Here is a 576,716-nt window from a genome sequence, read left to right as displayed (position 1 = left end):
TGAGGCAAACAAGGCTGTTGCTCTGGATGATCGTTTCTTAAGAGCTGGTTAGAAATGTAGAGCTCTAAAGTCATCAGAAAAAGCTCAAATGCCATAGCTTTCATTAGCCTGATGTGTCTGTGTCACAGCTATATAAGGCTGAAGTGTAGGTAGGGGCCACCTCACTTCGATCTTAGTCATCAGGGCTGGGAGGGATACTGGGACAAAGGGACTGTTCCCACAGTCAGGGATAACTTCTTAGTTATCAGCTGTGAGATGTCTAATCAGAGTTTGTTTCCTGTGGAGTGGCTTTAAACTAAAAGAAGGGAGATTTATCTAGATGTTAGGCAGAAATTCTTCACTCAGAGGGCAGTGAGGCGCTGGCACAGCTGCCAGTGAAGCTGTGGTGCCCCATCCCTGCAGGTGCTCAAGGCCAGGTTGGATGGGGCTCTGGGCAGCCTGAGCTGGTGGGGAGCAGCCCTGCCCATGGCAGGGGGTGGGGAGGTGGGCTGTGAAATCATTCTATGATTCTTTGATTCCATGTAAACCTCTGCATATTACCTATTTGTTTATGAAGAAAACTACTACCTCTGGCTGTAGGCTTCCATGGGCTGTTCATGGTGAAGTTTTCATAAAGTTGTCTTTCCTGTGTCTTCCTGTCCCTGTCACCATTTCTCCCATAATTGCAGTACCTCAGGAAGGGAGCACTCCTCTGAATTACTGCACTTGTGGGAGAGCAGGCCTCTGCATTTCAAGTTTAAGTTTTGTGCTCAAGATCAAATCAAGACCTTTATTGCTTTAGCAACCCTATGTTTTTCCAGTAGTGAAAAGTTGGTAGTCTCTTCAGGATCTCTTCCCTGGATTTCCCAGCAGTCTGTTGAGGAGTCATTAATCCAGATTTTAGGAACAAAGATGTTCCAGGTTTGTCAGTTATATCTTCATTCAAACCCATGCAACCATTTCAAACTGTTTAAAGTCATCTTTAAGTTTTTGTTTGTTTCTTTTTTTAATTTTTATGACTACAGGGAACGCAGCTTTGCTTTTTAAACAGCAACTTCCCAATTTTTCAATCCTGTGAATTTTAGATACCTTTACAACACTGTCATGTTACACAAGGTGCATATTCCTTCTCTCGCCATATTTTAAATTTGGGTGTTTATGTCTATCCCAGACTCCATTTGGAGTCAAAAGACTAAAGTGGGTTCCTCCAGAGGGAGGCTGATCCTGTCTCTTACCCTCAGACCTTGGAAGAGCTGCTCTCAGATGCTGCTTCTCTCCACTGGCTGTGAGCAGAGCAGGTATTAAGCAGCTATGGGCTGAAATGATGTCTAGTTTGTAAATACTTTAATTCAGACTCTTAAATTCTCCTATTACCAGTGTATCATATAAAAAAGGTTTATAAACCTTCTCCATGTCATTTTATGTTTGTCATTGTATTTTTTCTGTTGATTTACATGTTTGTCTTTACAAAGTAAACTCTCATTTTCTCACAATGACACCACTTTCCTATGTCTTTCACAGGCCTTGCATATGTCCTAACATTCTCTCACCACCTTAAATCCACATGAAAATCACACTGTGGCAGGCACTGCATGACTTTTGCACTGTAATCTTTATAATAGCTTTGTAACTTCTTGGAGTAGCTATAATACTGCTTACAATTAAAGCAACATCAAGTCACTTCAGACTTTTCTCATTGCTTATCAACTTGAATACATCAGCTGTTAATGAATGCTATATTTTTTAAATGCCAGAATACACCAGTGCTACTGTGATTCAGATTCATTGCAAATACAAAAATAGAGGCTCTTCTTGCTTTTCTTTTGCATCTTTTGAGTATTTCCCATCTTGTGAAACATTCTACTTTGCATATGTAGCATTCATTCTAATTTGCTGAGCCTCATGCTAATTTGTAAATTCTCAATTGTGCACCACTGGTGAAAAGACATACGTTATCTTCACTGTTAGTACTCAATGCAGCATAAATAAAGTGCCAATGTTGCAGTTAGTAGTGGCAGACTAGATATTTTCACTCAAAATCTTTCTATCAATAGTATTTCTTTCATGATAACATTTATTTATCAAAGTTTATGCTGCTTTGACTTTTTATAAAATAACAGCAAAGATAAATGGATCGATTGACCCCAAGAGCAGTTTATTTATCCCTTTAGTCACACTTCAGTGGCAAAATCAATACTCTTCTGAAATATCTGATATTACAGTGGTTCCAGTAAATACTGACATTCCTGAGCTATGTGAAGGGGAAACAAAAATTTATTATCAACTTAGATTTTTAGTACCTTTATTGATTTTTCTGGGGATGCTTGTGAATTTTTATTTATCTGTAGCTACATAAGTGACCTTTGTTTCATAAAAACATACAAACAAACAAACAATCGCAAAGCAAAACCAAAAATCCATATGTTTAGAACCTGTAAAGAGTAAAGGGGGAAGAACTGCACATCTAACACTGACAGTGACAAGGATTTGGGCAGAAGAATATGTCTGATTTTAAATGATGCATAGCACACCACTGTGTATTCTTTTTCATACTATCTCTGCATTTAAATCAGCATAACATGCAATTTTTTTATACTGACTTTGTTGATATCCACTTCGTGTGACAGCTAAGATATTTCTGAGTCTTGCATTGCTACCAATTATTTTGATACAAGAATGGAAGAGATGAGGGACCTGAAAGATTATGAAAAAGTACTAAATAGGTTACATACTTCAGCTGATAAACAGACCTACTTCCTGCAATATGCACACAGACATAAGGAAGTCATCTCAACTCTTATCCCTCAAAGCATTGAACATACAGAAACTGCACAAGAAAGATAAGATTCAAGGGAGTTCCTGAGGGCAATGTGGAGTTTCCAGGTTGAGGGATCTCACTGAAGCAGTATTTTGATGGGGTATAGCATACAGAACAATTTTCTTGTTGTACTAAACTGAGAGGAGCCCATCATACTGAAATTTGGATAGTATATGATACCAAAGCAAATCAGTGTTTGGGACAGAGATGGTCTGAAAGCCTAGGTTCAGCTTGCACCAGGAGGCATGGGTTCATCCCAGGTGAGCAGAGGGCATAGAACAGGGCTGTCAGAGTCCCTTCCCAGCTGGCCATACTGTGGCTGGTTGTCCCAGTGTTTGTCAAAAGGGCTCAGAAAATCTCTGAATGTCTCTGCTATCCCTTCTGAGGAGATGCGCCCAGATGAAAAATAATGAAATGAAGTATAAATTGGAAATGCATATATCTGACTTGGTTGTCACGCCTTCAACCATCACTTCATTCTTCTGGCCTCCACTGGCACTGCTCTTACAGAAATACAGTCTGCTATCAGCAAGAATTGATGATATCTGTTTATCGGTGTCTGATGAAAGTGTACCTCTTACCGAGGCTCATATGTGGAGTAAAAAAGGCTGAGCAGCCCTGTGCATATTTAGGAAGTAGACCAAAACATACGAAAAGCCACCAGAAGCCCTAACTGTCAACAGGTAGGTACTGAAGGTATAGCTCTTCAGTAAGGTATAGCTCTTCTGTGAATATAATCCCCTCCAAAAGCTTTTTAGTCATTCCTGTTTCCTGGTGCTGAGGCATTCAACAGGCCCATCTAACGTAAAAACTTTTCTCTCCCCCTATTCATTTCTAACTTCATCCCTTCGTGATCATTAACATCATTCAGACAGAATTATCTCAAAGGATATTTCCTGTTCTTAAGACCTACCAAAAGATTAATCTTCTCCAGAGAAATGGAATTCCATAGCTTCGTTGTTTCTACAAAGACCAGAAAATCACTTCCTTTTCAAAGACAGTATAATTAAAATACATTTTCAGGTCTTTATTGATGTTCTGCCCTTCAAAAGCACTGCAATGTTGTGTATTATTTGCTTGTCTTATGTCTTTAGTTTCATACCTATAGTCATAAATGTGCTGAAAATCAAGCATACATTGGAGTTTTTACATAAAGCCCCAACAGGAAGTACCAAACATACAGCAGATCTGGAATAACTTTTCTGAAAGGAGCATTCCCTTCATTTTCATTTTTACCTAAGGCCTGTTTCAGGTTTGTGCCTGTAGACTCAGTAGTGATTGCTTACTATTCTAATTAAAAAACTAAAACAAACAAACAAAATGTTTACTTATAGGTCTAAAATTAGCTGAAGTTTTGAAACATGGTGTTATTTATACATGAAATGATTTCTCCAGTTTCAGTCAAAATAATCAGCATATCTGATCCAGCAGAATCACATTATAATTAAAAACTAGAATACTGGTCACTTTTACTTCAAAATAGTCCTAGGTGAAGTATTATCTCAGTATTATTTTGATGCTGGCTGTATGAACTTTGTTCCCCATGGAATTTAATGTGTCAGGTACTGAAAAGCTGCACTGAACTGAGTTGGTGTGTGTTCATTCTCTGTTAAATACAGGAAATATAAGGACAGCAATAGGCATGCAAGAAGGGAGGCTTAGAAGTCCCTGCATATTTTTCATTTTTACCATCTTCCCTCTGTGGAAAGTGCCAGTGTATGTGTTTGAAGTGCCAGAAATGCTTCTTGCCATATGCCAGCCCATTTCAGTGGTTTTGACTGTATGTGCATATTCATATGCATATATGCATACATGTGCGAATGACATAAGGTCAGTGTTCAGTGCCAGATGCTGAAAGCAGTCAGTGTGGAGGGGGGAGAGGATTGTAACTTTGACTCCTTTGAACTCAAATTAAATGTGAAAATGAGTAGTTACTTGAAATGGATTTGTCAAAATAGCCAAAGGGAGTTTGGTGTTCATCATTCATATTTGAATGGCTTATGGACAACTAAATCCCTTTGAAAATCCCAAATTTAAAGGATATTTTTTGAGCTAGCAGTGAGAGTCAGCGTGCAGGACATACTTCTGAGAAATTGGCGTCGTGAACCTTCAATCTGATTAGTTACACAGGTATTTGTGAAATTGCTTTATACCAAAACCTTAAAAAAATTTACAGGATATATTCCAGTGCTTAGAGAAATCATCACAGCAAGAAATACATTGTGCCAACAGGAAAAAAAAAAGTCAATATGTCCCTGCCTCCATATCTAGGCAATCTGCCTATCCAAGTTGTTTTTGTAAATTTAGAATAAATTTTAAGGGTTTAAGGGCATGCGGTCGTATCATCATTTTTATGGCAGCCAAATTAATTCTTTCATGCAGCGTTTGAACCTAATGGAGATTGACTGTCCTGTTTTCCTATTGTAATGATGTGTACCGAGTTGAAAATGAAGATGTTGGAGGATAAAAAATAGTGCTGTGACTGCTATTGATTAGCTGTCTTGTTTGCTTCATTGTTCAGGCTCCGCTGGCCTCTTGGGCAGAAGGACACCCAAGTATAACATCTCTGACATTTTCCTGAAAAGATGCATGCCTTAAAAGTGACAGCTTTACTTAAAAAATACAGTTTTGATGTATAAATGCGCCAGTTTTAGCTGAAAGGATTCTGATGGATTAGAGCAGACAAAGAGAAAGATTTCTGAAACGTACCTCGGGTCAGCCTTGTATTGAGAATAGATTTAATAGCAAGTGTCTTACATGATGATGACACTCCTAGAGACTCTGCATTTCAGTGTATGTGGGCACGAGCAAGAGAAGCTGAGTTTATCTTCAAAGACAGAGCGATTAGGTTATTCTGACTAATGTGTTCAGCTTTCGTTAAAGGCTGTGAGTGGTCATGAATTCCAGAAGACTTGGCTACGTCTGCTGATGAAGAAAGTGGCCCTCGAACTAGCACATCATTCTGCTAGGAATACAGACAGTGATGCTAAAAGCCCCCACACAGATTGTTTTTCCCAGTCTTCTGACAACAGGCTATTTGAAGCCATTGTGTTTATTCTCTTGCCTGTTTTTTAATACAAAATATTTGGTACGGGAGACATTAATTAAATTTGTAAAAACAATTACTTTTAATTGCATGCATGTACATTTAATACATGTGAATGTGTCTATTACAATAACCCTATGACTCTTCCTTATGCAGAAAATGAGCCATAATTTACGTAACTCTCTGTCAAAGTATTTAAAGGAGTTAAGTACCCCAAGTAATTTGATGTATCACCTCTAATGAAATGCACGAACATATGAGCACGACTGTAAGCCAGCATTAGAAGTGCCTCTGCTTTTATCAGCATTATGTTAAAAAGGGCCAGATTCTGCCACGTGCGCTGTTACACTTGGGAGAAAATGGAATTGCTCAATGAATGACCTGTGGCTCGACAGGAGCGGAGATATTAATGACTCGGTGTGCTAATGACTCTATGGCAAAGCAATGCTTTTTATTAAATCCTGTAGCTAGTTTGCAAAAACCTGGGCAATCTGTCAGTCAGTGAGTGGAAGCCAGCCAGGAGTCTGAGGCTGCCAATGCACTTCAGCTGGAGGTATTGCAGCACTGACCGGACCCTTCCCTTCCTCTCATCCTGTGCACCTGGGAGCAAGCCCAGTCACTGCTTCTCTTTCATCTATGCTTTTCAGTGATCCTGCCTCTGCAGAGCACGTCTAGCCCTGCTACTTCTTGGCATGGTGTGTCTCATCACTATCCTCTTGACAAGGTCTTCTCAGTTTGCCCCTACAAAACCCTCCTACAAAGATCACCTTCCCTGCTGGCTTTGTCATTCCATTTCTTGTCTACCAGGTCACATTTACATTTATTCTTTTCCCCTTCAAAGTCACTGATAACTCTGTTCCCATCCTCCCCTCCAGCCTTGTCCCCAGTGGGCTGGATGCTCTGCTCTGACAGGGACACTGCATCTCTTGCCTTTGTCCTTGCCATCACGCACTGTGGGGCATCTCTGCTGCAGTTGACCCTCAAGATCACCACTCTCACCTTATTTCAGTGTCTCCAATGAATTACCTGTGCAGCAGCATCCACTGAAGATATGGCAGCTGTCTCCTTTGTTTGCTTACATACATTTACAGTGAAGTCAAAAAGGGCTGATAAATCTGAGCCAGTCACCAGCCTAGTCAGTGTTCTGGTATGCTGTCTTCTTCTCCATACATGGTGTCCTCTGTGTCTTACTTAATAACACCATGTTTGGGAGTAGTCCCTTCTGTTTGCTTACAGAGAAAAATTACTTGAGAATGAAGCTCTCAGAAGTAAGAAAGTGGCTCAGTTTTGGCAGTGGTAGTCTGGATGACAATCTTTATTTCTTATTAGATTTATGCAGTGTAATTTGATGTTTCATTGTACAATAATGTGCTATTTCTGAAATAATGCTTTTTTTTTTTTTTTTTTTTTTTTTTTACTGAACTTAGAACCATTCAATGCTCATTTGCTATATCATTTGCTGTGCAGATATATGATCATCCAGTGGTCAACTTATCTAACTATCTTTGATAGACACACAGTAGGTACAGTAAAAATGGCATGCAAGGACAGATAATACAGTAAAATTATTTCAAGGAATGTACAAAGGCTGCTCTGAAAGTAATGTGTTCTATTTTATTGTGTTGCTCCACAAAGTCAGAGGTAGATGTTAGTGGGATGGCAGTAGAGGTTGAACCTTCCCAACACTATTCTGTTATGTTTTCTTGTTGTGTAAGAGATGGCAGCAGAGGGGCACTCTGACACAATGGCATCTGACACAAAAGTGCAGATGAGGTAGAGGTGTGTCACTGAATTCCTTCATGCAGAAAAAAAAATTGTACTCATTAACGTTCATCAATGCTTGTGAATGTTTTTAGACCAAACAGTGGATGTGAGTACAGTGAGGCCATGGGTAGTGTGCTTCAGTGACAGTGGGCCACTTCCACTGGCGCAGATGTTTACAAGCGTGGCATATAGGCTCTTCTTCATCACTGACAAAAATGCATAGCTAATGGCCGTGGCTATACAGAAAAAAATACTGTTCTGTAGCTGATAATTTGCTCAATCAAACAATGCTCTTTGTACCTGTTGTATTTTCTGTGGAAATAAATAGGAGGCATTAGTTTTGGAGCAACCTACGTGTTGTCAGATATCATTTATCACAGAGTTAACTGCACACATGTTATTTTTAACTGCACACACATTATTTAAAACCCAACTTCTGATTTTATCCTGCGAGTGCTCATTTTATTTCTAACATTTTAAGTCCGGGACAAAAATCATAGAGGAAAAATGATTCTGGTATCTCTGATACCCATTTGCATCCTGCTGCACCCTCAGAAGTATTCTTCTCCATCAGTACTCATGCTTTATGCATTTATGCTGAATTTTGCTTCTAAGTCACCATTTGTGCACTGTAAGAATATTTGGAGAAGGTTTGTAACATCCAGCATAGCAAAAACCACTAAATTGCACTATATTAAGAGTTTTTCTTCTCTTACCCTTACTTTTTCCCCCAGTTCCTTCAGCACCAGTCATTTCTGAGCCTGTATGATCTAAAAACCTTTCAAGTGGCTGGAGGAGCCGTAGCTAATCCTACCAGATTCAGACTCCCTAACAGCTCCCATGTAGCAAGCAGCAGAATACGAAACCAGACAAGGGACAGTGTGCACACACTCCACGGAGAACATTTTACACAAAATGAGCTTAATTCTCTTAATTCCTTCATGTTTTGGTCTTTTTCACATCCATCATTGTCAGTACTGTCAGCGAGATGAACCCCACAAGGATAAGGCCCTTTGCCAACCAAATGCCAGCAGCCGCCCATCATGTCATTTCCTTAGCAAGGTCTCTCTTGCATGTCAGTGCCCAGCCTGGGGCACAGCTGGAGCCTGGGGTGATTTGAGGACTGCCAGCCCCTTTGTGGTGGTGTCCATGTCAGTGTCTTGTGTTAGACGTTGATAGTCCAAACACTGGGGATGCAGCTAGAGCTGAACTTGGGCTGGCAAAGGTTGTAGGTATAATGTCAGCAACCAGCTGACTGATCTGCAAAATCACTCCTGATCAGTTTGGAGCAACTGATGAAGGCACTGCACTGCAGCATGCAATTGTAGTATCATAGTCATAGAATTGTTTGAGTTGGAAGGGATACTTAAAGGTCATCCACCAACTCCCTGGGCAACCTCAGCATGCAGCCAGCAGCTGATGGCTCCTTCATTGCTGTGGACTGCTGTTCTCTTAGTACCTGAACTAGCAAAAGCAAACGTTATTTCAAATTGAGCAGCCAGCTACCTGCATTGTAGATCACTTGGGGAAGAGTAAGGTGTTTATCAGCCCCTTACTTGGGGCCCAGATAAAGGGTTTATTTTGGGGTAGGTTTTCATTGGTTGCAGGTGCCCAGGAGGAGCAGAGGTTGCAATTTCTGTGCAGCACCAAAGGCAAACCTTCGGGCAGGAAGCACTGAGTCTTCAGTCATGCTGAGAAAAGACAGAAAGACCCCAGGGCAGATCAGTCCCATTAACTTCTCCTTTATTGCTATTTCTGTTGTACTTTAAAAATCAAATTGAAACTGTTAAAAAAGAAAAAAAGAAAAAAAAAAGAAAAAAAAAGAAAAAAAAAAGAAAAAAAAAGAAAAAAAAAAAGAAAAAAAAAGAAAAAAAAAGAAAAAAAAAGAAAAAAAGAAAAAAAAGAAAAAGAAAAAGAAAAAGAAAAAGAAAAAGAAAAAGAAAAAGAAAAAGAAAAAGAAAAAGAAAAAGGGAAGGGAAGGGAAGGGAAGGGAAGGGAAGGGAAGGGAAGGGAAGGGAAGGGAAGGGAAGGGAAGGGAAGGGAAGGGAAAAGAAAAGAAAAGAAAAGAAAAGAAAAGAAAAGAAAAGAAAAGAAAAGAAAAGAAAAGAAAAGAAAAGAAAAGAAAAGAAAAGAAAAGAAAAGAAAAGAAAAGAAAAGAAAAGAAAAGAAAAGAAAAGAAAAGAAAAGAAAAGAAAAGAAAAGAAAAGCCCTGTTCATTTATACGAATGAAAATATAATCTTGGGTTTGTGGATGAGCATTTAGATAGTAGATTTTTACTATTCTTTAAACACTAAGATGGAATGCATAACCTCACTGTTTTTTGGATTGAAAAAAGGAGTCCGAATAAAGAGTTTCCATTGCTTACTTTCTCTTTTCCAACTTCTTGTGTGGCCTGAGATGTAACAGGAAGATTTTCTGGAGTCACAATTCTTTCTTTGCACTTTATTTTTTTGACCAGCCAACTCAAGAGACTCATTTACAGCATTAGCAGGATCCATGGATCTGTGTTTTAATGTAGTGTAAAAGATGATTTAATACCGATTACTGAAATACATGTAGGCTCACGAAGAGGGAATTTAGTGAAAATACAGATGGTGTATCTGGGCATGTTCTATGGGCACAGAGATGTGAAAGGCAGGCCCTTCGTCTAGCAAATCCTCTGTGTTTGAAGTCTAGTCAAGCAAAGTATAAACTCGCAGAGCTTCTGCTTCAGTTGACTCTTTCCTATGAGTCGAGTGTATTTGAAGTGTCTTCCAATGTATTTTCAGCAGTAGCAACTTATTCTGTGGGCATAAAGTCTGTCCTTAATTCGTAAATTACTGTCTTCATTTATAAACTACTATACTGCACACATTTATTTCAATCAGTCACTGCAGTTGTGAATGCCAGTCTGATTTCTGAATCAGCACTCAGAGATAAATGATAGGTGGTTTATTAAGTTCTCTCATCTAGGGTTCATGACGCTTAATTTTCTTAAGTGATAATATTTCATGCTATAAACCTGATTTTTTTTTTTCTTTTCTTCTATCTGCTTAGTGGAGTTTTACCTAATTACATATGGTCCCTCTAACAGTTGCAGTGTGGAGCCATCACTGAGCTTCCATAAATCACGATTTTGATTTATTTTTTTTAGGAGAAACCCTTCAGAAGGCCACTTGTCATCGGAGATATTCTAGCTAAAAGTTGCAACAGTTAACCCCATCCTTAGGTTCTCCTAACTCAATTTCACCAAGGCATAGCTCATCTGGGTAGGCAATAAAAGAAGTTTGGGGCTAGGGGCATTTTTTGGATCCCTGGCAGCAAGGCACCATGCATGTACTTACCTTTTTCACAGCTGGATGGTTTCATTGTAACCCCTAGTGTCTCTCTCCAATATTTTGACCTCATAAAAGCATAATGTCACTGAATGTTGAGATTTTATGGTAATTTATTCTGAAGATTGTGGCTTTTAAATCTTCCACATGCAGTTTAATAACAGCACCCTTGTCATCAAGCAAACTTTACTTTCTCTATTAATATTTTCTTATTCATTTTACATACACACAAACATATATATACCAAATAAGCTGGAGATGATTTATAGAAGCATTAGATAAAGGGAAAGAGGAGGAAAGAGGCAGAGAACAAGATAACTGAAGACTAATCATACCAAAACCAGACATGCTTTTACTATTTTTCTCCATTCCTGTTATGTTTTTGTTTGGATCAGCTCCAGAAAAGCCCTCTTCCTTGTCGCTCTTGTTTTTGTGTGTATGCTCATGCATAAATTCAGGTCAAGTTTGAAACCTCTTTGCTGCATTCCTGGTAAGAATGTGTAATGTTCTTATCAACAGATAACAAGAAATCTGAACTAATTCAGCTCATGACCCCACGTTCTTTTTTTTTCCTGCCATTACAAAAAAAAAAAAAAAAAAAAAAAAAAAAAAGTATATATGGTGTTTGCTTAGTTGTTAATGTATTCAGTTTAGTAAATTAAAGCTGCCTGAAATTTCTCCTAATCCTTTTCCATTGAGGGTTTCCCTGGACTGAGTGATGCTGAGTAAAACAAAAAGCACATGCATGCACAGGTTTCTGAGATTTTCTGGATCAAATATAATTTAAGGGGCACAACATTTTTAAATGAGTTGCTTTTTGTTTTTTTTGTTTTTAATTATAATACCAAAAGCACCAATGAATAAACACTGTTTACTGAAAATATGCTTTGCTTGAACTCGGTCATTAAAGTCTACAATGGCTGAGGGGTTATTTTGCAATGAAAGAGTGAACCAATATATAAGGATAAAAGTAGAAAAATGGTTTAACACACAGCACAAAGATGTTTTTCAATGAATCAGTCTTTGCTATTTAATTTACATTTTGAGGGCTCATTAGGATGATGAATGACACTGCTGGAGAATAAAACATACTTCCTGAACAAAAGAAAATCTCTGTAGCCTAATAACATTTTATGCCAGCACTTACATTTGTCAGAAGTGGATGCTATTTATCCCTATGATTATTTAAAAATCATTTTTATTGTCCTTTGTGCTGTGTCCTCTTCTGGGAATTTTAATTCAGAGTTTGACACCTACTTATTAACTTCCATGAAGTATGGAGTACAAAGGCTTATACTATATAAAGAATTCTAACCAGCCATGTTTATATTGCCTGCAGCTGTATACAAATTAGCTCCGTTTGGATTCACCTCTCTTAGAGATGGAAAAAATTTGAGTTGTGTAACCTTTACCACCCCAGCAAAGTAAATGTGAATTGAGCGTGGCTGACCTGGACGTATCAGGAGACAGCAGCGAGTAAAGGAGCAAAGAGGAGGAATTTATGGCATTAGCATCATGAATTAGGAATCTCAGCAAGTTGAAAACATTCATTTCTCTTCCGTCCTCCTCTGGAAGGATGAAGATGAAATAAGAATGCTAATGCTTCAAACTTCAAGCCCATCCACTCCTTAATCAGTAAATAATTACTTGCTGTCTTGCCTTCAGTGCTCATGCTTGCCTATACTCTGGAGTCAAAGGTATGCAAATGGTGGAAAACAGACTATCTGTGGAAAAATGTCAAAATATTTGGGTAAATTATACACTATTACAATAATTGCATTTCTATAGTTTGTCTTAGAAAATGCACTGCTTTTGTACCAAACATTAGGGATAAGAACTTCATTGTATGCAAACCGTAATTTCACCGCTATTCCCTTGCTCACATTTCCTGCAGTAGATCTGCTCAGTGGTAGTGATATCTGACTATCTTTAAGGATAGAATAAGTCAAGGACTTCATTTGCTTTGCTGAGAGAGTGCTCCAGTTGCTCTGGTAGCTTTTCATGAGCGCATGTAAAACAAGATGACACACAGCTTTGCTTTGTTCGTTGTGATATGAAGTGGGAATGTTTGATCTTGTGCTCATTTCTTTTCCCAAAGCCATTCTTATCTCATTGCAGGAAGTCCCACCGACAATAAAACAAGTTTCTATAGGCAGGAAAAATTATTTTCTTACATCTAGTTCTGCAGATTCTCATATTGATTTTTCCATGCACAAGGTGGTGCCAATCATTTGGAACGCAGGATTCCAATTTAATGATCATTTTGTTTTCTAAAGGAATTTCCAGTCTGTGGCAGCACTACTTTCGTTAGATTTTTGCCACTTCATATTTTGTAACTGAACATATATGGGAGGAAAATTATCAGAGGAACATTTTGTATCCCTGTGGCATCTGTTCAGATAGTCACTGAGCAGACACAAAGGTTTTGATCTGATTCTGGACAAAAGTGTGCAAGAGTTGTTTAATGGCACAAACTGCAGACTGCTCTTAGGAAAGCTGCTTCTGAGTCCTGGTAGGCCATATCTGGCTGGGACCAAAGGCCAGACCCATAGCACTCAGAGTTGGTCCATTGTGCAATGTACATCATCCCCATCTCATTCCGCAGCCCACAGGGCCAGCTGTGTCCTGGGCTGCATCAAAAGAAAGGTAGCTGGTAGGGAGAGGCAGGTGACAGTCCCCGTCTGCTCTGCCCTTCTGGGGCTCCATCTGGAGCAGCGTGCCCAGGTTTGGGACCCCCAGCACAAGAGAGATGAGGAGCTGTTGGACGGGGTCCAGATGAGGGCCATGAAAATGATCGGAGTGCTGAAGCACCTCTTCTGTGAAGAAAGGCTGAGACAGCTTGGCTTGTTCAGAAGAGGAGGGTCTGGGGAAGCCTCATGTCAGCCTTGCTGTACTTGAGGGAAACTTATAAATAGAAAGCAGTCCAACTTTTTGCATGGGCAGGTAGGACAAGGGGGAATGGCTTTAAACTGAAAGAGGGAAGATTTATGTTAAATATTAGGCAGAAATTCTTCACTCAGAGGGCAGTGAGGCCCCGGCACAGCTGCCCAGAGAAGCTGTGGTCCCATCCTTGAAGGCACTCAAGGCCAGGTTGGATGGGGCCCTGGGCAGCTTAGCTGGTGGGGGGCAGCCCTGCACATGGCAGGGGTTGGAGCTGGGTGAGTTTTGAGGTCCATTGCAACCCAAACTATTCTATGATTCTTTGTTGGGTTGTGCCCGAGAAACCAGCTTAAAGTCTGCTGACTTGATTTGGAAAAGGAAGGCTTACGCAGACAGGCTGTTTTCAGAATAACCATTGCAAGTTTTTGGGGTTTTTTAAGGGTTTTTTAGGGCTTTTCTCCTTTTTAGTTGATGCTGTGTTATTTTGGTAGAATTACATTCTGCCCACCAAAATTAGTTTCAGCTCTTTAGATTACAAAATGTACACATTGTTATCTTTCCTAAAAATAGACAGCATTGCCCATATAGAATAGTAGCCATATTCCATATTTAAAATTATACATGCCACAGTACATCTACATGTACTATACTACATTTGCATATGTTTGCAAATGTTTCTGTTTGTGTGCTTGTAGACTGCTATACAGATCTTCAAGGTGATGTGCATGCATGCAAAATGCAGATTTTTGCAGACTATCTCAGGCCAAAGCATCCTCAGTTAATCCTTTCCATTCATCAAATGGCAGGACATGCTCCTCTCAGAAATCACGTCTTTGGTGTTGGTAGCCTTGGATCATGCTCTGTACTGCAATCAGACACAGATAACAGGTTACTTTGGGTATGTTAACAGTGCAGTCATTACCGCAGTTATGCTTGTGCCAGTGGGAAAGTCTGACTCACACGTGGGAACAGATGAGGAGCTCCTGCCTTTGCTGTAGGGATCCGGTGAGTATTTATGCAGCAGCAGCAGCAATTGCACAACTGCAAATTGCCAAAATCAGTGCTAGTTTATTTTAATATGCCAGACTGTAAACTGTAGCAATTCAGCAGCTGCTATGCAAGCAGGGACCTCCGAGAGAGTATCAGTAAAGAGAGATAAGGATGGAAATGTAATCTTGGCTCTTGCCTCATTCTTGCGGGTTTTTCTGTTTTACCTCAGAGGTACAGACATTTTGGGGGGCAAGTCAACAAATTATGCACTTTTGCTCAGCGGTTTGATTCTGTAATTATTTTCTATGAAAGACAAATTCTGTTATTCACTTGTGCCTTCAGTTTCAGCGCAGTGCCACCAAGAAGATGACTTGAGCAGTGAGTGAGTGGTGACTTATTCTCCTGTGCTTTAGTCTGTATCCTGCATTGGTGATTTGTGCAGATGGGCTGTTGTTGCAAGCGTTCAGCCACAGGTTTTTGTCTGAATTTTCTTCTTCTGTGGATGTTTAAAATCCTGTTATGTTTATAGCATGCACATACATAAACTTTAAATTAAGTAGAGACTGCTCCTTAGTGTGGATTTTTCCTGCAGCCCTACCGCAGAGTCAATGGAGATGGACCAGCTCCTGACTGCAAGAGCCGTGCTATCCCATGCTCAGAAACAGCTGAACTCCTTGTATGCAATACTTGCTACATTATCGGGTTTACTGCTGTGTTTCTGTGGCAGAAATAGGATTACAAACAAGAGCTGGTTTGTTACAACCATTTCACTCTCTTCTACCCCAAATATCCATTGCTGCAAGTGATGCATCCTTGGTTTTGTGGGAACTGCTGCACTCTCTACCACACCACAATTTTTCTGGGCTGTTGGGGATTCAGAGCTATGCCTGCAGATAAAATGGGCAGGAAATGCTGGTGGAAGTAATGCCTCCTGTTTATTTCTGTGGAATCTACAACGGATACAAAGAGTGCAATAACATTTTTGATAGAGCAAATTCTCAACTAAAAAACAGTATTTTTCAGCAGAGCCATCAGCATTAGCTATTAGCCATTAGTGAAGAACAAAAGCCTGCTGTTGCACTTGTAAAAATCTGCACCAGCAGAGGTGACCTCCTGGTGGTGGAGTCGCCATCCCTGGCAGTGTTCAAGAGAGGCTGGGTGAGGAGCTACAAGATATGGTTTAGTAGCTTGTAGTAGCAATGGTAGTGGGAGGATGGTTGGACTAGATGATCTTGCAGGTCATTTCCAACCTTGTGATTCTATGATTCTATGATTCTGTTTCACAGCTGCCATGACAGTCTCATTGCTGGGAAAGTGTTGGCCTTGCAGTTCAACTGTCACTGTGCTTACATCCAGTGTTTGGGCTCCATAAACGTTCAGCATGTATTGATGAATCTCAGTGATTGCCATTGTTTCCACATGGAGAAATTCAGTGACAGACCTTTGCTTCATCCTCACTTTCATGTCAGATGCCATTCTGTCACATGGCAACAACACGTAATGGCATATTTGTGGGAAAGTTCAACCTCTACTGCCATCCCATCGACATCTTCTGATGTCATGGGCCAACAACATAAAATAGGAGGCATTACTTTCAGAGCAACCCTCATAGTTAATTCCTGGGGAAATGAGCCACTTGTCATTTCTCCAATAAACAAACAAATACAGTAAACATGCAAGGGCTTGATCTGTTTAATGCGCATCTCTAAAAAGCAGAGTGCAGACTAAACATAGTAATCCGATGATTGCAAATTACTCAGTCCCATAAACAAAGCATGACAATTGATGACAATGTGGTATCATATATCATAAATGCACAGCATCCTCTCTCATCCAAAACAAACAGTTAGCAGTATTTCAAACCCACAACAAATGTATTTAATGCAGATTGCTGTGAAACAATGTTTCTCTGTTTCTAATGCTGTATACAAAAAAAAAAAAAAAGAAAAGAAAAAAACAGCCAAGAGCTTTCTCTGTTTCATGCATTATATTCATTTATGCTGCCAATTCTATTTATTATTCTGCTTCTCTGATTTGAAAAAAAAATCAAGATTTGATGTGTTTGAAACAGCTCTTCATGCATGTACATCTTAACATTGTAGTAGATGGTTTATAAAGTAAATTACAGACCCTACCATAATTATTGAGTTTCAGATAGGTTCCTTTTCTTGTTAGTTAGAGTACTGATGCCAACCCTTCTATTCCATTGGCCGCTTGTTATGCGAGGCAAATCAGCTGCCATTGTTACTGATACAGAAAATCTCCCTGGGTAACTCACGATAGGTTTATTACATAGGAAGCTTTGATCCTCAGGACTCAACTAAGATATTTAAAGTTCTTATAAAGGTGTGCTGGAGTCTGCAATACAAATTCAGATGTCTGCTGTCAAATGATTCCTATTCAGCAAACCTGTATGAGCCACGTTTGAAAGTGAAACAGAAAGATGACACCATTCATATGTTGGCTTTTTGAGAGGTCTTTGTGGTCCCCTGCCTTCTGGTAGCTGACAACTCATTCCTGGCCCTATCAAAGTTGCATAACAGAATTTGTAAAAAGCTGTGCAGAAGGGTTTAATGTGTTGAGAACAAATAACTTCTTTGTTGATACCCATCGCAAGATCAAAGGGATTCAGGGTAATAGGCCCAGGACTGTATTACCTTCAGTTGCGCTGAGGAACAAAGGAATAAAATAAAACACTGAAAGGCAGTAGAGAACAATAAAAAGGAAAATACTAACAAGTTTAAAGGATTCAACATCCTGAAACCTGAATAAAAGCACTGAAATAAATTCATCAAGATCGTGTAACAAAAGCAAAGCTTGTGGCTTCTTGGCTCAAAAGCTTTCCTACTGTACTCATGGTTTTTGCACATGCAGTTATAATTTGGGGTGCAATGAGAACTTCTGGTCTTCTAGAGGGACAGAGATCTGCCTCTGCTCCTTAAAACAATGCATATTTGTTGTACTCAACCTAAATGGAAATTCCTATGAGCAGGAACAGCATTGCAGATTTTCTCTCTGTTCAGCTTCCATTTAAAATGAAATAAGGCTGCAGTGAACTGCTCTTCCTCTAGAGAAAATATAGCTTGTGAAACGTCACCTAAAAAATTTAAAAAATAATAGAAATAGAAATAGAAAATTAAAATCCAAAAGCACTTTTTTGAATGCAGACCATGAAAGTTTGGGAAATGCAAACCAACCAAACCTAAGGGCTATCTCTCTAGTGCAGTGCAGCCCTGGTCGTCGTGTAGAACCAATACAAACTAACCTCTACCATTACTGCTGTTTTCTTCTTTTCATTTCCTGACGCTGTGTTGTAGTGTATTGCATATGTACAAATGCTGGTGCATACAGGATTTAAAACCATTTTTGGCAATAATACTGCTGAGAGTAGTTTTATGTAGGCATATCCAGGGCACTGAAGTTCGTACCCAGTCCTGCTCCATGGCACTGCACTGCTATAAAGGGATTTATGACTAGGGTTTTTTTGTATTAAAACTGTTAATGTGACAGTGATATGTGGTTACTGCCCCTGAGTAACAAGGCCAAAAGTTGTGGTTTATACAGTTTTGTGTTTCTGGTATTTATAAATGGTTCTCCATTAGCTTTTAGCTGTGAGCTCTGTGCAAACAGCTGGAAGCTGGCAAGTGTCTACCAGAAGGGTAAGCAAACTCTTTCAAAGACACAAAATCTGGAAGAGAGGAGGCTGATTTTTCTTCCTCTCTCTGTATTTCGCTGTTACAAAACCAGAAAGCACTGTGATTTTTGAATGCAATATCCCCTTTGAAAGGAATGCTAACCTGAGAGTACATGAAAACAAGAGAAAAGTAAGAGTCCTAAGACATTACAGCACTGACATTTTATTTGAAATTTCACATGTTCTATTAGCTCTGCAAAACCTTTGGAGAGTACAATTTTCGGTAGCTGTGCAGAGAGTGTGTTTCCATCAGTCTGTCAGGGACCGTAGCACGGCTTGATTTTTCTTTTGACTTTCAGGAATGCTGAGAGCACAATAAAGCTCTGCTGAGATTTTCCCTGCAGCTTTGAGAATTGTACTATTTGTCAGCCTCTGTGCAGAGAATCACCTGAGCTGACCACAAGTGTCAAGATACTGCTTTAGAGATGCAGATGCATATACGTTCGTCTTCATTGATAAATCTTTGGGTATCCAGTAGCAAATTGCATCCCTCTTGGGCAAATAGATGTCCAGGTCGTAACTGCCATGACCAGGACATGTTTTAGCCATGAGACCAAGCTGTGATTCTCAAACCACTGTGTATCACTCTCTATTCCTTACAGATAACAGACTTTCCTTTTTCTAAAAAAAATCCTGATCCATGTTTTCCGTGTTTGAAATGATATTCTGTGCAGATCAAGGAAAGTAATACAGTGTAAGTGTTTCAGGACAACATTAATTAACTTCAGTTCAGAGTCCAGAAAAGAAAGGAAATAAACATAGATTTTGCCCTGACAAGGTAGAAAAAGTAGTTTATCTCGGGATTTGCAAAGAGGTTGTTTAACTGGGCTGGCTTCATGGCCAGATGTCCACTGCTTTGCCCATACTTCAGACCTGCTCTTCCAAAGGTTCTTGATGGCTGCTGCCCTCACCAAAGCACTTGCTGTGAAAGCATGAGCTTTTTGTTTTGCTGAGGAGGAGACACTGCTAAAGCCAAAATTCTCACGTGTTGGTGACTTCCTTGAAAAGCAAAAAGCTTTGATAGAAAGCCAAATGATTCCAGGCTGTGGACTAAGACACAGTCTCTAAAATTGAGAATGTGGTTTTCAGCAATAGGCATTAATGGGAGGTTATTTTGCCCTAGGAAACAAACTTCTTCACCTCAGTGAGAAAAACTCAGGTGTTACCTTCTGCAGACACAAGCTGCTACTGCTGCTCAGTGTTTTGAGCTCTGGGCTGCAATTTGAACATCCTGTGATCCTATTTTAGTCCTCAGTAAAAGCCAGACCCTTCCTGACCCTAATCTTTGACTGAGGTAGTGGTAAAGCGGTCTTGTTTCCTACCAGGGTGTTCACCCAGATTTTTAGTTGCACCTCCATCTTTCTGATATTGTTTACATGATGATGCTGTACAAACATTGAATTCTGCATGCCAGATTCTGCTTATCATGCCCCACCATCCAAAAGGTAGGCTTTTCCCCATGACCAATTCTATTTGGATGTAGATAGGCTTTAAGGAGTGCCCATGAGCTGTTACTCTTTCCCTCAAATCCTCCTTTGGGGCTTTCTTCAATCAGGGTCTTTTTGCAGGAGGGATTTCTGTAGAGCTCTGTACTCTAAACTTGTATATCTGTAAGAGGATTAACCCTTTCTGCATGATAGTTTGTAATCACATCACCTTTGGCTCAGTGGGAATGAATACCAATTATCATTTATAAACAGTTCTTCTCATTATGCACCTATTTATGGCGTCTTTTATAGCTTGCTAATTACAAGCACACAAACAAATGCTTGGAGTTAAATAATGTAAACAGGGATGTAATTGATTTTCATGTTGAATAGTTTTTATTGATTTATTGTTAATTAACATTTTTAAAGAATCTCTTGGCAAAATAATCCATTTAATTTATTGAATATTATACTAGCTTATGGTATATTCATATTAAAATGTCACAAAAAGATTAACAGTTCCACAATGCGTGTTTTTCCAACTGTTGCTGCTTTACAGATGTTATGTATTCTCCCCAAACAAACACAAACAATATAATAGATGCAATCAGTTGGTCTCAGTCCAGGTCCCAGCAGACAAGCGGCCACATCACTAAAAATAGAGCATTCCAGTTGACACTAATTGGCCATCCATGTAGCAGAAAGGAGAGCATCTAATGGGGGGGAGCCAAGCTGATCTCTATCACATTCAGCACAGGCTCCTTGGCTAGCTTTGGAGGCACAAGGGCTAAGGAGAGAAGCCCCTGTGTTCACCAGAGTGCCTTATCTGCTTCAAAACCCAAACATTCCGGTGTTCGTTATAGAAACTTTGCAACAAATAGTTGGGAACCACCGGTCAGTTCACACAATCAAAGCTCACATACAGTGCTGTAGAAAATGAAATAAAGTGAAGTCATTTCCAGAGTTTCCTGCTGACCCTTTTTTGGTTTTAAGATGGGAAAGGATGCTGTGGAATCTATGCAGGGGTTGTCAATAGCATTTTGGTAAATGCCTACTGGTTTCAAGTTGCTTACCTGGTGCCACTCAGGACTGAGCAAGTAGCAAGAAGTAAAACTGCAGTCTTCATTACTATCATCCCATTGTATTCTTCAGATGGGTAACAAGTCAGTGTAATCACATCAGCCCCTATTGTTTCATTAGCGAAAGAAAACATTAATATACTTTGACATGGTATTGATTTCGCACAATCCATCTTTCCCAATAACAGTAAAACCTTTATATTTTATTAATAGAACATTGCAGTTCTTCCCCATTACAACTCTCTTTTACTGTTGCTGGGTCACAGTGTAATTCTGATGTGCTCAGGTTTTCTCATTTTTATGAATATAACATAAAAGCCTGTAAAATTGTTCCACTCATCTGTCAGTAGGCCCCATCTGGGGGTCCCAAGCATCTTTCAGTAGATGAAATGTTACCAGTGCAGCTCCAGTAACTGATTGTTTGATGGCCCATAGGGGTGGGGAGGATGAAGAAATTTCTGAAGGGTTCTTGTCTTTTCATTCTCTTGATTTTTTTTGTGAAGTGGACTTGGATCAGAATATCTCATCAGTGCAAAGAGCCCTATCCTATCCCCTCCACTCACGGCTAGACCTGCCACTTCCAAACTGGGCTGTAGGTGCCTCAATTAAAGAGAAGCTCCCAGCAGCAATCCAGTCCACAGCCCTTCAGCAACACCTTGCTTTCTGACTTAGCGATTTCCATACTTAGTTCAAGCCAGGCACTATTCATGCAAGAGAACCTCTGAGCTCTGTGGCAGGCCCTGTGTGCACTGGTGGAGTTATGCTCTAACCTCATCACCCTCCTACTTAAAAAAATAAAATTGCAGTGAGTGCCTTTACTTCCAGATCCAACCTTATCTAGATGCAAGATTGGATCCTTTCTCGTCCCCTGGCTCCTTGGGTCTGCACATAGCTCCAGCACATCCAGGGCTGATGACACTCTGGATTGTGGCTTCATTAGCCCCTCTGCAGTCTCCCTTCTCAGAGGTCTCCAAAAGCTGCTGTCCTGCCCCAGTTGTAGGTGAGCTGAGTTCAAAGCAAGGATTGTGATCAAAACGCACTCTTGCCTGATTAGCTTCTCCTTTCTAGTGTGCACAGCAAGTCTACACAGTCATTTGGCATTTCTGTCTAAGAACATTTTGATTCATCTTCTTCGATTAGGTACATTATCTACCAGTTCCTGGCACAGAACTGGGGCATGATGACATTGCACTTACAAAACCCACAGTTACTATACCCAGATGCTTCCATTAAACCAAAGCGAGACAACTTTCATCACTTGCTTTTTCTTCTTTTTTTCTTGAAGTAAAACCTCTGCTAACCTTTCTTCTCTTCCCTTTTGAAGCAGACCATGTTGCAAGATCCCATGGTATGAAAAATAATCCCCATAATAAATATGAAGACAGTTTCAAAAAGAAAATGAGCATATTAAGGGCAACAGTTTATTAACAGTCACTGTAAATTAGATAGCTTTAATAACTTTAATTAGTGCAGCATTTTCTGACACAGAACTTGAGGAGAATTCAGTCATTCATCCCAGTTCCCATCTTCACATCTCAGCATCTAAGGCAACAGCAACAGTAGTTCTTTGTAGTAAAAGTGAAACAGCTCCTATCACAGCAGTGTGAGCACAGGAGAAAACTGCTCTATCTACAGATCATGGCCACTGGCATTACGAATAACTAGTAAGGAACAGTACAGTTGCAAAACAAAGCTTTCAAAAATCATGAACAACAGAAAATCCAGCTTCCTCAGCAGTCTCTTCCTTTCTCTTTCTGATAACTGCGCCCAGCTCAGTTCTGTTCCTCTGGGGAGCAACAAGGCCATTGAGCAGCGGGGGAGCAGGCAGTATTCCCAGTGTTGGTGGGTTGGGGGTGCACTGCTGTGTGCCCCAGCTTCCTGACATCCAGCCCATTTAGAGGGATGTACCACTGGTAGGTGACAAGTTGCCCACCAAGATGGAAATGCCCATCTCGTTAGTCAGAGAAAGGCCACTTTAAATTCAAGAGAGCAAGTTCTGCACAACCCAACATGTAGAAGGCCAGACATATGAGCAAGAATAAGAAGTAGAAGCACACCTGTCAGTCTTGCCTTGCCCCACAAAACACTCTAACCAAAATAAGGATTGTGAAAAGCGCATCTACGTGATGTGTGTGCCTCATTCAGAGGATGCAGCACTACCAGAGAAATAACTGCTAGTGGAACTTATGATTGCAGACTCTTATTTTGTAATGGAAATGAATGCCTTTCTTTTTTAAGCACACAGCTGTTTCCTTCTATTGACACCTGCTGGATCTTCCCATACTTATCTTTCCCTTACCTGTGTTTCTGGTGGGTGGTGGCTGGGTAGTTCTGGGGCAGTAGTGGTACGAGGGGCTGGACATGCAGTGGCCAATGGTGGCATCCCAGCACTAACACAGCAAACCTAGCTCCTAGAGAGGCCAGCAGGGCTGCTGAGTGTGCACCTCAGCCTTCCAGAGATCTTAATCACCCTAATGTTTGTTGGAGGTAAAATCTGGTAACTCCTAGAGGCTCTGTAAGAGTGATTAGCACAAAGAGTAACAACGCCACAGGCTCACACTGTAAAAATCTCTTAGGCTGAAATGAAAACAGTTCCTGGTAATTTTTGTTTCTTTTCTTCATGCAAAGCTTTGAAACAAGGGAATCGGAGATAAGCAATTCCTTTCCAAGGAGTTTTTCTATGTATCTCCTTCTGAAAGCTGTTGCTAATGGAAGAAAAAGTAATGTTCTAAAAAAAAAAATTTGCACAGATGTAGCCATTTTTGAAATGACATCCCAGTTCCCAAGGATTCGCTGTAGCCTTTCGTCAGTCTTCTTTCTCTGTGCTTTGCATTGTAATTAGCTCCATGCGTTATCAGCAGCGCGATGCTCCCGGCTGTTTCTGCAGCAGCCGCTGCTCCTCGGCAGCAGCCCCGCGCCTCCTCCCACCAGGTGCCATGCCAGCCGCATGAGTATGCCAATTCCTGGCGCTGGCTGTGATGTGAAGGCAATGGGTACAGCAGAGCTGTGGAGGCTGTAGCCCACTTTGATGTATTCTTAAGCGGGTGCTGCATCATGAAGCCAGAACTGACACAACGATGAATGAACCAGGGAAGCCCACTCCTACAAACAGCATGGGGCTATTTGGTGCATTCTCTTTTGCTAATTCAGGTTTCAAGAAACATTGATTAGATTTTATTTTTATCTTTTATAGTTATTAAAATATGTTAAATGTAGGTTGTCAGGTTTCCTCTGTGATGTGAGTAAGCTTGTAATGGAGAAGAGAAAAAAGAGAGTGAGAGGGGGGGAAACATTTCCAAATCAAGGCCTACAGACCCCTTTCAGACCTGCCTCAGGTACTGCATTAAAACTCTGCATTGTATGCAGCACAGAAGGCTAACCGTGTCCTGGGCTGCATCAGAAGAGGGGTGGCCAGCATGGTGAAGGAGGGGATTGTCTGCCTCTGTTCTGCCTTCGTGAGGCCCCATCTGGAGTGTGAAGGGTGTGGAGATGATCAGAAGGCTGAAATACCTCTTCTATGAAGAAAGGTTGAGGGTGTTGGGCTTGTCTGCATAAGAGAAAGTTGCAGACAAACCTCACTGGCACCTTCCAGTACTTGAAAGGAGCTTACAAGCAGAAAGGAAAACAATTTTTTACATGGTCTAATAGCAAGAATAACTTTAAATGAAAAGTGGGGAGGTCTAGATTAGATATTAGGGAGAAATTCTTCACTCAGAGGGCAGTGAGGCCCTGGCACAGCTGCCCAGAGAAGCTGTGGTGCCCCATTCCTGGAGGTGCTCAAGGCCAGGTTGGATGGGGCCCTGGGCAGCTTAGCTGGTGGGGGGCAGCCCTGCCCATGGCAGGAGTTGGGATGGATTATCTTTTAGGTTCCTTCCAACCAAAGCCATTCTGTGCTTTTTTGATTTTATGATTCTGTGATATCATAAAGAAAAATATATGGCCCCAAGCCACATGAAATTGAATTTGCTTGCTGTGTGCAGGACATTAACTCCTAACCTCTCTAACCTTACTCTGGGAACTTTGATATCAACAGTAACAAAAGATACATACCAGCAAGTCAGAATTCAAAGCAAAAAATACATTCAAAAATTTATCTTTGGTATTAAAAAGATGAAGAACAAAGAGGATAGTATAGAAATGGAATTCTTTTCCAAATATTACTATCATTTTTTGCATAGCATTTCTTTGGTCTTGTGCTTTTTTCTTTATTTTTGCCTTTTGGAAGTCATTGTGATAATACTAAGAGAGAGATGTGGAAATATTTTTACTTTCTGCCCAGAGATATGTACTGAGGAGAACAGCTATGGCTTTAGTTCTGTAGTAATGGAAAGGATAATTTTTTGCTGATGAGTATTTGCAGACTTATTTTATTACACTTCTAGGAGGGATATTTCGTTTTGAAATAGAAGCTTGTTTTTGAACCTTCTCTGAAATAGCCTACTGCCAAATTTACCATCAGTCATTTTGCCCTTGATAAGAAAGTAACGAGCACTATTTTGCCATCAGTGCATTGTATAGATAAGGCATACTGTGATAAGTCAACTCATGCCTCCTTGTCTAGGATGACAGTGGAGAGCAGTGAACTTGAAGTCAAGCAGCACATTCTTTGTTTTGTAAAAAAGGCATACAGGGTGGTGGCTTTACTCTCCCCACTGTTGTTAATGGGATTATAAAATAGATGATATAGAATGCTTCAGGTTGGAAGGGACCTCAAAGCCCACCTAGTCCCAGCCCCTGCTGTGAGCAGGGCTGCCCCCCACCAGCTCAGGCTGCCCAGGGCCCCATCCAACCCGGTCCTGTGCACCTCCAATGATGGGGCACCACAGCTTCTCTGGGCAGCTGTGCCAGAGCTTCACCAAGCTCTAAGAATTTGTTCTGTATATCTAATCTAAATCTCCCCACTTTTCATTTAAAACGATTTATTCTTGTTCTGTCACTATAGTCCCTTCCTTCTGTCATATCAACTGTGCCTCTCAGTCTGGAATAATCTAAAAACTCATTGAGAATCATAGAATCATAGAATCACCAAGGTTGGAAAAGACCTAAAAGATCATCCAGTCCAACCGTTCACCTATTCCCAGTAGCTCCCACTAAACCATGTCCCTCAACACAACATCCAGCCTTTCCTTGAACATCCCCAGGGTTGGTGACTCCACCACCTCCCTGGGCAGTCCATTCCAGTGCCTGACCACCCTTTCTGAAAAGTAATACTTCCTAATGTCCAGCCTGAATCTCCCCTGCCGTAGCTTGAAACCATTCCCTCTGGTCCTAATGAGGGATGTATGAGAATGCAATGATGAGAATGTAATTGATCCCACTGTATATGTAATTAATAAAGATATGAAACAGTACTGTTCCCAGTACAGACCACTGACAGATACCACTCACCAATGACTTCCAGAAGATCACAGACCAGGCTTTAGGGAAATAAAATTATAAAATAGAGGGAAAGACAGAGAAGAAGCAAGCAAAAATTGCTAATGCAAATTTTAGAATTCTTCATTATCCAGAGACAGTTGTGCTGTTTCTGTGTGCATGTTTCTGTCTGTCTTGTTAATTTCATTGATGCCAGGAACTATTTTCTTGCAGCGCAGCAGCAGGGAAGGTGGGGAGCATTGTGTGCCTCGTGGGGACAAGGGGTGCAATGAGAACTAGGCTGTCTGTGTGGGACTGCAGCTGCTCTTTAGTATTAGTATGTCAGATACAAGTAATTTTCCACAGGCTGACTTCATGGAATGCTTAGTTCCTTTCTCTTTGATATCAGTGGTTTATAGTTTCCTGGGTCTGTAAAGCTAAAAGAATGTGTTGCACTTGGAAGAGTTAGCACAGATCATTTGTCTAACAATCAAGGGCCATATTCAGTAAAGATCTGGCAGGAGTGCTGACAATGCCCTTGTGACATTTTATGAATTGATATGAAATAAAAGCCACAAAAAAATTACGCAACAGATTGTTCCCTTACGCTGTGGTACTGCTGACCTTGGTTATAGCTGTTAGGCTATGGGAGAATGTGAATCCAGGCCTCCTCTGTGCCACAGCTCAGGCTGGGGAGCAGCACTCAGGGCATCCAGGGCTATGCAAAACTGGCTGATGGTATTTTTTTTGTCTGTTGGGCACGTGGGCAACAAATGCAGATGCTTCAGAGAAGTATGGTTTTCAGGTGACAAGAGCTCAGCATATTGGAAAACCAAGTTCTTTTGATATTCTTTTACGTTCCTTCTTCATCTTGGTGGCCCTTTGTTTGATTCTCTCCAGTATGTCCATGCTTCTCATGTACTGGGGGACCCAGAACTGGACACAGTGCTTTAGCTGAGGCCTTATCAGTGTTGACTGGAGGGGAGGGATCACATCCCTCAACAACTCTCCTCTTGAGATACTATTAGCTATCTCTGAGGCAAAGGCTTATTACTGTCTGATATTCAATTTGGTATCCACTGGAAAATTTTGTGTGGTGAAATAAATCCCTAGAAAATTTACAACATGCAGTAGCCACCTCTGTCTTCTAGAGAACTGCTGGAGAAGGGCAGGCCCTCAGCATCAGTTGGTTGGAAAAAAACCGCTCAGATCATCTAGCCCAACCATCAGCCCACCCCCACCATGCCCACTGGCCATATCCCTCAGTGCCACATCCACACGGTTCTTGAACGCCTCCAGGGATGGTGACTGCACCACCTCCCTGGGCAGTCTGTGCCACTGCATCACTGCTCTTTGTGAGAAGAGATGTTTCCTAGTGACTCTAGAGTAAGTTGTGCCATTCAGGAGAGCTGAATTCCTATGCATCCTCAAACTCACAACATGCAGGGTGGGTTTAGGGGTCAGCATTTTTTAAGAAGTAACCACCTTCTCACAACTACTGTGCTGCCCAGCCAGTGCTCAGTGTGGCTGTCCCTGCAGCTCTCCCCTCAGTATCACAGCTACCCTATGTACTGTCAGACTTTACTCAGGCAGTGTCACTGCAGAAACTTTCTTGCACAAAGGATACAGACAGATGTTATTTATTTGATATAAATAACTGCACATATTGGATATGTGTACAGACAATAACCATTTTGCTTATGCTTATTTATAAGCAGTATATTTGAAACAGCATGGAGCACACCCAAAAGTGGCATAAACAAAATCATATGAATTTATACAAATATGTGCCAATCACATGTAAACACTGCAAATATTACATCTTCCTGTGGTGGTGACAGGGAATAATTTGAGAATTTTCAGCTGTGCAACTTTCAGAGGCTGGAAAGACTTGGCCTCATTTTGAAACTCTAATAGAATTTTGAATGTATTTCATGTGACAACCATGTCCTCAACCTGCTATTTGTTATTTCTTTTTAAAACACAAACAAACTGAATTTTCATTTTGTTTACAGGACAGTGGAACAGGAGATAACAGCTGCATTGAAGAAATATTGCGGGTAGGAATTCTTAAAAAAAAAAACCCTTTCTTCTAGTGCCATTTTGTTTACTCCAAAAAGGGAAGAGAACAACAAGAATATTGCAATTACTGCTGTTAAATATATCACACTTTAAGATTGTCATCTTTCTAAGGAACAAACAGGCAAAATTATTTACCAAATAAAAGAATTGAAAATGTGTGTAAGCAACCTTCCAGAGCCTCTGGCTTTCACTGCTACTTTGTGCCAGTACAGCTGACCTTCATGCATGCAGAAGCAGATAATGGGATAAATTATAAACTGAAATGTACAACGATGTTTCAGGTTTACAAACCATGCAAAGTGCGTGTTTCCATTAATCATGACTGTCAAAAATCTTAATTTTGAAGGGAGGTCTAGGAAGGTCATTTTCCACCTGGATTTAATTAGAATCCATTATGTAATGTCATTATCTCCATTATGTCCATTATATAATGACAATGTGCAAAATCTGCAGTTATTTCCATATTTCATTATTATTTCTTTTATCCTAGTAATTTCTAGTTTATTTTCATGGACCAAATTAATACATATCCAGACACATCTTGGGCTGAATCAACTTTCATATTGATTATTTTTTGAAGCAGACAAACTAATAAACAATGAACCATTTTCATGTATTTTAATTCCTGCTCTTTTCAGTTCTCTTTCTACACTGACAATACAATAGTTTTTTATATTTACAATTCATATAATAGTAAAACACCAAGCCAGGTGGATGGAACGGTAAAACCTCTCTATTACTGTGTGTGTATCCACCTCTTGGATATCCACTACCCAAATATTCCAGATTGTTTATAAACTACAGGGCTATAAATATTTGGTTTAGAGATTAGCAGTGCATTAAGACTGTTGTTTCTAAAGGCATTTCTCCATTCTCCATGAATATATTAAATACAGCTTTTAATTCTTGAACTGGACAAAGAGTTTATTGAAGGTTGATTATGATGGATTGCTTATGACTTCACTGGCAGAGCTTTTACTTAGCTAACATTTACAAAGTGGGCTGGGGTAGGACTTAATTGCATATCCAACAAGTCTTAGACTTAATCTCTATTCTTTTGTTACAAGTTAGTAGTGGATATTGTAATTCATGAGAGCTTTTTCACAATGCACTGAGATTATGACGTGGGACTCATTCACCTGTTTTTTTTTAATATAGGATTTTTTAAAAGAACAGCTAAGAAAGTTAGTTTTCCTCCTTAAATACGAATTGTTCAAGTGGCCAAAAATGGAGAAGACACGGTTCCTTTCATGTGTAGGGACATGGATATGTAAAAGACTCTAATCTGATAGTCCCATGTAGTGCAGAATGCACCATATGACCTTCAGTTGTTAGGTACATCTTCAAACTGGTGAACACAGTTTCTCTCTTCTTTGTCTCTTGGGCACATTCCTCAAGAAATATTTTTGTGAAGCTTCATGATGAAATGTGCAGCACATCCTTGGATGGATAGGACCTTTTGTTCATTGGGGTTTATTCAAAAATTCTTTCACTTTGCTTAAAAGTTGAATGAATCAATTAACTACAAGCAGCTTTCCCAAGACCCCTCGTTCACTTCTCACAAGTCATTGTGCTGGCTGCAATCCTGTCTCTCCCTGGAGAAGGCAGCCTAAGAACAAAAGTACCTACCAAAAATACCTGGCTGAGGATCTGCACGGCACATCTCCTCCTGCCAAGGACTGCAGAGCACTTTGTCCCATGTCCTACTACTTCCCTCAGCTTCTTTTAACTTTTACCAACTTCTTTCTGATTTCCTTGATTCTGCAAAATCATGTTCAGAAGACTTTAAAGGATGGCAAGAGACATGTAAGGCTTTCAAAGCTGAGACCACCTCCTTAACAGGGCAGGAGGTAGGGGGCAGTTTAAGTATGCTTAGAGTCGAAAGCCACACTTAACATCAGTATTTCACTGTCTGCTGAGGGTTAACACAACAAAAATAGAGAGCACACCACTTTCACCCTCAGTCGTGTCCTCTTACTCAGTTTTCATGGATAACCTCTCCAGTCTGCCCATCCTCTACGTCTGTAACCTGAGTATCACTTCACACTAAAATTCCCCCACATCTCTGTGTCCAAGGCTACATGCAAATCCTGCAAACTAGTACTCTGTAACATTTCTAACTGAAGCTCTTTGCTCACAAAGGTCTAATTCTGGTCTGATTTCTCATTACACTCCTAAATTACTGCAGCATCCTTTTCTTGGTGCAGTCTTGTCCACATCCATTCATGCTGCTGGATCATAATCTTAACTTGGTATCTGGCCCGTATTACCTTTGTCTTTGCGTCTCACCACTGTCGTCTCCTTCTCTATTATGTCCAGCAGAGTTACTTGTCTTCAATTCTAAGGCCTCGTCTACTCAAGTGCTGACATATTAGCTACCAGTTAGCTATCACAGTGATGCCAGATTCCAGCACACAACAGTGTGCTAAATTTTACATGAATTAATTTATCCCATTCAGATCTGGGAAGAGCATTACTTTCCCAATTACCTCCATACCTACCTTCAGATCCCCTCTTAAGAGTCTCCTTTTTCACAAGGACTGTGGGAAAACAGTGGTGATGTCGGGTGTATACCTGTTTCTCATGCTTAAACGTTGCTGTCCCTCATAGAATCATAGAATATCCAGAGTTGGAAGGGACCCATAAGAATCACTGAGTCCAACTCCTGGCTCCATACAGGACCAGCCAAAAATCAGACCATAAGTTGGAGAGCATTGTTCACAGGTCCCTTGTACAACCCAGCTAGGCCCACCTGTTCTCATTTTCTTGAAAGATTAACTCTCTGAGTCAAGGACTAGCATAGTACAAAAGCTGTTCATAGGTACTCTTGCAGTACAAATCAGTATCAGAGTGGTCATTGTTACTGACATTGGTCTAAACAGCAACAGTAATAGCTACTCGTTTTGTAAACTTGGCATCCACACTTTTCCAGATGTCATCCTCCATAGCCTCTTTTTGTGCTGAATGGGTCAATTCACTTCTAACACAGATTTATTTTTATTGCTCTTCAGAAACAAGGAACACCATTTCCATGTTGTTGTTGGAGATGCAATTTCCATAGTAAAGCCAGAATTTGCTAGGCAGTTTCCATACAGGTTTTCAGGGCAGAACAATGAAAATCCAAGGGAATTGCAATCTTTATGTTCTCCTCAGAAAAGATAGGTCTTCAACATCACACCTAAGCATGTTTGTAACAGGAAGGGTCACTCTTCCTTTTGTAATTAACAGGACATCAGCAAAAGGAAGAAGTTGTTTACAAATTTAAATTTTAGGAAACCTTGCACTCCATTATAATTGTCTCTTCCACAAGACAAAGCAGACAGTAGCTAGCCTCCCTTCCTAGACAGTGTGTTCCCTGCCCAGACTGCTCTAGCATGGGATAGGCACTTCATGGTGGGCCATGTGTCCTCATTTCCCTGTCAACATGAAGGGTGATAGAAAGTTTGCCCAGCACCTTCTCTGGCTTCTTCCCTCTGTTCCCTTCCCCCTACTGTGTGGGAGGAGGTGAGGGTGTGCATCCTATCACCTGCAGGTTTCAGAACCTGACCAGAGCTAACATCTGTGCCTGGGCTTCCAGACCAGTTTAGGCATTGCTTAAAAATCTCCAAATCTTATTTTGCACCGATCATGTCAAGAAGATTGTATAGGTTTTGTGTGGTCTGTATGTAACACAGGGTTCCACAGCTTAAGTCAAGCCTTTTTTGATGTGTTTTACTGAGTGTATCAAAGCTCTGTAGACTTTGTAAATTGACAGATAATTCTGCACAGAACTGCAGCTTCCAAGCAAAGCCCCCAAGAACTGAAGCACAGAACTGCTTCGAGTCCTGAAGGAGGTTGATTAACAAGACAGTAACCCTGTCGAGATTGGAGCTGCTGTAAGGACTCCTGCTGAGTTTATAATCACTGCAGGAATCCTGTACCTAATCTAATGCCGTGCACTAATTCATAGCAACTTCTTCAAAGCATAGTGACTTCTCTGTCCAGCTGCAGGCACACATGTCAAGGACAGAGAAAATTATAAGTAAAGGCTTCGATAAAAATAACTGAAATTGTTCTATCTGGAAAAAAGGAGGCTCAGGGGAGACCTTATCACTCTCTTCAGTGACCTGAAAGGAAGATATGGCAAGGTGGGACTGGCTTCTTCTTCCACATAACAATGATAGGATGAGAGGGAAAGACCTGAAGTTCAGGTTGGCTATTAGAAAACATTTCTTAGAGCAGTGAGGCAGTGAGGCATAGGCTGCCCAGGGAGGTGGTGCAGTCACCTTCCCTGGAGGTGTTCAAGAACCGTGTGGATGTTGCACTGAGGGACATGGTCAGTGGGCATGGTGGGGGTGGGTTGGACTAGAGGATCTGAGAAGTCTTTTCCAACCATAATCATTCTATGATTCTATGCAGTAAGACCAGTTTGCAGATGTTATGTCAAATAGAGAGAGAAAAGATGCATTATTTCACTGTAGCTATAAAAGGTAATTCCTTGTAAGCTTTCACGTTGTAGATGGAGGACATGCTAAAAAAGTTTGAAGCAGAAAAAAGGATTTATACTATTCAAATATCCTTAATTCCATGCTGCCATGAGCAGTTGCTGCCTCAACCTCTGTGATATCTCCAAAGCCAATCTATTCCCTGCGTCTCCTGAAACACAGTCTTGCTAACTGAGCTTCATAATTTTAGCTGATTTCTATTTGCTTGTATGTGTTTAACTGTATATGCTGTTATTACTGGTGGGGTTTGGAGTAAATATTTATTTTGCTGTAGTACATGCAAAAAATGGGAGCAGAAGTTCTGCCACTCCACTAACAACTGTTGCAACCAATATCTGATACACTCTGAGTATATTTGCAATGGATTTACGGAGAAATGTTGAGTGCTGGATGTAGGCAATTCGGGATTTGTAAGATAAGTGGTTTGAGATTGATCTGGCTGCTCTTACAGCCTTAGCTGTGATTTCCTAGAGCTGCAGTGGCTTTGTTGAAAAGAAACCAACAGGCAATCTGAACTCTTAATTATTAAGGATGGTCCTTGTGCATTCCCTTTGTTTTTTGGGTTGACATGAGACATGTCACTGAATTGGAGAGAGACGGACATAGTGTCAAGCACTTGGTCTGCAAGCACCATTTGGCTGCAGGATGCAGCAGTGGAGGGAAACTGATGAAAGAGAGCAACAGGAGCACTGAGCAAAGGGCTGGAGGGAATCCAGACTCAGCCAGTCAGCACAGAAGAAGTGACCTCCTTTGGGGAGTGGGGAGGCAGGATGGGGTATGGGATGAAGGACAGGTAAGGTTTTCTCAGGAAAGACAGAAAAATAAGTGGCGGAGGCAGTGAAAGGACTGAGGCTACAGCTGCAAACATGCCAGTGAGGGATAACTGCTTGGTGCCCAAGCCTCCTGCACAGGGTGAGTGCCTCGGGTGCCCTTGCAAATAGGTTGTGACTCCCTGTGGCCACAGAACATCCACTTATGAAAACAGGTCCTTTTAAGTGTGATGGATGCACTTGAATTTCTCTACATTGTAAAATCAGTCAGACTGTGTAAAACGCAGCAGTCCTTATTTGAGCCACGTTATAAAAAAAAAAAAAAAAAAAAAAAAAAAAAAAAAAAAAAAAAAAAAAAAGAAGAAGAAGAAGAATGAAAACAGCATCTAATTCTGTATTTTTCCCCTTCCCCACTTGGGATCCCTTGGCTCATTAGCAGGCCTGCTAATTCTTTAGCAGAAAGCATTAAGGATCAACCCATCAAATATTCAGGGCTTTTTCCAACCTGAACAGCCATATGTGCTGTGAGATCAGCTGCACTCCATCAGCTGATTGAATTAAAACAAGAGCAGAGGTAAATTAGAAACTGTCTGCCCAAGACAAATCCTGTGAAAACACAAAATCCTACCAAACACACTGTCACTGTGAATAAGCATCACAGCCAGCAGAGCACGTGTCAATACTTAGAGGGGAGAAAAATCAGTTTCTTAGGGGTAGGTTGTTAGTTCAACAACTGTGAACTGCTGCCTTGTAAATGTTAATGACTGTAAGATCCCACTGGCTTCAGTTAAGCTCCTGGTGGAGTCAGACATGTGAAGAATTACAGAACACAAATATGGTAATCAGCTGTATATTTCTAACCACTCATCTTGCTTTCCAAAGCGGAGGGAAAAGCCTACAGGTGGAATGAGACCCACTTTGCTGCTCTGCATGAGTACAGGCGTGCAGATCAAGAGCCACCTTTGTGAGCAGAGTGGTTTGTGGCAGTCTGGGAGGAGGATGAAGAGGTTGCCCACAGCTCAGCACCTTAATGGGGAAATTCAGATTGGCTTTTGCGACTGAGCCCAGGGGAACCCCTGAGGAACTTGCAGGGGGGAATGCAGCAACTGCAGATGGGGGAGAGGGGAGGTTAGAAAACCCAGAAGGAGCCCAGTGTGCACAATCTTTCTTGTTCAGTCTCATGGAGTGCAAAAGTACTCTGAAGTAATAGAATTGTATTAAAAATGTATCAGAGGAATAAAGTATCATTTATTTTCATTGTAATCTTCCAGAAGAACTTTCATAACACTGCTTTACTTTTAGTAACCTTAATTTCAGAGCATCTCAGGCACTGTTTTGACTGAAATATACCATTAATTGCATCTCTTCACCATCATTCTTTTTGTATTTTTTTTGCTCAAAAAAAAAAAAAAAAAGCATTGGGTGCATTTTTATATTGTATCATTTCACCCAAAACACTACAACCCAGAAACATTTAATTATAGTTCAAGTCAACTAATTCAGTATCCAATACTTGCTTTTTAACACTGCTCTTCTTAAGGCACCATAGCATCCACCTTTGTTGTACATTACCTTTTGGCCAGAGTGGTGGTGGCTGTCCCATCACTGGAGGCATTCAAGGTCACGCTGGGCTGGGTGCTGTTCAACTTGATCTAGCTGTAGACATCCCTGTTCTTTGCAGGAGATTTGTATTAGATGGCCTTTAAAAGCGCCTTCCAAATAAAATGATTCTATGATTCTTTTCTACAGCAGCCGGGGATCTGAAAAATGTTAATAAATATGTAAAGGGAGGTGGGGGACAAGTGGATGAGGCCAGTGGCTCCTCCATTCTCTCAAGTGGAGGAGGTGTGTAGCAGTAGGACAAGAAGCAATGGCCTAAAACTTGAAAATAGGAAGTTCCATACTAACATGCAGAACTTCTTTATGGTAAGGTTGACAGAGCACGGGAACAGATTGCCAAGAAAGGTTGTAGAGTCTCCTTCTGTGGAGATATTAAAGACCCATCTGGATGCCTACGTGTACAGCCTATTGTAGGAAACTTGTTTTAGCAGGGGAGTTGGACTTGATGATCTCTTGAGGTCACTTCCATCCCCTGCAGTTCTGTGATTCTGTGTGATTTCCCTATGTCAGCTTTCCCCCAGCCAGCCAGATAGGTACCATTGACGATGTGGGTGACAGCACCGTGGAACTTTATCAGGCTCTCTGCTTGGATCTTATCCAGCTTTTCAGTGAGAATTTGCAGTTCATGCAGTACCTTGTCTTGCTATAGCAAAATTAACAACCACACCAGGGCTACATAGAGATATTTTCGCTTTGTTCACATAAACTGCAATGACTGCAGAATAGGCAGTGTACCTTCATACACGGTAATCACTTGACTCATCATATCTTGGCAGTTTTCAGAGTACACCATCTGCTTGTGGTGCTTTGGCCTTTCTTTGCCTGTGCTCTACTGCCAGTCTCTTTATTACCTCCTTGTCCGTCCAAAAGGCTGCGGAGCTACTCTACACTTTTCATAACTTTTGCCCCTTTTAGGTGGCACCAGGCTGGTTTTCTGAGGCCATCAGAGTATTTCTCCAAGTGATCTGTTAGTTGCCATCAGCCTGAGTTGAAAGTGCTCTTCATTTAGGCACCATGCATAGCACATCCCATTTTTGCCTATGTTCATAGAATCATAGAATCATTAAGGTTGGAAAAGACCACAGAGATCATCTAGTGCAATTCTTGACCCACCACCATGCCTGCTAACCATGTGCCACAGTGCCACAACCCATTTTGTGTGTTTCAGTTGTCAGTGAACATTTGTAGTCCACTAATCAAATCCAGACGCGTTAACATCTATTCACTGGTCATTAGCATGCAGTTTCAGGTACAAAATACTGTGTAAAATGGCTCTGAAGTGCAATGCTAACAGTGATAACATCAGCCAGCTGTTAATTGGTTGTACATCAGCAGAGCCCCTGAATTGCCACACTTGGATTTTTGCTGCTCTCACTGCTGTTGCTCGAAATGGTATGTCAAAGCAATTTGAGGTCTGTAGTACATGCTGTTATGCGTAGTCTGCTGTATGCTGCTCACTGAAACCTTGAACATAATGAATTTCAGTGTCAATGAAAAATACCGCTTTAAAGAGGCAAAAATTATAAACAGTTCAGTGGAAATAGGGGATCAAACTAGAAAACCTTACAGTGAAAATAAGACTTACAGTAAATGCCACTCAGAGGTAACCTCTGCTTCAGTCTCCGGGGACCTGATGGGGCGCAAGGCACTTTCAGTGACATGAGCCATTCATGTACTGAGGTACTGACATGCTCAAGTACAGCAAAATATGTCCTGTTTTGAACTGAACAGGGGGAAAGAGGCTCATGTTTGTTTTAGAGCATAAGTACCAAATGTGCAATGGATTTGTATTAGTAAGAGGCAGGCTGTTATAAAAGAGTTGGTGAAACACTACCATGCTAATGTGGTGGAATTAATTTTCCAAATTGCTGTTTTGTAGTGAGTGTGTACACCCTGTTATTTGACAAGGCAAGAGAGAATCCAGAATGAATTATCCAGCCTCTCTGCTATACCAAAATAATATAGTAAAATACTTACTAATTTTTCCCTCTGTTTAGAGTGCTTCACAAAGCTGGAAAAGAGGCACCATCACCATCTTGTTCCAATATAGATAAATGACTCCTTGTTATTAATGGCAAAGGGCCAGACAGATCCTCATTTTGTCTATCCATGCCACAGTTCCTTGGAGGCCAACAGAATTATGCATATTAATACCAGAAAGGATGTGCACTATCTGTCCTAATGAAAGAAGAATAAAATTTGGATAATCATACATACCCACACTGCTGTGAGCCGGGGGCTTGGTGCCTTCATCTGTCAGCTTTAGAAAGCAGCCTTCTTTACATCCCTTTGGTAAGATTCACTCAGATGAAGTGGGACCACAAAAGAGATGTGACTTGAGATTAAGGCATCCTCCAGTAAACCTTGTGGTGGCAGAGGCTTTCTTCTGCAATGTATATTGTCCTCTATACAATTTATAAATCATTTGAAAAAGAGTTGTTTTATTTGCTGTTTTTTGTGGGGTTTTTTTCCTCGACTAAACTGGGTATTAAGAAAGCTGAATCACCAGAGCAATGCCAGAAGATGCTGTTATATAGTACACTTTCCACTCAGCCCCAATTTGGCTGGTAGTCATTGAGCCCACAGGGTGACAGCCCTACGGACAGCTCTTACATCATAGAACGACTGATCAGTGGGAGCTCTCCCACTACACGTCCCATTTTGGTTTGACCCAGGAAGTGTGAGCTCTCTGTTTATGTCTGAGAGAGGCAGCTTTCCTCGTTTGGGAGCTGAGACAAATATTCTCTTATTAATCTTGTTTAATCATATTTAGAAGCAACACATGAGTTAAAAGTTAGCTTCACTTGGCAGAAAGACCAATTAAGGAAATTGTGGGAGAAAATAGGAGCCTGCTAAAAGGAAATTAAATCACTTTCAAGAATATTCCATAGCGATGTCTGTACTAATAAATAAAATGGACTAATAACTGTTCTCTTGCCCTGAGGCCAGTCAACGTAGCGTGGCTCATATCCAAAGTGCTGAACTCTCTTACAGCCACAAAGCAGAGTGTTGCCTGTGGGGAATGGCCTCTGGGCATGCATGGATTTTGTCTGTAAGACTTGGCCAAGGTCTAAACCATTCTGATGTGAATAATTTAATGATACAGACAATTGTGGGCCAGTGTTTGGGTATGTGGTCCCTTGGTGCATTAGGGTAGCCGTGGTCTAGCTTTTCTGTGCAATGTGCTGGGTTTCCTTCAGCCTTGTAGAAAATTTCAAAGACCTTGGAGAATACAGTACTAACGCACTGCAGTTGTGATTGGAAATTTTTTAATTCCATATGTTTTGACATCTTTTTGCCAATGCAGCTTACTGCATTTAGTTGTTGCTTTGTGTTTGAAAATGCGAAAAGTAAAAACTGCTTCTGAAGGAAAGAGAAGAATGTACATAATCATTAGCCTGTGTGATTCAAAGTGCTCCAAGTTAATAGTGTATCTTAAGAGGGATTGATTACTAATCCCATTTTGACCAAACAAAATACCATAGTATGTGTCCTTTACAGTTAGTGCTAAATGCAATTTACTGTGTTTGGATGAGATTTGTCATTTATAGAGTTACTTAAGACTTGGTGGATTATGAAGTAAAATTCTATCGGGTGTGCTTAAAAACTGAGATACTTGGAAAAGATGCGATTATTTTAACCAACAAATCATTGATATAGCCTTAAATAATGGCATTCTGAACTCCATTCTTCAGACAGTACCGTTGTTTGGGTTATAATGGAGATGGCGATGAACCATTACATTTCAGAAATTTTCTAAAAGATTCATTTTTGCTTACTTTTGACTATGCTTAAAATAACCTGGAAATAAAAAGGCTTACATACAAACTTCAGTTGAAAAACATGCAATTTTATATAGAATTTCTAAGCCTGTCACTCTGCCCTTGGGGAAAAGAAGTTGTTCACAGCAATGACAATAACTTGGTGGGAGAGAAAGTGGCCTTAATGCAGTAAAAAAGTTTACTTCCAGCTATGTGGGTTTTACACATGCTTTTTCTGATGAAACTTATCAAGTTATTTGTTATTTACTCATGAATGCTGAACAAATATCAAACAAATTCAAGACATTATTAATTTTTCTGGCATTGCACATACGCATACGCAATGGTTCATTATAACCCTGAGTTTTCAACATATTCCAGTGTAAATGAGAAGAACCTTATTAAAAAAATTGTAGACCCTAATCCAACCTTTGTTGACTTCAGATCCTGATGCTGAATTGAGAACCAAAAAGAAAATTACTCCTATTAAACTGAGTAAACATTTTCTTCATTTATCTGAATGGCTTTTTTCTGTCAGTGAAAACTATTTTTTTTTTCCTAAAAATGCCAGCTCTTAGAAACTTAATGAGTATTAATGAAAAGCTGGAATAATTTAGCATGGACCAAAAGAGGGTAATTTTCCATAGACATTTTGTTAGTACAAACTGAATCCTAAAAGGCCTATTCTCCTTTTGGTTTGGCAGAATAATTCTCATTATAGTCAACAGGAGCCAGGTATATATGCATCAGTAGCAGAATAGACTGCTAAATATAGTTGCTGCCGTGGCAGCTAGTTCCTTCTCTTGTTCATCTGATGCGGAAGCTGAAAGCTGCAGCAGCCTCACAGTGCAAAAAAAGAGGAGACGAAGAATTTTTTTCTGGGAAAAGAGACACGAGCTCCATTTCCAGGCTCTTTAGACCTTTCCTAAGTGGATGGACAGTCTTCAGCCTGTTGTGCTAGCGCTAGTGCCAACTCACGGGCAAGCTTCCCTTAGCTGGAGGAATCCACCAACATTTGTTGTATACCTCACATGTCTGACACGGTTAGTGCACATGGTAGTGATGGGCTGATGGTTGGACTCGATAGTCTTAGAGGTATTTTCCAACCTTAACGATTCTATGATTCCATGATTTTCTGTAATATGTGACCATTGTTTCAGGCAGGCATGCAAGTTCTGCAGTTGTTCCAAAACAATAGTTCATAAGTGGGTTCTGTATTTTTTTCCCCTTTAAGCTAGAGAAACGGTGTACATCTCCAAGCAAAGCAACAGAAGATATGCACACTTTGCCTTGCCTAAATTTTCTCGTTGATTTTTGCTGCCACTCCTCAACTCCCTTGCTCCATACATGACATTTCCACCCAATCTTCCAGGCTGAGCTAGCTCTCCCTCTCCTGCCCTTTTGGATAGCAGCCTCTTTCATCCTGCATGGTGTCTACCCCCTAAGAGAGCTGCCCTCAGGCTGTCTCCTCCCATACAAGCTGCCTTTGTCTCTGGGTCCCTCGGGGCTAACCAGAGTCACTTAGGCTCTGTGATTTTTTTAAGACTTGGGATTAGTACCTGATATTTTTCTTCTCTTATCTGGGATTTTCCACTGTCTAAATCTAGCCCCCTGTGGAGGGACAAGAAAAAAAATAAAAAGGCCCTTAACGTTTTCTTTTCCTTGGGTAAGATCTGTACAGGTGCTGGTAGTATTTAGCTATTAACCTGTTCATGGGCAGGTGCTAAATTATTTTTCTTGCCTTCCTAGTACCCATAGTATAAAGCATTCCACAGTAAAAAACAACCATAAGGAATTCATTAATTATACATAGGCAGATTCCCCAAGTCATCAAATGGACCCTTCTGTAAAGGATGCTCATTATCAGTTATTGTTTCAGTGATGTGTATACCTTTCTGTATTTTGTCATTTAAGCTTTCCTTGACTTTTTTTTTTCTTTTTTCTTTTTCTTTTTGCTGTCATTTCAGTGAGCTTTGATTTAAAACAATTCAGAAGGAATGTCCATTTCTACCCCTCTCTCTGTGCCTCTTTGCCAGCAGAATGCACGCAGATTGGATGGACAGGGAGAGGGAGTTCTGAGCTAAAACACAGACCCATAGTCTTTGGTCCCGGTGTACTATCTCTTGCACCAGTGATGCTGGGGAAGAGGCAAGCCCACCCTGAGCTGCCTGTGCCTTGAGCACTGTCACATAGCCCCTGGCACTGTTTCTCACTGCAGCAGCTTTGCAGACAGGCACGGCTGCTAGCCGAGCTTGAGAATGTCCCTTCTTAACACGCTTCACTTGGCAAAAGCTAATTCAGAAGTCATATGGCACAGTAAAAGCCATGCCAGCTAAATAGTGTATGCAAGTACTGGCAAGCTTAACACATACAAAAACGGGCTGGTGCATGACTCATCTTGTTCTGTCTCTTCAAGGGCCAGTAGGACCTGTATTCTGGCCAAGAGCCAAAGGATTGGTTATAATTGTAGACATCGTAGGAGCCTTGCAGGGTTTGGGGCCAGTAAGAAGTACCCAACAATAACCATAATTATATGTTCCATAACCAGGTGAATGTCCTCAATTTTTCCACAAAACCCTCTCTTGCTAAACGTTAAGGCCGTATGTCATCCTGAGTGTGAGTTTTCCTACTGTAATGATAAAATCTGCTCTTCCAAGTAAAAACTCAGGATTCTTTGAAAAACAAAGCAAGGATTTTAAAGCACTGCTGTCTTGGAAAACACATTTTTATGGAGCTCATGTCTCAAGAAAAAAAGCATTTTAAGAATCTTACAACTAAAAGTGTGTTAAACTACATGAAAATGGAAAAATCTGCGAGGCAAAGATAAGGGCAATTAAATGCTGAAGCCAGGAGAGGTAAAAGGAAAAGTGTAGCTGGTCGTACACCTATCCACCCCAGCCATTCCTATCCATCTCACATCTTCTCTGTGGCTGTTTCTGAATCCAGATGGCTGCAGGGTCATTCCAGCCAAGCACTGCGCTATGTCTCTTGTGTGCAACAAGTCTGGCTCCAGCAGTGAATCACCTTCATGGTGCCGCCTGCTCTAGCTCACTGACTCCAGAGTTCAATATTCAGGCAGCCAGCTTCAGCACTCCTTGCAAAACAGGCACAGAAAGGGCTGGTGAAACTCTTATTGACGCTGAACTCTATGTTCTTTCTGAGCAGAAGGGATGCATGAACCTTCTGGCAGTTCTAAAAAGTGAAACATTTTATAAGGATCTGTAGAATTAAATATTTTGTTCAACAGAGCATAGCTGGACCATCTGATTCTAGTGAAACGGTTGGAACCTCTCATCTCATGTCGGACTGTGTCCTACCTGTATAGCAGGATAGCAGCCCCGAGTGCATCAGCACATGAAAATTTCCTGCACCATAGTTTCAGCTAAAAAAACCCAAAACTCTAGATGCATGGGTTGAAGGGAGTCATGATACAGTTTAGCTGCCTCTCAAATCTGGATGGTGGGAGGACAAGGAAAGCGGAGAGTGATGCACAGCACTTCAGGGAATTTGGACTAAGCCAGGAACAATACAACCTGCTATAGAGCTATCAAATGTTTAAGTAATTTATCCCGACACAGAGGTAAGGTTTGACAAAATATATAAAATGCACAGCTTCAAAATTAGAGTTTTTTCTGTTTGCAATAATAATTGTAAATTCCTCAGTATCATGGAGACTATTTAAGATCACAGTTACCAAGGCATATTTAAAGAATGTTCAGACCGTTTGTGTCTGCCACTTATATTCTGATTGTCTGTCTTGAGGCAAAGCTCCTCATTTTAGCGTGTAATGAATAAAATGCACAAGTGGAAGGAATCAAGATAATGAATTTGCAGGATAATTTTACTAATTATCTTGTTGCTGATCATAGAACCAAGCCGCAGCAAGTCAATCCTGCCACAGCTATTAGTATGCAATGCCTAAAGCTGTTCTTGTAACATTTATTACTCATCTTGCTATCTCTACACTAGTTGATATATTTCTATTAAATTTCTAAAAGTGAAGTCACTAACAAGTTCCTTGTTCTAAGTGCAACATGTAAAATTATACGAGTTCACCAAAATGTAAAGCAAATGAGGGCATTTAAACTAAGATGTTTTTTACTACATGAGTGTTAAGTGATGAGTGGAGATGGAATTTATCTCACCTTGTTGTAGTTATTTGATGATAGATTTCTAATCAAGATTATTAATTTAATCTCCCGGTGTCACATGAGAAGGGATGGGAAAAATTGTACTCTGGAGATGTCTCTCTCCCTATTGACTACAGAGGGATTCCAGTCAATTGACTGAAATGGGCCATGAACACTAAAGCTAGGAGGGATGAAAGCTTGTTTGTTTGTAAATGGGAAATTTTTCTACAACAGCAACAGAAAGAAACAAGTAGTAGTATCAAAAGATCACAATTGCACCCAAACCATTTGGTTGACAACGCTTAGAAGAAGAAAACTGGAGAACATACATAAGCTTAGAGTCTATAATGATCCTCTGCCTTTGGAAACAGCTCAAGAACATGAGAAAGCATAAATTAGAGTGAACCACCAATATCCCAACTGCAGAACACGATAGACAAGCCTTGGAGTTGTGCTAAGATGCTCACTGTGGGTTTAGGATAAAGGAACAAATGTGAGGATGAAAAAATGTCAGGTTAAAATACATGCAACAAAGGCAAAAGCAGATGCACTACTGTGGAAGTGACCATGGGAGAAAGATCTTGGATCCTACTTGTTTCTTCTACATCCCAGAAAACCAAAAGGACCTCAGTGATGGAACAGTGTTGAGTCACTGTCCAAAGCCCCACAGAGCTGGTTCCCTAACTTCATTGACCACCAATCTGAAACACTGTGTGCTGCTTTTTCTTCTGTGTCCTCCTCATACCTCCCAGCCCCGAGAAAGCAGCACAGCAGCCCTGTGTATGTAACCTCATTCCTGTTTCACCCTAACCAGCCTCTGGAGCTACCCAGTCTCTGCCCTGCTCAGCATTTGCTTAAGCAGACTTAGATCTCCAGCCTGTAGTCCTTGACACTGCCCAAGTGATGGAGGGCATTGTAACAAGTATGCAATTTTTGCTAAGAAAAGAATAAAAATCCTCCCAAAATATTCTTTCAGGATGCTCCTGAAGCAAGATGAAACACCATAAAGTTTTTGATAACTAAATCCATTTGGTGTTTTATCTTTTCCCTCAAATCATTTCCCTTAATATTATACAAAACTGCAGTACAATAAAAAACAATAATGGTCAGGCACTTGGCTTAATAAAAGAGTCTTTTGAACTGCTGTTGTAACGGAGAAAAGAGGTCAGCCATTTCAGCATAGATCTTACAGTTAGCTGGAAATATTTGTATTATTAACAGAGAAATCAAAGCTGATTCTCTGCCAACCATGCTGCAAATAAGGATGCTGCAAATAAGGACGTTAGAAGCCCCAGAGGGCCACACTTTAATAAGCCAGTCATCTAAAGCACTGTTGCAGACAACCAGAGGGTACAAAATAACCGAGACCAGAAATGATCTGACTGCAGAGAGAAATTGGAAGGCAACAGGTTCTCTCTAGACAACTGGATAAAAACCTAGACGGTTTTGAAAAATAAGTATTTATCATGCTGCTTTTTTAGTTTCTGTTTCATGTTTTGGTTGTGCTTTTCTCTTCCACAGAAGTTCGTCAGAAGCATTAAAGGCAGAAATCAAGTGCTATTTGCAGGTTTTGTTTTGGTTATTACATGAAATTGAGAGCATACTGTGCTATAAATAAAAGCTTGCAAGTAAATTCCCAGCGTATTAAAACCTGCCTAACAGGAGATTAAGATGGTCTGAAGTCACTGACTCAGATCATAAACAGTGCGCTGTTAGCTGCAATGATTAATCACTCTGGTACAAAAGAAAAGAGGAAATTTGTTAAAAAAATAAGCAGGGGGCACGATGCTAACTCTGGGGCCAAGCGGATTGGCTGTTTAATAATGTATAACGAAGTGTGTGCCAGATGAAAAGCAACTCACGTGCAGCTGGCAGAAATGAAATGGCATTAGGCAAAGTATTTGTCTAGCTATGAGGCTATTTAGGAAACTACTGTATATTAATGTAATGTCTATTAAAGCATTTCAAATTAATTTTTGCTGATAGGAACCCCATAAATAAAACAGGATGTATGCATTCTATATAGATGCCTTCACACATATAATGATACGCATATATACATATTATACATTATAAATAGTATTTTCACTTGCATCTTTGCACAATTACCATATGTTATTAGCAATTGCTCAGGTTAATTAATCTTCAGACTTCAATTGTTACTCTGTGCGATAGTATTCTGAATAATCATTACTTGGTTTTGATATAGTAATAGTTTTGCTATTATGGGATTTGGCAAATATCTATAGCAGAGGGGAGGGAGAAGTGCACTGATGTAACACCCATGATACATTGCTGGCTTAACATCTGAAAGCTGTCTACCAAGCTTTTGCTGCCATTTGAATGGACCAGCTCAGCAGCGAACATGGGAAGCCAGGCAGCAATGCTTATACCTCATGCTTTTCCATCATCATTCAGTTTTTAAGACAGCTGTGGCTGAGGTTCAGGTCATGGGGAAGTCCAGAGGCATGTGTTTGGGCATTTGGGTGCAGCAAGGACCTATTTTTGATCTACTGATTGCCTGAAATACAACACCTAGCTCAAAATCCTAAGGCTGTTCTTTTCCAGGCCTATGGTCTAACCATCAAGTTGGAAATGTGACTTGTTATACCTTCTTGGCCACCAGCTTGGGCTTTTTTGCCTTGCTAGAGGTCCAGCTTCAACAGGAGACAGTGGGCAACATGCCCTCCCAAAATTCAGTGTAGTCTGAAGGTCTCTTGGAAAGCAGGAGCCACGCTATGTTGATGAGCACCTGCAAAGTCCCTTCTCATGGGCTGGGGACTATTCAGAGTCTTTCTTCATCAGCACTGCTCCATGTGTAGGCCCAGGTGCTCATCACCGGGCTGCTTTCTGGCCTCCTCTGGAAGGCAGAATCATTCCTATCTTCACAAGTATTTCTGGAACTCCCTTTTCCATGCATCAGATCATTCACAGTGTGGAAAAAGCAGCCTTGCTTAAAGGGTGCAACAGTCATTTAGGGGACAGAGAAGTTCAAGGTGAGCCCCAACAGTTTATAGGTTACATGTGAGCTCATGGTGTCCAGGAGGGGCAAATGTGAAGGCTAAGAACCCATCAGCTTTTTGGTCAACTTATTCATAGAATTATGGAATCATTTAGGTGGTTGAAAAAGATCATCAGGTCCAACCATCATCCTAATACTATGGAGTCGCATCACTAAACCATGTCCCTCAGTGCCACATCCATATGTCTTTCCAATACCTCTAGGGATGGTGACTCCGGCACCTCCCTGGGCAGTCTGTTCCAATGCCTGACCAGACTTTGCAATGAAGAAGTTCCTCCTCATATCCCATCTAAGCCTCCTGGCATCATTACATAATAAGCGATATCACTTTGCTGTCACGCTGTCCTATTCTTGTCACTTCACAGCAGAAGCAATCAGCTGATGCCAGGCAGCACGCGTTTGGAGAAACAGCTCTCATGCAGATTGGCAGTTGTGCGCATTTCTGGAATTATCAACAACAGTTAGTTTCTGTCAGTGCTTACTAAAAACATGGCACAGCTACTGAAATAAGTGAGCACTTAAGGGAAACCCAGACCTTTTATATCTGCCACTTATTTCCTGATTATCTTTCTGGAGGTCAGGCCCTTCATTTTGACACTTAATGAATAAAATGCCCACGTTGCAGGAAATGGGATAATGAATTGTGAAAAGACATAATCAGCAATGACTAAATAATTAAGGGAATTGAAATGTAGAGTCATGTGGGAATGTATTAATAATAACATGATTTTTCCATATGCTAAAAAATTCTGCCTGTTTTTAGAAAATCAGTCATCACACATGCTTTGTGGCAAAAAAAAAATTAATGTAGACTAATAGGAACTGTAATTAGATGTTCTGCTTTTAAACAGCTGAATAAAAGATGAAATCATATAGAAAGTATATTTAGATACAAGCCAGAAAGTAAACTGATTATTATTCATAGTGCTGTTAATAGGAGCTGTAATTTATGCATCTTGTGGGAATCATGTTAGGCAATTAGGAAAGGGAGTCACACTTGACTTCCCTTCATGCATTTACATATTTATATATTTTTCTATATCTCACTGTTTCCAACTTCCTGGTTACTTTTAATCCAAAGAACTGCTGGGATAATACCTTCTGGAGAGAAATTCTCTGCTGGACTCCAAAGTTGGCCTTCACTTAGATTAGAGGAAATTGCACCAGTTCCACTTTGATCACATTTGTCTCCTGACGATGAACTTTTGCAGGTCCCTGGTACAACACGAAGAATGGCATTTTTTAATTTCTAGCAGCACTTCACCTTCAAAGGCCATTGACAGAGGTGACGGCTGCCATCAGGCTGGGCTAGGCCACTCCTGCTGCCTTTGCCTGGATTACCCACTTACTGGGGACCCCAGTGCAGTGCTCAGTCTCTGTGGTCTGCTCCTAACAAAACCTGGGATCCAATAACCTACCGATCCCCTTCATCCAAAGATGAGGATTTCTGTTCTGGTTGAAGTTGCCATGTTTGTGGAATATTTAGCCTTCATATATATTTAATTCTTTCAGCAGCTCAAAGCCAGGATGATTTATGCTTATTATGTGCAACAACACGGTTTTTATTTTCATCCAAAGGTGTCCTGGCATCTAATCCCATGTTAATGTAATCTCTCCGTGATCCAATAAAATATGGGTCAGCCCAAGAGGGCAGCATGGCCAGATATGTTTGAACAGATGGGTGGATGGAGGAACAGAGAGCTGCCACGGTTTGCTCAAGGTAAAAAAGCAAGTCAGTGGCAGAGAGATTAAAATTCAAAGCATGAGATCAACAGAGGATTAAGGGCCACATTCGTCTGCTTCATTTCCAGACATGTATCACATGTACCTCAGAAAATCTGCAGGTATCTCTGTGTGGAAATATTCATGGCTCATGGCTCTCAGCAAGGAGAGGCAGGGACACTCTGTGGGGATAAGGAGGAGACCCACAGGGCCCTCACTAAGAGGTGGACCAGGAGCTGGGAGGAGGACTGCTCCTGCCATGGCAGCTGGGCTGCAGGGCTGTTTCACAGCTCACCTGTGACCATGTATGCTGGGTACCAAGGTAGGGTCAGACCCTCAGCCACATGCCCACTCCCCATATGCCAAATCCTGGGTACTCCCAGCCATGCCTGACATGATTCCCAAAGCATTACCAGTCCTAAACACCGTTTCTTCCTTTGGAGAAACAGTGTCTCATTTCTGGCTCTGCTACGGCTGCTCTTGCCTCTGCTTTTCTAGGTGCTAGGAGCACACTGGTGCATTCCCAGGGTGAGGGATGCTCTTTTCCCCTCACCTCTCCTGGAGACCAGGACCTGACATCCTGGCACAGCTACCTGGCTGCAGGGTCGCATTTTGGCTGCGGACCATCTCCCGTAATTGAGCTGGCGAGCGCTGCCCTGCTGCTGCTGGGGGCTGGTGCCAGCTGCTCCCCCCACTGCCCGGGCTGCAGATGGCCCTACCAACAGCCGTCTCTTTCATCTGTCATCCTCTTCGCTTTTCAGTTCAGGTGCATTAAGCTACAAGGAAGAGAAAAATGTGGGTAAAAGGAGCAGATGCATTCCCATGCATTCCAATAATGCCATTTTTTATCAGACAGTGGGTGGTTTTAATTCACCCTTCTTAGCCATCCACAGCGTGTTTTCCCCCCAGCCCCCCCGCACTGGCATTGCATAGGTCTGGCTCATTACGTCTGCTCTCTGCGGCGGCGCAATACCTTGGGATGGATTCTGCAGGCTTAAAATAGAAACATTCCTGCTTGCTATTGCTGATGTATCATTGGGTAATCATTAAATAAATTCGGTGTTTTACTGCATTAACAAAAACACATGATTGTTTAACAGAGTATATTACAGAAGATGGAGGCTTTAATGGTCTCTATGGATTTTTAGTTTGTAAGAGTACATTATGAAGCTGTCTTGGTAGGGTGCTGTTTTCATATGTGAAAGAAGTTACTGGTGTTATACATCATTTTTATATCTTGTTGCTAGGCAACATATCATAGTGCAGTTATTGCAAAGGTGTCTGCTTCCTCGTTAAAAATCTTCATGTTGCTCCTTAATTCAGCAAAATTAGCTCTGTTATTGATCTCATCCTGCTTCCTCAGATATCCATTGATTGAGAGTTCATCCATTAGGTTTTGGAGAAATAGAACATTTTTCTATTAACTGAATTTGGGGTCAGAACCTCAAGCATATGCATTAGTGCTAATCTGTAGTTTCCCCGTTTGTCACGATTTGTTTTCATGCAGGGAACTCTGTGTTTGTGTTCAGTTGAGATTCAAAATCAGAGAAGTAATTTGGATGGTGGCGTATTTATGATCTCTGACAGCCAAGCTTAAATAATCCGCAGCAATAAAAGCAGAGGCTACCCCAGGTGTGCAGGGGAAGGTCTGAAAACTCCCTTTAAAACTCACTGTTTCCTCTCTGCAAGATAATGTGCGGTTCCTGCTTTCAGCACCCTTCTGTTCCAGCATTTCTCCCATTCATCATCACACTTCCCAAGCTTCCTTCAGTTGAAGAGAGCTGTCTGCCAGGACCATATGTGCTCCCCAGAGGCAGGGGTGGCACTGGCACGTGTCTCCCCAGTGCCTCATGTGGAGCGAGGGCACGTGGTGAGGCTGCCAGCTCCACGCTCTGCTCCAGCACGGGGGGAGCTGGGGGCTTCCACAGACCTCCGTGTGCAGCAAATGGCTCTTTATTATCCTCATCCCTCATGCCTTTGTTACTAGCATATTGTAATTACTTTCATTAACCAGGCTTAATGCAGCAGCGGTTGGTGTAGCTACTGTTCATTTTGGGGCAAATAGTACTGTTATAATATCAGGCTTTAATTAAGCCGTTTGGGATAAAAGCTGGTGTGCTAAAAGCCTCTAAAAATGCTGTTCCATGGTACACACCCACACAACAACCTGTAAATCAATGAGGTTTCATCTAGCCTCTCTCTTGGAAGATGTAATATGACATGTGCTGTTGGGGCAGTTATTTCTAAAGGCATGTGCTCCAGAGGAGGGGGGTGTGAAGGAAACATGAAAGAAGCTCATTACTTCACAGTCAGTCAACCTACTTCCTTTTAAAAAAATCTGCAAATAATTCTGGCAGTGTTTTAAAACTGATGGCTATGTGTTCACTGTTGAATTTCACACCTGGAGCATTCTGGGCAGTCTCTCAACAGCAGCAAGGTTCAAATTCCAGAATCACAGCATTGTGGGAGTTAGAAAGGACCTCTGGAGATCATTGAGTCCACTCTGCTGCTAAAGCAGTTCCCTGCAATAAGTTACACAGAAAAGTGTCCAGGCAGATCTGAAATATCTCCAGAAAAGGAAACTCCACAACCTCTCTGGGCAGCCTGTTCCAGTGCTCCGTCACCTTCCAAGTAAAGTTCTTCATCATGCTCAGATGGAACTTCCTATGTTCCAGTTTGTACCCATTGCCCCTTGTCACGTTTCTGGGCACGACCAAAACGAGCTTGGCCTCATCCTTTTGACATCTACTTTTTAGATATTTATAAGCATTGATAGGACCCCCCTCAGTCTTCTCCAGGCTGATCAGTCCCAGGTCTCTCAGACTTGTTTCCCCAACTTGTTTCCCTGTACTCAGAATGGAATGGTCAGGGTGGCCTCACAGCAGTCTTCTTTTTCTTCTAACTACAAAATATGCTTGTAACATTTGGGCCTTAGGATAATACAACACCTCTAAAACAGTTTCTCCAACATTCGTGAGGCAATAACTAGTGAAAACTCTACATTTTTTCCCTCTGCGCTACATCTCTGGGCTTTAACATGAAAACAAGTGCTTTGGTACATCTGAGAAGTCTGGCCAGACTATCTCTAAATTCTCTTTCTTTGATTGCTTGTCTGAAAATCTTTTTCTTCCTCAGAATGCACACGAGAAGATAATCTCCAGCTAACCCTGATAGTAGTGAGTGATGAATATCCAACCTGAACAGCTTGGACTAATTCCTTTTTCCCCCATCTTTGATGTCTGTGAGGCAAAACTGTTAAAACAGATGCAACTCACTATAGTGCAAGGTGTGCTGACAGAGAAAAGAGCCTTCTTTACATTTCAGTGTCTGTTTTTCCATGAATTCGTTTTTTTATTTGGGAAGTTTTGCCACTCTGCCTTTTTTTAGTTGCTTGTGTCTACATGAAAACCTCTACAAAGTTGATAGTATCCCTTCATGGCCAATGAGGTCATTTTTATGCTTAACGGTTGATTGTTTAATTCATGGAAATTTCCACCATAGATAAGTTGGTTCAGTTAATCCCATGTTGTTTCTCTATGCAAAAGGCAGAGAGAAGTCTCTCTTAACCCACGTTAACATTAAAGAATTAACCAAGACAATTTACCCGAGTCCTGAGGAACAAGGTTTTTTTTTCCATTTTGTCAAGGAGACATGTCTTTCAAGACAGTGCATATTTCTTGCTGCCACCCACCAATCATACAATCATAGAATCATTTGAGCTGGAAAGAACTTCTGAAGGTCCAATTCTCCTGCAGTGAACAGGGATGCCTACAGCTAGATCAGGTCCTGACCTCGAGTGTCTTCAGGGATGGGGCATCCACCACATCTCTGGGCAACCTGTTCCAGTGCTTCACCACCCTTACTGTATCAATCTCCCCTAGTTTAGTTTGAAACTATTTCCACTTGCTCTGCTGAAGAGTCTGTCCCCTTCTTTCTTACAACTCCCCTTTAGATACTGAAAGGCCATTCTCAAGTCTCCCTGGAGCTTTCTCTTCTCCAAGTTCAGCAGCCTCAGTTCTCTCAGCCTGTCCTCATAGGAGAGGTGTTTCATCCTTTGGGTCATTTTTGTGGCCCTGATAAGGTCTGTAAAATCCTTCAACTTAGCTCTTCAGGGCTCTACAGAGATTTGTGGATGAAGAAAATCTTTGTGATCAGGAAGAGACATATTGCCAACTTCTGTTTGCTATGCACTTCAATAAAAATACAGGATGTTTTACTCCATAAAATTATCTGCTTCCCCACTGGATCTCTTGATGCCCATAATTCTTAGAAAACTCTAGTAGTAGGCTGGATCAGGGCGATTTTATTTCTCCAGTGTGATGAATCTGCCAGCCCTGTCTGTTGCCATTCTGCGAATCTTCATCTCTGAGAACCAGAGCCAAATCTGACACTTGGTGCCAGCCAGCATCTGATAGTCCAAGGTTTTTTTTGAAAAACGCTCTTCAAGATATCTTAGTGCCTAGTGAAGAACCCTCTACAAAGCTAAATGCAAGAAGTGTATGATCTGGATTGCTTCCCAGTTGTTTGCCCTCTGATCAACTCAGTGGAAGCACATCTATCAGCTTTTTTGTTGCAGCCCAACAGCAGGGTCACATCCGCTCATGTTGTGATGGTTTTGGCCTTGACACTTTCACTGCAGTCAGTTCTGCTGGGAAACAAAATAAAAGGAACACTGAGTCGATCTGCAGCTTCAACCATGTGGCCACTTGCTTGCATCTGTTTTTCTATATTGTCAAACATAGCATTTCATGGCCCCTTCTTTTCTTGACCCAACTTATCAACAGTTGGATACGATATAGAGGTAGCTGGTGCCTCTGATTAGCTCTCTTGTTAAATGCACTGTGATATTTTTAAGAAAAATAAATTAAAAAATTGCAAATATGTCCAATAGCAGTTGGGCTGCCAAAATAGTGATATGTAGCCTTGCTTCCATGTATTGTTTCCTATCTCTGCATCCGTCTTGAGTTTCATCTCACATGTCTAGGCTGCCAGCTGCTTGGGACAGGAGCACAGCATGTGTGTGGAGCACTTTGCTGAGTGTGTCCAGAACATAACTAATCAATACGTAACTAGCCAGTGCTTCTGTTCATGATTATCACATCCCAAATTGAGTCTATTTGCAGACAGTATGTATTCCCAGCTGAGAGGAGAGCCTGTTCTTTGTTTACCAAGGTATACAGAGACCTGCTTTTTAATGTTGTTTACTGATTTACTTCTCCGAGACCTCAATTCCAGTTGCTGAAAACAAAAACTGACACTGCTAAAGTTGTCCTCCATTGCTCTTTGGGTAAGATTTCTCCTATCACATCTAGATTTAAAATGCCGCTTGCTTCCTACCAGAAAGGAGGTCTCTATGGGTCAGCACTTGGAGAAGCAGAGCAGTTTCCTGAAAGGTAACTGTGGTTCATAACAAAATGTTTTCCACACAGGTTCCACAACCAACCTCTCTTCCCCACCAACTCAAAATCCAGTGCCCTGAGACACCTTACTGCTGAAGGTGCCAAGTTATAAGTGGCATTCCCACTCCAACCTTACCACCGGAGCTCCTGAAAGGGTCTCCGTGCAGAAGATGCACCTGGGGCTACTTCAAATGTGGCTGCGGTAGAGGAAATCAGTGTATCATGCACAATAAACTTGCCCCTGAGCAAAACCTGAGTGGACAGGCTCTCTTCAGGAACCACATTTTACGTTGGGTAGGCTACCCTTTTCCCCCCTCATTCTGTAATTAGACTTCACAATTATGTAGTTTAATCTAATTAAAGTAATTACGCAATTATACAATAATTGATACATAATCAACATGCAAAAAACCTGCATAAGTATTATTTAGCCAACAGAGGAAATTCTAGATGAACCTTTTCAATCTCTTAAAAGTATCATTTTAGCAGACAGCTCAAGGGACAAGTTTGGCCTACTCAGGCATTTTTAAATCTTTACTGCCACCAGTAATATCCTATTTTACTATTCCTGAGTAACCCACTTTCATTGACTTCAACAGGAGCTGCCTCTGAGCACCCATAGACACGAGTAAAGCCTCTGAAAGCCTCACCACAAGTATCTCATCCAAAGATAACAGCTTGCTTCAAAGCAATTTCAGGAATGCCTAATACTGGACTGCATACTATTAGAGATTATAAAAAAAGAATTCTCACTGTCAACTACATTGCCAACAAACTTTACCATTTAAGATCTTTTGTAAAAAGTAAACAAAAATTACTTCTTTATTATTCTAAATAACTGTGCAAAATGAGCACCACACATATGCACCATGCTTATGCGTGCATAAATGAGGCTTGAGCTCTGCATACATCCAAGGTCTCACGCACCAAAATCATCGAACACACACATGGCATGGATGCAGGAGTCCTCACTCTAATCGTGGAATTGTAGAATCATAGAATGGCTTAGGTTGGAGAAGACCTTAAAGAACACCCAGTTACTACCCTCTTCCCTGGACAGGGCTGCTCTACACTAGCTCAGGCTGTCCAGGGCTCCATCCAACCTGGCATTTAGCATCTCCAGGGATGGGGCAGGAACAGGAACCTATTTTCCTGTATTGGCTTATTTTTTTCCTGAAGCAGACAGACTGAGAGGCCTGTGTTTCGTTATATAAGGATGTTAGCTGTATCTGTAACAGGCAAAGACCCATGTTCTGAAATGACATCAGAGACTTGGGGGCTTGGTTGATAAGAAATGGGATTTCTTCTCATCCTTGGATAAAATTTCTGTTAACACAGTCTCCATCTCCTTACTGCTGTGCTGTGAACTGTTTATCCTTTATGGCTTTTCCCTCCTGTGATTTGGCTGAACATCATTGATATCTTAGCCTTGTTTTGGAAAGCGCTGTGGAATCAAACTCATGCACATTTGTATAATGCTCTATATTTAATCCAGTGAGTCTGGATGCATGATAAAATGAGAATGCCCTGTCCCTTTCTTTATCTCTGTTGCATAACTCATGCTTTAAACCAGGTACATTATCCTGTGAGACACTATGTGGCAAGTTTGTTAGAAATGCTGTGTAGCTGTGTTGGTAAAACTACTCACAAACAGAAATTTCAGAGGAAAATGTGAACGTTCCCTGATAAGCAGTCACTTGGGCTTTTCCTGTTGTTGTTTTTGTGGGTTTGTTCTTTTTTTGTTTTTGTTTTTGTTTTTGTTTTGTTTGTTTGTTTGTTGTTGGTGTTGGTGTTGCTGTTTTGCATGATTTGCTACTAAGGATCTAGCTTTAACTGTTATTACCCATATGTGCAGAAGTATAATTTTGATTTGATCCATATTCTCTTTAATGCTGAAACTGTTGAAAAAAACCTTTTTCAATTTGGTTTCAAATTCAAACATGATGGTTTTACAGTTATCTTTTAATTGTCAGTATTCATATTGCTAGTATGAGTGTGTTGTCAGCCATAATCTTCTTTTTCATGATACAGACTGCAAATGTGTAAAAAAAGCATACAACTGAACAGTTGCTTGTTCGTGTTGGTATAAATTCATTTCTGTCTACAGAAGTCAAAGAGGGCTTGCACATCTGTCCCACAATTTCCAAGCTTTAGAAGAACTTACAGGTGCTTAGGTGACCCCCTGATCACAGCCAAGGGTCACATAGAGAGCATCTTTGTCTTCAGCCATTTTTCTTCCACACCTTTGGTGATATCTAAAAGGTGTGATTGCTTCATAGACAGAAAAAGGCCATTCACCTGCCTTTCTTAGGTGAAATTCATTTGGTTCTCCTGGTATCAGACATTAGCAGACAAAGAAATCACGATAAACACACCCACGAGCTACAGAAAAACTCAGCAAGCACACCGCTGCTTGTACTTGCAAGCAAATTAAATAAATAAATATCGTTATATATATAAATATTCCATGAAATAACGCAGCATAAAAATCTACTGCCCAGGTACTTTACAGCTCTGCTAACCTTTGTTGCTGAGGTGTCTGTTATGTAGCTCACAGGGAACACCACGCTGCTCTTTTTCATAGAGAATAACAGAGTGGTTTGGGTTGGAAGGGACCTCACAGCCCACTCAGCCCCAACCCCTGCCGTGGGCAGGGCTGCCCCCCACCAGCTCAGGCTGCCCAGAGCCCCATCCAATCTGGACTGGAGAGCCTCCAAGGATGGGGCACCACAGCTTCTCTGGGCAGCTGTGCCAGCGCCTCACCGCCCTTTGAGTGAAAAATTTCTTCCTAACATCAAATATCAATTTCTTCTCTTTTCATTTAAAGCCCTTCCCCCTATCTCTGTAGCCATTCCACCAATCTTTGCCTGCATCTCTTCAGCAGTAAACTCACTCATATTTGGCATAGGAACTTGAGCTGAATTTACCAGCAGTTTGGTAATTCTGATAGGCTGGGAGCTGCTGTCTTTGGTCAAGATGCAGTAACAGATCGCAGCTGAGTACAGCTGATCTCATATTGCTGAGTGTGATTTAAAGGGAAATCTTTGTAAGAAGTATAACTGCCTGAATTACTACTCTTTTATATGTTTTTAAATGAGAATGTAAAGGCCAAGGGCATTTTTTCCTATTTAATACCATTAAATCCATCATTAAATCTCTCACTGAACACTGGCTGAATTTAATGGTGCCCTGAAGTGCCAATGCTGATGCTTGACTGTGTTAATATTGTTGTATATACAGATACAATAAATAACACTCAGCTAAGATAGTATTAGCAACCATATTGGGTGCATCAATACAAATAGCTGTACTAATGAGATTAAGCGTCAGAAACCAATGGCAATGTGAATCTAGGCACTGGGGCTAAAATATGGATAGGGATTCAACACATTGAACCTATCAGTAAAACAGACTCTACTAAAAGCTTTACTGCTAGTTGGCATTAAAGGTTTAATTTGAAAGTACAGTTTTTATATTTTCTCATCTCACTTTATAACATGCTCTGGCTTAAAACCTCAGCCTGTCTTGTGCACAGGTAATATCCATGTTTCTGTTTGCTGGCTAATCTCTGCACAACCCCTGGCAAGGCACTCTGCTTTGCCATGCTTGACCTGTTCTCCTGGTAAGCATGATTCAGCACCGGGAGGACTGGGTTTGTACCACGGCTGTTTTTCATGTCTAAGATTCTGAATGCAAGATGTTGAGGATGTTCCTTGTTTATGCTTTCATGGCTTGAAGGAGAAAAGCTCTGTGTTGTGATCTTTCTTCTAATGCGTTTCTTTGTATGGTAAAGCTCTGAAAGATATGTCTGGTAACCTGGTAAAACACTGGTGTGTTTTACTAAGAAAATGATCCAAAGTGAAAATAAAAGAAGTGATCTAAGGGACTGCCTTTAATCATCAGAGGTGAAATCCTTCCCTTGGTAGGAGATTCATTTAAGGGTTAAGTGGAAATTAATTAATACTTAGACATGATGTAGATCTTTTTGCAACGAAATGCAATTTGATGGTTCTACTGAAAAATAATCAAAAGAAATTAACATTTTTTGCCAGAAAACAATATTCTATTACTTCTAAAATTTTAAATTTCCAAGAGTAAGACTTCTCTTCCTGATTCCCTGCTCTCTAGAAACTCAGTAACATAATTAAAAAGCGATAACAGTGTGACCTGTTTCCCTTTTCTTTATGTATTACTTTAATTTTTCCTCATGATTTCTATGAGGTAAAAAAGAAAATACATACATTCTCATTTTTTTACATGGCAGCAAAAGAATGTTAATTTTGCTGTAAAGTGAAAAAGTAAATCATGTGCAGTTAAGAGCTCAAAAATAAACAAGCGTATGTAGCCAGCTTACTTCCTTGCATAACTCTGTCATGACACAGCCCATAATTTCGTAATTACCTACTGTTTTCTGGCAAATGTCTTTAGGAATACTTTAGAGAGTTGTAAAAACTTTTCTTAGTGTCATTTTTCATAGCATTCTAGCTCTAAAACCAAGCTGTCTTCATACCGAGATTCTCATAGAACATCACTGGCGAATACCTAGAAATGGCAAGGCAGAACGATGCAGTAGATCATGAATTCTTTCTGCGGGTGCTCATCATTCATCTGCTCAAGCTGAGTTGTTTCATTACCAACCTTACTTACAAACTGTTTCAGGGATCCTTTCTTTTTCTTTTTCTTTTTTTTTTTTTTTTCTCATTTAAAATAATTCATTTCACTTGGTTTTAAACAAATCAGATAAACCTAAAGGCATTTAATTTCAGCTAACACCGAAGCAGCCGTGCAGTCTCTAACTTTACATTACATTAAAATGGTGTTAAGCTGTTGCATTTTTTTAAAATAGTTGTGAATTGCTTATGCAGACAGTGTCTACAATAACATATAAGACTCTGGTGTTACACTTCTTCTTAATGAAAGGAAGGAAGTTATGGATGGAGTCAGACCGTGTGATTTAGAAACAGAGTTAAGGCTTCAGTGTCTGTTTTCATATATTCTCTTACTTTTTCTGAGAGTGGTGTTTTCACCCTCAATACTTTTTGCGACAGGAAAATGATGAGTTTCTCTTAGGTGATTTTCCAACTGAAGAGTCTTTCAACCTTAATTCTATTTTTACGTGTTTTACCTCATAATGGTAGTATAGTACTTACAGAGATTACATTGGTGCTGTGATACTTAATTCAAGTTTGTAGACTACTTTGCAAATGAAAGACAGTGTGTACAATAAGCACTAAGTGTTATTGTTTCAGGGCTTAAAGCAGGCAGAGCTAAAGACAATGGTAGCTTTGAGGAGCCCACTTAATGTAAACACTAGATAACAGTGAATTGCACAGTTAAAGAAAGGTCTCCTTTACTGTTCCACAGGCATGCTTTCAGTTCAAGCAAGACTCAGTTCACAATCAAGAAATGCCAGACTGCTTAGGAATAACTGGGGCAAACAAAGGGCCCTGCTTACCTGCATCCGATTCTTAAGGGCCACCCTGTGTAGCACAGAGAAATGGCAAGCGCCACTTTGTGCTCCTGAGGGCACGATGGGGGGCAGTGGCAAATTTTGGATCAAATTATTCAAACATTAACACTGCAAGATGTCAAAAAGAAAAGGAAATCACCTCTCTAAAATACTGACAGACATTCTTGTCCTCGGAAGTTTCTGTCAATTCACAGATACCTAAATTCACCGGTTGAAAGTGCAGCTCCATAGTAGTTTTGAGAAGGCTGAACTGTCATTTCCAAGAGAACCTCCACCACTGTACTGTGAAAGCTTTGTGAATTCATTTTTACTGTGGATTAAGTCCCAAAGTTGTCTAGGAATTTGTCTAAGCAGGGCAGTCCTGGTTCTCCAAATCTCTGCTCACCTATGCTGGCATTTCTACCAGCACCCAAGCTTTCCTCTGCCTGCCACACTCCCAGCACTCTTCCAGGCTGGGACTGAATCCAAATGCCACTCTTCAGAAGAAAATTGTGACGTAAATGTCGCCAGTCAACAAACCAGCTTGCTACCCACAACATTAAAATGGAAAACCTAAAATTGGATTATCTATACAATTAAGAAAAGCATTTCAAATGATCACAGATGACCTTTCTAAAACATCAATGTCTTTTTAATGTGAAAGCATTAAAAGGTCATGTGGAAACTTAGGGAGAGTAGGGAAGAGGGGCCTCATGCACACTTCAGCCTCACCCTGTTAGGAAGACAGCCAAGATACAGAAATATGGTAGCACTTTCCAGTTTGCAGATAGAGCCATTACCTATGAGATTTTGATAAACTGGAAAAAAAAAAACAACCCCTCCAAAATAAAGAACAAGAATTATATTAGGTATATTTTAGGTGTGAGTCTGAACAATGTGTTTTATCACCCATTCTGACTGGCATTCTTGCCAGCATAATAATCCAGGTAACTACAGCCATTCTCCCCTGTTTCAGGCCCATTGTCTTGATTTTGGCTAGAGCACATCATTCTGAAAAACAGCTTTTCTTGATCTGCAAACTTTAAAGGATGAAGACTTAACACCACGTCCCAGCAGTGAAACACCAGCTCATGAGACATTATTCTTCTTTATCTTATTATGATTTGTCTGTTTCTAGCCATTGGTTTGTAATACAAGAAGTTAGTAGCTGACTAGAAGTTTTCTAAGGGTGTCAGAAATCAGGGTTTGAGGCTTTTTCCCTCACTTTGAAGATGCTCATGTAGTTCAAGCATAGTTCCTCTTACTGTAACAGCACTGATCTCTGTAAATCTGTCATCTTTTTACAACTTCTATCTGTTTCTAGCGTTTTTGAAGAACTGTGTACAGAGGAAACAGACTGTTCCAGCATCAGGCTCACAAGCTCAACTGTGCTGCTCCTCCCTTTTACAAACACATAATGATTGAAAATTTTTTTGTGTGTGAGAATGCAAGATACTGGAAGGATATTTTCAGTCACCTATGCACTGGTGATCTCTAACTCCTTTCTCGGCCTAGAGTTCCATTTTGCCAGAAGTATCTGGTGTTCTCCATTCATAGATATGAGTTTGCCACGTTCAGCTCTGTACATGTCTGTATTCTTAGCTGAACTGGTCTCTTTCAGCTTCAGCCACTGCTTTGTGCAGCTGTGCTCCTTCTAGGGTAAGAATCATCAAGATTTAATATCTTCCTGTCAATTCAGATCTAGGAGGTACATGAGCAGCCTTGAGAACAGATGGTTGAATTCACATACACTGAAGCACGCAGTGCTACACTGATTTCTTAATCTCATTCAGAATAAATGCCTTGTATATGAACAGATTCTGCAAGTTGTCAGAGCATCATAAACAAAATTGTTTGCTAATTACAGTCAGCCACATCCGTGCAAGGTTGTCCAGGCAGGATTTACAGGCTGCTTTGCCTTGCAGAACCTGTGTATGCTACAGAAGGGAAAAGGAAAGAAGAGCAACTGCCTTGGTGCTCAGATTCACAGCTTGATGTCCCAGCCTGATGCAATATTTTTCCCATAAATTTAGCACATTTCTTCTAATGTTGTTCAGAACAATGTATTTCACACAATGTCTTTCCGTAACATAGCACACGGTCACTGCTGTACTACTCACATGTTTGTGAAGCTTAAAATATTTGATCAGTTGGCTGAGCAAGCAGAGCTAAAATTATAGATTCACACCTACTGGTGAGTCTCCACTATAGATGCTTAAAAGCACTCTTTATACGAGTCCTTGGGCTCCCAGGGACTATGTGAATCTTTCTGGCACCCCAGCCCTATTAAGTTGGTTTCACAAGAATGACATGGTACTGGAATGAATGGTACTAATGGACATGGCATGGAATCAATGGTACTAAGATCAACTCAGGCCAATCTGATGACCTCTTATTTGACCTTCTGTCCAGGGGATGAATAAGGACCACCAATGTGGCTATCTGAAAGCTTTCAGCCTCATATAGCACAAGAATCCTGAAAAAAATAAAAATTAAAATTAAAAAAAAATTAGAAAAAGTAAAGTTTCATAAAATTGGATTTTTTTTTCTTGCTTCCATTACCTCCTTGCATTCATCAGCATATTTTTATCTGGATAAAAGAATGTTCGTATTTGAAAATTACATGCATTTGCGGCAAATGTATTTCAGTGTTGCTAAATATTTACCATGGCAGTATTTTTGTCTTCTCCAAACCACAGATGTTTTTCGTAGTAAATATGCCTGTTTCATAGCTCTCTTCTGTTCCTTTGTCCACATTAATGCAACCATCCGTCAAATACAGCGTAAATCCCTAACCAATGTCTTGGTCTTTATTGCCAATAGCCTACATTTTAATTTCTTGAAGTGTTTCCAGAGCAGTCCTGAGGCTGCTGCTGTTGCTTTGTTAGCAGACTGCAGAATTAACATGCTTGTTACCATCTCTGAAAATGTCAACTATGTGCACTTTTTCATTATTATTTGAAATCATGCAGAGTTCTGGACCTTGAAGTATCCTAGGTCTCTTACCTTCCTCTTTCTCCTCCCCCTGCTCCCAAGAGGCAGCAATTCATCTTCATTAGCCACTTCTGTTAGCTTGCTGCCAACTGAAACCAGAAAACTAGCTGCATCAGTCTTGCATGGCAATTCAAGAATTAGAATCCACAGTCCTTGGGTGCAGGAGGTTAATGCACTAATAAAGATTGCACCTTGATTAACCACATCATCTCAGCTTGCCCAGGCAAGGCTGGTTCTCAGTTTGTCATATCATATGGCCCAGTGCATTCATTTAAAAACATAGCTTCCTAACTAAGATCACAGATAGATCACAGATTCATCTCTGGAACCAGAGAAGCAATTTTGTTCTTTTTTTTTTTTTTTTTTTTCAGTGAAGAATATTTTAAAGTTTTTAAGGAAACCTCCTGCTTTCTGTTCTATAGCATACCTGTAGGGCTACATGTTGTTTCTTTCCTGATAGTTAGAGGTAAGAAATCTTTCTGGCTTTAACTCAGATACGATAGATCATGGCACAGTTTATAGTCTAGTTAACATTTGCTCTTAGACTCAAGCCACCATTCTCTTGGATATCCTTATCTTCCCCTGGCCTTAGCAGCTCATTTGTATCACATAAACAAAGAACGATTTGCAAGACTCTATTAAAGAATGATAATCATACAGTGAAGGACCTAAATAAATCAGTTCATTGAATGACTGAAGCATTTTTTTAATATTTATCTTTCCTATATTGCCAAGCCTTGACTGAATGTTGCAGGTTATTTGCAGGATGGTTCCACTAAAGCAGTGATAACAAATTCCAAACAGAAACTTATTGCACTGGCATTTGTGATCTGCTATAGAGTAACCTGATCCATAGATCACATTACAAATGTTCATTATTTGGAGTGCTTTAGTTTTGTAGACACCAAACATCTGGAGATATAATGCTGAACTCATTCTTTAATACTCCAGTCTGCAAAACCTGACCTTCTCTCTTTACAAAGTCCTACTTTACTTTTCCTTTCTTTTCCTTTCTTTCCCTTTCCTTTCTTTTCCTTTCTTCCCCTTTCTTCCCCTTCCCTTTCTCTTCCCTTCTTCTTCTCCTTCCCCTTCTCCTTCCCTTTCCTCTTCCCCTTCTCTTTCCCCTTCCTGTTTCCCTTCCCCTTCCCTTTTTAATCCTTTTTCTTCCTTTCCATTTCTTCCCCTTTTCTTCTAGAAATCATTGGAGCAGGAATAGGGAAGACAAAAAACTGCTGACTGGGACTCAACGCTGTACCAGCACTCAGCTCTATGCAACTGCTGTCCTTAAGACTATTTTCTATTCTTTCTCAGGGGCCTTCCAGTGGTTCCCTTATACCATCCTCCAGTCAGAGCGTAGCTGAAGCCATGTTTGTCAGTTACCTAAAGATTAGAAAGCATTTGACACCATATGTGACAGAAATATTAAATATAAATCAAAACTTGCCTAAGTAAGTGTATGGGAAGGAAGTAAAACAGTAAACAACAGAAGCTGAAAAATAGCAAGGTATTTTGTTGGGTTACAGTAGTTCTGAATAGCTGTTGCCAGAAGGATAATGACAAAATAAAAGATGTTCTAGTGGAATGAAGAAAATTATCAAGTGCTCAAAGGAAAATAAAGAATTTACAAGGAAGAAAAAGGGATAAATTGATGTAGTTTGTATAGGTGACATCTTAAAGAGACGAGAGGAAACAGCTTTATCTTACTATTTTACAAATGTGCATTGAGGCTCAGGTTATAAAAGTCACAACAATAGCAGATATAAGAGGAATCACTTTTAAAAAGTGAAAATTTGATCTTTCACATCATGAAAACCTTATCACAATGAAATGCTGTCAGCTTCAATGTAGTCTGCAGAAGTTTCATTGTCAGACTCTTTGCTTTGGATATTAGACACTAAAATCATAGCCACATTGTCAGCCAGTGGCAGTGTAGCTTCACTGAATTGAAAGGGATTCATGCCAACTGACAGGACTTAGAGAGAGTCTCCTGTGCAAAAAAATAAAATAAATAAATAAATTACTGTAGAAAAAGAGGAGAGCAAGCAGGTAAGTTTTCTAGCTGTGTCCTGTGGTCACTTACTAAGAGGTCTTGGAAAGCTCTGTGTTAGCTTTGCATTGCCTCCCTTTCCAAATGACAGGATATATCCACTGCCTCCCTAAAAGCTGCTTTATAGTGTAGGTGACTATAAAGAGAGCACTTCTGCAGTCCCTATGCACTATCCAGCAGAGTATTTGCAAATGAAAATTGCGTATCACCAATCCCCTATAATTCCTGTGACATGTCAGTAGAGCTGCGGATGAGTCTGAGCCAGCTAAGATAATTTTCAAAAAGGATTTGACAGGGTCCTTTATGAGATGCTACAAAAAAAAATCTTAAATCATCCACAGTGAGCGACAAAATATTATGAATCAAAAATTGGGTAGGTGAACACACACACTACCGGAGGATTAAACAGTCAATTTTCTTAATGGACCAATGATAAGTTCTGGTTGTGGCAGCAAATGAACAGAGTAATGCATGTGGCAGGAATTTAAATTTAGATGAGACTGAATTCACTACTTGTTTTTAATTACAATTTTTTTCAATCACTTCGACCATTCCTAGAATCATACAACACACAGCAAGACTGATAGCACTAGAAAAACAGCATTGACTTCAGTCTGGAGTAAATACTATTATTTACCTCTGAATAGAACATTTCCTGAAAAATTACCTACAAGCTAGGGCTAGAAGCCCCAAACAAAACACTACCAAGCAGTGATTAATCTACAAGAAATGTCTCATTACTTAATTGTCGCTGCAGAAAATACATGTGGAGCAAGGATACACAGTACTATAGATTTCTTTATCTGAAGGCTTTCCTTTCCATGAGAAGAAAAGCCAAGTTTGTGTGTTGGTTGAGATTAACTGGGCTCAGACCTTCATAACTCGCAGAGCTGCACATTTACATATAGCTGCTGAAAGCTGATTTACGATGGGCAGAGGCAAGTGCAGTCACAGAATTCCAATGTGTAAGTGAAACATGCCAACACCACCACCACAAAGATGGGACATCTATGTAACCCTCACAGGGAGAAGCACATGTTAATAAAAAGGGTCAGTCAGAGGTCTCCTGGGATTTGTGGCCTGTTGCTGTCTGCATGTCTCTCCCACTTGGTGCCTCCTCTGCTGTCCCCTTGCTCACCATGTCCCTGCAGTTGCAACCTCTGCTGGTCTCCACCATCCCAGCTTATCTGAGCCACCTGTCGTTGTGGTATATCTGCTAGCAGGAGGAGGAGGGTGACTGCCGCTGTCTCAGATGGGCCATCCTGAAACTGAGCACCTGTGCTTATCCACATTTATCCACTTCTCTTCTGACGGGGCTGGTCTCTTCTCACTGGTGACAGGTGTCAGGATGAGGGGAAATGGCCTCATGTTGCACCAGGGTAAGTTTAGGTTGGATATCAGGAAACACTTCTGTACAGAAAGGGTTGTTAAGCACTGGAATAGGTTCCCCAGGGAGGTGGGTGAGTCACCATCCCTGGATGTGTTTAAAAACTGTTTGGATGTGGTGCTCAGGGACATGATTTAGCAGAGGGTTGTTAGGGTAGGATGGTGAGGCTGTGGTTGGACTCCATGATCTTTGAGTTTTTTTCCAACCTGAGCTACTCTATGATTCTATGATTCTATTTATATCTAAGCAGTCCAGCTAGGACTTCATTCTTTGATCTGGAAATCTGTTTTCCACACTTCTGGCCCCCAAATGGCTTTTCAGTTGTTCCTTTAGTTAACCTTGTCCAGGATTCAAAGGTTAACGTAATCAAGTTGGTAGAAATATCTAAATCTGTTTAAAATTAGCCCATTATCTTATAATGGCTGAAACATTATCCAGTGCAAGATAATTCAGAATTATTTTTTGTTCAGTTTATGATTAAAAAAAAAAAAAAGCCGCTTTTGATGCAGGGTTAAATTTTTGGTGGCATTCATCAGTGCATTTGAAAACTTATTTTCAGTCCAGTGGCTGCTCCATGCCAATCCCAAGCACCAGAGGCAGATAGGGTGGCTGACCTCAAAAGAGAAGCTGTGCATGAAGTTTTATTTTAACACTAAAAGTTGAGTCCTTTTTGTTTAGTTAGACAGTTGCCTCTTGGTCTTACCTTTTCAAGCATTTCACACTATGTACTGAAAAAAGATCTTGTTACAGTCACATACTACCATGCTTTTAATCTGTGTCAGATATTGCAGATAAAGACTAAAATCACAAGAGTTGGTGCACAAGGACATGTTCTTCACTTGTTTCTGCCTGCCATTGAAGTTGCTGGAAACTTCAATCTTTTCTCCTATTTTTTGCGATTCTGTTCTTGGCAGTCAGTCGGAGCCCATAGTTCAATATTTCTCTTTTCAAAAAATATTTTACTAGATTTAAAACTTACCATTGCTCAATGGAGACAGTTTGCGATTTGTGGATATTTTTCCCATAGTGCTTTCTGATTTTATATTTATATATATTTCTAATCTGATTTCATTTCTAAACTGACTGAATTCCAAATGGTGGCAATATATACATCACATGAACAGAATTTGTCATATTACTCTGATAAAATCATATTCAGATATTCATGATAATAGCAATTATTAACCATGGCAAATATCAGCGATATTAGTACAACTTTGTGTCAGAAATGGTTACGTTAAATTTAAATTATGTAGAAAACTTTATTACATACCACAAGTGCAAGTAGAAAGGGAGGGGAAGAGAAGCTAGCTGGAAAAAAAAAAAAAAAGAAAAAAAAAGACTATTAGGGCCATTTTTCATTGAAGTATGGATGAGAAATAATCTTGGAGAAAAGAAGAAATGAAAGATTTTGACATGTCAAAAAGAAAGGTCACCCTTATTTTTAATCAGCCTTCTCATGCTTTCCATGGATGAAGGTATCATTGTCAGACTTGGGCAGGCAAGGTGGGAGGGAAGAGCTCTGCTAACAGATTGGTTTCTGCACGGCACGTAGCAGACCTCTCAGAAGATGTTTCCGTGAAGGTGACAGTGGGGGTCAGCCACAGTATAACCTACAGGAACTGCTGCCTGGGCAAATGGAAATCATAAGCACTGAGCAGTGTATTTCACAAGCAGGATGGCTTTAGGTCAGAACCACTAGATGCTCCCATCCCAGTCTGGCTGGCCCAGTTCTTGAAGGAGGTAACATAGGGTATTGCCCTTCAAAAGAAAGGGACACGTGGTTATTTCTTAGGTATGCTTTGGGGATCAGCGCTTCAGCTTCTTGGGAAAAACACTTTGGGAATGGAGCTTTGCAGGTGAAAATGCCTTTCGTCTGTGCACACAGCACTTCATTTTCTAGAAAGTAAGCAAATGGTTGTGTGAAAGAGAAACAGAGAAAAACAGATGAGAAACAACTCCTTTTTTAGATCACAGCTCTAGGATTAAATGTCACTATTGCAACTCTGCTTTCTGCCAATTTACTGTCATAAACTCTTACAGTTGGAATATTTCTCAGTATGTAATTCATCTTTTGAAAATAATAGCACTTATGCCAGGTACTTGTAGCAATAGGTCTGCTCCCTTCCAAATGGCAAACTGCTTGCCGGTGTTTCAGCTTGCTTGTGTTAAAAGAACTTACTGTACATTAAAATGTACTCTACTGCCACTTACCAGATAAGCAAGTCGTAAGATGAACAGTCTACCTCAAATAACTGAAAAGCAGTTCAGGTTCTGATACTGAAACTGCAAACCAGATGATGCTCTGATTAGAGGTATCCACGTAGATTACTGAAATCTAATAAATCATGTCACTTTTTTGCCTCAAATAAAAGAAAAAAATACAGTTTTTTATTAGAAAATAAACTGTTTATCAAGAATGCTTTAAAGGTGACATTTATTACTAATAAACTGTTTTCAAAGGGCTGAACCACTCACTGGCAGAAGAGGCAGAGACTTCCTTCTGTGTGAAAAATGCCCCATCTCAGTGCTTGGAGGGTCAGGAAGCACTTCCATCAGCACTACCGAAGGGTGGGCGATAGATTCACCCACATCTTTCTTCAAACAAGAACATTCCTCAAACTAGAAATGAGTCATGGAAATACAACTCTGGTATTATTCTGGGAGCAGTCATAGATCTCAGCACATGCCCTTGGAATATTGCTGAGAAGTTCAATAGTGGTAGAAAAAAAAAAGGAGAGCATCTGCTGGGCAAACTCTTGATAGTGTCAGTGAGCCCGCAGCTTAGGGAGGATGTGGTTTTCTCTTCAGCTCTTGAAACTTGTTGGTTGACTCTTCAGAGTTGTCGTGCTTCACATAGCCTCTCATATTAACTCTGTTAAGTTGCTGTGTACCAAATATTATGGCTGTTGCTGTTGAACATGTCAAAAAAACATGTCAAAAAAGAAACAACAGCCTACACTAGGCAGGAATATGAAGCTCCTCTCTTAACAAATCATCTCTTATCTGAAGTGTTTAATTCACACTTTAGCCCCCTCCTTCCCAAATTCAGACTTGCTTTAGAGACTAACTCATCCATCCCTGACTGGTAATAGCATTGAAGGTGTGTCTGCCAGCTACCTGTGTCTGGATCAGGAAAGACTGCATACAAGTCTAAAGTCCATGCATCTCTTAGCTATTAAAAGAAGTCTTTTGAAAATGCACAGGAAGAAAGCAAAGGTGGAGAGCAGCACACTTCATTTAGGGCTTGTTGCATGGCCGCAACCTGCAGAACACAAACAAGTGGCAGTTATGAGCTTATTCAATTCCTTTAATATAAAAAAGAAAATTGTAGGAATTAACCACTGGGCAAGTTCAAAGTGTTAAACATTTATCATTCTGACCTTGTCTGTGAAATCTATTTTGTGATTAATCCATAGGATGTACCTCATTATTTGGTCACAAACTGAGATTTCTGTTCCCATACTGCAAAAACAAGATTCCTCTATTATTCTCACCAGGCAGTGAGATCATAATCTTATGATTAAAACGTGGATGCTGATTGTCAGAAAAATCAAACTTCTTGCACTTAAGATGCATTAACTATTCAGGAAAATGAAATGGTGCTTAAGAACTGCTCTCAAGAGTCTGCGATAAAAATCAATGTAGCTCACGTATTGCCTAGATTATATGTGAACTGGGCATTTCCTCGAAGTTACAGTAACTTATATATTCCTTCACCCAGCTATCCTTGCTAATGATATACTATTTTTTTTTCCTATTCCACTGACTTCCTAAATACAGTTTGCTGTACAATATTGTTTTTCAGGAGATGACCCATTCATGGCCTCCACCACTGTCAGCTATTCACACACCAGGGAAGGCAGAGCAAAGCAAGTTTCCCTTTCCAAACAAGGTAAGAGATGTAAGAGGTGCAGCCTGCATCTTGAAATATGACTTACGTGAGTTCTGGTTAAGCATGTGAGGGCTCTGGACTAAGGCTGATGCAGTGCTGATAACCTTGGCCATGCATGTGCCAGTATGGCTCCAGAGGAGCCACAGAAGCATTTGCCAGTGAAGTATTTGCCTGTTCAAGTCCAGAAGCAGGGGACCAGTGTCCTTGTCCCAGAGGACCAGTGCCTCTGGTTCTGTTAACAGTCCTTTGAAACCAGCTCCATCCATTATTTATGTGTATCACAGGAAGCATACAGTGTAGCACAGTGAAGCTTATGGGCACAAGCTTGGGGAAACCACATTATTTGTACTTGGTAAATCAGGAGGGAAGGAGGTCAGCTTTCCTATGCAAATGCCAATAAAAATTTCTCATTGTATCATCATATACAGTTTATATGCCACAAGCATTTGTCATGAAGTATTCAAGCTTGAAATATAATACTGATGCCGTTTATAGCCTTTTTACTGTCAAAGCAACTTCCTTTGGTAACTGTTAGTCCATTCTTCAGAATTTAGTGAGCAGAATGATTATAACCACAAAGCCAAGAAAACATCAAGGTTTGCCTACAGTAAAACAGCTTTGCCGTGGATGATAGTGTCGTGGTTTTGAAGTACCGGGGTGTAAACCAAAACATCTCTGGCATGTTATGAAAGAAAAACAGAAGGAAATAACTCACTATCTTTGCTTGATGAAAACGGACAGCTGATTGAAGGTGAGAGGCGGACTACAGGCTTCTTAAGTGAAAGTAAGTCCAGCAGGAGATGGATCAGCAACTTACCAGCCAGTAAAATGTTCAGAGTGAATGACAAAAACTCAGCAGTTTCTTAGCACAAAAAAGTACTAGTTTCCAGTACAAAAAAGACAGGGGTCTCTTGGAAAGAGTCCAGCGGAGGGCCACAAAGATGGTGAGGGGCCTGGAGCATCTCTCCTATGAGGAAAGGCTGAGTGAACTGGGTCTGTTCAGCCTTGAGAAAAGAAGACTGAGAGGGAACCTGATCCAGGTCTATAAATATCTAAGGTGTGGGGGGCAGAATGGCGAGGCCGGACTGCTTTCAGTGGTGAATGGAGACAGGACAAGGGGAAACGGCCAGAAACTGCAGCATAGGAAGTTCCGCACAAACATGCGCAAGAACTTCTTTACAGTGAGGTGACGGAGCACTGGAACAGGCTGCCCAGGGAGGTGGTGGAGTCTCCTTCTCTGGAGATGTTCAAGACCTGCCTGGATGCCGACCTGTGCGACCTGCTGTAGGGAACCTGCTTTGGCAGGGGGGTTGGACTCGATGATCTCTGGAGGTCCCTTCCAACCCCTACAATTCTGTGATTCTGTGATTCTTCCACAATTATTACCATTCAGTGTGTTCATATAGCACGTGTGCAGATGCATATGGGCAAGGTATGCCCCTATCAGCATATGTGACCATCACAAATGCAATTCCTCACTACTAAATGTATTGTGATAAATATAGGAGTAGCAGAACCGTGGTCTATAGGGCTAAGATATGTGAATAATGGCTGATATTGACTTTCTCATCTTCTCTCTGCCTGTTCATTCATCTCTGTGGGAAATAATCTGATAGCTTGAACTGTGGAGCTGTTTCAGAGATCTACCATTCATTTTTAAAAAGCCTTTTCTAGTTGGTTGCCTTTTCTCCTACCAAAGTAGAATTCCCATTTTATTTAAGCCTAGGATCGACAAGATTTCATCTAACAGTATGTGTGCATACTTTTGTAATGTAATGATACCAACACTCTATTCTGTCCTTGGTGGCCTACATTGTCAGAAAATAGAGTACTTTACGTAACATAGTGAAGAAATACCTAGAAGTACATTTTCCTCTTGGAAAAACCCTGCATTACTGGCCATAAAACGTGGTAAATTTAGACACTGTCTCTTTTTAATATTTTAAAATAATTAAAGTGTGTTTCTTTCACCTCCTTTGGACCCAAATGGTTGCATGCTCAAGAAGGCATCTGCTTTTCAGGCTCCAAAATGCAAATAATGATTTCCTAATCTTTCAGTCATGTTTTCAAAATACTCATAAGCTAATAACCACTTTTCACAAAATGTAGCAAAAAATCTTTCTTGGATCTCATACAAGATAACTCCATAACTCCTAGGAAGCTTTCCTACAGATGAGCTACATAGCTATTCCAAGTTGAACCTAAGAACTACACTATGACCACACACTACGCTGTGTGAGTGGCACATTACTCAGAAAGATAGTCCTGTCAGTCAAGCGGTGGCCAAGGACAGCAAAGAGGCTAAAAAGCTAAATTCAGGGCATTGGCTCCTTCTCTCCATCTCCCCGTCTCCATGGAGTGAATGGTACTGTGAATACATTTCCAGACTTTATGGAAGTGTTGAGACATCAATTCAGATCATTTGCAAAGCATCTTCCAGATTTACTCTGTAGGAGTAAATAGACTACAATCCTTTAATAGAAAATGTTTCCAGATATAAAGATATTTACTGTCTTGGGAATGAGAATCTTGTAAGACTCCTTCCTTTCTGCAAGGATGCAAATCATTCTTACTTTTCTGTCTATAAGAAATGAGTGCCAACATCATTAGTCTCTGTATCTACCAAATTACTTTTCACCTATGACTCAAGTAATCAGTGATCTGACAGCTTGAAACTTGAAATTTATTAATTAGGCTATTAAAATTGCAAAGGCCACAAGAACTATAGCTGGACTCATTTTGAAATCTGTCTAGTAAATAAAAACTAATAACTGAGTTTTCTGTGTCACAAATAGGATTGCATTTTTGAAACTGCATGTGGATATGAAGCCATACAACTCTATATGCTCTGCAGATGGGAGGGTCTATGTGCATATGCTATACGTGTATGCAAAATCAGACCTCACTAATGCATTAATCCACAGGAATGAAAGGAAAGCCAGTGTCAAGTTTGAAGCGCTGGCTACTGCCCAGAAAGTTTTTCAGCACAGTGCTGCTGGGTGAGCGCATGTAGGGAACTGTTCTTTATGTAATAGAGGGCATGAAGTTGCATTTCATTGCTAACTTGGAATTTTGTTTCTCTGTGGAATTAATTTGTGTTCTTGAATTTAGTAGGAAGGAGCAGTGATTGTCTCTTTACTCCTTGTTTTTCAAAGCTTAAGGATAATTGGATCAGTGTGTGATGTGACAGCCTGCGTGTGCTTTCCTCTCTCCTATCTCTGTCACACTTTGTTATGAACAAATGACTAGGCATTATTTGATTGTAATTTTATTAAAACATCTTAATAAATAAACTTTAAATGAATAATTAAATTTGGTAAATAAGAGCTCACTTGATGCTTGTGTGAATGAGCTTTCATGTTCAAACATTAATTCTCTATTCCAGCATGAGGGAAAAAAATGCCATTAATTCTGCTGCTGCCTTTGCTCTCTTTTTTCATTTTTACTGTGATTTCATGTCTTGAAAGTTCGATCAGGTGTTTGATTTCTATTTATGTGTGCGTGATATTATAGGATCAGCCATCACTTTGTTACTTGAGAATTAAATTTATCCACCCCAGGAAAATTGCTATCTTGTCACAAAAATATGGATTGATTATTCTCAGAAGCTAAATTATAATAATAATGTTGTCTTTTCAGTGCCCAACTCATTTACTGTTTCCTTTCTTGTTGATTTTAACAAGATGAAGTAAATGCATTAGAAAAAAAAAAAAATGAAAAAACTCCAGAAGTGGGGACTTAACCTCTTCTTTTTAAGTTACACAAAGCATTATTTTTCCTACGTCGGTAAGAATATTCTTTATATCACAGCAGTATTTTTATTAGCCTTTTTATATAGAATAATTTGCTGAAAATGAAGGCACTTCTTTTAAAGAATCAGTTAAAAGGAGATGTGAAAATGTTGTAACTCCTATGTTTTGCTGATGCGAAATTTGATACAAAGCAGAGTCAATGGCAGAGGAAAGATACCATGCTAGATAATTAAAAGGGGAGAGTGCATTCTTTCTGAAGTTGATGAAAATGTAAAAGAGTGAACAATTTCCTTGCTTAGCAGTTTCAAATAATCTTACAAACTCAAGGATATCTCCATCAAATAACTCTCTTCCCCAAAACAGGAAACAGTTTCCCAATGTGTAGTTACAAAACTTCACTACTCTAGAAACTGAATGTGCTCCAAGAGCCTACTTTTATTGGCAGCCTGGTTGGCTGCTAGAACAACATTTAAATTCAAGTATGAGTATCATCACATTATCACTGTGAACTGCCTCTGACATCTTACGATTATATTCAGCCACTTGGGAAAAAAAAAAAGGCTTTAATATTCCTTCATCAGAAGCATTCATAAAATGCTGAGGTAATTTGTCAAAAGTTGGAAATTTCAAATTATTGAAAAATTATTGTTAGCATATGAAACCTGGTACAGATATTTTTTTAACTGTAGATGAGGGAAGGAACTCCTAATACTTGTCTCAAAATGTGATTTCTCCCATGTCAGGTGCATATGGTGTCACTGAACTGCAGATGTGTGTTACACCATAGAATCTGTACATATTAAGGCCATGTAATCCAGGGAGTCTTCATTCCAAAGCAAACAGTGCAGCTGGAAGGTATTTGACCAGCCAAGCCCCGGAGACCTCATAGTTCAGCCAACCTTCATTTGGAGGTGCCGAACACTTGGGTCCTGCAGCCCCTAAACCACATTTCTACAGGATCCACAGCAAAATTTTAGCTTAATCAAGTCAGCTTATTCTTAATTTCTCTGGACACTTGCAGTTCCTTTTCTCAGATCTCTACCAGGGAGTTTTCTATGGGAGGTATCTATCTGATGCCTAGTGAACAAGAGAGGAGGTTGAATACAGACAGAAGTTGGATAAAGAGTGAAAAAGTGATATATTTTAAGGATGCTCACGAGTTTGGATTCATTTATTTATTTATTTATTTTCTAAAATTTAAGAACACCCTAAGGTCTGAAGTCCGGGTTCCAAGCTGTAGCAAACCTACAGGTTTCTTAACTGCTTTGCTTCTTCAAAGCGTAGCAGAGACGGATACCAGCTTTGTCTAATGGATAATTGTGAGCCTCCTGTTTTCTGGCTGTGTGTCTGGCCCATCACTTGCCTGCTGTGGATGACAGATCTTGTTGAGGGTTCCATTCCTCACCAAGAATGAATGCTGCAGATGCCTGTCAAAACAGTCTTTACTGTTGTAATTGCGGCATGCACATGAGGTTGTTTTCAAACAGCTTATTCTGGGCTGATTTTGTGGTAACTAAGGTCTCAATTAGTGGCAGAGTGGGGAGCAGCTTACAAAAATATAAAATATAAACAGTAATGTGACCACCAACACAAGGCTAGGGGCCCAAGGTTTTCATATGTAAGAGTTGCCTCTCCTGGTAGAGAACTATTTAAAATGAAGCATATTTAAACAACTGACTCAGAAGTTTTAATGAAAGGCTGTTTACCAGCAACATGTTCTCAAAAAGTATTCAAAGAACTTAGCAGAGCACCCAATATATCTGCTGAAGTAAAAATAGAATATAATGAAAATTGTGTTGATCAGCAGGGATCAAATTGAGAGACATCAGATATAGTTGAAGGCCAGGTGTTTGCTTCATAGAATTTTTGAATTTTTATGTCATTCTTATATACCATTACCTACAAAACTGTTCTTTTTTTTTTTTTCAGATTCAGATGAATAAATAGATTTCTTTGCTTCTTCTCCTTGTATTCTTATTTTTTCCTCAATTTAAATATATTTTCATTGTAGATTCTATTACTATTGTCATTGTACCTATATGTTTCTGTCGCACTTTTATGAATTTAAACAAATTCTGTGATTAAAATATTTGAACATTTACATGTGACAAAGAAACAGTCTAATTTATTGTACCGTATTCATAAATATTACAGTTGTGATACAAGGTTGACCTTGGAATCTCAGGGATCCAGAAGTAAAGTGTGTATTTCCATTCTCCAGTACTGCCAATATCAGCATGTAAGAAGCAAAGATCAGCTGTGCTACTACTTCAGGAATCCAATGGCCCATGAAACAGTACTGGTCTTCTCTCTGTCTTCTCATCTAAACTTGTAGAAAATAATAGATGAGTTTGGGTTGATCAATAAATGAACAGTAAGCAGGAGACTGGCAATAGCTGTACAAGAAATTGTGCCATTAGAGGATTGTTGTGAAATAAGTTTTCAAGCCCTCTGATTAAAGCATTTTCAAAACAATATTGGATTTATTCTTGTAATTGAAAATGACTTTTAAACAGAATGATCAATTAACAGTGCTGTTTGTATTGTTAAGGTAATGTTCAAGCAAGTATTGCAGCTAAAGATTGCCATAAAAATAATACACTTTTTTTTCTATTATTATTGCAGGAGTCACAACAGGGATCTACAGGACACAGCAATACAAGTAAGTACCAACTCATTTATGATTGCACTGGGTAGAGGGAATGACAATGACTGTGAAAACCAGGGGACTGATAAGAAAACAGTAGTAGACTGGTACAGTGCAGAGCCTGAGCAACCAGTACTCATTTTTAGCCAAATATTAGTATCTGAATTCAAGAGCAATTATTCAAACACCAGATCTTTGGCGGACTGGGAAGAAAAAAGAAAAGAAAAAGAAAAAAAGAGAAAAAGAAGAAAGATTCACTTATAGAATCGTAGAATCATTAAGGTTGGAAGAGACCACTAAGATCATCTAGTCCAATCATCAACCCATCACCACCATGACCACTAACCCATGGCTACTTCATTATGTTGATGGAAAAGACTGAAATAGCAAAAGAATGGCTTTTCTAAAATGCCAGAAAAGAGCTGAACCAGTTGTTTGGGAAAGGGCACTGCCAAATCCAGACTGCAGAAAAAATGATCACTTATCTTTCATAGGCAATGGTATATTTTGTGACTATTGCACTGTGAAAAGATACACAAATCGTGCCAATGTGACACCAAATGATGCCTCAAAGACCATATGGCAGTAGGTCTTTTCTAGCTAGAAAAACAAAAACAAATAAAAAACAACAAACAAACAACTGAGCAGCTGGATTGAAAAGAAAGATTGAATTGTTCCATAAAGCAAAGTATTAATCCTCTCCCCTGACACCTCTGACTGTTGTTAATGTTGTCTTGCATATTAAAAATACATGATCCTACCCTGCTCTCAACGTAAAATCATCTCAACCAGAAGAACTATTTTGTTAGTTTCCTGACCTGACAGCCAGCACAGAGCCCTGTTTGCAAATTACAAGGCTGTGACTGAAGATGAAAAATGCCCTGAGCTGGTAGGAAGGGCTTTAAAAGTGTCTGGTCACCCACTGCGTGAGGGAGAATACATCCAGCAAGACAAGCCTGGGAGACGTAGGCTATTAAAACTGTGCAGCTCTTTGCCAGGGAAAGGTCGGCAGGCAGAAGTTGATGTTGTGAAGAAACATGCAGTGGTGTCACTTAATTGCCAGCATCAGTTTGATATTGCTGTGAGGACCAGCAATAAGGAAATAATAACAGGCAAAGGGGATGAGGTTCTGTCAGAAAATAATGAATACAGTAATGAGAGAAGGAAGCACAAAGGGGCCATAATAGAGAGGGCTATGCAAACATGCAAAGAGTTGTGGGCATGACAAACACACAAGCTGAGCTGTGGGCTTCACCATGACATCAGAGGCTGCAGCGTTTGGATAGCTTCGATCCTAGTTCCATTTCATTTATTTCCTTCTTGCACACTTTGATAAAATAAGTTGTTCTGCAGATCTAATGAAACTTGCTCTCCTATGAATTAAAAAAGCAGTTCTGCCTCTTTACATCTTTCCTCTGCTCATTTCACCTCATTTCACTACCTGTTCCCCCATCAGCAATCCCACACCTTCGCATCTCCAGTTTCTTCTTATCTCCTCATTGATCTTGCTCAGCAAAATCACTGTATGTCTGCCACTGGGTTGGAACTGCACTTGGTCCTGGTTGGCTGTAGTGGCAACTATGCCAAAGAATGGCTGAGCCCATGCAGAAACACTTCCTCCATTGGTATTGAATGTTAGGGTTGCTGTCTGACATCAAGTCACAACTCCTAAGATTTTGGAGGAATTTAACTACCTCTGAGATATGTATCCATGAGGATTCCTGTCAGGATATGAAAATAAAAAAGCACAGTTAGGTAGAATAAGAGACAGAACTGATCGGTCATGTACAACAAACCCAAAGGAAATTCAGGTAAAAAGGATCTGGATGTGAGGCAATGCTAGCAAATGGCTCCGTATGGGAAAGAAATCTAATGGTCTATATACTGCGTTATCCAAATGCACATCTTCAAAGTCTCAGTTAGTTGGTATTCCCCATTGCACCATGTCTTCTGTGGAGTGGCTCTTGAATCTGGCATTTGCAGTGTTTTTACTTCAACTGTTAAGATTGTCTTTCTCATTTGCATTTCTCTCATCCTTCCCCCACAAGGAAATGAAAGCATTTTAAAACCCCTAATGGATGAAGTTATTCTGCTCTGTTAAAATAAGTATTATTTATCCCTGTTATCCAGAGAGGATAATTTATAATGGTTAGGTTGAGTGATTCACCCCAATTCCTTCCACTATTCAGCAGGGAAATCCTACAAAATTCCACTTGAATTTTATTTTGAAATGGGAGAGAATTGCACGTATCCCATCTGGTTGTATTTAAAACAATTAGGAAATGAGTTGTGTGAGCCTATCTCATCCTGATTTTCTTTTCTTAAATGTTAGGAACAGTCTGCCCAGGGAGGTAGTGGAGGTATTCAAGAATCGTGTAGATTTGCTACTGATGGACATGGTTAGTGGGCATGGTGGTCATGGGTTGATGGTTAGACTGTATGATCTTAGTGATCTTTTCCAACCTTACTGATTCTATGATTCTAGGATAAGATGTAGTAGAAATTCAATGATAAGTTGTAGTAGAAGTTAGCAAAGAATTCTCAGGTCTGTGGCTAAGGATCTGTGGGCTGATGGTTTCTACAATGTGCTTCGGGAAGCATGCACATACATACACTCCAGCATGTGGACACATGCACATTTCTACACTCATTTCAGAAAGCATATACAGGGCATAGCAGCTGAAGTGAAGTGTGCTAACAGCAGTCCTGTAAAAGAGGTGAGGTAGGTAGCATATCCTTTGTTAATTCCACTGGACTAAGAAAAACTGAAGACCCCACAAATTTGCCCATTGAAACAAACCAGAGCTAGAGTGGATTTAGTTCAGCAAATGCTCAGTGGTGCTCACATAGTGGTGCTTGCATGCATTTGTCAGGTTACATGAAAAATGGAGATACAATTCTTGGTCTAGCCAAGAGTGAGTGTGAAAAAAAAGCAAGTTGCTCTGACAGATAATTCCCTTTTACATAGGCTTTTCCAGTAGCTTATCAGTACCATATCTATGACATTCAGCTATGCTTAGTCTATACACATTTCTCATATTTCTGTTACTCAGTCAAGTGTGAACAAAGTTGGTACTAACTGATAAAGCATTAATGACCAGATTTTCTACTCCGATAGGCTGGAGTGATGCATTTCTAGCATCCTCAAAAGCTTCATCCTCCCCCTCTGCAAAGAAGTATGTTAAGTGACAATTAGCATTAAAGCAGCTGCAAATGCTTACTGTAGGGTAATTCATTAATATCCAGTTTGCCTAATCACAGAGATTCCCTTTTCACTCAGTCCTCACAGTACTTGTGCTGTTTCCCTCTCTACATTAACACACATTGCTGAAAGTAGAACTTATTTGAACTCTGCTGGCAAAGCACTCAGGAATCCATATGCCCCCTCACACTTAAACAAACCAGTGTGTTCATGGTAAGAATTCATCATTTATTAAAAAAAAATAATCTAAGTTACAAATAGAAAATCTTTGAATACATACCAACTGTTACTGTTGGTTTCTTGTTCCAAATTACCATAACACAGATGAGCTCCAGGACTCCAGGCTGACAAATGTACACTGTAGCAACAGCTTTCTAGCCAGCAGGTTCATCAACTGGATATGTTTTCTGAAGTCTGTTAAAAGTGAAAAGTGTCCTAGAGATTATGAACTGGATGTATTATATCTTGTGTGGCTGCCTAGTTTACGTCTATATTTTAGGTGCCTTAAGCTAGGGCTCAGAGAGACAGTGGTGTTTCTAAAGACAACCAGATCTTTCCACAGCCTTTTCAGTAAAGTTTAAGAACAAAAAAGGTACAGATGAACTCTTCCACAGGAGGGGATGAGATGCAAGCCCGACAGCAAAGTGTTTCCATTACCCAGAACTTCCTTTTATTAGACCCCTACTTTCAGAAGGTCACCATCTAGATTAAGTGATTTAGATGATTTCTGCACAGCAGTGGAAGGACACTGGTGGCAAAACTCTGCCACTTCTGAAGGCAACAGTGAGTTTTCAAGAGGCACCCCTTATAGCTATTACTGACACTTCAATGCTATACAAAAACTGTGTGAAGACTTTGGCAGCAATGAGTGGGTGATACATAGTGCTCATATAGAATGGGTTAGGGGCTGGTCTATAACCTACTCAGCTCAAGTCAGTGACAAGGGAATGCTGGAACAGCCTGATGAAAACAAGCACTTCTCACATTTTTTTTCAGAAGACACAGGTGGATTTTGCTTTAATGAAGCTCGTTAAAAGGTAGTGGAGGAAAACACATCCATCAGTAAGCCAGTCACACTCAACCTCTGCGCCTCTTTGCCTGCTAGGACACATAAACCTGTATGTAGACAATACACAAGGGAAACAGCAGCTGCAATTCTGAGGTCTAGAATTCAAGTTCAAGGTGATTGAAATGGATCAGTCTACCCTGTTTACCCAAGTTAGACCTAAAGAAAAATCTTACACTGAGGTGTTAACTCCCTCCGGTTTCTCAGATTGATGAGCGTAGCAAAGTACAACCACCTTCCTTTTTAAAGGAGATGAAGAGGAAAAAGGTCTTGGCTTGACCTACCAGAACAGTATTATTCCATCAGCTAGCAGCTTTCCTGGTGTCAGTGTTCCGGGACACAGGAAGATGATTATCACAAGCTGTGTGAGTCATAAGGAAACATAAAGAGGGAGCCCGTAAGCTTCTGATACTTCTCAAATATTCAAGCACCTGACTTCTCCTCAAGTTGGGTGTGTAAGCCAAGTTAGCCCCTTCTTGCACAAAACAGCACCTCTCATTTGTAGATGCATGTTCTAATCACTGTCTTTGCAGCTCCTTCTAATGCTGTTCTATGTAATATAACGTTCCTGGAGCGGGGCATGGGAGCATGTGTGTGTTGGCTGGAATGCATATCAATAGCAGAGCTGTAGGGCCCTGGAGAAAATCTTTCCATGGCTCCAAGGTCTCCTGTCCCTAGCAAAATTTGAATTGCTTGAATCTTTCTGTCCTCTAAGCAGTCTCTCCTTTAAAGCTTCTTTGCCTAATATTGCCAGAGTACATGTGCCAGTGAAGAGAAAAGTCAAGTAGGGGAGAACTTCCAGCTTGTAAATACTCCAGCAGTGCCCCAGCATTATGGTTGCCACAGCAGCATTCTGTGCTTGTGATGAGAGCAATTGGTGTAAATGAGTAGCAATAAGTAAATCTTTGACATGTCACATCTGAACAGTTTCCATATTTACCATTTCTGATGTCATTTTCTTCTTCTCTTTTAAAGGAAAAAGTGATGTAGAGCCAAAGAGTCCAGAGAAAGGCACAACTCATACATCGTAAGTCACTTCTGCCTTTATGATCCAAAAAAGGCGTCTATGTTTTATCAGACTGGTTGGGCAATATTGAATTTGTCCATTTGTTTTCATTAAGATAAAGCTCTTTCACTGATGCTGTTCTTAGAAAGGCTCTTTAGATAATGACTAAGCATTAATTATTCCTAGAACTTTTGCATGCTGGCAAGTCAAAGATCCTCACGAGTGAAATGGCTCCCTATCATGCTGAGTAGATATGAAATGATTTCTGTGGGTGTGAGAGGCTGCCCTTTACAACCTGACTTCAGCATTACCTTAATGCTACCGGAGTTTGTCACACTTGCAAAAAAACGTCATGTCACATATGCCTTTGATGTACTGATGTAATTTTAAAAGACTGCAGTCTGCAGCTTCACCTCTGAATTACTTGAAATCCAATTACAGTTATCTCTGGTCTCTCACGATTTTGTTGATGTTTTTGAATTAACAAAAGAAGTCGAGAAATAGATAGGAACAGGCACTTGTAATATATCAGTGTTCACCTTCACTCTGGTGCAACAATAGAAGCTTTTACCATTTTTAACTCCAGTATGCAAAGAACAGAGTTGTTTTGCCAACATAAACCAGTCTATAAAACAGATGGGCTGCAACTTAAAATATATATATAAATAACAACAGTCTTCCAAACTGAGCTAGATAAGTTAATTCCTCTACTATTTACCACGCAGTAGCAGTATGAATTTCCACTAAACCGGTCACCTTTTTAATCCCATTTGTGAGAGCCAAGTTCCTGCAAGTCAGTCATGTGAATTTTAGAGTGCATCTTGTCCGTAATTTATGTTTCCTGATTCCTGTTATTTAAATTCAGAGCGTTACATCATGTAAATCTCACAAGGTGTCACCATTTGTCACATGGTCAAAAGTAGTCACAGAAGGAGGTACAATAACAGTGATTTATTGTGGGATGTTTTCATTTCTGCTGCAAATACGCATTAAAAACCTACTGGAAATGAATCTAGAAAAAGATTTGACATGGTGTAAGAAATGGCTTGTCCTGTGGATTGTGTTGTGGAATGTAATTACAGCCTGTGAGCTTATTTAGCCAAACTTATTAAATGAATTAAGCATTAGCAGCCTTATGCCTTCTGATAGTATGATTGCTGGGAATGGTTAATAGAATGATTCCAATTATTATCATTTTTAAAAATAGTATTGCAATAAAGACCAAAAGAAGAAGGGTTTTAATGCCATCTGGAGGTATTTTGGAGAAATGAACACATTTATTTTGCTGATATTTAGCAATATGTAAACCATAAGCCACCCTCCACAGTGGTTTTGCTAGTCTGGTGGCATTTTATTTATGACGAATGTTCTTAACTTTCCTTTCTTCTCCTTTATCAACTTGAAACCCACAAGCATCTCTGGGCCCAGAATAGAGAGAGGTGCGTGGAATCATAGAATCACAGAATGGATTGGGTTGGAAGGGACCTCACAGCCCACCCAGCCCCAACCCCTGCCATGGGCAGGGCTGCCCCCCACCAGCTCAGGCTGCCCAGAGCCCCATCCAAGCTGGCCTTAAGCATCTCCAGGGATGGGGCACCACAGCTTCTCTGGGCAGCTGTGGTGCCAGTGAGCAGGGTTCATAGATGTGCCCCAATATCTGTCTCAGTGTCAGCTTGAGACTGTCCGCTGTGACACACAGAGTGCCAATTTAAATACAGCAGACTTCAAAATCTGTTTAAGTGTGGGAAATTCTTGCCCAGTAAGATATACTAGTGTGACCTTCTGAAACTATCCACTTGTCTACTGCATGCAGAATACTTAGAATGCTTATCTTTGCCTTGTTGCTAATGCCAGGGCCACCTCGCAGTAGATACTGGTTCCTTGGGCAATTCTAAGAAGCAGCAATGACTTTTACTACCGCAGTGCACACAGCTGTGCACAAAGTGCACACTGAGAGGCCACACCAGCAGCACTCTGTCTTTCTGTCACATGGCCATGCCCTGGGTCCTGGAGGAGGGATGCTGAGGAGAAGCCACAGTGAGAGGTGGCACCTTCAGGGCTGGCTGGAAGAAACTCCAGGGAGCCAGAAGGAATGCTCTGTGGATTCATTTCACCATGAATCATTGTTTCCATGTGAAAATGAAACAAACAGCAACCAAAAATAAAAAGCAAAAACACAAAGCGAGGCATGTTGGCCCAGATAAAAATAACAGAAAAGATCGGGAGGAGCAAATTAATGTTTCTTTCTTGCAAATGTCTTTTTTATTTCCCTCAGGCATGTTACAAGCCACACAGTCAAACCAAGCTTATATGACTCAGTGGCAGTTAATTCATCCTTGGTGTAGATTTACTGCCACCATCCAAAGATTATTTATGCAGCTTCAGAAGACAGGTTGATTGCCCTCCTGAATCAGGCAGTGAGGTGCTTGTGAACCGAGCATTTACATCAGGTCTCCCCTGAAGGATTCCTCCTACCTGACCCACTGGGCTCCTGGGGCTCAAAACCAGGTGTTGCTCTGGAGCAAAAAGGATGAAGGTGCTGCTTATGTCCTCTGAGGGCATGGAAATCTGGGGCACAGATGTGTGCAGTGCTGTTCAGATGGGTTTGGGTACAGGAAATGCATCGTTCCAAAGAGCATAATGTGTAGCTTTTTTCAGGTATGCATTAACTCTCTGGATGGACTCTGGTGGGACCTGCCCATATGCTTATAACAATTTTATACATTATGAAATCAGTATACTTCGGATGATTCACATTAGTTGATGCAACATCCTAATTAGTTAGATAAATAAGGACAGCCATTACAATGCTAGAGATAACTGAGATTAATGTAAGAGAGTGAGAATTATGCAAAATCATGGAGGAAGAGCAGAATCTGGGCAGAGTATTTGCTCCTTTTGCACAGTGCTGCTATGGCCCTCATAGCATCAGCATGTGCAGAAATCATCTGAACTGGCACTACATGATGGCAGTAAAAGGTGCAAACAATACAAAGGTGTTAAGCTGTCTTGAGTCTTCTCCAGCTGATTCATGTTCCATGTAACAGAATGTTTTTAAAGCCATAAGAGTTCTGGATTTGAAGTGTTTTTTGTTGTACTCAGTATGTACAGCTCTCTATGGGTCATCTGATTACAGCTTCCCTGCACGTTTCTAAACTTTTAGGACTGTTCAGAAATATCCAGCAGAGTTTCGTTCTTTTGGCTTTGTGATGGAAGTTTCAGTTTTCAGTGGCTAGAAAACCTACCAAATGTTGTTAGAAACACCTAATTTTTATGAAAATACTCCCCTCTACCCCAGCCTTACCACTTGTAGGATGAAGGAGGATGTTGAAGAGGAGAGGAATGGAGACCGAGTGCTCTTTCTGTTTTTTTGAGGATCTTTTCACTAAACTTTAGAACACTGCACTTGAAACTTTTAGTTGTAGAACATATCCATGCAAGGAAAAATTATTCCAACAAGCTCCTGTGTTTCAGAGAGTCCAGTGGTGCCACAGCAAGTCCCCACTGCACTGGAAGTCTGAGATCACCCACCTTCCCACACACAAACTGTGACAACAACCTAAAAATGGCACATATACACAAAGCACCCCCAAAAAACTCCTGCTCTTGGGATGACTTTTGATGTACTGTCTGTTGTAATGTTCGTAGTACCTTTGTGTTTATAAATGATCTCCAGTTCAGACTATCCAAGGTTAATCATGCCTGACTGTGATTCACTGCCATGCATTTACCTCAACGTTTCTAGTGCACTTAATGATACCAGTGCTAGCAATGAGATACCTTGCTGCTGTCTCTTTATTATCCCCCCCACTATTGTTTTCATGCCGAGCTGCTTCAGTTTTTTCCCTCCCTTTTTACAAGAGAATTAACCGGGATTGAAGGAGGCTTTTATAATTTATGGCAGTTAAGCAAGTTTTGCCCTTTCCAATATACTCTGAAAATCACAGAGATCCCGGTATGTGTTCACTTGTTTGCCTTTGCCAGGCAGAAATAGATGTTGGCACCGGTTACTAGCATCACTTGGAGAATAATTTGCTCATGGGAACTTCATTAACTGTACTAACTTCAGCTGTTTCCAAGCTGCCTATTTACAGAGATTAGTGCTACAGTCTCTTGCCCATCCAGTTGCTAACATCATTCTCATCACCCTGATTCCCCCAGGGGAAGAAAATGAGAAACAGGTAATTGGAGCAGTGTCACTCTTGTTCTTCCATGGTGCAACCTACGTCTGTATTGGCATAGAATCATAAAATCACAGAATGGTTTGGGTTGGAAGGGACCTCAAAGCCCACCCAGCCCCAACCCCTCACCAACTCAGGCTGTCCAGGGCTCTATCCAACCTGGCCTTGAGTGCCTGCAAGGATGGGGCATCTACAACCTCTTTGGGCAACCTGTTCCATCAGCATCAGCATCACCTGTTTGTTTCTTACCTTTTCTTCCTCCCTTGAGTCTTACTCCTTAAATCTACAGAGTGACTCACAGATATTACAGCCAAAAACTCCTGCTAATTTCCCATTTTGCAGATGGGAAAACTGAAGCAGGGGATTTACAAGCCACTTCCAGGCAGCAAAGTATCATTCTCAAATACAGGCGATCAGCCTAAGTGCTACCAATGCACCATTGTGCACCGAGCCCCTGAGGAGCTTTTCCTTCCACATCTGGCTGCTGTCTGATCATGAGCCAAAGCCTTAAGTCTCTCAGGCATCCACTGAGCACCAGAGTTGGAAGATGAATCCTAATCCCACCTCACTTCGCCAAAACACCTGGTGCAAGTTATTTAAAGTTAGCCTTGGCTTTCCCCCATCTAAAATAATAATTAGGCTGCCATGAAGACCAGCTCATTAATATCTGTACAAAGTGTTGAAAAATGCAATGTTCTGTAAAAAATGGCTATGGATTACTCACCCAGAACAATAAAGGAAATGAGAGATAGATTAAGTTTTTAAAGACAGACTCAAACAGTAAGTGTGGATGTCTTGAGCAGTGCCAGTGACAGGGAGGGGCTGGGTGCAGGGAGCCATGCCCCATCAATACTGCCTCACCTTCCCCCAGAGTTTCAGCCACAGTTTCTTGGAGCAGTCACCATCCAACTTAAATTAGGATCTTGCTTTCATCTCAGAGCACCTGAGGGAGGAAATGGTGAATTGGGAAGGGGCAAATCTGGAAAGATTCTTTCAGTGGCACATCTTAGACATCCTTCTGTTTGCTTGCCACAAGGACTGTAATGGCTCAGTAGAATCAGAAAATAGTTGAGGGGCATGAAGAACAATGGAAAGAGTGAAATTCATGCAACTGTGGAAGGTGGCACAAAAAAACAAAAAAAAATTACCCAAATATTTCTGGGATATAATCCATTTTTAGTTTCCAGATAAGATAATAGGGCAACTTTCCAAAGAGAAATCCAAAACTCTGGAAGTTTGGGGCATTTTCAAGAACAAGGACATCTGCAGTAGGCACTGATCAGTGATTTGGTGACTCCTCTTTCAGTAAATCCATGGGCTATCGTAAGAGTATTAACTTGGTGGTGAGCCACAGTTGGGCCTCCTCTACCAAAAACACAGATTTCAAGGGATGATAGGCTATTTAGAAAAAAACTGTTATTTTTTTAGATGTCTTGCAACTGAAGGCACCAAATACACATTCTATCATCAATGGCTTTTAATACCTGTCTGTGATATTTCTGAGACATCTTGTAGTCCATACTTCAAAAAAAAACAACAAAAAACCTTACCATAATGAATGAAATCAGTGTTCTTTGGAGTGATTGAGGTCTTGAAAACTGTAGAAGTGAATGTCTGGTGTTTATCCATGAACCAGGTAGCTGGCAGAAGAAGAAGGCTGGCTTCATAACGCTATCCCGCCTGTTTACTTGAACCTGGACTTGGGGAGCTAACTCATAACACTGCCAGGCTGTCAGTGCTCAGCCAGTCCAGCAGGAGCAGCTACAATCTTAAAATGCACTCCTCAGCTCTCAAATTCCCATTAAAAAATTCTTTTTTCCACTCTCTCCTCTGAAGCATTGCCTTCAAAACACGTATAAATACAGGGTATTTTTCTGTGTATTAAATACCATTAAAAAATAAAACTCCCCTGTAACTTTCTGTACCAAGAGACAGAAGGTTTCACCTGTGAGATGCATCAACCCCAGCTGTATTGTCACAATACTGATGTGTAAGGAACTGTCAGTTCCTATCCTTCCCTTAACATAAATCTTTGGATTTGTGGTATATGATGTTGCTGACAGTCCACAGAAAAATACTGTAAGTTAATACCAACAAATCTATTTTCTTCAAATCCTATAAAGACATTTTCTTGGAAGACATTTTCCCACATGGGTCTTGACTGAATCTGTCTTTGAGGTTTAGCTAAGTTAACGAGGACGAGTAAATTGGTGGCTTGGGTGGTTTTTTTGGCCACATAAAAAATGTAGATGCATGGCTCTCAAAGATGATAAAATCTTCAAAAACACATAAGTTGTATTAAAATAAACATAAAGAATAGTATCTTTTAAAGAAGGTGAGATGGTTTTATTTGCTGGATTTAGAAAGAAAATGCTTGGAAGCCCGATCTGGCCATAATTGCAGCTATGGTTACCTTAGGATAAAATTTATCTTCTGTTGTGTCTCAGTCAGACAAGAAGGGCCTTATCTGAGATGTCAATAGGTACAGGGATAGGTGAAGTCTAAATAGCAGCACCTCTGAGGTCTGGGTAAGTTTGTTATTGACTTCCAAAGGAAGAGATAGGGTTTTCACTGTCCTGTTTTTTAATGTTAGTCTTTTCTTTTAATAGATATAACCGATAGCCAGAAATGACCACTCATATTGCTGCAAGACTCAGCACAGAGTTTTATTTATTAAGTCCCCATTAATCCAGGCCCTCTTGTTCCCCTGCACTCTCTACCTATACTGTGCACACCAGAGCTCTCATTTTGATGCCTCCTCGGACTCAAAGAGAGTGGCACAAGACACTCTTGCTTCAAATAAGAAGCACTCAGCACCTTTTCTCCAGTTTGAAAACTTGCTACAATGCTGGCCATTATTTCTAATTTTGTACCAAGTGACAAATGTTTCCCTAACACTTGTGTTCATTTACATCATTTAAAATAAAACCGACCAATTTAGCCCACTAAAATATAGTTAAGATTGAGGAAATGTTTTCCCGTGTTGCACCAAACGCGTATTATTTTTCTCTTAGGCACTGTTTTCCTTGGACTTTGTCATTTGTAAGAGACTAATTGGGAATTTTGAATGCGGTCTTCGCTCCAAGCATGGTGGTTAAGGAAAGGTTGCCAGGAAAATCAGATGCGAATACCTGGGAGGAACTTGATTTCATCAGACATGCCATCAGAAACCATCTACTTGCTGTGTATTTTCTCCCTGAAGTAAAAGGATAAACTGGAGCTGGGTGTTAGGCACGTTGTAGCTGAATGGTTCATGTTGCTGGTTTTGCTGTGTTAAAGCTCCCAGTTGCTGTTCTGGAAATCCCACACCTGGAAGGGAGGCTTTGCTGCTGGTGCGAGGGCAGGGAAGGGGGAATGGAACACCACACAGCATGTCCAAAAGGAGAGAAGTGCCATCGGGAATGCTCACATAGCCTGATTTAGTGGGGCTTTATGCCATCAGTTGCAGGGCGAGGGGTGACGCGATGCTGGTCTGAGCCCATGGCCGGTGTGCGAGGTGAGGAGCAGAGGTGGGGAGACGGAGGAGGAGGGACAGGCAGGGAGAAAGGGAGATAGAGGGTCCTGGCCCCCTGCCAAGGCAAATAACCAACATTTTGCAAAAGAGAAATCCTAAGACTGAGGTCATAGTATGGAAAAAGTCTGTTTCACAGACTCTTTAGCCTGAACGCGGGCCAAGTTTTTTTTTACTTTTTTTTTTTTTTTTATGTTTTTTTTTTTTTTTTTTCAATGCAGGCATCCTATTAACATTTGAAAAGTAAAGCTCGTCCAGGAATGGAAAGATTTTGGAATTTGCTGTGCCTTAGTTTTCTGCTTTGTTGGTACACATATATACTTTTAATTACGAGAAAGCAAGGCTTTGAATGGGAAGCTGTCTCATTTTACTTTTGAATTATTTTACCACTATGAAGATCAAATTAAGGGTATGTAAAGAAGTGCTTTTTTCTTCCAGAGACTAACAAACTCACCAAAAAAAAAAAAGAAATTTTTCAAGCTTGGTGGACAACTTTTTATCTTCCATGCAAAACACAAAAAGATACTGAAACCAGAAATGGCAATGGATTTTCCTCTGTGGAAAAGTTCTGCTGTTCAGCCATTTGTACCTACAATTTTTTTAAGCCTTTGTAGTAGCAAACTGACAACTTCATGACAGTTTATTTTTTGTACCTAACTAAACAAATTGTTGAAACTCCTCTGCCTTAGTCTCTGGGTTTGCATTTAATGCCAGAGTGTGGATATTTTTTAACTGTGGAAAAATAGAACTCCTTGGATCTGTTAGGATGTTATTGCAAGCAAGTTTTGTGGTCTTTGATTTGCTAAGCTACAACTGGAGCCTGCCTTCCTCAGGGTAAGAATATTTCCACATTATCATTTCACCTGTGGCATTATATCTTTGTGTGTATCTTGGCTTTGTGCATCCTGCTCTTTGTTTAGCATGCAGACAAGCTACATCTCCCCAGAGAGATGTGGAATACATTTATTGGCAATTTAAAATTGATGATAGATTTGACAAGCAAGCAAAGTGATGCACTGACGCTATCAAAGCTGGTGATGAATCGGGACAAAGGTTTGGATGAGGCGTATTGTTCTGGGATTCAAAAGGGTTTTACTTACAGATCATTCCAAAATCAAGGCAACTGTACCGCTGACTTACAAAGAGAAGAGCTTTTCTGAGTTTTTATGAGAAAAAAACATGGCTTGATTGGCCCACAGACCTTTTATAGCAGAATTACAGCTGACATTTCTGCATGCTGATGTTTATTAGTTTTGTAAGCTGTTTTGTCAGGATTCATTTTTTTCTGTTTCCCTCTTTCACGTTATAAACTGTAAGCAGTTTTAGGTAGAGAGGAAGAATCTCTTTACATTTTTCCTCAGAGAGACGCTCCAAGAGGTGTGGGTGTAATAAATTAAAACAGAAGAGATCTGTTACCTGATGAGTATGTAGACTTACCATTCATTCATTTGCCTTAGAATTTAGTGTAATTATAGGGGAAAATCCCATAAACTCGCCACGAGCTTTCCTACTGCCAAAACAAAGAGGACAAATTAAGACAAATAATCTCTTAATAGTATTTAATAGCATGATACAAAGTACGAGCAAATTACCTTGTTTGATGGCTGATTTTTGTGCCATTTTAAATGGCTGATTTGGAAGGGGGGGGGGCTCCATCCAGAGGTCCCCTAGGGAGCTGAGGCAGATGATGCAGACATGCAGTGCAGACATGCAACCTGCCTTAACGTGGTTCAGACAGAGGCCTGGAATGTCCCAGAACATAACCTCAAAAATAATTTGTCATTGCTCTGGTTTGTATTTTTTTTAACTGTCAGCATTAAGACAAAAATTCATGTGGCTGCTCATGTAAAATCCACATGCTTTCCCCATCAGTACAATGTTTGCAGTATGTGTAATATGAGACACAAACTGCTCAATATTTGCAGTCACTGTCAGCAACAGCGGTTTCTGTAGACTTCCATGGAAGAAAGGATGAAGTCTTTTGCCAGAAACTGTTAAAAAAGCCTCTGTCACAAAGTGAGGTTTGATCTTGCAAATAATTGCAGACAAACATGATGCTTTCCAGCAGGACTTGCTTCAGCACTATTGTCTGAAAGACCAAATGTTCCTGTGGGTAACTGGAGCCGTGTTTAAGCTTTATTGCTCATCTCCAATTCAGTTAAAAACCATTTCCCCAGCAGCTGCATGCTTTCCCGTGAGCGCTGTCAGTAAAGCAGAATGAGTTATGTCTGTTGAAAATGCAGCCCATATTACAGAATGCCTTCACATAGAGACCAAGGGGCACAAACACAGAACCTGCATATGCCCAGACCTGCTTCTTCTGACAGCAGCCACTAACACACCAACCTCCACATCCCGTGGTGCAGCAAACCTTGCACAGCTTGGTAAGCAAGTGCTCCTGCACCAGGGCTGGAGGTGGCTGCATGATCACTCTGGAGGAGCTTCCTTTCCACTGCTGAAGAGCTTTGCATTGTCAAGCATCACATTCAAGAGGAAGAACCTCTCCTTGAGGCTGTCCCATAGGTTTCGTTGCAGTCTGGTTGGCTGGTGGCCCTCTCCAGCCCTGCAGCACTCACAGCAGCCTCGTGTGACTGCTGGTGAGCAGTTGGGAGTCAGGAACTGAGCTCTGAGAGAGAAGGGATAAGGCTGGAGAAATGTTCACAGAAGACTTACCAGCTAAAGGATCAGCTGAAGGATCTTGGGAGTTTTGTTACTACATCTAGCACACATCACTAAACAAATACTAGAAGATATATAATGCACAAACAGTGAGAGGTGATTGCAGAGTTGGATGGTGGTTGTTAGATTGGTAGCAGGACCTAAAATACTGATGTTTTCCCAACTTGCATATATTTCATTATGACTGCAGTAGGTGGATGACAACCATCATCCACAGGCATTATGGAAAGATCATAAAAAGTAACAGCCCTCCTTTTAACATGATTTTGATTTATTTTTATCTAGCAGATGTGGCTATGTACATCTTTAGCATGATCCCATTTGGCTCAGTGACACTGCACAGCTATGACTTCTTTATGAAAAGATCAACTCATTCTGTGTCCTAAGAACCTAAAAGCTTCAATGCCTAGCTGAAAAGCAAGGCATTTTGCTCAAACTGCTTACGTTCTTATACTTGAGAAAACATTAAAATCTCATCTTATTTCTTCGCGTGCACTTGTCACCCACTCAGAGTTTTATCCAAATAGATCTCTGGTCCTTTTCAAAGAACATCTTCAGCATGAGTTGCATTAGCTTTAAAGACTCACCAAGAACAGAGCGGTCCAGGCTGACACTCTTGGTTTCCAGCAGAGAAGTAACTGCACAAGTCTTATCCCACAATCCTGCAGCTCAGTTAATTAAGTATTTGATGTCCTAAGAAGCTGCTGCCTGCCAAAGCTAAGGAGAGGGAGCTGCGAGGCCCCGTTCCCATCTCTGGCCACCAGACACTGTGATGTTCAGAGACTTTCCACACATCACACCGTGCTACACAGCTCTTCCCCTCTCCCCACCCCACAGAGCTGATGAAATTAAATAGCACAAAAAATTAACCCCACCGTTATTGGAATGCAGCTGGGCAATACATGGCTTTGTTTGCTGCTGTGAGAGAGCATGCATTTGCTTATTCATCTCTGGGGGCTCTGGGGACAGGATGGTGGGAAGCCTAGTTCCATAAGCCTTGGGGAGCACCTCTGCAGGACCACATTTCTGTGTGTGCTCAGGTGCCTCAGGGCCTCACGCAGCACAATTTCTCTTTCCCTCATCGTCTGCCATCATTATCTGCCACACCAGCCACCACTTCTGCTTTTCTTTTTCTGTTTCCTCTTTCTTGTTCCATTCTTTCTCCTACCACCCCATCCCTGTATTTGTCAAGTTCATCACCTGCAGATTCATCTCTCCTTACTTTTCACTTCTGCTGGCCCTCACCCATCTCACCACTCTCTTCTCCACTTTTGCCCCAGAAAACATGTCTCCCCCCCCAAAATAAAAAGATATGTGTGCCAAGTGATACACAAAGACCCACAGCAGCTCAGGTTTGTGGATTAAGTGCATGTTCTTCTTTGCCTGCTTCTCTCTGCCTTTTTCTCTTGATTTCTCCCTCATACCATCCTTGCTTAATGGTAGATCACGGGGATGAAGACTAGCTTCTAACTCCTCTGTCAGGTGCCCAGGTATGCCCAAATCTTCCTCTGGATCACATAGTTTTCTGTTATTCTCTAGTAAGAATCATAAAGAAAAACAACAACAACAACAGCAAAAAAAAACAAAGAGAAGAGAGATGAATATGGAACAAAGTTTTAGAGTTAGCTACCAATGCTTTCCTTTTATAACTTTCAGCATGATTGGCAGTTAGGTTTATTTAATCAAATTGCCTTTTCTGTCAGCATATTATTTAATGAGAGAGTTCTTTTTTTTGATTGCATAGGAAATGTAGAAGCATTTGAGAAACTCCAATGTGCTATTTATTCATCCATTATGTTGGGAATCAGTTTAATTTCAATGTCAGTGGAGGAATTAATAATCATAACAGTTATCTGTCACAAAATGATCTATTTGGGGATTTTTTTTTTCAGCAAACCAGTTTATATTCCCCATCCTTTCACTAGAGGAGAAAGTTTTGTTTTTTTTTTTAATAAATGACATTTTAATGTGTTTTTATTTTGATTATCCCTTCTAGGCTGATGGTAGAGATAAAATATATTCAGGAATGAATTCAGCGTTGAGTCATTGATACAAAATTCTTTACTAGCTTATCTCTATTTTATTTTTTTTATTGTTCTTTAAATTCACTCTGAGCTTTTCAAGCACCAAGGAGGATGGATGCCCCCACAAAGTGCACGCTCCCTCCTTGTCACAAAGAAACAAAAAGACAGTTGGAGTCTTCCAGAGATAATGCAAAGTCCCCTTTCGGCGGTCGTGTTAATTTGGGCTGGGCCTGTCCTATGTTTGGCTCCGCACTTCACTGCCAGGAGAACAAACTAGCTTTATACACATAAAGCTGTGCAGAGAGAGAGGTTTGGAGGCACAGGGGCCCAGGCCTGGCTTGGGATGTCTTGGTCTCTGCAGTTATGTGCAGCCCTGCTTAAGTAAATAACTGATAAATGAATAAAACCTTTCAGCTGATGTGTTTGATGAGTACCAAGACTTTTTATATGACTCTGAACGAAGGGCAGTAACTGTTAAATGAATTGCTTTTTAAATAAAACACATAAGAGAAATTTTTAAATCCTTCATTGTTCCTTAAAATGTTTTAGTGCCTCATTAATTCTTGATTAGCCCGGTTGTTAAGAGGCCATTATTATGTGGTAATAAGGTGTAGGAAATTACCTCTAGGACTCCAGTCGTGTCGCAGTATATATGCTGTGTTGAGACCAAGTGCCTGTGGTATGAATTAGGGCTGCATGGCTTGGTGGTGACACCCAGGCTGATGGTGCTCACAGTGCTGGCCCACCATGAGACCCTTGTGGTGGTAGCCCTGTGCTGTGTGGTGGATGCTGTGGTGCAAATCCTCCAGCAGTGGCCTCTTGTAAGGCAGAGAAGACCTGGCAAAGTCTTCTGCTCTCAGCAGCCTCTGAAGTGCACTTCAAGGGCTCCCAGGGCTTCCCTGATCTTGCCTTCAGCAGAGCATGGGAACTCCTATAAAACAGCGGAATAAAATTAGTTTGCAGCTACATTCATTTAAATAATTTCAGATAGGCCTGAAGCTCGCACGGTTGAAAGTCCACTCTCTGCTGCATGATTTTTTTTGGCAGAAAATGTCACAGGATGTTTGGTGCTGGGCCAGCAGAATATCCCCAAACTGACAATCTCCTTGGATCACTGGCATTTTGAACTTTCCTGCTCTTAAAGCTTGCAACAAACACTGGCGGTACTAATCATTATTCTCTTAAAAATAAGAAAATGAGCCTTTGGGGCTATTTTTATTGTGATTTCCTATGACATTTATCAGCATTCTGAAGAAGTATACTTGAGTATCTCGGTCTGTATGTATTTATTTTTCAGTGAGTATTATGCATTTTTTCTCCCCCTAAAAATCTCTTTGAGACTGCTGTTTTAATGCTCAGAGTACATAGCTCCCACTCATTAACTATACAGGGAGCTACCACAGCATCACTGTCTTCAAGCATGCTTCAAAGACCCCACAGACCCTCTCCCCCCCCCTTACAGTCCATGGGGCGCTGAACACCAAAGAGCAGCCTCAGCAGTTCCACCTCTCCAGGCAGGACTGTAGGGATCTGCTTTGTATACACGCCAACATGTATTTTTCATTATTTCAGGAAAATAACTAGTAGCAAATTGTCGTGACTTTTACAAGGATGGGTTAAAAATCAACAAAAATCAGATGTTCAAAAGGTTCTTCTGACAGCATTTTGGGATCTTACTGAGGTGTACCTGTAGCTCAAACCAAAGACTGCTAGGAGTTGCTAAAAATGTGTAGTGAAGGAAGAACATCAAGAGGTAACAGCCCAAGCTTGATGAAAGTTTATTTAATCAATATAACTGTTCTGGTTAGAAGTTCTTTCACTTAAATTACCTCCTAGCATAGGCTCTAGACATGAATTAGAGCCTGAAGAGCATCATGAGGCAGGTCAGTTCCTGGGAGTGTCTGAACCCAAACAGATAGGATTTCTGCCAGGACTTGGAGTTGCCTTCCACAATTCTGGATCTGATTGAACAGTGGGATTTTGAAACAAAACAAACCAAAACAAAACAAAAAAACAGTAATATCTTTGCCTTCATTTCTTCTTTCCCACTGAAGGAGAATAGTTGTGAGTTTGTTCACTTTTGACCTCATAGGATGTTGGGAAATTTAGCAAGCTAGAGGTCTCTCATTACCAAATAGTATGTTAGGGCACAGACCACTAACAAATTTATATGGCAGGTCCTATTTCTTACTAGTCAGTGATTCTAGTCATAAAGAGAGTAAATCCTTATGCTTTGATGTTCAACTGTATGGAAGCGTGGAAGAGAGTATCGATAAGAAAATCCCGACAGACCTTTCATTCAGTCCTGATTGCTCCACAGTACTGCTTTAAATTGAATTTAAGCTTGAAGAACCATTTATAAAAATATTTAGAGGGCTGTTTGTTGCATCTTTTGAACAGTAAGAACATTTCTGCTGTTAGGATAGTCATGTCACTGAAAAAATACAGAATGACTTCTTTAGACTAATAAAGACTGTTGGAGATACTCTAAATGTTTATACAACTTCTGGAAAGTTATTTATATATTTAAAAGGCCTTTATTGTTAGTATCCTAAATTTGTGCCTGTTTTATTCAGTACTTTTATCAGCTATCTCTTCCATCTTCAGTGCAGTAAAAATATTTCAGTGCCTGATAAACCATGTACAGCTGAAGTCCTTTCTCTTATCAGTAAAAAATCATTTGAGTTGAAGGTAATATAATGAGCTAAATTAATTGCCGATGAAACTCCATTGGTTTTACTAGGGTGACACCAATGATGAAACTAACTCAATATATTCAGTTTTGGAAATCCTCTTTTGACTATTAACGCTATTAGTGCTAAATTGAATTATTTAGAAGTCAAGCATCACCACTTACATATATGACTTTTTAAATACACATTGCATGATATAGATACAGTATTTGCATATAAATTATTTGCACATATACCAACTTAGCATGTTATTATTTTTAGTATTTATTTTTCTGTAAGTATCAAAAAGATAATTATCCATAGCTGTCAATATTAAGCACTTTATACTTGCCATGGGAAGATATAACATAATGCATTTTTATTTCCACACCCAGAAGTTCTTCTAAAATAATAATGAGCGTTTCAATTGGTTTCAATTTATCATTAAATAATACTTAAAATTGTTTCTGTTCAAATATGGAGGGCACAGGTACATCCTAAAAGGTCTGCGTAGAATTAATATCCTGGGAACTCTAGTATTAGGCAACCATCAGTTTCAAGCATAAAAACAAACCAAACAACTAGTCATATAACACAGCAGATTTGAGCAAGTGTTCTTAATTCCATTCTAATTTTGTGTAAAAAAGTACATCAAATTCTTGGATTTCAGTCATGTAACATGAGAACATATTTCTTGCTTATATCTTTTGCAACACTGCCATGATACAGAAGTTTACTCCTATGGATGGCAGTCTGACAGGTGATGACAGAAAAAATATTTCACAGAAAGCTTCAATTAACAGCTAATGCCTGGGAAAAAAAGTGAAAGCAGCAGTATGTTTTGTGGATGCAGACCAAACCCTAACCAAGGCCAGTCTCAGCACTTTGCCAGAGAGTTAATTTAACCTCTGAATCAGCATAGGTAATTCATGTTTTGTTCAATAAGGTTTAAAAATCATATAGAATCATAGAATCATATATATAGGTCAGCAGAAAAAAAAAAAAAAAAAGTTGTCATTTTTTTCAGCAAAATAAGGGGAAAAAAAAATTTGATTGGGACCAGTCATTTTATTTAGCTTACCTCACTCCAGAAAGTGCTTGGAAGATGATACTGCAGCCCTAGATATGAGCATATCTTTGAGATTCTGCTTTTGTAAAAAAGAAAATAAAAGCATCACATCTCAGAAATGTTGGAAGGAATGATTTTAGATAGAAATGAAACTTTTTTTAGTTACTTAGGGAAAAGTATTTCTCACGCCTGGCAATTGTCGAGCATCTTGGCCAGTCCTCAAGCTGCTCTTGATGTGTGAGCTATTTGTCAGAAAATTCCACTCAACTCTAAGTCCTTCACACCAGGCTTTAGTTAGAGCCTCGTCCACACTCAGGCATTTGTGAAAGATGATTGCTGACATTTTCTCGGGATGACTCAACATTTCCAAAGGTTCAGGACAGCAGAAAGCATTATCAGACATCATTTAGACTTCCAGGTTTCACAAGATGGTCGCAGTAGTTAGCAGCTGGGCGGTAGGATTTGGCAATCAGAATGCAGTTGTGTCTCATTTGTTTTTGCAAAGTATTTCTATTAGCTAGAAAAGCACATTTCTTTTGAAGTGATGTTCTGGCCCTGGCGTATTATTTTGGAATACAGCTTTTTCTCAGAAAATGCCAGCATGGTATTGCCAGCATGCCAGGCTGGTGTCCAGAAGAAGATTTAAGAGCAGTGATAAAATAAAGGGGGGAAAAAAGAAGCCCTTCTTGCAAACGGGATTTTGTAATAGATATTCTGACACAGTATGAATGATGAGGGATGGAAAATTCATAACGGTGTGTGGAAGGAAAACACACACTCTGCACATAGAAGACCTCCCTATAACTCATCAGATAGCGTGTGTCGAGCGAGTTATGAGAGCTGCTCTATGGTGTATATTTTAAAAGAGACATTAGAAAGGAGATGTAGTGTGGTTTACTATTTGAGAGCTAACTTCATAATTTTGTCCAAAAAGTGTTTTCAAAGAAAAAATATGTTTTACTTTGTTACATATATTGCAGTTGCTGGTGGTGTATTTCTTCAGTGTATGTGCAGGATCCAAACGCAGGGAACAAAGCCCTTCCTCTCCCTGGAGGAGCTGTCCTCAGTGGGTTGTTTCTACTGTTGTGGTGTCTGAAGGAGTTGATGGAATGGGATATCTCAAAGCAAAAAAAGCATGGTGCAGGCAAAATGGAAGGCCAATGGAAAATCTGGCACTGCTCCTACTGGATTTGGGTGGGAGTGCTATGGAAATGGAGGGTTCAGCCCTACTGGGGTTACCCTCTCTCGCCTCAGCATCTTGTGAAAAGAATGTGAGCCCTGGAGGTCTCTTCCAACTCCAACAATTCTGTGATTCTGTGAAAAGAGAATAACAAAGCAACGCACCCTCTCCTAACAAGTTAGCTATTGTAAGGGAAAACCCGCTTTTTCCCTATGCCTTGCTTGGCTGCAAAAGAAAGGCATTCAGAGATGTACTGATGGAAGAGTGATCAACCTGTTCCAGAAGAAATTAGGAGGCTGGAAATCTTGACAAAAATCACAGCAGGTTCTCACATTCTGCATATTTAATTAGCCCTCTGCAGCCCACTCCTCAGTATCAAATGGTTCCATCACTTTGGCCATGCATGAGCTAAGATGTTTTAGTGCCCCTTATTTTTCTTTCTCTTTCCCTCACACCACACACGGAATTAGTTATTTGACAATACGTTCAGACACTGCATTATTTCGACAGTAGTGGAATGTAATGGTATGTAATTAGGAACCAGAGTATAATAGCACTATGAAGATGGTTTTGGCGATGAGATGTTTTTTTAATTAAAATTTCATCATGGCAAATGTGTCGTGCCATTGCCCTTTCCAGTGGTTCATAAGCACCACTGTTCATGAAAGAAAGGGAAGATCCCTGGGGATGGGGAGTGGTGGTGGGGCACTACTTGTCCTGGAACACTAGAGCCTACAAGGGCAAAACATACCTTGAAGTCCTCACAAAGTGATGATTTCACAGTGGAACTGTTTCCACTTCTGAGTTTCACTTTGGTTTTGATGTTGTTGGGATTTTTTAGGGAGCGGGGAGAGACTGTGAAGCATCTTATGTTGTGAGAAACCCGTTGCACTGCAGACCCATCTATTTATTTATATTTTCTCCTCATGGAGCTTATCATTAAATGAAACGGCCTGCTCACTTTTACAGTAGCCAACCAGGTTCTTGTCTGTTTGTTTGCTTGTTTTAATCATTTTGTCTTCATCTAGTCAGATAAACCTGTAAATTCAGTGTGCGCTCTGTGGGACTGTGTCCAAATCTATACTGTCTCCTTCCTGACAGGGCTGACAGAGAGTATAATCACTTGTATTGTCCAGAGTACTGTTTACATAAAGGAGCAATAAATACCTGTTGAAATTTTTACTGGAGGCCTCCCAGATGGATGGTTCATTTATTATTACAGACAGAGTTTCATTTACTTAGTTATTAAAAGAAGCAGGCCGCTGCAGCCCATTTATAACTATATTAAAACTAAATGAAGCTATAAGTATTGGAGACGGGACTGAGAAAAATACAGTGGCTTTCCAGGAAATGTCTAGGAAAAGTATTTGAAAGGAAACGCTAAAAACTTTGTGAGTCCTGTTTGTCTTTCATGGGTGTGCTGCTGCTGGTTGGAGTTCACCAGGGTGAGGAGGAGGCAAGAGCTTCCAGATTTTCCCATCCCACCACTCTGTGCCTCTGTGGCAGCTCAGTGATGACTTTTCTGTGCCCACCATCGTGCACATGCCACCGTGTCCCCACTTCTAGCCATCAGAGGGGATGGCATGCAAAGCACGGGCAGATGCCATGAATGCATTCCCAAAGGCTTCGTTTTGAAGATGCTGTCCATTGTAGCTGATTACTAAAAATTCATGATCTTTGTGGCACTGAGGAAATTTCACCAGACAGACTCATCTCTGTTTCAAAGAAAGGTAATTCAGTCACCGAATAGGGAGGACATGATTGCCTGGGAACTAGATCTTGGTTTTATTTTATCCAATCCTTACCAATAAAGAACCATCCCACCAGGAAGAGCTGGTGTCCCACAGTGAAAGAACATATTGACCAGAAATTGATGAGGTAGAAAAAAATAGAAACAAGGGCATATGTAGAAGTTTGATATATATAATTTATTTTTTTTAATAGAGCTTATTAGGCTAGGAAAAGGATGAATTTCCATATTCAAGTTGAAAAAGAGCTTTTCTGTAAGCTACTGAGCTTCAGCGGTGAAAGAAATGTAGATATTAGTACTGAAAGAGCAGTCTAAATGACAGAGACAAAATATAAAATACATGTAACATGAAAGTGGGAAATAGCAATCAATCTAAAAGAGGAATTATAAAACACTGAATAGTGATAAGGAAAGTGGAAGATACCAAAGGAAAGTTGAAAGACAATGGTATTCTTAAAGTATATAAATACAACAGCGATGAAGAAATTCTAGCAATAGCCTCTTACTAGCTGGAAATATTAATTCACTTAATAATACTAGATTAAATAAATGTTTTTGTACAAGAAAAAGCAGGGAATCTGGACAGTGTCCAGAGTGGATACATTGTTTTAAATCACACCAGATACAAATATCCATAAATCTGAGAGCTTCCAAGCTGCCTCAAGCCATCAAGAGCACCAGCTAGTAATGTCTAAGGACTTGTGATGCACCTTGAAATGCAGGAGACAGCAGACAGTGAACACAGTGCAGAGTTCCTAAAGAGAAGTAGGAGAGTTGAAGGGTTTGGAGAGCTCACAAGGCATCTATCCCAAATAAAGTTTCTGGGGAGCCCAAACAGGGTTTCTTTAAGGAACTGAGGAGTAATATTACAATTACTGCAGTTCAGTTTTTTACTTTCAAGGAAATAAATTCATGTTCCTATCAACCAAAGCTGATTTAGTTCTATGAGGAGCTGTCAACTTTGACTGATAAAGTTACTAATGAATAGTAATAGACCTTTAAGACTTTAAAATGTGTGGCATGCAATATCAATTAAATGCAAATTAAAAGATCCCTGGCTCTTAACCATTTCTGAAGGTCATAGCAGCAAGGGATCTTGGCTCAAGGAGCAGCTGAACAGGGAGGAGATCCAGTGTTGATAGCTATGACATGGAAAGAAATTGTATTCAACAGTGGTAGAACTTAGCAAGAAGCAGTGAAGTTGGAACGGGTTATCAAGCAGTCTGAAATATTTAGTAATTCAGTCTCACTTCAAGAGATGAGGCTTGGAGGAAAGTGACACGATGTTTTATATCCTGGAACAAGGAATGGCCGTTGGTCTCCCTCATTCTCAGTGGAGAGTGTCCTGGGCAGTTGCAACTCTGAGAATGCTTTAGAGATGGAGGTGAGCAGTAGCAGAAGTCAGTGCCCGGCAGGATGCCATGGTGCAGAGTGATGGCACGAGCTTCTGGCGTGCAGGGGGTGACACGAGGATGAGGAGCTGCCACTTTGTCTATCGCTTTGATGATATAAGGCTCTTCTCATTTTGATGCAGTGATATCAGAGCAAAGTTTGAGAACCTCTAGCCTACACAGTCTCCTTTCCCTTTCCCAACCAGCACAGTATGAATAAACACCTCTGCAGCCACAGTTATGAACACAGCTAAATGAACGGTCAGCATTTTACAGATGATTGCAGTCATTCGCGAGGGAGCAAGAGAATAAAAATGTGTGGGATGATGACTCCAATATGAGGACAGATGCTTATAATGCTGGGGATTAGGCAGAAAGAGGCTATTCATAAGAAAATAATCACCAAGCACAAAATCAGATACTGCACCTTCAGTGGGGAGACTTAGCAGTGGCAATTTTATCTCAAACGCATAAATTCCCCAAGATTTCTGCCATGACAGCTGACACACATGCCAGCAGAGCAGTTCATGCACTCTTATTTCATTTCACATTTGAAATTAATATTTTGTAGACGGCGGGATCAGAAATTGCTAGGAAATCAGAGAGAGAGAGTTAGTAAATAATTGCTAATCACACACAGAGAGCCTGAAAGGAACAGGGGCAAGGAGGCAAGAAATGGATTGGAAAATTGCAAGTAGCTCATTCAGAACTTTTATGCCCCAAATGTGTTTCCTCCTGTCACACAGAGTGTGATTAGCCATAAAACTTTGGCAAGTCCTCTGAGTGATTGGACTACTTAGGCTGGTGTTTAGGCGCAAGCCACTAAGTAGCTCATCACTCTTCCCTCTCCCTGAGTACATGTGCATTTTTACGTGGATTCCTTGCTCGGAAAGTCGGCTCACACTATTTTATTTCCTCTTTTAGAAGACTTTTTCTCATTTCTAAGGAGGCATTACGTGTTCCTCTGCCCAAACACCGTGCTGACAGAGCCACTATGGACTCAGTGGTGCTGAGAGGTTTTCTTATAGGACCATAAAATTGTTTGAGTTGGATGGGACCCTTAAAGGTTATCTAGTCCAACACCCCTGCAGTGTACAAGGATGGCTACAGCTGGATTCTTCCCACCCTATCGAGTAGTTTGAAATTTCTCCATTTGATTCAACTGGTTCTATTTTCCCATTTTTTCCCTCAGTTTGATTTCTGGTTCCCTTACCATGCCAGCCCTTGAGAACCACCTACGCTAACGGCATACACCCTCAGTTTGTATGAAGTTTAGGAAGGAGCAGGTCTAACCTCTAAGGTGCAACTCGGCAGGGTTTTCAGCCTGTCCATGGAGGCTGATAGGTTTTCTCTTCTACTTGTGCTTTCATATGGATGTGTCTGACTAACACAACACATCCAGCCCCATATTTCATGTGCACACAGTAAAATATTTTCTCCCATCCCCTCCTTCTTGGGGAGATCCCTGGGGAAGGAGAAATGAACCTAGCCTCATGCAAATGGTGGAAGCCTTATTTCAGCTTCTTCTCACAAAGAGAGTAATGGCTGCATTACCCGAAGAGGACTACCTTGCATTTCTAATGAGGTCGTCAGCGTAATAGGAATTTAGCAGAGCATTTAGCCAGTTTAAATGGTTTTGGAGAATGGCATAGACCAGCTTAGATGGATTTAAGCCAAGCACAGAGAACTTCTTCATAGCATCTATTTTTTATTGAAATTGCTAATTCTATTTCTATGGACTGAGTCAGTTTTTCAGGCATTTAAATTGTATGCTCTAGAATTAAATCTCACATTGATAGATATACTTCATTCCAGCATTAAGTACGTTAATATTTCAGCAGCCTGATTTTACTGGCCTTCTTCCTCTGTTTTTAATTAGATTTGACAGTATCCTATATAATCATGTTTTCCTACATATTTCTGTGTAGTAGAACTTACACAAACTATTTGTTGATGGGTTTTTACAACTTAAACATCATATATTCAAACTGAATTTCAGATGCTGCAAGCAATTCTTGCAGAGGTCTTACAAGCCAACTGAAAGCTCAGTTACAGCATTTATAAAATACCCTCTTGATCTACTTGTTTACCTCAATCCATACACTTCTGATTTGTTTTCTATAAAACAGGAATAAGTACTACACTTTTCAGGAAATATAAATGCATGAAATTATTTTAAAGTGAAAGATTTGCATCAGTTATGACACTAATACGAAAAATAATTTTGTAATCAGAAACCAATTAATTAAAAATTAATGCTGTATAAAAACAACTACTCCTGTATTTAGGATTAGCAAACAAAGCTGTCTGAAATACCTCTTTTGGCTGTAGATGAGTAGCAAATATAACTGGCCATCTGTTATGTGCAGGTAACCAAGGTAATCACAACAATGCTTGTTCCCCTCTTTCTTTTTCTTTCTTTTCTTTTCTTTTCTTTTTTTTTTTTTTCTTTTTTTTTTTAAATGAAAACCTGTTAATTTGCTTGTTAGAAAACTCCATCGTTCTTACCAGGCATATTTTTTCTACTGTTCGTGTTTTAGAAAGCAACTAAAAAGAGACAGAAAGTGAAGGTACATTTGTCTTATTAGTGCATAAGTCAAATGACGTCTGTGAGCACCCCTAGCTGAAATAATCCCACTCACATAAGAGGACAGTTTGGATATGAAAGGCAGATTCCCAGCTGGCATTCTCTTTCATTTTGCTGGGAACAAGAGGTAAAGATCTCGCACAATGTGGTGCTTTCAGAAAGGACCGGGTTTTTTTCCCAGTGCTTTTTCTTCTCTCTTTGTAGGTGCATCAGCTGTGACTTTAAACAGCTGGAGTCGGTCTGAAAGCCTCCTTGCATACCACTACTTAGAAAAGTACCTGTCTTCTTGCTGGGTTTCTGGTGATATTGAAATTAATGTCCGGTTCTTCAAAGGTCACTGCACATTTATAGGAAAGAAAACAAAATGTCAATATTATGTGTTAAAAAACAGATAATTTGCCCCAAAGCCATCTCATTCAGATGAGATGTTGCAGTATAAACTCAAATGAGCACTTAGGTATCCGATTTTCATATTTCATCACAGCTTTTTTCTTTGTGGGGTTCCTCTTCAGCTAAAATCAACATATTTTTCCACTACTGAGATCCATTTCCTACATAATGAGCAGACATCACAAAAGTCCTTAATAAACACGGTATTCTGATTGAGGTGCTACATAGCATTAAAATGGAACAGTACATCTGATCAGATTAGCACATTCATGAGATCCTTCACAAATTGCAAAGATGGTGACTTTTGCATTTTTTTAAGTGACAATTGCAACATATACACGTTTGTGCCCTAGGCTTGCAAACCATTGGCCTGTTCTCTCCTAAAGCAGTAGTGATAATGATTTATTTACTATTGATATTTGTCCTTTTACATTTCATTCTTTTTGCTCTAATTACTAGAATTATCGTGGAAAAAACCTATTCAGCATTGTACTTTACTTTCCACTCTCCTTTTTGTAACCTCTTCTGAAGCCACTTCTCTTGCCCTTTGATTTGCAAGCCAAAAGGCAAGCTCTCTAATCACAAAACAAAACCACAGAGGCTGAGCCACTGATTTTTTGAGAGTTTTACATTTCAATAAGTAATTTGCAGAGGAAGGAAGAACTTCATGGCTTGTATCAGAAATAGTGCAGCCAGCAGGAGCAGGGAAGTGATCATCCCTCTGTATTTAGCCCTGGTGAGGCCGCACCTGTGTTCAGTTTTGGACTTCTCACTACAGAGAAAGACATTAAGGCCCTGGAGCATGTCCAGAGAAAGGAACGAAGCTGTGGAAGGGCTGGAGCACAAACCTTATGGGGAGTGAATGAGGGAACTGGGATTGTTCAGGATGGAGAAGAGGAGGTTCAGGGGGAGACCTTACTGCCCTCTACAATGACCTGAAGGGAGGTTGTGGTGAAGTGGGAGTCAGCTTCTTCTGACTGAAAGCAGATACTCTCCAAGGTAGGGTTGTGTTATAAGTGTCGTAGCCTGGCTCCAGAATTTAAAAGTCACAGCTGATTCCCAAATTGCCTGATGATGACCTCCTCTGCCAGACATCACACCATTAACTTCTTCCCCAGCAATTCCTTCTCTAGCTCTTTCAAATCCAAAAGTCTCTGACTTGAGTCCTGGCTCTATCCTCCTACTTAGATATTACTTCGATGTGACTTCCCAGAGGGAAAACTGGATGCCTTCCTGCTGTCTCCCAGACAGTTCTTGCTTAGGACTCTGCTTTCCAACAGCAACAAATCAGGATTTAAAAAAAAAGCAAAATAATGAAGCCACATGTCTCAGCTTAACCATAAATTTTGAACATAACTTCCACCATACCAAACCCTGGGTGCTTTTGACCATCTCCTGCTCATCAACATGATGGGATGAGCAGTGGAATTAGATGCCTCCCAGTCAACTTGTGAAACCATCATAGTAATTAGTCCCAGATAAAAGAGATTAGGCTTTCTGAGAAGCCATGTAAGAGATTTGGATGCTGAGTCATATTGAAATTGGCACAAATTGGGTATCAGTATCCTCTAGACTGCTTTCTGCCTATTTTCCACAATAGATATGTAGATCTTCAGCCCCCTCCTTTCCCATTGAGTGGCACAGCACCCATGGCTGAAACCTCGTAATTGGTTCCTTGAGAAAGAAACCAGCTGCCTTGCTGTGGCATTTTGCAATATCCCGAACTCATCCTCATTTCCTTTCATTACTACTCTACCTGTTACATTCTTGGCAGATAAAGAAGCAGATGCATTAATTAGAGAGCAGAGAGAGCTCCTGCCCAAGCCTCCCTCCCCTCACAGCCTCTGTGACCTCATGGAGATTTCACTAAAATATATATAATTAGGTTCTGTAAAGTAACTTCCTGACTACCCGGATCCATGCACTCTCTCTTCAAGTGCAGAAGCCCTAAGTGATGTGTGCTTTTCAAAGATGCATCCAGTACCACGTGATTTTTCCAGCTTTTGTTTACAAAGCAGCATTTACTCATCGTTTTTACCTGTGCTTCACCATGCTAAAGTCAAGTGCATATCCGAAAATCTTGCCAAAGCTTAATGAGCATGGTGGTGATGGTTTGATGGCTGGACTATGTTATTTTAGTTGTCTTTTCCCACCATAATGATTCTTTGATTCTATGATTCGATGCCATTTGCTGCCCTGGGTTTTGCATAATCTGAAAGAGGTATTAACTGTGGAGAGGCAGTGTTGAAGAAGCTATGTTTGCACGTTGACTTGTTTATGTTTGTCTGTCATTGTACTGGATTGCAGCATGCATGAAGAATTTCCATCCTGAGCAGGGGTTAATTTAAACATGATCTGAAGTGCTCTGCTAACAAACTTCACTCTTTACTGAATCTGTGCCAAAGTGCTTTTCAGATAAATTAAAAATTAACATGACGTCTTGCAAGCTTTAAGTATTTTCCTTCTGTGCTGTTCCCCTCCTTTCTTCAAATAGGTTCTGCTGGTCCAGTTGTGGACTTTTTGTTTCAACCATCATCATTGTTGTGGGATAAGTGATTTGCAAAATTGTTTCTCAAAAGCATTCAGACTCAAAATTGATCTGGTTTCTTTAGGACATTTCCTGCAGACAGGCATCCCTCAAACTCCAATGCCTCCTCCTCCCCCCCGGGTTGAGTTCAGCCTGAGCTTTGAGAGCTGCCCAGTGTTCTGCTCTGTGGTACAGATGGAGGTGAAGTTGCTGGTGACAGTTTGTTCAGTTCCAAGCAGTGCTCTGTAGATCAGGGCTCTGGGTCTGACTTGGCAGTGAAAGCAGCCTGGGAGTCCACCAGGATATTCAGGCACTGAAGTTATTCCTGCACAGTAGGAAATCAGATCCTGCCTTTGCAAGGTAGAACTCTACGTCTGGCAAGCTTTCCTAACCTGATACATCCTTGTGACAAATATATGGATCAGGCAGGCCTGATCCCACTCTGGGGAAAAACGAAAAAGCAAGCAAGCAAGAAATCATTTTATGGTGACTTGCTTTTTCCTATCACCAGTATTTGGGGATTGTTTGTGCTCTTACAGTAGTTCCAAGAGGGGCCACGAGCCCTGGACAGGCACTGCTTTTCTTGGAAAGCAGCACTTCTAAAATGAGAAACAGACAAGAAAAATAAAGACAGGCTAAGATATACAAGCAGGGGAAGCTCAATGGGCCAGCACTGTGGTTTCTTGTTCCTTTTGTGTGGATGATCCTTGCACACACATCTTTTGTCTTGCCTAAAGCCCACTCCTGTTTCCATACAACCTGGAGCCTTCAAAGCTTTGAAGTAACATCTAACCACAGGCTCACCATACATGCTTTTTCAGATTGACACAAAAAGATGGGGCACTAGTAAGCATAGAGCTACTTTTTATTATAAGCTTTGTTTTTTAGCTTCTATTTAGGAGAAGAGCTAACAAGTTGAATCTTAAATAATGTACTAAACTACCATCTTTCTAGAAGGGATTCAAGAACCTAAAACAAAGGAATTATGGGCAACAACATCAGCAGTGCTCTACTTTTCACACAATAAGCAGATCTCTCTGTGCTCAGATAATGATCCCTGCAGATTTCATCTCGTATAATTACATAATGCTCAATTCCAAACTGGAGCTTTTTACATATTTCTCAACACTAGTTTCTCAGGAATGCCCAAACAAATCTAACAACAACAACAACAACGAAAGAGCAACTATAATGTTGTTTGTTCCTAAGGATCCCCTGTGAACTTTGGGACCCAAAGCCAACACAGATCTTACAACATTTAGAGGAAGCATTCCCTCCCATATTTCAGCACCTGGAAGATGAATCCCATCTATCTCATAGAATGACAGAATTGTTTGAGTTGGATGGGATCCTTAAGGGTCATCTAGTTCAACTCTCCTGCAATGAACAGGGACACCTACAGCTACATCAGCTTGCTCAGAGCCCTGTCCAGACTCATCATGAGCATCTCCAGGGACGGGGCACCTACCACCTCTCTGAGCAACCTGTGCCAGTGCCTCAGCACCCTTATTTAGAAAACTTCTTTCTTATATCTGATCCAGATCTCCCCGCTTTTAGTTTGGAACCATTTCCCCTTGTCCTGTCACAACATATCCCCTTGTCCTATCCTACTAAAGAGTCTGTCCTCTTCTTTCTTATAGACTCTCTTTAGATACTGAAAGGTATCTTTAGATATCTGTCCCACTTGCTGAGTGTTTTCCTGGCTGTGGGCATAATTCCTGATGAAACACCAGAGACTTGCTGTAAGGTTGTCAGCATAATGGGTGTCTTGAGGTGTCTGCATCACTACAAGATTTTTTTTTTTAAATTTTTCTGTGTGGGTTTTACAGGGGAAAAATCTCAATATAAGTATAATTGAACGGGGGGGGGGGGGGGGGGGGAGGGAGGGGGGAGGGGAAGGGAGGAGAGGGGGAAAGAAGGCATGAATCTATAAGAGGTGAGAGAACAAGAGTTCCTGTTCCGCCCCTGTTCTTGTTCTGGTACACCTACATCCTCCCAAAGGTGCTGCAGGGAAACAGGGACACAACTTCAAGGGCAGCGGCTGTGCACACAGCTGTGCACTGTGCCAACAGTGGCCAGTCTCAAGAAGCAGGGAGAGGCTCGGAACTCTTTTCAGACCTGGCACACCATGCAGCCCATTTAAGAGACCCGCTTTTCAGGCACACTCTTGGAAGATCCAGGCACAGGAACGAGGAGGTGGTTTGAAATTACTACATATGTCTTCTTGATATATTTACACTCCAGGGACCACCCACGTCACAGAATGTGTTTAAATTGTTCCCCAAGCTTTCTTCTGGAACTGAGGCTAAATTACAGATTCCCTTTTCCCAGGACGCAAGAAAAATTAGCAACTTTCTGAATGATTATTATTATTACAGGGGTGGATTTTTTTAAATAGATCCCATTCTTGAATACCTTTCAAGCGCTGGGGGAAAGATTTGCACCTCCTCAGCTCTTTTAACTGCTGGTTACTTAACCTTAGCTAGTAAAAAAATGCATGCAAGTAAAGACAAACTCCTCTTTTTTGAGAGCCAGTTGAAGCAAATTGAGGAAAGGTTATGGGAAAGGAGGATGAAATCCCCTTTAGAAAAGATGCATTATTTTCTATATTAATATGACCGTGAACTCCTTGTGCATACTCCTGTGCACTGAGATAATACATTTCAGTTTTAATCGTTTCAGTCAATGTCAATCTTACATCAACCAGGCAATAAAGTAAAAATGGCCTTTGGGAAACATCAGTGAATCTTATTTTGTGCTGCAGTACTGCCAGTGTAAATACCTACTTGTGTTTTGTGAGCTCAAAGCCAAGCGGAGCAAAATTTTCCTTTCAGAGAGACTACTGACCTGTCAGCATCAAAAATATTATTCTTAGCACATGAAAATTGTTTGTCGGTGATTGTAATAAAAATAATCTTTGCAAAATCCATTATTACTCTAGTAAACATTTTCCCTTAGGCACCAATTGTAGGAAATGAATTAAGAAGTTGACAGGAATTGTCTAAGAAAAAATTACAAAGACAGTGTCACTTCTACAATATTACTGGCATAAAATATATTTTCTATTTCAATTACTTTTTTTTTACAGTAGCTCAGAGATCTGAAACATTTTGGTAAATCATAACTGTAACTGATTTTACTGTTTGCTTTCCAGAATGCTAGAAGATGATCTGAAGTTAAGCAGCGATGAAGAGGAGAATGACCAGGTAAGAACCAGACAAGAACCATGTAACTTGCAGCATGTTTCTTGTCGAGACAGAGATACTGCAAATATTTTGCTAATGCTTTTTCAAAATATACATCAAGGTTATCAAAATACATGAAAGTACTGTAAATGGAGTAACAGATGTTCTTGCTCTGCACCAGACTGCATGTGCTAACTGCTGTATTTGTGGGGAATGTTCTGCGGGGGTCTTGATTTATTACCTTGATGCAACCCAGAAGGTTTTCGTATCAGTCTCCTCCTGATTGGATTTTGTTTTGTTTTAAAGAGCAGCCAAGGAGGGAAGAAACAGGAATTTGGATTAGGGATTGAGGCCAAACTCTTTGAGCACAAGCTGGGCCATAGCAGCCAGCCCCTGGGCAGCCTACCTGCCTAGAATCCTGGCTGGTCATCCATGGAACAGTCACTAGGACGCTTTCCTGAGCTTTAAGGACCCCAAAATGCCTGCCTGGGAGCACATACTTCTCCAAATGTTTTCTATGGGTCGGGAGAGCTGGATTTTTTTTCAGGTTGGGGGCCTGTGCTCACCAGAGTAGAGCTGGATCTTGACTTTTGTGTGGCCAACCGAATTCCTAGTTGCCAGATTTTACTATCACAAGCTCTCTCCCAGTATACTGGTATGGATTTGGTGAGGAATGGGAGAGCAAGAGCGACTTTCCTTTCTCCTTGCCCTAAAATGCACATCCCATGACTCCACCAAAGTATGAGGAGGAGGAGACATTGCCCTGGTTGCACCTCACAAGTGGCTCCAGGCTGAGATACAACGCAGCTTTCAAATGTGATTTTTTTTCAATTGAGGATAACTGGAGCTATCTAGACTTCTGAAATTCGGGACCTTAGGCAAATAACTCTAGGTATGTAGGCCTGAAGCTCTTCCAGGTTTTATTTTATTTGTTGTTATCAGAAGTTTGTATTTTACAATATATTCCAAGCAACAAGTAAGTCAAAGCCTTTTCATATTTATATTAAACCATTATTTCATCAATTTTGAGAAAAGCTTTATTGTATTAAGAAGATTCAGCACATGGAATCAATTATTTACATATTTATGCAATTTCCTTTTGTTTAATACATTTCATCTCAAAACACTTCACATTTAATTATTCTTTCTGCTTGTCTAGATAGTTTAAAGTACAGCACACAGACAGCGTAGGGAGACATCCAGTGAGGGACAAGAAGGGTTGTCTGAAGAGTAACAAGAACATGGTTACACCATGGGGCTGGCAAGGGGATGATGTGTGTGGAAGGGGGGATGCAGAGATGGGAGGCACAGATCATCCCAGGAGTAGGGCTCAAGGAAGGATCCCCCCTAATACTGAGCATCCTGCAGCAGGGATAGCCTGTGCTCAGGTTGCTCTCTCTGTATGTGCCACACCAGGTCTTCACTCAGCAATGAGAGCTTCACAGAACGTTTGCTCCAGCCCAAGACTTTCTCCTCTATACTTCTGTACTATATCTATCCTACCAGCACCCAGAGCCAAGCAGCATTTGTCATCAGCACAGCAAGGAGCAGAGCCAAAGTCCCATTGCTAAGTGTCAGTCATTACATGAGCAGCCTTTAGCAGCTACACTGGCGTGGTTCCCTCTCTCTAAAATGGAATAGCTGCATTTTTTTTCTAACTTGGCTGTATAGACAAAAAGCTCCTGAGGGCACAGGTTGCCTCTGGCTATACAAAATGCTTTGCAGAACCTCACTTGAGACCTGCAGGTTTGCTTAATGAACAACCCTAAATGATTATGTCTGTTGGATAAACAAAAGACAAAGTTTTCATCTACTGAGCAGGAAATGGGCCCAAAAAAGAATAACACAGACCCACTCTTTCAAATAAATAACATGGATCCACATCTAAATGTCAGAGGAAGAACCCATTTTCTTTCACTTTTTAATTCCGAAGCTCTTTAATCTCAAATCTCTTCCTGAGCTCAGGAGCAGGAAAGAAGGAAATCAAAGATGAAGGGATAGGAACCATACATGAGTAATTCTCAGATATTCCTTACTGAATTAATTGACCTTTCAGCAATCATACTCGTTTAAGTAGTCCAATTTCTTAAATAGCTGAAGATGAACTGTGCAAGAGCTGGGAAGCTTTTCTTTTTGTTAATTCCTAGATGAGGAAGTTTGGGGTAAAAAAAAAAAATTGAAAACGTAGAAGGCAATTTTGTGCATGCATTTGAAATTGCCAGGCAGCAAATGGAAAGTCTCTGCAGGAGTGCAGACAGGGACAGGTGCTACCGGAGTCCTACGGCTGGTATTTGGAGGGTTGTGCACAGCCCAGAGAATGTGAGCAATGGGCAAGAGAGGCCAAATGCAAGACAGGGGCATGATGAAGAGCCTCGGGATCCCAAATGTTCCCTCCATGCCAGCAATTAAGGTAGCAAGATTCATAGACCCAGGAGAGGTGAAGGAGGCTGGGTTTCAGCCGAGTATGTGTATGCCCACAGTAATGACATTATCCACACATATTAGTCTCTTAATTTTAATTACATAAATGTATTTTTCCTCTTTAATGAGCGCAGTTTATCCATTTAAACTGATCATTTTAATTTTACAGGCAGTGATCATAGAATCTAATATGCAGAGGGAAAATTTCCTGTTGGCATATTTTACATCACACAGATTGAAGAAAATATACTTTCTAATCCCCAATCAATATCTGAAGAGCAAGCAATTAACAGATACCGAGGTGGTTAACATAAATCTGCAAGTTAAAGAGCCAATTCATTTTGATTTATAACACAGTGTAATAATTTCACCATCATCTCTCCCAGAAAGCATCTGAAGCTTTGTAGCATGAAGATGTCAAAATTGTACTTAAGATTGTTCAGAATGCTGAATTGTAGTGGTTATTGCCTTCAGGTTCCTTGAAGTGTGGCACAGCACATGAAGCAGTCCCCATTATAATACCCTGCTCTTCTCTGTAGAGGTCACTGGATAACTTAAATCAGTCTTGGGTGAAATATTAAAAGGAGATTGTCAATTGTAACACGAACAATTCTTTCCCTCTACTCGTCCTTTTACAATATGAGAATTTTGTAATAGCAAGTAGTTCCTTTAAGGGGAAAAAGATCCCTGGATTCATTTGTGCAATTCTTGTCAATCAATAGCCAAATAAATTAACTGACTGGTACACATACATGGAATAATAATCTAACATATTTTTGCAGCCCCAGTCTGCTTCCTTGCATGCATTTTTTCTGTGCGGGATCAGGTTGGTTGCCGCTGAAGTTTTGTGGCTGTGAAAATTTATTACCCACAGAGTCAATCTGCGTTCTGGCTGCCAAGTCTGAATAAATAGAGTCATTGTGCTTGTCTGGAATATGTAACCAAAGTTCATCCAGTCAGCTTGACTTTCACATCCCATGAGATTCATAAAAGCCAACACCCTGGTATGTGCTCTTGATTCCTGCCAAAATTTTGTAAAATTGTATAAACAGAAGTTGAAGAAGCAATCAGAACACCCTCCCAGGGACGCAGCTCCAAACTCAATCCCCTGCTGTATCTTGAAAGGAAAAACGGAGTCTTAGTCCTTTTTTTTTTTTTCTTTTTTTTTTTTTCTTTTTAAACATCTCATGGCCACAGCAAAAGAAGGTGGGGGGTGAGGGCACCCGTGGCACATGGAGTGCAGAAAGGCAGTGAGCTATGATGCTCTTGGGTATTTTCGTGCTGGTTTTCTCCCTGAGTGTAAAAAAGAGTGAAGGCAATGCCTGCCAGGGAGTCGCTGCCTTCCCATTGAAGGGAGAGGACAGGCATCCCTACAGGATCTCAGGCAGCCTGAGACCACCCAGCCCTTCTGCAGGGTGGCCAAAACCAACTGAGCCCATATCCCTCCATGGGAGACCTCAAGGGAAGAGTAGCCTCGAGGAAGGTTATGAGAAACAACTTCAGTGCAGAGAAATAAGCTCTCAGGAGCGTGATTTGACCCAGAGCTGCTGGGGGCTGGCCCTACCCATCACAGCCTGGGGACAGCCAGAGAATGCTTCTAGTCCAGGGGTACACCATGCTCGTTGGCCATAGCCAAGATGGAGAGCTTAGTGCTGATTCAGGTTGTTCCCACATCTCTAGTGGGAACATCTGTGCCCATGCTTCCCCTCATCACACGTCTGCTTAAGGTCTCAGAGCAAAAACTGCTTGTTTCTGGCAGAGCTGTGTGCCAGACAAATCCACCCTGTTGACGCAACAGGATAAAAGTCCATCCCCATGGACAGTGGCAGTCAGTGTGGCCACGTAAGTAGCACTGAGAAATGATTTATTTATCAGGTCCAAAAACTGTACTTCAGTGGTAGCCAGACACAAGTGAGACAGAACGCATTTATCTTTATAATAACGTGCAGGACTTTTTCCTCTCCTATCTGGATATGGACCAACAGTCTTCAAAAACTTACAAATTACATTGAAATGAGCAATTATACATACACTTTCTTCCAGAAAGGGTAATTTTTAGCAGAGTCTAGATAAGCACTATTTCCTCATATGGAATCTAATATTGCAGCTAATTTGAATTAACCTGCAAAGGATTTTGAAAGAAATTGCAGAAGGGACAAAGTGGCTATAAGCTTTCTTTCCATCAAACCTCCTCTGGTACAATGGCACTTTCTGAGCTTTCTGATGTCGAAGATCAGCCAAGTGAAGAGCAGAGCCAGGTACATCCAGAAAGAGCAGCCAGATCAGGCAAATTATAGCATGGCCCTGTTCATAACGAAGACTATTTTTAGGCAGCACTAATTGTGTGCACATATGCTGCATCCAACTGTATTAACCACATTAAGTCATTTTAGTGTTGTGCTCCCTTATTCACCTCTTCATCAGTGCAATATTCAATGCTTGATCAGAAGTGAAAATGAGCAGAAGATTGAAGATGAGAACACAGTCCTGAAGAAAGCAAAAGGAAAAGCAAAAGAAAGGATTGAACCTGCATCTTTGCTGCAAATATGCTTAAATCTCAAAAAATGCCCAGATAAACTTGAAGAAAAATCCTTCTGATGAGAAGTTTCTCACTGCACTGAGTCAGGGAAGCTTACTTCATGAACCCTGCCCAATGCGAGTCTAATTGCAAACAAAACTGCACAAAGCAGAGATAAGCAAAAACAGGAAAATGTAAGTTTAGGGTTAAGGAGTAGCTGGACCCTCAGGTGCTTTTGTTCTTAATCCAAATGGCCTGCACTGCCATCTGTCACTGCAACACAAGTGCATTTTCAGACCAGAGGAACTGCCTTTGTAACAGCCTTTCTTAACTCGGCTAAGTCCATTATTTCCTGTGTATTAGAGAACCAATCCTTTGGTATCCAACACAGCTAAAATCCAGAGCAAGGTTTAAGCCAACTGAGCCAAGCCTTTCTTTGGTTTGCCAGCTCTGATTTTATAATCTCTGTGACATCTAAATTTGCACTTCTACCAGGCATGACAAGAAGACCAAGACTGCTTCACTGAAACTGTCAGATACAACAAAATAAGTGCTCGGTCTTGTCCTGCCAAACTTGGCTCACATCACTGCCTATCTTACAAAATTAGAGTCACTGTCTGTCATGCACTGGCAGGCAGGATCTAGCTCTAAATATGAATGCTGCCACTGTGGATGACAGTTGGGGATCAGCCTGACTCTTGGACATGCACAAAATCCAGGCAAATTCAAACACAGCACTCTGATCTCTGTGTGAATCTCTAAAAATAGACTGGAAAATAAAATACAGGCGCTTTTCTTTATTTCTACATGTTGATACTGCAACTAAACTAAGTTATAGTTCAAGAACAACTTCTAGGCCTGTCCCTTCCTTCTGGTATTACCCTTGTCAACCTTATGCTTTTTTAACTACATCCTGTGACTTCCTCAACCACCTTCTTGCTGTCTTTGGTTAGATTTTTCCCTGGTGAAATGGAATTCCTCTAAGAACATCTGTTATGATGGCCATGGGAACATATGATGCAATTGATTCAGCAATGCCTGCTGATTTGAAGCATAAGGAGGGATTATCCCCTGTATCTCCAGAGTTGCTTTCCCTCCTCCTTGCACAAATGTTTGTAAAACCTCACTGAATTGGTTTCACCATTTAGCAGCTCATGCTGCCACAGGGAGAGCCCTTGCTGCAGTCAGCCACTGCCTCTGGGCCTGTGCCCCACACAGGGGTGGCCATAAACCTCTGTTTGCCTTCAGGGAAATTCATTGCAGCTTGCCTGCAGGAGGACTGTTAAATAACCCACAGCCACAGATAATTTAGAGCACAAATTAAGGTTGTTTGCAATACCACAGCTATTACGGGCTGTAATAGGAGAGCATACCCTTGACACGTTCGGGAGCCCAAAGGGCACGTGCTTGCTTACTCCACTGCATGGTTTCTCCGTTGCTGTACCTGTCTGTCCCTTTCAGCCTGTGAGCTTTTAGCACCAGCCAAGCTTTGGGAAGCCACTGGCACCAGCCCTGCACAAGTGGAGCAGAAGGCAGAGCCACAGCTCCACCAGCTGCGCTCCCCCTGGGCACACAGCCCTGGCTGGGGAGGTGCTGACAGCTGTGGTGGCTTCACCCTGACAAACAGCTGAACTCCACACACCACACTCACTGCCCCTCCTCAATTGAACAGAATGCGAAATAGCATGGAAAAGGGCTAAAGGGTTGAGATAGGACAGAATGATCACCAGCTAGTTACTGTCACAGGCAAAACAGACTTGGCATAAGGAAATGAAGGCTGTGATCGGTTCATAATGCTTTATCTCTGTCACTCCTCCATCTCTACTCTCTGCCCCTGCTCCCTAAGGGTCCTCACAGGTGGCACAGCTCTTCCAGCCCTCCTGCCCCATTGTGGGCACCTCTGCACAGGCTGCAGCTCCGGCCCAGGATGTTCCTGTGGGGGTATCCATGGACTGTGCATCTCCAGGCCTCATTCACTGCTGCCCCATGGGCTCCTCACATAAGCACAGAATTGCAGGGGTTGGAAGGGACCTCAAAATATCATCAAGTCCAACCGCCCTGCCAAAGCAGATACTCTACAATAGATCACGCACGTAGGCATCCAGATGTGTCTTGAATATCTCCATAGAAGGAGACTCCACAACCCCTCTGGGCAACCTGTTCCAGTGCTGTGTCACCCTTACCATAGAGTTCTTCCACATGTTAATACAAAACTTCCTATGCTCAAGTTTTAGGCCACTACTCCTTGTCCTGTCATTACATGCCACCAAGAAGAGCCTGGTCTCATCCATTTGCCTCCCAGCTCCCTTCAGATATTTATAAATATTTATCAGATCCCTTCTCAGTCTTCATTTCCCTAGGCAGAACAGACCCAGGTTACTCAGCCTTTCCTATCTGGGAGATGCTCCAGGCCCTTCATCATCTTTGTGGCATTCCACTGGACTCCTTCTAGGAGATCCCTGTCTTTTTTGAGCTGAGAAGCCCATAATTGGACACAGTAGTCTAAATGTAGCCTCACCAGGGCAGAGAAGAGGGATAAGATCACCTCCCTCGACCTTCTGACCACACTCTCTTTAATGCACCCCATGATGCCATTGGCCTTCTTGACCACCAGGGCACACTGCTGGCTCATGGCCAGCCTACTGCCCACCAGGACCCCTGGGTCCCTCCCTGCAGAGCTCCTCTCCAGCAGGTCAGCCCCTAACCTGTATTGATGCATGTGATTATTCCTCCCAAGGTGCAAGGCTCTACAGTTGCTCATGTTAAACCTCATCATGTTCCTTCCTGCCTAACTCTCCAGTCAGCTGAGCTCTTGTTGAATGACATCACAGCCTTCTGGTGTGTCAGCCAATCCTCCCAGCTTTGTATCATCAGCAATCTTGCTGAGGGTGGACTCTATCCTTTCATCCAGACCACTGATGAATATGCTAGTCAAGACTGGACCCAGAACCAATCCCTGGGGATCACCACTAGTTACAGGCCTCCAACCACACCCTGCACTGCTGATGACCATCCTCTGAGCTCTGCCAGTCAGCCAGTTCTCAGACCACCTCACCATGCATTCATCTATCCTACATTTTCTGTTCCATAACAAGGATGCTGTGGGAGATGCTGTCAGATACCTTGCTGAAGTGAAGGTACATAATGGCCACTGCTTTCCCCACACTGCTAGTTACAGGCCTCCAACCAGACTCTGCACCAGTGGTAATGACATCATAGGAGGCTACCAGGTTCGTCCTTCATGGCTACACATGGACATCTGCACTGTACAGTGCATGTGGACTGCAGAGGATGGCCTGTTCCTCCATGGGCTTCTCCTGGGCTTCTTCTGCGTGCCTGGAGCACCTCCTGCCCACCTGCTGCACGGGCCTCTGTGGATGCAAGAAAAGAAAAGAAACATGGAAAAAGGAAGAGGTTAAAGAAATAAGAAATTAATGGAGAAAAGAAATTGTAAGAAAACGTCATTGTAAAAGGGGCAGTGGTTATGTTAGACTTGAAGAAAAACAAGGAAAACAGACAGTAGCTAATTCATCAAAACTGAGATTTAAATAAAACGGACTGAGGAAACATTGCTACAATTTCTCCTGCACAAAATCATGCTCCTTTGAAGTCTGCAGGAGGTGACCCACTGGTTTCAGTCAGCTTGGGAAGTTATCCTCTGTTTTCTTTTTTACTGGTAGCACAATCCAAGCACTACCACTTGGGTAGTAAGAAATGCTTCACAGACGGTTGACATAGCACTTCACTGGGCAGATTTACCAGTATATAGGGAACTAATGCTTGCATTACCCTCATTTTCACATACATGGAATTTCAGATAAATCCTGGTTTAATCCTGAGCTCTCAGATTTCTCACCAAATCTCAGAAAGCCTTTGGCATAACACTGACGTTCTGCCTGAGATATCCTGAGCGTAAGCAGTACTTCAACAAGTCTTTTCCTGGATAAGAAGTCTACTTCTTTGGAAACAAAGAATGTTTTCCAAGATTGCCGTTGCTTTGCTTGTGATGACTGAGACCTTCCTCTAGCATCGTTAACAACTATTTTTTTAATGTAAAGTATCAAGGACCTTCCAGGCACCAATGTAAAGTACCAAGGTCCTTCTGCTTGTCTCCACCAAAAAAGATTAAGTCATCTGGAAAAGTGAACCCATCTGCCTTGAAAAGCTGCATGCTGGTCAGGGCCAGAACTCAGGAGAAACCTGAACAGATGCAGAGCAGAAGACTCAACATTCACAGTTACATAAAATTCTGAATGATTAATACCCATGCTGCTTATACAGTAATTCGGAGAGCCAAATCACTTAACAAGTATTAACTACCTAATGCAATGCCCTTGAGAGGTATTTAGGTACAGTTAAGTAAGAATTATTATCTCTGTAGGATTGATGGGGAGACAGAGACGGAGACGTGGCCCATTTGAAGCCACATGGAAGTCAGTTGCAAAGCCAGGATTAGCGCTTAGGTCTTTCAATCCCAGGTGCCATGTTCAAGTTGCTAGATTGTGCTGCCCCTGAAGATTAATAAGGATTAATGGGCAAAGCAGAGAAGAAAGAACAATGTACGCCAAAAAATATAATAATAAAACCCTGGAGTGAAAAATGAATACTGAGGTGTTGAAAGGCCTGGAGAAATCATGAAATCCAGAAAGGGTTTTATGGTTTCTTTAAAGATGTGGTTCTGATGATAACCAACTCCAACAGGGGAAGGAGGGGAGACCCTTCTAAGTCTTACAGCCTGTAAATCCTAAATAAATATCAACCAGACAGTGAAACTCACATTCACACATGTACATTGCAAATTTACAGAGAAACACTCAAGCTGCAGTTTACAAGTGATTTTAAATCCCTCCAAAATCCACACTGAAAAGTGATCCTCAAACAAAACCTCTAGGAGTAGCATAGAGCAGAGCATTGCACTGAGATAAGACACGTTAAAAATCACTTAGGATCAGTGGCCTGAACTGGACTCCTCATACAGCTCCTGTGGCCAGGAGGGCTCAGGGCATTAAGCTGCACATGTCTATAGGTGTGAAGGGTTTTCACTCTGTGTTGAAACCTGATGAGAATACCATTGTGACACAGTGCAGCTCTGCACTCCTCATAGAGAATGCTGAAAGCTGGCAAGAGTTTTAGGAGAGAGAGAATATGTTTGGAAAACATGCCTTGGAGTGAAAGCTTGGAGTGAAGCACAACGAATTCATAGAATCACAGAATAGTTTGCTTTGGAAGGGACCTCAAAGCCCACCCAACCCCTGCCATGGGCAGGGCTGCCCCCCACCAGCTCAGGCTGCCCAAGGCCCCATCCAACCTGGCCTTGAGCACCTGCAGGGATGGGGCACCACAGCTTCTCCGGGCAGCTGTGCCAGCACCTCACCGCCCTCTGCGTGAAGAATTTCTGCCTAATATCTAACTTAAATCTCCCCTCTTTTAGTTCATAATTGTTACCCGTTGTCCTGTCACTGCAATCCCTGATAAAGAGTCATAGAGTCATAGAACTGTGGAATTACCAAGCTTGAGAAAGACCTCCAAGATCATCCAGTCCAAATGTCCATCTACCACCAATATTTTTCCACTAAACCATGCCCCTTAGTGCAACATCCAGATATTTCTTGAACACTTCCAGGGATGTCCCTCCCATATTTCCTGTAGGCTCACTTTAAGTGCTGGAAGATTGCTATAAGGTCTCCCCAGAGCCTTCCCTTCTCCAGCTGAACAATTCCAGCTCTCTCAGGTTCTCTTCATATGAGAGCTGTGCCAACTCTCTGATCATTTTCATAGCCTTCCTCTGGACATGTGCCCTTGTTCCGTGTCTTAACTGAGCTTCTCTAAAACATGATCACAGTCCATAAACATCAGTGCATGGACGGTGTTGAGGCTAGGAGGCAGCTCCATCTCACAGACAAAGGTCACAGACAAAGACAAAGGTAACATCCAGTTCAGTAAGATACATACAAACAAAGCTGGGCTAAACTCGTATCTTAACACAAGAGTGAAGAACCCTATGAGTGGTTGGACAGAGGTGGATCTGCAATAGGAGGATCATCCAGAATTTTGCCATAAGTCTCAGATCTGAAGCAGAAAAAAGGCTATGGAGAGTCCTTTAGCCCAAATTATGGCAAGCAGTCAGGTTGTGCCATTCAGAAAACTTTTCCGTGGCTTCACTAGCTTAGGGATGAAATGCATTTAAACTAAAACCAACCAAAACCTTAAGAAATTAAAACAGAATCAGTGTGGAAAATAATGACGAATAAAACAGGAAAAAAGACGTATAAAAGTCTGATTGCCAAAGAGTAGCATGCAGCAAAGACATCTTGCATCAACCTTAGCTTGTAGAAGTTCATCTACAGTAGGTTCATCTTCAGTAGGTGCATGGTAGCGTCCAGCAGTTTGGATGGCTGCTAATAAGGGAGGTGATCACTTAAGAGCACAAATGGCTTGCTGCATCATTCCAGGGCAAAGCCTACTACCCAAAGAAAGCAACCGGGATACTCTGGAAGCAACACAATTTTCTTATGCACAGGCAGTAAGAATTGTTACACCACGACCAAAGAAACAGTTCAGATTCTCACCTTATGTACATCTGCACTGCCTCAGTGAAATCTCTGCTGTACCTGGTATAACTCCACACAACTGCCGTGACTGAGCTCTCTTGCAGTAACAGTGATTAGAAGAAAAATGGAAAACAAACTATCTGAGTCACCAATGGTCAGTTTATTGGCTTTTATTTGCCAAAGCATGCCTTGAGTGATGTAAAGGAAAATGCATTCATCGTCTGTCTGCAGTGCCTCCAAGACACTCCAAACTCCATAAAATATTCTTCAGTAGTTCTCATTTGCTTCTTTTCCAAAAATGCCTGAAGCCCAGCAGTTTATGAAGCAATCTTTTTCCAACTAGATTTAAAAAAAAAAAAATCTGGGGACCACTCAGCACTGCTAGATCTCATGCTTAGGAGCTATATTCAGTCCATCCTCTTCACTGCTCAGTCCCAATTACTATGAAAGTATTTAATTTCCTCTCTGATTTCCCTTCAACAACAGATTGCAGTTTGTGACACTTCAGGTAATTTTGGTAGCTCATTTAACACGCACTGAAACATGAATATCTGTTGTTTATGCTCCCAAGCTCTGGCTCACTGCAATAAAGGATGGAGAAAGTAGATGCAGGCTCTGGAGATTGAGAACCTGAACGTGATTACTACTGTCTGAAAACTTGTTTTGTCTTGGTACTGTTGGGGTACAGCTAGGATCTTTCATGAATGATTAATGAACTGTAGGCAGATCAATGAAACTCTGCCCTAAATGTATCTAGAACCAATTCAGGTGAGGGACGAAGAAGTCTAACCAGCCAGTATCCTGTAATTTACAACTCTTGATGTAGTGAAATGGAGTAATCCATCACACTTACTGTGGCTAGTTTCTCAAGCCTAAGTACCTGAGTCACCTAAGGGATATTTTTTTTTTCACCCTGCTTCCTACTTAGCATTAAAGTTATTATGTGATGGGCTGGCCTTCAATATCCTTGTTCTTTCTGGGGAAACCCTCCCTCGATGAGTAACCCCATTAGTTCCAGGAACAGAAATGTTAGGGTTACACTCAGTAGTGCTGAACAAATCAGAGTACAACATAATCACTTATCAAGAGAATATTAAGCTTCCCACAAAATACCTTTTAGTGATCAGTCTTGGAGATCTTTAAATTCTGTTGACAGCAAAATTATTTCTTATCCCTAATTTATATAAGCAGCACAAACACTTACTTCCAGGAATAATAAAGAATGTATAACATATTCTCATCTTCTTTCTTGATGGATGATGAGTTGGTCTCAATAATGTTGTTAATGATGTAAGATAAAATGCAAATTAAGCAGCGCAATCAAAAGCAAGGTATTCAAAAACAGTGGTGAGGGAAGTTTATGATACTAAGTACCACCCGTTTGCTTACATTGCTACATAGATAATGCCAGCATATTAGAAACATAATAAATCAAAGAAAGCTGTTTCTGTAGCAAGAGTTTCTCAAGCTATGGGTCATGACCCTCCATGGGGATTCGTGAATAACCTTGAATGGGGTCACAATAAACTGTTAGCAAGAACCAGGGGCAGATATTTCCCCACAAGTTGAGCAGCCAAGCCGAGTAGCAAGGGAACGAGAGAACAGACTGTAATTGCAAGTATTTATTCTTGCTAGGGAACTGCTAACTACCTTTAATTACAACAGCTAACTTTCTCCAGGAGACGGGAGCAATATAGGCCAGAATTAAAATTGCCAGATAGTTGCTAACTGCCTTTCATTGCAGGCCATAGATCTGCTCCTCCAGGGAGGAAGAGTAAGCTTGCAACTGGATCTTATTCCCCATTCATTCAGAAATGGGGCCATTACCAACTCAAGGGGTCACACAAATATGCAGTCAAACATGGCTGCATTTCAAACCCATGAGAAAGAAATCAATACTCTCATTTATAGAATGTGCCACCACCAGGCAAGGAGCAAGGTGCCCCCTGCAACCTGCATTGCATCCTGGTAAAGAAGGACGCCTATTAAAGGACTTAATATGAGAAGCCAATTGAAAAAGTAGAATGATCTCACTGAGAAGTACTTTTACATTTCTTTCTGCTGTCCTGCCTGTCATCTGAATGCACTTGCTTGCCCAGAAAGGATCACCTTTTCAATGCAGTCGGCAGCTGGATAAACCAAAATGGAAACTAGAGACTGGCACTTGAGGCTGCAGCCTAGCTCCACATGGCCCAGCTCAGTTTAACATTCCCTGCAGATCATGACAAGAGTCCTCTCCTCTTCTCTCCTTAGGGTTGCTTCCACCTGGACTGGGAGACAAAGCACCCAGCTCTTCTTCCTCTTTCAAAATTGGGAGTTTTGGGGAAAAAAAGAGAGTGGCATGTATCCCACATCCCCATGTTAGGGAACTTTTAGGATCATGAAAGCCTACATGTGCCTCCATGGGGTCTCTGTAAGGTCTCCGAGGACTCTGGCTACTGAACAACCATCTCCTTCAGTGCCTTCTGGCTCCTCTGGCCACCACATACCTTGCTCCAGTTGAGCTCTGCATCTCCCCAGAAAGGTGTAGAAGAGGTAAAAATAGACTCACCATCCAGGTTACAAATGAGCTGACAAAAAGGAAAAGTAAATAAATAAATATAGGAAAAGTGCTATTTTTCAGATGGATCAGTTTTCTTACCCGCTTCATCGCACCATCTGTGGTGGTCTAAGCCAAGAGTGGGAAATAATTAAAAGTGTCTTAAAGAGCACTGCCACATAGTGGCTGCCTGCAAGGAAAGGGTGAGAGAGGAGAAGTGATGATGACTTGAGCAGTATCTGCATTACTTGACTCTGGGGAAGGGATCTGATAGTGAGAGGAGGCACCTGGGCTTTGCAAAATCATAGCACACTGCATGAGTCAGCATTAAGTCACAGGACATCCTTAAACCTAAGGCTTGGGTCTTTCCTGTGTCTTTGCACCAGTAGTGGGGTGAGATTGTTATAGTGAGCCCCTGTCAGAAGCAAGAACAGACACAGTGCCAGAGTGCTGAAATGGAGGGCAGTTGAAAAGGGTTGTGCCTAAAGAGCATGCAACTATGTTGAGCTACTAGAGATAATAATACAATTGGGTTCCCATTACTGTTTTCCTAACACTGAAGTCAGCAGGTGTGTGCCATGAGCACCTTCCCACTGAGCTGGTGGTACCTATGCAGCCCTTCCCATGGGCTCTCTGCTGAGTGGTGAAGTTAAAGGAGAACCCACTTGTGAGCCATTCTGCTGGCATAGTCTTTATCTCCTGATAGCCACCAGCTCAGGCTGCCCAGGTCCCCATCCAGCCTGTCCTTGAGCACCTCCAAGGGGCACCACAGCTGTGCCAGCACCTCACCACTCTCTGAGTGTAGAAATCCCTCCTGACATCTAACCTACCTACATTCATGCTTTCCAGTTCTGACCAGAATGCCAGTTTGTGCATTCAGGGCTGGGGATGCAGCCTCCCCTATATAAAGAAGCCAGAGGGATTGGTTGCAAAACATACTTGCTGGTGGCTGCAAAGCGAAAATGTATGTTCAATTCCCTCCCTTATCCGTGCCATGTGGCTTTGTGTCCTTTCTTTGCCAGGCACAGCTCAGATGAGGACAAGAGGGGAGGGCAGCCGCAAGCAGAATTGGGGCTTTAAAGCAGATTTTCAGAACATTATGGATTTCATCTTTGCTTAGCAGCTAATTACTGTACCGAAGCCATGAATCACCCTGCTTGAAGTGACTCAAGGAGGGGAAAGAATAATAATAATAAAGTGGCAAACCAGCTCGGGGATAGGCTTGGGAGTCCTATTAAACTTGAGAGGCTATGATTCTATTCCCAGGACTGCTGGCTAACACAAGAACAAGCACCATGCTTCCCCACCCCATCCAAAGAGTTGTGCTAGGCAAAAGCCGAGGAGCAAACCAGCAACAGGTCAATCCTGCGCTGCATAGCCAAGGGTTGCCAGCAGATTGACATGGCAGCGCTCTGGAAAAGTCTGCAGCAGCCCTGGCAGGCTTCGCTAAATCTGTAATTATAGCTACGGGCTTCGTCGCACAAGGAACCAAATATGTGATGTTTGTTTCTGTGGAAGAATGGGAGGAGACCGATGGTAAAGGAGAGGGAGTGGGAGCGCAGAGCGGGGAGAGGGGAAGGAGGAGAGCTGAGCCCTGCAGAGCTCTCTCTCAGAGACCTGCAGAAAACATCTAAATAGAGCAGTTCAGACCTCAAATACTGCACCGTGCTCTGACAGCCCCCTGGTTTATGGCGCGCTTAACAAAGTGCTCTTACATTGACCAGGCTGGAATGTCCATTTTGCCGTAGAGTCTCTGCTACTTTGGTAGTACTTTAAAATTTGGACACGTGACAAAAATGTGTGTAACGCATTTTTTAAAGTGTTGATTGTGCTCGTAATTTTAAAGTCAGAATATAAAATAAACATCTCTGCCCTTTCTTCCAGCAGGCAGCACAGAGATCTGCTCTCCGCGTTCTGTCTGACAGGTACATTTTGTCATTTTTATGAACTATAAATTGCTTTATGAAACGTTGAGCCCTATTTATTGTGGCATATAACTCATAATCGGATTTTGTCCCCAAAGTATCTGCGAACTGGGATGTTAAACATTTTGCATGCTTGGATTTGTCATGCATGTGTAGAGTTTATTACTGCAAAAATCGCAGTCTTGTTGTATTTCATACAGAGTATGCAGAATCCCTTGTTGTGATACCAAACGAGAGATAAGGAACTTACTGTGGAAGGCATGAATGATGCAGTAAATTCTCAGCTTTAGAGTTTCCTGAGATATATCTAAGCTCATTTTTCAGCAATAAGTACTTCATTTATTTTGAGATGTTCTCTTTTGACTTTTTCCAAATTCTTTCCCTGGGAATTGCTCTTCCTGTGATGAGATTCTCCATACATTTCATGCACAAAAACAATGCCCTTTTTTCACCCCTTAAGTTTTGAGGGATGGGTATTTTAGAGGAATTTAATTCTTTTTTTTTTTTTTCCTTTTTTTTTTCACCTCTGGAGCTACAGCAGTGCTTCGGGCAGATAGGCAAGGGACCAAATCCTCAGCCAGCATTCGGGTTTTACTCAGCTCTTTTTCAAGTGAATTTCCATCAACTTCAATGAGAAAGTGGCCCGAGCGAGGAATTCGGGATTTGGGCCACAGTAAATGTTATAGTTGGGCCGTAAGTCTGCACAGGTATTTACCTTAAATGACTTTTATGAAAGAGGATTGATTGAAATATAAGGTAGCTTTCTAAGACGGTCCTAATTTCTTTTCCAGTTTTGGGAACGGGGAGGGGAGGGAGAGAGAGACCGTACGTTTTAGTGCCTGTGAAAAAGAACCAGCAGATTTACATTTATCCACAAATGAGGCACTGTGTCACGCGGGCTGACACAGAGTAAATTTCCCCCTGCCTCGCTGGCAGCCCCCTCCACCCGCCTGGCCCCCTGCCCCCGCCTCCCTGGGAATAAGCAGTAATTGACTCTTGAAGCCAGCCCGGGCCGGGATTTCTCCAGAGCAGAGCCTGTCACTTAGGCTGAATTATATCTTGTGCATGGATGAATAACATTTCTCTCTGCTCTGAGGCTAAGACTGCCAAAATTATCGACACCCCACCACCACCCGCACAGTTTACAAACACTGTTTTGTTTAGGGCGTTTTTGTGGCCCCCCCTTAAGGAAAAAAATGCCAGGGTGAAATGTATGGGATGTGGTTGAAATCGGTGGGTTGGTTGTAGGGCATATGAGAATAGGCTGTAGAAGGGACAAACTCGAAGGGAAAGAAGAGTCAGGGCAGCATGAAGGGCAATGGTGGAGTGGAAGCTTGGCCACCAGGCAAAGAGCTTTTGACGTGGTGGGGACCTTTCTGTGATAGTGGGGGGCTTCTAAGCACCCTTCCCCTGTGCTGAATGAGGAACATTCCTACAGAGCTGCCCCTGGGAGCAGTTAGCGTTCCCCAGGTCTTGCACCGTGTCCCCCAGGAAGAGCAGTGATGGTGTTGCCTCTCTGAGGTGTGAGCAGTAGCCCAAAAGTAGCCCTTTGGCCTTGGCTGAAGCAAGGGCACCTGCTATATGGCTGCTCAGCACTCGTGTCCCAGCAGCAGCAAGGAGCACCAGCACATCCCAGCACCAGGGGAGGTGGTGGGTGAATCCAAGCTCTCCGCAATTTCAGCCATCATTCTTTTCATAAAAACTATTCTCCATTGCTCTTACTTGAGCTTTTGCTTTTGACTTCTGTTAAAAAGGTAACGGCTAGCTAAACCGAAAGAGGCACAAAAAAAAAAAAAAAAAAAAAAAAAAAGGAGTTTTTAAACCTGTGGCCATTGATTTCTTCGGTGTGTTGCACTCAGTCTTGTTTTCAGCCTGCCACAGTAACCCCCAGCAGATTTATGTGCAAACACAAAGATTAGTGACCCAGAAGCCTGACTGAAACAGCTTTTCTGCCTCCAGAAGACAGGTTGCTCTGCACATGCACTGACTGTTTTGTCAGGAAAGATGCACAGGCCCCATTAGCTTTGCATTCTCTCGTGAAAAACCCTCAGTGTTTATACAGCACAGCTTGATTTTAATTTTATTATGCTCTTTGGTATAGTGTTCTAACTACAGAAATTGCTCCTTTTCTGGGGCAGAGAAGAACAAAAATTTAACTCATATACTTTAATGATACAGTGCCAGTCTTCAGCTGTTTGACTCTCATATCCATTGCCCAAGTAGCTTTTAAATTAAGAAAAATGTCTGTACCTGAAGTATTTGTTGTGATCTGTTATTATTTAACAGTGAGCGGTGTGGTTAAGCCAGGTCTTAAACCTGCTTAATCCCACTGAGCTAAATAGATTTTATTATTGACTCCTATGGTCCCGGAACTCTGACCTCAGGACTGAAGTTAAAAGCTAATTTCGTGCAGTCTGTTTCACTAACCCAGAAGCACTTGCTCACTGGACACATTTGCAGTGGGGAATGTCCAGCTGTAAATTACAGATGTTTGTAATCATACTCAAGCACAACACTCATTATTGTTCTTTTGTTCTTTTTCGGCTGAAAAGCCCACCATGAGGGAGACCGCACTTAATCCACACATTAAATTTACTTGCAGCTCATATTCATACTCAAGATAAAATTTTCCATGAAGTAAAGATTTACAGTGGTCCTAGGGCATTCCTATTCCCCTAGCTGCTTTTATTTCTCTGTGCTGCAGTTCAGGCCAAGTGGGTCTGCCTGAGGGTTTTGAATGCTTAGAGGAAAGCCTCATGCCACCGCTGAATTTCCTCTCTGGCTTTAATAGGGAAAAGCTGTCTCATTCCCTGCAGTGCTTGGGTGGTACTTATGAGAGATGCCTAATTCACAGTCCCAACCTATTATCCTCTTTGTTTCCTTACTGTGGAGGATCAGACAGACCCCACTAGCTCTGCTAGACAGAGCTGGTCTGGCAAAGAGGGGACTGAGCCGTGTGGCCTTGGTAGCCAGCTCCCTGTCCCGCTGATAAAGCCTGCAAGGAGCCCACTGTAAGCTCACTGGCTTATACTCAGCACCTGGTTAATATATTTGTTTCATCCACGCCTGAACTGCTAAGTACAGGCTGCTAATAAATCTTTTTGACTTACCACCTTGGGCTGCTGATAGACAAGGCATCTCAGCACTAACATCAGTTCTGTAGAGCAAACAAGCTCCATTCAGGGAGTTTGGTGAGCTCCACTGATCTTTGGTCTGCTTTTGTGTTTGGTGGAAGGGATAATACTTCACATTTCCAGATAGCCATGCCCTCTCCATCCATATTTGGTCACAGTTAGGATGCATGATGTACAGTATGTGCTGGTTTACTGTTATGGATTACTATTATGACCAGCTGTACTCAAGGTCCTCATAGAATCATCTGGGTTGAAAAAAACCTCCAAGCTCATAGAATCATAGAATCATAAAGGTTAGAAAAGATCCCTAAGATCATTTAGTCAAACCATCCATCTACCACCAGTACTGCCCACTAAACCATGTCCCTAAGTACTACATCTGCCCTTTCCTTAACTTGTCCAGGGACGGTGACTCCACCACATCCATGGGCAGCCTGTGCCAGTGCCTCTCCACTCTTTCTGAGAAGCCATTTCTCCTAATACCCAGCCTGAACCTCCCCTAACACCAAGTCCAACCACTGGCCTGACCTATGAGTTCCAGGATGGGTGTGGGGAAATGAGCAGCCGGTCATGAGAAGCAGTAAAGCCACACATCTGCAGGCAGAGAGATGATCTGGGAGCAGAAGTGATGCTGAACTGACTTTCAGGTGTTGTGGTCAATGTCCAGATGAAGGCTGGTAACGAGCAGTGTCCCCCAGGGGTCTGTCTTGGGACTGGTACTCTTTAGCACCTTTATCAGTGATACAGATGATGGGATCAGGTGCACCCTCCACAGTTTGCTGATGACACCAAGCTGAGCAGTGCAGTTGATACAGCAGAAGGAAGGGATGCCATGGGAGGGACCTTGATAAACTTGAAAGGAGGGCTCCTGTGAACCTAATGAGGTTCAGCAAAACAAAATTCAAGGTTTTGCACTTGGATTGGGGTTATTCCAGATACAGACTGGGAGAATTCCTTGAGAGTAGCCCTGCAGAGAAGGACTTAGGCATCCTGGTAGATGAAAAACTGAGCATGAGCCAGCAGTGTGCACTTGCAGCCCAGAAAGCCAACTGTATCTTGGGATGCATCAGAAGAGGGGTGGCCACCAGAGTGAGGGAGGTTATTGTCCTTTCCTACTCTGCCCTCATGAGGCCCCATCTTGAGGACTGCACCGAAGACTGGGGTCCTCAACACTGGAGAGAAATGGATTGTTTGGAGGGGATCTAAAGGAGGGCCTCAAATATGATTCAAGGACTGGAGCACCTCTCCTATGAAGACAGGTTGAAGGAGCTGGTCTTGTTAAGAGAAGATAAGGCTGCGAGGAGACCTCATTATGGCCCTCTAGTATTTAAAGAGAGATTATAAATAGGAGGGAAATAAACTTTTTACAAGAGCAGATAGTAATAGGACAAGGGAGAATGGTTTTAAACTAAAGGAGGAAAGATTTAGGGTAGATGACTAGGAGAAGTTTTTCACAGTGTGGTGCAGTGCTGGAGTAGGTTGCTTGGAGAGGTATGGATGCCCCATCCCTGGAGGTGATCAAGGCCAGGTGGGATGAGACCCTGGGCAATCTGATCTAGTCCTTGATCTAGAGGTTGGCAGGGGCAGGGGGTTAGAACTTGATGATCCTTGAGGTCCCTTCCAATTCAAGCCACTCTGATTCTCTGATTCTGTGATAGCATCGCTTTTCTTGCTGAGCTAGCCTTCCACACAAGAGGCAATGTGGTTAGCTTATCAGAAAGTGACTCAGCTTGCTGGATGGCCTGCAAGCTTTGATGTGACAGTGCTGTCTGATCAGTGACAGCCATAGGGAAGTTCTGGTTCAGGACAGCTGCTCTGGGTCCCAGCAGAGAATGAAGAAACTGAGAAAATGGACTCTACAGGATGCAAAGACTGTCTGGAGGGGAGCGTGTACACTCAATGCTCTTTGCCATAGGAACAAATACATAGCTCCAGCAAAGCTAGTACACTGCTTATACCTTCAGGATTATCTTTGCAAGGAAAAAAGAGAGTGCCTCTGACAAGGGATATGGATTAAGCACTAATCCCTTACGTGAAAGCTCGTCTGATTGAAAATGCTGGTGTCCCACAGGTGTAGCCGTCCCATTCAGTACAGCATAGCAAAGGGTGATGGCTGCAGCAGCTTGTGGCAAAAAAGATCTGGAGTTTCTCAGCCCTCCTAGGTATAGAGCTTGAATGAGTAAGAGTAGTGCTATGTATTGCATATAAGATGTTCTTTTCACTACTGGAGGCTGCTGTGAATTGGTGAGAAGGGGCTTTCAAAAAAGAGCCTGTGGAAGGCTTGGAATGAAAAAGAATACCTGTAGAACTGGATTCTATCCCCCTGTAGTACTCGTCATGTTTGCTATTGGACGCTTTCTCATACGTCGATTATTGCTGGTGTTTCTTTGGATTTGTTCTACAATGGCTATGGAGGTGCAATTTGGATGCATTGCAAAGCTGTGTGAGAAGGTACAGCAGAGCTGTCCCAGGGAATTTTAGCAACATTGAGCCCTAGCTAGCTATATTAAATACTGTGATTCTTTTGGCATTTAGAGAAAGAAAAAGAAAAGTTGAGATGTGATTTTTTTCTTCAGGGAAGTGGCAGCAGTTTGTTGCCATGACAATCAACATTTCCTGGTTCCCTGTGAGCAGCCCCATGCACTCCCAATAGCTCTCAAAGATATCTGAGGGAGAAACATCAGCATTTTGGAAAATATCTGTCTGCTAAAAGAAAGTTCTGACCAGTAGTTTCTCATGTATTTTCCTTGGCTTACTAGAATCCACGTGTGAATAATTACAGAATTAACACGAAGTAAAAAAGAGACAAGGTGCATGTCTGGGGCCTTTTGCATATTGGAAAGGGGAAAACAGGTCCCACTGCTGGCTGGCAGCATGAAAAATATGCAAAGTGCTATTGGGAAGAAGAGTGTATATGTGTGCAGCATATGAAGTGCCTCAGCATATGATTAACCTCACTGGGTATGTAGTAAATAGTAGATAACTGTGATCAAAAAAGTATTCATGTGATTTATCAAGCTGAGCAACTGTGCATTTTGCAGTGAAGCAGGAGGTCAATCCTGAAATCTAGGGCAAGCAGAGCAATAGGAAATTGCAGGGACTAAGAAGTTAATCATACCGTTGGACTGCTTCCATCTGGTTTTGAAAGACAGAGTCAGTGCAGTGCTAGCAAGGACTCTTCACAGCAATGGATCAGGAATTAATTTTTTCAGCAAATCTTCAGCTATCATTTGCGGTAACACAGGCTTATAAAAATGTAATTTAATTTCTTGGGAATAAATCACATAGGGCAAGAAGTGTGAGAGTGTTTTTTTTTTTTTTTTTGCTGTTTTTTTTTTGTTGTTGTTGTTTTTGTTTTTGTTTTTTCCTTTAATGTGTGCATCCAAGGGAAAAAAAAGAAAAAAAAAAGGTGAGTAAAGGAGAAATAGCAAAAATCCAAGAGGAAACAAACAGTAATGATATGAAACCTGGAAGGCATAAATGGTCGGCTGGTTAAATCATGCAGGTAATTGTCTTTGAAAAATCAGTCTGCAGTTGGGAACCTTGTACATTTTTATGACCCTTGGAGGCATAATCTTCTGTAACCCATCTGTCCATCTTCATCAGCATGGGTCAAAGGAGCACTGTCTTAAATTATTGTTGAACCGATGCTCTGAACACCATTCCCATATATCATGGGTACATAGCTATGGGCAGTGAATTTGTTAATGTATTCTGTGTTTTCTTTGTTATTGATATTACTTACTGATATTTCAATGAGACTTGAACATTATGCTCCCTTTGGGCGATGACAGTGCCTGTAGGCGAGGAACATGTTGTAAAACAAGGGGGATTTTAACCTTGATAGTAACACCAGTAGCTCAGACTTGCTTTATTGGAAGACTTAAGAAGGGCGGTTAGTTGATAACATTATGCCTTTCTTTCTTCAGCAGTGGGATAAGAGAATAGAGAGACCTGTACTATGAATGATGCATTGCTCTATTTTTAGTGCTGCAAAAGTGAAATCTTATAAATACTTTTGTATTTATTTCCTGGCAGTCTGAAGAAAAAGAGCTCAAGTTTACATAGCACTAATAGCAGGAAACCGGGGATCATGCTGTTCCCACAGATCACCACACTTCCATTACCACCTTATTTTAAGAAATGCTGAAAATTCATAGCGAGCAGCAGCACCTCAGCCTGGCCCAGTTACATGGTGTTAGCTTGGGGCTTTTACCTTTTTGTGTCTGTGGATCATGTTCTGTCCAGAACTCAGAAATTCTCCAGAGTGACTGCAGCAATGAGAACATTGAGTTTCCTGCCAGTGAGCCAACTATTCCTGCAGCAGACAGAAGGAGATGGCCCCTTCAAGCCCTAATTGCTCAGCGATCAGCCTGGCCCAACAGGGCTTTCTGGCATCAGCCAGTAGATGACATGCTCACTCTGGTTGTTTTTTCCTATGTCTTGCAAAGGCAGTTTAGAAATCACAGCTGAAGATTTGGGATTGCCTTGATGCTGCCTTGATGGCTGGGGATCAGGGCCAGTCAGCAGGCAGGTCCTGCTAGACCTACCTGATCTCCTTCCGTGATCAAGTGATCTGCCTGGTGGACGAGGGAAAGGCTGTTGATGTAGTCTACTTAGACTTCAGCAAAGCCATCAACACTGTCTCCCACAGTATTCTGGAGAAGCTGGCATTCCATAGCTTAGACAGGTACACTCTTTGCTGGATAAAGAACTGGTTGGATGTCCAGGCCCAGAGAGTGGTGGTGAATGGAGTTAAATCCAGCTGGTCACCTGTCATGAATGGTGTTCCCCAGAGTTTGGTATTTGGGTCTGTCCTGTTCTTTATTGATGACCTGGATGAGGGCATTGAGTGCATTGAGTGCACTCTCACTAAGTTTGCAGATGACACTAAGCTGGGAGGAAGTGTTGATCTGCCTCGGGTTAGGAAGGCTCTACAAAACGATTTGGATAGGCTATATCGCAGGGCTAAGGTCAATGGGATGAAGTTCAACAGGACCAAGTCCTGTATTTTGGCCACAACAACCCCAGGCAATGCTACAGGCTTGAGGCAGAGTGGCTGGAAGATTGTGCGAAGAAATGGACCTGAGGGTGTTGATCGATGCTAGGCTAAACATAAACCAGCAGTGTGCCCAGGTGGCCAAGAAGGCCAATGGCATCCTGGCTTGTATCAAAAATAGGGCAGCCAGCAGGAGCAGGGAAGTAGTCATCCCTCTGTACTCAACCTTGGTGAGTACTGTGTTCAGTTTTGGACTCCTCACTACAAGAAGGACCCCGGAGCATACCCGTAAAGGCAAGCATGCTGGTGAGTGGTCTGGAGCACAAGTCTTATAGGGTGTGTCTACCTTATCAGAATAAGTACAAACTGGGTGATCTCATGGACACCCAGGACTTTTGTCAAAAAAAAAAATAACTTATATGTCTCGAGGACCACCAGATTCCCCTTGCAGTGTCTGCCACTTACAGACACCCATAGCTCTTAATCCCAATATCATGCAAAAGTCTCTTCCCATCCAAGGAATTCATTCCTTCTAAAAACATTTTTCTTTCTGTGCACAGCCACTTTCAAGCTCTATGCCCAGCAGAGCTTCCAAAGGAGGGACTTGATCCCACATTTCTGACACAGCCAAATTCAAATTGTTAAGATCTTTTGGTGGGTAAGGAATGTCGCAAGAAGCTGTAGAACCAGCTTGAGCTGGTTATAGAGGAATACTTCTTCTGTGCATGTGAAAAGTCTTTCATGCAGTCATCAGAGGAGGAGGAGGTATGTTTATATGCTTTTCAGCCAACATTGACAAATTGGGTTTGGATGCAGACTTGGGTTTACTCAAGTAGTTTGAGGCAGCAGGGAGCTTTTTTTTTTTCATGGTCGATGAGAAAAGTAAAGAGAAAAATGACAAGTTCCTGGTTTGGTTTGATTGAGAGATTGTTCTGCATGAAATGAAAGCTTAAATCACATAATTGTTTTTAACGTTTTGACTCCCATAATAATTGTCTTTGTGGCTCATCAATGACTCAGTTAGGAGCACACTAGCCACGATTCTTACGTTACACAAAACTCCGCACTTTGAACTCTGTTTTAGGCTTCAGTGACCAGATTTTCACTGGTACAAATCAAAATAGCTCCACTGATTTCAGGACCGTTACCTCAGTTTTCACTCACTGAGGACCTGACACCAGCTTTTAAAAAGCACATCGTTGTGTATGGGCACTTCCAAAAGTGCCCAAGTGGGTTCTATCACAGACCTCACATATGTGCAGGCTTCAGGATCTGGTTACAACTGCAGTTCAACTCATCCTGACTGTCCATCAGGCAGCCAAACCAGCAGGATTGCAGGGAAGGCATGTGGGCTCCTCAGCCACTGGAGCTCTTTTGATAGAAACCAAAACCCAGAAAGCTGAAATGGCTCCAAATTTGCAAGGTTTCTCTCTCAGTCAGCATTTCCAGGTGGTCTGCTCGGCGACATTTTCTTCGTAAATGATCAGAGCACTTTCTGCTTTATTTTTCGTTACTACTGCTTTCTCTGGGGCTCTGTTTCATGGGAAAATTCAGAACTGGAGGGCTTGGTTCCATCCTGGAACAGCGTGAAGTTTCAAAATCCTCCTCAAAATGGAAGACCTTCCTTCTCTCAAGGACACTATTTATAGTAGGCTGCCCTTTCTGCAGTCAGACAAGAGTCAGATAGTATGATGACTTTGTGCTCTCCTGTGTTTTTAACTTAGATGAAAAATTAGGTCTGGCTTGAAACTAGGTGTGAAGAGTCCATGTTCAGATATTACATTTTATAACCTGAAAATGATATAATTTTAAAAGGCAGAAATAAATAGAAATTACTTAAATTAAATTAGATATTTTTTCCAAGGGGTATGATTAAATGAGACACATTCTATTCTCTAACATAGCCTGCAATCTTCTGGCATTTTAGCAAAAATGGAAAATTATTTATTTTAAGGGTAGGTATTTTATGCCTAATGAAATTTACTTTTCATACCAGTGTACCTTCTGCTATAAAGATTTTAAAGGTCTTTTTCACCCTTAACTCTTCATGCTTGCATGTCTCCTCCTCACACACATTTGCACAGAAGAGAGAAGGTCTTTCTCTGTGCAAATCCAGCACCCAAATGATTCACAAATAGCACTCACTTATTATTTACTGGCACAATCAAGCATAACTGCTCTAAATGAACAAACAGTCAAAAAATTAAAAAAAAAAAAAAAAACACAACAAAAAAAAACAAAAAAAAAACAAAAAAAACCATACCAGGGGAACAGGGTTAAAGAATCCCATGATTCTGATTTACACAACAGATAAAAATCACCCCAGAAGTCACAGAGACCTGCCAAGTAAATCTCTTGCTTCATAATGATCCTTTAAGACACTTTAATTTGCTTTTGTGAGTATCTGCACTGGCGCTGGCTTTAGCTCTTGCTGTAGGTGCCTGGGGAGGTCTGTGCTGGTTCATATCCAGGTAGGTGGTGACTGCTGATGGTGCTCATGGCAGTGCCTGGCTCCCAGCAGCCCTGTGGGAGGTCACATCTTCCTTTATCTTCCTTTCCACAACCTGTTTAGAGTGGAATGAGATAAAACAGACACAGACCCTCTATCACAGTCATCACCTCATCAACCCCTCTTGCCCCCCTTCTTTTCAGGATGCCACCAACTGGGCCTTCCAAATCCCCTCTGCCGGTCTCCTGAGCCTCCCTTGCTGGCTCTCTGGCCATCACTCGTGGCACCTTTCCCACCAAATCTGCCCTTTCCCTGCTCCTCAAAACTACTCAAACCCCACCAGGACACCTGGACCCTTTCCCAGGTCACCACCTACTGCCAAAAGGCTGACACAGCCCCCATTGCTGGAGGGGTTGGCCTGCCTTCCAACCACATGGGAAAAAAAGGCCGCAGCGAAGGTCAGGACAAGTTGTCTGGTTTTGTGGCATCACAGACACCAGTGTAAGCCTGTTGCCAGCATGTGGTGGGACACAGACTGGCCAGGTGGCAGTGAGGGAACAGCACTGCCACCAACACAGTCACCCCGTGGCCACCTGTCCCCAGAATCCATGTCAGGTTTCTGCCTGCCTCTTGGGTCCTCTCCCTATAGTTTCCTACAACATCCATCACTCATCCCTGCTAATAATGCCCACAAATACTGATCTCCTAAAGCTGCTTCTTTTAAGGTCATCATGTCCCTTCTTCTGAAACTTAATGTCTTGATGCTGACCGTGTGGAGCTAGAGAGAGTTTATAAATATTTGTATCAACAACATTATTCCTTTGATAGCAGAGACTAGGACAATATTTCCCACATTAAAAGGGCTCTTGGGGAGGGCTTAGGAACTCTGGCCAGGCTAAAATAGTTGCCTGAAGGAAGAGGAAAAACCTTGGAGAATTACCAGGCTCTTTTTTTTTTTAATTTTCAGACAAATGGACTTTTCAAACTTTGCCCTGAAAAGAGATCTGGTCATGACCTACTATAAATCTCCTATGGCCATTTAAAACCTCACATAGCTCTGGTTAAACAGCATTGCACCAGACAAAACCTCCAGGGCATGAGGACATTGCTCCGTTTTTTTCCCTTTCAAGCTTGTATATTGTCCTCATAACATATTGCCAATGTTCACAGGACCAAATGAGACTGTGGCCTTTCTTTAATGTACTCAGTGCTCTTGTGTTGAGAGCCTGTGAGGTCAACAGGAAAACATGGGATGAAATCTCGGCTGAGTGTCAGTCTTTCCCAGGCTTCCTGGCAATTTCCAACTTCTCACTCTATTGTTTTCACCTAATAAGACAGAGCTTGTCTTCTGCTCGATAAAAAAGGAAAAAAGAAAAAAGCCAAGACTCAGAAAATGAGCAGTTTTGTAAAAGCCTGGCAGATTCCCAGTGTGCTGAAACTAATGACGAGCAGCACGCTCATTTTTCTAGTTCAAAACTTCTTGGTGCATCATGCAAACACCCCCCAAGAACTGCTGGAGGGGGGGCAGAGCATAGAAAAGAAGACTGTCAGGCTTCTGACACAAAGGCCATAGCGCACAGTTTTGAAATAAGGAGGTTGAAAGGTGGAGCCCTCACAAGAACCTCACTTGGGGCTCTTCCAGCTGTTGGATTACCTTTCTTCTCCTCTTGGAGGGGTTCGCAGCACAGCACCTCTCTCTGTTTGAACTGAAGGGGAGAAAAACTGCAGAGTCTGCTGTGCAAGCCCAGAGAACAATTTGAGAAAACAGCAAAACCCAAACACTCCTCTGAGATTATCCCTCTGTAACTGATACAGAGACATACTGCGACCTCAGGTTCAACTTGTCTTTTTATACCATTTTCTGTGTTAGCATGTTGCCTGCTCGTCAGCTGCCACTGAATTTGAATCTCAGACTGTCAGTATTTTCTAAGCATTGTGGGAAAAATGTATGTATTTTCCTAAACAATTACGAGTGATTTAATGCTGGTGAAAAGTGTGAGGTTGCTACCTGATTATCCAGGAATGTCTCAGCTGTGTCTCAAGGATATCTGCCTGGCTGCCGGAGCCTTGCTCAATTCCCATGCATATTCTTTACCCATGCAGACAAAGAGCAGTGTTAAAGCCGGCGAGAGCCTTGGCATTCAGTGTAGGAAGCTAAACTGAGCCAACACCACATAATTTTCGGTGAAATGCGTTTCATCGTTTTCTTACATTTGGACAAAATGCAGTATTAACCATTTATTAGCATTACAAGAGCTGTGACAACTTTCTCCCACTGGTCACCGTACATTGCTGTCCTCCTCTACCTGCATAAGGTCTCCCAGGTTGGTCAGAGCAGACGATTAGAACAAACATGCCCTACTCAAATTATTAGGGTTGTTTTTATGGCCAGAAGTCTGGTACCACCGTGGAGCAGTAGTAAATTGGGGATCTGTTTTGAATTATTCATATGCCGGTCATTTACCACATCACATTGCATCAATCTTTGTGAATATCGTTTCTGATTAAATGAAGGAACATCCAGAAAATGAATTGTCACTGCCCTACGTGGAGAAGATGTACTACAGTACATCTACATGTACTAGACAAAGCACTCTGAGTTTCTTCGGAGTTGAGCTGCACAGGGATATCCTGCGGCAGTGTTCGGCTGTTGAAATGGGAGGTTAGCTGGAGAGGACTGGGAACTGCAGAACCCGTAATTGCCTGGACCCACCAGTCACTTCTTTAGTAAATCCAACAGCTACAAAGATGAAGCAGGGGTGAAATGTGGTTGGTCTGGATGGTGTAACAAGGGAGATCATGGGGGAAAGTAAAATCTGGAAGGAGAAAAGATGAGCCTCTGTTAAACTAAGAAATTCCACAGTGGATTTTATTAAGGCCATGCCGTGCCTGAGAGAAGAGATTTTATGTCAGTTTTCAGGTTGTGGTAAGCTGCAGTTTGATTGAGTCAAAGCTTAGCCTGTGTGAACACTTAAGGTGCTTAAATGTACTCTCCACACCTGTGCTGAAAAATAATTACCCCCCAAAAGTCACACTTTTTTTTTTTTTTTTGGAAGTGACACCCAACTCAAATAGCAACTGCAATTCTAAAATTAACAACATATGTTTCTGAAGCAAAAACGTGAGACGGGTTTGCTTGCTTAGAAAGCAGTTGCCTTAGGTTTGTCTTGCATCTGGTAAAGAGCTTGTTAAGGGTCCTATTGCAACTTTGAGGGGTTCCTAGTTTAATTGCTAACTAAGACAGCATTTTAATAACTTTGTTTTAATCTTGCTACCATCTTGGGGGAGGCAGAGTTATTTATTTGGTTGCAGAGCTGCATGGCTGGGAAGTATCTGATTCGAGTTACGTACATCTTTGGTTGACATGACTCATGTTACAGCTGAACCAAACAAGCCAGCTCTGAACACTTAAACTAAGCAAACAAATGTAAAACACATCGCTGCATCAGTAGAACCACAGTTAACTAATTAACGATGGGCAACATAGTCATCAAATCAAGGCCACAATCAAGACCTGATCCAATGAATCAGAGCTTTAAGTTATCAAAATAAAAATAAAATAAACCACAATACCCCATCACATTTAATGCAGAGGGTAATGAGCTTTAAATTGTAAGCTTGCCATGAGATGGAACTACTTCCAGTTAGTCTTGTATGAGGAAAAACTGAAGAGAAGCTGGCTCACATTTTGACCAGGTTCCAGGTTCCAGTTGGTGGAAGGCACTGACTGAGGCAATCAAGGACTGCACTCATTGCTCCTTGCCAGTGGTGCGTGGAGGACTAGTGCTAGTATGGTTCAGCTGAGGGAAGTACACTCATCAGAATGAACTCATTAGTGATAGACAGCTTAGCATTTCCTTCTTACATCACCTGATTATTGTGAATGTTAAGTCTTCTGCTCTTATCCTCTCCTGATCATCAAACTCGAATCAGAGATCATTCTGAAAATGATGCACAGTTGCAGCTTTTAAATTAGATTCAACATTTATGAAAAATGCTTTTTGAAGGATTACTAGGTAAGAACTATGAATAACTTTTGAAATAATTCACTAGCAATAAATGACAGATTTAAGAGTCTGGCATTTGCTGCTAGGCAAGGAAACAATTAATAGAGACCTTTTTTCTTTTTTCTTTTCTTGGCCACCTATGTACTCATGCATATGTGAAATAAGATCCTTCTCTTAAAGGAAAAGAAAGCATTCAGACTTGTGCTTTCTTCTGAAGAATCTTTATTTTGAGTGTTTGCTGGCTGCCAACATAACCCAGAAGAAGTTTGGGCAAGCATAATGACAGAGCACCCACTGGCTTCTCCTGCTTGGTTGCACACTGCAGGCATTAGGCTTGGTTGGACAGTCTCACTCTGGCAGGGGCTCCATGGGGAGACAAGTAGGATGCAGCTGAGAGGCACAGCTTCCCCCCAGTCTTAAACGAGAATAAAAGCCAGAGAAATGGCAGTGCATCTCATAGCCCCTTCCTTTTTCCTACTTATATAGCTGGAGGCTGGTTTCCCACATATGGTCAGTACAGCCTGGTATCTAGTTCGTAGATCACTGCTGAATGTACCCATGATCTTGCAAATGGAAATGACTGGCTGGGCTGAGACTACTTCTCTCCTGTGTGGTCTGTGACTCAGTGACTAACGTCAATGTTCCTGTGCAGGGAAAGCATTGAAAACCCAGGCTCAGCCAGAGCCACCTCCGTGGGGCCCACTAATAACTCTCTCCATGCTGTGCCTAATAACAGTCTTTCCTTTGCCTTCAGTTAGGAAGCTAATGGGAATCCATTTGCAGCTTGCCCTGATGACTTCTGTTCTAAGACCACAGCTGGCCATTGTGCTTTTTAGCAGATGAATTCCAATAATCATTAAACAAAGTTGCCTGGGGTCCACTTCAAATCTGGGCCAATGTCACAGCCCTTACTCGTGTCACACATGCTGGTGTGTTTCATCCCCTAAAATCAGTGTGATTTGTGAACAGCCAGTGGCTGTATTTGCACAGCATCGGACCAGTACTTATTTCCAGATAGCCATGCTGCTTTTCATTTCATCTAGAATCATGCTGCCTAACCCCGGAGAGCAGAGAAGAAGTGTGCGAAGTCTTAGTCCATGAGATCATCCCAGTAATTTGTAACTGCAGGCGCTGTCTGTCTAACTTTATTTCCCTGTGTTAAATAATTGTGATATTGTGTCTTTAAAACCCACAACAACAACGAAATCAAAACAACCTTAAATAATCCACAGACATATGGAATTGTTTTACAAAAGAAAGTCAATTGCTGAGACCCCTTAAAAATGGAAATCTACCAAGGAAACCCCAGCAGTCTCTTTGACAGTCTGCTCTAAAACTTCTCACTGCTTTGATGTTGTTCACAATTTATGCTCCTCAGAGGCTTGGGGATGAAGGAAATCATCTATTTTAATAATGTGAAACCTTCTTCTGGCTGCCCAAGATGGGAATTCCTGCTCTGTTTCCTGTGCCTCTGAGAGGGCCGAAGGGGGAAGAAGGGCTTAAAACCCACGTGGCTGTTACTGATCAGCACCACAGCATTGCCTGCCATTCGGAAATGGCTGTCCACACATTGCCTGTGATTCAGGAGGCTACGCTTAGGAAAGCTGTCTGTTTCAGCTCAGTCTCCACAGAAATGTAATTTCATCATACTAGTAATTCATAAGGAGACGTTATGGGGCAACAATTATCATACAAAAGCAATTATTGGAATAGTCTCTCTAATTCAAAATTATTTTAATTACTAGTGATACCTGTTCTTTTTCTTTATTTTTTTTTTTTCCTTTCTGTGCTAAGTGTCCTCCTGATTCAAAAATTGCCACTAGGCTCTCGCCTTTGGTAATTGCAGTTCTCTGTGCTGAGTGAACAAAGAAAAAATTAAACTGGAATGTAGCAGGCAGGCAGAATAGGAAATATATGTTCCTGCAGGAGAGCTACTCTCATCCTAATTACCCTGCAATTGCCAGGTTCAAAATCTAATTTATGAGCAGTATAGATAGAATGGCCACATTAGTCCATTATTTCATGATGATTTTTTTTCTACCCTTGATTTCAGAGAGGAAGGATTTTGCAGCACAGCACATTGGCATTGTCAGCAGCTGCTCTGGGCAGTGATGCCAGACAACTACACTTGAGAGAGACTCCAGAAAAAAATTGAAAGCAGTCTCCTAACAGCAAGGTTTTATAGAAGGAGTGCTATAAAGCAGTTAAATGAATAAAGCATGACCTGATGGGCTGCCTCAGACCACATTCAGAAACAGACCCAGAAACGTATGAAGGAGGAAAGTTTTCCAGCCTGCTGCTGCCACACCTCCTACCTGCTGCAAAATGCCCCAAACACATCTCTTAACCCTCAAAAACATCTCTTAACACCCCCAGAGCCTATTTTACTTTGACAATCATGGAGTAGTGGGTGAAACTGCCACCATGCAATGTCTGGATTGCTCATGGTTCCAGCTGTACGGATTTTTAAGGTCCCCTAACCTAAGCCATTCTGTGATTCTTGCTGGGCAGGTAATCTATATCATTCCCCTACTGTACGTGTTTCAGTCACCAGCCCCCTGGATGAAATGGCTCTGCAGGCTTCCTCTCCCTCTTACTGCCTGCAGTTCTCCTCCAGACTTATTTTTGCTTGCATCATATCCCCATTCTTAATCCAGTTATTTCACCACCGAAACCCTTCCAGTTAAAATAAGAGAAATGAATGCTTACATTTAAACTGCTATTGCGTTTTGCAGTCAACAACCCTATAAAGCTGGTTTTGATGAGAAAGTTTATACCTTGTTTGATGCAGGTTGTCTGCAAGGCCCAGAAAGACAGGAGTGCTTTGTCTTACACTTGGGCTTGTTTGGAGGGATTTATTCACAACTGTGGGATGGGAAAGTTAAAATGGAAATGAGGTACATGGGTATCTAAAGTCACTTGAGAAGCCCTAAGATAGGTGAAGACATCCTTATGGGCCTGACATTCATATTGCAAAGGCAGCTAAAGACTGCTGAGTCTATGAAATGGACAATGGCATAGAGGCAACTAAAAGTAATCTCTATCAAATGGAAAAAAGTGGGGGGCAAAGAAAAAAGAGACAGGCAAGAGGAAAGAAAAAAAAAAACAACACGTAAAAGGGGAAAGATGAGTGCAAAGGCATGGGAGGAAACTTGCTGACTGTGGGTGTGCCATGCAAGTCTCAGGATAAACTGCCCAATAGTTCAGTATCTCCAAGCTGTACATAAAGCCTATCAAAATCTTTCCCTGTTGCAATACAAGTCCATAAGAAAGTGCTGTCTACTTTCCTGAGAAAGTATTTGGTTATATCAATTGGGAGTTTCACTCTTAAGTATTCCCTTTCCGTTTCAAGTGCAGAATGCAAACAGAATGCTCTCAGAAATAGAAGATGCCTGCCCTGATTTGTTCTTCCGAGGTTTTGCTTTTCCTTTGCCCCTGAGGAACAGTCTATTTTTATTGACTTTTATGATTAATAAAACTGTCTGAAACCCTGCTGGGGTCTTCATGCTAGTTATCAAAAGAAGTCATCTAGCCCTTTCCCCTAATGTCTAAGCTAATGGCAAAGACCCAGCATTTGATCTTTCTCCCCAAGCTGCAGCTTGTCTAGCAAGGGTTAGATTCATGTCGAGATGGTAAAAAATCCCAAGGAGTGATTTCCTTGCTGCACAGACTGTGGAAACCCATACTCTCCTGGAAACCTATCTGTCTGTCTCATCTTCTCTGCAAAGCCCTTGTGCAGAATCTCCTGCTCTTCCCCGCTGAGGCAGATGACCCGATACGCTTCTAAAGAAATGCAGAATGTATATCCTCACAGCTGGATGCTGAACTTCCAGCCTCAGCACATGCCAAGAGCTATACCTTTACCAGCCTCCTGCTGGATAGCACTGCTAAATGTATGCTGAAGAGGCCCAGGCTTTACAGAGCATATCCTGGGGTATGCAGGACCTCAGGCAGGTGGGGAGAGAAGAATCATAGAATGGCTTAACTTGGAAGGAACCTTAAAGATAATCCAGCCCCAACCCCTACCATGGGCAGGCTGCCCAAGGCCTCATCCAACCTGGCCTTGAGCACCTCCAGAGATGGGGAACCACAGCTTCTCTGGAGCAGCAGCAGGGCCAGTTAGCCTAGGGGAGAGCGAGGAGGGACAGCAGCATCTTGCTGTGGCATGAGGGAACAGTGCTGAGCAATGCTTCCCCCTGCTCGCTTGCCCTGTGTTTGCATTTCCTTTCTGCTGCTTCAGGAGAGGCAGGGAGAACAAAAGCTACATTGAGGAATAGGCAGAGGCATCTATGCATGCCTCAGAGATACTGTAATATCGTAAGAAATCTAAAAAGATGCATGGCAGTTAAAAAAAACAGCAAAACATACGAAATACAGATTGAAAAATATATTGGAAGATATGACAGCAACTACATCAGGTCACAGCATGGTGTAAGACTGGTTTTTTTTATTAAAATGACATGCCATTCTGGTGCTTTTCCTACTAGATGGTAGTGCATTTTACAGAAATAAAGGATTGATAACATCCTGGAGGAGGGTGCAGCTGGGGAGCCACTGAGTCCAGACACATCAATACCACATTCTAGATGAATAAAGCAAATAAAATTATATTTGCTTTGTAATTTATTTCTGCCTCCCCTCGCATTCTGTGTGTGCATAAACAAACCTTACATTTACTTTCCAAGGGTGATGTCTAACAACAGGATGCAATTCACATTTGATTTTCCTTTGAATTGTAAAGGACAATTTGCATAACTCTCAACATAGCTTTGTATATTTGTGCTTATCACACCTTGTCATTGTGTTTCATGGGACAACTTTATGCAATATAGCTGAGGAAAGTACAGCAAAGTTTACTAGTAGGGGCTGCTCTCTGTTTTAAAAACCTTCATCAAGTACCTGCACATTGCTATGCTGTGTTTCAGTGAGTTAGATCCAGACACCCTAAATAGGAGGACCATTCCTGGGCTGCATGAGCACCTCTGTGCACTCCCATCAAGCTTTAAAGGGTGACCTTACCTAGCTGGAGTACAGGGTCAAGAATCTGAGCCTATCAGAATGGGAGAAATTTTTTCCCAGCAGCTCAGACCTTCAAAAACCTAAGGCTGAACTACAGGCAGATATTCAATAGCTGAAAATTGGTTTTAAACATCCTTTATTTTGAGCTAGCATGTCAATAGCAGGTAAACAGAATTTCCTGGGTAGCGCTTTCTAAAAACACATTAAAACAGTTGTGCGTGTTGCTGGAAAACAGGCTGTACTTACATCAGAACTGAGCATAGAAGAACCTTTTATAAGCCTTCAAATAATCTCGAAGTAATTAGCTTTTAACATCCTCTCTGCTACAATTCTGAGCTTTATTAGCTGTTCTGCTTGCCATTCCTGAGTCTGCCTAATGTCTTCTGTAGAACAACTATGCATTTTTCTCAAGCATTTGTCATTTCTTGAAACACATAAAAGAGAGCACTTGGATTCCACTAACAGACCATCTAAATGCTGCTCTGCATAGGAAGTGATATATGCTGACAAGGAGTAGAAGTCAAATTTTCTTTATATGGTTCTTTATGGTGAGCAAGCCTACTTAAAACAAGCTCCTTCTCAAGGCAGCATATTGATTAGAGCTGACGGGCCGAAAAGACCTTTGGGAAACAACAGAATATGGCTTGAGTCAAAGAGTAACACTAAAGCTGGCAGCAGCAGCATTAAGAGTCAGTAAAACCTGAGAGAGTTTGTCTCACACTGAAATTTATTGCACCCATTTGGACGGCCATTACGGTAGTTAGTAATTTTATCTGCACAAGTTCATCTGTATTTGGACTCTCAGAGCTTAGCAAGAGGTCTTGCAAGACAGAGCTGTGCACAGGGCCCCGCACACTGAGGCAAAGGGCTGCCGTGTTGAGGCAAGGCACAACTGTTTCTGGAAATTAGCAAAGGCTGCCTGCTTTGCTGGGCAGTGATGACTGGCATTATGTTAACAGTAATTCTGAAATAAGGCAAAGGCAGGCCAAAGCAGACAAGGATTCTCCTACTCCAAAGTTCAGTCTGCTGTGGCCGCTTAATGAAGCTGTCACTCAGAAGCAAGAATTGCTGTTTTTGGGGATAGAAGTGCATCTATGTTTCATGGTTTAGGGAATAAATGAGACAAGCAAAGCAATGACTGGGCTGATCTCCAGAGGAATGGTATAAAATTCTTCTGATGAGATATTTTGAAGATGGTGGATTAACGCCACTCTACATTTTCCACAAAATGTTTTGTATTGCTCCTTGCTGTGACTGTTCTGACACCTACCGATTTTATATCCCTTTCTACACTTGCTCCCTGTCGTTTGACCTGTAAGCACAGAATGCATGCTCCTTCACAACCTCATCTGGATATTTACCCACAGAAATTCATGCTCATTTAATCCTTTTTCTCATAACTTGACAAGATAAATCCTGCATAAACCTTCTGAAGCAGGTCCTTGCCTAACTTAGTTTCTGACACTTCCACTATAGATAGTCTATACTTTTACTGATGATCTGTTCCAGTGCTTAATTATGTTTATTTTACGTTTCTCCCAAGGCACTGGAGCCTATTGCACAAAATTCTAAGCTGCTAGGGCCACCTCCAAAATGGAGAATGTATTCCTATCATTAAATTTGAAAGGAATTCAGTTTTAATGCCGTGGTGCAGTACTGGGTTAGGAGGGGATATACACACTGTGTATCACCTCTAATCTTTAGACATGTGGAAGGAAGCTGACTGAACCATGAAAGAGTATTTACGCAGAAGAATCTGAAATAAACCTTCTGGGCTTCCATTCCAAGTCACAATGAATATGGCATTGGGCGTACCAGGCATACTGTTTACCCTTAGAATCCCAGATTCCCTCTAGCCAATCATAAGAGGTCAGAATCTCTATGGGGCATTTCTGACTAGTCACTGTCAGGTCCTCTTGTAAGTCAAACACAGAAAAAGTGAATGCATAAAATCCCAGTATCCGATACCTCACTGGTAAGCTTTATCAAGATCCAACCAAGAGGGTCCAGTTCCACCTTAACTCAGCTACATTCTTATTCAGTCACTTTTTCAAGCCTTAGAAAATAGACGAAGTTCTGATTGTGTAAGTCACATACCTTATTTCTCCACAGTCAGCAAATCACCTTGGTTGAGATCGGCAGGTAACGTCCTGCCAGATTACTTATAAACAGTCCCATTCAACCCTTAGCAAAATGAGACCTTATTTTCACTGACCTCACCTAGCACTCACCAATTGCTTATTTTGCTGAAGTACAAGAACATCTTCTCCTACTGTTGTACATGACCTTAACGTTTTGTGAACAAGCAACTCTTATGGGACTCTCCCTCCCTCTTGAAGGACCTTTGCTTCAGAATCATTCTTCAGGTGATAGGGTTCAGATGCTCAGGTGTTTCTCCATGATCAAAAGAACTTCTGCTGAGACTTGTGGCTTTTACATTAGCCCACTCTAATGAGACCTTCTAACAGCTGAGCCCTGAACTCAGTAATCTGATCTCACCTGGACCAATGAGCTCATGCTCTCTGGAGACAGCTGGCAACTGCATACAGTAACTCCTGATGCTGCCAGGAAAGGAACTCTGTCAAAGCATGAAGGGAAGGGGAGACAGGTGGGAAAGAGAGAAAAATGGAAAGTTAGAGTTTCCAGAAGAATGCACTTGGTTATTATGAGGAATCATTGAGTGCCAGAAAGATATCCAAAACTTCTGGTTTTTCAGATGTGGAAAAACTCTGCCTGACCACAGGCTCAGACACTAGTACCATATATATGCCAGTGCTCAAAAGAGTCCTTTTTCCTTCTTGCAAAGTCTATCTGAGGGCCAGATTTCAAAAATGAAAAATACATAATTTAAATGTTCTAGAAAGTATTGTAAATACTTTCAAGAGGCGCCTGGATGAGGAGCTACGAGATATGGTTTAGTAGCTTGTGGTACTAATAGGAATGGGAGGGTGGTTGGACTAGATGATCTTGCAGGTCGTTTCCAACCTTGTGATTCTGTGATTCTGTAAAGTGCTGTACTTTCAGTATTTGTCTTCTGTACAGTATTTGTTGCCATTCTGAACTGGCTGCCCAAGGGCAGTGGTGGAGTCACCATCTCTCAGGAACTGTATGGACGTGGCATTGAGGGACATGGTTAGTGGGCATGGTGGGGATGGGCTGGCAGTTGAACAAAATGATCTTAGAGGTCTTTTCCAACCTTAACGATTCTATGCTTTTATTATTATCAAACCGATGAAGGAAAGAGAAAAAATGAAACTTCTGGGGTACGAATGAAAGAAAGCACATAAAAGCTGTTGCCCTTGGTCTCAGGGGGAAATGAAAAGCACAGTCTTGAGTGAGTCTGCTCCACAATTTCTACCGCTTGCAACTTATTCCTGTCCTGAAAGTTCTCCATGGAAATGGTTTCCCAATTTCACTCTGGGGACGGGAGGGTGGCTGTTTATAGGTTATTCTCAAAGCTGTTCATCATTCTCCAGGTCATTGGTCTAAGGGCATGTTCCAAGGACACCACAGGGTATGTAGGCAGCACTTCCCACTCTTTCAGTCACTGTATGTTGAGACATGAAGAGTCAAATTATACTACCAACTTAAAAAGACTGCGAGGGCCCCCTTCTACTGAAGAGTTAATTTTCCTGAACCAGAGAATTTCTCGACTCATATTCAGCTGATGCAAGGTCAACGACAAACACACCGAGGAAGTCAGAGTTGCTTTATTTTTCTTGTGAGCAGGTCAAATAAAACACTGCTGATGCTCCATTTATCTGGAGAGACAAGCAAACACTTGGCAGTGGTGGAAAGCATACACTGGGATCTGGCAGCAGGCTCCTAGCACAGCTGTCAGCCCGCTGACTAATCACTTCATCCCCACGCTAATGCTGCTCCAGGTCTATTGGACCCTTTCATCTCAGATACGCCGGCACACACTCCTTCTGATAGAGCTATTTATACAAAGATGTCACTATTAATTGCAATGTTGCATTTTATTTTAGGAGGTGATTTTAGCCAAGGTTTTTTCAGTGATTTTTCTCTTTCCTGCAGCAGTCATCCAAGGTGGGAGCTGTGATTCCACTACTGGCATCAACCGGGCCTTAAATAGATACCCCCCAGCCAGACTCAATTCTCTTGAGGGCCATCTGCATGCATGAGCTTCATAACTTGTTTTTCTAAATGTCTCTTCTTAACAATTTGTTTTTCTTTGGCAGCTATTCAGGCAATTAAACTGCAATCACACCGGGCACACCTTACTCTCTGCGAAGACCAGATTTACCTTAGGTTTGCATTATGAGATGATACTTGCAGTCTTGTCAGCACAAACTCTTTAAGCAACTCCCAAGGACAGTGTTAAAATATAGGTGGGGCCTATGAACTCTCTCCTTGGCAGCTGTGCTTTATTAGTTGTGCTCTGCAAAGGTGGTGCGGCTAAGGTAATGCGGCGCTTCCACAGGAGCTTTATATATTGTGACAAGCCAAACAGCCTCCAGGACTCTCACTCATCATGACTCCCGTTTCATACCTCATCTGTTATAGGAATGAGGTACGAAAACATTTCTCTGTTTCCGAAAGGTATTAACAGACTCCTGGGAAATCGTTTACCTGGAGAAAGGAAATGCCCAGCCTCATTTTATTATTTTTCTTTTTGCCGACCGTGGCAGGGCCAGCTGCTTTTTTTGTTAGTGAACAATAGGTTTCCGCAACGGGCAACTGTAAAGAACTCAGACAGCTAATTGGTTTCATGCTCTCAGTTAGCAAAGGTACAAAGGCATAAATTTGTATCTCTTCCATACTGTGTTCGCAGCGAGGATGTCCAAGTGCTTTTTAAGCAGTTATAAAGGACACCTCTTAACAAACTTGAGGGTAAGCAAGTTCAGTCATCCCCATTTATGACTGTGATGGGGACCAGGAGAAGAAGGCAGAGCCCTGGAAGTTTGGAATGATTTGGTCATTCAGACATGACATGGCAGGCCTAAACCTGGAGCAGAGGTTGCTTATACTCATGTTGTATGCAGAACATGTTAAATGCAGAACCAGCTTTCATATTTTAACCCTGAGGATATCTGACCGTCCTCAAGCAGATGCAAATTTTAGAGTTTGTGGTATCATCTCCCTTTTCTCAGCATGACTTTGGCCTGAAATGAAAGGCTGACTTCCAGATTCATCTTTGTCAGCTATCCTTATTGAGCTATTCCCTGGCATTCCACAGTTATTTACCTCAGAAAATATTCCCATGTGTTCTGTTTCTACACTGGGATGCCCTGATAGGTAAGCCCAGGGTAGCCCCCACATGGTAAGCATTCATCAAATGCTTTCACTGAAAGAAAATTTGAAAAATACTCAGGGGCAGCAGCAAGAAGTGGGCATTTCCATTGCGTCTGTGATTCATTCACAATTACCAACACAGGAATTCCCTACTGTGTGCATGGGAGGCTTGCAGCATCTTTGGTGCCAGGCAGCAGAGATAATTACACAGATCTTGGCACCGTGCTCTCAGTTTTTGCTTTGAGGAAGTACCACGTGGAATTTGCTTCTCACAACAAAGGGTAAAGTGTTTTCCATAAAAGATCTTCACTAGGCTTTAGGTTGACTGCAAAAGGGAAGAAGGAAGTGGTGTTTCAGATACTTTAATCCAGAATTAAAATAGAGACTCTGCCAACAGATCTCTAAACCATGGAATATGTTTTCATCACTGAGTTTGATATATCATTTCAGATATCAGATTTATGGTTTGATTTAAAACAGTGTGGCCTAATTGAAGCCAATGGAGCTGTGACAGCTTATGCCAGCCAAGGGACTGGCTGTCTGTTTCGGAGTATTGTTTTCCCACAGTTGTCGTTGTTTCTCAAGACAGTGATAGATCTTCTGGACATTTCAAATATTTGAAGCATTCATGAAGTCTTTTTTAGGATTTTCTCCTACAGTTGTAATATCTGCAAATTTAGATCTCCTTTTCCATGTTTCCCTCTCAACCTTGACATGATCCTTAAAGGCATCACTGGTTTATTCAAGTCATCTCTTTATTCTAATGGTAGCATTGCTCTTTCATAATGGTAACCTGGGTCACTTAGTAGTGGGACAGTGCTTGGTGGATGGTCTCACTGCAGGGTGAGAGGTAAAAGAAAAATAGTTTAGGTGATTACAGCAATACCAATTACACTGGGTAAATATTGTCCCATCTCCAGACAAGCAAAAATATAGCAGATAGTGTCTAGTTGTGTTAAAGGGTTTTTCACTAAGAAGCCTGTGGATACAATTGCTGCAAAGACTGCCTGGATCCCAAAATATGAAGCATGGGCATGTTCAAAGCCTTTGTCACGGCCAGAGAAGTATTTTCAGGGAGTCACTCTGAAATGTTTTCTTTGTATAGACCTGATTCTCCTTTGCCTTGCATTCCTGATAATCATTTGTATGTGTGTAAAGTGGGTATCATTTTGCAATGCAATGAAGAACTGGAATAACAAAATCTTCTGTGGTTATTACATTTTGAATTAGTTTAATATTGCTATCAAACACTTGCAGCTTGGCAAAGAACTGCATCTGTTTTACATCTACCTTGATCAGGCATCCATATTTTCTGCCTTTGAAATATTGAGGCTGAATTCCTGCAATGCAGTGTACACTTACTTACCCAGGAATTTCTGGTGCCCACTGCTCAACGCCATGATTTATTGTTATGACAAGCGGCATGGCTGTAAGCAGTAGCTTAATAGGAAGCGTGAAGCAGGGCCCAGATCTGGTCTAACTAACCTCAGGAGGTCTCCTGAGGGCAGCTGAGGCAAACTGATTTAGGAATCTTCACTGACTGAGTAGCAAACACCTGCACCTTCCTGTGCAAGTGTTAAACCACCTTGGTGCTGTTCATTTTCTGGTCACGGCCATGCAGTCTTATGACTCTAACAACCAGTCCCACCACACCTAACACCTCAGGCTCTTACAAAGTGTGAGGTGACTCCCCATCTCCAGCAGGATCTCAGATTGGTTTGAGCAGAGAAGTATTAATCTCCTGAAATCAGGGTATTTCTGAGCCTCCACATCTAAGAAACGTTGAGCAAGCTCCATGTGGTCAGGATAGCCGTCTGTAGTTTCTGACTGTGGTCAGAAGCTTCAAGTGTTTTGTTGGTTATGAAGTGCTTTACAGGGTTTCTAGCACCTTTTCAGTGTATTTGCTCTCCTAAGCCAGAGGGTGGATGTGATTCTAACCCAAACTGTTGTTCAATTGCTTAAAATAAAAGTATCATTTCTACAATGTAGTAATTAATTCTAGAGAATAAGTCAGCAGCAAAACGTGCTTGAATGTTATGTGCCACATCACTAAAATGCAAATCGGTATTTTATTTTGACTGAATGATCTTGCTTACACACTTCAGAGAGAACAATCCAAAATGGAAGTCACAGATTTGAAATAGTGGTCACTTTTTTGAAGAAAGCATGAAAAAATGTGTATATATTTTCATCCTGATTACTAAAATGTAATGAGGAGCCTTGTAAAAATTCACCATATTTAAGAACGGAAAGGGTAGAAAGGGGACAGGGGACTACAACAGTAACAGCGTAAGTGGGAAAATATTGTAATGTTGTTCAGTTTCTTCAGTATATTGGCTGATTGGCTGATCATTAGAGCAGCAAACATGGATCTCCAGATGTTTGTGAAGAGTCCAACAGTTATATTTTATATCTATGGCTGTAGTAACAATTTCTATTCAGCAGCCTAGAAAAACATTTCATGTCACAACAGGAAAGAAATATTACTGTGGGGTTTTTTTCTCCCTCATCCCCTATATAGCAATTCTGAATACTTCAGTCAAAGCCAAACAAAAATTATGGTTAAAAAATTAAAATCACAATCACTGGGGGCAGGACATAAATGTGCAGATGTTCTGTGATGTTGAAATACTTTTCAGGCAGCAGTCACAATGATGTTGTGGAGAGGATGGAGAATCCATCAGAGCTGGACACTGTCAAAAGCATTCCCTAAGTTACACTGCCAGAAAAGGCACTTACCTTTTCATATTCCCTTAAGAAAAAAAAAATCTAAACCAGAAAAATGATAGTGGCTTCTATATAGCTCTCGCTATTATATTAGTAAGGGATTGACTATAATCTGTTAAGTAAGCAGTATAGATCTGGAGTTTACCGGGCAACCTGTGCAAGTGGAAAACAGCGTTGTCTCAAAGTAGTGCACAAAACGTCAATTCTCCTTCTCCAGTGAGGAAAATTTTTACAAGCTTCTTAGCTGTTACTGTTTCAGACACCTTAATGCTGTTATACAAATGCCTGCCTGAAAATCTTGTTTTCCACACCTACCTGGTCAGACAAAGGGACACAATGAATAACATCAAACCAGTAGAAGGCAAGTTTTTAAAGGCACAAGTATATCTATTACATTAGTGTCTGTGTATGCTGACAGACCTCCTGCCTCCTAGAGCTGCATGCATGCAGGCATTTCTTGAAGGTGATGTGGTTGGAGCACTATGTTGTATGCGACCAGTGCTCCAGTGGGGAAGGTTGGCATGTATTAAGGGAGACAGGGATGAGGCTGGAAAGTGTGCACTGAGGGGAATCACAGACCTGAACCCACATCTCTTATGTGTTGGCCTCTTCTCTGGCACCAGAGCATGTCTGTTGTATGCTCATGTCAGGTATCAGATCCCAGTTCTCCAGAATGAAATGCACCATTAGTAGGTAAAGACAATTCATTAGGTGCAACATAGCTGAACTGTAATTAATTATCAGATATTATTTCTCACAAAATGCATCTCCAAAGTTCCCATTGCATTAGCCACAATATTGGACTGATGGAGCATAAACAAGGGTAATGATAAACATTGGTGAGCGGAGTTGGGAAGGGTTGGTTATTAGGGTACCGGTGTGTTTCATGCAGAGTTTATTTAACAGTCTTATTAATGATCTGGAAAAAGAAGTGAATAACCATTTAATTAAATTTGCATTTGATACTAAATTAGAAGTTGCTGCAGACATCTCCGAGGGCAGAGAAGTAAATCAAAAAGAGCCAGAAGCGTTAGAAGCATGTACAACAAAGAAGAAAATGAGATCTGGCATGGAAGGAAGAAAAAAACAAAGCAAGCTAATCTCTCTGGAAGCAAGTAAACTAAAAGCTATCAGTGGAGGAACTCTGGAGAAAGAAGTGTTGAAAGAGATGTAGGAGTGTTAATGGACGATATATTCCATCACAGGTCTGGTATATGTTTACAAAAGCAACAGCATCAAGGAGCAGGGATGTAATAGCCCTTCATTGTAGGGCTCTAGTGAGAACCATCTATAATGTAGCACTCTGTTTTGGGCATCCTGTTATCAGAGAGATATAGACAAATTGGAATGAGTTCAGAAAAGAGCCATAAAAATGATCCTGTATCCCTGGAGATAATGACTTATGAAGAAAGATCACAAGAAGTATATGTGTATGGCCTTGTCTGGAAGATGACTGAAGTAGGGCAGGAAAACAGTCTGCAAATATGTGAAAGGAAAAAGGGAGGAGGATAATTCATCACTGGAACTATTAGTAATAGGATGAAATAATAAGGAACAACAATAAATTTTAAAAGGGCAACTTCAGGTTGAACATAGGGAGAAATCTCTGACAGTGGAATTTGGGTTAGTTTGCAGAGAAGTTTCCCAGAGGTAAAAGCAAAAGCTGCATTCAAGTCATTTAAAATCCAATTGGACAACTCACTAGAAAATGCATCCTGCTACAGGGAACAATCTTGCATTGCCTAGGGAATAAGCTGGATGACTTAATAGGACATTCCACACTCAAGTCTTTATGACTGTGGTATTTCAATATGCATGGTCAACTATTTGGGGAAAGTATACTTTTCTTTTGCTGTCAGGCCTGATAATACCAACACTTGCACGCAAACATAACTTTTAAGAAGTCAAGCAGCTCTGCTGACAGCACTACTCTGCTGATGTGCAAAAACATGAGCCTGATCTCTTCATGCTTCTGCAGGTTCAGAGCCTTAGATCGTGCAGTTGTCAATATCAAGGCAACCACATCTCCAGTGGGTAGGTAAAGCAGTGTGCAGGAACAAAATGAGAGCAGGAAGCTCCAGTGAGAACATAATATTATTGTTATTCTATTACTGCTGTAAATGGCTGGTACTGCACACTACAGCTCTGTTGACTGTTCACCTTTTCCAGCTTTCACCTCTGCACAGGGTTCATTAGGCACCATTAAGACTGCTTCCTCTGTGCTATTTTTACCACATTTGGTACTTCTAAAATATCCTACACAGTTTGTTGAATGAGAAAAGAGATGAGCTGAATTGAAAGCTTTGCCCTCCCTTGTGTGAAGAAGGGACACCAAAGGGTCTAGATGTAAATGCACGTGCAGCTGACCCCAATTGTACATAATAGCATAACGTTGAATTCCCTTCACCCTTCAATAGAAGCAGAGGCAAGCTCGCAAATAAGTCTGCTCCAATACACCTTGGTTTTTAAGTGTTTCTCTCTGTGTGTTTTCTCTTCTCGCCTCCCATTCCCATGGGCCCAGCAGCCTGGTGGGGCCGCAGTCCAGCACCCGAGCCCCAGGACTCTCCAGCAAGGGGTCCAGCAGCAGCAGCTCCAGTGAGTCCGAGAGCAGCTCAGAGTCTGACTCAGAGAGCGAGAGCAGCTCCAGCGAGAGTGACGGCAGCAAGCCCTCACATTACTCCAGCCCAGAGGTAAGGGCTCCCACTCTTTGTCATTTGGGATGGCAATCCGCTATTACGCCCATTCAGACTTTTTTCCAGATCAGGAGCCTGGGAGGAGATGCACGGAACCAAAATGGATGCAAAAAGTACAGGGGTCCTCCTCCTGGCACCCTACGAAACAAAAGTGGTGGGGGATGCTGGGACAGATTAAAGCAAATAAAACAAAAATGAAGAAGGAAATGACCGTGTGATATTTCCCTTGAAATGGAGCCCTTCACGAGGCTCACAGCTTGCTGGAGGTTTTGTGCATCTCTGCCTCCATAGCAATGGCTTTCTGACTGCGTAAGTCCTGGTGCGGGCTCTCAGCACTGCAAGGGAACTAAAGGCTTCTCCACACAGGGAAGCTATTATGAAATCATTTTGAGGGTGGATTTTTAAATCAAAATAGTTGTTTTTCACTCACGCACGTCCCTCACCTCACTCCCCATGTGAATTATTCTCCACTGCTGCTGCCTTTGTGTGATTTATTTTAATCCACCTCCAGCATGGACTAAACTGAATTACTCATGGTGCAAAACATAAAGCCCAAACTTGCCATCTGGAAAGTTAGCACTGAAAATTTCCACATGTAGACAAGCCCTGGACAAAGTACAGTTAAGCTGCCAGTGCTGTGCCACCTTCTGCTTTCACTTCTACACTGTGCTAAGCAGAAACTACAGGCTGCTTTCCATACTCTGTTCGTCTACCACACGACATTTTTATGTGTTTTGGTCAATACACACCTTCAGTATAAAACCGTGAACTCCACAGCCTTATCACATGCATTAATATATGTAAAAATATTCAAAATCTAGTGACAAGATTGTAAATACACATAAAATACAGACAGTGTATTTTCCTGTTCCACATAAAGCATCCCCTCACTGGACTCCTCCCCTGACAACTAAGCCTCACAGATTCTCTCACCCTGAAACATTATCCTGAATAACCAGCAAGTCTTTCCTCATGTTTGCTCAGTATTTAGGGCCATGTTTCCTACCAAGGAAAATGTACCACTCACAGAAATGCCCTGTATTTTTCTATATTCTATACACTCTATATTTTTCTCAGGTTTTGTTCCTTATTTACCACTTCTCTTCCTCTATTTCCTCCAAAGTGCTTTCAGATTCATTTCAAGTTAATTTTCCTCTCTTTATCCCTTTCCTAAGGCTCTCTCTTCAGTTTTCCTGTTTTCTTCCTTCCGGCCTCTCTTCCCTCTCTGCACTGTCCATTTCTCATTTCCCATCCTGAGTCCACTCATCTGACCCATCATGACCTTGCTCTGTCCATTCCCTGCTGGGTTTGGCATAGAGGTCTCACACTCTCCTCTCCCAGCAGGAATCTGAGAAGGAAGAAGAAAAGGAGTGAAGAGAACCCTAGTAGGAACCATAGTAGGAGAGAAGGAACTACAAGATAAAAGGGGAGGAAGCGTAGTACCCAGATAAGATAAAAGAGCATCTAGGCAGATAGCTGTGCTGCTTGGACCTGAGAGTAGCAATTCCTCAGGGAATATGGAAAGTGAATTAACAGAGGCAGGTCATGGGCTTTGTAAAGTCAAGCAAGGGACAGAGAGCCATGGAAATGTGAAGGAAGTGCCTCCTCTTAAAGCATTTTATAGGTATCCTCTTGAAATAGTGGAACTACTTTTTTATAGGGTCTGAGTTATCAGTGATTAGTGTCACAAAACAGCTGTGTGGCTCCAACAGCTTGTTTGTCTCTTTGCATTGTATTTGAGTGGTTTGCATTCTAAGGCATGCTGTACAAAACACACTTGTATGTGTGCCATCACAAAAATGTGATGGCTGCAGTGGTTTCTGTAGCGCTCTTTTGAATACAGGAGAAGTCATGACTTTCACCAGCATAGGATCACCGTGCACCAGGGCAGTAGGATATCCGTGCTTTTCCCAAGGCCCCATGTTTTCCCAAGCCCATTACATGACTGATGGCACCAATTCAAAACTTCTTTATGTGACATTTCTGAGTAGAAGCCCTGTCTGATTTGCATTAATGCTTTAACTTACAATTAGGAACCCAGTGAAGCTACCTTCCTAAAGTACATGCCATGTTCTTAACCTATAAATTGAGAAATACAGGTCCTTGGGAGCTCTTTTAAGGAGGTCCTGTCCATCTAAATTTAATTAGTGGTCTCTATCCGATGGTCTTATGATTAATTTCATCTACTGGATAAGACAGGAAGAAAATACATCTTTGTCATTGCATACACATAAAATAATGAATTCAAGTACAATGAACTTGAGTGCTCCAGCACAGTGTTGGGCAGAAAATCCGTATCTGCAGGTTGGAAGGAATTTCTGGAAATCTGCAGGGTATTATGAGTTCTCCCTTCTTTTCTGTAAACAGAAATATCATCTGTGTATACTTACAAGACTTTTATTTCTAGGACAGGTTATCTTCTGTATTTTAGTTTATATAGAAATTCAGCTGCTGTTACAATTCTTCTGTATTTTTTCCTCATCTCGTGTTGAAATCTTTGAGTTGTTTTTCCGTGTCTAAATGCAGTTGCCTAGAGTGTAAAAGCAGCTCATTGTAAAGTATACATATAAAATAGATTAGATGAATTGCACCCTAAAAGTGTCTGTTTCTTTCCAGTGACTATTTAGAGCCTGTAGTGACTAGCTCAGCTGTCTACACTTTATGTCTGCAGTAAACTAAGAATAATGGCTGAGCTAGAACAGGAGACAACATTCAGACTGGTTTCAGTGATGTGGACAAATTAAGGTGCCTCAGACAGTAATGCAAGTAGTTACAGTTTTGTGAATTGCCAAACCTGAAATTATGAACAAGGGACTGAGACTTCTATCTCCTGTTTCTTTGCTGAGGCCATGAATTCTTTGCATGACCTTAATTAATGTCATAAATGAAGACTCTGGAAAACAGAAACTTCCTTCCAATTATTTCAGATGGTAAAAAAAAAGAAGAGTGTAGATCTCAAGTCCACGGAAGAACCACATTTCAAAAGCTAAGGGTTTGGTTTGTTTGTTCCTTGTTCCCATTATCTTCCAGACCTTTAGTAAGACCGAGCCTCATTAGACAGCTGAGGAAGTCCCACTGTGCAGGAAGGCCTAGAGAAGGCAGGAAGGGAGCAGAGAAGACACTGCATAGGAGAGAGCATCAACAGTAACAAGGCCAGAAGAGAGAGGTGTGCTGTCCTGGGTGCTACCAACCCTACACAAGAGTTGTGGTGTCCCTTATAGTCTTTGCTGTAGTGACCGGTTCATAACCATCAAAGAATTTTTTTCTGTGCTTATTCTATCATCCCCCAATATTCTCTTCAATCTCAAGTCCACACGTGACTGACCTGGTCAAGCTGAATTGATTGGTTATGCTTTTCCCCATCTTCCTTCCTCATCAGCACTGTCCATCTAATCTTTCAAGTGCATGGACATCAGTACAAGTGTCTGAGCAGCCACCGCCTGCAGATGCCTATTGTTCCCTCAGGTGTTGTACAGCATTGGCTCTCCTCTCCTTAGCCCAGAAAAGAGGAAAGTTGTGTGCACCTAACTAGTCACCTAACTGGTGAGCATGCCCCAGTCACCTCTTCCTTCCTTCGCCTTTAGCCTTCCTGAGTGAATCCAAAGTGCTGTAGTTTTAGGATTGGGTTTAGGAACAATGTTACATTTTCTGTATCAGTCTTGTTTTCTAAAATGTTCTTGCTTCCCACTTTTAAGTATCACAATTTGACTTCCTGAGTGGTACATTCAGAAGAAAAGGGGATTTTTTTCACTAGACCAACTATGGAAACTATTTTTACTTTGGCTTATAGGATTCAAGATCACCATTGCACCATTTTTTGCTACAAATTTCTCCCTTTCCTCCTGAGAATACTTTGAGACAGGAGTAACCTCTCATTTTATGTGTGCACCTATAGGAATCTCCAGTTCTAGTTTGATGAAGTGCTAGCAGCAGCACTAACAGTAGTGGCAGCATCTGATGTTGACAACATCAACATCAACATCTTCATCACCTGTCTTAACTACAATGAAAATACCACATGTGTATAAGGGATTGCCCTGGATGAAATATTTGATAGTGGGACAGCACAAGTAGGTAAATATTTGATAGTAGACAGCACAAGTAGGCTATCATAGGGGGTAAAATAACATGCTGATTTGCAATTGACTAAATATACTGCAGGGATTGCTTACTCGTAGTCCACAGTGGGTTAAATAGATGCACATTACAGACAATCCAATCTCTCAATGAAGGGGGTGTCATGCTTCAACTTTATGATAATACTAGCTACACTTTAGTTCCCTCTTTGTAATAACAAGCATAGAGTTATCCCATTATGCTCATATTGTTTAACAGCCCCTCACCACAGAAAGCCTTTCTGGATAATGAGTTTTGACAAAGGTTTCTTTTGGATGTATGGCTCTGATTGCATTTGTAGCCCAGAAGACATCTGAGATATATAGAAATACTGTGTGGGAGTCAGCCCGCCCAAATTTGGACACTTGTACTGTAGATACCTACATCTGTTCATCACTTCAGCTTCTTCTTTACAGATAGTGGAGAGGAACAAACATTTTCTAGGGCCCAGCTCATCTGACCTATTTCAGATGCCTATTTCAAGATGAAATGTTTCACATCCTGCAAGAGTAGGCCACTGACTGGAGAAGGAATTTGTTGACTAGCTCAGATTTTGTTGTCTATACTGTACAGATTAATCCATCCACAGTTATTAAATAAGTGGATCACATCCTTCTGTTTCTCACTGAAGCCCAGCACATCTGCATTTGTGTTGCATTAGTTCTTGGAACGATCCTGCTGATAGAGTTTTCCTGGTTTGGGTTTTTATGCCAAAACCACAAATGGATTTTGGTACAAAAACAGTTCATGGCAAGTCAGCTTCACCACTGACCATTGTTCCTACTGCTGCCAATCATCTGGCTATCACCAGCTTTACCCCAATTAAAACTGCCCAGCGCTTGTCAAGGCCTTGAGGGCAGTTTCTCTTGCACAAGACTCTTTCCACCATATCCCTCAACACCTTTCCATCTTTACATGCTGCTGAAGCTATCTCACTTCAAGCAAACCAACTTTTCTTCCACAGAAATGTGTGTGACCTGTACAGGAAAGAGATTCAGATTGAAGAATTAGGGATTTTTATTTCCTACCACATATAATTACCGTTGGGCATGTAATGTGCACTGGTAAAACCTTGCAAGTGAATCTTCCCAATGCTTTTTCTCACTGGGTCTGTTCTTCCCTCTTGACTGTTCTCTTGCAGTGATTTCAAAGTACAGTAGTTTTCAGTTAGAGCAATCAATTGAATAAACTGCTTCCAAAAGTGAATTGGCATCACTCATGTACATTGACTAAACTCTATCAAGGTCCCCAAATTACTGAGAAAAAATACATGAATTTTGATTTTTCAGAATTTGTATTCTTTAAATTTACATTATTGGCTGCAGATTTTTTACTTTTAGCAGACACATCTTAAAGGGGTTTTTTTTAGCAGACACATCTTAAAATTTGTTTCAGCCACCATAGGGACTTGAATTTTTATTTAAATAAACCAAGGATATACATCTAAGCCCATGGTTTCAGGAGTTGTGGCTTTAAGAAAACAAGTGTCCTCAAACTCCTGAAAAAATTAGCAAAGTTGGCAATATTGTTGATACATTTTATTAGACTTCATAGTTGGCTTAAAGCTTGGTGGGAGTGCAGCTATTCCATCTAAACAGCAGACACATCACTGTAGGAAAGTGCCATATTGACAAGTTATGACACTATAGCAGTTAATCATTGTTTTCTGCTGGTTTACTGTTATCCCTTGAACTGCTGCTTTTGAGAATGACAAGTTACTTAAAGAGGATGGGATATAACAGAAAACCTGGAAGATTTTTTTGAACTTTCAAGCTGCCCTCACTCTGGCCTATAATTATAGGTATAGATATATTTTTTTACACGTGCTTTTGATGTACGTGCTTTTGTTAAATGTATCTCCTGAACACAGCAAAGACCTCCATATATAGTGAACCTTTCATTATGTGTAATAAGTCCAGTATATGCATAATGAATGGCATCCATCTCTACTCTCAGCAGCAGTAAAAACAAAACAAAACAGTTTCTTTCACATAAAGAGTCTTAAAAATACATCTTCGTCCAAGAGAAATGCTTCCCAACCATTTTCAAGATGTACAACTCTGGAAAGAAATTCATCATGTAAGATATTAGGGAGTAAGATTAAGAAAAAATAAACTTAAGGCCATCCAGCAAGCTTCCCATAGGTATTGGCTAGCTGGATAATGAGCAAATTAGACACTTCAGAGGGAGGAGTATTTGTATCATATGAATTCCAATGTCTCACTGTTCTGTTCATTTTAGGAGCCTTTGTTTCCTGTAGAGTGAATAAAGCCCCTCCAGGGTGACTCTGAAGGCACCTTTAGCTATGAAGGAAGCCTGTGCTGCCTTCAAGAAACTTTTTTTAACGGCAGTTCCTTTAAGTTGGAGACTGTCTTAAATTAAGGACTGGATATTCTCTCCTGAGCAAACTTTCTTCCAGAGCATCGATAGTTCTCATGAGCAATAGTCTAGCTGACCAAGTTTTGGTTCCAGTTCAGGAAATTAGGGCGCTTTTCACATTGGGTTAGAATGTGGCTTAGAATATGGTTGGCCATCCACTCCACCTTTTTTTTTTTTTCTCCTTTCCTATTCATCTTCTTCCATTCAAATTACTGAGTGTAAGAAGCACTACAAAACATTTGCATGTTGTTCTATAATAACATTTTCTGAGCTGTGGTTACATTTGAAATCATAATTATCCCACCACTTCACTGTCCAAACACCACTATATTTTAGATGCTCTCTTATAACTTGATCATGTTGTGACAGGAACAAAGAGGAGAACTAACAGCTACACAATACTTACCAAATGAGCACTTGACAATACCACCACAGAGCAAATGTTTGCATGATCTCACAGGATTACAACATCAATACCAAACAGACTATATGCATAGCCTGGTTAGCACTCCCTCCTACCACTATATGCCTCTGTATGTTGTTTAAATACTTTATTTAATGCGGTGGTGCAGGACACAAAATATACAAACCTAGCTTTCCTGCTACATCAGCCTCAGCCATATCCCTGCCTTGTTTTCCACCTTTCCTATCCCCATTATATTTTCCTCTGTTTGGAATCTCAGGAGTCTTTCCCAGTAAAGCTGAGGCCAGTATGAATCATGCCAAGAAATTCTGACTCACGGAATCCATTTTCCTTCCCAGCCTCCTCCAGAAACCAAAAACATCCCACCTCCTGGGGCATGCCTCCCATTTCCCAGCCCTGCAGCTGTACCAAGGCTGCCATTGGGCAGTACAGCACATCCTCCTTGCCTGCTGACCTGGCAGCCTTACCTTTCCCACCCACAACCTGAGCCATGGGGTGCCATGGGGTGCCATGGGGACTGGGGTGACCTCTTGCTAAGGGTAAAACCTGTGTTACAGGTGTTTGGTGGCACGGGTATTTTGGTGTTCCTGCGGCTCTGCAGGTGAGGGCGGCAGGATTCGGTACTAAGCGTTTTGCCATCTGCTTTCCCTTTCAGCCTGAGCCACCCTCATCTAACAAGTGGCAGCTGGACAAGTGGCTGAATAAAGTCACCCCACACAAAGCACCCATCCTGACCCCCCATGACGGTTCGGCCCTTGAAGCCCACCCCTACTACGGCCACTTGAAGGCGGAGCGGCAGGAGGACGAGAAGACCCCGGCCCCAGGCCCAACTGAGCACCGCGGCGGGGAGAGCCGCACCGCCGCCGCCTCCACCGCCGCCACCGTCGGGGACGGGCCGCGGCCCAGGACCGCCAACAAAGCACCGGGCAGCAAGGGAGGACGCCAGAAGTCACCCCCCGCCGCTGACGGCGGGCCGCCCAGGAGGGCAGCGGGGAAGAAGGCACCGCGACGAGCCGAGAGGACCGCCGCCGGAGACGGCTCCCACTGCCGTGGGGCAGAGGAGCCCGCCGGGAGCCACGGCTTTCTGGAAAGCGCCGGCAGCGAGGCGCCCAGGGCCCGGCCCGGTGCGAGCGTCGGCGGTGCGGGCTGCAGAGCGGGGCATCGCCGGGAGCCTCGCTCGGCCGCGGTCGGTGAGAAGCGGCGGGCCCGGGGGCCGAGCAAAACGGCGCCCAAATCCAAGGAGTTCATAGAGACCGAGTCCTCGTCCTCGTCGTCCTCCTCCGAGTCGGGCTCCGAGTCGGAGCGGGAGGAGCGCCCGCTGCCCAAGGCGCAGGCGGCGGCCGGGGCCGAGCCGCATGCCAAGGACTTGGGGACGGGAGCCGCCAGCAAAGCCCACGGCGGCTGCAGTGCCTTTGGCTCCATTAATGCCAGGACTAATAGTGAAATAGCAAAGGAGCTGGAGGAACAGTTTTACACCCTGGTTCCTTTCGGTAGGAATGAGCTCCTGTCTCCTCTGAAAGACAGTGATGAGGTAAAGTCGCTGTGGGTCAACATTGACTTGGCTCTTTTGTCCAGGATTCCAGAGCGTTTGCCTGAAGAGCCGCTGGCAATGAGCGCCGGAACAAACCAGGCAGCCAGCATCCCGCAGGGTAGTAGTGCTGAGCTCCCTGCAGAGAAGGGCTTACCGAAATCTAGAAGGAAACGCAAGGTGAGCTCTGGGGGAGAGGGGGTGGCCGCTCGGAGCAGGGAATTGGGGCACAGCCCCAGCATCGTTCGTGCCCGCGTTGTTGCTCAGCAGCATGTCCTCACCAGGCCTCGCCTCTGCTCACCACAGAGCAACTGGCAAAGCCTCTGGGGCGATTAAACCCCTGGGCCTTGGAGATGGTGTTGGCTACCAGCACGTTGCTTTTTGTGCCTTGGTCAAAGAGAAGTCAGGTAGCTTTCTCTCCTGAGGCTTCTTGGAAGAAGAAGGAAAAAAAAAAAAAAAAAAGCTCTTAGAGGCACTGCTTAGTTTGGCATAGCAAATGTAAGTGGCTGTCTTGACCCAGTCTGCACAATATCGCTGCATATTTGCAAAAAGGGAGCAACCCTTTTCCCCTCATATTGACAGCAAGGGGCGAGTCCCTCAGTCCCTGCAGGCAGCCAAGCTCAGCAGGGACTTGCCTTGCTCTGCAGCTTGGTCTGCTCTTACCTCAGGGCTCCTACACCAGCGTAAGAACCGTGAGGGTACCTAATGAGCTGTCCCATTCCCAGGCAGCACTTGCCTCCTGGTCACATCCACCCCTCTGCCATGCCTCTCCTGAACATTTCAGGAGCCACCAGGTGTGCCAGCTTTCTCTTGACAAGGAGCTCCCTTCACCCAAAGGCTGCAGCTGTCCAGTGAGGATGCTTTCCACTCCATTAATGACAATCTGACCCTAGAAGTCACTTGGAACTGGAATCACCATCTGCTCACTTTCTGAACAGTTTTACTGTGTAGTCATCTATCACTATCTGCGCTACCCTACACGTGCAGACTGATCTGCACGTTTCTTGGGACCATTTATCTAAAGCAGTCTTCCTTTTTTTTTATTTCTCTCTTCATTTTTTGTTCTTGTGTTTGTTGTTGTTTTTTTTTTAAGTACTTGAAAGTATTTTTTCAGTATCTACCACTGGTGGAGCTACTGCTAAGCTTTGAGATGCATTTATCTGCATTTTCTTCAGGAAGTAGCATGGAAGTAATTGCAGAATACAAAGTGATGGAGACCGGGTCAAAGCAGGGCAGAAACAAAAGATTTACATTCTGTGCTATAGGAAATCTCTTTGTCATATTGCCAGCCCATACACCCAGAAGGAAACAAGGGTATGATAGAAAAGCGGAATAAATGCAGTCATTCTAGAAAAGCTTAATTTGATTTTCTCTGGCACAAATTATGTTTTTGTCTTCTGTCTTAAAGCATTGCTGTTGTTGGAAGTTTTATTGTTACAATAAATACAAGGCATTGCTGGATTACCAAATTGCCCCTCAGCTTGGAATAGGACCGCCCCTGTGATAACTACCATGCAAATACACAGTACTTAATCTACCTTCCCAGAAGACTTAAGGAATAGGACTGATAAGAACAGATCATCAGGCATAATTGCAAAATTAGAGGGAGATCTTTATCATTTATATCTCTGTCATGATCTAAAGAAGATGAGGAAAGCAAAGAAAGGAAAGGATGGTTAAGCACTTGAGGTGTAAGATCTTCATTCCTGTGGAGAGTGAGCTATGTTAATCCCTCAGCAACAGCCACAGTGGCAGAAAATACCAGAAAATGTTATTGTCACACAGCAAAGCACTGAATACAGCATGATCAACAGGTCACAAGTAAAACTTGGTCATCACTGGAAATGAGATAAGCGTTAGAAATGGTAAGGGATGTGGATATTGTAGGAAGATGGGAAAACGGAGCCACCAATAGTTAGATGTAAGGAAAGCAAGACAAAGTCAGATAGTGGCAGGAAACATGGGCTACATTCATATGAGTAGGCCAGATGTGGCCAGGATGTAGCATCAAGCAGTGGCACGCAGTCATCCGCTTTGCTTGATTGTTAACATGCTTGCTAATCATAGAATCATAGAATCATAGAATCACCCGGGTTGGAAGGGACCCCAAGGATCATGTAGTTCCAACCCCCCTGCCTAGCAGGGCCACCAAACATCCACATTCAGATCAGGTTGCTCAGGACCCCGTCCAACCTGGCCTTAAACACGTCCAAGGACGGGGCATCCACAACCTCCCTGGGCAGCCCGTTCCAGGGCCTAACCACTGTCCTAGTAAAGAACTTCCCCCTAACATCTAACCTAAATCTTCCCTCCTTCAACTTAAAACCATTTCCCCTAGTCCTGCTGTTGTCAGCCCTTTTGAAGAGTTTACTCCCCTCCTGGGTGTAGGTTCCCTTCAGGTATTGATAGGCTGCAATGAGGTCACCCCGCAGCCTTCTCTTCTCCAGGCTGAACAAGCCCAACTCCCTCAGCCTGTCCTCATAGGGGAGGTGCTCCAGCCCCCTGATCATCTTAGTCGCCCTCCTCTGGACCCTTTCCAAAATCTCTATGTCTTTCTTGTACTGAGGGCTCCACACCTGGACACAGTACTCCAGGTGGGGCCTCACAAGAGCCGAGTAGAGAGGGACAATCACCTCCCTGTCCCTGCTGGCCACCCCTCTCCTGATGGAGCCCAGGATCCCATTTGCCTTTTGAGCTGCCAGAGCGCACTGCTGGCTCATATTCAGTTTCTCGTCCATCAGGACCCCCAGGTCCTTCTCTGCCGAGCTGCTCTCAAGGACCACTCCTCCCAGCCTGTACAGGTGCCTGGGGTTCTTCCGGCCCAAATGCAAAACCTTGCACTTTGCCGTGTTGAACCTCATCAGGTTCACCCGAGCCCAGCCCTCCAGCCTGTCGAGGTCCCTCTGAATGGCATCCCTTCCTTCCACCGTATCAACCGCACCACTCAGCTTGGTGTCGTCAGCAAACTTGCTGAGGGTGCACTCAATTCCCTCATCGATGTCATTAATAAAGATGTTAAAGAGCACCGGTCCCAAGACAGACCCTTGGGGGACACCACTTGTTACCGGCCTCCACCTGGACATAGAGCCATTGACCACCACCCTCTGTCTGCGGCCTTTCAACCAATTGCTTATCCATCGGGTCGTCCACCCATCAAATCCACTTCCCTCCAATTTGGAGACGAGGATGTGGTGGGGGACCATGTCAAAGGCCTTGCTCAGGTCCAGGTAAATGACATCGGTCGCCTTCCCTTCGTCCACCAATGCCGTCACTCCATCATAGAAGGCCACAAGATTAGTTAGGCATGACCTTCCTTTGGTGAAGCCGTGCTGGCTGTCTCGGATCACATGCTCATTCTTTATGTGACCGAGCATGTTGTCCAGGAGGATCTGTTCCATGATCTTCCCAGGCACGGAGGTGAGACTCACCGGCCTGTAGTTCCCCGGGTCCTCCCTGCTCCCCTTCTTGTATATGGGAGTGACGTGACCCTTCCTCCAGTCGTCCGGGACCTCACCTGACAGCCACGACTTCTCAAATATGATGGAGAGCGGCTCGGCAACCACCTCGGCCAGCTCCTTCAGGACCCTGGGATGCACGCCATCCGGCCCCATAGACTTGTATTCATTCAGTCTAAGGAGGCACTCTCGGACTTGCTCTGCCCTTACAGTGGGGAGGGATTTACCTCCTTGGTCCCCACATAGAGGTTTGGGGATGCAGGGTTCAGGGACGTGAAAAAGACTAGAATCCTGGCCACCAGTGAAGACCGAGGTGAAGAACTCATTCAGCACCTCGGCTTTCTCTTCATCTGTTGAAGCCAGTTCTCCTTTTAAATTTACCAAAGCAGGTACGCCCGTTTTGGCCTGTCTCTTCTGGGCAATGTACCTGTAGAAGGTTTTCTTATTGTTTTTCACGTCCCTTGCCAAGTTCAGTTCTGCTTGCGCCTTGGCTTCCCTGATCCCACGTCTGCAAGTCCGGACGGCATTCCTGTACTCTTCCCAGGTGACACAGCCTTGTTTCCAGAATGATCGAGGACATGATAATGATGTGGGCCAACTTCTTCCAGACACTTTGTGGCCCCAGCGAGGGACCACATTGCCTAAGGGCCCTTCCCAAAAGGCAGCCTGAATGTGGCATATCATGGTTTGAAGGAGAAGCAAGCTGAGCACGTGTATGCAAGCTGTTCCTTTCCAATTGGCCTTAGATGTTGATTGGCCAGTTGATGATCTGTTGTATTTAGTAATGCAGGGAATGTCACTGCTGCAAAGGAAAGAGAGGGAGAGGCAAGAGGAATGTGGTTAAGCACTAGGCAAGAGAAAAGCACACAGAAGATGGGCAAAGAGGGCAATATAAAGAAAAGAATATCTGAAGGTGCAGGTGGGAATGTGGTTGAAACAATTCAAGTTTTATATTGTACTCCTTTGTCTACGCACTGCCTCTTTAGATGATGGTTTTTCAAGATGTGAACCAGTCTTCTCTCATCCTTGTTAGGTATATGCTTAAAGAAAGCATCAGAGTGTCAGAAAACCATCATCTGATTTGTCAAAGTACTTTGAGATGTTCAGTAAACGCAACACCTACAAGATATAATTTTTCTCTTTACTCAGTGTGAGAATGAGGAAGAGTACAGAGACATCAAGAAGACTCATTTAGAGCGAGAGAATTCTTCACGATTAGCTGCCTCTGCCCACAGCATCGCAACAGCAAATCACTGCAATGTAAATGAAAATAGGTAAGCATTTTCCTTCTTATTTACCACTGAGTCATACAACTAGTTGCAGTTTAATGTCCTGTGTTATTTTTGCCTGTAATACGAGTTATTTTTTAATTATCACATTTCATGTTGAAAAATTGCCCAGTGCATTCTGCTTTCTTCTGGTTTAATGAACAACTTAGCAGCTCCTGACACATTTATATACTCACATTTTTGTCGTATTGTGCAGAGTTGTTAGTTCAAGTGTGAGGTTCATGGAATGAGTAAGTATAGCTAGAGCAGTGCAGTCATCTGAGATGTATTCTCAGACGTTGCCTTGTAGGCACTGGTTCACTTGGGCAGCCATCTTATGTTTCCTTACAGCGTTATAAGTTTCAGACTTTAAGTCTGACTTTATGCCTGGGTTTAAGTTAGTCAGCACTACTTAGATTGAAATTGCCCAAAATACTCAGTTCCAGAATACATATCATTTTCTGTCAATGTCAGGATATATATTAGGGCGAGACTGCTAAAATTAAAGAATATTTTGATTTATTGCAGTAAGTATTTCTATTGTTCAGATCACCGATGAGTCCGAACAATTCTTATCATTAGCACTGGCAAAGAATCATGATGAAAACAAACACATATGCTGCTTATTCAAAAGTATGCATTCAATTCCTTTAACCTAGAATAAGTCACATTTCTTAAACTGAAAAAAATCATGGAACAGTTTATTTTACTGTGCATGAATGCACACAGACACACCATTCCTGTTACCACTCTCTCTGTCACAAGGTTAATTCTGAGCTTCCTGGAAGCAGGGCAGTAATTTGCATTTTGCTTAACATTGTGTTCAGTACTTCTGGTAGTAACTGTGCATTAAAGAAAGAAATATAAAAAAAAGAAAGTCTTGAATATTTGCTTCTTAATTCTTCCCTCATCTGCCCTGCTTCCCAGAAGTTTGTGTGGTTTATGCTACTGTAGGTCATGCACAGTTATGTTAGCACAGCTGATAGCTGGTAGCAAAAAGAGGAGCAAAAACACCTTCAGACATGAGAATTTGATATTGTAGAGTCTGATGTAGAATCATAGAATGATTAAGGTTGGAAAAGACCTCTGAGATCATGTAGTCCAAACACCAGCCCACCCACAACATGCCCACTAACCACATCCCTCAGTGCCACATCCACGCAGTTCATGAACTGGGCAGCCAGTGCCGATGCCTCATCACTCTTTCTGAGAATAGTTTTTTTTCATAATCCCCAACCTGAACTTCTCCTGGCACAACTTACAGCCGTTAGCAACATACAACCTTTCCTCCTATGTACAGAATGAGCAAGGCCTTGTTTGATACAAGAGGCCACTGCAGCAGGCAAAGTAACCCTAAATATTTTACATCTACATCAGGTCCACTATCTGTGAAGTGCCAGCAGGCTGGAATGTGCTGTGTGTTGTTTTGCACAGCTTCTCAGGATGACAAGGTTGGGATGCTGTAGTTTGACTACTCACAGTACGTGTAGGTGGGCCCAAGTGCCAGGGGCCATGCGAAAGACCTGCCACACAAATAGAAATAGCAGCTAGTCCTCAAGCTCTGGTCCAAACTTTTGAGGCTTGGGTACACTTCCAAAGAGCCATGGCTTCTCTTGGATGCTGCAGTCCTGCACTTTGACAGTGATGTATAAACATGGCTAGCCAAGGCATGATTTTATGTTTGAAAAAGGAAAAAGAAATAACAGCATCAGCCTGCACATTCAAAATAGTGCTGAAGTTCTTATTTTTCTTGGAGGGAACAGAACAACGCAGCTGTCCACTTACACACCCCAGCTCCTTCATTCATAAACAGCTCTTGGTCATTAAAGCAAAACAGTTTGTGTTGTATTTTAAAAGTACTACACTGTAGGAAACAGGAAGAGTTCTGAATTATGATTCATGGCTTCTCTCACAGCTAGTTTTTAAAGACGTGCCGGATAAATGGACAAATGTATGATAAGAGCACATTTAATTAGCTCTGTTCCCTGAAATGATGTGCAGAAATAAAGTATATTTTGTACCGTATTCCATTGTGCGATTCCATTAAGTGTACACTGTCTGATACAGTAACTATAAAGAAGTGAGAAGTGTACATAAAAAGTAATAGGCTGAATAAAGGGGAATATGACAAGGGAAGGTATTGCTTTAAAATAGTCTGTCTGACCTTAATCACAGTTTTTGTCTTAAATGCAAACTGTCTCCTTAAGAATGCTTATTTTGTGTGTATGGCTTTAAAATTACCAGACACGTATTTTCTTTAAATTAGTGTGTCTAGAACTTATTTAGGTGATATTTTTATAGCTTGTTAGACTTCTCACCCAAAGCTTCTCTAATATAAATGAAAATTGAAAATATTACATGGCTTTCTTCTTTACAGTATAGGCCAGCTCGCATTTCTCTGTGTCTCCTTTTGTCTGCAGTACCAGCCTATTTGTCTTTAAAATCGGCGTTAGATCAGAATAAACAGTGCTACCAAGGGCTGCCCATTGAGCACAAAGACAACCCAGTCATCTTTAAACACATTTCCTCTTTTAGTTCACCTATGGCTTTATTGCTGTGGCTTATAAATTGTCACCTCTAATAGTGAAATAGGGCTCCATAACCTAAACTTACACTTCAGAGTCTAATTTTCGTCTCCGGCTATCCCTTAAGAGATGGTGAGCAAGTGGCCATTTATCTCTTGTGTTTTTTTTCAAGCACTCTGATACAGGCTTGATATTAACTCCAGAATTACAATTTGCCTTGAAGGAAAAGAGGATAAACATGATACAAATTTGTAAATGAACTCTTGGTCCCAATACTGTAAGCTTGTTACCAGATACCAATAGACTTTATACTGCCAGCAGGTTTTAAATTCAAAGTTTTGGTAATATATAAAACATTTACCTTTCTCAAACCCAGCTTTGTGACACTCCATTACTGTAATTTCCATTTCCAGTTTGGCACTACCAATAAATAAAAATGAGAAAGTGCTTCGGTCACCCGTCTCTCCCCTCTCTGATGCATCAAAACACAAATACTCCAACGATGATTTAACTTCCTCCAGCAGACCTAATGGCAGCAGTCTATTACCTTCCATCTCCTCCAGCAAAAAGCATAAGGGTGAAATCCAGTCACAGCCACATCTCGGAGACTTCAATGTAAGTTGTACTGTTGTTCACAATATGAAACCCTAGCTTGATATTTTTCATTTTGTATTGAATCTAAGATAACTTTGCAGAATCTTATGCTAAAAAGTTGTAGTAATGAATGTGGTACTGTATGTTTGGTTTTTCTGTTTTGGGGTTTAGCAAGGCACAGAAGAACAGCAAGAAGGCTGTAAATTGGACAAATAACAAAGGCTGCATAAGCAAAAAGTAAAAGCTAGTGGCCCGGAATTAATGGATTTAGGCCTGCAGAGTATTTGGGGGGCATAATACAAGGCCCCCACATCCAGAAGTGTGGTGCAGTGTATAAGACCTCTGCTCAGCCACTGCCTACCTGTGAGTGTACCTGGATATAAGTAATTCTCCATGGCTTCCAACCAGCTTTCTCATACACTACTGCTTGCTGTTGACACCACTGAAAAGCTTAGCATGAGTCTTGCAACTCAGCTCCACCACACCCCAGCATTTAGATGTTTATCCTGTCAGAGAATCTTAATGACACTAAAGGTTTCCAGAGTACCCTTCCTGGTGAAGACTTACTAGTAAATTGGGGGTTAGCCACTGTCTTCAGAGTACAGTAAGAGTGGAAATGGATGTTCCCCTCCATTTACCCGTGAGCTCTGTGATTAGAACACTGGAATAAAGAGTCTGTTAGCGCTTCTGGTTAAGGAAATTTATATTTCTCTCACCTCTCCAAATAGTATCCTGTCATCCAGCCTGCAGGGCACTGTGGTTAGGAGACTAAGGACAGAACGTTGCCCCTTGCAGCTTTGTGTGAAATACCTAGAAGAAGTAACTTGGACACTGTCATATTGATATTCACTGCTGTAGCATCTAGTCGAGTTGCTGAGGCACTCTTCTGTTGCTATAAAGGCCCACGCTCCTTTCTTTGCTACAGAAGATTTTATCCAGCGTGTATTTGTTTTTAAACAGTATGTTATTTGATAAATAAGAGGTTTCAAAGTTAACTTTTTAACTTTTAAACATAAGTTTAGAGATTTATAACCCATTCAGACTCATAATGATACGAGTCTTCACTGGATATCCTGAAAACAATGTAAATTTCTTCACAGGCGCATGTGCTGGAAATCAAAAGTAGAAGGTGATTGCTTTATGATCCACACCCTCAGCAAATGAATTTCACTGAGATTTTCTGCACAGCCTAGCAATGCACCATTTGGTCAACATTTTAAAAAGCTTTGCAATAAAATTCTTATGTATCTGATTATTCATCTGAAAATTTTAGCCGTCTGAACCGATCTGGATGTGCCATACAGAATATGAGAGCTCGTGAACTATAAATGTTAAACATAGCTTCCTTTTATCTCTTCCCTTCATGAGGTATCTAGGTGGTGTGCCCAGGTGGTCTCTTGAATTTCTGTCAGGGATCCTAAGCTGGGATGTAGTCTTTATCCATTGTAAATTTTTTGTGCATTTTCCCATTATATTTCCATCCTCTACCTGAAGAAAGAAGTGGTAACGTTTTCTGGCAGTGGTTATAAATGAAGAGCAAACGGGCTCACCTTGCTCCCTCAGGGCAAAGTAAAATGTTGGTTTGGAAGCTAAAGGCTGGAGATGTAACTTGATCTTCTCAACGGCCAGACTGATCTGTTCTTCCATAATTTCGCTGACTTTGTTACAGAGTGTTTTGATGATTACTAATAGTTCAGCTCCATTTCATCTGTGTATCACATCAAAACTCAGGCCCTTTACAAAGTGCTGTGAGCAGTATCTGTGAATTTGTGGCTGTTAGTCACAGGACAGTTAACACATCTTGCCTGCTGAAATAGTAGAAAAACTAACTGACAATTTACAGCACAATGCAAAGACTATCTGTGGTTTATTAGTAGCTTTTTTGAAGTTAGAAGCTCAATGTCTTCTATGCTGTTTGTTGTCTAGAAAGCAGTTCACACCAATTCAGAAAATGTTCTTCTCTGCAATAAGCCACAGACCCAAACAGAGCCTTGGTCACCTCTGTCCAGCGCACCCAGGGACTGCAGAAGGACAAAACTTATCTTTGATGATATGTAAGTACAGATAACTTTAAAATATAGCAAACAATGTAGCTTTCTGCATTTCAAAAGGGAGTGACAATTTGTTCATCAGGAGCTGAGATATGGCCAGTATTATTATAGTAATACTGTACACTGAACAATGATTGAGACATCGTTTATAAAGTATTCTATTTATCATCATAAATTAAGCCTCTGATCATCAGGAAGCAGTGAGGACTGGCTGTTCCCTAAGGGATGGTGAGCCAGGAGCAAAAGGACAGAAGATGGCTGGTGGGGTGGGGGCTATGCCAGCAGGGGTGGTCCAGTCACAGAGACACTAAACAAGGTGATGAGGCAGGTCCAAGGTCAAGTCAGGAAGTCAGATCAGGATCAGGTCTGGTGAGGATAAACAGAGTCAGACATAGTCCAGTGACTGCCAGGTGTGCATAGTGATGAGGTGGATCTGAGGTCAAACCAGAAAGAAAGCCCCAGTGTTGTGCCATGGCCTGGCATAAGCACCGTTGTGACAGGGCTGAAGACACAGGCACACCTACAGCAAGCTTGGATAGGGAGTGAAGATTCAGACCTGAGCTTGAATGGCTTTTTTTGGCCCATGGGCTGAATAGGAACACCTGTGTGAGACACGTCAGGACCATAAAGAGGAGGCCCTGTTAGTGCTTCAGCATTAATTCTGCACACCTCTGACTACAGACATATACATATGCATATCGAGGCAGGGTGAGAGGAACTCCCTTCTTGTATGTCCTTTGGAACAAGGGGAGAGGACAGATGGGAGCCTTGTATCCACAGACCTTGACAGCTGCTTCACTTGTTGCTACTGCTGCTCAGAAAAAGGTGTCACAAAGGCAGAGGGAGAAGCAAGCAGCAGTGGCTGGCATGAATATCTGAAGGGATACCTGCCCCTCCCTGCTTCCATTGCATCTCTCAAACATCCCTGCTTTCTTCTTCTGAAAATAATTTAAGCTTGTAATTGTCTTCATTTTCTTTTTGGTAAATTAAAACTGCTGGTTCATTTCCCACAATTGTATAGGATATGGTATCACTTAAAGGTAAAACTGAAGATTGGAACCTTAATATCAAGAAAACTCAGATTTTTTTTTTATTATTTTATTTTTGCCTAATAATATTCTGGAATTAAAATACTGACTTTTCTGGCCAGTGCAGAAGAAATTCTGTTCAAGCTATGCCTCAGACTGCCTGGAGCATATAGAGCTTCATAAGCTGTGTAACCTTGACACACCTTTTGCATTCCCAGAATTTCACCAGTAACATCACTTGCACTTTTTTTTTTTTTACCTAGGGAAACCCTAAGAAAACAGCCCTGTTTTCTACCAGAATGGGGATTTTAATAAATATTACTCATAATAATTGTAGTAATTGTAATGGTCATTTACATTAACTTATTCTCAGAGACAGCCAGAGGGATGACAATATCTCATCGGGAGAATCCAGGTTTCCTACTATAGCATATAAATAATTCCCACAGACTTTAAAATGATGTAACTATATTGTTGTCTGTCAAGAAGAGAAGGCTGGTGAGATTAATTTCTGGGTACATTTCTGGAAGTCATGAGGAGATGTAAATTCAATAAACATAATCATTCTTTCTGCTCCTTTTGGAGAAAACTCTCCCCTGTGTATGTATCCTCATTTTTGTTCCTTCTCCACTTCCCTCCATGCTATTTTTCAAATTTTTCAACACATTTATTCAGTGATTTCCACTGAGGAAATTTGAATCTGCTTAGAAGCACTACCTAAGTCTTCACATCTCTTGAAATACTTGAATCATCTATAATTTACTTGCCACTGTTCAATTTTTCTGCACCTTAAACATGTACATACATGGCAAAAATGTATCAGTGTACCTGATAAAAGTCAAAATGTAGGATGTGCTCATCTGTTTGGATTAGAGAAAATACAGTCAGAAACACCTACAATAGAACTATTGTGTCTTCATCTGATTCTCCATCAAGATGCTGACAAAAAAAAAATGGGGGACCATTTTGTGTTTTTTCCCTCCACAATTTTGTCATAAGAAACCTGCTTTTTCTCACCATCTCTATCATCTAGGAGGCTTTTATCACTTGCTTTCTCCATTAGTGATACCTGTGATTTCTCTGGCAGGAATCTTCAGTACAACTGTTTCACCTTTTCAGGGAGAGATACAATAAAGCCATTGTTGTGCCTTACATGTAGAATGTCCCCCAGCAATTTGCAACCCATGAAAAAAGAATCCAAACCGCCAAATAAGATAAAACACAGAAGTTAAATATGTCTTAATTTGCCCTTAAAAAACACAAATGTCTAAATGCCTGTTGTGCTAACTAGAGGAGGGAGACTTTCTTGTACTACAGCTGTCATCCACAAGCTGTATCCAGGAAACACCACCAAATGCCAGCTATTGTGGATATTCTCGATCCTGAATTTACCACAAAAAGAAGTCACTGAAATGTAGCAGATTGGACTGGCTGCAAATGTTAAATGTCAACAAATTTCACTCATGTTAGAAGGATCAAACTAAACAAGGCAGCCAATGTCTTTCAAATCCTTATAGTACCATAGCAGAGGATTTGAAGAAATGCAGTACTGTATATCTAAAGTCACGTAGTAATCCTAATGGCAGCATTTTGTTCAAAATGATGCCTATGAAGTATTTCATCTCATAATCCATGAAGTTTGGAATTACTGTAATCTAGCCATGGCTTTAAAGTCTTCATTTTAATCAGACTCTGTAGTTTGAAGAGACTAAATCTCTTTTATTCGATTTAAAACAATAATTTTTTTGACCAATCAGCATCTCTGCTTTAGTCTCAATTTATTTTCTCCAGATCATTGACAACAGCTGTCACTAGCAATAAATTGGAACACAAGTAGGTCAATAAAAAGTATATCTTGCTTGGCAGAGTGCTGTACACACATGCATCAAAATATAAAAGTAAATATAGCTAAGAGTCTTCAAAAGGCAGCCAAAATATTGCTTTTCCTGAACTGCCATTGTTTACTGCCTGAATGTGAAAGCCCTGAATGTGCTTCAAGCATATCCAGCATGGCACACGTATATGCGACATCCATGTTACTCCCAGTATTAATTCTTAACAAGATTTCCTGGATTTTTGGCCATTTCTGACTCTATGAAGAGAACATTTTAAAAGCTACATCATAATGCTTCAAGCCAAATTCAGTCCTGCTGTAATTTAGCTGAATGATAGAATTCCCAATAACTGCATTTAGGAACAAAGTCTGTTGTCCTTGAAGTGATAAGCACTGACATGCTGTGGCTGCCCGAGGGCACAGTCTCACACCTCCTCCAAACGCTGCACGTGTGGTACAAAAAGAGCAGAGCATGCTCAGCTTCTCAATTCTCCTTATGGCTACATCAGAACTTGTTCCTTGGGATTATTTTCTTACTTGCATTGTAGCTCACCCTTTCAAACTTCGTGTCTGTTTTGTTTGTTTTTTTCTCTTTATCTTCTCTTTTTTTCTGGCCTTTTGAGATCAAAGTAATACACCTTCCATCTTTTTCAAGATTTTTTTCTTTATTATTATCTTTTGTTGAATTTTCTTTCCATGGATTCAGGTGGTACATACACCCAATCGATTGATATTGTCGCAGCTTTAGGAACATATCCTACAGTGAGACTGCATTCCCATCTATAGATAAACCACACGTCCAAAAATATTCTGGCTGTAAAGGTGTCATGCATAAAGCTCATAAAAAGCGGAAGTGATAACTTCTTACCATATTTCTTAGCTTTGGCTTGGACCCCAAGTCTCTCATTTTCAGTCTCTTTTTCCCTGTTCTCCTTTCTCAGTGTGGAAAGAACAAGGTGCTCTTGGGTTGTGACTCATAAAACCAGTGGAAGCCAGCTTGTTTCACCTTGATCAAAGTTCCTCAAAGACTCTGGGTCTTCTGAAGTATTTGGAAAGACTTCTAGAGTCCTGAGCACCCCCCCAGGAGCATGTTTAAGGAAAAGACACACGCTCCTCCTTCTCATCAGCCACCTAAACTATGACCTGTCAGATAAACCAATGTCTGCTGTACCAAGTTTGTCACAAATTCATATGCTTACTTTGAAATGTCCTCAATTTCTTGGCTTTGGGCAATTTCAAGACTTCATCTGACAGTTCCATTTTATCCCTATTTCCCTTTTAACTTGTAGCACTTTATTTTCAGCATATGCTGCCCATGAGAAAATAACATTAAGCTCCTACATTGCATACACTGTTTCTGTGATTATACAATTGAGTTTCCTGTTCTCTGTACGACCACCTTCCCCCCTTTCTTTATAGAGACACTCTCTAAGAGCCTGTTTTGGTAGAAAGTAGATGTTTAAACAACTCCAGCAGGTGATTCTCATGAGATAAAGGATTTATAGCCATTAAACCCAGGTCCCAAAGAAAACTCAGGACTGCAGACTTCTCTTGAGCTTACAGGCTACATCCGTGCCCCTCCTCCCCCTGTAGGCAAGTGGTCCAGCACTATGTTTATATGACTGAACTGTCTTCACTCCCCAAAACAAAGAACACTCGCTGCCTCCTGAGAACTGCCCTTGGCATGTGCTGTCCTCCAGCTGTGCCCAGGCATTGTCTGGGAGAAAGCTCAAAACTATGCCAAGGAGAGTATTAGCCATCAAACAGCATGAATGACCCAATGATAGAGCTGGTATCCTTGCTCTGCTTATTTCAGTAGCACAGATGGAGCCAAGGTTTCACACGTACTGTCACTCATCAATTTCACCCACACCTCACACATCAGTGCTGGGATCATCAGAGCTGGCTGCCAGGTACTTCCTCTCACAGCAGTATCTTTCTGCCTTTGGTTTGCAGTTGCCTGTTGGGAATTCAGGGTGTGTAGCCTGGCATATTAAAACAATGTAAGCCTGGGTAGCTGTGGTCCTACCCTCTCTCCCAGGGTTTGACTGTGTTTCCCTCAGCTTCTACTGAAATTAGCTGATTTCAGAATATTTATCTAACGTACAAGAAAAGAGGTACAGCTGTAGTTTAACTGCAAGGCTGTAGAGATTTCTTCCTGTGTTTTTAACACGGGAGCTCAAGTGCCTATTGTTAATGCCTTTTTCCTTCCTCCCTCTTTGCATACACACTTTGCCCTTGTATGTTTTAGTCTAGGTATTGATTTCACATGAGTATCTGTAAGTCATGAATCCAGGTCGTGCCCAGGAATTTGTAGTGGATTTTGACTCTCTTCATCTCTAGTATTTCACTACATTGACATTATTTGTCTGGGTGATTTTGCATTTTTGCAAAAATAAAAACCCTTACTTATTGCACGTTTCTTCATTTCATTTAAATTAGGAGCCATTCTTTCATTTTGGTAGGGTTTTTTTTTGCAACAGTAACTCGCTCTCTCTGTATCTGAGCTATTCATCTATTCATCTAATCTAAGCTATTGATGTCGTTATGCTAAACCCATCAAGATAGCAGTTGTGTACCTGTGTGATTTAGTAAATTTTTCTCACATTTGGCCTGACTCCAATCAGATCCTTTGTTCTTGTCCTTCTGAAATGCCTATAGCACAGGCATTTAAATGGGTCACCAATACCTTCCCTGCCCTCTCTACAATTACGCTCCTCTGCTGAACTTTCCAAACATGCTGGGTCTGCCGTAGTGAGCAAGAGACTCCCATAACCAGATACCTGTCTCATACAGTGCCATAGGCTGCCCTCCACCCCATGTGCCATTCCAGGCACAGCAGTTAACCATAATTTATTTTGAGCTGTGGAATGGCCAGGAGGCCACAAAGCATCAGGGTGGGACACTATCTTGTACAGTAATACCTGCTTCCCAGCTTCAGCCCCATAATTTACCCCCAGGATGACCATCTTTATCTGTGATACAATATGTCAGAAGTGATCTTGGTATATTTCCCAGTGCATCTTTGTCTGAAACAACAAGTAGGCAGGACTGTATACACCAACATTTTACTTTATGTTGTTATCTTGTCCTGACAGGATTTCCTTCTCTTCTTGTATTTAAGGATTGTGGCCTACTGGTACAAATTCAAAACTGGGCATGGGCTGACCATGGCTATGCCCATTTCTTCTGGTTTGCCTCTAGCTCTGATCAGATTCTAAAGTGGTTCATTCTGCTCTTCTGCTCCCTTCCAGCACACCCACCTTTTAGGGTCTGGATTACTAAAGTGGTGAAACTATATTTAGAATTATGATTTAAGCTGCTTTTATTATGTGCAATTGTTGTACACTAAGGAAGCCCTAGTTCGGTTTTTTATAACACTTCAGCAGCATTATCTCAGAAGAGTATTAAAATATGCACTTGGCTGCATTTATGATGTTTAATTGAACTTTTATTAGTTTTTTTTAATGTATCCTCATAAAGCACTATACCACAGTCAGAAATAATGTTCAAGTGGAGGATTATGTAAATGAAGCAGAAAATGCTGTAGTTTAGTATTTAGTTCATATAAAATACAAAAATTAGATGAAAAATGTGCTTTTGAATGCAGTTATAATTAAAATTGTATATTGGAGTCTAAGCTATGCTATACTCTGTAAATACCAGCAGTTGCACTGAGTTTCGAGGAGATTATGTTGCAGAAGATGCTGATAAATTACTGCACGAAGTAAGGCTTCTATTGATTCACTTTGTTTGATTCTCTTCCCTTTTTTTTTACTGCATGACTTTACATTTTTGCAATTATCTGCTAAACTGGAGTAAATTGAATTCAGAGAAAGTATCAAAAGACAAAGGTGGCAGAGATGCACTGTAATGGCAATACAGCTAAATAGGATGCAGAGGGAGAAACATACACACTCAAGCATTTTACCTGGGTAAACACCACTCTTAGGAGCTCAACAGCCTGGAAATTCTAAAAGGCTGCTTTTGGAAGGGGAGTAATTACCATGCCTGCAGCCATCTCACCTCACGCTGGGATCCTGTGCAACACAACTAGCTATGGAAATGCTGTATTTCCTGCTGGTTTTCGACAAGCTCCCAGAGAAAGTGGTGGCAGTGCCAGGGAGAGGAATTCTGGACAGTAGCAGATTGTTTGATAAATCTCGTCCTGGCTTCAGCCACAGACATGCTACTGAGGCTGCCCTTGTCAAAGTCATAAATGGTTTGAATACCACTGTTCAAAAGGAAGCCTGGCCTTGTTTGTACTATCAGATCTAGCCATGGGGGTTTATTCTGTAAAAGGCTGGATTCTGTTGCACTGCCTAGGTGACTGCCTAGTGTTGACTGAGAATGCGTTGAACTGGTTCCAGCAGTACTTGATTGCCTTCCCCAATCAACAGAGTAGGGTAAATTCTCCTCGAGAGCAGCCAGTTTCACATAATGACACTCGATCCCGGGGAGAATTCACCGGCAGCCTGACTTAGTTGGCACTGATGCTTTACACTCTTTCTCTTGCCTTTCAGAGAGATATATGAGAGGCATTAGAGCAGTGTATTAGAACTCTTTTTTGGCTTTGTTGAAGAGGACCATATTTCTACAAGTACCAACAATCAGATATTCAGAAACAAAAGAGTTCCTTGTGCAGTCAAGATTATTAATAGAGATAAAACACTTGTTTGTACCTGTTAATTTGAAGTCAAACTTCTTTTTATATATTTTTTACAAAAAAAAAGAGGCCTGAATCCTGTCTGTAAATCTGGAGTGACAGTGCTGACGGCACTCGATACAGACACTTGCAAATGACATAGGAGAATCCGACTCAATTGTCTGAAAACTTGAAATCAGGGAATATCTTTCCATGAGACTTCAGTTTACACTCATGATCGTGACATTTGTAGCCGAACAAAGAGACTCTGCTGTTTCTATACCACTTACATCCTATCCGGTTCCACCAGTAGCCTGGTACCGATTTGTAGAGATTTTCCTTATTTCCAGGCTTTTCAGGCTGTAGCAAGGCTGCAATCTGCAAAAGGATCGCAAACCTTACACCAATGACTTGAAAAGGAGTTCATCTACAGATCTTTCTGAATTTCTTGTGTGAGGAAACAGACTTTTTTCTCTTCGAGATACCTCTCAACAAGAACATACAGTATTTGAAATTACGATGCAGTGAGATTACCTGCAAATTCTCCAATCTGAGGTTTTCACCAGTTTCATTAAAGGGGCCAAGTTCCAGATGATATTTGGATGAACAATGAAGTTAGTAAGAGATACATGTTCTCAGTCACTGTAACTTACAGGTCTGTAAGATCAGACTGTGATTAATAGAATATTTTATGAACGTCGTAGATGTGAAATACACAGTATGCAATTCTGAGTAATTAATTTATGCTTCAGCTTTCTCATGTGTCTTCATATGTTCATGAGCTGAGGTAACCTACTGTCTTCTTTTCTCCTCTGCCAACCCATTGTCTGTTTTTTCACTTCGTGGCATAATAATTTAAATTAGTACACTGGATTTAAAAGGATTTAAAAGCTTTCCATGTACAACAGTGGAATCTAGGAAACCTAAACAAAACTGAATTTGAATATTTTCTTTCTCATTAAAAAACAAAAAAACAAAAAAAAAAAACTCCAAAAAATAAATTCAAGTACATCATTATTTTGTTTCTAAAGTGATGTAAACAATCTGTACCATGTACACAAACATACATTAGACCTATAGAACTTCTCAACTTTCAATTTCATTAGCATGTACATTTGTAATCTGAATTGAAAGATTATTAACATGTAGTGATCCATGGGAGAACAGTATTGCATAGATAGCATTAACAGACCAGAATTTGACGTGGCATGTGTATTGTTTTTGAACAAATATTGGAAAAACACAATCAATGTATTTTTTCCCTAACAAGTCTTAATTTCTGTTAGGCACCCTCAGATCTGTATATCAATCTTGTATTTTTCCTATGAAAGTACCTAGACATCCACATTGTGCCTATATATACTGTGCTTAACAATTATATTTTAATAGTTTCATCTTTATACTAGGCTTTTTCCTCCGAAACAGCTGGCTTCAATAGACACTGATGACTTTGATTTTCACACACTGCATTCTGGTTAGCTACCCCATAGCAGGGCCCTCTTGGTTCAGTCATGAACATGCCTCCCGCTGATGCTCTCAGCTGCTGAGCGTAACTCTGGAGAATAAATCTTGGTACAAGTTGAAAAACATTCTACAATTGTCTTATTTATGAGTAGACCATAATTACATTGTGTTATCTCGCTTGGTTTTTACAGCTTCTTTCCGTGCTTCAAACAAGCAAATTATACAGATGGTTTTGGGTGTCACATGGAAGGGTATATTGCAAAGAACATATTTTAATGACCAGAATTTGAAAGGATCATGTAAAGGATCATCACTTTGATCATTTCAGAGAGCTGAGACCACTGCATTGCTGATATGCTCTGCTTTGTTTTGTTTTTTTTTTGTCACTTCAGAGTAAACAGTCTTACCTAGGTTATTGCACAAGAATAAGATAGACAGAACATAGAGATTTTGAAAGGTCTTTCAATGGTTCTGAAAACATAGCTTTCCCCATCCAGCTAACACTCTTTCAGTGTCTAATACTTCATAAGTGCTTGAGTACTGTGTTCAGTTTTGGGCCCCTCACTGCAAGAAAGACATTGAGGCCCTGGAACGTATCCAGAGAAGGGCAACAAAACTGGTGAGGGGTCTGGAGCACAAGTCTTACGAGGAGCGGCTGAGGGAGCTGGGAATGTTCAGTCTGGAGAAGAGGAGGCTCAGGGGAGACCTCACTGCACTCTTCATCCTCCTGAAGAGAGGTTGGAAGGAGGAGGGGTTTGGCCTCTTCTCCCAGGAAGCAAACTGGACCCAAGGAATTGGCCACAAGTTGTGCCAGGGGAGATTTAGATTAGATACGAGGAAAAACTTTTTCTCTCAGAGTGGTCAGGCACTGGAATGGCTGCCCAGAGAGGTGGTGGAGTCACCGTGCCTGGCAGTGTTCAACAGGTGTCTGGATGAGGAGCTACCAGATATGGTCTGGTAGCTTGTGGAAGCAGTGGTAATGGGAGGATGGTTGGACTAAATGATCTTGTAGCTCCTTTCCAATCTTGTGATTCTACAATTCTACGATTCTATAACTGACCAAAACCAATCCAGATGGTTTGTGTTGTTAAGAAAATGTTAGCATTTTGCTGGCTACAGAAAGTATTGGCAGCTGCAGTAGATTATGTGATGCTGGGACAGAAATCTGTCTTTAGTCCTCTTTCTTCTGGGGAGTTGGGGAAAACTCCCACTCTGAGGGAGAAGAACATTTTAAAGATGGAACAAATGAACTATTTTTCAGCATATCATCAAACTTTTTAGGACAGATGTCATTCAAAATTACTCAGGCTGCAAATTTTATTTCTCTCTGATGATATTTAGCCTTCAAAATAAGAGTTATGACTAACCTTCTGTGATATAATTAAATTCCCTTGAAACTGTGTGCATGAAAGAAGAAGGAAACAGACTACGCAGATGTGGTGGCAAACGGCCTTACTGATTCAAGGAAGTAGATATGGTTGTCCTCTTCTGTCAAGAGGCTCCACCTTGTTCCCACTAATCTGTTGTGGACCTGAAAGTGTTCTTACCGCTGTCAGCAAGAGTTTTTGTCTCATACATTGACTTCAGTTTTTAGATCTATATCTTCTCTGACTCATACATTTTTTTAACAAACATTCTGAGAAATCCAAATTAAAATACATTTATATATTAGGATTGCTAGGCTGCAGTAATACCATAATACCCTATTTTTCACAAAGCCATGCATTTAAAATCAAGAATGGCAAGAATATTGTTATTCATTTTCTGAATACTCAGCAATATCCCTTTTTCATTAGAAAACGTCTACAGGATGACTTGAAGGAATTCTAAGAGAACAATTTTTCAAGGAGAAACTTCTGAGAGTGACAAGGATACAGCAGTAACTTCAGTATGTGCTGAGATGAGACGGGACTCAGTTTTAGCTGAGTAGAAGGAGGAAGGCCATGTCTCACACATATGAGACTGGGGGAATCTCCATGGTCAGGACATACGAAGACTTTTTTGAGAATTGAAGATACTGTGTTACGCACTAAAATGACATGGCAGATGGCTTCCCTCCATTGAGAAAAGTGCAATAGGGAGAAGATGAAGAAATCTGTTTCAGCCATGAGGGCTCAGTGAATTGGTCACCAAGCACTGCCAGGGGGACAGCACTTCGTGTTTTCAGTTTGAATAGAAGTGGATTAGTGTGGATCAGAAATGGTCTTGTGAATTTCAGCACGGAGACAGCAACTGAATTTGTGCCTTGCAGTCATTAGGTCAGGTAGGTTAAGGATGGAATGGAGTCTCTGAGATCTATTTGAGGAGAAATCAATGGAGAATTTGACACAAGTAATGCCAGTGGCATGCAGCTGGCAGCCTAGCACCGTGTCACAAATGAACTCCTGGCAGCAAAAGCAAACAGCACTCTCAGTGTGCTTACAGATAAGGCGAAGGGGGATGAGGTGGAGGCAAGCAGATTCAGTGTGCATTTTTGAAGTGGAGAGATTAAACACACTTGTTTTGTAAGGAAGGAGAAGCCAAGGCAAATGACAGCGAACAGGGAGGAGTAGAAAATGAGGTAAGCAAACACAAGGGAGAGGAGAAAATGGAATAACTTGTTCCGCTTAATGCTTGCATCCATTTGGTAGATCAAAACTGCACTAATTTGGGAAGCAGTTTATACAATCCATAAAAGTGCATTTTATTAGCTTTTTTTGCTTTGAATCACTGACTTCTAAAGAATGAGAACAGCCATAAATGCTATTGTCTCCACAGGCAGCAATTTGAAAATATAAGATGCATGGTTACATGATAAGTGTATTTTCTTCATAAAAAATGTTTGCAAATCAGGTTTAGAATAGGGGAAAAATAACCTGAAAATATTCTGCTTCAGAAAATAATAAAGTGTCTTCTTATTTTCCCCTGGTAGGCCACGCAATGCAGATTACTTTATGCAGGAAGCTAAACGGAAGAAACATAAAGCAGATGCGATGGTGAGAATATTTTCTTTCCAGTTATGTTGCTCCAAATTATTTTTGTAATGCAGTTTCTTCATCAGTGCGGTATTGCTGGGGTAATTATAAAATCTATTATAAGGATGGCTAGGCTTGTTAAATTAAGAAATGTTTATATAATCAAATGTTCATAGCCCAATAAACTATGACTTAACAAATAATGACTTACTGAGATAAAGGCCTGGATAAATAAAAATTTCCATTTATCCCTATGCTTTAATTAGCAACTGTAGTAATAGAGACTGTGTGGTTACATGCTATACTATGTGCATCCACATACCTTTCTTCTCAGTTTAACAAGCTGGCTGGGCCCTGTAATAATAGTCCAGGTTGGTCTGGTGTTCAGGGAATCTACCCTTTTTTTGAAAAGTTTTGGCTCTCCAGTACCAAAAGAATCTTCCCTTCATGACAATCCCTTTGTAAGACAACCAGCAGCACATAACCCTGCAGGAACATGTTTCACACAGAGGGGTGTTGCAACAAACACGTTCTTGTCTCCAGCTCTGACGTGCCTAGAAAAATAGCCAGTAAGACCTTCTTGAGAAAGGGGAACCTGGGGCCTTATGGAGTGCTTGAAGGGATCCCCATCTTCCCAAACAGAAGGGTGCAATGAAGCACATGGTACTCCAGGAAAGCTCCACCTAGCCATCTCTTACCTTTCTCCTAGCCTGTTTTAGTCCAGCACAGTGAATAAGCCAGCACAGCTTTAAAATGCCAGCCTCTGGTACGGTAGGGGCAATCTATGGAGTGGGACTCAGCATGGCTGTCTTGCAAGTAGAAGTTGCTGCAGTCCCTGCCTTGCCCTGCTTGATAGACACATTGTGGTCACAGGAGCAGGAAAGAAGACAGGTATCTCACAGTCTCTCTTTCTTGACCTCTTTTTCTTAGCTGTGCCGAGTGTAAAATGGCCAAGGAAGCCATAGCAGGCCCTTAATTTAGGACACTAACACACAGTTTTACACTCCAGCTGTGTTTATTAGCACAAATTTCCATGGTTTATTCAGTTCCATATTAAAGAGAGTCTTAAATCAGAAAATATTGTGGAAAAATACAAATGGTGCATTTTAGTGTGTTGCTTTAAACAAAATGAAAAAAAAAATCACTTAATATGCAAAGGAAATTCTGTCTTAGCCCAAGGAAAAATGTTTTTATGGTAGACTCCCAGAAATAGGAGGTGCAAGTGTTATACTCCGCTCTGACACAAATTTCCTACACGAAAGTCACTTAGGCATGGCTTAAATAGCCTCCCATCAGCACTAGGTGATAGAAATATCCTTCACATTCAGTCTTCCTCCTCAGTGGACCAGCTCCTTACTGATACTGAATCACTCATCACAAGTACTTCCCCCTTCCTTGAGTGTGTAGGGATCCTGGAGGGAAATGGGAGCACTTTGCATCACCTTGCTGGGCTCGATACCTCCTATTTTGGCACTGCAATACCTAATATAAGCACTTAGAGTGAGCAGCCTGAAAATGACTCTGAGTCTCTCTGCTCCTTAGTTCCCCATCTGTGAAATTGGGATAATAGCACTTCCACCTGCAGAAGAGCGTCAGGGAGAGAAATATAATAAAAAGTTTGTGAAATTCTCCGGTATGATCGCAATGGGAGTCATATAAGAACCTAAAATAGATTGAAGCCAGTGTGCCATTCCAAAGTTACTATTTAAAATCTTTATCCCTTAGAAAAGAATAAGGTCCATTAACCTTTCACTGCGTGCATCAGATTTCAACCAAATGCATCCAGTCCATTAATGGGCTTTATGTACCGCAGGAGTTCTGATTGAAGGAAAGACAAGGCAGGACGGAGAGATAATAGTATGATTCATCTCTACCCACATCAAAAATGAAATTCTGAGACCAGATAAGTGGTATGTAAGCGTACACATATGAACATAATGTGCACATGTGCATATACACTATTATTGAGGACATATATGTGCATATGTATATGTTTAAGCACACAAACACGTGGCGTCAAAGAAGTTCAGAAAGTAAGAGAACAAACTGGGTGAGGAAGAAGGATGGCATGAAAAGCTGGGAGAGTAGAGTAGTCCATAAAGGAGGAGGAGGATATAGAAGGCAAAATCCTGACAAGAGGCCACGCAGTGCTGAAAATGGTAGGAATGAAAAAGAAGTGAGAATGGAGATGAGCCTTTGAATAACAGTAGTCAAAATATTTAACTCCTATTCTCTTAGTTCAAGACAATCATTGCCTTCCTCTGTTGACTGGTGAAAGGCTGCATCTGCAATGTGTGAAACCACTTTTAATGGTAAGGACACTTGATAGCTGAGTCAAAAGGCCTGATGTTGAGTTCATGGGATTTCCAGCGCTGAAGAGCATCTTAGGCAGAGTTGATCCTTCTTTTGACACAAGAGCGTGGACCAAATAACATCTCTTAGCCTTTTTCAGCTCTGCTTTCTGTTTTACGATTTTCACTGATGCACAAGGTTTGATGAGCTTTAGCTTTCTCATAGGAAAATTTATGAATCTGAAGATATACTGACTTGTGTCAAGTTTATAAGTCACACTGAGAAAATCTCACATTGAGAAAATCCCATCAAATGTAACCATGTCTTGATGACTACATTATTTCTATGTGTCCTTATTTTTTCCCTCTAGGTGGAAAAGTTTGGAAAGGCACTGAATTATGCAGAAGCAGCACTATCGTTTATTGAGTGTGGAAATGCAATGGAACAAGGCCCAATGGAATCTAAATCCCCCTATACAATGTATTCAGAAACAGTTGAACTCATCAGGTAGGAAGGGAGGAGACAACCACAGGGGTTACTCTGTTCATGCAAATATGCTCATCTACTTTATCGCATTATTTTCTAGAGAAGTGAGGACTTGCCAGGTGCCTCGTCAGTCATATGTAACACAAATGGATTATCTGTGATTTCACTGGAAATTGAATTAGGAAATGGTGTAGAATGCAAAATAAACAAAGCTTTTAATATTACCAGAGTTGCAAATTACTGAAAGAGTTCAAGGTGTAAGTCAAGTGCTCCTCAAAAGGGAAAAAAACTGCTACCTAATAACAGAACACACTCATGGAGTGATCATTTGCAAATGCTGTAACATGTTTAAGTCTACAGTATAATTGTTACCTGAAAGATGTGAACAGCCATAGAAAAATGGGCATTTGAGGCCCATTAGTGTGTGTTCTCCTACGGATGCTAGTGGACTCCTGAAAACAGTCCAGCTCACACTTAAACAGATCCCTACGTTTACCCAGCTACATGGCTATCCAAACAAGATAATCCAGGTACAGTCCTACCCACAGTTCCTACAAGGAGAGTTTCTTTTTTCTAAGTCCTTTCCTCTATTGTAATTTGTACTAATAGTTAATATTGAGTGCTGGACGAGAAAAATAGGTCAAACTCATCCCAGCATCTGAGTGACTCTCTGCAAGAGAAAGTCCAGCACACTAGCAGAGAAAGCTGCACTGTCAGTGACGATGGCATAATTCCTTAGGACAGTCAACCATGCAGGTCTCATCAGCACTAAGGTCATAGTAATTAAAACATTTCATTTTTAATCATATTCATAATGAAGCAAAGCTCCTCAAACAATTGCGTTCTTTTGGAGCTCTTTTTTGGAGTGTTGGTGCAATCATTTTCTCACCAACATTAACAAAATTCCATTGGCATTTTATTCCACTTAGGGCTGTCTTCTCATGCATTTCAGTGGATTGAGGCCAGCTTTCTAACTGGAAGATTATTAAACAAAGTAAAATATTTTTTTTTCAGTAGGAGAGTAGAATACTGCATCTCTGCATCTCTTCCTTCTTTTTTTCAATACTTGCACCATCACAGGCAGAGAGCTCTTCCTTTGTCTGCCCTGTCTTTTATCATGATAGCAAATATATGGTCCTAACTCTGGAAATGAATTTTGCTTGCAGATTCATAGCTTTCAATAACGTATGTAGCTGTGGTTGTGTAGTAGTGTGAATTACTGTTGATCTCACTTGCTGCAGCTTAGAAAAATATGCTAGCTTTACTAGGTACACCTGTTAAAACAAAATGTTCATACTGAATCTTTGCACATGTATCAGGATTAAAGTTTGAAAACAAAGATAAGAAAAACCACAGGCAGCTAATTATGGGGAGCAGGTATTTTTCTGGAAGCGAGCCCAGAAGTGCTGTGTTGTCCTAACCTTGTCCATTGTTCAGGTATTCAGCTGGAAGCCGAGATTTCCAGAAACTAATTTATGATTGCACAGCACATACACTCTTGAAACAGCAGTGTTACCACTGTGGATGTTTAATATTTATAGGATTTGAGCGTAATGTCATATGTGCAAAAATAGCTCTGAGCTACAAGTTCCCCCTGTGCCGTGCTCTGCTTGGAGGCTCAAATCCGGGTAGACACGCTCGGAATTGGCAGGGTGAGGGCAGCACCAGCTTCAAGACAGGCTGTCACCTGCCTTCAAGCACTGCAAAAACCTCCCTGCGTGAACTCTGTGTAACTGGGCCTCCCCGACGGCGGAGGTTATTTCAGTAGGGCAGCACAGCAAGCCAGGAAGCAGCACCTTGCCAGCTGGGCTTCCCTCTGCACTGATCTATGGTCGGGGGGAGTTACTGCTGTATAAGGAGTGCAGGGAGGCACCGTTAATGGCAAAATAGTTCCAAAACACAACCAGAAAAGGACATGCATGTTTGGTAACTTGAGCAAATGCGTATAACGGGCCAGCTCAAATTACATTGGTCAGCATAGCTCTTGTAGGAGCTGATCAGTAAAATAAAGCTGTGTCGGTTTACTCACATGGGCTTCTTTCCTTTTGCTTAAGGTACGCAGTGAGACTAAAAACCCACTCAGGCCCCAATGCCACGCCAGAAGACAAGCAGTTGGCAGCACTATGGTTAGTAGATCACCATTTCCTCAAAAGGCTCCTTTTCTGCAGGGAGACAGTTCTTGAAAATCAGACGCTGGACGCGGCCAGATAGGATTATGTTGTCTGTTGAAAGAAAGAGCATACTTTCAGCTCTGGAAAGGTCCAGCCCTCATATCACTGCAACAGGTCTGCGTTCTGTCTCTGTAAATAAGCAATTCATACTTATTGACTGTGACAGGTCAGCTATCGTACATCAGCATAATTAATTTCTAAATGCCCGATGGTTTGCTGTTTTTATGAGCAATGTACTTTTGTACCAATAGTTTGGCAATTTCTTTGTGGCTGACATTTAGGCTCTATAATCGTAAATTACATTTACATTACGTGAAGAGAGATACGGTGATGGCGATAATTAAGCCTCTTGGATTCCCTCCCAAACAGAGATTTCAGGATATGCACACGCACCTTACATTCTGTAGGGTGGCTGCTGATGGCTAGTAAAATGCTTAAACGCTGTTAAAATCAAATTTTAATTTAATATCTATGTAGTTAATACATCAAATACCTATTACATGGTTACTGATTCTCAGTAAGTGGACATTTACAATCAGCAAGTGTGTTTTTAACATCTATTAACCATCTGTTAAAAACCCAAACTGAATGCATCTTCATCCTCCATAAATAAAAGAGTCCTAATTAATCATTTGTGTAGAAAGAACCAAGTATTCAGAGGTGCGCGCTCCTTTTAAACGCCCTTCCTTTGTCGCCAGTCTGCTGGCGCGGTCGGGAGGAGCACGGCGCACGGGAATTGCTTTAAAAATGCTTAGGTGGGGAATTACTGAAAAGCGGCTAAAAAAGAAACGAGGGGAGGTGAGAAGGGGGGAGCGGTGAGGGGCGGCGGGCCGCTCCCTCCCGCCCGCTGCCTGCCAGCCGCTGCCCGTCTGCCGAGCCGAGGCTGTCCTCCAGCGGCGGGCGGCCGCAACTCGCCGGCTGCGGGCTGAGGGGGCCGGCGTAGCGCTTCCCCACGGACAGCTTGCAGCCTCGGGAGCTGCGTGGGGCCTGGGCGGGCACGGGGCTACGCGTGGCTGCCTAAGTCTGCTGGGAAAGGCACACGGGAGATAGAGCCAGAATGGCTAGTTTTTTATACAGGCTGCAGGTTGCTGGAGTGTAGTAGTGGGATGAGGCACACCGAAAGGCTGCTGTTGCATTTGCAACGAGAAATGAATTTAAAGATTAAATCTTTTGGGGGTTCCAGGCTAATAATGACTTCTCCTTTGTCAAAGCATGAGTGCATCAAATTCAGGTCTAAAACCTGGGAACCAAGGTGCACAAACCCTTCCGATCACAGTCTGCTCTGTGGCTCTCTTCACGGACTGCCATGGCCGCAGCACCTAACCTAGCCTTGCTCATGAATCCACTGCAAAGTGTGAAAGATCATTAGCAGTCTTCTTCATAAGGATGGAAGTGGCCCAGTACAGCATGCATACGGTTAGGGCACTGTCACCTACTTTGTGGCATCTAACCATGTTTGGATACGGAGCTGTTGGAGCGAGTCCAGAGGAGGGCCACAGAAATGATCAGAGTGCTGGAGCACTTCTCCTATGAAGACAGGCTCAGCGAGCTGGGCTTGTCCAGCCTGGGGAGGAGAAGGCTCTGGGGGAACCTTGAAGGGAGCTTACAGACAGGAGGGAGACCAACTTTTTACATGATCTAATAGTGATTGAGCAAGGAGGAATGGTTTAAACCAAAAGAGGGAAGATTTAGATTAGATATCAGGATGAAATTTGTCACTCAGAGGGCGGTGAGGCACTGGCACAGCTGCCCAGAGAACCTGTGGTGCCCCATCCCTGGAAGCGCTCAAGGTCAGATTGGATGGGGCTCTGGGCAGCCTGAGCTGGTGAGGGGAAGCTATACCCCTCAGGGCAGGGATTGGAGCTTGATGATCTTTAAGGTCCCTTCCAACCTCAGCCATTGTATGATAAGATTCTGTGATAAGTAAAATGAACAGAACAAGTGAACTTAGTAGTAAGCAAAGTGCCGCCAGTCTTCCACTGCACATTAGTTGAAGAATTTAAGATAATTCATAGAGAATACTGTTTGGAGGCACACTTCACCTTCTGCTCTCCCTTTTATTGCAGTTACCGCTGCCTGGCTCTTCTGTACTGGAGGATGTTCCGACTCAAGAGAGACCATGCTGTCAAGTATTCTAAAGCGCTTATTGAGTATTTCAAGGTACTCTTTTTCACATGTTCTAAAATCAGTGTGTTGTTACAGTAAATACATTTTAATAAAAACAATAGCTGTGCTGGGGTTAGTTCTTGTCCCACTAAGTCGGTAGGAACATTGTTATAGACTGCCATAGCAACACTTAATCACTGGTTACTTATTTTGCCTTCACAAGGGACCCTCTTTGCAATATACAAGTCATGTCCCTTCAGGAAGGCTAAGAAATTTATTGTACTAACAGGCATTTTCAGGTTACTCTTAATCAATTATCTAGTGCTAACCTGCTCTGTTGTAGGTAGATTTTGGAGATTTTGCTCCAAGAATCACCTCCAGGATTACACTTCCCACTAGACTTCCTGTGAGTTGAAGACTTTGATCTGTATCAGTCCTCAGCTGCAGGACTTCCCCTTAGAAGCTTGGGTAGGTAAGGCAGTGCAGTGGGACATGTTCTCACCCGAGGAACTAGCAAAGAGCCCACACTGACTTCAATGGGAGTTGTACAAAAGCACCAGAGGGCAACCAAGCCACCTGCCATGTAGTTGACAGAGCACCACTGGCTTCCCCTTCCTGCTTTACTTTGTGTGCTACTGTTTCCTATCTCCAGTTCCTGCCTGGTCTACAGCCTGGTTGTTTTGAATAAAACAGGAAGTCATTCAAAGCATTTTAATCTATTTTATTTGACAGGCAGCCTTTTTCTGAAAGTATCTCAAGGACAGAATCTTCATGGTGGAGCCCTCCTAGCAGTCAGTCCATCCAGCATTTAATCTACATGGAAAGAAAAATAGCCTCTATCTTTCTAATTAAATAAATATGTACATATAAATGCTTTAACACAAACTGTTCCAAGACAAACTGTTTTGGGAACTGGAACAGCCATTTGTCTTTAAACATGAGGCTCCTTTTTTTTTTTCTCTTTCTTTTTTTCTTCTTCTTTTTAACAGAGGAACGTACCTTGAAATGAAAAACATCCATCCTTTGACATTCTGTTAATAAAAAATTTCAAATACAACCACAAGCATTCATGACCAGATTTTAAACACATGAACACATTGAAGGAAATTGACAGATCTGTTATTGTCAAACTGAAATTGAAGTCACTGTAATTGCTTCTAAAAATTTAGCAATATATAATTCAACATCTTATGTTTCTCTAACAATGACTTGATTTCAGGGGAAAGAAATATGTGCCAATTATAACACTTTCTTTTTCTTCACCAATTCAGAGAATGCCTGCATTAAGAGCAGCATGGTCAGGCTCTCAACCATGTAAAATGTCTCTTAGTCGCAGACAGAAACTGTTTCACAGCAAACATAAAATGGACTTACACTCTGTTACAGACAAGATGAGCTTGTTTTCTGCAAAGCTCCTGCTGATAGAATGATAGCGTAGTTTCACATTAGTAAGTATTCTCACCTTTGAAAGTAAAAATAGGAAAAAAAATCCATTTGCCATAATTTTCAGTGGAAAACAAGCCAATTCTCCACTCATTTCATATTTGGTATCTAAAAGCTTTCAAAACCAAGTGACATGAAATACTGACTGCATTAAGAGCTTCCACATATATTATCAATCAGAGAATGGCTTTAAACCATTTCACACATATTTTCAGGGAAAATCGGACGTACTTTTATTTTAAACAAGAAAAGAAAACTTATTAAATCTCCTTTTAAGTATTTTATTTCCATTATATTAAAAAAAAAAAAGTAATGTAGCAGAGAATTTAAAAAAAAAAAAAGCCAACATGAGAAAAAAGGTGGTGGGAAGCTGTACAGTAAGGCAGAGGCTACTTACATTTACAGTGGAAGTATCCTTGATTCCATTTCAGTTTTCTCAATTTCCTGCCTCCAGCTCTGTAAGTAAATAACACGTGCTCAGTTTCTGTTGCACTAGAAAGAGGAAGGCCAGTAGTTCTGAAGACACACACACCAAAAAAACAAAAAAAAAAACAAAAAACAACCCACTGAAGGAAAAGCCCAGTGTGGGACACTGCTGAGCTACTTCTTCATAGCAATAATACAGAAGGCCAGGTGTCAAAATGCAGTTCTGGTGTGTGGAAACACTTGAAGGAATGCAGAGGATGCATCAAAGGTGGGAAAACAAGTTGTTTTTTTTTTAGGAGAGGCTCAAGCAGTGTGCCCATCTTATGGAAAACCATTAAGTTAATGTGATCACTGTGTGTGGAAACATTACTGATAATGCCAGGTGACGTGCAGTTTTGCTGGCACAGGACCAACAGAACTCTGAAACACTGAAGTTAAGAAAGTTGAGTCTTGAAATCTTGAAATAGGACCTATTTTCCTAACTTAGAGACCTGCTAAACAGTAGAGCAGGACAAAAGAGAGCAAGGATGATAGTGACTTAGGACTTCTGTATGCCTAGCTATCTTTTATTAAAAGGAAAAAAAAAATTCTGGTTGAAGTTCCATGATTGGTGGAAATCAGGCATTACATGATTGAATGTTCTGTGGGATTGCTCACGGCCTTCTTGTGTTCTGGTTTTCTCTATCACAAGAAATTCCAGCCTAAACCTGACAAAGAGTCCTAGCACTTCCTTCTGAACTCCCAGGGTTTTTGTGAGAAGGTTGAGCATCAGCGAGAGTGTTTTCCTAGCCAGCCCCCATCTCAGGATGTGTAATGGAATGTGATTTGAGTCTGTGCTACAGCACTGCTTCATCACAATTCCAAACCAGGCTCTCTGGGTTAATTGCATCAAGAGATTCAAATACCTCTGTCTGCACAATTTTTTCTTTATATTCCTTTACTTTTATATTGTCTGCTGCTCCTCATTTCGTATTTTTACATTAATTATGTGCATTGTTAATTATTTTTCCTTTACAGAATTCATCAAAAGCCGCCCAGAACCCATCTTCTTGGGGTAACAGTGGAAAGTAAGTTCACCTGTTGCACAGAAACTTAGAACATATTGACTGTCAGGTGTTACATTTTCTTACCTGCTGTATGTTCTGATACTTCCATGTTTTTAAACCAAACACTCTTTTAAGCCATGGTGTCAACATCTGATTTCAGGAGCACAGGAACTCCATCGCCCATGTCCCCTAGCCCTTCTCCAGTCAGTTCTGTCGGATCCCAGGGGAGCACAGGGCCCCCTTCCTCATCTCCTATAATCAGCATCCCCCAGCGCATCCATCAGATGGCCGCCAACCACGTCAGCATCACCAACAGCATCCTGCACAGCTATGACTACTGGGAGATGGCTGACAACCTGGCCAAGGAAAATAGAGGTGGGTGATTCAAGGATATGGGCCGCTCTATAAGAACATCACATGTTTTGATCAGCAAAAAAATGCTTTGACAGGAATCCTGTCAGCAGAGTAGGGCTGTAGAGGTTCTTTTTTTCTTCAGTCTTTTTCTAGTCTGTCCCAAAATTACCCAAAAAATGCAATTTTTGACAGCTGTCTCATTTGGAAGCATCTTTATATCACTAATTTTTTCTGTACATTGCTGGTGACAGACAGATCACAGGTCACAGATGTATCTGCGGGCAGTATTCACTGCCATTTGTGTCATTCTGGAGAGAGAGGTTTGAGAAGGGGCAAGGCAGACTTCTGCTCCCAGAGTCACGGAGCTGGATGGGATGCTTCTATCCAGACCATGTCACAAATCAGGAGTACACTTCATTTCTGCAAAAGAAATGAGAACCCGTCCAACCTCCACTCCCAAGGAGAGACAGATAGGAACAAGGCACCCTCACTCCCTATTCAGGGTAAGATTTTCCCAGTTAAACTGGTTTCACTGTATTTAAGGCAGGGATGTGATCAGGATTCAAATCAAAATTAGGACACTTAAATGTAGGTGTTTGTATGTGAGCTGTTGGGTTAATCTCTCATTGCAGTGGATGGAACTTTGTTCAATACAAACAGCAGAGTTCAGAGAGCTGCTCAGTTCACCTTGAAGATGACACCAGGATCCAGTTCAGTTGCCTAACTGTAGCTACCCAATGCCCTTTGAGGTGTCCTTTCCTATACTGCTGCTCCAGAAGTCTCCTGTATGTCCTGTGTTAGGTCAGCTATGTATGTATCAACTGCCTGAGGACATCTCAAATGAACATTATATGCCTCTAAGGATGCAATTAAGTAACTATTGACTATTTAGGTGGATTACTCTTTAGATTGGGATGATCACGTTGTATATATGCCTCTATTTGTCTATCAAGGCAGTTTAGATATCTGGCATATGTAGAGATAGACACTTATGCATAGGCTTTTAGATTCACTTGTCCTTAATGTAAATCTTTCCCAGCATCTGTTTGTTTTATCAAGACTCAATGAAAATTAACGAAAGGCAAAGCTGAAGAACTCACTGTTTTGTTCTTTCAAAAGAAAATTGTTACGTATCAGCCTGTAACATCATGAACCGTGGGGCTTTAAAATTAATCTCACTAGCACTAAACTTTCATTCCCATGAAATGTTCAGCTTGACTCAATTTGCAAAAGAATAAAACCTATTAAAGGGTGACAAATAGCAAATACAGCTTCACTCTTCTGATGCTGAAATCTTTCTTTTTTTTTTTTCCCTCCCTGTAGAATTTTTTAACGACTTGGATGCATTGATGGGACCTATCACCTTGCACAGCAGTATGGAGCATTTAGTTCAGTACACTCAACAAGGACTTCACTGGGTGCGGAATAGCACTCACTTGTCATAATGACTGTGTGCCATTCATTTGGACTACATAACCTTTCATGGATAATTCAGTTATTCTGGACACTGTGCTACAGAAATAGTCAACCACAGCATTGATCCAAACAAAGGTGAATATTTCTTCAAAGTTGAGAAGATGTTTTCTGAGAGTAGATATGTATCTGTGCATATGTACAATATACAACGATTTCTCTTCAGAATAAATTGTTCTGTACCACTCTCCAGAAAATTTTCATACACTAGAAATACTAGAAAGAACTGATCTGAATGCACAAAACATACCCTTTCTATTCGTGTGCTGAAAAATTCAGAAACCAAAATCTCATGGGGTGATTGAACCAAGTGCAATAAGCACAAATCCCTATTCAGGAAAGCTCTCAATAGACTCTTACCTTTTAAGCTTGTGCTGAAATCCCATTTACTTCAGTAGAGCTTAAGCACATATACAAGGGTTTTCCTGAACTGAATGAATGAGGGCAAGTCTCAGCAACAGAGAACTTACTGCAAGCGTGGACACTTCACAGAAGTTCCAATATTTATATTCTATCTCCCTGTAGCTGCCCTGCTGGGGCACACAGAGGAGATGCGTAGTCTGCATTAAGATGGAGAAAGACAGCATTCCTTCAGTGTGAGATAAGTTTTGACAGATTGCTTGCATTTCTTTATCTCCTGTCTTTTTAAATCACTTGACCTCTTGTTCGGCTCCACACCAACAATATAACCTACAATAACAGGCAAAAAGCCTGAAAACAGATATGCTGATTGCATGAACTTTAAAGGAGATGGTGGGAAACTGCATTCTGTTACCAACAGTAAATAGATAAATGAAAAAGAAAAAGGCAAACTGCAATCCACTCACTAAAGAAAATGTGTTAATTTCAGCTACATACAGACAGACAGATATCCATAACAACTGTTGGCTTTGCATGGGAAGGCTTCATCTTATAGATTCTGATTTTCATATCTTTTTCACCTAGCAGAAGCTTGCAGCACATTCTTCTAGGCTGCACGGGAACACTACATGCAATTTCCTTTCTCTGGGAAGCAGAGTTGTCTGCTCATCAGGCTAAGAACTGTTTCCTATCATAATCCTCTCACTCTTCATGCATAATCCTCAACTAGGCTTTAATGTTTCTTGATTTGTGGGATGTTTTCCATTCCTGTTGACAGGCTGTGTTTTTCATGCCAGAAGAATTAATCCCACAGTGATTGGAGTTTAATTTGGGTCAGCTGAGGTCAAGGCCAGTTCATACCAACTGTGTTTGCCCTTAGCGCATTTGTGTTCATTTTCAATGGTTTTGACACATTTATTTTTCTTCTTCTGTAATGGAAATATAATTTTTTGCTTGCTTTGCAATTAGATTTGTAGCCCTTACTCAAGTCAGCAGCTCTGGTGACTTCAATAGACTGTTCTTGTCCAAGTCACTGACTGACCCTTTGATTGTTGTTTCCTAATTTAATTCACAAGTATGTTAAGGAAATGTGAGTACAAAAATCTCTTTCAGTAGATGATGCAAGTAGAAGTAGCCACTGATATGGAGGGTTGATTGATTGGTTCTCGCTGCCTTTTTTTTCCTCTCTGATTTTGAAGAGATGCATTTAAAAAAGGAAAAGATACCAAACGAAGTAGCATGTTTTCTCAGTAAAACATCTCTGGAAGGAAAGGCTGTATTACCCTGTGTTCAAGAGCAGGCTGAACAGCATGCAGAGCTCCAATACTGGCATATTTTTTTTTATCTAGGCTGCTTACAATAGGGCTGGCTATTGCTCAGAGCATCACCCTGTTCTTTGATGCAACTCACCAGGGTAACTACATAAGGACTGCTCATCTCCAAGCCATCCCAATCCAATCTTATGTGCCGATTGGTGCTTGGATCCTTCCTCCCCAGAACTCCTAAAATCAGGCTGTGGTAACCTCTTAACACGGATTTGAATATTACAGTGTGGCTGGCTTTAAGAGTGAACATGGGCCTGCCTTTAAATGATAAAGTGTACATCCTCCAAGTCCTTCATCACTCTTAGTTCCAGCTGTTCCCCACCTCAGCAGGAACACAAGTTGTTTGGTCCCAAGTATCACGGAGAACATGGTTAGTGCCTTTCTGTTTATTACTTGCCTGATTTCCAGCGGTGGGCGTCTACCATGATGTACCAGACCAGCAGCAGTGGATTCTGTCAGCTGCTTCAACATCATACAAAGGTACTGTGGAATTTCCAATTAGGATTGGATTCACTAATTGGATTTCCAATTAGTGAAATTCCAATTAGATTTGCTTCTGTTTTCTTTGATGGTGCCTATGATGTTTATCTTCAGATAATTTGGGGGTTTGGGAGCCCTTATTGCTATTTAATGTTGAGAAATTTTAGACGTGACATAAATTACTTGCCTTAAATGGAGTTTAGTTTTATTGCTCATGTGGCATTTGAGTTTCAAGTATGGAACTTTGAAGCATGTTTATTTTACTAGGGGTATATTTCTTAATCACAATGAACTCTTTGTATGGATGTAATATGTCAAGCAACTTCAAAGAAATGCAAGAATTATGCTGTCCTGTTGTAACGTTCCCAAGCACTAAGGATTTCTTGCAGATGACTGTCATTTCTTGTATGTTGTTCTCACATTTGATTATTCCAGCCAAAATACCCATTACTTCTTTGGAAAAACACACTGGTTTTTAGGTTGTGTGCTGGCATCATCTGTGTGGCCTGATGGGCACACTGAGCCTTAACCTCGGGTGGCAAAAAGGGAAGAAATAGCAGCCATTTAAACCAATTGGTCCTATACATGGATTAGAGTTTTTGGCCTTTTTCTGAGGGGTTTCTCACACCTATACAGCTTTTTTTGGTGAAGAGATTTGCAATACTCTTCTGTGCAGACTTTTTGCTGCGTAATAGTTGCAGCAGTTTAGATGGCTGGAGCTGAATGTGACGTGGTGACAACAAATACTTCATTTCATCTTCTTAGGGCCTGAACTGGAGAGAGGTGCGTGTGGCCTTTAGGTCTGGTCCAATTAAGCATATGCTCCACATTAAGAACCAGAGCAGTTGCAGATATTCCACCATGACTCAAAGGTACTTTGTTTGTTCTAGATGAGACCAGTAGATACCATCCTTTGGGGTTCAGTGAAAGATGCTTACTCGCTTTAGACAGCCGTAAAAGGCCATTGACATGCAGGTTTCTTAGCACTACAGCAGTGCGCAGGTTCATTTGGTGCAAGCAAGACATCAGCCTGTACGAATCCAGAAGAATTATACATGGAGGGAGAGGTTTGCTCACAAACCGAGGCTTCTGAATAAGTAAAAGCTGATAAAGCAACGGGAATACATTTAAGTGACCCATATAGTGAAGGTGGATACAAGAAGTGCAAAGCACCATACAGGATCCTGAAAGACAGCAAGATAATACAAGTCCTTGACCTTAATCGTTTATAGTATTCCATAGTGACATGAATGAAGGACACGCGCAGAAGTCCAGGTGTGGCTAAAAGCCAAGCACAGCCCTGCCATCACATGGCAGGATTCCCCAGCTCATTTGCCTATTTCTTTTAGCCAAATATCACAGGGCAAGGAAGATGCTTCAGTGAAGAGAAGACCTTAGGTAAAGAAGGTTAAGATGCTTCAGTGAAGACTTTAGGTAAAGAAGATTAAGAAGATCAAGCCCTAAGTGTAGATACAAACACATATGTATATACTGTAAATCTAAATAGTAATTAAAGTCACTCAGCATGAAGGATATTACTAGTGCCTACCATTGATCATCAACTACTCATCACTGAGCAGCCATATCACCTCAGAACTGCAGTAACTGTTATCAAAATAATTTGTGCAGCTAATTAATTTATAAGCAATGCACCTTTGGGACTGTGTCATCGTATCTCTTTTGTAATACAAACGTTCAACCATTTTTCACGGCTACTGATTCAAATCGACATCACTGAAATGTCAGGATATCTTTTTTTCCCTAGATGAAGACATGCACTTAGACCTGGCTAATCTGTGCTTAGTTTATCTACCCAAGAGACTTCAGTAGTCACCAGCCTTAATGCATGTATAGTATATACTATTCACTGACTTCGTTGTAGGTTTTAATCCAAATGAAATTGGAATTTGCAAAATGACTTGGATTAATGGCATCTGTCTCGGATACCCTGCAGATGTGACATTAAATGATTCATGATTTTAAGCAGGAAAGGTTGAATTTTATGTAAATTGCAGTGGATGAATTCCAGGAATTTTTATAAGATTTTTTCAAATGAAAGGATTGTCAAAGCAATATGTTGTGGGTTTGTTTGTTTGTTTTTTTTTCCCCTAACTGTCCTAAATTTTGTGGAGGGTCATGAGCTCATGGTCAAAACTATATTAAGAACATCTCCTTCTGCAATATGCTTTGCCTTTACATAATCCGCTTAATGCTCAGTATGTCAAAAAGCAATGTTTCTTTTTCACGAGAGCAGTGTTTCCCTTCCTCCCTCCAGGGAGAATCCTCAAACTAAAGAATAAAATCTCTTGCCACAATGGAAATACAAACAATGCCTGAAGAATATGAACTTGTTAAGATAACTGTAGAGGCTTGGCTGGCACAGACCTAACATGCCTCTCATTTCGATATCTTTCTGTTAGCATTTACATCACATATTTGAACTCATTGTGTTTGAAACTAGAGAAGCAGTCTGATTTTCATGTCTTAAAAAGGCCCGATAGGTCTGATTGGTATCATAATTGTAATTGTTACATTAGCTTGTGCGCTGTGCACCAAAGGCTGGGAAGGCATGTTACTGTAGATAAATTTGCCAGAACTCATTTAGAAAAGCATTTGGATGATCTTATGTCTATTCTGTCTAGAAAAACAGAGAGCAATATTTCCCACCCAATATTGCTGCATGAAAAATTGCCTACTTTAATGTCTCCCATAAAACTGCCATTTGCCCTCCATAACGCCAAGATTCCATATCTAGCACTACCAGTTGCCATGCTGTAAATTGTTCTTAAGGTTAATCAACAAACTGGGAAAGTTGTACTGCAGGCTCTGTTTGCCCTCAGATCACTAAAGCCACAGAGAGGAAAAAACACTGAGATGTGGACCATCCAAGGCTCTGTCAGTTTCAGAAGACTATGGGCTTCCTCACTGAGATGTAGCTGGATGTTTCTGAAGTAATTCTTTGCCTCTGCTTGCTGTCTGGCTCCTTGTCTTTTGGAAGTCTTCAAGTATGAATTCCCTTTCAGGGTTGTCGTCTTCTTTGGCAGCCCAAGCTCCCTTTCCACCTGGGTGCTGGAGCACGAAGCAAGTAATCCATGGGATGCACAAAGGGGCTTGCTTTTCTCCACAAAACCAGCAGAAATACAGCAAGGCTTCCTCTCTTTTTTGATCTGTGTAGCTTGAATCCCAGCCTCATCCAAGCTAACCACAAAGAACTCTAGTGAGTCCAAGGGAATGCCAAAAAAAAAAAAGAATGGGGATTTCCTCTGTCCCAAGGCACTTTTGAGGAGTAAATATAGAGAACAGCATAGATGATACAAGACAGTTAGGTCTCCTCTTTCTTATGTGTACTAACACAGGAAAACTTTAACACTCATCTGTCTAGAAGGAGTTTATGAGAATTAATTCACATGTGCAAGTCACGATGCGTTCTCAGCAGTAAAGTGGTGTTGTAGCTGTGGAAAAGATCTGATAGGCACAGTGGATGAATTTCACCCCCTAGCCCAGAGCCACAAGACCCTCAAACACCTTAAACATCATTCAAGCTCTCAATGTAAGTGCCATAAGTACATAAAACTTGTGCTTAGCACCAAGGGGAGTCAGAGCCTAGGTGAAATCGCTGTTCCCAGGGTATCTGTAACTTTGAGCCTGGCAGCAAGCAAGAATCACAGGAGTGATTCTGGGACAAACAGCAAAGGCTAACAAAGAGGTGGGAGGCATCCTAAGAATTCCATATATATACTTATTTTATTTTAATGTTAGCAAGCCACTTTGTCTTTCTTTGAAAGAAGATTGCCTCCCCAGTCTCACCAAAAGTGTTTCTCCTAACAGCCTCGGAAATGTCCAACTTATTTGTTATTCCAAGTCCATCTTCAGATGAATCCAGATGGATATCTTCTTTTAGAATAGCACACTGCAGAGGACTAGTCACTTAACAACAACAAAATGTCTGTGTCCATTTGCAATACCAGTTACTGATCTGGGAAGTCAGATACATTGGGAGCACAGTGTTCAGGGAACTACTTTCCCAAATCATGCCATTATTAGCTGGCATCACAGGGTGAAATTCCCTGCTCTCTTCTGAAACGTTACCTCTGGAAGAACTGCAGAGCACTTCACCAAGGACTGAATGCCAGTCAGAACAAACTGTTTCTGTTGTTCTTCACATTATTCTGGCAGTGCCAAAAAAACCTTCCTCACTTAGCACTACTCACACTTTTGTTCTCCCTTCAGCATTCTTATAGAAGAAACCTTCACTCTATCCACAGAGAAAGAGGCATTTACTGTGGGGACATGTTCAACATAGATAAGTACCAAAGTAGAGGCTCATCTTAAGTCTTTTTTCTATGTCAGAAAATACTGGAATTCTAAAAGGATATTTTCATCTGCACTTCATACTTTGGGCCCTGCCCTCACCCATGACGCACAAGTTCATCTTCCACTTGCTCATGGAAAACGCTGTCTGGGAGCACAGGGGCTTCCATCTTTTCCTCAGGAAACCATACATAGCAAAGTAGCCATCATCAGTATACAAATTCATCTTATGCCTTTTTTTCAGTCTCCCTGGTCACAGTCTGCTCTTCTTACAGCTTTCCCAACTTACTATTTTCTTCCCCTAACTGAGCATTACTTACAGGAGTATCTCACACAATACATGGAGGACAGCTCAGAGCTGCTCCAAGCAGCTCAGCACCTTTCTGCTTTCCTGTTGCTACCCCTTCAGGGGGACTAGTGCCCACCACCTCCTTTTCCCTGTTAGCCCTAGAAAGAAACCAGTTTTCCCCTGAGGAAAAGATGGTAACTCCATGCGCAACTTCTGACCTGCTTTTCTTCTCTGGATGTGAAGGTGGATGAGAAAGACCACCAATCAGGGGGCTCAAAGCCCTTACTGCTGATGACTAGCGAGCAGCTCAGCTGGAGGGAGTTAAAGCAGTGCCAACACAGCCTGCAGCCTTTGGTTCAAGTGTTACTGATTTGCTTGAATTAGCATTGCCACTTGGTGGCCCTGCCGTAGAACCAACAGGAACTGGCAGCCTCACACCTGTGTGAGGAGTTTCACTGTATCACTGAGGCCATACAATCAGCTTTGTAGTGATTCATTGGGTTGGGTACCAAGAGAAGGTGTGACAGAAGAGTAAAAAAGGCCTGATTTTAACACAGAAGTTGAGATTCCCCTCACCCTATACTGAAAAGTCTAAGCAAGATGAATCACACCATAGATAACTTGTTTCTGTCATCTGGTTCCACTGATGAGTTCCGATACAGCAAAAATACAAACCCCACCCCAGGCTCATGATTGCACTTGTTGCTACTGAGAGCGCCTCCTGAAATTGCTAAAATACCACGAGGTGCACTGAGGCAGGGTATGGCTGACATTGCTTTGGGAGGGAGCAGAGGTGCAGAAAATATGTAGGAGCTAAAGAGTTATCTCTGAAGAAGTGTTTAAAGCATGTTTTGGACTTGGACCATCCCTAGCCCATTCTCTCATTCATTAGGCCCAAACCCAAAGAAGCAAGTAGCTCCTTAAGAACTGAATGTGCATCTTTCTTCTATTAAGACTGCTGAAGTACCTAGAAAATGTATTTTACAGTTTAGTAAACACTTACAGATACTTTTTTTTGTATGTTGCCTGAGAGCATAGTTGTCTTTCTTTAAACAGAAGAAGGTGTTTCTGTAGATGGACAACAAGATCAGACCAGCTGTGACCCCACAAAATGCCAGTGTTACTCTTTTAATGGAAATTCAACAAATTCTGCAAAAGAACTCAGCATTGCAGTTCTATCTACAATAAACAGCATGAAGGCAACACAAGGCCACCTAAGGCTTGTGGCCTGCTCACACACTGCCAGACGTGTAGCAGCTCCTGCTGGAGACAAAGCAGGAGAGTTGAGAGGTGCCAAAAACCTTCTCCATGGAGAGGCCAAGGCCAACGCTTGGTATTGACAAAACCAGATCTTCCTGTGCAGGGCCTCGGTGGATGAAGATAAAAACAAGTACAACAAAATGTGGCTGCACAAGCTTTGACACTTTGCTAACAACAGCTCCCTGCCTTCCTGTGTGCATTATTAATCAAAACCTGCACTGTAGCAATGCTTGCTGACCAAGGCCCTGTTGCAGCAGGCGCTCTACACAGAGTGACCCACAGACCTTCTTCCAAAGAGCTGCTGTCATGCAGAAGCCAAAACCAAACCACGCTGCAAGTGGGCAAGGAAAAACAAACAGGTGGGGAAGAGAGTGCAGGCCTCTGAAACAACAGGATGTTTAAATTTGTCACTACTTACCCAATCAGGAGCTTTAATCACAGTAATCAGGGTTCCCATTTCCTATGCTGAGTGTAGCAGCAATGGTTGACAAGGCAACACAGCAGTCCCAGTGTGAGGTCCAGCTGCTGACTGTCCTCTTGGTCAGCGTGCTGAAAGTGCACCCAGCATACAGGAGATACTGGAGCATTTCAGCCTTTCCCACTTCCCCTTTTCACGCAGCCAACTGTGAGCACCTGTCCAGCTGAGGTACTCAAGAGTGAGACAGTGACCAGAATTGGGTTTGTATTTTATCGTATTTCATATTTTCTTTATAGCCACAAACGTTGGCAGGTTTTTTTTTGTAAAATCATTCCAGTCAGCATGGTTTATTTGCACCTCATAAAACATTGCTTACATTTCTCTCCGAGGGTGCTTTGTCTGAGGCTTCACCAACCCAGCCAAAGCTACAGAGGTTTATATTTCCAATGAGGGAAATCCTGCAACATCCCTACATAGCAGGCAATAGTGTTTACACCGGTTAATAAGCAGAGCATTCTGTACAGTAATTTATGCTGTAAGATATGTATATACATCACTGTAGCAGTCACAAATGCTTTTAAACTGCCTTATTTATTAGATCAGTTAGCATTTCCCCCTTTGCTCCAGAAGACTTTAAATTATTTTTATCTTTCGCATTCGGTAATGTTTCAGTTACTGCATTTTTGACCCTATTATTGAAAAAAGAAAGTATTTACAGTAAATAGGTCCCTAAAATTTAAGTAGAAATAGCAGATTCGCTGCCCATCCAACTAATATAGCTCTGATTATGATTAAAAATAAATATCATATATTCTTAACTGTGTATTATACTATGTGCCACAAATCATAGTCCACTTATGATCAATACAAACAAGAGCTTTAGTAACTTTCACCTCTTTCATTCTTCCATTCTGAGACAAAAACATGATAAGCCACTTAATCTAAAATGTTCCCCATGAGAGCTCCAGTCTTATTCCTCCCTCAGGCAAAACTCACATCGGCTTTGGTGGGAGCTTTACACAGGTGAAAGTACAACATAAGGACATTACAAAACAAATACATCACCTGTGAGCAGCACTGGTACTCGGTAGCCCTTCCTTCTCTTTCCTCAGCAAGAAACATAGGATAAATACTACATCTGCAACACTCTTGTCTCACTCCTTCCGTTCTGCTGTAGAAGTTAAAATTAAGATTCAAGAACAATGTATTTGTTCCATTCACTCAAGCAAAATGGAAATCTTACGGGGATCAGTTCCAAGCCAAACTAGAAAATACAAGAAAATTTTACTTTTGCTTGTCTTCACGTTAAATTTTGTTACACCACCAAACAGGTTCAGGCGTACAAAGGCAATGAAATTATTGATGACTTGTTTTACTGTTTGGAGATTTTGCTATGTCCACAGTTCATACAAAACTCATGTAGCACAGTTTCTGGGATGGTGAAAAATCCTACTGTAATGTATCAGAATGAGCCTTAAGGATTTGTAAGAATAAGCACTTTTATATTAAAAAGCAAATATTAATTCATCAGTAAGATTACTTTTTTAATGTGACAATAAACCATGAAATCAACATCCTTCTGTCTCAAGTATGTCTCATCTGTCTCTTTCTTATAGCTTTTTCTGATTGAAAGATTTGCCTGTTTTTGTGGTGTGGCTTTAGGGTCCTGTTGCAGTTACCTGTGCTCCTGCCCCAAGCTCCACTCCATTCATGGAAGAAGGCATTGGAAAACATGGTTTTCAGAGGAAAAGGAAAAGCACATCCAATCAGACTTCATTAACAAGGCAGCAGATTTAGCTGGGGTGTCAAACAGAACCAAATACATAAAGACGAAGGGCTCTCTGGGGAAAGAAGAGACTCACTGCTATTTTTTAGTGAGGCACAGGATGAGCAAATAACCAACCCCAAACCAACCAACCTTTCACTGCTATTTAGGAGACAATCTCCTGTACCTTGAGATGACTGATAGCTGTGAGCAGTGCTAGGAGAGCCATGACCCACGCAGTTGCAGAGCAGCAGTTGACCTCTTTCTGGCCAACATTATGATAATAACCACAAGGAATACAATTGCCAAGTCACCCTCCACCCTGCTTTCCCCTGTCCACTCACATATTCATTGATGATTCCTAATGCCTACAGCTTTGTCCCATATATTACCTTTCTCTCTCAGAATTACTTATTCCAGCATGCTTGGACAAAGCCAAAATGCTGTAGTTTTAACACAACTATTTTGCACAATGATACCTCCCAGCAGTTCTCCCCGCTTAGTTGATTCCTGGGGGAGGTGGGAAGGGAGCTGGACGTTTTTCTGTTTCTTTCTGGAGAAATCACAGCCACAGCAGAGCAGGCGTGGGCTGGATGCCTCAGGGGCAGGCCAGAAGGAATGATCTTCCCTAGAATGGCCTGCTGCTTTGGTGAGTCACCACCATCCAGCAACGTGTGCTTCCAGTGCCCTCTAACTATCACACACCAAAGGACACAAACTGAGAGCCTTTGCTAGGGAGGACAGGGAGCATGTTTTAGCCACAAGCTCTGGCTTATGAAATGCCACAGAACAAGCCGCCCAGAGCAATAGAACAAGCTGCCCAGAGAGGTTGTGGAGTCACTCCTGCCAGAGCAGACAGCAGGTCCAGTGCTACCTCTTCCTCTGCACACCTCAGCAGTTTGCTGGCAATCCTGCAAAACATTCCTGCAGGATTTTACTTCTGACTTGTTCTAGAAAAACCTCTTCTTCTCAGTGTAATTCAAGGTCAGGAAAGAAGTCAGGCACCAGTGAGCTGGAGACCTGGAGGGCTCGTTATGATGATCTAGTCATACTTCCCAGCAAAACACGGGCCGTAACATTTCATCAAGGGATTCCTTAATCAAAGGCTAATAACTTGATGAAGAGAAGCCTAACCTTTTATTAAGGCACCCTATCTTGATTTAAAGATGCAAAGTAATGAAGAATTTTCCACATCTCCTGGACCGCTATTTGCTAAAAATACTGCCCCAGGGCTTCCGCTTGAATGCTATTAAAGCTAATTGCAAAGCCAAACCATTAAAAAAAAAAAAAAAAAGGAAAACTCAAAACCTGAGGATGGAATACATGCATTGGAAGGGAAAAAAGAAAAAAAGAAAAAACAAATGAAAGGGAAACTTGGTAATCTAGGGGTTTCTGGACTTAATTTGAGGAAATGTGTATAGCAGTAGCATTTGCTACTCAGAATAGGCTGTGGTCTTGTTTGTTAGGCAAGCCCACAGACAAAACACAAATGGGAACATTGCAACAAGTGCTGCTGAAACACAGGCGCTGTTGTGGTCTTTTCGTATTTATGCCAAACTCACACTCACAACAATGTGACTCTTTTTTAAAGTCAGAATATAAACAAGCAGAAATCAGCTACAGGTGTGGATGTTTCTTAAAATGAAACCCAGGCTGCCCAACTGTGTGAATTATTAGTTTGAAATCTCCTATCCTATGAGGCATTATCAAAAATCTGTTGTTACAGTGCCTCCTAGGACCATTTATGCACCTCCTGACAGTGTGAGTTCCTATTAATTTGATTTTACATAGTTGTTTTTCAAACACCAGCATTACAAATCAGAAGCTAAGGTTGCATATGTCATGAACTTTGACTTGACAATGCATGTGGTGTAAAACAGTTGACAGTGTAGTCCTACAGACACAGATATTCTTCCCTCCATCCTTCCCTCCATCCTTTCCTACCTCCTTCCATCTCCTTCTCCCCTCCCCTTCCCTTCCCTTCCCTTCCCTTCCCTTCCCTTCCCTTCCCTTCCCCATACAACTACTCAGAAAGGTATTTCTTAGACCCACAATGCTGCATACAGCTTATGATTTACAAGTCCCACCACGTAAAGCAGAGAACACCAAGCACAAAGACTATACCTTACTGGAAAACCAGCGGGGGAAAGGGTGCATATCATTGAAAAACTGCCTTGAGACATATCTCTCATTGCTACCCTGCTTTTCTAAAGGTATCAAAAACAAGCTTTTGCAGCTGTGGTCAGTTAAGGGTTTAGGCCTTAAAAGTTACCTAAACTTCAAAGATGTTGCATGGAGTAAAAGCTTCAAAAAGGTTCAGATGGAGCAGAAATAATTTGTTCTTGCTTCATCAGAACATATTTATTGACTAGGATGGAATTTAAGGGCTGAGGCTAAGATCCTGTTATCTAGCTTGAGCTTTTAATTTCTAATCAAAATGAAATACAGTAGACTTTCCTGCATATTGAGTTAAAACACAGCAAGAGTGGAGAATTTAAGCTTAAATTTAACAAGGTGTACACAAAAACTGTACTTTGTCTTGTCTTGCTGCTTTAGGTCACAGTCTCACCGAATTCCTCATCCTCATCCAGACAAAGCCACAAGAAGATGAAGCTGTACTGTCGGTTTCCAGACCTAAGAAAGAGATATGATAACCATCTTGCAAAGCCTCTATCAAAGCACAGAAAGGGCCATGAGAAGATGGAAGGCCGTTGGAACCCTGAAAGCAACCCAAAATTCACTTTTGATTATACCTTTTCTTGGTGTGCATGTTCTGAGAATTTTACACTAAAGAAAGAGAAGTGACCCAACTGGTTTTGCTTCTACTGTTCAGCCATTCTCTTCTCTTTTCCATTTGTCTTGTAAGTGCCAATTTAAATCAGGTGTCAGTCACAACCATCACATAATGAAAAGATGAAATTCAGATTATATTGCCTTTATTAAACTACAAAAGAGATTCCATACACCACTATCTTCCTCATTTTAAAGAATGTTGGGAATTGTTCACCATCCCCTTCACTCTCTGCAAAATTAAGTGGCCAGGTGCCTCCCAGCATCTCTTCTCTGAGTAAGGCAGCAGAAACAAATGCTTTGTGGATTTCAGCCCAACACATTACAACCTCGGTGCTAATTCCTCTCAGTGGTACTTTCCCAGGTGAAATTCTTCAGGTACCACCTGAACTTCACTCGGTCCACTTCTAATTCACTCCCATCTTCCTACCTTCAATAATTTATTCATTTCCAATACTAAATACGGATATGAAAGAAACCGTTTTATCCAGAACAGCACTGTGGCATGAAATAGGCTCAAAAAAACAAGAAACACTCAGAAGTAAATTCCTTTTTCAGCCTCAGGAATGTTTTGAGCTTTAGTTCAAGGAGGCAATACTTTGCAAACAAGGCTGCTGTATGAAAAATAAAATAAAATAAAATAAAATAAAATAAAATAAAATAAAATAAAATAAACCGCACAGTCTACAATCTACAACAACAGCATGTGAGAAACATCTTCAGCTCCAAAACTGTGAGAAAGCTTCCCGCACTGTCCTAATGGGATGGGGAGTGGGATGATCTGTGTGACTGAGATGCACTTGCGTGTCTGGTTCCCAGCTGCTCTGGAGGTCACTGTCTGACCACACATGAATTATTTTTTAATCTCCAAGGAGTTTTCTACATGAGAGGGGAAGCACAGCTTCTGCTAAACATCGTGGGAGCTCTACCCTCTGCACATCTTCACGTCTGGGCACTTCTAATGGACATACCGTGCAATTCCAGATTACTCTGCATCGTTGCTCTTTGCTGTATCTTGGAGGTACTACCAGAAAGCTAGACTTAAGGATGGTCTGAATGACTACAAAGTAGTAGTAAGTAACCTTACAGATCAGCACAGAAAAGCTCCCGTCATAAAGTCTGCATGGGCAGTGTCAGAAAAGCACATGAGAACTACAAAAACATGAAAGGAAAGTCATGAATAGTTTAAGGAGGGCATAAAAGCAAGCAGATAGCAAAAAGAAGCATTAAAAAGGCCTTTTTGAAATGAGGGTAAGGCCTTTCTTCTTGACGTGATAAGAAAAAAGGAATAAGGAAGGTGAGATAAGGTCGCGTTGCTGGATAATGCAGACTGCCTGGGTAGCAAAATATCTGCCAGATGAAGTGAGACAGCATGACTGTTAGAGATGCCAGAGAGGAGGTGGTTACAGAAGTTAATGTCTGAAGTGAAGAGCTCATCACCAACTGTCTAAACAACAATACAGACAGCTCAGGGAAGACATCTACTCAGAGTACAGCTGCAATCCAAAAGCAATCCAAACAGCTAGCAAAATGTTCAGCTACTCAATGAATGAGGCAGTGAATAAAGCAGACAGTATTCTCCCTCTGTACCAATCAGTGCTTAATTCTCATCTGTTCTTATCCCTTCCAAGCTCTAAAAGACCCTGCGGGAACAAGTGGAGGTCAGAGAGTAAGAGTGAGAGTAAGAAGGCAAGGGGTGGAGGCAGAGGCAGGACCATGGCAGGAGAACACTGAAAAGACTTAGGCTTGTTTATCTCTGAAAGAAGATGTATAAGAAGAGACATGGTAAGATAAATTACCAAATACACCATGAGAAGACGTATCAGACACTTCACTTTATCTTGCCATATAACACAAGAGTAAAGAAATGTTCAATGAAATGAAGACTTGATGCATTCAAAGGTATCAGAGGAAATCTTTTCCACATAATGTATAATTGGACAATGGAACATATCACCACAGGAAAGGTCAAGAATTTTGTAGGATTCAAAGAAAGACTGGATGGCTATATGGATCACAAGATCATTCAGTCAGAACAATTATGCTAAACTTTGGAAGTATAAAGGCAGGGTTTCAGAGTTTAAGTCAGTATCTGACTATGGGAGAATAAAAATCAGGTTTCTAGAGGGGTAGATTATCCCACATCTGTCTCTGAGGTTAATACAAGCAGTTGATGCTGGTCCTTTTAAGGACAGATCATCAGTCTACACATTTTCCCACCTGTACATCAACTTCAGAGGCACTGGGAAGCTTTGTGTAGATGCAACAAAGTCAGCAGATTCAGACCTGTGTTTTTCCACTAGCGATACAGCAACATCTGTAGTAAATCCACACAAGGCATTTTCAGCACAAAACCAATTTCTTCATAACAATAGAGTGGAGTTAAGACTGGGGAGCCACAACCATGCAGATGTGGAGTGTGAGAATTTGATACCTTCCTCATTGCACAAAAGAGTCAAGCTCAATCTTGCCTGCTCCTGCCTTGCTTTCCCTTTCATAGAGCTGCCAGCATCAACAAGGGCAAAGCTTAATCATGATCTAAGCTTGTGCCATAGAAAACAGCTCTCTTTTAGGAGGCTTGCCTTCTATTTCCTGATGATATATCCCTAAAAGTTAACTTTTTTTTAATATAGGTGGATATACCTTCAGCTCAGCTTCTCATGCTCCTATGGTCCATCCCTGGAGGCACTCAAGGCCAGGTTGGATGGGGCCCTGGGCAGCCTGAGCTGGTGAGGGGCAGCCCTGCCCATGGCAGGGGTTGGGGCTGGGTGGGTATTGAGATCCCTTCCAACCCAAAACATTCTGTGATTCTATGCTCTCTCAAGCAGCAACCCAGCAACAATTCTTTGTCTCAACTAAACCTGAAACTTGCTTATTTGTACATGGTATGATCCCAAGCTTTGTAAGGGACAACATTTACCTTTTCCATGTTCTTTCTTCTTCTTTGCCCCAGTGCATATTTGTTATGACTTGTGAGCAAAGGATGCACATTTTACTGGTAGACAGGTACAGTTTAGGAAAATATACATGCTGAAACCAAATAAAAACAAACCCTGAAAATTTTTCCAGGCCTTTCCTGCCTTTCTGCTTGTTCCACATGACAATTTCATATACTGTAATTGTGCACCACTCACTGGCCCAAGTGTTCCTAAAGCTGAAATGACACTCAGCTAACGTAGTGCCATCAGAAGGAAATGGTCTCTTTCTGCAGCAGTTTGTGAAGTTTCTGCTCTTTGCTCAGCATCACTGCCTTAATTTTCATAATCTCACAGCACTCTAAATGTTGTCTGGTAACTGCACTGATTGTTACTATAATTTTAAAATCCCTTTAAGGACTCTTCGACCCCTTCAAATGAGCCTCTTAACTTTGCCTCAGAACTGAGATTGCTGAAACCATTAGAGTTGAGTTGCTTTATGATACACCTTTCTCCAAACATAACCTTCCTGAGACAGTGACCCATGCTCCTTGCAGTATTCTAGCGAGGCCTAATAACCATCTTCCAGAGGACTGTATTGCCTCTTTCCTGGTGCATTATAGCTCATTGTTCCATCAGTTTAGTGTCTTGTTTGCCTTTTTTATTGCAGCTGTGCACTGAAGTGACTGTTTCTATGATTTTTTTCCACGGTAACCCCTTTCTCTCTCTGATCAGCGTGCTGAATATAACACCCATTCCTTACATTTGCTCTTTGTTCCCAGACTAATTACTTTTCATTTTCTATACTAAGCAGCATTTGCCATCTGCTGGCTCATCAACTAAATGATCCAAATCCCCTTTGAATCCGCTTGCATTGTTCTTTATCGCTTCTCTGTGCTTCCAGTCTTACTGTCCAACCAGCGGAGACTGCGGCGTTCAGCAGCTGAGGCACAGGAGCAGAGGCATGCAAATCTGCTGGATCTTCTCACACCTTGGGCAGAGCATCGCTCCTGGATTTGCCGCTTGCTGCATTCAGACAGAAAGGAAGGGTTGGCCTTGGCAAAAATCAGGCTCACATATGCTGCGGGAGGTTTGAGATAAAGTGTGGCTTTAAGCCCAGGTGCTGCACTGGGGGATGGCACAAAGCAGTGTCTTACAACACAGATCCCAAGGGTTGTAAATGGACTGCTGCCTCTTTCTGAGACCCCCACTGGTGTGCCCACACCAGCATGCTTGTGATCTGCTCCCTTCTTCACTGCTCTCACTACCCACATTGGAAGGACAGGCTATTTCCTTGCTATTTCCTTGTGTGTTCACACACGTGCACGAAAGAAATAAGAAATGGGGACAAAACAAGGCTTCACCTTGGGAAATCAGCACCTCTGGAGCCATGGGTAAAACAATACGTTTCCTCTCACCTCAAGAAGGTGATTTCTAATATTCCAGCACTAAGAAATTGTTCTGAATCCCTTTATGCAATGCTCCATGCATGGAAGAAGCAGGGGTCAGCTGGGGACACACACTGCCTTCCCAGCTCTGAGCACCAGTTGTGGCTGAGTAGTGTGGGATAAGTGCGGATGCTCTTAAAGCATCTTAAAGCAGGGTTTATGGGCAAGCCTTATGCTGAGCTGATGTGTGTGCCACATGGCATTCTGCTGGAAACCCTTTTCTGTCTTAGTAACAGCCAGCCTGGCTTGCTTGTCTATTGACTTCACGTCATTTTGTTTGTTGTTTCAGGAAAAAAATTGCCTGAGATTGCCCAGACTGAGCAACCTTTTGGATGATCTTTTCTGGGCTTTCTCTAAAAGCATGTCTGCACTCAAGGCATTTATCAGTTGCCTATCCAAGATTCACTCAGGTAAGAGAAGAACTGGACAACCTTTACCCACTGATTTAAATTAGGAGCACAAAACATGAAGAAATCTTTAATAAATTACAAATATCAGAAAATATAAGAGAACTTGTGCTGTGCCTTTCTTAGGCTGGAAAGCAGCAAACCCAGCCTAACCAGCTTGACCTTGGTTATAATAATGATTGGAGATACTGCATTTTATCCCATGCTTTCCACACACTTAAAACCAGCTGGGATTCCAGATGCTCAACGTTTCTGAAGAACAATTTTCACCTTTATTTGAGCAAAGAAAATCAGCATTCACTCCACACTACTCACACACTCTTTCCTGCTAGGGCAGAGTGGTAGGAAAGAAGAGTTTTGCTAATTCATGGTAGCATTCTGATATATTATTAATACTAAGTCAGAGGAGTACATCGCATGTATGGGTGGAAAGACTTTTCATAATCCTTCCCTTGGTCTCATGTCTCCAAGAAGAGAATGAAGCTTCCAGATGTATTAAATTTAGCTTCACGTCTGAAGAGTGAGAGAGAAAAGCGATAGCCAAAATTCAGCCTTTTTTAACAATAAAAATTCAGCAATCTGGTCTAGACCTGTTCTTATACATCATAGCAGTTGATTTGTGCAGCATGCAGCCTCATTAAACCGCCTGGAATTCATGAGCACTATTTGAGCATGCACCTGTGATCTTATTTGATTCACTGGAACTTTTGAAAACCTCCTCTATTATGACATTTAGACACAGCCTGGCACTTCTATTTTGCTTTCCCTTCTGCTAAATTTGTATCCAGAGAAAGTAAGAAATTTTACAAAAAGGGAAGGACTCCAATGTTCCCCCAATGCAATACCATCTTCCCTATTTATCTCATCATCTGAAGCAAGTAAAATTCCCTCCAAAAGATACTGTGAGGCCTCTGCCTACGTGCAAAACAAAACAAACAAGAAAAAAAGATAGTGATCTATCTCTTCCTCCAGCTCACAAGCATTCTCTGGATTTCCCACTTTGTGCCTTTGCACAAGATTTTTCTTTTCTCGTAGGAGTAACCACTAGGTCAGTTGTTCACACCATTTTATTCTGCTGACACACTGTTCTCTTTGCCCATGTTAACATTAGCATCCACTTTCTACTTGTTTATCCTTTCCTGAAGCGTTGTGGTAATTCTATCTCTCCCTAGGCCTCCACACTGGGCTGAGAGCCAGAGTAAGGTAGAACAACCCAAGGTGCTGCCTTCTCAGGAGCTAGCAGTGTTTCCCAGTAGACCAGCAAACTCGAGGATAAAGTGGCCCCTTTACTGCACCTTTGATGCTCTGGGATTTGTAGGATTTACAGGAGCATCCAGAGTTGGGTTTGAAGACATTGTCTTACCAAGTTTTTCTCATTTCAGAATCATGAATTTCACCTACCACACATTTCCCAGGCAGCTATTACATATGATACTCAGATTAGGAGCAAAGATTTGCCTTATCCAGTTGTTTTCTTCCTTTTCTTTCTCCCTATTCCTTTCTTTTCCCACAGCTTCTGCTAATAAGACAGACAGGTTCTGATCCTGCAGTCAGTCCATAATATGACCCCATGTAAGAAAACTGATACAAGGCAGAAAGTTGAATAAGAAACCAACTTTTATGAGTAAGATTAATTTTTGTTAATATTTAACATTCCCGAGTATAGACCTTTACATATAAGCAAGTCACCCTGGGTGCCTTTATACTCAGTGGAGATGGGTACATTCAAGGCTGGCTCAGCTGAAGGTATCTAAATTAGGAGAAATCAATTCAGTCCTTTATTTCTGGTTCCAGTTGCATTGTCTGTGTCAGCGTTCACTGAATTCACTGCATCCCCTTCACTGATGTCAATGGCATTTTTCAAAATGCACAATCCTGAGCTACCACAGGGCATATCATGCAAAAATATTCCAGAATACATTCCTGTTTCCCACCTAATTCAGAATTCTTCCTGACTGTTAATGAGAATTTGCAATAGAATCTCTGCAACTTGATTTTTTGGATATGGCACTCACTGAGAGAACAAAGATATCTACTAATTTCCATCACTGAAAAACTGAGCTTTTCTGTGGCTTTATAGAGGCTTCAGAATAAAGCCTTGGTATCTGTGCAGAGAAAAGAGAGTATGTAAGTCTGTTCAAATGCTCTCAACAGCACCCTGATCACCATGAAAAAAGCAAACCATACAAAACCTTGGCAGCTCTAAAAGGAAGTAAAATTTACGGATTTCCTCATGACTGAGATGTCAACTCTGAGGAGAAGGAAGAAATTGAGCCTAAGTAGAAAAAGAAACAAAAAGAGAATTGGGGGGTGATTGACCTGGTAACAGAATCATTCTTCCCCTACCTCAACACAAATGAGCTTAAAGCAGAGAACCATCATTTCAGAGAGTAAGCACCCTCCTCATACCTAACCTGCAAACAATCCAGTGCAGCAGGGAGTCTGCCTTCTTGGCCACTGCAAGGAGAGAACCATCCACCTTTCTGAATAGGGAGACACCAAGGAGTTAGGAGAGAGACACAGCTTTAGGCTTCCTTATATTACTGTGGTCCAAAATGCCCACCCAGTTTTTCTTTCCTCTCCATTGTTGCCTTACAGAATTTGTTATTTTGAACAGGCCATCTCATAGCAAGCACCTGCTTTTGGCAAAACTCCAGAAGAGGGTTTGTATCCAACAAAGCTCCAGGTTTATTTGGGAAGGATGAAGAGAAGAAGCATGTAACAACTGAAATCAAGGACTCCGTCTCATCTTATCTGGAGTAGAGATGCAGAACTTAAAACTGATAAGGGAATATTAACCTGGAGAGACCATGAAAAAAACATTAATAGCATAAAGGCATCCATATATATATCTACATATAAGTGGTATAATATTATCTAACAGTATGTTTGAGTACTGAGCCATGGTTTTAGATTCATGGAAAACTAGGCTGCAGGTGGCAATCCACTCGTATATTTTTTTCACAAAATCCACTTTGCACTGAGGAAACTGCTGAAATGGAGATGCCAGAACACTATTGGGATGATACAGAAATCTTTGCAGATATGCAATTTTCATCTAAAATAAGTTCTACTACTGCCGTGTCCTAGAGTACTTCAGAACAAAATTAGCCAAAATGCATTTTGATGTAGTCTTCCCTGTTAATAGAGCAGATGCATCCCTGCTGTATGAGTGGAGGAAGACTCAACCATTCAGCTGCAACCACATGACTGGCACCAGTTCAGCACTGCACAAGCAAGTGGTAATGGGGAAGAGGGTATTGAGAGATCCTTAGACTTCTGAATAAATCCACACTTTGTGGATCTGATGTACTGGTCCACTCTGGCCACTTTAGCACCACGTCAGAATAACTGCTAGGGACCACTCTGAGGAGTGATGAGGAGATTCCACCCTCAGCAAGTTTGCTGATCATACAAAGGTGGGATGAATGGCTGGCACACCAGAAGGCTGTGCTGCCATTCAACAAGACCTGAGCAGACTGCTGAGGTTCAACAAGTGCAGGTGTAGTGCCCCGCACCTTGGGAGGAATAACCACATGCATCAATATAGGTTAGGGGCTGAGCTGCTGGAGAGGAGCTCTGAGGAGAACTTAATGGTCCTGGTGGACAACAGGTTGTCCATGAGCCAGCAGTGTGCCCTGGTGGCCAAGTAGGCCAATGGTATCCTAGAGTGCATTGAAAAGAGTGTGGCCAGCAGGTCAAGGGAGGTGATCTTCCCCCTCAACTCTGCTCTGGTGAGGCCACATCCAGACTACTATGTCCAGCTCCGAGCTGCTCAGTTCAAAAAAGACAGGGCACTTATAGAAAGAGTCCATCAGAAGGCCACAGAGATGATGAGGGGCCTGGAGTACTCCTTTATGAGAGAAGGCTATTCAGCATGGAGAAGAGAAGGCTGAGAAGAAATCCCATCACTGTTCATAAATATCTGAAGTGTGGGAGTCAAGTCCATGGGGTCAGGCTCTTTTCAATGGTGTGCAGCAACAGAACAACAGAGTAACAGGCACAAACTAGAATGCAGTAATTTCCAAATGAACATGAGGAAGAACCTCTTTACTGTGAGAGTGATGGAGCACTAGAACAGACTGCCCAGAGAGGTTGTGGAGTCTCTTCTGGAGATATTCAAGACCTGACTGGATGCCTACCTGTGTGATCTGCTGTAGAGTACCTGCTTTAGCAGGGGTTTGGATTTGATGATCTCCAGAGGTCTCCTCCAACCCATGCAATTCTGTAATTCTAGATTGGAAAAATAAAGCTATCAGAATAGGCTCACGTGCCAACATTTTTGTTCTTGTTAGTTGGGCAAGATGAGGACATAGGAGAAATACCCATCGGTGACATATTTCTCTTCAACCACTGGTTCTGTGGACAGCAGTAGTAACCTAAGAACCACGTTTCCTCATCATTAACAAAATCATAGAATCATAGAATATCCTGAGTTGGAATAGACTCATAAGGATCATCGTGTCCAACTCCTGGCTCCATACAGCACCACCCAAAAATCAGACTGTCTATCTGAGAGCACTGTCCAGACACCTCTTGGACTCTGGCATGCTCAGTGCCATAACCACTACCCTCTTAAGCCCCAGAGCTCTTTGGTCTGGATCTTTCCAATAGCCTTTCCAGGTTTGTTTTTCCATGTTTTGCTTCCCATCACTTTTCAGCAAAACCTTTGTTACTATTGTATGAGTGCCTTCTGTCCCAAGCCCCACAGCCATTTCCCCTAATTCAGGCCCACGTGCAGACCACTGCTATCTCTGCAAGTTTTGATCTTATGGGATGTTAGCCTTTCAGAACTGATCTTAGAAACTTGCTCTGAAAACAATAACAAAAACAGATCGTTTGCCACTGTAGGTTATCCTGCAGAGGTTTGGGTTTGGTTTTTTTTTTTTTTTCTGTGATGTTTTAAAACCATGCAGGAGACACAGGGACCTCCATCCCTGGCTAGAAACCTTTCCTAGCTTCTTTCACTCTTGAGAGAGCAAGAGGAGCTCTGCTGAGCAGAGCTGATTAATAACGATTGCAACAAAACATATCTTCCTGCTAAAAATATCCAACTGCATTGTGCTTTAGGAGCAATACGCCTTATGTAACATATTAATGCCACAACCAAACGCTGCAGATCAGATTTTACAACAGCACTTTGCACTGCTTACCGTGAAACAAAAGGGATAACGGCTGCAATAACCCTGCAGCTTTTACAAGTCAGTATTTAGGGCATCACTACGGCAGGGAGCGTTACTACAGCACTGCGGGCGTTGTGAAACGTGTCTCCGTCATTCATAATTACCTCGACGGTAGGAAACCGCCGCCGAGCACGTAGGCAGCTCTTCTACTAACCACCCACGGAGCGGGACCGGGGGCTTTCGGCTTTCGGCAGCGTTTCCAGCGGGACCACCCGCGGAACAACCCGGGACGACGCAACGCGCTGCAGCCCCGGCGCGGCTCCACACGGTGTCAGCAGCGGGCAGCGGCGCCGCCGAGCCGCCCCCCCCCCCGCCTGGCCCTGCGGAGCCGCGGCCTCGTCCCGAGGCGGTGCCGCCGCCGGGGCTGTGCCCGCCCCGCGGTGCCCGGCCTCGGGGCGCGGCCTGCTGTGCAGTACGGCCTGGGCGCGCTGTGGCAGTGTTGCTGGCGGTTCTCGCTCGCTCCGCAGTGCCCCCGCCTCCCCGTTAGGTGTTGCTGCGTCAGGCCGCCTCGCACGGCGCTGGGTGTTGTGGCTGGGAAAGGCGGCTGCGTCCCTCCGGCTGCGTGCAGCTGGCGGGCGCGCAGCTGTGTGACAGAGCTACTGCAAGCCGGGCTGCGGAGTGCGCTGTGTCCGTCAGAGCTGTGAATGGCGTGGCTCTGCGTGTTGGCATTGAAAGGGAACTCTTTCCCAGCCCAGGTGGTGAATTCAGTGTCCTCCGCGTTCTCACCTCTTCAGTTGCTGCTGAAAACTGAACCTGAGTTGAGGCGTCCCTCCCCTTCTATTTCAGCCATCCTGCTATGGGTAATCGGAGAGCAGCATCTGGTTATCAGCTTCATGCTGCTTAGCCTCTGTCTCTGCAGGTGGTGTGGGGGTGGTAGGCTGCCTTTTTACTGGGTGACCAACATGGCTCTAGCAGAGTCAAGCAAGTGGAAGTTCTTTTCTGTTCAAACTTAACTTACAGAGCAGCACAACAGCAAGCAATGTAATGGCCAGTGTTGTGTTTTACCCATTCCTCTTTCTGAGACACAGCAAAGTACGGAATTCCTGTTGGCTCTTTTATTTATATGTATGATGAGTGCTCAAAACCAGTCAAGTAACTCTGGGAAATACGTGAGAGCACAAGGAACACATGTAAGTATCAAGACAAGGACAAGCCTTCAGGTGGTGCTTTACAGCCTTCCCTGACAAGAGGAGGCCCAGAGTTCTCTGTATTTATGACAACAGCCTTCAGAGGCCGCAGCACCTACAGTCATTGCTGATCATGCCTCCCTTGTTAGGCCACAAAGTAGCATGACGTAGAGCCTCCTGTATTTCACCTGAAATCCCTTTGTGAAGGTGAGGTGACTGAAATTACATCAGAATTACTTTTTTTGGTACCATGGTGCACATTTTGACTCAGAAAGCAAGATTTATATGTAAAAGCTGCTTACCAGTAATGCTTACCTCATTGAGATGCTCCAACTAGGAGCACAGTCTCACTGAACAGCTTGCACATACACTGCCTCTCTCCCCAAATCCAGATTTGATTCCAAACTTGGTGAAGACGGCAAGAATTATTTTACTGAAGTAAGCACACTGTGATCCAGTCTGCACTTGTAAATATTTACATAGAGAATAAGCATATGACCCCATTCCAAATCCGGCTACCATAATTTCATGTGTTTGTATGTCAGATTAGGAGCCTGCTGGTGGAGATGCACTGCGAGAACTTCCTCAGACACAGAAGAAAATCACTTCTATTGATACTCATCCCTTTACCTAAGCTTTCATACTTTTATCTTCTTAATTCCTTTTTCTTCTTATTTTAACTAATCGTATGCATCTTTGTTGAAAGTACTGTATGGTTCCTTCAGTCTTTCTCACTGTTAACTCCTATCGTAGCTTTACTTTACTCAACAAAATTGTTGTCCCCATAAGCCCTTCTAAATAATTGTTGGTTCCTCTTACAATTTGCTTATATGCCAGCATCTATTTAAAAATAAAATATAATCATTGACTAACCATTTTAAAGCTGTTCTTAATAACCTAAATTAATCCCTGTTCTACTTGTCTTTCTGCCTTTCTGCTCCTCAACTGCCCCCTGGAGAAACAGCTCTGGAAGGAAAAAGTAATGCATGCCTCCAATCACACTGCACTTGTAACAGTTTGCTCTGGACTGGCACGGGCTGATGTTGGTAGAGGTGTTTTCTCAGCAAAAATGGAAAATGCCGACCCAGGGAAACAGATTCACTTTAAATGATATATCCCTTCTGAGCAAAGTATCTTTCAAAAATGTTGTTTTGGGTAGATAATATAACTTCTGATCAGAACTGTAAAGAAAACAGCCAGTCAAAATGCCTCTAAAATTTGAGAGGTTAAAGTTGGTCAAAAGTCTAGTTAGCACTTCTACTTGGCAGATTTTGACTATGAATTTCATTGAAATTCACTGAAATTTCATTGAAAACCCAAATGTTTTGGTTTTCTTTTTCATAAAAGAAAAAAGAAAAAAAAAAAAGAAAAAAAAAAAGATTATTTTCTTAAAAAAAAAAAAAAAAAAAAAAAAGTCTAAGTAAAATGAAGAATCCACATCCTGGCTAAAATACCTGACTTCAGACTTCAGTAGACCTGAATGTGACTTTTCTTTATCAACCTGGGTACCCTGATCAGTATGAAGTAGTTATGGAGAAAATGCAGTCATGAAAGTCTGCATTCCCTCACACAGAGCAGAGCATGAAAATACTTTTTTTTCCGCAACACAGGACAACTGTTTCTCTGGTCAGACAATGCAGATGGAAGAAGGAAGGTTACAGGTAGGGACTTCTGTTACAGAGAGAGACATCAGGAAACATTTCTGTACAGAAGGGGTTGTTAAGCACTGGAATAGGCTCCCCAGAAAGGTGATTGAGTCACCATTCCTGGATGTGTTTAAAACAGTTTGGATGTGGCGCTCAGGGACATGATTTAGTGCAGGGTTGTTAGAATCAGGGTAGTACGGTTAGGTTAAGGTTGGACTCAATGATCTTTAAAGTCTTTTCCTTAAGGTCTATGATTCTACGATTCTGTGTATGCCCTCATCCCTGAGGCTAAGTCCATGTTCCCACACCACAGTAATGCCTGCTTTCCTGTACAAGGTTAACCACATCCCCTGTGTCTTCCCCCATAACTGAACTTTCCTTCCTTCCAGCTTCTCTTCAGCATATATCACAGTATCTCCAGCACTCTCTCCTGAGGTGTAACATGGGGAGAGCTCGGAGAAGGGCCCACATGGCTTGACAGGAGTGGCACAAGTATATGCCAGCTAGTCATAGAAAGCCCAGCAAGGAAATCGTTTTGTTTTGGGGGTTATTTAGTATGGGGGAGGCTCAGGGGAGACCTCTCTACTGCTCTCTACAATGACCTGAAAGGAGGCTGTGGCAATGTGGGGGTTGGCCTCTTCTCCTAAGTAATGGTGATAGGATGAGAGGGAATGGCCTCAAGTTGTGCCATGGGAGATACAGGCTGGATATGAGGAAAAATTGATTTACAAAGAAGGTGGTGAAGCACTGGGATGGGATGTCCAGGGAAGTGGTGGAATCCTGACCCTGGAGCTATTTAAAACCCGTGTAGCTGTGCTGCTTAGGGAAATGGTGTAGTGATAGACTCGGCTGTGCTGGATTAACGGCCGAACTCGATCACCTTGGGGCCTCTCCGACCTAAGTGATTCTGTGACTTCTGCCACGAGGACGCAGCAGAAACAGGCCTGAGCCCGGATCCCCGCCAGCGCCGGCAGAGGCCGGTTTGGCGGAACGCCGCCGGCTCGGCCCAACCCACGCCCCTCCCGCTGCGCCACAGCGCGGGGCCGCCTCACGGACTGCCCTCCCGTCCTCTCCGCACAGCACCGCGAGGGGGCGCCACAACCCCGCGGCTCCCGCAGTCCATCCGTGAGGAGGGAGGTGGAGAGGCGCGGGAGCGGCGCACCCCGCCCCGCCCCGCCCCGTCGTCACGTGTTCGGCTGCCGGCGCTCCCGCGCCTTTCTCGGCGGTGGCGCTGCGCCGGGTGCCGGCCGGCAGGGGGCGCCTCGTCCGCGGGCTGGGCGGGGTGGGGGCGAGCCGGCCCGCCCGGCGCGCGCCGCTTGTTGACCGAGCGGCGGTTGGTGGCGCGAGACTCTCTCGTGACGCGCTCGCAGGAAGGGCGGGGGGGAGGAGGGGCCGCTGCCGGGGACACCGAGAGGGGGAGGAGGGGGAAAGAAGGAAGGAAGGGAGAGCGCGGCCGGGCTGAGTGAGGCGGGGAGGAGGCGGTTGCTTGCGCCCGTGCCGGTGGGAGCCGCGATGTGAAGCCCCGGCGGGGCAGGCGGAGGCGGCGGCGCACGGGAATGCTCGTCTGGGACGCAGCGGCGGAAGGTGAGCGAGCGGCGGCGGCCGCCTCCCTTTCCCCTCGCGGTGCTGCGTGCGGGCGGCCCGGCGCGGCGGGGCCCGCAGCTTCAGCCCCTCCCCGGGCCCGCGGCCTGGGCCCGACCCCGCTCCTCAACGGCGGGAAAAGGAGGAGGAGGAGAGGGAGAGGAGGGGGGTTATGTAACCGCCGGCGGGGGCCCGGCGCGCGCGGGGAGGCGGGCGTCGTGCGGGGGGAGGGGGCACGGAGCCCCCCGGGAGCGCGCGCGGGTCGCAAGTTGGGCCGGGCTGCGCCCGCTCCTGTGGCGCGGCCCGAGCCGCACCTGTGTGCCCGTGCCCGGCTGTCACATGGGGTACGGCCGCAGACACAACACGGGGCTGCGGGGACGCCGCCGGCGCCGAAGCGGCGCAGGGGTCATTGCAGGGAAATAGGTGGTGGCGGGGAGGAGGAGGAGGTGGGGTGGGTTTAGGGGGGAGGGGGGGACTTGGCCCGAGCCCTGTCGCAGCTCTGTGATCCCTCACGCAGCGCTGCCTGCGGTTATCCGCCGCGTGGGCTGTGAGTTGTATTTGCTGAGCAATAGTGCTGGGCACGGGCTCGTGCCTGCCGACCGCGAGGGCGAGCGTGAGCCGTGCCGCCGCTTCTTCCTTCCCCATCTCGTGCTGCTGTGTTTTGCTGGCTGGTTGGCGTCGGCTTGACCTGCGGCTATGAGCGGGCAGCCCCCCCCACCACGTCCCCCCATCCCTCTCCGCCGTGTGAGATGCACCGTAACGGCACGGAAAGCCAGGGAACAGACAGATAATATCGCCGGCACGTGATTGTTTTGGGTGGAAAATCTGCGTTGCGTGCTGCGATATTCCATTATTTCTGGTGCTTTCAAATCGATGTCGGCCTTCAAAATGTCAGGCCTGCGAATACGCCTCTTACGGTAATGGGAGATTTCCTTCATGAGAAGAAGAGTTGATCTTGATTGTGCATCGTGATTTAAAGTCCAGATCCAATCTCTCTTAAACCGAAGAGCAAAACCGGTGGATTGTAACTGCATGAGCTGAATTCTTATTTCATTTATGTGCTGTTGTTGCTCTGATAGCATACTTTAAGCCTAATTGCTATTAGGTGTAAGGGGTTACAGTTAAATTTTATTTCTACACTAGTTTGGTATTATTAAGGTTTGTGACATTTAACACAGGAATCCAAATCTCTGGCAGATTCGTTCTTTGCCATCTTGCCTCAAGCGTGTGCTACTCATTTCCACCTTAATTGTCTTTCAGTCAATCCAGTTTTCCCACTGGACAGTGCACCAAATCCCTGTTAGTAAATAATCCCAAACTGTCATACTGGAGGTCATTGGTAGGACAGAAGAGGCTCAGTGCAGACATCTGCCTTGTGACTTACCAGTGTCTGACTACTTGAAGACAGGTTATTTTAAAACAAAAATGATAATAGCAAAGAAACGCCAAACTGTATTTCAGGCATCTGTAATAAACTCTGTATTTGTGTACAGACAGTGTAAGTGTCTTCACACTAATTGGCACTGCAGAGGTGTCTCCAGGCCATTCCTCTGGAGAGCATGTGTGTACTCTCAGTGAGTCACAGCTTGGTGTGATGCAGTGTCTTGTTGCTGGCTGCTGAGCCAGATGAGCCTTTTCTCATCCCTTGACTGGGATGTCTGCTCTAAAAAAGCCTAGTGAAAATTTTTCGGCCTTGCTGCCATCCCTTTCAGCTATTGGAGAGATTAAAAAAGAAATCAGTAGAGTCAGATACAAAGACTGGCTTTGAGTATGCAGGAAAAATAATATGATTACACAGACTTTTTAATAAGTCAGTTGTTTAGGACAAGTAGAGAAAGAATAACTTATCTGACCCTACCCATGTGCTTTCCCCATTTAATCTGTTAGCTATTGTTTATTTTATGAAGAATGATTTTTATATTAAACATTCTCCGTTTTAATTAAAGGTGTATATTATTATCTCTGAGATCTCTGTCAGCTCTTAGCAGTTTGTTTGCCTGGTGTAGCTGCACCAAGGGAGCTAAATAACCAAATGTTGAAACCCTCCTCCAGGAATACAGTGTAGATTAATTTGATGATGGTGGCATGTGTTTACCTAAGCGTAGCAAAATTAAGAAGAATTGGAAGCAAATAGAAATGAGAGTGGCCATGTAGTTATAAAGAATGGTGAAAGTAAGAAGCAAATCTAAGTGGATGCAGAAGAGCGTGAGGAACAGGCGAGGGATTCTCAAATGTAGTTCATGTAGTACAATGAAATGTGGAAATGTCTTTTTTTTTTTAAGAGACAAACTTTTGTAATGCTTCTCCCTGATAGCAGCCTTCTGCTTTGTTGTGGAAACCAGACAACTGTTTAATTGGAGAGACATGTTTTTAGGGAGAAGGACTTCTGGTGTCTGTGGTCCCTCTGCCTCTCTGTCTCTTGTGGAGTAACTGGTGCTCATGAGAATTAGGAAACCCTTCTTCATCTTCAGTGGAGCTGAGATGAGTATGCAGAACAGCTTTAAAATCAGAGCAGTGATGATAACTTCCTCTTGCGTGTCTTGTCCAGCCTAACTGAAACTGTTGTAGTTAAGGAATCTGTGACCATTAAGTTCATCTAAGAGAGATTTTTAATTTGGAGTACTCATAGAATTGGTTGCTTTGTCTTTCATATTCTTTGCAGCAACTGCTGAAGCAGACCCTACCTCTTGAATTTCAGTATTAGCTTTTGGAAAACATAAAATGCTATCACTTTTTTCTTTTTTTTTCCTAATTCATTTCCTATCTTAAAGCTTCTTTAAGTAGGGTTACTTGTTGGTGTTCCTCCTATTTAATAGAGCCAAACTTCATGGTTTAAAACTTATTTGCTGGCATAAACAAAGTTCAGACATATTGTGGGTGACTCTTCTGCATTTGTTTAACTTGCTATTTTTACCAAATTCCAACATAAGGAAATTAACGTTTGTTACTTCCTTATTTGGTTTGCTTGAACTTGTAAAGACCTTTTCAGTTTCTTGATTTATAAAAGAAAGTAGTCCTGAGAAACAGATAATTTAGCTCAGGATAAATTATGCGGCTCAGGTACCGTGCAGAGCTGTTCCCATAAATGCAGGTGGACTGGTTTCATTGCCAAAACCTGAAGTCAGTGCTGATGCTGTGCAGAGTAGGGCTGAGATCTGCTCAGAGTTTACTTAGAGACTGGCCATCTTCTGGCAGGGCAATACATGCGGTAGGTTTTGGCAGAGGGTTGGGACTTGTTACAAACATTTCTGGTCAGCTGCCAGTTGTCAGTGAATCTTCAAAGTAAAATAAAGTTCTGTCTGCTGTGTTTGTGACTTCATCTCTCTGAGGTGATTCTGATCAGCTGTTAGGCCAGGGCATGATGAGTAAGCATCTCAGACAAATGGTTGTTCTCCACTGAGATCAATTTGGAAACCTAAGCTTAAAGGAAGTCATGAAATAAGTGATTCTTACAGGTAGGAAAGCCCACACTCCTGTGTGTAACAATGAGTGCAATTAACCAAGCAGAGTAAATATATTTTACTGCTTTGTGTTGTTGTTTTTTTTTTTTTTTTTTTAATGCAACTCTTAATTCTGCTAAAGAAATGAGATAGTGGTTTGCAGTAAAAGGATACTGTGCTGGTTTCTGAGTCTGCCTTTTGTTTTAAGGAAACGTGAGATCATTGGGGAACAGGGGAAAAGGGCTTTTCAGTCTCTATTTCCTAGATTTCTGAAATTGCTGGGGTTTTTTGGTAAGCTGTTAAGGCAATCCTTTGATTAAGCAGTCAGAGGGATCAGGAGGTAAAGAATTATCATTTTAATTTCTTGTTGATAAGGATCTTAAAATAACGTGTTTCCTCTCCATAATAAATCCTATGTTGATTTTTAACCTGCTAAGTTCTACGAAACCTCACGTTTGCCTGAGGAAGGACATATTTGCTCTGTGGCCTTTTTGTATTGATAAGTTTTTATTAAGTTGGGTGGTAATGTTGTTTCAATGTCAGCTGTACTGAAAATACAATTTATAACCACTTTGGGTCAAGAATGCAGTTCACATTTGAGTTTTATGCAGGGATCTAATGAATTAGAGCTTTTTTGTTTCCTCCAATGAACTTGCAACTGTGTTTTTCCAAGAAAATACTAAATATCTCTTTCAGCTGAATCTAAGTAGATACTTGAAAATGTGTTGGGTCGGATGAAAAGTTTGCCTTAACCTATACTGTCTCTAGAAGTTGCAAATAGTGAATACCAAGGTAAGAGTAAAGAGACAACCATACTGAGATGCTTCCTCTTTGTTCTCTGAGCTGCTGTAATTTGTTACCTTAAAAAAAAAAAAAGGAATGATATAGATTCATAGAATCTGAAAATCCTTAGTGTTGGAAGAGGCCTTTAAGGGCCATCTAGTCCAACTCGCCTGCCATGAACTGGGACACCACAGCTAGATCAGGTTGCCCAGGGCCTGATCCAGCCTCGCCTTGAAGGTCTCCAGGGACAGGGCATCAATCACATCCATAGGCAACCTGTTCCAGTGCTTCACCACCTTCACTGTAAAAGATTTTTTCTTTATATCTAATGTAAATCTGCCTTTTTTTGAGCTCAAAGCCATTTTCCCTTGTTCTGTCACCACAGAGGCTGTGGATGCCCCATCCCTGGAGGCATTCAAGGCCAGGCTGCATGTGGCTCTGGGCAGCCTGGTCTGGTGGTTGGCTACCCTGCACATAGCAGGGGGGTAGAAACCAGATGATCATTGCAGTCCTTTTCAACCCAGGCCATTCTATGATTCTATGATTTACATGTTTAGTGGCACCCATATGGGTATAGAGAGATTGTCCTTCTTAGTATTTGACATCACATGCCACTTGAGCCTGACAAAGTGGATGTCTTATCTCCCTTTCCCTGAAGAGCCTGGCCTGCTCAGCATCTGCTCAGTGTACACTGATAACACTGAGTTCAGCAGAAAGCACAACTGCCTTGGGTGTTTCTACAAGAAAATAATTTGCAGAGAAGAAATGGAGCCTTCTCATTACCTTAGTTAGAGCATTGGTCCAGAGTGCAGATTTGTTTTTATGCTACTGCTATTACTGAAGTGGTTAATTGGGATGCTGGATAAATCAAGAGATCAGCAAAAAGTTTAACATGCCTCTGTGCACTCACACCTGCATGCATGGAAAAATACATCTGTATGTACACATGTATATCCAAGCAAATACATAAAATCAATCAGTGCGCTTATCTCTTTCAACGTGATTCCACCAGTATGCTTATTTCATGCCCAGGGGACCTGGGAAAGATGGAAGATAGTGTATGTCAGAAGTTTTCTCCAGAGCAGTTCCTCTGAATTCACTGTTAAAAATTTCAGAGCATCCTCAGGTTCCTTGTTTTGGACACCTCTTAAAATTTCTACCTGTTTTTTGATCTATTCAAGAACACTTTTACCTCCACTTACCCATTTTGCCTGCCTTGTTAAATTTTTCTTCAGCTTTTTAGACACTCCTTCTAGTTGTGCTTAGGAAGCCTTAAATCATTCAGTAGCAGTAATTCATGACTTGGAGTAAGAGATCTTTGTTTTACATGTGCTGCCTGCTTGCTGCTTTACCTGCATTTCATTGCGGGCTTCGTGGGTGAGACAAAAGTTATGAGACTAGATGTTGTCAGGCTGAGGTATGCCCAGATTTTCATTTCCTAAGCAAGTTTTATTGATTTTTTTTCAGTTCAACAAACAAAAAACCAACAGCTCACCCTTTCTTTTCAAAGAAAGAAGAGCATAGTTCTCTGTTCTTAAATACTATGAGCTGCTAGATGTACATAGGCTTGGAGGAAGAATACCCAACTTACATATTCATCTCACTTATTCTTTCAGATACTGAAGTTCAAGAAAATTACTTTTTGGTTTGATTTACAGTCTGGTCAGTGTATTGCTATTGAGAATTATAATTCCAAGTGGTTTCTTGTCCTGATTTGACTTAATGATTTTATTCTAGAATCTGGGCACTTAGAAGCCAGCATGAAGATTGTGAGTGTGCTCTGTCCTCTTGGGGACACTCCTGTGCCCCAAAAGAGTATGAGTACTAAAAGAAATAATGAAGCTGGTTGCTGACATCTGAAATTTGCCAGTGTATTGCAGCAATAAGACTATTTGAACTAAGCAGTGACTTGAGCTACATGGCTGAACATATCATTGACAATTTATGAGGAGGAGCCACTTGTTACTGAGGAACTGTAGGGGTGGGATGGGGGAAATATTACCAAATAATGCAGAAATGTTGAAATGGAGGCCGGAGTCTTCTCCGAGCAGAAGAAAAATTCAACCAAGTTAAACCTCTACTGTGACAAGCCCTAAATGGACTGTAGCTGCTACTGAGTGTTATTCCTAAAGGGGGATGAAACACTGACAGTTGGTCTCAAATTGAATCTGGCTTGCTATTTTTCAGAGAACTAACCATCTCAAATGCCATGTATAAAAGCAAAAAGACTGTCTTGTTGAAAACAGATTGCTCAAAGCTAGTGCAGACTGTGCAGTGATGTACTGTCTTACACTAGGACAGCAAGTCCTCTGCTGCGTTCTGTACCCTGTGTTCATGGTTCCTTAAGCTGTGACAGTTTAAAAAAAAATAGTCATCTGTCCCAGACTCCAAGTCGTTTTGAAAAAGGTGTTAACATTTTTGTTCTGTGCAGCTCTTTGTGGAAATGGTTAAGTGCTGAACAACTGCTTTAGGCAGTTGTGATGATGAGCTAACAAAATAAGTGCATCTCAGTGTTTGTGTTGAAAGCATTTAGTAGTTGACGTGCAAGTAAACTGATCTGAAATAAAGACCATTTTTGCAGAAATTGTCGTTTTGGAAACTGAAATAATTTATTTAGCAAGGAGGTCCTGTGTCTTTTTCTGGGAGAGCACTGAAGGTCAGAGTACTGTTTGCTCTAGGAGCAGGGCAGTGATTGTCCCCCTGTACTCAGCTCTGGTGAGGCCGCACATCGAGTACTGTGTGCAGTTCTGGGCCTCTCACTGCAAGAAAGACACTGAGGCTCTGGAGCGGGTTCAAAGGAGAGCGACAAAGCTGGTGAGGGGTCTGGAGCACAGGGCTTGTGAGGAGTGGCTGAAGGAGCTGGGAATGTTCAGTCTGGAGAAGAGGAGGCTCAGGGGAGACCTCATTGCTTCTATAACTACCTGAAGGGAGGTTGTAGTGAGCTGGGGGTCGGCCTCTGCTCTCGTGTAACTGGTGATAGGAGTAGAGGGAACGGCTTCAAGCTGCGCCAGGGGAGATTCAGGCTGGACGTTAGGAAATACTGCTTTTCTGAAAGAGTGGTCAGGCACTGGAATGGGCTGCCAGGGAGGTGGTGGAGTCACCGACCCTGGAGGTGTTCAAGGAATGTTTGGATTTTGTGTTGAGGGACATGGTTTAGTGAGAACTATTGGTGATAGGTGGGTGGTTGGACTGGGTGATGTTGTAGGTCTTTTCCAACCTTGGGGATTCTATGATTGTATATTTTTGCTGCCAGGCTCAAATGAAAGAATGCAGGGAGCACGCTTTTGGAATAGTCATCTTCAACTGCTTAAGGAGTTGGTTCTGAAGAACTAATTTTCCATTCATTATGTGAGTTGTATGCCGTGTCACCTTTCTAGGCAATGCCGTGGGTACTCATCTTTTTGAAAAATACTATTTCTACATTTCTCATTCCCACTAGCAGTTTTGTGTCCATTACTTGACTGAACGTGATTGTTCTTTGCTAACATGCGCTCCTCAGGTTACTTACAGAAGGGAGTACTGCTGGGTGGTTTTGGAGACAGATTTTTGTTTTCATTTCTGTTGCTTTAAAATACCATCAGAGGTTGAATTGCAGAAAAGATGGTGCTGGTGAACGCAGTAACACAGGTGCTTAAGTTGGAAGTGGTTATAATATGGGCACGTGGGAATTAAGATGGGAAGCCGACTTCGCTCCTGTGCTGTTTGATTGTAACTCTCGTGGAAAACTTTGTTGTGGAAAAAAAACAGGATGGTCTGCTCTCCTTCACTGGGGGAGGATGTAAGCAGAGCTGGTTAGTAAGCAGTAACTTGGTCCCTGCAAATCTGTGTCCCCATTTACGGCACAATTGGTTGATTATAGCAGTGACATTTAAAGTTGTTTTCCAGAAGTGGCTGAAATAGTCTTCAAGTTGTGTCAGCAGTGAATGGACCAGTCCTAGTCACTCCTTTTTCTGGCTCCTCTGCTTTGGCTTTGTGCGATCCTATTGAGACTCAGAACACTGAACAGGTGAGAAAGTAACCTATACAATCATAGGATTTTTTTCTGATTCAGCAAGCCATGTTGGCACACAGCACCAGTCGTAAGGGTCATATGAATGCAGAGTTGGAGTAGAAGTTGGGAATAAGGGATAAAGCCTGTTAGGCTACCAGAGGTTGAAGAGCAGCTTCATTCCTTTCAGTGGCTTGCAGACATTGAGTTGACTCACCCATCTTGTGAAACTTCACCCTGAGTGTTTATTCCCAATCTAGAATAAAATTCAGTCGCTTTGCAACTTCCTACTTAGTTTAACATACAACAGTGTTGTTAACTCAAGTGCCTCAAATCATAGGTCTCTTTAAAACAAAATAAAAAGGCAACTCGAACTATCTTTATTTTGAAATTCCTTTATTGGATTCTGAGATTTTTAGTACATAGCAAAAAAAAAAAAAAAAAAAAAAAAAAAAAAAAAAAAAAAAAAAAGATAAAGGCTCTGTGGCAGCAGCTTTTTTCCAGAAGTCTCAGCCAAGAATAGGTCTCATGTGCTGAGAAATGTGTAAACATGTAAGACAGTTCTTTCCTCAACAAACTTGCAGCCCAGTGCCAAGCAGAGTGGTGAGTTTGATGTGGGAGCTGGAACCTAAATGCATGAAACTCAAACAGGCCACAAAGTACCCGTTTGATGGAAACAACTTTTAAGTCCTGCTGAGCTGGAAGGGATTCAATCTATCATTCAGGCAGAAGATTCTGATATTCATTAGCAATGGCCTGAGATAGCTGTACTTCTGGTAGCACTAGAGTTGCACCTTCAAAAATACTGTTTGTGGTTGAGTAAATTAATTAAATCAGTTTATTTTGCATTAAAGGGTGTTGATAGTGTTCATTCTGCTCAGAAAAACAATGTATGTTACTGTGTTACACTTCCATTCAACTTTCAGTGGTTAGAGATGGGGTTACCTGCATTAGAAGCTGTGCTTTGCATTTAGACACAGTCTGGCAGGGCTGACTGTTGAGTCATGGTGCAGCCTCTGGTTGTCTTTACTAATAGTTTGTGCTTTCACATACTGCAAAGTGTAAATTCTGCCAGACTGGAGTTGATGACTTGAAGAGGCAGTGGAAATGTCTCTGCATAGTGGAAAAGGGAATGCTGACAAGTATGGCAGTGCCAACTCAAATTTGGGCAGGACTTGCACTGACCTGGAATTAAAAAGCATATGGGAATCTATGTTCACTTCTTATAGAGCCACTGAAGACAATGTTCTGTGCTCTTATGCATTTTCCCCATAATACCTGTGGTTTTGGTCTGGGTTTGCCTGTCATCCGAACTATCCCAAATAACTGAAAGCCTCCTTACAACCACATCATCCTGATTTTAAAGTATTTCAAAGAAATAACTTTCCTGAGTCAGATACTTAATGTCAGCATTCACGTCTACATCCCTTGTTTTACAGTCAAAAATAACACAGTTGCCATGCAGATCTTATGTATACATGAACAGGTTTATAGAATTCATAAAACAGATATAACCTTTTACTCCATTAAATGATCTGTGAACTTTGATTAACAGTCTTTAATAATAAAATTGAGTGGTTGTGGACTGAGAAGTATAACGTGAGGCCTATAAACCGTTGTGCAGTGGGACATTACGTATCATTTCCAGGTGTGTGATATTGACTGTATCTGAGCTACTAGTCATGCACAAAGCACATCACAAAGTACATCAGAACTCTTAGGTGGTCTTCTAGCTTCAGTTTTTGGAAAACATCTCCCAGTAAAAATGTGAACTTTAGTTAAAGAATCCTACTTTACCGAACCACTGAGATTTATACTGTGTGTACTCCTGAAAGTCACAGGGCCAAACTGTAGTAATTATGAGGGCAGGAATTCTTAATGTGACTATTATATATATATATATATATATATATATATATATATATATATATATATATATATTTTAACCTTGAAAACTTCTTCCTCTTGCACAGCAAAACTTGGATTCTGTTCTTAGGAATACTGCTTCAGTCATTACAGACTACTGTGAAGTTACAGAGTTTGTTGGGGATTTGTTTATGTTCCCAGGTCCACAGCGTAGGCATTTCAGTTTTATTTAAAAACTTTTTTCGTGTGCAAAGGGTCATTTTGTAGATTTGCTCTGGAGATGCCCTGAAAATGATGTATCATGGTGGTTCGCTTTACCAAGTCCCCTCTATTGATTCTCCACACCACCACTTTGAGGGCTCTTCACAAAGCATTTCTCTTACTCATCCCTTCATCCTGATTCCTGTAGAGAGAGTTTTGTATCACCTTTTCAGTTCTTGTTTTGTGAAGCAGTGAATGTGCTTCAAGTCTTGCTTAACTTTTTTCTCTGATTTAATGTGTCTTGTGCAAGATGTTTTTTACATTCATTTGTTCCTTAGGTTTCAGAAAAGCAGCTCTATCTTCATTTTCAAAGAAAAAGTTGCACTGGAAGCTCAAGGCTTTATCAGGATCGTTGAACAGCCCAGGTTGGAAGAGACCTTGAAAGAAAATCAGGTGCAGCCTTTCAGGAGAAAAGGGAACCTGGCTGAGATTGTCTGGCACTCTGTATGGTCGCATACTGAGAACCTCCAGTGATGGGAACTGCACAACATCACTGGGGAGGCTGTTTGAGTGACCAGTTATTCCCCCTGTAAAAAAAATGTCATATATCAAAACAAAGCCAGTCCTGAAACAGCTTGTACCTGTGGTCTCTTGTCTTTTCCATGTGGCTCCTTGTGAAGAGAGTAGTGGAGATTCTCTGTATTCCAGAAACCTTGGTTTATCACTCAGTTTGTGAAACTACACAGGGAGAAATTAAGTAAATAATCCCCAATTTTTAGGAAGTAACCCAGAGAGAGACATCTAGTAGTCATTGGAATACCGTGTTTTTAGCTTGTATTTAGAATTGAAGGGGCTGGGTCAAAAATCATCATCTGCCAAGGAAATTGTAAATCATTATCAGATGCTGAAAGTAGGCATTGCAGCCTGGTTTCTCTAGTTTTGAGGACTGTGGGAAGACAACTTCTGAGCAATTCACACGTGCTTTTTAACACGCTGACCTGAAGGAGTTGTGTTTATCTAATTTTTAGTTAATCACAGCTATGTCTTAGTTTATGATTTTTGTTTGCTCCACTGGTTGTGATGATCTGTTCTATTGGCTTTTGAACTAGAGATCTTTCTTCCTCACCTCCCTGTGTCCTAAATAAGAATTTCATTTTTCAAGGTTTCAGGAAAGTTTCCTCTCATGGAAAAGTTCTTTGGTTTAGCAGGCATTGGGTATTTTTGTTTTCATTTTACTGATAGTGGAAGGACTTACGGACAACCTCTTGCTTATTGAAATACAGAGCTTGGAATAGCTAATGTTCTGGTCAAGAACTTTGTGATTGAAATAAAAAACAGATCTGTAAGACTACTGGTGACTTATGTGGGTCTTATACGCTCTCATCCAGATACATTTGAATTACAGTTTACATGAGTTGATGGAAAATCCACAAGAAACATGAGTATCTCAAGAGAAAATGTCACATAATGGGGAGAGATGGCATTGTTTTGGTTGTTGATGTAGAGCTAATCTCCTTGACAAATGATTAATCTTGATAATTATATACATGTGTGTAGGTTATGTATCAAATTACAGCAAGCATGAGAAGAATAGAACCAGGTGCATCGTGATCTTCCTGTGTTTGCAGAGATCCTGAAACTGCTGAAGTGTGTTATACTTGCTTTGCTTCAATTCTGTTGGTACCTAATTTGGCATGTTCACAGTATTACATGAAAATGATCATATTTCTGAAAACCTGCCTGCAGCTGACTCTTTGTTTTTTTTCTGCAGTGAGACATGCCTGCAGTCCAGGGGGATTTAGCTGGATTTCAGAGTATGCCTGCTTGGTAACTCGAGAACAAAAGGGACTTGAGAGAAGGCTGCAATTCGATTTTTAGCCAAGTTTTGCAGAGAAAGTAGTATTTTAATGTGGTAAATCAGGCAGTCTCCAGAACAGTGCATGCTGGTGTCTGGATAGGTAAATGACCAAAGTGGGTAATTATCTCCATGTACACCTGCATATACATTCTGGTAGGCTGAAGAGCAAGGGAAGATTCTGTGCTCCACTACTTTGTGATTCTGTGCGCAGTCCAAAGATATCAACTCAAAAGCAGAGGAGGAAGAGAAAAAATCAGTTGACTTCCTTTTATATTATAAACTGCATTTTCATGCATTTGTATGGGCTATAAAGAAATATTTAATAAAATGAAAGTGACTGATCTTAGTTTCAGAGTATACCAGGTCCTATTCCTGTCATCGTGCTAAGAGCTTGTAGCCCTAAAAGGCAAAAGAGTGTTTGTAGTTTGGGGGCTAGTTAGAATAGAAAGTGAGAGATATAATGTAGCAGCAGTGACCTCCTGATCAGACTGCACCGTTGATCAGTATTTTAAAATTGGTTTTACAGCAGCTACAGTCAGTGTGGATCACTTGGGTACAGTGAGCTGTTGGCCACAGTCCAAAACATTTCTTTCTCTCCACCAGTACTGTTATAGTTCACTAATGGCTCATCTGGGGACACTGCTGTGTACAGCTCATGGTCTGGGGATAAGTGTATTACATAACTGAAAGCTGTAATTTGGCTGGCTAGGTTTATTTTTTAAAGAAACCTAGCTGTAGATTGTGCTATATCATTTAAATAACTGACTTTTCATTGGAAAAAAAAACTTTTTTTTTTTTTCTTTTATGTAATTCTGTTGCACTGAAATGACAAATGTTTGGACCTGTTATGATTAGATCTGAATTCACTGGTAAAATAATCTACTTTCATGCCAGGACATGTCTGCTTGCATCCCACCACATAGGTAATATACAAAATGAAAGAGACTCTTCTTGTTTTGGGCAGCATTTGTCATGAATGGTAGCAGTGGTATTTAAGAACCTTCTGGTTTTCACTGTTTATAGCAGAGGTCTGATGAGCAAAGTACTGAACTTTGTAAGGGCTTTTTTCTATAAGTTACTACAAAATTGACTAACTGGAATTGTGTGCAATTTTTTAGTTTGCATTAAAGTCAACTCATATACTTCAATGCCTGGCCATCGTAATCTTTGTGATATTCTGCAGAAGGCATCACTGAAATGTCACTGACAATATTACTGAGCATCTTACTGTGCATTTTTCTTTTATGCAGAAGCTTCAGTATGAGGCGAGGTGGATGGAGGAAACGGGCTGGTGAAGGCGATGGCTGGGGAGGATGGGTATGTTTAAAACCAAGTGACTTTTATTTATCATTTGCTTTTAAAAACAAAACAACAAATGGCATTATGGCTGAGAAGGGTTTAGAATTTTGTTAAATATGCTGAAGGTATGCTGTAAATTGAACTCTTTTGCTTCGCTTGTAAAACTTAATTCTTAAAATTTCTTTTGCACATCAGTCATGTGTTGAAGTCTTAATTTATAGTCACCAGCTAAAGTGACTCATTGGGATATACAGAACCTCGAGTAGCTTTAACCACCACTTAAAATCTAAACCAAGTAATTGTAAGAATATTTTTAGTTGTTATCACTACATTCTTTATTGCTGAACAAACATTGTGAGAGCTTTGGCTTAGCATCTAAACTTGTATCACTCCCTGATTTCTGTTTTCTTTCTTCTGTAAGAACATTTTTAGAGATACAATTTTTTTTCTTAGAGAGTAAGAATAAAGAAGTATGAAATAAGTCCTGGCATACTAGCAGAAAGATGCAGTTTATCTTGCAGATAAGAATTTTAAGTTGAGGATTTGGCATTTTCTGTTTGCAAGATGAATGTGTCTTTTGTATGTCAGCAAAAATCAATTTGAGGGAATGTTGCATACTTTTCCAGCTTTCTGTAACTTGCTTGTTTTAGCCTGTAAACATAAAATAGGACTGGCATAATGAATTTGGTTTTCTTTCTTTGCTTGTTTTTAATTTAAAAACTAGGGAGGGTACATGTCAGCAAAGGTCAAGAAACTGGAGGATCAGTTCCGGTCAGATTCTGCCATACAACACCAGAGGGATGGGAATTCATCAAGTATCTTTAGTGGCGTCGCCATCTATGTCAATGGCTTTACAGGTGAAGCTTTTGTTTTTTAAGGATCTGTTCTGTCTCACTGCAGTGTCTGCTCACTATCCTAACTGGAGTAAAGAAATATGAAATACGATTGTTTGCAGCTAACTGTGTAGCAATTACTGTGTGTCTGAAGTTTTGTGTTTAACTTTCCTTTGTATTTCACAATAAAGGTTTTCCATATGAAATCGCATTTACTTTCTGAATATAAATATTACTTTACTAGATCATTTACATGAATGGTCACTGATAGAAATAGGAACTAATTTTTCTGCCTTTTACAAGTCCTCACTTACTATTTCACTTACTGAAAGTGAATTCTGGGAGTCTGAGTGGACAATACATTTGTTGAGCAGTTAATGTTTTTAAATCCCTGTAAGTACCACTATACTCCTACAAAGTCATATGTTACTCTTTCAAACTGGTAACAGTTGCATTGGACACACAGCAGATTCGTTAAATTTATGTTTGGATGGATGTGTAGGGATTTTCTTGCTCAGAGTGGTGTAATACTTGAGACAGTGAACCCATCAATATTGAAAGAGCTAAGGCATAGATATGCATTCCTGTATCTGGTGGACTGACAAGTGCAATGCATGCTAACTGGAGTAAGATTTTTAATCTACCATACGTATATTCATATTTCTCTTGGGTTCCCTAAAGCAGCTTAATAACCTTTTTGAAACTTCCCAGAAGCCTTATTCAGGGACCTGTGCCAAGAATGTTGTTACTGTTACATAACTGATGTGTGCAGCATCTGTGATTATGGAGCACGGCTAGTTTGAGCATGGGGAAGAGCTGTGATTCACCCAATCTGGAAAAGATTAAAGTATTAATACAGCTGGATCAGATATTTAATACAGACAATTTCTTTGTTGAAACTCCAGCATTTACTTTTAGTGTTCAGGGCAGTAGTTTCCGAATAGGGATCCACAAGATGGATGTTCGCAAGACTGGAGAAGGAGACAATGCTTTGAAGACCATGTGCAATATCTTTAGTTAAGTTGGGTGGTTAAACTGTTTTGAGAGTTGAGAGTAAGCCTCTGGAGAGAATTGTAGCTTAATTATTGCAAAAATAAATTTATTCTTCCTTCTTGTGTTGATGGACTCTTGGTATCTTGTGCCTGATGTACCATTCAAAACATCTGCACTTGTTAGAGCTCACCCAAAACTTTTAGTGCCAAGGTGACACCACTGCAAAGGTTTTTGAAAAGCTTTTTCCTTTTTTTCTCTGCTGCTTGCAAAATAATTATTCACACATTAAGTTGCTTTTTTTTTTTTTTTTTTCCCCAATCATGTAAGAAGGAATAGCTACTACAGTAATCAGAGGGGATGAGAAACGTTAGAGGGAGTAAGAAGAGATGTTTGTTTGTAAGGTAGTCTCTGTTCCCCAGAGGAATTAAGGAATAGTCTGGTAAAGAAAGGCGGGTTAGCTACTTCAGTGAGTCAGTAATTGTAGCGCAGGAGTTCTTTGCTTTGTTGAACCTTTTTGATATTAATTCTTTTCTATTTTTTCTGGATGTAAACTGCTCTCCCAAGCTTTGATCAACATACCAGTTAATGTAATACTTGTTCTTTGTATTTTTTTTGCATTGAAATGTTTTTTTTGGAAGTAGTGAAGCATCAAATTCTCGAGTGGTTTTTTTCATGCTTCCTTCATACATACTGTGGAAATATCCTCAATAACAAGCACAAGGTTTGCATTTTGAATCAGTCTTTTTAGAAATGTAGTCTTCAGTGTTTCTTCAGAGATGCATTTCTGGTTTGGTCTTTGAAGAACATGCAAAAACAGCCCTTTGCAGTCCTTCTGATCATGGCATTGTATTTCTCAGCTACCATTTTTCTTAATGTATTTGCTGACACAAAGCAGGAATATTTGTTTTTAAATTTTATAGATCCCTCAGCTGATGAGTTAAGACGGCTTATGATGTTGCATGGAGGTCAATACCATGTGTATTATTCCAGATCAAAAACAACGCACATCATTGCCACAAATCTGCCAAATGCCAAAATAAAAGAACTGAAAGGAGAAAAAGTAGTTCGACCAGAGTGGATAATGGAAAGGTAAGTTTAGGTCTGTTGCTTTTGAATTCCTTGAAGGGAAAGGATTGTGGGGCAGACTTGAAATCTGGAAAAATAGCTTTGTAAAAGATTTTAGCAAATTGCTTGCAACAGCTGAGTAAAATTACAGCTGCTGTATTGAAGATTTGTATCTCAGTGATTGCTCCTTAATAAACTTTACTGAGAACATTCAGAAAATGTCAGGCCTAGCACAAAACTGAACGTTATCCTGTTCATTCTCATTTCACATCCACTGACTGGATTGGTGCTCAGTATTTTAAATAAATACTAGGTGATGTTTCTTAATTAACCTCTTGCCTTGTGTTTTGCATGAGTTTCATCTGATCTGTAAATAAAGAGTAATGTCAATTTGAAAGCATTTTCATAAAATTGAAATTATTCTACCTTAAGATCTATCATAATTTGACTTCTGAAAACGAAACTAGACCCAAGGTTTTTAATCCAAATAACACATCTTTTGGTTCCTCCACTCACTGAAATGCATAACTGAAGTTATCTTAAGGTTCTTAAGAAAGTTCATTAATTTCAACAAAATCAAATGCAGTGCATCTGGAACAGAATTTACTCCATGCAGCTAGGGGTGCTGGCTAGGAGGCAGCTTTGTAAAAGGACTGAAAGGTCTAGAAGAGTCTACATTGAGGAGCAGCTGTGTCAACCCTAGGTGGCCTCAAAGAGTTAGCTTTGGTTTTAGTATGATTTGGACTGGAGACCTGAAGAATCCTTTCCAACTTAATTTTTTTCAGTGATTCTAGAGTCTGTGTTCTAGGGAGTGTGGAAAGGGGAGGGGTGTTGAGCAATGAGTCTACAATAAGATTGCTGCATCTTAATACAGCATGGAGAGAGAATAAAACAAACAGCAGACTGTATATTGATCTAGTGGACGAGTTACTCCAGTAGCTAATATCTTAGCATTAAAAAAATGTTAAATGCTTTTTGATTTTTCTGATGACCTTGAAATTACTGTAATGACTTTGAGATACTGTGTGGATGGTTATGCAAATTCAGAGTGTTACAAGGAACGTTATAAGCACTTGTATTAGCTTATTTGCTGTATCATCTTTTTCTGTACATAAAACTTCAGAATTCTACCATGTTAGTTTCAGCTCTGGCGATACATAATGTAAATCATGTTCCTTTCTAAATGCAATATGCCTACCATATCAAACAATACTGAAGTGATACATTTGAGATCTGTTTTTACCATCCCATAAAAACCTTACCATGTCTCTATGTATATGCTAGCTAGCTTTAATTTATCTGATTAGGTAATGCAGTCTCCCATTACATTCTTTTCTAATTGCCACAAGACAGCTCCACATAAGGGATTCTATTCCACTGTCATATTCCCTTAATAGTGTTACAGTTGAGCTAGTTAAAAAGCACACCTCTGGAAGAAAGTGTTCAGGTGTTGAAGAGCAGCAAAGAAGTTCATATGTCACTGAGCTAAATTCTCCTTAAAAATTTAAATCCAATTGTATCATCAAAACTGAACACTAATATTAAGCTTCTTTCATATAAAAGAGGTTCCTCTTTGTAAGAAGCTTTTGCGTCTGTGACAGTGTGCAGTATGACAAGCTGTACATGAAGGAGAGGTGGAGTATAGGCTGACAAGGGTGTTATCTTTCTCCACTAGCAACAGGCATTGGTATGGAGAGCTGAAATCACGAGATGATGTATTTTTGAGAGGATTCCACTTCAAAGTCCATGACTTTGATAAGCAATTTAGCAGTTACTGAAGTATAATTGCTGTTTCAAACGGGGAAAAAAAGAAGGGAGAGTGGAACATAGGACAGAACTGGAAAGAGTGTGGTAGATATTTGTGGAAGGTCTGTAGCTTTTTGTCAGTGCACTTTTTTACAAGAAGGGGAAATTTATCGTTTGGAATGGAAAAAGTAGAAGCTGGCCTCTTCCAAATTTGCTGGGGATGTGTGTCACTTGTGTTGTGCCAAGCTAAAGAATTCAGTCCCTGTTGTTTGTTTGGAATAACCTGGACCATACGTGAGATTATTTTTTTGACTGAGTGTTGTTCTTGAAATGAAATATTTGGGATTTCTGTGTATTACCTAGAGAGGTAGTTGGAGGCAACTGACTGTACAACTGTGTGAATGTCTTTTTGAGTAACAATCACTGCATTACAAATAACTTCTTTCTTCAGTCCAGTTTGTAGAGGGAAGAAGGTTTTGGAAGGGGCGGTAAGTATTCATACTGGAACATTAATGGTTATGATGAAAGTAACCACTTACTGTACGTTGTTTTTTAAGTATTTTTAGTAGTAACCTATTCCTTTTCTTTTGTTTCAGCATTAAAGCTGGGCGTCTCCTCTCACACATTCCATATCAGCTTTACACCAAGCAGTCAAGTGTTCAAAAAGGTCTCAATTTTAATAGCATATGCAAACCTGAAGATGCCGTGCCAGGTCCAAGCAATATAGCTAAAGATCTCAACAGGGTGTAAGTGTTTCTAACCTTATATGCTGATGTGAATCATTCACTCATAATGGACTTGAATTTATAACAAGATAGCATTATTTTTGTTTTCCCTCTGTAGGAGGGAAACTTTGAGATACTGAAATTTAAAAGTAAGGTATAACTCTGTGGTTGTAGTATTCTTCAGCTTGGATGAGATGAAACTGTGGAGATCTCATTGTGGTCTAGAGCTTCCTTATGAGGCAGTCAAGGGAGGGGCAGACACTGATCTCTTCTCTCTGGTGACAGTGACAGGACCTGAAAGAAAGGCATGGAGCTTTGTCAGGGGAGGGTCAGGAGTGTTAAGGAAAGAGCAGGCATTGGAGCAAGCTCCCCAGGGCAGTGATCATGGCCTCAAGTTGATGGAGTGTAAGAAGTGTTTGGACACTGCTCTCAGACATTGGGTTGGAATTTTGGGTGCTCTTCTATGGAGGCAGGAGTTGGATGTAGTCATTCTTGTGAGTCCCTTCCAACTTGGGATATCTGATAATTCTATGATCCTATGAGGAGTGGAGGATGGAACTGCCATCACCTTGAGTCCAAGTCTTGTCTCTATCTCTTTGAGTGATACTTTCCTCACTAGTGTGACCTGAGAGTCCAATAGGATACAGCGTGTGTGTGTGAAAGCAACAGGCATAATTTAAAGGATTATGACTGATAACACTGAAAAGTAGGTCTTTATTTCAAAAACAAAAAGCTGGTATGAAAATGGATTAAAAAATCCAATTATAACAGAAGGAATTACCTTAAAAGACTGCAAGAAGGGAACAGAATCAAAGGCTTCAGCAAAACTCTTGTAGAAGAATCAGAAGGTGAAAAGCCTTTTACTTTGAACGATGTGTTTTGTAATTAAGTTGATCATTGCATCTTTTTCAAAAACAGATATTACATATTAGTTGTTCAGAGACAAAAATCGTGGAGTAGTTGAGGTTGAAAGGGACCTCTGGAGATCATCGATCAATGCCATTGGTCAAAGATACTGAACAAGATAATGTTATTTATTTGTAACAGTGACCTGTTTGTATTGCTGAGGAGACTTACCATGAGAGAGATTTTATAGTTTCAGGGGTAAATTAAGTTGGTGCCACAAAATGAATATCCTAAGCAGTATTTATTATGAATATTTTAAACAGTGAGTGATAAGATCATCGTCATCTCTTACTATTGCATTGTTAATGATTTTTAAATGAGAGGAATATTCATACTTCCGAAAATATGAATTTGGACTCAATTTGGGTATTTAAAAGCCTGGTACATAGTTTGTACCACTGGGTATGCCACTTTCAAGCATGCAACTCTTCAAAACTGTTATGTTGAATGTAATTTATAATTGTGATAGTCTTACCCAAATTATCACTGTTAATTGGGTTTCTGATTTTACTGGTGTCCTGGATAATTAATTATTGCCCGTGTTTTTTTGTGACTGTGCTTAAATTGGTAGCTTTGGGAATTGGGAGCGGTGGTTGTTTTTTTTCCAGCAGTCTTAAAAGTATGTACAGCTTTTGAAGGCTCTGTTTTTAATTCTATGTAAGATTGTTACACCATTAATTTCTTAAGTTTTAGTTTTTACATCATCTGAGTGAATGTAAATTGCTGGTGCACTAGTGGGAGGCTATTTTGTTTTGCACACTTAGATGATGAAAAATAATCTGTTTGGGTTTTTGTCTAAAGCCAAGAGTATGTTTGATTTACAGAGCTTGAACAATCTTTTTCTTGAGAAAAGAGAAAATGAATCCAACACACTAATTTAAATCATTTTTTAAAAACAGAAGTTTTGTGTGTGTACTTTTTTGGTAACTAGATGACAAAAATAGCATCTCTTTATAGAAAGATAACTCCTCCTGATAGTTGTGTATTTCTGCACTACTATGCTATCCATGGCAGCGTAACAGTTCTGTTAATAAATAATTATTGCAGTTACACTGGAGACTGATAATCAAATTTAATGCTTTGGAAATAGAAGTGCCCAGAATCACGCTCGTATTAGAAAAGCTGTGTAAACTTCTGGAAACACTGCAGCAATAACACAATGAATGTGCTCAGTCTGCTGTATGGTATTTTGTCATATTGAGAAGGCGTAGCTCAGAATTTGAGATTCTTGTCTCGAGACTGACTGTAAAAACTTACCAGTTATATACTGATAACAATTGGTAAGATATTTACTTGAAATGACCTGTAAATGCCCCTGTTTAATAAAAGAAATGATATTAAATTATCTGTTGCCTATCTGTTTCAGAAATCACGTTAAACAGTGTGAGATGGAAAGTGAGGTCACACCCAATGGAATAAGTAGCTGGAATGAAGAACTGGAAGAAGACAGTGATGGGTTGGGATTTGCAGAGCTGGACCAGATCCTTCCTGGAAGAAAACAAAATGGGATTCAATCTCACAAAGACAGCACTGCCATTTTTAATGGACACATGCCTAACATTTGTACCAGTGCCTTAAAGACACAGGATTGCTTGGTGCCCTCCAGCAACAGTGTTGCAAGTAGGTTCTCTCCAGGCTCTGTGCAGGAGGAGGAGAAACCTGAAAAAGGCACCGTTGACTTTAGAGACTGCACAATGCAGCAGTTGCAACAAAGCAACAAAAATACAGACTTTTCGTGGAATCCACATAGGACTATGAGTAATTCATCCTCATCTTCATCTTTGCACAGTAATACTAAAATAAATGGTGCTCACCACTCCACTGTTCAGGGGCCTTCAAGCACAAAAAGCACTTCTGTACCTGCTCCAAGCAAGACAGCTTCCTTATCCGTGTCCAAACCTTCAGATTGTAGTTTTATTTCTGACTTTTATTCACATTCAAGATTACATCATATATCAACATGGAAGTGTGAATTGACTGAGTTTGTCAACAGCCTACAGAGAAAAAACAGCGGTGTCTTTCCAGGAAGGGAAAAATTAAAAAAATGGAAAGCAGGCAGGTCTGCACTTAAAACTGACACAGGTAGATACTTGCTTAAGAAGGTTTATTTTGAGAAGGTGCCTTATCTTTGTTCACATACTAAATGTCTACCAGAGACTAAGCAGGGTAATGTTCAGTATTCACATTGCAGTCAGGCTATCTGGAAAAGCTTGGTGACTTTGATGCAGTGAAAACTAAAGGCTCTGCTACTTCTGTATTTATTTGTTAAATTGTGATCTACTGTGATGCACTGATCTGTGTTCATTTCTTTCTTGTAGAAATAATACCAAGACATATAGATTGATCGAGGGGAAACATACATCTATCTAAATGCACAAGTCTGTAGTTGCCATGTGAAAAATATTTAAAAAAAGAAAAAGAAAAAAACAACCAAAAATGTTACTCTTCTTTTAATTTTTCACACTGAACTACATATAAGCAGCAACATTTGGAAATGAGTTAAAATCTAAATTTTCTGGTAGTAAGTTTTCTGTGTACCTCTGTGTCTGTTTAAAGAGTAGTTGTGTCATATGGTAGTTCTGGGCCTGGCTTGTGGAAGAGAAATGTTCTGTCATTATATTGCACACCAAGAGCCAAAATTAAAATGTGTGTAATTTATGAGGCAAACGGTTGCACATAGAGATTAAGTATTTTGCATCTTGAGAAGCTCTAATTTATAGTCTTATCCTATTAAAAGGTTAGTTCTGTTCTATTGACAAGATTCTGACTCTGCTATGTTGTAAAAAATATTTGTAATCACATGAAAATTTGCTTCAGATAAATTTTCACATTCTAAAAATTTCTTGTTAGGTAAATTAACTGATTATATGTTTATCATAGCACACTCCAATTATAAAACGTGCTGTCTTATAAGAATACCTTAATGCATGCTATTTTCTGACAAAGTATGATATGAGCTAATATATATTTACTTCGATTTGGCCTAGAGAGTTCGTCTAATTCACATAAAGCAGCATCTTAAGGGCTAATTTAATCACTTGGTTTGTAAATATGTCTTTCATAAAACAGTTGTTTGGGTTTTTTTTAGTAAGGAGTCCAAATGGTAAATTATTAAGAATGAGGAAGCACTTTTTTTTTAATTATTATTCAGCAGTTACCACGGTTGTCAAGCAAAACAAATCAGTTTATATGTGAAGTGTTTTTTTCACTGTTATGCATTGTTCAAATTAAGATTTTCTGTTAGCTCTAGTCTCTTCCAGTTGGTCATCACCATGGACGTGCAGACATGGACATCTAGATTATCTGACACAAGTATTACTCATATGTTAGCTACTGACTGAAAAACTTACACTGCTGTCTTGCTTACCTTCACGTGTTTGCGTGTGAGTGCAGTACAGCAACAACAAAACCCAGTTGCATGGAAGGTTTAACACATTGTGATGTATTTCAAGAAGAGTCAAAGGGAATTCTAAGTGCAGCTGAAATTTTTTAAACCTTAGAACAGTCTTCTGATTGATGAAGGAAAATGGGCAAAGTTCTCTGCTGCAGATTGAATACTATCGTACTGCAGTTTATGACTTTGTTTCCACAACAGACGCTAACCTTGTGTTGAGGGAACTTGTTATAGCAAGGTAAAAAATCTTAATTAGATGAAAATAAAATTGAAACTCTCAAATTGGTGCATTGCTTAGGTTGTTTGGCTGCTGTTTATCTTTACATTTCTTCGACAGTTTAGGAAATGTATGTGCGCTCTAGTGAGAAGAAACAAGTCTTTATAACTGGAGGTAGTAAAAAATTGCTTAGTCCTTGCTGACTGCTGTAATTAGTACCAAAGTATGTCAATTAGGGTTCAAGTTTTCTATTGGTGTATCTTCATATTAGGTATTGTGTCTGTTGCGAGCTCAGCCAAGCCACAGAGCTGTATAATGCACGTGGATATGGATTGCTTCTTTGTGTCTGTGGCGATCCGAAATAGACCCGATCTCAAAGGTCAGTATTCCATTCTCAATATTGCAACTTATTAAGTTGAGACTTCTTAAACAAACAAAAAGGGTTGTACACTTAAAACATGACTTTTACATGTTAATCTGTTTTTGGGCATCTTTGTCTGATATTCAGACCATGCAACTTTTCATATTCATGTTTCCTCACAATACAAACGCAAGTGGAAGAAAGAACTGGAATTCCCTTGGCTGTTTGCTTTCAGTATCTAAAAAAATAAAATCTGGAGTAACTATTCCCATTACTGTTGCACCTATCCAATTAGATCTGCCGTATCAGAAATGGGGGGGGGGGGAAGAAAAAAAAAAAAGTGGACTATTTGGTGCTTTTCCTAAAGCTGTCTAAGGAGCTTTGTTGAATTAGAATGGTGGAATCATCAAGACTGAGTATTGTCTCTTTGCCTGAATGATTTTTTCATGAGAAGTTCGCTGCTCCTTCCTTTTCCTATCTAAGCTTTTATACTTGAATTATTATTGGAGGATGAACAGCTTAACATTTAGAAGTTGGGGTGTGTGATCACATACAAGACTTAGCAATTTGGGTTTTGATTGTGTTGGCTTTTTTTGTTTGTTTATTTTGAAGGGGTTGGGTTTTGTTTTGGGTCTGTTGTTTTGTTCTATTTCAAATATAACATTGAGAAGTGGAAATACAGGCTGTTCTGTGTAATTGCTGAACATCATTGATGCACAAATCTGAAGACTTGGTGCTGTGGTGGACATCTAGTATCCATTATAAAGCTTGGGTAAGAAGAGTAAGCTCTATGATAACTTTTCTCTCCAAAAGCAAGAGCAATAATGTTAAAGATAATACTAGTATATGTGCTTTTTGCTGCTTTTTTTTTCTTTTTAAACTGAATATCCTGCCAAGTTTAAAATTCCTTTGCTCAAATAAAAAGAACCTAGGACTTCCTGCAGATATTTTTCTGCCTGTTCCACAGAAGTCTGCCAGAACTTTCAGTGCATATATTAGTTTGCTAAGAAAAATTACGAGGTGTTGATGTTACTGAAGAGTCAAAAGTTTAGCTACAGATTTGATATTGTGCAGGTAATTTAGCAAATGGAGTGTGTTGGTATGTGTACACTCTTTTATTTAAGCTAATAAATATGTTTAAACAAATATTTAAAACTGGTATGTTGTTTGCTGTGCTTTGAACTAACAAATTAATAGGGCATTGGTGAAGTTTCACAACGTGGTTTATAGTAATCATAAAGAGAAACAAGAATGACTGCAATTCACCTGTTCAAAACTTCTCTTTGCTGTCTAATTGCAGTCACAGAAGTTCAGAGTCACAGTGCAAAGTCGCTTTCATAGCTGCTTCCCCCTTAATGCTGGAAGAGTGTATGATCTTGAAAGAAATTGCAAAATGTAAAGCAGACATCTTTATAATCTTACCCTATGTGCACTACTATTAAAATTATAAGGTATTATAACTCTTCTAAGTACATGCATTTTTTCTCCACAGGAAAACCAGTAGCTGTTACTAGCAACAGAGGTGCAGGAAAGGCACCGCTGCGCCCTGGTGCAAATCCCCAGCTTGAATGGCAATATTACCAGAATAAGCTATTGAATGGCAAAGCAGGTACAGATAAGTCTATTTGTTTAAATTGTTTTGTAATTGAAGATTTTTTCCTTAAAGTTATTAACAAGTGCAGAGTGGATAAACTGTTCTCATATGTGGAATTTCAGTTAAAGAAATGTCTTTGGACAACTTAAAGCGCTGTGGCTTCAGTAATAATAGGCCACTGTGACTCTTTTGTCAGTTTTCTTTGTTCAGGGTGGGTGAATTCTTTTAGAGCAATTTTAGATTTCATTGAGTGTAAGGTATATTAAGTACTTCTTTTAAGTAAGAGATAGAGACCACATGGGATCACTTGGTTCTCAGTAAGCCTTCTGTAAAGAAGAACAATAATTATTTTTTAAATGATTAAAGTACAAATGGCAGTACGTGGCCAGGGAGAAATTGATCGGTTGAAGTTGGCTTTTGAATTGTATATGTGTACAATGATTATAGTATCTGTATGCAGTGGTTCCATTTGGGTGGTCCTTAGAGTGTTTTTGGGTGCCATGGAGGTCTGTGGCAGCTTCCTGAGTTCTGTCTTCCAATATTTTATTTGTGCAAAACCAGAGCATCTCTTCCAGCATGAGAATTCTTTACATGCCTGCAGTAACTTTGAGATCTCTTACTTTGTGTCCTCAAGTAGTAGCATACAAGTGTAAACATACTATTTTTAAAAAGTGTTGTTGTTACTGTAGTGCCTGAACTGCATTTAGAATGAGGAAGTAGGTTGCTAACCATAAATAGTGATTGGGTTTGTTTTGGTTTTTTTTTTTTCCTCCAACAGTCTGCATAATCAGGTGGATGTTGAAGTAGCCAGGTGTCTTACTGCCACTATCTCAGTTTAGCTTTGGAAGTTAAATTTCTCCTTCATCCCTTGTAGATGCACTTTTTTTTTTTTACCTAACTTGCAGTAGGAAATACTGTTGATCTAAGGTTTATGCTTCAGTTAGTTTTCATTGGTACAAGATACAAGACAGTTTGTTATTCCATGGTTGTTTGTGAAGTTTTAGTACTCTTAATAAAAAAAAAAAAAGCTCTAGATGATTAGAGCTTTCCAAAGTATAGGAAGTGATGCCATTTTATTCGTCTTTTTTGTGTAGTTCAGTACTTCAAAACTGAGTTAGAATATACGTTTGTGAAATGTATTGGCCTTGAACTTTTCAAAGACTTCTCAGTATGCTCTAGTCTTAGCTTCTGCTGTGTTGGCAGTGCCATATATAAGTGTGTTACAAAGATAGCTGTGTTTTGAATGGAGTTGGATTTCCTGTAAGAACAGCTTGTGTATGAATATTTATTGGTGGCTGTTTTATACAGTGATGTGGGAACTTTTACTAGGTCCTTACACTGGATAAGGATGAGACTTCATGTAATCAAGCAATATTTGGAGATTGAGGCAGTTAGAATCAAGGACGTTTAGCTGATAACCAGCACATTCGTGATTCACAAATTCAGTGGTATCTTTTCTGCTGTATTTTTTACTTAAGAAAGTTTCAGCCTCATGTAATAAACTCAGTTAAACTCTTACTGCAGCAGCTTTTTCTGAATATCCACGCATTCATTTCCTTAACTTCACCATCCAGTCTCAGTGGCTTGCACACAGGCAGGCAGCTATCTCTTTTCTTGATACCTAATCTGATTATACAACCAGTTGTTTTGGTGAAACTATTTTTTCTTAACTCTCTTTTTACAGTCTCTATCTTATTAGCTGCAGGTTCATAATGTATTTTGGTCTCTCTATTAGTTTTTATCTCCACATACATTGTTTTTATCAACAAAAAATGCAGCTACCTGTTTTGCTTGCATTTTCACGAGAACGTGAATTCTCTTACTTTTGAGGAGAAATTAGTAATAGTCTTAGGTGAAAAGGTGTGTGGGTTAGGTTTTTCTAACTTCACAGTATCTTAGAAAGTGTATGTGAAACACTTTAGCAGTGTGTGCTTAATTGTGCCTTGCCACAGGTAAATATGGTCCAGCAAACGCACATATTAAATGGAAAAGTGCTTTTTCTGCAATGTCAAAAATAGCAAGTGCTAAGTTGTACTGTGTTAAATGTACATAATTCTGTTTGGGGGACTGTTATATAAATGAAATAGAAAGGTAGTTGCGACCAACTTTGAACATGAACAGATTTTTATATCCGTGCTTTAACGTGGAACCCGCTTCATTTTTTGGTGCTTCATGCTTTCCAGACCGTTGTCTGATTTTTGCCTTCTGGTCTTGCTCACTAGAGAAAATGTTTCAAATTAAAAAATAAAAAAAAAAAAAAAAAAGCAGAACAAACAAACAAAAACCCTGACGAATCGCTCCCTTTCACCAAATATTGAATTCTGCAGCTTCAGCTACTTCTTTTTTTTGCAGATGACTTCTTTACTGATACTGGTTCCTGCCTTTGATCTGCCTTGCTAGACAAATATCTAGTGTCAATAGAATCTTGAGTCTTTACAGAATACTTTCTTTTTCTTGTTTGAATTCATCCAAAAATGTATAACTTTGAATTTGAAAAAAAAAAAAAAGAAAAAAAAAAAAAGCTGTCATTCTCTAAATCATCAAATTGGAGATGGACTTTCTGGGTAGTCAAAATTACTTTTCCACATATGTGTCATCTTTAACATTCGTGTCCAAAAGTTAGAGGATTAACATACGTTAATCAAAATTCATAGTTTGGGGTCTTTTTTCCATGGCCAGGATGCCCAAGCTGTGAATGTTTTTTAGGCTTCCTTTCCCCCAACCCTAGTGTCTCCAGTTTTTCATTCTAAAGAGCAGCAGTTTTTAACCATCATATTAGTCACAGATTTATTCTCAGCGATTTCTTTTTCACAGACTTGGGTCCTGGCCTCTGATTTCTCCATCCGTTGCTCCACATTCACCATGTGCCTGTCTAGTTTCCCAGCTTTTGATGAGAGGTTCTCTACCTTGCCTTCCATTGAGGACAATGTGTTCTGCATTGCCCTGAATTTCACATGAAGTGACTCCATCAGCTCATGGGGGGATCCGCTCTGCTGCGATGTGGAAAAAGTCGACGAGTCCAGTGAAGATAGACAAGATGACAGCATCATCTCAGGCCAGGGCACAGGAAGGCATGGACTAAAGAAACTTTTCTTGTCATCCTTACCTTTAGTTGGGGCATAATTTTGCTCTAATTTTCTGCTGCAGACACCTTAGGTAACTTACTGAGCTCATCATACATTAAAATATTTAAGACATAAAAAGGTACATGAACTTAGCAGAAATTCTGAATAAAAGCAACTTTTCACGTGAGTCAGGTTCTGCCCCTGCTGTCTCCACTCATTACAGCACTTTTCTCTAGTCTCATAACTACTCATATGTGCACGTAGCACCACATTTCCTTTCAAATTGTCAGCGTGTAAGTTGTTAGTATCATGAAATACAATTAGGTGTTGTGGCACTGAAGAAAACTGCCTGTTTATTATAATAAATAGGCTGCAGAATGAAAAAGAGCTATAACGTACATATAATATTTTAAGTGAATAGACCCTTTTTGTCTGTGCGATACCTTGTTTTGATTCTGATGGGGAGTTTGGGAGGGCATAACATTTTTTGCATCTGGCCATTTTTCAGGCTGGTGAGTTACTGAGAGTACAGGCTGGTATCTTTCAAGGTATGCATTCTGTGAAAAGCCGCATGGAAGGGAACAGAGAATGCTTTACTGGATTCCAGTATTGTGTTATGAAATTCTGTTTAGTATCTAGTGGGCCAGAAGGGCTCCTTAAAACTTACCTAAGAGCGTACAGTGGACATTTATAGAAATAGGGAAGGTCTGTGTTTTGAAAGTCTGATGTTGTAGTATTTATAATTTTATCATCTTGATCCAAGAGAAATTGATGGTGATGCTTGACAGAAGTTGACATATTTGGCATAATCTAATAAATACTAGGAAATAACAACGGAAGTCTTGTCAATTAATTTCCCTAAAAGAACGTTAAAGGAAATATAAACTTTTAGCTAGTGTTTTTTATAATTTGAGATGATTAGGTTTTTGGTCATTTCATTTCACTCCTTAAAAATAACTTCACATTATCTAGATTAAATAATTAATGGAGTGTAGTTTTAAATAAGAGGTTATAAGTGTGGTATCTGGTGGAATTGTATTTTGGATGTAACTTCTTTGTTCTGGTGGTAGTTGTGCATCCTATAACAAGAAATATAGCTAAGCATCTTTTTGTTCTGGCAAGCAGATGGTAAATTTTTGACTGTCTTAAGGTTGAAATGGTTGTAGCAGTTTCAAGTGTTTGATCATTTTTATTGTCCTTAAAGCTAACTGAGATAAATCCTGTTTTACAGATGGTGTATATACCAACAAGTTGCTGTCTAGTATCTTGGGGGAAAATAAAAACAAAATTTTTCTGTAGCACAGTATTTTTCTCAGTAATATGTGCAGAACTACCTGTAGAGAGAGATTACAATGTGGGGGTTCTGTTTTTTGTCATTGGTTGGTTTTGTTTTTTTTTTTTTGCCATAGACTATAATGTAAATCAATATAGTACTAAAAAAAATACCCTCACCATTAACAAGTAGTAGCATAGAAATTGTGTCAGATATAATTTATTATGCTTACTTCATTCACATTGATTCTATTGAATTCTTAAGAAGAACACTTTACAAACAAATATAAATATTGTTTTCCAAGCAGAAATTAGAAAACCTGATAAGCTGGACTCCTCAGTCTGGGAGCATTCGGATTCTGCACACATGAATGGAGTGGACTGTGATCTGACTGTTCTGTCCATGGCTGAAATTGCTTCTTGTAGTTATGAAGCCAGGTAGGTGAAAGTTAACCTACCAGATTACTTGAGAATCTCACCCTTACTCAGAGGATGGTGAGACACTTGCACAGTCTGCCCACAGAAGCTGTAGATGCCCTGTCCTTGGTGGTATTCAGTGCCAGAGGAGTTGGAACTTTAAGGTCTTTAGGGTCCTTTCCAAACCAAGCAATTCTGTGATTCTCTGATTGTATAAAGTGTCCAAAAATAGCATTTGTTAGGTCATATTTCTGTAAGTTTATCCAGATAAGAAACTTTTAAAATATATTTTAAAAACAGTAGTTGTGTAGGCTGCTAGAATTAAGCATAAATCTTCTCTCTACATGTTGCTGCTTTTTAAAGGTTTTCAGCCTAACCTAGGAGTTATCTGAAACAAACTCTGTTAAGGAAAACCTTAAATAATTCGCAGTGATACTGTTGATTTCATGTTATCTTCATTTCTTTGTCTTCATGGAATTAGGATCACTTCAGTGAGACACTCATATGTCTGATTACTGAGCTTAAAACTCCTCCTTGCCCAGATTATGTTGAGCATCCCTGATAACAGCTTATAAACGTTCAGAATATGAAATAACTTATATTTATAACCACAGCATTGAAAATATTTTTTTCTTTTATAAGGATAATAGTCCAGAAATTGCACATTCATTGGCACCTTTTTCAAGTATTCTAGGGTAAGCAGTTCTGTGTCTGCTTCAAAAAGTTAATTTATTTATCACGTGAGCATACTTTTATAAGTTTGCACAGTGGAAAATGAAAACCAGATACCTTAGTCAATGTAGTACATGCTTGGGTTTAATTTGAAAAAGAGGGTGGCAACTGCAATTCTGTAACATAGGGCTTTCTAGAGACTTTTTGTCCTAAGCAACTTCCTAAGGACATTTTGTGTCCAGGCTGTATGCCTGAATGTTACACAGCTAATTCAAGCGTTCTGTTTGCAGTTATTTTTTCTATTTTTCATTTTGGTAGCGGTTGGATTACTTTTAATTTGTAAGTTATTTTTGTTAGAAAAGTCTAATAATTCATTTGGAAAAGCCCATGACTGGGAAAGTTGATACTGTATTTAATTGTTGTTTTTTTAAAATTATTCTTTAATTTTAGACAAGCTGGCATAAAGAATGGAATGTTTTTTGGACAAGCAAAAAAGTTGTGTCCAAACCTTCAAGCAGTTTCGTATGATTTTAATGCATATAAAGAAGTTGCGCAGACAGTATATGAAATACTGGCAAGGTAAGATGTGCTGTGTGTTTACATGATCTTTTATGGTAAGATTATCAAACTTATTTTAATATGCCACTGCTTAATGGCATTTCTTGATCTAGTATTCTCATTTCATATTACTCTTCAACTTCAAAACATTTGTTTAGATCTTCCTTTTGTACTATTTTACTTACTTTCCTTTGAGCACCCTTCTATCTTGAAGCAAGTCATTATCTAACTTCCAAAGGACTCATTGTTAAATTTGTTATTGATTACCTTTATGAGGAGAAGTGCATTCTCTGTAGTAGTGAGGTTCTTCCAAGGGGTTGCTTTTGTTTGGTTGCTTTTCTTCATGTTGTGGTTGTTTGCTTTTTTTGTTGTTGTGACTACCTTAAGAATGCATTATTGGAGCAGTAAACTAATAGTAGGAACTACTTTCTGATTTAAAATGCACTTGAGCAAAACTGGATATTTGTCAGAATGACTGGAAAAAAAGTGTTCAAATCTTTTTCCTGTTCCTTTTAAAGCATGATGCATGTTGAAACTCATCCTACGTTAGCAATGTTACCGAAATGTGCTGTTGTGCCTTTTTTTGTTTTGCATGTACGTTGTGTGATGCGAAATAAGCAGGGAAATGCTACCTCAAAAGGAAGACTTTATTTGCTACATATTTGTTTTAACAGATGGTGAGCTGTTGCTGCTGTTTCACCTCCTTTACTTTGTGTTGATAGCTATACTCATAACATCGAAGCTGTCAGTTGTGATGAAGCGCTAGTAGATATCACTGAAATCCTTACAGAGACCAGACTGACTCCTGATGAACTTGCAAATGCTATCCGTGATGAAATCAAAGCCCAGACTAAATGCACTGCTTCTGTTGGGATGGGTAAGAGCCTTACTTCATTTCTGTCACCACTTCCTGCTTTCTTTAGGTGTATCAGAACTATGCTATATTGCCATAACTCTGAAGTGTTTCTGAAATAGAGAATATATTGCCATTTACATTATACTAGTATAAATTAAAATACAAGAAAATTTTCCTAAGTGGAAAGATTTAAGCAAAAATGTATACAGTTGCTATCAGCCCTCCTCTGCTATCTCACAGTAGGCTAAAACTCCATCTGTGTAATATTCTTCTGTTCATTTTAATGAAATGCTACTATATTTTTGTAGTAAATAGAAAGCTGATCACAGATTGCGTTTAGTATAGGAGAAGGCAGTAGGAGTTTGATGATCTAATATAATTGAGTCATTGAAAGCAAAGATTTGGGTGATTTGTAGGGGGTTTCATATATAAAATTATACCTCTGAAAAGACTTGATTTCGTTTTCACTTGACTCCTTCCTTTCTCCTTTGTTTTTGTTCCTAGTAACATTAGACTTAAGTATATGTAAATATATGTGCTAAGCTTATATAAGTTAAAAAAATCCACTTGTGATATAAGCAGAATTCTTCTTTATCACTTGACAGCACAGTAGTACAGAGACTGTAATTCCTTGGATTCATTTTTGTGTCTTGTTTTGAGTTGGAACACACTTGCAATTTCTTTCATATGCATATTTAGTGTGTTTCCTTTTTCTATTACTTTCTAAAGCATGATTTTCTAATCAGATGTAATAGTTCATAGAATCACCAAATGTCCTGGGTTGAAAAGGACCACAATTATAATTTGGTTTCAACCCCCCTGCTATGGGCAGGGTTGCCAACCACCAGACCAGGCTGCCCAGAGCCACATCCAGCCTGGCCTTTCAGTTCTGTTTTGGGAGAGACAAATACCAGTGAGGAAATATTTTTTTTTCTGATCTTTTGTATGAAATGTTTGAAAAATATTTTTGGTGTCCATTCATATCGTAGGTAAACTAAAAAGACTGTCTTTTCACTCATACTTTATTATGAAGTATATGAATCAGAGGAAACAATTTCATTTGCACTGTTACATTAATGTAGATACCTGATGTCAAATACTTGGCCTACCAGAAACAGAAATCTTGTGTAAGTGATTTGTATGTTACCCAGTGGGAAAGAGTTACCAATATAAAACAATGTCAATTTAAGTATATATTATTATACTGTAAGGATCTCTCAAGACTGTTATTTCTGCTAAGCGATAAATTAAAGAAGATACGCCAGTTGAATAAATTTAATTTCTGCCCTAGAGATTGTAGTGGCTAACTGAACTGATTTAAGCAATGCTAGTGAAAGATAAAACCTTACTCTGTAAACATCCATTATCCTGATTTTTCATTTGTTAAGTGAGCTATTAGGTTTTTTCTGCTTTATTTCAGTGTTTTGAGAATGATGTGTTACAGAAGGTAACTGTTACCTCATGGTATCAGTGGCTGTGTTGATATGTTTGATATGCATTACTCTGTAGACAAAACGTGGATCTCTAAAGTTAAACAGAAAATTGAAAGAGGACTCTGTCAGTATTTGTTTCGTTCATTTAAACTTTTCAAGTGAAACAGTGGACACAGAAGTTGGTTCTTACTCACTAGAATTTCAAATAGATTAAAAGAATATGAACACAGATGGGAGGAAAATAGCAATAGTAACATGTAGTGCTGAGAGTACTGGACTCTTCTGACATTTTGTGAGGTTTTTTTTAATCTTAGAATGGGACATTTGGCAATAATGAAGCTATTCTGGTATCATTTCAGAGATGTTGTGTTGGCCTGGGCATGAGTAAGCCTATAAATGGGGAAGAAAAAATGCTGAAATAAGCTTTGTTTGCACTTAATGAGCACACATAATAATTTAATGAAGTCACTAGATTTTTTTAGTGATTATCCAGAACCTATACAATAGATTAATTCTAGTATTTCATATACAATATGCCTGGCAGAATTGTCATCTTAAGTATTATTTGCCCTGAATATAATGGACGTTTAGATGTTATAAGTATTCTTCTATGCATTTAGCTGTTCTCAGTTAGTTAACTGTTTACCTATACCTCTGCATATGTAGAACACCATCAAGACAAAATAGATTGAGTGTTCTTCATGAAGTATCCTGCACATACTTGTTGGTTGCTTTGATTTGGGTTTTTTTTGTTTGTCTTTTTTTTGTTAAAAGATAAAGATTTGACTGTGATTTCTGCACTTCTTTTCCCTTGACTGTTAAGCTGCAGAATTCTACGTGAGAAGACAAAAGTTACCACAGACACAATTTAATTTGTCGTTTTTACAGGTTCCAATATTCTGCTGGCCAGAATGGCAACTCGTAAAGCAAAACCCGACGGACAGTATCACCTAAAACCTGAAGAAGTAGATGATTTTATCAGGGGTCAGCTTGTTACAAATCTTCCAGGTACTCAGTTCTATTTTACAAGACATTTTGCCACCTGATTTTAAAAGTTTAAGCTACAAATTTGTGTTGTTCCAGTTACGAATCAAGCAGGATTAGATGTTGTTCCTTGGTTATGATCCAAAAAAAAGATATCCAAAATTTTCAAAAATCATATTCCTGAAAGGAGTCTTAGAGACAGAGCCATGCAGCCACATATATCTGTGCAAGAAGCTTAAAGTTTAATATGTAATGCAACCTTAATCAGCCCTGCAGAGAAGGACCTGGGGGTCCTGATAGATGAAAAACTTAACGTGAGCCAGCAGTGTGCCCTTGCAGCTTGGAAAGCAAATGGTATCCTGGGCTCCATCAGAAGAGGGGTGACCAGCAGGGACAGGGAGGTGATTGTCCCCCTCTACTCTGCTCTTGTGAGGCCCCACCTGGAGTACTGCGTCCAGTCTGGAGCCACCAGTATGAGAGAGAAATGTTGGAGAGGGTCCAGAGGAGAGCCACAAACATGATCAGGGGGCTGGAGCACCTTCCCTACAAAGACAGGCTGAGGGAGCTGTGCTTGTTCAGCCTGGAGAAAAGAAGGCTGTGGGGTGACCTCATTGCAGCCTTTCAGTACCTAAAGGGAGCCTACAGACAGGAGGGGAATCAACTCTTTGAAAGGGTAGATAACAGCAGGACAAGGGGAAATGGTTTTAAGTTGAGGGAGGGAAGATTTAGGTTGGGTGTCAGGGGGAAGTTCTTTACAGAGAGAGTGGTGAGGTGCTGGAACAGGCTGCCCAGAGAGGTTGTGGATGCCCCGTCCCTGGAGGTGTTCAAGGCCAGGTTGGATGGGGCCCCAGGCAGGCTGGTCTAGTATTGAATGGGGAGGTTGGTGGCCCTGCATGTGGCAGGGGGTTGGAGATTCGTGATCCTTGAGGTCCCTTCCAACCTGGGCCATTCTGATTCTTATTTTCTTTGACAAAACTATTCAGATTAATCACCTAAATGTGTCCTAGCCTGCTACATTATAATGAAGATAATAAGTACCTGATGTTATTCATTTTATTACCGAGAGAAACATGATATGCTTAGAAATTAGAACTAACCCAAGAGAATGCTCTTTCTGGAGAAGAAGTGTATGAGGTCAAGAGTTAGAAAAGGTAGCACAGATATCATAATAAGACAGAAGTATGACAAAAAAAAAAAAAAGGGAGAAGAGTTTAATCTGCTGCTTTTAAGAAACTCTCAGAGACGCAGATGACCATGAAAAATAAGGCTGTTGTGAGAGTACATCTTCTGTTGGGTTTTGTCTACTTACAGGTAGTTTTTTTATTCTAGTAGATTTAGAATACAAATTAGGCATATGTTATGCGAGGAATTACTTTTTTTTTTGCAAGGATCTTAAGTTAAATACTGTATACTGTAAATTTTGACAGAATGTGTTGCTTCTTTTTAGAAAGAGCAAAAATTTTGTTGAATTCCTAGAGGTTTTTGCCTAGATGTCTGAGGGAACAATTGTGATGATGATTATGTTTTATAAATGTGCATGTGTATGTGACAGTACTGATCTGTGAACTGTTTGGTAGTTTCAGCCAAGTCTTTCTGAGAGATGTAAGTTTTGCAGACACAGTTTCACACAAATGTTATGAAAATGACAGCTTGACAGAGGAAAATGATCTGTATTAGTATATGGAATAGGATGGAATTGCTCACATTGGAAAAGACCTTAAGGTTCCTTTGAGAGACAGTAAAATTCAACTGTTATGCATGTTGATAGTAGTTGCTTAGTTCTGTGTTTAGCCAGAGTGCATGACTTTTGTCCTACATTCCCTGATTGTGAGGAAAGAGAAGAATATTTCAGTAAGAGAACTGGAACGATTGAGTAGGACTGGAACGATAGACATAGCTGAGACCAAAAGAAAATGCTGTGAGGAAGGAAGGAGTTAGGGAGGCTCTTCAAGGCATAATGGAAGTCAACAGAATGATGGCAGGGATCTGTACTTACTGTGAAAGGAGAATTATAGGTAATAATAACATACACATATGTATATACACACACTGACTGTCACTGAAACGGAGAGTAGGAATAGTATGTGTACACAGATGCAGGTTTACTGGAAATTCTTTTTATACTCCATTTCCTGGACAAACATGGCAGCCCAGTCCCATTTATTTTTGACATGCTTTCAATGAACTCACACATTCATAGTAAAAACTCGTTAGTATTTGTGTCAATAATATCACTAGGTAAAGAAAGCGGTTATGAAAGATAAAAGCTGATTTATAACTTTTGCTGACTCTGGTAATGTAAGCTCACAAGATCAATATTTTTCGGAAGTAACAGCCCATTCTCCCAATCCCAGAAATATACTGAAGTTTATCACACTTGCGTATGTGCAGTTGCCATGGATACCTACAGTTACTAGTGCCTGGTAATTCGAGGCACAAGTGATACATATGTGCTGTCACTTCTGCTTGAAATAGTTGTGGTTGTTTTTTTTTTTTTGCCTAGGAAGCAGTGGGACAGTAGTCAAAATATTTGTTATTTTTCTTTTTTTTTTCTATACTAAATCAGTTGTATATAAACACATTGCATGTTTTACACGATGGTGTGCTGTGATATTCAGAGCTATATGCACTGCAACAGGCAGTACCCTGTCAGGAAGATTTACAAGCAGGAATCATTCACTCTTTATGGAAATGTAAAAACATGCTGCATCCTATACGTAATACAAACTAAAAAAATTGAGATGAAGACAGCAGAAGTTTCCATTGAAATCATGTTTCATTGAGTGGAATTTCTTGTCTTTGTTTATTTGATATAGCATAGCCTAAGTTTAAAAGGACAAATTTCATTCGTTAAAAACATGTCTGGCTGAGTCATGTAGCGTTAACAGAACTAATTGCTTTGTTGTTAGGAGTTGGCAGGTCGATGGAATCTAAGCTGGCTTCTTTGGGAATTAGAACCTGTGGAGATCTGCAGTGTGCTTCGATGTCAAAACTACAAAAAGAATTTGGTCCAAAAACAGGACAAATGCTGTACAGGTTTTGTCGCGGTTTAGATGATCGACCTGTCCGCACAGAAAAAGAAAGAAAGTCTGTTTCAGCAGAAATCAACTATGGAATAAGGTTTACACAGGTAAATCCAAACTTTCTTTTTGCAGTCATTTCTTTCAACTGTAGGAAGAATTTCTCGTATTCTGATTATTCTCACTTACACTTCAATCTGTCAGAGCAGCATCTTAGCCATCAAATAGAAGTGAGGAAAATGAAGAAGTGGGAGACCAAATGATAAAGTGGGAGGAGAGACTGGAAAATTATTGGACTGAAAAGAAGCCTGCACAAAATAGCTGGCTATTTTGCATTTGTTACACAAGTCTGGTACAGAAAAAGAGAACTGCAGTAGATTTGTTAGCACCTAGCATTCTCATTCATTTAAGTGCTGAATGTTCAGATATGCCAGTGTCTGGAACAATGAACAGATTGCTCCAGTTCATTTTTTACTAGATGTTTTACAAATGTTTTGAGTTTTTCCTTGTCACTGAAACGAAAACATATTAGAAAATAACTTTTGTTGTTGGAAATTTAAGCATTTATAGAAATTATAGAAAAAAATGAGCTTCAGAGAAATGTTTTGTAGTTCAGACTTTCGCTCAAAGAAAGGAGGGGGAGATGGATCAGAACGTTTGCTCAGGGCTTTTTCCAATCTGGTATTGGAAACCTCCAAGAACAAACACTGCACAGATTCTTTCACTGACCTCCTCTACTGTTCAACTGTTCTCATGTTGAAAACACTTATTTTTCTTTCTTACAAGCTGTATATGCTTCATATTCTACACTTGTGTTTAAAATTAGACTGAAAATTCTTAAGACATATTTTTTTTTTCTTAAATGTTTTTGAAAAAGATTTACTTCCAAAAGGACTACATATTTCATCAGTAGGAGTCTACTATCTCTGCCTAACTTCAGCAGCCTACAATATAAACAAAATACTCAGAGCTAATTAAGATAGTTGCCAGTGAGTCAACTTGGTCTTTAAGTTTGCAAAATCTTTCTTATTTTATTTCTTTCCAGTGCACACTTGAGCGTGTTGTGAAGTGGGTTACAATGAAGCTTAATGGTTTACCTTACACATTTGAAAACCGGTAATAGTCTGAACAGATTGTCTCAACATTGTCTTTTCTCATTTAGCCTAAGGAAGCAGAAGCCTTCCTTCTGAGTCTTTCAGAAGAAATCCAACGTAGACTTGAAGCTGCTGGTATGAAGGGTAAACGATTGACCCTCAAGATAATGGTCAGAAAGGCTGGGGCACCAGTGGAGCCTGCGAAGTATGGAGGTCATGGAATCTGTGATAACATTGCCAGGTAACTATGCATGGAAAAAAGAGTGGTCAGTAGTAGGCCTGAGCACATTGCTGCAGAATGCTGAGCACTGAATCTGAGTAAGATGGGACAAAAATTTTGAAGTGCTCAATACCTCTTTGTCTGTGTAGCAAGGCTGCGTTAACATCAGATGTTACTATCAACATTCTGTGTCTGTATTTCAGCTATTCAAGGAGGCAACTAGTCCCATTCTCTCAGCATTTACAGTTAAGCTTTTACGTATAGTTAAGAAGTACCTTAGTTTTTTTATTTGATCATTGCCAATATACTAAAGCAGCTTTTTGCTTGGTCTCATTGCAGCAGTTTTGATCTCATTGAGATGCTGCCTGTGGTAGCTGCTCATCCCTGGTGCAAAAGTGTACCCCAGTAAGTTAGTTGACATGTTGCTGTCAACAGAGGAAGAGGACCTTCAGTTTCCACAAGCAGTCCTATTACACTTAACAATTACTTTTTTCTGATTTGTGGGATTGTTTTATGTTGTTCAACTGGATGATTTTGACTAATTTTTTTTTTTTTTTACCTCTTATTTATATGCTTGCAAACTCATCAAAACACAAGAATGAAATGCAGACAAATGGCATCTTGTGACAGCATTTCGTTTCATACAGGATTGTCTCAGAACCTTCCAAATACACCTTTATTCTTCAGGCAGACACTTCTGTATCAAAGCATTTATTCCTTAGTAAAGAGATGGTCCTGTCCTGCTTTTTATGAGGACACATGTAGCATCTTTAAAATTGCTTGCTCCATCCGAATTAAAACTGTATAGATCACGTCTGTGAAAAAAACCTACATTCCTCTCATTTGTTTGATTAGCCCCCTGAAATTCTGTTCTTATTTGTCTCAAATGCTATGCCATTTGGGAATCTAGAACTACAAGGTGCTAGTAGTGCCCTACAAAGCTCCTAGATGGCAATTTTGAAAATTCACAACCAGGTAATTTTGTGTGGGAGTTGTTGCCAAAAGTTTGCTTTAAGTTACTTAGCAGTGATCAGAGCTCACCATTATCTGTAGTCCACATGCACGTTTGTGCATCTGCTTCTCCTTCAGTGTTCCCCTGAATCACTTGCTTTAGACATTTGACAACTGAAATCATACTGGGTAAACTCTTTATGAATTAAGACTGAACAAAGGGTAGTTCATAGGTGTGCTTCTGTGGGTACAGCAACGTGGAATATATTTGTCTAGATTCAAAAGGTAACACATATGAATAGATCTCACAAATTGCAAATTAATTTTTGAACTGGAAATGTCTGATTAGTAAATATGTGTTTTGTTTTCGTGTTTTGGTTTTTTTCTCTGTAGAATATGCTTAGTTCTGTTGCTTCTAAAAAGAAAAACTAGCATTCAGTTTCTGTATGCAAGAAGTCATGATGTGTCTGTCTTTAAGGTCCTCTCTGTAACAAATGCAGAACTGTTGTCTTTAGAATTTGTGGAACAATTTTCTTGTTAACAGTACTTTTGAAAATTCTTTTCAGGACTGTGACTCTAGACCACGCAACAGACAGTGCAAAAGTAATTGGAAAAGAAACTCTAAACATGTTCCACACAATGAAACTGAACATATCTGATATGCGAGGGGTGAGTTAATAGAAATTGGTTATCCTTGTCAACTTCTTCCTCATCCTTCATAGATTTTCAGTTCTCCGTGGTGGCAACAACCAAGCTAAAGCAAGCGTACATCATACAAAGCTTTTGTAAAGTAAGCTATCCACTCATTAAGTAGCTAGTAAGGATACTGTTTATAACTGCAATCAGAGATTGGAGTTTTTGCTCTACATTGCAAGTTTTAGATCCAGAAAAGTTACCAGGTCGTGTTTTGGCCTTTGTTTGAAGGTGAAATCAATGGCTGTCTTGAGTCATGACTTACTTCATAGTGTTCTTGATTACTTCAATGGTTCTGTCATAGCAGTATAAACCAGCAGTCTCAAAGACTATTTTGGCATCGGCTGTGGCAGAGCAGAGGCTTTCTAGAACAAACGTGCATTGATTAGTCATCTAGATGTAAAGCAGATTGTTGATTCACAGTATTGTCTTGCAAATTCAGCCCCATAGCTTGGTTTTTCTTCTTGGAGTGCATCAAATAATGATCATCCTCTCCCTGTCTTTTTTTCTAGCTTATTTTTCTAGCTTAGAGGGTATCGTGTGCTTTATTTTGCAAAACAATGTACTTCTCTGACCAGGTGGCTTTTTTCAGTTCTGAAGGGGGATGTTCAGTCCTGGATGATAGGATAAAGTTCACTGAGTGGTATTCATCTCAACTGATTTAAGTACCCAGTGTCTATATTGGACCTAGTCCTCTTTAGCTTCACAACTTATGCATAAAGTGAGATGTGTGCCCTTTTTCAGTCTGTCCTGTAGTGTCCTAAAGTTGCATCCTTAAATGTCAATGCCCACATCTGTGCTCATGAATCTGCTGGCTTGTCCCAGTGTGTTTTAGTAGGCTTTTAAATACAACTAACAAACTAGTTAATAATATTAAATTAGAATCCCTGCTATGTAATTACCTGATGAAAATGTGTTTATGAGCTCCTTCCTGCTTTTTGAGCTCTATATGCAATTTCTTTTAGTGGTTTTTTTTTTCCTTAAGAAGAACAGAACATTGACAGTAAAATCCCACAATGTACCAGTGTATTCATAGTTGGATACATTTTTTGAAGCTCTGTAGATTCGGTATTTAAAAGTGAATAAAATGTGAAGGTGTTTTTTCAGAATGAGGAGCATCTCATCTGATCAAGACTGCTTTCACAGAAATACTTTCATCCTTTGAGAATTTGTGAGAACCATTTCTAGAAGTGAAACAATATTTTCTTCCTCGGTTTTAGACTTGAAAGTGGTGACCTAGTGAGATTGAGGAAAACCATTCCCTTCTCGTTCATGTAGCCGTATTTAATGCTGACCCACTTTCCTTGGTCAGTGCTGCTATATTTTTCAATATCTAAGAAATTTCATAATGAACAGGTTGTTTCATGGGCCTGTTGACAGCACTTTTCTCTATCAGAGAAGTTAAGCCAGTATTATCGTTGTAATTCATTACTTGTTGGATTGTGGTGGATAATCCTGGGATTTTTATAGCATGTTTTTACGTGGCTATTCATGCTTTTTTAATATTCTTATTCTCTTTGCCATGCCCAACAGGAAGTCAGTTTGAGAAGGAAAAGGGAATGCTATTATGACTGAATTGTAGATTAATGTTTTTATTGTTATTATTGAAAACTTTATTAAATGGGTGTCTTAATGTTTTGGATTTAGGTTGGAATTCAGGTACAGCAGCTAGTCCCCATCAGTAAAACCACTTCAGCTCAATCAGCAGTGCAGTCGGGACGCTTACCTGGTGGATCACATTCAGTTATTGATCTTCTTCATGTTCAGAAAGCAAAAAAATGCTCAGAAGAAGAACATAAAGAAGGTCAGTAAGTTTTGTACTTCACGTGTATCATAATGATTAGTTCTTACGGACTGGAACTTCAGTTATCTTTTTGAATACTTAATCAATTTTTCACAAGTGTAACATAAAGTTTTTGAGAGCATGTTCTGCTGCTGCAAATGAAAATACTGCATAATTTTTTTAGCATTATTCCTATCTTTATAAAAGGTATTAACAGAGGATACTTCATGATATAAAGTTTTATTATTGTGACATATGTTGTGTAAACTACTGAGTAATGAAAACTTACCTTAGAAAAATTAGCTCTGCTGTATGTTGGCACTTCAGAGTTTTTAACTGTTAGATCTGTTTTGTTTTCATGTGTGTCTTTTCTTAATGTGTTTAGTATTTGTTGCTGCTATGGACCTTGAAATATCTTCTGATTCAAGAACTTGCACTGTTCTTCCATCTCGCGGCACCCATCTCACAGCTGGTCTCAATTCTAATGTTAGCAAGGCTGATTCTGCTGTCAAACTGAATGGCTTGCATTCTCCTATCAGCGTAAAATCCAGGCTTAATTTGAGTATTGAGGTTCCATCTGCTTCCCAGGTAAAACCCAGTAATACTAAATATCTGCAATATATTATAATAACTTGGAATTGCTGGTCTTATGTGGGCAGAACAAATAAACAAAAAAATGTTGCATCAGTTCTTTTTTTTAAAACTGCAGTTGGATAGAATGCACAGAAAGAGGTGGTTGTTAATGCAAAACTATTTTGCCTTAGTAAACTGATTTTTAAAAAGCAGTCTTATAGACTGACTCAAAGAATAAAAGTTATTTTTATTCAAAGGATAGAAGCTTAGTGTTCCTGTCTGTTTTGCTTCCCGTCATCATTTACCAAAGGATTGAAATGGAACAGGAATGAGGAAGATGCCAAGCCTGAAAAATTAAAAAGCATTACCTTTCACTTTACACAGCCACAGCTCTTTAAAGGAGCCTAAAGCCTAATTATAAAGGTCTGTCTCTATTGCTGTGGCCTAAAGCTTGAGCATGCTTTGTTGTGGATTTAGAACTGGAATTAAAATACTTAGGCCACCAATTCCAACTGCCTCACCACTTCAGAAATAACTAAAAGTTGAAGCATTTTATTGACAATATTCTCAAAATACCTCTCGTGTGTAGGTGTGGGGCATCAACTCCCTCTCTAGGAAGCCTGTTACAGTTACAATTCTCATAGTAAAGAAATTGTTCCTACTACCCAGCCTGACTCTCCTCTGTTGCAGCTCTGTGCCATTCCCATCCTGCCATCAGTTGTCAGGAGCAGAACCCAGCACCTCCCTGTTTCCTGTCCTAAGGGCACTGCAGGGAGCAGTAGCTTACAACATCCTTTTTATACTGTTGAGCACAGAACTCCACACAGAGGCCGCACTATGCTAAATATTGTGGAAGAATCAACTTTTTTTTTAGCTGGCAGCCATGTTGTCTTTAATGTACTCCAAGATGTGGTTTGCCCCCTGGCTACTAGAACACCCTGTTGGCACATGCTGAGCTGCTGTCACCAGCACACCCAGGTGTTCCTTCCTGCTGAGCTGCTTTCCAGCCACTTGTCTCCCATCTGTACCAGTGTCCAGATACAGCACCTGGCATTTTCCTTTGTTGAACTTGATGCTGGTGATGATTGCCCAATACTCCAGTCTATCTAGATCTCTTTGCAAGGCCTCTCATCCCTCCAGAGAGTCAACAGTACCTCTCAGCTGAGTATCATCAGTGAACTTGGTAAGAGTACATTGAACTCCCACCTCTGGACCAGTGATAGAAATGTTGAACTGGCCCAAGAATCAGGGGGAACACTGCTAATGATTGACTGCCAGTCAGGTATAGCCCTAATGTCTACAAACTTTTCAGCTCTACTGTTCAGCAATTCATCACCTAACATAGTATGTACCATCTCTCAGCTGAACAGCTTGTCCAGAAGAATACTTGGAGGGACAGTATCAAACGCCTTTCTAAAATCCAGAGAGAGTACTTCTACCACCTTCCCTTCACCTGCTAAGCAGGTGACCTTATCATAGAAGAGGACTTCTTCCTGATAAGCATGTTAGCTGTCTGATGATAGCTTTATTCTTCAAATATCTTCTGATAGCACCCAGGGTAATCTTCTCTATAACTTCTCCAGTTATTGGGGTTAGAGCAACAGATTGTAGTTCCCCAAGTCTTCTCTCGTAGCCTTCATGTCAATTGAAATAGTGTTGTCTAGGTTCCAGTCATCAAGTGCCTCCACGGAACCCAGAAGCTTTGGTAAATTGTTGATATTGTTCAGCCATGACATCTATTAACTCCTGCACTCAGGAGTGAATCCAGGCTGCGTGGACTTAGGAAGATTTGAGTTTATCCAAATAGTCCCTTATGGTTTTGGTGACCACAAATGTAACATTGCTGCTTCATGGTCCTTCAACTCCGAGGACCTGGCAGCCCAAGATCTGTTGTTAATGTTAAAAACAGAGGCAGAAAAGGCACTAAATGTCTCTGCCATCTCCTCAATTCTTAATAGTTAGATGGCCATCTGCATCAAATGTCTTTCCATTGTTTTCTTTAGACCTCAGCTTGCTGTTGACATACTTGAAAAGGGCCTTTCTTGTTATCTTACCCACAGTGGCCAGTGTCAACTTAAGCTTTAGTGTTTCTTGTTTTCTTTCTCCAAATGCAAACTGCAACTCTGTAATCAACCTGCAGAATTTCTGGAGATTGCGCATTATCTTTTCCTGCTCAAGTTCCAAGAAGAGTTTCATATTTAACTGAGCCCATTTTCTGCCCTGCTAATTAAACTTACGGCACAATGGGACTGCTTGTTCCTGTGCAAGTGGTTCTTAAAAAGTGACCAGCTTTCTTGGACCCCTGGATTCCCAGTGGAACTGCTAACTTGCTCCCCTGGTAGCTTAAAATTTAATCTCTTCAAATCCATTGTGGCAACTCTGCTGACGCTTTTTTCTCATTTCAACAAAAGTTATGAATTCTAGCTGTGAAAAACATGAATAAACTTCAGAAAAGTTTCCATCAGAGAAATGAGGCACATTCTGTAATCAATGTTTAGAGTGCTTTTGATATGATTTGTGAATTCCTTATTCTTACGTTAGCTCTTAGAGTTGCATCTGTTAAGTTTATTACTAATTAATTTTTTAAATGTAGTTTTTAACATTGGGTTCTTTTTCTGATACTTTTTTCAATTGACATTGAAGTGAGGAATGTCAGCTTTTAGATGAGAGGAGGACAGTCTTTAAGTAAAATGTTTCTGTGGGGTTTAGGGTTTGTTGGTTGGTTGATTGGCTGTTGATTCTCTAACACAGGAAGAACCTCCTTACTTCTTGCCCCCACATTATCTTTCTGAGCTGGTATCTGCTTTAAAGGTCAGTTATGAGCAAGTTGAATCCTGTCAATACCTTAGGTGTAAGCAGTCTTACATGCTTTACTGTAAAAATTCCTGATTTTTATTTCTGTAATTTAAAGCTGCAAAAGCAATTGCTGACATTTTGTTAGCAGCTTTCCCTAGTTATACGTTTGTAGAAGCCGAGTATGCTTACTTTTCTGCTTATTTTTCTGTAACATAATGCTGAAGTCAGCTCATGATTTAAAAGCAACCTGGCTGAAAAGTAGGGAGTTCCACCACTTGCTCTGTTACAGAAGCAAAATGTAAGAACAGGAAAAGCATGCACTAACTGTGCAGTGTAGTTCTTAAAACCTTGGTGGCCTTATGGCACAGTGTGCTCCTCTTTCCTTTTGTTTCATAACTGCATCATAATATGGAATTTGTTATGAGGAAGGAGTGGTGACAGTTCTATACTGCTAGTTATATATACTGTGTGCTAGGAAAGGAACAGCATGATATTTTAAACCCAGGATTTCCAGAGGATCTGTATAGTGATGTTACACATAGCAAACTTGGAATGAAAGGACTTTGAGGAAAGCTTGCATACGATCTGAGATGAGAACACTAGATACTGTAAAAAGAGAAAAGTGAGCAGTCGTATTTGCTGCCTACTTAGTGTTAAATGATTATTTCTGTTCTATGCTTTTTACATTTTGTTGCTGCAGAGCGTAACTGCCAGGTCCTCTAATGTTTGCACATCCACAGATTACAATGAATTTTTTCCCCCTCAAACTCAAAGGCTACAAAACTATTTTCTTTTCTTTCTTCTTTTACTGAAATTGACTTTGTGATCTGTTCCTCAGGGACATCCTAAAGCTTTCTTTTTTTTTTTTTGTATTTGTAGCTAGATAAGTCTGTGTTAGAAGCTCTGCCACCCGATCTCCGGGAGCAAGTAGAGCAAATCTACACCATACAGCAAGGAGAGACCTATGGAGACAGCAAAAGAGAGCCAATAAATGGATGTAACACTGCACTTCTCTCACAGCCAGTTGGAACAGTGCTTTTACAAGTACCGGAGCTCCAAGAACCAAATGCCAATATGGGAATCAATGTAATAGCCTTGCCAGCTTTCTCACAGGTAGGATGTTTGCAAGACATCAATAAACATCAACTTTCCACCTACAAGAAGAGCTAGCAGCTTTTTCTTGAGACAGAATTGCTAGAATCTGTTACTGACTCAAAATGAATGACGGTCCTTTAAGATCTTTTAAAAGTCTGTGCTTTTAAACATAACTTGCTCTATCACAGAATATAATGATGGCATTTATTTATTAAAGATTTATAGTCGTCAATATGCCTGTTTGTCCTCTTAATGCAAAACCTTGTTTACACTTTGCTTTGTGATCTAGTGTGTAAATAATTGTTTTTCTGCATTGCGGCTGAGCTATACTGCACCATCAGTCTAAAGCCATCCTAAAATCAGCTTAGCTTTTCACAGGAGACTCGCTGTGTTTAAGTGTGGATGCTCTGATGGTGTAAAGCCAATCCTTTAGCTTCTGTAGATGTGATTTTGTTAATATCACATTCCTCTGAGAAAGGCAGGCCTGGGTGAAGATTGTGCATTTCTCCCTAATGCCTAAAAAGGCTCCTATATAGCTGGGCCAGGGCAAGGGAAGTGTGAGGTTCCTCAGAATAGTGGCCTGGAGGGGGGAGGAGGCAGCAATAGCGATGCTTCTGGTGATGCTCCACCTTTCAATCTGGAATGATGTTGAACAAATATAGGGCAAAAAAAAAAAATCACAGATTGGAATACACAGATACACACTATCTTGTGTATGCATAATTCAGAATTATTGGTGATGCTGCTCAATTTTATTTTTCTATTTGCTGTTGCTACATTGTTGTTCTCAATGTGCTGGCAACAAATCAGATTTGTGAAGGGATATTTGTTGCTGTTTCTGAGGCGTACTGATGCTGTCAAAGAATGTATAGAAAATTAGATGGAATTCCTCATCTGCTTTCAGGAAATGATAGTTAAAATAATATTATTTTTTTTAATGCACAGACCATTCTGCTACTAAAATTTCTTCACCTTAATTCAAGTTGATTGGTTCAAAAACAACTGGCTCGATTTTTTTTTTTTTTTTTTCATCCCTAAATGGCAAATTTGGCTTTTCTATATGGGGATGCTGTGAGAATAGGAAGTGATTTCTCCATCCCTCAGCTTTCTTAAATTACGTAATTAAGCTCTCACCTGTTAATGAACACATCTTGGACTTGAGGGCTGAATTATGCTGTGCTGTGTAAAATGAAATTGTGGGATATATCGTGTGGGCAGGTCAGCATCACACAGCTGCCTGCCTGCTCAAGGGAGAAAACCTGTGGGCTGAGATGAAGGCAGCTTAGTAGGTAAAACAAAAGCTATACACACGAGCAAAGGAAAACAAGGTTGCCCAAGGAGGCTGTGGATGCCCCATCCCTGGAGGCATTCAAGGCCAGGCTGGATGTGGCTCTGGGCAGCCTGGTCTGGTGGTTGGTGACCCTGCACATAGCAGGGGGGTTGAAACCAGATGATCATTGTGGTCCTTTCCAACCCAGGCCATCCTGTGAGAACAAGAAGTTAATCCACGACTTCGTGTTGGCAGACAGATGTTCAGCATCTTCCAAGAAAGCAAATCCTACACTTAGAAGTGAATGACATTTGTAGAAGCAGGGCGAACTGCTGGTGGCAGCTCTGCATCTCCTCCTTACATTGCCTTAATGTGGTACAGGTTCTGTTTAGAACTTGTACAGCACATGAAAAGTGCTGGTATCTACTGAAATGATTAAGAAGTGACGTTTTCCATAATGTGCAAGCGTGATACAGCTGCACGACTGATGGGTTAGGGCAACATCGGTACAGCAACTGCTGTACTTTCAGAGGGCAGGGATGGGAGGGAAGAACAAAACTCTGTTCATCTCCCTGTATTGTATTATTATTGTTAAATCTTGGAATGGAACAGTTGCAATGTATTGCACCAAAAAAAAGAAGTACTGGATACTGGGCCTCCCATTTTCCTGACTCTTGCATGTTTAACCAGTGAACATTAACCTTTCTAATATAGTTTTATTGAATAGAATTTACATTTAAAAAAGAACTGAGGCCTTAGGAGCTAATTGGCAAGGGGCTGTGTTCTTATCAGTAAATGAAGGGATGGACTTCTGAAAACCTTTTGTGTTAGTTCAAGATATAAAGTAGTCGGACTTTTGCTTCACTTAAAGAAGTGAGACCGTTCCCAAGGATGTTTTACCTGAGGTTTGTGTAGCAGTATCAAAACAAAGAGAGGAACAAATGTTTGCTTGCAGAGGTTTCAGTTTGTCAGTTCGAAGGCATTGTTCTCTGAGTTAGGCTTAGCTGCGCTGTTAATAGCGGCTGAATAAAGGTGGAGCATCTTGGGGAAAGGAGTTATTAGCACCTCTGATCATTTCTGATGGTTAGTGTGTTACACATCTATAAATAGTAACTTTGCAAAATAATAAATGTAATGTTAAAAGGAAAATACTGTCATTTTACAAGCTAAAGTACAAAAAGTGTATTTTACACTTCTTATACATGCAGTGTATTTTACAGTGTTTCGGTTTTACGGTGTGTCTCATCCGTTTTTGCTTGGCATAAAATGTAAATACCTTTCTCATGTGGGTAGTGTAGAGGAAAGCAGGCATTGCTGATGACTGGCAAAATAATCAAATGAATCTTCCTTCTGTCACTGTTCAGGTGGACCCTGAGGTTTTTGCTGCACTGCCTGCTGAGTTGCAAGCAGAGCTGAAAGATGCATATGATCAAAGGCAAAAGCAACCAGAGCAGCAACCTGCTAACGCTTTTGGTGAGTATATATAGTTGTACAGTGCTTTTGTGTAGGAGTTGTTTAATACCTGAAGAGATTTCTGCAACCCTCAATGCTATGTAAATGTAAATAAAGCTTCTGGGAAGATGTTGTGTTAAATCAAATTTCTCTATTTTTGATAGTGAGTTACAACCAGCTGTGGCCTCATTTTGCAAACAGATGCCTGGCTTTACTTAAACGGGTAATTAATTCAATTCACTGGGACTGTGGCACTAAACCCACCCGTGTCCATATGTTTGCAGAATGGAATGTGAACTTGGTATGTCTCCTGATTTAAAGCACTGCATCTTCAGTACTTAGGTAGCTGAACAAGTACCTTTGGACTAGCATCCTCTTGGTTTATATAGCAATAGTACGTGCTTCAGGGTAATAATTGATACATGTCACCATATCTGAGAGATGATTTTACTCCTGCCTGGTCACCTGGGTCTCCTTTATGTAATCAGTAGAAAGGTAGAAGATTAATTCCCTGTGAATTTGCTTATTATGAAATGGGTTGGAAACGCCACTGAGTTCATTGTTAGTTGAGTGCTGCATTACTACAATGAAGCTTTGATTTCATGGGTGCCACTGCACATTAGAGCACTTCGAGGTCCTCTTTGCTGCTGGTTCTGCTGGTACCCACAGGAGAGAAGTCTTAGCAGGTGTCTGGGTTGGAGAGGGCTCTAGGATGAGCCACCTTGTCCAGTAGGCTTCAGATTTCAATAGCTGCACATATTCAAGCACTGAAATGCTGGATATTGAAAGGCTTATGGATGGTTGAGTATCCTGAGTATACAAATGTTTAGGCAAGTGCTTTTCAGATACCTAAAATATTGCCAATATCTGCAGTGACAGGTGCACATTAAGTCCCTTTATTTGGGTTATGTTTACCCAATTGATTCATAGTTTTAACAGAAGATAGTGTCCTTTTTAGTGGAAAAGCATTTGACTTTAAATGCATCAGTCATTGACTATTCATGTGTTTTTCAGTATCAAAGAATCCTTGCCTACAACTGAAGCATGCAACAACAAAAAATAAGAAAAAAATCAGGAAAAAAAATCCAGCCAGTCCTGTAAAAAAGATTCAGAGTCCTCTGAAAAACAAACTCCTGGGTAGCCCTGTGAAAAACATGCCAGCTACATCTGGAAGCCCACAGAAGCTAATGGATGGTTTCTTGAAACAGGAAGGAGCAGCTGCTCAGGTAATTGGAGCCCTAACGACAGCTTTCAGTAAAGCCACATCCATTGCTTTAGATTTGGTGCATGTTCACAAATACAGCTTGTTTTCTCTGCTGGATTCTTTACTGGATCATTACAATGCATGTGTGTCTTTGGTGTTACCATACTTGTCAGACTGAGCATTACCAACTTATGTTTCTAACAGCTAGAAGCAGTTCCATCAACTTCAGATGCTTCAGACCCATCAGCTCTGCAGACTGAACAGTGTGGTTCCTTCAGGCCACAGGCACCCAACCTGGCTGGAGCTGTTGAATTCAATGATGTAAAAACGCTGCTGAAAGAATGGATAACAACTATTTCAGGTAATGGATTCCATGCTAGTGATGATGTTACTTGCATCACAGGGAAAACTTTCTATTTTTTTAGCAAGCTCTTCGTATTTTCTTCCTTCTTTCATCAGTGTTCCTTTTGATGGTTACTTTTCACAGCGATCTTAACTTCTTAATGCTTTGCAGTCCTGCAGTAACTTGATTCTTCCTACTCAGTTGTTCTTTGTTTTTGCCAGCTCCTGTTCTGTGTTTAGCATCATGACAATCTGCCTGCTCTTCTCTTCAGCCCATGGGTCAGGTTCTTGTGTCATGCCTTGATGTTACTTGTATGAAAGGTTTTTCCTACTTTGTCCAGTATGGTAAATCTCTATGGATTTAAAAGCTTTTAAAAGGAAATTCCGCTCCCAAAGTTACTGTTTTAGAGGAAAAGGAATGCATATTTTTTCACATAAAAATACTGCCAGAATGCATTGTAGAATAAAAGGCAAAAGTATGACGATGTTGTTAAATTGTGATTTGAATTTCATCATCGTGTCACACAATTAGCAATACCTTCATATCTTGGGAAATCTGACCTGCAGGAGCCCTCGTATCCCAGACAGCGCCATTTTCCTCAAGAGTTCTGGAAGAATCATTCCAGTCTAAGTCCCTTTTTCTTTTCCTTCACCCTTCGGTTGCCGTTTGTCCTTATAGGAGGAGAGGATAAAAAAGAATTGATGCTTCAGGGTGTTGCAATCCATTTATGTACAGAGCTTCTGATGCTGGGGGAGGTATGGGAATACAGCAGTTGTCAGATTGGCACCTGAAGTGCTAACACTGCCTTATTCTTTGGTTATATTGAGAGTGTACTTTGAGAAAAGTTCTCTCCATTCTTTTCATTGTTTTTTTACAGATCCTATGGAAGAAGACATTCTGCAGGTTGTGAAGTATTGTACTGATCTAATAGAAGAAAAAGATCTGGAAAAATTGGATCTGGTTGTTAAGTACATGAAAAGGTAGCTTAGTTGCTAATATTTGTGATATTTAAATTGTTAGCACTTTTGCATTAGGTACTTGTGAGTTCACAAGCCTGTGAGACATTGAATTGATGAGTGTAAATATTTTGAGCTTAAATTTTATTAAACATTAATAAAGTGAGGAGAGGGAGAGAGCTGGGCCGATAAACAGATGATCTGAAAAATTAATAATAGCATTTAGAAAGTGTTTGCTGCAGAGAGTTTTGTGTCACTATCCCTTTTCTTCACTCTGTTTTCATTCATTTATCAGCCTACCTTAAATCTCACCTGATTACAGTTCTGTATCCGGATTCTGTCTCACCTCTCCAACCCCATTAAACCCGTTCCTGTTGCTTAGTTGCTGTGCTATTACTCCCCCTGTGAGTTGGGAGGCCCAGTTTCCATTTGTATCCTGCTTACCAACTGACACTTCACCATGTAGCTCAGCTTTCTGTTTCGTAGATCGTGAAAACATTTATTTCACAGATCGAGTCATGTCCGAAAGACTACAACTTTTGTATTATGGGATGTCTTTAGGCCTCAGAAAACAAGAAATCTGCAGTGAACTGTTTTGTTGAATACTGTGAATCGTTTATAAAACTTATCAGAAAGCATCAGATATCATTGCTGGTCCCCATTGTGAGATGTGCTCTGATGGCAGTGTCTCAGCAAGCACAGGACAAGGGACATGGAAGTGAAAGATACGCAGCTGTCCATGTGGCACTGACATTAGATCCTCCAAAGCTGTACATGTAGGAGCCCTCTGCTCTCCTGCAGCAGTCATCCAGGAGGTGACTGATAAGGGGAGAGAGAGAGAACACAGTGGCTCTGTCTTCCTTGGGTATTTTTTACTTAACTTTGCTTTTCTTTTAGTAGCAACTGAACGATGGAGCTAACTCACACTTATCTGTGTGTTCATGATTTGTTCCACTTGTAGGTGCACAGACAGTATAGAGTCCCCCAAATTATGACTAAAATGCCATAGTTATCACTGCATTTGTTGAGAGAGAGGTGTATTGCCTGTGTCTTCGTTTAAGAAAGGAAAGATGGGGATGCAGAAACTTCTGTGATTCTGTAAAACTTGCCATTTTGGGTTCTTTTGTGTAAAGTTGTTGGAAGGTCCCTCTCATCATTCCTGTGATAACTTGTTCTTCAGTTTGAAGACCAAAAGTAAGAAAAGCTAGTTCTGTAATGGTCATTTTCACCTATTTTTTTTTTTCTATCTTCCTTTCAGGTTAATGCAGTCATCTGTGGAATCAGTTTGGAATATGGCATTTGACTTCATTCTTGACAATGTTCAGGTAGTTTTACAGCAAACTTACGGAAGCACATTAAAAGTTATCTGAACTTGTAGTGAGGAACTTGAGAGCCTGGAGCTCTCTGCTAGCTGTGCCATAAGTGCTTGTGAGGTATTTGCAAAGTGCATGATAGTAATGCCCTGAGTTTTTATAATTTCAAATTTCTTTTTAAACAACAAAGTGTTTTGTACATTTCTTTTCAGAAAGTGCCAAATTTGTCAGTATTGCATGTAAATAATTGTGTTAAAATTCTTTTATTGTAGTATAGAATCTATTTACAAAATGTTTGTTTATAAAGTTTTATGGATTTTTACAGTGAAGTGTTTACAGTTGTTTAATAAAGAACTGTATGTATATTTTTGTACTGATTCTATTTTGTCATGCTTCACTTTGAATATCGCTAACCCCTTCGATTTACGCTGCAGCTTGGATTCATTTCATGAAGTCCTACACATTGGTGCTGCCTCAGCATACACAGGAGATTGCTGTATGTCCATCTGCTGCACTCTGACTCCACAGATTTCAGACCGAGGGAAGAAAGAGTATTACGTGATTTCTACTTCATCCTTCAGTAAAAGAAGCCAGCATTGCTCAGGCATTCCCAGCACAGGTGGTAGCTGAGGTACATGTGCTCTCTGAGGCCTGCATATTCAGGTGTAGAGTTGTCCTTGAGCTATGTGCTTATGAAGGAGAACAAATAGAGACCCTTAAAGTTACTCAAAATAAGCCCTGTATGCCAGAGAGTAAGCCAGAGTGGAGCAATAAGTCTCTTATCAGTCCTCTGAATTGCTTGTACTTGGAGTAGAGCCACGTTCCACTCTTCACATCCCACCAGTTAACATGCATTTCCTCTGTGCAACAACACAGGGTGTGTGAGTAGCAGAAGTCTGTCAAGAAGGGGTCTGTACCTGGGATCAGGAAAAGGTTCTGACCAGAGCGTGGGCAGGCTCTGGAACAGGCACCCCAGGGCTGTGGTCACTGCCCCCAGCTGCCAGAGTTCAAGTGCTGGGGCACTGCTCTCTGACATTTGGTCTGATTTTTTTGGGGGGGTGGTCCTGCACAAAGCCAGGACTTGGACTTGATGGTCTTTATGGGTCCCTTCCAACTTGGGATATTCTATGAAATAACCCCAACAATTTGTCCCACATAAGGGGTTTGTATGCTTACAACTCTGTTGGTAGTGTTTTGGACAAGTTTGCTTTTCTAGATGTGTATCAGTCTCATCTGGTAACATTTAGCTCAGTATCTTGAAGGAAGCTGCCTGAAAAGAAAACCCGAATGCACTTGAAGAAAACCCAAATTTTTAATGAAAAAATCTGGGGGTGGATGGGTCAAAATTACCCATGTGAATTTGACTGTAGAATTGAAAGATGGAATACAATTGCTCAAGCTAGACAGGAGCCAGCAGGGCTTTTTGCAGTAGGGGTGGTCCACAACTTCCTGGGCTGCATGAGGAAGAGTCAGCAGCAGCAGGTTGAGGGAGGGCAAACAGGCATGGACAGACTGTGAACCTAGTCCAGGTGATCAAGGGAATGGAGCATCTCATACAAGGCAAGGCTTGGAAAGCTCTGATAAGGGTGGGGAATCTCATCCCTGTATACAGACACCAAGAGGAGTAAGGAAAACAGTCCCTTCTCCACTCTTAATTGACAAAGTACAACAAATTCCTTTTAACACCTCCCCACACAGCCCTGTAACTCAACCCTGGAGATTGTTCAGAGGGCTTCTGGAGTCCTGAGCAGTAGAGAAGTACTCAAAACCCAACTGGATGTACATAATCACAAGCACTTCTATTCCATTTCTCTATTCTGCTGTTACAGAGAAGAATGTATGTGCTGCAGTTCAAGCAAGTATTTAGCTCGCTGCATTTCAGGTACACAGCTCTGATCCTTTGAGTGCTGCTCAAGATATACTTGAAGCTTTCATCTTCAAGAAGAGGATTACTTTTAACTGATATTTTCATTCTCCCTTACTGAGCCCTGCTTCAAACTCCTAAGTATTTTATTCAAGTTTTCTGCTCCCCTTACACCATTTAATGAAGGCATTTTACTAGTTTTGCAACAGCATCCTGCAAAAATAGCAACACTGTTTCCCCTTCTGGATGCGAAGAAACAAATTAAGAACACATCAAGACCACATTAATTGACATCCATGATCTTAACATCTTTTATTAGTGTAGCATTTGTGATTGCATAGTTTGCAAAAGAAAATTGTAACAACTAATTAATTGCAGTCTCCTCTCTGAGACACTGGAACTTGTTCTGTTCTAAGCCACAGCCATATGCAGTGATGCGAGTCTAGCCTCACTCTAACAAGATGAAAATGTCCTTTTTCAGGGCAAGATAAAGTCTAACAAACAAAAATAATTTCTTATTAAGTTCAGGTGGCAAGTTGTTAACTGCTCCTTTGTAATGGAGCATAGACAGTCCCCAGCATCAAATCCAGGTTTTTTTCCAACTCAAGAAAAGAGATGTAAGTGACAGAATAAAGGTGATCAAACTGCTCACCGCAACTTAAATTCTTCTATTTTGAATCATTAAATCAGATTGTTATGGATTTCACTTCAGCTTGCGTTTGCTTCCCAACTCTCACCCCAAGCTGAACATTAACAGAGTGCCTGAGGAAAGGTAGACTGGGGGATGGAGATGGTGGGATGGCACTGATTCCTGGTCATCACAAACACCTTCTGAACCAGACCTGTCCTACCATGATACACGGCCGCAGGTCAGCACTTACATGCGGACAATCGCTTTGCAGCAGCTGCAGAGATGTCACATCCAACCTCCTCCCCACCACGACCCTCCCATCATTCTGACCTGCAACTCATGAGGGACGTTTTGTTTATTGAAGCGCCGTCAAACAAGAGCCGTATGTCCATCTCCTTTATTGCAGCTCTGCGTTATAATGATTACAGGTTGACTGTCATGAACTGTACAAGCAGTAGAAGGCGGCCAACTATGCTTTACATCATTTCACACAAAGCAAATACAGAAAGATCCAATCGCCTAGTTGTCTATTTAAAAAAATGTCTATAGGCACAAAGCAGAAGAATGTTGGAAAAGAGAATCAAGGAAAGAGGTATGCATAAATAAAGAAGTACTTCTTACATCAAAAATGTCCCAAGAATCACAAAGTCTGCAGAAGCATAGTTAATCAAATACTGCAGTACTGATCTCATCAGTATAAAAGTGAAAGAGCTTTAGTTCTGTAATAAAAATTCAATTTATTTTACTTTATTTTGGAGAGAGGAGGGAAAAAGGGTGGAAGGAAAGTGGAAGAGAAGAAAGGGCAAACTTTAAAACAGCAGCCAGTATTGGGAAGGGCGGTGGGAACAGGTGAACAGGCACATTGGAACCGTGGGAACATGTAAATTGACCACTGTCAAACCAGTGTAAATTTCTTGGTTTCTCATGGAAAACATTTTATCCACATATTTTCCTCCCAAACACATATCCAACACTGTCTTCAGTATACGACTTTGTTGGTAACTTTTAAAACAGGAATAGCAAGTCTATTCCTGCCTCCCATCGCTGTAAAAAGTTATCTAGATGATTTCAAACACCTTCTTCAGCTCCACTATGAGCTGCCAATCAGACTTCTGCATTTCATCCCTGAACCAGTCCTTCAGAGCATCGATGGACTGACGGCTGATCTGTAACACACAAGACAAGCCCATCAGAAACAGATGTGCACGGTGACAAAGGCAGCTCTTCACACACCGGGAACAGCAGCCTACAGAAAAGGCACCCACCTTCAGAACAGGAAGGGGTGAGCTGTGAGCACCAACTACACACAACGGTACACAAATAGCTCACTTACTACATTCCCCCTCTGGTGCACTGAGCTTCCAAGTGCTTTTGGCTACAGTACCTCATTCCTTTGGCTCTCCTGAGCAGCACTGCTACAGAAGTCATAATAAGGCTACAGAAGAACACAACAAAGCCCTGCACGAGGAATTTCAAGTGGCTCTCTGTCTCCAATGAGGGTCACCAGTATCAGTTTTTCAGGTTTCACACGACTGTTTCACTTTGTTACCCCTGTCATACACCACAAATGCAGCTGGCTTTTACCTTACTGACGAGGATGTCTGTGGCTTCAAAATGCCGTCCATACATTTTCGGTGATTCGCCAGGAATAGGTTCTATTTTAACACACACTTCTTGGCCTTTTTTTGCCACTTCCACTGGCTTGTGGTTTATTTCAATACTTGTAACTATTCCAATGTCAACAAACTGTAACGCAAGGAAGAAACTGTAAGACAGATCAGCAAAACCCACGCACGGGTGCTCTCTCAATTCCTGCTAGTTGCTCACATGAAGCTATCAGAGCCACTACCTCAGAACTTGCAAATGAGCACTGTGAGCACAGAAAAGGGCAGCGGTGCCAACCCCTCTGTAGCTCAGCTGCCTTATTTGTTATCCTTCAGAACATCAAGACTTGAGTTCTCCCCTTATTAGTGACCAGCAGTGGAAGTTTTGCTTGTTACTCTGCATCACAACATCAATATTGCACAAAGGAGAGAGGCTGCCTGCCACAGCCGTGCTATGCTTCCTGGCAGGGCACTCTTTGCTGCCCTGCAGAGTAGCACGATGGCTGATCATTGCAATAACCGATCTAAAACTCTGCATCTCATCTCCTCTGCCAAAGTTCTGCACAACGATGAAATGCATGCAAACATTTCCTGGTGCATCATTCCAGCAACTACCAGCTAGATCGAGCATCCTTGGGAAGAGGCTCTTACTCACGTTTTTGCTGGGTACACACATGGGAGTCCCCTGCTTCACCTGGCCTGCCTCCACCACCACACCCATCACTATTGGGTCACGGGAGTTGAAAATAAACTGAGGGAGTATTTTCATCTTGCAAGGAAATACTGCTATATGCCTGGAAGACAACAAAGAAAAGGTGTTTTGAAATAGATGCTGCAACGGCAACCAGAGCACACAGTTCTGCCCGCTATCACACAGCCTAGACGTTTATTCTAACAGTGTCACTTGACAAAGCATCAGGCAGGAAAATTCTCTGCTGATCCTATTCAATGCTCCATCTTCAAGAACTATAGGTGACAATGACAGTGACAGGCAGGGATGTCATGGATTTTATTGTGACTGGCTCGGGCACTGGCTAAGACTGTGACCAAAGGAACAGTAATTGCAGTGCAATTATAACCTCAGAGGAGCATGAGAAGTGTTGCCACAATCCATCAGCGACTGAAGAAATTCAAAACTTTTGTTTGTGAACAAGGATTTTAAAATGTTGAGCTACACAGTCTCAAATTTGGATTAAAAATAAATGGTTTACTGTCTTTACTGAGGATCAGATTCCATAAGTTTTGGATCCCCATAAATCCTTAAATGATAATTCATGCTACTGCAGTCAGAACTGAGCCCTGTTCACTGCAACTACATAAACATGAAACAATAGAACCCAAACCCTTCTGCTTGCTTTCTCAACTCTGCAGCTCCCATCTGTCAGAAAAGTATATGAGGGAAACCTCATTAAGAACACTCCATGTTGCATGAGCGAAGTCTTGCAATGACTTCACAACTCCCACCCTACTAAACCTAATCCTGGATGTAAACATTTAGACTGGACTGTATTCCTGAAAACTAACAGTTTATTGTCCCATCTTCTTCCTCTTTTCCTTCCTTCACTACTTCTAAGCAATAACTTGCAATCAACGAGCTAAATGCAATTTCATTTAGTAATAAAAGGATTAAGAGACTCTGTTACTTACAAAGCATGCAGAATAGGACTGCTTTTACTTACTTGAATTCTTCTTGTTTCTGTTTTTTGTAGTCTTGTCTGTATTTTGTGAAGGCATCAAATAAGTGATAAATTATTTCAGCACTAAAAATTCGCACTCCTAAACTATCAGCCATTTCCTGCGCGTCACGTTCGATCCTCACATCAAATGCCAGGATGACTGCATATCTGCAACAGAAAGAAGTCAAGCAGTTCAGCAGGCAGATCACAGAACTGCAGCTGAGAAGGGAGGCTTCCCGAAACACCGCTATGCATTTGCCAACACAGTAAAGCAAAGAGCTCACTTACTGGGGGTCGTGTTCCAACATAACGGATGCCTTCATAACATCTTTTTTATGGACAGGACCTATGTTAATTCCTGCATACTGTTGAAGAGAAAAGGCACACAAATCAGTCACTGACCTTTCTGAGTTGAAAGGAAACAGTTATCAACTCAAACACCACCACACAGCAATAGAAGCAACATCAGACGCAGCACAGAGAGCACTTACTGGCACTTCTGACGTTTTAAGAAATTCAAGTAATGCTTCCAAAGACCCTAAAGTAGAAGCCTGGACATAAACACCCTTCTCTTCTAACTTGATTGCATTCAGTGTTTGCTTCAGTTCGTGTATCAGTTCATCCTTTAGAAAGAAAAGCAAGGTTTAGTTCTTTTGCTGTTCTTGGTATGCAGTCTTCCTGTTCCTGACAGCCGTATCAACAGGTGCCAGCGTGGAGCCCCACAGTACAGGTCACACACTGCCCTGTGATACACTGTGGCTTGGTGAGAAGAGTCTGTACCAAATCGTATTTGAGGGCTTTGAAAGAAGGTGACCACAAACACAAAGCAGACAGCCATCTTGAGAGCCAGTAACACTTCTTTGCAACCTACGCTGTTCCACCAAGCACAGTAGGCTTCTTCCAGCAAGATGAAAGAACACACAAAACAGCATGTGCCGGTGTCTTCAGTTGCTCAACTGAACATTAACAGAGAGAGATCCCTAAAACCATTGGCTAAAAAGGATTCTGAATGCCTCATGAGCAGCAAGGCCTAGGTACACCACGGAGGATATCAGAGCAGAAGGGCCACCTTGTTGCTCTGAGATGTTACAATCCTGTTTTCAAGAGCCTGTGCCTCTCAAGCCTGAACACTCTTTTCCTCTAACAGATCAATAGTTGTTAACTTTTACTTTTAAGTTCTCACACATCTACAACAAGTAGATCTTACATACATACTCTGATCTACCCAGAAAAAGCCTGTAATTGGAGGATCTGAAGGATTAACCTTCCTTAAGAGGCAAAGGTAAGTAAACAGTAGGCTGAAGGAAAACTGTGGATAAACAAACTATCAGCACAGTGGGTCTTCTTTTTAAACTACTTCTTCACTTTGGAAGGGCAGGAGCATCTCATCTGAATTTCAGTTTTTGAGATAGATGTGTTCTTTCTTTGGCCTCTTTGAAAGTTACAAAAGAAAGCTTATTACACAAGTCTTTCCAATCCTGATGATAGTTTAAGAAACTCCACCAGCAGTGTGATTTCACTGAAATATGTGTATGAATCACTACAGATGCTGAATCAGTAGTTAATAATGCAGTCAAACTGTGCTATGATGTGTTTTCAGTTTACTTATTCCATAAGTAGAGACAACCTAGCAAAACACCAAGGAAAACTAAGAATCAAGATAGCAAAAACATCAATGCAGTAACACTTAAGATGCTGCAGAGCCTTGTGTCCAGATGATTGTAACAGTTTCTCACACATAACCAAAAAAATAAGCATAACAAGTTACTTGAACGTTGAGCTCTCAATCTTGGGATGAACTTCACCACCAGAGAGCTCAGTCACCCCCAGATTAAGTGTCTCATTTCAACATCAGCCATCTCACCTTGAGGACTGGGACTTCATCCTCTTTATGAGCTACAAGCAATGGCAAACCAGCCAATGTTTTTTCCAAATCTTTCCCAAGAATCTTCACACCTTGAGCAGCAACCACCTCTTTGTGCTTTTCGTATTGGTTCTGAAAAGGAGAACACATAGTAGGAAAGAGTTCACATAGATGCTACTCAGCAATACAAAGTAATAGTAAAGAGATGCTGAAGAGCTCACCACCAGCAAGTGCAGCAGACAGGACGACAGTGAAATCCAGCTCTTCCTATCTATCAGTTACTTTCTCTACTTCACAGTGCTGACATCCTGTTTATCTGAATACTCTTCTCCCATTAAATTTTTTTTGTTATTATTGTTGGGATTCAGGAATGGGAGACAAGGCATGCAGCAGCAGAGGAACTGTCCAAGGCACAGAAGAGGACCAACAACTTGGGCACACTAGGAAACTGCAAGCAGTGATAGGAAGTTGCTCACCAAAAATACATCTGCCATCAAATCACCGAAATCCACCTTGTTGGTGGAAATTCATCTTGTTGACCTGGGAAACTTATAATGTTAACACTGCTGTTTAACCCCACACAAGACATAAGTCTCATAACAGTTTCACACACCGGTTTATCTTTTGCTTTGAATAAAGAGAAGCAATGGCCAGAAATGCTTTTTACATATTGTACTGCCTTCCCTTTCAAGTCATCCTTCCATACTGCTACTGAATTCTACTACATTCTCTATTGTATCAAAACTTGATTTTACTCTGGTTCTGAACGCTCTCTTAATGCCAGTACACCAACCAGTTTCCATACCTTAACTCGTAGCTCCTTCATAGGAGGAGGTAGCAGAAGACCTCTAATCTGAGTCACTATGGGACCTTCTACACCAGGAACAATAATGGTGTCTCCCTCCCTCAGGCGTCCATTAATTAAAATAACATCTATGGTAGTGCCCATGCCTGGCAGTGCTTTAACCTGAACGAAGGAGGGAAAGAAAGTTACTCTCTGCTTTAACAATTATTTCTTTTTTTAATTGTAAGCCAAGTAGAAGGGAGCGAGGGGGTGAGGGCAGAAATTTCTGGGTGAGTTTCAAAGAATAACTGCTGAATTACCTCCATGACTTGAGCTCTCAGTTCTTGACACTCAGCCAATCTCTTGGTCAGCATAGTTTGCGTTAGCTCAACGAGAAGAGCTATCAGACTTCCCATGCCATCCCCTGTGTGAGCAGAGGTAGGTACAAGAGAAACAAAAGTGCGGGGATCCTTATTCTCATAAAACAAGGCAGCATTCAAACCCTGCAATCAGGATTAATAGTTACTTGAGGAAAACAGATACGTACACACACACACACCATATACACACAGTTAACAGTAACATACAATTCCAGCCAACCACTGCGATTCTCTACTTTAATTTAAATAAAACCAACACAGTTACTGGCAGCTCACTACAGCAACCTATATTTGGATGCAGCATGGGATAACTCTACAAAGCCTATTACCACATGAAGCTTCTAGATACTACTGTATGCCACCAACAGCTGTTCCCACAGTTGATACGACTCGCACCCCTCTGGTGTCCAAGGGAACAAGGGACAGGTGGGATTCTCTCGTGTGATTCCCAAAGAGGGTAAGAACAGGGACAGAGAACTTGATTTGCTCTTCGTGTCTTCACTGACCACGCACAGCAATTTGCTGTTACCTTCCTCCAGACTAGCACTCCACAGATGGAGCAGTTCAAAGAGCTGTTATTCGACAACAAAATTTGGCTTATGGACAGTAAACACCAATGTGTCAGAAGCGATCAAAACCACCACACCCGCAGCACCATCCTTACTACCACTTCCATTAACAGAAAAGACCTGCACATTCCAACCTACCTGTTTTGCAAATTCCACTATGATAGCTTTTGCACGTTCTTCAAACTCATCTTTTGTATTCTTTTTCTGCTTCTTTAAAGTCACAGCTACATCTGTATCAGGACTTTTTTTCCAGTCGTATAACCTGTCGATCTTGAAAACACAGTAATACATCATCTTCTGCAACATGAAGGACAACTTTATGCTTACTCCACACGATTTGAGATAAATACTTCATCAGCTAGCAATACTGGATGGCTAGCAGTCAAATCGACTTGCTTCAAAGGCATTATTTCTCTACGTATCTACCCGATGCCAGAGCGAATGTCAGGAAAGCAATACTACTTCATATTTTAATCATTGAAACTGTAATAGTCTGTGTTCATATGGAAGAAGTTTACATACATCACTTATGTCAGGTTTAAGATAGAACACTCAGACAAAAGAGACTCATGTACAGCTTTACATACACAAAAACTTGAGGCTGTTTTTGATTCCCTTTGAAAAGTGACTGCACTCATTTTACAAAGATTATTCTAAACTTACTGGTGGATTTGAACCCTTTCCCACACTGTTACAGAGATGGTTGGGGCTGTGCAAAACATATAACCTGCACGCTTCAGAAAGACTTCCAGAAAGCAAACTGATCTTAGGTCCAAAGAACTGGCTTTACATCTCAGAACTGGATCTTAGAAAATGGATTATGACCTAAGTGACAGGACTATAACATAAACCATAAGATCTTTTTGTTAATCTTTTATCACCCCTCCATCCAATCGTTTTAAAAACATCACAGCTATTTTCAGTAATGAGATAAAGCTGCCTTGGTTCCAGCAACCTTTAATGCTAATATTCAGTTCACTTTCAAAAGTATACTGAAGTTATGTAAGTTTATCAGTAAGAACTGTGAGACAAACTGCCACACTGTTCTGCAAAACTCCCGTAAAGCAGCTGACCAAAATGCTGCAGAAAGGAGCTAAGAACCACTGCTTCAGTCTTTGCACAGGCAATTCAAGATCATGAAAGACAACAGAAAACTAGAGTCAAAATACCTTCTTACAATATTAAAAAATACCATCATAGAGAAAAGCTTTCTTACCTTGTTGAGAGCTACAATAAAGGGGCATTTCTTAGATTTCAACAGGTTTATGGATTCAATTGTCTGTGGTTCCAAACCATGCATAATGTCAACTACGAGAATGGCAATGTCACAAAGTGAGCTTCCTCTATTTCTTAAATTGCTGTGGCATTAAAAGAGAAAAAAGATCATGTTGCAACAGAACTTTAAGAAAATCACCAAATGCAGTGTCAAATTTACACTCATGAATAAGAAGTGAAAGCTGATCAAATATTCATCTTTCCCCCATCAGAAATTGTCCTTCATTATGCATCCATGAAACACTGAAATAATACTGTGAAGTCCATTTAACAGCGTATATTTGAATACACATAAGCAAAAGTAAGAAGAAACTACAATTCTGCCTGTAGCTTTCCTGCTGTTATAGACTTCTTACAAGTTATGATTCATTGAATTGCTTTGAGTGGAAACTGAGAGGGTTACAGTGAAGTATAGGAGGAAAATCTGAATGAGACAGATGACTCAATGTTATGACAAACACCAGTATCAGACACCTGAAGTGCTGAATAAAACCTGGCTAGAAAAAGGGCTGTAAGTGACAGGATGCCAAGAAACAGGTCAGAATATCATCATGTACCTAAGGCCTGGCACATCAATCCTTTTAGAGGCTAACATTTAAGAACATCACAACAAAGTCTTAATCCTGTCCAGGGATTTCATCTGAACACCACCTCAATGAGAACAGTTGTGCACAGTGTGCTTTTAACTTAAAAGATGATCCAGCATCTTTTGTCTGTATGCCACCTGTATCCCTGTACTGTACAAGAACTCTGCTAGGAATCGGCTTATTTGTGCAACTGGTGTCTCACTGTGTCCTGAACTCAGTTATATCAGCTGGACACAGAACTGGAGACGAGGAGAAGAGCTTGATTTTTTCATGCCAGCATACCTGGGTCACCCGTTCTTCTACAGCTACCTTCCTTCCTGCCTCTATCTTCCCTCTTACAATAATTATATTAACAAAAATTATTTATGTGTTTTTACAGATACTCTTGTCTCAACTGGCATGAAGACAAGACATTAACCAGATATTAAATGCCAGATATTAACCAGATATAAAAAGCAGCTGCAAAGTAAGCAAACCTCTACTTCAGTTTTTATAAAGGAAGAAGAAACACAACAGACTAGAGAAAGACTGAATACTCAGTTAAAAATACATGCAGATGCTTCAGGCATCTTCTGGGAAATACAATACTGTGTGAACAAACATTACCTGAAAGACTCATGTCCTGGAGTGTCAATTATCAGCATTCCTGGAATTTTTATGTTCTCTCTGTCAAACTAACATTGCAAAATATTAGTCACCTTGGCAAGGTGGTGCAAGAAGAAACCTGAGCTGGCAGCTTACAGATAGCACTTGCTTCAGAAAATCCACAGACATTTTCAAGCCAGCACCTCCACAAAATAAATCAAGGCTAATTGCCATACAAAAAATACGATGCAGTACATCTCCTAGATGCCAAATAGCCATAAGCTCAGGTAAGATTTGTTAAGACAAAGTAGCCTATAGGAGGGGAACAAGAAATAAGAAAAACCCCAGAAAATACATTCAAGCTAGCAAGATTTATCACTCTTGTTGTGAATGTTTTCTTGTCCCCAAGGATTTCACATTTTTAAAAGACTACATAAAACTTCTGTAAAATTAAATATGTTTAAAATATATATATGGAATTAAGAGAGACTTTTCTGTTAGGATTTTCCAGGAGCTAATGATGCAAGCTCATCGTTATTTTCAGTAGCAGCCAAATGTTTTGTGAGGAAAGTTTGTCCAGAATGCTTCCTCAGCACTTAGCTGAATAGTTTTAGGATTACTCAACTAAAATTACAAGTAATATTTCCATCCCTTAGAAACAGGCATCACTGCCAAAGTTTTTTGGTCAGCTGCTACAGGCAGCATATAGTATCCAAAACCAGCAATACACAACAGTTGCTATTTCTCTAACAATAACATTCATCACCTGTGAACTGGACCAATTTCAGCACAGGAGGTAAGAAGTGAAGCTTTGTTAACAATAGAATACTCAGTAAGTTTCAAAAGTCAGAGCTTACAAAGTTATTGCCTATAGGAATTAAATCAACACCAGTGTTGGCAGGAAAAGGGTATCTGACTTTGTGGAGATGTCTCACAAGGCCTAAGTAGTAACTAGTTTACATATATTATTTTATATATTATACAAAAATATTACATTATATATATATATTTATTTAAGTCTTTGAAGTGCTATAACTTACATTTTTCACCATCTTAGTTTGCTCATTAATAGCTTCAAGGGGCACATTAGTTGCACCTATCTGCTGCGTGATCCCACCAGCTTCACTGTCCTGCACATGAGTATGGCGGAGCTGAAGGCAAAAACAAGAAAAAAAGACCAGAAATATTCACATGTCAGATCCCATTTAAAGTAACCCCTTTGAGGACAATTTCATCTTTTCTATTTTTAACCCCAAAAAACACACACACAAGGAGAGGTACCTTCACATTCTGCATCTTACCTTATCTAAAATTTTGGTCTTGCCTGTATCTACATGCCCCAGGACACAAATAACTGGTGCTCTCAGCTTTTCAGTGTTGGCATTTTTGCTGTTTTCAGCTCGACGCTTCTATATAGGAGATGCAGGAAAATTGTTACGTATAAATCAAGAAACACTGCTCACCCCTTGAACTGACCACATATCTACACTAAACAAAGCTAACAGCAGGACTTAAATTTTCAAGGCAATTCAAGGCCTGCCATCCCTCTTTTCCCAAGTCCAAATGCCTACAGCAAATACTTAATGTGTTTTATGCTTGTTGTTGCTGTTATTGTTACAGGCTCGCAGGCTAACTTATCAGCTTTCTCAGTGGTTCATTTTGAAGAAGGAACTTGGGTAAGGAAACAGAGGGCATTAAAGTAGTCAAAAAAATGCTGTACAATTTAGAAATACAGCTTTTAACACTAAAATCTTTCTCTGTAAAGGATAAAAGCTTTTTTGTCCAGAAGAAGGAGAGGCAGACAAGAGTGACACTGACACGTATATTCTTCATGATCAAACTGTGGTAGATTGGCTCCAGGCAATAACAGGCATTGCCTTCATTAGCCCAATGTATGGACCTGCCTAAACAGCGTCATGACACAGCCATCATTTTGGCAACTATAGTTCAAAGGCCTTCCTGTGAACTGAAAATTTGTTGTTCCTTACACATCATGAGAACTCCCCCAAATAAAGCTGCATCCCAATACCTCAATTCTCCGTTTCGCTTTGTCATAAGCGCGCTCTTCCTTAGTGCGGTCATCATCCGAGTCATACTCAGAATCAGAGCTAATTTCCTTGCTGGGCTTTCTTTCCCCAGATTGCTTCCCAGTAGCTTGGGAATCTGCATCCCTCTCATCTGAAGTCTTCTCATCCTCATCTTCACTCCCTTCGCTTTCCGCATCCTCAGATTCTTCGCTCTCCTCTTCTTCTTCCTCTTCATCCTCTTCCTCCTCCTCTTCTTCCTCATCTACTTCATTTTGTTCTTTGACTTCAATGTGAACAGGTTTGCTCTCTATCAAAAAATAAAATCTAAAGTAAGAACTTCCTTAAATTCACGTTTCCAGGGGAGAGAGCAACATAAAGAAATGAAGAAAGTCTTCTGAGTCTGCTGCCAAAGAGAGAGGACTGAGATTAGGTTCCACCCCAGAAGTGCAATGCAAGATCATCTCTCAACTGTAAATATGAAATATGTTTCATGTTCAGAGCTGCTGATTTAAAGTGTTTAGAACCTGCGAAGTAAGCTTGGGGCTGGAGGGAGGAATGATATCAGCAGCACACTTCCATTTGAAATCATTTGCAAAAATTCTGAGAAGTGACATTTTCTAAAGCTCTGTGCACTTCAACAAGGAATGGATGCACTCCCACTTCTAAACAAAACCATCCTCCAAATTCAACACAGTATGGATTCAGTGATCAGGAAGGTATCTTGAAGCAACAGAAATAATGAGAACAACTGAGCTTTTCTATTACTTTTCATATCTCATTCTAAATTTTCCTAGACCTAATTAATTCCTAATTAAGAAACAATACTTTTCAAAGGGATTCTTCAATAAACAAGATCTATCTGCAAGTAACCTTCTTTCTTTGAAAGCTCCCTGGTTACCACACCTGTAAAATCACAAAGGACAAGCTAACAAACACTCTTTAAAGCTATATCTTGTTCTCTTTACAAAGATGCTAGCAGGCTCACTGCTCTTTGAGATTAGTAATGTTTCCTTGCTACATTGAAAGTCCATGAGCTTATTAATAGACTAGATCTAATTCCAAGGAAGGTTTTTTTCTCCACATCACATTGGCAGTTCCTTCAAATACAAGTAGCAAGAAGTGGAATAGAGGCATTCTCCTCAGTGTAGTAGCAGCAGACTTTAAAGAAGGTTAGCAGCCATTAGTACTCTGAGGAAGAACAGCCTAAGACCATAGGAGCACACACTAGCAATGAAATATGATGTGTCCACAGCTGAGCAAATAAAAAAAGACTTGGATAGTTCTTGATCTCAACAACAAAGGCAGATCATGGAAGCACTAACTACAGTAATTAACTGCTGTTCTGGAAGATCCACAGCAATGTATCTTTCCTCCAACAGAAGAGGAAAATATCTGAGAAATTACCCCTACATTTTTGCTCAGCTCTTAACAACCCCAACAGAAGCTGCCATTGACCAGACAGAATAGAGGCTTTGGCATACATGCTTAGGAATATCAATGTTCTGTTAACTCTTCTATGCTTGCCTCTCAAAGGAGAGGAGAGAAGGTACTTAGAACTTACTGTAATGCATGCATGCTAACCTTCAGGCCACCTCAGTCTCTCACCTCTTTGAGAACCTGTGTTGAAGGTATTCTCCTAGATGTTGCCAGATTTCTGTAGTAAAATCATTAGGGGTTTGGAATAGCTACTAGAGAAATACAGTATCAAGTAGAAAGTTTCTCTTGGCTCCCAAATGAGGTTGAAAACATACATTAAGAGGAGGGCATTTTATTACTTTTTTACTGCCAATAGCATAAAAATATCCAACTGATATATTTTAGGTGATAAGTGCACGTATATTTCCAAAGGGGAGCATCGAACCGTGTCTGTTCAGTCAGTGAAAGCTCTGCCTTTGATGAACAGACAATCTTATGTCTATTTTCTATCACTCTTGCCTTGCAAATTATTTAACAGTGGGAGAAGGGGAGTCTAAGCACACTACTGGTTCCATACAAACTAAAAACGAAGCCCTGAGAACAACTGTTAATCAGAAAAAAATACATCCATTCAGTATTTACACGCTCACCTTTTTCTCCATCTTCATCACTAACCATGGCTTCCCAGTCATCCAAGCCTGCATCTTCTTCTTCTTCTTCCTCCTTTTCTTCTGAAAAGGAAGAAATCCTACATTAGAGGAAAAGAAACAGCACACCAACATACGAAATTCAAGATGACCTTTCCTTTGACACATGGACTGCTGACACTTACAAGTTTGCTACCATAATTATAACAAATTATCTCCATATTCCCTAAGTAGAAAAATGCTGCACACTTAAGAAACACATAAACTTCAGTCCTCTCCACGTAAATTTTACAGTTCTATCACCTTTGCCTAGCACAGCTTATTTTTGGAAGACAGATAAAGTACTGATGCAGTTGCTCCCTGCACATCATGCAAGTGCCTGCCTCATATACACCTCACAGACTTCTACCAAAATCACTTTCCTGACAGGAGCTGCACAATTAACCATTAGCCATGCGTAGTAAAGTGACAGAGAAACAAATTAATGCTGTAACCACCACACTTGTAGTCTTCAATTAGTATGAAACGTCTACAGAAAGTGCTATTTTAAGACTCCAGGTGCCTTGACACAATTATGCAACATCATGAATTCCAGATTAAATTAATTCATTCCAGCAGGAGCTCGATCAGATAAAAGCTGCTGTCTCTTCTTATAACAGACAAATGGAAAAATGCAGATTCTTAATACTCTCCAAAAGGGGCATTGAACAACACACAGTCATGAAATTTAACATAAAGAAAGAATTAATTCCAGACTGCTGTAACATTAGCTAGGAACTGCTTTCCTGCCAGATAACTTTTTATTATGGCACTAAAATTGCTCTTTCAAGAGATACATCAAGCCAGAATTAGAGTACACATTCAGTTTGATTTTTACAAAGTTGGAAACTTTGTCACTACTTGCCTGACTTAAGAATAAGGGTAAAAATTGAAACTGTCTCCTCACTGAGAATGAAGTCCAGTATTAAGCTATTCTGCCAAAGTAAATATTGTGCACAGGGAAAAATGACAGCAACAATCACTCAGTAGGCTGATTCCACCTCAGTTTTGCAAGCTAATCCATATTCACTGCATTCAGCACTTGGGAAAACAGAACACTTCATGGTGATTGTATTCTCAGTTTGAAGATTGCAGGGCTGTCACGAGAAGCAACATATTTCCCTCTGACTCCCACATCACACCTGAAAAAACACCTTTCAGAAAACAAATGAAAAGTCAAGGGAGCTGTTGCAGTCTGCTGTTGCAGACAACAGGGAGCTAATCACAGGGCCCTGAATGTACCTATATGACACAGTTGCCTACATAATTGAACACGGGAGTTCACCAAGAATAAGGGACCCTTACAATCTCATTCTGACTCTTCATGCCTTTTTACTCCACAAAATTCCATCCGTTCATCCCTTTGAAAGGAAGGCAGCTGCCTCAAGAATGGATGGCCACTCGGCTCCTACCCAACAAGGTATAGAGGAAGAGTGTTGAAAACAGCAAATACCTGCCATGTGGTGCTGCCCCTGCATGCTCTGAGTTTATTAGCATTACTACTAACCTGGCTCTGCTGGAAGAGGAGACTCTTCTTTTACCAGTGTTTCTAGTTCTACTGCATCTTCAGCTGGGGAAGTCACCTCCAAGCTTTCTGAAACTGCAAGAAGCAAATTAGTTTCCAGGTTCTTTCAGAAGGCCAAACTTCAAAGCAGAGTTAGACGTTCAGCTTCACATCTAAGTTTCATTTCAAGTTGAGCTATTAAAGTAAATAACATTTCTATTTGATAGCAAACTAACTGAAGTCCCATGTACTCAATTAAAACAAAGTGTGCAGCCCATCTGAGAAACATCTGGCCTTCCATGCATTCATGTGAAAGTTCAGTTACAAGCTATGACAATCACTGCTGATTTGAACATTAAAACAAAAAGCCACTTTCTTACAAACACAAGAGAGAATGAACCGGTACTAATGAATGAACCACCCATTCTTGCTATCTGTTCTGTTAAAGAAACCAAACTTCTGCAATTCTGATGGGCAGCCAGTTCAGCTCTTTATTCTGAAGTGGTAGGTAGCCATATTACTTACGTTGGAGACTGAAAAACAACAACAAAAAAAGCATAGCTAAAGAACGACATAAGAAACCTGCAGGCACTCTGAAGTGCAATTAATATAGCTGTAGCTGATTTATTCCACAAACATTTCCTGAAGCATGACTAATTTATCAAGTATTCCTAGATTCAAACCACACCTTCTTTATTTTCTGGCTGCTGCTGCTTCTTTTTCTTTTTGTCTTCATATATTGGCCTCTTCTTTGGCACAGAGTCTTTGGATGGCACTTCAACACCTGTAAAAACATTGTTGGGAAAAAATAAAATACTGTAGAAAAATAAATCAGGTGACTGCTTCCTTTAGTTTAAATGAAAACAAGTTTTCAAGAGTTGCCAGATGACAGAGGAGAAGAGCAGAGTAGGTTCATTGCAGATTTTAACTCTCAAAAAGCAGTCTCATTTTCAAAAGCAGCAGAATTTGAGCACTGTTCAATGCAGTTCTTCAGATACTCTGACCATTCCTAAAGAAGTTACATTACTAACAGAAAAAAAACACACTGATCAATCAAATTTCCATAGGATTTGATGAACACACACACCTCAAGTTTAACTAACATACGTCAGTGCAAACTCTGCTACGCTCAAATGCATTTAAAATGAGTGTCTGAAAACAACACGCAAACTGGAACAGTTAAGATGCACATCTCTTCTTAAGAGCTTCAGGTTGTTCAGGACAGAATTTAATCTTTCGCTGTTTTTTTTCATTTGCTTTTTATTTCTGAGGGTAGTTTGATGGTGTTTTTGTTTGTTTTTCTCCACTTAAAGGAGAAAGAAAAAAGCTCCAGGTATTAAAATAATGGCAATTTCAAGTCATCACCTTACCTTCCAATACCGTAACGTTGGAAAGGATTCAATTATAAACAAAAGTCTGGTGCAAAAATAAACTCGTTTAATTATCGCTACACCTCCTGAAATCTCAAAATTCCTTCAGGTACCCACCTAATTAACTGTGTTGCTTTGAGAAAAATCTGGTTGTGGCAGCAAAGAGATAGAAGAATTCTAGTAATTACAACAGCAGCTGAAGAGAAACCACCACCTTACTGTGTGTTTAAAGATTCATTTCACCAGTTACAGACATTTCTACCCCTTTACACTCCCTAACAGCAAAGAGTCAGACACTGGTTCTTTACAAATATAACAGGAATACTCCTCAGCCTCCGGAATTCTCTTCTTTCACAGAATCACAGAATGGCCAGGGCCAGAAGGGACCTCAAGGATCACGAATCTCCAACCCCCTGCCACATGCAGGGCCACCAACCTCCACATTTAATACTAGACCAGGCTGCCCAGGGCCCCATCCAATCTGGTCTTGAACACCTCCAGGGACGGGGCATCCACAACCTCTCTGGGCAGCCTGTTCCAGCACCTCACCACTCTCTCTGTAAAGAACTTCCCCCTGACATCCAACCTAAATCTTCCCTCCCTCAACTTAAAACCATTTCCCCTTGTCCTGCCATTATCTACCCTTTCAAAGAGTTGATTCCCCTCCTGTTTGTAGGCTCTGAAAGGCTGCAATGAGGTCACCCCGCAGCCTTCTTTTCTCCAGGCTGAACAAGCCCAGCTCCCTCAGCCTGTCTTCAAAGGGGAGGTGCTCCAGCCCCCTGATCATGTTTGTGGCTCTCCTCTGGACCCTCTCCAACAGCTCCCTGTCTTTCTTGTACTGGGGCTCCAGACCTGGGCACAGTACTCCAGGCAGGGCCTCACAAGAGCAGAGTTAGAGGGGTTTTCCTTAGCCACAGGAACAAGTCAGCAGGGACAACGCAGGATTACAACACATTTACTTCACTGCAAGGGAGACGTAGATTCTACCTAACTGATAAGTAGGAAAGCTTCCATATATCCCTTTCCTAAGGCAAATGTAAGGAGATAATGTTGTTCCTCTGACTTCAAGCAAAATAATGCATGTGCTGAAGCGAGTACACAAATTAACACAAGAGGATCCAGACCAGCTTTACAAAGATTTACTCAGTATACAATCAAATATAGATAAAAAATACAAAGAAAATTAAGGGGTGTGAAAAGTAGATTTTTTTAAATTTTTTTTTTAAAACAGCAGTAGAACTTACCCTGAGCTTGGAGTAGTTTAAGAGTAGCCTCTGCCCTGGCTCTGGCTTCTCGTTGAGCTTTTGTTAAAAGTTTTCCCTCCTTCTTCAGACGTTCCTTCCTCTCTTTTTCTTTCTGTTTCTTTCTTTCTTTCCTTTCTTGTTCCAATCGTTCCTAGAGAAAGGTTAAAAAACATGCAGAGATTTTAAAGCACTCTTCACACAAAAGCTGTGTGTTTATTCCATTGATGAGAAAACATATTAAGGACGGATATAGAAGCTGCATACCAGCAAGAGTTCAGGTTAAGTCGACCCTTACTCTGTCCTCAGAGTAAGAAATGCCATACCTCTTCTTTGCGCTTAGCTTCTAATTCCTCCAGTCGTCGTATGCGTTCTTCCTCTTCTCTTTTTGCCCTCTCCTCCTCTTCTTTCATTTTAGCCAAGGCTTCTTGCATAGCTTTAACTGTAGCTTTACTGGGCCCCTTTTTCTTCTCTTTTTCCTTTTCCTCTTTCTCACCTTTCTTTTTTTTCTTGTCTTTTTTCTTTTTGTCCCCTTCATTGTCATCAGCTACAGAAAGAAGAGAGAGGATCAAAGACCCCAGAAATTGTAAAGACTCTAAATGCAATTAGTATTTCCAACACTGTAACTAACTCCAAACAAGGAACATTTTCAGAGGCTACTATACAAGCACTTCATAATAAAAAAAATGGAACTGTCTCTTAAGTTACAAAGACAAGGCCTGAAGACTTAATGTAACAGATGTCTAACAATAATTAGGCAGAAAAATTATGTTTACATTACAGAACTGCTACGTACATGTGGTAATGAGAATTCACCATCTGGCTTTTGTTTACACCCGTACCTGAATAAACTACAGGCCAGAAAAAATAGCTACATGTCAGCCAACAAAGAAGAAGACAAGGCTACCAAATGATTACTACTCCAGATTTAGAATAAAGCAACAAATCACCTGCACAGCCTGTCAATACTCTGGTCTCCTGATAAAAACTACCATGTTTAAATTACAATTTTAGAAGCCATGTTACAAACCCTCTGCTCCTGCAGGAATTTCTCCTTTTTCCCCAGGGCCAGGGGCTGCTGCGACATCAGGAGAAGCCTTCTCTTCAGCTTTTTTCGGAGCTTCCTTTGGCTTTGCTGGTTCCTTACCACCTTCTAATTCTTCCTTTTCTTTCAGTTTCCTCAGTTTGGCTTTTTCTTCCTCACGTTTTTTCCTTTCACGTTCTTTTTTTTCTGCCTTCTTTTGAGCTACCGTTTTTACTTTGAATGATGACTCTTCTTCCTCATCCCCACTTCCAATAGCAGCAGTGGACTTCGGCTTTTGGTTTTTCTTTTGTCCTTTTCTAGGCTGGGAGAACTCATCCGATTCATCACCGCTCTCACCTGTAGACAACATCCCCACACGCTCCTTGCTTTTCTTAACGTTAGCTTCATCCTCTGACAGTTCATGCTTTTTGTTTGATTTCTGAGTTTTCCCTTTGTTTTTCTTAGGCTGAATCTCAAGATCATCATCATCACTGCCAGAAAGTACGTCTTGTCTTGCTTTCTGAGTTTTTTTAGGTTTTCTATCTTTATCTTCCATTTCCTCACTGTCGTAGTCATTCTCAAGATTGGTTTTTTTGCTCTTTCCTTTCCTTTTTTTGTCCTGTTTTGATAAGCTATCTTCGTTGTCATTTTCAGCCTGGTAATTAAATGATAAAATCAGCCATGGGAAATAACATGCTTTTGAGAGTTAGCAGCATTCAGAGACGTCAAGAAAAACTTCTCTTACTGAAGACAAAGTTTGAAAAGCAGTAACTATGACTGCTGACTGTACTACACTCAGCCCACAGTTAAAATTTATTCTGATTGAGTTTGAATGATGATCATCACACAAAGACACTGCTTAGGGTAAAATATTTCACAACTGACATTTACTATACAAGTATAAGAAGAAATATCCACTAACTTCCTTAGGAGTTCCAACCAGAACACAAACTAACTCTTCTAGGATGGAAGTGTCTCGTATCCCAACTACTTCCTATTACATAGTCTCCCCTTGTCCCACAGTGTTCACCTTTCCTGCAGAAGGTTCCCTCTCAGCTCTCCCTCCTTGTGCCTCTAGTGACAGTTCTTCCAGCTCCTTCAGGATATCATCTTCACTAAAACAGGAAAAGTTATGGTACTTAAGTAAATGAAGTTTTGCAAGGTTAAATAAAATAACATGGACAGGAAAAAAATCTTACTCAAAATCTTGTTTCTTCTTCTCTTTTTTCTTTTTGCCTTTGGATTTCTGAGGCTCTTGTTCTTTTGCAGCGCCTGCACCTTCTATCTCAGCAGCAAGGGCATCAATATCAATATCATCTTTTGCACTAAAATGCAAAAGGAAAATAGGGTTATTTAAAAGTTCATCTAAATAGAAGTCATTCAAATCATTACACTTAATTGACCCTGTAGGAAAAAAGGAAAAATCTGCATATGTATTGTCTGCTTGAAGGTAAAAAGAATGGTAAAACATATTCAGATCTTCCAGTACTGACTTTTAAAATTCAGATGTGAGATTTGATAAAACCTTCTTGGAAGAATACAACTAGACTTTGTTCCTCCAAAAGCCAAATTGCTTATCCCTCCACATCACAGTAGGCATCATGGATGGAAAAGCAATCCCTAAACTGAAAAATGTAAAAAATGATGCAGAAGGGATTTCCTAATTCAGTAGGAGCAATCTGCTGATTGAGGAGCAGAATATCACCCCTACTGGACTAAACATCTGAAAAAAAAAAAAAAAACTACTAATGCAGTTGACAAGCAATTATTTCCACCATTTGCATACTTAGTAGCACCTCTCTCAGGCCTAAAGACAGCTAAAAGAAGTTTCATTAGGCATCTGAAATAATACAATGAGATCTAATGAGAAGGAGAATGTAAGCTTCTGTTTCAAAAGTATCTTCCTTTCTTGTTACAAGTAACCTCATCTGCAACCAAGAAACAAAAGCTCTTTTACTCTCTTTTATCAATAGCAGTAAATCAAATGCACTTTTTTGCTTCTCTTGTACCAGCAGAAGGGAGCAAAGATGAAGTCTAGTGCCCAGAGGTTTGTCATGTGATGGTATTCACAGCACAGCTGTGAGAAAGGTGACTTGCCTATTGCCCGCTTCACACTTCAACCTTAGGTTTTTAGACCTACTGAAGTAGTAAGCATTAGGATACCACTCATATCGCAGCTTGCAGCTTTTATAAAATATACTTATTAATCATTTAATCTGCTACTGATATCTCAACTAACTCCCTCTTAAGTACACGGGCAGAAAACTACTCCCTAACTCAAAGTTTCACTGTCTTGATCACTGACCACTTTCACCAGCCAGACCTCCAAGAGCACCCAGTCTGCCTATCACCATGATTTCCCACTAAACCACGTCCCTCAGTACAACATCTAAATGTTTCTTGAACACCTCCGAGGTCAGTGACTCCAACACCTCCCAGGGCAGCCCATTCCAGCACCTGACCACCCTTTTGGACCTTTCTTAACGTCCAACCTGAACATCCCTTGGTGCAACTCGGGGCCATTCCCTCTCATCCTGCAGCTGTTACCTGGGAGAAGAGGCCGACCTCTACCTCACCACAGTCTCCTTTCAGGTTACTGTAGAGAGCAATAAGGTCCCCCCTGAGCCTCCTCTTCTCCAGACTGAACAATCCCAGTTCTATCAGCCACTTCCCATAAGACTTGTGTTCCAGGACCCCTCACAACTCCAGGGCCTCAATGACTTCCTTGTAGTGAGGGGCTCAAAACTATTATATATGGATTACATTTTTCAGAATCTTTGGAGAAATGCTTAAGTCTCTGTGCAAAAAGTGAGGGCTCAGAGAATCATTTTTACATGCTGACATTCGCAAACCCAATTTATCCCCAAATCTCTGCATTAACAAGTCACCAGAACGGTCTGTCTGTGACAAAAGCACAAGATCAACTATTATTTGTTTTCAAGATCATAACTTTTCTTCTATACCGACAGAACACATCTAATAAAAAGCAATACAACGAAGCAGCTCACCATCCAGCACGTTGCCAGGGATACGTGCTCTTAGTCAAAACAAGAAAAGCAAATCTCCATTATACCCACTGATATATTTCTCACAGAAACATAACTCTCCAGTAGTTAACGCTGATTTCTAAACCAATCCCCCATGTACCCCAAGGGGAAAAAGAATAAACTTTGGGGTCATTAGCACCTTAGAAACAGCTGACTGGACGTTGAAGGGCTGTTTTTATACGCAGTTTAACTGGCTGTGGTCCTGGGGTAGCACAGAGCTGAAATAAAAACGTCAGCAATCATCCCTACACCTCAAGCTAACTATGCTACACGCAGGCCCACGCACAGCTCCTTTCTTTTTATGCCCAGTGTAGCCCGTCAATTTATTAAGTACACTCACTTACCTCCTTCTACCTTGAATCAAAGGAGGAGATTGAGCCTAACGTGAGCTGGAAGTAATTAGAAGAGACTGCTGCTACTGCTTCCAGTGGCTGCACAGCTCACACCAACTGTTACAGGACCTTACCCAGATGGCTGCATGGACATGAAAGAGGCAAACTTTTAAGCAGGCTGTAATCCACATGGATATTCTCATGACTTTGCAACTTTGCAGGAAGCACGTTCAAACATAACCACCTGTTTTTACGCTACTAGCAAAGAGAGCTTATGGCACTTCATGCCTTCCAGGATGCAAGCTTTAAGGAGGGGAAACAGGGCATGTGTATTATGGGTGGGTTTCCTTTTCTGTTTGGGGTTTGTTTTGCCTTTAAATCTGCACGCTTCAACTCCATCTTGAAAAGGGAAACTTCTTTGGGGAAAAAGATCTGAAATCAAACACCAAAAAAACTCATTCACAGACATTAAGCTTTAACACCCACCAGCGAGCACAATTTAGAAATAATAATGAAGACCATTCAGCTGTCACAACAGTGGCATAAATACTGCACAAGACTCTTTCTAACATTGGCTTCTACAGCTTATGAGTCAAAGGTTTCCAAGAAATCTACGCTTTTCGCTACATTTCCATTTATAAAGACAAGACAGGGCAGACTTCAAACATTTGTGCCTGGATGAAGTAAAAAGTAAAATTAAAACACATTCACTGGTGACATATAAAGTTATGATTCTTCTTCATAACTGTAAAGCAAGAGCATCACTGGAAAGCCAAGGAGTTCAAATATTGGCTTCCATGACTAAGAGTTTATTTCCATATTGCCCTTGAATCTCCTTATCTTCAAATCGTCTTTCATGACTTTCAGCCAACAGAATGCTGCAGTAAAGATTTTGAAATATATTCCACTGTCAGCAATCTAATTATTTCATTATTTAGAATTAGAGTGCTGAATTCTAATGACTCTAATCTTGGCTCAGTTATTCTTCTAGAATTCCATAGTAAAGTGGAAAAGAAGATTGAGAAAGGGCCCTCCTCCTTTTCCTGGGAGATACTTACGTCATTTCTTACGGCATAAGGAACACAATGTATTTAGATACAAAACTGCGGAGTTTCTTTTCTACTGGCATTGGAAGATGTACCTAGGAAACTTTTTCCCATAAACTTGAAGTACTCCCCAAATGCAATTTTCAGAAACCCAAGCTCTCTAGCAGGAACCTCCTCCTCCAAGTCCTGCAGAAGGTCTCACCCATCCCCCCTATGCCCCACGTTCAGCCTTTGCAAGGGTCCTACCCCAACTCCATGAGCACCAGACACAGGGTTGCTGTAAACAGGTTCCCACACAAATATTCCCATATTCCCTCAGCACACACAGCTCAACGAGGCCCAGAAAACATGAAGCAGAGAGCCAACCACTGCTGCACTGCTGAGCATTTGCCTTGTCCTGTTGCTGCTTCAGAAGCGAAGCCAGAGCCATCTTTCTTATTCACATACTTTTGATCCCAGCCTCTATTTCTGCTGCCAGATAAGATATTCCCTACTTCTGGCATTGCTAAAAAAGTGAGCTGTAAGTAAGCTGGAACAAGAGTTAAGTGTGTGCACACCACATACAAATGTCAACAAACCATCTGCCAAACACTAAATGGCTGCAGACATTTCTCCAAGGGCATCTGTGCCTAACACAGGGCAAAACTACACACTGGGAGAAGACACAGCAGTTGGGCTAATTAAAGAAGATAGCAGTAATCCATAACAAGGACACAGCAATCACTAGAATTCAGATACCAAATAAAACTATTGAAAACTTTCATTGCATAGGAAAAAGCAAGGCTGCTAACAGATATTCAGTGGGCCACCAGCTGAATACTGTGCTAGTACACCTAATCAGGATCAAATCTTCCCAGACCATCCTCAATACTCGGAGATGCTTAAGAAAGGCAGGAGCAAGAAAGGAAATTCAGTAACACCCCTCACGCAATCACATGTGGTCAAGCCAGTGACAAAGCGACACTCCAAAAATCCACATCGTGTTCCACATTGAACACAGTGACAAATAACGCTACAGCCTCAAAACCTGCCTATAAGAGAAAGCGTGAAAAGATTACAGAAGAGCTGGGAACAAACAAAAAGCTGCCACCTACCTCGGCTCAGTCGCACGTAAGAGGATTGCCAGCAGCTCTCCTACTTATCAGATCCCCAACAGTTGCAAGCTATTGAGTCAGAAAAGTGGGAAGTCCCCCATGACTGACATGCGTATGGTCTGAAAGAGACCAACCCAGTGCTTCTCTTGCTCCTGCAACAAGGAATTGACATTCAAGGCTAAAACTCCAATCAAAAAATAAAAAAAGCACAAGCTCAGTTATTACTTAACATCTGGTGAAAAAAAACTAAAATAGCTCATCTGTAAAGGTGTTGACTGCCTCGTTTGTTGTCTTCTTTTGGTTGCTGTTGTTAAAAACGTGATCTGATTTTGGAGCAAGTTCCCTTTCTGATGCAATGGCCTGCAACAGTGAGATCCTATAAAGTCCCTTTCTTAGCTCTCAGTCTATTATGGCTTTAAGTACACTGACAGTAGTACCTGCAATACAGATCCCCAAACACTGAGCAGAACTTTGTTATCAACGGGCACCGTGTGCCCACGCAACAAGGGATGGCAGTGGTAGAGAGAAAACTATCACTCCACACATGAACTGAAAGAGTGGAGCAACAGGATTAATCAGCAGAATGCAAAGGAGCTGAGTTGTCCTCATTAGTATCAACTTGACTCTATTGAAATTAGTTAAACGAAACTTAAAAAAAAAAACAAAAACCTTTTAACATCTAGCAATCCAACACTGAGCTCTGCAAACAAAGCTAAGGAGGTAACACTCTCCTGCCAAAGTAAAAGCATACACAGACACTCAAAGTGCTTGTCCAAGTGCTTTAGGAGCCACTGCACTGATGAACACAAACATAACTACTAAAGATCTCCTGCACTTTCAAAACTGAGATAGTAAATAAAAATATGCTAAAAGATATCTCTGTAAAGTTCAAATGCCAGAAAACACAGTCAGATTTAAAAAGGCCAAAAGTACAAATAAAGCATTTGTGTGCACGGGGCAGAAGAGACAAAAATCGACGCAGCAAGAAAGTTGCATCACTGCTGCAAGCTCACTCCTACATTCCTGCATAACCACGAGGCTTATTTTTGCTGAGGCAACTTTGGAGATGTTTCATCATTTACACGGCACCAGCTCTTCCAGCCAACCTCAAAGAGCATCACTGTCATTAAGTCATCTTCTTTTGCTTAGAAAGAAAACAACCTGAGCTTCAAAAAGACTGAAAGAAGCTGAACCACCTGTTTTGCGTGGAATAATAAAGCACTTTATACCCATCATCTCTGAAGATATGAGTTCTGAGCCCAATAATAGAGACGCATTTCTAAATAAAGCTTATTCCAAAACCCGTGAGTTACAAAGGCTGAATGGCAGACTTGTAGCTGTTTTACTCACAGGTGTTAAGGTATTCTCTCTACAAAAAACATTTCTCAGAGCAACAGGTTGAAAACCCTGCACGACACAGAATGCTTTGGAAGTGATTATTTAATTGTTCAAAACCACGCACCTCACGTAAGTGGGTTACGAAACTGAAAATACAAGGATTTGCTAGCTCAGCAATGTTAGTGAAAGCAAGAAAACAAAGTTACTGCTGTTTTCTTCTTCTTACACACTGCTGAATGGATGAATACCACCAACTTTTCAGATTTTAAGAAGCTGTCTTGTTTTTCCTGCTGAAAACATGTGGATTATATATGCCTACAACTGTTAGAAAGCTGGGACACAACAAGCTGCCCCTCCCCACCCCCAGTAAGTGAGGGGCACCCACACAAGGACCAGAGACACGAGCCAACGCTGCAGTACCAGATCCAATATGATGGGAAATGATTGCAGAGAGCAGCTGGGGACAGACACCAAGAGCAAACCCAAGTCAAGTCAGCCAAACTACACATGATGCAAACTGCACCTTCCCCATTTCCCTGGTAAGATGAAGGAAGCTGGTGACGCTCCCTAATTACATGAGACAGCGGGAAGCAAAGCCTGACCAAGAGGGCAGTTGTTATTCGGTCAGGCTCTGAAGATAATGATTCTATTTCATAACATGAAAGGCTCATGCCTTCTCTCTCAAGTTTAGCCGTGGAAAAAGAAGAGCAGAATATCTATCAGCTAAACTAAACCTTCTGAAAAAGGCATAGAAAATAGAAGGCATAGGAAACTCTTAATCGCAACAGGTGATAGGAAACAGAAAGCCACAACAGAAAGGCTCTTTCAACAGGACAAAACAAAAAAGCTAACCACAACTTAGAATTCCACTTAAAGATACAGCAAAACTTCAAGATAAAACGTTTCTTCAAGATAGCACGTACTTAGCAGTTTACAGCACAGAGCTTCTGGGAGAAGACAGTGCTTCAAGGTTCAGTTTAAGTGCTTAGCTCCCAGAAGAGGATGGTTAAAAGCACAGAATATGAAACGCTAAGTGAAGAAGTAACATTTGGTCTTCACTGAATTACATCTCAGGGGCTTTGCTGGTTTACAAAAGTACACAGGCTACAAGGATTACCTCCAAGCCCACTGCTTCATAGCTTCTGTATCCTAGGTATTTCTCATTAGCAGAAAAAAAAACCAAAAATACCACTTAGAGCACATTCTGAAATACACTTCAGAGAGTTTACAATTCTGAGAAACAAAGGACACCCGCCTGCATTACCTATAACTCAACACTTCATCTAACCATGTGTATCTGAAGGAACACATTTCAGAGTTAAGATAGCACACTCATTCACATTTCCAGACTACTGTAAAACATGGAATCATAGAATAGAATTAGATGATTAGAGTTGGAAGGGACCTTTAAAGGTCATCCAGTCCAACACCCCTGCAATGAACAGGGACACCACAGCTACACCAGGTTGCCCAGGGCCTGATCCAGCCTCAATCTGAAAGTCTCCAGGGACGGGGCATCCATCACATCACTGGGCAACCTGAGCCAGTGCCTCACCACCCTCACTGTAAAAGACATATAGATATACATGTAGATAAATATTTGATGTGTGGGGAGAATAAGTAACCAGTGCTACAAGCAGCAGGATCATCAAAACACACATCTTCGTGAGATACCAGCTGCTTCCAGACCAGAACCCCCACCAGGCTGCACAGTACTTACTTTCTGAAATAAGCCAAACTTAGTGACTGGATTAACTGCATGCATACACAGCCTGTGTGCGGAAGAATTATTTCCAGCAGGTTCTAGGGCCTATTTTCATTATTATTATTTTCAGCAAGAGGAAGAAAATGAATATTACATAAGTATTAAAAGTAACTAACTGAACTAGAGGTTTTATCCAGAACTGCAACACTGAAAAGGAAAACAGTACTGCAAACATTTGCAGATCCTTATAGTCTTCCTAGAGGCCCAGATGTGATGCTCTGCTTTACAGAAATCCAATAACATGTATAAAATCAGCTTTCTTCAAAATGTGAAATGCTTGTGTTACAAAACACAGCCTTTTTGGTAACATACATATATTTGCACAGAATTATACTTCATTTGCCAGTACAAAATCCTAGCAGCTTCTAGATGAGATTTGCGACAACGAATTCAAGTGTTTCTCAGCCGCTCTCCTTGCTGGAACTGCATAAAGCTTCGTTGTGGGACCATTCCTGAGAAGCAGATAGAGACAGAGATTGTCCACGTTCTACAGCGCACAACATTTCTAAACTCCAGGTGTCTGTGGGCTGCGCAGCCTTCACTGAACTTCCCAAGGCTACACTTAGGGGATTTCATTTAAAGGACCAAACCGATTAGCAGACAGTACCAGCAACTGAATTTGTAGTATAGGAAACAATATATAGCATAGGCAGCCACACTATAAGTCTTATTTTAGCAGCAGTGCTCATTCTTGGCTGCAGAATCACTGCTGGCACCTGCACACTCTAAAGCAATACGCATGAATGATCAGAGAGGTATGCCCCAGCAGCAGCACACAATATCAAAGGGCACAAGGACAAACACACCTAAAGATTACATACTGGAAGCTAAAGGAGACTACTTAGACGAGGAGAAAAGAGAACTAAGCAGGGAGAAGAAGATGGGGGGGGAAAAAAAAAAAAAAAAACCACAAGAAAAGCTAAGAACATAAAGATTCAGATTTCAGGCAGGAAATTATTTGTAACTTACTGCATACAGCACTTACACTTGGAAATCTACAGCAGTCTGAGGTTTGAATTCAAAGCACAGAGTTCTGTAGCTTTCAACAGCCTTTCTTCCCACACATTTAAAAAGCCTCCTGTACGAAACTCACAGAAACAGCAGGGGAGAGCCTTCTGCCATTACAGCTCTACCCAAGAACCAACTCATCCATAGCACACCACTCCTAGGAGCCAAATTACACATCAGAACACCCACTCTTCCACTAGGAACGTCTGGAAGTTATGATGTCTTATATTTTTATTGACAGCTTTGCTATGAAGTTTTCTTTGAAAATGAGCAATCAACATAAAGAGGAATCCATCAAAGCAACTTCCATTTAGCTTAGGTACTAATTACAACCCACGATGCTCCTCACCTTAACAGAGCACCTCTCAAACACGCCATCTGACCACCCACATATGTTCTTCATGGACATATGCACCAAAATCAGAAGGCAGGAGTCAGTAAGTTTCCTAGGAGCATAACAGAGGTGCTGGCGGAGTAGAAACAGATTTGAAGGTATATTTGGTTCAGATAGCAATGAGTAAATACAGCAGACAATGACCCCACATTCTCATTCCTTCCCTACTCACCACAGGTATTGCAACCCTCAGGGTCTCAGCCTTGTGTACTTTGAGCCTGCTCCTATGCCAAAGTTCTTAGTCAGCCTCATTTACCTGGATGTACATTACTACTGATCAGCATGACCTCTACTATGCTCCGCAGTAACATGCTAAGGGAAAACTACGTAACAGAAGTCAAAACGAAAGGGGTGAGAGGAGAGAAGAGAAAAGCAGAGTAAAGATGACTTATACCTTGTAGCTTGTCTCAGCAAGTCAGCAGAAAAGGAGAAAAATCTCCTTTTTGTTACATCAATGCTCAAAGCAATATTCACAACACCAACATACTGCCTGCATCTTCCCATTTGTTCCCTCTGCACTGCAAGTTGTGCCCTTGAGCTGCAGCACACTTTCAGAGAGGCAGCCAAAAAGGATGTAAGGAACATCTAAAATGCAGTTACTGAAGAAAGAAGAGGGGAAAAGAAAGAAATGAATAACTTGGCATAGCACAAAACTGAATCACAGAGGCACCAAGGTTGGAAAAGACCTACAAGACCATCCAGTCCAATCTATCACCAATAGTTCTCACTAAATCATGTCCCTCAACACAAAATTCAAGCATTCCTGAACACCTCCAAGGTCAGTGACTCCACCACCTCCCTGGGCAGCCCATTCCAGTGCCTGACCACTCTTTCAGAAAAGTAAGCATGTGGGAAACAAAAGTGAGCCTTTGGTTCCAGGGAGCCAGTCCTCCCTCATTTCATTGGAACAGAACGCAGATTGATCAGGGGTGCTGAAGTCTATCTTGAAGCTACAGATGCAAATACACGATCCCTCCCTGGAGGGAACTCGTGGCTTACAGAGTATCAGCCAGAACCAGCCCCATCAGATGAAGGGGTACTTCTGCAGATAGAGCCCACCTAAAAACACCGCTGGCTTTCCAGGTCCTACCTCATTCCCATCCCCTCAAACTCCTGGCAATAAGATATATCCCCCCTCAACTGTCCTGTCTTTCTCAAATACACATCTGTTTAAACTCATCCTCCAGCTTAACCCTCTGCCACAACATAGCTGTAGCCCAATAATAACTTTTGCCCCTGCTAACAGAAGTTCAGAAGCTTTTGTGCTGCATCTGCAAAGTCTTAGGACTGAAGTTTGTCAGGCTTACTTTGGCTGAGCTTCTCTTGGCCTGCCTTTAACTGTTACTTGATTTAGCTGTGACAGCAATTTCTCTAAGTGACCAGGTATCTATTCGTAACTGGGCTTTACTTCTGTTTACCCTGGCACACTGCAATCACGGTTTCATGTAGACAGCAGTAACAAGCAGTTAAAGAATGAGGGATTTACAGCTCTAACACAGTGTTGCAGAGCAGAAAAATATAGGCCTGGTATGAAAGAAGAGGCACTGGGAAGTGGAGATGCAGGATGCTGCAGAGAAAAGGACAGTCATGGGATGGACACTAACAGATGGCACATACAGAGCATCTCAAGTCAATCCTAAAAAAAATAAATAAATAAAAATGAAACCATCAGCACCAATGATTGCACTGCTCCTCACAAAGAACTTCTAATGCTGACTACTCACCATAAAAGCTCACTATCCTCAGGATGAAACCACTAACTTGCAGCAGCAGTGAGATAGTAAGCACACTAATTTACAATCAGATCTGGATAAATAGTCATTAGGTTTAAGATTTCAACTATTCTAACAATAAAGTTCTGGCTTCTCACTGAAGGTATGCTTCCTTCCTTCAGCCTCAAATGAGAACAAGACACCTGGTAGGCACTATGACTCTCCAGTTCCCCTCCAGAACCTCCCACCACCACCATCACCATGGCTAAAAGGACTCAGGACAGCAGCACCTCAGCACCCAAAGATTTCTGCATGATTCTGACATCTAACACACCAGGTACAGAGAGCACTGGATCTGCCTTCCTGAAGAGCATAAATCTCCAACCCCTCCTTCTTCCTCCTCAAGTGACACTTGACTCATTCTCTTGCCAGAGCTGCTCCTGGGACACACCTGTGAAATACAGCCCAAGAAACAAGCTGTAATAGCAGACAGTACAAACCAGCATGCATAATATGGCAAAAGACACAAGAGAAAAATAGCTAGCCAAGATCAATCTTTGCTAACAGAACACTTACTATCCAAAAAGTACCAGAAAACATGAAGTGATTTAAGACTTAGATTAATAAATCATAGAATCGTGGAATTAAAGAAAAAGGAGATAAGAGTACAGATTATTAACGTAAAAACAAGCACCCATATTAGAACCAGAAAAAATGACAGTCTGTGAGATAGTTTTCATGGTGGTACTTCCACGAAAAGACACATTTAATGGCTCAAGAAGAATATACGAAATGGTCAGCGTGGGTAAAGAAAAGACCTGTACAGTTTCAAGTTCACACACACTTCAAGGTTCACAGAATAGGTTGAAAAGGACCACAATGATCATCTGGTTTCAAACCCCCTGCTACGTGCAGGGTCGCCAACCACCAGACCAGGCTGCCCAGAGCCACATCCAGCCTGGCCTTGAATGCCTCCAGGGATGGGGCATCCACAGCCTGCTTAGGCAACCTGTTCCAGTGTGTCACCACCACCCTCTGAGTGAAAAACTTCCTCCTAATATCTAACCTAAACCTCCTCGTCTTAGTTTAAAACCATTCCCCTTGTCCTATCGCTACCCACCTGTGTATAGAAAATAGCTTTCATTTAACTCAGTCAGCACTAACAACCAGAGGCACACTGCGAGCCAACTGTAAACGTTTTTATTACTACTTTAGAGTGACAAGCAACAGCACACGCTCTCTCCTGCTGAAACACACATATTTGACGTTATTCACTCAGCGCCCCATACGGTTCACGATAACCGCCCTTGCGAGAGCCCCTCAGGGCCGGAGCCCACAGCCGGGGCAATCTCCGCACTGTCCCACACGGCAGTACCGCACTGAGCCCACTGAGTCCCGCAGCCGGGCCCAGGCGCTATTTTTAGCCGGCGACCGCGAGCCGGCCCGCCGCCACGCGGGGCCGAGAACGGGCCGAAGGAGGCAGCAAGCAGCGCGCCCACCGCTCCTCAGCGCGGCCCGCCCTGCCTCCGCCGCCCGGGCCCAGCGAGGCCTCGAGCCCCGGCAGGGCCTGACTCAGCGCCGCCGCACCGGCGCTCGCTACCGCTGTCACGCGCCCGGGGAGAGACAGCGCGGCCCGGCCGCCGTTCCCCTACCTGTCCTCGTTCTTGTTCTTCTGCTTCTTGCCCATGGCGGCGACCCCTCGGCTCGTCGCCCGTCTCAGCGCCGTTGAGCCACCCGCACCCGCGCGCAGCCCCGTGCATACGGCGAAGCCGCCCGCCCCGCCCCCGCCGCGCCGTCCCGGCCTGCTCCGCGCCGGCACGCCGAGAGCTGCGGCGAGCCCCCCCCCCCCGCCGAGAGCGCCCCCTGCCGGCCGGAGGTCAGAGCGCGGCGGCCTCGCTCCTTCCGCCGTCAGCCCCGTACCGCGGGCGCTCCGAGCGTTATCTCCCCGCCCCAGCTGCAGCAGAGCCACGGTCGGAGTTCCAAGAAACAAAAAGAGCACAACGCTTTTTTTTTTTTTTTTTTTTTTTAAGGCACACTTTAATATCCCATCAACCGCACCCGCGGATCTTCTCGCGCGCTGTTCACGCGCGGTCTCCTGAGCGGGGCTGCCAAAGCCACGCCTCACGCTCCCGGAGCGCGGAGGCACCGCCTGGGGCCGCCCTCACCTCACGGCAACGGTCGCGTGGGCCAAAACAAGCGGCTCCCGGTCATGACGCTCCCGCCGCGCTCCACACGCCTCGCCCCGTGCGGGAGACCCCCGGAAGGCGCGCGGCCGGTCCCTCAGCTCCCCCCGCAGCCATTACACCGCCCAGTAACGGCCACCGCGGGGATCGCACCCACTACCCCCCGCCGCCGCCGCCGCCACCCTCGCAGGCACGGCGCACGCGCGTTGGTCGCCGTCGCTTCCGTGTCCGCCTTCCTGACCAATGAGCGTGCGAAAAGGCAGTTTGCCCCGCCCCCCCGTGACCCGTTCTGACTCTCGCGAGACTTTGCCAGAGCGTGACGAGGTGGGGCGGGAGCGAGGTGAGAGGAGTGGCGTTGGCGGAGCGGGTGAGTGTCGGTGGTGTTATTTGCGGGCTGTGGGGATGTGGCGGCCCCGGGGTGGGTGAGGTCGCTCTCGCGGCGGTCACTGAGCTTATCGGGAGCTAGGGTGGCCGCGCGGGCAGCCCCTGTTTGTGAGGGCGGCCGCGCCCCTAGGCAGGTGGGTGGGCAGTAGCTGTTGGTAGCGGCTACGCCGGTGCCGGCGGCTCCCGGCCCTATGGGGCTGTAGCTTTATCTGGGCGCTCTTCTGCGGTGCAGCTTCTGCCGCGGGAACGCTCGCTGGGGGCTGGTAGGGAGCGAAAGGGCTGACTAACCGCCTTCCTGTTTTTTCGGAGGCCGAAGCAGTGGCGTTCCAACGGCACGGGGCTCGGCTCCGCCCATATCCTGAAGATCTCTCTGACCTGTGTCGGTGAGCTCCTTACCACCCCTCGAGGTGCATACGGGAGATAAAGAATAAACGCTCTGCCCGTGCTGTGTGTACATCGTGGCAGTCGTGCAGCAGTGCTGACGGTGCATTAAACTTGGAGTACTGCCACGATGTTGGTGCTTTGCCCATCGCTGCTTCAAATGCGTTCTTGCCTCTATGTGCAAGGTGTTCTGGAAGCCGATGGTGCTGGTACGCTGGCTGTGGGAAATCATAGAATGGCCTGTGGTTAAAAAGGACCACAGTGATCATCTAGTTTCAACCCCCCTGCTATGTGCAGGGTCTCCAACCACCAAACCATGGAATGTACACTTACCACCAAATCATCTCCTGCACTTAAAGAATCCAATTTCAGTGACTTTGTTTTGTCCCTCTGTTTCTCTTTTAAAACTGCCAGTCATTACGCAACAAAAAACTGTTGCTGTAAGGTGGAAGTTTTTCAAGGAGAACAACCAGTAAGATTCCCCCACCTCTTGATGTACTCTGGTCTCAATACTTTCTGCTTTTTGAAATGTTAGGAAAGGAGAAATCATATAGAAGATAATTTTAGCTGTGTTTCTTCATGCAACAATTAAGTAGTGGATGCTGAGGTTTCTTAAATCCTTTCCCTCTCTGCCAGAAGGTGGTGCTTGCAATAATAGTTAATCTGTATTAATTAAAGCAGTGCACTGACCTAAACCAATTGCAGTTGAGTGCTTCGCTTTTGGCTGCAAGGGGAGCAATGTTAATTCAGGTTTAAATATGTTAACATGCATCAAGTACTTAAAGTAATTGTGTTTAGACTACTGAAAGCTTACACTGAGCTCTGCTTGGGTTTATTCTGAGACCTCTGGGCAGCCTGGTCTGGTGGTTGGCAACCCTGCACGTAGCAGGGGACTTGAAAATCTATGATCATTGTGGTCCTTCTCAACCCAGGTCATTCTATGATCTTATATGTCCTCCCAGCATTTCTGATTGCATCTTCTAGTTTCAGAATCTTAATTAAAGGCATGTGGATCTGGTTCAGGATGATTGTTCCCTTGGAACTGATTCATTTTACTACTTTATGTTGAGTAGTAATTTCGTGTTCTTGTGTACAGTCAAAGGCGCCAGGATCTGTATGACAATAATAGGACTTGACTGGAATCTTTGTTGCTATCTGTGTTCATTGTTGCTATGTAGAAAATAACTGTGTACAATACCTTTAAACACAGTAGCATTTTGTTTCTGTAGGATGTAAACTGCAAGCCAGAGAGATAAGGCTTTTAATTGGAAGTGCTCACACCAGGTATCACTGTTTCCACAGCTCTGAGGAGATCACTTTATACTTAAAGATGGCTGCTGATACATCTGTTGAAATACTTCAGAAAGTTCTGGAGAATGAAATACTTCAGACTGCCAAGGTAGTGGAAGAACATCTGGATGCTGAAATGCAGAAGCTCGACCAAATGGATGAAGATGAGTTGGAACACCTGAAACAGAGGAGACTTGAAGCACTGAAAAAGGCCCAGCAGCAGAAACAAGTAATTCTTATACTAACATAGGTTTTGATTTGTACAGTGTAACAGGCTTTTTGGAAATCCTAGAAAAATTGTACGGGTGAACTAAATGTGTTTTTTTTCTCTCAGTTTCCTGTATTTAGTAATTTTAAATTATGTAGAAAAGCAAGCATCTGTCCATGCATTGTGTGATTTGTGATATTCAGAGTCAGAAAAAAATCTCTGTGATTGTCTTACAGGAGGAGTGGAATAAGGAGTTTAGTACAAAGATCTCAGTGTGTCATTACTCAGTGAATGTTGCTGTATGAAAGCTAAGCCTTGCAGACAACTTAACCACAAGCTTTTGAGGTTCCTTGTGTTTCCAGTTGCTGGAGAAGTTTAGTTAGGGCATGTGAGTGGTGCTTGCTCTTTTCTAAGGCATTTTGTAGAAGAATGATGTAGAGTCTGTCCTTGTTCTGAGGTGAAATTAGTTGTCATGCTTCTTCTAATCTAATGAAACGCTGGCTGTGTGTGCCTTTTCATTTCTTCTTGCAGGAAGAAATTCTGCTTTGTTTCCTAGCATCTCTTGCTAAACTGTGGTCTTGATGCTCCCCTGGAAGTTCTTCCTGAAAACACAAAGTTTTAGTAATATATGCTCTGAGGTGATCACCTCAAGTGCAGGCATGTTCTGAAGCAGCATGCAGAGTGGGGATTGAAGTGTGTGAAGGGGGTCTTGAAATTGAGGAGACCCCAAGGTAAGGGGAGAGATGCCAGGATCCTCTAGCCATCGTTAGAGCAGCTGAGGAGGTGTGGGCAGTGTTGGGAACAACATCTTGGTCCCTGATAACTCACAAAAGCAGGGCTCCAGTTCTGTCCCCACCCTTCACAACCAAAAAGATATAAAGCTCTTACAGCTATAGACACTATACTGGCAGCCTGCAGTGGGCATCAAAAAGAAACTCAGCCAAACACGTGCAGTTCAAGAGGTTCCTGTAAAGTGTTGCTGGTAGCTTTCTGACACAGGTGGTGGTTAAGCCAACAAGATATGTGTTGCTGGACCTTCTGCTTACAAAGAAGGTTTGGTTGGGGATGTGAAGGCTGGAGATGACCTTAGCTGCAGTGATTGTAAGGTAGTAGAGTTCAGGATCTTGTGTGAAAGAAGCAGGGCAGTGGGTAGAACTGTAACCCTGGACTTCAGTAGTGCCCACTGATAGAACAAGGGGTAAGAGGCACAAACTGGAACATTGGAAGTTCCATGTGAACATAAGGAAAAGCACCTTCACTTTGGGGGTGACAGAGCTCTGAAAAAAAAGCTGTCCTAAGTGGTTGAGGTGTCTCCTTCTCTGGAGATATTCAAAAGATATCCTGGACACTTTCCTCTGTTGTCAAACCTGCTTTAGTAGAGGGTTGGATTTATGATCTCCAGAGGTACCTTCCAACTCCTGTATTTCTGTAACATGTGGTCTGAGTTCTAAATAGGTTTCTTAATTTATTCTTTGCAAACCTGAAGAAAGAAATAGACTGGGGCATGATAAGGATGACTGGGTTGAGAGGAGATCCTTTGGCTGTGGTGGCTCGTGCCATGTTTTGAATTAGAAATGCAGTAAAATGTGGAATGGTTGGGATTCTGGACAAGAGGCAGTATTAATGGCTTTGATTCTCCACATGTGGAAGCAGAAAAAGTGTTATGCTATTTGCTTATCTTTAACAGTTATATTTTTTTTCTTCAAAGTCATGACACCTGGGCACACTTAGATATGGACATATGGAAGTTCACGTGCACAAATGTACTCCTATCAGTTGATCTTCTGTCACTGTTATCTCTTTTGAAGTGCAATTTTGAAGTAGTTTACTATTGAGTAAAAAGTAAGATGCCTCATGCTATTCTGGAAAAATAAGTCATCGTGATAATTTCTTTATATGACTATACTTGCTGGTTGTTGGCTGTCTGGGTTTTGTTGTTTTGGTTGTTTTTTTGTTATAGAACCATAGAATGGTTTAGGTTGGAAGGAACCTTTGAAGTCCAAGCACCTTGCTATGAGCAGGGACAACTCAGTAAATCAGGCTGCCCAAAGACCTATCCAGCCTTACCTTGCCCACTTCCCAGAGTGGGCCATCTGGGCAGCCTGTACCACTGCCTCGCCATTCTCACTGTGAAGAGTTTCTTACAAATGCACTATAATTAATTTTCAGAAGCTGGTTGGTTGTTTGTTTGTTTTTTATTGTGCAAAAGCAGTCTGGAGTCGACCAAGCTGTACACTTACAGTTTTCAATTTGGAGAATTTCTGCTTTGAGCTGGTCTGATCTCACTGAAAGGCTGCGCTGCAGAAATCTCTGCAATTCAGAACAAGACTTGTGTTTACAAATATGTGAGGTATCTTACAGCTCAACCACCTGCCTTCTACCTATTCCTGTATGAAATGGGCTTCCACTGAAGTCCCTTCTATTTTTTTGTTTGTTTGTTTTTGGTTCTTAAGAGCCGTCATGCTGGCACAGCAGATGCAGGGCTAACTAAATCTATACTAATTATTTCCTTTTGCTTTCCCTAAGGAGTGGCTTTCTAAAGGACATGGAGAGTACAGAGAAATCCCAAGTGAGAGAGACTTTTTCCAAGAAGTCAAAGAAAGTAAAAATGTGGTTTGCCACTTCTACAGAGATACAACTTTCAGGTATAGTAAGTAACTGATGTTCGAGAAACCTCCTCTTTATATTTGTTTATAAAAGCAGTTAAAATCTGCTGAAAGCAGTTAAAATCTCATAAGTAAATTCAGATTTTTAGAAGTATGAAAATACCGTGATTTTCCAATTCTTACTTCCCCAAAATCACGTGGTGTTTTCCAAGTGAGGTGAATGTGATTTGGCATTTGTACTGTAATCAATTATGCAAGTTACTGAATGATGTCAGACAGCGCTGTGGGTCATTGTTGATTTTGTTTCAGGGAGCCAGCTCTCTACATTTAGTGACCACATAAGACTAACAACTTCTGACAGATCACTGTCGTTATTCCAGATGGAGATATTCTGGGAAGTTCTGACAGATAAAATCAGAATATAAACATGAACCTCTGTAGGCATCTTTAGAATTTAAGGTTTTGACTTTTGAAAGGGTTCCTGGATACCAGCTACAGCTGCCTCCTCTTTGGGCCTGTACTGTCATGATTATGTCACTTCTTTAGACCATGAGAGACCTAGATCTGAGTAAGCGTCCTGACTCAGAATGGGAACTTAAAATAAGATCTCCCACTGCTGTGGAGGAATTTCAGAAGTTCTGGGTTGTAAGCTGTTCCTAGATAGTTTATCTCAGTGCCTTCTGCTGAAGTGCAATTGCAGATTGCAGTGCTTATTGAAGGAGGAGCCAGTTGTCCTATCTTTTTCCCCAAGTTGCATTCTGTCTGGTTTATGGAACATAAACTGAAACAGCTTCAATGTAAGAAATAGAAAAAAGGTTAAACCTAGATTATGCAGCTAGGTATTTGCATCTTAAGTTTTCTGAGTAAAATAGAGAGGTAGTAAAATAGAAAGGGCTCTTCTGAGTTTCTCCTGTGACCCCAACCTGCACTGCTGTGTTCAGCTCTGGGGTCCCCTGCACAAGAATGACGTGAAGCTGTTGGAGTAGGTCCAGAGAGGGCTACAAGGAGAATCACTGAAGAAGAGAAGGCTCTGGAGAGACCTTAGAGCAGCCTTCCAGTACTTGAAGGGGGCCTACAGGAAAGACACCGTGGATGTCCCATTCCTGGAGATGTTTCAGGGCAGTGATGTGGCTTTGGGCATCCTGGACTGGTAAGTGTCCATGCTCATAGCAGAAAGGTTGGAACTGGATGGTCTCTGAGGTCCCTTCTGACCAAAACATTCTTAGTATCTGAAGCTGTTGGATTCAGGTAGCTTTTACTAAGCAAAACAAAGTTGGAAAAACACCTGTGCAAATAAGTAGATTAAAACAGATGTGGATCTCATTGCTGTTGTTTGAACCAATTAAGTGTGTAGTCTCAGACAGGAAGAGAAACTTTCTTTAAAAGTTCTTTGTGAAACATGTAATGCTGGCAACCAGCTTGAACCTACTGTGTCAGATTTACCATCCACATTATCAAGTTCTTTTCATCCTTGTCCACTCCAGCTTTTTGATCTTCTCAGCCTTCTCCTTTACTTAAGGACAGTCACATCAGATTTGTGCAGCTGAGCCAAACCACTCCAAGAAGAAAGTTCAGTATGTGAAGATTGCAAGTGACAGTTCTATATGTCTGTGCCTTCTGAGAAGTATTTTGGGCAGTTCATGTTACTGTCCCTTAGCTGAGAAACGATAATTATATGTTCATTATTATTACTTTGCCACAGAAAAGTGAAACATTTGCCTTTGGCACTAATGAAGGGCTCTGTGCAAATATATTTTTCTGCGTACAGTGACTTACTGTGTCTCAGAGTTGGAGGCTGTGACTTTTATGAAGTTAGAAAGCTGAGAAGTTTTCTGAGCACACAAACAATGAAACTAAAGAGGAACATGGAGATCAGGAGGAAATTTTGTCAATAACTGCAGGTCTTCAGAAGTGAAAGAGGCTTTCCTGGTGCATGGGGGATTTGGAGTATAATTAAGAAACAATAGAAATGGATGATGTAATTATGCAATAAAGGTGCTCCAGGGTATTGTTCTGTTGTTAGGTCTGGCATCCCTTTGAACACAGCTTCTCTTGGAACTAAATTTTTAAAGATGATGTCTAAAGAAGCAACGTGATAGAAATAACTCTTGTTTCTATAAAGTATGTGTTTGTCATCTCATTGACAATAATGTTTCATATGTTTTTTTTCTCACAGGTGCCAAATAATGGACAAGCATTTGACTGTATTGGCAAAAAAACATGTTGAGACGAAATTCTTGAAGTTAAATGCAGAAAAATCTCCTTTCTTGTGTGAGAGACTGCGCATCAAAGTAATTCCAACTCTAGCACTAATAAAAGATGGAAAAACACAAGACTATATTGTTGGCTTCACTGATCTCGGTAACACCGATGACTTCACTACAGAGACCTTAGAATGGAGATTAGGCTGTGCAGACATAATTAATTACAGGTAATTAACAGTTTTGTGATTGCTTTTTCTAGATAAAATGCAAGAACATGCTTGTAGACAAGAATCTAAAGGTTTGTAACTTTGATACGTTATATGATTAAGGCACAAATGAGTTTAAGGTTGCCCAAGGAGGCTGTGGATGCCCCATCCCTGGAGGCATTGAAGGCCAGGCTGGATGTGGCTCTGGGCAGCCTGGTCTGGTGGTTGGCGACCCTGCACATAGCAGGGGGTTTGAAACCAGATGATCATTGTGGTCCTTTTCAACCCAGGTCATTCTATGATTCTATGTCATGATTTCATCTGTGTACATTAGCAAGGGAAAGCAAGTGCATATCTTTGGCAATGTGTTGATATCTTATAATGATCATTATGTATTTTTGGTACAGTAATAAAAACAAACACAGTTCTTGCTGTGAGGTATTGTAACACCCTGGATAGCATGAGAATGTCAGTAAGGCAGCAAGATCCCAGGCTGCAGCAAGTGAGGATTCACTCAAATGCAACAGCAGCGGGCACAGAAACAAGGGAAAGAAGCTGCTTAATTTCAGAAGGCCTCAGGTATGTAGGGGTCCCCAGTGAGACGGCCTTGCCTCCACTGCCAGCCCTTAAATCAGATCTGGGAAGGGGTGGATCCTGGCTGCACCCCTCCTGGTCACTCAGCCATTGCATGCACCTGAGCTCCCCTGGGCTGGCCCTGCCTTCCCACCAGGTGCTCAATCACTGTGTCACGCTGTGACGTAGCATTTTCACTGCAGGTATATAGAAGAGCTAACCTGGCTGAGTCCTGTGCCTAATGTCATTCATTCTGAATGAGCTCAGGCATCACAGTTACAATGCAGTAAAGTTTGAGCATTTTAATTCGCTTCAGTGAAAACTCTATAAGCTACATTAATGCTTTTTCTAATACTTTATTGTCTGCAGTTTATTTAAATGCCTAATTCCCAAATTATGACAAGAGGTACTATATCTCAAAGGCAAATGAACTATTACTCACTTTAGTTTGTCAGCTGTTGAACTTCAGATGACCAAAATGAAAATTTGTAATTCATAACAAGTGGTAATATCCACTTGCCTGTTCAGTAACAAGAGAATAAACAGAAGACTTAAAGGCAGTGTGGATGTATGTTGTAGACAGCAGCACCCCTTTATGGGAGAAATAATTGAGTGGAGTTGTACTAAGCTGTGCTGAATTTGCTAAATTTTAGTACATTGGCTCACTGCATAATTTTACTTTCTGCTTGACTCATAGTACAGTGTATTCTGCTTCCAGTAGAACATTTTGTTCTTTTTTTTTTTCCACACTCTAAGTTTGGTGCTCTGGCTTTGGAAAGCAAGCCACTATATCTGCACAGCCCAGGAGATAATTCCTGGACGTGTTCATTTATGAATGTTTCCACGTAGCTCTGAATGCAGCATCCCACTCTCTGGAGTTCCTCATGAGTCTGAAAACAGGCGTTTGGGTTTTTCGTGGGTGTCTTTTTCCTTCAGTGTATGTTGGATGACAGATGGTGAAAGGATGTGCTGTATTTAGGAGGAAAAATGTTCTGGTCACATTGATTTGAGTAAAATCAGGATTCAGATGTCGTATTGACGAATTACTGACATGTAATTAACTAGCAGTCAGTGAACTTTGTATTTAGAGTCGATAGCTCCAACATGTTATTTACAAAGTGTTAACAACGAATTTTCAATCAGCCTTCTGTAGCTAATTCTAAAAAGTTCTAATTGCTCACTCCCTAACACTGACATGCAAACCTCTTGCGGCTCACGTGAATTAAAAGCACCTACAGCCTTCTCTGAATGAGGGGAGAGGATTCCCCGCTGCTTTAGAAAATGCAGGAGCCCCAGCTTTACGTGAACACAGATAATAGCTAGATATAGATTCAAGTAGGGAAGATTTAGGTTGGATGTCAGGAGGAAGTTCTTCACAGAGAGAGTGGTGAGGTGCTGGAACAGGCTGCCCAGAGAAGTTGTGGATGCCCCGTCCCTGGAGGTGTTCAAGGCAGGGTTGGATGGGGCCCTGGGCAGCCTGGTTTACTATTAAATGTGGAGGTTGGTGGCCCTGCCTGTTGTGGCAGGGTTGGAGCTTGATGATCCTTGAGGTTCCTTTCCAATCCAAGCCGTTCTCTGATTCAGCAACCTCTGCACCCACTCACTAGTGAGAAGACTCCCGCAAGGTCATGTGCAGACTGAGGGGTGGGTTCTTGCACAGCCTACTAGGCTGTGCATAGTGTCAAATAAGGATATGCTCTGCTGGCAATTGCACTGTGCTACTCAGGGTGGCTTTAGGGAGCAGGGATTGTGTTTGCTTGGTGTTTGTGTTTTTTTTTCTGGAGGGACAGGTAGCTGGAGATGCTATTTTCTGTCTGCATAAATATGACCTTAATCAACACCTTTTTTTTTTATTATTATTTTAGTGGAAACTTGATGGAGCCACCTTTTCAAAGCCAAAAGAAATTTGGAGCAAGCTTTACAAAGTTGGATAAGAAGACCATCAGAGGGAAGAAATATGATTCAGATTCTGATGATGACTAGAACATTAAATCTATTTATAAATCATGTTTTGTTTAGGCTTGGTACATTTTTAAGGATGATTTTTATAAATCTTATTGCTTTTCATTACATCTGCGCATAACGCTCACTTTTTCTATACAGTTTTATACAACTGGGTCATATCAGAAGAGAGCCTAAAATATTTTTTTTTCTCTCTTTTGGGAGTCATTTGTAACTCCAAAATCAAAGTCCTAATTAAGTCACGTGTTGCCAACAACGAACTTTGTCTAACTGTACATTTATGAAGTGTTGTGAAGTAACTGTTAGGAACAGCTGTATCAAGTCAGACCAAAGGTCCATCTGGCCCTATATCCAGTCTCAGTGGCCAACAGCAGATGCACAAGAAAGAGTAAAAACAGGGTAAGCAGATAGCGATGCCTCTTCAGGAAATAGTCTGAGCAGTTTATGGCTTGGGGAACTCTGTCTGAAATCATTTGTTGGATAAAAAGAAACATCTTTTTAACCATCGTTACATCTTTATAGCTTTCACATCGTTTGGCAAGGAGTCCGCAACTTAACTGCGTTGTGTCAAGGACTACTTCTATTGTTTTCATTGAATTTAAGTTTTGTTTTTTAATTTTCTTCATTAAAGGAGACAAGAAGCAATTTGATTTTTCTCTATCTGTTCATCTTCCAGTTCTCTTCAAACTTACAACTGTTTATTATCAGTAAAGCACCACAAGTTATTAGTGCAGGAATTGTACATTTTAACAGAGGATTGCTTACCTTGTGGTGCCATGTCACAACATTGCATAACTGAACTACATTGCCCTGTAAGTTGTAAAAAAGGTTTGTTAGTTACATGGTTTTGAATGTGTGGATTTTTTTTTAGCAGATGCTTTGTACAAGAGAGTAGGCTAGAGAAAAGAATTCAGGAGAAACCTTGATCTGTTTAGATATAGCTCAGCATTCTGTGTGCTGTTTCTTCGGTAACAGACTGAATTTTCAAGGGAGAGCATCTTTGGAACATGATATAAATTTTCTGGGTAGGTGAAAAGTTAAATGTTTTTCTTTTATTCTCGAAATCATGGTTTGCTGTGTGCTGGAGGATGCTTTCTAAGATGATACTTTGAATTGGCCCAAAAAAGCCAATGAAGTGGGTCTTGTTAGTTCTTGCTGCCTTGTAGTGGAGAATGCAATTGGGCCAGCCCAGCAATATAACCCTGCAAGTAAGTCTAAACAATAATTATTATATTTTATTTCAGGTCATGTACATTGAAATAAAATTATTTTAATTCTAATGTTGACTTCTGCATTCTTTCCATTAAGATGGTCTAGCTGCTCTGAGTTACTTTCTTTCAGTGGCCTGTCAGTGTTGCACGTGCTCTTGCTAGATTTGTAGCGAGCTACTGTCTGTTTTGACATTGACTTCATTTTGAGAAAGTAATCAATCACCTTAAGATGCAGCTGCCTATTAGTGCATTAGAAGCAGGCTTGCTTTGAGCTGATCTCTCTTGCAGTGCACAAACTCTCTAACCGCACTAGTGGTTTTTTTGCATGGAATTGGATTTAGGAGACAAATGTTTCACAGCATTGTTAAGAGTGCCTTAGCAGGGCTCATTTCTGAGTCTTAATTATGTTGAAGTAAATGTGGAAATATAAAATCCTGTTTAAAATTCCTGCATGTTCCATGGATGTGCATTTAGGTAGTAGCTTCTGTACTTCTGTACTACTTCAAGATTCTGGCAGGTAGCTCTGTTAAAGTTTATTAAGTTGTGTGTGTGAATAACTCCATTCTGAACACAATACCAATGCTGTGGTTTCATGTCCCTCTAAGCTGCTGATTTATTTCTTTTTTCCAAGACTAATCTTCAGTTCTGCCTGTTCCTTCATTGGCTTGTAGCATGACCTCACACACTCCAGTGCTGATGCTAAGGGCTTGCAAGGAATGTGCAGTTTGGATAAAAGAGGAGGTTGAGATTGTATTGACTAGTTTATTTTCAAGTAGCAACCACACAGATCTGCCTGCTTCAGATTTTTGTGTCTGCTTTCTCCATTTTCTGCCCTGAATGAAGATTTAAGCTGTCACTGCATGGTTATTCTGGTAAGTTTTCCAGTCTTGATCTGCATACTATTTCAAGCAGTCCAAAACCATTAATTCTTTTCATCTCAAGTATAGAAATTCTTTAAGTTGTGGAAAATTCTTTGCATTTTGGGGAACACATTCTTCATCTGAGGTGAAGCTCAGTAATTCTGTGGTACAGATTATTTGGCCAGATGTCCATGGCAGTCAGATGTGTTTCAGTAAGCTAGAGAGAGAACAACAAAAGAGCACAGTGTAACAAAATGTCAACTGCAGAAATTCAGAAAGCACAAAGCTTGATTTTTGTCATCAGTCAGCTGGTGGCAATGAAACTGACAGAGAAGATGAAAATATGCAGTACCCAGAAGGCTTGGGTTGTATGTCATTAGTTGCTTTCGGCTGTGACATGATGTGTGTAGAAGGACACGATTAACTGGGGCTCCTGAACCTAGACTAATTACAAAATGGCACCTGGTCTGGCATGTGCCAGCCCTGAAGGGGTATTGTGGAATAAATAGATGAGAAATGTTCATATACAGCATTTGAGGCTGTGGGGCTTGTGCATGAACTGAGCATGTAATATTAATAACGATTAGCGATTAAGTGTGGGCTTGATGCTTCCACAAAGTAATCATTAATGCATAGAGAAAATAATGAGGTTGGTACTGTTCAGCTTAATGCTAGATTATTTGGGCTTGACTGTGCACCGATGGCTGATTGATGCCCCTTGAAGCTTGGGATGCCCTGGTTGAGAAATCTGCCTACATAAAGTGCTGATTTGGGATTTGGGAAGTGTGAGGAAGTTCAGTCCTTGAAAGAGATGAGACAAACTCTGAAGTGCATAACAAATCAGCAGCTGCAGTCAGACCCCATTAGTAGCTTGAGTCCCCTGCAGTTGTAATAGGGACTGTTCATGAAAGCAGACACTAAAGATGAATAGATGTTTTCCAGCCCTGTGCTCCAAGTCATCCATTTTGTGCCATTTTCCTTCTAGAAATTCTAAAATGAATACTTCCCTACAGAAATGTCTATAGAAAATGAGCTCTGAATAACAGGTGTATTGAGGACACTGTTATTTTCTTCCTATGTATACACACTCACCAAATTGATGCAGGAATCATCTGCCTTCTGGGCTCACTGCATACTCATTAGCTGTGTATTCCACTGTTTCAAAGGGAAGTTGTCAGTGATTGGTTGACCTGCCTGTCTTTTTAGATCAACTGTGTCCAGCAGCTTGAGAGTGGGGGTTATGCTCCCGGGTTTAAGACCCCTGCAAGTCAGAATTGGAGGGTATTTGATGTTATACAGTTATGTTAAATGTTCTGAGGAGGATGTTGCCCTTTATCCCTCTGTAAAGGGTAAATAGGTTCCCACACATCTGAGCAAGTTACTGCTCTGAAGATCTTAAGTTGGATATCAGGAAACATTTCTGTACAGAAAGGGTTGTTAAGCACTGGAATTGGCTCCCCAGGGAGGTGGGTGAGTCACCATCCCTGGATGTGTTTAAAAACTGGATGTGGTGCTCAGGGACGTGATTTAGCAGAGGGCTGTTAGAGTCAGGGTAGTATGGTGAGGTTGTGGTTGGACTTGATGATCTTCAAGGTCTTTTCCAACCTGAGTGATTCTATGATTCTAAAATATATCTAGTTCAAATGTGGTGAATTAATTTCAAGTGTATGTACGCTGAGAGATATTAGATGTTTTTTAGATGAAAAGGGGGTGTTGAGAATTGCTTTTAGAGATCCCATGAAACACACTCTGAGGCTACAGTTTCTGGACTAGCTATTACACTGTTACAGCCCTGGGTTGAGCTGCCTGAAATAAACCTGGACCTGCTGGTTCAAGAGCTATGTAACTGTATAACTCAGCACTGGACTTGTGTTGCTATACTTTGCTTTTCTAAACACAACCTGTACAAACATCATCTGCCCTGTGGTAGATTATAACATACAATTCCTTTTAAATATGCTTGCAGATAATTATCTACTTTACAAACAATGTATTGCTAAACATTGGCTTTTCCCAGGATGACACTGTATGAAAAGCAGGTGATTGTAACGTATGAAAGCTAATTAATTCCTTTCCTGTTCTTCCTTGCTAATTATTTCTTTTGTTAGTGTGCTGCCCTACAAAAAAGCCTGGAACTGTTTCCTGTTTGGTTTCCAAAATGTTGATGGTCCTCAGTGCTTTGTACCATGAATTCCAGGCACACAGAAAAGCTCTTAATAGTTATCATGATTAATGGGTAAAGTTAATTATTCATAGATGTTAGCCTGACATCCCTGTGAGTCACAAATGTGCAATCCTCCTTTTATATGTGGGAAACTAAAACAAGATTAGCTCTGCTGGGAGACCTGGGAACACCAAGAACTGGGCGCTCCAGTATCTAATGTCAGCCTTTTCCTGGAACTCGTATTTTGAGAGTAGGCTTCTCAGCTTTCTTTTTGGTGTGAGGTGGCCCAGGATAGGATCAGAGGCATCCAGAATGCTGATGAGTGCTGTGAAGTGAGCGACTATGAAACGTTCTGCCCAGGTACAACGCTTCTCTCTACCCTCACTTCTGAAGCTTTGTGCAAGATAGCATAAGGACTGTGGGACTGGGAAGAAGGAGCAGAAGATAAAAGTGACTTTGGAGATTACGGAATTGGAAGAAGTTTGCATTCTCTTCCCTATTCCCAGTATTTTCCACTGGTTTGTGGGTTTGTGTGTGTGTGTATGGTGTTTGTTTTATTTTTTTCCACATATGTAATATAAAACACCAGTGCAGTCTCTGGACCAGCTGATATGACTGTGCCACCTTGGTACTGAAAGACCTTGCTGACAGGCTATCAAGCTGTTCCCCTGTCTTCTCCTTGGCTTCCTCTGCAGCTCTGTTGTGCTCCACCACACAGTAATGCAAGCTTGACAGGCTAAAAAACAAACACAGAGACATCTTATTGGTGTGGCATTTAAGTGCTTTATGCAAAAGGGAGTTTAATGTGGGTTTTTGCCTTCATGAGGTTATCCTCTAACTAACCTACTCTGGTTTAAACAGAGTAGGCATCACAGCCACCTTCTGTGACTAAACACATGAGTTCAGGTTACAGACTCCCATTTGCCCAGAGATTTTGACACTGGGAGGCAAAGACCAGAGCCCAGTCTTAAGAAAGTAAGGACCAAGCTGCTCTGGCTGGGCTGTTTTAGATTTGTGCAAGAACTGAAGTACGACTCAGTCAAGTAAGTGGAACACAGTTCTGGAACCCGTCAGTGCCCAGGCTTTATGAGTTTACACCCTCTCCTGACTTGAACTCTAAGTGACCTGTTTTAAGTGATGTGTCTGTGTTTAAGCTGAGATATGAAGTCTCAGCACAGTGAGTTACTTGTTCAACTACCTTTCCTACAGTAATGTTCAAAGTATTTCAGAAAACAGAAGAAAAATACTTGATTTCTTTTCACAATGGCTAGAGAGAAGCTCTGTGCATATTGGGATGTTGTTTCAGTGCTCACCTGCGTTTTTCATAAAGGCATTATAAGGGAGGAAACTGTGGCCCTCAACAGCTGTTTGGTTCAGAGCACGGTGAAAATGGAGAGCCTCACATCTAACAGATTTGAAGTCCCTCTCAGCACACTTTAGCTATTGTTATTTAGAGATGCACTGGACATAGAAAAGAAATTCTACTCTTAAGGTGGCTATACCCCTTCAGAAGTTAAGAGACACAGCTCTACAGTGTTTGCCTGAGATGAAAGGATTGGGACTAAACAAGCCCATGAGGGGAAGTTACAGATGTATCTTTAACTGGTCAATTAGTGCTAGGCATCCCCTGTGCATCAGCATGGGCAGTTTCTCTATAAAGCTGTCATAAAGCTTGTAAATACCCAGTGTTACTTATAATTATATCTCAGACAAAAGGAATAGCCTGAGAAATGCATCTGACTGGTGATGTTATGAAACGAGGGCTGAAGTGTGCCAAAGAGACAGTAATTAGTATGGGTATTGTTCCAGGTAGTTTTAGAGAGTATTCTCACCATGCCATGGAACATGATGATAGAACCCTCAGCTGAAGCAGAATGGCATGAAAGAGGTAATGTGTTCAGAATGGAGCATCGTTCTGAAAATCACCTCCATTAAATGGGAGGGGGAAAAAATGCAAAAAAAAAGAACTGGTAGAACATATGTGGCACAGGAAAGCAAACAGAAAAGTGTAAATCTGTGAGTGGAGAAGAACTAGTGGTATTGAGTCTTGTGCTCTTATGTATGTGGTATGCTTTAGATCTCAGGTGCATCCCTTTCTAAAGTAAGTGTAAAGCTGTAAGGTAGCATTTTTGACCACTCTATATTCTCTGTATCGCAGTGTAACTGCAGCTTATTGCTGGAGCCTGGCTGTGAGTGCCAGGAAGCTTACCTGCTTCTTAAACTTAGGTAGATGGAGATACCATATGATAAGTGAACTCCTTCCTTGGCTTTCCATCCTCTCCTATTAATCACGTGCTGGGCTGACTGAAATCCAGCAGAAAGCAAATGCATGCTGACATTTTTTATATCTAAAAACTACAGATCAGCAAAATGCATTTCAAATTATGTGTTTGGGTTGTTGTTATATTTAATGATAATCTTTGTGTTCTTTTTCTTACATATTCATTTAATAATTAATGCATTGCCATGGTTTCATATCCTTTCCTTACCCGTGACAACAAGGGCAAGCAAATTGCTGCCTTTCTAAATAAGTCTCACAGTATCACATACATTTAAAAACTTGTGCTTCTAAATAAAATAGCAAGAACAATAAAAATATAAAAGGAGGTACGGTAATGTTGTGGAGGAATGAATACAGTGTTCAGGGGCGTGAGCTCAGTGTGTTCCTGTAGAGATCTTTATTTAATTCCAACCATTTCTGAAGAACATTTTGGTCACAGGAGAGTTTGGTTGGAGGGCCCTTGAGGACCATCTAGTTTCAACCACTGAATCAGACATGAGGTCAGGCTGCCCAGGGCCCTATCTAACCTGGCCTTGAGCATCTCCAGGCTGTTCACTTTTCTGGGCAATACATGAAGATGCCTTCTAGCTCATCCTCTCTTCAGCATATCAGTAGTGGCATCGTAACACAGCTGTGTCCATCCCTTTGGTCAGTCAGAGGTTGAATTCAGGCTGTTGACATCATTTTCCAAATTACATCTAGCGCTGAGATTCAAAATGGTGCTGTGCTTGTGACAGGTGCAGCTCACTTTCATTAAGCAGTTCACCTGAATTTGATGCTCTGAGAGTACACAGAGCAGGCAAAAAAATCTTGCTACCTAGCATCCTGCAGGTCCTACAGCATGGTGGTGCCCTGGATGAACGTGCTGGCTTAGAGCCCTGCTCCACTCAGCAATGTTAGCATGACCTCATTTCTATAAAGGCTGTTTGCTTTCTGCATTCCACTCTGAGAGAGAGAAGCCAGCAAATTTTGAGAAGATAGAGAAATGCTTAGCAGGAAAAATATCATTCATAATGCTGCTGAGAAAATGACCTCTTATTTGGCCTTATGCAGGAAATCGTGTGAAGATGAAAAGGGATCTACGCATACAGCAGGAAAGATAGAAATAACTGTACTTTAAAAAATAGCATCCGCAATTCAATGAGTAAATAAAAAGCAATGCAATGCAATGCAAAGCAGGCATTAATAATTCATGTGACAGTACCGTACAATGGGCAGAAAGTCTGTGATTGTGTGGGTAATAAACAAGAGAACATGCGTAACAAAGAGAATCAGTATTTGAAATGAAAATGACCTTAAGGACCATTAGAGAATGACCAACCTATTAAGAAAGAAATCTCTCTCACAGTCAGAGGCTACTTTCCAAAAAAAAAAGAAATTTCTGAGTCATCAAAATGACTTGAGAGGAACAGTGGTTTATGATCACAAATATGACAGTGTCTTTATAAAGGGCAACTTCATAATAATATACAATTACTTCCATCCGTTTGGAAGAATACATCTCTTTCTACTGTAGATCATCTTGTTCTACAAAAGACAAATGAATATATCTACCAGTTTTGCTGTCATCAAGCTGTGCGCTCAGGCCATTTCCCAGCTCATTTCTTTGGGCTTTCCCTACCCCCAGCATTTCTTTGGTCACAATTTGCTTCTGAGATCCTTAAAGCCATGCTGTATGTATGATGGCTCCATTTTCTACCTGTTTTTTCCAAAGATAGCACATAGATTAGTGCCTTACGTTATGTCAAACACTTTGATGATACTAAGTACTTAATATCTTACTTGAGCTGTAGTAAAAGATTTACAACTTAGTCTAGTCCAAGACTCCATGATGAGACATGGGGTTTGCAGAGGAAGGATGCGTGCCTTGCTGTTTTGTTGTCTGTGGAAAGGTTCCTGTTATTTCAATGTTTCACCCCCCAAAAATGAGTGGCTTAGGACTCACCACAACCCAACACAACTTTGTGTAACAGCAGGGCTAGATGTCCCTCTCCTCACTGACACGTGGTCTAGGTTTGTGATAGTTGTATTCATAGGTTTTAGGGGGACACGGCCCACTTGATATCCTGAGCTGTAAAGACTCGTAACATCATTTGTTTTTCAACTTAAAAAGTAATATCTGACCGAAATAGTATTTCATACTCAGAAAGTCTCAAGCACAAAGGGAACCAATAAATAAATGAATAAACGAATAAATGGATTTGTTGTTTATTAAATGACGAAAAGAAAGCTGCCTGGAGAAAACCTTGCTTTGTCAGCCTCCACTCCTGCTAGGCAGTCAGGTGAAGAGAAAAAGGAGGGAAAGGAGAGAGACACTGGCCTCACAGACCCGGATTTTTCAGTGTCCACATGACTCAGTCGGTTTTAGTAGCTTCTGCACACAAAAAGTGCCTCAGACACATGGTGCAAATACCCTTCTTTCTCAGCTGCAGCATCCATCTTCCCCAAGTAGAGAAGTCAAACCCTGCCTCTGCTCTCAAAGTCTATTAGCTGCCTGCTCAAATTAGGCTTGCAGTAAGCAATGAAGCAGAGAGATGGTTTTCTTTAATTGTCCTTTATGGAATTCCGATGAAGGCATGACAGTCACTAATCTGAAGTCCTTGAGGAAATAAGACAAAAACCCTTGCAGAAATGTGCCCGGGCTAATCTGAGATATAAAGCAAGGAGAACATTATGAGGGATCTGATTTTTGCCTGTCCCCACCACTGATTCATTGAAATGCTTTCTGCAAGTCATTTATGGAGCATCAGTGTAGTCACTGATGGAGGAAAAACAATATTTATTTCCTTTCACAGAAATGTCCCGAGTCTTAGTAACCACTGTTTGTGCAAATCTTTGGATGAAAGGAAACATAAGGGTTCAAAGCTCTTATTATATACTGCTTGTTACACTTTATAACAAATGTCATCACAGTAGGTAGGAATTAACATTCCAAAGCCCAGAGGGTGGATACCTCTTCATTCCCATATATATAAAACTCATCGAGCGACCTGCCTCAAAGCAAGGCCGACTGAAGACGGGTGAGTCTGAATCCACTCAGAGTAGATATTCAGGGGAAGAAGCCTTGATTTTTGCTTTGATTTACTGCTTTGTTATTATTGCAGTTGTTGTGCTGTTTCTACTTAAGGCTTGTGACGATTTCTGTGGTGGGACAGAAAACAAAATGGTTGATAACTTGAAATTTTATATGGCATTTTTCTGCGTGTAGGAGCAGCTTCAAATCATAGTGCTAGCTGGGGCCCCATATGGACTTGCCATTGAATTAAGAGTTATTGGGTCAAGCTGTGCTGATCCAATATTCTATTCTTGCAAATAGAATCACAGAATCATAGAGCTGTTTGAGTTGGAAGGGACTCTGAGGGGTAATCTAGTCCAGGATTAATAATGAACAGGGACACCTACAGCTAGATCTGGTTGCTCAGAGAAATACTCAGTGTTAGGGCTCAACCTGAGCTCAGGCAGTGGTTTGGCTACCCAAATAAGCTCTCTCAGGGCACTGGAGTCTTTCAGATGACGTGGATGGACTGTTTGTGTTCAAACATCCATGCGGTCTAGTTTACTGTAGAAAGAACTATTAGGCTAGAGAAAAGGTCAAGCCTTATTAAAATCAATAAGGCATTTTCAGGTGTTAATAGCATGGCAGGAGAATTGCCTGCAAGGGCTGTGGCATTGTTTTGTACTCAAAACCCTCTCGGGGAAAAAAAAAGCATTTGTAATTTGTAAAACTGCATGGTTTTAATGTGCTCTGCAGCAAGGCAAGTGCAATCGATGCTTTTTTTTTCCAGTCAGTAGCTATTATCTGATGATATTTTGGAATTTTATTGATAAACACAAGAGGCATTTATTACTGAAGTGATTATCTGCCATTATCACACACCTGAATATATGCAGAGGTTTTACTGTATCAGCAGATGACAGGCCAAAACATCCCTGCTGACAATGGCCACCAGCTTAGTGCTTCCCTCTCAATCTGATAATGATGGCGTGGTGGTACAAGTGATAGAGGAGATGTCCCTCCAAACCATCTGAATAGGTAGGAAATAAGCAAGTGGGGCTCCCATCTCCTCCCATCACCACACTCTGAAGCCAATGGGTGATGGGAAGGAGCAGGGGAGCTTTTGCCATGCATGCTTTCTTCCAGGGCTGCTGAATATCAGCTCCAACTTCTTCATCCTGTGTTTTCAGGTGTCCTGGGGCAGCTGAGGAGAGCCACCACCATGATCACTGCACTGTTCTTGCTGGGCCTTTCGGCCCTGTTTGGTGAGCCTGGGCTTGCATTTGGTGTGCTGTGGTGAGCACCCTGCCACACAGAGTCACAGAAACACCCATCCAGCCTTATCTGACCTCTATGCCTGCTCAGAATGATCTCACAAACATCACAGGCTGTTTGTTAGATGGAACCTATGAATTTCATGGGTTTTGAGGAAATAAATAGGGCAGTTTTCCCAGATTGAGGCATGCACTCTCCTCAGTTAATTCTCCACTGAGCTGCAGAGGGACACAGGAGGTCTTCTCAGCCAGAGTGCTCAGGTGCCAGCAGCCATCATCTGGGGTGGCCTGGACACTAGGGGACATTGATAAGTAAATACGGAGGCTGTGGTTCCTTCCCCCACAGCAACCTTTACATCTAACAGGGATGACACCTGTCTGTGTAAAATGATATTTAATTTATTTCAATCTGTTTGACCAGAAAGTAACAAATTCCTATTCTTTAGCTGTGATTGATAACATCACTGATAGGCAGCAGTGGCAACAGTCTAAGCACAGTGATAATAAAGTGGTTTGGATCACGGGTCTGGATGAACACCTCATGCCTGTATTCACCTGCAGTAAGCTGTATGATACTGCTGTGAGGTCTAATGTTTCCAAACGCCTCCATTTAATTTTTCAGCTCCATCCATGAGCTACAGTTGCTATGGTGATATCAGTGCTCTTCAAGCACCCACAGTTTCCTGCACAGCCGTAAGAGCCCAGGACTGCGGTAGGTATCAGGCACGGCTTGACTTGTTGGCCTACAGAGAGATGCTGTGTCTCCTGTTGGCATCCTCAGCATCCTCACCAGGCTTCACTTTTGAGGGAGCTGTTGGGTAAGGCTGTCTCTGCCCTGGCTGCAGGCCCTGCTGCTCTGAGGAGGACGGTGGAAGCGGATGTCATCCGCTTGAGGAAATACGAGGTGCCCATTAAGAGAGTGGCCAGAAGGCTTTGCTTGGACCCGGCTCTCATTGCTGCCATCATCTCTCAGGAGAGCCGCGCCGGCCTTCTGTTGAACAACGGCTGGGACCAGGGCCAGCAGCGGTACGGCCTGATGCAGGTACAGCCAGGAGACGTGGGAAGATAATCCTGTGTGGCAGCATGGCAGTGTGCTGGGTGCCTCAGGGCTTCACCTCAGTTAGCAAACATTCTGCCTTTAGCACTGGGATATGAGGTCCCTATGAATCGCAGCCTGCGGGTGCTGAGAGCATGGTGAAGCTATAAGTGGTGGCTGTGTTCCGAGAAAAACTGGTCTTCTTCTTGACTTTTCCAGATTGACAGGAGGTATTATCAGCCCTTTGGGACGTGGGACAGTGAGGATCACATAAACCAATGTTCGAGCATGCTGGTGGCAGGAATCAACGAAATGAGGGCAAGGCACCCTGCCTGGAGCTGGGACCAGCAGCTGCGAGGTACAGCATGTGGGAGTGCACTGGGGTGATGTGTAGGAACGTGTAGAAACAAAGAGGGGAAGTTGTGTTACTGGCACTATCAGTATGTGAACATTCACCAGGGTTGTGAACAGTTGAAATCCTTAAACCAGAAATAATTGACAAACAGAACTCTCTTAGTTTTCCCTGTCAGCAATTTGGTTTGCAGTCCATACTGGGATATGTACATCAAGGCAGTTTGTGGTTGTAGGTTTGTGGTTGTTGGTTTTTTTTCAATTTAAAGAACACAAGAAGCTTTCTAACAACACTTAATTAACACCAGGCGAAGAATTTTCATTTGCGTGAGGCAGAGGCCTCTAAATGATGAGAGTGCAGCACGTTTGCTGCTATCACCTCTGAAGGAATAAAAGCATCAGCCTGGCAGACTGTACAGCATTTCAACATCTCTTGAAAAAAATACATAAATAAAAGATCTTCCTCATTTGAAAGAGGCAATCACAAAACAGCAGACCAGCAACAGTGTTGTTGGGATAGGCTATAACATTCAGTCAGGGAAGCATTAGAATCCATGTTTGCATGCCATTTTTTCACTCTATGCCATTTCTTGCTCTCCCATCCTTACTCTCCCGCTGCCATGTTAGACTGCCTTCATAGGGTCACTGTGCTGTTCCCACCCTCATTTGGAGAGAACCATGGGTTCCTTAACTACAGAAATAGGGCTTTTGCGAAATGAGTCACTTTTCAGTATTAATGACACAAGTAGCAATTTCCAATGGTGCTGTATAAGTTCAATGAGACACGTTGCCTTTCAGGCTAGGAAGTTTTATTTTAAAACCTATATTTCTGATTGATCAGCCCACAACAACTTCCTCTTGACTCTTTCCAGGGGGAATCTGCACCTACCATGCAAGAGCCGGCAACCTCCAGATGTACGATGAAGACCCCTGCAGCAGAGATAACAACTATGTCAACAGCGTGATCAGGAGGGCCCAATACTTCAAGAGAAATGGGTTCTAGCTCAGTGACCCCCTGCCACCAAGCCTCCAGTACATGTAGACTAGCCCAGTAGTGACAGTAGTACCCAGAGCCTCCCAGGGACCTGGCAGGACTGATGTGCCTCACAGGGACAACAGAGCACAATCTGGAGGCCTTTAGAAGTCAGACAGTGACATCCAAGTGATGCTAAAATGTTGGGTGAGGATGCTCCTTGTATCAGGAGCTGAACCTGGGGCTGTTCATGCATCTCCAGGTGGGGATGCAAACAGCTCTCACTCAGCATGGGCTGTGCTGCCCATGTTCTCTCATACAAACAGGAGGGATAACCCCTTGAGTTTTCTCCCCTTTGATAGTGCTGGCCACTTCCCAATGAAGAGGCTCCTCTCTGAGTCTTCCATCACTCCATACACACCTGTCCCAGGAGCTATGTCACAGCATCAGTGCTGGTAACAACCTCAACATCTTCCCTGCTTTGCCTTTGGAGCATTTGTGCACTGGAGCATTGGAACCTGCCAAGTTTAAAAGCATTCCAGCTTCTGTCCCTCTGTCCTGCCAGTTTGCCTGACTTCTAATTGGGAGTGGGTAAGCTCTGGGTTTGTAAACTGAGAGTACTTTTTAATGTGGATGGTTCTGGGTGCAAATTTAGGTTTACTGGCAATCAAAATAAAGATAAATGTTGAATTCCATTTTTTTATTTGTATGTATTCATCTTTGCTGTTTCACAAGGCATCGTCAGTGGCAACCTGTGACTTAGGTAATTAACCCAATTTGGGACTTTCTGAGAACAGAAAGAGGAAAACGGAGCAGCAGAGCAGCAGTAGGAAGAGCTGGGCTGGGAGACATCAGTCACTCACCTGCTTACCATCCCAGCAAGGACTGTGTGTAAGTGGAATACTTGCAGGCAGTTTTGTGTTTATAGTTTCTGGAGGCCAGAGGGAGCCATAGGACATCTCTAACATTACTGTGTTTTGTTTTGTTTTGCTTTAAGACTCCAGGAAACAGCTCAGTGTTGAGCTATCAGAGGTATTCAACTAGATACTAACTTGTCTGTAGTGAACTCTGTGCTGAACTCAGATAATTTTAGTAAAACACCATGTTATAATACAGGCTCGTAAGGCATCACACACAGTTTGATTATCTCTGCTTGAAACAGCTTATGTAAAATGCATAGGTTGAAGTCTTTGCTGTAAACTTCTATCTTATGCAATCCTCCTACATTATGCACAATGTATGTTAACACTTTTGGTAGAAGACTATAAGCTTTATATGGGCTGGGGGCAGGGAATCTCGTTTCCACATCTGTAAAGTTTTTGAGTTTGGAAGCTTTGCAAAAGCGGAGATTTCTTTGGTTCCCTTCACAATGCCCTTATCTGCTGCCACTAGGATGTGCTGCTATTCCTGTGGACCTCCGAATGCATTGGGAGTCCCATTTCTGCATGTGTTACCTGTGAGGCTGCTGCTCCACATCTTGCTCCCATCAAGGAAATTTTTACAAGTCCATTTAAAGGTCTTGATTGCAGCAATTCTGTGTTTTATCACAAACGTTATTTTATGGTATCAGCACTTTGTACCGACTACAGAAAATCTCCATGGGAACTGAATTGAAATACAACTGCCTGATAAGTTGGCAGGAAGGAGTTAAGGAGAATTCAACACCAGCATATTGCTACCAGGTTTGAGCAGAAGTTTTCTGCCAGTGAGCTGGCACTGTTTTTGACCTCTGATCTTTCCTTGCGTGTTCATGTACATTGTATTTGGAATAAACTGTTCAGCCGGCCGGTACAGGGAGCTGTGGGAGCAAATTTGGACACTCCAAATGATTAGAAAAAGCAGACAGCTTGTAAAGCAAGTTAATAGCATGGAATTTATCATGGAAAGCAGAACGACAGATCAGGAAAGAGAAAAGATGAACAAGATGGGAAAGAACATCATAGAATCATAGAATCATTTGGGTTGGAGATGGCCATGAAGGCCATCTACACCAATTGAATGATGAACAGTGATATCTACAGCTAGATCAGGTTGCTCAGAGCCCCATCCAGTCTGACCTTGAGTGTGTCCAGGGATGGGCACCCATCATATCTCTGGGCAACCTGTGCTGGTGCTTCACTACCCTTATTATAAAAAACTTCTTCTATATATCCAATGTAAATCTCTCCTAATTTAGTTTGAAACTATTTCTCCTTGTCCTACCCGAAAAGACCTCGCTAAAGAGTTTGTCTCCTTCTTTTTTATACCCCCTGTTTAGAATTCAGAGACCAAACAGCCTAGTTGCAATGCCTGGAAAGGCACCTATTGAACAACCACTGTTCAAGAACCTGGGGGAAAAAAACAAAAAAACAGCCAGGAGGGCTCTGGCAATGTTGTTCTGTAGGGGTAAAATGTCTCAAACCAATCACAACTCTTATCTCACTGGGTAGATGGCCAACATAGAATCTGTGGTAGTGCCACACTGCAAGCTTGATAAGGCTTTTATCAGCAATCTCTGAAGTAGTCTCATGTGAAGGCCCTTAAGATAGGAAGAAAAAGTACTGTTTGGAGCAGTTCTTGGCAGCTTATGGTCAAACCAACGTGATGCCTCCCATGGAACCACTCCACACTGTCCTACAGTGCTTTCTATACTGTTTGTGGTCATGATGTGAATGGGACCAGAGCTATCTGGGTGGATGACTGCCACAGTGAGAAGGAACATCAACACTTCCACTAATGGTCAAAACCTGCTAGGAACCAAGGAACTGAAATTGAGTAAACACAGTTTACTCAAACAGTTGCAAAACACTGAAGGAATTCAAGTATGTGTATAAGCATTGGAGAAGCGGGTAGGCAGCTATCTCATGAGGAGGGCTGGGGTTCCCATAAAACCCAACAAGCTGATGCCAAGGGAAGGAGGAAGGAAAGAAAAAGGGAAAATCCCTTTGACAGATTATCTTTGATTCTGCAGTCAGCAAATAGAAATAGGAATAACAAGACGAGGAAATAAAATCTTCTATGCTAGCATTTGTTACAACTGATGTCAGTCTTGGGAAGTGTATTTAAATGCAGATGAGCAGGGTCCTCTGGTAGATGACTCTAAATGCCAGTTTTGGCTGGGTCTCAGCCGCAGCTCATGACTCTTTCTCTGACAGACACAAAACAAAGGGGAATTCCACCACAGCAGTGTTGTGCTGAGAAAGAGTTTGTTCTGCTTTATTACCTGTTGAAAAACTGGTCTGGGGTTTCCAGCTAGGAACCAGTTCCCAGGTCTGAGCATCTCTTGCGGTTGGTATGTGCAGCCCTCTTTGCTGCAGAGCTGATCTTTGTGTTTGTAGCTAAATATGTGATATTTTAAGAGGGCTGTTTTGGGTCACGGCACTCCAGAGGGAATAAACTGTAGAGGCAGAGCAGGTCAGAGTGGCTGGGATGGCACTGCTGACCACCACAGCAGTCCTACTGTGAGACCTGAGGGAAAGATGTACTCGTGGGCCTTGAGAGTGGTCCTTGGAGAAGGCAGAGAAGGGTTTAGCTAGTCCTGTGACCACAGCAACTGGTTATTAGCCAGCTTATTTCCCCTGTTCTTTCCAACTCGAAGGGAGTGGAAATCCCCAATCCTTGGTTTATTATCAGCTTCCCCATCCGTAAGATTTCCGAGAAATAATGTTAAAATAACAATGTTCTTGGGCAAATTTTCCACACACAGGTAGCATATCTCAGCTGTTAAACAAATGAACAATGAAAGCAAACCCAGGGGAGCAGCTCGCTGCTCCTTTAACCATTGCTAGGACCGTGCAGTGGCTCCAAGCCACAGTCGCACTGCCAGAGGCAGAATGATACCCAGGGCATGTATACCAGCAAGGGCAACCTGTGAAGAATGGGATGGGCAGAACTCATCAGTCCAGCCACAAAGAATATTGTGCACTGCTAGCCCCAAGTGTCCTCACTGCACTTCCTAAGCATCCTTTGGACACTGACAAAAAGCAGAAGTGACAGAAGCTGATATGCTTTTCCCCCACAGCATTCCTTAAAGGAGGCTATGGGAAAAATAGGCTGGGAAACTATATCAGGGCATGTACTGATAGAATGAGGGGTAGTGGTTTTAAACTAAAAGAGGAGAGATTTAGATTAGATGTCAGGAATACATTTTCCACCAAGGGCAGTGAGGCACTGGCACAGCTGCCCAGAGAAGCTGTGGTGCCCCATCCCTGGAGGCACTCAAGGCCAGTTTGAATGGGGTCCTGGGCAGCTGAGCTGGTGGGGGGCAGCCCTGCCCATGGCAGGGGGTAGGGCTGGGTAAGCTGTGAGGTCCTTCCAACCCAAATCACTCTGTGATTCTATGATTTTATGATTTTTGGCATTGTTCTGAGAAGGTCCCCATCACTGCCCAAACCCCGCCTTTGGACACCATCATTTATGGCACCCTTTTTCTTCCTCTGAGGGTTGCACCTCCCCCACAGTGGCTCAGGGCAGAGGTAGGCAAGAGAAGAAGTAGGTTTTAGAGAGAACTTGAAGTGGTGGGGAAAACAGAGAAGCAGCTGAGGAATGGTGGGAGGGGCAGGCAAGAAGCTTGTCCTACAGAGGTCCAGCGCACAGAAAACAGCCCCAACCCTCTTCCTTTGGGCAGTATGGACACAATGCAGGACGCTGGGATAAGTCCCAACAAACACCTGAAGCTGAGTCTTCAGCTTAGCCCTCACCTGAGTACAAAATACAAGAAGCACATAGAGAAAAATAAGGATTTTTTTTCCTGTTTGAAATGTGGGAAATGCCACTCCCAAAAGCAAACTTACCACCATGCCAATGTCAGTAGTGCAACAGGTTCTGTTTATGTTGGAAAACTGCTCCCAAAACCACAGCCCAGTACATTTCGACACAGTGTTGGATTGCCACTGAACAGAAGGTAGCTCACCCTATAAATAAAGCTCCCCAAAACCTCAGCGACGTGGCAGAAGCTGGGCTGAAGACAAGTAGGTAAGATGCTCCTCAGGGTGGGGGGTCTTCTCATCCCTTTCAGCAATGCCACCCTCCTCAGAAGATTTCTGTTGAGATATTTGAGATTTGTGCCTGCATAAGGACACGAAAATTTGTCTTGTAGTTTTGGACTCAGCTCACCTGAGTTTAGATAGCTCAGATCTCTGTGTGAGCCTGAGCCCATCTCCCCTGGCTTCCTTAACAGCCGACCAGAGTATGGTTCACCCTGAAGCAGCCATCCACAATAACTAAGACAAAGTGCAGTTTGCAAGTGCCTGTTTTCTGAGTATAAAGCCTTAGATTCAGGTAAAGCTACCTCAGTGTGGTGAAGGTGCTTGTATAGAGACTATGGGCACAGGATGAGGGCATCTGGAGTGGAAGCACAGCAGCAAGGAGCACTGAGCATCATTCATTTTATTCTTTATTTGATTTTTCATCAACTAAATATTGGAGCTGGAGGTTGGTTACTAAGATGTTGCTGAAGATGTGGGCTGGAAGCATTGCAGCTTGGTTTGTGCCAGAAGAGAGACGTGACTGCACTTCTATATCACTTTGTGTATCCAACCGAGAGACATAAGCCATCAATTCAGAAATGGTTTATTTGTGTTAAATCAGCGAGCACTGAGATAGGATCATTCCTTCACGTTTGCTGATTGATTTTCCAGATTGTTTTGCGTGCTCAGAAGAACGACCCCATGCACCTGGTGCTCACGCTGCTGGGCTTCTCCACCCTCCTGGGTAAGTCAGCATCCTGCTGCCCCTATGCGTTCATCCCTTGAGCAGCCCCAGATTAACGTGCCTCCCTATCTCCCCTTCCCAAATCTCGATTGTTATCAAATTGTGTTGGGACATAAGGTGCTCACTTCTCCTGCAAGTCTTGCTGAAGAAGAGGTTAGCTCTGAGGGGTGGGTGGGTGCAGGACACAAGGCGCAGGGTGCAAGTTGCAAAGTGCAGGATGCAGAGTGCAGGATGCTTACGTCTTTTCATACAACATTTTCAGGTATGTGCCAGGCCCGCACAGATTGCTATGGCAATGTAAACAGAATCGATACCACGGGTGCTTCATGCAACACTGCAAAACCAGAGGGCTTAAACTACTGTGGTAAGTCTTACACTTCAGTTGGATTGCTCTCTTCCACAGAAGCACAATAATTTCAAGTCCTTTGTATTTTCAAAATGCATAACCCTATAGGCAAGGTCTACCTCCTTTCTGAGATGAGACATCTTTTTGTTTTCGTTACAGGAGTTCAAGCTTCAAGAAAGATTGCTGAACGGGACCTAGGAAATATGAATAGATACAAAATACTCATTAAGAGAGTTGGTGAAGCATTATGTATTGAGCCTGCTGTGATTGCTGGCATCATCTCTCGGGAATCTCACGCTGGCACAATACTGAAGAATGGCTGGGGTGACAATGGAAATGGATTTGGTTTAATGCAGGTATTTGCTGATGCTCCAATAAAACCTAATGAAGTAATGTCATACAAATAAAAGTAAGCCCCAATTACATATCTCCCATTACTGCAGTGAAATGCCTTTTTTTTTTTTCTTTTCTTTTTAATATTTCCAGGTTGACAAAAGACACCATAACATTGAGGGAACGTGGAATGGAGAAACCCATATCAGTCAGGGCACAAGAATACTTATTGACATGATAAAGAAAATACAGAGAAAATTCCCACGTTGGACAAGGGATCAACAGCTAAAAGGTAATGTGCAGACCACAGATTTTGTCCAGGAGAGAAGAAAAACTTCAGGACAAGTACATACTGAATGATTTTATAGAATCATGATTTGGGCAGGAAGGTACCTTAACAACCACCTACCTTTATCCACCTGCCAGGGGCAGGGATCTTCCACTAGATCAGAATGCTCAGAGCCCCATCCATACATCTTGGCCTCACCATCCTCTGAGTAAAGAACTTCCCCTTAACATCTAATCCAGCTATTTTAGTTGAAAACTATTCGCCCTTGTCCTGTTATTATCAGACTATGTAAAAAGTCAGTCTCCCTCCTGTTTGCAAGTTCCTTTCCAGTACCGGAAGGCCACAATGAGGTCTCCCCAGAACCTTCTCTTCTCCAAGCTACACAAGCCCAGTTCCCCCAGTCTTTCTTAGTAGGAAAGGTGCTCCAGCCCTTCAGCCATCCTCATGGCCTTCCTGTGGACCCACCTCAACAGCTCCGCATCACTCTTGTGTTGGGGGCCTGAGACCTGGACACTATGCTCTAGGTGGGGTCTCATGAGGGCAGAATAGAAGGGGACAATCACCTCCCTCTCTGCTGCTACCCCTCTTCTGATGTAGCTCAGGATACTGTTGGCCTTCCGGGCTGAAAGAGCACATTGCTGAATCATGCCCAGCTTTTTGTTCACCATGACCTCCAAGTTCTCCTCCTCAGGGCTGTTTTCAATGGGTTTTTCTTGGCCTTTTTGAACATCATTAGGTTCATGTGGGCCCACTCCTCAAGTCTGTCCATGTCGCTTACGATGGCATCCCTTCCTTCTACTGTATCACTCATTTTGGCATCATCCCCACACTTGCTGAGGGTGCACTCTCTCAAACTGTCAGGCTGGAATTTTAAATCTGCATTACCCCCTTGTGTGTTTCATTTCAGGTGGCATTTCTGCCTACAATGTTGGCCCTGGAAATGTCCGAAGCTATGAGAGAATGGACATTGGCACTCTCCATGATGACTACGGCAATGATGTGGTTGCTCGAGCCCAGTATTTCAAGCAGCATGGATACTAGGTTGAGGCAACCATACCAAGTGATTTACCTACCATCACCTGAACAGCCACCAAAACACAAGAGAAGCTACATACTGCAAATCCATACAGATGCACATGTTACAGGAACAAAAAAAACGCAGGCTAAAACTCACATCTTTAAAAACAATATTCAGTAGGACCCTGGTCATGTGGTTTTTCTTTAAAAGCAACAGGCATTTTTCAAAGATGCCTGATACTTACTTAATATAATTATGTGGTCACTTTTTCTGAATTCCAACTTTTCATAAAGATACATAGACCACAGTTGGATTTTTCTGTCACTTCTCAGTCATACAGAAATAAGCAAACAGAAAAATAATAAACATGTTATTAGCAAAAGAAACCAGACTCCAAGATATTTGTATTTTCATCTGTGATAGCAAAGTTTGGATAAGTAATGTTAATATTAGCAGATAATGAAGCTGAGAAGAGAATGGGAAAACGACCTGCTGGCATTAGTAGACAGCCAGCCGAACATGAGCCAGTAGTGTGCCCAGGTGGCCAAGAAGGTCAGCTTGTATCAGAAATAGTGCAGCTGGCAGGAGCAGAAAGGTTATTATCCCACTGTATTCAGCTCTGGTGAGGCCACAACACAAGTGCTGTGTTCAGTTTTGGGCCTCTCATGACAAGAAAGACATTGAAGCCCTGGAGCACGTCCAGAGAAGGGCAACAAAGCAGTGAGGGGTTTGAAGCACAAGTCTGATGGGAAGTGAATGAGGTAACTGGGATTGTTCAGTGGAGAAGAGGAGGCTCAGGGGAGACCTCCTCATTCCTACAGTCACCTGACAGGAGGTTGTGGAGTGGTAGATGTCGGCCTCTTCTCCCAGGTAACAACGAGAGGATGAGAGCAAATGGCCTCAAGCTGTGCCAGGGGAGGTTCAGGAAAATTAGGAATATTAGGATATTAGGAAAAATTCTTTCTTAGAAAGAGTGCTGATGCAGTGGCACAGTCTGCACAGGGAGGTGGTGCAGTCACCATTCCTGGAGGTGTTCAAGAACCGTGTGGATGTGGCACTGAGGGATGTGGCCAGTGGGCATGGTGGGAATGGACTGATGGTTGGACTGGATGATCTGAGAGGTCCTTTCCATCCTTAATGACTCTAAGATCCTATGAGTTGACTTAATATATCAATGAGATGGCTGCAGGCCTCACAGCAGACATTCACAGCAGACATCCCTACACATGGGCAGGTAATGACTTCCCAATCTCCTCACCCATGCCACTGAAGTGGGTTTGATTCCCACAGCTGTGGATAGAATTAAAACTCTAGTATTCGTCACCTCCTGCCCTGTGGTACAAAGGCAACTGCCACATTAGGAAGGATGACAGAGTATCATCTACAAAATGTGATGTTTTCAGGCTCACCAGCACCAGAAAGGCCTCAGATAAGGATTGTGCTTAGCTCAGCAAACATGGGGACCAACTGAAAAGCAGCCAAAGCAGAGCAACCATCATGATCAGAAGAGAGGAAACTGTGACCTGAAAAGATGAAAGAACTGGGGTGGGTTAAGTGGGAGAACATGTACTAACGACAGGTGTATGTGTAACTATGCAACAGATGACCTGGAAGAGGAAAGCAGGAAATGGTTTGTCACGCCTGAGTGGACAGAGAGAAAGCAAATACACATCCATAGATGTGGAAATGTTTAGTATCTCCCACTATTTGCTTTCGTTTTTAATCAGCAATGAATATAAAATATTAAGTATTGCCCTTTAGTATTTATTTTATAAGAATGGCCTTTGCTACACTTAGCTAAGGCCATGAACAAGACTTCCAAGATACCTAAAAACTTATTTAAAACCTCAGCACAATTTGCAAGACACAAACTTGCAGAAATTAACTTACTACAAAAGACGCTGAAATTTGTGCTGACTGTGTAAGTCTCACTTTTAAGTCCTGTTGCACTCTCCAGCTCAGGGCTTCTTTGTTGCAGATGTGACATGGAGAATTTCTGCAGAAACCACAGGGGACTTGGAAACAAAACAATAAGTGCAACCAGTAGGGTTATGAGATGACTGGTGCTACTTGTTTCCTTCAACAGAACTCCTATGGGAGTTCTCATTCTCAGCATCTCTGTCTCAACATCTTTTTGATTACGTAAATGTTGCACTATAAAATTGAGTTTTGCTACACCAGTGTCTGAAGTTCATTTCTTAAATACGAATGGTTATCACAGAAAGAAAAAGAAATTACTAAAGCAGTGGCTAAGAATTACATGTCATGAATGGCATGAGGGGAATGGCATGCATCATGGATGGTTAACTGAGGGGACTACACTATCTAGAAATTACATTGCAAATAGTAAAAATGTTCCACTAGATCCAAACCACCCCATCTCCACATTCAATACTGAGAAGCATAGGATTCTGCCATGCATACATTTAAAACAATAAGGAGGACAAAAAACCAGTAGAATTGTCTGCAGCAATAAAATATTTTAAGGACAGCCTACTCAGAAATTTTATTCCAAAAAAGCTGTAGCAATTTTGTGATTCTTGTATGATTCTTGATGAAATGCAGAAAAGGCCTACAAGTATATTCTTAATTTGCTTTGTGCTGCTTAATCATTAGTTTGTTTTGGAAGGGCCCTGTTTGACTTCTTTGGGTCCCTCCTTTACAAGGAGCTCTTCTATTAAGTGTATTCTAAATCTCCTAACTACTCAAGAAAAAAGACTTGAACATTTTAAATGGACGAGTTCCTTCCTGCTGAAGATGAACAAGAGCTACAAATGATATAAATGACAGCTGCCTCCACTTGTGGCTGAAACCTGCCCAGGGTTACCCAACCTTTGCTGTCTGACTCGGGATGTCTTACTCTGTCTGCAGCTGTCTAAACTCTGCAAAGGTGGACAGAATGCACCCAATGACAGCCTGAGCAAAAGTCAATCCAGTAGAAATAAGTTAAGCCACGGTCTTACAGTTAAAAAAACCCAAACCCCTAACTACAGTAAAGAAGCAGGTAAATACAGGCATTCATCTCAGCAGCATGATGTCAAAATAAATCACACTACTCATTGCCTCTTCCCGCTCAGCTTTGTCATTAGTTGAAAGCATTTTTCAGCCCCCTTTGTCCAGCAGATGGATGCAGCACACCCTTTTGAAGCTTTGGCAGGGAGGGGTGAAATGGTGAATTTCATCAGGTGAAATGTTGCAGGTGAGCCATAAATCCCTTCTATGCTGGGAACCTGTTCTAGGAATTGCCTTTAACTGCCATAAAATTTGCTTCTGAAAAATGCTGGGCGAGGCCTGACTCTGCAGTCATCACTGCAGCTTTTCAGAAATTAGTTTCTGCAAAAGGCCCTGGCTTAATAAATTGCAGAATCACAGGGTTGGAAGGGACCTCAAGAATCACAAATCTCCAACCCCCCTGCCACATGCAGGGCCACCAACCTCCCCATTTAGTGCTACACCAGGCTGCCCAGGGCCCCATCCAACCTGGCCTTGAACACCTCCAGGGACGGGGCATCCACAACCTCTCTGGGCAGCCTGTTCCAGCACCTCACCACTCTCTCTGTAAAGAATTTTCCCCGACATCCAAATGTTTTGTTTGTGGAAATCAAATGTAGCTCACTTCGCTTTCTCCCCTCTTCCTGCTTTCCTTTGGGCTTTTCCACTTCCAATAGATGATCAGCAAAATGAAATGAGTCCTTGGGTCATGTCTCCTTGCATTCCCCTTGCCTTCAGATTGTCCCTGGCAATGCCAGCATCAGCCCTGGCCATGGGGATGCTGGGAGGGGAAGAAGTCTCCTGGCCAGCTGTGTTTGCCAATTCTGCTCAGTGGTGAAGCCATCTCCATAGCAGGAAGTTTTCACTTATCACCAGTTTCAAGGCAGAAACCAGTTTTAAGGAAGAGCAGCCAGAATTAAGAAGAACAGTATCTGAAACTGGAAGTTATTGAATGCCTCAAGCAACAGCAAGCAAAAGGGGAATCCAGGACACAAACCACATATGAATGGCTGCCCAAAGCCACCCCTGTACTGCTGACATATCAGCACAGAGCACAACATCGAAGAGCCACATCCTTGGTGACAAGCAAGCCATGGATGCCTCCCTGGGCAGCCTGTGCCACTGCCTCACCACTCCTGAGAAGAAATCTTTTCCTGATATCCAACCTGAACCTCACCTGGTGCAACTTGAGGCCATTATCTCTGCACTGTCACTGTTACCTGGCAGAAGAAGTGAATCTTCCGCCTCATTACAACTTCCTTTCAGGCTGTTGTAGAGAGCACTGAGGTCTTCTCTGAGCTTCCCCTTCTCCAGACTAAACAATTCTATTTCCTTCAGCTGCTCCACACGCTTTGTTTTCTAGAGCCTTTACCAGCTTCATTGCTCTTCTCTGAACATATTCCAGCAACTCAATGCCTTTCTTGTAGTAAGAAGTCCAAAAATGAGCACAGTATTAGAGATGTTACATGTGAGATTCTGTGGATCCCCCCTGCCTCAGTTACTATGACACAGAAGTAATGCAGTACATCTTTTTCTATTTTCCCCCATCAATAACAGAATAGCAGCACAAGCCATTCAGAGTTTACACTAAATCATCTTTAGTGAGATTCTCAATTTTCAGTATTTGTCATTTCTGTATGAGTATATGTGCTCTATATTGCTGCTTGTCTAAAATATTTCAGTGTGTTTCAGCTTCCTTCAACTTTCCTCATAACCATAAACATGACAAGCTCCATGTAGGGACTGTGGAATTTTTCCATCTGGTTCTTGACTTACAGTAGAATCATAGAATCTTTAAGATTGGAAAAGACTACTAAAATAAGTCCAATGATCAATCATCTAGTCCAAGTATCAACTTGAGGTATCAGTAACAATATATGCAAAGGTTACAGAATCAAATCAAATCTTTCAAGACAATGACACAGAATCAGTTCCCTAGCTTACTTTGTGAAGAGCTGATCAAAGGGTGGAACAGCATTTCAGCCCCACGAAATGAACACGGGCAGAGGTGCAGATGAAGAGTGATGGGGAGATCTGCCATCCAGTGGTTTCTTTCTTACTCCCAAACAGTTGCCATGGTTCTGCTGCATGCTACGTGGTTACCTGGGTCTGTGTTTGAGTGGGAATAAAGCCAGGAAACTCACTCACTCTGCACACCCACATTTTCAGCAGTGGCAGCTCTGTTATATGGTAGTGCTGCTGGGTCTTTGCCTACAATAACTTCACAAATCCAAAAGCTCAGATTCCTCCTTCTGCGCTTGTCATCATTCCAGAAACTGGAGTTGTTTTCAGGTAAGGCTCCTCCTACTTCCAGTCAGCATCCAACTTTTGAACTCAATTATGTGTTATTTCCTTTTTCAAATGGTAGCTGAAACAGAAACCCTGCTGCATTTGGGTGGAGGCTGCTGGACACTGCCCTTCTCCCATAAAAGCCCTGCCATGAAGGAAGTGCTGAGGCAGCTGTGCCCACAACTATAACATACACACAGCTCAAGCAAATGCCCAGAGACGGTGGGGAGCCATCCTGCAGCAAACATGTCAGGTCGGTGGCATTTCTCTGATACTCTTCTAAATAATTCATTGTATGAAAGCTTCTTTTCTACTGACTACTCAAGTCAGGCTGGCATTGCTCCTCTCCTTCACTGTTCGCATTTTACCTTACACAACAGCACGTTTAGGCAACAGATAAATGTAGATACGTTGCACATAAGGTATTCACAGGATGCTCTCCATGATTTTTCTTGTTGGTGGGAAAGCAAACTGTAACTGAGTTGTGCAGGCTTTCTTTTGAGTCTCAGAGACTTTTTATTTTGGAATGGAAAACACCCTTTGGAGATGCCAACTGAGTTTCAGACAAGCTAAAATGATCTAAAACTAGAGGAAATGAATTGTGCACAAATACAATACCACAAGAGCACTTCCTCCAATAAAAGCCCAGGCTAGTATCTAAATTATGCCTATCAGTTTCAGCTGTGGATCTGAAAATATGCCATACGCTGCTCTGATGTGACATCTCACTGTATATATTGCCCTTTAGGCTGTTCTAATTTCTATGGGAACATAGCAAATGTTGAAACAACTGGTGCATCAGAGAGAACTGCGAAGCCGGAAGGTCTGGACTATGCAGGTGAGTGCTATCTCAGTGCTTCTCCGACCTCACACCCACACATGGGCTCAGGGCAAACCTGAGCCCTTGGCTGTTGGTCACAGCTATGTGAGCGGTATTTGTACTGCTGTCAGAGATCTTATTTGGGCGCACAAATTATGTTGAGATCGGAGTCACCTTTGAGATGCTGCCAAGAATATTCAAGACTACCACAGAGAAAATGCAAGGTTTGCTGAGCATGTTCATCAAGCCCATTTTTCTCTCTCTCCCTTAGGAGGGCTTCCCTTGTGACCTAAAGTTCTGAAAGCTTCCCTAGCATAGTCTTAAATTAAAATAAGTAAATCTTCTGGAACTAATCCAACCACAGGCTTGGACTCAAAGCAGACCCACTGTTTAGTTTGCACACTAGAGAAATGCACTGTTTTTTGAAAAAATATCTTTTTATATCAGCCATCTGTTGACAACTAGGCTACTTCACTGAAATTAGTCAATTTTGTCACTCTTTCCCTCTTAAGAGATTCAGAGGGATTCAGAATGTTGGCTCAGTCATAAGACCCATTAGAAAATTTTGTTTCTGATTGTAAAAATGAAAATAAAAATGGTATATGTTGTGCTGTAGGAGTTGCTGCTTCAGAGAAGATTGCTGAAAGAGATTTGAAGAATATGGACAAATATAAAGAAACTATTATAAAAGTGGCCAACAACAAGTGCATTTCACCATCTGTGGTTGCTGCTGTTATCTCTCGAGAATCACATGCTGGGACAGCACTGAAGGATGGCTGGGGTGACCATGGAAATGCATTTGGTTTAATGCAGGTATGGCCAACCCTTTCAAAACTCAGTGACCCAAACTGGGTGCAGTGTCAACCAGAAGGTTTTCTTTCCTTTCCCTGCTATTTTCAGACAACTTTTCAGTCAGAATAAAGCAGCGCTGATCCATTTTCCAGCTGCCAGCATCAGGGGAGGGATGCTGGAAAATATCAGGGCAAGAACAGCCTGCATCTACACAGTGAAACTGCTGCTTGCTTCCCAGAGCTCTTTGGGAACAAGGAGATTGCTTCTATTTCATATGTTAGATAATAAATCTTGTTTCAAAAAGCACTTTTTAAACTAAGTGCAGAGACCCAGAGGCTGTAGCTACATGCAGTCAGGTTAATTACTCTTTATGTACCATGGGACTCAGCTAGTAGGGGTCTTGCTTCATTATTCATGCCTCACTAGTTTACCAACTTGCACACTTATCTGTATAACCATAAACATCTGCTTCATGTGTTCAGATACACTGTCATAAAAGCTCCGGCCCTCTCAGGGCTGCACTGTGTTGTGGGTAAGATGCAATGCTGCTCCTGCTGCCCTGGGAAGAGAACAGGGATGGAGCCAGGAGTCACCCCCAGGGAAACAACATTTTGGGCACCCTTGGTGCAGATGGGGAGGACAGGAGCAGTTGTCTTGCAGCTGAAAAAGCTTATGCAGCAGTAACATGGCTTTTGGCACCTTTGCAGCAAGTTACCTCAGTTTTATAAGGCTCTGATAGACAGAGGTGGGAAAGACACTCCTGTCCACTGCCCCCACAGTTTGCTGTTCATATGTATCTGCTGGCTTTGCCCCTGCCTTGGGCTGAGCTCACTTGCTCTTTCTTACCAGAACAGGTAAAGATCAAAACGAGTACAGGCAGCCTAAAAGTGCTGAAGAACTCTGAACAAATAGCATTTATCTCATGTGTTGATATTCCTGTCTTCAGGTTGACAAACGGTACCATCAGATTCATGGGGCATGGAACAGTGAAGAGCATATAAAACAAGGCACAGACATTTTGTGTCAGTCAATAAATGATATTCAGAAAAAATTCCCAACATGGAGTAAGGAACAGCAGCTCAAAGGTAGGTCTTTATCAGCTTTAAAATGTCAACCTTGTAACAATCCATACGCATAAAAGTCAAGAATGGTAATGCTGTCAAACCAAGCACTTAGAAAACTAAACACATCCTGGTTACCCTGTTAGTTTTATTAGTGTGTGGAATAATATTTCATGATACTCACTAAAAGGAAGAATGCCATTATCTTTCTAGCAAGCTTTTGGAAAACTTGACAAATATCATTATGTTTTCAGCTGCAAGAAGTAAGGTGTTTTTTTCTTCCCCATCTGCCTGTTTGCTTTTTTTTGTATTTCTATATCTACTTATAAAAAGCTGTCATTTCACAACTCCAAAGAGAGACTATCAATTTCTGAACTGTATGGTTCTCACTGAAGGAAACATGGTTCATTCCCAGACACTGATCACGGCTGAAGCCATCATTATGGTTGGCCCCTTCATATCCAGCTATGACACAAACATACCTGATGTTATCAACATCACAAAAGGAAGCAATACTACAACTGAAGATGTTAGATTTGCAAAATACAGCAAAGAAACAATGATCACTATGCCTGGGTGTAAACCATAATTTCTTAACAATGCTAAAATGCAAATGAAACACCTTGGTGATGAAAACAGCTGAAAATGGTAACACTGCAGCCAAAAAATACTGGTAAAAAGACACCAACAAACTCAAGTGACACACTTAGGTTGTGATTTTTATTTGTTTACTGAGGAAATACTACCTTTGTTTGAGTGTTTCTTTCTCATTTCAGGTGGGATTTCAGCCTATAACGCAGGAACAAGAAATGTCCAGACCTATGAAGGAATGGATGTTGGCACAACACACGACGACTATGCAAACGATGTGGTTGCAAGAGCCAAGTTCTTTCAGAGACACGGATACTGAGAAAGATATTTGAGTAATTATACAATACCTTATGGTAAATGCTTTTACATTACCAAAATTGCAAATTGTTAGTCAGTAGGTGATTTTGTTGCCTATTTTGTACTGCTGTTAGACACGCATACTGATCAATAAAATCCAAAGCTGCTCCTGTTAAACAGCATTATGACTCCTTCCTGCAGCATTAATTTGCTACCTGAGAAATTACAAGAGATGAAGACTGCTTGAATCTTTTCTGAAGTGAAAAAAAAAAACCAATGGCAAAAGATAGGTTACAGTTTGGATCATTAGCTACCTTTTATTCTTTTTCACCTTAGCAGAGCCAATCATTGCAGGCAAACACCAGTTCTTGCAATATACTGTATACTTACATGTATACAAAAGTACTGTATACTTTTAGTCTGCTACAAGAGTGTATCTCAGTGTGTCACTCCCCCTTAGATTTATTGCTCTATTATCAAACACATACTAAAGCATTTGGAGAACCTTAGCTTCAGAGCTGTTGGTTTGAATCAGCTATTTCAAGACAAAGGGGAGAAAAGAAAGAAGTTTAGAGCAGCTAAAAGAAAAGCAGCAAGTGTATCACTAGGAGCTACAAAAGATAATGAATACTGTGGGGGTTTTTCAACCATGCATTTTTATAGTTCTATTACAGGCTTTTTATATTTGTCATTTAAAATATCCTCAGCAAAAGAATTTTTAAAAATCTTCTTAAAATAGTGCATTTCTACATATGTATGTTTCTGTATTGGTACCAGACACTGCACCAAAGATATGTTTGATTCATTTGAATATATTTCAAGTTCTATGGCAAGCAGACATAGCAAATCAATCCTGTCCAACAAGCAAGCCTAACACAAGCTAGCAATGTGCCCAAGTAGCCAAGGAGGCTCAAGACACCCTGGACTGTATGAACAAAAGCGCAGCTCTGCTGAAGGAAGAGATTACTTGCATCTGCTGAGCACTTTCCAGTTCACTTCTAGAACAGAGCCATTTTGGGCAAAGGGAAGACAAATTAAGTAGAGTGAGGTTGGCAGCAGAGAGCCCCCAGGGCGCATGGGGCTGGAGGACTTGTCTCATGAGGCAGGACAGCTTTGGGAGGGAATGCCTCGTATCTGGGAGGGATAATGGAGGGGATGGAGCCAAGCTTCTCACAGTGGTGGAAGGTGGGAGGATAAATGACAACAGGCATGAGCTGAAAGAGAGGCTCACACAGGGTAAGACTGTATTCTGCATCTACATCTTTCCCCCCATGAGCATAGCTGAGCTGTAGAGCAGGACACTGGACCAAAGACCTGCAAGGTACCTTCCAACCTGAATTTTTCTCCCATCTTAAGTCAGCTTCTTTGTTCCCTATTCAAAAAGCCTGTATCTCTTACCTGTGCTTCAGGAGGATTTACATGGGGACTATGTTAATACACAGTAGGTTTTTGCACTTTGTTCGGCTCAGGTTTTACACCTGAGGATAAACCTTTAGAGAACTTATGTTTACACACAGAAAACCTGGGAAATTCTCACTGCAAGCTGTTGTGACCTTAAAGCAGATAGTATTTCAGAAACAACCAAACTGACACATACGTTAAAGATCTTAAGAAAATGTAATTTCTTTTCTTATGAAAACTGACAGTCTGTCAATGGCATACATTTCTTGTAGCTAAACCTTACCCATAAAGAACAGGAACTGTCCAAAATGTTTTCCATTCTCTGCACTTGGGAAGCAGGGACTAGCTCTGCTCTATCACAGGCAGTTTATCAAATACATAAGCTGTGCACAGTACTAAGCAAGCCTGGTCATTAATACATCTTTTTCAGTTTACATTTCAGTACTTTTGAAGGTTGCAGTGTCTGTACAGTGAATTGAGAGATCTGTATAGTAACGGAGAGAGATCCTGTGTTTGTATATGTTGTGTAAAACAAAACTGGCAGTGCACCCTCTGTTGGAGATTCACCAGGCTGTACTGCTGCAGACATCCCAAACACACTTGCTAAGACTTTAGAATCCCTGGCTTTGTCAGTTTAGGCTATCATTCCTAGAGCAGGCCTTGTATCTGCTGTCCCTCAGCAACAAGGCGGATGAACAACATGTCCTTCATAAGGGCTGAAATTTCAGCTTTACCAAGCACCTCTCTGTGGGAATGCAGAAACCACCATACAGACTGCAGTTACACTACAGCACAAGATGTTGTGCAGACACTGAAATGAAGGACAGAGAACAAAAAAAAAAACAACACACAATTTATCTATCTCATTTTTTCCCTTGCTACTCTACATCCTTCAGTCTTTTCTGTGTCCTGATTGCAGCCTGTAGTTTGTTGAGAAACTGAGGTTTTTCAACTCAACCCATGTCTGTCTTTGGCCTGTCTTCAGGAGCCATCTCACCCTTCAATGTACTACTATATCCTATCCTTTGCCTCTTTTCTGCACACAGTATATCTAGCTGTTATGTCCTTCTACTGATAATGTATACTCCTTAGAACTTCTACAGGCTTTTACTCTTCCTTGCGAGCATGCAGAAAGGATAAACATTCATTTTCAGCCACTGTATCCCTCTGATCTTTCCACAACATACAGTAATTAAGATTAGCTCCTCTACAATGTCTCTAGTGTGGGAGAGGCTCACAGCACAATAAACGATGGAATTTATGCTTGCTGGAATGAAAACTACTTTATCACTTGATATAGCAGCAGCTTCCTAATTTTAGCCACAATTCTTAAATAGTAAATAAAAGCTGTCTTTAAATCATTGCACACAGTACTATTTAAGACACTCCAGTGAAAGGTCTTATTTTATATGCTTGGAGCTCTTAACTGCTAACTTGTATCAAACAAATACGCTTCAGGGTTTCCAGATTTCTGTTAGCATGTGAAAAGCATTAACCTTCATAAAGACTACAAAAAAAAAAAAGTGAAAAAAGTGAAATCAAAAGAAAGCTGGCCATTAGGGTGAGGAGGTGACTGTTCCCCTCTGCTCTCCAATCATGAGCCCCTCCTTCTACCCCCAGTCTGGGGCCTCTAGCACAAGAAGGATGCGGAAGTGTTAGAGCAGGTCCAGAGGAAAGACACAAAGATGATTGTAGGGCTGGAGCACATCTCCTATGAAGAAAGGTTGAGGAAGTCGGGCTTGTTTAGCTTGGAGAAGAAAAAGCTCTGGAGCGTCATCATTGTGGCCTTCCAATACTTAAAAGGCGAGAGACTTACTTTTTACATGGTCTAATAGTGATAGGAGAAGGGGGAATGGTTTTAAACTAAAAGAGGGGAGGTTTAAGTGGATGTTAGGAAGTAATTTCTTACTCAGACTGATTAGGTCCTGGCACAGCTGCTCAGAGAAGCTGTGGTGCCCCATCCCTAGAGGGGCTCAAGGTCAGGTTGGATGGGATCCTGGGCAGCCTGAACTGGTGGGGGGCAGCCCTGCCCATGGTAGAGGTGGGGCTAGGTAGGCTGTGAGATCCCTTCCAGCCCAAGCCATTCTGTGATTCTACAATTCTATTTTAAGATACGGGACAGGCCAGATGAAACTGCCTGCTAAGAAACAAACATGAGATTTGAATAACAGAGGTAAGCCACTCAAATGCCTGCATCAATAAATTGAGCTCTGAACGGACAGTCAGTCAGCGCTCAGGTAACCCATGATCAAAAAAGCTTTTCAATTCCTGTTCTTTTTTTAGTGTAGGAAAGGTGAAGTCATGCACCCTCATTGCAAACCTTTGCTGTTAGCTGCCAAATACACTATCATTAGTTAGATCTGTTCTATGTACATACCAGCTTCCATTTCACACACAAGCTCTTAACTCAGGACTTAAATTATTTATTTTAGAAAACATAATTCCAACCAGCACACCTCATGACTTAATTTCTTCCTGCTCCACGGGTTTCAGACGCTGTTTAATGATAAGCTCTCCCTTGCTCGTAAGAAGGGTGTCTGCCATTTCCTCTTCTGTTGGCAACCCATATGGTAGTTTCAACGGCTGTATTCTACAGATAGAAGAGTGTGTTTAGTAAGGTTCTAGGACTAGAATGGAATTGTATCAGTATTCCAAATTAAACACATAGCTAACAAACCTTATCAGATGTTTAACAACTTTCAGTCTGGAATTCACAGAAGGGATATTTTTGTGCAGTCTTGGTTGATGCGCCTATAGAAAGGATAATATTGGTTTTAAAAACACAGTTCCAAAGTACAAATCTCTGTTCACCAAACTTTTCAGTAACATATAAACCACATTTGCAAATTTAGATTTGGAGAAATAATACTGATTACTATGACCAAGATGTGATGATGTAGTATGATGTACTTATACATGAAAATATGAAACCAAAGCTTGATCAAACTCAGGATTCCAGTAAAATGCCAATTTCAGCTTTATTCCCGCTACATTATCAATATATTCAAATTTCTTCCAAATGTTAGAAATGCCTACACATAAATACAGTGTGAGACTTGCTTCAGTTAGGCCTTAAACTCATCACTTTTTTCCCCTCCAAAATATAATATTAACTAGATGAATTTTTGCACAAAGTGCAATTCTACCTAAAAAAAAAAGTGAATAAATCTGACACGAACTCTTAAATCTGTTTGAGCACTCATCACACCTTTTAGATTCAGAAAACTTTTCATTAATAAATGAGGTCTATTTGCAATATCTGCTTAATATCACCTAGCGAGAAATCTGAATTTGAAGTATTTGCAAATGTGTTGTTATTATTTTAGCAGAATTCTGAAGATAAAGTTCTCCTCGGGCACTACAGCAATACCATGTATTCATAATCTGAATTCCTACTAACAGCAATTTTCATTACTGTTCCTATCTGCTCTTACACACATGACCCAGTTCTCAATTATGCTTCATAGTAGCTGTAAAACAATCCAAGTTTTGTGATTGCATATAAAGCACACAACAGCAACAATGAAAATCAAGAAAAAACATCTGAATTCTACCCTGTGTTTCTGCATCCTGGATGCACATTGTGAGTAAGAATAACCACAAATTCCATACCTTATCCAGTCCAAGATCATGTATGATCTTCTTCTCCCAATATGGGCGACCGATTACACTTTTGATCCTAGTAACAATATGAACTTTGTGGGGCTGCTCGGGGTCACCTCCATACTTCTCATGATCTCCAGGCCGTGGCTGAAATACCTAGAGCAAAAAGTTCATAATTTTCAACTCTCCGAATCACACTTCAGCCTTGGTAAAAATCTAACATCTCCAATTAAATTTCTTTTCATAAGGTCAACTTGCCAAGCGATAGAATCACAGAATCATAGGGGTAGGAAGAGTCCTCTGGAGATCACTGAGTCCACCGCCCTGCGGAAGCGGTTCCCTACAGCAGGTCGCAGGAAAGCGTACAGGTGGGTCTCAAATATCTCCATAGCAGGAGACTCCACAACCTCTTTGCAGCCCGTTCCACTGCTCTGTCACCCCCACAGTAAAGAAGTTCAAATGCAGCTTTTATAGCACTATGAAAATTATAATGGTTTGCTAATTAATACATTAACTCTGAAGTTAGGCCACATGACAGCACGGATACACGGCGTTCTGTAATAGCACAGCGCTTATGACACATGCACCTCACAGGACAACCTCCGTTTAGCTTACGAGTCAAAAGTTTTGTCACAGGACTAAGAAACTTTAAGATTTAGGAAAAGTCGAATGCAACTTGGCTTCTGAACCGTTGTGAATAAAGCCGCCACATCACAGAAGGCCCGGAACGAGCAGGCTAGTATCTCTCTGCCGTAATTCCACGGCTTTCAGCCTCCTCTATGAGGGCAGAACGTACCGACTCGGGAATTCTCGATTTGGTGAACTTGTGCCGAGCCCATGGCGCGGGCACGATGCCTTCCGGTCTTCTCCCCAGCACCTACCAACAACAAAGCGGTCCCCATTAACTACATCTCACGGCAGCTGTAGAAGAGCCCCCCAGCCGCAGGTCTTCCCAACGCCCACGTCTCCCCGTAAGCAAAAGCCGCGGCCGCCCCGACCGGACCCCTCTCCATGCCAGCATACGGTCGCCCCCACCACCCCCTCACCGCCTTCCAGGCAGCGCCGAGCTGCAACCCGCCCCGGCCCGCCGCCATGTCGATGTGCAGCCTTCCGGCCGGGCACCGCCACCGCAGCGCTTGGGTTCCGAGGGAGGAAGGGCAGCGGTGAAGCGCAGCCCGCCTCACCGGCCCGGTTTCGATTTCCCCGCGGCTCCTCCTCCATCCCCACAGCCCGTCGCCGTGCCCATGTCTCGGGTGGGGGGCGATGGCACCGGCGCGCTGGAGCGGGCCGGAGCGGAGACGTTGAAGCGGGCGGTGGAATTGGACCTGGCGTCTCGCTTCCAGGAGTCCCTGGTGTGCTACCAGGAGGGCATCGACCTGCTGCTGCAGGTGGTGAAAGGTACCGGGCTGCGAGCGGGAGCGGGGGACCGTGCGGCCATTAACACCTCGCTGTGTGCGGGTGTTGGACCGCGGCCATCTCGGGGCTCGCCGGGAGACCGCCGGCTGCGATGAGACACGAGTCGGGAGGCTGCATCTTCCCTCTCCCCTCTCGCCTCTGGGGAACCTGGGGCCTGGCTCCGGGAGAACTCATCTCTGCGGTTCTGGTTGGCAGGAACGAAGGATGAGGCAAAGAAGCAGCGGTACCGGCAGAAAATATCCGAGTACATGACCAGGGCTGAAGACATAAAAAAGTATATTGAGAAGGAGAAGCAAGGTGTGCAGGCACCACTGTCTTGCTCGCATTTAAATGTTTGATGTTACCTGGGGATTATGTCATGATTTTACTGACAAAGGTGCTTTTTTTCTTTTTTTCTTTTTTTTTTCTTCAGATGGCAAATACCATAAGCAAATCAGGATAGAGGAAAATGCAACAGGTTTTGGCTATGAGAAGCTTTTCCAGGAGTATCTGACTGAGATTGTTTCTGAAGTGTGGGTGGAGGACCCCTACATTAGGCATGTCCATCAGGCAAGTGGATATTCAGTGTTGCATATCACAGAATCAGTATGGTTGGAAAAGACCTCTCAGATCATCCAGTCCAACCTCCAGCCCATCCCCACCATGCCCACTGACCAGGCCCCTCAGTGCCACATCTGTGTTTCTTGAACACCTCCAGGGACAGTGACTGCACCACCTCCCTGGGCAGCCTGTGCCACTGCCTCACTGCTCTTTCGCAGAAAGGATTTTTCCTAATATCCAACCTGAACCTCTCCTGACACAACTTGAGGCCATTCCTTCTCATCCTGTTACTCTTACCTGGAAGACGAGGCCAACCCCCATCTCATCACAACCTCCTGTCAGGTTGTAGAGAGCGATAAAGTCAGAAACATCTGAAGCTGTGCTACCATTTCAACCCCTATGTCCTCTTTTATAAGCAGCCTGTGTATTTCCTTGAATTCCTGCATTCCAGTCCTGACTGCTGTTCTGCTGTGTTTTAATTGATGTAGCAGCTAAAATAATCCAAGTTACTGAATTACACAAAATTGTTACAGTTGTATAATTTCCTGCGATTCTGTGAGATGCTGGTTAAGGGGCCGTGCAAAGTGAAAACAATCCACCTCCTCACTTCCTATGATGAAGTAAGTGTCTGGGTTTCAATTTCCATTTCTCTGTATCCAGGTGACACCACACAAACACACCCAGCATGCCTACATGTATACATGAATGTTTATATTTAAATACAAATTTATTCATATTTACAAGTACTTGTTTGAGAGTGGCTTCAATGCCTTCAGTAGAAATCACAGATTTAGAGGAAAAACTGTGATAGCTGAACATTAATAATTTCATAAATTCAGAGTTTTTTCATAACAAATTCTTGGTAACAGGATTTTAAATGGAAAAGTTATTTTGGTGAAAGTTTTTTTTTTTTTTTTGGAAAATGTTATAAAAAAAAAAAAACTCTGTTGAGATACTTCTTTTTTCCAACTGCTTGTATAGCTCTCATTTAAGAGCTTTCGGTGAGCTAAAAGCTTTCAAACTACCCCTGCATTTATGCTGGCTCAAATAGTAATATGTGTCTAGCTTTAAGGGGTTGAGTGAGATCTTCCTCCACATACCTTAGCAAGTGTACCTGTAATCTGCCTGCTTCTTATCCTGTCCCATGAAAATGCGAATCTGCCCTCACTCAGATGGCTTTCTTTGGGTTTAAATTATTAATAAAAAGGTTTTGTAGGGGATTTTAGGAAGCGGTGACCAAAAATAGAATATATGTTTTTTTAAAAGAGTTATCTTTATTTTTAACAGGGCAGTGGGAGGAATCAACAGACAAGTGGCTTGGAAGAAATAAAGCAGTCATTGAGGAATCATGGGATAACACTGAATGTTTCATTTTCATCTTCAATCCATGATCGAGAAATTAGGTGGGTGATATTAAAAAAATTAGTGAATTCCAGTTATTTAAACTAATTAGCCCTACTTGCTGGGATAATTTCTAATTTTTTTAATTTGGTGTACTCATGGTTTTCAAATTCATTTATTTTTAATAACAGATTCAACAATGGATGGATGATTAAGATTGGAAGGGGTCTTGATTATTTTAAGAGGCCACAGGTAAAAACACTCAAACCTCCTTAATTAACTTCCATGGTAGAATAGCTTATTCTGTGTTACCCATATCAATTCTCTTAATTTCCATAGGGTCGTTTTAGTATTGGATACTGTGACTTTGACTTGCGACCTTGCCATGAAACAACAGTGGATGTCTTTCATACTAAACATACAAAGAAAATGTAATCAACTGTAACTGCTTTTAATGAGTGTTTTTATAAGCATAGAAATGTAAATTTGTACCACTTGGGTCCAACTGTCCATCATCAGAAGCACTCCGGAACAGATACTTGGTCCAGCACTGCTTTTATAATCCATAGATTTAAGGATATTTGTGCCTTTACAGTCTGAGAAAACAGAGCTGTACAATTCTTCCACTCTACTTTTTTATCCTGTAATCTTAGAGAATACAACCCATGTATAAATACAACCTATGTCTTAAACTTAACATAACTTAAACTTTATGGAGAAGGGGTTTTATACCAGCCTTAGTAATGTTCCTTAAAGGCCTCTTTACTGTTATTTTGCTATTAATTTTGTTTGTCTTGAGCAAATTTTGCGGGTTTTAATTTTAATTGACCACCTCAGAAACATCTGAAGCTGTGCTGCTATTTCAACCCATATGTCCTCTTTTATAAGCAGCCTATGTATTTCCTTGAATTCCTGCATTCTAGTCATGACTGCTGTTCTGCTGTTTTAGTTGATCCCATAATACCTGATTTCACAAACTACAAATAGCCCCATATCTAGCATTCCATTCTCTAAGCTCCTTGCATGCAAAAGTTGTAGTGTTCAGTATGCAGACATATTAGAGTCTTCCTGTACATCTCTCTGAATGATGGATTTGGGGCAGAAAAGATGCAAACAGTGTTCTAGCTGTATTCTTTCCAGTATTGCTCATGTATGTTCCTTTATTCCTTGCTGCGTTGTCATATATCTGATTTCTATACTTTGCATTAGGCATGGAAAAGTTGTGTGATCCTCTCCCAGTCTTCTCCTGACTTCAGGTTCAGCAAGTTCAGTGTCTGTACTTCTAGTCATGCCAGTCAGAACTGCAATAAGCTATTGCCCTGCTACTAAGCCCCTTTAAAAAAAAATAAAATAGTAATAACGTTTTTTAAATTACTCCAGAGGTTGCATAACCCAAAACTTTCTTGTTTCTTTTTCCTGTTGTATTTCATTATCCCTCTTTAAGTCTTGCCTCTAACAAAACAGATCTATTCCAAAGCTATCAACAAGAAACTGCTGGTCTTTGCCCTGTTTTATGGGTAACAGTTTGCCAATGGTCTGCCTTGATGTTTTTGCATAAAGATGTCTCAGTTTTTCAGTGTTGAATCAAAGAATACTGTGTGCCACAGAAGTTATACGCCACCAGGACCCTCAAAACATTCCACAGAAAGTCCCTGTCTTCCTGCTGAGATAATGTGTGTAGTTACTGTCATTGATTTTATTCAGTTGTACATAACATATGCATATTTTTAATGGGAATAAAGGTTATTTTTTATTATTTGTAATTTAAGTCATCTGTCTAAATTTTTCTACGACTCCAAGAAGCCAGGTAATGTCTCAAAGATCAGCTATTGATGAGAAGAAGTTCATTGTGAATACATTAAGCATCCTGAATGTGAAACTTTTGCATGTTTTCACCTAGTCCGGATTTCAGACATACAGGGGCTAAATGAAAAATACCATCAATATTTCTGATCAACTTTAAATCTTAGTTCTCAGTTAGCAATCGAGATCTTTTAAACTCAGGACTGATGGGTGCCTTATGCTTTCTGCATCCTATCATACCATATGCTTCTTCATTCCAGCAGTAAGCCCAGTGGTGTGGTCCTGTACTGGTACCACAGGAGGTAACCCTGGTCTTCTCTCTTCATTTGTATACCTTCCTGTGCTTCTGACTGCAAAATAGCTAAGGCTACTGATTTCTTTCCACATCTTTTGAATATGCACTATCTGTATATATCTATACTACTAGACCCTCAGTGACATATAACAGTGACTGTTATAGTGCAGTGAAGTTTTTCTAAGTTCTTTATCTTTACATAGTTCCCTTAATTGTCAGTAGGAACGCTGTATGAAGAGAAATGGACATAAATGAATAGAAAGTTACCTTCTTCAGCATTTATTTTATCAGAGCAATGTAGGAGCACAGGGTTTGCAATCATTTTACTGATTTCTGGTCATATTCTATGCTGCCACTCATGTATGTAGTTAGGTCAACACCTGGATTGTTCAGGCAAGGCTATGCCTCCTGGTACCAGCTAAAAAGAGGGAAAAGTGATTGGAATTCTGGTAAAAGAAAAGGGAGAAAGGTAATTGTATTTCTGGTAAAATCAAGGAGTGGTAGGTTAGGAAAGTCTAGTTTGCTTATGATTACATTGTGAGTGTGGATGACACTGAAGTGGTATGCTGCCACCCTGAGCTGAGCTGCTCCAGAAGGTTATGGAATAGTCAGCCCTTCCTGGGCCAATTAGCCCCTTCCCTGCCTCTGGTAATAGCATGAGCCTCTGTATTTTGTAAACAGTTAAAACCAACTTGGTGAGGTTTGGACTAGACACTCAGCTAGAGGACCACTGGTGTCTTTGTTTAGTCTCTGGCTTTTGTCAGGCTGGATAGTCACTTTGGCAGTGGTGACTGTGAGCTGATAGCCTTTCTCTCCCTGAATGAGTGAATTGGGAACTAGACAATCAGAAGTCCCAGCACCCACAAAAGAAATTCCAGTATTTGTAAATTCATTACTCTCCTAAAACACGTAGATGTTTAGGTAAAAAGAGCTTCTGAATTACAGAATCACAGAATGGCTTGGATTGGAAGGGACCCTAAGGGTCACCAAGTTCAAACCCCCTGCCACAGGCAGGGTTGCCAACCTCCAAACCTGGCACTAGACCAGGTTGTCCAGGGCCCCATCCAACCTGGCCTTGAACACCTCCAGGGATGGGGCATCCACAGCCTCTCTGGGCAGCCTGTGCCAGCACCTCACCACTCTCTCTGTGAAGAACTTCCCCCTGACATCCAATCTAAACCTTTCATCCTTAAGCTTAAAACCATTCCCCCTTGTCCTATCACTGTCTACCAAGTAAAAAGTCAATTCCCCTCCTGTTTATAATCCCCTTCTAAATACAGAAAGACTGCAGTGAGATCTCCTTGCAGACTTCTCCAGGCTGAACAAGTCCAGCTTCCTCAGCCTGTCTTTGTAGGGGATGTGGACCAAGGATAATACCTTTGAGCAGTGTCCTATTGAATTTACCTTTAACTTAGACAGAACAGTGTACTTGCGGAGCACCAGAGGGCCTAATGTACCCTCTTTTCAGGGGCATACATTTTTTTTGGCTGGCACGAGGAGGCATACAAAAGAAAAATAGAATCCCAAACCAGAAATCTGAGAGACTCTCAGGGAAAATGGAAAGATTAAGCATTTTAAGGGATGGTTAGAAAAGCACCCCTTGCCTCCCCCTCTCCCCTGTAATATCAGCAGAGCCATAAGCATCATCAGACTATCAGAACACACCAAGAATTTCTGTAGTTGCTGGTAGAACCTGCTGTCAGTTGGGATCTGAGATACAAGCACCCTTAAAACAAGCACTGGGGCCCAAAGGTGTGGTTACTGCTCATACCCTGTGCACTCCTGAAAGTATAAGACAGCAAAAAGATTTCCATACCTGAGAAGAAACTCAGAAATCTAGAGAACTGTGAACTGTTATCCATTGGTATAATCCAAGTTGGGCTGATAGAAAGTAGCTCTTGAAGGCTGTTAAGCCTTGTGAAATCAGGCAGTGATTAACAGAAAAGGCTAGCCTTCCAGGGTGACAGTGAACTTGGGTTAGCTGGAGATCATCTTCAGGTGACCCACCTGAAGAAAAATGAGGCAAAATACAAAGCAGATTAAGGGGGAATACCTTCTAGCCTTCATGGACTACCTCAAGTTAGTTTTTAACTGGCATTCTGGCATAGGCAATGCTGCTAAAAAACCTCCAGCAGTTGTAGCAACTGCCTTTGTTGCAGGCTTATAGCCAGAAATTCAAGAGCAATTACAATCTGTTGCTGTCTGGTGGCAGACTAAGCCTCTTACTGAATTAGTTAGCAATGCTTATCTTTGCATTGCATGTTGGGAGAAAGACAGTGAGACTAAACTCATGGCATTGCAAATTCAATATCTTGCTCCTAGAAACACTAGCAGAAGTAGTTAACCTGTTAACCTCCTAGAAAAGATCTCTACATAAATCGAGTTGTACTACATATTGTGCCCCAGGTGGAATTTACTAGGATATGCTTGCACCTCTACAGGGTGAATTTATGTCTCCTTTGCTTGGTGAATGCACCACTTAAATTTTAAGTACTATTCAAAGGCAGTTTGGTGAAAGTGTTGTATAGCCTAAAAGTAAACTCTCTAACAGACTCATCTGGGCAGAGCTCCTATCACCAAAGCCCGTCATTTAGGTGTGCTGTGTTCTCTCCTACAGCTGTAACAATAAACTGCTTCTATTCTGACCTGGTCAAAATTGCATTCTGGTTACTCTGCAACAATAGGGAAATAAATCTCAAGCCTTTCTTTAGGAATAGTACTTCTATATTGAGTTATTACTGTGATTTAACCTGAAAACTGCCACTTTCAGTTCACTACTGCCTTCCACTAGCAAGTTTTCTGTTAGATGGTAGTAGGAGGAAGCTGTTTTCTCTAAGGTTTGCGTTTACATATGCATATTGTAATGTAGAATAGGTCTTCCCACTTGTGGCTTACACACCAGTTCACAGAATCATAGAATTATTCGAGTTGGAAGGGACCCTTAAAAGACATTTTGTCCAACTCTCCTGTAATGAACAGGGACACCTACAGCTACATCAGTGTGGTCAGAGCACCATCCAACCTGACCATGAGTGTCTTCAGGGATGGGGCATCCCCCACCTCTGGCAATCTGTTCCAGTGCCTCACCATTTTATTTTATTTATTTATTTATTTATTTTTTAATAAAAGTTCTTGATCTAGTCTATATCTTCTTTTAGTTTGAAACCATTTCCCCTTGTCCTATCACAGCAGACCTTACCAGAGTCTGTCCTCTTCTTTCTTATAGCTCCTCTTCAGATACTGAAAGGCCACTATCAGGTCTCCCCAGAGCCTTCCTGTCACCAGGCTGAACAGACCCTACGTGACAAAGGTAGAAACCTTTGATCAAGTACTACTTATCCTACAGCAGAATGTCTTAGCCATTGATATTACCCAATTAATCAATGCTAATTGTTCCCCTTGGAAAACTGGCAAGAGATCTGTTCAGCTTGTTCTAATGTGATGATAAAAAGATAAAAAGGGTAAGGGAAGCATTCCCCATATGACCAATGAGGGTCATATAAGACCCCTCAATAACCCTGTGCAAGCACAGATGGCCAGGAAAGTAGCCAGAAGGGGATGGAGTACCATGATTGCTTAAGCTTATGAATATGTAGGTAGTAGGTGGCTCTTCTGGCAGAATACTTAGGAATTTAATGTATAAATACAGTGAAGAAATTTGCATTATTGTTCTTGATTTGTGGAAACTTCCACCAGCACCATAGCCTGAATGAAAAGCAGTATCTCTCCTGTCCGTGGGAGTGTGGCTCATAGCACATGGGGTAATGAATCCACTCTTTGTACAACACCATCACTGTCCTGGGTACAAAGGAGGCACACGTGGTCCATCTCAGCCTCTTCTGCCACATCACATAATCCTCCGCACTGCAACTTCTAATCCCTCCTGCCTCTTCTGCACATGCATATGTGCAAACCCCTAATCCAGTGTGAAACTGTGGGACAGCTGTGAGTGCAGCTTACTAACACCCTTGTAAATATAAGAAGAGGGTCACCAGCACTGCAGGACAGGATTTCCAACCAGAAACAAGGGGGACATCCCTCTCCACACAGCTCAGGGGCTGAGGCATGGTCTTTGAGTTTCTATCTGCAGGGAATTAGATACAGGCTAAGAATCAAATGCAGCAGCACAGCAGCAGTTTTCCATCTATCCCATCTAATCTCCATCTGCCATTTGGTACCTTGTTTCCTACAGAGACAAGGGGGGAGGCCTGCAGCATATTCTGTTTTAAGCAGTGATGATGTCTGTCAGCACGGAGTAATGAAGGGCTGCTACTTGTTACAGGGGCTTAAATTCTGCAGCTTGACCTCAGGTGCAGGCAGAGTGAAATCTAGTTGCTAGCAGGTAGTACTAAACAAAAGCACAGCATTAAAAAGCTTAATGGCTAACAGATAGGAAAAGAAGCTTATAGAAATCAATCTTTCAATCTTGTTTTTAATAAATAACATAAAAAAGCAGAAGCCTATCTGACAATTTCACAACACAAATCACATTAACAGTGTCATATTCTCACATAACAGATTCCACTTGCTGTGCAACTCATAATCTTGTGGACATGTTCTCAGCAATGTGCTTGACAGTGCAGTGGTTTCGTTTGGGCAAAACTTACTGCCTGTAAGGCTCTTCACCAGCTCACTGCACAGTGCTGGCGGAAGCCACTGCTGCGGCAGATCAATGTCACAGGCTTCAATTCTTCCATGCTTTACATCCATGTCCACTTTAACATCAAGTACAGAATCTTTATAGATCATGTTAAAACACGTGCTAACACTGAACTTCGGTGTCTTTCCATACACCCATTCCCAGGTTTGTAGTTCTTTAGATTTATCATTGATTCCAGGAAGCACAGTCTCATCAGTTGGATTTATTAAGGTGATGTGATGATCTATTCTGTGCTGCGTGGCATATTCTTCAGCAATGGCATCCAGCAGCATCTCACAAGTTAAGCTAGGATCCTCTTCAAAGAGGTTTTTCACTGAGGCAGGCACACTGGGAGTGGCATTGCTTTTCAGTCCTTTATAAGGACTCTTCAGTACAGAAGATAAAACAAATTTATTGGCATTACAGAGTAAGGTACAGTGGTGATAAGCAGTTGTCCGCCCCAGCTTTGCAGCAGTACCTGAGATTTTGTACTGCCCATCTAGCAAGATGTCATACCTGTCGGTGACATGGATATCTAACTGTGGCCGCAAGGCTTTCAGTGCCTTCACAACTAGTTTCAAGTTTTCCATTCGCTCATATTTTTTCCTGGCTGTGAAGAAAGTCAGATTGATATTGCCTAAGTCATGGTATACTGTCCCACCCCCGCTCCTCCTCCGGGCTAGCTTTATGTTCTTTTGCCTCATCAGCTGAAGGTTGCACTCCTGCCAGGGATTCTGGTGTCTTCCTATTACCACAGCTGGGGAATTTCTCCACAGGAAAAGGACCTGCCGGTTCTCCAAATTCATGTGGTCATGAATCCAGTCTTCCACTGCTAGATTTTGGTAAACATCGTTAGACAGAGACTGGATGATGAGTCCCCCACTAGCTGTGCCTCCAAAGCCAGCTCTGGGAGTCCTGAGAAGGCATGACAGCGGCAGGCAGCTTTTGATTGAGGACTGCAGCACCATGGTCTTAACAACGGAACGGTGGGCAAAAGGCCTGTTTGTGCTGGTAGAGCTGAATGTGGCACATGCGCAGCCTGAAGTTGTGACAGGGAGGAACTACTGGTTGCAATCATGATGCAGTCATGCTCTTTCCAAAGTAGCAACGTTCTTAAACTGCCGCGAGTAGAAATGTTTTCCTCTGGAGGCTCCTGATGCTGTCCCACCCCGACGCGAGCTGAGTATAGAAGCTGGGGACTGTCGGAGGTGCTCCTCCTTGCAGCAGGCTATCCTCGGTGCCTGGAAGGCCAAGGGAACAAATGGGACCGATACTCCCCCTCACTCAACCCACGCATTTCGGTGCATATCGCTCGGTGCATATCGCACCAGCAGCCAGCAGCTCCCTACAGACGCGTCAGCCGAGCCCTCCTGCCCGCCGAGTGCAGCCCGCCCGGGCCGCCATTGCTCAACGAACACAACAGCTCCCTCACCGTTCTCCTGTACGGCGGCAAGCCTCGTCGCGAGGCACCGAAGCGACGCACCCCCAGCCACCATCGCGTCTCCTCCCCCCATTTCCTACTCACCGCGGGGAGGGATGACAGTGCGCGGGCACGGCCACCAGACGTGCCACAACAGCTCGGCGGGCTCCTCACTCCCTTCCGCTTCCCGGGTTAGAGGTGCGGGAGGCGGGCGCTTCTTCGAGTCTGCCATAAGCCTCCCGGAGCTGAAGTTTGATCTTCAGAGGAGTCCGTATCTCTTGCTGGTGTACCATAAAGGATGCGTTGCATGCTTTTATCTTGTATTTTTCCTCAATATGGGAGTCTCAAGACCTGAAGGAATTGTACGTTAAAACGTTGGGAGAATGGCTCATATTCATTCTCACAGATTATTCCTCTGCAACAGTGACAGATGGGAAGTAATTTTTCTTCCTAGTTCTAAAAACAGGTGATTTAGGAAGAAACAGCAGGCTGGTATCATTCCAATGAAACAGCAAAATCATTTGCAGGAGCAGTTTGGGAATATAGCCCCAGAATGTGTGTATGTGCTCCAAAAGTAATGCCTCCTATTTATTTGCATGGGAACTGCAACAAAGCGCATAACAACACTGTTTGATAGAGCAAATTCCCAGCTACAAAATTCTGTGCTTCAACATAGCCACCACCATTTGCTATGCGTTTTTGCAGTGATGAACAAGTGCCTATCTGTCATGCTTGTAACAAAATGCAGCAGTGGACGTGGCCCGCTGTCACTGTCACCACTGCTGAAGTGCACCACCTCATTGTGCTCACACCCACTGTTTGGTCTCCATTAACATTCAGCAAGTGTCAGTGAATTTCAATGAGTACCATTTTTTTCTGCACGGAGGAATTCAGTGATCCACCTTTGCTTCATCCACTTCATCCATGTCAGACACCATTGTGTCAGACTGCCTCTCTGCTGCCATCTGTTACATGGCAACAAAATGTAATGGGATGTTGGTGGAAAGGTTCAACCTCTACTGCCATCCCACCAACATCCGCCTCTGATGTCATAGGTCAACATCATAAAACGGCAGGCATTACTTTCAGAGCATCCCTTGTGTGTTCATTTTACCAACAGAACTGATAATAATGGAGCTTGAATTGCCTTTACCTCTGATTAAATAGGTAGTTGTACAATAACTATATTCCCTGCAAAGTGAAAGAAAAAAATGCAGACAAAAGACAAGAGGCTACCAAGATTACCAACGTGAGCTTGGGGTTGTTTCATACTGAAGAAATGGATCATTCAGAGCAAGAACATTTCTTAACCAAGGTATTAAATGTGTGGTTGTAGTAGTGCAAGCAAAGTGTAAGAAACACTTACATGTGAGTGCTGGTGGTGGTTGGTGAGTGACTCTAAAAGGAGCCTGACTTGATGTGTGTCCCAGCACTTAGCATGTTGTTTTATTGCATTTAAGGTAAATTAGTTTTGTGATAGCAGCTTTCTGCGAAGGCAAAGTGTTCTGAAATGCATTGGATAAAAAGCATGTGGATTTTGTCCATAAAAATGTGTTGATGCTCCACGAATTAGTCAGTGTTTGAGGTGGTTGGTAGAATGCAAAAGTGAATGCTGCTCAGAGGAAATGCAGTGCATCCTCTGGGACTGCTGACATTACTAGAAAACAAACCAAACTCTGGAGTATTTGTTTCCCGTTTAGCATTTGGCTCATGGAGGTTTGCTATGTATTTCTACAGTTAGCCACCGGGTGTCAGTAAAAACGTACTTTGAGCTGTTAGATGTTTTTCAAGCTGAAAATAGCCTGACCAAGGCAATTCTCCTTCCCTTAATTAGAAGCAGAATGTGCTAGAAAAGTAAAATGTGCGGAACACTAAGGTGGACAGTTAAAAATGTCTTGGCTCTGTTTCTTATATGCTGATAGATAAAATGCATATTCAGCTGCAAGTACCTTTCCTGAAAAGTGGCTATTTTTAAAGACAAACCCACTGAGATCATTAGACATATTCTAGCAATATACAATAAGTACAGATTTATGAACTGGATTATATTGCATTGTAATCCAGCAGACGATCCCAATAAACGAATAAAATCTCAGAATATAGATTCACTCTGTGGTAGGATCCAGCACAAACTGCTTAGTGACATGATTCCCAAATTCCTGTCAGGAGTGCAGCTCTGGAATTAACCTTTGGGTGCAGAAATCCCAAACCCAATGTGCACTCTGCTGTGTGAGGCAAATAGCCAACTGTATAACTGATGTTAATTTTCTCAGCGCCGAGAGTAACAACCCAAAGAGGATGTAGTTCTTTCTTCATATGCTCTAGCAGAAGTTGAATTATGCATAAAAATGTCACCTTTCAAGACTTGGCTTTAAATGTCCAATTTGCCAGTTGTGCCACAGGAAGTGGCGCTCCAGATACTCTGACTCTGCTGCACTAGTCTTGAATCACAGGCTTTGAAAAGTTTCCAGAAATGCGACACATCCAACTCCAGAGATTTTTGCATTTTCTGTGACATCTTAACAGTGTAACTACTGGGGGTCTTTGTTTTTTTCATGGAAAGTAAATAAGTCACACTCAGCCTGTTGCTACTGTGGCTTCAAGTCCTGTGGCCCTGATATCAACATATGAGAGGCCACTTTATATAACTTAAAGAAAACCATACAGGTACAAGAACAAAATCAACATCATCCCTAAAATGAGTGTTCACGGAAAAGAGTTTTCCTAGAACCTGAAATGCTGTCTTTTCACATCTCTCTCGGAAATAAAAATGAAGAAAGGTTGAGGGAACTGGGCTTGTTTAGCTTGGAAAAGGCTCTGGGGAGACCTCATTTTGGCCTTCCAGTATTTGAAGGGAACTTTTAAATAGGAGGGGGAATGGCTTTTTACGAGGGTGGATAGTGATTGGACAAGGGGGAATGGTTTTAAACTGAGACAGGGGAGGTTTAGGTTAGGTATTAGGAGGAAGTTTTTCACACAGAGGTGGTGATGCACTGAACAGGTTGCCCAAGGAGGCTGTGGATGCCCCATCCCTGGAGGCATTCAAGGCCAGGCTGGATGTGGCTCTGGGCAGCCTGGTCTGGTGGTTGGCCACCCTGCACATAGCAGGGGGTTGAAACCAGATGATCACTGTGTTCTTTTCAACCTAGGCAATTCTATGATTCTATGAAATACGGTAATGCACAGTCTCCTCTGGTGATTTGCAGCGTACCCAAATCAGTAAGACCGAAATCCAGGATTGTTGCCGAGACCATCTGGCACAGCGCTGAGGGGCAGCTGGGAGCCGGCCGTTGCCGGGCACCAGGGAACGCGGCCGTTGGGGCGCGGCGGCCACCGCCCCGCGGCGGGGAGGGAAGGGGCGCGGCCGGGAGCTCGCCGCTGGGCCGCGGGTGAGCGCCCGGGGCTGGGAGCGAGAGTAGCGGGCGCTTCACGCCGCCCGGGCAGCCACCATGAGCACCCGGCGGTCCCCGGGACGCCGGAGGGGGAGGGCTGAGTGTCGCCCCAAGGTAGACACCCGGCGGGGCTCCCTTCAGCGCGAGCCCGGCGCGACCCGGGAGAGGCGTACGTGGGGCGGCCGGGGCGATGGTTGGTGGAGGGCGGAGGGCAGAGGGCAGAGGGCAGAGGAGTGCCAGAGCCGGTTGGTGGCACCTTGCCGGCTGGAGGGAGCCCTGGAGAGGCTGGGGGTACTCCATGTTCCCTTAGGGATGCAGTCGGTTTTTACATGATCGCTTTGAGTTTTGTAGTGTCCGACTGCGTCCCATTGTATTTACTCTATGTTTATTCCTATGCACTCGGTGCTGTGCAATAAAAACATCCGAGCTCAGTAGTCAAGAGTAAAATCCATGTGCATGCCGCACTGCTTTAATTTTATATGTAAACTCACACGTACTTTTTTTTTTTTTTTTTTTTTTTTTTTTTTTTTTTTAAGGAAACGTATTTTGCAATACAAAACCAATTTAAGGCTTTGGAAATACTACTGCTGTTTTTACTCAGTCAGTAATGTTCACCTTCAAGCATTTGTTAAATAATACTTTGTGGAGCAGCCCAGCTTTGGAGGGTTGGCCATTAGGCTGCTCATTGGGCTGCTGGAAGAAGCCTCATGTTTGCAGGTCCTGGTGCTCATGGCAGACTGTAACTGCCTTGACGTCTGCTGAAGGAAAAAGCACAGCAGGCCACAAGCAGTCCTGGAGTTTTCTGAACTGTAGTGATTACTAATTCCTGATCTAGGAGATAGAGAAGCCCATGCAGGGTGGCTCTCTGCTTACAAGCAAGGAGGAACTGGTACAAGATGTGAAGATTGACTTCAGTGCAGATTTAACTACGGTGACCACAGTCTAGTCTGCTTCTCTGGAGATATTCAGAACTAATCTGGACACTTTCCTGTGCCATCTACTGTAGGGAACCTGCTTTAGAATGGGGGGTGGACTTGATCTCCAGAGGTCCCTTCCGATTCCTACAGTTCTGTGTTTCTGTGCGACCACAAGATGGTTAACTTCAGGGTTGCGAGAGACAGGAACAGGGCAAAAAGAAGGATCAAAATCTAAATTTAAAAAGACTTTGACTTGTTCCAAGATCAGATTGGAAAACTCCCCTGGTAACTTGTTCTTCATATGAGTGGTCCAGGAGAGTTGTTGATTTTCAATTCTTGCCTTCTCCGAGCTCCATGTATATGAACAGGAAATCAGGCAAGGGGGCAGGAGAGCTCATGGATAAGCAGGGAGCTCCTGACAAATCTGAAATGTACATTAAAAAAAAAAAAGGAAGCATAAAAGAGGTGAAAGAGGGATCTCTGTACACCAGAGAGGTGTATAGAGATGCTCTCCAAGCATTCAAAGATGGAGTTAAGAAAATCAAAGCCCATCTGGTGCTGAATCTGATGAGGGATATGGAGGGCAAGGAGAAGGGCTTTCACAGACTTTCACAGACACATTAGCCTAAGGAAGCTATAGAAAATGTGCTCACTGTTGTATGGCGTGGGTGACTTGGTGACAAAGGACACTAAAAAGTCTGAAGTACTTAATGCCTTCTCTGCCTCTGTCTTTACTGGAAAGACCTTCATTCAGGAATCCCAGGTCTCTGGGACTGAAGGAAAATTGTGGAGTGAGGAAGACTTTTCCTTAATGAAAGAAGATCAGATTGGGGAACATTTAAACTATCTGGATAAATGCTAGTTCATGGGACCTAGCTGGATGCATCTCATCTCATGCTTTCAAAAAGGGTGGACAAGAGGTTCTGGAGAACTGTTACAGTCTGGTCAGTCCCTATCACTAGCAAGATACAGAGCAAATAATCTTGGAAAGCATTTTGAAATATATTAAAGACAAAAGGGTGATGGGGGGTAGTCATGGATTTGTGAAGGAGGACCTTCAAAATGTGAAGATGGATCTGAGTATGCTCTGGATATTCAGTTGCTTCTGTAGATCTTTCTGAATTAAATAACTGAATGTAAACAGTTGAGGTTTGGTTGTGCATGCCTGTGGTTGGATCCCACAGATTTTGTCGCTGGCTTTCATGAATGAACTTTTACCATCTAATTGCCTACTTCTGGTCATGTTATAAGGCCTGGTGCAGGTATCGTTTAGTGTTGCATGAAGCTTTGCCACACTTCAGAGGAAGGTGGCAGAATAGTGGTAGTTAAATTGTACTGCTTTATGACAAGCACAAATATCAGTTATTTTAGGAAATAAAAAATCTTTTTTTTTCTCCGAAACGTTCCTTTTCCACAAGTTGAGTAAAAGTAGTATTGTGAGGAACCAAATGCCACACATTCTATCTGTAAAATTGAGTGAGATACTGAGTTACTAAGAACTTGTAAATCACTAATCTTTTTCTCTTCCTTTTCTGGAAAGACTAGCAAAGTTGTTTTTTGTCTTCTAAAGAGAACAGAATATTAGGGTTGGATCCATCTTGTCTAGTTTGACACATCAGTGGTGATGATGGCTGTTATAGAGATCTCCAAGCTATCCTCACTCCTGGGGAAAAGAAACAGGTATTCCTAGGGCACGATTGATATTAGGATGAGCAATTAAAATAGATGGTGAAAATTCCATTTTAGAACTCTCTTTGTAGGTACTCCAGATGAAGTCCGCTGTATCTCACTCCTTAACAAAGCCATCACTTAGATTGTTGCTCAAAACACTTTGAGGCTAATAGTCAGACTGATAGTTGGCGACTGACATTTGATTCAGATGAGATTTTAAATGGTAACGAAGTCACGCAGCTGCCCAAATTCCCTGGAGACTCCTGAATGTAAGTAGGGGCAGAAGCTGTTGTGAACTTTGTGCTGGTGAACAATTGTTTGTCTTCTATTGTTAGATCTGTGGGCTTCTTTATACATTAGAGTTGTAGCAGGATGGCAGGTATTAATAGCACTGCCAGGCACTGGTGTGCTCGTCACTGTCCCTGTCTCATTAGCTCTTTCATGTCTCACTGACTTGCTCCAGTGACCTTACTTTATCATGGTTATTCTTAGAAAGTTGCCAGAGAGCAGTCTATCTTTCTCTCCCTTCTTTTATTCCAAAGTCTTTGTTGTTTTCTGAGGAATCATAGGCTGCAGCACTAGAGAGCTGATGATAACTAGCTTCATATCCCTGTGTTCTGCACAGTTTGATTACAAATGTTTCTGGCCATGCTCTGTGTTTGAGGAGATGCTGGTAGATGGAGATACATGCCCATGTTTCCTATTAACATGTATTTCTTTTATTTTGTTACATCAAAAATACAGAAAATACGTTTCTCCATCCTTTTGTGGCTAGGAAGTAAATAACTGGTACCGTTCTTCTCCCTGGTTTATGTTGCTGGAACAGGCCGTTGTGAACAGTAGTGTGCAAAGGCATGATAGAAACAACAATTTTTTTGTAATTTATGATTTTTGTTGGTAATGCAAATTTGTTAATAGTGTGGTATTGGATTTTGAGTCTCTAAGGCTTTAAGGGATCATCAGTCTTATCAATATATTTGCATAGCCATTGAACAGAAGCAGTAAAATGAAAAGCTACAAAATGTCATGGGAGACACCCATCCAGAAAGCTTTTTTCCACAAATCATCTTCCACATCTTCTTAAGTAATTAGAAACATTTTGTTTTGTTTTTTGCTAGCAGTAGTTGAAAACTCTTCAATTCAAGGGAACTTCACAGAACTCAGTTTTGAGATACTGATCTTTTCATGCATTACAGAAACAGTCTGTGTAAATGAGGGACTTTCTGCATCACAATGTATGCATCCCTTGATTAGAGTACAATTTTAGAAATCTGAGAATTTAGAAAATTGAAAAGCTGCATGAGGAAGTGATGCTCCATTAAACTGAGAAGTTAAAGATGACACTTGCCAAAATGATATGGCAACTCCAGCTTCTTAGAAAAAGGCCATGTAATTATCATGATTTTTTTTCTTGAAGATTACATTTTTTCAGGAAAATAATTAATCCTATATTTCTTAATTTTTGAATTAATAGTAGTAATTGATCTGCTACATTTCTGTTGGCCTTCACTATTTATGAAGGTTGTGGGTCCATTTCAATGAGGATGATTGAAGGGCTTTCCTTAAGTCTAGAAGAACCACGGTGAGTCTGGCTGTCAGAAACTTGAGAGCAGGCTTTTTCTGTTGAAATTTTTCCTGCAGATCCCTGAAGACGTAGTAAAATATTTTATTCCTCCTTGTCCTCATAGGCTGAAAATCTGAAGAAGATAAGCCATGAGCTAAGGCAACATGTCCTACAACTGCTTAATAAGAAGCAAGTGGTTGAAAGACAAGTGGATAGTTTGACCTGTAAAAATGATCACCTGTGTAAAGAACTTGCTGTAATTGCCAAACTATCTGAGCAGCTGGAAAAGGAAAACGAGTTGTTACTGAACACCACTGATAAGGAGCTAGAAGAAGCAAAGGTATCTGCTTCTTGGAATTGATGTTACACAGTGATATTTTAATGTTATTTGCTACTGTTATGGGGAACTGATATTATTTTGTTTTTACCCTTTGAGCTGAAATCTTAGCTTTCATCCCTGCTTTCAAGTACATTTGGTAGGATGAGGAAAGAGTAGGTTCTGGCCACTGTGATGGCCATTTCTCACTCAAGTGAGAAATGGTTCTAGGATTAAAATCACATTTGCAGTCGGAAAGAATGCGATTTCATTGCAGATTGCAGTTGATTTCATAGAATAGAAGCAAATTGTATTTTATGGACATGCAATTAATAATAAAATAATAACATTATCTAATGTAGTGTTTAGATGGCAGGAAGGATATTTGTTTGCCATTAATGTAACTACGCAGTTAATTCTTTAGCTGATAAGTATAGTCAGATTGTCCCTGAATTTGAAAGTTTCCTGGTAAAATAATTCTGGGAAAAGCTATTCCATGCTTCCTTTTTCATTTTTTGACCTGGGATTTTTTGACTGTTACTGCTTTTCTGAACCCTGGACTGCACCAAAAGATAAGACTTTTAACTGATTCCCCTCTAGATTAAATGTATTGTTGATACATAATAGCATGCTTTCAGCCTAGTCAAATTAGACAACGTGTACAAAATGTTCCTTTGGACTAGAAGAGTTGAGATACAATGTCAGATTTGCACTAGAGAATGTAAAAGATGAATGCATCTCTTTCAATTTTTTATGGTAGACTCAAGTTCGACGCCAGCAGAACAGCATAAAGAAGCTGGAACACACAGTGAAAACATTGAAATCTGTGAGTTAAACATGTATTCTTAATACATACGTAGCTATGAAATTGGTTGATTTCCACATTAAATTAATGCTTCAACAAGGTAATTTCATTTGCTTTGTTTCACTGATAACAGGCAAGTTACAGAATAGAATAGATAAAAATGTCTATTCTCATTTGTTATGCTGTTGCTGGATGGATGGGAAGCCGTTTCTGTTTTGCAGCTAACCTGCAATGATTTTGCTTTTGAGAATCTTAATAGCTTTTTTTTTTTTTTTTTTTTTTAAATGCAAAGCAGCATTGAACTGATTTCAGTAATTTGCAAATCATTTATGAAACAGAAAGAAGCAACATTTTTCTTTGATGTTTTTTACTTTGTTAGTCTGTCTGGCTTAAGATGTTGTGCTGTTGGATCATTTAGAAGTGTCTACCATGTTGTAAAAATATTTGCTAATAATAGATACAACTTATCAAATTATTACTTGAATATATTAAAAGGATTCATAAGTATGTTTTTATAGCGGGTTTTTTTTTTTTTGTTGTCAAAATTGTATTTAATTTGTGTAATTTTAAGATTTGTCTCAAATTTTAGTTCTGGCAGTGCTGAAGGGAGTGTAGAGGAAAGGAATTGAATACTACTCTCCTGTATAAAATATTTGAGTTTATACCACAATCCTACAAAAAAACCCCACTCAAACAAACAAACATTCAATAGAAAACAAAACAACAATAACAAAAAAAAAAACCAAATTGGCCATGCAATCTTGCCACTCAGTTACCCATGGAAGATGGTGAGTCTTCAGCAGAGAAGTTGGAATTTGAGAACAATTTAAGCAAAAGAGAAATGCAGACATTCAGAAAGTCACTTTAAAATATTAAATAGATATTTATTTTTAAGTAGATATCTGCTTCCACTTCATTCTGAACAGTATGTTTGTCCATTTCACATTGAGGTGTTTTTTCTCTAGAAAAGTTCTGTTTCAATGAGTCCATCATCTTATGTTTGCACATGCAGGCTATTCTGCAAACAGAGAATGAAATAAGGCAAGGGAAATCACCTTCAAAGCTTGATACATTTATTAAGACACTGGAAGAGGACAGAGACTACTATAAAAGCAAGACTGAGAATTTGCTGAGGGTGTTTCGAAACGCATCTTCAAGTCCTAAGCGTGGCTCTACTTGGGACAGCATGTCCAAAAAGAAATCACACGTCCAGGTGAGCTTGGAAAACACTGCAACAGGAGGAGGAGTGCCTTCTTTGTAAGGATTGGTTTATCTAATGGCAACTGACCAAAGCTATACTAAAGAAAACTAATTATAAACAAAAGGATGCATATGATGGGAACAAACAAATAACATGAAGTTAACTGGTGCTTCACATAGAATGTAAACGTATCATTTTCAGAGGCTATTTGCAGCTGGTTATATATGAATTATTTCTTCAACTGTTTGTCAGTGCCATTTGTGATACACATTTGCTGCTCAAAATAAAATTTATTTTCCAGAACAGTGCTTATATCTGTTCTCTAATACTAAGAATTACGTGAGTATGGTTTTGTTTGTCTACAGGTTCTTGGGTTGAAGGCTAATCTTATCCTTTATGGAAATTTCCAATGCAGACATAAGAATGCACATCAAATTTAATTTTTCTGCTTTAATTTTACATTGCATTATTATTTAAAGGATTGAGTTCTGATCCAGATGTTTTGAAAATATTGAGAGAACGTGAAGAGCTTGAGTCAACACTGAAAAAATACAAATGCCATGTGGCAGAAATTCAGGGAAATTTCCAAGTTTGAACAGCTGCAATGGTTAAGCAAAATAACTTAGGGTGGCGAAGATGAGGGCCACAAAGGTGATAAAGCACCTGGAGCACCTCTCTTATGAGGAAAGGCTGAGTGATCTGGGTCTGTTCAGCCTTGAGAAAGGAAGACTGAGGGGGGATCTGATTGATGTCTATAAAGAAGTAAGGTGCAGGAGGCAAAGGGACAAAGCCAGACTCTTTTCAGTGGTGCGTGGTGATAGGAAAAGGGAAATAGCCACAAAGTGAGGCACAGGAAGTTTTGCACAAATGCCTGTAAGAACTTCTTTGCAATGAGAGTGACGGAGAGCTGGAACAGGCTGCCCAGAGAGGCTGTGGGTCTCCTTCTCTGGAGATATTCAAGACCCACGTGGGTGTCTACCTGTGCAGCTTGATGTAGGAAGCCTGCTTTGGCAGGGGAGTTGGACTCAGTGATCTCTGGAGGGGCGCCCTTCCAGCCCCTCAGTTCTATGATTCTGTGATGTAAAAGAAAATAAAAACGATTGTTCTGTTTAAAATGAAAGAAAAAAGCAACTTAAGACTAAAACTATAGAATACTAATTTAAAGAATTTTTTTGAAGTTCTGTCAGTTCTGAATTTGTCATTTAAATACAAGACTGTAAGTGCTGTCCTGAATTAGGAATGCTTTCCTGAGGGAAGGCATATACACAGCAGTCATTGTTTCATTTTTGACATTGTGTGGTTTCTGGGATGCTCTGCATTATCAGTAATGCCTTATTACTAAACATAGTTCACACCAGATTATTATTATTATTATTATTATTTTGCACGCTGTAGTTTACACTTCTAAAATATCAAACAGAAATAGTTTTGCTGAAGACAGAAATAGTTTGATTTATAAGTATTACTGAAAAGTCTCATGAGTGTTACTGGTTGAGACCTTTGCTCTTATTCTCTTCAATGAACCTTTTTCATTGCTCAAAACTAAATCTGCTGTGATGTGCTACTGTAACGTGTTGTTATTTGGCCTACTAAAAGATAATGTATATTTCTTTTTCACTGATGATTGCTTTATAGAATGTAAATCTATTCATTCAATTGAGCAATGCCAAGTGAACTTCTCTAACGAGTCCCTGTTTTATACATGCAGTAATACGTTACGTTATTTCCATATTTCTGCTATACTGCTATTTTTAAAAAACAGGCCCAGGAAGAGATTTCCCAGCTTCATCAGGAAGTCATCAAATGCACCAGGACTCCAAGAAGTACTGTGGCAGCTCAAGCAATGTTAAGGCATGTGGAGACGGAAAGGGATACAGCACTGTCACATTTACGAAGGATGACTGCAGAACATGACAGTCTCAGGAAGCAGCTGAAGGTTTAAGTTGGTTTTTTTTTTTCACTCAAGCTTATTTTAACACAAAGGTTACTTAGTATTGGAGTTAGAGTTGCCAAAGATTTTTATTCTGTTACTGAGAGTTAATTGCATTATCTGTCTGTGGTGAGTTAAGGTTTATTTTATGTGATTTTGTTATTTGACACAGATTTCCCAAGAGACTGCATTTAATGAAAAAGCTCATTTGCAGCAGAGAATTGAAGAGCTAGAAACTACTATTCAAAATGTAAGGCGAGTAATTATTTAAATAATTGTAAAAGTAATAGAGGTGATACTTAATGGTTTATACTGTGGGACCAATCTGAATGCCTTCTATGAAGAAATAAAGGGGAATAGTGGATGTCATTTGCCTAGATTGTTGCAAAACTTCTGATACTGTTACTCAAAGAGTCTTTGTATCCAGGTGAGGGGCTGGGGTCTGGGTGGATGAGCAGTTAGAAAAAATCTGTATGGTCAGGCACACAGTGGAGGTTGGTAGCATGGATCGTGGATCACAACATGGGACTGTTGTGAGGCCTGTTCTTTTTAAGGTCTTTCTCAGTGACCTGCAAGAGGCAGCATAAAGGCTGCAGATCTCCCCCAGTTGGGGAAAATAGTTGCTATACCCAAGAGCAGGGCTCTTAGTTGATATACTCAAGGGACAGGGGCAAGTGGAAAGAATGGCCAGCTGTAACCTTGTGCAAAAATTCTCATGAAACAAGGATTGATGCCAAGACCTGAATTTGGGAAGAAAAATCCCTGGCACTAATACAAGCTGGGGACTAACAGGTTTGGGAGCAACTATGCTAAAATAACCCTGGAGGTCCTGGATCACAGCAGAGCTGTGCATGAGCCAGCAGTGTACAATGACAGCAAAGAAGGCTAAGAGTGTAGTAGGCTTTGTGAAGAGGATACAGCCAGTAGCTTAATGGAAGTGATTGTCCCATCCTACTGAGAGCATGTTAGATCTCACCTGGAGTACTGCATCCAGTTTTGCTATCTAATACAAGAAAGACATTGCCAAACTGGTGTGACTCTCTTCAGAGAGGGCTCCAAAGACAGTCAGGGCTGGAGCACTTGCCCTGTGTGAGGAGGCTGGGGCAGCTGGGCTTGCTCAGCCTGGAGCTGAGTGGCTTCAGGAGGGACCAAGTGCTACCTGCCAGTACTCACCATTTAGTCAGAGAAAGACTTCACAGCTGTGCATGGTGGAAGAGTGAGAAGCAATGATCATAAATTGGAACAAGCAGTGTTCAGTCTGAATACCAGGAAGCACTTTTTCCCCATGAGGGCTGTCAGCAGTGAAGCAGTCTTCAGCCTTTGAGATTTTCAAGACCTGATTGAATAAAACCCTGAGCAAGCTGGTCTCAGAGCTACTCTGTCCAGGGCTTTAAACTGGAGACTGCCTTCCAACCTGGATTGTCTTATGGTTGCATGTTACTAAGACTTGATACTCCGCAAAAGAAAATGAAATTATACTTTATCTCCAACAGAAATTATTTATATGTACGGTTGTTAGCTAATAGATACAGATAGAAAATGAAAGCATTAATAAAATAAATACAGTTCTCTTGAGTGTATATACAGTCTTAGTAAAACCTGATTTAAAATAGATAAGCATTGATTTATGTAGTGCCTCTTTCTTCTAGATCTTGTGGTTATAGATTTTCTTTCACTTTCAGACTATAGATTCACTTTCACTTCTCCCTTTCAGCCTTTTAAATTGTACCAAGCTTGTAAGTACAGTTCTAAGAATTAAAATATTAAATTGAATGTATTTGTAATGAAGAATCCACTGACTGCTCTGAGTGGCAGATCAGCTTTAATCATATGCTTGATGTATGAAGCATTGTGAGTATCAGGAATAGTCTTGTTTTAGGTACTTGTCTCATTTCTTTGGTTATTTGATCCCCTTTGAGGGTGATATACTTCAGTATGAAATTTATGGCACTAATATTGAGAAAGTCACTGTATACCAAGCTCTAATTGACTTGATCTTCAGCAATCTGACCTTCATTGTAGTAACACAGCAACTAGTCCTTAAAGAATTAGTAAATAGGAAGAGGCATGATGTGAGAAATTTTTACCTGAAAAGAACTGTTTCAAATCATTTAGAAAGGAAAGTACTTTGAATGTGAAGTATGAATGTTTTAGTAATCAAATACAGATTTCCTTAAACTGGACATTCCAGACTAACTTTGCAGGAACCTAAGGAAGATTTTCTGGGACAGATCTGTCCTTGTTCTAGGTACAGACTTAAAGGCCTCATGGTGGTCTCTTAGCCATAGGGTGTGTAATGGAAGTGTTCTAGAGTGACTTCTCTGCCCAGTTATCAGCATAGCTTTGTACCTTAACAGAGACCTAAACCCATCATTGGTGTTGGATCTGAAACTGTGTTTTCTCCATTCATAAAGCCACAGAGGCATTTTCTGTGACTGAAAATTTTAAGGATGACCAATACCAAACATTTTTATCCTTCCACCTAATTACCAACACAACATTTTACATAAATCAAAATACTCCAGGGATCTAAAGACAGATACTGTACTTCAAATTTCAGCTTTTAGTCCTGCGAGGTTCTGAGTAAACTTGGAAATTTCTCCTTCAGTGAAAGATTTGTCTTAAAAATAGAGTAGAATTTGAGTAAATAGGTGAGTATCTATATGTAAATCAGCTTTTTATTCCAGATTTTCCTGTTTAATTAATGTTTAATTATATTTATAGTTAGATAGTGAACGGTTAGAGCAGATGTCCAGAATGGCTCTAATGAAAGAACACATCGATTCTCTGGAAACAGAGGTAAAAATAATGTCAAGAAGATGCCAGGACTCTGAGAATGAGCTGAGCCACCAGAAGGATGAATATATTTCACTGAGGTCAGTGAAAGTATATAACTGCATCAGTTCAAGTAATGTCAGCCTTGGCTTTTGGGTTACATTTAGGTCAAAGGGAAGAGAACTTATGACAGTTGTGCTCGTGAAACATCTTTCTGTTTTGGAATTCAATGTTTTTCCTCATTGCTTATTTATATGTAAAATGTTGATTTGCTGTTACTATGATGTAAAGAAAACCATTTTCAGTGGGAAAGCAAAATGGCTTGGGTTAGGAACTTGCTATTAGAAACCATAGTGACTGATGTATTTTGAAGAATTATGTTTTAATTACAAATACATAAAAATCATTTTCCTTTGATGCTGTTGTTCTTACAAAGGCAAGCAAATAAACACAAACTAATGAGTGTCATGTGTTGAGTTAGTTTCAAACATCCATTTCTTAGTCCTGCAGTTTTTTCAGGAGCAGAAATAAAACTGAAGCCTTGCATGGAGTTTTTGAACTCCACTGCTGCTCGACTGGAGTTCCTAACAGCATTCGGAAACATACAGTGGGACTAGACTCGAGTAAAGCTGTAGGGAAGAAAGCATAGGTCAGTGAGTTCGTGATGAAAAGGACTACTTACTGACTGGAGAGGGAGGTTAAGCACATGAGAAATTTGAGCAGAGATAAGAAGGTATCACGTGCTGAAGTAGGTTACAGGATGAACAGACTGCAGCAGAAGATACTGTGACTTTTCTACTTCTACACCTGTGAATGTTCCAACAGTGTAACATCTACATGATGTTACAATGTGGAATACCAAAAAATCATAAAACCACGACAATTTGTAAGCTGTAATTCAGGCAAATGCTCTCCTAAACCCATGTGTCATTAACAGTGGCTGGTGTAGGTGATGAATAGCCGATGTAATTTTTTTCTTTGTTTGATTTTAATTGGTGGGAATGATGTGCTGTTCCACAATACCTTTCCAAGAATACTGCAATTTCTGAAGTAACACAAACTCCTTTGTCAAAACGTGTCTGGCATTGCTGCTGTTTTTTACAAATTGTCAGATTTATGAACACTATAAAAGCTGAGTTCTTGAAGAGTAGTTGCTACTAGTAAGATATAACTTAAAATAGGTCAAGCATTCCAGTGTGTGTTTTAAGTAAAGATTTTTCTTATAATTATTTCTAACAACTTTTTGGTCTCTCTGTTGTAAAAAATTCTTATTTTCCTGTGATTCTTTATAGTAGTATTCAGACCTTAATATCTAGAGATTAAGGCTAACATTGATAAAATATCTTCAATAGTCTAAGATAAACAGAAGTATCTAGCTTTTACTTCACTTGTGGCATTTCAAAAAGGAATTAAGTCTTCTAATATCTGAATTCTCTTCTTTTTTAGTCTAATGAAGGAAAAAACAGAGCAGATTCTTTCAGAGGCACAGCGAAGTCTTACTAAGAAAAAATATGAAATTCAACTTAATGAAGAGAAAATTAAGCTTCTGGATGAAAAAATTGGTGAGTGATAGATATGGTTTTTCTAATAAAATTCCATTGGATAATAATGTTTCAGCTTTTTCTTTTGTTTCTATCATGTAGAAAGAACAAAATTCTTGAAAATAAATAAATAGACATCTGGTAGTTTTAATGTTTCATGCACAAAGTCCATTTTCTTTCGTTGTTGGAAGGTTTTAGCATTTTAAAATTATATAAATAAAGCTCTTACAACTAAATTTTGATACTATGCCTATTGTTGTCCCAACGATGGATGTTGGTATTAACATGCTGGGTCTGAGCCTATCAGTTGCATTTATGATCCACTGAGCTGGTGGCTGTATCCCTCAGCATCAGCAGATGATGACGTAATGAGGAAAGCATCTTCTGTAGATTACGTTCTATATGAAATGTTGTACCCTTTTTCTGTTAAGGGACTGAAGGAAGTGGATACAGAAATTATTTCTAGTGTGCCAGTTAATGAGTTACCACTTCCAGAAATACAAATGCATTGTGTCTGAAGTCTTATTTTGTTCTGTAGATACAGTTGACATGATGTACTGTTAAATGAAGTGGTGAATTTGTGAATGGAAAATACAGCTATTAAAATATCTTCTCCTTCATTACTTACAACTTTTAAACTCCAGTTACTCAGTTACTCCAGTTACTCTAAAACTTGAATAAGCATCTCATTCAAAGCAAATTTAAATTTTTGAATGCTTTGGCTAAGGTGTTTAAGCCACTGCTGAGAAACCTAGGAAAAAAGATATTTTGTCCACATTAAAATCTATGTATCATGTTAAAAAGTTTAGCTCCCTGATGTAGTGAAGTACTGGCTTAATAGGGGCATCTGCCTATGTATTATTGCATGTTTAAATCATTCCCAGGAAGTGTGTCCCAACTAAGCATATGTTAAGCCTTTTAGTTCTGAAAGCTGAAAGGAGACTCTTCAGAATCTCACATCTAAGACCTCCAACCATCTGACCAAAGCATGTTGCAGTCTAGACTCATAAGGATGTGGAAATCCGAGTGTCTTCCATCTCATGTATTACAATAGGGAGAGTTTGTGGAGAAAGACTGGAAGGTGGATATATGGGAATGATGTTTTTAAAAGACTGGGCCACATATGATTTTACTTCAAATGGTTTATCTCCTGGAAGTAGTTAATAAGTATCATTCGGAGCCTCCAGTTACACTGACATTTTTAAAGCAATTTGCAACCTGCATACTCTTTATGAGATGTAAATTTCACTGTAACAGGAATTCCTGTAGTTTTCCCCTGAGAATGCAGTGTATGCACCTCAAATAAGGATTGATTATCTGACCACTTAAAGGTAAATGCAGTGCATAGCATTTTGTTAGCTCAATGAAGACAGGCAGGGAAAGAGATCTTTTCAAATTTCACTTTCTAATAAGTAGATTAACTGCTTTTTTTCATTAGTAGCTTTGAACTTCTTAGGTGACCTTGGATTTTGTAAATGAGGTTTTTTAAACCTCTTGTACACAAAGTTCATATAAATAAAGCACTGTTTCTGAAAACTATCTAATATTGGGATATTTATCTCTTATTTCACGGGAGCCTTTCCAGGTTGTAGCCTTCATGTCTTCTGTCTACTGTAATTCTATTTAAGCCATTAAGCAATGCCCACTAAAATTATTTGAATTATCTAAACATTAGCCATTTAAGGATAGATATATATTTTTTTTTGAGCCAAGTAAGTTAAGTCCTTGAAAGAAGAATGCAGTTCTACAAGTATCACTGGGATTACCTGTGTTTCTGAAAACACACTTGCCTCAGTATTTTCCTGAAGGAAAACTTTTGTAATGTTCTTTTATGCTTCAGAAGTGTATCAAAATAGTTTTTATCTTGAATGATTTGAATTTATAAAAACAAGACCTTTCTGATTGCGTTCAGATGACTTTTCAAAACAAAGTTCTGCACAAGAAGAGAAGATCTGTGCATTGAAAGATACAATTGTGCAACTTGAAAAAGAGAAGGAAACTTTGCAAGAATGCGTGGAAGAAGAAAGAGAGAAGATCGTCACCTTTGAGGAAAACCTGAAGATTAAAGTATGTTCTAACATGGAAAAATCAGAATAAATTATGGAATCATGAGAGATTAAATAGAGGGAGGATTTGTTGGGTCATCATAACACTCTTATAATGCTATCTGCAGTGCAGAGCTCAGTGCTGACCTGCTTCAGTTTCAAGACAGTAAAATTCATGTTAACATCAATAGCAGTGGGTCTGAGCCATGTTGAACCCCTCATGTTTGGCTTTTGCATAGCTTATACTTATCAAGAGAGGGAGCTTTAATTACTTTCCTTAGGTGAAGAAAAGTAAATTGGCTAACAAAGTGTTTTATTATGAAATTTAGCCTGAATTCTTCCCCAGTGCCCATTAATGTTAAAGATACAGTGCCAAGTACTGCTTTTCTTATCATTGATGTTGCATTTGAATGGTATCGTTTTCATCTTAAGGTATTAGTTTAGCTAGGCAAAATGCATCAGTTTTTTTGTTTTGTTTTGTTTTGGTTTTTTGCATAATGTGATTTCCATCTCTATAATGAAGCTGCTTAGGTCTGAAGCATTGTTTTTCTCTTCAGCCTAAGTTATCTTGATATTGATTTAGGACACACTAAATGAGGTATTTCACAAATGCAGTGATTGTTAACTTGAAGTTGCAGTGCTTTCAACATAACATTGGAAATAGGATCTTGCAAGACAGGCCATAATCATATTGCTATAAACAATAACTCCACATATTAAAGACTGTAAATTGTAAATGGTGCCTATTTTGCAGAAGCAATGGCTGTATCTCATATATCTTGGGTTTTCAGTAGAAAACATTTGCTTAGCCTATCTATACTTTTAATATCTGTGTGCAGAGACAGTGGAACAAACTGATACAGTTTGTGCTAGTCTTTTGTTTTGTTTTTTGATGGAAATACAGTGACAGAGTTTTTGTTTTATCAGTTAAACACCACCAAACTCTGGTAGTCTATTAATTGTAGGAAAACTGTGATAACTTATCTAGCAGACAGAAGACATTATTTACTTTTGAAAGTGTGTGTGACAAATGCCACCATTCAAACCACAAAGGATTAAAAAATTTAATTAAAAGTGTTGCATTCTGCAGAAGATAATATTTGTTGCTTTATTTGCCAAAGTAGGTTATCAGGATTTTCAGCTCTAAACAGTACACGATGAAACTTTGAAAATCAGAATCTGTTTTGCATTAATCAGCTAACTGAATAAAAGGAAATTAGAGTTGTGAGGAATTTATCTTAATTTTGTATTTCTTTTTAAGGAGAAAACTATTTCAGATTTGAAGATTCTGATTTCCGATTTGGAGCGTTCAATACAGTAAGGATAAAATTTCAAGATCATAATTAAGTTTTGATTAATGCATAGTATTAATGCAAAAAAAAAAAAAAAAAAAAAAAAAAGGATCCTAGGATGTGCTAATGTAGAATTGTTTTTTTCTACTCTGTTATATATTAAAATGCTACAGCTTTGTTTCACAATTTGCAAACTTAACCACAGGAAAGCTATCATTTTGCTATGTTGAACAGCATTGTCATACCTGAAGTATTTATTATTTGCTACGTAGAAAATCTGCTGAAGCGCTGTGTATCTGTGAGAAAGATATCACCAGTTTGCAACAACAGCTGCAAGAAACCAACAAAGAACTTGCACAAGCTAACAACAACAGAGAAATGTTAGCTCAGGAGAAGGACAGGTTACAAGAGCATCTTTCTAATGCTAAACAAGAAAATCAGGTATATATGTATAGAGAAATCTTGACTAAAAAAGAAAATGAAGTGTTTTTCTGGTAGAGCATAGAATTGGTGCGCTCATTTTTCAAACTGATTTTGTCACTTCCTGTTTAGGTCACCTGTATGAAGAAGCTCAGTTGCTCTTGTGTTATGGTTTGGATGTTTGTCTCCAGGAACAGCTGCTTAACTCTTGTTTCTGGTCTTTTTGTGAAAATAATTGTGGTGGTTATAACCGCTACTTACATTGAAAAATACTGTAAAGGAGACAGCAGCTATTTATTGTACGGTGCTGCGACTGGCTCAGAGCATATACAGGTTTACATATTTGAACACAGGACACATTTATTAAGGTTCATAGCTTTATTAACAGGACTGTATATACCATTCTTTAAAGGGGCTCTTGGGTAAAAGATAATAGAAATGATAGTCAGCTCTTAAATGGGTCTAGGAGAAATGGAGTCAGGCTCCACCCCTTCCGGCAGCACAGGTGAATTGCCTTACCTGTGCTCCCATGGCTGACTCAGTGCTTGCCTCAGGTGATCAATCAGAGGTTCAGGCTGTGATTCAGCAGTTCCAATACACATGTCTGGACTGCAGTCTCATCTCATGCACACGTTTGATGTTCACACATCACTATGTTTTCTAAGCAGCCAGAAATTAGGCTTAGTACTTGCAGTAGGTCATCATTGTATAATGTTCTATTTTTTTCTTCTTTTTGTTAAAACCTCTGCCTTAATTCAGGTTTTCTCATGCTTGTTTTTTCTCCTCTACACTTGTTCAACTGCTTAGAATATCTTCTTCTTTGAATATACTTTTCTATTTCCTGATTTTCTTCTCTTCTTCAAATGTTATAATCACTGAAGATAGATAGTGAGTGTCAGTAGAAACATGGATTACTGAAAGGCATCTCTCTATTCATCTATATCTCTCATCTATTCAGAATCTTTTATAATCCCCATTGTTTCTGATGTGGTCAGCTGGTATAAATAAAGCTACCTGTGCTTGTAGCTACTTTCAAAAACTTCATGGTTTCTTTGAAATGTGTCTGTAGGCTTATAGAAGCAGTTAGAAACAAAAGAATCTTAGCCTCATGTGATCAACTAATTTTTAATAGATGTGTCTTTATAATATGTATTTTTTACTTGTGGCTTTTCCATTAATTTAGGTGAAAGTCCAAGCATCTCAATTAGTATTCCTCTTTCTTCAGTAGGGCTGAAAAAGTTCACAGAATTCCAGAGCACCTTTCTCAGCACCTCATGGACATTTCACAACAGGAACAAGGGTTTCTCCATAGTCTACATCTGTTTTTCCTTACGTACTGCTTCTTGCAGTGGAGTGTTCTCACAGTAGTTTGCAAGAAAGGGAGATAATAATTGACTTGTCCAGAAACCTTTCTGCAATCCTATTCATGTTTTTCTTCATTTTAAGATTTAATATTATTTTAAAGTCAAAGAAGGTGAATCTTTTTGATATGTGCCAAATTTCATTTGTAGAAATCCACATACCTTATATTTTGTATATACTTAATAAAGGCATATGCTCTAGATATGTACAAATTCTATTTATTTTTGTCAAGGTACAAACAATATACTTCAGCCTTATTAAACAAATCTTTCTTCATAGGTACTACATATGAAAATAACTAAGTACAAGAATGAGCTTGATGAGATGAAGTTGAAAGCCCAGGATTCAAACACGGATATTGCCAGGCTAAAGGGAGTACTGAAGTTTAAAGTGAGTATGTGGATTAAAGCTGTTCTAACTAAAATTGAAATTGCAACCATCTTTCCATAGAAGATCTTTCCAAATCTGTGTTCAGCTACTACAGTTTTAATAGTTTGAGAGTATTTTCTTAGCTGATTTTCCAGTAGACAAGTAACAAAGTATATTTCACCATTTTATGCATGTGTGTGTTGAAGCCTTCCGCCTGCAAAAGGCTTCATACAGGTGTTCGCTATCGTTAGGGACTCAACGGTCTGTCCATCTACCTCGGTGCACACCAATGTGGTGGGTGGTAAAATGGCGTTTATTGCAGGGAGCGTGTCCTTTTTAAAACTTTTCCCCATGCCTTAGGGCTACTACCTGACCAATGGACACGTGGAATGTCTTGTTTCTTCCTTATTTGGTCTATCCTGTTCTTCTCCCTTATCTTCAGGTCATTTGTTGCCATGGTTTCCCAGGGGCCGAGGGGCCCCTGTCGACCCTGTTCGACTACATTTCCCCCTCCCTATGCACAAGCGTAACTACTACATTCTGAGAGGACCCTATCCGCGTACAGCCCGAAATCCCCGCATTGCGCCTATACATGCCATTGTCCTCTCAGTTAAGCCTTGCCCCGTTACATCACAATGCGCCAAATAATCCTAATGTCTTAAGCGTGAGTTCTACATAAAGCTATATGCTGCATTCTTAGATGATGCTGATTCGTTCGTCTTAGCATTTGCATATGAGCCATTCGTCTCAGCATACATTATACTTATCTATGTAATATACCTATATACCTATATGACTATAAGCGTAAAGCATATTAATATTAGACCTAATACAACTATAACTGAATAGAGTTAAACATAGTTAAACATCTGTTACAGCGTACGCGAACCTGGTTACAATCTTTCGAGAAGTCTACGGTATTCCAAGCATTGATTGCTTAAACGTTATTGCAGACAGTTGATGAAGCAAGGTACACAAATTAGATGCAGGCTTTTCACCACTGAGCAGAGGGAGGTCCTATCCCGTCACATCCCGAGTACTCGCCTTCTTCGCCTGCCACAAAATCTCTCCCATGCTCAGTGAAACCCTGCTCTGTTATATCGCAAAGCGCCTGATAGTTCTACCCTAACAGCCTAGAATAATGCTAAACCTAATGCAACTACAACCAGATGCAGTACAGAGTTAAATATCCCTGTCGCTGTGAGAGACTATCCAAAAAGAACTTCCCACCAGTGGTGTTCTCCATCCTTCTTTACTCTCTCTAGGACGCGACGTATCTCTTCTGTGTCATGGTGAACGGTGATCAAGGTTTTCTGTCCATTGTCTCTGACGCGTTTCCAGCGATTGGTGCAGGTCATCATGTTGCAAAAACTTCCTTACCAAGTTCCTTCCTTGGTAAGCCAAAGCGAGATTCATCCCACTTGGAGCAGGTGATAGGTCTTTAATCACCGTGTAATTATCCTGAAAGAACTGATGTGATGTCGCCAACACTTAATAATTAAAGCCACATCCTACAATACTAGTAAAGTTATAGACAGAGAGATTAGAGTGATTGCTGATAGCTCTAGTGGCACTATCTATGCCCAATATATACCAACATTGTCTCAGGTTCCTGTTGGAATGTACCTCAAAAATAACAAACATCTGTTCAATATCAAGGCAGATGTCTCTAGCCTTGAGAGCATTGCTCTCACAAACCAGCCATATGGAATTACTCGTTCTCCAGGCCTCAATCTGGCCACCTGTCCATGAAGGGAACCCATTCTGATGCCCACAGTGCATACTGCACTGGCTTAAGCACCATGCACATCAGACTTGTTACATGCGGAAAGAGAAGGCCTAATGCTGTCAGGATTTCTAATGCATTTACAGCGAGGAGTGATTTCAATCCGTGTTTCTCTGCACAATCTATCAGGTGTGTGATGCCTTTCAGATCAAGGAGTACCCTTTCTGGGTCTCTGTTATCATTCCCTACTATCGGGAAGGTCTCTAGTGCTCTTCCTTCCTTTATCAGGCTAGATCTAAACTTCCCACAATCTGTTAGTGCATCTCTCTTAACTCCCAAATGCAAATTCACCTCTCTCCTTTTGCTATCCTTTTCAGACACAGCTGGAACCTGAGGGCTCCGCACCTCCCCCACTGTGCCCATCTCCCTTTGATCATGCACTGACTGTTGTAGAGGCTTCTGATTGGTTGCATGCGCACTCAATCCTGTAAAAGGATGTGTGGGTCGAGTCAATGGGTCTGAACACTGTGGCAAAGAGTGAGTCCGGAGACTATCGTTATTTCTTTCTCCATCGGGTGTAGCCTGAGCAGAGGGTGCCGGCCAGACGCCACCTACACCTTCAGGTGCAATTAGGGTGGACAGTGCTGGCCGGACACTATCATCCGAGCATCTGTAAGTTACATCGCTTCCCTTTCTCTCTGCTGTTTTTTCTTCTACCTTCTCCTTAACTTTTGACCAATCCGTACCCAAGCCGTGCCCGCAGTTCCCACCCCCCTGGGTGTTACTGCATTCCACCTCCTGAGAGGAGACAGCAAGTGTCCCATCCCAGCTCTCTTCTCCCCCTGCCCCCGCAGGGGGCAGATTACACAGAGACAGCGATTGTTGTGGATACAGCGGAGGGGTTTCAACGACCTTGCATTCCTGCCCTTTAGCCGTTTTGCAAGATAAAAGCGCAGACAGTTGAATGCCTTCTTCTACTTGCTTATGCGAAGCTGAAGCCGAGGGGGGGTGAAGTGGGATGCCGAAGGTGCTGACAAGATGTTAGCAGTCATAGCTGAGGGCGTATTTACGGTGTTCTCTTCCTCAGGGGACCTGCAAGAAAGTACGCTCCCCGCACAAGTAAGCATGATCCTGCCCAAGGGGCGCTCTCCCATTCCCATGGTTAACGCCACCGTGGGCGAGCGGCTCACTGAGGTACGGGACCCCGACCTTGGGTAGGCAGAGTTGCATTGTCTGGCCCATTTGGTGTTCCGGGGGAGGGGCCCTGGGCCTAAGGCACCCTCCCATCCTCGTTTCCCTGCGGCACTATGACAAACTTCCAACATTGCCTAGCGTTGTGCCCTAACCCTCCACATAACTGACATTGATCACGGTTACCCCCTGATCTCCTTCCTTTAGGACATTGCGCCTGGTAGTGCCCCGGGGATCCGCAGGAATAGCAAAGCCCCCGGGCGCGACCACCCGATCCACTCTGTCCGCCCTCTCCTTGCTTGTTAATTACCGCCATGACTAAGGGTTGGATGGCCGACGACATGGCCGAAGACACGGCCGCAGCTATTCCCTGGTCCGTGAGTGGGGCAACCTTCTGTCTGTCTAGAACATATTTAATTATCTCTCCTGGTGTCGTTAATGTGGAGGGTGCTGCTCGTATAAGCTGTTGGACATCTGGGTGTGATTTCTGTCTAAAGCAGTCAATAATCACGGGGGCTCGTGCCGAAGATGGAAGATCCGACCCCTCAACCGCCTTTATGAGGCGATTAGCGAAATCCACAAAGGACTCAGATGGCCCCTGTGTGATGTCTGCCCAAGGGTCTGTAGGCTCTGCTAACCGGGCGACTTCTCTGAGCGCCTGGAGAGCCGACGCCGTGATAGCAACCAACTCCCCCGGTCTCAAAAGCGCGGCCTGGCCCTCTGGATTCCCGGCCATTCCATCCGCTAGGCCCTTTAAGCGATCCAAGTTAGTTCGTTCCCCCCGCCCCTGACCATTCGCAGGATGTCGAGGGTCTCGGGTAGCCGCCGCTATAACCGTCTGCAGCTGGACGCCCCAAGCATCCATCCACAGAGCATATTGGGCGGGACCTAATATGACCCTCATAAGATTCGTGACGTCATGCGGCAGCAGCGGGGAAGACATAAGAGCTTCCACTTCTGCCATAGTGATTGGAGATCGTAGACCTTTGGTCCTGACTGTGTCGGCCAATCGCGTAATCAATTTTGGCTCCAGAGGAGTCCAAGCCGGTCCCTCTGTTTTTATCACCACGGGCATGGGCACCACGGACGGGCCCGCCGTTGTAAGCTCCTCCCTGATCCTCGCCCAATCAGTCAAGGCTGGCCCAGGGGCCGAATCAGGGCACCCTAACTCCGCCCTTCGTTCCACCCCTCGGGGCGGACCGTCCCGCCCCACCGGTGACGTGGCTACACCCTCGCCCTCCGGCCCTCCCAACCCCTTCAGAGAAGGATACATGCCACTCCCCACATAAGGAGGAGGGGCGGAGGGGGCAGCAGTGGCGCAACTGCAGCCAGCATCCGTTCTGCAACGACAGGATGTGCCAACGGTTTTAGGCGCGGTCGCCTCCCCCAGTGCCATCTTCGTTTCTTGCTGTGCAGCCATTTTCTCTTTCTCCTCATCGACCTGAGGCTCAGTAGTTGGCTTTCCTGTGGGATATGTGGGAGAGACCTTCCCTCCCCCCAAGCCCAACCAAAACTTCGCCTGTTCAGATGTAACCTGTTCCTCTCGTGCTGCCTTCAGCGCCCCCAAGACCAGTCCCCAGGTTTTCAACTCTCCTGACTTCCCGAGTACCATCGCCCGCTGGGAAAGCGCTGCGGTAATGGGATCCCAGGACCCCGGGGTATACAAATCTGAGGGAGATGTAAGCAGTCCCTCCTTTTGTAAAAGGGACAGCATTGCCCCTATTTCCTTCTTAGAAGGAGAAGTTTTCCCGCAGTATGTCTTACACGCGGACGAAATCACCTTTATGACGGCCTCCATGTCCACTCCGCCGGGCGTTCCTGCTCCCGCGGATCACACAGCCACCGGGCTTCTCTTCCGATGGCTTCCTGGGTCCTCGGCAGGTCAAGCAGGCTCCTGGCGCCGTAGAGCCCCCTCCGACGCTACCCAGCTTCCACTCTCCTAAGCCGCAGCCCCCTCTTCTAGGGTCATCGCCTCCTTCCCCACGGGAGACGGATGAGAGTAGGATCGCCACGCCGCCTGTGGCCGACCACTATTCCCTAACGAATCACGTCGGGGTCACCATATGAAGCCTTCCGCCTGCAAAAGGCTTCATACAGGTGTTCGCTATCGTTAGGGACTCAACGGTCTGTCCATCTACCTCGGTGCACACCAATGTGGTGGGTGGTAAAATGGCGTTTATTGCAGGGAGCGTGTCCTTTTTAAAACTTTTCCCCATGCCTTAGGGCTACTACCTGACCAATGGACACGTGGAATGTCTTGTTTCTTCCTTATTTGGTCTATCCTGTTCTTCTCCCTTATCTTCAGGTCATTTGTTGCCATGGTTTCCCAGGGGCCGAGGGGCCCCTGTCGACCCTGTTCGACTACAGTGTGTGTGTTCATTGAATTTAAAACTTCAGTGCATAATATAAGAACTTGAGACTCTTTTGTCTCTGCTACTGTATGGGATTAACAGAAAAAAGTTTGCAATATATTCCTATACTTCACATTTTTAGTGTTAATTCAGCCATTTTTAACAGAAGTCTCTAGCGCATCACAACGTGGCCATATGGAACAAAACACTTCTTCTGAGAAGTCTCTCAATGTTTTTGCTAAATGCAAGATTCTCAATAAAAAGAGAACATCCACTGCTATGTCATAGCTGCACAACTGTAAATATCCCTATTTTGAGAAGCATACTGTAAAATATTAAACAAGTTTTATGTGTTAGGAGAGAGAGAACTGTGAGCTTTTGGAGAATTACCACAAAGCCCGTGAACAAGGAGAAAGTTGGGAAGCAAAGTGCCATCAAGCAGAAGAAGACTGTAACTCTGTCAGATTGGCATTAATCAGTGCGGAGTCTGAGAACCGCAGGTTGAAAGAGAAAATGAAGACTCTTGAGACAGAGATGGAGCAAGTAAGTTGAAATCATAGTTTCTGTAGTTCACATTTGAAATTTTATGGTAATATTTTAGGCTTATGGCTGTTTAAAATTACAGTTTATACCACTTCTATTTGAATTTTAGAGATAGTTGCTACATTGAAGAATATGGGGTTTATTTCGTAACACAATGAGCAGTCATACGAATGTCATACTTGGGGGAAAACAAATTAAAAATAATACATAAAATAAAACTAATACAGTTCAAAGAAAAAAGTTAAACAGCATGTTTGAAATGAGGGAGGGCATAACCTCGCACAGAACTCCACAGCGTACCTGAAACATACCTAGTGCTTTATCCCCTTTGTACATTCCAGTCCTTGCTTTTCTTGCTTCCAACTTTTCAACCTTCTTTCCAGTGGTTTAGGTGTCCCAAACATCTATTTATTTCCTATTTGAAAATGTGAAGGACTTAACATTTAAACTGAGCATTTAAATTGTGTTCTGGTTTGGGGTTGCTGTTTTTGCTACAGATCATCTCTGATTCCTAAATATTGCAGAGGCTATTGAGGGCTTCTCACGCACATTAGATAGCCAATAGAAGCTGATCTGCAGCTGTTCATAAAGAAGGATGAGAACATAATAGAACAGAGTACAGGACAATTGTGTGGCAGATTTTTAATATAATGAAGCTGGCTTGTGGTCCTAGTTTGTCTAACCAGCCTCAAATGGGTAGAGATTTTATCTTTCTACCTCCTTCCCAGGTCTAATATTAATTACAGGAATAAACAGGCCTGTTCATGTGTCAACAAATGCAGTCAGAATTGCAGATATCATGTTCAGGTTCGCAGCAGTTACATTAAGGCATGTATCTTAAACACACTAATTTTAATTCAGAAATCTTAATGTATGTAATTTAATGTAGCCCTTTTCCTTTTTTTTTTATAATTTTTTTAATTAATTAATTTATTTTAGCCAAGTCAGAGCTGGAATTATGTAACGTGTTCCCCCTACAACCATCTTTTTCCATCTCAGTTATAAGAAATCTTTCAGGGAAGTCGTTGCTTTGTCTCTTTGCTCTCATTGCCTTTGTCAAATTTCCATACTCAGCCACATTGACAATTAAATGGTTAAAAGTGGTTGGAAATACAAGACAGGTATGACTGGCTAAGGTACAGACATTTTTCAAAAGGGAAAATCTAGGTTATATTGTTTTAAAATACACAACATTCAGAGTGCTTCCAGTCAAAACTGCTGCTGCTGGCTTTGCAAACTTCATCTTAGTGTGGCTTCTGTCAGCTCTTCATCATGCCTGAGTTTATGGGTGACAGCAACATGAACATGGTTGACAGCATTTGAGCATTCAGTGCTCTTCTACATGCAGGAATACATTTTATTTTAAAAATAAGAGGTTCTATTTGGGAATGAAATAAGGCCCATGGCAGAATTTTGAATCTTAATAGTTCAGAAGAAAGAGTAGAATCCTAAGAAGTTTAAAATTTGGTAGTTAAATTTGCTATCAGAAGCAAGAATCTTTTTTCTACTTATTTTATATACAGAAGTTATTTAAAGAAATAACTTTAAAATTTATTCCAGAATAAACTACTGCCACCTCTTAAAAATCATCACAACAGTATTTTTGTAGGATGTTTCTGTAGGAATTTGGAAGCAGTCTTATAATTTCTTTGCAATACACTTTTGATTATCTGATATTGCTTTATTATAGCACTTAACAACAGAAGAAGCATACCAGTCTCAGCTTTCTACCTTACACAAGTCTATTGTGAAAATGGAAGGAGAGCTTCAAAACATACATCAGGAGAGAGTCTCTATACTTGCAAATCTCGTATCTACGCAAGAACTTTGCATTAAATTAGATGCAGGCAAAGAACTTTTAAGTCAGCAGTTAACTTCCACATCAGAGAAGGTAGAAAGGGTATGTGAAATAAATTTAAGCAATAATTTTATGTTAATGTTATGCTTTAAGGGATCTCAAACTACTTTCAGATCTAGAATGATCAAAGAAATCTCTACTGATGATCAGCGGCTCTTTCTTTTTTTTTATGTTTAATGTAGCATACCTCAGAAACATACTCCTCAGAGCATGGATGTTGTACTGTCTATACCACCACTGCTTTACAAAGTTTTACTTCGAGTACTGAAATTCAGGATGTAATATTACTAATTGTTTTCTTGACAGATGGCTTGGATTTCACATTCAGCCACTTAATAGACAGAATAGCTAGAGTAGTTTATTAGCAAAGAAACTTGATATGGACATTAGAATGCTTGACAGGTTTAGGAAGCAACAGAAGTGATTCTTTTATGAAATTGTCAATGAAGAGGCTTGCTGGGATTGTAGAGGGAAGCAAGAGTTTCAGGATGGGAAGATACAGAAATGCAGCTGGAGAGTTTAGTGAAGATTCTGAATGCTGATGCTAAAATAATATTGTTCTTTCAGTGTTTTAATACTGTTTATTTTAACAAAGCTTATATAATTTTTAGTATTGTTTTGTTCTGAAATACAGAAGTAGAATATCAGAACTGTTTATAGGCAAGAAAACTATAGTTTTGATTGACAGTGGAAAATTGGCTTTTCAGAATAAGGAAAACTCATTTTAATTCATTAAGACCAAATAATTTGGATTTTGCTTTGTAAAGTAAAAAAGTGCTCTGTTCTGTGCTGAGGCTTCACCTCAAGCACTGGGTGCAGGTTTAGGTGCCACAATATAGGAAGGAGATAAAACTGTTAGAAAGTACCCAAAAGAGGGCTTATAAAGGTGGTAAGGGGTCTCGAAGGCAAGGCATAGGAGGAACAGTTGAAATCTCTTCCAACTCAGGATGTTCTGTGATTATATGATTCTATTTCATAGAGTTTCTTATTTGTATCAAGTATGCCTAAGTTCATAGATATGCATTGAGTAAGTTTATAAATCCAAAACAGGATTTTAATTGAGGTCAAATATGACAGTAATCAACCATGTTGAACCATCTTGGGAGTAAGAACAAATTTGGGTCATCGATACTAAACTTCTTTTATTTTTAAAGATTACTCTAACTGCTGACCACTGAACACAGCAGGCATACATCTGAAATGTTACAAACCTTGTTTAGCTGCAGAGTGAATGTGATTCATCCCATTCTGAAATAGAGCTGCTGAGAAGACAACTAGGAAATGAAAGAGCATCTCTGAAAAATCTGGAATCTTTGCTTGCATCCAATCGCGAGAGAGAACTTCAGTCACAGATAGCAGAGCAAGAGAAAGACTCCGAAATTCTGCTTCTCAAGGAGCAACTTTTTTTAGCAGAGAATAAACTGTGAGTAAATGACCAGGAGGACATTGTAGTTGAGTTTTGTTTTGTTTTTAGATTCTTTCCATATATACATACATAAACATAGATGTGCATGTATACACATGTCTATCTAGCTGCATTTTCAAATGATCAAAGTACCTTGGATACCTTAATAGCAGAAGATAACATAAGCCTGCTTCTAATTCCTCAGCTATAACCTAACGTACTCTTCTGTGCACGTTTTACTCCAGAAGGGAATCAGTTGCATGGTATAGCTGCCCTTTTCATTTTGCATAATTCTATTTGGTAACGTACTTGAGGATTATAGCTGCTATCTAATTAAAACGTATGAACTTTACAGCACTGTGAAGAGTCGAGATTTCACTCAGCTCAAAAATACAACAGCTCAGCTAGAGTCAGAATTGGATATCACTAGAAGACAGCTGGCAACTGAGAGGTTTGAAAGGCAAGTACATATTTTTGTATTATGTTTTCTCCATCTAAATGGGATGAAATACAATGCAGTACTAAGACTTAGTCTGATTAAAAGGATAAACAGCAAAGTTCGGCTTTGCTCTGTTCTTCGTCTACTATGTGTTCAGAGGCTACTCATGCCATGCTGTGTGAAACTGTTACGTGTTCTGTCTACATTAGTTGTCTGCCAACGCAATGAGACGCAGAAACAAACTTGCTTCTCAAGCAGCCTGCTTTAGGATGGGATGGGACATTTTCCTGAACATGCACTTATTTCAAGTGAGGGTCTAGGTATCTTGTTGCATACTTGTCTCTAATTAGTCTGTACTGACACAATGAAACAATTTTAGCCTGTACAGTCTGCACTCTTCCAAGTGCTGTGTGGGGCACTGAATGTGCCAATATGAAGAAAATCAGCTTTTAAGGTTTTTATTTAATGGGCAGGATGAGAAAGTTTAACAGTAGGTACAAATTGTTTCATGTGATTTAGCCATAGTACAAGAAACAGTCCTAGGCCTGTCTTACTAGTTGCCTTATCTATTTAGTCTTGGTATCGTAAACAGTTTCTTTATGAAACAAAAATAGCAAGATTTTTCTACTTCATGGATGTAGTGAGGTTAAAAATGTTAAAAACTGCCAAGTATTATTTTAGGTATTCAAAAGAAATTGGTAGAAGAAGTAGTGATATGATTATAGCATGCTTGAGAATCAGATATTTTGTTTAATTGTAGCAAATTAGTTTGTTAATACTCTATTCACTCATAAGGATGAGAGTTTTGAGGGGGAAACGTCTACACTTGAGGTTAGGTCTTTTAAAGATACATTTCTCAAATGTCACAGTATGTGTTTCAATTTCAAATTGTTTTCTCCTTTACCCTGAAGTTACGGCAAAAACTGCAGAACTTTGGGGTTAGATGTGTGAGTGAATTAAAAAGGTAGCATCAAGTGTACTTCTTCAGCTGCACAAAATAAGCCACATAGTATGCTAATGTAGCAGTACTTTTGTTTTAAAATAGTCTCGCTCTTCTCTAAGCAGTTGTTTCCTACTTCTCCAGTGTGAGTGCATCCATTTTGTGCTTTTTGGTTGTTCCCTGATGCTTTTTGCGGCATTCATGGTCAAAAAGCAGAATCAGCCTCCACACTTAAGCTCTTCTCCTAATTAAGGATAATTTGTTACTCACACAGTTGTTTACAGTTGCAGTAATATCAAGATTTAATTTATACTTTATTCGCCTGATAAATATTAGAGTGTGTCTATACGTCAGTGTTGCCTCACTACGGATCAGAGATCCTCCATTATCGTTCTTGAAAACAATTTCTCTTCTACTTCAAGATAATTACAAACACAGTTGCCTGAATTGTTTTGGAACGAGCAAAGTTACATCTTGTTGTGCAGCCTATAAGTTAGCTGTAAGAACAGTATGCAGAAAGAGTTACCTGTCTTTTAGAGAAGTGTATGACAAGCACCACATCTCCATATAAAATAAAATTTAAGGAAATAAAGAAGTTAAAAGAACAAAGAAAAAGTTAATGACTGTGTGATAACTTTGATTTTTAAAAGTGCTTAATCTGACTGTGAAATAATGTTTATATAGGGAACGAGCTGTACAGGAACTTCGATGCCAGAATCGTACAGTCACATATCAGTTAAGCTCTACATTAAGAACATCATCACCTGAACGTGCTCATCATCCACTTCCTGATTGGTCTCTGGACAGTTCCCTGGAAGGGTAAGTAGTTCAACAATGTTTAAGTTCCCAACACTGAAAACAAATTAAATAAAAGGATGAACTCTGATATTTCTTGTTGAAATATTGGCTCAATTACACAACTTGGCACCATATTTAAATGCATTCTATGAGTTTTCAAACACTTGTAATCTTGTGGTAGAAAAAAAAAGCAACAGTTTTCCTTCCAGCAGTCACTGAAATGGAGCCTCCACCACTTACATCTACTCCCCTGTCAGTTTTAGTCTTTTAGATTAATTTTATGTTTGGTAGCTGTCTGCTTGTTGCCTCACAATTCATACTGATGGCAGCATGCAATAAAAATATTTGCCAATTGAGTGGGAAAAATTCTCATTTCATTACTTTCAGGAAATGGTCTGCTTTTGAATTGGTTACATACTTCTGAGATGAATCTGGTAAATATTAGCACAGCAGTGTAAGACTGTAAATTGGTAGCTGTTGTCTGTCTTTTGTATCAAGTGCAGTCCCTTCATCCTCTGAAAGAACCATGTCTACTCCTTCCTAACCTGAGTGTAGTGTAGCTCTTACATTTGTTGAAATAAGCTCTGTGTCACTTGGGACTGATCAAATGACTTTTTATAACCACAACATTTTCTTTTATTTTTGATATCATCTAAAGAAAAGAGAATTCAATCAATTCAATCTATGTTGTCATCTATACTGATACTACATAATTATGATGCTGTTCCTATTTGTTCAACTCCTTATCAGACTGATATTAGAAAAGTATTCCTTTCTAATTAGTAAAGTGCTAGTTAAATATCAAATCCAAAGAATCACAGAATCGTAGAATCATAGGATTCCTCAGGTTGGAAAAGACATAAAGATCATCGAGTCCAACCACAACCTCACCATACTACCCTGACTCCAACAACCCTCCACTAAATCATGTCCCTGAGCACCACATCCAAACGGATTTTAAACACATCCAGGGATGGTGACTCACCCACCTCCCTGGGGAGCCTATTCCAGTGCTTCACAACCCTTTCTCTAAAGAAGTGTTTCCTGATATCCAACCTAAACTTATCCTGGTGCAACTTGAGGCCATTTCCCCTTGTCCTGTCACCAGTGAGAAGAGACCAGCCCTGCTCTTGCTGTAAGCACCTTTCAGGTATTGGAAGAGAGCAATAAGGTCTCCCCTCAGCCTCCTTTTCCCCAGACTAAACTGCCCCAGTTCCTTCAGTCTCTCCTCGTAGGGCATATTCTCCAAGCCCTTCACAAGCCCTGTTGCCCTTCTTTGGACCTGCTCCAGCACCTCAATGTCCTTTCCGTACTGAGGAGCCCAAAACTGAACACAGTACTTGAGGTGAGGCCTCACCAATGCCGAGTACAGGGCAGGATTACTTCCCTAGTCCTGCTCACACCATTCCTGATACAAGCCAGGATGCCATTGGTCTTCTTGGTTGAATCCTAATCCAGACTAATCTTCTACAAACTAGATTATGAGTTCAACTCATTTCTTGTTTGCATCAATACAGAATAGTTGAAATTACTAAAAAAGTCCTCCAAGAGCTGAAATTTCATTCTTAGATGCTTGAAGATGACTTACTTGGGGAGTCAGAAAGATATGGTAGAAACAATAATTTCTTGGTGTAGAGGAATATTCTGCAACCAGTATCTGAACATGCAGTAAAAAACCCTGAGATAGCAGTGCTGGAATTACCATTGTCACTCTTCTTACACTACATATTTTGTGCACTATTTTAGCACACATCCCAAGATAGAAGATGGGTCAGGCAATCACCTTTTCATTATATTCAGAATGTGATATCATAAAAAAATTGGATGGTAACTTTTTCCTATTCTCCCATTTTTCTCTGACTTGACTCCCTGTATGAGTAAAATGAAAAGAATGCACCATGTAGCATGTCTTGCAGACCTGGTGGGAAAGACCTTTGTTTGTACATTTTCTTTGGTAGGAGTCCAAAACTTGCCCTTCCCTTCAAAAAGCATTGTAGCATATTTGCACAATAAAGTCTAATGCTTCAAATCATCTACCTGGATTGATTTCAGAAGAGACAGGAAGCCTGCTTGTAGTATTTTCAGAATCAAAACCTTAAATTGTGTTCATGGAAACCTCAGAATCTATTTCTATGTTCACTACAAAATTAGACTATGTTTTGTTTTATTTTCTAGGAATTCCTCATTCAAGGACTTCTAATATTATATTCACAATGGCCTATGAAGACTGCACACTATTTGGAGAGTTCAAGTTTAATTTGCATTCAGTTATCATTTTTCCCTGTTGAATGCTTTATTTCATTAAATCTATTTCAAAAATACTTGCATGGATTTATATACTCTCTTTGTTGTTCATTGGGAAGAAATTGGTATGGATAGCTTCCTTTCCTTCCCCTCCCCGCTCATGTATTTTTGTGTTACATGGCACATCCATCACTGTAAACATAAAAAAAGTTCAGGTTACGTTGATTGTACTCACATTGTACTGTAATTTTAACATTGTGCATTATTTTAAAAGGTCAGTGATGTAATTAAAAAACAGGATAGCAAATAACGATATGAAATTTTATTGGAGGAAAAAGGTGTCTATGTTCAGGTGTTATGATTTGAAAGTAATGCCTCCTATTTTGTGGTGTTGGCCCATGATGACAGAGGCGGATGTTGGTGGGATGGCAGTGGAGGTTGAACCTTCCCACCAGTATTCCATTACATGCTTTGCTGTGTGACAGATGGCAGCAGAGTGGCAGTCTGACACAGCAGTGTCTGACATGAAAGTGCGACTGAAGAGAAGGCACGTCATTGAATTCTGGAAAAATAACACCCACTGACATTCATAGATGCTTGCTGAATGTTTATGGAGACCAAACAGTGGATGTGAGCACAGTGAGGTGGTGCGTGGTGCATTTTAGCAGTGGCAGCAGCTGGTACAGATTGTTACTAGAGCAATACACAGAGTCTTCTTCATTGCTGGTGAAAACACCTAGCTGTTGATTGTGACTATGTTGAAAAATAAGGTTTTGTAGCTGAGAATTTGCTCTATTAGATAGTGTTGTTGTGCTCCTTGTATCTACTGTAGTTTCCATGGAAATAAAAAGGAGGTATTACTTTCAGAGCAACCGATCTATTTTTGATGGACTATGTGAAGAATGCACTTAAAAGAGTGCTATGCCATCTCAAGATAGGCAGTTTTTTTGTTGTTGGCTTTTTTTCCTCTCTTAAAACCTAAACTACTTCTTAATTTGTCTGAAATAGAATAGTAATGCTAGGAGTTACAACAGTGCTGTGATAACTATGGAGATGTGCATTTTTTTATGTTTCTGATATACATTTATACTTGGAGCGTGTTCAGTTTCTGACAATTTTACTACAGTTGCACTAACTTTCTAATTAAAGAGCTTTTTTAATATGAATGAGAACTGCTTGGTGATATTTACTGGCACTTAAACTTGCTCAGAATTTCAGCTACCGTGCCATAATATTTGTCAGTGTTACACATTCTCCAACATCAAATGCAAGAGGGAATGTAGAACTCTCCCCTACAAATCAGCTGAAAAATCCCTACCTCTGACTTCAGAAATAGATAAGTAATTCCTATTTAAAATAGAAAATAACTCACTTCTTGGTTTCACTTTTTTTTTCTTCAATAGATTCATCTTTTTTGTTTTCTTTGTCAAAGTATTTTAAAATGGTCTCCAGCTTATTTTCAAAAGCAAAATCAAGTTGGTAATGGTTTGAACATATATCTCGTTTGTGCTTCACATGTGTTTGGTTTGTGACAATCTGACTCCTTCCCCCTGTGATTCTGAAAAAAACAGTCAGAGACCTACTGCTCCAGCTGGACTGTCACAAGTCGATGGGGCCAGATGAGATCCACCCGAGAGTGCTGAGGGAACTGGCGGAGGTGATAGCCGAGCCGCTTTCCATCATCTGTCAGCGCTCCTTGTTGACTGGTGAGGTCCCAGATGACTGGAGGCTTGCCAATGTGACTCCCATTTATAAGAAAGGTCGTAAGGAGGATCCGGGGAACTACAGGCCTGTCAGCCTGACCTCGGTGCCAGGGAAGGTTATGGAGCAGATCGTCTTGAGGGAGATCATGCGGCATGTGCAGGGTGACCGGGGGATCAGGCCTAGCCAGCATGGGTTCATGAAGGGCAGGTCCTGTTTGACCAACCTGATCTCCTTCTATGATCTAGTGACCCATCTGGTGGATGAAGGAAAGGCTGTTGATGTGGTCTACCTAGACTTCAGCAAAGCCTTTGACACTGTCTCCCACAGCATTCTCCTGCAGAAGCTGGCAGCCAGAGGCTTGGATGGGTACACTCTTGGCTGGGTAAGGAGCTGGCTGGAGGGCCGGGCACAGAGAGTGGTGGTGAATGGAGTCAAATCCAGCTGGCGACCGGTCGTGAGTGGTGTTCCGCAGGGGTCGGTGCTGGGGCCTGTCCTCTTCAATATCTTTATTGATGACCTCGATGAGGGCATTGAGTGCACCCTCAGTAAATTCGCAGATGACACCAAATTGGCTGGAAGTGTGGATCTGCCTGGGGGTAGCGAGGCCCTACAGAGGGATCTGGACAGGCTGGAGAGCTGGGCTGGAGCCAATGGGATGAGTTTCAACAAGGCCAAATGCCGGGTCCTGCACTTCGGCCACAACAACCCCAGGCGATGCTACAGGCTTGGGGCGGTGTGGCTGGAGGACTGCGTAGAGGAAATGGACCTGGGGGTATTGATTGATGCTCGGCTGAACATGAGCCGACAGTGTGCCCAGGTGGCCAAGAAGGCCAATGGCATCCTGGCCTGCATCAGAAACAGCGTTGCAAGCAGGAGCAGAGAGGTGATTGTTCCCCTATATTCAGCACTCGTCAGGCCGCACCTCGAGTACTGTGTCCAGTTTTGGGCCCCTCACTGCAAGAAAGATATTGAGGCCCTGGAACGTGTCCAAAGAAGGGCAACGAAGCTGGTGAGGGGTCTGGAACACAGGCCATATGAGGAGAGGCTGAAGGAGCTGGGAATGTTCAGCCTGGAGAAGAGGAGGCTCAGGGGAGACCTTATTGCTCTCTATAACTTCCTGAAGGGAGGTTGTAGTGAGCTGGGGGTCGGCCTCTTCTCTCGTGTCATTAGTGATAGGACCAGGGGGAATGGTTTCAAGCTACGGCAGGGGAAATTCAGGCTGGACATGAGGAAGTATTACTTTTCAGAAAGGGGTGGTCAGGCACTGGAATGGACTGCCCAGGGAGGTGGTGGAATCACCGAGCCTGGGGGTGTTCAAGGAAAGACTGGATGTTGTGTTGAGGGACATGGTTTAGTGGGAGCTATTGGGAATAGGTGAACGGTTGGACTGGGTGATCTTTTAGGTCTTTTCCAACCTTAGTGATTCTATGATTCTATGATTCTATGATTCTAAGCATTAAAATTCATATGTTAAGTAATGGTTAGAGACAGCATAATCCATATAAATGCTCCTAAGTACTTTTAAAAACATGTTAACATGAGCTGTAGATATGATCCTATGTTGCTTTTTAGGAACAGGTTTCTTTAAAGATCCTGTGAAAGTATTTTGATGAATAATGTATTAAAAAAAAAAAAATGTATCTGTAATGTAAATTCTAGGATTACCTTCCTCGAGGTAACAATACTTTACTCTTCAGTATAGGTGGTCTGGTTTTAGTTTGCGGGATTCTTCATTCTTTGGGGGACTCTTACTCAGCCACAGAAGTCATTTCAGCAGTCACCAGTTTTAAGAGGGTGGCTTGAAGTAATAGAGACAGCAGAATCAGATGTAATGACATTATATATTTCCTTACTATGCAGTTACTAAAAGGTACAAGAGAAAGTGATCATCTCAGAAGATAAGAAAAAGTCATTTGTTTTGCAGTCATCTTACCGTACTGATTTTTTAGAAGATGGTTACAAAGAAGTTTGAGAAATGTGATCTTAGTCAATAAGTCTATAACATACAGGAGGGGAATCAACTCTTTGAAAGGGTAGATAACTGCAGGACAAGGGGAAATGGTTTGAAGTTGAGGGAGGGGAGATTTAGGTTGGATGTCAGGGGGAAGTTCTTTACAGAGAGAGTGGTGAGGTGCTGGAACAGGCTGCCCAGAGAGGTTGTGGATGCCCCGTCCCTGGAGGTGTTCAAGGCCAGGTTGGATGGGGCCCTGGGCAGCCTGGTGTAGCACTAAATGGGGAGGTTGGTGACCCTGCATGTGGCAGGGGGGTTGGAGATTTGTGATTCTTGAGGTCCCTTCCAACCCTGTGATTCTGCGATTTATTAAGCCAGGGCCTTTTGCAGAAACTAATTTCTGAAAAGCTGCAGTGATGACTGACTTCCTTCTGACCCTGGCCATTCTGTGATTCTGTGATTCTATAAAATGAATAACCTATAACATAAAAGATGAGAAGGCAAAGTTAGATGAATGTGAAATAGATAAAATTGAGTTCTTCTTGGGAGTGGATGAGCTGTGCAGAGAGACATATCCTAAGATATAAATACTCCATAACAAAAATGATAACTTTTCTCTTTAAGATCATAAAAAGTCAGTACCTGTGTGCTCCCTAGCCAAATGTTACAGGAGGTAAAAGCTCAAAATTCTTCAGCAATTAAGGGAATATGAGGTTAAAAATATCAAGATGTAATAAAGTGCTTTTTGTCAAGTCATAGCCTTTGTTACCGGGGTTACATTATGGAAATGAGGAATTTGTGTTTCTGCATATTGCATCAGGAAAGAGATGGGACCAAAGAGAGCTTTGTCAGTCACAATGGTACATAATGTTCCAGTGACTTCTGACAGCACTTAGTTCCTGTTTGATTATTCAAGGTTAACAAAAATAATTCAGGTGGGGATATTCAGAGAGCACTGTAGAGGCAAGATCTCTGAAAAGTCAGAAACTGGAAGATACAAGAAGAGTTAATTGAGCTGTGTTAAATTTGTAGTGATCGTGACTGTTTCCTTATTGCTTTATTGCTGTTGCTTTATTATACCATGTTGTTTGGAAATAAATACATACCAAAATGTATTTATCATTTGTTTACATTTGTGACTCTTATTTACAACTGTCAGCAATGCCATACTTATAAACTTCACTTTCTTAAATTTTTTCAAATTTACCATTTACCACAATATTTTTTATGTAAGCAAACCTGCAAATGCTATTTGTGTTTTTTATGAAATAAGAGCATGCTAAAATCGATCTCAGATACTATGTGATGGTTCAAAGTTATCTGTTTGCATAACAGAGGACCCCATAGTATTTTTAAGATGTTCAGGCTTTCCTGCAGCACTGTTTTTGTAATTTCTAGCCACTGGTTTTGGATCTGTTTCAATTGATTTTGCTCAGCTATGGCAGTGGAATCTCTTACCATTTACCAACAGCAGTTATTTTACTTGAGGGCAAATAGCTGTCAGGATTTGAAGAAAAAAAACAAAGTAGATCTCGTATCCCCCATCCGTATACTCTTTATCCTAGAAGAAATGGAAGCTACTAATTATTCAGGACAGCATTTCTGCCAGCAGTATCATTCTGTGTAAGAGGAGGAATTCACTGTTTTGCTGGGTAGAAGTATTTCAGTGCTTTTCCTAAAATCCATGGAGACAACGTCTCAGCAGCGTGTCAAACTATATATCTCTGATTTATGCTGCTGTTTCTACTGAAAGTAAACCAGATTTATTCAGTTATTTTTGCATTCGGTCACTAATGAAGCTTTGTCTTTAGCAACTTGCAATCTGAGTTAAGACTGTATTGCCAGTGTTAAAACAGTGTTTTTAGTCCCTGGCTGGAAGAGCACTCCTCATGTAGGGCAGAATTGGAAGTACTAGCTGTGACACATGGTTTCACTTTCTTCCTTGTCCTCTGAGGCCCATTAATCAGTCAGTCTGCAACCACTACAGACCGTGGAGTGTGTGATCTTTTAATGAAAGATGCTCTTTTATTATTATTAGTTTTAATGTATCTTGCACTCAATCTCTCCTTCCGATCCTCTGGCCTTTCACATTCATTTCCAGCAGAGGGAGTATGTGGAATGAAGATGAGTAAATCACAGCTGTTGTGGCATTCACATACAGTTACCTAAACACGTGGAAAAATATTTCAGAGTTGATTTTACGCGTTGGATGCTTTCCACACAGAAGAAAAACAGCTTGATGAGGTGGATTTGGTTTGACTGTGCTGAAACTTACATTCTCATTTCATGACAAGGGTCAGCTGTTTCGTTCATAAACTCTGAGGAAATAAAGTTTATTATAATTAAAGTATTATGTATAAGACATGGCCTGAAAGGATGTCTCCATCCAACAGATTTTTTCACCTGGTTCTCTAGTAAATTATAATTTAACTTTTCTCTAGGCTCTCCCACATTTATTTTTATTTTATTTTATTTCCTGATGGGGAAGAACAAACATTTTTATCTTGAATGGAGCCTACACCCAAGCAATTACAGAGTACACAAAGCAAAAAGCATTGTTGTCAGAGCTGTGGTACAGCCTTGCAGGTGAACAACGTGCTGCACAGGTTTGCTTTAGACAGATATGCCTTCCTGCACACAGTAATATTGAAAATTACTGTTGACAGGATGGCTTGCAAGTTTTGAAAGTAGTACAACTCAACAGAAGTAGAATGGATAATTGAATTTCTCTCTAGGCCTGCAGTGACTGCTCTAGAAGTAATTCTGAATGATATTAGGTTGGATATTAGGAAAAGCTTTCTCCTCACAAAGAGCAGTGAGGCAGTGGCACAGGCTGCCCAGGGAGGTGGTGCAGTCACCGTCCCTGGAGGTGTTGAAGAACCGTGTAGATGTGGCAGAGGGACATGGTCAGTGGGCTGGGGGTGGGCTGGAGGTTGAACTTGATGACCTGAGAGGTCTTTTCCAACCTTAATGATTCCATGTCTCATTGACACCGAGTGTATGCCAGCTTTCCATGTTCATTTCAGCTTCCCTTACCAGCGTTATACAAAAGCAAAGCACCACAGCACTGCTCATTCCAACGCTTTCACCTCAAACAGCAAAGCTATGCAGTGTGCTACTTGTTCTCTGTTTGCAGGCAATCCTTGTGTTTTCTATGCAAAACCACAGTCCCCAGACTTACACCAGAGGGACAAAAAGGTGCTTGTACTGAAACTGAAGCCCGAAAGTCGGAGAGAAAATACTGAAACAGATTCAGTCCAAGGAGGGAAACTCTCCCCACAGGTGCTGCTTCTGTCCGTTCTTCCGACCGGATCGGACTCGGCCCAGAAGCCGTCCTCCAGCCCCGGCCTGCCCCGCCACCGCCCTTCACCTCAGCGCCGCGCCCAACGCCGCCTCCGCCTGCGGCGCTGCCGTCCGTGCCTCACCCTCAGCCCCGGGCGTGGCCGGGCCCGGTGGGGAGGAGCGGGGCGGGCGGCCCGCAGGTGCCCACAGCTTGGCTCCGCGAATGGGCTGCTACCGCCCGGTTCGCTCTCCGTCACCTCTCGGGCACTGCCGTCCTGCCGCCGCCGGAGAGCTGCGGCCTCGCTGCTCGCACGGGGCCCAGGTGAGCTAAGGCGGCTCCGCCCGGCCCGGCGCCTTCCGTGACTGTGCGGGGAGGCCCGGGAGGACGAGCGGCTCCAAGCGGACCCCCAGTCCCGGCCGCACCGCCGCCATTTCGAGGCGCGTCGTGGGGCGCAGGGAGCTGCGCGCGCTGTGGGCAGGTTCGCTCGCGGGCGTTTGCGTGCGGACGGGTTGCGGCTTTTCCCCTCGCTTCTCAAACTTCTCGTACAGCGCCGGCTGCTCCGGCCTAAAGGGGTCTTTAAGCCACGCGAGTTCCCTTTTGACGTCTGTCGGACATGAGGGCTGTAGTGCCGCTAGCCGGTTTTTCTCACGGTTGTGTTCGTGGCTTCTGTTAACAAATTTCCAGGCTGCTGCGTTGAGTTCGGATCGCCGCTGATAAACGCGAAGCCCCGCTGAGATCTCTTTGAGGTGGGAGGTCAGTGCCCTGCTGGGTTTGCCCCACACAATGAATTAAAAACGCACGTGTATGTTGAACACCGAGTATACTGAACACCGATCTAAGCGCTAATTGTTGGCATTCTTTCACGCCGGCTACAAATCTGTGTTTTCCCTGTAACTAATTTGATTCTATTTAACTTCCACAGACTCATGCACGCCTCAGGCTTTGCCCACATGTCAGTGCGTAAGACATAAAAAGGCCACCTGGGAGCGTGCATTGAGCTGCTTGCTGTTACATTTGTCTGAAGGGAAACGGTTGTTCCCAGGTGACACAAAGAAGTTCTTCCCCAAGTTTTTCCTCTTTCTGCTTTTCCACCATAAATCTGATATACCATAATTAGCTCCCATAAATCTTCCTCCTGCGGGAAGCCATGTTCACCCATCAGCTCTGCGTGTCCTCCTCTATTAATCATCATTAAAATGCTCATTTGCTTTATCACTTGCATGTTATTTGCCTCCAAAAATAGTAAGCGTGCATCAAAGCCTGTTTGCTGCTGATGTGGGGCTGTGTATCATTTCTGCACTGGAGTAATTCCGTGTCTCTTGTGGCAGTAACACCTGACGCCTGACCAGTTCTTTTCCACGCAACAGGATACGGGTTGGTTTTGATGTACATTTTAAGTGGGGGCAAGTTCTCATCAGCACTTTCTAAGGGGCAAAGATTACATTGCAGAAGGGAAAAATGTACCATTATTACTGGCACTCGCCTTGGAGCTCTTTAATCATTGAAAGAAGGAAGGTCAGGACAGGAGTTGGCTGATCATTAAAGGCAAGGGAGCAGGTGTGCTTGGCTCTGTCGTCGATGAGGTAGGGACTTCCTGTGGTTAGAATGGTGGTAATTGTCTTCTGACAACAGAGTTTATAGGCAGCATACAGTTTTGTTGCTTGTTTTCAAAGGAACTTTGTAAACTTCACTTTCACTGTGTTTTTAATTGGTGGTGGTTTCCCTTGATGGCAGCTGAACTACACTGCAGCAACACTCAGTCCCCATTTTTAAGGGAAGAGAGGGGAAAATATGATGGAAAAGGGCTCAAAGGCTGAGATAAGGACAGGGAAATCACTCACCAGTTATTGCCACAGGCAAAACAGACCTGATAGAGGGAGATTAATGCAATTTATTGCTGCTGATAAAAGACCAGAGCAGCAAGAACTAAAAGCAAACTAAAACCACCTTCTCCCTCTCCACCCCCTGCTACCTCCTGTCTTTGGGTGGTGGCAGCTCCCTCAGCCCTCCTGCCCCACCACAGACCTCTCTACATGGGCTGCAGCTCTGGCCCAGGCTGCTCCTGCAGGGGTACCCACAGGCTGTGCCTCCTCCAGGCCTCATCCACTGCTGCCCTGTGGCCTCCTCTGTGGCTGCATGTGGAGATCTGCTCTGTGCTGTGCTTGTGGGCTGCAAGGGAATGGCCTGCTCCTCCACGGGCCTCTTCTTGGCTGCAGGGAGCTGCTGCTCCAGCCTGGAGCACTTCCTGCAGGAACACTGATGCTGTGGGCAGGACTGAGCATGCCTTGTACCTGCTCCTGAGCTCCCCAGGGATGATAACCCTGCTGGCACCTTAGGCTGTCCTGTCTTGCAGGCTGTCAACAGCTCTGTGTTACAAGTTACGTGGCTGCTGATTCGTTCAGTATCCCCCGTCATGGCAGGAGGTTATCAAAGGACAGAAAAGAAGGAGATTTGTAACAACAGACTGGGCAATGAGCTATTACTGAGGAGCTAAAAATGTGATTAAATTATGGAAATGCCTCACAAAAATATTTATTGAATTAGCACGGCTACATTTCAGATTCAGCAGGACTGAACTGAACTTATCGATGCCCAATAACAGACAATCTCTCTGTTCGTGTCAATATTTAATGAATGGCTGCTGCCTCACCAAACATCCACTCACTCCAGTCCTGGTTGCAGATGTGCAGTTTGATGCCAGCACAGCCAGTACCCAACTGGAGCTGTGCAAGCAACTGTGCTGCAGGCTGAAACCCTGCCAAGCACCCACTGTGCAGAACGCAAAGGTGCTGTAGGTAGATCTGCTTTCACTTGTGTAGCACGTCCTGCATAGCTGCAGCGTGTAGCTCCTCCTGAGACCTTGCTTCTTAGAAGCCAATACTGCAGTGCACAGGTGATTTATCTTACATTTTCATGCATCTAGAAGTGCCTTCCTGGAACTGTAGGTGTTGATGAACCGAAATGTGTTCATTTTGTATCAACCCAAAACACTGAATTGACATTGACTTAGGTGTGCAAATCCACGCTGGGAGAAAGTAGAAGGATAGCTGAGCATGCCAGGATTGTAATTCGCTTGTGTAGAAAAGTTACCTAATTTCCCAGCTTTGCATACTCTGAAATAGAGTTAGCAATCACAGGAGAGAGAGAAATTCAATCATAAACCAATCAAATGTAATGTGCTCGTGCTATTAAACATACAGTCTTCTCCTACCGAGAGATGTAAGGTTCTCTGTTATTAAAGAGCAGAGAGGCTATGCAGAAGTGGAAGGAAACCATTCAGTTCTCCATTTTGTTACAGTGAAATAAATATTCATAGTAATAATTGTCCCTTAAGGAAGATGGCATTACCTGTATCCTGACATTTCCTACAGTCAGCAGAACTCCCTTGGAATTCTCCTTGTCCTTGCCATTTCACTTCTGCTCCATTGTGTGATGGTGATGGGCTGACGGTTGTAGCTGATGATCTTAGTGGTCTTTCCCAACCCTAATGAGTCTCTGATTGCCCACGAGATGAGGGCTGAACTGGGGTCTGCTTGTGCAGTCACTTGCAAAATCTTGGCCATTTGATCAGCATTTTCCAGGTGGATTTTGTGGCTTCTCCCAAAGCGCAGTGCAGGAGGTACGGCTGTATTTGGCTGTTCTGAAGTGCTTATAAAATAGAAGGTTCTAAAAACACATGTGAAAGGAAATGTTGCGAGCAGTGCAGTAATTCTGGGGTAACTTGATTTTCGGTGTCTGTAAAGTGTGAACACAGTACTGCAAAATTTGAGTGTAAAATGCCTACATCTGTTTGATGATTTGCAGCATGGGAGGAATTACAATCCTTGGCAGTTCAGAAAGAGGCAAACGGGTCTGCCAGCACCTGGGGAAATACAGACAGCAGCTGGGAGAGTAGCATAAATGTATTAGTAAACGTTTCTGCAAAACATGAGTAGGTGTTTCTGCAAAAGCAATCAGCAGTGTTGTTTCTCATACTGTTGAGGTTTGAGGAGTCATTCCCGTGGTTTCCAGGTTTACATGTCCAGCAGTGCCTGGTGCAGCCCCAGCTGGAGCCAGCTGGACTCCTCTTGCAACTCAGAGCTTCCCCTGCTGCATCTGTAGGAAACAGATCAACAGCAATGTGTCGGGGTGCCCTTCAGGATGCAGGAGGTTATCAGCATTCGGAGAACATACTCAAGCAAGCTTCGCTGTACTCATTAGAGATGTCTTAAATTCTGTCAGCTTTTGAAATAATTGAAGAGGAAAATGAAATTGATGAGTCGGGAAATGTTTGTGTCAAAACAGAGATAAGAGGCACTGTGGGATTTCTTTAGCTGTTTGTCAGCGTTTCGTCTTAGTGTCCCTGAAAGAGCCTCATAGAGTGTATTTACTTAAGGCATGCCAGTTTTTAGCCTGTTGATGCTCAAAGAGCGTGTGATAAAACTAGACACAGATTTCCTTGGTACTTTTCTCAACAGTCTCATTGGTGTCAACTGGTTTGAGGCAGAATTTATCAGTCAGCTGAGGCAGTATGTGGAGAGAGGGAGCAGAAACCCCCATGTGTATGAGATGGTAAGGGTTTGTGATGTATCTCTACAAACTGATGGAGCTATCACGAAACCAAGATGGAAGCACTTTAAAAAGACTAAGGAAAATAGCCTGACAGGACTCAAGTGCAACTTTGTCTTTTATGGTTACCCCTATGATTTCAGGTACAATGTGCAGGTCTGAATTTCCAAGGGGAAAACACACTCTGGAGAGTACACAGAGTTATTAAAAAGTGCTTCAGCTCTGTGCTGCAAAGCAAGTCTCCATCAACAGTTTATTATATTCCGTGGATAAAAAATACACTTTAACTCCATTTTTTTAAACAGCAAGGGAGGTTTTTTTTTCCCTTTTTTTTTTTTTGCAAGTCTATTTGTTTTGAACGACACTGAGTTTCCAGCTTTTCAGGGAGGTAATATTAAATGGGGTGCTTTGTTTTTCCATCTGAAGGCACCGAGCAGGGAGAAGTACTGCGGTTTTACACTTTTGTGCCTGCAAATGATAAAGCAAGATGGAAGGATTACCCAGTTTGTCCTTCTAAGTCTTTTCTTATCATAGCAGCTTCAGCAACTCTGCGATTTAAAGAAAAACAGAATAACAAAAGAACAGTTTCATCTTCTAACTCGCTAATACAATGCTATCAGCTGCTGGTATTTTTTGAATTATGGGTTTTATGTGATCAGATTTTTTTCTTTCTTAAAATGAAGAACATTCTAGAACTGAAGGACGAAGGTATAAATACAAAATGACATGTAGCTTAAAGAAGGCCTTGGATGTGTAGATAACGGGCCCTTGCATGCCATGAAAATTAGGCATCATAGAATCATAGAATGGCCTGGGTTGAAAAGGACCACAGTGATCATCTAGTTTCTACCCCCTGCTATGTGCAGGGTCACCAACCACCAGACCAGGCTGCCCAGAGCCACATCCAGCCTGGCCTTGAATGCCTCCAGGGATGGGGCATCCACAGCCTCCTTGGGCAACCTGTTCCAGTGCTTCACCACCTTCTGAAAAACTTCCTCCTAATATCTAACCTAAACCTTCCCTGTCTGAGTTTAAAACCATTCTCCCTTCAGGAACTCCTGAATTCTTACAGCTGTGATATTCTTTCCTTAAATTGGTGTCTCAAAGCTATTTGCAAGGTCTTGGGGCAAAAGTGTGGAGACATCAGCATCTGGGTGCTAGGTGTTAAAGAGAGGCAGATGCTGTCCATCCTTCTGACTACCTTTGCTTGCAGCAGGAGGACACAGTGCTGGCTGCTGTAGCTGTGGATGTTCTTACTTGGTGCAGTCGTTAATGCATCGCTAATGAGCGATCATTTTGCTAGCTAACAGCCCTGCAAAGCATCCAAGTGGCCTGGGTCTGTGCTTGTTGGGCTACAGAATGCAAGGATTCTCATTTCCATCAGTTTGCCTGCTGCTCTGCAACAAGAAGGCATGCGGTTTTCATCTCACCGAGATCTGCCATTTCCTTACTGGTGTGTTAGCTGAGAGAACTTACTGTACAGGGAAACACTGGGACAGGAAGAGAATTAATATGTCTGCTGACTGGTTGTAATCAGTGCACAGAAATAGGGCACTAAAGAAGTATAAGAGGACACTGAGATTTGTTTTCTGTCCCTGTCTGTTGCATCACAGTGTGAAGGTGCTGACTGAGCAGAGTGTTGCAGCATGTCTTCTGTTATTTGGAATAGATTGGGTAAGCTTTCACCTCAAAATCTTCATCAGAGAATGTCAGAGCTGGCAAAGCTGGGAAGATCTTCGGGGCAGAAATGAGGGATAACAAGAGATTGTTCCCAGGACATTTCTCTTGGGGCCAGGTGGAACTGAGGATAAAATCCTCAAAGGATAAACAGTGTCATTTTTATAAATGTAAATCAGAATCAAAACTCTTCAGGGATGGCGCGGTCTTCAGAAAAGCTATAGGTGGCAGCATCATAATAAAATAGTTTCTTTGGTGTCTGTGGAGACTATGTGTTGGGAACAGATGCACAAAAGAGTGCGAATGAAAAAGAGCAGATGAGAAAATTGTTGGAGCTGATCAGCAGTTAAGCCAACCGGTTAAAAAGGTCAATCAGTCCTCTCAATCTGCGTGTCCTCCGCTCTGTGAGCACAAATGAACATGCAGATGAGCAGAGTTCCCTCCTTCTGGCTGCCTTGCTCACTCGATCAGGGCAGCAGTGGCAGCTGGGTTTTGCTAGCGCTGGCACATCCTCCACGCATGCAGAAGGAAACGCTGTCCTTATCAGCAGTACTCTTCTGCCATCTGGAAAGGGAGCTTTTAAAGAAAGGCAAGTGTACTTGAGGGAGGAGAACAGGACTGTTGTGAATCCTCACAAGTGGCTCGTGACCACTGACTTTTGGAGAGGAGTGCTCACGCTTTATGACAGCAGAGCCTGTTCAAGTATCTAAACCTTGGCTTCCAAAAGTCAACGCACCTGAGTTACCTTTGAAAAAAACCGTGACTGGGCTTGCTACAAAAAGAAAAAAGCATTTTTTATTTCAATCCCTCCTGCTTTCTATTAAGGCTTCTGGGAACAGTGAATGTGCCATATTAACTTGTATCAGTACATACTACCATTTTTCTTTCCAGTGTGCTAATTGTTTTAAACAGAAATGAGGCATTCTTATTTTCACAGCCCGGAGAGGGCATTAAGCCCCTCTGGCAGGGTAAACATTCATTTTCTGTCTCATGCAGATGTATCCCTCCAAAATTGCTTAGTCCCAAATTATGTCAGTAATATACAATGTGTGATTCATGGATTTCTTGTTTCTTGCAAGCTTGCTTTGCAAGGAGATACTGTCCCATATACTGCTCTCCAGCATTCACATCACATATGTACTTACCTCAGAGGTTATTTGATTCAAAATAATGGGAACTCTGGTAGACAATACATGTGAAATTTTTATCTTCAAGCTCCTTTTTACATCTTTCTTTAAGTGAGATGAAAGAAGGAAGAAAGGATGCTGCAGCTGACTGTGAAGTCGGCTTATCTATCTGAAGAAATTGATGAAGAGTGTTGTGATTCTTTACTAGTTTAGTTTCTTTATTAAAAAAAAAAAAGTGAGGTGTTAAATATCTATTGATGTTTTAAATTAACATAGATTAGAGTTCTACATAACACATCTGTGAGAGGATGCTGGTGAAGAAGTGAAGTAACTGTGAAAATTATTTGTGCTTTCTTTTGACTGCTTCTCTTTTGCTTCCTCAGAAGCCCTTTCACAGCCAGGTTAATACTCTGCTGTTTCTGCCTGTCCTCCATTTGATGCTATCAGGCACTGCTGCAGCTTACCATCACAGCTCCTATGGAAGTTTCACTTATTTGCTCAAAGGTAGATTTAAGCCAGATCTCAAAGCAGAACATACAGGTATTATTTAATTGGGAGAAGGAGGAAAAGGCTGATAGTATTTTGTATTTTTCTTTCTGAAGCCAGCAAAATGGGTTAGAGACGTTGTATTTGGGTGTCTAGAGATTAATAGAGTCATGTCTCTTGCACAGAAGCTTTTAACATCTTCAGGAATATGACTCCTGTCAGCTGCAGTGGGAGGGGGGCACTCAACCTTCTGGAGATCTCACTGTACTTTTTAATGGTCAGTGATTCCTATTCAGTGCTGACTGCCATCTCTGTCTTTAAGTGTTTAACATCTCTGAAAACTTGACTCTCCAGAACTACATCTGAACACTGAAAGGTCAGAGGACTTCTACATTTCTGAGCAGTGGATGTGCTGCAGCAGTACTATAGCTCTGTCTGGGTAGTATCTGTGTGTGTGTTATTTTCACTTTATTTTCCTATTTAGCTTTCAGGGAGAGGAAGCTGCGTACGTGCCCCAGATCTGAATGGTCTGAGGAATAGGATATAGATGATAAACCTATGTTCCCAACAGGAGCATCTCTGCACTGGAGTCTGCATTCAGATTGGTGTGCAGCCGTTCAGGATCTCAGGTTGCTGCAGCAGTCCTGGCCAAGGTCCTGGAGTTAGATGAGCTGCTGGTGGTTTGCAGCAAGCACTTGGGATGTGGTCACCCTCTTCCAAGTACCGAGAGAGCGGAACAGTCCAGTTTGAAGCCATTGGCTTCAGCATCATCATGCAGCTTGATAGCATTTGCTTTACAAGAGCAGACACAGCCTGAGGCACGCCACGCAGAGTACTTGATATGGGCTGGAGTGTATCAGTTGTATCAAACACAGTGATTTTGATGTTGCCCTGAGAGACTGTAAATGAGAATTTAGTTATATTGGAGGGGAGGGGAAATCACTTTGTCTGTTTCAGTTTTTTTTATAGCACAGTTCTAGTTTCTGTGCCAGGCTGTAATATATTTTTGTAGTACTGTATGAATGATTTGTGTTTGATCCCACAAGGAGAGAGAGCACTTGCAGTCAGCAGGGCAGGAGAGGTCATTTATATGTTGCTATGAAAGGCAGTGGAAGCAAATGCCAAGCTTCCCACTGCCAGGATGACACTTCTCCTGACACGTCTGAGTCAGAGGTAAGGTCAATGGGCAGCAGGGTGCTAGTAAGGGTAGGGCTTCCCAGGAACACATTATTTGCCCTAGGAATGCTTACTGCTGCGTTCTTTTTTTCCGCATTAGATTTTAGCCCCTAAGCTAAAGATGATCTCACACAGCGCTGCTCCAACAGCTGCTGTAAGCAGAAGACATTCTGGGTTTAACCAGGCTCTGATGATAGATCATACGAATCTGATAAATTCTTATGACAGGATTTGTGGCTTTGAGGTTCATTGCAGGAGCCAGATTGTGCTTTATTTGCTGCTAAGGCGTAATAGAATGGCCCATTGATTTCTCTGCAGCCAGGTCCCCCAAGGGATTTATTCATTCAGGGATTAAAATTGTTCCACGGTTGTCTGATTTGTTTAAAACTTATGTGTTGCTCTTAATTGGAGATAGTGACCTCAAAAATAACTGAAGCTTTCCATTATCCTTATGTGGATGAAAAGGTGTGAAAAAAAATATAGCTATTGAAGTATTTTACACCTCCAGTTTTATATATCCCTTGTTTCTGTTTGTGTTGAGTAAAAAAATGAGTTGAAGTATCTGTTTGATGAACTGTGGAAGGAAGCCAAGAATTATTTTAACAAATGTTTAGCTAGCGAAAAGTGAGTAACTATGCAGTTTCTCTGGGGCTTTCATAGGGTGTGGGTCATCTTCAATGTCAGCTCCAATCTGTCTTATATGTAGAAGAGCGTATAGTGTGAGTGAATTGACACGGTCTCCTCATAAGTGTCATGTTTCTCAGAAACAGCTGATTAACGTTGAGAAATCGTGGCACATATTGCAATCAGCTGACAAGGATAAGGAGATTCAGAAAATCTGATCTTCTCTTTGCTGGACAGAACTTCATAGATACCTGCTTCCCCTGTCTACATATCTGAGGGAGTGCGGCGTTGGGTCCCGTGACAGTAACATGTCTGGTAAGCGGGGCTGCAGAACACAGTGGTAAGCACTACTGGCTCCTATGGAAGACTGAATGGGCCCAAGACAGGAGAGGGGACCTGATACCACAGCTCCTATGAATGTTGGGTCTTGTTGATGGGCTACAGAGTTGTCTTCTTTCTGTGGCCTCGTGGTTGTGGCTCTCAAGATTCTTTGGACAGGTGTGCCATCATGAATTCTTTCTGAAGAGAGGAATCAACAAAACTCAACCTAAGGAGGATCTGCTGCTTCCACTTTTGCACAGGCATTTGAGAACATGGAGTAATGTGCGTAAATAAACCATGCTTGGGCAAGTCAGAACGAGGAACTGCTGCAAGATCAGAAGCTGGGTTGTGAACCAGGACTCACTCAAGGTCAGACTCTCAAAGCTTAAGTTAAAAACGGGCAATTTTTAGTATGTTTTAGCTAATGATTATTTCTGGTGATGAAGCAGAACCATTCCTGATGTTTTAAAATACGGATATCTGCACTGGAAAAGGCTCCCCAGGGAGGTGGTTGAGTCACCATCCCTGGATGTATTTAAAAGCCATTTGGATGTGGTGCTCAGGGACATGATTTAGCAGAGGGTTGTTGGAGTCAGGGTAGTATGGTGAGGTTGTGGTTGGACTCAATGATCTTGAAGGTCTTTTCCAACCTGAGTGATTCTGTGATTCTATGATTTGCAATAGCAATCTTAAGGAACATCTTATTTGTCCAGTAGCATCAGCTGCTTCTGTGGACATGCCATTCTGTTGTTCTTGTAATCTTCTTGGATAAAGAGGCTGTGTTGAATTTTACACTTTCTCTGAATTACAGCCATTACTTCAGTAAAACTGAACTCAATTGCAATGATAACTTGGGTTATTAATTCTCCCCAGTTGTTATTTTTTTTTTTAGCCTGAAATTTAACAATGGAAATATGATAAGGGAAGAAGACATTGCTTTCCCAGGCACAAGCTGAAATCATGAGGATGTAATAATATAATGCTGTGTATCTGATCTTCCAGGATCTCAAGTGAGCTTCAACCTTTGGGTAGGTGAAGTTGAAAGTTTCCATGGGACTGAAGATTGGTCTTTTTTAGAGATACCAGAACCAAGGAAATAGTCTGGTTCCTCTTTGACAAGAGTGTGAACATGGTATAGATAAGGATAGTGCCAGCTGACCTACTGCTTTGAGAAAATTCTACTCTTTGAGCTGGTTACCATCACTTGTACAATTCAGCACTGTTCACATAAGCATATGGAGCTTTCAGTTAGGCCTTTGCTGAAGTGCTTGGGCTTACTGGCAATTAGACCATAACATTTAATTCTAATTCTATACTTTTTATTCATGCTGCTTCAACTGTCTGGTTTAATAACCAGCTTAGCTGCACTGCATGCTTGTTCTGAATGAAAGCCACTGACTAATCGCAGCACTACTCTGGGTTACATCAGAAGGCCACGTGTACAGATAAGTACATCTCAGTGTGAATCTTCATGTCAGATTCAGGAGTACTTTGGACCTACGCAGTGGTGTTCAGGCTTCAGCTCTGTAGCTGGAATGTTGTTGGCAGTAGGGCTGAGGCCTCGAAGCCTGGGGAGAACAATATGACCACGGAGGTGGCAGCTTCTCCTGGGGGCTTCCCAGCTCCATCTCCACTAAAAGAACTGCAAATTCTAATGAGAAGTATCTCACTGGTTTTCCAACCACACCTGCCTCTACTTACAGGAATAAATTTTGTCAGCTCTACGTCCATAGTACAAAGCCTCATTTCCTGTTAGCTTTTATTACCTGATTAGCTGTTATTTTGGTAGCCCATATTTAAAGCATGATGCAAAATACAAGTGACCAACATATAGATTAGTCAGTTCTCATCGTAATATTCATAAATGACTGCATGATAATTTTTTTCTCCATCCACCCTTTAGGAATGAGTTGGTTGGAATTTACAAATCAACTGCAACACTATTAACTGTTTGCTTTGGTATCAAATTTGGACTAAAGCTAAGAGCTCCTATCAGCTCAACCCAAGAGTTTGCTGCAATGTCGTTACAATACTTTATGTTCCATAGTGAGTCAGTACAGCAATCTGGGGACAATGATTTAATAGGTTACAGTAAGGGAGAATAAACTATTTGCTGTTGTAGGTGGGATAGGAATGTGCAAATTTTCTACTTACTTCAAAGATTCTTCCTTAAAACGAGCTTCAAATTTTAACTTGTCTTCCCGGTGTTTCTTTTTGCTTAGGAATAACAGATTGTCAGGTACTAGGAGAAAGCAACTTCAGTTCATAACTGTTGTAATCAATTGTGTTGTATGGGGGTGGTCAGATAGTGTGTTGAGTATTAAATCAGAATGCCCTGACCACCTTGTGCAAACTGCTAGAAAAGTGCACTATTTACTTTGCTGAGTCAAAGCTTGGATCTGAGCGTGCCAGAATCGAGGTTCGCTGTGAAGCCATAACCTGCCTCTGGCATGTGGAGGCAGCTTCACTGAGGTTACGAGGAGCTGAGTGTAATGGAGGAAATGAATACAGCTATTGCAATGATCTCAACTGTAAGAAGTTATCAGTGAAAACAGTGGCTTTACAGTGAAAGCCAGAATGGAAGTTAATCGAGAAATGAAGACGTTGAGTGCTGCATAAATCAATGCTGATTTCAGATAGCTGTAAAAGTGAGGTTGTAAATGGTTCACATTCAGCTGTCAATTTCAAGGCTTTCAGAACCAATTAAGAGAGCAAACTGGACTTAAATGTCATTGGAGAAATAAAAACTGTGCAAGTCCCATTTTCTTAAAGGCACTGTAAAATTTAAAGATTAGTTCCAGATTAGCAAGCTGTTTTGCTCTGCTGTGTGGTTTTCAAGTCATTTGGTTAAAAGAACATGCCCATCTAATTTTATCCTGCAGATAGCATTAGAAACAAAAGATACTGAAAAAGGAGAAGGAGCTTTTCTTTTTCTATTTTGCTGCGTTTAGGTGGCATTTTGGGTATCTTAAGGTTTTATTGCCTGTTTTCTCTCACTCCCCTTCTCTTCCCGATGTCTCTGTTTCTTGACTCCAGCAAAGGCCAGTGAGAGCCTGCACCAGGATCAAACCAGAGGAACAGACCATAGGCAAAATGTTCTGTCAGACTCATGGAAGAGACTGAAATCGGTGGCAGGTGCATGAGAACAAGGAAAGGAGATGGTTAACAATAGTCTCATTTGCACTAATTTTTCATCCTGCTTCTTCAGAGGGCACATGCAGCAATAGGGCAGACAGTGCCCATTTCTTTCTTTCTGGCTGTCAGCTCAGTACACAGGTACCCAGCTGCCAGACCACTCTGTGTCAGTCCCAGAATCACCTCTTGCTGTGATGCCAGCTGGAAGGAAATGGAGAGAAATGGTGCTTCTGCCCAGCTCCTTCAAGGTGTGCAGCAGGAGGAGGAACTCAAGGAGGTGTCCTCTGGATGACTGGAGCAGCGCAGCTGGCAGATGCAGCTGGTATTGCTGTGCATTGTAAGGAGATGCCAGTCATTTCGTCATTTGTGCAATAACAGCTTGTCCTTTCACTGGACGTTGTCCTTAGCCAGTAAAATAACTTTGATGAGTAATTATAACTCGGTAAAGATTGAGGTTTAACAATCTGGAATGGATGCAATGGCATCGTCATAAATGCATGCAGGACGTACTTATATACACAAGGGGAAATGAGCCATAGTGGTACTTCGTACCTAACTACTCTGTACTGATAGCTGCATAGCAGACATTGTTCTTTTTTTTAGCTTGCACGCCCCAACCAACAGGCATCTGGCTTGTGCACTGTACCGTACTGTGCATATTATAATGGGTTATCTGTTGTGTGACTGGGTGTGTTTGCATTAGCTTTAGCCGAGGTGGAACAGTAGCTGTAGGCAGGCAGAGACACGGACCACAGTGCAGACTCGCCTTGCCCTCTGGGGACTGAGAGACCTGATGAATCCATATTGTTCTTTTTCTGCATTGCTTTTGTTACACTGGGGTGGGCCCAGCCCCAACCTAAATAATCTCACTATATAATGTGAAAGCTATTTAGCCCTAATGAAAAGGAGAAAAGAAATAAAGCTCCTTTGTTCCCCATCTCGCCTCTCCTTTCCCCTGGAGATCCTCTCGTGGTTTCCATGGATATGCAGACTGGTGGTGTGGTCTTGTCCTTTATTGAGTGCACCTATTAACATCTGTACCAGTGCAGCTCTCAAACACAGGCCTGGCTTGTGCTATCTCTGGTGCTGTTTTATGTTTTCCTGTGACACATTATTTTTGGCTGCTTGTTCCACCTTTTTGAAGCAGCATAATTTGTCAGTGAATGTTCAGGCTTTCATTCATGATGATGACAATCAGAAATCTGCTTAGCATGAGCCACTAACATGAAGTACATAAAGCAGCTTGGGAATTTCAAGAAATGTGTTTCTCAGCACCACTCACGAAGTACGTGAAGCATCAGGTTATATTAAGACCTGGAGCAGGTGGTGCAGTGCAATACAGTTCAGTAGTGAAGGAATTTGCATTGAAAAAGAATTTGTGCAACTTATTCTTCAGTTGTGATCCACTCTAATTGTGCTTGATTTGACATTGAGTAATTAGGGAATCTTCCTTTTGGCTTCAAGGAGCATTGGACACCAAGCAGGTGAGGTAGGTTTGTTATTGCGTAACTGAGGTTGCAAGCCATAGTAAACTAAAACATACCAGCTCTATAGTGTCATCTCTTACTGAATGCAATGAGATCTAGCCTCTGCAACCTTCGTACTTCACTGTGCGATGCAAAGCTGAGGGCCAGCAGGTTGTTTGGATGTCATCTGTGTCATCAAAAGCTCAGGAGAAGCAGCAAAGGACAAGTATGTAGGCAGATTAAATCATACAATGAAACAATGAACTATAGGAGCTCTTAAGCATTCATTCACTTAGACTGTTGGGATAAACAATTGGTCTTTTGTGGCATTCAAGAGTGAAATGAATATTTTTGTCATGAAATAAGTGTCTTGACTGTCCTAAAATACCTTTAAGAGTGAGCAACAGTAATAACAAGAGGATTAGAAAATGTTTTTCTTTCATGCATTGCTTTGGCTCTGATTTGTCCAGAGTCATTCAAGATCTTCTCAAGTATGAACAGCACCAAGCTTTATACTGCTCTTATTATTTAATTGTATTCTTGTAGCATTCAAAGGACTCAGCCAACACAAAAAGCTGTTGTGTTTGGAAATGTGCAAGCAGTCCAGAGAGTGTTCTCTGGAAAATTCTGACTTTCAATTGAGAGGTTGGGTAAAATGTGCACGTTCAGGCAGCTCAGTACCATCTTGTGTTAGGCATGAGAAGGGGTGATGGCCACTTGGCATCTTTTCTTTCCTCCTCCCTCGGCTGGGTGCTGTGAAAGGTGGGTGCACAGGACACATATCCACATAAATTTTTCCCCTAGTTCTTTCTATCACCTCACTAAAAGCAAGACAGTTCCCAGAGTTTCTGAAAAAATAATGCAGAGGATCTAAGCCTTTTTTTTTTTTTTTTTGGTTCAGCATTTGTTTCTCTTGGAAGTGTATGTGCAATTCTTTGCTGTTAGCTGCTGCACAACATGAGAGTTTTTCATTGTACAAGGCCACGCAGTGCCAATAGCGGGAGCTGCAAATCCTTCTTTTGAGCCACAGCCACTCTGCAGTCCCTTTCCATCTTTGAGAACGCACGCTTCAGGTCACCTCACTACTTGTCTTTCTTAGCTTTGTGCTTTGTTCCCTCTTAGAACTTTGTAATAGCCCTCAGACACAAGAAAGGAGAAAATTACTATTGGTCAAGTGCAGCCTTGTCCAGACCTGCCTGTCTGCCTGCAATACTATTTTGAATGCCAAGTCAACAGCAAGAGTGAATCAATGCTCTGAGATCAAAAAGCAAGTGTATTGTTTCACTGTTTGGACCAGCAGATGGCAAATGTAGAGGAAAAAATCCATCTTAGAGCCAGTCTAGGGAACAGACATTAAATAAAGCCATCTGGCAAATGTATGAGGGGAAAGAAGAAGATGAGACCAAGGTTTGCTTTAAGTACCTGCTTACAACTGAGACGGAGTTGCTGGGAATTCATGTAATAGGGAGCAGACTTTGGCCTCGTAGGAAATTTTGTGAAGTGTTGAGAGCTTTGGCAGTGCTGAGAACTTAGACATAAGACACCAAAATGCCAAGCAGAGAGCCTAAGAAGCAGCAGCATTTCTGTCTTTGTGAAACTGCCATGGTACTTAATGTAGAAGGGTAAATAGAGCTATGTTCACTCCACTGCAGGGCTGAGAAGACCACATGTAAGAATCTGTGTCGTAGAAAAGGACTAAGAACAGACACAGAGAGTAAGCAAGGAGGGCGGGCTGATATATTCCAAATTCTGAAAGGCATCAATACATGTGCCTTTGTGCTGCTGCCATCACAGATTGTTACTTTGCCACATTACTTTTATTCCCAGAGAAGGGAGATGTGTGTGGTTTTGCACTTAGGCTATTAAATAAAGTTTCTGAAGAGAAACACAATTCATTGGAAAAGGAAATTATATTTTACAGAAATGCCCAGCCTTTCATTTGGAAACTTGCTTTCAGGGAATGTGATTTCAGAGCCCAGAAATCTAGCAGATGTTATTGCTATTTTTGCTTTACAGGTCAGTGCTTTGGATTTTTTATAATCTGAGAAGTGCACACAGCTGCCAGCCTGCCTTTATGGTACAAAAATTCAGTGCTGAATCTTATTCCTTATACGTCTGCTTTATTTTTTTTTTTTTTCCCTGATAAAATGGGAGGAGTGTGGTTCATCATTTGCCCGGGGAGGTGGTGGAGCAGCCATCCCTGGCAGTGTTCCAGAGGCTGGATGAGGAGCTACAAGATATGGTTTGGTAGCTTCTGGTAGCAATGGTAATGGGAGGATGGTTGGACTAGATGATCTTGTAGGTCCTTTCCAACCTTGTGAGTCTATGATTCTATGACCTTGAAAATCCAGGTTCTCCAGTAACTGGCAGTTTGGTTGGCAGACCAACTCTCACCATTATTCCCATAAAGAGCGACTGGGGCATTATTTTACAATGTTTTCATCTTTGTGTCCAGCATGTGCCATTAAACAGAAAGAATGATACCAACACTTGGACATAATCTGTAGTAATATGAAAAACATCAGTATTGTAGTGTCAATTTTTATTGCTTCTGTTGATAATGAGGCTCATGTGCATGATGACATCACACCTATATTTTGTGTGTTATCAGTTTCAGACATTTACTTTGAAAATGGTTGCAACTCACTGAAAAAAAGTTTCCTTCCAACTTGTCAGTGTTGCTGCTGATCAGTTATTGCATCTGAGAAAGTCTGGTTGTCTTTATTTTCCCTGAGTATCTCATAGCCAGACTAACAAAAGACAGTATTTCTGTTCCTCTGCTCTGATGAATAATTCATCACCCTGTACTTTTTGTGCTAAGTAAATTTGAACTATTTCTCTTGTAAATGTTATTTACAAGGCAGCCCTGGACATGCGGAAATTTGTTTGCTGCCTTCAGGCACGTCATCCTCTCGTCACTGAGAAGGAAAGTAAGTTTCTTCCTATTAAATATTGGTTGAGGATTTGCCCTGTGCCTCTGTGAATGGTGCAGGGATCCTGCCAGGATGTCAGGGCTGGGGGGAGCAGCAGTGGCATGAAGCTGGCAGCATCGCTCAGCTACACTTCATCTGCCTGAGCCTTAGCTGTTTGGTCCTGCACTACAGTGTACACCAAGGTGCTCCTGGGTTGCCTGCAGATTACCACAAGTCTAGATGTTGGCAGAGAGGCTTGGAAAGTGTCGTTAGGCTTTCCCTGCTTAAACTCGAGCTGTGTTGAATTGTCTGCTTTGCACTGCCTTTAGAACGCAAAGCCGAGTAAAGCAAATTTTGAAAGGTATTTTAGTAAGAGGTGTGTTTGATGGGTTCAGTACTTTAGCATCCTTCTGTATTCATCAAGGACATCAAACCTTTCATTGAACACCTTCCCCTGGAGAAAGCAAGTGCCTTGCTAAAATTGGCCTGCAGGCAAAGTGCAGCAGGTAGGAGGAACTGCTGCCTTCCTCTTACACACTGCATTTGGTCACATCTTCAGCTGGCATAAAACAAAGCCTGTGGCTGACACAAGAGGAAGATCTGACTGGCTGCTTTTAACAAAACAGGAGGGCTTTTCTTCACCCTACCCAGAGCCATTTTGCTGCTTGCCCATTTGTGCTGCTCAGTCTGGAGGGGAGGCAATGTGGCCATTTTGGGCTCACGCTTCGGCCAGCATTTCCAGCAGTGCTGCTCTTGTCTGCAGCCTTTTGCTAGCTCTCAGACAGAAGTGCTCTACTATTTGGCAGTTTTCACTTTTTTATTGCCTGTTATCATTCTGCTTCACTTACCATTCTTTTTCTGACTAGTAGAAATGTAAAGTTTCTCTCAAGTCTTAACAGAATTTTAGTTGTGTTTGAAAGCAGCTGAAAAATGAATGGCCTTACAGTGATCAGCAACTTTGCTAGTAGGGGCAATGACAAAGCCCTTACCTGAAATGCTGTCTTCATCGCCAGGTCTCTACTTTGGTTCTACTCACATGGCTATCCTGATATGCAGAAAAATCCAGGAGTATTTTTTCCTTAATTCTCTATGCTTTCCTTTCTCTCTCTCTGTCTTTCTGCTTTGCTCTTTCTTTCTTTCTCTCTTTTGCTTTCTCACTTGGCACCGTTTTACTCCTGGACCTTTTGCTGCAGTCCACTTGCAGTTGTAAGGTCTATTTCACATCTGAAAACCTTGCCCAGAAAGGCTTTCCTTTACCTGCTTTCTTTCAAGTTCAGCAGTTCTCTATTTCTTTTGAAATCTTCCGTACTTGTATCTAGAAATTTCTATTTGCTTTTGTTGACAGCCTCATTATTGAAAGCTTATATTTACTATTTCATTTTGCTGAGCTTCCTCTATTTCCTCTGATTTCTGTTGTTCAGCATCACCATGTTGTGTTACTGAATTTAAAGGCAATTTGGAAAAATTTGTAAGAAAAAAGTGCAGTGAAATCCTCTCCATTTGGTTTGTAAAAGAAGAACCTAGTAAAAAAACCCTGAACCTTGTGCTATCTAATACACAGAAGTTCCTGTGGGTAGGTTTTCTGCATCGTTCTGCCTTCTGATGATGGTATTTTTGGATGGCCTTTCATAAATAAAATTGTTTCAGAACACTCGTACTAGTTAAAATACAGTTGCACTGCACAGATCCATAATTTCTGGCTTACCCTCAGCACTCTGTTACATGTTCAGCTTTTCATTAACAGTAGGCAAGCTTATATTTAATATCTTGAATTTTCAGTTTACTCCTTCCAAACGCTGGTTGGTTATCTGCAATGAATTTTTTATTGTGGCTCTTTAAAATCTGGATTAATTCAGCTTTGCTGCTGCCTGGGTCGTGACATTCGTAACTATGGTGTTTGGAAATTGCTGTGCTTTCCTGACGAGACTAAACACCGAGCTCTTCCTACGTCTGCAAAAAAGATGAGCGAAAGAAAGTGAACAAAAAAAGTGTAATTTTCCTATCAAAGTGAATGGCTTTGGCTCTTTTTCAGAAAAAAGTTTGAAGCATCATAATACTCATCTGCTTTTGGGCTGCTGCAATTGCTGCAGGAATGGGCTGATTCTCTGGGTAGTGCTCTCAGACACAGGGTCTGGATTTTGGGTGGTGCTGGACTCAATGAGCCTTGTGGGTCCTTTCCCTCTTGGGCTTTTGCATGATTCTGTGATTCTTGCATGCAGTGCACATACCTTACTAAGGAGGTGCTGGCATCACTCCAGCAAAGAGGAAACCACTACTGTAGGGCAATGTACTCAAGTGTGAAGGGGAAGTATTTGGCTGGAATTGGAGAAACTACTTTCACAGTGATACCCCTTGTCTTCCTCACTTCCCCTGGTTGCCTCCAGCCATCAGTGGAAATATGGCATGCTTAACATTACTTTTCACCCTTGCTGCCCAGAGCACGGTTTCAGCAAAAAGCGAACAGGCTTTTTTTTCTGATAATCTGCTCTGCACAAGGCATCTCATAATGCATCTGAGGACTCATTATTTTCTTTCCCCATAAAGGGTAACTGGGGTCAGCCATTTCCAATTCAAGGGACCTGAAGGTCCTTTAGCTCTTCAGGTCTATTTCAGCTCCTTTTATCTTTTAGAAAATGCATTCTGAGGAGGCTGCAAGCTAAGTAGAGTAATTAATGCACTGGCATGGCAGTAACTTAAAATATTTAAAGGGTCAGAAAAGGCAGATTTCTTGTGTCATCTTCACCACTTCTGACATACTTCTCTTCCCTGATCTCAACTATGGGTTTGTCTGTACTGCATACTTCGTAGCACAGGTGTCTGGGATAACCTTAATTTCTTGGTTTTCCACATCCAATATTCTGTTGTTGCGTTTGTTAATGCTGAGGCCATGTGCACAGTGGGTGTTTTTTCCCACTTTCTCTAAATGGCAAGAGTTGAGATACAAGGATCTTATTTCTGTATTAAAAACTTTTAAGCTTAATTGCCACAGAAGATAGAAAATGCATCCTCAGTTTTTGTTTGTGCACTCCCCATTTCCACAAGTGCCTTTTTGTGGTAGAAGCAGCTCAGCTGCCTTCCCATTGCCCTGTGTGGTGCTGCCCAGCAGACTGCAAACCTGGGAGCAACCTGTCAGCACGTTCCTGCCTTTCCAGGAAAGGACCCAGCAAAGTTCCCGGAGCAACATCAGCCTGCGCTAGGAATTCAGGTCAGGATCTCCCCGCTTGTTCCCTAGCAACTGGGGGATACTGGTGCTTTTTCCTGCCACTGACTCATTCGGCACCAGATGCAGGGATCGCATGGTGAAGGGACTGGGGCGGTGTTGATCACTCGTGCTTTGGGAAGGCAGAGCAGAGCCCAGTGGCAGATAACTGATGAGATGTAGCTTGCACTTCCTAAATTGAACTGGATTGAGGCTTTGCAGGATCCTCCGTGCAAACTTTAGAGTACCTCTGTTGTGTTTGCTACCACTTGGCAAGGTGACAGACCCCTCTTGAAGCAACTGTAGCCCTTTGTGTTACGTTGACTTTGACAAAACACGAACGGATGCAGGTAAGCAGCTAAAGTTCATGTTTGAGTTGCCTTAAAGGTTGGTTTTGTACAGGTGCAGTGTGTTTCTTGGTTACACAGACGCACAACATTCAGTCGTGCAAGTGTTGACCTGTCTTTGTACTTATTAAAGTTTCAGCAGATGGTACGTAAAAAAGTTAATTGGAAAGATGAACTGCCTTCCCTAGTTCCTTGTGGCATCTGCTTGTAAAGTGCTGCAAACAGCCTTTATATTTCTCAGGACATTTCTAAAATGAGCTAGTAAAAATGTGTAAGCGGTCAAGAGTTATCAGCTGCCACGCTTTTGTTGGAACTGGCTCCTTGTTGCACTTCTAGGTATAGAAAGCAGCAATTTCTTCTAACTGTATTGTTTGCAGAAGCTGGCAGTTGTTGCCTGTGGTTGTTAGCACAGTGGGATTTGTTCCTCATTTTTTACTTTGTTTCATAGTTTACAAGTAGAAACCCTTTGACAAGTGCAGAAATAGAAGTGATGTGCCGTTCTAAATAGTTTTTGGACCAAAAGAAATTCTCTTCTGTGTGCTGTTGGCTCCCTTCTTTACTCATAAACACTGGCGATTGTGCAGTTTACACTGGGGAATATTTATACTGAGTGCTGGTGAAGGGGTGGCATGAGAGTTTTCTGAAGGACCGTTTCTCACAAGAAACACAGTTTTCATATTCAAAAACAAATGTGGAAATAAATGTCTCCAGGTGCACAGAAGCTATTCAACTTGCCTTTTTCAGCAGTCTGTAAACAGTAAGCTCAAGCCCTTCAGCAGTGGGTTTGGCACGGCCCCAGTTAATGTGAGCAGAGGCCTGCCAGGTGGCATCAGCCTCAGATCTGGCTGCACATGTCTTGGGCAGACACACTGTAAGCAGGTTTGTGGATTTTTTTAGTGGCCATTTTGAAAAGGGATCTGAAAAAAAAGGAAGCTGTATTTTTAAATTATCTCTAATATGAAGTTATTTAGTTTGAGTGCTGGCTATAGGGCACTCAGGACCTGATTTCCTCACAGGGACAGAGTGAGCACAGTTTCAATTGATATTTTCCATGCTTAGTATTCGTAAAAACAATTGCCAGTCTCACATTGCGTACTGATACAGCGGCTGCTTTGTGATGTGTGAATGTCTGATTTGGTATCTCAAGCTTTTTGTCCATGGCAAACATATGGGAAAGGTTATACATGCATCCCTAGGACTAGCACTGCATGTGCATTCAAGAAGAGAGAAGAAACCCATACCAGTGCAGGATCTTTCTGCAGTTCAGGAAGTTCTTGATTACAAAAGAATCTCCTAAGTGTGTAACTTCACACTACTGTGTGTTCAGGTGATATAGGATAGAGAGGGGAAATATCTGTTTGAGCTTCACATTACAATTAATTGTGCCTTTCTCAATATCAGCAACTTTCAGGAGACAACAGCAGAAGCCTCGTCAATCGCTTTGATCTGGCTGTGCAGTAAAGCAACACCCTCAGAGGATGATGTGGGACCAGAGAGGTTAACTTATCCAGCACTCCCTGCTTTCTTTTGTTCACAGAGCTTTGCAGCATCTTCTTAGTAACACTCTTCTGTCAGAGCTGGGAACAGAGCTGCTAGACACCCCATTCCCTGACTCACAACTACTTTTAAAATGTCTGAAGGAAAAAAAGTTTAAAGGAAGGAGGCCCCTACGTAAACAGGGTCAGATTTTCCTTGAGCTTGAGCTAGTGTGGTTGCCAGCTGGATGTAAAAGGCTAAATATTTTCCTTCTACACCTACACTGGAGGCCCTCGGCAGATACACAGATGGCCAGGACTTGAGAGTCCACCCAAGGGAGCAAGTGTCAGCACTTTAGGGCTTAACATGAATCTGGATTGGGTCCTGTAGTTTGGCAGCAGCAGCCAGCTGCAGAAATCTGGGTGCCTGCACATATGGAAGAGCCAGGTCTCGGAACGTTACTGGGACACTGACCTTACATTAGACAGTATTTCTTGATAGTAAACATAGGAGACATGTTGGGCTCTGCAGTAGAGAGCAGGCCAGAGGTGGAAAGTCAATGTTTTCCTCACTGATACCTGTCCACCACCTTGTGCAAGGCTTGCTGGCAAAAGGAGAACTGAAAGGGAAGACATCTTCTCTAAATACCCTTGGCAAGAGACAAAAGCTGCCTCAAACTGAGGATAGTTCTGTCACAACAGTAAATAGCTACAGACTGGCCATTTAATCTGGAAGTTTCTAATTATCAGCTACAAATTTCCAGAATACCATTTCAGTCAAAGGACGGGAAAACTGAATTGCTTTCAAAGGAGGCTTTAATCAGCCTGTGAAAGGATTACATGAAGTGTTTGCCAGCAACAACAGGGGACTGAATGCTCAGGAGGTCCCCTCTGAGACTGTGTGCCCAAGTTTTATCCTGACACACCTGTGTAGAGCTCAGAGATTTCAGTGTACCTAAACATGCTGTTGCTCAGGAGGCTATGTGAGAACTGAAAGAGGCAAGAAGATGCATGGAGCCCCTGGAGTAGAACGGAGCTCACAGGCAGAATGCATCTGGTAGTTACAGGTCTTGCAGAAGCAGCAGTAAAGACCCTTTGTGGATAAAACAATTTAGGACTAACATGTGTAAGTCACCGGATAGGAGAAAGGCTGCTTGGTTGAATGCTTATTTCTCCATCATGGCTGTGCCAACCTTTTCCTCTCTGACTTTGGACCTGTCCAAGGGATCAGTGCCGGGATTCTTCAGAGAACTTCTGAAGGGAGGTTGTGTGCCTCTCTGCTCCCATTCCTGTGTCAGGAAGAGCAGGTTAGGTTTTCTGACATCTGCATGCTAACGCTTTTTATTTTGTGAATGCTGCAGTATGGTCTGTTGTACACATTTAAATCAGGCGGAGCTCAAGTATTGGACAGTCACATGTAAAAGTGCTGGTGGATGAGAGCTCTTTATGTGATGATGGGTTTCTGCAGCTCGCTTAGGTTTATATCTGCTGAATCACAAGCAGGAAATGTTTGAATTAATGACAGATATTTCCCAACTTTAGTTAGTTAAGTGCCTGCACATGTTAAATTAACCATAATAATCTAGTCATAGTTGTAAGTTAATAACTTGCATCTCACTGTGCTTTGAATATTGAAGTAAAACATTTGTGAGGCGTTCAGGGAAAGGAGCTTGCTGACAAATGGGACGAGTTCCCATGTTTTTGTTTTGTTTCGCCCATTGTAAACAGCATTTTCAGGTTCTTGTGTGGTTTTTGGCTCTCCACTGACACGTGAATAGGGCAGTGGGAATGGGAACCCTAGGTTCCCACTGTCCTCAACAGAGAACATTTCTTCCCAGTGAGGAAATACAGATCTGTTAATTTCTGAAGTGTCTTTTCTCCATTGCCTAGAGGGAGAGGCAGCCAAGAGCAAATGTGGATATGGGAGTTTTGTGGCAAAGGGATGTTTTAACTCAACAAAAGTGAGAAAAGACTGAGGACAAATTGGTGACGTGGAAAAAGAGAGATGTTTCTCCCAGTGCATTCCCCAACAGTGGTGCTTGGGGCCTCCTCCAAGGGTGCTTGGGATAGTAATGCTCTCTTGCTGCAGTGCTCGTCCACCTGTGCTCTTTCCACAAAGGCCTTCATTTGTCAGTCCCCTTCCTTCTCCCTGCTCTGTTGCACACAAAGTGCCCCTGGCCTTCTGCTGCCTGCCCAGCTGTAAAGGACCAGTGGCTTCAGGAGTAGTGAGGAAAGAGGGAGAGAAAGGGAGCAAGATAGCCAATGCAGTCACGTCAGCTTTGTTTTCTTAGGAAATTAAACCTAAGGAGTAGAAGCATTGCATACTGATGTTTATCACCCGTGCTCCAGTACTGAGTTAAGATGAAAGCGCTGTCAGGGCTGCATCCATCTGTCTTGCAGATGAGAGAGGACACACAATCAGCATGACACTGTGACTGGTAGCATATTTTTCTGCTGTTCTGGATAGATAAGAAGCAGGAGCCCTCCTAGTGAATGTATCTCTGGCTTGTTATAAACGCTGTTGGGGAAGGTTTGTGCTCTTTAGTGCCCTCCTTTCTCGTGTTTTCTCCAATCTCCTCTACTCATCTCATTCTGCATTTAAAATTTCTGCATGTACTCTTAGCAGTGTCCTGCACGTGTACTCCCTGTCACTTGTCCTGGACAAATTGACATGTGCAAGTGCTTTCATTTCTCAGTGCAATGACCGGTGCATGTGGTGTAGAACACCAGAGACTCAGCTCTGGATTTCCAACACAGTAGCAGTAAACCTATTAAGCTCCATCAGGGTATTGACTTCCAAAAGCCTGCAAGTCTGAAGTGGCAGAGAGAGGTGAAATGTGCAGAGTGACTGGCAAGATCTCTTGCTTTCATGAACGTTATTGCTGCAGGGAAGGAGCAAATGGGAAAATGAGAATATGAGCAAGTCACTCTAATTTCCATTTGCTCATATCCTTGTTTTGAAGCATAGAGCATAGACCTGCAAGGACGTATAGACAGGAGAACTGCAGGAAAATAGCTCCTCTGTTTCAAACACAAAACAAACGTGACCTGAATGGATAACAGGAATGAAAAGTTTGCAAGTACACGTAGTGAGAGAATAAATGGTAAAATTAGGACTCTTCTATTTATGAAATTCTGATTGTGGCTTTTCTTTTAAATTGTGAAGGAGAGTTCTGAGGAAAGATGAAAGGACTCAGTATTGTGATGGGGTCAGAAAGCAGCCATCCAGCCTGCTCACCTGAAAACTACTTTGGTTAGGAAGACTTCCTGACTTAAACAGACTCGTACCTGAACTCCCAGGGTTCTCACATATCACTGTGACTGTGCATTAAAATTTCTTGCTCCTTTTTTCCTAAAAGTGGTTTAAAGGTTGCTCAGGATGGAGGAGAGAAGAGTTGACTATGGTTCTTGTCTTTCCCATCTGGGCTCAGGAAAATGATTATCAACTTGAAAGCCAGGCAGGACTAAATTAGAAGGAGACAAAGAGACTCAATTAGGTCATCCTCAGTTACAGCCTGCCGCATGTATCTCTTCAGAAAGAGCCTCATGCAGCGTGTTAGCTTTGCATTTGGCCTGTGGGGTTTGGCAGAACAGGAATGTGGAATGTGTTTACAAGGTAGCAGTTATTGCTGAAATATGTCAGCACCGTTGCCTGGGGAAGTTTCAGAGGATCAAGGTCACGCGGACAGTGGCCATCCCCCTTGGACAGCTGGTGTGAACCCTGGGGAGGAAACTGGCCTCAGAGCCTGCAACCAGGGACCTGCGAAATGGCAAAGAAGAGGAGGATGCTCCCCTTCCCAACCACCTCGCAGCACCCTCCCATCGGACCTGGCTCCATCCCCGCTGCTCCTTTGTGCTAGGATGACCCAGGACAGGGGCTGTTCGTTGACTTGGAGGCATGGCTGCTTTCTACCACTGCATCCGAGGTGACTCCAGGTTAGAACATGACAGAAGCTGCTCAGCAGAGCGGTGCGGGCGGCCACCGAGTGACACTGGGGAATGCTGAGCCTGAGGGTCCCCTGGCACCTTCTCATGAGCGGCTTCTGGAAAGCAGTCAGCTTATATTCTGGCTAATCTCAGGTGGTTGGCTGGGGTGTCTCTGCCTGGAAGGGCTAATGCTTCCCTTAGGGTATTCTCTTTACATTCCCTAGTTTCTTTTTTTTTCTCTGCTCTAAATATTCAGTGTTAAAGGTACTCTGTGCACGGTGCATGGATGATTACTGTAGGCATTTAATTTTTCCAGCACATGAATTCTGGAGGAACCCAGTAAAGAACATTTTGTTCTCTTTGTCTCATTCATTTTTCCTTTTTATTTGTGTTTGGCCAAACCAGACTGTTTTTCATTGTATTCATGGCAAAACATTTTCAAGTAGGCTTCGGATATAGCTATGTTCTGTGTTCAGGTAAACACATCATTTGAAAAGGCTTGTCCTTAGCTCTTAAGGAAACTTAATAGGAGGGTTGGAATAAAACCGTTCACTGCGTCACACTTCACGTAGCCAGGAGTAGACAGTCAACGCATTATGGGTGAGTGCAGAATGGATGAAAATTGGGCCACATTCAGATCTGATGTGAGCAGTCGCAATTGATTTCTTTGTCTGGGTGACTTGGCCCACTGAGTTTTGTTCTGAATAGCCGACGAAGCTGAATAAGAATCTCATTCTGGGTTGCACTAAGGACGTTCAGTATCTGAAGCTCCCATTAACCTTCACTCTGTACAAGAGCATGCTTACATGAGCCTAATTGATGGGGCTGCGGGTGTAAAAGTGCGGGTTCCTTGGGGCTTGCTGTGCTTCCAGGTGAGTCTTATTCCTTTTCTGCCACATAGTATGCGTTTGTATGTGTATAGTCAATTTATTGCATTTATGGTTCCAAAGAGCACAGGGGAGATCACTGAAAGCCCTGTTCTGTTTCAAAGAATCTAAACCCATGGAGACCTTTAACAACGTTGATTTTGATACTCAATCTGAATACCAAGTGACTTTGTGTAATTGTTTTTGTGAAATAGCTTCAGGAATGTTCCTAGTGCTGAATTGAAGAATAATTGCAATTGCGACATGTAGAATCAAATGTAATTTTGTTCTAAAGCAAGTCTTTTTAGTTTCTTTTCTACTGCTTTTCAAGGAGAGTCACAGTGAATATTTAATACTTTCCCTGGCGTTTACTTTTAGTGACATTAGCCTGTTATTGTGCAAAAAAGATGAAGTTCATCAGAACAATATTAGCCAAAGTGCTCGGTGTGCACACTTAGTACTACTGAAGTTCAAGATGCAGATTGTGCTTCTGTCAGTAAAATAGCTGATACGAGCCCCAGACTCTGGTCGTGTGTTGAGCTGTTTGTTCTCTTAAATGTAGCAGCGGATCTTTGCAGGGAACTGAGTGGGAGAGGTCTTATGTCTTTGTGAAAAAAAGAAAAAAAAAAAAAGAAAACTGTGCTTCCAGTAGAGGGATTTAGGTTAGATATTAGGAGAAAGTTTTTCATACAGAGGGTGGTGACGCACTGGAACAGGTTGCCAAAGCAGGCCGTGGATGCCCCATCCCTGGAGGCATTCAAGGCCAGGCTGGATGTGGCTCTGGGCAGCCTGGTCTGGTGGTTGGTGACCCTGCACATAGCAGGGGGTTGAAACCAGATGATCATTGTGGTCCTTTTCAACCCAGGCCATTCTGTGCTTCTATGATTCCATTATCCTGTGCACTGAGAAAGAAGACAGAGTCTCAGTGTGCTCTTATTTCTCTTACTGCTCTGTTAATAATGCTTTCCGTATTGGTAGAATAGCTTTCCTGGGCTCTCTGTTAAATCACAAAGAATATAAACCTTCCATTGAAAGGTGGAAGGAAGACGTTTTACATAGGCCAAACGCATTTCACGTGCTTTTGTTTTATTGCTTTGCCAACATTTTTTTTTTTCTGTTTTTAATTATTTTATGGGGATGTTCAGTTTGCTTTTGAGTTCCATATTTTAACATCTGTTTAAAGAAAGCATGCAGGCTAAGGCTTTTGCTGTGAATAAAATACGACCTTTGACAAGATGTTTACCCCTGAGTTATTGAGCTCCCTTAGGGAAGAACTGACTTTTGCCTTGCTGCGCCAGGAAATCAGACCAAGCAGAGGTGCTTTCTTCTCATAGGTTGGTGGATTTTGTTGCAGCACACTTTTTTAAAAGAGCAAAAAACTTGTTCTTCAGGAGCTGCTTGGATGGAAAGCTTGTTTTATGTGGTATTTGTCCTGTAGCCTCTTGCCTTCATGTAGAAGAGGGAAAGGCAGGTCTATTCATTCTTGAAAAACAAACAGATAGACATAGCAGGGCTTTTCTCCCCATCCTTTGGAAATGCACTGTTTGTAATAGAGAAAGGAATGCGCTGCTGGCAGAGGGCACGGAAGGCTTGGTGAGTATCCTGTATGAGAGTCTGCAGGGTCCTTGGAAAATAGTAGTGACAAATGCACCAGAGATGAGTTAGGCTTGGATATGTGAAGGAAACTGCCTACTGCCCTACAGAAGTGAAAGAAGAAGAACAGCATGGAACTGTCAGGGGAGGGGCAGCTGGGGATTAGGGGAAGGGGCTGCACCAGAGGGTGGTGGGCATGGAACGGGATGCCCAGGGCTGTGGGCATGGCCTGAGTGCTGGAATTCAAGGAGTGTATGGACACTGCTGTCAGACATAGGGTTTGGATTTGGGGTGGTGCTATGTGGAGCTGGACTCAATGATCCTTGTGGGTTCCTTCCAACCCAGGATGTCCTGTGATTCTGTGAATAGAAAGCGTTGGCATGAGGAGCAGCACTGGAAGATTGTGTGTTGGTGTCACTACTCGAAATATAGGTAGTCACTTCTGAGAAAAGGTAAATCACTCAGAGCTCTGTTTGTTTTGACAGTGGCTAGGAGGAGGATGGGAAAATCCCTAGAAGACTGAATTTTTAAGGAGAAAGACATAAATTAAGCTAGGGCTCCCCCTGGACACCGGTAGAGGCAAAGTTCATCAGGTCCAGCCTTGCTCTGAGCATTGGGAATGGCACACAGGCTCTCAGCGCATCATCATGATGGGTGCTACACATTTTCTAATAATATGAGGGCATGCTATAAGAGTAGCAGTAGCTGGAGGAAATGTCAGTCACATGCACAGAAAGTGAGACTTTTATTAGCCAGTAGTGCAGATTAAAAAAGGATGGGGAAGGTGTCATTGTGAGATTGATAAAGATGAGTAACAAACTGACAAAGTGTCATTTTTGGGACAGCAAGCCTTATGTGAAAATACCACATTTTTGAAGATGCTGTCCCTGTGGACACTCACTAAACTACTTTAAAAAAAGAAAGCAGAGAACACATGAAGTCAGAGACTTGCGGTGTGATTATTTTTCATTTATTGATGCAAGACCTTTGAGTAAAATGGAAGGAAAATATAACTCAACTCTGAAAATAGAAAGCAAGATTGTACATAAAAAGTGACAGGCTGTTTTTCTTCTTGGTTTGGAATTTAGTTTGTCTTTGGCATTTATGAGGGTATAGAGGAGGAAAACAGCGTGATTTTCTTAAAAAATTATTCTCTGAGTAAATTATTTTCAGTGCATCGCCCATTCAAAAAAATAGGGATGCAGGAGGAATATGAACAGGTGCTGATGTAGTAGAAAGGGAAAGAGGCCTTACAGTCACAGTGAGAGTGCTTGGGAGACCTGACCAAGCTCTTGGGATGGCCACATGCATGCAAGTGTGGTCTCAAGTGTATTTGATCATTTGATTTAAAAATCGGAGGCTGAATAGAAAGTGAAATTTGTACCCCTTTGACACGGGAAGGTTTGGAGAAGTAAGACACATGGCTGTTATCAACTTCTCATGTCCTTTTCTGTGCATTTTTTTGATGTTTTTATACAAACTAATTGGATTTCCAGGGACCTGCATCTTGCTTGTGAGGATGCTCCCACTATCTGTGCTGGTGTGCATAGTGCTGGATCTGTGCTTCTTACACCTGTTGGAGAGGGACCTGGGGAAGGGAAAAGAGGTTTCTCCTAATAACATCGAGGTGATTGATGACTTCTGCAAATGATTTTGTAATTAGGCATGTGGTGAGAGATTTATTGCAGGATAGGTGAAAGCCTTACAGCTTGGGAGAACTGAAGGTCGTTTTGAGAGCTTGAAGCGAGGGTCATGTTGAGATTCCTATTAGCAGGAAAAGATCTGAACAGACAGGCACTTTGAACATTATTGTGGGCACCTCGCCATCACAAGCTGGTTGCCCACTCATTCTCCTGTACCTCATCGTGCAGTATCTTCAAAACACAGCCATTCTGTTTGGTTCAGCTAGGGCAGTCTTTCTGAATGTTTGGGTTTTCTTTATATCCCCTGACTTCTTGCATTTTCTTTCTTAAATCCACAAGGCTGTGTAAAACCAGTAAGGATCTTTAGTGCTTATCATGATACTGGAGAGAGAAAAAGGCAGGTTTCCTCCTCATGTGAAATGATAGTCCTTAGTTCAGATTTTTAAAAGAGCTTGGTCTACTAGAAAGCAAATGTTTGTGCAATCACAGGAATAAAAGGTTCAAATTGCTGCCATTCATTTCAGCTGTGCTTTTCTTTTTTTCTTTTTCCTTTTTTTTCATTTTTCTGATACTCACCTGGAATGCAGTGACATTTGGGAGGGGTAGGGTTGCCGTGCCATATTCCTTCTATATTCTTTGCACTCATGTATTCTTAGCTGTGCTTCCTGTGACTTAGCTCATAATAAAAGAGCGCAGGAAGGAAGAAGGAAATGGAAAAACAATATCTGCTGGGAAAAGTCTAATGTAAAAAAAATACTATTATAAGCTTGGGTAATATTTAGCAGTTTATCATCAGACATATTGGCCTCATAAAATCTCATAATAAATTGATAAAGCAGGGTTCTGTTTCCTGAGGGGGAAAAAAAGGAAGAGAGAAAAAGTACAAGTGCCGTTAGTGCGGTAAATCTTGCCCTTGCTAAGACAGAAGAAATAAAGCAACACGCTCCTGAAGGATGTGGATCCCACTGAGTTTTTAGACCAGAATGTGACTTAGTCCTTGAAGCTCAGCAAGGCTTGGAGAAGTTGAAGAGAGGAGGCTGAGAGTTCTCAGTACCCTCAGAACAAAGTACTGTTCCCTGGAACAGCCTCAGGATCCGAATGCAAGTGCTGCGTGTGGGTGCTTCTGTCAGCAATTTGTTGAACAGCTATTAAACTTACATGTCATAGATTTTAAGGAAAGCTTTGAAGATATCATTTAGCTCTCGATTAAGCAAGTCCCTGTTTACGTCAGGGAAGTGACAAGAAGGTATAATCATACTCATGTTGAACTCTGGCATCTTGTTTTTCTTTCTCCTTCTAAGCATCATGTTTTAACCAAATCTTTCATGTGATGAATGAGAGTTTGTTTTGGACACTGAGGAAAAAGCTTGAAAGGCTGAAAATCTACCTAAAGATGTTAAAATAACTTCTGCTAAAGGTGAAAAAAAAACCAACAAAGGAAGTGTGTGTAGAACAGCTCTCTGAGTTCATGCACTTGGGAAAGAAAGGAAGGGCTTGGAAGGAAAAGCAGCTTTTCCCATGCCAATAAAAATGTCATCATCAATGCTGACTGACTGCCTGGCACTAGGCCGTGTGAGATGCTGAGCTGGGAGTAAACTGTAACTCAGCAAACACTTCAGCACATGACTAAGTCTCAGCACAAGCATTTACTTGAAATCAAGGTGGACTAAAATGATCTGTCAGCTTTCAAGTGGCAGCTTGGCCATTACGGTCCCACCCCGCCCATATCCTAGGATAAATGGTCAGGCAGACAGGCTTGGTGACTGCATGATTGCACCTCTGGCCAGACCACTGTGTCCTTTGCCAAGCGTTTTGCCAGTTTTTTTCAGTTCCAGTCCCTCTGCGATTTGCTTAGCTCTCCTCCACAGGTTAGCAAAGAGGATACCCTTTCATCTCCTGGTGCAAACAAATCTCTCCTTGGTTACGGCGGCCATAAAACTCCTCCCCAGTCTGACATTCAGTCGTCAGCGTGTGGCCGCACCTCGCCATCTGGGTCTCAGACAGCATGTTTTCACAACATAGCAACGGCCATGAGAGCTCCCAGCCTCCTGCTCTGTGAACATCACACCCCTTTGATGAACCAACGTAGGCCTAGTAGAGCTGGATCCAAGTACCAGCTCTGGATTCAGACTGTGAACTTCCCTTTGAAACTGCAAACCTGAGCCACAGCCACCAACAGAGCAGCCAGGTCGTCCCCCAGGTAACCCCTGGAAGCAGGTCACGGATGACTCTTGCAGCAGTAGACATGGGACCTGGCCAGGCCTCACTCCTCACACGCTATTGTTCCAGCACTCCCTTGCAAGAGGTGTCTCCAGCACCATGCTACAGCAGTACAGATAAGCTGGGCTGCTTTCTTCAGGCCCAAGACACTTCTTGGAAAAGTACACTGATTACTAAAACAACCTTAAAATTGTGAAAGTATTACAGATTTGAAGAATGGCCACGGGAGGTCAGGAGTAGAGAGGGGAGCTTGCATGTAGACACATGGCTGGCAAAAAGAAAGCTCATCGGGATTCAGTGTCATGCTGTTTTTCCTAAGGAAGGAGAGATGTTTGTTGCACCCCTGTCATATATGACTGTCCTCAAGTGTTTGGTGGATGCAGTGGAAATGCTCTTCACAATCTTGAATGCCAGAAGTCATTCGCACAGATCTTTACTGACATAGTGGTGGAGTTCACTTTTTAAAATCATTTTTATTCTGTAGAAAATTGTTGCTCAGAGAAGCTGTGGATGCCCCATCCTTGGAGACATTCAAAGCTAGGTTGGATGGAGCTTTTAGCAACGTGGTCTAATGGGAGATTAGACCCCCACAGCAGGGGGTTGGAACTGGATGGTGTTTAAGGTCCTTTCCAACCTAAAACATTCTATGAAACTGGCTGCAAAGGTTTCAGATGGGATAGCAACACATTTCTAGAGCATCTGAAATTAAATTATATTAATTGCTTTAATTATGCCAGAAGAAACATGCCTCTGCTCAAAGTAGCATTTCCATTACAGGGGCATTTATCACCTGGTGACTTTGCTGCTCAGAACTGATGGGGTGTAATGTGTAAACAGATAACAATAGTAGACCTTCAGCTAGCTGCGCGTGGATGCAGTGGGTATAGCTGGGGGTGTGAATTATGGCATCCAGTTTATATATTAAAATATAAAAAATATGATGCGAAATGACATGATGATATGATATGTGAAAGGGCTTTTTTGATGATAAAGGTGCTCATTCAGCTGCTGGGGAAGTGGAGAAGCACTGGAGCTGGTGGGCAGCAGCAGTGTCTTTGCTGGTGCCATCTCATGTCTGTCCATCACCACCTGGATCGAGAACTCACCAGTGTTTCAGGCAATGTGTCATGGTTTAGGCTCCAGTAATAAATATTTCATTTCCATCTAACTCTCTAAATTTATGAGCCTCATTATGTAAGTCTGCTCTTATTTCAGGGGTTCAGAGTAGCTGTGGTATACTCACACCCCGGTCTAGGTTCTGGCATAAGCATCTGTCACCAGTGCAACCCAAAGAGTTCCTCTGTGGTATTTAGGTCACCTTCCAGTGAATGACATCCATGACTTTATAGTGACTCAACCATGAAATCATGGTTTTCCAGATAGAGAAAAGAGAGCACAAACTGACACACAAACTCTTCTGGAAATTATTTTGAAATTACAGATATTCTGCCATCATTACATTTTTGCTTCCAAAAAGCAATGAAGAAAGAAAATTTATTGTTTTATTTTTACCTTTGTCTGCATGAATAGAAGAGTAAAAAGAATGATTAATTTTTCACAAATTACTTAAAAAAGAATTAAAACTAGAATCTGTAGAACACGCCAAGTTAAATAAAAACTGAATATACGTGCAGTTCTTTACAAAGGTTACTTGCACGCGTTACCCAAATGCTGTGATTGGCACAAAGACATTCCGTCTGTGCTGCTGAATAGGAGCAGAGAGAAAAACTCTGAGGAGCAAACCTCTGATGCACACATGCAGAAGCATTCAAGAATTTCATTACACTTGATTCTCAGTAAGGAGAAGTGAGCTGATAAACTGGGGTGTAGCGTATCATCACCTTATTAATTGGAAGTAAAAAGCTTCCTTGGAATATTTGGCATATTAATGGAATATTTTTGTGTTGTGTATTTATAAATAGATATGTGTATATAGACATGTATTGCTTATGTATTTATCTACAACATCATCTTAAATTGTTACGTCTTTATATTTTTGTACCTTGCCTGTATGTGTCTATTGAAATATTGCTATTTTGTTGATATAAACGACATTTTTTCTCTCTCCTTTAGTGACTGTCACATGAGTTCTTCAAGGACAATGGACCCCAAGGTGCGAGAGACTGAAGGATATGGAGAAGACAACTCAGGTAGAACTTCTCCCTTCCTCAAAGAACAAAAAGGGCTGTAACTTAAGCTTAGCTCTGTCACAGAAGTGAGTGTATTCATTTAGAAGACCTGTGTCAGTTTTGACATTTCTCAACTCTTGAAGTCAGATTTTTGTCGTATCTTGTGACAGTTAACTTTTCTACCCAACAAGATCCAGCAATAACTGAAACATTGGTAGGGATGCTTTCCAATGCTGTCATCCCAACCTACAATGCACAGGTGCTAGCTGTTGGGCTGTCCTGTGCAAAATACTGAATTCTTTATGGATGTAGGAACTGATGGTGATTCAGGCCTTTCCTCGCTGAGCAAACTATCACTGTCTTTGAAGATTACTGCTTGCTTTCTGTTTTAGTACTTTGTGATTCACTGAGTCTTATAATTAGCATTCAAAACATTTTCAAATGTGTTATATAACTGACATTGTAACAGCATTAGCCTCCTGATACTGCACATTTCACCTAAGTAAGTCATTTCTACATTTAAATTGCTTTCAGTAACAACATTGTCCTTATCATCACTGTTTTGCTTGCTGAACAAAGGCAGTATGTTTCCAAGTTGTAATTTCTTCTCTACATACTAGGCTGTTAATACCAAAGTTTTTCTTCACAGTCCAATTATCTCAAGAGGCAAGTAGAAACTCTATTAGGAAAGATCCTACACTGTAGGTTATTTTTATGTCATAAACACTGCAATCCATTCTCTCAGATAATAGTAATTTCATGCTATCAGTATAGTCTTGAAAGACATTAATGCAAGAGCGGACTGTGTTTCCTCTCCCAGGAAAAAAAAAAATCCACTTATGAAAAAATTATATGGGAATTATTATTGTTCTGAAAGCCTGCAAATGCCTCTGGTTGCATCTTCTTTATGTTTCTTCACTTAGGAAAGAAAAAATCCAAGTTCAAATCTTTCAAAAAGTTTTTTGTTAAAAAGAAAAGGAAAGAACCTTCTTCAGGGAGCAGCAGTCTGAAGCTATTCCAGTCAACAAGTGATGTGGCGGCCTCACATGACATGCATGCTAGTTTTGATTCTGAAGATGAACACGAGTAAGTCTTTGGACTGTGGCTGGTAAACAAATGCATTGCTGCTATGAGATCTGTAAAGATATCCTAAATTGCCTCCTCTTCCTGTCCAGAATGCTGCACGCTCAAACAGTTGCCTTTTTCAGGAAAGTACAAATTAAAATGCTTGAGGCATGGCAAATTACAAATGGAGAGGATGGGGTGCAGCAAGATATAATAATTAATAAAGCTTTTGTTTAAGCATAAGTAATCCTTGGGTTATTGTTTCATCTTCAAAAAAGGGAATTAGGTACTTAGCTTATATTTTATCAGAATTTTCTTATACTCCTACGACATATCTCCCAAGGATTGTTAAAAAATGTAGACTCAACCATTTATGCCAGTTTTTGAAAGCATGAAAGAGATAAGGGGATGACTGCAATTGAAATCAGCAGGAACCAGAGGCTCTAAAGCTTTTCTTTCTTTTGCATAGCTAGGATTCATATGACCAACGGATAAATGCCTGCATCTGAATTAGCCACCAGCTGCCTTTTACAATCAGCAGATAGAAGTCAGCATTTCTAAGAAAAAGTTCATACCGTTCTTGTGTAGACGTATGAAGTTAGTCTGATGAGCCATGTTCTAGATGTGCCTGTTTCTCCCCACTGAGTGTAAGCAGGAGCCTGGGGTGACTTGCTCTAGCACAGGTACCTATTAGTATCTGAAGTTAGACAAGAGGCATCCTAGTCTCTGTATCTTGGTACCTCCTGTCTTCATTAAGACTTTTCCAAAAATGTTATCTATTATATTTCATCCAAAATTAACCACGAGAAACGGGATACAAAGTTCAAATGTGTTCCTGGATGGACCGGGGGACCTCCGTCCGTGGATGGAGTGCAGCCGGGAGCTACAGCTGTGCAGGGAGGCAGGAAAGCCAACCCATCCTGTCCATTTGAAACGGCATGGCGCGATGCAGCCACTAGGCAGCGCCAAACAACCGAAAAAAATTACTAACAAGTAGTAGTATTGGCAAGGGTAGCAGTAGTCCGGCTTGAAGCCCCAGGAATTCCGGGTTGGCAGCAGCAGATCTAACAGTGGGTAACACCGTTGTTGTTCAACAGTATATTTTTGAGACATAGATGGTGAGATTTTCTGTCCCTCATGCACTGCTCATCAAGGTCATGTCTGAGCGGGTACAGACTTTGGCTGGTTTTGCCGTGTCCCTGTGCATTGCTTGCAGGGTTATAAAATTATTATTTCTTTATACTTGTTTAGATAAAGACCATGAAATACCAGGAAAGGAAGGAAGCATAATGAGAGCACTCATAATCTGAGGAGACATCTAGAGTACCTCTACTACACATCTGGGAGTTATGCATCTGCTAGGAAGAGAAAGCAAGGACAGCATGCAGGGATAAAGGTGCACATGCAGTAATGCTGCTTAGCTGGCAGCTCTTGCAATCTTTGTAAGATGTCAGTGCATTGAGCAGCCATCGCAGTCCAGACTGACAGTTACTTTACAAATTGCTATAGCTCTCTGACCTTGGATGCATTGCGGAGATCACATTTTCACATGGATAAATTGTTCTTCTAATGTCTCTGATGCATTAGGCAGAAACAGCAAGCTTTCCTTCCTTCTGCAGCAGGCATACAGATTAACTTTTTCCTGCAATTGTTTTATCAAATGTATTTATAGCAGACATTGCAAGGAAAATGTTACTTTTTTGCCATGTTTGTTTATGTTTCAGAATGTCTCTAAGACAGTACCTAGGATCCAAAAATACACACAATTATTTTCCTAGGGAGTCTGTTCAATTAGCTTGAATCCAAGCAGTTCTGTGTTCTGCTTTGCCATTTCATAGCAATCATATTTTAAAAAATTAAAAGAAGGGTTTCCCAGAAGAAATGCCATATGCACACATTTCTGGTCCCTGCTCAGTTGAGTTGTGAACTAAGCTGAAGAAAATGAGCGCAAAAGACCTCCTAGCAGCCAGCTTTCTGCCCATATGTCTCCCCTAACATTCCCATGAAGAAACAAGGTGTTCATCCCCCACATGTAACATTTTTGAGATAAGTTACATGCTGCATCCATTGCAAGTAGGAGTCAGAACATGAGAGAAGCTACCCGCAAAGCTTTCTTTGCTTCTTCTCACCAGGCCACAAATAATGTCCCTGAAAAAACATAGCCACGGGCTCATTAGGGAAAATCCCAAGGATCTTGTTGTAGAGCACAGGGTCTTGTAACCGTAGTGCTTAGATTCACCTGAATATGCTGAATAGATTCATCTCAATGATACTTTGAATTTGTGGAGAGGCTTGGAATTGCGGATGTAGTGAGTGCTGTGCACATCTGTCTTCTACTGCAAAAGACCACCCGAGTTAAGAGTAAGAGGCAGAAGAAGTCTATGTGTTTTCACTTGTTTATTATGTTATTCTAGGGCCCATAAGGGCATTATGGGAAGCAGAGCTTTGTCTCACGACAGCATTTTCATCCCTGAAATTGGACAAGAGTCTGCAAGGCCAGTAAGAGTATTTTCTCAAGAAAATGTTTCTGATCGAATTAGAGCTCTGCAGGTAATTTGCACAATGTACTTTTTTTGAATGCAAGTGGAATGTCTTTCCAGGCTTCATTTCTTTTATAATGTTAATAGTCGAATATTAGATTAGCAAGTAATATCTGTTTGCAGCTTAATCAAATGTTGTGCTTATTCATCAGATAGTGCTATCTTACCTTGGTTCTACTGAAAAGGTATTTGTGAAGTGAATAGGCTGTTTGGCTCCTAAAGAGAATCTCTAATGTGATGTGTCCTATTCTCTTGACTATTCAGTTACAAAGATAACTTAAAGGTAACTTGCTGACCTGAACTAGGAAACATACTGGGGAAACTTCCATCATGATCACATGTTCATGTTTATTTTGCCATACTGAAGATGAAACTCCAGCCTACCATGAAACTGGGACCTCCACCTCCGTTTGGGTATCATGCAAAGAGGACAGATGATGCTGGGACCAGTTCTGAGGATGATGGATTACCAAGAAGTCCCCCAGAAATGTCTTTGTTCCAGGAAGTCCTAAGTTCAGGCACAACAATGAGAGTGAGTAGTTCTGGTGTTGATAAAAACAGTGTTTAATTATTTGTTTCACCTATGTGTAGAGGCAGAATGACTTATTTGGCTTGCTATATGTATCTCTACTTTACCTCCAAACAATTCAGAAATACCTTTGTTGTAGGCGAGTGAGAAGAGTGAGAAGAGAGTGAGAGAGAAAGTGTTCTATTTCTATAAACAATTACTTAAAATCTCTGTTCCTGATGAAATGTAAAAATAGTTCCAGAAAATGCAGAACTGGAAAAGAAAGTGTGTTTGTGCGCATTCATGGAGATTCTGTTTTATTAGGAACTACAGAGAGCTGCCAGTCTTACAAAAATCTGAAAAATTGGTATTCTTCTTTGAACGTGTTGATGAGAGAGCTCTCTTTTTTAATTTTTATGTTTTTCTAGCCTCTCATAGAAAAAAGAATCATAAAATAATTTGAAACTGTTCTGTCTTTTTAAATGGTAGTTTTGTTATACGTAATTTCATTCTTTATCTGCATGTCTTTGACTTTATGTTTGCAGTATCCTTACTAATCTTTAAGACTACTGAGAAAAACAACTTATGTTGTCAGTATCTGTGTGCTTTGTGTAGATGATTTCTGCTAGTACATCCATCTCATTTGTCGTCTTTTACTGAATCTCTTCCTCATTCCATCCCACAGTTCTCTGACTCTCACAAGCACCCTAGCTCTTTGAGTTTAGCTGGAACAGGCAGTGAAGAAGAAGAACAGGTAACTTCTGCCAAATGTATTAAGAGCCAAGCAATTACATGTAGTAATCATCTAAGAAATGCAAGGCATAAATATTACTTTTTTGCCTGTCTGCTGCAAAAACAATCTTGTATGTATGTAGGTGCATGTCCATTCATTTTGCCTTTTTAATGCCTGTCCTTCTAGTATAAGGTTATGATTGTTTAATAGCATAATTCTGACATCTAGTAATCTTCTTTTAACACCAATTAAGCCTTCTAAAATAGTTCATATCCTCTAGCAAAATTTACAGACGTGATTTAATCTCCAAATGCAACCAATCAGATTTAGACACTACAATAGTATCCTTTTTTAAAGATGGGAAATTGCAGTAAAACTTGGTTAGGTCACATGCATAGGTTAAGGGAGAATGGTTGTAAAGGAGCCATGAACAATATCTAGATCACAGAATCACAAAATGGTTTGAGTTGGAAGGGACCTCACAGCCCACCCAGTCCCAGACGCTGTCATGTGCAGGGCTGCCCCCTTCCCCCCCCCCCCCCCAAGCTCAGGCTGCCCAGGGCCCTGGCCTTGGAAGCCTCTGATCCTCCGAAATCTGCCCTAACTCTTGGTTTAAGTACAAAATTACCTCACACTGCTATAGAAACAGTTTGAAGATAGTGACTGACATTACTGCTCAGGAAACGGAGGTGAAGTCTTTAGTGGGATTGCGGCCACGTGAACCAGCACAAGCTGGGAATTCTGCTGAAGTGATATTTTCAGGACTTGAGTACAAGCAAATAGATGACTTTCTTCAATCAGCAGTCAGATGTTCTGGCTGATTAAAGAGCTGTTTTGAAAGGCTCTGAAGAGTCCCTTTTAGTTATCTGCAGCTGGAGTCATGGGAGAAAGAACACGGGGGGTAAAAGAAAGAGTGTTTTCTAGAAATAGTAGGAGGAATGGAGGGGAATTGCAGAGAGGAAATAGAGAAGCTAGTCCTGAACTCACTACTTCTTGCTAATTATGCAAAATGTATTTTAAGGCCAGCTGCAGCAGGGCTCAGCAAAGATTTCTGGCCTTGCTTGTTGGATTCCACATGAAATCGTTTGAAAAGCTGCTTATATGCAGCAAGGTCATAATATTTTTAAAGACTAAAAAGAACATGTGAAGAAGGTATTTCTTGAAATCTGGTGTAGGCAGACTGTAAATATAGTGTTCAGTCCAGATGTGTGTTGGCTAAGGAAGGATTTATGTCTCCCTTTAGTTCCATTAACTTCACTCTCTGACTCACTCTCTGACTCCTGAGATGCCTCTGTGACTCTGTGGTTGCTCAGCTTTTTCCACACATCCCATCATTTAGATCACAGCACTCTTTATCCCAGTCTAATTTCAGAGTACAGCCATAAAGTAGCACCATCAGAACGCTTTCCTCTTGAACTGCAAGGTCTGCTCAGCATTTCAGAAATTAGCTGCACTCCTACAAGTCAGAGGAGACTGCTTCACAGGGATGAGAAGTTTTGCACAACATAACGCTGAGATTTCGGGTAGCAGTGACACCTTGCTGTGTCTTGGAATCCTTCCTGGCTCAAACAGGAAGGAAGAGATCCCATCCACTCCTTTGGAATGGGGCTCTTTTGCTACCCCCTCCCCGTGCTAATCAGCAGTACCAGCTGAGGGACAGCTGAGCTGCGTGTGTGTGTGAGGTTTGCAGGATGGGGTCTTCCTGCTGGTACCTCCTCCAGCAGAGTTGGCCAGAGCCAGGCTCCGTGAGACAGGCAGCTTTTGCAGTCAGCTCAGAGCTGGCATTCAGTTGGGCTGCTGAAATGTAAGTGGAAAAACAAAGCAGATTCTCAGTTTTCCAGTGTATTCGCCAATGCTCAGCACTGCCAGAGAGAAGATATGCAAGTTGTCGAGGAAAAGCAGTAGTCAAAAAAACCCAAAAAAAACAACACACCACAAAAACAAGGCAGGCAAATAGTGATTTGCCTTGAAAGAGAACATGTGCTGTGTCTTTGTCATGGAGCTGAAATGTCAATGTATTCACTGCTAGGTACTAATGTATAATGCAGCCACGTATCGTTTGTTGTACATTAGTCATGTTTGAGTACTACACTGCAGATATTGTAGAGTGGAAATTAATGAGAGCATCCATTATTCAGTGGCTGAGATGCTTTTTTTTTTTTTTTTTTAACTGAAAGCATGATCGAAAGCTGTGGATCCAGCCTCCCCTAAAATCAATGGGAGTTTTTACCTGGCCATTCAGGAAGCTGTAGCAAACCCTGGGTATATTACAGAATGTCCTTTGTCTGCAGTGCATAATGCAGAACTCTACTTACAGAAAATGTTGATGCTTTTCCCTTACCAAAACATAAAATCAACACTGTTCTCATGTAAATCCATCCTCTTTGATAAAATACCACTTCCAGAGCCTTCCACCCAGCAGAACAAAGTATGACAAAGGAGGAAAGCTTTTCTGATGAAATGAACTGGAATTTCAAGCCTACAAAGTGAGTCTTACCAAGAGTTGTCAGAGATTGTGCTAATGTTACGACAGATAGGTTAGAAATATCATTTTGCCTATTTGCCAAAACTGAATCAGAGAGAAAGGAAGAACCCTGTTTCAAGCCATTTTTCACAGTTTTTTCAGACTCCTTTTTCTGTCAGCTCTGGGACTTGCATAGTTTTTGTGAAGCACAAGGGAAGCTGAATTCCAGCTTTATGAAAGTACTACATCCTTTGGAGGACTCAGGAGTTGTTTTTGGATGGATTATTGTTCAGGTTGGAAGTTCCAGGCCACAAGTAGAAATTGTCCTTCATTTCCTTTCCCAGAATAGTCTATAAATGAGATGTTACATTTCAGGTAAACTCCCTAGTTATTGTGCAAACATAAGTACATGAGGAAAAAAAATGCAAGCTGACTTTGGCATTGATGTCATTGATTTTTTATTCTTTTTTCTTTGGGAGGGTGTTGTGGAGCTGGAAGAGACAGATGCAGTTTAGGAAGCTAGAGATGTTCCAACCAGACATAACTGTGGATAGGAGCATAATAGGCACAAAAACTGGAAGATGGACCCAGAAAGGAAACCAGCCCTTTAGGCTTTGTAACACAGTACTCTCCATAAATCTGTCTGCTAAAACATGTTGACCATGTATTTTTGTGCTTTAGATCTTTTAGTTACATAAGTGTCAGTTGCTCTTCCACATTGGACAGTATACCTTAATAGTCGTGGGGCTAAGAATTCACTATTGCTAATACCAGTGTTCTGTGTGCAACATTAAGAAATACAATGTTTTTTAAAGGACCTCAGAAGGAAAAAGAAGCAGCCTTAAAATGCAAATAAACATGCCCTTTTCTTTATTGTTAGATTCATGTATTGCTTTCTTTGCCTGATTTTATGCTTGGGGATTTTTTTTCAGGTTACACTGGGTCCTCATTCCACATCTCACTCTACAGATGGGCAGCTGTACTCCAGGCATGGAAGTGCTAAAATGAAATCTCCCCACGACTCTGACAGTAGCATTTCACCTGCTGCCAATTTTGAAACTCCACCTGAGCTTTCCTCGTGCTTGGATAACTCTGCTGCTAAACATAAGCTTTTAATAAAGCCCCGGAACCAGAGGTCCAGTAAAATGAGACGATTTTCTCAGGTAATGGTGAAAATAAGCAGCGTCACCACTGACACAAAACCAGGAAGTTCTTTCTGGACTTTGTGTTTCAGATTCAGGAGTGATAAGAAAAGGCATATTGCAGCATGGGCATTTCATTGGTTGTTAATAGCTGTTATTTCATGGGACTAGCAGCAGCCTAAATATTATCAGATCACTTGTCAGCTCTTATGACACAGAAGTTTGTGTCACAATTGAATAAATTTACCATGCAGTACAATTTAGTATCTTGTCTGTGATGTGGAAGTTGGAGCTGAGTGTTTCATTTCTAACTTAAATAAATAAAATTGGGAAGTATTAACTATTAGCTTGTGTACTTTTCCTGGTCTGAAAGATCTTTTGAAATGTTAGTCTCTGATAGACTTGATGGAGGAGCTGCTTTAACTTCCCAAATGTAATTGGACTGATTCTTACAGAAAGTACAGAAATAATAAGTGGTGATCTATTAGCTGGAGACAAATTCTGTACATTAGGACTCTTGAATTCAGCCTTCTCTCTATCTGCAAAACCTTTAGAGCCTTTATGTGCACTACAGACACTTAAAATAAGTCTCTGCAGAAAAAGAACAGTGCATTGCTGATCTTGTTTTTTAAACCATCATTTTACAACATTGTTTATCTCCTTTGTGGGTTTTTTGTTTGTTTGTTTAACTGGGAAGGGCATAGCTTCAGTTTACTTCTTTCTTCTAGGAAGTAAAGTTTACAGTTCTTCCTAAAGAACTTTATTGCTTGTGGTTTCTTTCAACATTTTCAATACATTAAAGTGGCTGAATTGGTTTGCTTAAAAAAGGAGATATTATTCTCTCTGTATTTAAATGTGGCTTAGCTGATATTTTTTCTCCTTTTCAAAATCTCTGTGTGATCTTTGGGCTTGGTGGAGCACTGCTGTGAACAGCACAGTGATGAGGCCAATTATTTGGAAAATCATGTAAATCAATAAATGCCTGATCAAACCTTTCTCCCTTGTAAACGTGTTAGCAAAACACTTATCTTGCTCTAAAAGTAATGCCTCCTATTTTTTTTTTTCCCAAGGAAACTAAAACTAGTGCACAAAAGCACTATTTGATGAAGCAAAGTCTCAGCTACAAAACATGATTTTCCAACAAAGTCACCACCATTAGCTATGCATTTTTACCAGTGATAACAAGAGCCTGCATGCTGCACTTGTAAAAATCTGCAAAATGCACCACCCAGCCCTCACTGTGCTCATATCCACCGTTTGGTCTCCATAAATATTCAGCATCAATAACTTCCAATGGGTGCCATTATTTTTTTGCATGGAGGAATTTAATGACACACCTTTGATTCTCACACTTCCATATGAGACACTGTTGTGTCAAACCACCCCTCTGCTGCCATCTGCCACACAGCGACAACGTGTCATGGGATATTGGTGGGAAGGTTCAACCTCCACTGCCATCCCACCAACATTTACGCCTGGCATCCTGGGCAAACATCATAACATGGGAGGTGCTACTTTTGGAGCATGTCTCACACAACTGCTTTGTCCATTCTACCTATTAACTGACATTAATTGAGCCCTCCTGGTTTTTCATGAAGAGTGTTTCAGTGTTTAGATAATGCATTATTAATATTTGCCTGGCCAACCCTGCTTGTGCAGTTTGCTTCTGGCTTATCTATACCTTCTTTTACATTCTTGGGCCCTCACTAGAAGCATAAGAGGCATTGTAGCTTTGTGTTCTTTGCACTGCACTTGTGAAACAAGAAACTGGGAAAATCCTAATATCTTCAGAATGCAAATTTTGTGTTCTTAGAACAAGGGCCCATATCCAAAATATATATTTAACCAACAAACGACAGTGAATCAGTGAGCTAATGTATGCACTGTGTGAAAATGTGTTTTCAGCAGCTTAATAACATTTTCAAATAATCCTGTATATTTAGCCAGTCCTTAACTGAAATGTAATCACAAGACCTCATTGGTAACTACATATGTGTTTGTGAACTTTTATGAAATAGTGTAATTCTTGGGGGAAAAAAAAGACTTGTGCACGAAGGAGAAAAGATTATAATGCTGTATGTGTGATCAGACAGAAAACTGCCACATGGGAGTAGATACTCAGCTGGCATAGTGTGTCAGAATCTGACAGGCTTCTTAGTTTTTTGTTCTTCCTTTGATGTAGGTTTACTCTTTAGGAAGAATGGCTTGTTTTATTTTTATTTCTATTGTGGAGTAGCAAAGCACAAAGGGACAGATTTTCTCTTTCAGATGCTGCTTTTTGCCTAAGAGCAACACAACATATCCAGTATGCTCAGTGGAATCAAGTGCCAAGGACGTTCCAATGGTCATTGTTTTGATGAACTTCCCATCTATAAAGGCATGAAAGCCCTAGTTGTGCAGAATAGAATGTCACTGATTGCTTTTATATTGGTTAAATACATTATTCCCAAGTCTTTGTAGATAAAAATGCATCCAGTACGTAGGTTAAGAAAACAGCATGCTCAGTGTTGGAGGCAGGTTTTGCCTTCCTGTCTAAGATCTTGGTTGTAAATGCCGTGTTTAAAAAAACAAAGCAACAACATACGAATCTGCACATAGTGATGGAGCTTTCTAAATTTCTTCCTTGCAGAGGACCCAGTCTGAATCCCTGACTGATTTGAGCTGTACACCAGAAGAAGAAGAGGATGATGAAAAGGAGATGCGTGCAGACTTGCCAGATGCTGTATTCAAAACCAGCGATCAAGAAGTGCCTTGCAGCACATCTGCAGCACAGGACGTGGCTTCCTGGCAGAAGCCCAGAGTGCCTGAGGACCTTCCTCCTGCTTTGAGACTGGCAGTGACTCAACCCATTTCTGACTCTGCTGTTGCACAGGAAGCTTTGCTTCCAGAGGATGAACCAAAGGGCTTCCAACCAATGCTGGATACGTGTGTGAAGTCTGAGTGCTTGCTGCTGTCAGAAGGCAACAGCTCCACAACTTCTCTGAACTCTGCTCCAGACATAGAAGTACAAAAGCCAAAAGATTCCTCAGCAGCATTGGTTGTGTTGTCTGGGGATGCGAGTAGCAATGTGTCAACTAGTACTTTAAATAAAGGAAACAAGGAGCTTCCTTCTGTGTTTTCAGCACATGAAATACCATCTGAAGAAGATATTTCAACTAGTAAGAATAGTAATATTTGCTTGGAAGGGTTAGAAGAAAACATACAGAGCGATGACCAGGTACCTGTGGAAATGTCCTGTAACAAAGAGTCAAAGAAGGTGGTTGCTGTGTCATCAGAGTCTAGCAAGCAGTTTTTCATAGGTTCTTTCCAGCCCACAGATTCATTCCAAGTTTCACATCCCTCTTCTTCATCCCAGGTGGGGTTGCATGCTTCCCAATCTCTAGAGAAAGCAAAGACTGTACAAGAAGCAGCTGCTTCTGATAAAGAGAACAGTCAGTCACTGGTTCACAAAGAAGAGATTTTGGGGAAGAAAAATGAAAAGACTGCCAATGAACTCAATGTCTTGAGAAAGTTTTCTGTCTCCTCTGCACGGGAAAGGCCAAAAACCAGAAGCCTACATTTTCCAGAAGGTTCACTGTATGAAGATCCATTAAATACCAGGTTCTTCCTGTCCAATGTGAATGTCTCTTTGAAAAATGAGAAGTTGAGCAAAGACTTGCAAAAGGGATCAGATCTGGAAGGTAGAAAAAGTAGTGACAGAAACCAAGCTTTGCTGCCAGAATCTGACTCTGAGAACACGGGCCAGTCTACAGAAATTTTGGCTGACTGTAGTTCTCCAGCTGTCGATGCAGTTCCGGTGCAAAGTGATTCTTCTGCAGTATCTCAGAATCAGCAAAGCTGTGAAGATAAAAATCCTTTTCAAGTAAAACTTAGATCTACCTCTCTGTCCTTGAAATATAGAGACCACTTGTCTGAATCAAAAGGAATTAAAAGATACGGCACAGAGTTTAATTTAGAAAATCAGGGATTGACTTTATTTCTCAAAGATGATAAAACAGAGATCAAAAAAACAGCCAATACAAATGTTGATGGTTCTTTAAATGAAAAGATCAAATCCAAAGCACAGTCCTCTGAACAGCTTAGTAGCAAACCTCCATTGCCTAAAAAGCCAGTCATTCAAAACATAACTGTTCCAAATACTAGTGCAAGCAAGGAGAAGCAGGACAAAACTATTCATGCTCCAGAATCCAGAAATGAAGAGAGACACATGGAGAAAAGGCCAAATCCTAGTAAAGTGCCTGGTAAGACACTTGATACTTTGTAAAGTTGTCTTAACTCATGAAGAATGACCTTACCACGTGTGATTCACACATTCTGTTGTGTGAATCTCAAATCATGTGAGCTGGAGCTGAGGGCTCTGCCTTTGGTGATCCCTCATTCTTCCATTTGATTATTAAAAAAAACAGCAGGGAAGAAGTAACAGGCAAAGTAAGGCATTTTTGCCTGAGATTTTTTTTTCTGTTTCATAGTATTGTTTGTAGGATGTTCAAAGTGACACTCAACAGATACAGGGTATTAGCAAGTATTGTAAAAGAGAAATATCAAGCTACTAAATCTCCCCATTTAGAGCTGCTTCCTGAAATTCAAAAGGCAGGAGCACATATTAAGAGCAGTGCCCTATGTGAGGTGAATGACTCAGACCTGTAGACCTTTTCCTGCCATAGTATTCAGACAGAAATACTGCTAACTGCCTGGCATGCATAGCACACTTATTTATATGTTGTCTCATGAGTCACACATGTTCATTTATGCGTCTTTACCATTACTCAATCCTTGTTTAAAAACAAGAATTAGCTACCCTGCAGCTTGCTGGACTAAGATCAACTCTACTGCAGATCATTAAATTGCACCCAGTTGTCTGTATTGTAAGCCAAAACATAATTGGGTTAGAGTTAAAAAATTCAGTCCTCTGGAGACCAATATATTGTGTGCCACAGGCAGAGAACAGAAGAGGCAACACTGCCATCTGAGGTCTTTGCAACCACAGCAAACGAGTTAAGTACACTCAAGAAATTATAACTGGAAAAACTCTGCTCTTCTTTTTGGAGAGTGACCAAAATGGGGGGAAAAAAATCTTTAGGTCTTCCAGTATGTATGAGGAACTTATTCCCCACCCCAGTCTGTCTGGTCATGAGTCTGACGTTAAGATGTGAGGAGATGAGGTTTCTGCATGCCACAGCAGAGCTTGCCCTTCAGGTTGCTGTTTTCCACTGGGGGCCAGGCTCCGAGCCTGGGAGAGAGGAAACACTAAGCTGAAAGAAGACGCTAGAATGTGGCAGGCTGTGTGTGCTGTACAAAAGCCTCTTCCTGGCCCCACAGACAACTTGCTGAGCAAGACTGGGTGCAGCAAAAGTGCACTGAGCACTGACGGATACAGTAGGAGGAACAGAGGAAAGAAATGGAGCTGATGAGCACATTTCTCTTGGCTTCTCCTCTGCTCCTGCAGCTCTAGGTACAAAGGAGACTCCTGGCCCTGGCTCAGGGCTGTTCTCTACAAAAATGTGTGTGCACAAGAGCCTGGCCTCACTGGCAGGGCTGTGCACATGTGGAGTTTGACCTGGTGCTGCTGGTCCAGTAGCACTGTTTCAGATGCGTTCCTCTCCAACTGGCAGTATTACAGCAGATTGGTATGGCCTGGTATTGTCTGACATGGAGATTCAGATTAGCCTGTAGCAGTAATTAGTCTTCTTATCTACTTCCTCATTGTTGTTATTATATCATAGTAGTTTTCCAGCTTTGAACAGCTTTGTAAAGCATTCTGCTATTTTAGCATGCCAGGAGAGAAAGCTTAATTCTAAATGGAGAACACTCTACTCCAGCTTGACCTGAGGTCTTTCCAGGTCTTTCCTATGCCACTATAGACCTTTCTCCTTAGAAATGGGATCGAGTCACTACCGCAGCCTGAGCAGGCTACCAAATGCTGCAGGTGAGTGAGGTACTCACACCTTCTCTAGCCATCTGGGCACAACAGCAGGTTTTGTGGAGGGAAATTAAGCAGCATCACGCGGGAGAACTGCTATAGTACCTCTGTAGGGCATCTTGAGCCATGAGGGATGCAATGAGAGAGAAAACAACTTTATGAAACAGTGCAGTACTCCTGTGCAAATGTCATTTTAAGCTCTTTGAAACTATTGCCTCAGCCCAGTGACTCAGGAGAGTATCTCAGTAAGTGCCAGAAATCTGAAAAGCACTATCAGCATCACTCTTCCAGGGATCAATCGTGTGGCTTAACAACGAATTCTGGTGATCAGGTATTCTAAGCTGCCCACTTTCTTTTTTGTTCAACCTTAAGAGCTGTGGTTGCTACTGAGGAACACTTGACACTGTCAGGGAGTTTCTGCGTGCTGTGTGTTAGGAAATTCCTTTGCTCAACAGGAAGGCAAGCTGCGGAATCATAATGCAAAGGGGTGTAATACCCTTTTCCTATACAATCATTTGCTGTGTCACAGGGTGAACAGGAGCAGTTTGGTACATGGAGCTCAATTTTTGGCTTCTCAGCATTCTTGGTACCAAAGGCCCTGTGAGGGCTGCAGGCAGGCTGCTGTTCCACCAAGGAGAAAGCAGAAGTTTGGCAGAAGTTTGGCCAGCATTTCCTGGGGAATGAGCAGGGGTTTGTTTGGTCTCTGTGCAGCTGCAAGGTGACTTTTTAATGGATGTGTGAAATTAGTCACTCTATCTGTCCGGAAAACAATTTTTTCTAGAGCTAAAAGCACAAGTCTTTGCAAGAATTAAAAAAAATTAAGCTGTGTTTTTGGGAGTTGATAGTCTATAAATCCTGTAAAGGGCAGAAACAACACATGCTAGCAGGTTATTACAAGAGCAAAGCTGTAAGTAATATCCATGTGAATGTGCACAAGAGAATATTTAAAAATCAGTGACTGTAGCAGAGAGATATTCTCTAAAAGAAAAAAAGGAACTTGGAGGGGGACAATGACTGTAATGGCAAAGGAAATTGGTATTCATTGTCTAGGAAATTTGAGCTTTGAAGCAACAAAGAAAATGTTTCTCTCTGGATAAAAGACGTTGCTCTAGTGCTGCCCTGTCTATAGCTGAAAAAAGACACTTTTTTTTTTTTGCCAAAATACATTTGTTTTTAGGTTGTGTCAGCCTATTTTGTACCATGGCTGCTTTCCAGCAGTGAAATAGACTTCAGTGCAAACATAGCACTTTCCAGTGTAAAAAAAGACTCTCCTGGTACCAGTGGTATAGATCCAACCAGAAGTCAAGTTCTTCAAAGAGCTTAAAGAAAGAAATGCCAGAAATACATTGCCAGATCTTTTAGAATTCTGTGCTCTGAAATTAAGGAACTGGGTGTGTATCCTGACACAGATGCATGTAGCACATTAATAAATAAGGGGAAATATTTAGGGCAGGGCATATATACTAAATGCCATCTGCATTTTTAAAGACTTTTGTGAGATACGTGATGTTTCATGATTGACCAAAGATACAACAATGTGGAAAGAAATATGCACACATTAGTGGTCTTACGAAACAATGATACTTGCATATATGGAGGGGTTATGTGCCTGTGTTTGGATTAGCTAAGAATATGTTTGCTTTCAGAATACACAGGGAGTACACAAGTTAGCTTTGCTGTTGCCAGAGGTATGTCCTTTAAGCAGTTGTAATATTCTGCTTGCACAAATGTATGGCAAAAGCACTCACTCTTTGCAGTCCTCACAGGCATAAGATGCTCATTATCAGGGACAGGATCTAAATGTTATAAAGAGACTCTGCAATATTTTGTCCACACAAAGGTTTTTAGATTTAAAGGAAACAAGTGCAATATCTCAGGCCATACCTAAAACAAATTGATCCCTAAACCTTAGGATTATGTTTCAATATGTCTTTGTTGCGGTTATTCACGTATGCAGTGTGCACACACACACAACCTTACACACATTTGAATATATTGAGTATATCTATCCGTCAGTAGGCAGAAAGAGCCATGTATTTCTCTCACTTGTCTGTGTGTGCATACACCAATGTACAGTAACGAATCAATCATAGATCCTCTTTAGTCCATAAATAGTACTGTATCTTCATCTCGTTGCTCACACAGCCAGTCAGATAGGTGGGAAAGAATAAATCCAGCATTGATGGGAAGTGTATGCTTTCATATTCACAATATTTAGGCAGAAGAAATTTCATTTGTAAGAGCAGAGCTGTAGTCTCTCAGGAAAAGGAAATCTTCAGTAAAATGGTGAGGGAAATGGATACTTGCATTCAACACCTGCAGCAGGGGAATTTCACCCTTAGGGAGCATTGGGCCAGCCCTGCTGTTATCAGACCCAGCTGAGAAGAGCTTGGGTGATTCTTACCTGAGGGAAAGAATTCAGAAGGTGAGAGAGGGCTCTGTTTGGGTTGGGAGTTGTCTGGTGGTGAGACTCGGAGCTGTGGAAGTGGTGAAGGGTATGGGCCTGGCTGCCAGCAGCCTGAGCGATGAGGCCAGTGAAGAGGCCTGCAGTGGTGTGTGCTTGGTAGCTGTGGTGGAATGGGTGGAGGAAGCTTTTGAGTGTGGTTTCAAGAGGCAGCAGGCTTCAGCAGCCGACTGAAATGCTAGGTGTTCATAGGCATTAGGCACAGAGCAGACAAGTTCTGACCTGGTGTCCTCCCATTTTCTGTGACTTTTCCCAAGGGGAAGAAGGGGCTCGCTCTTCTTTCCAAAAGCCTCAGGCCAAATCTGTTCCAAGGAAACAAAGAGAAGAAACTATCATGAGCTTAAACCTATGAGTGAATGAGAGATACATCACTGCCAACAACATCCTTTATTAGTTTATGAAGTGATTAAATAGAGAGTTGAATAGTGTATTGTTTAAACATACTGTAATAAGAACCGAAGAATATAATTCAGAATTCAGTTTTCAGAGTGTGCCATGGAAGCAAGAGACTCACCCATGCTTCACAGAAGGAGAACCGAAGGACAGAGCATCCGTGGCATGTCAGCCTTGCATGGATTCTAGCAGAAGGTGCCTCTGCTTGCATTCAGCACTCTGTGACGGCAGAGCATACACACAGGGGACGCTTGTGCTAGCTGCCTTGCGTGCGACTTCTGTCAGAAATGGGAATTAGGCTGTGCTTTTGAGTTCTTTTGGTTTCACTGTGGCTAGCCGGTTCCTTAAATGCTGAGCTTTGATGCATGGTGAATTATAAAAGCATTCTGACTGCCTCATGACCAGATGAGATAAGACAGGAGGAAGGACTTATTCATGGGAATCACACGCTCACTGAAATGAGATGTGCAGACATCTTTTCTTGTGAATTGTTGCTTCTTGAGAATGTTTTCAGTTTCTTAGCACTCTTCAGAACCCCAGAGTTTCCTTGGAGAGACTCACATACCTTAAGCTGTGAGAGTGACTCTCTCTACCATACTTTGTCCTGTGTTTACCTTTTATCTTTTGCCAGTACCATAAAGTTACTAGAACAGCAGTGCAGCTTTATTGCCACACCACCTTCCCTAGTTGGAAGCAGGAGGATGTAAAGGATCTCTGGGCAATGGGAAAGATAGTAGATTGTGAATACAATGCAGTCTCTTCCTCCTCTTACAGTAATTTCAGCTGACTGATAAGGGAGAAGGTAGCAAATTCTGCAGATTGCATCTGACTTTTTTTTGCTGAAGAAAACATTTCCTTTGCTTTGCCTGCCTGACATACTTCCTGTAGCAAAAACTCACAGCAGCAAGAGTAAAATGTAATTACTTGATGAAAGAAGAAAGCCCATCCCAGAAGCAGATCAGCTCTTGATCCTGCTCAGAGTAGGTGATGGTACTCTGCTGTCGCAAGTCAGGCCTGCACAGGTACATTATCTTTCAACCTTTAAAGATGTCGATAAAGAGATTCTTCATTGCTACTATAACAGCAGCATTCTGATACCATCTCTTCCAGGATCATATTTGGCTCTAATTTGGCTGCCTTTTAATTAGTGTTACTTGGATGCCTGGTTTCTCATCATGAAAATTATTTCAAAAGCCCAGGTGCTTGACACCTCCCTGTGTAATATCTGCTTTATGGAAATTGCTGTTGTAATAGCAGCTTCCTGACATATCACTGAGGGATTGGGGACCCTGTTGTGTTAGGAAATGCACATCAAAACAATAGGAGGAGGAATTCTAAATACAGAAAGATAACACAGAAATGGAAGCACAGATAGCAGTAAAACCATTACATGTGGTATGGTAAATAGAATGAGAGCATTGCAGTCGTTGTCAGTATTGATTGTTTGGTGGGAGCTGAGGAAGAGCAATGCACAGTTTAGTCAGTGTTTACAGAAAGCCCCTGTGGTGTGACAGGGAAAATGGGACAGAACACAGAGGGTGATTTTGAATCAAGCAGACTAAGAAGTAACATCCCTAGCAGAGCCAAGGCAGAAGCTGCATTCCCACTATCAAGGAAAGGCTGGTGGGTAAGTTGAGAGGGCCATCAGAGTAAAAACTTTGATATTTGTGAGGACCAACGTATTAAAAACAGTAAAGGACACTACAAAGGCTGTTGTTTATCATGGAAAAGATCCTGTGTGGTGGTGTGCCAGTTATACAAGGCCCTGTCTTGAAACTGAGGCCTTGACATGGGGTGAGAAGGAATGTTTGGGGGGATGGAGTTACAGGAAGAGGCTGGCCAGGCTGAGGGAGGCTTCAATGGAGAAACATCTTGATAACATTGATAATACCCTGCTAATATTTGCTGTGCGGATATTCATTAAATGATGCTTCTGAGGAATTCCAGACATCACCATCACCTTCAATAGTGGCAGTCAATCCGCTTATTGTAGCAGCGTGATCTGGGAACTGATGAAGCACGGAGCCTAGTTTTACTTGGCAGTGTGCTTAATGGGTTTTGCCCAAATTACTTACTGCCTAAGTGGATACATGGGCACAACCTACAGAGGAGATAATGTGATTGTGGGTATCTTAGTAGACATCGCATCAATTCAGCTTAGTGGCTTTAGTTATGATGGTCGTGATGAAATTAGCCCTAATATAGTCAGAGAAGACTGTTTAGTAGTCCTTGAGCTGCTAGTGGTTGTCTTGGAGAAATGTGGAAAATAAGGGAAAGTAGCAGATCTTGAAAAGGGAGGTGAGGTGGGGAAATGGGGAGGGGGGGAAGGGTGTTATATACCACTTAAAATGAAATACCGAAAGGAATGACTGAGCTATTTATGAATGTCCACAAGATAGCATGGATGTAAATTCCAAACAACATGGTTTGGTGATGAAAAGTCAAATCAAATGATAACTGTTGTGGCAGGGCAAACGAGTGTCATGACATCTCCTCATGACACTCCTATAGGTACAGTATTGGTGATTCTATTCATTGGGTTGATGCGGAGCTACTGAGTGTGCTGGCTATGTTTCACTGTCGTTTTAATGGTGGCCATCCTAGTTCTGGCACTGTTCAGTATATTTAAGGACAGGGGTGACAGATCTAAGTGTATTTTTCTTACATTTGCAAGTACTAACAAGCTGGAAAGCCTGTAGGCACAATGGAGAACAAGAGTAGAAATCAGAGTTCTCTTGAGAAAGTGGAAACATAGTCTGAAAATAATATTTTTATTATAGAAAAGTACAAAGTGCTGGTCTGTATGTAAAAATAATCAGGTGCACAGATATGAAAAGGGAAGGAGAGAGGGGAAGTAAGATGATCTAAAGCTCAAAAACTAAATTTGAAACAAGAATAAGGTAATCCTGCAAAAAAAGTCTGATGTGTATAGGAGGCAGCCTCCAAGGCATGCGAAATAGTCCTTCCACTTCACCTGATTCTGGCACCTTGTACCAGAGTGGAGCCAGATTTGGACCAAATGAGGACAGTACCTACAAAAGCATCTGGAGAATAAAACTAGTCAGAAAAACTAAAAAAAAAATAAAAATGTGGTGTAAATCTTCAAATGTGCAGCAGATTGCCATAAGAACAACGTGAGTAATCTGCTCACAACCACAGTATACAGGAAAAGAAGTTATAGATTTAGATTAGAGCAAAGAAGATTTAGCTTACCCTATGGGGAAAAAATTTAGTGGAAAAAGAACAGCGAAGTCTTTGGACAGATTGTTCGGGGAGACTGTGAGTTCTGCCCCATCTGTGGAGGGTTTTAAGAACAGACTAGATGAATATTGGTCAGAATACAGTTTATGTGAATTTTTGCAATTCATCTTGCCTTATATCTGAAGGGATAGACTAGATAACATTGGACATCTTTCCAGCATTAAATTATCGTCCTCTGAAATGAGAGAAAAATGAAACAAGGGTAGCCAGCAAAGAGAAGAGAAGGATTATGTGAGGAACAGCTGTTGGCATGGAAAGACGGGGAGGTAGATGGTGTGCAAGAGAATCAGAGTAACTTGCCATGCAGGAAGGAGGGAAGCTTCTTCAGTGTCCTGGGGCCCTTCTTTGTCTGTGCTGCATCTCTGCAACTGGGCTTCCTGGCTTCTTCTTTTCAGAGGTTTCTCTACAAGATCACATGAGGTAAATGTGATGGGAAATGCAGTGTCAGCTGGCATTACGTCTTCCTTTGCCCTTAAAGAAAATCTTGTTTTCTCCTCTTGTGTTTTTTAGCTGATATAGGCTTTACAATGTTTTCATGCTAACTAACTTCTGGGGTTGGGGCCACATTCTTCTAAATTAGATCACAGCTCTCCAGAAATGTGTGCCACCTCCACAGGGTCCTGAGGCAGGGAGGCACAGCTCCATGCCAGCACAGCAGCTGAGCACGGGTCTGAGCAGGATGCTGAATAGATAACAAACATTTCTTCAGGGGCAGAATTATGCATGATGTTGGAATGAGAATGCTTAACTTCAGCTCTGCGACATCCATAGAATATGCAGTATTTCACTTCCCCATACATCTGCATACCACTTGTTCTTTAATTGCAAATGTGAGAAAAACAGAGTAGCACTTTCGACCCTTTTCTCTAGGAAATGCAATTTTTTCTTGTCTTGCTGAAATCTCCATTCTAGTAGAGCATGGTGAGAGTGATTGGCCCAAGTGCAGAACATGGTGAATGTCAGCAGTGTTAGCAGTATTTCTGTGTGTTCAGGCAACACAGGCTGCAGGAACAGGGGGCTGTGCCAGAAAGGCTAAAAAGGTCGCATGAAGGCAGCACTGAGGCACTGGCTGCTGCTGTTTGGGAATAGGAATGGAGGGGGTGGAAGGGGAGACCCTGGAAAGTGGGTGATTTCATGAAGTTTGATTGACTTTCCTGAATCTCCCCCATGTGAAGGCAGTGACATTGAACTCTAACTGAACAAGGATAAGAAGTGGTTTTTCACCAGTAGAGTGGTAACTTAGCATGAGGATTGTTGTCTGGAGACCAATCTGAAAAGAGTCCCTGTTTACCCAGGCTTATCACACTTCATGTGACAAACCAGCATACTGAGCAAGTGAGAGCTGAAGTCTCTTTCAAATAACCATGAGTATAAATAATCTGTCAACAGAGAGGAGTGTGTCTTTGGTGATTGCTGGAGACTCCAGAAGGGAGCCTGACAGTCCCACAGAGCCAGCCTGGATCACCATCGCAAGGCAGAAGCAGTGGGGAACGCAGCAGGAGCAGGAGCTTGATGGAGAGAAACCAGTCACTCCGGATACTAAATCAGATACAGAGAAACAGAATAAAGAGAAGGAAAGAACAGAGGTACTTACAGTACAAATTTACAATGATTTCATATTATTACATTTCTGTAATATTCCTTGAATCCACTGCTATTTTACTACTCAGATGCCATAACGATAACAGATAGTTAATGAGTATAACCATAAACAACAAAAACACTGCTCTCATAAATGTGTTACAGACGCAGAATTCCCTGGTTGTTCAGATAAGTAACGTTGTATGTCCAAAAAATCCTGGAACTATGTGTGATGTGTAAAATTTCTTAGGTGCCCACTGCATACTTAGCAGAGGTAAGGTGTGGACTGTAGGCTAAGATAACCAAACTGCAGTACCATATTGTACAGGCTCTTTCAGTGCAATGGGATCGATACAATACTCTCTCCACCGTTTCATTCAATCTCCTCTACCTTCTGACTGATCTAACACCGAACGTAGTGCCCAGTCCTAGAAGGATTTAAGAGCAACAGCATTTAAAGCTTTGAGAAGTGAAACAGGATAAAAATAGCATTTGCACTTGCAGACATTGCCAAGATATAACTTCTGGTTCTTTGTATATAACTGAAACGCACAATGTGGTGCCGTAGAATACGGGCTTCAAAGATCCTATGCAAAAAAGGTGATACCAGTAGCAAGTGATCTTCCCAGGTGACAAAGCTGTGCTAGCAGAAGCACTTGGCATTAATACAGAATACTAACAAGGCTTTCCTGTTAGTGGGCTAGCTCATGGAGGCAGCAGCGTGCGAGTGCTGCTGCCTGTGTTGCCTCATGCACAGTAAGAGCCCAGCACTGATGCAGGAACATGAGTGGCTTACACCAGTTTAGCATTCCCAGTGCAAATGACCTACTTTCTTGCTTAAAATGGTACTATAAGAAACCCGATTACTGTATTATATCCTGGAATAGAAAAAGATGTCTAGATGATGAAAAAAATAGCAGTGGTTTAGATTAACAGGAAGTAAAACCTAATAAAATGTCTAGGCAAGATTGTAAACTGCAAAAATACTCAGCACTGTCATAGCAGTTAAAACACAGAGGGTTTAAATGATCCCAAAGCACAGTTTCTGTGTTAAATAGGAAACTCCAGATTTTAGTTGGCAGCGTTCCCTAAAATTCATGCCATGCGTTTCATTTCCCTGTATCAGCTAGCAGAGAAATATGCCAAGATGCTCCTGACTGCTGTGTGTGAGGCGTGGTGCCACTGTACTACTCCTACTCTCACATGGCACCAGGCACTATCGCTTCAGGGTGGTTTTTGATGCTGGCAAGAGAAATCATGAGAGGATGCGTTTCATTTCCTTTTCATGGAAGTTTACCTTCAATCCTCCAAAAATTCAGTGCCCTAAGCCACAAAATTTAGGAGGTAGAAAGAGTGAGGCTGTTTGCAAATCCTGTGTACATTAGTGAAGCTTTCCAAATGGTTTGGAATATATTTTGTCTTTATAACAACCTACTAGGAGCTACTGTTACAAATAAGAAGATACACAGAGGGATAGTTTCAATTATTTAAGCTGAGTACTATAGATGCTAATGTGAAACCCATAGAATTCTCTGAATGGGTGTCAGTTCCAGTGAGAGGAGTGAACCAGTGTGTGATAAGTCCATGTGATCTTTGGATCATAACAGGCATCAAATCCACTCCTTTTGCTCATATTCTTCCAGGCTGGTCTTACTTATTCACTGTGCATTATTTGGATTTTAACCCTCTATGTACCTAGGGGTCAGTGAAACAGCAATGGAGCAAACCTCCACACCTGGCACCTAAAACCACTTCTGAAGAACAGAAGAAGGAGTCAAAGTCTGAAGCAAAAGAGCCTCTGACAAGAGCCAATTCACTGACACATTTTGTCTCTGGTAGGAAAGAAAGTGCTTAAAATGTATTGCTCTTACCTTGAAACCTTGTCTGAAGAAATCCTCTTTGAGTGTTCTGGAGAAGGAGTAGGGGTTAGATCCTAATCCCTTCCCTGGTTCCACATCACCAAGGGCAAAATGTTTTCTCAGCACTAATATCTGGAGTTTTATGATGTCACATTCGCTTTGATTATACTGTAGTCAGAGCTAGTATTGAAAGAAATGTGAATCAAGAGTGCCAGGCCATTTCACAGGATTGGGTAATTTCACAGAAAGGTAAAATGCATGCAGACTGTTTTCAACAGTGTTCAGTTTCCTTGGGGTTTCCTAAGCACACAAGAACGATGTGCTCAGCACCTATCTGCCCATCAGTGAGTTGAAGGCTGGGAGGAAGTCTGAAATGAGTGTTCTCTTTTGGCCTGGGCATGAGCACAGGGCATGGCAGAGAATTGAGGTCATCTTACTGTTTATTATAAGCTTAGGAACCAAAACATATTAGTCTTAAAAATGTATTCTTTTGTTGCTCGAAGTGGTTATTGCCTCAGTAATGTATCATAGAAGTTTTGATGTGAAATGCAAAGATTTTCTGCTGAAGAGCAAGACTCAGCAAATTGTTAATGAAAGAGTAGAATGTATAGTCTGAATGTATAGTAGAATGTATTGTCTGAAATGCACCTGTGTTTTATTCACAGACAAAGATGAAATGAGCCACTTGAAGAAAGCCAGTACTGCTGCTCCAGACCAGCCGTCATGGATGGAACTTGCCAAAAAGAAATCTCAAGCTTGGAGTGATATGCCCCAGATTATAAAATAGAATTATGCAAATGAATAACATCATTTATAAATAAGTCAGCTACTTAATTGAACTTCTACAGACCAACTAGTCACAGAGAAGAATCTCTGAAACAGGAGAAGGCTCTTAACTATACAGCTGTGGAAAAAGCGTGCAATAGGTGCAGTCAAAAAGTTTACCTGAAGCAATTGTAGCAATCAGGATTGCAATGGATTATTTAAATTATGCTGAGAACATTCTTATACTTTGGAAAACAAGATTTCTGCTTTATCTGTTTCCTGTGTTTTCTTCCTTTAAGGACGTTTGCATCAAAAGCGGATCTTCACTAAACTTTGCTGAGTTTCAGTTGTTGCTGTTCTGTTTGATACATTTTTTTCTGTGTTTACGTTCTGTACACTAACATCCTGGTTCTGTTGATATGTGTCACTGGAATTGCCCCACGCTTTTTCTGTCAAACTGTAGAAGTTTTCATGAGTGGCTTCTAGTGAGTACTCTGCTAAAATGTGCTGCTTGGACTCTGTGTTTGCTGAGCTGAACCAAGTGGTCCAGTCTCTGATTTTAGGTTACATTTCATGAGGCACGGCAAATTTATGCATGACCATGAATAAAAATTCCTCAGGTTCTTCTGTGAGCAGCCTTGGTTTTGTGATATTTTCTAGAAGGGGAGCAATAAGGAAATTGGACTGAAGTTTGAAGCTCATTGCAGTTACTTTTCGACCTGAATTTATCTGCAACTATCTTCTCTTTATGTGAAATCATCATGCTCAATTAGGAGCATGGTGTTAGCAGCAATGGACAACTTTGCAAGCTAACAATAAATCCCACTGGGGAATTTCCTGGAAACTTAATGCCCAGGAATTAATGCTAAGGAAACTTAGCAGTGGCTAAGACAAACATCTCCGTGTATGTATGTATGTGTGAATTATTGCCTTTACACTGCACTCCCTAGGTTTATTTATGTATAGATTTGTGATTTTGTTTCTCTTTCAGGAAAAAAAAAAATATATATATATATATGGGGAGACCTTAGGAAATGTAGGATTTCCTAAGAAAAACACCTGCAGTTTGGAAGTTTTGTTGTGTTGTCTTATCTAAGGAGGTGGGGAGTAAAAGCTGGCCTCCCTCAGCAATGATTATTTAATTTTGCAACAAACAGCCCATTGGAACATGTGAATATCCAAGGCATTGTGGTGGATTCACCCTGATGGACAACAGAACTCCACTGTGTCCACTTCCTACCACGGGACCCACCTTTCAGGCACTGCTCCACATGGGCCCCCAATGGGCAGCAGCCCTCCTGCCCCACCGTGGCTCCCTCTCCATGGGCTGCAGCTCTGGCTCAGCGCTTCTCTTCCTGTTTTGTTTTTGTATCCAGGTGATACTGTAGGACCAGCAGAAGAAATAGGTACATTTTTCAGATATTATAAAAAAGATTTAAACTCCCTCTGTAATAATTCTTTAGCATATAGTGTTTTTTTAATATATGTTGTTGCTGTGTTGTAGCAATCTTGAAAAAATGGTTTCTGAATTAAAGGTGCACCTTGTGCAGAGGATGATGTTTTCAGGAAACGCAATGAAAAATGTAGTCTGTTAGTCTGTTTCCATGCAGACCTTAAAATGATTAAATCTGCTGAATCGTGACTGAATTTTTGGAGCATGACCTGTATAGCTGCATGGGGAAGCATGGGAACCCATTGGACCATCTCCTGTTTTGACAGACAGACACTCAAGAATACCAGAGAAGCAAGATGGAGGTCTGCTGGCATGACCTGTGCAATCCTAAGGGAAAAACCACTGGGTGCCTTGCTCCTTGTGTGGTGTTCTGGCTCCAAACAGGAGACTGGAAGCACGAAAGAGGTAGATGATTGCACAGTGCAGTTAGATCAACCAGTGAAAGACAAAACCAAACAGGAGTTGATCAGTATGAAAGCCAAGGTCTTGGCCTCAGTGACTGCCTCTGGCCTTGGCCTGTGCTGTTTGCCATGGGCCTTCGAAGGCGGCAGCTGGAGGACTCATCTTTGGCACAGCATCCTGCCACAGGCACCAGCCTTTGGAAAGACCATGGGTTCTCTGGACCTCTCACCTGACAGGCTTTTGTTTTCTCACAGCATTGCTTTGCACACATAGAATCATAGAATCATAGAATCACAGAATGGCCTGGGTTGAAAAGGACCACAATGATCATCTGGTTTCAACCCCCTGCTATGTGCAGGGTCACCAACCACCAGACCAGGCTGCCCAGAGCCACATCCAGCCTGGCCTTGAATGCCTCCAGGGATGGGGCATCCACAGCCTGCTTGGGCAACCTGTTCAGTGCATCACCACCTCTGTGTGAAAAACTTCCCCCTAATATCTAACTTAAATCCCCCTGTATAATTTTTTTTTTCTAAGTCAAAGGGCCCTGATACAGTCCTGATACAGCTGTGCTGTCAACAGGTAGGCAGAATGTAGGTTTGGAATCTGTGTATTTTGCTTTGGACAGAAGGCTTGTTTGTGACCAAATACCAATCTATTTTTCTTCTCTGTGTGAAAGTGATTTCTGGTTAACAATTCACTGGAAAAGCCTTTCAGGTCTGATCAGCTTTCCTGGGGACATCACTGTGTGTTTCCAGCCGAGAAGCAGTATGACTGAGTCAGGCTGATCCGTTTTGCTCAAGTAAGTGCAGTATACATTGTTGGTACAGAACTTCCAACACTGACATAAAATGTAAAAATTCAGCCTTTGTTCATAACTCACAGCAGCTCTCACAATCTGCATTATAGTCAAGTAACACCAGCAAAATGGACTGGAAAACAGAACAGTTTCCTTCCCCAGAAGTGCTTTGTGATGCATCTTTGGCTTTCTGTCCAAGGTGCAAGGTGACACTCTGTAATCAGTTTCTGTCTCTGGCAGTGAAGTACTGCATGCAATGCAAATGCAGCGTGAGCCGTGCCTCTTTCTGTGCAAAAAGTGTAGAGTTGGTGACTTACCCAATTTACAAGTTGGATTATCAGAATTAGCCACCTTTGGAGCTCAGTAACTTTCAGTAAAAAATTATGACTAAATGATTCTTGATGTACAGCAAACCATAATAAATTTTTAAGGCCAAAATAGCCCTCCGGCCTTTACTTTGATACAGTTTTGCGCTGCGTTGCTTTTGAGAGTAAAAATGTTTACTAAATGTATTTCATTTTTTTAAAGATGAAAAGGAACACAAAATCTTGCCAGAAAATCTCCAGCAGCAGCATAGCGAGGAGCTCGCTGTAATTTTGCGATGCCGTTAATTCCCTCTTAGTCTAACAGAGTGCAATAAACTTGTCAAAACGTTTGCTTTGTACATGTGATGAGCGTTCTGCTGCGGATAACAGAGGTTTAATTACTGGGCTTGACGTTTGTGGTTAGCAGATTGCTTTTGTACTGTTCTGGAGTCAAAGGCAAAGAAACTATTTGTGAGTGCTGGTCAGTGCTTTGTGGCTCGTGAATCAATACCGACTGAAGGGCCTGCTGGAATATCACTCCCAGATAGTTCTCAGCCTTGTGTTACTCTTCGAAGCTTCCTACCAGTGTGACACGTTCCCACAAGGTCCGTTCAGATTTTCTTTTGTGATACCTTGGAGTGCCTTTGCTTCCCCCACAGATCCCAGTTCTCTTCTTGTGCACTGGCTGTGTTCCCAGAAGGAAGCCCTCCTGGCTCACCTATCGCAGCTGAAAAAGAGGTCGCTCAGAAAAGCATTGACCTCCCTCCTTCTCTGGGACCCCAGACGTCTCTCAAGAGCTGTTAGGAGCACAGCTTATTCTGCACTAAAGTGTTGAAGCAAAGTGACGGAGAGCCATTTCACTTCCTTCCGCCTCTCACACCTTTGCAGACTGTGCTTTCAGTGATTTCTTTTTGTCAGCCTGGAAGGCTCCCCTTAATTTACTTGTTGGCATATGAAAGAGCACGTGTTGCAGACTCACAGTCCCACTGAAGCCTGTCCTGCTGTCGTTAAGGATGCTGAACTGCGGTGGCATGTGAGGCCCTCCTCATTCCCCATAGCAACAAATCTCCATTTTTCCCCAAATACAGTTTGACTTCTGAAGTTGAGAATTGACATGTAATTTCCTAACCTTTGAAAGTAAACTATGTGAACTGATGGTTTCCCAGATGAGCCTTAAAGGTCCCTTCCAGCCCAAGCCATTCAAACCAGGAGTTTCCAAACTGGAGAGCCAAGTTTGTCCCAAGTCAGGCTGTGCTAATGGTGCTTCCCAAAGAGATCCCATCCTCACTTTATTTTACTCTTTTTTTTTTTTTTTTAACCCCCTCTGAATTTAATGAAGCTGCCTATAACCACTCCACAAGGCTGCCTACATCAAAGTGCCAACAGGGACATTCTGGAAAGAGCAGACAACGTCACGACAAGAGGAGAATTAAGGTAAGAGCAGTTCAGGAGAACAGCCATCCCCTCAAAAGAAATAACAGAAAGACCACAATAAGCTGCTGGCTCTTCCTCTTCACGGTCAGCACAGGAGATGATTTTGACAGGCACTCTCCCTATGGACAGCACAGAAGAACACGGCCTTGTGCCCACTGTGCACCATGGCTCTGTCTCCCTCGAGTCCCAAACCTCTTGGCAAATCAGTGCTTACCCCCACGCCTTCGGTGTATCCATGGCTCACTGGCACAGCAAACCAGCACTCCCAAGGGCCAGCACACACCAGGCCCACTGTGAGCACCTGGCTTTGCTATGTGGCGCAGACCCAGGCAGGCAGCCTTCATGACTGCCCAGCTGTTTGCTGCTTCCTCTTCCACCTCTGTGGCTTTCCTCTTGTTTTCCTGAAGCAGCATGTGTCTTGAAGGCTGGCTGCCTTCCTTTTGATTCAGCCCAAGCACTGAGCTCCTTCCAGCAGCAGCAAGCAGGACAGCGGCTGCCCAGGGCAGCAGCTGTGAGTCACTTCTGATGGCGGCTCATGCAGTCAGCTGTTCTCCAGAGAGACACTGAGCTTTGGAATTGCCTCTTCATGCCACACTTTCCTTTTAGACGCCTCGATGACAGTGAGGATATAATTTATCTTACCTTATGATCATGGAGAGGAGATGTGGGCAGGCTGCTTTTGCCTTGACCTACTTCACTGAAGCAGCAAAGAACGCAGAGCTCTTCTGGGCTGAGAAAAATGGCAGCAGCCCCCACCAGAACTCACTTGTGTGGGCTCACACTGCCATGTTTGGGGGGGGAGAGGGTGCATATCCCAGGGGATAAACCCACGGTGGCTTTCCCACTTGCTTTTCCCCTCTGCACAATTAGCTCCTCACCTCTTCCCACAAAAGCCAGCCCTACTCAGACACAGCCACTGGCACCATGCTGCAGAGCTGCAGGATGCAGGCTGGGCCTCAGGTGTTGCAACAAGGATACGGGGAGGAGATGAGGTGGTTTCCTTGGCTGCTTTTATGCAGATTGATGGACAAAAAGGAGCCTCTTAACTACATGCCCGCCTCAGGAATTGGTTTGAGCAATTTGGAGTCCTCATTAGAAAGTAACAGATGAGCTTGGGAGAACATAGGAGGACACACGCTTAATTTCCTGCGTAACATTATTGAAATACCACTAAAGAATAAAGTTGTATTTAACGGGAACATAAATCTCCATCTTGCCTCAATAAAATGAACTTTGAATTTTACACTTCCTCTAAACGCAAGTTGAAAAGTTCCACTTGTTAAAATATTTTATTTTAGAGGAGAATGCACGGCTCCTAGGACATATGAGATTCTTCCTCCCAGTTTAATGGGTGATGACGCCTTTAAAAAGAAACAATTTCTGCTTCCAAATTCTGCTTTTCCCTTGAGCAGTTGAGAGCAACTTGGAGGTTGGGCACAGCAACTGTTCTGATCAGCCTGAGTACATGACCTGACAACCAGCAAAAGTCACACACCGGCCTTCAGCTGACCCCAAAGGTTACCCACAGACACAGGGCTCAGCTCCACGGGCTCAGTGTAGTCAAATGAGTCCATTCAAAACAATGCGTATTGACTAAAGAGTGAATTAAGCCATCGAATTCTGGCTCCCTGATCTCTCCAAGGTATGGTGCCTGATCTGCTGTGCTTTTAATGGTGTTGTACTCAGATGCCTGTAGGAGTTACTGTGGGTGTTTGCCATGCTCGGGGACCTACCTTAGAGCAGCATGTTTTGATTACTGCAGCTTGATGTCATTACTTGTCTCTTTCTGGCTAATTCATTTTATGAGCCTTCCCCGCTGTTAATAAACATAGGGGTGTTTAATTATTGAGACATTTCATAAAAATGTTTTTGAGACAGAGACAAGTTTTATGTTCTGACTAAATAATTAAACATTATGCAAACGCTAACAACCCCAGCATTCTGGTTATGTAAAACAACACTTGGATGATGGCCTTGTTTGCACACTGAGTTAGTGTTGTCGGGCTGCACTGAGTGGCAGACAGAAGTATAATTCCAATTTAAAAACATAAGCGGGTTTTGATGAAACAGGAGAAACACACAGGTTAGGCTGAGGGCCAGCCTTCTGACATGCTCTGTGTAGGGAAGGTGAGACATGTCCCCTGGAGGAGCCGTGAGCATCCCAAACCTGAGCTGACCCTGCAGCTGGAAGCCCCTCCTAAATGCACATGGAAGGGGCAAGAAACACAACTTGCACCATGGGACAGAAGGCGATGAAAGCCATTGCTTGCCATCAACCCGCTCACCTGAGTCTGCCACGATGCTCTTCACTCTCTCCTTGTGTTTTCCCCCATTCGGCTCTGGCAGTCAGGGACAAAATCCAGCCCCTTGTAATTTTGAGGTTTAATTGCCCGTAAACAGGTTTGCTGTGGGATGAGTCATCCTGCAGCCTGCCTCTGAACACACTGCTACATATATGCTATAATTCTATAAGCGAGGGTTAAGGCGTAATCACCTGGAAACACAAAGGGCTGTCTCTGTGTCAGCACACTGCTGTTATTCCTGTCCTGAAACAAGGCACTAGTATATGCATGGCATGGGATATGCTATGACACAGCTATGGTGGTTATCAAACGTGTCATCTCTGACACGTTACAAACTTCAGAAAGAGTCTGGTAATTGCTCACTGGACTCCAGCCACCAGGAGCACGTCTGGCTGTGATGGGTGCCTGTTCTGACCTTGTCCCATGTGCTCTCATTACCTGTGTGTCTGGTGGGAGGAATTAGCATCTGCCCACACGGTTGTACAGCATGTTGTATTGTGCTGGGAGCTGTCATTCGGAGAAGTACATTTTTGGTATAAAATACAATATCAACAGATTGCTCTTAAACTGCTGCTTTTCCTTTGTGTTCTGGGAGAGTAATTTGCATGTGATTGAGAGAGAGCTGAGCACCTCGTTTGCAGGTGGGGATGGGAAACATGAAGCTTCTTTTGAATCTGCAAGAAAGGAATACATCACTTTACTTAAAAATGTGTATCCTTGATGTCCTTCCTAGGGGATGGAGCTGTCTGGTAGTCCCAGAGTTCTTCTGCCATTACTGTCACTTCTGTTGCTGGTTATTCCAGAGACTCAGGTAGAGCTCCTGTTTGATTGAGGTTCATTTGTCTCTCTTCTAAAACCTTGCTCAAAAAAGTCCTCAGAGGCAGGAAATTGCACTCATTATTTCTAAATGCCATGAAGAATGCTCGTGTCCTTTCTATGTTTTCCTTGCCATCCACTGTCTTCCCACTGCTGGTGGGATATCCACCTGTTCACTTGGTGGGGAAGAAATGGGATTCTAAATTGGCAGAAAAATAACTCTCTAATGAAAGAAACATCACTAAAGCCTTTAAGGCCAGATAGAGTGAGTTAATATAGCCCGGATTCCTGCTGTGATAAGGCAAGGAATGAGATCATTTCATTGCAGCAGAGCACCAGCTGTGTTTAAGTTGAGAGCAGCTTTGAGAATTATTTTCAGTACTCCCGAGTTTACACGCTCACAAGGTTTGCCTTGACAATTGCTGTGTCTCAGGGAGACACACGTTAAGGTGCCTCATAGTTGCTACAGGTAATCTGAGCAAGAGGATCTAAGACATCGTTCTCTTATTCCTTCTGTCGCTCTCCCTGCTCTAAGTCAGCTGCTGACAAAATCACTTTGCCGTGCACTTTGGGTTTGAATGACAGCTCTTATCCTCCCCTGTCTGATCTCAGCCACTCAGGATGTGTGTCCCCTTGTCCACGGCATTACTAGCAGGCTACTTGGGGTAAAGCTTAGTATGGATGGGTTGGTGGGGAGCACGGTAGGGCCTTGTAGAGATTGGGAGGCTGGTGGGCAGCAGGCAATGGGAGAGGCAGTCCTGCTTGGTCAGCAGGCAGCAGCTCTCGGACTGTGGCTACAGCAGAGGCCTGTGAGCCCAAGCCTTTGCTATGGGACCTTCCAAAGACCAAGTGTTTTACTTCTGAGGTTTGCCCTGAAGTGAAAGCTAGCATTTCTGAATGCTCTAAAATCCACTTAGGACTTGGTTTTAGAAGTATTGACCAGAAAATTCATGGTCAACAGGCAGGAGACAAAAACCAAAACCTTACCAATTATTTGAGCTTCTTACTCATATCTGATGTGATAAGGCTCGGAAAGTTACATGGTCGTGCTTTCTCAAGTCACTTGTCACTTTCTTCCTGTCATTTCAGTGCGAGTTTGTCTAAGATTTTTTGGTTGTTCCTCATGCTTTTTGGTACAGGACTTTGAAGACAAAGTAGTCAGGGAAGCAAGGAGAGTCGAATGGGATCAGAGCAGAAGGTGGTGGGGGTAAGGAAAGCTCAAGAGCAAGGGCTGTGCCTCTTTATCCTTTGAGGCAATGCTGACTTGAATGTTGCAAGGCCACAGCTGATGACTGCTGATAGAACAAACGCTCACCCAAACACCGCATTGAACATCAGATTCCACATCCACAGTTATTTCTGAGAATTGGGTCTCCAAGAATGAGTGTCACACAGCTAACATGCTCACAGAGAGGCAGCCTGCTCTGTCCCTGTACACAAGCCCAACTATCAGTTTGCTGCTGGTTTACCAGCATCCCATCCATCTTCTGTTGGGAGAGGGTGTTTTCATCCCCTATCCTACACTTTCTCTAGCAGCAGAAAATATGCAGGCTCATCCTTCACCTAATGGTGAGAGCAGGAGAAAGCTCTTTTCCCAGAGATGAATTTGAGCCAATGGTTTGGTGCCAGGTTTTGGGCTCTTAACATCTGGTTCTAACAAAGTGATTTGAGCCATGTCCTGCATAATGTGGCCTTCCAGTTGGAAGGAGGATTGGTGATGAAGAGCGGGGTTGGACCAGGCAACAAGAGACGTGAGACAAAGAAAACAAAGCAAAAACTAAAGCATAGTCAGCCCACGCTTTGGCAGGGGAGCCTGTGTCAGAAGCCTGGAGTATATGGTTTTAGTCTGTGCTTCTTGGCAATCAGAAGTTTAGATTCGCAATGTTTTTCCACATTTTAGCTCAGGTTTTACATATCCCTACATCTTTGGAGAATATGCAAGTGCCGTAACCACGCATCATTCCAATGGCTGTTTGGGTACTGGCGGTAAGGGGAGCTAGAAAATGTTTACAGCTTGTAATAACTGCACCAAATAAAAACAAGAGTCATATCTGAGTCAGCCTCTCTCAAAGCTTCATCTGACAATGTGACAATGGACCAGATTTTGAGAGACCCTTCTAAAATACCTTACTTTGCCTATGAAAGACACATTGGATTCTTTCCCAGTGCTGCGTGGACCTGTATTGATTTTTGCTAGGAAAGAGTAACATCAGACATACATCTGTGCTGAGTGCCTGATTCAGACTTCCCTTTAGCTGTGGTTTCCTTTCTATCAGTGGGCCAAACACCAAGTCACCCCAAGGTAAGTGAGAGGAGACATCTTTTCAGTGCCTTGCTTACAAAGATGATGCCCAACGCACAAAGTCTAACTCTCAAATATTTTCCAGGAATCTTTTCCTTTGTCTTTTAGAAATCTCTCTCATGGTAGTGAGAATACCATGAAGCAGGCAGATGGAAAATGAACTGACAATCAAATTGTTTAATTCTTAATATGATTTCCTCTGAGTTGAACTCTCTCTTCAGGACTAACTGTATCTGACTGCTCTTAACTCAGGCATCAGACCTCAGTTACTGTCAGCAATACGGGCACAATATGAACTTCAAGGCTTCCAGGTTTATGTTTATGTAATAGCAAGAACACGTTTGAAAGCTTCTACCTTCAGAAGGAGATGAATAAATGTAAATTTTCATCACCTCGAAGCATATGGCAGAAGAATTTGCAGTTTAGAGAATGTTACCATCGCAGTGAGTGAAATGATGCTGTGGGGGTGAGGGAAGAGAAACACAAGTTTGGAGACACAGCTTTGTTCCTACCTCCCCAAGACGATGTGGAAAAGTTATGTGCTCTCTCCCATGTCAGGTCACCCATTGTAAAGGTGGACAAATAATTTACCTAGTGGAGAGGAATCCTGAGGTTTCCACAGGGCACTGCCACATCTGACTTCTTAGTGACACAGGTCTGTGAAGAGCAGCAGCATCACAGCGTGTAAGAGAAGATTATTTCAGAGCGTAGTCACAGAAACAGCAGAGTAAAGGTTAACTAAATAGAGCTTTTTTTTTTCTTTGCTACTGTGCATCTGTCTCTATCATCATTTTAATGTAATTTTCTACATCCGTTTATTTGTTGAGCATTAGCATCACAATAGATACCACACAAGCTGCCCATTTATAGACGAACTATACATCTAGCAGCTCTGTGTGTATAAAAGTTTACAATACTACAAAATTAAAACACTTTTTGCAAACGAGTTCAGTCATCAAAGCCCTCGTTCGTTTTGGTTTACGTCTATAAAAATGTACTGAGATCTAAATCTGTACGAGCACCAAAAGCGTGAGGTGGGAAAACCACTCTGCATTGTCACACTCACCCTGTTGCATCAAGTCACCCAGAGGGGCTGCCCCTGCAATCACCGCCAACCCTTCCCTACTACTCATCAGGTATATTTGAGCTCCTTTTTGTTTTCACTGTTGATGTGGCAAAGCACACAGTTGTACAGCTGAGAAAGGCAAAACTGGGGTGAGATGGAGGGAGAAGCGCTGAGAGTCAGAAGGTGTTGGCTCTGTTAAATAAGGTTAGTGCTAGACTGAGAATAAATCCTGTCTCTGAGGCAGGATTCAATTATCAGCCAGTAGACACAGACAATTTCCAGACTGCCATTCCTCAGCCAGGCAACCGTTAAGGCTTCTGCTGCCCACGGTCAAGCACCTTACCTTAGAGCATCTATCCTAATGGTCAGAGAAAGCCAGAGTATTAATGGTGTGAAATGCAGAAATAATAATGCATTCATACTCCTGAATGATTCAGGAAACGTGACTAGATACAAAGAGCTCAGAATTTGATAAATACTAATAATAGTGCAGCCCTACAAATGCATAATGACCAGGTGTGCTACAAAGGACTACTGCAGCGTACGTGAGACGACCAATTTGTCTTTACTCTGACATTCAGGGAATAACAAAAAATTCACAGCATGAAAGCTTTCCAGAGTCAAAATATAGACCAGAATAGTTTGGTTGGAAGGGACCATCAAACTTCCTGACCACTTCAGGGCCAACCAGAAGTTAAAGCACGCTGTTGAGTGCATTATCCAAACACCTCTGTGACAGGCACGGGCCTCAACCACATGTCTAGAGAGCTTGTTCCACTGTCAGGCATTCCCTTGGGAATGAAGCTGTTCCTAATGTCCAGTCTGAAACTCTCATGGCACAGATCCATGCCGTTCCCATGCATCCTGCCATTGGTTTAACAGTGAAGGACGAAAGAGCAGCTGAGCAGGAAGAACAACTTCAGAGATCTGCAGGCATTAAATACTGCTCAGGTATAAAAGTGAGCCATCACCTTCACCAGAACCAGGCAGCATTTCAGCATGTCAGCCAAATAGCTCAGACATCTTTCTTCTGGCAGCTGCAGGATTTTCCTTTGCCATGCAATTTTTCTATGCATCCAGCAATGGAATATGCCAAGAGGCATTTGATTATTGCTGTAGTAGGTCAGATGAGAGCATTGCTCATTTTTTTTCCCCTCTCCTGCACCCCGCCTTCCTTATTATGAAGCTGGCTCCAGGACCAGATGTCAGATGAACTGAGAAAATAACCACGTTAACACTCACTCCATTGTTTGCAGAAGTTAATAGTTAATTGGATACTGTCAAGGTCCAGTTGGTAAACCCTCCTAGTGCAAATGTTCAATCTGAAAGAGCAAAGAGTAGAAAGTATAAGATAGCCCTCCTCAAATAAATGCCATTAAACTCATCTTGTAACACATTCTTTCCTCCAGCAGACTTCTCTCTCCTGACAAAAGCACTTTCATGAAAAAATGTCTCCAATCAATTTTGTTTTTTCCAGGCACAGAAATGCAAAAATTCATATCCCCATGCAATACTAATCTATTCAAGTCAAACAGTGGCAGCTCTAATGTTTTTAGCTTGCTGGGATCCCTATAGAAATGCCTGTAGTAGATGTGTGCACTTGTGTACATGCAGTGCCAGCCTTTGTTAGAAAGTTATTGTACTAAATGTGTAAACTATAAAAAGGGGAACTGAAGCACAAACCTAACTTCTCACCACTCAGCATATAACACCACAGGGCAGCCAGCTGTCAAGATCCTGCAAACTGCCTATATGCTCCTCCTGCCCTTCCACACAGTTGCACCAGCCCCTCAGCACAAACACAGAGGGCTACTCTGCAGGTCACCTAAAGGGAAAGAATAGTGCAACGTGTTTAAGCTTTGGTTAAAATATAATAACCTATGGAGTCTTGTCCAATGCCATTTTTAAGACAGAATAACTAACAGGATTGATGTATGATTCATCAAGTTCTGATGGGGAACTGTTACCACTACACTCAAGGCAAGAGCCTTAACTCAGAGCAGAGATGTCTGCTAGATGTTTGGTCTCAATCAGGTGGAAGATTAGGAAAAAAGGGGAGGCGGTGAAGGGCTGGGCACCGTTAATCATGAGCACTTACATAAATGCCCAGTATGGCTCTTGCAAGGCAGAGAACTACCTACCATGACCTGAGAGAGCTGACTTTAATGGGACCTTGCAAACCCAAAAACACATCACTTGATGCAACTTCTGGAGCCCATGAAAGGAACCATTGAAGAACAAGGTTTGCTTACTGAATGGAAACACTGCAGCCCTCAGTAATGAACCACGGGATAGAGCTGCTGCTGACCTTTCCTCACTACTTGCACACCCCAGCAGTAATAGCTCTCAGGAGGAAAGTGGGTTCACTTCCACACCTCCCAGCTGTGCTTGTCACACAGCCTGCGGGGCAGCACATGTACTGCAGCAACACAGACACAGCCCCACTCCTGCAAGCAGCACAAAGGACAGAGGGCCCATTGAGTCGATGTGAGGAACAAGCTGCCCTTTAAGGAGTGTAGCTCTCAACAGACGCTCTGATTAGCACAACGCAAATTCATGGCCATCATCACCAGCCACTGAGCACACCACACAGCACAGGTAAGGGCCAGTCACTTGGCACCAATGAGCGGTGCAAGGAATACCCTGCTGAGCTCACCTGCCCTTCAGGGGGTATATATGAACATGTTACCCAGAGAGGTGGTGGACACCGTGTCCCTGAAAACATCTAAGATCAGGCTGGATGGGGCACTGAGAACCTGATGTATCTGGAGGAGTTCCCGTTCATTGCAGAAGAGTTGGACTAGATGGCCTTTAAGGGTCCCTGCCAATTCTAATGGCTCTATGACATACACCCTCACTCAGAAGGCCAAGGACTTGACCCAGGAATCACCATGTACATCTCTGCCACCACCAAACTTAGCAATGGATCTCCTCCAGGAGATAAGAGGGTAAACAAGAGGTGCTGGAGAGGGTCCAGAGGAAAGCCACAAAGATGATCAGGGGATTGGAGCACCTCCCCTACAAAGATGCACTGCAGGAGCTGGGCTTGTTCAGCCTGGAGAAAGGAAGGCTGTGGGGTGACCTCACTGCAGGCTTTCAATACCTAAAGGGAGCCTACAAACAGGAGAAGATGGTTACAAAGAAGTTTGAGAAATGTGATCTTAGTCAATAAGTCTATAACAAACAGGAGGGGAATCAACTCTTTGAAAGGGTAGATAACTGCAGGACAAGGGGAAATGGTTTTAAGTTGAGGGAGGGAAGATTTAGGTTGGATGTCAGGGGGAAGTTCTTTACAGAGAGAGTGGTGAGGTGCTGGAACAGGCTGCCCAGAGAGGTTGTGGATGCCCCGTCCCTGGAGGTGTTCAAGGCCAGGTCGGATGGGCCCTGGGCAGCCTGGTCTAGTATTGAATGGGGAGGTTGGTGGCCCTGCATGTGGCAGGGGATTGGAGATTCATGAGCCTCGAGGTCCCTTCTGGCCCTGGCCATTCTGTGATTCTGTAAACAGTGAGATATTAAAACAGGTAACGTTCTTTTGACCATGATGGCCAAACTTCAGAGATCGCAGCCCCAAATAAAACGATAATAAGTGATAACTACCAACCCACACCCACCCCGCTCTGACCCCAACGCGCTCACTAAGGGAAGCCTCGCGAGACTCAGCTATTTATACCCACTGCCGAGGAGAGCGGCAGATGATGCAGCCAATGAACGGCGCTTCTGGGAGAGGGCGGGGCTTCCGCGCCCGGGGGCGGGGCGGAGCTCCCGGCGCGTCGCTGACGAGGGGAGGGCAGGGGAGCGGCAGCTCCGGCGCCGGCCGAGGCAGTCGCTGGTGGCCGCTCTGCCGCCCGCGCCCCGGGGCTCCCCCTGCCGGAGGCAGCGCACAGGTGAGGTCTGCCCGTGACCGACACCCTCTCCCCTTAGCGTGCCTAGGGCGCCGGTTGCCAGCTTCGCGCTCGCCTTGCAGATCGCCTTTTCCACTCCGTTCGTCATCTGCTCTGCTTTCACGGGTCTGAGGGCGTCCTTCCCCTCCGCAACCTCCCGCTCCGGGCTTCCCCGAGGGCAGGAGGTCGGGGCCATACTCTCTGCTCCGCGTGCACCTGCATACAGCCGGACCTGCCGCTCGCGGCTCCTGGTGCCGCCCCCGCGCTCTGCCCCGCGCCGGGGTCCGGAGCGGCGCTGCTGCCCCCCCCCACCCTGCTGCGCTTCGCTGCTCGGGGAGCGCCGCGCTTCCCTCTCCGTTCGGTGCTCGCCCGCGGCTTGCAGCAGAGTTTGCGGTCCTTCTTCTTCCATTCCCCCTTTCCCCCGCCCCCCTCCTCCCAATCTCCGCAGCCGCAGCTGGCGGCGGCCAGTGCTGTCGTCCGCCGAGTAAACAGCGGCGGAGGAGAGCCCGACTCGCTCGGGACTCGCCGCTCGGAGAGCGAGGTCATCCTGCCACTGCCGCGGCGAGGGAACGGAGCAGTACGAGGGGTAGAAGCGGGTCGGTGCCCGCCGGTTTAGGGAACGGGGCCGGATCTCGGCTGTATGCCTGGCTCCCTCAGGATGGCACCCTCTCTCGTCCTCTGCTGAGTCTGGCGTGCACCGCCAGGCACGGCGGAGCCTCTGCAGGGCACTGGTGTCTCTCGGGCTTTTTATGGTCTGCGGTTGGAAACGTGCTTCGCGCCTAGTGCAGGAGCAGCTGGGGACGGGCGGGAACTTCTCAGTTTATTTGAGGTGCGATTCGGCAGTGCCGGGTCCGTCCGGTACCTGTGGCCTGCGGGGCCCCTCCTGCGGTGGAAGAGATTCGAGTCACAGCAGCGCTGGGAAACGGAGAGTGGCTTTAGGTTGGCTGGGACCCGACGGATCGTCTGGCCCCGGTGTCACGGGCTTCGCGTATCTGGCTGTGTGCTCCGTCGCCTCAGAGAGGATTGTCCCTCGGTTAAATTAGCTTAGTTTGGGCAGTGAATTATTGAGACAGTCTGAAGAGACCACCTATGGGTCAGATTGTTCGTGTGAGTGTGGGGTTTTGCTGGTTTAACGAGACCTGTTTCTGAAGGCTGGGATGGTTGTGGCACATGCGTGGCCTTGATGTGTGCTGTTTGGTTCAGTGAAATGCATGAAGGATGGTCTGAGTGCTGCTGGGCTGCTGCTGAGCTCTTGGAGCCTGTGGGTGAGAGGGCTGAAAGCAGACCAAGCCAACTCCAAACCCATGGGCATTATTCATTTGACACAGTTTTGTGCATACTTATAGTGCATGGAATTGTATTACTGTCAAGAAATTATTTCTCACAGTTGTTTTAGGCTGCATCATCTTCTGGATTCAACTAGTGCAGCGAGAAGCCCTGATTGCAGCCTCTTGATTTTTGTTGCAGCAAATGTAGAAGTGATGCAAAGGCTTTCCAGCAAGGCGCTTCCCTTTTCTTCCATTACCAGATGGCATTTTTACTCTCCTGGCTGCCCCCTGTCTGCACGTTGGACCAGCCGTCTCTCTGGGATGATCCCATCTAGCTTGCAGCCTGCTCTTCTGTGCCCACCTGAGCTGCTTCAGCAATGTGACTGCTGCTAGAACGGTGGTGAAGGCAGATGCCAGCTTGAGCATCTGTATTTCAGGGCTGCTTTACAGTATAAATTGTCAGTGTTGTTACCAGCAGTCTAGCCACTTATTCTGGTGGTCTGGGAATCGATGGAACCCTTCCCGCTCCATAAATCCCTGCAGACAGGCCTCATGGAACTTTGGGGTTTTGTGGTTTCTTTCTTTCCTTTCCATTAAAGTTCATCCAGGCTTTTATCTTTGACCTAATTGCTGCTGCCTACCCCCCTAGCTCTGATAACATCCATCTCCTATTCAAGGTGCTGGTGATGCTGATACTTCCTGGCATGCTGTGCTCTCCCTGTTAGCTCTCTATAGGTCTCTCAGCTGTCTTTATCTTTCATTATGTTGAATTCAGGTTTCTGTATTGTAAAGCTTTTCACAGTCCTTTTTATTTCCGCTCATTACTTTGTTTCTTACTGAATTTGACTGGCTGCTTTGTCCTCTTCCCTGTAAGTGCATGTATTCTCTTCCTTGTATGTACTATGAGATCTCAAAGTTAATGTTTAAAGACACAGACCTATCTGTGCATGCAGTTCCTCAAAACAAAGCATGTTACTGGCATGAAGCCTTATTATTATTATGGGGTAATCACAAAATTTATGCTCTTTTTATAACCTGCATGTTGTGGCCAAGGCTTGATTGCAGGGATGTGTAGCTCATGCCTTTGTCGTTCCTTCCTTTCTTTTGCTGACCAGGCCTGTTTGTTATGTCCCTATTGGCAAGCTGTTTGGGAAAGGTAGCTGGCCAGATATGACCTCAGGTGCCAACATGATGAAGAGTCTTTTTCCCTGCTCTAAACATACCCAGGCAAGAGGGTGACAGAGATTGCTTGTGAGGGAAATTCAAAGCAAGTCTTTATTTATTTCAAGGCAGCAATCACAGGTAGTTTATGGTGGGGGGGGTTGGGGGGGGAGGGGGAAATCAGACAGCCTCTTAAAAGAATATAAAATGCCTGAGCTACTGTAAATGTTACTTGAGCTGTCTGTAAATCAGTTCCCCATCCCCAGGTGTAAAGCAGGACACTGCTTAATTTATTTCTATGTTCTCAGTCTGTTAGAACTGTGCATTTAGGTGCTGTCTGCATTTGGACAGCTGAGAGCTGAGGGTTTTCTTTCCTGGGCTATGGGCCCTCTACCTGTGGTAAAAGTGACCTGTGGTTGACTGCTATGTTTTGCCCTTGTGCCGATGTGGTGAGGAGACAGGAGCAGTACGGATGCACTGTGGTGGTGTTGTGGGCTTTCTGGGTTGTTGTCAGCTGTTATGGATTGAACGGTCTCTGCGTGTGTGACAGCAGCCCGTGCTGTTGCTGCAGCTAAATGAGGGGAAAAAAAAAATAAATGATTGTGGCTGGATAAAGTGCTTTGGCACTGAACAGGGAGAGATGAATGATATATGTTTGTAAATGCTATTTAAAGCTCTGATCTCTCAGATCACCGGGGGTGGTTCTACTGCTGCATTTGCAGCCTCCGCTCACTGATTTCAGAGAGGCTTTGTTAAAGTGAGTGCTTAGGAGTGGGGCTTTGGACTTGCTGGCTTCCTGAAAACCCTCTGGTATCTACTCGTCGCCTGCTGGAGGGATGTGTGCTGTTGCCTTGAGCTGCAGCCTGCTGTAGGTAGCCTGCTTTAGCAGGGGCTTGGACTGCATGGTCTCCAGATGTCCCTTCCAACCTGTGGGCTTCTGTGATAAAATTCTAATGTAGGTGATGTGTATGTTTATCCTTCCATTACCAAAGTAATGTCAAGTACAACTCCTCCAGATACAAGCATTCCTAATGAAAAAGGGCAAACTAACCTAACAGGTGCTGTTCTCTGGGCTGAAAATGAGGCAGCAAGATAGGGGTGCATGTAAACCACAATAACTAATGTGCACCTGTTTCTTTACTGTATTTTGGTACACAGGGGACACCTGTAAGTATTTTTGGTCTAATCTATTACCATCTTGTTTCCTTTGAATAGGAATAGAAGAGAGAGGACATATCATTTATGAGAACCCTAAGAAAGTTTACAGCAGTGTGGAATGGATTGATTTGTGACACCTTTGATATGTGAGAGCTCTGCTTTGCGTTGGCCTGGCTGCTGCTGGTGGACCTGAGCTGACCTGATTGCAGCAAGCCCAACAAGACCGGTCCTTGTCGCTAACGGAACGTAACCAAGTGTGATGCTGCAATGAGATGAGGCTCCGAAATGGAACTGTGGCCACCGTGTTAGTTTTCATCACTACTTTCCTCAGTTTGTCCTGGTATACTGCGTGGCAAAATGGGAAAGGTAAGTAAAGGGCTCCAAAACTAAACAGGCTTCCACGTGGCTGTGTGGCTGAAGGATGGGTAGGGCAAACGTGCGCTTTGCTGCCGTGCATTAGCAATCTGTAAACTGCCTGTCCACCAGCAGGTGTTGCCTTGGTGAGAACTGAACACCCGCCAGTAGATTCAGGAAAATTAACTTGGAGGGATCCTGGTTTGAAAAAAATACATAAGTAAATAAAAATAAACAAAAATGACTGAAGAAAAACAAATTCTGCTGGTATAGGAAAGGGTCGGTCCAGGCTGAATAATCTTTTTGACTGTTTGTTTTTCATGGTTGATGGGTGTTGGTAAAACAGCTGTTCTTTTTTCATTTTTTTCTTTTTTGTTCTTTTTCCCATGTAACATATGGCCAATAGACCAGGCTGGACAGGGTTATTTTTGGCACAGCGTTCTGTCTTCCCTAACGATTCGGTGATGGCAGTGGCAAACCGCCAAGCGGCATTGTCCAAGGGTTGTTCTTTCTTGCTGTCTTTGAAGGAAGTGTAAAATATTTCTTCTGAGCGTGGTATAGGGAGTAAAATAATATGAACAAACTGACTGCATGATGGGAAATGTATCCGTTGTAATAATGTGAACAATTTCATGAAAAAGGGACTGTGTGCATAATAGATTTTCATGGTTGAAAATGTTTGATCTTGTTGCATTCCATGTGAACCCTGAAAAAATCAGTTTTTCTGAGGGTCAGGACTGTTTACTCTTCTGATTTTTGTCTTTCTGTAAAGCAAATGAACTTATGCAGCGATGGCTTCTAGAAAAAGGTTAGATATTTTTTTCTTTTATAACCATTTGATCTGTGTCCTTCAAAGATCGAGTCAGCTTAAAGTGCACATTCTGTATGAAATGAGATTGCTACATGGTTTGTTCTGACTGTTCTGCTGAGAATATTATCTTCAGTTGTGCCTTGGGTCCAGTAAGAGAAGGCTGAGGTTTTTTGAGAATATTATTTGTTGTAGCGCGGCCAACTTGGATCCTTATTTAAGTGTAAAAGAATGAGAAGGATCTTTTGGGAGGAAGCAGGTGAGGTCTGTGGCATATTGGCTTGGGTTTTTTGTTTGTAGTGTATTATTTGATACTAGTAGAGAAGCAGCAGGTGCTACGTAGCCTGATCTCTGCTGTGGTGGTTGTTTGGTAGGCAGCCTTCTAACTGTAAGCATCTTTAAAAATGTCACGTTCTCGGGGCTGGGGTCGTATAGAGATCTTCTCATTGGGCAACAAAAGTGTAGAAGTGCAGAACGCTGTCAAGAAAGTGATATTTGAATTGTATTGCAAGTAGCTTTTTAACTTTGGTTAATACAGCACTCGTTCTCTGGTTAAATTTCATGTTCATAATTCTTTTCTTCCTGAAGAACCTCAAAAAAAATTTTTGCTTTCACTTTGGGGCCGAGATGCATGTATCTGAAATTCTGTCTTTGTGGTTGTTGGTTTTTTTTCTTAATGTGGTGTATAAATCTTGCTCTCTTCATTCAAAGAATATAATAAAATCTTAATTAAAGTAATCAACAAAAATCCATTGTCAAGAGAGTGCTATTGTCTATGGTGCTTGCTGACAGTTTAAGCTTTGGCTGGTGAGACTGCTCTGTTATTTGTCTGTACTTCATTTTTTTTTTTCTTCCCATTTGAATGCTCAGAATCAATACTTAATGGTACTATAAGAGTTCTACACTTATCTTCCTCGAGGTCTTTCTTTTGAGCAATGAGATGGTAACTTGTTCAATAAAAACAGGTTTAATAAGACATCAGGAATACACTAATTATGAATAATGGTTATAGAACTATAACCTAGAAAACCCACTCTTCAGATATTGCTTCAAGAGAAGTTTATACATAGAATATTGTTTCTGAAATTCTCTTTTGCTTGTGTAAGTTAATGAAATGTTGAACTGGTTGTATAAGCCCAAAGATCTCTATAAAGATCTGTAAAGCCCAGATCTGTATAAGCAGATCTGAGCTCGCTTCAGTACCACGTTTTAATTCACACTTCTATACCAGTGAGAAAAGTTGAGGAACTAACAGTATCTGCTTAATAAGAATCCATATATTTTTTTTTTTTCCAGCTTCCAATGTTCTGTTTATTTAATAAGCCTTGCAGAATGTTCTCTTAATTCATTGATGACTTCTTCATTATCAATTATTCAGAGGCTCAATTAGACGCAGATACGGCACTTGCTGTTCCTGTTCACTGGAAGTTTATGATGTGTCACGTGCTGTGATCATCTTTTGTTATTCATTATGCTTATATGGCATACAGTGGTTTCTTGAAGGTGTTTGTCAGTCTTTGGGCAGCAAAGTAAATCCATCTGTATAACATACTAATTATATTTTTTAAAAACTAAGAGCAAGTGGTAGCCAAATAAATTTTGTCCCTGTGACCCAAAGCCAATAATCAGGTGATTCCTTTCAGAAGAACCAGGATCCTGAGTGACTGTAGTTAAAATGTAGAACCACTTATGGAATAAACACGAGTTTGGGAGAGTGTGATATCTTTGTTTATGATGTCTTCTTCTACCAAGCATAGCTGTCCCAGTCTACGTGATAAATTTGCACTGTAACATGGTACAGGCTTTGCTGCTAATTCAAAGCACAAACAATTTCTCTCAGTGGAACAGCGCTTTGCAGACTTTATGGACATGGTAGAAAGTTGATGGGAGGGTAAACTTGATCTGAAGTGCTGTCACTGGCAACAGTATGAGCCTCTCATAGGATGGATGATGTTTCTTGCATGAAGTTCCTGGTTATGTTTTTGCTTTTCGAGTTAACTGTATTTGAAGCAAGTTGACTGGGATACTTCTTGTCTTTGGCATATCTTTAAAATTAAGGCAAGACCTTTGTTATTTTCTGCACCCGTGTAGTGCCCAGAAGCACTGAAGTTGTAAGGAAGCAGTGCGGGCTGCAGGCCCTGAATGCATGTGGGAGAAACCTCTCTCTTTTGTGGGACTCACAAACAGGAACTGTAAGACTAGTTTTTATGTGTTAAAAGTATGCTATGAACAGCTCATAAATGAGGCAGATACTGGAAAACAGATCTTACCAAAATTGATTCTTTTGATGCACATAAAGAGCACACCTAAAGAACCTGCTGTTATGTAATGTTCAGAGCTAGTTCAGTTTAATATGTCCTTGAATTCCTCCTAAGCAAGTGAGGGCAATTCCTCCTCCTCTTCTGTAAGTGGTAAATTCATGCTTAACACATCTACTTGGACTGAATTGTGCTTCCCACTACTACTGACCTGCAGACCGCTGGTGTTTGACCAAGGGTGTTATGATCAAACCTGCTCACTGGATGAGAATGGCTGATATTGGTATGCTGATTTAAAATCGTATGGGAAGATCTCAGAGAGGACTCTCACTTATGAGATGTTTAATCAGCTCCCTACTTTGCCAAATATCCACTCGTATTTAAATAATGGTGACTGTTTTGTGCTAAGCACAACCTTTTTTCTCCTATGGAGCAAGGATGAGAAATAACTTGGGCCATATCATTGTAGAATCATAGAATGTCCTGGGTTGAAAAGAACACAGTGATCATCTGGTTTCAACCCCCTGCTATGTGCAGAGTTGCCAACCACCAGACCAGGCTGCCCAGAGCCACATCCAGCCTGGCCTTGAATGCCTCCAGGAATGGGGCACCCACAGCCTCCTTGGAAATCTGTTCAGTGCCTCACCACCCTCTGTGTGAAAAACTTCCTCCTAATATCTAACCTGAACCTTCCCTGTGTCAGTTTAAAACCATTCCCTCTTATCCTATCACTATCCACTCTTGTAAACAGCTGCTCCCCCTCCTGTTTATACGCTCACTTCAAGCATTGGAAGGCCACAATGAGGTCTTCCTGGAATATAATGAAACTGTTGTCTTCTTTCTCCTCTGCCTTCATACCACTGGAATTCCCACACTGATTCTTAGCCACAGTAATCTTAAGTGCTGAAAAAAAGTCAAAACTTCAAGAGTAGGACAATCTAACTTAACCTAAAATAAAGGCAGCAGCCAGTGACGGGAGGCTTTGGAATAAGAAGCAGGAATTAGTTCCTAGAAGGAAAAAAGTCCTATAGAGCCACTGAGGAGATAGAGCAGGGAGGAGAGGATTATTTTTTTTCTTGGCAGTGATTATGCATATATTCTCCTTAAAATAGAACAGAAATCTAAGAGATGCATGTTAGTATTTTGCAACTGTAACCCACTATAGTTTGTGCTTTGATCCTAAGAGAAACTGTTATGTGATTAAATGCTGATTGCAGTCCTACGACTACACATTCTGATTTTCAGTTGTGCTAATTTTCCAACAATATGAATAAAGATATTTCAACCAAAGAAGTTAAAATGTCTGCAAAATGGGAAGAGTAGTGGCAAGGGAAAGGAAGGAGTGGGATGCTAGAGAAGGTCGTACATTTAACAATTTTTATTGATCAACTTGTTTGAGCAAGAGGAGAGACGATTTTCTTCTTCTTTTCTCTTAAGTAGAAAGGAAATGTTGGCTTCATTTGGAAATTCTGTTGCAGATCTCTCAGGAGTTCAAGTTGAAACAGTAGCATCAGCACACAGATATTACTCTGGTTGCTATCTGAAACATGCTACAAACTTGGTTTTCCAAAGCTGACCAAGTGGCACGTAGCTTACTGGTTGTAAAACTATCAGTTGAATTGCATTAAGGCCAGTCAGGAATGCAGGTCTGAAATGGTTACTGTGACTTACATGCAGGTACTGATGGTGCTTTTACAGATGAATTGAGCGGAAGAGGTATATATGCCTGCTGCTCAGATGTTTAGGTCTGCAGGATCTCTGTGTCTGTGGGGTCTGTTGCAGTAGTACTATTGACACCAGTGATTCTGAGCTGCTCTGGAAAGGGTCACAGCCAAATGAGCTTTTGCAGCACTTCTCTGTCCTTTTGTCTTGTTTGTAAAATGCCAGCTAGGTTAGCATTGTGGTTGATGGGATTCTAAAACTTGGTTGCTGCTAGTGTTTAATAAGGCTAACCTCAGCCAACAGCTTGAGGTACTGCTCTCCATTGCAATCCAACCCTCAGACATGGGGGAAGCCAGTGCTTTTTCTCTGCATGGGTTCTTTTAATAGCTCTTCAGCCTGAGTTCTCCGTGCTTGCATGACTCCTCCAAAATTCTCCTGCTCTCATGCAGGGACTATCCTTTAGCCAGCTCAGGAAAGACTGTTGCATTTGACACAGCTGCTTGTACATGAACAGCTCTACTGCAAAATATATAACTACAAATGTATCTGTGTGCTAAGTTATATTTGCAATGGATTTCTTGTTAGTAATATTTTCCCATAGTAGATACTAGCTGACACATTAAGTGAGCAAGAAAGGTTTCACAATGGTCTGTTCTGGTGCTTGTTGGTATTTTCATTAGTGAATCTGGGGGATGAAAGGGAAGAAGTGCTTCAAACAGCAGCATGCTGGCAGATAGCCTGAGAGAATGAAGTTTAAAGCAATTTATGCAAACCAGAGAGCTAGTCAAGAAGGGCAGTGGGTTGGAGAAGAAGGCAAGGAGGGTTGGGATGAGTGCTGCTGAAGATAGGTGAAAGCGTCCCAGACAAACAACAGGATGCAGTAATGGAGGGGAGAAGGAAATTCATGCACACAGAATAGGGTAGAAACTTGGTGTTAGGATTCTGGTTAGGAGTGACAGTTTACTGTAAGTCACTTGCTAAACATAACACCACATTATTGTAGAATTGAAAGCAAACTTAGCAGAAAAGGGGTGATAAGAAAGTACGCTAAGGAAGTATGCTATCTCAGCAAGACACAGGAAGTGTTTTTTCTGCTCTGCTTGGTGCTGTTTCTGTTTCTGGGTGGTGCACTGCGAAGAAAACAGGTTCAGTAGCTGAGGTTCAAAGGAGCAACAAGTGACCAAAGATCAAAAAAATCTATCTATACAGTAGGGTAAGTTGATGTACTGGCATTACTTAACTTAAAAGGAAGGTATGAAAAGAGAAACATGAAGATAATTTTCAGTATTAGAAGAATTCCTGAAAAATAAAGGATGCAGTTTGTTGTTCATGATCACTTTGGATGATAGAGTATATTGGACTGAAATTGGAATGAAGAGTAAGGTGAGATAGTAGAAAGTTTAGGTAAGGGCAAGTGTACTTACATACCACAGTAGACTCTTGGAAGGAGTGACGAACTTCCCTTGTAGGCATTTTCAAGAACAGGTTACACTGGTGATTTCAAGACAGACACGCCTGTTTGATATCAAAAGCTGATATCAACTCAGTTGATTAGGGCTAGCGCAAGTGCAAGCCATGCTGGTTTTTAAAGCCAATATGACAACCCCAAAGTAAAGCTCAGATAGGGAAGGCATTTTGGGGTGTTATGGCCAAGCCTGGAGCCCCCAGTGCAAAAAGGGTGTGGAGCTGTTGGGGCAGGTCCAGAGAAGGGCCACAAATATAATCAGAGGGCTGAAGCAGCTCTCCTATGAAGCAAGATTGAGGGAGTTGAGCTTGTTTAGCTTGGAGAAGACAAGACTCCAGGGAGACCTCATTGTGGCCTTCCAATACTTGAATGGAGCTTTCTGTCAGGATTGAGACTAACTTTTTATGTGGTCTAATAGCATCAGGACAAAGAGAAATGGCTTTAAATTAAAAGAGAGGAGATTTTCTTCCTAACATCGAGCCTAATTTTTTTGCTCGGAGGATGGTGAGGCACTGGAACAGGGTGCCTGGAGAGGTTGTGGATGCCCCATCTCTGGAAGCATTTAAGGCCAGGTTGGATGGGATTTTGAACAGCCTGTTGTAGCAGTTGGCAACTCTGCCCATGGCAAGGGTTTGGAGTTTGATGATCTTTAAGTTCTCCTCCTGCCTTAAGGAGGAGAGCTTCTGTGTTCTCAATCAATCTATGATTGTATCAATTCTATTATTGTATTCTACAATTCTGTGATGTACAGCTGGCAGGAATAATCTAACTTTGAGCTAGCTGTGTTGCTGAAAGTAGTCCTGAGAAGTTGGGGGCTGGGCTAGATGATCCCTAGAAGACCCTTCCAACTTGTTTGTATGAGGTCTGTTTCACCTTGGCTAAGTTTCTCTCTTTTTTTGCTAAGACTGACATGCCAGTGCATTTAATCACTAAATAATATTGATGCTTGCATAAGATATGCAGAAGTTGTTTTTTATTATTTTCAACATTTGGTCCTTTAAAAATACACAAAATGTTGACTCATATTTTGGTAGATTCACATAGTTTTTTATTATTGTTGTCCTCTGACTTTTCTATGCCTAGGGACCTTTGAAGTACTCTGTTAGAAACATCTCAGAATTTCTTGGTTTTATTTTTAAGTGTGTTTTCCTCCCCCTCACTGCCTCTCAAGTATCCTGTTCGATAGCCCTATTCCTGCTGTGTAATCACAACTTTATTTGCTGTCTGGACAATGGAAAAGCCTATTTCTTTATGATGGAGTCTTTGGATTAGAATCCTGTAAGCTGTTTCTTTTCAGGATGAGATACTGGTAAGTCTATAATTTAGTTTTGTTTATAACACGCTATGTTTTGTTTTTCTGAACATGCTAGAAAGCGAATAGAAAGTGTTTTCTTTCCTCACGGTGAAAGGCTTTATTCCAGCTAGTCTCTCCCTAAAAAGCAATTACTCTAAATGGTCTCTTAGTGCTGTACTTCCAACTGCTTTTCTGGTCGTCTTCTTGGCTTTCATGCAGCTTTCTGTCTATTTCTGCTGATGCTTCCCACAGGCGTGCCACCCATCCATCTAGCAGTAAACAACAAACCGTACTTTTGCTTGCAGCTATATATATATTTACTATTTTATTCTCAAAAATAATTTACAAGTTTCTATGCTTATCGTACATAGATGTTGCTGTTGTGGCCCACTGATGCATCATGTTTTTGTGTATCAACATCATGAATATGCAAGTTTCCTCAGATGCTTCAGGGATGGGCTGAACTAGATTTCTTTTCCATTACTATATACTGGCAAGGTAATTGTTTCAATAACAGTCCTCTTAATTGTACAGCCCCTAGAGAAAAACTATAGAAGTACTGTTGAAGTGAGATTTGAATATAACAAGTGTGATGGCATCACACTTGACTTACAGGCGGTGCTGATTTGCAGCAGCATGAGAGTTTGGTAAAACTGATTATAAGGTGTGGGTACCTTGTTTGTTTATTTGCAAGGAAGGCAAGTTAGAATCTATACTTGGAAACTAAGCTTGTTCGGCAGTTACTGGTGCACAGAGAAACAAGGAGCATCTACTAGCAAGTGCAGAAACAGTAATCAAACTTCTACAGCACTTGCATTTTGTACCCAAGCTGGTGAGAGTTTCTATTAGTTTTTAGCTCCTAGGGATAGCACTGGAGTGGTAGCTCTCTTCTGTTAGATCAGTTTTCTCCAAGTGTATTAGGATGGTAAACAGTAATGACTGATCCACAGCTAACTAGTTTTATTTTAATTTAGGAAGCTGGGTGTTCTTGCTGTAGTTTCTGGTTTGTGAGTGTATGTTTTGCTGGTTTCTGAAGGAAGAGAAATGAATGGTTTAAAGTGAGTGTCTTGGTTTACATGTACAGGCTCTCCCAGACAGGTATTGACAATTCTGTGGTAGAAACAAATAATGTTATGGTTCTCAAAAGCCTTCAGGCTGTCAGAACTGAAAGGTTGCTTTCTCTTCCTGTGGCATGGTTTTATTTTCCAGCATTCTTTCTTTTCTGTGCTACATTGGTCTGTGGCTGTTAGTCCATCTAAGAACATACAATATCTTGACTCTTAGAGTCTGAGCCCTGAATACTCAACAGTGCCTGAACATACCACATGAATAATGACTCTTGGAGGAGGTTTGGGGTACCTGGGTTTTGGTGGACGTGACTTCTTTATGGAAATCTGGCCTGGGCAGAAATCCTTCAGGTGTATAATCTATTTCACCCAGATGAGTGGGTGCTATTGCACTGGTGTCCTCCTGCTGACCAGATGGCTGTGTAACTAAGTCCTGATTGTGTGCACAGCGTGTGATACCTTTGAGAAGTTTCATGCAAGTGTGTATTTGTGTTAAGTAGTTATTGAACAATTGTACAATAGCTCCAGTGCTTCAGGGATGAGCGAGGGGGTCAACTGCTCAGCTACTGCCCACTTGGTTGGTTGGCATATGTGCTGTGAGTCATGCTCAGGAGGATGTACAGAGTGCACGTGTCAGAGGTTTTGTTTGCACATAAGCAGCAAGGTTAAACATTTTTGCTTTGCACAAATGTGTCTGTTGATCAGGGAGGCTCTCAACAGAAACACCGGTGACCTTTCTGAAACTCCCATGTGAAGACACGTGCTGGTGTAATAACTGTTCTCCCTTCAGCTCAAATGGGACATATGCATTCAGAGGTAGAGATGGCCTTTGTAGGTCAGGGTTTGTTTTCCCTCGTCCTCCTCTGCAGTGCTTTATTGGGCTGGCAGTTGTATACAAAAAAATATGCATTTTAAAGTGTTTCTGTGTGCTGTAAAAGTAGACTAATTCCTTGTCCTGTTTACAAGGACATTGGTCCTTGTGTATTTACAACACATTGGTTTAAATTTAGCTGTATTTAACTTAGAAGAAATTTTGAACATGAAAAGATCTACAACTGAACAGGAGGCTTTACTCTGTCTTGTGTTTTGAAGATGAGTTGCATCAGGTTTTGTGGTATTTTAGCTATGTGCAGCTTGCAGTGATCAAAGGATTGAAATGGGTGAGGTTGAGAGTTTTCATCTGTGTAGAGGAAAAAAAAAAAAAAAAAAAAAAGAAAGAACATTCATAACACGTCCTTAACATGTCCTTATGGTCAGTATCTCATTACAAGTAGTACCCATGTCTAAGTTGTTCACCAGTGAAGTCGGTGATAAACTATGGACTCAGGTAACAAGGAAAGGATGGCTGTCATTGACCTTTTCAAGAGCTGTGATGTCTTTGCAGCTCCTTTGGCCTAGCTGGTGTTCAAAGGCAGATGCTGTTACTGTGTGCAGGCCATCCCTGAGGGACAGCATGAAGAGCTGTGTGTCAATGCAGGACCAAGGGCAGAATGCTGGATCTTCAGGCTGGGACTCTAGGGGCAGAGGAATGGGGGTTTCTGGGGTTTGGGACGGAGTATTGGGAGGAGCTTGGCCCACTGGGGTTCCTGTCCCCGGGAGTGAGAAGCTGTGGAAACAGTGGTAGGAAAACAAATGCATGGAGCCTGTGTGGCTGCAGTATCTCAGTTGGGGTTTGGGTGTTCCCTCCCCACCCCGTGATCTTGGCTTTTACCAGCCACATGCCATCACTGGAGCACAAGGTGAGGAAAGGAGCACTGCTTCATTTAAGACTCTAGCAGATGTTTGCACATAAATTATGAATGCTGTTTTTCTTGATTGTTCATGATGCTGCTGGTTAAATGCAGCTTCAAAGTGTAGGATAAACTGCTGCTGTTTGAGAAGTTATATTTTTTTTTTTTTTTTTTTTTTTTTCCCTAAAGGAAAATTAAATGTAGGAGGCTGATGGCTAAGCTATTTCCATTACGGTGTGTAAGGGAAACTGTAGGGTTGGTGGCTGATGCAACTGGCTCTACTTTTCATCATCACTGATTAAAAGTTGCACAGCAGATTGCTTTTATATACTGAATACTGGCATTCAGAGTGATGAGATAATAACATTTCTACCCTATGGATGTATTGATCTGCATCTTTCAGAAATAAAATGCAGCTTTACATCCACAATGTTTGTAATGCAAAAAGACTCTCTTAGGGGAAAAAACAAAAACAAAAACACCACACAACAGAACAAAAGCAATAACAAAATTTTTCCCATAACAGATTAAAATATTCTATTTCCATTCAGTTTTATTTAGGTGTAGTCATCTGATGTTTCTTGCATCTCTACTTCTGTGGGGATAACTCCTGAACTGAGCTAGATCTTCCACAAATCTTTGTTTCTTGGTTGTAGAAGAGACCAATATGGAAGCTGAATTGTGCTCAAATCTTTACTCATTTGAAGTACCAAAGGAGCCACAGTTTGCTGGGGCATTGTAGCATCACAAACTAATGTTGAATAATACTGAGAAACGGTAGTGTGATGGAAAAATAGTTAAAAATAATTAACATATAATAATTAATAAATAGGTTTGGGACAGTTAAACCAAAATGTTGATTTTCTTTATTAAGTATTTTGGTGACTTTTTTTTTTTTTTTTTTTTTTTTTTTTTTTTTTTTTTTTTTTGTGAAAAGCACAGTATTTCTGCTTCTTATTCAAGAAATTCATTCCAATGGCTTTAATCAAGTATAACTAGAAACCAAGTAGCATCTTCTCTAACCTTGTGTTTACAGTTTCATTTGCCACGGTTGACATTCTGATCTGTTGCAATACATTATGTATTCTGGTGTTTGCAGATGACATAAAATTGAATACATTCCTCCTGCCCCACCAGGAGTTTTAACCTTGTGCTTATTTTGTTTTTAATCATATGGAAGTTAAGTCTGTGAAATAATGGCAAAAAAACCCAACAAACAAAACCTGCATTGATTCCATGATAGAATTGAGGTTAGACTGATTCTGAGAGTCCAGCTAGGGTTGAATTTTTAATTGCTCTAATGCCATAATTATAGGCTTGAGCTACATCAGTGCTCACAGTTGCAGAGCGGTTAGTGTGATTATCATCTCTAAGCCTGAGTACCTGATTCTGTGTTTTTCCAAGTAGAACCTCATCTGTGTGTATTCTAGTGCTCCCACTAAGTAGTATGTAAGTCTGTCATCAATATTCTCCTAATTATAGTTATTTAAAACATATGGGTATTCCAGAACAAAGAAGACTTGAACCTTATTCTCAGTTCTTAAGCAAGGATCTTTGATTTCATCCTTTGAATTGGGTTGTCCCTCAGCTCTGGGCACCATGGGAGGCGCTGGCCGTGGCTTTGACTCCAGCTGTGTAGTTAATGGTGTGGTGCTGTTAACAGCACAATTTACTCATGCAACCAGAGCTGGATAAGGGAAAAGCAAACTCATTTCAGATTAGGTGCTGTTGTTTGTTTGGGTTTTTTTTTTGAGATTTCCAATATGTGTTACGTTATAAATATAGGGAGTAATGTATAACCTTTGACTAAAACTCAATCTATCTAATTTTAAAATACAGTTAACTGTATGCAAAAGGATTTAAAAAAAATAATAATAAATGTAGATTCAGTTAATGACTGGCTGTTATTACCAAGGTGTGAGTGGCAGGTAACCAGTCAAGCGTTCTCTGATCCTAATCGATTTAGAAAATTGGTTTCCTGTTTGTGCACACTGGTTTGGATAATAAAGGCCCAACAAAATGTTTTCACTGTGAACTTTGTGAAGACTGTTTTTTTTCCTCTTTCAAATCCCTTTTCCAGTCAAGACCATTACAAAGAAAGTCCATAACTCCGGTTTCATTAATTCAACTGTGTTAGAGAACGCTGTGTTTAGTAAATTAAATTGAAACTTCAATACCTTTATAAGAAGGTATGTAGAGAAAAACTAGGTATTTATTATGTGTCTGTACGTTATATGTATTTAGAACCAAAACAACAGCACTCCAGGAACTTGAGACCTCTTAGTAGAATGTGTACTTGAGTATTATAGAACACGGAGTGATGTACTTGTTCATCAAAAGGAGCTGACAATACAGGTGATTGAGTTCTGAGGGAGAACATGAGATGTCACAGATGATCACATGTAGTAAAGCTAACTGAGAGGGGTTGAATTACCTAAAGGACAGTAGTTACTCTTGTTTATACTCTCAGCAGATCTCTCTGTGTACTTCTGGTAAAAGAGGTGTCTTTTAATCAGGTGAGAATTGGCAGTGCTGCACCAGGGTTAATTTTAGGGGTTGTACTGTAATATCATCATTAAGTATCTCACAGATTGTTATAAAGCCACACTTGGAGTCTTGTGCAGAGAGAAGAAGTAGGGTTTTTGTGAAGGTTGTTTAAAGATGATGCTTTTCTTCAGACACTGTAAAGAATTAATACCCAAATTACACAAAATCTTTGGATTACGTGCTTGCCTAAGCTCTTTTATTAATTTCTTAAAATGAACATTTTGTGTTGAGTGTGTCTACAGCAGAAATTTGATATTTTTTTTTTTGTTGTTCTGCTTTGCTTTGGGGAATAGAATATGTGAAGTTCCTATTTATTCTTATGTTTCTGCATAGGTCGGAGATGTGTTAAACACTGGTTACTTCTTGTGGGACTGATTTAGCATATGATTTCAGAGACCTTCCCTTTAAAGAAGAAATGACTGAGTTGACAGTGCTTCTGAGCATGAGAAGTTAAACAAAAACAAACCAAAAACAACAACATGAAAGTTGCAATCTAAATAGCTCTGAGGATTATATTTGTCCGTGAAGACCTGGGCAGTGTTGTTTACTAGGCAAGGAAGACTAAATTAGTTAGGTTTGCATTTAGGTCAGGACAAAGCAATTGCAAATGTGAATATATATTTTTTTTGCCATTGCTATAGCTTATTATTATTCTTTCTGTTTAAAAGAAGCCCAGCTCCTGTGTTGTCAGTAGCTCTTCTCAGACAAATCATGTGTTTAATTATCCTTATTGTCTGAAGCCAATGCACAGACAGAATACCATATGCTTCTGTTTTGACTTGACCTCTTTTAGTTGTGGGAGTCTGGATTTCTGATACATTATTCTTTCTATTCCTTGTGTTTAAAATAATGTCAGACCCTCTGTCGGAGTGTAGACTGGTGTCATAGAAGTTTTTACACCTGTATGGGAAATATCCTAAATGGATCTTTCTGCATTTAATGATTTATATACAGAGGCAATGAGAAGGAGACATTTAAAACTCTTGTTAGCTGCTCTGTCCTGCTTTTAAAATACCCCCAAGCATAAACCTTTCATTAACTGTTACAATTCTAGTTGGGCTGATTAAAAAAAAAAAAAAAAGAAAAGGAGAGAAGCAGATTCAAGAGCCTCAGCTGTTTTGCTCTGTTGCTTCTCTGCTTTGTATGAGTGGCATTTCTGAGAAAGTAGGGTTTCTTTGTCAAAAGAATGTTTACGAGTAAGTCGATTCTGAAATTTGCACTTCAAAGTAACGAGGTTTTGCTGGCTGATATTACAAATGATTACATTCAGGTTGCTTTAAAAATTTTAGTAAAAGCAATGCCAGCTCCTGCTGAAAGGAATGTTTAAACAAAAGTATCTGGCTGTTGATTGGATCAGGCCCTGAAATTTTCAAAGCAAACATTTCAGACTTGTGCTAGTGCATTAAAATCAGAAAGAACAAAAAACCATAATTTGTTTATACAGATCCCAGAGTGCAATATGTGAACAAGTTGCAGCGAAGAAGTTAAGTAATTAGAATTCTTGAGTTATTTATTTTAAGTTAGGAAAAGCTGCACTGGAAAACAAGCTGCTCTTTGCAGGGCAAGTTACTTGAATAAGCATATTTTTAAATACTTCCAGTCCTAATAAATACACTTCTGTGTGGGAAGCAAGGGAAATAAACAGTAATTCTGCCTGGTTGTTTTGCTAGATTGAAATACAAGATTGCTGAAATGGACTGTCAGCTTGGATAACAAGACTTAGAGATAAGAGAATGATTGACCTCTTGTTTTTTTTCTGAAATCTTTGTACAAGACTGTTACATAAATCATGAATTATTATGTATTTTAAAAACAATTATGTAATCTCTAATTCTGTCAGAATAACAGAACGTTCGGATGTAGGTACGGCCACAAACACTTAACTGAAAAGGCCCACAGGACAGCATTCAAATAGGACTGATAAAATTCGACCTTGAGCAATTTTCTTAACAGCTTATATTTATAGCATATCTGTTCTTAGCATTTACAGTGTGCTGCCTTATTCTGTATTTGCATGGTTGATTACTTTTCTGCCTCAGATTCTGTAACTCATCATAACTTGCTTATAAAAGGCTTTCATTTCACGTTAGGAACAAGGAAGCTAATTAGCTCGTAGGGAGTAGTCATCCATGATAATATATTGTAACATTTCAAGGACACAATGCTGCAGATTTTAGAAAGTTTCAAGACAGAAGATCAAAAATTACTTTATAAACACTTTAATTTTTAATTTTTGGGGCTTTTTTATTTATTTTTTTTTTTTAAGACTTTCTTCGGTCATCGGTTAATCTGACATTATTGGGTACAAATATGATTTGTATATTTGTAGAAATACTCTGTTTTTAATCCCTGACCATTATATGAGATTGTGATGATGTTCTGCCATTTTTATAAGCAAGTTGGCACGGTTGGATTCTGCAACCTCTTTTGTGTGTGGACAGAGCTTCTCAGCCGTACCCGTGTGACTTGTTTGATTCCTCAGCCAAACATTTGAGAGAGTGGCACTTGAGTGTGATTCATGAGTATCTTCTGAGCTCTGGAGTCCAGACTTCTAAAGAGCAGTGAAAGCTATGGCTCATATTTTCCTCAGCCAATGCCACTATGTGTTTCTTGGCTATCTCTTGGGTTCTGGATGGCTGTACAATGTCAGTGAGAGTGGGATTTTGGTACCACAGATAGTAAGTAATTGTATTTTGCAAAACTTTGCAAAACCCACCCAAAATACTTTGTCCAGGCTTGGAGCTCCCAGCACAAGAAGGATGTGGGGCTGTTGGACCCTGGTGCACAGCAGGGCCACAGAGATGATCATAGAGCTGGATACCTCTCTTATGAAGAAAGGACTGGGAAGTTGGACTTGTTCAGCTTGGAGAAGGCTTCAGGACATGTTCACTGTGGCCTTCCAGAAGAGAGGTTTCATGCAGAAGAGAAACTGTATTTTTACACAGTCTGATAGTAAAAGGACAAGGGGGAATGGCTTTAAACTAAAAGGAGAAATTTAGGCTGGCTGTTAAGAAAAAAGATCTTTACTCAGAGGGCAGTGAGGCGTTGGCACAATTGCCCAGAGAAGCTGTGGTGCCCCATCCTTGGAGGTGCTCAAGGCCAGGTTGGATGGGACCCTGGGCAGCCTGAGCTGGTGGGGGGCAGCCCTGCCCATGGCAGGAGTTGGAGTTTGATGACCTCTAAGGTCCCCTCCAACCAAAACCATTCTATGAAAATAAGAAATCTGGCCTTTGCCAGTTTTGAGATAATGTAGAAAATTCATAATCAAAATAAATGTTGGTGTAATAAGAAGAGTTTTGTTTGAATTCAGTCTTTCTTTTTTTGACTGATGTGAAAAGTAATTTTGTCTGCCATGCATTAGCGTAGCAGGATTTCAATTTAAAAGAGTATTTGTGTATGAGGAGCAAAGAGGACTACTCGATCAAATGATACTACAAATATGATAGCTTATAATGTACTTGGATGTTAGAGATGCATGGTCTAAAGGAAGTACATGTTGCATGCCTCCCTGTGGCAGTGAAGTGCAGGTATTGTCACCACACAGTGGATACTGATGCACTTAATACCATGATTTTGTGAATCCTGTAAAGCATTTGAAATAATTTTAGGGGAATTGTGGAAGTTATTTCTACACCTTTTATAATAGAAATGAAGAGACTTTCTTGTAATAGAAGTGCCAGATTGTCAACATGGCAGTCAGTTCCAGGTTCTAATTCACTGAGGAGTAATATGGCTACTGGCTCTATATAAATCTCAGTGTGGAAGCTCTCCATTAAGCCTTCTAGTTTGTATCAACCTGTATATTGATAATTCTTGTTGTAAGTATAATAGGAATGTATGAAGCTTGCTATTGGCATGACAATAACCTTTTATTTTTGTTCCCCATTTTTAATGGAAGAAGTGAGTTGTAAATTAACTAAGTACTGAAGTGCCCGAATTAGCATTTACTACAGTGTATTCTCACGGAGTCTAAAGAGTGCATGCAGAGAGCATGAAGCATTTGCTGTGAAACCTTTAATTTGTAGCAATTCAGCTGAAAGTTTTAGGTTGTTGAGATTGTTCTGCTTATGTGTGAGGAGCTAATGAGCAGGAGCCCTAGGGCTGGAAGTGGAAAACTGAAAGTGTTATCACTAAGGATGGGCCATAAACTTAACTGCTGGTGAGTTTAGTACTGTTGTCAGTGAGACGCTATTCATTTGAATGATATTTTGAATATCCCCCTCTTGGACAGAGGGAGGATCCTGCTGCACCAGGTAGCTGTTCTTGCTTTTACTTGTTTTTACTAATTGAATATTTGCGTGCAATGCTTTGTTGCCAACCGGAGCCTTTTGTTGCTGTGTCAGAAGGCAGTCATTCTTCCTGTTCCCATTTAGTGAACAAAGAGGCTGTGAGGTTTCAAGAGTTCAGTTTGGTAAGAGCAGGAAATATAAATCAGGCCCACAGTGTAGCAAAACTAAGCTTTCTGTGCTTGTCTTGCTTTCTTTTATGCATGCCAGGCCTGTGGCTGGCTCTTTTCTCTGGGTGGCAGATCCGTTACTCTTGACGTCTATCTGACTGCAGACTGTAGGAAGACTCAACTGCCTGCTGTTGATATGGAAAGGTCATAAAGCTTTTTGTGATTTTTCTTTCTGTTGTTGTCTGATGTATCTGCCTTTGGAGACATGCAGCTGTACCACCACAGAGCTCTTCGGTAAATTACAGCTTGCTTTTTTCTTTTCTTTTTTTTTTCAATACAGTCACCTTAGTTCAATCTGTTCTATTTCCAGTTGTGGAAATGGCCTGTGATTTAACATATTTGTAAACCTGCTTGATTGATAAGACAAATAATGGTTTACGAAGCTTTCACGATGATTTTTATGCTGTAGATTGTGTTCCCTTTAGCAGCCAGCAAATGTTTCTCTTTGAGGAAGAGCAACAGCACTAACACACTTGCTGAAAGACTCTTGGGGGTTGTAAGGGTTTTAAGGCAATTATCAATTCTGTCTTCTCCAGTCTTGCCCTTCCTGGTCCCCTGCAAAAAGGGGAAAAAAATAAATGAAAAAAATCACCGAAGGACAAGAAGAGGTTACCTGTTACCCAGCACCCACACTTATTTTGTTCTTATGTAGTCGTGCAGCTTTTACTAGAGAGTACCAGACTATTATAGCATCTCTGTTGAAGGCTAGATGGAGTCAGGCTTTGCAGAGATTTTGGCAATGCAAAATCCCCTTTTACTTCGTGTGCTTCTTTGCTTGTTTCTTGGAAGAGATACCTCTGGGGGGTCACCAAACATCTAATTTTCGTAGTGCTTCTATCTCCATTCTCTGATACAATATTTTGTGTGTATATTTGTGTATATACACATATATGTGTGTCTGTGTGTGTATCTTTTGCTGCTGTCAAAGATAAGTGAACAAAATCTGAATTTTTGTATCAGTCAGCTTTAACAGAAAGATCAAGGCTGTCTTATATTTGCATGCTCCTGGCAATATTTAAGTGTATCTGCAACGTGGTTGATGGATCCAAGCACTCCTTGAGACATCTGAACAGTGAGTTGAGTGTTTTTCAGTGATTGTTGCTTTAATAATACCCATGTCTTGATCAAGAATCCTGTTCAGTTTTCATGTGTTCAGTTTTCAAGTGTGTGCTATAACTGGAAGTTTCCTAGGTTCTTTCTTTGATGCTTACCCATCTCTGTTTCCTTTTTGAGTGGTTTATGGAAAACAAATAGGCAGACATAGCAGGATTTTGCTTATTTCGTAGATGTCTGTGCTCCACTCTGACAGTGTAAAAGTGCACCCAAAGTAGTTTTCTTGCTAACGTTTTTAGAAATTTTTTTAATATAAAAACTAACATAAGCAAAAAACAACAAAAAACACACACAAAGAAAAACCAAACCAAAAAAGCCCCCCCAAACCTAAGAACTGTTGATGATTAATTTAATAGCACTGAAACTGAATATCCATAGAATTGCTAAGCTGTGTTTTCAGGATGTTTTTACCATCTTGTTGCTCAGTATGTTTTACATTTGGAATTACTATACACTGAATATTCTGCCAGTAAAGGTAATTTACCCACAGTCCAGACTACTTATGCTATTTTAGTTGTGCTGAGGTGATCCACAAAATGCTTTTGTAAATTCAAACTATAGGATATTTTTCTTTATTCCTTTACTTTGATACCTTTGTTTAAAGCATCTAAGGGAGAGCTCTCCTTGCTGTTAAAAATCATGTTGAAGTGTACAAATTGTAGTAAGAAACCAAAGACTAATAAACTAGATTTATGCTAAGATATTCAGCAATTCCATGATGAGTTCAGAAACTTGACATCTGGTTTAAAACTTGGCTAATGAACTGTCTAAATCTTCAAAGTGAATTAAATGATGTAATCAAGAGTGTAGCAAAAAGGAGAATGGATTGAGCTAGTTACTTAGAGTAATGTAGTCTTTGTGGGTGACTTCTCGCAGGAGTTTAATAGGAGAGTCGTAAAGAACCCAGAGAAGTAAGAGTAGGTTGAGAATTGAACTTTCGTCTCAGGTAAAAAACTTGCAAACCTTCAGAGTTGGCAGAATCAATTTGACTTGAATTTTTAATATTGAAAATACAGCATCATCTTTCAAGTGAGCCTGTCTAAATTCTGGGCTTGCATATTTAGGAGAACATCTTGTAATGAGAGGGGAAAAAAATAGAGAATACGAACTACTGAATGAGTTGACATAGTGTTAATTTTCCAAGAAACGCACAGCATCAAGCCAGCTTAAATATTTAGATTCCAGCTTCTGAGGTTTTGCTGAAAGTATCAGAGTTGAAAAGAAAAAGAGAATTAATGCTTTCAGTTCTCAAGTAATTTCTTAAGAAGACTGTTCTTACTTAAACCATGAAGTCTGGTTGATTTCGTTTGATCCTTTTGACTTCCAGAGCAAAGTATGGAAAAATACACTGTTTTGCACTGAAACAAGAAGTTCATCATTCTAAAATAAAATTGATCATGCTGAATTTTTTGAGATGTTATCTTCGACGTTTGCTACCATTGCTGTTGAAGAGGGATGTTTCATTTTTTAGAGATCAGATATGTTTTGGGGTTCTTCCATCAGCTATGTAAAGCCAGTAACTTACTGTCTGAATCCCTTCCTCTGTTTTGTTAAATTATCCTGTGTTTCAGCAGAAGAAAAGTCATTGATAATGTTGCGGAAACACAGATATATTTTTTGTGACAGTAACTGCTGATCTCTGAGACTTTCATGATTTCGTGTTCAGTATTTCTCTTTTCAACATAGGAGCTATGGAAAAAGTAGTTTTATTCTTTTTGACAGAAGATCAATTCAGTTTCTTTAAGTTTTAGAGAAGCCTTTGAACAATAAAACATTAAATGGTCAAATGTGATTTGAATACTACACCATTGACTTCTTTTGTATGATACTTGTAAATATTATACATAAACATTTCAGAAAGACTGCCTTCAATTTCCAGATAAGCTTCTACAGTCATTTGCAAATTTTGATTTCCTTTTCCTCGTGAGGAAAGAAGTGAGCTTTACAATACAAATGAGACTTCTGCATAACACAGTAACACATCTTCCTCTCGGAGTCCAAATTTTTTGATGGAAAGATATTAATGATATCAATGTAAACTGAGGAAACAAGCTTTCAAATGATTTCATATTTTGGAGAGAGGAAATAAACACCAAACTTGAGCTAAGTCGAAGTTTAAATAAAAATAAGGCCTTGATGTTAGTTTTGGAGGCTCATACCTAAGTACTTAAGAGTGTCATTTGATGCAGTTATTTTCATAGAACCATAGAAGCTTTTGAATTGGAATTTGAATTTCAGCACCTCTTCAAGGAAAGGCTGGATGTTGTGTTGAGGGACATGGTTTAGTAGGAGCTATTGGGAATAGGTGAACGGTTGGACTGGGTGATCTTTTAGGTCTTTTCCAACCTTAGTGATTCTATGATTCTATGATTCTATGATTCTATGATTCTATGATTCTATGATTCTATGATTCTATGATTCTATGATTCTATGATTCTATGATTCTATGATTCTATGATTCTATGATTCTATGATTCTATGATTCTATGATTCTATGATTCTATGATTCTATGATTCTATGATTCTATGATTCTATGATTCTATGAAATGAATATGGACACCTATGGCTAGATCAAGTTGCTCAGAGCCGTGTCCAGCCTGACCTTGGATGTCTCCAGGGACAGAGTATCCACCATCTCTCTGTGCAATCTGTGCCAGTGCCTAACGTGCAAAAAAATATATATATAAATAAAAATAAAAAAAAATGTCCATCCCCTTCATTCTCATAGCCTCCCTTTAGATACTGAAAGACTGCTCTCAAATCTCCCCAGAGCTCTCTCAGCCCATCCTCATAGGAGGGGTGTTCCATCCCTCAGACTGTTTTTGTGCCTTCCTCTGGACGTGTTCCACCAGGTCCACATCTCTCTTATACTGAGGACTCTGCACCTGGACACAGTACTCCAGGTGATGCCTTGCCAGCATAGAGCAAAGGCAGGATCACTTCCCTTGCCCTGCTGACCACACTTTTGATGCAGCCCAGGATACAGTTGGCTTTCTGGGCTGTGGGAACACGTTGTTGGCTCATGTCCAGCTTGCCATCCACCAGTACCTCCAAGTGCTTTCCAGCAGGGCTGTGCTCCATCCTTACATCCCCTTGTACTGATAGCAGGAGTTGCCATGACTCAGGTGCAAGACCTTGCACTTGGATTTACTGAACCTCTTGAGGTTCACCTGGGCCCACTGCTCAGCCTGCCCATGTCTGTCCGGGTGGCATCTTGTCCCTTGGATGTGTCAACTGCATTATACAGCTTATATTATTATATTATTATACAGCTTATTATACAGTGTCATCTGCAAACTTGTGGAGGGTGCACTTGATCACACTGTCAATGTCATTGATGAAAATATTAAAGAGCACTGGTACTGACCCCTGAGGGACACTGCTTTTCTTTCAGATTTTGAGTATTTAGGAGCTCCTACTGCCTTAAGGGACATTCACTTTTCTAGTCAGGCAGAGGCAACGACCACTATTATTGAACTGAAAGGGACATTTTCTTTTTTACAAGTGCTTTGTAGTATAAGGTCAAATTTGATGTTGCTGTTGTTGTGGTCCTTGTATTTTTTATGTTGTTGTTTATTTTAAGTAAGTATTTGAGTAGTTGATCAGCATTTTGTATTACTTCAAGTATGATAAAAGTATAACTCCTTTAAAAAAAAACTGCTAAGTAGTCAGAAATTTATTTTATTTCTAAGTACAGATAACAGTATTGTAGAACAGTAATATGATGCTAGAACATGAAACGACACATTAATATCCAAGTATATGAAAAGAAAAATAAATCTCTTGTAGTATTAGAGATATAAGTATTTCAAATGGCCTCAGTTCTTGCAAACAACAATTTTTGCTCGATTTTACATGAGTAACCAGTAAAGTGCTTGCAGGTTAGTGGACTTAAAATATGACTATACTTATTTTTAGCATTTTTGGTTGAATAATATCATGGCCTAACAAAACCCAGTTATATATTTTTAAAGGATGACTTTCAGGAGTTCATGTATCTTTTAGAGCAGTCTCCTTAACCCAGATGTGTCTGGTTAAAGTGGTTGTGAGAAGCTGACTACTTTGGACCAATGAATTAGTATTTCTTAAAGTTGTTCACTTTTGAGGTCTGAAGTAATATAAATGTAGTACCAGTAGTGCTCATTTGGAGCCCCAGAACTGAACTACTGGATAAATCTTCTATTGGGAACAGTTTCAAAGTACCACAGTTAGGAACCTACATTCTCAATAATCTTTGTTCAAGAACTGCTATAGAATGTCATGAAAATAAGAGTTAATACCATAGAATCACAGAAACATAGAATACCCCAAGTTGGACCCACAGAGGACCATTGAGTCCAACTCCAGGCTTCGCAAAGGTCTACCCAGAATTCAAACTCTGTGTAGGAAAGTGGTGTCTGAACACCCCTTGAACACCAGCACTTGGGGCCCTGCACATCCTGTTCCATGCCCACCACTTTCTGGTGAAGAACCTTTTCCTAATCCCTAACCTAGCCTTTCCCTACTGACACAGCTTCATGCTGTTCCCTCAGGTCAACTTTGGCATGTATTATTTTTAATCTCATTAAAGAGAAAATGACTTATTTCCTCCTTTTTTTTTTTTTTTTTTTTTTTTTTTTTTTTTTTTTGACATATAAATTGTAAGTTAAAGATGTTTTAACAACTGTCTTCTGTGAAAGTATCCTCTCCACAGTGGGGGATCCTCTCCACAGTGAGAGGAAAAATCTCCACAGGGATTTTTATTGATAGTTCTTAATTCAAAATTGTGGATTTAATTTCTTCATAGGATGAAAGTTCTTTTTCACTTGGCTTCAATGTTACTTGTGGTTTTATGACTGAGAGTTTCAGTTTGCTGTGAAATTACGGGAGTCCTCTAACTGCCATTTTCTCACTACCTGCATGAATTAGAGAGTAGAAAAATCTTGATTTCTACATACAAACTGAGCTTAGGAGTAAAATATTTCTGGTTGTGCAGTACGGATTCTCCTTGTTGGAAGTGCAGGAAGTATTGCCTTTTTCCACTGTTTGTCACATTCCTATGCAACTTGCTCCCCCTGAACACTACTGTTCCTCAGAGCACCAGAATAATCAGAGCACTGAGCATGATGTTACCTTGTAGTAAGCGTACAAAGAGCATTGACCTCTGCCAAGAATTTGTCTTTCAATATGGGAGGCTGTGAATTCACATTGAGGCACTCATCTGAACCATAGGCTTCTCTTTGTTTCCCCTGGAGGAATTCAGACTCTGCCACAGAGAAATTCCTATGTTAAGAAGTAGTAGGAAGAGTATAATTGCTAATGGTTGTCTGCTATCTTGTCAAGGGAGACCTAATGGTATCAGTGCAGGCTGCTTCTGAGGCTATCTTCCACTATGGAAACCCTTAATAAAACCTTGCATTTGCTTTGGTTCTTTTCTTCCCTGTATAGACAAAAATTATCAAGGATCTAGGTAACTTGCAGTCATTCATTTTGGGGAGTGATAGCAGTCACGTGCTTGAGTGTGGCAGCTAGTCTAATGTAATACATTTTTGTTTAGATGTTAAAATGTTCTGTATCATTACTGTAACTTTTAGGCATGGCTCCAAGCAATTTTTGATTTTTAATTTTTTTTTTTTTTTTGGAGGGGGGGATGGGAGGAGAGTATCATTGGCAAGTAAGAATGTCCTTCTTGCCAGAAACTCCAGAAAACCTTCCTGTCCATCTCAGTGTTGCTGACTAAAGCAACAAATCCCATTTCAAGCAGCAGTCTGGAAGTTGTCTCGGTGTGGTTTGCCTAGCATTGTATTGTGTGCCAGCATTACTGTGTTCTGGGTTTGTTGGTGCAAAGGCAATAACCATTTGGTTTTAATGAAAAAAGAAGTCTGGCAAGAGAAATGTTTTTTTTGAGAAGTAGGAACCTATATTTTTATTTTTCCATCTTTTAAATGCAGGCCATTTTACCTAATAATGCTTTAAAAACAGAACAGTACATCCCAACTACAAAACAAAATGTGAATTGAAAGAAGTTGGAGGAAATGGAAAGCTGTAATTCTTTTATTATTCCATGCAATCTGGTAATACAACTACAGGAGGAGATAGAAATTGCTTTTAAAGCTTCTTTGTTACCACTGCAGTACTAAAAACTAAGAATCAATAGGTAACAAATATGTCTACAGGTTATAAGTGTGTGGTAGGAAGAATGATGGTGAGAAACTTGCGTAAGGTACTCCAGTATCTGTAGATTGGCTGAAGGACAGTGATGATAGTAAGCAGAAAGAAGATCTGGGGAAATGATAAGTAAGATGAAACAGAGATGCACAGAGCAGGGATGCTTACTGTGGGTGGGAAGAGCATAATCAAGAAATGAACAAGTGAGCTTTGGTATTTCCTTCTTCCTTTTTGGTCCCCTTTTAAAGGAGACATGCATTTATTTCAGTCATTCATGCATCAGAAACAGCATTGCCAGCAGGAACAGGGAAGTGAAATGATTGTCCCCCTGTACTCAGCTCTGGTGAGGCCGCACCTCGAGTACTGTGTGCAGTTTTGGGCCCCTCGCTGCGAGAAAGACATTGAGGCTCTGGAGCGGGTTCAAAGGAGGGCAACAAAGCTGGTGAGGGGTCTGGAGCACAGGGCTTGTGAGGAGTGGCTGAAGGAGCTGGGAATGTCAGTCTGGAGAAGAGGAGGCTCAGGGGAGACCTTATTGCTCTCTATAACTTCCTGAAGGGAGGTTGTAGTGAGCTGGGGGTCGGCCTCTTCTCTCGTGTAACTGGTGATAGGAGTAGAGGGAATGGCTTCAAGCTGCGCCAGGGGAGATTCAGGCTGGACGTTAGGAAATACTGCTTTTCTGAAAGAGTGGTCAGGCACTGGAATGGGCTGCCAGGGAGGTGGTGGAGTCACCGACCCTGGAGGTATTCAAGGAACAGTTGGATTTTGTGTTGAAGGACATGGTTTAGTGAGAACTATTGGTGATAGGTGGGTCTTTGGACTGGATGATCTTGTAGGTCTTTTCCAACCTTGATAATTCTGTGCAGATATACAGAGAAGGCTTTCAAAAGACATAACCTGTGCTATTTTAAAGCTCTGCTGCCATTAGACTTTGGTGGCCCTGCCAGGCAGGGGGGTTGGAACTACATGATCCTTGAGGTCCCTTCCAACCCGGGTGATTCTGTGATAGACTTCTTAAAAGATGGGGTTTGGGGGCATCTGCTAAAAAAAAAAAAAAAAAAAAAAAGGAGTCAGAGTTGTCTTATGATGCTGAGTAGTGGAGGCTGTGGTGAGGAGCATACACCCCTCAGTGCTGGCCTGGCATCCTTGTCTACTGTTGTTCACTCTTCCTTCTGTATCTTGTGTAAGTACTTGGGTGGGATTGTGCTGGGTTGTGTCCTTGATGGCTGTGATTCAGATGCTGAGCAGTCTCTGTCCCTTGTTAGAGCTCTCTGTAGGTATTTGTTGCCCAAAATAACCTACATCATCTTTTTTCTCTCTAGAAAAGTTGATTGCATATCAACGGGAATTTCATGCTTTGAAGGAACGTCTTCGTATCGCTGAGCATCGGACTCTGCAACGCTCTTCTGAGCTGAATGCTATCTTGGAGCAATTCAGGCGTGCTGTAGCAGAAACGAATGGAAGTAAGAATGCACTGAATAATTTTTCAGGTACATAATGTGATTGAGCTATTTTTTATAACTCTGGACTATGAACATCTTTGTTACTGTAGAGTGAGAAATTTAATACCAAGAAAGCTGAGTGAAACAGTTCAGCAGTATGAATAATGAATCTATGAAATGAATTGTATCTGCTGGCTGCATTTGGTGTGTTTTTGGTTTGTTTGTTTTTTTTTTCAATTTCTATTCCTAATGAGCCAGCCACTCTTCACTCTAAGGACTTTTGGGACTTAATACATATGCCATACATAGTTTGGGATATTTTGACAACTCACCTCACTTTTTAAATAGAGCTTGAGGGGAAAGATGAGCAAGCACGCTAAGGAAAGGATGAGCTTGAAGCAATTAAAAAAAAGTTTAAAAATCTGCGGGGTTATTTGAAAAAGCATAAAAGATATCTAAAGTATTGGTTGCAATTTGCAGAATGTACCTTTTAATCAACAAGAGATTAAATACAGTAGTAGAGTCTTGCATATTTTCTAAATCCATTTCTGAATCTGATAAAATCTGTTCAGTAAACTCTAGAGTTTACTAAGAGCTGTGTTTGGCAATATAAGGGAGCACCTTCAGGCTACTCAGATTATTGAAGGTACCTTTTAAAATCATGTCATAATTGCTTTACTTTCTCTGATATTTTTTTTAGGTTGAAAGTGAATAGCAAAATAAGTGTTTTGGGGCAGAGGTTTGATTTCTTAATTTGCACAAATATCACTAGTACTGGCCTAATGAGGAGGAAAAAAAAGCCTAAAGATTTTTTTTTGCAAATCAAAGCATTGGATAAAGAATTTTAAATCTGTTCCCTAGTTGCATTTGTGCTATGACTTACCAGTTTCTATAGTTTTACCTTTTTTTTTTTAATTTTTAGAATTATAATTATGCAGTGGTTATAATAATATCAGACTTTGTTCTGATATTGGCAAGAATTGCTCATACACTGTATAGCCTGAACCTTTGTAGTTCCCTGGGTCTCCAAAAACAGTATGGACTTGTCTTGTAAGTCCTGTCTTCCTGTTACGTGTGTATCCTTTTTTTTTGTTAATAACTATAGAGGAAGTCATATAAACTTAATATTGGATTTGTGATTAATTTATTTCTAAAAATGAGTCAGCTTTATTATAAGCAGTGTAGAGAGTTATTATTTTCTGATGCAACTGAAGTTACTGATACATGTTTTTAATGTTTTAACCCAACTGCCTAGGGAGCATCCTAGCATCCAGTGGGTTTTTTTTTTGTTGTTGTTGTTGTATTTTTCCCCGTGTGGAGCCATGATTTTAAGTCAGCTGATGTCTGAATTCCTGAGCTTTTGTTCTCACAATGTAGGATTAGATAGATGTTACTAAGTTTAATGTACTTCAGTACACATATACTTCATACCATTTGCTGTCTTTGAATTTGGAACAATTTCAGATTACTTTCTATAAATTGTTACTCATTCATACAAAAAGCTGTCACATTTTGAGGAAATTTTTAGTCCAGCTTTTGCAGTTGAAGTGAAACTGCAGAAAATGTGAAGCTTATTTTTACTGGAATCTATCAAAAGTAGCATCTCTGCTGAAGATATCTATTTGCAAAGGCATTTTCAAGCTTATAAGATGTCAGGAATTTAGTTTCATACCCTTCTTACAAAAGCCAAAAGAACAAAACAGCCCACCAAACAAAAAAAAAATTAATCAACATCCAGATCTTCTGTTGGTTTTTTTTGTTGTTGTTTTTTTTACTGAAGTTATGCTCAGAATCTGAGAGTAGTGACGTTGATGGCATTACTTTAACCATTCCAGCACAGCTCAGATTTTCTTGGGAACCTTGACTCCAGTTTCTGACAACTTGTAGTGCTTATAAGCTTGTAAGGGTCTACGTGCTGTCATAGTGCTTGCTTGGAATGAGACTTATTTTCACACATGTAAGAAAATTAACACACAACACAGCAGGGAAAACTGCACTTGACAGCTTTGTGAGGACCATGTGGACGTCCTGAGAGGCAGTGTACTCTAGAAAGAACAAGAAATACTGTAAATGAGGCATTTCCAAACCATGGCCTGTGGGCCACATGTGGCTCTGGACAGCTAATGATGTGGCCCCACAAGGTCGTACACTTTTAACATTATGATGTGACTTCTAGTGAAATTTTTCATGAGTTGATTGCATGTATATTGAGCAGAGACTGCATAGGTGACAACTGAATGCTGTGGAGGGAAGGGCACGGTGCAGTGCTAGCTCTGCCTCTCATTGCCCACCACATGCTTGATCGAACTGAAACCCATTTGTATTATGTGTGCTTGTGCCTCTTGCTGAGTAAAATGCAGGGATCACTGATTGATAGTAATATTTCAACCTACCTGCAATGTGTGTGTGCCTGTGAAGATGTGTTTTCTGTTATTAAGTAGACATACAAGTTTTCTCCTTTAATTAATTAAACTGGGGCTTGCGTTATTTACTAAAGTAGTTTAATGAGTTCACTACAGAGGAAATACCCAGTGCAGTGCTGACATTTTTTAGTTTTTGGCATCTCACAAAAGTACAAAGTAACTTGTGATGTGGTTTTTAATTAGTTTTGTGATGTGTTTGATTAGTGTTTGTGCTATTGAGCCAGACCTTGCTGCGTTAGGTTCACAGAAACAAGGTCAAATATCTCACTAATTTTAGGGTTTTATTGCTTTTTTTTTTTTTTTTTTTTTTTTTAATTACAATATTAATAAAAGAAAAGGAAGTTTTGTTACTTATATACGTGAACTATATTGTATATCTTATATGTGGCCCAGGACGATGTCTCTTCACTAAATGCAGACTAGGCAAGCCACGAGATTAGACAGACATATTTTAGAACGTCCAATGTGCTAAATTAAATTCACACTAGCATTTATTTTACTCCAAAAATACTCAAAATCTTAATTGTATATTTAATACTGTATCTGTATAAAATCTGTATAATCTATTCAATATGTTTTGAAAATATAGTTTTTGAAGAATTAATGCTACTACAATTTGTAGTAGCATTGCTGCATTGTGTTGATTTCGGTAACTGCAAGTAAAAACTAGGTACATTTTTTTCCATTTTGATCCACTGGGGGGAAAACCCACAGAACAAGCTAAATAAATGGAGCATTCTTCTGTGATTATGCACTGTGTTATGTGATCAATTAAGTACTGAATGTATCTGTTAGTTACCCTAAGTTAGGGAGGTTAATAAGTTAGGGAGTTAGAGGAGTTAGGGAGGAGAATAATCTTGACTATTGTTTATTTTAAAAATTAAAACAAGAAAAGAATTTCTTTTATGTGAGATACAGTGCCTCAGTAAAAACCATCATTGCTCTGTTTTTCTTCTTTTTTTTTTAGTTAGTTTTAGTTGGGAATTTTATGATTTACCACTGCATAAAATTTTTTAATGTTCTTTTTTCCTTGTTACTGGTTTTGTGTGTTCGCAGATGAGACGCTGAAACTACTAAAAGAACTAACAAGTAAAAAATCTCTTCAAGTGCCAAATATTTATTACCATTTGCCTCATTTGTTGAAAAATGAAGGAAGCCTTCAACCTTCTGTGCAGGTTGGCCTTGGAAGGACAGGAGGTATGCTGATAAAATGTTTATTTTATGTTTCGTGTCTGGAGGACTTTGTAGTTCTTGTAGTACAATTTACTGCATTACTTAGTAGATCAAGGACAGCTCATTTAACTTGTGTCATATTGATATCTCTTAGAATTCATACTGAATCCATGATGAAAGGAGTTTGGCTTCAGCTTTGGTCTTTTCTGCATAATATCAATCATGCCTTTTCCCATCTTAAGGTACACTTTAAGAAGCATTTAGTTTGGATGAGTTTTTGTTACTAAGTAAAAGAGAAGGAAACAAGCATATTACAGTTTCTGATCTGCTGCTGGGCGTATCTTCTTATCTTTTCCATATGTGTGGCAACCAATACATGGATATAATTATTTTAGTGTTGGTTATAACTCAGTGTTGGATACACTATGATAATTGCACCGATAAAATGTGGACTGGTTGGAGGGAAAAAAGCAATATTGTGCTGCAGTACTGTTGATCCCCTTTTCTTTTTAATCCTCACAAATTCTAAATATTGGTCATTAGGATAGCTCCACTCAATCCCACTCTAGGACCTCTAGAAAGTAAGTAGGGTAAAGCCCAACCAAGCTGATGAATCTTAAAGTATTGTTTGTCTCCAAGCGTGAGTGTCCCACTGATGGATCCTTACATCTCTGTGTGTCATCTGATTTGAAGGGCTCATGGTTTATCCTCTAGACCATTTTTTATCTAAACCTTACTACCCTTACTTTTGAAAGAAACATTAGTTACTCCTGGCCTGTATTTTTTTCATTACTGCAATGAGTTTCATTGCTGCTTCTTTTAACATTAAGGCATGCTCGTGTGTCAGATGTGTGAGCTCAAGCCACAGTTACTTTTCTGACTGTAAACACCATTTGTTTCAATGTTGTTATCTGGGAAGGCAAATGTTCTTTATTATTCTAAGTGAAGCCTGTGTTATATACTGTTGGGAACACATGACAGAAGTCTGAAATTACAGAACAGAAATTGGAGTCAGGTTTATTTAATTAAAAAGAGGGAGAAAATTGAGTTAAATTAATTTTCCTGTCTTCCCCTCTCCTGATCAATGCCAAAATCAGCAGAGCCGTTTTATAAGACTTCTGAGGAGTTAAATACTTGAGTTGTGAAAAATGGCTATTCCAACAGGAAAATTAAGTTAGAGAGGTTAGTTGCTCTTTAACTCTTACCTGATTAATACAGTGGTTGTTGATTCTTACCTGTGTAATAGCCTGACGTATCTAGAATTGTGTGGGGTTGTTGTTTTTGGTTTTTTTTGCAGTGTTTTTTCTGAGCATTTGTGATGATTGTAAATTGCGTTCCTGTTGATCAGTGGTGTATGTTAAAAACTATTTTTAATTACTGATATTTCAGTCTTGTAACTCCTTGCATTTCTTAAGTTATGCTTTATTAAAAAAATAACTTTTTGATTTTGTTCTTGTGTATGAAATTACTGAAAGTATACGTTTCTGTTTTGTTTGATTTCAGTTTCCATTGTAATGGGAATACCTACAGTGAAAAGAAAAGTCAAGTCTTACCTTACAGAAACTCTCCACTCCCTTATTGATAAGCTGTCCCCTGAAGAAAAACTGGATTGTGTTATGGTTGTCTTTATAGGAGAGGTAACACTAGAAATATTTTTATACAGTTTCTAACCTGTCTTTAAACACGGTGCTACTCCTTTCAGGAAGTGAAGCTCTCTTTTTTCTTTGGAACATAAATAGATGACTGTGCCTTTATCTCCTTTTTATGGAAGGAAGGATCTTGTGTTTCTGAGATGAAAGATCACAAAGAGCCCAGCCTTTTCTGTTTATGGAGGGAATAGAGGGCATGGATTCATTGGACTGCTTATTTTGCATGCCTTCTTTTGTTTATACATAGTAAGCGAGATGTGCTAATAATCTTATTCCTTTGATATCAAAATAATGACTGAGTCTGTGGTATAGAAGGGAATTTTCTTCATGCTTATGTTTAGTCCTTCCTTAGATTGATGCTACAGCTGGAGAAATTACATGCAGATAGTTACTAATTGTATTTTCTGGCCATTCTGGACATTGTATGTCTGGACCTTTTTGATGAACTAGTTCAAACAATATTCAGTTGGATAGTTTGCTCAGTTTGGCTCTGATTTAGCTGAAATCTTAAGGAAAATGATAGACAGCTTTCAGGAATAATTTTGCTGGATACTGAGAACTGCATATAATTATTTTGATGTATATATTTTCTTTCAAGAATCTCATTTGGAACTTGGGAATGTTTGACCTTCATCATCTAACTGTATATTGCTCTGCTGAATCAGTGTTTTGAGTCCCATAGATGAAAACTTGAGTCTACTTGAGTCTACCAGATAACTGTGAAAATCATTTTAATCCTGTGAGCCAGTGCCTATGCCGCTTTTCTGCAAGGAAATATTGTTACTGTTGATTAAGAATACCAGGAGATCAGAATTCATTCTGAATTATTGAAACGCTGAGTTTTCCCATCAGTTCAGTGAAGTGAAGGAATAGTTTTATTGTCTTTTAGTGTGGCTTCTTTTTAAGGTGTAAAAGTTTCCTTTTGTTTTACTTAAGGAGATCTGAGCTGTGTAGACCATATGATATCACTGGATTCTTGGTGTTCTACAAATCTTAGAATAGGAGCAAAGCGAATCCACACCCCTGTCCACAAGTACACAAGTTTCTCTTGTTACCTTAGGCAAGTTGTGCTGGTATGCCTGGGTTATCCATAGTTAAATAACTTTATTCCTTTGAGTTTTTTAATTTTTTTTTTCTCTTGGGAATTAAATACTATTTAAATGGCTGCGAAGAAACTCAGCATTTTAAAATGGGAGCTATTGCTTTTCAGCACAAGGAGAATTGTGTTTTACACAAACAGTTGAGTGGGGGCCACTGTATCTCAGGGATTTTGCTGTTTGAGGGGAGCAGGATTTGCTTAACCTCCTATCTGCCGTGGGTACACAGCAAGCCGTGAATGTCTGGGAAAATTTGAGAAGACTAGGTTTGAATTCTTACCCCATCATAACCTTTCCTTAGATTTCCATTTCTTCATTCAGTTTTCTCACCTATTTTACTATTCCTATCCCTGTTTTATATTTCTTAAAGTTCAATATCTTCCAGTCTGTTCTGTAGTTGCTACAGGAAAGTCTTTCAGTGAATAATACGATACAGCAGATAATTCATCTTTAATTGTAATGTGTTTTTATTCTGGATTTTGCTGTATTTCTCAGCTTCTTTCTGCAAGATGGAATATATAGGTTTAATAAGCGTTTTCTCTGGTTATCTGAAGCCTGTTCCCCTCGTGGACTTCTATTTGTACTTTAACAAAATTAAGTGCTTTTGCTTTTAACATAGCTTTGACTGTGGGGTTTCCTAGGCTAAAATGTTAGACCATTGCCAGCATTAACATGTGTGCATTAAGGAAGGCTACTTGAAATACATTTGAACTTTTGCCAGCAGTGCAAGATGGTGGCACAAGCTTCTGAAGGATGATATGGCCTCTGTTAAACGTTCGTGCAGTTTAAGGACTGTGAGAAATGGTCATGATGTGATATAACCTTATTCAGAAGTTTAGAATTACTGTCTCTGCTTTCCCTATAGCTTGTGCCAACAACAAGGAAAAGTTAGACTTTACAAAAATATTTTTACAAAAGAATTGTTATGAAGAGTGGTATTTTGAAAGGCTTGTACAAGTATTCTCTTGCTGATTCAATTTGAGAAGTTGAATTGATGGTGTTAATAAGCATTGCTGAGAGACACAGCTATAAGCTGTAATCTCTTTGGTGCTAAGCACCCTAAGAAACTTCTTTTAATGCTTCATTTCTTTCTTTCAGCAGTTCTATCTCACTTCTTTCTTATAAATTTGACTTTTTTCATGGAAAACAAATTGAAAGTTACAGCTAATGACCTTCTGCAAACAGCATGAGCAGTGTAAACAGATGAGCTAGTAAATATAGGCTCATTACGGTTGCTAAATAAAGACATCTGCATATTAATTTAGTGTTTGGATATTTCTCAGTAATGTGATTATACACAGTAAATTTCCATACTTGAAAGTTCAAGGAATTCTAAAATATCTTGGTTGACGTGATACCTAATCACCAATTTAAATAATTACTAGAATTGCTTGTCAGAAAGCTGTGCAAGTGTCCCAGTAACTGACATATGTCTGCGTTTTCCAATTTGTTAAAATAATTTTATTGCAGAATAATTTGCAGGGATTCATTAGAGTGACTGATAAGCAGGAACAATTCCTTGTACGTCTTCGCTTTTTCTTCCTCTTAACTGTGCAGCATGTTCAGATGATTTGAAACAAACAATTCGTATCTCATTAACTTGCTTTGCGTGAAAACTTGTTTTTTGACTAAGCTGTAGGCTCTGGGTTTAAAATATCCATGAGCATCAGATTGAAGTGACTGTCTAGCATTTTTAGTTCATAAGGATTGCAAATAACAAGAGAAACTTGGTTTTGAAACATCCGCATCATAGTGGAACAACAAACAGGTATGCTACTGAATATGAGAGAGATTAAAATACTTTTGTGGTATCCAAACAAGATTTAAAAGAAATAAATAACTGTTGGAAGGTCCCATTTAATGAAAATGTCTTAGACTCGCTCTAAATACATCACAAATGATTGCCAGTCTGCTTGATTAATCAGTGACTATGCTCAGCGTAATCTTTCTTACAAGCAGTAATCAATGTATACTGGAAAGACAAGAAGCCCTTAATTTCACCAAGAATGTGGAAAAAAAAACCACAAATCATTTCAGAAATCAGAAGACATAGCCATGCAGAAGTAGTTTGCTAATGTTGTGTGCTACTGATTACGTCTGATTGGGCAGTGATTGTCACAGAATCACAGAATTGTAGGGCCATTGCCCAGCCACTTACTGTTGGAGCACCAGTCTGTATGCTTCCCTTTCTTGCATATCAGTTATTCCAGTCTTACTCTGCTCTTCCTTATGTAAACGACTCACTTAGGGTAAAAACATTTGAACTTTAAACGTCTTCTGTTGTTACCCTGTCAGCTGCTTATGTGAACAGTGGCTGCTAAATTAAAAGTTGTTAATCTTCGATGGTGTTTTCTCTGTCTTCCTCTTGTGGAGAATCTTGCATTATTATTATTATTATTTTTTCTTTTTTTGCAAGGTTTGTCTAGTGTCTGGGTCAGTGCAACGCAAGCACCCAACAAAGTACTGTCCTGGGTACCATCCTGTTGTCATAGTTTTGGCTGGCACAGACTTCTGTTTGCCTTGTGGGGGCATGTGGTGCAGTGTTTTGAATCTGTGATGAAAACAGTGGTGATGGAAGCACACTGATGTTTTAGTTGTCACTGACCAGTGGTATGCAGAGGCAAAGACTTCTTTTGTGCTGCCCTGCCAGCAAGGAGAGCAAGGAGCTGGGAGGGGAGGGCCACAGCCAGGGCAGCTGACCCGATCAGTCCGAGGGGATATCCCATACCATATGGGGACATACTCAGAATAAAAGCTAGGGGAATGGACCTGCACGAGGAGAGACATTCAGAGCAAGGGTGCTTGTCTTCCCACACAATAATAATGTGTAATGAGCCTGATTTTCCTGAAAGTAGCTAAACATCTGCCTGCTGATAAGTAGTAGTGAATGAGTGCATTTTTCTTTGCTTGCACAGCTTTTGCTTTACCCAGCAAACCATCTTTATCGCCACCCATGGCTTTTTTCACTGTTACCTTTCTGTTTCTTTCCCAAATCCCATTGTGGGAAGAGTAAGTGAGCAGTTGTGAGGTGCTGGGCAGCATGCCAGGGTTAAACCACGCTGCTTGTGCACTGGTATGAGCAAAGCTTTAGTGAATTAAGCACTGAATGCACACTCTGGGCCAAACCCTGCCAAAACTGATTTGGAAGTAGTGACATTAGAATGCAAAATGGTAAACTTCTCCAGAAAAATAGGCAAGCCTTATTTTTGCCTTTTCTATCTGTGGGCTGGAATTAGAGATGTCTTTGATATATCTCTTGATAGGTTTAAAAAAAAAGTGTATTTTGTCTCTTGCTCTCAGCCCAGACAAATTTATATTGTCCTGGCTACAGAGACACTTCATTCTTTCTGTTAATCATTGAGAATGTGAACACTGCTGAAGAATCGCGTTCCAAGTTCTCAGATGATTTAATCACACATCTTGAGTTGGAGGAAGACCACTAGATGTTGGCATAAGCACACACTTTACACGCATATACATATGTATGAATGTGTGTATATTAAATAAAAGTGAAAACTAGACAAGGCTGTTGTGCTAAATTTATATTATGTTCACCAGGTAATTTTAAATATAGTCTTTTTTTTTGGACATCTAATTCAAAACTCTGCTCAGGATGAACATGGTTGCTACATATAATGCTAGCTCTTATATCTAGAGGGGTAGCTCAGGCTACCAATTAGTTTGAGGTATTTATTTAAGCTGCTATTGTAATCTCAGCTTCTTTGGCACCTAGAAAATGTAGACTGCTGATACTGGGCATCGTCACAGGGATTTACATTCCTCTTTTCATAATAATGGCTAGCAAAACTTTATATGGCATTAAACCAGTGATACGATCTGAGCTCTCAAAAAAGATTCTTGACAGGAGTTTGAAACCTGCCATGGACCTGACATAAATTTAGTGTCTCAGCAGAATGGTGAGTTTCAGGACTGCTCTTTTCTCAAGCTCTAGACTTGAAATGCTTCTCTTTATAAGATACTTTTTAGATGCGCTAGAGTCACAGTAACAATCTGATCTTTCTCATTGGAGAACATCGCTGTTAGTAGAGCAGAGTTGTGTCTAAACTTCACAGTAGTATCTAAAATATTTGTGAGATGAAAGGTAGCTGTAATAAGTTTATTTCAGAAGCATTGTAGTAGGTGAGTTTTGGATGGCATTCTCAAGTTTTACTACGGTGGTCTGCTTTGACTTAGGGACTGTGAGGAGAAAATCAATCTGTCCTCTAAGTAAGGAACACTGCATTGAAGTGTGCTTTTGGCTGTACACAACTGCTAGCTATCTTGGTCTGGAAAAACAGACCATCTAGACTTTTTCCATGATTTACAGGCTCACCCAAGCGCATGAAGAATTTTCCTCAGGCTTTCAGGCCAAGTACTCTGCTTTCTTTCAGACTCTACAAACTAGGCTTCGTCTGTAATATATACAAAGCTAATGGAAGTCTATGTGATGCTAACGTCCATCTAAATATGCTGTTTTGATTAGTCTCTTGATTTTTTTTTAAGTTGTGTTTTTGTTCTTTTGGTTTTTTTTTCTGGCTGGCCTTCTTAGGAGCTAAACTTGTTCTCTGTGGTGCTGCAATTGACAGCACAGCCTGTAGGGACACGTGCCTTCATGATTGAGGAGCTGACATGCAGGGCGCAAGGACAGTGACAAATGGCTGCAGAGTGATACAATAATTAACTTGTATTTCTATCACTGCTGCCAAGGCTTTGCGTTGTGAAATCTTGTCCTGAACTGCATTGAGTTTAATGCTGGGGCAGCTGGAGAGAAAAAGATATTCTTACCTGTGTAAGGATGGGGGCTCTGAGTAAGGGAAGGCTAAAGTCATTAGCTCATGTAGGACCTAGAAGCTCCTTTTTGTTTATGTAACATTAGCAGCCTATTTTATGACAGTACATTTTTTTTCCCCTTTTGATCTACACCTTGTTTTCATGTTTCATGTGTTTAACTTGAAATTGCTGCTTAAGATCTGAAAGCAGACACTGCATTATTGAAAATATTGAAAATATTGAAAATGTGGGTAATTATTCATATGTGCTTTCAACATTTCAAATCAAACATAGGTTTACTTTGCCTTTTCTGGAGGCTGTTAAATTTTGCATTGCTCATAATTATTTAAAATGCACTTAATTTATTCCGTCTATGTTTTACAAGCATGATGAAAGTTCAAATGAAATTGTTGTAATGAGTAAACAATGAGATTAGCACTTTTTGCAGATTAGCATGGTTGTTTCCCAGAGAATGTATTTTCTTTTTCAAGGGGAAAAGTTCTCTTGCAGAAGTTCAGGCTGACTTCTGCTAGATGTCATTTAAGAACTAAAATCTGGGCAATCTGATGGGTGAGAGAAATCATATTATTTAGAGTATGCAGTACAGCTGATATATGAAATCTTCGCAGTGTTCCCTGAAGCTTCTCTTCTTGAATTTGTAGGATTGGTAGCTTAACTTCATTTCCCAGTGATTTATGAATAAATCTTTGAAATTTTGTTGTCATCTTTGCTTCTACTTGCTCTTCCCTTCCTAAAACCGACTCTTAAATCCGAACAGATGTTTGGTCTGATGAAGATCTGATACTCACAGGATCACTGAGATTGAAAAGACTTCTGCTCAAAGCAGAGCTATCTACTATAAATCTGTGCATTTTTACATAGCATTTCAATGTGCATCTTGAAAATTACAGCTTGGGGGAAAAAAACCAAAAAGTTAAGCTTGGTAAGTCATCCATCCAGAAGAAGAGAATCTTAGAATTGGAAAGAACTGCAGAATGATTTGAGTTGGAAGAGACCTTAAAACTGTGTAGTTCTAACCCCCCTGCCGTGGCACCTTCCTCTAGATCAGGCTTCTCAGTTGCTGGTGCGTGGTATCCTAACATTCCCTTGTCTTCTACTTTTTGTTAAGATTTCTTTTTTCATCCCTTGGAGAATTTAATATTAAAATGAACTGTTAACTAGCCAGGTGTTGACATCAGTTGTCAATAGAAGAAAATAAAACAGGGGACAGGGATCCTGTGCTTAACAGTGCAGTATAGATGTCTGAACTTCAAGGCTATTTTTGCTTCTTCTAGCTGTACTGTGTCTTGTTTAGTGTATGGCATTGTGCAGGCTATTTCTGCACTTGCTCTGCTTCTGTTTCAACTGAGCTCCAGTGCTGTTTATACTTACTGTTCTTGTTTGTTTAGGTCTTATGTATGAGGATTAGAGCTGATTCTAATGTGGTAATACCGATGCAATGTGGATGCCTCTATATGAAATTGAGAGGCAAAATCTGAAATCAAGACGGTATTTCAAGTGAGTGGATAGCTAGACTGTGAACCTTGCTGGTAATTAATATCATGAAATACAAGTGAGTAAATTGGTTCTGAAAGGAGCTGAGCAGATCCAGAAGGAGCTATTGAATCTAATGGACACCCTTAGGATGAGGTATTAAAATTGCTGAGTACTTGGAACTGGGAGGTAGAAAAGTTTGTTCTGTACTTACTTCTTGTATTACTTTTCTTTTCTAAATAGCTGCTGCTGGTTAAGGTAGCACATGAGCTTTTGATCCAGGTAGACATTTGTTCTAAATTGCCATAGTTTTCCTAACATTTTGAGAAGCAGTTTCACCTTCTATATTCTTGAAGGTATGAAGTAGGTAGGATTTAACAGCAGAAAAGTGTTACTTCTTAAAACTAAAAGTCTCTCTAACAAGTTGGCTAGCTGTTAGTCAGTTGGACGGGATCTGATGGATGCTAACCCTGCCCTCAGTGCGGGGGCTGGAACTGGATGATCTTAAATGTACCTTCCAACCTAAGCCATCTGATGATAAACAGGCATTCTAACCTCTTGTTTTGTCTGCTAGCAAATACATTCTACTAATTTGCTATGTGCATGCACACTCATCAAATCAATAAAGAAGATTGGACTTTTGTTTATTGCTGTTCACTGTGTTTTTGCGTCTGTCATCAAAATAGTTGATGTATGGACTGAACCTTAGATCTTGCCATGTTCAGACACTGATGAAATGCCATAGATTTCATAAGCCAAAATCTTCCTTTCCTGCTGGAAGTTTAGAGAGGCTCAAGGAGATACTGCTATGGTAGATGGAAAAAGTTTACTGAGTATACACACACACCACACAATCACATCTATCTCAGGAAGTAACTTGAACTGAAAACAGATAGTGTGGCTGGTCACTGAAAGGGGGAGTGCTGTGTTTTCTTGTCCTGTTTGTACTCTTTTCTATGTATTTATTCATGGTTGTTGCTGCTGGAAGCAAGATGCTGACCTGAATGAATCTTTGGTCTTGATCTAGTACAAATGAAAAAAGGAGAGTGTCTCGCTCCATGTATTCCTGCTTCCACTGGGATCAATAATTTCATGTGTCTAGAAAGAAAGAACAGGAAAGATTTCAACTGCTTATATTGAAACAACAGATCCTGTTTATGCCTTTCATTAGTCCCCAGAAATCTATTACCTAACAAGACAAATTTGTTTTTGAGGCTTCATGATTCACTGGCAATATTAACTCTTAGGCTATGGCCTTTTGCTGCTTGACATTTAATTTTTAAGAGCAGTTCTTTAAATGATAATTTCTGCTTCCTTTTCTGAAGTTCCAAACTGCTAAGAATTATTTAATTTTCAACTTGAACAGTTTTACTAATGAATGGTAATGCCTTCTGATTTAGTAGGCATAAGCATTCATTGCTGTCATCTTACAGATTGTGCAGCTGTGATTGGGATCACCAGTGGCATTTCCTTTCAGTAGATGAAAATGGCACTGATATCACGAGCCAGAATTTACATTCTTCATAGCTGTTCCAAAGGCAAGCTGGTATTTGTCAGATGATCTTCTTTGGGAGCCTGAAGAACAGTTACACTTTCTTTCGTGGATGATTTCATTTTGATTCATCTGGGTTTATCTTGTCCTCATTAAGGTACTCTGAAAAAATAAGGGTATAGTTCCTTGCATAATACATAGTTCATACTTATTTGCAGTGTTCTCATCTCCTGCAGGTTGACAAGAATACTTCAGGTCTTATGCTAACGAGACAGTAAAAGCCTTCTTTCTCAAAAATAGAGAATAGAACTTGGTCAATAATAGTTTTTTTCCATCACTCTTGATTTACTGGCCAAATTTATTGATGGAGTCGAAATACCCTTAGGTTCAAGCAATTTTCTATTTCAGATTTCCTTCCATTACTGCACTGCAGAGTCTTCTGCATAGCTAACTCTTCCTTTGGGCATTGTGACAGCTTGGTCAAATTCATTGCATGTTCTCGCATTTATTGATGAGATTGTGTGAAATAACTTACAAGTGCCACCTTCCTGGGACATGACTTCAGCTGAAGGACACTGGCAAAGATCCCACTGAGTGTTAAGCTGGGTAATGAGAGGAGCTAATTGCCTCTGGAAGTTCATGTGTGGAAAGATAGTGTGCAGCTTGCTTATTCTGAGAGGAAGGGTCTGGTGTTGAGGTTGTGGTTCTGAGTCTCAAGTGATGCTGGTAGATAAAAAAGCAATTACTTGTATTGAAATAATCACAGGATATAGCATATTTTTAATGCATTTTATGGAATCCTAGAATGGCTTGTGTTGGAAGGGACCTCATGAAGCTCCAACTCCCCTGCTGCATGCAGGGCTGCCAACCTCCATATCTAATACTAGACCAGGCTGCCCACGGCCCCATCCAACCTGGCCTTGAACACCTCCAGGAGCAGAGCATCCACAGCCTCTCTGGGCAGCCTGTGCCAGCACCTCACCACGTAAGGCTTTGCTCATGAAAAATGTTATCAACTCTTTTCATCTCAATCTTTGTTCATTCTACAAGTGGTATTTCCTTTTGCACTATTCTGATGTGTTGGTGAAGTGTTGATTCAGAAGGTGAGTTACCTACTGAAAGAGCAGTAGTGTTTGCCTTCTCTTATGTTTAATGTAGCTAGACCAGCCCATCTTGACTTTGCTTGACAGTAGCACAGATTACAGTATGTGGTTGGAAGTCTACAGGCTACTTCTCTTAAATGTGAAGCTATTTTGATTGCTGTTCTGATTGGGAAATTACCAACCTTGTGAGTGAGGGAAACACAGAAAAATAGGTGGAAGTAAGGGAAAAACTCTTATTCCTTATTTACTTTCTTTGCTGGTTGTGGTCCATCCTGTATTAGGACAAAACAGGACAAAAACTGTTTGTTTTGAGAAGAGTTGCACTGTTGTGCAGGCTTTTGGCTAAGTGCATGCTTCTAGTTAGGATGTAACCTGGCATTTATTTTAATATCTGGAATACTGTGTAGAAATGAACTGTGGTTTTGGTGTCTATTTAAAAAACAAACAAAAACAAACAAACAAAACTTTTCCTGTGCAGTTACATTATGGACTGCTTAACAAATATTTGACTTGTTAATATGAGACTAAATAATCAGAGTTCGAAATCCAAATTGCTTCTTTTTCCTCTGTTGAATAAACAAATACTTCAATGTTTTTAACATTTAAAAGGAAAGAAAAACACATGATGTGTTTCAGTAAAATATAATGATTATTGAAGTATGTCTGTGTAACGATTTGCAGCTATTAAAAAACACAGTAAAAAAAAAAAAATGATGTCTTAGACTACATTACTGTGATAAACAACGCATGAACGATCCGTGTGTTCTTGTTAAGTCCTTAACAGTATGTAAAGGTCCATCCAGCCCTCAGTCTCCTTGAGTAGAACTTGTTGCAAGATGAGTTTTAGTTTGCAGAGATCTTGGCTGCTTGTCCTGTAGAAGACTGGGACTAATGCTTACAAAGGAAGTATTTATGAAGGAAAGTATGATGGATGGTTTCAACTCTTCTATATAGTACTTGCAACTGACTTTTGTGGGGGGGGGGGAAACAAAAAAGAAACAACACTGTTGTCCTTTTTCAAAAACTGTGCATCACTGGCAGGCAGCATGTTGGATTTAAAAAAGAAAAGCAGAACACAAATGAAATAACAACTGAAAAATCACGTTCCCATTTTGGAAGATCAAAGGGTAAGGATCTTTATCAAACAAGTTCAGTGGATCTATAGAAATACTTGGGAGGGATTTATTCTCTGTGTGTATAATCCTTTAATGATAATCCGCATTACAAATTGATCAGAAAGTATGGAATATTCCTTTGTTTCCAGCATTTGAAAGGCAGCTGTTCTGCAGAATCCTCATAAGCTACCAGAATCTTCATTGACTTACAGATTGCAAATTCTCTTCTTAAAATTGATAGAAGTTTAGGAGATGTATTTATGAAGTAGATGTGTGTTTAATGCCCTGTACCCCAGAAGGCTTCCCTTGGTAATGTTTTGCATGGTTTATTATTGTATAACAATACCCCAAAATTTTTCCTATGCAAACATTCTTGTGATCATTTTGTCATTAAGAGCACGAACTGCAAAAAACCCAAGTGTTATGTTAGAACTATCTGTTAAAAGCAGAGAGAAGGCACATCATCCCATTTTATGTACTTAAAAAGAAAAAATCTCCTCCTGTTAGATGTAGGACATAGGAACACATCACTCATGAAATTGTAGTACTCAAATGTCTTGCACAGTGAAATTTATTGTCAAGTACAGCTACCTCAAATGGTTGTGTTAATGAAGTGCAGCAGCAAAGCTGTTAAGTATTTTACTTATTGTTTTTTCTTGTTTTTTTTTTTCCAGACCGATCTTGATTATGTTAACAATGTTGTTGCGAGCCTGGAAAAAGAGTAAGTTGCAGTTTTAGTGAGAAACTTTTCTTATTGGTGACTTTGCTTGTTGTTTTTCCTAAGAAACACTGTGATGAATACTAAAAAGTGTTATGGTAGTATGAGGCTGTACATTTTTGGTTAGGGAGGGGATTTCTACGTTTGGGTGAAAAGAAGTATTAAACGATAAATTAAGGGGTAATTATTCAGTCAATTAAATCTAAAACAAATGGAATTTAAATTGATTTTGTAGACTATAAGTGACTTTAATTAGCTGAACATTAATGGGAATTTGTTACTTCTGTGTTATTGCCTTGTATTCCATATGTTCAGAGAGAACTGTAGAAGAAAATCGCTAGGTTCTAGTGAGGGAATAAAAAATCAAGTGTTTAGAAGCTAATTAGCATTCTGATTATTAATCAAGTGGCTACACTATTCTAAGGAAGGTGTTAGGCAAAACAATATACACTGTCTTACTTTACATCCCTTGTTTGAATGAGTCGCTGTTACAACCAGAACTCAAAGTAGCTTGTATGATTCTATGATGTTTTTACTGACAGATTTTCTACAGAGATCAATTCTGGGTTGGTGGAAGTAATAGCCCCTCCTGCAACTTACTATCCTGATTTGACAAACTTGAAAGAAACGTTTGGAGACTCAAAAGAGAGAGTGAGGTGAGTTTATTCCTTCAGATCTTTTTTCATCTCCCCCCACATCCACACTTTCCGTGTTCATAAATCGCCAAGTGGGGAGCGGATTCTTTAAATGTTTTCTTACTGTAATTCTCAAAAGTGTGGGGATGCTAAAAGAGCACCGAGTCTTTCTTGGTGCCCTTGTATCTGCATGCTGTTCTGTGCGTGATCTGAGTTTAATGCTAAGCTTCAGGGAACTCTTTCAGTGTTAAATTCTGGGAGAAAAATGAAGACTTTTTTTTTTGCTCTTGTTTACTGTTCTTCTTCCTGAAATATGTTGTAAAACCCAGTAGTCGCTACTGAATTATTAATTAAAATAGACATGTGTTTTAGTGAAATGTAAGGTAGCTTTCACAGAACCAGAGGCAACTTAAACCAGTTTTTGTATGTATGAAAGCACGACAAGAAGGCTTTATTGCTTTTTCTTTCCCAGACAGATTTCCTGAGGGAACGATGCCAAAAGCAGTTTTCCTAATATATCACCAGTATGGTCATTCTTCATAGTGAGATCTACTTTGCACTGCCAATGAGTATTGAAATAACTTTTTCCATAATACTTAAGTTTGTAATTGATTTTCAGATGGAGAACAAAACAAAACTTGGATTACTGTTTTCTTATGATGTACGCCCAGAAAAAGGGAGTTTATTACATCCAGGTAAGTTTCTGTTCTTTGTTTTAAATGAATCTCCAAAAATCATGCCAGTGCTCACAGCAGAAGGACCTACAGAGCAGAGTTAACATGATTCCATTGTTAGTGGCCAATAAGTATGTGGGTTATTGTATCTGAGGAAGTATTTTGTGGATGGCACTCTTTGAAGTAGAAAGCAACTTATTGCATATGATTGATTTTTATCTTAAGATGCCTGGCATAGAAAGTGATGGAATGCAGGCAGCTTAACTGCTGTTTTTTCTTTTTTCCCCCAAATGACTTGCAGTTGAGGCAAAAGGCACCAGCATAGTCTTGAGTACAAGTTGAACTAAAATCTGTTTTTCTTCCTCTTGAAAGCATGTGCAGTGTCACTTTGATCTCTAGAGTCTGTTGTATATAGCTGCATTTTTTTTTCAGAAACACAGATAGTGAATTAATCTGAAGTTTAATTTAGCTCAGAATTGTTCCTCTTTGTCTCCCTGCTTCAAAGTAGATAGAAGTCTTGCCTACAAGTGTTGCAGATCTAGTGAGTAGCTGTGCTTAGGATTTTCATTTAGATTTTGGGACTGTATCCTTTGGGTATAACACTCCACTCGTGCAGTTTTTCCAAAGTGAGCTTTTCTGACTACTGTCTAAGAGCTGTTGGAGACTCAGTACTCCTGGAAGCTGTGCAGGGGATGATGTATTGGCAGCCTGCTTGAAGCTAGGCAAGTCACACAAATGTTAGTGCCAGCACAAAGAGGTGAGAGTGAATGCTCTAGGAGTTAGAACAGGAGCTGCTGTGTCCTTTATGCAGCAGTCTGCACTTAATGTGAAATAAAGGGATTGCAGCACAACATCGTGGAAGTTGTGCTGTCTGGGTGAGGCTGGACTATGCACCTGTTCTTCTGTTGGACAGCTGAAGTCAGGAAATGGGGAAGCGAATCCTGCCTCTGTAGGTGGCATCTCTTGGCTTCTTGAGAAAGTCTTTCAGTGCTAGAAAGGGAGTGAGTAAATAACCACACCATCATAGAAATAGTAAAAAAATTCTATTTGTTCTCCATATAATGTCCTGATGATGTCACTTGATCTGAAATTACTTCGTGAATGGTTCTTTTCTGAAGATAGAGGCTAGAAAAGTAGTGTGAACTTATTACTACCTACTTAACATCTGCATTATGTTGAAACGTATCGATGGCATTTTATTACAGAAGGATTCTGGATTAGTTCTCCAGTGTTACACTGTGAACCCTAAAATATTTATTCTTGTCTGTAGAGCTGAGGCTTTATAGCAATCCTTGCATTAAAAAATATATGGGTATGTGTTAGCAATGTATTACAAATCACTGTTTCCTAGCAGTATTTTCTTCTATCACTTTTCTGTTTTTCATGAATGTTGATATCATTGCTCCCTTTTTCTAGCTTGAAGATGACATTGTTGTCAAGCAGAATTACTTCAGCACCATAAAGAACTTTGCGCTTCAGCTCGCTTCTGAAGATTGGATGATTCTGGAATTTTCTCAGCTGGGTTTCATTGGTAAGAAAATGTTCATTTTAGTGGTTTGAAAGAGCACATTCATCCTTAGATGGTGTGAGGAATAGTGATCTGACTTCAAAGTTATCTTTGTACTGGAAATAAATCAAGAATTAGAAATTCTTTGGCTTCTTAAAGAATTCTGTGGTTTAACTCATGTTTGCGTTTGTTAGTTTAGCTACTTTTCCATGACAGTCAAATTCAAACTGTTGGAAGTAAGAGCATTTTTAGAACCAGAAATTATTGTATTTATAAGAACACTTGAACTGCAAGGAATTACTTATTTTAACTACAGTTAAAATATAAATGTAATTAGACTGTGAAGTTCAAGGGGAAAAAGCCCAAGAGTGAACACTGCCTGAAACAGGCAAAATGGTGTCTAAGGTAAAATTTCCAAGGATCATCAGACATCATTTTGTCTTGGTTGCAAAGCCTGTTTTATCTTTACCTTTCTAATCCATCCAGGAGAAGTTATGGCAATGTGCTCCTTCATAGGATTATTTAGAGGCTGTCTTGTCAATGGCAGTAAACAACAGTGAGAGAAGTTAATGCAGCATCTTGGATTCCTGGCGGAGGCTGCTGAAATCATTGTATAGTTATTTTTTCTGTCTTACACTGATCTGTTCTTATTGAGAAATACTGGACTTAACAGAAAACAACAACAACAAGGAAAGAGAAGTTTTAAAGGAATTTTGCACATTGAAAGGGGTATCTCATTATTGCAGTGATGTATCATGATGAAATTAAGAGCATAAAGCTGGAGATATGCAAGGAAAAATTAAAAACTAAGTCAGGCTGTGGAGTTTCCTGTACTTTGCTGTTTACAGCTCCAGCGTTACGTATGTTGCTGAGGCAATAATTTCCTGATTTTCAGGGGTTCAGAGACTGACAAAGTTGAGTGGAAACTAGCAGTCATTTCCTAAGGTACTGTTAGGTTACAAAACTGCTTTGTGCGTTTGATTGCCGGTCTTACCTACAGCGGAGGGCTGGAGAGGACATGGACAGAGGGAAGTCTTCCCATCTCCTATCTGCTACCCACATAACCAATCTGCTTGATTGCCTTGGGCAAACCAAGGAGGGAAAAACAGGAGATGAAGCTGCTTGTCATGGAGAAATAAGCGTTCAAATAGTTGGAGTTTTTGCCAAAAGTAAGCTTGTCTCTTTTGTTGGGAGAAGGAGCAACTTGCAACTGTCAGCTCTGTGGTTCTGCGGCTGGAGAGTTTGCTTGGATAATAGCTTCTGACTAAATTTTGTTTCTACTTTTAACCAGGTAAACTCTAATTATGGATTTAGATGGGGTTAGAGTTTTAGATCCAGGCCTGACTGCACTTTGGATGTAAAGTCTGAGTGAAGTTCCTAGGCTATAGAGGCAATTTGTCTTGCTTAAATAGTGCAATGTGGATGGAGTAGTAGAGAGCAACACTGACAAGTTGCATTTTTGTAATACTGTGATGTCAAAATGTGTATAAGCCCAACAGTTTAGGACATGTGCTGTCAATCCCATGAAAATATATTTCAGAACACTTATGTATTCTCATCTTCTTCCTCATTCCTATATTCTTAGTGTTTGCTATAGTGGAAGCAGAGTCCAAGTCAAGAGGAATAGGTAGATACTACTTAATACAGAGATTTGGATAAGTCACATGCAAAGTTGTAAAAAAAAAAAAAAAAAAAAAAAAAAAAAAAAGATATAAAGTTGTGTTATTTTTCTTTTTCCTTTGTCTGTATACTGTCTGTTTGCAGCATGGGCTCTGAAAATGGCTATCATTAGTTGTTTCTGCTGCTAGGTATCCCTGTTCTGGTCCTTCTTACATATTTGTCTTCATCCCGATGATTAAATGATTAAAATTTTGGATGCATTATCTATGACTACATATCTTAATGTGTTGGGTTGTTTATTTCTTTAACCAACAAAATAACATTTTTTCCTCCCAGTTTAGCTACTTATCCCACTTCTAAGTTTTGAGAAAAAAGTTGGTATTCATGAAGGTGACTAATACTTCTGGCTTTAAAACCTTCTGATCTACAATAGCCATATACTGCATTTGAATATGCAAACAATGTAGATTTCCCTCATCTGTGCTACCTCTTTATGAATCTTGATGATTTGGTAAAGCAGACAGCTAAAGAGAAGGACAAAAGTAGTTTGTTGTAATTTGGGATGATTTTTATGTAGATACGTAAAAATAGAGTACGGAACTGCTAGTGGTTTAGCAATTAGTGATTTAGTGTAGCTGATTCATTGCAGTCTACTAGAAGCCTTGATCAGCTTACAAATTCTTCCAGGAAAAAATGTGTTTTTGTCATAGTGTTTCTGAACTGAAAATCTAATTTACGCAAGTAGTACAAGAAGAAGTGGGAAATGCAGCTGTTCAGGCTGACAGCAGGATTATAAAATTCTGTCACCTCCACCATTGAGGAGAAGTTGCTTTCTTTGATTTATTTTTATTTTTTTGATACTGAAAGCATAGCCCTAAGTGCTGTCAAGTATCTAATAAATAATGGGTGAGATGTCTGCTCTTTCCCTAGAAGCTCTATGGAAGGAGGTGCCTCTTCTGCTCTTTCAAATTCAGCTCTGCACTGCAGCCCTTAGCATAACATGGTAAAGTCCTGCCAGATTTTTATGAGAAATGCCAATTTGCCTTCCAATTGCTTGTAAGCTGAAGTGCTTTCCAGAGGATTTACAATACCTTGTCCTGTAGCTATAGTGTCAGATGTCACAAACTCTAATGGAGCAGTCTGAAATCAGCCTCTAGGTTGTCTTTTGCAGTCCTTCTAATTCTTCCAATTTGTGGTTAGGTCTCCAGGTTGGTGATTTTTGACTGCATACTGGGGACAGCAAACGGGCAGTCTGCAGGCTAGATTTGGATGCCACCAGAGTGGCTTCATGGCTCACAGCATTTTTATCATCTGTAGCTATGTGGGCTTGAGTAAATGCTTCTGTTTGTTCTTGGGCTATGTCTGTGTCCCAGGGAAGCCAGGCTGCTGCTGTCACCCTCATGAAGGAAAAGCTAGGCAAGGGCTTGGCTTGTTTGGATTTAGAGGGGCTGAAATCTTGGATGTATGGAGCAGGGATTGTCTTGGTCTACTTACCATGCCAAAGAGAAGCTGTGTACAGTTGGAGTTCTGGAGCTTTCAAGACCTCCGCAGGGAAAGCCTGTGATAAAGCAAGTCTTGGTTTTGAGCTGGTATAGGAAGGGTGTTCTGAGGCCAGAAGTGCTTTGCAGGTGACAGAAATGGCAGATAGAGGTGGTGTTGTATTGTACTGAAAGGCAAAGTGCTGGGGGAGGGCTGTGCCATGCTGAGTGTGGAAGGTGGTGACAGCACTTCAGAAAGCAGTATGTGTGCGTCTGCCCTTAGTGAGAGGCAGTGTTACTCCAGGTGGGTGTCTCAGGCTTGAGGAGCAGGATTCTGCTTGTTAGTTTTGGCTCCAGTGCTCACTGGAGCCTCAAGGAGAAGGCTTTGCCTGTGCTGTTCCAGTGTTCAGGAGTATAATAGTGAGTGGCCAGTGGGGTTTGAAGACACTTGTACCCAGATTCTTCACTGAGTCAGGGGTCAGGACTTTAATGCATGGTTGAACAATAGCATGCAAATGCAGGCCTAGAAGAAGGCATCTTTGAGCACAGATTTACCACGGAGAAGTAAATAATCTGCTTATTCATATCCTGGTTCTATTTTAGATAAAATTAGGGTAACTTTGGTTAAAAGAGTATATGCCCACTCTTCAGTCTTTTTCTCTGGTTATTTAATTGTTGGGGTTTCAAGTGGCACAGTCTGTGAGTGTCTTTTCACCACAGATGACAACTGAAGACTACACTGTCTTCTTCAGAAGATGAGCTGATCAAAGTGATATATCTACAGTGTGGTGCTATTGCTGTGTCCTTGAGTAGAAGAAGAAAAGGACTCCAGAGCAAATGGAGTACATATACCTATAGCCCTGGAAGAGGATAAGCTGTCTCTTCAGTCAGCCCCCACAGCAATTGGAACAATAATGTGGGGATGTTTTCTAGGTTGCATCTAGGTTGCATATCTTTACAATACACATCACGGAAAGGTCATCTTTCTGTGGAAGCAGGTGTGACTGACAGGCTATTTCAACCAGTGTCATCCAGAAATGGTGATTTCAGTCCCGTAAATGCTTCATGAGTCCTTACATTTTTAAGCTGATCTTTGATTAGGATTTCTTGTATTTTTCTCTTTTCCTACACTGTTATCAAAAGCAGTAGGCAGAGATGAATCACCAGGAAAATTAGGAGCCTATTTAGTTGGAAGTGTGACAAGCTGAAAGAGCTGTTATTCCACCTGAACATTTTATACAATATTGCACAAATAATTGGATTGTTTCCTATCTGTTTTTAAATGCTTCTATAAATAATGTTAAACAATATGACAACAACAAAGTATGTAAATAGCAACAATATCCTAATAAAGACCTAAAGATTTTTTTTTTAACAAGACAGTTCTAATTTAGAGGGAATTGTCCTTTGTTTAAAGGGAGCCTCACGTAAGTCACACAGTAATTTCAAGTGGGGATGTCTGTTTGAGGTCCTTGTTGTAGAAAGCACTAACAAATAATGTCAGTGTTTTTTCCTTATAAAATTAAAAATTCAAAGTTTGTGAGGGACAGCTTTCTGACTTGGCAGTGTTGGGTCTCTTACTATGTCTTAGCACGCTTAATTCTCCACCCAGCTCTGTGAATAGTCTCCTTTATGACCACAACGTCATTCCAGCAGATGAAACAATTGGGACTTCTTATGTCAGGTACAACTTCCATAGTGTGCTACATCATGATGTAATCACATTACATCCTCCAAACTGATTTCAAATTCCAAAAGAACTGTTATGTCATTGGCTATTCTCTTTGCCAGTTTCACACAAGTCATGCAGGAACAGAATGAGAGTTCCTATGTTTGACATGTTTTCTGGAAATGATGGAGCCCTTTAGGTGACCTCCTGTGTCTCTAACCCCTTTTAGAGAGAATGAAGAATTTTGTAGGTCAGGATCTAAACATTGTTAGAGCAAGTCTCCAGATGTATGAGTCTGATAATCGATGGTGCTGGAGCACACATAAAAAAGGCCACCACAACTTAGATGTTCTCACTTAAAACATATCCTGGTTACCTAATATGTAAGCTGATAACCTGGAATTCTGTGTCTGTGCTGAGATAGTGCAAAACATGCCAAGCTCAGTCCCACTTCAGCAGAGAAATTCTCCATCCCTATTAAAAAGATTTGAACTCCCAGCTCCTTTTTTTTTGTGTTTGATTTATTGTACTACCTTGTGATAATCCTCCATGAATTACAGACCTAGGTGAGCCTCAAAGAAAAAGTAACTGAAACTGAGTGATGGTCCACATGCATATTCACAGCAGAAATATCATCACTTAAGGCAAAAATTAATGCAGTCTTAAGTGTAGTACTGGCTCAGGGTGATGCTTCAGCCATATCCTGTCTTCTGTTTATGTAAAAGTGAACATCCACCTTGAGGAATGGAGTAATGCAGAGTGCTTGCAGTTCTTCATTTCCATTCAGCCACATGTTCAAGTGGAGTGCTCCACTGCTGATAGTTTATGTTGCATACAAAAGGTTGTTCCTTGTTTGTTTGCCTTCAAGAATAGCCTATGCAGCTCCTTAATAGCCTTTCTGGAGAGTTTTCTGTTCTTGTAGTGAGAACCAAATTCCCTTTTCTAATGTGCAGAGAGTGGTTTTGCTACCTCAGAGATAGATATTCTTAGTATTTACTCCAGCTGTTCCTTCAAAATGTAGAAAGAAAAAATACTGGGAACCCCTACTACTTGTGGACTTGATTGAAAAAACTTATGAAGGCCTTGTGCATTACAAATGAAGAGAAAATTTCACATCCTTAAGTGTGTTATTGTGCATCCAAGTGTGGGTATGCTAAGAACTTGCATTGGAGAAGATCCTCTATTGCGCTTTAATCTATTCATGTGCATGTCCCCCAAGAGCCAATGTATATATGTCAGCACTTCGTACATCTAAGCACCATCTACAAAACTTAATCATGTCAGCTGGCATCCCCCCACACGGTTCATTATCGTGTAAAGTCGTCTTTTCTTGTGTCTTCCATACTTCATCTTCAAACCTGATGGTGCTTTCTGAATGTGTCCTCACTTCTAGATCTGGCTTTGGAAGCTTGAAGTTGTCACTGAGTCCCAGGTAGTAGAATTGCTTGTTGTTGGAGTCTTTCTTCATGTTTGGGCTGTCCCACTGCCAGTTACTTATCGTGCCTAGTAGCCGTATCTTTACAGGAGATGCCTTAATTAGGTGCTGCATTCAGTGCAACAACAAAGTCGAGTGTATTGGCCACTTTTCTCTTCAGACACCTTCTACTGCCCTGCAGAAAGTTGCTGATATAATACACTCTACAGAAACACGAAGTTTCTCTTTTTCATCTAGGCCTTGTTTTAGAACTCATATTTTGCAGAATTACAAAGATTCTGTAGTAACCGTGTCACCAAGAAGTCTATCTGTGCTTTACCAAGGAGTATGTTATCTTGAAAGCCCCAAAGTCACATCAGTATATAGCAAAATTCTCCAGTTCTTTATCACATGAGGGATTTGGGCTTTCTACTAGGCAGCTGACTGCTTTAATTCTGTCTAGTTGGAATTGCACTTGGTTTGAGTTTGCCAGTGGCCTGTACATTCTGGAAAAACTCTGGTTGCTGCTATGCGACAGCATAGGGAATAGTAAGCACATGCCCATAATTTTTCTTCCTCTGTTTCTGCAGACTGAAAACGTTTGTTCTTAAGGAGATTATGTTGTAACACACATGGAATGTTTTAATGGCACCCAGTTATATTACAAGTTCTTGTTTGATTAGTTTTTCTGTTTTATTTAGTTTTGCATAGCTGAAAGCAAGGGCATGCCACCTGGGAGGAATGCAGAGAAATAGTTCAAGCAGCCAGAGATCAGCTTAGGGAAGTTAAAGCTCTGATAAAATTAAATCTGGCCAGGGATGTCAAGGGCAACATGGAAGGCTTTTTATAGGTATGTCAGTTATGAAAGGAAGACAGGAAAAAGAAACATGCCCTCCCTGGAAGGGAGACCTGTTTACATGGAATATGGGAACTTTTTGCATCAGTCTTCATTGGCAAGCGCTCTAGCCACGTGGCCTATGTCACAGAAGGCAAAGGCAGGGACTTTGGAGAATGAAGAACCTCCTACTTCAGGAGAAGGTCAGGTTCGAGACCTGAATGTTCACAAGTTCGTGGGATCTGATGAGATGTATCCAGTAGTTCTGAGGGAGCTGACAGATGAAGTTTTGAAGTCACTATCCACCATATTTGAGAAGTCATGACAGTCCTATGAAGATCCCAGCGAGTGAAAAGGGAAACACAATCCCCTTGGTTTTAAAAAGCTAAAAAAGGAAGATCCAGGGAACTACAGGCCAGTTATCTCATCTCTGTGTCCTGCAAGACTGTGGAGCAGATCATCCTGGAAACTATGCCAAATGACATAGAAAACGAAGACGTTTGGAGACAACCAACATGGCTTCACTAAGTTCAAATTATGCCTGCCAAGTTTGGTGGCCTTCTTCAGCAGGGATACAGCATTTGTAGATCAGGGAAGAGCAACTGACATCATCTACCCAGATTAAGCAAAGCATTTGACACTGTCCCATGTAACATCCTTGTCTTTAAATTGGGGAGACATGGATTTGATGGATGAATAAAGAATTGGATGAGTAGTAGAACTCAGAGGTGTGGTCAGCAGCTCCATGTCCAGGTGAAGAACAATGAGGAATGGTGTTCACCAGGGGTTTGTAATGGGATCAGCACTCTTTAATATCTTTGTTCATTATATGGACAGTGGGATTGAGTGCACCTTCAGGTATGCTGATGACTCCAAGGTGCATGGTACAGTTGATATGCTGGAGGATAGGGATGCCATCCAGAATGACTTTGACTGGTTTGAGAGGTGGACCTGTGAAAACTCCATAAATTTCAACAAGGCTGCGTGCAAGGTCCTGCAGCTGCATCAGGGCAGTCATAAGCACAAATGCGGGTTGGGTAGAGAATGTATGAAGAGAAGGTCTTGGGAGTGCTTGAGCATTGAGTAACTCAACATGGTTTGGCAATATGCACTTAGAGTCCAGAAGGCTGACTCTATCCTGGGTGGCATTAAAGGAAGGGTGGCCAGCAGGAAAAGGGAGGTGACAAGCCCACTCTGATCTGCCCTCATGAAACCCCACTGGGAGTACTTCATCCAAACTCTCAGACCCCACACACAAGATGTAAATGGAAATGTTGTATTGAGTCCTGAGAAGAACTACAAAGATGTTCAGAGGGATATGACACCTCTTCTGTGAATGTAGGCTGGGATAGTTGGTATTTTTTAGCCTGGATAAAAGAAAGCTCCAGGGAGACTTTACGGCGAGCTTCCAGTACCTAAAGAGGGCCTACAGGAAAGCTGGACAGGGGCTCTTTATCAGGAACTATAGTAACAGGATGAGGAGTAATGGCTTTAAACTAAAAGAGGGCAGATTTGGATTGGATATTAGGAGGAAGTTCTTTACTGTAAGAGTGGTGACCTACTGAAACAAGTTGCTGAGAAAAGCTGTGGATGCCCCAATCCTTGAAATGCTTAAGGCGCTGTGGGATGGGACTCTGGGCACTTTGATGTAGTGAGGGGTGTCCCTGCTCATGGCAAGGGTTTGGAACTAGTTGGCCTTTGAAGTACCTTCCAACCCAAAGCATTCTGTAAGTATGGAGCTTTTCAGATTGCTCAATTGGAGATTTCAAATTGTTCATCACTAACATACCTTATCATGGCACAAGCTTGCTTATTTTATCAGTGATTTCAAGGTACAATGCTGTCTTTATTATAACATAACTCCAGTTATTTTTAATGTCATTGCAGGCAAAATGTTCCAGTCTCCAGATATCACTCTTATTGTAGAGTTCATATTTATGTTTTATAAGGAGAAACCAATTGATTGGCTTCTGGACCATATCCTCTGGGTGAAAGTGTGTAACCCTGAAAAAGATGCTGTAAGTTTCTTTTTATTGTGAAGCTTCTAAAATGTTTTAATGTTTGTGAATGTGCTGTTTCTGCTGAATTAAAGGCTAGCATACAATTTATTGTGGTTACTGTGTGTTCTAAATTAATCTGTTTTCCTACTAAGATTTTAATCTCAGGTAAACCTTCAGAAACACATTTTTCAGAGGCATTATAATTGTTTTTGATTTGGATTCTGGAGGTGGATGCAGTAGTTGGTGAAAGAAAAATGTTAGATTGGTTTTTATATGTAACAGTCCTGAAATGAATTCGTTCTTGTAACCCCCACCGTGGCTCTGTAGAATACTACTACTTGTATAGCAGTCATAGAGAAGATTCCAAATGGTGATTAAATTTAGATTTTTGGTCCTGTATTCCTCTAGTAACTTCCTTGATGAAAGACTGAAGAAACAGGTTCTGTACAAAAATAGATGTAAATTTCTTCTTTATTGACTAGTATTATATTTGTACAGCAGTGTTGCTAGATTTCTAGAATAAAACCAAGATGAACTGGATAAATAGGTCTGGGTTTTTGTGAGTCTTTTCGGTTCATGTAACATGACATCCTTGAGTAAAATCTCAGCAACTTTTTGTTGAATTTAACAATATGGGTTTTTATCCCTTCTCCTTTTGCTTTAGAAACATTGTGATCGGCAGAAGTCAAACCTACGGATACGCTTCAGGCCTTCTCTCTTCCAGCATGTTGGCCTCCACTCCTCCCTGGCAGGAAAGATCCAGAAACTCACAGTTAGTAGCTACACTTCTCCTTCCTTTCCAGAACAAATTGATCTTGTGAATTATTTTTTTTTCAGTCTTTGAGAAAAGAAGAATTTTCTTGTTTAGTATTTTTTAATTATGTGTTATTCCAATTGGAATGAACCTGGTATAAACTGGTTACTATCAGGTATAAGAAATACCAATCTCAGCTTATTTTTATGAATATTTGCTAGTGGGAATATGTTTTAATTTTTTTTTTTTATTTATTACTTTAATGGAATGCTCCTCTTATTACCTATTACAAGATCTGAAATATCTGGAAATGAGTGATGCATATTTATTTTTTCATTTTTTTTTCCTCTAGGAGTTCATTTTAAGTGTAACCACTTGAGAAAAACGTAATAAAACAGCATGATGTTTTTCTTTCTTTCAATTAGGATAAAGACTTTCTGAAACCGCTACTGCATAAAATCCACGTGAATCCACCTGCAGAGGTTTCCACATCTTTAAAAGTGTACCAGGGGCACACGTTAGAAAAAACATATGTAGGGGAAGACTTTTTCTGGGCTGTCACACCGGTTGCTGGGGATTATATTCTATTTAAATTTGACAAGCCTGTCAATGTAGAAAGGTTAGTAATTATTTGGTTTTGGTCTCATATCTAAGGCTGTATGCTTGCCAAGAATGCTTGACAATAGAATTGGGGGCTGTCGTAATAAACTAAAGGGAAATCTTCCTGGTTTATTTGCAGTTTAGGTGAAACTGATCACGAGCAACTTTTCCTTCCAAGCCTTTACTGCTTTAAATGTTATTTTCCTCTTTATTTCTGCTTTTAATTTTACCTGGAGCCTTTTTGATAAATGCAATTCAAGGCCAGTGCTTCTATGGCAGCTCATAAGGGAATCCAGAGAAGCCAATTTGGCTCTATTTGTACTTGGATGGTCTGCTTCTAATTACAATTTCAACTGTGCAGCGCAGTGTGTGGTACAGTATGTTGTGCCCTGCAGCCTCAGCCTCAGTGCACTGATTGTCCAGACCAGAAGTCTTGCTGGAGCATATGGTGTCCTTTTACCTGAAATTTGGGAACTCTAAAGGTTATTATTATTTTTTTTTTTTTTCAGATTCTGCTTTAGGGCTTGGAAAAGAGTTAAAAGTTCAAGTTGACCTATGTAATTAATTTTAAAAATAGGCTTGAAATGCAAGTATCTGTGATTTGCTAGAGAGCTAGAGGTGACTTTATCTACTAGAGTTATTAGTCTTCCTTTACTTTTGCTGAGACTTTTTGCAGCTTTGTTATTTACTGTCCTACCAACATAGTAGTCTAAGACTTAAAAATTATATTGCTTATGCAGTGTCCAAGCATTGCTACTTTAATGGATTCCTTTCACTTTTCTTCACATACCTTATATGCTTTTTTGAGGCCAGTACCTCTAGTATAGTAGAGAAGGTTTCTTTGGACGGTTTGTCTGGATGCTTTTCTTGTGAAGGAGCCCTTTTTGCAGACCTGAACTGAATCCAGTTAGTCAACTTCTGCACATTGCTACGTAATCAAAGACTAAGTGAGGATCAGTAGTTTCCTTGTTCTATGTTTTTTCAAGCCGGTCTGACCTATGAAACTCAAGTTTGTTGTGCAAGATGTCAAATTACTCTTTCAGTTGATTAGTGTGCTTTAAAAGATTTTCCTGGATAGCTTCTAAGATGTATGTGTTGAGGGGTTTGACTGCCATACTTCTTGGATTAAAAGCAGATTGTTTTTTTAATCCTATGCCAATAGTATAAAAATGATACATTTTCCAAATGAAATGTATGAGCTCATTGATTCCTTTTCGATCAGATTTTCTTCTTCAAGGTTATAAAGTGATCTTTGTCAAATTTGTTTTTATTTTCTGAATTATTTATTTTTTTATTAAGAATTATATGCCTCTATTTTATAAATAGGGTAACTGTAGCAAGTAAATGTTGATCTTGGGTGGAACATTGTTGTTTCATTAGGGTGAGTCAAGTACGTAATGACAATTCCGTTAGCAACGGGACAAGTTGCTAGAGGAAGAGGGTAGATTTACACTAGATATTAGGAAGGAATTCTTTACTATGAGGATGGTGAGACACTGAACAGGTTGCCCAGCAAGATTGTGGATGCCCCCTCCCTGGAAGCATTTAAGGTCAGGCTGGATGGGGCTTTGAGCAACGTGGTCTAGAGGGAGGTATTCCTGCCTATTGCAGGGGGGTTGGAACTAGGTGGTCTTAAAGGTCCCTTCCATTCTATGATTTTGTAAACTGTTGCTAGCAAGTGTAGTAGGTCATCCCTGTGGTGTGAAGAAAATATGCATGTGGTGTGTATCACCATCATGGTGAAGGAATTGGGGGTAAAAGTAAATGCTGATGATCTCTGCGAAAGATGGGAAGACAGTTATCATTATCGTGCTCTTAAAATTTGTAGCTAGGGCTAAGACTGTTAGAAGCAGTCCTAGCAGTAGAGGATTATATGATTATTTATTTTACTATTTTTACATATTGATGAAAGTAATTTTAGGTTAGATGAAGTGTTTTGAATCCAGTTGCTTCCTCAAAGGAAGTTCACAAGTTAGAATGATTTTATATTTTCAGACTTAAAAAACTAGGTACAGAGTCATTTGAACTATCATTTTAGGCCATTTTGGTATTCATTCATTTGTGTTTCTTTGTCACAGGGTCATAAAAAATACAGTATTCTGCCTTTCTGCAGTCAGTAGCTGATCAGGGCTACAAACACTGTCATTTCAAATTGTTGAGGACTTGGTTTTGTTTGCCTACTTAAATTCCTCAGCAGCAGATTTTTGTAGATGAAGGTTGGGCAAAGAAATTGTGCTTCCTTATATTTCAGTGATGCTTTTTGAGGCAGCCAAATGTAAATCTGTGACAAGTGGGTTGAAAGACATGAAAGGGAAAGTGGACTGCACATCAGGAAAACTTGCCTGCTGCGAAGATAGATCCACAGAAATCAAGAGTAGAAGATATGCTTTTGAAAGCCATCTTGTGTTTGTGAAGGGACACAGCACATGCTGTTTGTGTTTTTAAAGTAGTAGAATAGCTCTTTGATTTTGTACGAATCGTTGTCTGCCAGGTGGGTTTGAGGCATAACTGCTTAATAACTCCAGTAATAAATCCTTGATAAACAAGCTTCTTAATGGAAATCTTGACCACAACTGGCAGAATGAATGGCAGGTCTGTTACAGTGTGACAGAGTAGTAACTTGTTCCTGGAGTTTATTTTTCCATGCCAAACCTTTTTTGCAGAACTGAACTGAAATTCTGTGTTGAGTAGAGCAATTCTGTAATTAACTGTCATCAAGCCTTTGAATACTTCATTTTTGAGACCTGAGAATATTGTCAGAGATAACAGAGGCAAGAATTTCTTAGTAACCTCGAGTGAGATCTGAACTCATGTAGTAGAGCAGAAAAGAACATTTGTGGCTGTTTTGTGTTAAACCTAGATGGCTTATCCCTCTGAATGCTGAAAATCAGACATTGATTGTTCTAAACCACACCTGAAGAAGGAGAGAGGTGTATAAATTGAAACTGTCTAATGTTCATGTTAGTAACAGCTCTTATACTGAATCTTTTCAGTCATTTCCAAGTGAAAGATTTCCAGCCAGAACACTGAAGTCCCATGATAATAAGCTAAATTCTCATTCTTATTTTTGCAGTAATACAAAGATGCACACCACTGTTACAATAGCACGTCCTTCAGACTGAAAGTAGATCCACTGACTTTCTTACTAAGGAACAAATTGCTCACCACTGTGGGAGGTTTATTTTTTTCAAATGGATGGACTACTTTCTGAATAAACGTAGGCTCAAAACAGCCTACATTGTAAACACAAGAAATACTGCATTTCTTTTCCTTTAGGTCACTAGATAATTATGAAAATTCACTTTGCTATTTCATTATATACTGTTGTTCCAGTCTCACTTAGTTATTAAAGCTCATATTTAAAAGTTACATTATGATATTCACATTACTACTATTTGAATTTACATTAAGCACTAGCATTAATTCTGGTTACTATAAATAACTATAAATATTACTTTTCTTTGCCAGTTACCCTGTTTCTTCAGAGAGGTTAGTGATGGGTGTTGAGCCCAAGGAGCTCATTGTGAACAGCTTTGGACACTGGAATTTGTTCTTTGAAAATACCAAGTAACACCAAGGAAGCCTTTGGAACTACCAGTGGACATTTTGTTTAGGTCATCCTTTCTATATAACTGCTTAGCCTTGTTATGGTATTTTCAAAAGGATTAGCAGAACTTGTGTTTTCTTGGGTTTTGTGTGTAGATTTCTTGTTTTTACACTCCTCTGCTTTTAACTCCAGTTGCCTCATAGCTGTGGCCTTGTTTTTAACAAATTATTGGGTAGTCCTCAAAACATGCCGTTGATGGTTAATAAAGTGGTTTTATGAGGTGGACTCTGCTCTCTGCCATTTCATCTTTAAGCTAGAATCTTGATAGTTGGACAGATCTGCTTGTAGATTACATTTACTACTTTGTATTCTGATGTTGGCATAGCCACTTGAGGTGCAGTATTTGAGAATAGCGATCCAATTTTCTCTGCTGTTGACCCTGGGATCCCAGGGAAGGAACACGTGCTGTTAACCTTGTGAGTATGTCCTGTGGTAGCTTCTCGTAATGTAGATATCTTGCGTCAGTGGGAATGATGTATTTGATTGTTTAAACTTGAAACTTATTGTATTGTGTATTGTCTGGCAGCTGATAACCAAACATAATGAGTTACTTTGCTTTGAAATTATTGTGACAGTGCTGAAAATTACCTATTTAAAAAGTGATGGCTGCTGTCCTGCTATTAAGCACACATCGTTATAGTGGAAGAGCAGCGCAGCTTTAAAAGCTGTTCATTGTAAAAGCAAGCTCTCCCTCAGCATGGTGCAATACATCCTGCCTTTCCTGTGCAGTTCTAGCTGACATAACACATGCACACAACTGCACAGTGCACAGTTTAGAAATCATCTGTATTCTAAACGTGTAGTTATAGAAAAGGTTATTAAAATGTAACTTACTATCATTTTTTAAGCTTTAATTCTGATATCAGTTGGTAGGAAATATTTAGAAGTCTGATAAAGTTATTAAAGTTTTAGTGCTTCAGAGCATTTCAGTTGGGCTAATGTTTTCAATGTGGGAGGGTGGGGGGAAAAAAAAAAAAGAGGAATTGAGGACTTGGTTTCTGTGTTTATATAAGCTTCTGTACTAATGAGTAGAACATCCTCAAATGGATACACTGACAGCAGGGACTTGGCAGGCAGGCTCCCAGCCACTGATGCCGGTTGCTCCGAGCATGGAACTATGCCTGCAATGATGAGGCAAGTGCTTCATCTGAAAAGAAAAGAAAGCATGGATCAGAGACAGAAGAAAAGAGCTGCCTGAGCCAAGGACATGCTGCTTCCTCCTTAATGGCACTAATGCTCCAGATTTGTGTGTTTGGCAGTGTTCCTGGGCTTACTGTTCTTGGTCAGAAATATTAAGAGGCTTAATGCAGTTGCCTGAATGTTAGGTGTCTAATGTGCTACCCTAAATTACTTAATTTGATTTCCCAAAGGGCTTGAGTGTCTGATATGTCATAATTGCATCCGGCATCCTGTGAGGTTGCCCACACCCAAGTGCATCTCAAATGTTAGCAAATGCCAGTGTTTAAGAAAACTAACTGGAGCACTTCTGGAGAAGTGTGTGTGAGCGTGTGTGTCATTATGAGGCCTACTATGAAAGTAATGCTTCCTACGTTATGATGTTGGCTCATGATGTCAGAAGCAGATGTTGGTGGGATGGCAGTGGAAGTTGATCCTTCCCACGAATATTCCATTACATGCTGCTGTCATGTGAGAGATGGCAGCAGAGGGGTGGTCTGACACTATGGTGTCTGACATGAAAGTGCGGATGGAGCAAAGGTTTTTGCAAAGGAATGGATAAGTGACCTAAAGGATAGGAAAGAAAACGGAACGTGGAAAAGAAGTTATTAATCTTCCTTTTATATTTTATACAAGAAAAACATGGAAAGTAATTCACAGTCAACGCTTGTTTCCAGTAACAGTGAAAATAACATTTCCTAATGAGGGTTCTGGGAAAATGACAGAGTGGGGTTAGATTAGATTTCTTTTACCCTATTTGCATCTGGAGATCAAAAAGACAGGATGGATTTGGTGGATAATAACTCTTGCAGAGGTAACAGTATTTGTGGAGAGCCCAAACCTTGCTGACTGACTGTTACTTTCATAGAAATTCGCGTTATGCAGAATTAATAACTGCTATGTTCCCTGGTGCTGGGGTACAATTTGTGCAAATGTGGAAGGAAACCTTTCCCCTCTGCCTTCCTCTCTCTCTTCCTTTCTCTGAAAATGGAATATACAAAGGTATATCAAATTGCTAAACAGAGACACGGGAAAGCACAGAGAAAAAGATTTGATTCCTGTTATTTACAGAAGACAAAGGCCTACATTCATAAATAGATTCCTAGAATATTTGTGTTGAGCATCAAGTGAGATGAGTCTGTTTTCAAAACAAAAAATGCATTGGCAGTGGCTGTGAATTTCGAATTTTTAAGATTTTTCTTGTATTATTTCCTTTCATAAAGCTGCTGTTTACTGATAAGCTTGTAGTGTTCTGATCTATGCTCTCTTTGTAATGGCTCAACAAAACAGAAGATGCATAGAGTTGCACGTTGTGTTTAAAAAAATGGGAATGCCAATGATTCTGGTTTTTAATAAAGTATAAGAGACAGTGAGACAGACTTCTGAGTGCCTGAATAGAAACAAATCTGGGAATTTAGACTCAGTTCTCTGAGTCTCAGTGTGTGGGAAAGAAGGTAGAGACATCCGCTCCATAAGCAAAATACAAAGAGAGTAAAGAGTTGAAGTTAGCTTAGCACACTGCTGGCTCATGGCCAACCTGTCGTCTACCAGGACACCCAGGTCCCTCTCTGCAGAGCTCCTCTCCAGCAGCTCATCCCCTAACCTGTACCGGTTTGACCTCAACCGCTTCAAATTAAAGAGAGTCTGACAGTGAAAAAGGTTCTCTGAAGTTGAGGTACATCGGTATTTCATTTACTAGCTGTGAGTCAGAGTTGCCTTTTGCTGATGATTTCCATCAAGAATGTCCAAGTTGCCCACCTGTGTTTTGGAATTAAAGCAGACTGTGAAGTAATGTTCTACAAGGCAACTGTGGTTTTATAACTTCAGGTTAATATGCATTGGCTGGGATTATTATACTTAACAGGCCTGTGGCTTTCAGAATTCTAATTTGAAAGAATGTTTCAGAAGGCATTATGTTTAAGTAACAAATAGACAAAAATGTTTTTGATTCCATCCTAGGGAAAAATATCAGCTAAACAAAGTGGAGAAAAAAAGGCGCATGCTTTTTAGTATTTCCGAGGGCTGTTGCTTATAAATCCCAGGTCAGATGTCAGAATGCCTTAACCAAAAGCACAGCAACTTTGGTGGCTTTCTGTCTCCAGAAAAACATTTTGTAGCCTTGAAAGCTTGTGATTTATCAGTGTGTCAAGGAAAGGAGCTTCATAAAAGAACAGCTAATTGAGGCTGCTTTTAGGAGCTGTAGAACAGCCGCTCATTTGTAAATTAAATGTTATTTCAAAGTGAATTTTCTAATTCATAAACTGTATTTCTAAGCAGAAGATTGATTATAGATATGAGCTGTGTTATGTGCACTCATGCTTCTATTTTTCGTATCTGTGCAACTGCTGTCAGAGTAGGTGTTATCTGACAAGTGTTCAGGCAGGGCTCAGATATAAAAATATCCCTTCTGTTCTAAACATAATCTTAAATAAGATGTGACATATGCATATGTTATATGTATGTGCATATGATAGACAGATATAGAAAACAGACTGAAAAAAAGTGGGCTTGATTACGGAGAAATAGTTTTCATTACTTCCCATAACGGTTTCAGCATCTTGCCAGCTTTTAAGCTGGATGCCTTCCTGGCATGGTAAGTTCTGGGACTGGGGCAGAAACCCCACCTGAGTTTCAGAAGTCAGCACAGTAGGAGAAATGGCTGCTGTGGCAGTAGGGCTGCTCTTGAAACAAAGCAGAACCCAACCACTGCTTCCCCCAACACAGACCACCTCCGCAGTGTTGTCTTCCACTGGGAGCTCACGATCACAGAGGTGCACACAAGTACATGCAGTGTTGGAGCTGACCAAATCCAGTTGTCTTGCAGTTCAGTGTGGGAAGTTCTGCTGAAATCAGTGCAATGGGGATCAGTGTAGCTTTCTGAGACCTGAGTGTATGATTTGGACTCTGCTGAGCCTTGATAAATGCTACCTGCCTCTGTGTGTTAGTGTGTTTTTAAATTAATTCCTATTAGCTTATTGCCACAGACATTTCTAATTCAGGGTCAAAGGGCTCTGTTCTCCTTCTTGACTTGTAGCTATAGAGTGTGGATTAATGGCAAGTATTTACCTTGCTTCAGACATACTGGATAAAGACAATCTGGAATTGACATCTGCAATTATGTCTTAATAAATTGCAAGTGGAGCTAATGTTTGTAATTTTAATCAAGTGATAATTTCTGAACTAATTTTGTCCCTGGCTGGTGATGTGTTTAATGTGGAAGGTAGTGCTTAATGTTTATTTCTCTAGTTTCCAATTGAAGGAAGGTTTGAAATGTGTAGATAGATTTTTTACATATTCATTTGAATGTATTAACAATAAACTAGGTTTGTTAAAAGTGTCTTTTGAGTAGGTGTAATATACAAGCAGTTTTCAGACAGAAATCTGATCAAACACCTCTGTGATCCCCTAGAAAAAAATAAGAATGAGCAACTTTTCAAGCGTTGATACCACCTAGTGGTAATAAATATTGTTACTTATTTACGTATGTATGTCTATTTGGTATCAAGAGGTATGAAGTTTGTGTTTATACATAAAGAAAGAGAAATTAAAGCCCGTCTTTTGTAACTGACTATCTACAGGTGTGTAGTACTGCAAAAACTGTTGGTGAGGGGGTAGTTAGAATTCTAAGACTTGCACTTCACTACTTAAAAATAATAGGGAAGGTTTGGTACAGTTTAAAATGTATTTGTTCTTTTGCACTACAAAAAATCATTCATTACTCATCTGAATGAGGTTAATGGGGACTTTCTACAGGTATGTAATATAATAGTCCTTTGTACATTTAAAAATAAACAACCCCACAACACACAATTATGTTAACAAAGAAAAAAATGTAGAGATATTGAAATAATAATCTGTCTCTGGAATAGAAGTTTGAATTCAGATATCATGAATGTATTGGCTGGGAGTTCCTGGCAGAGTTGTTAATGAGGCTGTGCAAAGAACCAGAGCAGAGGTCAGGGCTCAGGGAAAACTAATCTGGCAAGACAGTCCATGCAGATAGGTTTCCTGACCTGGTTCAGAATAGATCTGCAGAGTTCATTCTGGTGGCACAAGAATGGGCTGGCCTGGCCAGACATGGGAAGCAAAGGAGAGAGGTTGGAAGTGATGCCAGCGCATACCTGGCAATAGTAGTTACAGTGTTGGCTTCTTTGTGTAATGCAATGGGTAGAGACCAGATCTAGGGATCTTCCTAGTAAAACGTTACTCAACTGCTCTTTAACAAGTGCAAAAGTTTTAGCTAGCCCTTTCTATTACAGTAGTATGTGAAACCACCTTTCACTTTTTCAATCATCAATTGATGTAGGTCTAGTGTAAAATTAGTGTTTATTATTATAACTCAGATAAAGTGTTTAGTAATACATAAGGTGGTAACATAGCGATTGATTGATTGATGGTTGATATATGTAGACTGTCTTATGTTTCCTTTTTATTTTATAGGTACTTGTTCCACAGTGGCAATCCAGAGCATCCAGGAGATATACTGCTAAACACAACCGTGGAAGTTTTGCCTTTTCAGGTATGAACACATTGATTTGTTTCTCCTTCATTACAGGATAAAAGCAAAGCCTCATAATTGTATCGACTTCCCTTTTTTAACAGAGTAAGACAGACAAGATGGTTTCTTTTCTAACTGCAGCCTTTTGATGCTTGTACTTTTTTTAAGATTGGCTCTGTTGACAGAAAATTATTGGAACTATTCACATAATTCCTTTAGAATGCAGCCTGCTACAAGTATTGATGGCAATTTGGAGGTGAACAACTTTGTTTTCTTCCAATTCACTGTTACTATTTAAAATAAAAAATAACCAAATAATCTGCCCTTTCCTGTGTGTTTTGGAAAAGGAGAAAGCTAAATCAGTCTCCTTTTTGACCTAGTTAAGAAAAAAAAAGACAATTTGGTTCAGGAATTGACATATATCCAGACCTGATCACAAATCCTTACAGATTTTTCAGTATCTGGATTCCCAGACTAAATCTGTGTCTTTGTCTTGATGACCTAATTTTTTCCACCATGAATCAGTCTGAATTTTATTTCAGGGGATATAGTTTACTGTCTAAAATATATTCTAGCTTGAAGCCAGACGATACAGGCTCTTTTTCTTCAATTGGATATTACACCTAATCATTTATATCAGAAAACTCTGGGAATGGTTAAGGATATTACTTAAAACAAATTTGTTTTATAGGGTATTAAAATAGCTAAGTATGTCTGTCTTCTCCCATACCAACAATGCAGGTTTCTTGAAATCTATTTTTTACGTGCCATATTCCAAATTAAAAAAAACCCAAAACATTAATAAGTAAATGATCATGGAGGGATTGTATAGTGCCAAAAACTAGACTGGATTGGTCTGGGACTTGGAAGGAGGGGAAACAAATAGTAGATGGACTTAATGTCCTGTGTCCTGTGCATGTCAAGAAATTGTAACTGATTCCTGGGAAATTCCTATAGTGGGTCTTTTAGTATTGGGGTGTGATTCTGGTTGTAATTTTCAGGCTGTTTTTGAAGCTCTGGTGTACAGTTGTTTTTTTTCTGTGCTTATGAAAGAAGCTTATTGGTATCCACCCTTTTCAGTAAGGCAGTGATAATTGAAATGCTTCCCTTGCTGGTCTGAAGGCTTTCCATTTTACCCAAATTCTTATATAAAAAAAAATGAGCTGTAAGTTTAATTTGGCCTGAGAGAAACCTCTGGCTCAACCATAGGAAAACAAGGCAAGATTTTGCTTTTGCTTTTCTTTTTCTGTGTGCACTCCTGTCTGCTATGTATTTTGTTCATGTGGCGGTTGACGTATCAGTGAGGTGGGGCACTTGAAGTACTTCCTTCTTCTGCTTTGAAGCCAAATACAGCTCTATTCTGGAGTACTTATATTTGCATTGGCTGACCAAAGGCTATAAATAACTATTCTATACTGGCTTATAATTTATTTAGAGAAGCTGGATGCTGGGTATATAACAAGTGCGTACAAATTTGGCCTTCCTAGGCAATGTCATATGTGAAAAAGTAAATAAACTTATCTGTGCTTTGTTATTGTAGAATGAAGAACTGGTGTTAAGCAAAGAAACCAAAGACAAACGCTTAGAGGATGGTTACTTCAGAATAGGTATGCCACAGACAGCAGTGCTTTTTTCTTACTCATATAGAATGCCATGTGTTTTGTTACTACTGCAACCAATAAGACACTTTAGAACCAAACCAAACCTATATCTGGGTTTTGTTCTTCATTTTGGATGTGTGACCTTCTAGACTTTAGTTAACATTGCTTCCAGTATATATTCTTTGAGACTGATGTACTAAACAAAGGCCTATTGTGACTGCTAACTGCAGTGCAGCCATGCCCAACTTCTCTGCCAGAATACACCAACCTACATTACCATTGAGGCATCTCCAGGTTGCATAAAATCCTCTCTCACGTCCTGTGGCTGTATGAGTCCCTCCCAGTGAGCTGCTGTCAACTCGAGTTGCTTGAGCGCCTGTCAACAGGGGCTGGGGTTTGAACCAACCCTACAGTCAGACAATCAACCCTTTTGTCATGGGATGAGATTGGCATTTCTGTAACCAAATGACTGCTGTGGAAAGGGACAGGAAATGGCAGGATACCTGTTGTCAAGAAAAAGAAATGTTACTTGTGGATCAGGTTTGGATACTTTTCGATCCAACTTTTTTTATGCTGTGTTTGATATAGGCTGGACTTCCCAGTTATAAAGAAAGCAATTTTTTTTCATCTTAATGAATTACAGTTGATGCACTTACATTTCGGGTGTAAATTCTAACTGGGCTTTTAATCTGGATTCTTACTAATTGTATTAAATATATTTACTAATATATTTAATATTACTACTTATATTATTATTAATAATAATATATTAATATTACTACTTACTAATTGTAATAAATATATTTAAGGATTCTTTAAATGGGAGTACATTAAGCATGAATATGCTCAATGCTCTCTGAACACACATAAGCCAGGGCCTTCATATGTAGGTCCATGATATTACATGAAAATCTGTGCTAAAATCCCCTATGATCTTCAGGGGTGCTCATAGTACAGACAGTTCAAAAGTTCTGATTCTTCAGCGTAATCCTGTTCAGATCTGGCTTCTCTGATGACATCTCCTGTCTTGATTGCTGCTACAGTATCAGCAAATTGATACCAAAACATTGGCTGTTTTCTGTTTTGGGAAATAATAGAATCATAAAATGGCTTGGGTTGGAAGAGACCTTAAGGGTCATCAATATCCAACCCCCCTACCGTAGGCAGGGGCGCCAACCTCCATATCTAATACTGGACCATGATACTAATGATACCAGTCAGCCCTGCATTCAGCAGCACCTGGTATCAGCTGTGAATTGTGATATTGTAGATGCATTTTTTGGACTTAGAGTCTGTGCTTTGTTGACTAGAAGTTAATTGAGGGTATACTTTCACTTCTGTTACAGGGAAATTCGAAAATGGTGTTGCTGAAGGAATGGTTGACCCCAGCCTAAACCCTATTTCATCATTCCGGCTTTCAGTAATACAAAATTCAGCAGTCTGGGCAATTCTGAATGAGGTGAGAGATGGTATAATCTTCTAAAAATAAAAACTGCAAATGTGAGATTTCTTATTCTTTCAGTGTGTTTGAAGCTCAACATTTTGGCTAGCACTGAAAACAGTTCCTTCCTATTACTGAGAGAACTGCAATCTCCTTAAAATGTAATGGCTTTTTTTCTGCTTTTCTGTTTCAGATTCATATTAAAAAGATGACAAACTGATCATTGAAATCCCCGTTAGAGGGATAAGAAGGAATCCTTGAAAACTTTTCCTATGAAATCTGACATCCTTAGCAAGTCACAAATTGAAAATACTGAGCATGCACCTTATTCCAAATTTTTCATTTTCACTTGAACTCTACCTCTCGTGAAATCTACTGTAGATGAGAAGATTGTATTTACCCCTTCTTATCTGAACCATCCAGAAACTGATGCTCCACACTGATAACGTTCATCTGAGGCCTCAGTTGCCCTCCACTTCAACGTGATTTTGCCATCTTACAGCTGCAGAACCCTGCTACGCTTAATCTGTACTATTTTGATAGTATAGTAATATAGAGAAGTTGTACATATTGTTACATTCCTGAAAGAAGAAAAATATATAATTATTGTTAAATATGTTTTATGAAGGGGGTACTTTCGGAGTTTCATTTATTTTCTATAACAAGAACCCTCTTTTATAGATTGTCAGGGATATATATTAAAAATGTTAGGGATCATAGAATCATAGAATCATAGAATCACTAAGGTTGGAAAAGACCTAAAAGATCACCCAGTCCAACCGTTCACCTATTCCCAATAGCTCCTACTAAACCATGTCCCTCAACACAACATCCAGCCTTTCCTTGAACACCCCCAGGCTCGGTGATTCCACCACCTCCCTGGGCAGTCCATTCCAGTGCCTGACCACCCTTTCTGAAAAGTAATACTTCCTCATGTCCAGCCTGAATTTCCCCTGGCGTAGCTTGAAACCATTCCCCCTGGTCCTATCCCTAATGACACGAGAGAAGAGGCCGACCCCCAGCTCACTACAACCTCCCTTCAGGAAGTTATAGAGAGCAATAAGGTCTCCCCTGAGCCTCCTCTTCTCCAGGCTGAACATTGCCAGCTCCTTCAGCCTCTCCTCATATGGCCTGTGTTCCAGACCCCTCACCAGCTTCGTTGCCCTTCTTTGAACACGTTCCAGGGCCTCAATATCTTTCTTGCAGTGAGGGGCCCAAAACTGGACACAGTACTCGAGGTGCGGCCTCACGAGTGCTGAATATAGGGGAACAATCACCTCTCTGCTCCTGCTTGCAACACTGTTTCTGATGCAAGCCAGGATGCCATTGGCCTTCTTGGCCACCTGGGCACACTGTCGGCTCATGTTCAGCCGAGCATCAATCAATACCCCCAGGTCCATTTCCTCTACGCAGTCCTCCAGCCACACCGCCCCAAGCCTGTAGCGTCGCCTGGGGTTGTTGTGGCCGAAGTGCAGGACCCGGCATTTGGCCTTGTTGAAACTCATTCCATTGGCTCCAGCCCAGCTCTCCAGCCTGTCCAGATCCCTCTGTAGGGCCTCGCTACCCCCAGGCAGATCCACACTTCCAGCCAATTTAGTGTCATCTGCGAATTTACTGAGGGTGCACTCGATGCCCTCATCGAGGTCATCAATAAAGATATTGAAGAGGACAGGCCCCAGCACCGACCCCTGCGGAACACCACTCACGACCGGTCGCCAGCTGGATTTGACTCCATTCACCACCACTCTCTGTGCCCGGCCCTCCAGCCAGCTCCTTACCCAGCCAAGAGTGTACCCATCCAAGCCTCTGGCTGCCAGCTTCTGCAGGAGAATGCTGTGGGAGACAGTGTCAAAGGCTTTGCTGAAGTCTAGGTAGACCACATCAACAGCCTTTCCTTCATCCACCAGATGGGTCACTAGATCATAGAAGGAGATCAGGTTGGTCAAACAGGACCTGCCCTTCATAAACCCATGCTGGCTAGGCCTGATCCCCCGGTCACCCTGCACATGCCGCATGATCTCCCTCAAGACAATCTGCTCCATAACCTTCCCTGGCACCGAGGTCAGGCTGACAGGCCTGTAGTTCCCCGGATCCTCCTTACGACCTTTCTTATAAATGGGAGTCAATGGGATAAATGGGATGTTTAATTTATTAAAATAATTTGAAAAGTACATATTTTTATGCAGTAAAATTTTAAATTGATATAGTTTTTCTTATGAATTCTCTAGTTTAAGTTATCTTTCTACATTTTTCTTTGCAGATGCAAACATAAATTAATACCATATTTCAAAAATACTGCCATGTTACAAACAAAAACAACCAGTTTAAGTTTCTAAATTATGTAGTTTTGTACACAGAATTTGAATTATGTTCAGAGGCACTTATCAGAGTTCTGAAGAGGATTCTTCTTTGGAACAATGAAATTCCACTCTGTACAGTTTGTAGCCACATGAAGAGCATGTTGAAATATCTTATTTCATATTATGTACCAAATCTGCAGTGATTTTAGATACAATAATCCATTGCATTTTAGAAGAGTTTTTCAATTCCAAACTGTTCTTTCTATAAAAAAAAAAGAAAAAAAAGAAGAAAAAAAAAAAAAGGAAAAAAAGGAAAAAAAAAAACAACAAAACTTTTTAGGCATTTCTTAGCCTGGACAAATTCATTTTCTGTACTAAAAAAAGTATTCCCCAGCTTTGCTTTTGGAATGACAAGAGATTAACTTCTTTCAAAAGAGTTAATAGTAACTAGATATACTTGATCTACAGAGATCTTTCAAGGAGTTACTGCAGTGTTTGTTTTTCTTTTCTTGATACATCACAGTGAGTAGTTCTGGTTTATTTATATTTTCTTCCATTGTTCAAAAGTAAGGTTTTGGATTGACTCCTTTAGTGATCAGTGTAAGAACTTGCTCTTACTAAGATAAAAAGTGAATTGGGTCCCTAATAAGAAGTTAGTTAGTGCCCTGCATTTTTGTTGCAAAGGAAACAACAGTGATCTTAAACTAAAAACTCTGTCAGGAAAAGGGGTTTGGATTAAATTCAGAGTGGAATTGTTGCAGCACTAATGCTGCCACTGTTCTTAAGAGTCCTTCAGCTTAGGTGAAGGTGCTTGTGACACAGATGTGGGAAGATTTAAGTTGCCTGGTCGGAGATGGTCAGGAAGAAGCAGCAGGATTTCCTCTCCAGTAGGAATGAAGTGCCTGATTGATGCTGGAGGGAGGCCTCTCCCTGGCCTGGGGATTCTCAGCCGTGCTGCAAAGCAGCCTTCTGGAACGGATGTCTCAAAAGCTGGTGCAGTTTTCCTTATGAGGAGGAGCTCCCTCATCCCCAGCAACACTGCGGTCTGGGCACAGACATGCAAAGCCTGCTGCAGGGTCTGTATTCTAGAGTGAAGATCTTGCATTCATGTCTCTAGCAGGAAAGTTCTAAGAGGTCTGGCCTCTTTTTCATGGCCTACTGTTACGGAGCAGGAGCCTAGACCTGACTTCAGCATTGCAAGCTAAGAGCTATTACCACTGGGATACAGAGTCAACTTGTCTTTTCTTCTGCCTCCTTGACCAGTTGTGTTGTAGCTTGGCCAGAGCAGCAGTACTCAAGTTGGTAAGCAGAACTACTTCTACAGACCAGTCATATTGTTTTAGCTATGTTGTCTGAGGGTGCAGGGAAGATACGATTTGTACACAGAAGCCCTGTGTAGATGGACAAGTTTAAGTTGAAAAAATAAGGAACCTATCAGGCAAACCTTGTTTGCTTTTTTTTCTGATTATATCAGCTGCTGTAAATAAAAGTGAGGAAGGTTGGCTCAAAATTCTACCTGAATCTAGCCTGTTGTGCTGCCATATTCCAATCTGTTGTACGTACAGTGTCATTCCATCAAAGTATTAGCCTGCAGTGGCTTTGTATCACACATTAACTGGCACAGGTCTAAAGTAGGTTTTCTTCTGAGCTGTGTCTGCAAATGAATGATGCAGACAAGGTAGGCTTTAGCTACTTACTATGATTTTGATTGCAGAAATACATAAAGTACTGTAGTTTCTTAAAATAAGTTGTTTTGTTGATAGTAACGTTTATCTTTTTTCACAAGTTCCTACATTCATTGGTACTGTTTATTGATGATGTGCTTCCTGTCAAAGCATTGCTGTTTCCAATGTTTCACAGTTGTTAAGATGAATCATTGACAATAGATGTAGTTAGATAAATCCCTTACAACATTCACTACCAAACTGGGGGGGGTTACCAGTACATTTAGTTCTCAACAACATCAAGATGACATTTATCAAAAGCAACAAATTAACTAGCACTTGATAAAGCATAGAGGTTTTGGTTTTGTTTCTTCTTGAAGATTGCATTGTATCAGCAGGAGTTGGGCTCCCTGAATGCTTATGATCTTCTTCAGCTTGTATATTTTTGCAATAATTGTGCCACAAATGAAGTTTTGTAGATTCAGGTAAATTCAGACCTATCAGGAAGTTCTGCAATATTGCTTGGAAATTATCACTACAGAGCTATTTTGGGCTTTCAGACTTCCAAATTCTAATCCTCAAGTTGGTCTAATGAAATGCAAGTCTCCTCCCTGGAATTACTGCTGAAATAAGAATGCTTTGGCTGCTTGGTTCGACAGTCACTGCCTCAGGTATTCTGGGTATGTTCCAGATGGGCCGTGTATCTTACATGCGTCATAAGTTAAATTATTACCACAAGATTCCTCTCAGCATTTTAAACCAATTACCTGATTTGGACAGAGTTGTTTTCCTACATTAACTTTTTTTTTTTACCCTGTAGGTCAGTGAATCTTATAGTAAACAAATAATGACAAATGTTTCCAAATAAACCGTTATCCTAAGACCCTGTTAGCTGCTTCAGAAAAGATGACTTGAACCCAAAGTCATTAACAGAAAAAATCCTTTTTTGGTTGAATTATTCTTAGTGTCATGTATTGGATGCAAGCAGAGCAGCTGATCAGAGCACCAGCTCTTTGGAGCTGATCATGGTTGCTCTGGACCAAGGAAATATAAAACTCTCAGTATAATCTTGCCGTGCACGATTCGTGGGTAGTCCTACTGAAAGCCAAGTAATGTGAACAGAATCCCATTAGCACTTTTATAATACACATTTTTCTAAAATAACTGTTTAAGACTTGTGCTTTCGTAGGCATCCTAACAATTTGTTGGTAGTGATAGAAGATATTCCTAAAGGCACGTTGATTCTTCCTTAACTAAAACAAGGTTCAGGAAAATTAACTATCAGACTCATGGGCCAGTGGAAGGCTGCACTCTTCTGTCACACGTTCTAGCTCTTCTGAAAGAAACTATTTTGAAGTATCTTGAGTCAGTCAAGAGCAAAGCAAATTACACTTGACCCATATAATATAAATCATTCCTTGAATGGGCTGGAGTGTAGTTGGTGTTTGGCAAAATCAAATGACAATGTAACATTTTTCCTTTTTTTTTTTTTTTTTTTTTAAATATGTATTATTTCAATAGTGGGATTCTTTTGTTGTTGGAAATGCTTGCTGCAAATGAAGTGTTGTAGTAATTTGTAGGTTGCTTCCAACTTGGCAGAATATTGTTTTAATTTCATGGAAAAGAAAAATCTGATTTTTCAAACCTTGTCCCTCTGCAATACATCGACCTTGAGTTTTATATTTGTCCTTACAAGGAGGGATGTGTTCTGAACTAGTGAAGGCGAGGAGCTGTAGAAGGAAGAAAAAGCCCTATGCTTTCTGTCTTTACGGTCACCAGTGTAATGCTGAAAGGCTTTTAAGCAGCTGGTGTTTTCAGGCTAGCACCAATTGCTGATTTAAAAACACACCCCATGCAGACATAATGAATTATTCTTTGAGTGTTTTAGTTCTTAAGGGTTTTGCTGATTTCTGCTGTGAACTGTGAGCAGCTACAACTTCAAGTAGCTTAATTGTGAGAACTATGAAGCCTTGTTTTGAGGGGATGAACTCTGAAGGCAAGGTACACAGGCCCCAAGTCCTCCATTGATTTCAATGGTATCGTACCAGAGGGCGCTAATATGAAGAATTTTCAGCGTTGAACTTAAGCGGTGCTAGGATTCCTTTTAGGGAACGTAGTGCAGTAAGGCCATAGCTGCCTGCAGGACGGGAGCTCGTTTGCCAGGGCAGCCTGGAATCCTTAGCCTTCCTTGTGTCAGCGGTTCAGTGCTTTCCTTGTTAAAAGGGGAACGTTGCTCAGTGGCTGCTGAGGGGGGAACACAATTCTCTTCAAGCCTTAACAGTGGCTGAAACACACAGTACTGTAAGATGCACTGCCAGCATATTTGGTATTTTAAGATAAGATATAGTTTTTCCTTAGAGATCGAACTCTAGTATTGAAATACAAAGTCTTACTGTATGCAGTTTACTCTTGCATTGTTTTTGAAACTGAATCCTAGTGCTCACGTTTCATATTGAACACAGTCTTAGGGAAGTCATCATCTTCATTTTCCAGAAGGTGTTGTTTGTGATGGTCAGTTTATTCTGCCTTGTGGACTTCACAGCTGTAGGCATTGCCATAAGCCTGTGTGGCCAAATTAACTCGTACTTTCCTTCCATTTTCATTAACATCCCACTTGTAATAGTGGATGTAATAATACCCATTGGACTTCTCTAGATTAGATTAAAAAACTTGCTGCTATATTTGGAAACCTGGTATGGGGTCATGGTAATCGTGCCTTGCATCAATGTTACTTCTGTGTGCCAGCATTGTCTGTGTATATTTGAAATAACCATTACAATAAAACGACCTAAAGTTCTTTCATAAAAGGAGAGGACAGTTCTCCACCCGGAGCCAGATGTTGCTTTACCACTGCAACAGTATTAACAACACTTCTACTTTCATGCAGTCCCAAGGCAAGGTGTTCCAATATTATTCTTATATCAAAATGCTCTTTGGTGTCACTTAAAACCCATGTAATGTAGAGCTTATGCCAGTATGTGCAAAATAGCTGCAGTAAGAGTTATGCTACATAGACTTGTTGCAGTTAAGTTACAGATGTACAATTGTTTGTAGGAATGTACTGCAAAAGTATTTGAACAAAATTGCTAACATGTTTACTGGTGTAAATATTTTAATAAAAAAAAGACACTTCAAACTTTTTTTTTTACACAATTATCTACAATAAAGAGAAATTTACAACCATTTACAATCAGTTCTTAACTGTTTTTTTTGCCATCAAGACAGCTAAGATGATAAAGCGAAAATAATCAGTAGATAAATGAAGTCCTGTTTTTATTTCACTCTGTACTTATAAAAGGAACAAAGCATCTTGGTGAAGTTCCATCCGCATGCTAATGAGATCAAATAGAGCACAATGAGGAGAGCAAACGGATACAGAAGGATAGCTGTGTTCTTCAGAAAGGGCAATGCTGAAAAAGAGGCAAAAGTGAAGCACGTGTAAAGGAGTGCTCTTTCAAACAGGTGCTTCATCGAGAAGGGCCTTGAGGAAAGACAGAAATAGTACTGCTCTGCTGTCCTATTAGCCCTGCGCTGATCGCAGATATAAGAGAACTTGAGTTAAGTGGGATAGGTAAAGTCACCTAAAAATACAGACTTAACCTCAATACAAACTTTTATCCTATGTTTTGAAGTGGATTTACAGAAGACAAACAAGTTGAGATGTTAGAGGTCTCCAAGTACAAGCTGCTATGGTGAAAAATATAAATTCTGTTGTTTACCCTTATGAAAACATGCATTGGGTACATCTTTGTCAAACTGACACACAGACTAAAATAATGCTTTTTCTTTCAGTCCTACAGAAAAAGTTGCCATTACTTACCGCTGTATCCCAGGAATGTCACATAGATATAATAGCCAATTGCAATCAGCCATAATGTGTTCCCAACAAAATATCCAATGACTGAATTAGGTATGATGACATCTGAAAGAGAAAAATTGCTCTCAGCTGCTGCGATAGATGACTTCATCGGAGAGAAGACAAAATCTTTTACTTACAGTTGATGAAAAACAGCTGGATAAAATGCAAAATGACCAGGAGTGGATAGAAAGCATTCAGATGAACGTCAAAGGCATATCCCCACTCCACATCATAGTCTCTGTTCTGCTGCTTTACCAAGTACTTGTTAGAAATGAACCTAGGTGCGAAGATAAGTGAAAATGCGGTTAATGTGAAGCTCTGAATTTGACTGACAAAACACTGGTATGAGACAGCAAGCTAACTCTCAGATCCTAATTCTGGTACTTCTGCTCTGGGAGAGAAAGATACTTAGTAATTATGCAAGCCAAACTGACCTCAGAACACTTTCATTAAAACTCTGACTTCAATATTTGCATTCAACAGGTAGCTGAAAGGCACTGCAGGTAACAAATGCCATAACTCTTCCTTTAAATGGTTCAGTGGCAGAATTTATCAGTGCAATTGCACGTTGGCTATTGCAGAACCAACATCGCCAGTTTTCTGACTATAGAACAAACCTCAAGTCCTTACATTTAATTCAGTGTAAGGTCTGCTGATGTCAGAAAATAGACGCTGTTTAGAAGCAGAACAAACTCCATGTGCTTACAAACAAGAGAATCTTTCAGGGTAACTTCCTCTGAAATTTCTTTATGCCAGCAGAAGAATCAGAAGGAGGCAGATACTGGATGCAGGGTGAGGCAAGAAGGCCCCCAGATTCATTGCAAACAGGGGAAACTTGCAAAAAAAGGCAAGCATGTGCAGGAGGAAGAGACTTGAAACAAGGCAGAAGAATTAAGATTCCTTTCTGATCACCAAGTTCTTGATTTGGAATTATTGTTTAAGTCCAACCAGCATAAGGAGAAAAGCTTTAATGTTCACTAGAATACAGCCTTTCTACTGATGAACCTTCTAACAGGAACCAGTAAAGAAAAAGATGATTTTTTTTAAAGCAACGTTTCATAGAGTCATGTTTGGAAAAGACAGCTAAAATAATCCAGTCTAACAATCAATGGCCCAAAACTTACAGTCAGCATAGCCCATCACTGTCCCAACAGTAGCACTGAACTCCGAGGGGAAATGGTTTAAACTGGAAGAGGGTAGATTTAGACTAGATATCAGGAAGAAATTCTTTACTGTGAGGGTGGTGAGACACTGGAATGGGTTGCCCAGAGAGGTTGTGGCTGGCCCCTCTGTGGAAGCATTCAAGGCAAGGCTGAATGGGCTTTGAGCAATCTGGTCTATTGGGAGGTGTGCATCTCTAGAGCAGGGTTTGGAACTAGATGATCTTAAAAGTCCTTTCCAACCCAAACCATTCTATGATTCTACGACTACTTACCACATCAGTGTTGCTATCAGGAGACCAACACCTACGCAGTCTATGAATACAACCCAAAGCAGCAACTTTATTGTTTCAAAAAACCCCATGTCCAGCACAAATCCAAATCCTACAGTAGACACTGAAAAGAGAAAGGTTTTTAAAGTTAGCTTTGGAAAAGAAAGCACAAGATTGTAAATCAGTGTTATTTTTCTGAGTTTGGTGCTAAAAAATCTCCAGTTTCCTTTTCATCTTTAACCTCGTGATCTTCAGTACAACAGCTCTGAATTCACACAATGCTGCAATAGAATACTGTTTTGTAAAAGCTCCTTGTTAACCGAAGCCATGGGCAGACTCAGGGAGTTTCTGAGGCTGGGAAAGACCTCTCAGATCATCACCCAGTCGAACCAGCAGCCCACCCCCAGCATGGACTGACCACATCCCTCAGAGCCACATCCCCACGGTTCCTGAACACCTCCAGGGACGGTGACTGCACCACCTCCCTGGGCAGCCTGTACTAATATCCAACCCGACCCTCCCTTGGCACAAACTAAAGCCATTACTTCTCATCCTATCGCCGTCACCCGGGAGAACAGCACGGCTCACTTCAGCCCTACGCGGCAGCTCTCAGCCCCGCCTCCCCCCGCCTCTCCCTCGGCACGCACCGCAGAGCCACACGCTGAGGAGCACCAGGAAGGCGGGATCGTCCCGCGCCCACTGGTCCTTGGTCTGCTTCCGGTAGTGGAAGTTCCTGTAGACCCGCTGCGGGGAGGTGAACAGGTACAGCATCTGCCACAGAGCGAACTCGAAGTCCATCTGCCGCACGTGCAGCAGCCGCCGCAGGTACTTGTGCCGTTTGGCGCCGGCCGTGTGCCGCGCCGCATCGCGGGGGCTGAGCGCGCCGTTGCCCTGACTGCGGGCCCCCACCGAGGTGGTGGGCAGCATCGCGCCGCGGAAAGGACGGCGGACGGCGGCGCCTGACCCCACCCGCTCCGCCGCCCGTTCCGCTTCCGGCGACGCCGCGCACGCGTAGCGGCCGCCGTCGGGCGGGGCGCTCAGGCCGGAAATCCGCGCGCGCTCCAATATGGCGGCCCGTCGCCGGTAGCGGCGCTTGAGCGAGATGTAGCGCGGTCCCTCCGCCATGCCTAAGTACTACGAGGAGAAGGAGGAGGATGGGCGGGCCTGCGGCGGGGTGCGGGAGGACCTGAAGCAGTGCCTGCTGGAGAGCCCCTGCGTCCTGCAGGTGAGAGCTGGAGCGACCCCGCGCCTCCACAGACCCGCCGTCGTCGCCGGTCACCTGTGGGGCTGCGGCGGGCGCGGTGCCTTGGCGGAGCCCCGAGTTTGCCTTCAGCGAGGCGTCCCGGTGGTTGAGAGCTGAGGGCGCTCACTGGGTGATTTAATCCTTTTGCTTCTCATCCGACAGGAAAACAAAAGTCCCAGGCAATGCTTGAGGGAAGGGCACTGCAAAGGTTTGCAGCTCACGTTTTTTGCATGCAAAAGGTCGATGGTAAGTGCCCATGTGTGCGTTGGGTTTCTTCTAGTGGTTTGTTGCTTTCAAGTCCTTCTCTCTGTTCTCCAAAGAAAAAAAGCCTTTAATTCAGCGAACAGAGCAGTTTTGGCCCTTGGATTTCATGTGGAATATTGTGAACAGCAAAGTTATAGAGTGTGAGTAAGCTGGAAGAGATGCTTATTGAGATTGAATTCAGCTTAGAACACAGCAACCAAGATAAGTGAGATGGGTGCTCTCAACATTGCTTTTAATCAAGTCTTGATTTAAGCACCATTTATAGATGCTATTATAGATGCTATAGCTGTAAAATGAGGTATGAGGCTGAGTTCTGTCTGAAGTCATAGGAAAACGTGTACAGAGAACACTCGAGTTGGAAGGCTGTCGTGTCAAAAGGCACTTCCACTACTGGTATGGGTTTGTGTGCCTGAAGATAGGCAGTGTGGGGTATTAGAAGCACTTGGATGATTAGGGAGTTTAGCTTTTTATCTTTTTAATAGCGGGTTATCAGGCTAGGTGGTGAGAAGTCAGCTGTGAAAAGAAAGAAAATGTAATTAGATAAAGTTTGTCTAGTTCTGATAGGAGTTCCTTGCGCAGAAACATAAAAATATGCTGGGTACGTTAGCACTTGAAGTATGTAATACTTGATCCTGCAGCATAACTGTCTCCAGATGTTTGTCGTCTGTCTGTAGATCATTAAAGGAGTTTAATGAAATCTAGCATTTAGTTTAATGCATCTAGTACAGAGTTTCAAGTTAGGTGAGAGGAGGCGTGGCTCTCACAGGCTTCTGTTTAAGTTATCCCTGGCCCCACTGATATTGCTGCTGACTCCTCCTTAAACACAATCTGAATTTTCCTCATCCTGCTTGTCCATTGTTTGGACAAAGGTCCTACTAGATTTACATTGTTCTGTACTCATGCATCCCGTGCCACTCTTTATTTGTGGTATTACTGCACTTACTTCAGAATGCACAGCGTGCTTCCCACTTAATTTTAATTTTGCATGAGATTTAAGGTATTGCGACATCTGTTGACTTGGAAAATCCCTGTAAGTTGCTGGCTGCGTCACTCACTTTCTGTGCAGTGAGTTCAGCTTCATTTTGAACTTGATTCTGAAGCTACAAAATAGCAAGTGCTCTGAAGTATTTCTTCTGCAAAATGAACTGTGGTCTCTGTATCTTGTCTTCAATTTTCAGCTGGATACCAGGACAAGATTCAGAGGAAGGAAGGGATACTGAAGTCCTTGGAAGAGACCCTGTCATGGGAAGTTGGAGTTCATCAGTACTTTAACTGGGGCAGAGGCTAAAGTAAGAAGAATCTGTCTGCCACACATTCTTTTGTGCAGTGCTTTCATGGAAGGTGTCAACTTCTGGAAATTCTGATGGATGCCTGGGTGTGCATTTAAATGTTAAAAAGAAGGGAAGCATAAAGCTGCAAGTTCTGGCCGAAATGGGTACCTGCCACATGCCTGTAGTAAAATACACAGAATCCAGAAAAAGCTGCTGAAGTTATCATTGTGTTTTGGAGTGAAGTTTGTCTTTTGTAGTTATACTAATTCTGGTAATGTTTTACCATTAGTAATAGAAAATACTGAAATTTGACTTGAGTGGTGTGAGGATACCTCAGGGTAGAGCTGTCCTTAGAGAGGCTGAGTTGACCAAGGTGAGATGAGTGTGAGCTGCTTCTTTCCCAGTCAGTTTATTTCCCAATACTCCTGCCCTTCTACTCCTGCAGGTAGAAGTGGTGATGTCATTACAGTGCCACACACACAAGGATGGTCTCTCTTTCCTCATGATACAAATTCCTTTTAATGTAATTTTGCATGCTTATTAGCATGGTCTGATCTCATTGGACAACTGGATTAAAATTTGATTTCTGTATATTAAAGGATGTTTGATCAATCTTACCGTAATCTGTCTTCTCGTTGTATTGACACAGGTACAGGAGAATGATGGCAGTGTTCTTTTTCATAGTTTGAGAGCTGTATCCAGGCTGTGGCTGACTGCATGTGTTTGGGTGTGGGGGGAGTGGGATCCTGACAAGCCAGAAGGCAAGGAGACTGTGGTCACTCTCACTGTGTTCTAGAAATGTTTAGAACACCTGTAAGATCCTCTGAGTTGCCCCTGGACCATCTTTTTGCATCACTTTTCAGTCAAGTGCATAATATTTGTGCAAACATATGCACAAACTAGAGGTGATGATTTGGACTTGATTGTTGGAAATTGCAGTCCATAAATTGTAAGCCTATTTCTTGTTTTCACTTCTCTGAATTCTTTGGTTTGCATTTATGGATGTAAAATGTTCATATACAGGTAAATTGTAACAGTTTTCTATTAGAACTTTTAAAAAGCTTGCTTCTCCCTTAGTTGTTTTTTTTTTTATGTGTGTGTTAAATCTTGAATAATTTCATAATTTATGGAACAGCAGTAGTGAGAAGGCGAACAAATTAATAGAGGAAGACATTGTTTTGTTCTCCTTTGACCAAGGATGACTGTGGCAGTTCTGTCTGCAGACGGAGTGTGTTCTTTCAGACACTATAGGTAACTCATCAGTTAGTCTTTTGCCCTGCCTTGGTAAGGAAGAAGGATTTATGAGGATATCAATAATAAATAGCACTAAAGCCATGATAGTAGTCAATATTTATTCTTCTATTTGAGAACTTGCTTCTGAAGAACTTGTTTTTCCTTTCCCTCAGTGTGTCTACCTTTTTCTCTGCCTCATAAAGCTTTTAAGAAATACATGATAACGTAATTCATATGTGTGGAAGCTCAAATAATTTCAGACATGCTGGTTAGAAGCAAGATTAGGAAATAGAAAAGAAAGCGACATAGAAACTTGTTGGCTAAAATGCACAGCCACAGAGCAGATGGATGCAGTGATTATTATCTGTAAAATCAATGACTTCAGTGGCTGAGCACATTGATGATGCAATTCTGTCTTTCTTAAGCAACAGCTCTGTGATGAGTCAATATGTTTGCTTTCCTTCTTGTGTAGGATTTGCGTATTACTGCAATTGTAAAACAACACCGATGTCACATTTTGATTTTTCTGCCTATCATGTGAAAGTGGCTTTGTCTGTGGAAGTACTGCAAATATTCTTTGTTTTCTGCAGTCTAGGTACCAGTTTATCTCTTTATACACATTGATTAATTGCTGTGATGTCTTTTAACAGTCTCCATGACTTAGCCCTATAATTTCAAAGTGTTACAAGTCTTCTGTGGAGACAGATACATATATATTCTTAAGGAAGAATAAAAATAAATGTAAAGCCACTTAGCAGATAACTAAATATCATTTACAGTGGTACAGTGCAGAAGCTCCTCTTGGGAATGAGCAGGCAGGAGAGCACAGGCAGGTGACGAGTTGAACCTATTATTTTGTTGTTGGCTTAAGCCAATGGAGATCAAATGCTGAAGTAAGTCTAGTGTTTGGCTACTGAATGCTTCAGGATTTAAGTAATTTAACACGAGATTAATACTGCTAGATCTGATAGGAAGCTTTCACACTAAGAAATTCTAATGGTTCACTAGACTATCCAGACCAATATAAAATTATGTATTAGTCAGTTGCTGACAACAAATACTGACTTGCTCTAGAGACTGTTCAATACCAGTATTGTGTGACATAACATTCTAAAAAAGACTAATTACATAATTGCCTTGGGAGTATGAGCAGTGTCCTACTTGAGAGCTGTTAATGTTTCCTGTATGATTTATAAAAATCCTGTTTTATTAATAGAAAACTCCAAGTACTCCAAATTTATGTGCATGATTCCAACTTTTTTCCTGTGGCACAAAAATGTTTTCCTTTGAATAATCCAATGTTAAGTCTTTTGTGTTGTGCTATTCCACTGTTATTTATTTAAAAGTACAGATTTCCGATCTGTGGTGGATTTTTCAAGATAGAATACATTATGTCTTTGAACCTGTGACAGAAAGTCGAAGTGGCACCCAAAGCCATGCTAGTGATTTCTACTGAGGAAGTACAAAAAAATTTTCCATTGCTGCTCTCACTTCTTCCATTGGTTTCAGGTGGTGGCAGAGCCCAAGGGTGCTGGATGTTTCCAGGTTTCGCACTGCAGCTCAGGCAGTGTCAGGACATGCCTGTGTCATTACTATGTGTAATTCATCCCTTCATTTGTTCTCTTGATGGTCTGGTCCTGCAAATGCTTCTGCACTTGCATAGCTGTGAGCATGTAGTGCAGAATCATAGAATTGTTAAGATTGGAAAAGATCACTAAGATCATGTAATCTAGCCCCCCCCCCCCCCCCCCCCCACCATGAGAGCCACATCCACACAGTTCTGGAACACCTCCAGGGATGGTGACTGCACCACCTGCCTGGGCAGCCTGTGCCACTGCATCACCACTCTTTCTGAGAAGAAGTTCTTTCTAACATCCAACCTGACCCTCTTCTGATTCAGCTTGAGGTCATTCTCTTTCATCCTAACACTGTTACCCAGTAGAAGAGGCCAACCCCTACCTCACCACAACCTCCTTTCATGTCATTTTAGAGAGAAAGAAGAGGAGAGAGCCTCCACTTCTTCAGGCTGACATTCCCTTAACTGCTCCCCATAAGACTTGACTCTAGACCCCTCACAGCTTTGTTGCCCTTCTTTGAACATGCTCCAGGGCCTCAGTGTCTTTGTAGTGAGGGGCCCAAAACCAAACAGCACTTGAGATGCGGCCTCACCTGAGCTAAGAACAGGAGGACGATCACTTCCCTGCTCCTGCTGTCAGCACTGTTTCTGATACAAGCCAGGCTGTCGTTGGCCATCTTGGCCACCTGGGCACACTGCTAGCTCATGTTCAGCTGGCTGCAGTCACATAACGTGGTCTGGAAATTCTTCCACAATTCTTCCTAGTTGATATGAAGAGAAGAGCACACTGCTTAAACAGAACCTGTTTGATGAAGGCCCATGTGTATGTACTGACAAGCGAGAGAAAGGGACTGCTTTTCAAGAAGGATGCACTGAGTAACATTTACTGTTTAAGTTGCCCATCTTGAAAGGAAAGACAAGGGTTCTTAATAATCACTTAAAGTTTTTCTGCTTCTTAAGTGCATGTATTTGGGTTACGAAGACCTTCACTATTCACTGGTTGGCCGAAGAAACAAGCTGTATATTCTTTCTTCGCTTTTAAGTTTCTGGGGAGTAGCAGGTTGGATGGTGGAGTCTAAAGTTTTGAAATATACTTTAAAAAAAAAAAAACAACAAAACAGCTTTTTATATAGTGGTTTTATTTCAGAAGAAACCTGGAACAAAGTGCTGACACTTCCTGCTTATAAGAGGCACTGAGGGAAGTCATCTGCCAATTAGTCTGGCACAGAACACAGGTGGTAAGCAGTGTCTGTTGCGCCAGTATTTTGTTGGAAACTGAGAAATACAGAACTGCAGCAGCTTTATTGGCATGGTGGATTTCAGCAAGTGTTCATACTGCCTTAGCAGTTGATATGGGGTCATTTAGGATATGTATATCATATACCTGTATCAATCATTGTGTAAAACTTGATGTTATGGCAGTTTATTTTCCATCATAAACTGCAGTTGACAGAATAGTAGCCAGGAGCCTTAAGATCCTTTCTCCTTTTTTCTTCTTCCAAATGAGGCATCTTGAATTTCTGCTTTACCCATCCCTCTCGTGGTTTTGCCATGGATAGCTTTAGAAAAGTATTTAACAGGTATTTCTGTAAGTAGTGGATTCCGTGTGTTTGATTAGGCTGGGAGAAACTTCTGTAATCATAGAGGGTCTCTTTTTGGAGTGAACTGCTGTTTATTCTCAATATTTACAGTGGTTGGTTAATAATGCACTTAAACATCAAAGGAAGAAGGAATAACAAAATGAGCATTCTAATAGCCACTTAATGATGTTGATAGCAGGTGATATATTTCAAATTTTGGTATACTCAGTAGATGAGTAGACAAACATGAATTTATTTTCATGTCATGAGGCATTTTTTTTCCCTGCTGAAAGCTTTTGTGTGCATCATTGTTTGCATCTAGGAAGTAATGGGTGGCAGTGAAATGGAAGGGAATTATTAAAGATTTTTGGTAACTGAGGTAATAAGTGCATCTCTGTGACTTAGTACAAGATATCCAAAATGATTCTGCAGCATCACTACTATTATTTTAAAAGGAGCAAGGGAGAAAACAGAATGTAGAAATTGGTTTTTACAAGTTTTAACATAAATATGCTACTGCAAACTTTTATATTGTTGTTCTTCGTTATCATGATGAATGAGGAATATTATTTTTTCAGACAATCTGTGGCAGGAATTTGAGTTGTTTTGCCAGGGGAAGTTTTGTGGTCTTCCTTGTAAGTAAGTCACAGAGGTCTGATTTGGTGGATCCTGCTTGTCTCAGGCTTTTGGTTCTCCACCAGCTGTACTACTCTGTAATGGCTATAGCAGAATGGTTTCTGGAAACTTGGGTGGGAGGAAAACTCTTTCAGGCTGAGGAAGAGGAGGATATGTAGAGTGTGCTGATGGGATCACCAGTTGTCTAACATTTTGAATTGCTCAGTACAAACCCAGAAACTACATGAGGTCCATTTTCAGCAGAAATGGGATATCCCATGAAGTGTTCTTTCTCCTTATCAGTTAAGGTAAGAGAGTTTAACAGCCTTCATCTAAGTCAAATCTCCTGCTAGTTGGAATTTTTATGCTAAGGAGGGACACCTTTCTGTTAGGAAAGTGTATACTTATCGGAATTTGATTTCAGCTTCCACTTAGAGGAAAAGTTGGGGGCTGGCTCTGCAAGAGTGGTCAAGAGCTGCTTATATTTGCTTTCTGGGAATGTGTTTAAAACTAAAGGCGGAGTAACCTGGGTCTGTTCAGCCTTGGGAAAAAGAAGACTGAAGAGGGATTTGATTGATGTTTATAAATATGTAAAGGGAGGTGGGAGGCAAATGGATGAGACCAGGACCTTCTCTTGGGTGTGTAGCAATAGGACAAGGAGTAATGGCCTAAAACTTGAACATAGGAAGTTCTGTGCTAACATGTGGAAGAACTTCTTTATAGTAAGGGCAACGAGCAGTGGAACAGGTTGCCCAGAGAGGATACTTCTATGGATGTATTCAAGACCCATCTGAACTCCTACCTGTGTGACCTACTATAGCTGGGAGGGTTGGACTCAATGTTCTTTTGAGGTCCCTTCCAACCCCTGTGATTCTATAAATAAAATAACCGTATTTTTTGAGGAAATACATACATCTACTTCCTAAAATCTCGTGTTACGTCTGCTAGTTGTGTCACAAATTCATAATGTTCTCTCAAGCAGCAGATAAGCCCCTGATACTGGGTTTCTGGGTGACCTATATGTAGATAAAATCTTTCTTTATACACAATTGATTTTGCTTCTTAGGTCTGTCATGCTTTGTCAG

The 576,716-nt window shown here is 41.3% G+C and overlaps 15 protein-coding genes and 1 non-coding gene across 43 annotated transcripts in view; 12 read left to right on the top strand and 4 right to left on the bottom strand.

Moving 5' to 3' along the window:
• Positions 1 to 203,644, top strand: part of AFF3 (ALF transcription elongation factor 3) — a 323,793-nt gene extending 120,149 nt beyond the window's left edge. For 2 of the 6 annotated variants that reach the window (XM_048961318.1, XM_048961364.1), the window contains 18 exons: positions 28,363 to 28,407; positions 69,023 to 69,109; positions 75,487 to 75,523; positions 80,752 to 80,803; positions 109,898 to 109,949; positions 125,842 to 125,882; positions 155,995 to 156,163; positions 163,741 to 164,793; positions 169,218 to 169,342; positions 172,275 to 172,476; positions 174,382 to 174,509; positions 186,389 to 186,452; positions 189,094 to 189,230; positions 191,264 to 191,335; positions 193,447 to 193,540; positions 196,373 to 196,422; positions 196,562 to 196,776; positions 198,079 to 203,644. In XM_048961318.1, the coding sequence (XP_048817275.1) occupies positions 28,363 to 28,407; positions 69,023 to 69,109; positions 75,487 to 75,523; positions 80,752 to 80,803; positions 109,898 to 109,949; positions 125,842 to 125,882; positions 155,995 to 156,163; positions 163,741 to 164,793; positions 169,218 to 169,342; positions 172,275 to 172,476; positions 174,382 to 174,509; positions 186,389 to 186,452; positions 189,094 to 189,230; positions 191,264 to 191,335; positions 193,447 to 193,540; positions 196,373 to 196,422; positions 196,562 to 196,776; positions 198,079 to 198,200 (2,745 nt within the window). In that variant the 3' untranslated portion in view covers positions 198,201 to 203,644. The remainder of the gene's footprint in view (positions 1 to 28,362; positions 28,408 to 69,022; positions 69,110 to 75,486; positions 75,524 to 80,751; positions 80,804 to 109,897; positions 109,950 to 125,841; positions 125,883 to 155,994; positions 156,164 to 163,740; positions 164,794 to 169,217; positions 169,343 to 172,274; positions 172,477 to 174,381; positions 174,510 to 186,388; positions 186,453 to 189,093; positions 189,231 to 191,263; positions 191,336 to 193,446; positions 193,541 to 196,372; positions 196,423 to 196,561; positions 196,777 to 198,078) is intronic. The other 4 variants (XM_048961342.1, XM_048961324.1, XM_048961333.1 and 1 more) reach the window with 4 other exon arrangements.
• On the top strand, positions 192,733 to 192,842 carry LOC125688533 (U6atac minor spliceosomal RNA). Its single transcript, XR_007374791.1, has one exon. It is a non-coding gene; the product is annotated as a U6atac minor spliceosomal RNA (small nuclear RNA).
• A 21,720-nt stretch (positions 203,645 to 225,364) lies between the features above and the next one.
• On the top strand, positions 225,365 to 281,569 carry REV1 (REV1 DNA directed polymerase). Of its 5 annotated transcripts, XM_048961275.1 has the most exons (24): positions 225,365 to 225,536; positions 238,920 to 238,986; positions 239,693 to 239,825; positions 241,715 to 241,883; positions 244,202 to 244,351; positions 246,603 to 247,318; positions 249,119 to 249,226; positions 250,701 to 250,817; positions 255,448 to 255,577; positions 256,679 to 256,807; positions 257,509 to 257,663; positions 259,964 to 260,083; positions 262,969 to 263,189; positions 264,242 to 264,414; positions 265,911 to 266,013; positions 267,685 to 267,841; positions 268,206 to 268,408; positions 272,069 to 272,302; positions 274,919 to 275,027; positions 276,021 to 276,232; positions 276,415 to 276,571; positions 277,431 to 277,533; positions 278,768 to 278,834; positions 279,257 to 281,569. In XM_048961275.1, exons 2-24 carry the CDS (start codon positions 238,930 to 238,932, stop codon positions 279,272 to 279,274), a joined length of 3,741 nt encoding a protein of 1,246 aa, XP_048817232.1. In that variant the 5' UTR covers positions 225,365 to 225,536; positions 238,920 to 238,929; the 3' UTR covers positions 279,275 to 281,569. The 5 variants fall into 5 exon arrangements, with proteins under 5 accessions (XP_048817232.1, XP_048817222.1, XP_048817251.1 ...); XM_048961265.1 differs by lacking the exon at positions 279,257 to 281,569 and having other exon boundaries at positions 278,768 to 279,179; XM_048961294.1 differs by lacking the exons at positions 276,415 to 276,571; positions 277,431 to 277,533; positions 278,768 to 278,834; positions 279,257 to 281,569 and adding an exon at positions 275,171 to 275,307 and having other exon boundaries at positions 276,021 to 276,157.
• A 129-nt stretch (positions 281,570 to 281,698) lies between these two features.
• Positions 281,699 to 313,439, bottom strand: EIF5B (eukaryotic translation initiation factor 5B). The gene is made up of 24 exons (XM_048961412.1): positions 313,298 to 313,439; positions 301,109 to 301,234; positions 300,940 to 301,024; positions 299,916 to 300,564; positions 299,212 to 299,432; positions 298,889 to 299,039; positions 296,963 to 297,058; positions 296,278 to 296,370; positions 294,735 to 294,815; positions 292,671 to 292,975; positions 291,943 to 292,050; positions 291,682 to 291,792; positions 290,663 to 290,730; positions 289,411 to 289,552; positions 288,333 to 288,464; positions 287,566 to 287,748; positions 287,267 to 287,428; positions 286,462 to 286,593; positions 285,089 to 285,220; positions 284,886 to 284,962; positions 284,601 to 284,765; positions 283,577 to 283,715; positions 282,902 to 283,063; positions 281,699 to 282,483 (listed from the first exon to the last, which is right to left on the bottom strand). The coding sequence occupies exons 1-24, from the start codon at positions 313,330 to 313,332 to the stop codon at positions 282,376 to 282,378; spliced, it is 3,663 nt and encodes a 1,220-aa protein (XP_048817369.1). The 5' UTR covers positions 313,333 to 313,439; the 3' UTR covers positions 281,699 to 282,375.
• Positions 313,440 to 314,115: 676 nt separating this feature from the next.
• Positions 314,116 to 323,688, top strand: TXNDC9 (thioredoxin domain containing 9). Of its 4 annotated transcripts, none has more exons than XM_048961958.1 (6): positions 314,132 to 314,195; positions 314,522 to 314,619; positions 315,896 to 316,112; positions 318,618 to 318,736; positions 320,874 to 321,128; positions 323,546 to 323,688. In XM_048961958.1, the coding sequence occupies exons 3-6, from the start codon at positions 315,924 to 315,926 to the stop codon at positions 323,661 to 323,663; spliced, it is 681 nt and encodes a 226-aa protein (XP_048817915.1). In that variant the 5' UTR covers positions 314,132 to 314,195; positions 314,522 to 314,619; positions 315,896 to 315,923; the 3' UTR covers positions 323,664 to 323,688. The 4 variants fall into 4 exon arrangements, with proteins under 4 accessions (XP_048817934.1, XP_048817915.1, XP_048817907.1 ...); XM_048961950.1 differs by having other exon boundaries at positions 314,139 to 314,195; positions 314,522 to 314,595; XM_048961967.1 differs by lacking the exon at positions 314,132 to 314,195 and adding an exon at positions 314,234 to 314,346 and having other exon boundaries at positions 314,522 to 314,595.
• A 9,949-nt stretch (positions 323,689 to 333,637) lies between these two features.
• LOC125700782 (lysozyme g-like) lies at positions 333,638 to 337,482 on the top strand. Its single transcript, XM_048961934.1, has 5 exons — positions 333,638 to 334,418; positions 335,050 to 335,139; positions 335,273 to 335,469; positions 335,683 to 335,821; positions 336,687 to 337,482. The coding sequence occupies exons 1-5, from the start codon at positions 334,286 to 334,288 to the stop codon at positions 336,815 to 336,817; spliced, it is 690 nt and encodes a 229-aa protein (XP_048817891.1). The 5' UTR covers positions 333,638 to 334,285; the 3' UTR covers positions 336,818 to 337,482.
• Positions 337,483 to 341,721: 4,239 nt separating this feature from the next.
• Positions 341,722 to 347,828, top strand: LOC125700761 (lysozyme g). 2 transcript variants are annotated; one of them, XM_048961911.1, is made up of 6 exons: positions 341,722 to 341,740; positions 342,406 to 342,478; positions 342,741 to 342,842; positions 342,984 to 343,180; positions 343,311 to 343,449; positions 344,354 to 347,828. In XM_048961911.1, the coding sequence occupies exons 2-6, from the start codon at positions 342,436 to 342,438 to the stop codon at positions 344,485 to 344,487; spliced, it is 615 nt and encodes a 204-aa protein (XP_048817868.1). In that variant the 5' UTR covers positions 341,722 to 341,740; positions 342,406 to 342,435; the 3' UTR covers positions 344,488 to 347,828. The 2 variants fall into 2 exon arrangements, with proteins under 2 accessions (XP_048817868.1, XP_048817862.1); XM_048961905.1 differs by lacking the exon at positions 341,722 to 341,740 and having other exon boundaries at positions 342,090 to 342,842.
• Positions 342,763 to 359,459, bottom strand: MRPL30 (mitochondrial ribosomal protein L30). 2 transcript variants are annotated; one of them, XM_048962034.1, is made up of 6 exons: positions 359,356 to 359,459; positions 359,106 to 359,186; positions 358,319 to 358,465; positions 357,384 to 357,457; positions 357,163 to 357,296; positions 342,763 to 343,018 (listed from the first exon to the last, which is right to left on the bottom strand). In XM_048962034.1, the coding sequence occupies exons 1-5, from the start codon at positions 359,401 to 359,403 to the stop codon at positions 357,164 to 357,166; spliced, it is 483 nt and encodes a 160-aa protein (XP_048817991.1). In that variant the 5' UTR covers positions 359,404 to 359,459; the 3' UTR covers positions 342,763 to 343,018; position 357,163. The 2 variants fall into 2 exon arrangements, with proteins under 2 accessions (XP_048817991.1, XP_048818001.1); XM_048962044.1 differs by lacking the exon at positions 342,763 to 343,018 and having other exon boundaries at positions 357,114 to 357,296.
• Positions 348,766 to 357,131, top strand: LOC125700812 (lysozyme g-like). Its single transcript, XM_048962009.1, has 5 exons — positions 348,766 to 349,997; positions 350,493 to 350,582; positions 351,181 to 351,377; positions 352,303 to 352,441; positions 353,194 to 357,131. The coding sequence occupies exons 1-5, from the start codon at positions 349,991 to 349,993 to the stop codon at positions 353,325 to 353,327; spliced, it is 567 nt and encodes a 188-aa protein (XP_048817966.1). The 5' UTR covers positions 348,766 to 349,990; the 3' UTR covers positions 353,328 to 357,131.
• Positions 359,460 to 359,553: 94 nt separating the features above from the next.
• MITD1 (microtubule interacting and trafficking domain containing 1) lies at positions 359,554 to 363,369 on the top strand. 2 transcript variants are annotated; one of them, XM_048962000.1, is made up of 7 exons: positions 359,554 to 359,707; positions 359,921 to 360,022; positions 360,138 to 360,274; positions 360,799 to 360,885; positions 361,553 to 361,668; positions 361,798 to 361,858; positions 361,946 to 363,369. In XM_048962000.1, exons 1-7 carry the CDS (start codon positions 359,554 to 359,556, stop codon positions 362,039 to 362,041), a joined length of 753 nt encoding a protein of 250 aa, XP_048817957.1. In that variant the 3' UTR covers positions 362,042 to 363,369. The 2 variants fall into 2 exon arrangements, with proteins under 2 accessions (XP_048817957.1, XP_048817947.1); XM_048961990.1 differs by lacking the exon at positions 360,799 to 360,885.
• A 4,747-nt stretch (positions 363,370 to 368,116) lies between these two features.
• On the bottom strand, positions 368,117 to 370,171 carry LIPT1 (lipoyltransferase 1). 2 transcript variants are annotated; one of them, XM_048961840.1, is made up of 2 exons: positions 369,869 to 370,171; positions 368,117 to 369,584 (listed from the first exon to the last, which is right to left on the bottom strand). In XM_048961840.1, exon 2 carries the CDS (start codon positions 369,309 to 369,311, stop codon positions 368,190 to 368,192), a length of 1,122 nt encoding a protein of 373 aa, XP_048817797.1. In that variant the 5' UTR covers positions 369,312 to 369,584; positions 369,869 to 370,171; the 3' UTR covers positions 368,117 to 368,189. The 2 variants fall into 2 exon arrangements, with proteins under 2 accessions (XP_048817797.1, XP_048817805.1); XM_048961848.1 differs by having other exon boundaries at positions 369,776 to 369,874.
• A 2,988-nt stretch (positions 370,172 to 373,159) lies between these two features.
• On the top strand, positions 373,160 to 406,295 carry TSGA10 (testis specific 10). Its single transcript, XM_048962139.1, has 18 exons — positions 373,160 to 373,269; positions 377,432 to 377,647; positions 378,384 to 378,449; positions 379,441 to 379,641; positions 381,392 to 381,565; positions 381,732 to 381,809; positions 384,284 to 384,435; positions 385,781 to 385,896; positions 387,788 to 387,942; positions 389,182 to 389,237; positions 389,485 to 389,653; positions 391,274 to 391,384; positions 396,989 to 397,174; positions 398,865 to 399,074; positions 400,253 to 400,455; positions 400,793 to 400,897; positions 402,501 to 402,635; positions 404,790 to 406,295. Exons 1-18 carry the CDS (start codon positions 373,213 to 373,215, stop codon positions 404,812 to 404,814), a joined length of 2,415 nt encoding a protein of 804 aa, XP_048818096.1. The 5' UTR covers positions 373,160 to 373,212; the 3' UTR covers positions 404,815 to 406,295.
• Positions 406,296 to 411,929: 5,634 nt separating this feature from the next.
• CRACDL (CRACD like) lies at positions 411,930 to 474,479 on the top strand. Of its 7 annotated transcripts, XM_048961601.1 has the most exons (12): positions 411,930 to 412,117; positions 412,481 to 412,549; positions 446,612 to 446,688; positions 447,591 to 447,753; positions 450,147 to 450,282; positions 450,640 to 450,804; positions 451,466 to 451,534; positions 454,910 to 455,140; positions 457,749 to 459,360; positions 468,547 to 468,743; positions 470,438 to 470,573; positions 471,263 to 474,478. In XM_048961601.1, the coding sequence occupies exons 3-12, from the start codon at positions 446,622 to 446,624 to the stop codon at positions 471,382 to 471,384; spliced, it is 2,898 nt and encodes a 965-aa protein (XP_048817558.1). In that variant the 5' UTR covers positions 411,930 to 412,117; positions 412,481 to 412,549; positions 446,612 to 446,621; the 3' UTR covers positions 471,385 to 474,478. The 7 variants fall into 7 exon arrangements, with proteins under 7 accessions (XP_048817558.1, XP_048817547.1, XP_048817597.1 ...); XM_048961590.1 differs by lacking the exon at positions 412,481 to 412,549; XM_048961640.1 differs by lacking the exons at positions 411,930 to 412,117; positions 412,481 to 412,549 and adding an exon at positions 412,183 to 412,274 and having other exon boundaries at positions 471,263 to 474,479.
• An 11,534-nt stretch (positions 474,480 to 486,013) lies between these two features.
• Positions 486,014 to 558,900, top strand: MGAT4A (alpha-1,3-mannosyl-glycoprotein 4-beta-N-acetylglucosaminyltransferase A). 4 transcript variants are annotated; one of them, XM_048961814.1, is made up of 16 exons: positions 486,014 to 486,126; positions 489,768 to 490,076; positions 515,932 to 516,099; positions 519,531 to 519,671; positions 521,151 to 521,284; positions 533,042 to 533,088; positions 533,628 to 533,741; positions 534,340 to 534,415; positions 535,811 to 535,925; positions 544,805 to 544,935; positions 545,582 to 545,689; positions 546,097 to 546,290; positions 555,495 to 555,573; positions 557,093 to 557,159; positions 558,500 to 558,612; positions 558,788 to 558,900. In XM_048961814.1, exons 2-16 carry the CDS (start codon positions 489,983 to 489,985, stop codon positions 558,812 to 558,814), a joined length of 1,608 nt encoding a protein of 535 aa, XP_048817771.1. In that variant the 5' UTR covers positions 486,014 to 486,126; positions 489,768 to 489,982; the 3' UTR covers positions 558,815 to 558,900. The 4 variants fall into 4 exon arrangements, with proteins under 4 accessions (XP_048817771.1, XP_048817762.1, XP_048817778.1 ...); XM_048961805.1 differs by lacking the exon at positions 486,014 to 486,126 and adding an exon at positions 486,777 to 487,230; XM_048961821.1 differs by lacking the exon at positions 486,014 to 486,126 and adding an exon at positions 488,743 to 489,507.
• Positions 558,901 to 559,064: 164 nt separating this feature from the next.
• On the bottom strand, positions 559,065 to 568,974 carry UNC50 (unc-50 inner nuclear membrane RNA binding protein). 3 transcript variants are annotated; one of them, XM_048961892.1, is made up of 5 exons: positions 568,497 to 568,974; positions 567,853 to 567,973; positions 566,555 to 566,694; positions 566,379 to 566,480; positions 559,065 to 559,175 (listed from the first exon to the last, which is right to left on the bottom strand). In XM_048961892.1, exons 1-5 carry the CDS (start codon positions 568,972 to 568,974, stop codon positions 559,168 to 559,170), a joined length of 849 nt encoding a protein of 282 aa, XP_048817849.1. In that variant the 3' UTR covers positions 559,065 to 559,167. The 3 variants fall into 3 exon arrangements, with proteins under 3 accessions (XP_048817849.1, XP_048817840.1, XP_048817831.1); XM_048961883.1 differs by lacking the exon at positions 559,065 to 559,175 and adding an exon at positions 560,737 to 561,156; XM_048961874.1 differs by lacking the exon at positions 559,065 to 559,175 and adding an exon at positions 564,082 to 565,968.
• On the top strand, positions 568,968 to 571,245 carry LOC125700865 (cytochrome c oxidase assembly factor 5). The gene is made up of 3 exons (XM_048962111.1): positions 568,968 to 569,074; positions 569,255 to 569,338; positions 570,535 to 571,245. The coding sequence occupies exons 1-3, from the start codon at positions 568,973 to 568,975 to the stop codon at positions 570,574 to 570,576; spliced, it is 228 nt and encodes a 75-aa protein (XP_048818068.1). The 5' UTR covers positions 568,968 to 568,972; the 3' UTR covers positions 570,577 to 571,245.
• Positions 571,246 to 576,716: the final 5,471 nt, after the last annotated feature.

Source organism: Lagopus muta, chromosome 1 (assembly GCF_023343835.1).
Source record: "Lagopus muta isolate bLagMut1 chromosome 1, bLagMut1 primary, whole genome shotgun sequence".
Taxonomy (NCBI): domain Eukaryota; kingdom Metazoa; phylum Chordata; class Aves; order Galliformes; family Phasianidae; genus Lagopus; species Lagopus muta.
This window is presented reverse-complemented; position numbering and strand designations above follow the sequence as displayed.

Excerpts from the sequence above, each read along its gene's own strand:
- REV1 (XM_048961265.1), top strand. The coding sequence starts at position 238,930 with ATGAGGCGAGGTGGATGGAGGAAACGGGCTGGTGAAGGCGATGGCTGG. Across the intron at positions 257,664-259,963 it reads CACTGCTTCTGTTGGGATGG|GTTCCAATATTCTGCTGGCC; the intron begins GTAAGAGCCTTA and ends TCGTTTTTACAG. Across the intron at positions 263,190-264,241 it reads ATGGAATAAGGTTTACACAG|CCTAAGGAAGCAGAAGCCTT; the intron begins GTAAATCCAAAC and ends TTTCTCATTTAG.
- EIF5B (XM_048961412.1), bottom strand. The coding sequence starts at position 313,332 with ATGGGCAAGAAGCAGAAGAACAAGAACGAGGACAG. Across the intron at positions 288,465-289,410 it reads TTATTGTAGCTCTCAACAAG|ATCGACAGGTTATACGACTG; the intron begins GTAAGAAAGCTT and ends TGTGTTTTCAAG. Across the intron at positions 282,484-282,901 it reads CAGACATCCTCGTCAGTAAG|ATCAGCCGTCAGTCCATCGA; the intron begins GTAAAAGCCAGC and ends TGTGTGTTACAG.
- TXNDC9 (XM_048961977.1), top strand. The coding sequence starts at position 315,924 with ATGGCTGCTGATACATCTGTTGAAATACTTCAGAAAGTTCTGGAGAAT. Across the intron at positions 318,737-320,873 it reads TACAGAGATACAACTTTCAG|GTGCCAAATAATGGACAAGC; the intron begins GTATAGTAAGTA and ends TTTTTCTCACAG. Across the intron at positions 321,129-323,545 it reads GCAGACATAATTAATTACAG|TGGAAACTTGATGGAGCCAC; the intron begins GTAATTAACAGT and ends TTATTATTTTAG.
- LOC125700782 (XM_048961934.1), top strand. The coding sequence starts at position 334,286 with ATGCTTTCTTCCAGGGCTGCTGAATATCAGCTCCAACTTCTTCATCCT. Across the intron at positions 334,419-335,049 it reads GGGCCTTTCGGCCCTGTTTG|CTCCATCCATGAGCTACAGT; the intron begins GTGAGCCTGGGC and ends TTAATTTTTCAG. Across the intron at positions 335,140-335,272 it reads CGTAAGAGCCCAGGACTGCG|GCCCTGCTGCTCTGAGGAGG; the intron begins GTAGGTATCAGG and ends CCCTGGCTGCAG.
- LOC125700761 (XM_048961905.1), top strand. The coding sequence starts at position 342,503 with ATGCGTTCATCCCTTGAGCAGCCCCAGATTAACGTGCCTCCCTATCTC. Across the intron at positions 342,843-342,983 it reads AGAGGGCTTAAACTACTGTG|GAGTTCAAGCTTCAAGAAAG; the intron begins GTAAGTCTTACA and ends TTTTCGTTACAG. Across the intron at positions 343,450-344,353 it reads AAGGGATCAACAGCTAAAAG|GTGGCATTTCTGCCTACAAT; the intron begins GTAATGTGCAGA and ends GTTTCATTTCAG.
- LOC125700812 (XM_048962009.1), top strand. Across the intron at positions 350,583-351,180 it reads GGAAGGTCTGGACTATGCAG|GAGTTGCTGCTTCAGAGAAG; the intron begins GTGAGTGCTATC and ends GTTGTGCTGTAG. Across the intron at positions 351,378-352,302 it reads ATGCATTTGGTTTAATGCAG|GTTGACAAACGGTACCATCA; the intron begins GTATGGCCAACC and ends TCCTGTCTTCAG.
- MRPL30 (XM_048962034.1), bottom strand. The coding sequence starts at position 359,403 with ATGGCGGCGGGCCGGGGCGGGTTGCAGCTCGGCGCTGCCTGGAAGGCG. Across the intron at positions 357,458-358,318 it reads ATGATCTTGGACTGGATAAG|GCGCATCAACCAAGACTGCA; the intron begins GTATGGAATTTG and ends TCCTTTCTATAG. Across the intron at positions 357,297-357,383 it reads GTTGTTAAACATCTGATAAG|AATACAGCCGTTGAAACTAC; the intron begins GTTTGTTAGCTA and ends TTCTATCTGTAG.
- MITD1 (XM_048962000.1), top strand. The coding sequence starts at position 359,554 with ATGTCTCGGGTGGGGGGCGATGGCACCGGCGCGCTGGAGCGGGCCGGA. Across the intron at positions 360,023-360,137 it reads TATTGAGAAGGAGAAGCAAG|ATGGCAAATACCATAAGCAA; the intron begins GTGTGCAGGCAC and ends TTTTTTCTTCAG. Across the intron at positions 361,669-361,797 it reads ATCCATGATCGAGAAATTAG|ATTCAACAATGGATGGATGA; the intron begins GTGGGTGATATT and ends TTTTAATAACAG.
- LIPT1 (XM_048961840.1), bottom strand. The coding sequence starts at position 369,311 with ATGGTGCTGCAGTCCTCAATCAAAAGCTGCCTGCCGCTGTCATGCCTT.
- TSGA10 (XM_048962139.1), top strand. The coding sequence starts at position 373,213 with ATGAGCACCCGGCGGTCCCCGGGACGCCGGAGGGGGAGGGCTGAGTGT. Across the intron at positions 381,566-381,731 it reads GTCTCAGGAAGCAGCTGAAG|ATTTCCCAAGAGACTGCATT; the intron begins GTTTAAGTTGGT and ends TATTTGACACAG. Across the intron at positions 400,456-400,792 it reads TTTTTAGCAGAGAATAAACT|CACTGTGAAGAGTCGAGATT; the intron begins GTGAGTAAATGA and ends TGAACTTTACAG.
- CRACDL (XM_048961640.1), top strand. The coding sequence starts at position 446,622 with ATGAGTTCTTCAAGGACAATGGACCCCAAGGTGCGAGAGACTGAAGGA. Across the intron at positions 450,805-451,465 it reads GTTCAGGCACAACAATGAGA|TTCTCTGACTCTCACAAGCA; the intron begins GTGAGTAGTTCT and ends TCCATCCCACAG. Across the intron at positions 455,141-457,748 it reads AAATGAGACGATTTTCTCAG|AGGACCCAGTCTGAATCCCT; the intron begins GTAATGGTGAAA and ends TCTTCCTTGCAG.
- MGAT4A (XM_048961814.1), top strand. The coding sequence starts at position 489,983 with ATGAGGCTCCGAAATGGAACTGTGGCCACCGTGTTAGTTTTCATCACT. Across the intron at positions 516,100-519,530 it reads TGCACTGAATAATTTTTCAG|ATGAGACGCTGAAACTACTA; the intron begins GTACATAATGTG and ends GTGTGTTCGCAG. Across the intron at positions 558,613-558,787 it reads TCTGGGCAATTCTGAATGAG|ATTCATATTAAAAAGATGAC; the intron begins GTGAGAGATGGT and ends TTTCTGTTTCAG.
- LOC125700865 (XM_048962111.1), top strand. The coding sequence starts at position 568,973 with ATGCCTAAGTACTACGAGGAGAAGGAGGAGGATGGGCGGGCCTGCGGC. Across the intron at positions 569,075-569,254 it reads AGAGCCCCTGCGTCCTGCAG|GAAAACAAAAGTCCCAGGCA; the intron begins GTGAGAGCTGGA and ends CTCATCCGACAG. Across the intron at positions 569,339-570,534 it reads TTGCATGCAAAAGGTCGATG|CTGGATACCAGGACAAGATT; the intron begins GTAAGTGCCCAT and ends TTCAATTTTCAG.
- UNC50 (XM_048961874.1), bottom strand. The coding sequence starts at position 568,974 with ATGGCGGAGGGACCGCGCTACATCTCGCTCAAGCGCCGCTACCGGCGA. Across the intron at positions 567,974-568,496 it reads CCTCAGCGTGTGGCTCTGCG|TGTCTACTGTAGGATTTGGA; the intron begins GTGCGTGCCGAG and ends TTCTCTTTTCAG. Across the intron at positions 565,969-566,378 it reads GACATTCCTGGGATACAGCG|CATTGCCCTTTCTGAAGAAC; the intron begins GTAAGTAATGGC and ends CCTCTTTTTCAG.